We start from the raw sequence: 474,501 nt of genomic DNA on the forward strand, positions 1-474,501 counted from the left end.
GGAAACTTCTCTGTCCCAGCTGTCAAACTCCTCTGATTAGGTCACAGTAAGTAGCTCCCTTGTTTCTTTGGGGATATCCCTCCTGGGGCTCTGCCCTACTGCTCCCAGCTTCCCTGGGTGAACTCTTGGACTGCTGCACCACTGCTATCCCTGGAAGTTCCTTCTCATCATCCTAAGGATTCCCCTCTTCCCGAGAAGCAACAACTTTTACTTTTTTCGTTACTCCCTCATTTTTTTCTGGGCTTCCTGAGAAAAAATAGTTCATGGAAAGCAAATGTTTTTGACCTTGTGTCTCGATAACATCTCTGTTATACCCTCCTATTTGATAATGCTGCTGGTTATGGCTTTTTAGGTAGGAAATTTTTCTGTTAAAAAACTGAAGGTGCCGTGCATTGTCTTTTTTTCTTCATTTCTTTTGGTGACTCATTCACAGCCTATTTTTCTTCAAATGTCTGGTGAACCTTACCTGTCTGTATTAAAAGCAAAGTGCTAAAAAGCCACGGGAGTGAAGCGGACTTGGCCCAGTGGTTAGGGCGTCCGTCTACCACATGGGAGGCCCGCGGTTCAAACCCCACGCCTCCCTGGCCCATGTGGAGCTGGCCCATGCGCAGTGCTGATGCGCACAAGGAATGCCCTGCCACGCAGGAGTGCCCCCGCATAGGGGAGCCCCACGCGCAAGGAGCGTGCCCCATAAGGAGAGCCGCCCATTGAGAAAGAAAGTGCAGCCTGCCCAGGAATGACAGCCCACACGGAGAGCTGACACAACAAGATGACGCAACAAAAGAAACACCGATTCCCATGCCGCAGACAAAGAAAAACAGGCAGAAAAATGGACACAGAGAACAGACAACTGGGGGGGGGAGGGGAGAGAAATAAAAAAAAAAAAAGCAATGGCAGGCAGTGATCAGAAATGACTAACACTGGGAATTCAGGGGTACTGTATTGTAGGTGATAAGGTCCAAAATGTAGAAAAAGGGTCATTGACTAGAGCGAGAGCCAAAAAACACAAGTGTTGTCCATCTACTAATGAAAGGGTTTTAAAAATGTGATATATCACACAATGGAATATGATTTGGCAGAAGAATGAAGTACTGATATATGGTATGGCACGGATGATCTTTGAAAGCATCATACTAAGTGAAAGAAGCTTGTCAGAAAAAGACCACATATTGAATGATTTCATTTATGCGAAAAACTTTATTTATATGAACATTTAAAATAGCTATGGTATGCTGACGCCACTGGGGGTCTGTCAAATCTCAAACTGGTTGTCCTGTAAAGCAAAAAGGTTTTGATTATTTCAGTCTGATCCTATTTTTTCCTGTATACATTTTCTCTTTTATAATATTTCTGGGCCCCCTGAAGATATTTTAGTGAGTGCCCACATCTGTGTGTCTCTCTGTAATGAAAACAAACTTGTCTTCAGATAGCAGATAGAGATCTCTGAATTTAAATAACTGTGTACACATCTTAAAATTATTTATCTTGTGGAAGCTGAATTTTAATAAAAGAGGTCTTTCCCTTACTTTTTGAATTAGTGATTGCAAATCTCTGGACCTACACTGTTGATAATCTTCGTTTAGTTTAATACAGTTCAAAAACATCTTTTAATAATTCTCTGTGTGGAAACATTTTTACTTAAACTGTGAGAAGAATGTCCAACCTATACCAGATATTTTGTCAGACATTTTCTTTAATGTCCTGTATCTCTTCATCCTCACAAGCCTCATACAACAAGTATTATTCCTGTTTCATAGATAACAAAACTGAAGGTCTTAGGAGGCTGCACAGAAAGTCTCTTTTGCACACAGGAGCCCTTCCCTGGTGCTTCCATTACTCGTGGTCACACCTTGTGTAGTTTATCACGTGTGTCTTTCTGACAGGACGTCTTCAGCTCTTGCAGTTAGGAGCAGGGCTTATCCCTTCCAGTTTCCTGGAACTATCTGCGGATGTTTAACATACATCCCCAGAACTGACATTTCTGGCTTCCTATAAAGAGCCTCTTTCCTTGTCTACAGGAGACACCTGCTGCCTGGCTCTGTGGGGGCAGATGATGCAGCCCAGTGTGTGTCTTAAGAAAGTTGAAGAAAGTCACAGTGTCCTCGGCCAGGTTTACCTCACATTGCAAAGCTCTGTAGAACTACCTGTGACATTTTCTAGAAGGAAGGGATGAGAGAAAGGAAGAGTCCATTTTATAAGTCCATTCATGCTGTTCTGATCATCTTACCAACTGGTGGAGGTGGAGGCAGCAGGTCAGACCCGAGAGGCCACCAGGGAGGCAGAGATGGCCCATATCGTAGCATCGCTGACAGAGGACCTCCCATGGGGTAGCGCATGAGGGGGGATCCTGGGAAAAAGGGGTATCCTCTTGCATCTGTATTCATCTGCAGGTAAAGTTTTGAAATATTTTGATGTCACAACAAAAGCACCATTGTCGCCTAAAGCCAAAACCCAATGCAGCAGGTGTCAGCACCTGGCACATCCCCTCCACAAGGTTTCCAAAGAGCAGAATCAGTGCCTGAAACTGTACTCCTCCCTCTCGGTCCCAATGACAGCCGAGGGGAGGGGGCCAATGACACCACACGCGTCACTGCCTGTGTCTGCAGAGGCAGGAAATGGCAAGAGCCTGCCTAGAGGATGAATATAATCTCCAACTGATTAACAATAAGAAAAAAGTTTATCCCAGTGCTGGGAAGGTTCCCAGCCCTGCCTTCACCATCACCGTAATAGATGGTTATTTACAAAGGATGAACACAAAATGAAAGGAAGTGAAAACTCTAGGCTCTGCACAGGGGAGTCCAGATACTCTTTAGAGCCCTTTCACAATCTTATCATGTCTTCTCTCTGATTCTCAGAAGTCTGCAAGTTTAGGATGACCACCCTGCTGTAAATTTGAGGGAACAGGAGTTCTGAGAGGAATTAGATCACTTGCCCAGGGCCACACAGTCTGCCTGCAAGCCCCTGCTCGTACCCGCTCTGTTACGTTCCCTGACAAAAGGGTCCCTGACCAAAGGGTCACCTACTCTCTGGAGGTTTTGCCTGCATGAAGTTCTCTCAGAGAGATGTGGAGTCCTGCAGCACTGGGAATGTATTTTCTGACAAAAACAATGTTACATATGGAAGTTGCTATGTAGAGCGAACTCATTTGGGACAGTGTCAGATTTCAGAGTTTTTGTTTTTGTTTTTTACAGAGAGAGAGATGGAGAGAGAAAATTATCACAGAACACACAAAATAAGTAAGGCCAGAAAACAGGATTTGAATAAAAGAGAAAAGTTTCGTTCAATATTTGTTCCAGTTGAAAACAAACAAGGGCAGCGTTTACCTTGCCCTCTGCCACCTCCTCAGGGGGGAGTGCACTTCCAGAGCTGCTGTTCTTCATGGGAGCTGCAGCAGGTTCAGGATCTGAAAAAGGCCAAGAACTGACTGAGGTTTATTCTGACCCGTGTCTCCTGTGAGGAAGGATAACAAACCCTCCACCTCTTTCTCCATCATCTTAAACCCTCGAACCCACTCTGTCCCTCACCAGAGGCAGAGGGTTTCCCAGACCCCCGAGATGAATACTGAGAACACAGGGGAAGCCCGTCCCCTGAGCTCCACAAAGCTCTGGCTGTAGGTTCAGGTGGCTTCCTAACAAACCAGCCGATTCTGGGCAGGGCAGGGCAGGGCTTCACTCTAGCAGGAACTCAGCACTAAAACCAGGATCTCCCAAATATAAAGGGAACTCACTTAGAATTTAAGCACACATTAAAAATTAAAATAACTGCCTTGGATGGGAAAACTATCAGGAAACCTGAGAAATTGGTCCTTTCTTCAAGTCACAGGAAGATTTTTAAAATTCTTTCAGTCAATATAAAATCTGACTTCCATATCTGACCAAGTAGCATAGAAATATTCATGACCAAAAATGGACCTTTATGCATGAATGCATGGTAATGAGAAGAGGAAAGACCCATGAGGCATTAATAGAAATTTATTACCTTGGTGAGTAAAATTACAGGAAAATATAATTTATGAGTGTTGTGCTACACAATAAACAGGTAAAACAAAATGAAAGGAACCTCCCACAACAGTAAGAAAATCCTCCCTCTCTCCAACAGGCCTTGCAGTAGACTATCCACCAGGGGCTATGGAGAAAATTCCTATTTTCATCAGGGTAAGCAGCCAGCATACTAAAATGTTGTTTGTATTAGAGTTCTCACATAAAAGGGAAAATACACCCTTTGTACAGTTAACTTTAAGGCGGGAAGTAGGCGCTAACCAATTCCTCCTCTGGATTTCTATTCAAGTAAAAGTAACCTCGAGGTCCTGGTGGGGGTGTCTGCTGTCCATGGGGGGTGCACGTGCCACCCTGCCCAGGGGTCAGAAGCAAGAGCCATTCAGGCTGCAGTAAGTGCTTGGGATTGTTTCCAGGCATCGCAGCGATCACTCATGGGAACTAAAAGCCCTTGAAGTGGATTTTGCAGTAGAAGATGAATTGCGCATCCACGAAGAGCTCCCTACCTCTCTGTGGAAGTTTCCGTGCATCAGGGCTTCGCAGAATCGGTTTCATAATCTTGCTTCCCTCCTGTGGCCTTGAGTTTTTGTGGATTAACTCCAACAAGCTTGATTATAGAAAAAGAATGCATTGTACAATACCAAAAAAGTCTTGAATGGCTTAAAATGTATATAAGGTTAAAATACACTATCATGATAGCACAAAGGCAAGAGGGGAGTAATAGAATTAAATATCAGGAAAAAGAGATGAAAATATGACCTGTTAGGAGATTAAATCAAGGATACAGATAATGACTGAAAAAAAAAAAGAAAAGGAAAGGAAGAAATAACTCATAACTACCCTGTTTAATCAAGGAAAAATAGAATAACTACAAATCTAAAAGACAGGAAGAAAATAAAAGAGAAAGGATTGCATACACCTGATGACGAGAGGAACCCTAATGTATTCAGAGGTTACATTACAAGTAAAAGGAATGAGCCGACATTCAGTCTCCATGTCTATCCACCATTTTGTTTATATCCATCTCTCCAGAAGAGATTTTGAGGCAGGTAAATATCTGAGTGGGTAGGAGATTGCCAGGTGAAGAGCAGAAAATATATAGTGTACACAAAGGCCAACAGGCTTCCGGAGGCCCAAGGGACCTGAGCAGAGTGGCTGCAGCTTGGGATGCATCAGAAGGAGCTGCAGAAAATGCACAAGGAGAGGCTGCCAGGGACATGCTGAGGGGAAGCTCCCCAGGCCCCGTGAGGAAACTGGAAGTGCCCCTGCAGGGCATGGAATGCCCCCGGAATCCACCAGAAGGCATGAACGGAGGTGTAGCCTACAAAGAACACTCTAACAGCTATAAGGAGAATGAATCAGAGTTGGAAAGTTGCTTAAGGATGGGAAAATGGAGATAAGGAGAGGAGTTAGAAAAGCTGGCCAATATATTCACTTGCTGTGGCAGCTGCAACAAATGACCAAAGACTGGTGGCTTTAAACATTTATTTTTAAAAAATTATATTCTCAGAGTTCTGGAAGCTAGAAGTCCAAAATTAGTATGATGGGGCCCAAGTTGAGGTGTTGGAAGGGCGGGGCCACACTCCCTGCAGAGGTGCTAAGGGGAGTCAGCCTCTTCCCGCTTCTGGTGGCTACATCTCTCCAGCCTCTGCCTCTGTCTTCACATCGCCTTCTGGTGTGTGTGTGTGTGTGTGTGTGTAAGGGCCCTCTGCCTCTGTCTAAGAAGGAAACGTGTGATGGCATTGAAGGCTCACCTGGATAATCCAGGATACTTTCCCCATCTCAAGACTTTTATTCACATTGGCAATATCTCTGCCACATAAGGCAACAATCACAGGAGCCAGGAATTAGCACCCAATTTCTCTATAGGTCATAATTCAGCCTCTCCAGGCAGGAAAGATGATGGGGGCCTGAGCTAATGCAGTAGGCAGACAGGGGTGTCAGATGAATGTGGGAGAAGCTGAATCCATATCAGGAAGAAAAACAATTGCCATTTAGGTAAATCAAATGCTTAATGGTGGAAGAGATAAGCTCTTCTTAATGACTTCTGAAATGAGAAATGGTTCTTTCCAGTGGGTCAGACATTTAGTGAGCCACTCTGCAATGTTAGGAAAAATTAAGCTTATGGTTGCTCAATGAGCACAGGAAGAGGGAAAAATTAGTGGTCCAGTTTCACAGAAGGAGGGAAAAATTAGTGGTCCAGTTTCACAGAAGGAGGGAAAAATTAGTGGTCCAGTTCCAATGTTTAATAGCATCAGGCAGTAGCAGCCTGAACAATGAGCTATTTTCTCAGCAAGACATGCTTTCGGGGAAATTTGTGCTGCTGAAGCATCATGTGTAGGAGCAGAGAAAAATAGCAAGAGCTGCAGAAAGCCCATTTTCCAGGAAATAAAAATGGAATTTTATGCAGCAAGAACACAAAATGCTCCAGGAAAGTTTATATTTCAAAAGTTACCTCACTCCCAATTTGAGATATAACTTCCAGATGAGTAATGAGTTACCCAAATCTGTCAGGGTCACAACTCCCACCCTCCTCACCACAATCATGTTATATAATGTGTAGTCTGAATATTTGTTTTCTATTTAGTACAGAATGTAAAACATCTTCGATAGCTAAGAAATCCTTAAAGTCTGTGAAGATTTTATTTTACTAAAAAAATCACCTCACACCAGTCACTCAAGATTTTTAAGGGTCAAACAAATGGAAGAGAAATCCAAATCCAGTAACTTGGTCAGAGAGAAAGCAAAGGTGAAAAACAAAACACCAAACCAAACCAAAACAAAATATATAGAGCACTGGATATTCAGAAAGATGGAAGCAGTTCAGTAGCTGTAAATGGTGTGGTACCTGGAGCATCCCTCTCCCACCCACCCCCTCAATTATAGACCAGAATCCCTGTAAAAGAACAATGAAGGTGATGGAACTCAAGGCAAAATGGAAGAAGCACAATTCTACATTGATTAAATATGGTAGACATATTATGGCTATTGTACAGAGAACAGATAAAATTATGTTCATGGGTCTTCAGGTTTGCTCATTACAACATTTGAAACAATGAACATATAAAACTCTTACTCTTGCATGGTCTTCTTTCTCTGCTCACGGACTTCCTGGAGAGACTCTGTTTTCACCGTCACGGATCTGTATTCCTCTTCCATTGACGCTTTCAAAGACAGCAATGAATTGTACTCATTTTCTACTTCCTTTAAGCATTCTGTAAAGGACAAAACATTCTTTAGCTGCAACTTGTTCACTTGGACATGCAAATGTGGATAGGGGGCTGAGGACAGAGGTAGAATCCTGAAAGCATTCTTTACCTTCACAATGTAAAATCATTTCCACTGAATGGGAATTTCTTCTCAAAAGGAACCTACCTGCCACATTATCTTTATTGATCGTCAAGGCTCTCAGCCTATCCTGTAACAGGTTTAGATCTTCATTTTCTGATACCGCATTTTGGGCCTAAAAGTCACAACAGGGAGAAAGTTTTGTTACAAGTGAGGCATAGTAGGAACTCCCAGGCAGCAGTTAGGGTACTTTGTAGAAGGAATTATACCTGCAAGACATCCACCATCTGAGGCATTTGATTGTCCACCTTCCTGTTGCAATCACCTAAAAAAAACAAGAATTTAAACTTTCCAAGAAACTGAACAATTATTTCATCATGTTCAAACATTGAAAAAAAAGCAACATCAATAAGGAGGCAAGATTCATTAGGGTAATTTACTTTTAATATAATTGAAAATTTAGGAAGAATGAAGACTGTGTGTAGAAGGAAAAGTTCTCTCTTTTGACCTAGGGCAGGAGGGACGAGAATGGCTCCCTTCTCACCAAGATCTGCTTCTGTCTGGAAAAAGGGCTGATTCCAACATTCCCTCCTCTGTTCTGCCCTGAACTCTCCCAGGAGTGGACCCACAGTGTACCGCAAGTGACATTCAACTTGGGGAATAGCTCTAGTAACATGTCCACCACCAGCAGAGAAGGCCACTGTTGTTCCTTTATCCCCACCTCCAAGGCCAATACCCAGTGGGTGACTCTCAGCACCTCAGTGTTCTAACCCTGCCTGGGGGTCTCGAAACCACACAGATACTTTGGAGGTGATGAGCACCAACAAAATGACCATCTCCATGAGTTGAGAAGCAAGTCCATCCTCGCATGAGACCTGACAGGAAAATGTGCAGGACTTAGAGGGCCAAGATCCATCTCATGCTGCTGTAACTTCCCCTCATGTATCTAATTTCCATAGGGATGGGGAAAGGGTTTAGGGTTCTGTGCTTCTCCAATGCTCCCTAGTGCCCAGCACCTACCTCAGACCGACACAGGCAGACATATAAATAAATCCAAGGATGAGACTCTACAATGTCAATACTTAAGAGGAGATACATCAAGTTCAAGAGTATCAGGAGGGTACTTGACTAAAGGCAAAGTGGTCTAAGCTCCCTGACAATGATCTTACCTGTCAGTGTTCTATTTCTTAATGTATCTCCTCCTGTCTTTTTGGCCTTAGATTCCTCTTCGCCTTGTAGCGGGTTCAACTGCACCAAGCAATTAGTTAAAGTCAAAGAAAGGAACAAGAGAGAATGAGAAAGAGTCTCCCACTTTTAATTAGATTTCAAACTATGTTCACAAGAAATGATCTTACTTCAATATTATTTTTGGGAGTCAGAGCCCCCTCAATATTATCTTCAGGAGTCAGAGCTACCTTTAAATCTTTCTGAGATTTCCCCAAGGATTTGCTTTCTTCACTGAGCTCCATGTGCTCTTTACAACAGCCATTGATTTCCTGTTGCAAGAGAAGAGAAGAAAAAATACCCATATTAAATAAATTGGCATTTTTTCCTCAAGAGACACTAGTACCACAAGACTAGAGCAGGGAAGGAGAAGGTATGCCCCACTCCCAGCTTAGCACTCTAGAACCTAGCCTAAAGCCTTGATTAAAAATTAGCAGATCAGGTGCCTCACCCTCAGTGCTAGAGTGGGGACAGAAATGGGTATTTGCAGCCCCAGAAATAACTGTTGCCTTAGTTTGCAAAGTACCCTAAACTGCGTGGCTTCAACCAACAGAAATCCTCTCACAGTACTGGAGACTACAAGTCTAAAATCAAGATGTCAGCAGGGACAATGTTCCTTCCAATCCATAGTGAAAAACCAGTTCTTTGCCTCTTCCAGCTTCCAAGGTATTCTCTGCCTTAGTCATCACATGGTGTCCCCTGCTCTGTCTGTCTGGGTCCAAATTTCCTCTTCTTATAAGGACACCCATTGTATGACCTTGGGAAACTTGGACCCTTGGAGGCATTCTTTCCTCATTCTACAACATCTCTGTCCCTCTCAGTCCAGGATGGCTGCCTGCTTTCCTGCTGATACAGAGTGGTCAAAATCTTGTTGGTCTTCTGTCCAATTTGGGTTATCCAAGCCATTAGATGAGAGGACCCTCTGCATGTATTTCTTTGATAATTGCATCTCCCTTCCTGGCTTCTGTTCAAATGGTTTTCGGATCCACAAGTCACACACCTAATCTTTATAGCAAATGGTTGTCCAGCTACATCCTAGGCCCTGTTTCCAGAGCAAACTATCTGGATAGGCTGAGGATTTTCCAAATGACATGTTGGTTCCTTTTTGCTTAACAGGTCATTCTTCAATTTATCTCTTTCCCCTCTTATTTTATGATAAGTGGCAAGGAGAAACCAGGCTGCATCTTCCATACTTGCCTGGGAAATCTCCTTAAGTAAATGTCTATGCTCATCACTTACAAATTCTGCCTTCCATCCAACATCAGAACACAATTCTCTCACGTTCTCTGCCACTTTAGGGCAAGGATCACCTTTCCTCCAATTTCCAATAACACATCAATCATTTCCTTTAAGTTCTTACCATTAACACCATTAATATTCCTCTTCCTAGCAGAGTTCCATTCATGATGATCTACATATTCTCTAAGACAATATAATGTTTGTCTACAGGTCCCTTCTTTCTGAGCCCCCAACAGAATCATCTTTATCATCCATGTTTCTACCAACAATCTCTTCCGGGCAATGTAGGTTTTTTCTATCAAACGTCTCAAAATTCTTCTAGCTTTTACCCATTCCCCAATTTCAAAGTCACTTCCACATGTGTAGGTATTTGTTACAGCAGCACACCACTTCCTGGGACCAAAAGTTGTCTTATTTTGCTAGGGCTTCTGTTGCAAAGTTCCACAAACTGGTGGCTTAAAAAACAGAAATTTATTGTCTCACAGTTCTGGAGGCTGAAATTCCAAAATCAAGATGTCAGCAAGCCAGGCTTCTTTCAAAATCTATAGGGAAGAATCCGTTCCATGAATCTTTTAACTTTTGCTGTTTTGTTGAAAATCCTTGTCATTCTCTGCTCAGTCACCCCCATTGTGTTTTCCACTCTGTCTGTACCCGAACTTCCTCTTGTTTTAAGAACCAACCTACTCCGGAATGATTTTATTTTAACTTGTTTACATCCATTGGTTCCTACTCTATTTCCAAATAAGGTTACCTTCTGAAGTAGTGGGGATTAGGACTTCAGCATATAGAATTTTGTAAGACATAATTCAACCCACAACAATTATCTAGCAAGTTGAAACAGGGCCAATTTGGAGCATCCTTCAGAAAACCCTGTTGTACACAAGTAACTGTTTAATAAGCAGGAAAATCACATTATTTCTTTCCCTTTTTTGTGTGTGTATGTGTGTGAATTTTTTGGTCTCTTTGTTTTTTAAGGAAGTACTGTGGATTGAACCTGAGACCTCATATATGTGAGCCAGGTGTTCAAATACTGAGCTACATCTGCTCTGCCATCACACAGTTTTTATATTCTAAGACACAAAACACTTATTTCTCATAAAAGCTAAAGCATAGAATGAAATTCTGAAATAAATATAGACAGCTTTGCCCCTGTGAATTCTGAGGCATTTGGGAAAATGATATCATTTAATTTTTCTCTAGATTTTTCTTAGTCTGTCATTTGCATATAAGGTAGGAAGAAAAATGTATTAGAATTTCAAAGGAAACACTGGGGCTTAGGCTAAAAAGGAGAAACATCAACTCATATTTCAAACCTATCCCTTATATTTCAGGTTAAAGGAATTGATCCATTTTGTACCTAGTTGAACAATCACATAAAGAAGTAAAGAATGAAGGAAATACTTGAAGGCATAAAATTTCATGGCATCTACAACCTTTCTGTTTACAACATAGAGAGTTTGATGAATGCACGACAAGGGGAAAGCAAAGAAGATGGAAAGTTTTTAAAAGTGAAATAGCACAAATGAAATTTTTATAATGGTGATTCAAAACATTGCTAAATTTACTTAAAAATTCTTTCTTTTTCATTAAGAGGGGTAGGACTATTCCATTTGGGGAGAAATCTCAAGAATTATCACTTAAAGTTTTTTTGTTCTGATTCATTTCTGGGAGGGCAATGCTGATTGGTGTGAAAATTACCCATGGAATTGTGGGAAAACGTACCTCTTAAGCCCTTAAATATAAATATAAAAAGCCATTAAAGCCATTCTGGTAGTAGTACTGGGAGTTCTAGAGTCAAAAGAAGCCTCGGTTTCCCAGACTCCCAAGACCCCCAACTCATACTGCTTTCAACAGCATGGAAAAACACAGGGCTCGAAAGACCTGGTATACAAAAAGGCTCAAAAGCCAAATAATGATTAACAGCAGCAAAACTCTTACCAAGTCCTGATGTTTGACATTTTGATGTCTCTTAGATTCTGATGTAACATGCAGAGATTGACTTAGGTAATGCAGGAGTTTATTAGGTCCTGAAAGTGTTGTGATGTTATCCTAAGGCAAGCCATATTGAGGTCAGTAAAAATTAATTATTACATTTAGTTATAATTTTAGACTGGTGCACTAAGGCAGATATATTATTTTGTAACTAAAGATCTGTTTACTTATCCCTTACACATGCACGAATCTACTTATTGCTCATAATGGAAAAGTAGGAGAATTTAAAATAAAAATGCTTAAAGCTTCAGTTTCAGAAATCATTTACATCTCAACTGCAATAGCCATAATGAGGTCCAGAAGCACAAAGTGTTTTAAAAAAAAGCTGGAACCAAATAAATGTAAAATCTTTGGACTGAAATATACCTCTTTCCCTAACCAGAAAGCATTGTAGAAATTTTAGTGAGAATTAGCTAACTTCGAATTGAGAAAGAACTCCAACAAGCCAGGTCCTATGGTTTTCCCAGACCACTGAAATCAGAGGTCATCCAATCGCAAAATGAATAGGACACTTCTAGGGAAAATGCATGAACAACAAAAGAAATGTTGGCCAACATCTTCCAGAAAGGACAAAAGTGCTTCCAAATCTCTAGTCATTCCCTGAAGAGATAAATGAATTATGACTCCGTAAAATTCAGCCTGGACCCCATTTAAACCCTTGTAAAGGGTCACTGGGAGCATATTTCCACATTTAAATGTTAAAAGTGGCCATCAGATGCTGAACCCAGCCCCAAAACCTTGCTGAGATATTGGAATATTATTGTACATCCAAACATCATTTATGATAATGCTGTCTTTGGAAAATGCATCCAGAGACAATGGGAAAGTGATGTATATACCTCTAACATCACAGCTTCTCTCAAAAGGCAATGAGTTTCCTTTCTCCCCATGTCACGCTAAGCAGAAGACAAGGGAGAGCAGGAGGAGACATGGGCAGGCAGCTGAGAGCAAGAACAAGGGCTTCAACAGCCAAAAACTGTGCTAGAGCAGCAGGCTCAGGATAAAGACAGCTGATTTCTGGGAAAATAGGAACCGAGGTTGGGTGTTTGAAAGGAGAGAAACAGGGAGGGAAATAGGACATGCTTTCCCCTTCTCCCTATCCATTCACCTTTGTATTGTGCACTTTTCCTTCTTCTGAAGGAACCTTAGATTTCTAAGGATTTTCCAATCAATATGCAAGGAGGAAAATTTATTTACCATGTTAGGACCATTTCAATAAAGAAAACAGGGAAAGTGCACCCAACTTTAGGAAGATTTGTAGACAAAGCATCTGGCCATTTTAACTGGTAAGTTGCAGTCACCTGCAAAGCTCATTTTATGCAAAATAATGTTTTCCAAATTATGTTTTAAAACTGAGGCTTTAAGGCCAAATGTACTAAGGTCTTACTTTCTGTTCCATTAATGTTTTAAAAAGAGCCTAAATTACAAATCAAGTCCAAAGTCCCCTCTGTCAGTTAAATGTGCTAGAAAGATGAGGGAATATGAGAAAACATGAACAGGAGACCTTACTTTTATCTGGAGTCTGAAGTCATTTCATTCCTTAAGGGTGATGTTTAAATGTCAACTAAGTTGGTCCTAGTTCTGGCCTCAGGCTTTATGCTGTTGTTGTTTTTATAATAAATACTACAAATGTTTGCTTTGCAAAGGGATTTCTTATTTCTTCCATTGCTCAAAAATAGATCCTTTTAGATGACTACATGCATAGATATATGAGTTAAACAAGTCCCCTACTATTGTGCTTTTAGTTTGCTGCCAGGTTTGGAGTCTAACAAAGACTATCCCATTAAATATCCATGGTCAAAATCTTAGAATGCATGTCTGACTAGTTCTTTAAGTTAGATTTCTAGAAATGCACTTATACTGAATGAAAACATAGGAACATTTTTAGGGTTTCAGATACTTATTATGAAACTGGTTTTGAGGATAGTTGTAAGAATTCACTATTCTAACAGTGTATGAAAGTGCCTGCCTGGTACTCAATGTTTACTTTTTGATATAAAGAATTTATACTTTGAAGATTTCTCATTGAGCTTATACAGTTCTCTTTTTCCCTGGGTTCTTTCTAAAAGAATTATTTTACTAGGTTAGCTTCAATTTGAAGCATTAATTTATATGTACATTATTAATCTAAGACAACATAAAAGAACCATGTATATGAAAGTGCTACTTTTTTATAACTCATAGTATGCCTACAAGTTAATTTAATATACTCACAGCTAGGATAAATTTCCAGAAGAAAATAGCAACTGAAATAATTCCTAAGGAGGCCACACAGTTGACAGCATATCCATAAAAATCAGGTCCACATAGGAAATTGTAAGGCAGGATATCAAGTAGCTGAAATTATAATAGTTGAAACAGTGAGAAGCCTTAAGGAAATATAGAATACAGCAAATACATTGAATTATTGATAGTCACTTTAAATCTGCCTCAAACAGATAACCACACCCTTCAAAAACTCTTCAAAGGAAGGAGCTACTTAAGAAAAACTTGCAGTTGGTAGATTCATGGTTTTTTTTTTTGTGGTCTTGGTGTTGTTAAATATTGAAAATTTGGGAGTCCTTAGGTAGGAAATGGCTTCTAGTTTACTACAGGCCCTACCTGATCCAATGTGTAACACTGTAGTGGGTTCTGCCTGAATGAAGTTTTTCTGAGATAAGTTGATTTTTACAATGCATAAAACAAAACAATTTAAAATACAATGGAGCGATGACTCAATTTAGAAGTAATCACCTTTTAAGATAGTATATAGAACGAATGTGATGATATTAAGAGGACACTAATAATTTGCAATTTCTGTAAGATTCTTGATTGTCATTCTATTACACTCTTATGTGAATGAAGACAAAGATTTCTTCTGTGTAAGTTCAGACTGCTCTTGATAAGTGCTCTAGATAGACTGCTCAGGATTTAACTGTATTGTTGTGAAAGGTTGATACCTTAATTCCAACTGTTTCACTGAAAACTGTACTTTACATAGAAATAGTCATTCAACAGATTATGACTCAACAATGGAAAGGAATGGTTTAGTGAGCTCACATTTTGATGAGTTAATCTCAAAAACACCATTCCAAGCAGAAGAAGCAAGAAGTAAAGTACATTTGACATTGGTCCATTTACATGAAATTTTTAACAGGCAAAATTTACCTGCAGTGAAGATAAGATTATCTGGGAAGAGGCACAGTGGCATTTTCTGAGATGATGATAATGTAATATGACTTGACAGGGGTTTGCATTACACTGGCATGTGCATTTTGCAAACACTAGTACATGCGCACTTGAGGTGTACCTATGTTTCATTCTCTGTAAATGGCTCATCATGAAGTAATCCATGAAAGGATATTGAGCTCTATTTAAGGATTGCCATAGAATTAGGGGGAACTGTACTGATGTCTGAAATTTAGTTTGAAATGTACCAAATATAAGATGACGAATGCATGGGAGAGAGGGAGTGAGGGAGAGAGAGAGGGAGGAAGGGAAGGAAGGAAGGAGAGAATGAGGGGGCGCAAGTTGATGGGTGATGGGTAGGTGGATGGGTGGATGGATGGACAGCCAGATTTGTGATTAAACAATTATAAAAATGTTAAATATTCAACCTTACTGTATTTGAACTTGTTGATTAAGAGGTACACAAAACCGAATGCCATACAAATGACCGTTCTCTTGAACAAGAAGTGTGGTAGTTCCAAAAATGACTGCTGCTAATAGGCTAGAGTTTGAATAATTTAAAGGACAAACCTAATTGTATTTTTATTCCAAAACCCTTTTTCACAGAATTACAAACTTCAAATAAATGCTGGAATAATCCCACAGAAGGAATGCTTCTTGGGTTTATGTTATAAGTTTATGGTATATCCATACAATATAAATATGTACAAAATGATGGCTAAATCTCAAAACAATGATACTAGAGTTTTCTGCCAAACCCAGACAACTGACCAGCCCTGCTGCTGCCCTCTTTGGCTACTGTGGACCTCAGCTTTGCATCAAAAGTCCCAGCTGTGGCTTTGGACAACATGAAGGTCATTTAGGATTGCAGGGCTACATTTATTTGACCTTAATTTCATTAATACTCATAATGGAGGAGTTTGAGTGCAAGGTGACCAACTAGACAGCTCCAAACAAATGGTCAATCAGCACACAAAAAGATGTTCAACATCATTAGCCATTAGAGAAAGTCAAATCAAAACCACAATGAGACACCATTTCACACCCACTCAAATGACTTTTCTTATAAAGTCAGAAAATCACAAGCTTGATAAGGATGTGGACAAATTGGAAATTTCATTCATTGTTGGTGGGAGCATAAATGATGCAACTGCTGTGGGAAACAGTCTGGTGTTTCCTCAAAAAGTTAAACACATAATTACCATATGAACCAGAAATTCCATTCATAGGCATATACCCAAAAGAACTGAAGGCAGGGACTCCGATATTTATACACTGATGTTCAAAGCAGCATTATTCACAATAGCCAAAAATTGGAGATACCCCAGATATATACTGACAAATGAATGGATGAGCAAAATGCAGTATATACATAAAATGGATTATTCTGCAACCATAAAAAACAATGAAAACTGTGAGGCCTTCTACAACATGCATGACCCTTGAAAACATTATGCTAAGTTAAGTAAACCAGGATATAGAAAGTCCAGCATCTGACCCTGCAATATCATGTAGGATAACTCAAAACCCCCAAAAATGCCCCCGCATCACATCTCCTCCCTCTCCCTGCCCTCAGCAACTACTATGGCCACTTTCTCCACATCGATGCTAAAATTGCTTCTACTACTCGTCACAACAGTTCTATAGTAGACTATCAGCAAGTCTACTCTAGTCCATATTTTATTCCTCCATTCTGTGGACCCTGGGATGGTGATGTCCCCTCCACCTCTAGCACAAGAGGGGCTTAGATTCCACATGGATGATGGATGCAATTCCTCTGCTTGCAGCTGTAGGCACTCTCGACTCCCTGGTGTGGAGGTTGACCATCTTCGCCTCCCTGCTAGGTGACCTGGGTAAGACCAATGAACCCAAGAGGAGGAGTCACCACTCTGCTAAGTGATACTTCAGGGTCAGATGCTGGATTTATATATCCTGCCACAGCCCAGTGGATGTGCTGGGGGAGAGTGCAAACTACAGGGTAGACTGTTGTCTATGTGGTGCGGCAGTGCCCCAAAATGTGTTCTCCGAGTGTGATTTATATAACAATAAATTGAAAGTGAAAGGTTGGAAAAATATATTCCACTCATATTTTTAATTGTAACTTTTTTTGTGTGCTGTATGTATCTTCAAAAACATACAATTTACAAAAATGATGTGGGGGGTGGGGAGTGGGTTATATGGGAACTTCTTATGTTTTTTGTTTTTTAATGTAACATTCCCTGTGATCTATTAACTTCAATCGAAAGCATAGTAAATAAATAAATAAATAAATAAGCCAGGCAAAAAAGGACAAATATTGTATGATTCCATGTATATGAAATTTTCTAGAACAAGGAAATTCACAGAGACTGCAAATAGATTAGAGGTTACTAGTGGTTAGGGGAGAGAGGTAGTGGGGAGTTATTGCTTAAATGTTAAAGAGTTTCTGTTTTGGGTGAAAGAGTTTTGATAATGGATGGTGATGATGATGGTTGCACAACATTGTAAATGTGATCAATGACACTGAATTGTGCTCATAAAGGGGTTAAAATGGCACCTATTTTATATGTTGAGGTCAGCACAAAATAAAACACAATTGCATTAGTGAAAGAAACAGGGAAAAAAGAGTACATGCTCTATGATTCCTTTTATATAAAATTCTACCCCAAAAATCCTAATCTATATTGATAGAAGCAGGTCAGTGGGTGAAGAGTTTTGTGGTGGGAGCGGGGATGGCGGGTGTGATTACACAGGGGCTCAAGGAAGTGTTTGCTGGTGATGGATATGTTCACTATCTTCATTGTTAAGTTGTTTTCATGGGTTTGAACCTAAAGCAAAACTCAGTCAACTGTACATTTTAAATAGATGCTGTTTGCTGTGCATTTTTTAGAGCTCAATAAAACAGTAAGAAAATCAAGGCAATACACAAGCTATTAGCTTTTCATTTTCTTGATTAAATAAATATTCAAGGACTTTCCATAATTATTGATATTCAGTTTAGGAACTTCAAGCCAGTTTATCATTAAGAATAAAAAAGAGATATCCAGAACTTACATCAGTAAGGTATCCTAGTTTTTCATTAGTGAATTCATAAACTGCTTTGATCAAATCCGTTGAGAAATATCTAAAAGTACACCCAACCTGTAGAAAGAATAGGCAAAAGGAGAAAGACCAATTACAATTGCGTACAACATATAACCATGAGAGAATGCTTAGCTGTGAGGAGACAGATAATAGCTGTCAATATTGACAGAATTGAGAAGCTAGATAGCTGCGGTTGTTATTACACTGGGATCTTCACTGCAATGAAAATCAAGTACAGAATATTGTTAGGCAGAAAAAAATAAAATAAAAAGGAATATATTTAGGCTGAAACCACTGAAGCTTTCTTTCAGCATTCAGCTTCATTCTGCACATAGGACACATAAGGCCAAACTTTTCAAGTAGACAGAAGATCTGCAAAGGGTGGACTGTAGGTACACTGTGAGATAAAAGCTATGAGAATTCAGTCTGGTTAGAAACACAATTCTGGCAAGAATTCACCTTTAAATTTCTTTTTTTTTTTTTTAAGATTTATTTTTATTTATTTAATTCCCCTCCCCTCCCCCGGTTGTCCGTTTTCTGTGTCTTTTTGCTGCGTCTTGTTTCTTTGTCCGCTTCTGTTGTCGTCAGCGGCACGGGAAGTGTGGGCAGCGCCATTCCTCGGCAGGCTGCACTATCTTTCGCGCTGGGCAGCTCTCCTTAAGGGGCGCACTCCTTGCGCATGGGGCTCTCCTACGGCGGGGGACACCCTTGCGTGGCGCAGCACACCCCTGCATGGAACAGCACTCCTTGCGCGCATCAGCACTGCGCATGGGCCAGCTCCACACGGGTCAAGGAGGCCCGGGGTTTGAACCGCGGACCTCCCATGTGGTAGGCGGACGCCCTAACCACTGGGCCAAAGTCCGTTTCCCTAAATTTCTTGAGTGTATCACCGGTGCACCAAAAGGTAAGGACATCATTCTTTAAAAAAGTATATTTTACGAGTGTTTGAGGAGAAAATAAATTTTTAATGTATTCACAGTAATCCACACACCAGACATTGGTTTCACATCAGTTAAAACCTTTCAATGTGATCCTAGCAATGGAAGAACTTTTATGATGGTTGTGGAGACAGTGGCAAATGGAGGTTCTGAGGGGAGGGAGAGGGAAAAACAGGTGTGGACTTGGGATTGTCCCAAATGACAATGCAATGGCAGATATAGGCCACTGATTATCTGTAATAACTTGTGAAAATGTGCAGGAGAGAGTGTAAACTACAATGTAAACTATAATCATCACTTAGTGACAATGCTCCCAGATATGTTAATCAATTGTGGCAGATGTACCACACTACTGAAGGATGTTATTGATGTGGGAAAATATGGGAGGGCTAGGGAGCAGGACACGTGAGAATCCTCTAAATTTTGTGTATGTACCATTTGTGTAATCTAAGTTTCTCTTTCAAACATTAAAAAGTATATTGGGAAAAAAACCCTCTAGAGGGGAGTGGTTGGAGCTCAGTGGTTGAGCACTTGCTTCCCATGTACAAGGTCCCAGTTTCGATACCCAGTACTTCCTGAAAAAAATTTAAAAAGTTAAACAACTCTGTCTAGAGGAGCAAATGTAGCTCACAGGTTGGGCACACACTTTACGTGTCCCTCTGAACGACCTAACGTTTTCACCTTCAGAAGCCGCTGTCACAAAGGGAACAATAGCTCTCAGCACAATCAGTAAGCATGTGGGTCAAACACCCACAAAAGCCAAATGCCAAATGCCATCTTAGTCACATTCTGATAAAGCATCCCCAGTCGTGGACACTAGTTATATCTGTTAACTGTTTGGACACCAGTATTCAAAGTGGAGCATTAGCAAGATTGACGGGGCACTAAAAGCTGCAGTTCTGAGGGTTAATATCTGAAACATGAAAAAAGTAATACTGCAGAGTGCAAATGAAGACACAATAACAATCATTTTGAGAGCTAAGAAGAGCTGATTTTAAGTTTCCTACATGGAAGGCTTGAAATGATAGAGGAGGTTGAGGGAAAAACCACCTTTTCATTCTAAGGAAAATCTGAAGGAATGCAGCAAAGAAATCAGAGATATATGAAGTCAAGAAGGACATTTGCTTTTGTTTGAACTTTTTCCCTGAGACCATGGGAATGGGAATTATCTTTATGTCTAACCACCCGTCTTTCTGATGCTTGATTTTAACCTCTGTAACTCACCTCTCCCAAGGAATCATTAACTTGATTAGGAAAATCAAGTAGCATATTGCTTCAACAGAACAAATTCTCTATAAGTAATTCTCAGGAAACACGTAAATAAGAGCCACTCCCCTGTATGGAAATAATCCTGGAAAGTAGAAGGATGGACAAGAGTCTGACAGAGCCTTAGCCTTTCTAAGGGAGACAAAGCCAGGCAAACAAATGAACAACAGAGCAAGGCAGAGAAGACAATGCCAACAAAGCACCTTGGAAACATTCTCAAACAGAGATTCCCTCTGGCTGGGCCTGGAGGATGCACTTCGTAAAAGTACAGAGAGTAAGAGTTGACCTGAAACTCTAGGATTTCCAGTGGTGGACATGGCCTTAAGGGACGGTGGCGGTGGGATACAAGACGTCAATTTATCCAAATGCTCAAAGTTGAGGTCAGGAGAGAGAGAGCTTATCCTGTGTGAAAAACGCAGCAAAGGACTCCACCCCCCTAATTGTTCCAAGAGTAAAGGTTATTTACAAATAATAAATACTTTTCTTTGTTAGTCTTCACAGAAACCGAACAGATTCTTCTTTGTATTGAATGAAGTGACCAGGATTCTGCTCCTATGTTTGAATGTACATTGAATTAGGTCCCTGCCTGGGAATCTGGGATATACTAAGCAAAAAAAAAAAAAAAAACAAAAAAAACAAAAACTATTTCCCTTAGTGGGATTTCTTCAAATCTCATTGTTTACTTTTTTTTGGTGGGGGAGGGGTGGGGAGAGTTAGCAGGTTTTTAAAAGTGAATTGTTAGAGTTGGAACCGGGTATTTCTCCATGTTTGGACACACCTAAGGACATCAAAGAAGGACCTGTGGATAATCCACAGTCTGCCTGTGACACATATCATGCTGGAAGGATGTTAACTCAGTCCCTTCCTGGTCATGTTCCTTGCCAAGCTCCCCTCCCCTCCTTGTAAACTTCCAAGCAGGCCACAGCCACTGATTTCCACATCTGATCGACTTCTCAGGGCTCCTATCAAACCAGCTGGCACTGACCTCCTGTGGGAAAACTCCAGAAGAAAAGGTCATCTGAAGGAGCTGAAGGAAAGGGATGACCCAGAAGTTGCTAAAAAGCCATGGAAAAACAGGAATACACGGTGTGCAGACACATTTTGTTTTTTTGACAGACAATCATTAATGCCTTCCCAGGGTTGTCGGACTTTCAGGAATAATGTAGTTCTAGAAAAAAAGCCAAGTACACACAGGATGAACTCTAAACTTGCACAGCCTAAAGCAGGATCTTAAACAGAGCTTCCAGGAGCAAAAAGGCTAACATCGGAGCTATATATAAAGGAGGTCCTAGGGATTGAAGTCAGGACCTTGTACAGGGTAAGCAGGCGCACATCCACTGAGCTAAATCCGTCCCTCAGTGTGAATTGATGTTTTCATTTTATTTTGAGGAGGTACCCGTGATGCAACCTGGGACCTGTACATGAGAAGCAGATGCTCATCCACTTGATCTACATCTACTCTCCAAGAGGGCCTTACTTTAGAAAGCTAGAGCTTAGCTGTTCAACGTTTCCAACATTTCAGCCTTTCCCGTGCCTGGAACAAGCAAGGCCGCAGACCCAGAACTCGACGTGGGCAGCAGTTCAGTCTGGTTAAGAAACCTGCGTTGAAGTCCTGGGTCTGCGAGAGAAGAGCTGGAGCCCAAAGACCTCTAGGAACACCGAAATCCTAAACCACAGTAATTTAACCGCCCAATAACCAGGAAGGAATTTAGGCTTGCGCAATGTTTGCTCACCCTGGCGGGTGGGTGACCAGGCACCTGCCAGGACAAGCAGAGCAGGAGGATCCAGAAGAGCTGCTCCAGCGCCTCCATGTCAGCAGCTCCAGGGACGCTGGACCAGAAGCGGAGGCGGGATAGAGGAGGGGGGCGGGGAGGGGAGGGGGCGAGGTGGGGAGGGGATGAGGGTGGGGCAGAATAGGGGGTGGGAATCTGGGTGGGAGAGAATGGGGGTGGGAATCTGGCGGAAACAGGTGGATACGCTGGAGAGGGTTTGTAGGAGGGTTAAGACACTAGTCAGTAGATTAGCAGGTCAACAGGGTAATTAATACCAAGTTAGCAGGACACAAGGAGTGGAAAAGGGACTAGCAGGAGCAGGAGGAGGACGAGAGCTCCACGTCCTCCGAGTCTTCTCCTGTTTGACCGCTCCCTTGGCAACGGGGCTTTTTAAACCCTCTCCCTCGTCCAATCACCTCCCTTGGAACCTTCACGCGCCCACACTCTTATTACACATGCCCCGCCCCCGCCCCTGAGCCTCACCTTGCTCCATCCCAAGGACAGCTCCTCTCTGGAGCCTTGGCGGACCCTCTGAATTCTGGTCCTTCCCCACCCAGCTCTTCCTGTCTTCCCCGACGCCCCACCCGACTCCTGGCTTTTTGGGTCCCTCCCTCCTCTACGGAACTCCCTTGTTCTCAACCCACGTTTTCAAGGTCACTCTTTGCTCTAAGGCTGGGGGCTTAGGGTATAAGAAACATCAGCACAGTCAACCCAGGGTAGGCTAGCTACAGAGCACTTCACAGGCACCCAGGACCAGTAGCTTCTCACTGCGGCATCTGCTGAGGTTCCCAGTCAACTTCAAAGCTCAACCGAACACTTTGGTGTTGTGAGATATGAAAATGATTAAGCATTTTTATTTCTCTTCATGTTTCTCAATAAGGAGGCGTTGACTATGTCATTTAAGTAATCTGTGTTTATCTGTGTATCTTTTTGGACACTAGAAGAACAGGTAAGTTGGTATTTGGAATTTCATGAGATTAAAGTGCCTAGAGAGAACGTTTTAGGAGTTATGCTCCCATAACTAGTTGAGCTGCATTTTCTGTTATTTTACTTTATGAATTTGAAATAAAGTTATTAAAATAGAGTGGGAGGAAGGGGCAGGAACGACCTTGAAGGGGCTGCCACTGATCCAATCATGACAACTTGAGCATTAAAGTGAATCATGGCAACGATGCTTTATAACACATTGAAAACAGCAAAAGGTAGTATCCACAAGCCACCCATACTCTTAAATGTTTAAATAGGAGGTTGGAAGAGGAGAAATCTCTTCTGTACAGGAGATTACCAAGAAATGAAGGTACAAGGAATAATGGAAATAGTAAATTACCATCTTCTGATGATAAATGGAATAATGATTTGAGCCCCAAATCATCGATGCATGCTAAACTCATTGGGGGGAAGGAGATATGGCTCAAACCCTTGGGCACCTGCCTCCCAAATGGAAGGTCCTGGGTTCAGTGTCCAGTGACTCCTAAAGAAGATGAGCAAGTCAGCGAGCTGACACGAGAGGCTGCAGTGAAAGGCTGACAGAACAAGACTATCACATAAGACACACAATGAAAGACACAAAAAGCAGGGAATGGAGGTGGCTCAAGTGATTGGGTGCATCCTTCCCACATGGATGGTTGAAGGTTTAGGTTCCCATGACTCCAAAAAAAAAAATGAAGACATGAAGACAGTGAGTATAAAACGATGGGGGTGGGGTGGGAATAAATAAATAAATAATCTTTAAACAATTAAAAAATGTCATTGGGGAAAGAAGGTTGGACAAAGGATATGGATAGTGGAGACCATTGTAAGCAAATAATCAAACTTAGTATCATTGTAAGCAAATAATCAAACTTAGTATCATTAATAACAAACTATTTTCATATGGCTCTTGATCATGGGACAGTGAGGACAGGATATCATCTATATAGTAATAGGAAGAAAAAAAGAGGGAAAATAGCATAGAAATGTCTGGGCAAATAGAAAGCACATTACAAAATGGTGAAGGTAAATTCAAATATAAGAGGATAACATTGAGTTAAAATGATCAAAGTTCTTATTAAATGCTGAAGACTGTCAGAGTACACCAAACCCACCAAGGAACAAAAACACAAATGTACGCACTTTACAAGAGATATATCCATAGCTTAAGGATATGGAAATTTTTAAAATCAATCACTAAGTAACTAAAATACCAATCAAAAGAAAGCTGCTCTGATTGTGGTAGTATCACTTAAAGATATTTATGGGAAAAGCATTAATAACATAAGGAGGGTTTTCACAGAAAGATAAGAGGTTCAGTTCACCGAAAAAAAAAATCACAATGTAAACTTGTGGCCACAAACCCATAAAGCAAAACATGGCAAAACTACAAGAAGACACAGACAAATCCATCCAGCAAAGTGGAAGATTTTCATATCACCTCTCAGTAGTTGCTTTAATAAGCAGATTAGAATTCAGTAACGACTTAGAAGATCTGAACAACAAACAAATCTAGCTTTATAGGCACCTGTGGATAGTACATTGACCCACTGTAGAAGCTACATTGTTTTCAGCACACATGGTGTATTTACAAAAATTGAACATAACTTGGCCATAAAACAAGTATCTATAAATTTCTGAGTAGCAAAAGCACAGGACACATGTTCTTTGATCATGACACAATTGGCTAGAAATCAGTGATAAAATATAACTAGAAAGGCTCCAAATGTTTGGAAACTGAAAAGTACACTTTAATTTCTGTGGTCAGTCATAGCCTCTCCCCTTTCATTTCTGATTTTATTTATTTGCGTCTTCCCTTGTTTTTTCTTTGTTAGTCTAGTAAGGGGTGTGTAAATTTTATTGATATTCTCAAAAAACAGCTATTGGTTTTGTTGCTATTCTGTATTGTTTTTGGTTCTTGGTTTGCTGTTCTTTTTCTAGATTAAAGTTGTTGGTATTGAACATTTCTGTGCATCTCATTATTTATTGTCTCAAATCCTGTGTCTCTTCTGGACTTTGATATATATCTTTTATATATATATCTTTTGCTTAGCCATGCCTTCCATTTTCTTAGTATGAACTGGAATTTTTTGCTGATGTCTAGGGATCTGATTAGGATGGTGAGTTTACTCAGGTGCACACTTTCTGTCTTTCATAGGGATTTAGTGGCAGGAGGCTATGTGTGTGTGCTGTTCTTTGATTCTTGGTTCAGTCTGTTCTGGGTCTTAGGATTACATCTGTTAGCAGCTCAGATGTGGCCCTGGACCCAGTAGTGGGCTGCAGACCCACTTTCCTGGGCCTTGGCAAGGGAGGCTGTAAAGTCGCAAAAAAGCTTCTTATTTAGCTTTGATTTCCTCACATGCAGTTCCTTGGTCCACCAGGATATGGCGATCTTTGGTAGCCCTCTCAGTTCAGTGCCTGGATGGAGTGTGTTTGTTACAACACAGACAGAATCAGTTTGATAGAGGATCCTGCCTGAAGGCTAACACCCTTGTAATTCAGACTTTCTCAGAGTCAGGTTTCCAACCTTTGCTGGCAGCCCCCTCCTTTTTCCCTGATAGGAAATAATTCCACACCCCTCTCTGTCCTCAACAACCAGTTCCAGTCAGTTCAGAGGAAGATGGAGAGGGTCCAGTCTCTGTAGTCTCTTACAAGTTCCCAAGACAAAAATGGCCCAGCCCATCCAGCGTGGAAGGCTCGTGGGACACAGGAGCACAAGTTTGTATGTCAAAAGCTGAGTCAGCCTTACACTGTGTCCATTTGTCTCCCCTTTCCTGGGGAGGTGGATCTTTTGGGGCCCCTTTGTCTGTCGTTACTGGGCATGAGGCCTGAGAATTCAAAGTGTCTGTAGGGTGGGGGAGGATGCTGCCAGTTGCAGCTGTGGAATGTCACTCACAGTTTTATCATTGCAATTCTTTGTTTCGCTCCCTGTAGGGTGGTCTCCAGCCTTTCTCCGATATAATTACCCTAGAAGATTTTTTTCTTTTTTTTAAAAGATTTATTTTTTATTTATTTCTCTCCCCTCCACCTGTCTCCTGACTGTGTCCATTTGTTGTGTTCTTCCGTGTTGCCTTGCATTCTTCTCAGTGGCACTGGGAATTAGTGTCTCCTTTTCTTGTGTCATCATGCTCCATCAGCTCTCTGTGTGTATGGTGCCACTCCTGGACAGGTTACACTTTTCACCTGGGGTGTCTCTCCTTGTGGCACACACACCTTGCATGTGGGGCTCCTCTATGCAGGGGACAACCCTGCGTGGCACAGAACTCCTTGTGTGCATCAGCCCTGTGCAAGGGCCAGCTCACCACATGGGTCAGGAGGCCCTAGGTTTGAACCCTGGGCCTCCCATATGGTAGGCGGATGCTCTATCAGTTGAGCCAAATCTGCTTCCCTAGAAGTTTTTTTTTCCAGGTCATTTCTGCCTGTCTTCTTGCTATTTTTCTGGGAGAGATGATAGTCCCTTGTCTTTCTCATCTGCCATCTTCCTGGATGTCACAAACTATACTTTTAAATAAAGCAAGAGTCAAAAAGAAACCACAATAGAACAAAGAATACATTTTGACCAGAAAGATAATGAAAATACTGCATATGTGTATCAAAATATCTGTGATACAGGAAGCGGACTTGGCCCAATGGATGGGACGTCCTCCTACCACATGGGAGGTCCACAGTTCAAACCCCGGGCCTCCTTGACCTGTGTGGAGCTGGCCCGTGCTCAGTGCTGATGCGCCCATGGAGTGCCGAGCCATGCAGGGGTGTCCCCCGCGTAGGGAGCCCCACCAGTAAGGAGAGCTGTCCAGCGTGAAAGAAAGTGCAGCCTGCCCAGGAATGGCACCGCACACATGGAGAGCTGACGCAGCAAGACGACACAACAAAAAGAAATACAGATTCCTGGTGCAGCTGATAAGGATAGAAGTGGTCACAGAAGAACACACAGTGAATGGACACAGAGAACAGACAACGGGACGGGGGTAGGCAGGGAAGGGGAGAGAAATAATTTTTAAAAATCTGTGGTGCAGTGAAAATAGTGCATAGGAACTATGTTATATCCTTTAAATTAACATATTGGTTAAGAAAGACTGCAAATGTATCATGCAGCTTCCAGCTATACAGGGTAAAACAGGAAAGAATAGATGAATGAACCCTAAACAACAAAATAAAAGAAATCAGAAAAATGAGAGCACAAAAGTAATGAAATATGGGGGAAATGAAGGACAAAATAAATAATTCAGCTATAGTGGTTGGAAACTAGAATACCCTATTTTGAATAGTGGCTAGAGCAAATGGGGTGAAGATCACAAGGACAGAGAAATCTTTGGAACAGTACGATAAACTAACTAGACCTATCAAAAATCTGTACAGCACCCATTCAATAACAGCAGAATAAACATTCTTCTCAAGTCCACATGGAAAATTCTCAAAGATAGACCATATCCCATGCCATAAAAAAAAACCTCAACATATTTAATGGAACCGAAATCATATAAAATGTTCTCTGACCAAAATATAATGCAATTAGATATCAATAACAGAAAGAAATTTGGGCAATGCACATGTATGTGGCAATTAAACTACACGCACTGAAATAATCAACGAGTCAAAAAAGATATCACAAGAAAAATCAGAAAATAATTCAGATGAACAAAAATGAAGTTACAACACACCAAAACTTATCAGATGCATCAACCCAAGACTTAGATGAAACTTATAGGATACACCTGCCAATATTAAAAAAAGAAAAAAGATAGCAACTCAATCATCTAACCATGCACATTAAGAAAGTGGAGAAAGAAATGCAAACTGAACTTAAAACAAGCTGAAGAGAAGAAATACTTAAATTAGAGGAGAAACTAAAGAAATAGAAAAGAAAAAACAATAGAGAAAATCAACTAAGATGAATGTTGGTTCTTGGAAAAGTTCAATAAAATTGACAAACCTTTGGCTAAATTAATCAAAAGAAAAAGAAAAGACACAAATAACTGAAATCATCAGTTGTAACAAATGTACCACAGTAATGAAAGATGTTTTTAATGGGGGAAAGTGTGGGAGGGGGAGAGGGTGGTGGATGTTGGACTTCCCTGTATTTTTGATGTATCATTTAAGTAAACTAAGTCCTCTTTAAAATAAAAAATTAACTAAAAAAGAAAAAATAAGACAGGACATTACTCCCAATCTTACAGGATAAAAAAGAATTAAAAAAAACATTATGAAAAGTAGTATACCATTAAATTAGGTGACAGGTGAAGTGACCCATCACTAGAAAAAGACAAATAACTGAAACTGACTCAAGAAAAAGTAGAAATAGCTTAATTGGACTTACAAGAAGTAAAGCCATTGAAATTGTAATTCAAAAAGTATCCACAAAGGAAAGTGTTTTGGAACTAGGTAGAGGTGGTGGTTGCACAACACTGGGAATGTACTAAATGTCTCTGAATTGTTCACTTTAAAATGGTTAATTTTATGTTTGTGAATTTCGCCTCAACTTTTTAAAAAGTACCCACAAGGGAAAGCTCACACACAAAGCCTTGACTGGTGAATCCTAGAAAATCTGTAAAGAAGAATTAATATCAATATTATATAAAATTTTCCAAAGAAATGAAAGGGGAGGGAACACTTCCCAACTCAATATATGAGGCTAACATGACCCTGACAAATAGACAAAACAGGACGAAATATTACAAAACAAAAAACTGCAAACCAATATCTCTTAAAAGTATAAACTAAAATATTTTTTAAAAAACTACTAGCATACCAAATAAGCAACATCTAAAATGAGTTATATGCCACGACTAAGTAAGATTCCTGTGAGATTCTGGACAAATACAAGTTTTAACATCTGAAAATCAATTTATTTCATGATAACAACAGATTTAAAATGAAAACAAGAAAGCAGTTATCTCAATACACGCAGTAAATGATCTGACAAAATTCCACACTGTTTCATGATAAAGTCACTCAACAAACCAGGAATAGAAAGACACTTTCACAACCTGTTGAAGGAAATCTATTAAAAATAAAAATTCACAGATAACATCATAGCTAATAATGAGAGATTGTGTGCTTTCCCTTAAGATCAGGGATGTCAAGGATGCCCATTCTCACCACTTCAGTATAACATTGTAATGGATGTCTAGCCAGTGAAATTACACAAGAAAAAGAAATAAAAGACATTCAAATGAAAAGAAGAAATAAAACTCTCTCTATTCACAAACGACATTATCTTGTATACAAAATCTTGAGGAATTCATGATAAAACAAACTAATAAAAGAGTTCTACAAGGTTGCAGGATACAAAAATTTATACAAAAATCAATTTTATTTATATAAAAATCAATTTTATTTCTCTATACTTGCAATGAACAATTAAAAAATGAAATTAAGAAAATAATTCTATTTATAATATCAAAAAAATTTTAAACTAGGAATATGTTTAACAAAAAAGTACAAAACATATACTCTGAGAACTACAAACTATTGTTGAAAGAATTCAAAGAAGATCTAAATAAATGAAAAAAAAATACCATGTTCATGGATTGAAAAACTAAATATTGGTAAGATGGAAATACTCCCCAAATTGATCTACATATTCAATGAAATCCCTGCCAAAATTGCAACTAAATTATATTCAGAAAATGACAAACTGATCCTAAAATTCTTATGGAAAGTCAAGGATCCCAAAGTAGGGCAAACAACCTTGAGAAGGTAGAACAAAGTTGGAAGACTCACACTTCCTGATTTGAAAACGTAACAGTACTTAAGGCAGTATGAACTAGCATAACATTTGACATGTTGATCAATGGAATAGACCCACTGGAATTAAAAAGGTGCTGTTTAAGTTTGCCAAAGGGCTGCTGATGCAGATTACCAGAAATGTTTAGGTTTTTATAATGGGGATTTATTTGGGGTAAAGGCTTACAGTTCTGAGGCCATGAAATGTCCAAATTGAGGCAGCATCAGAGGCACTTTCTCACCAAACTCAGCTACTGTTGATCTTGTTGTCTGGCCAAATGGTGAAACAAGATGGCCACCAATCTATGCCAAGGTCTCTGCCTTCCCTTCCAGAATCTACTGTCACCCAGAGCTCAGCATGACACAACCAGTCATAGGGGTGTCTCTTTCCAGGCCTCCTCTATGAGTTTCAGCTGCTCTGCTTTCTTCCTGAATTCAGCTTCAAGCTATCATGCATATGACCCATTTCTCCCTGGGCCTCAGCATTTTGAGCCTCTAGGGGGCTTCTTTCCATGCAGTTCAGCCTTGGGCCAAACTGGAGTCAATTCTTTCACATTACAGGATCAAATATGGCACCTTCCTTTTCCTCTATGTGACTGTCTCCCTGTGTCTCCATTTATATCAGATTGGGCAAGAGGGTGGACACTCAACTTGAGGTACTGAAGTAGTCCAATCAAAAGGACCAAAGCAATTTTATCAAGTAATCTAATCAAAGTTCCTTCAACTGAATTTAGTGAGTCTAAGGGTAACATACCCACAGGAATTGATTAGTTCAAAATCTTAATCTTTCTTTTTTGGGATTCACAAAATTCAAACTATCACAGGTGCCAAGACCATTCAATGGGGAAAAACAGCCTCTTCAATAAATGGTTCTGGGACAACCAGACAGCCACTTGTGGATGAATCAATTGGACCCTTACACCAGACCACACACAAAAATTAATTCGTAAAGGAGTAAAGATCTAAATATAGTAGCTAAAACTATAAGTCTCCTAAGAAAACACATAGGAGCTTGGATTAATAATCTTTGTTTTGGCACTATATTCCTAGAGATGACACAAACAGCATAAACAACAAAAGAACAAACAAGATAAATTGGACTTCACCAAATTAACATTTGTGCTTTGAAGGATGCTATGAAAGACTGAAATGAGAGGTTCCAGGAAGATGGTGATACAGTAGGCAGGCAGGGAACAGCTCTCTCACAGAACAAATGGAGACAGGGCCAAAAGCTGGCCAAGGGACATTGTTTGGGGCTCAGCAGAACAGGAGAGTGCTTCAAAACTCTCAGGAGGGTGAGGGACAGAGAGTTAAAGAAACTGAGACAAAAAATATGAGTTACTACACCACTGCAGCAGCCAGGAAGGGTTCCCATCACCAGCCCTGAAAATTAAGCCTGAATAAAACCCCTGGCCATGACAGCTGACTGAGAGGGGAACAGATGTCTTCCTTCCTGTCACTTGTTATAAGAGAAAAGGGAAGGTGAGTCAGAAGGCTTCTCTTCAGTGAATTCAGCCAGCACAGCCTGTTTTGAATCTCAGCTCTGTCCAGACCAGAAACAAAGGAAAGCAGAGGTGAAAGAAACACATCCATGGAAAGGTTCTATGATGAGTGCCACCTATTGGGCAGACAGGGAATTGCAAAGAAGAAAACTGATTCAATCTCTCTTTAGCACCACCCCTCAGAGAAAATTGCCCCATTAGTGAGTCTGTGGCATGGTTTTGTTTGTGTAAATTGGGCAACTTGGGAGAGTTAGAATAAGTGGAACCAAAAATCAAAGAAAAGAAGTGAAGGAAAAATCCAGAAAATTGGTAACAGAGAAATTGACCAAAGTAAATTCACCAACATATTAAGATGCCTAGACATCAGCAAAAAATTCTAAGCCATATTAGGAAACAGGAAGAGATGGTCCAGCTAAAGCAATAAACAAAATATCCTGATGAGATATAGGATTTAAGACCACTAATGAATCATAACCACAAATCTCTTAAATCAATTCCAAGAATTGAAGGAAAATATGACTGAGTTAAAGGATATTAAAAATAAACTTGGTGAGCATAAAGAACAATTTAAAAACCTACAAAGTAGCAGAACTCATGGGAATGAAAGACACAATGGATGACCTTGAAAATAAATTAGTGGCACATAAGGGCAGATTTGAATTGCTCAAAGAAGAAATAGTGATGCTGAGTATAGAACATCTGTACTTCGGAAAAGACAGGTCAGTAGAATGAGAAAAGAATGGAAGAAATGGAACAGCAACTCAGGGAATTGAATGACACAGCAGAAGGCACAAACATACACATTGTCAGTGTCCCAGAAGGAGAAGAGAGTGGAAAAGGGTAGAACTGAGGAAATAATGAACAAAACCTTCCCAATACTTATGAAAAGCACAAATATCAATATCTAAGAAGGACAACGCACTCCAAACAGAATAAATCTGAATAGACCTATTCTAAGACAATTACAGTTCAGAATGAGAAATATCAGAGATAAAGAGAAGATTCTGAAAGCAGAAAGAGAAAAGCAAAGCATCACATACAACAGGACCTCAATAAGACTAAGTACTGATGTCTTATCAGAAACCATGGGGGCAAGAAGGAAGTGGTATGATATGCTTAAAACACTGGAAGAGACAAACTGAGAGCTGAGAATCCAGTGTCTGGTAAAACCGTCCTTCAAACCTGAGGGTGAGTTTCAAGGCTTCACTGACAAAAATTGAGAGAGTACACTACTTAAAGACCAGAATTACAAGAGATGGTAAAGGGAGAGCTGCAGACTGAAAGGAAAATTACAGGTAAGAGACTTGGAGAAGCATGTAGAAATGAAGGTTTTCAGGTAGTATAAATTAAGGTGTAAAAAGGTAGACCATACTAAGCTATAACAACAGAAAGCCAAAGCACAAAATGAATGAAGTAAGAAACACCTTTTTAATAAAGCATTGAATGGCAATGATTTGAACTTCCCATTAAAAAGACAGACTGAGAGGATGGATAAAAAATTATGAGCCAGTCTTTGAACTCTCATATGTTGCGTTGAGGTCAAAATCTGTTTGTTCACCTAAAATCCAGTGAGACCCTCTATCACAGCCTGTGTTTTCAGTCATCAGGTAAGAGAATTTTCTTCTGTTTCTACTACTGTTTTTTCATGTTTCTCTACAGTTACCAGGGAAACAGTTAATTAGCAAGTTGTCTATTATTGTGCTGTGGTTTCTATGGTATGCGCACATCTGTTTCTAAAATTGGTTCTATCTTTTAATGAAATCTATAGTTTGTGTCTATGTGTTCTAAAATCGTAGTGATGGATACAAACTGTGAATATATTAAATGCTATTGAGTGGTAAATTTTAACTAGATAGATTGCATGGTATGTGAATTCTATCTCAATAAAACTGTTTCTAGAATAAAAAAGAAGAGGTTGAGGACATAGAAGTTTTAGTTGATGACCTTGAGTTCTAGAGTGCACATCAGAATTGTTTGGAGGTTCAAGAGAGGAATGGCAATTTTGAGGCAGAGTAAGGGATCTCCACATCCATATATGGTAAGGTGCCTAGGAAAGGAGGGATTTCCTGCAAACTTGGAATATAAGGAACAACCATCACAGAAAGGCTGGTTCAATTCTAATTTTAGATTCTTTGAGTCTGGCAAGTTTTAAAGGGTAGTCAGGGATTTCTTGTTATTGGATGGTGGGGTCATTCTCCCACAAGCTAGTTATCTACTTCACTTAAAATATATTCACATGAACCTATAAAATAATTCAAGTTGGTATCAAAGTCCAAATCGCCATCTTCACAAACATTTCGTTTCAAAAAGTAGCATGAGGGGAAAGAATAAACCTAAAGATGCATTTAATTTCCTATGAAATATGAGACAACGAGGATTTTGGACTCCATTGGTAGCAGACAATGACCCATTTCACTTCACCCCTAGGTTGTAAAAATTTGCTTTTCTCTTTGTTTTTATTTCTTTCTAAGATTTATTTATTTATTTCTCTCCCGACCCCCTCGCCACCCCAGTTGTCTGTTCTCTGTGTCCATTTGCTGAGTCTTGTTTCTACTGCTTCTGTTGTTGTCAGCAGCACGGGAATCTGTGTCTCTTTTTGTTGCATCATCTTGTGTCAGCTCTCTGTGTGTGAAGCACCATTTTTAGGCAGGCTGCACTTTCCTTCGCGCTGGGTGGCTCTCCTTACGGGGAGCACTCCTTGCACGTGGGACTCCCCACACGGGGGACACCCCTGCGTGGCAAGGCACTCCTTGTGCACATCAGCAATGTGCAGGGGCCAGCTCCACACAGGTCAAGGAAGCCCAGGGTTTGAACCACGGACCTCCCATGTGGTAGACGGACGCCCTAACCACTGGGCCAAGTCCGCTTCCCTTGCTTTTCTCTTTGTGATCCAGCTCTTATCACAAGCCTGTGAAGAATGTTTAGTAGCTCCAGTCAGACTAGTCTTAATTAGCTCTAACTACAAAAGTATTCACAGAAAAAAGAAAGGAAACCTGGAAGAAGTTTTCCTAATTATACTAAAAGTCACACTTTTTTGGTGTTTTTTTTTTAATGTTATATTCAAAAAGTATGAGGTCCGCATATAACCACCCACCCCACTCACCCAACTCCTCCCCCCATAACAACAACCTCCTACATCATCATGAGACATTCATTGCACTTGGTGAATACATCTCTGAGCACCACTGCACCTCATGGTCAATGGTCCACATCATAGCCCACACTCTCCCATGGTCCACCCATTGGGCCATGGGAGGACATACGAAGTCCAGTAACTGCCCCTGCAGCACCACCCAGGACAACTCCAATCCCCGAAAATGCCCCCATATCACATCTCTTCCTCCCACTCCCTACCCCCAGCAGCCACCATGGACACTTTCTCCACACCAATGCCACATTTTCTTCGATTACTAATCACAATAATTCATGTATAGAATATCAATAAGCCCACTCTAATCCATACTCTATTCCTCCATCTTGTGGACCATAGAATGGTTGTGTCCACTCCACATCTATGTCAAGAGGGGGCTTAGATTCCACATGGATGCTGGATGCAATTCTGCTTTCAGTTGTAGGCACTTTTGGCTCCCTGGTGTGGTGGTTGACCTTCTTCACCTCCATGTTAGCTGAGTGGGGTAAGTCCAATAAACCAGAGTGCAGGAGTTGCAAGTCTGTTGAGGCTCAGGGCTTGGCTATCAAATGGTCAGTTCAGAGCTTCAGGTCCCCTGGGTATACACTAAAGTCCAGCATCAACTACAGATCTGGTAAAAGTAACAGGAGAGGCTTGTGGACAAAGATCACATCTGAGTCCAGCTCCATCACACAGAAACACAAACTCCAAAGTAGGGTCAACTGACATAATACTGAACTCCATCTGCGATGACCATAGAACCTGTGGGTCCCGGTAGCCCTCAGAAGAACCAATACCTGAGGTTGTATCTACTTTATCTGTCTCTGCGACTCTGCTGAGGTGTGCATAAGGGCGACCCCTCTGGTAACCTCCCGACTCTTTTTGGAGACTCATAGCCAAATAAACTCATTTGCCCTTTCCATTTCCCCCTTTTATTCAGTTCAAAAAGCATATTTAAAAAAAAATTAATTAATATTTTTTATTACATTCAGAAAATATGAGGTCCCCATGTACACGCCAACCTCCTCACCCCACTCCTCCCCCCATAGCAACAATCTCCTCCATCATCATGAGACATTCATTGTAATTGGTGAATACATCTCTGAGCACTGCTGCACCTCTTGGTCAACGGTCCACATCGTAGCCCACACTCTCCCACGTTCCATCCAGTGGGCCATGGGAGGACACACAATGTCCAGTAATTGTCCCTGCAGCACCACCCAGGACAACTCCAAGTCCCGAAAATGCCTCCACATCTCATCTCTTCCTCCCATCCCCACCCCCAGCAGCCACCATGGCCACTTTCTCCACACCAGTGCCACACTTTCTGTGATTACTAATCACAGTAGTTCATGAATAGAATATCAGTAAGTACACTCTAATCCATATTCTGTTCCTCCATCCTGTGGAATTTGCATTGGTTGTGTCCACTCTACATCTATATCAAAAGGGGGCTTCGATTCCACCTGGATGCTGGATGCAATCCTCCTGCTTTCAGTTGTAGCCACTCTTGGCTCCATGGTGTGGTGGTTGACCTTCTTCAACTTCATGTTGGCTGAGTGGGGTAAGTCCAATAAATCAGAGTGTAGAAGCTGAAGTCTGTTGAGCCTCAGGGCCTGGCTATCATATGGTCAGTCCAGAGATTCAGATTCTCTGAGTATATATTAAACCCCAGCACCAACTACAGTTTTGGTAAATGTAACAGGAGAGACTTGTGAGAAAAGATCACATCTGAGTCCAGCTCCATCACACAGAAACATAAACTCCAAAGAAGGGCCAACTGACATGGCATTGAACTCCATCTGCGATGACCATAGAACCTGTGGGTCTCTGTCATCCTCAGAAGAACCAATACCTGGGGTTGTATCTACTTTATCTGTCTCTGGGACTCTGCTGAGGTGTGTATAAGGGCGATCCCTCTGATGACCTCCCAGCTCTTTTTTGGAGATTCATAGCCATATAAACTCATTTGTCCTTTCCATTTCCCCCTTGATTCAGGTCAAAAAGCATTAAAAAAAAAAAAGATTTATTTATTTATTTAATTCCCCCCCCCCCCCCGGTTGTCTGTTCTCTGTGTCTATTTGCTGCATCTTGTTTGTTTGTCCGCTTCTGTTGTCATCAGCAGCACGGGAAGTGTGGGCGGCACCATTCCTGGGCAGGCTGCACTTTCTTTCACACTGGGCGGCTCTCCTTACGGGTGCACTCCTTGCACGTGGGGCTCCCTCACACGGGGGACACCCCTGCGTGGGGTGGCACTCCTTGCGTGCATCAGCACTGCGCATGGGCCAGCTCCACATGGGTCAAGGAGGCCCGGGGTTTGAACCGCGGACCTCCCATGTGGTAGACGGAAGCCCTAACTACTGGCCCAAGTCCGTTTCCCTCAAAAAGCATTTTTAACTCCTGGTATTATATGTAGACTGACCTATTCTGCTGGTCCGAGTTGACCCTTTTATTCAAGGTCATTTTCTAGTTCCATCATCAGCTGGTACTTGGTAGTAATCCCTCTGCACCAGGGAGGCTCATTCCCGGGAGTCATGTCCCACTCTGAAGGGAAAGCAACGCATTTACATGCTGAGCTTGGCTTTGAGACTGGCCACATTTGAACAACACGGAGGCACTCAGGAGGGAACTCTTAGGCATCCTGCAGCTCTAGGCCTTGTTCTTATTTCAGGTGCACAGGCTTACAAGCATAGTCATTAGTATCAAGGGCTCATTGTTGGACCTTCCTTCTTTTTTGGACTTTGCCATTGCTCTTGGGGGGTTTTTGCTGTTCCTTTAGGGACTGTGATAGAGCTCCTCTGGTTAGGAACTCAGCACTCCCTCAGTTGTTGTTTTAATTGTAACCACTATAAAAATATCCAAACATTTTTATGTACTCTGGGTATGTGCCCTGTAGAACTCCCTGCCGACCATGTGTGCCCTGTCAGTAACATCCCACACCAGTGTTCGTCCCCTGCCATTGTTGAACCTCTCTCTGATCCAAAAATTCTTCAAAAATGAAGCCCAATGTATTACCAGGTTCCATTAAGAGTAAAATGGAATATAGTGATGAGTTTAAAAGTTAGATATAGAATAGATATTAATTTAGGAAAATTAAGGTAAAAATAAATTGGGATATCAAAAAATTAAAAAATGCAAAAGCTTTTTTTTGATGTTTTGCCTTCCATCACTGCAATAAGTGTTGCCGTTTATGCAAATTGGCAAGGCAACTTCTTCTGTCTTTTCCTCAGTGTCTACATCTTTTCTTTTCTTTTCTTTTCTTTTTTTCCCTTAATTATTAAGCTTATCTTCACAAAAGTTTTAGATCACAGTAATTCATATATGCAATATACAGTACTTCCACATATCCAACATAAAACCCTTTTCCCCTCCACAGCAATAATCTTTTTACATGTTTATACTATATTTACTGAAACTGATGTACAGATTTTTTAAGACAATAGCTTTCAAACAAGGTAAACATTTGGGTTTACATTGTGGTTTATATTTTGGACTATACAATTTTCTAAATTTTTAGTTATCTTATGTTTACATTATGATTTACATTTTAGCCTATCAGCCCCTATATATTTTTGGTGTAATTTAACATGTCTTATATCCATCCTTGCTCATCTTGTGGAACACTTCTATTGCCCACACATTTACATTGATTCCATCTATTCAATGCCTCTTTCCTCCTCCCCTTAGGGCCCACAGTGACAGGCAATCTTCATTGCTTGAAGGGCCATGTTCAGAGATACTTGCAACAGTGTTGAGGGCTTGACATGCTCAACTTCCCTAATGCATTGGGAGCCACCATTTCTCTCGAGAGATACAATTCCCTCTATTTGAGAACATCAGTCCTCCCTAGGATGTGGGTATACCTTCGCTCACATTATATGTGTCTCTATCCAATGATATAACCCACTATGGCAAAATGAGCACTCACACAGTCCCTAGAAGCCTGCCCTGCATCAGATTATCCCCTTTAAGTATCTTAAACAGGTAACCCTGCTTATTATATTTTTGAAAAGTTTTCTCAGCATTATACTCTCAACCAAACACCTGACAAACTCCTATGTTTGTATGTTCCCCCACACTCCCCCAATTTCTTGGGCAATATTACCCATCCTCCCATCCCTAGCCCCCCTCAAGCCTGCAAAGCCTCATCCAAAGGTAACCCTATGCCCCCATTTTATCCCTTCCTTGTACAAATACTTACCTCCAGCTTATCATAGATTTCACCTATGTAGGTGTCAGCTTGCATCCTTCCTCTACACCCCAATTTCCTTTAAGCCTATCATCCAGTCCCTAGCTCTCTGAGGCAGCTTGGTTTACTTATTTCATATCATTGAGGTCATGTAGTATTTGTCTTTCAGTGCCTGGGTTGCTTCACTCAACATAAGGTTCTCAAGATTCATCCATGTTATTACATGTGTTTGTAGTGTATTCATTCTAAAAGCTGAGTAGTATTCCATTGTATGTATATACCACATTTTATTTATCCATTCATCTGTTGATGGGCATTTGGATTGATTCCAAACTTTGGCAATAGTGAACAATGCTGCTATGAACATTGGTGTGCATATATCGGTTTGTGTCCTTGTTTTCAGTTCTACTGGGTATATACCCAGCAGTGGAATTGCTGGGTCATATGGCAAATCTATAGCTAGTTTTTTGACAAACTGCTAAACTGTCCTCCAGAATGGTTAGATCCTTCTGCATTCCCACCAGCAGTTGGTGAGTGTCCCCATTCCTCCACAACCTCTCCAGCATTTGTAGTCTTCGTATTTTTCATTGCTGCCAATTTTATGGGAGTAAGATGGTATCTCATTGTAGTTTTGATTTGCATTTCCCTAATAGCTAGAGATTTGGAGCATTTTTTTCATGTGTTTTTTGGCCATTTGTATTTCTTCCTTGGTGAAGTGTCTTTTTAATTTTTTTCCCCATTTTTTAAATGGGTTGTTTTTCTTTTTCTTTTCAAGATATAGGAGTTCTTTGTATATGCAGATTATAAGTCTCCTATCAGATATATGATGACCAAATATTTTCTCCCATTGTGTAGGCTCTCTTTCGCTTTCTTGACAAACTCCTTTGAACTGCAGAAGGCTTTAATTTTCAGGACGTTCCATTTATCTATTTGTTCTTTTCCTGCTAATGCTTTTGGTGTGAAGTTCATGAAGCCATTTCCTATTACGAGTTCTTGTAGATATTCCCTGCACTGCTTTCCAAAGTCTTTATGGTCTTGGCTCTTATATTTAGGTCTTTGATCCATCTTGAGTTAATTTTGGTATAAGGTGTGAGTTGGTAATCCTCTTTCATTCTTTTACATATGGATATCCAGTTCTCCAGGCACCATTTGTTGAATAGTCCATTCTCTCCCGGTTGAGAGAGTTTGGTGGCTTTATCGAATATTACATGACTATATATATGATGATCTATGTCAGAATTCTCAATTTGTTTCCATTGGTCTGTGTGTCTATCCTTGTGCCAATACCATGCTGTTTTCACTACTGTAGCTTTGTAGTATGTTTTGAAGTCAGGTATTGTGATTCCTCCAATTTTGTTTTTCTTTTTCAGAGAGTAATTGGCTATTCTAGGCCTCTTTCCTTTCCAAATCAATTTCATAGCTAGTTTTTCTAGTTCATTAAAGAATGCTGTCCTGATTTTTATTGGGATTGCATTGAATGTGTAGAACAGTTTTGATAGGATAAACATCTTTTTTTTTTCTTTTTTTTTTTTATTAATTTTTTAATTTTTTATTGACTTTGTAATAATATTACATTAAAAATATATATGTGAGGTCCCATTCAACCCCACCCCCCCACCCCCCCTCTCCCCCCCCCAACAACACTCGTTCCCATCATCATGACACATCCATTGGATTTGGTAAGTACATCTTTGGGCACCTCTGCACCTCATATACATTGGTTCACATCATGGCCCATACTCTCCTCTATTCCATCATGTAGGCCCTGTGAGGATTTACAATGTCCGGTGATTACCTCTGAAGCACCATCCAGGGCAGCTCCATGTCCCGAAGATGCCTCCACCTCTCATCTCTTCCTGCCTTTCCCCATACCCTTTGTCCATTATGTCCACTTTTCCCAATCCAATGCCACCTCTTCTATGTGGACACTGGATTGGTTGTGTCCATTGCACCTTTATGTCAAGAGGAGGCTCAGATTCCACCTGGATGCTGGATGCAATCCTCCCATTTTCAGTTGTAATCACTCTAGGCTCCATGGTGTGGTGGTTGTCCTTCTTCACCTCCATCTTAGCTGAGTGTGGTAAGTCCAATAAATCAGATTGTAGGTGCTGGAGTCTGTTGAGGCTCAGGATCTGGCTATCACATTGTCAGTCCAGAGATTCAAATCCCCTAAATATATCTTAAACCCCAACATTAACTGCACCTCCAGCACATTAGCATGAAAGTCTTATGAAGGGAGATCCCATCTGAGTCCAGATTCATCACACATAAACACCATTTCCAAAGAGGGGCCATCTGCCCTGGTAGTTAACCCCATCGGCCATGACCATAACTCCCATGGGTCTCTTTAGCCCTCAAAGGAACCAATATCTGGAGGTTGTATCTGCTTTATCTGTCTCTCTGACTCTGCTCAGTTGTGCATGAGGGCAAACCTTCTGCCAGCCTCCAGACTCTTTTTTAGAAACTCGTAGCCATATAAACTCATTTCTCCTTTCCATTTCCCCCTTACTTTAGGTCAAACAGCATTTTAAAGTCATGGTATTTTATGTAGACATGGATATTCTGCTGATCCGCATTGAACCTTCCGTATAAGGTCATTTTCCAGTTGCATCATCAGTTGGTAGTTGATAGTGGTCCCTCGTTGCCAGGGAGGCTCATCCCCGGGTGTCATGTCCCACGCTGGGGGGAAGGCATTGCATTTACATGCTGAGTTTGGCTTCGAGACTGGCCACATTTGAGTAACATGAAGGCTGACAGAAGGAAATTCCCAGGCACAAAGTTGCTCTAGGCCTTGTTATTATTTTGGGTTTATCAGCTCACAAGCATAGTCATTAGTATCAGGGGCTCACTGTTGAACTCTCACTCCCTCCCGGTCCCCACCACTGTACCTGGGAGACTGTCGCTGCTCCCCTAGGGACCACGACAGAGCACCACTGGCCAGGAACCCAGTACCCCCCCCTACTGTGGTTTTTAATTGTTGCCACTATGAGTATATCCAAACATTACCATGCACCCTGGACATATGTTCTGTACAGCTCCCTGTCAGTCATATATCATCTGTCATTGGTATCCCATACCAGTATCCCTCTATTGCCATTGTTGAAACACTCTGTGATCCAGAACTCCCCGAAATTTGAAGCCCAATATAATGTCATGGTCCCTTACTAGGGAATGGCATATAGCGATGAGTTTAAAGGATAGATAAAGAACTTGGATAAAGTTAGATAAAGAACTTAGATAAAGAATGTTGACTTGAAAAAATTCCACATCCTATTTTTTTCTTTTTTTTCTTTTTTTTTTCTTTCCCCCCCCCCCCCTAATTATTCAGCTTTTCTTCACAGGAGTCCTAGACCACAGCAATGTATATATATAATATACAGCACTCCCACACATCCACCAGAAAACCTTTTCCCTTCCACAGTGATACTCTTACGCCCTATTCATATCATATTTACTTAAAGTGATGTACAGAGTCTGAGACATTAGCTTTCTAACAAGGTGACATCTGTGTTTACATTATGGTGCATACTTTAGGATACACAGTTCTTTACATTTTTAGTTATCCTATGTTTTACATTATGGTTTACATTATCAGTCTGTCATCTCCTATATGTTATGGTGTAATATTACATGTTTTATATCCATCCTTGTGTACTCTCAAGAAACTCCTCTCTTACCCCCCATTTACTTTGGTTCCACACATTTAACGTCCATTTTCCCTTCCACCTTGGTGCCCTCAGTGATAGCCAACCTCCGTTTCCTGAGGAGCCACTTCCAGAGATAGATGGAATAGTGTTCAGGGCCTAACTTGCTCAACTGCCCCAATGCCCTGGGAGCCACCCTTTCTCTCGAGGGATACAGTTCCCTCTATTGGATGGCATTAGTCCTCCCCAGGATGTGGGTCCACCCCCACTCTCACTACTTGGGTTTCTACCCCATGGTGTCACCCACTCTGGCAGAATGAGCATTTAGACATTCCCCAGGAGCCCGTCCTGCATCAGACCCTCCCCTCCGAGTATTCTAAACAGGTAACCCTCTTTATTATATTTTGATATGATTTTCTCGGCATTTTACTCTCCACCAACACCTGACCCCCTCCTGGTTCGTATGCTACCCCTCCCTCCCCCCCTTTTGGGCAACGTTACCCACCCGTCCCTCCCCAGCCACCCTCAAACCCACAAAGCCCCAAGCAAAGGCAACCCCTTGCCCCCCTTTTATCTCTTCTTTGTGTTCATACTTACCACCATCTCGTCTTAAATTCCACCCCTGCAGACATCGGCTCATATCCTTCCTCCACCCTCCGATTTCCTGCAAGCCTATCGTTCAGTCTCTTGCTATCTAGGGCAGCTTGTTTATTTCATATCATTGAGGTCATGTAGTATTTGTCCTTCAATGTCTGGGTTGCTTCACTCAACATAAGGTTCTCAAGATTCATCCATGTTATCACATGTGTTTGTAGTGTGTTTGTTCTTACAGCCGAGTAGTATTCCATTGTGTGTATATACCACATTTTATTGATCCACTCGTCTGTTGATGGGCATTTGGGTTGATTCCAACTTTTGGCAATAGTGAACAATGCTGCTATGAACATTGGTGTACATATATTGGTTTGTGTTCTTGTTTTCAGTTCTGCTGGGTATATTCCCAGCAGTGGTATTGCTGGGTCATATGGCAAATCTATGGCTAGTTTTTTGAGAAACCGCCATACTGTTCTCCAGAATGGTTGGATCCTTCTGCATTCCCACCAGCAGTGGATGAGTGTTCCCCTTCCTTCACATCCTCTCCAGCACTTGTATTCTTCTGTTTTTTTCATAGCTGCCAATCTTATGGGTGTAAGATGGTATCTCATTGTGGTTTTGATTTGCATTTCCCTGATAGCTAGAGATTTGGAACATTTTTTCATGTGCTTTCTTGCCATTTGTATTTCTTCTTCGGAGAAGTGTCTGTTTAAGTCTTTTTCCCATTTTTTAAATGGATTGTTTATCTTTTTATTTTCAAGATGTAGGAGTTCTTTATATATGCAAGTTATAAATTTCTTATCAGATATATGATTGCCAAATATTTTCTCCCACTGTGTGGGCTCCCTTTTTACTTTCTTGACAAACTCCTTTGAGGTGCAGAAGGCTTTAATTTTGAGGAAGTCCCATTTATCTATTAGTTCTTTTGCTGCTCGTGCTTTTGGTGAGATATTCATAAATCCATTACCTATTACAAGGTCCTGTAGATGTTTCCCTACACTGCTTTCTAAGGTTTTTATGGTCTTGGCTTTTATATTTAGGTCTTTGATCCATCTTGAGTTGATCTTTGTATAAGGTGTGAGATGGTAATCCTCTTTCATTCTTCTACATATGGCTATCCAGTTCTCCAGACACCATTTGTTGAATAGGCCACTCTCTCTCAGTTGAGAGGGTTTGGTGGCTTTATCGAATATTATGTGGTTGTATATGTGAGGTTCTATATCAGAGCTTTCAATTCGATTCCATTGGTCTATATGTCTCTCCTTATGCCAATACCATGCTGTTTTCACCACCGTAGCTTTATAGTATGTTTTGAAGTCAGGTAGTGTGATTCCTCCAATTTCGTTTTTCTTTTTCAGTATGTCTTTGGCTATTCGGGGTCTCTTTCCTTTCCAAATAAATTTCATAGTTAGTTTTTCTAGTTCCTTAAAGAAGGCTGCATTGATTTTTATTGGGATTGCATTGAATGTGTAGATCAATTTTGGTAGGATAGACATCTTAATAATGTTCAGTCTTCCTATCCATGAACAAGGAATAGTCTTCCATTTATTTAGGTCTTCTTTGATTTCCTTGAACAATCTTGTATAGTTCTCAGTGTATAAGTTCTTTACCTCTTTAGTTAAATTTATTCCTAAGTATTTGATTTTTTTATTTACTATTGTGAATGGTATTTGTTTCTTGATTTCCTCCTGATCTTGCTCATTATTGGTGTACAGAAATGCTACTGATTTTTGCGCATTGATCTTATAACCTGCGACTTTACTAAACTCATTTATGAGTTCTAGAATCTTCGTTGTAGATCTCTCAGGGTTTTCTATGTATAGGATCATGTCATCTGCAAATAATGAAATTTTGACTTCTTCCTTTCCAATTTGAATGCCTTTTATTTCTGGTTCTTGCCTCAGTGCTCGAGCAAGTACTTCTAAGACAATGTTAAACAGGAGCGGCGACAGTGGGCATCCTTGTCTTGTTCCTGAGTTTAGAGGGAAGGAGTCTAGGATTTCTCCATTGTAAACAATATTGGCTTTAGGTTTTTCATATATACTCTTTATCATGTTCAAAAAATTTCCTTGTATTCCAATCATTTGGAGTGTTTTTATCAAGAAAGGGTGCTGTATTTTGTCAAATGCTTTTTCTGCATCAATAGATATAATCATGTGATTTTTTTCCTTCAATCTGTTTATATGGTGTATTACGTTGATTGATTTTCTTATGTTGAACCATCCTTGCATACCTGGGATGAATCCCACTTGGTCGTGGTGTATAATTCGTTTAATGTGTTGTTGAATACGATTAGCAAGTATTTTGTTAAGTATTTTTGCGTCTAGGTTCATTAGAGAAATTGGTCTGTAATTTTCCTTTCTTGTGATGTCTTTGTTTGGCTTTGGTACTAGGGTAATGTTGGCATCATAGAAGGAGTTGGGTAATGTTCTTTCTGTTTCGATGGTTTGGAATAGTTTCAGCAGGATTGGTGTCAGTTCTTTCCGGAATGTTTTATAGAATTCACCTGTGAAGCCATCTGGCCCTGGGCTCTTCTTAGTTGGGAGATTTTTAATAACTGATTCTATCTCTCTGCTTGTGATTGGTTTGTTAAGATCATCAATTTCTTCTTTTGTCAATATGGGCTGTTTATGTGTTTCTAGGAATTTGTCCATTTCCCCTAGATTGTCATTTTTGTTGGAATATAGTTTTTCAAAATATCCTCTTATGATAGTCTTTATTTCTGTGGGGTCAGTGGTGATATCGCCTTTCTCATTTCTTATTTTGTGTATTTGCATCTTCTCTCTTTTTTTCTTTGTTAGTGTTGCTAAAGGTTTGTCAATTTTGTTAATCTTCTCAAAAAACCAGCTCTTGGTCTTGTTTATCTGTTCAAGTGCTTTCTTATTTTCTATTTCATTTAGTTCTGCTCTTATCTTTGTTATTTCCTTCCTTCTTCTTTCTGTTGGGTTACTTTGTTGTTGTTTTTCTAATTCCTTCAAATGTGCAGTTAGTTCTTCAATTTTTGCTCTTTCTTCTTTTTTGATATATGAATTTATGGCTATAAACTTCCCTCTCAGTACTGCTTTTGCTGCATCCCATAAATTTTGGTATGTTGTGTTATCATTATCATTTGTTTCAAGGTAGTCATTGATTTCTTTTGAGATTTCCTCTTTGACCCACTATTTTTCTAAGAGTGTGTTGTTTAATTTCCAAATCGTGGTGTGAAATCTGGGCTTCTTTCCCCTGCAAATCTCCAGCTTGACTCCACTGTGGTCAGAGATAATGTTTTGTATGATTTCAATCTTTCTGAATTCGTTCAGCCTTTCTTTGTGGCCTAGCATATGATCTATCTTGGAGAATGATCCATGTGCGCTTGAGAAAAATGTATATCCTGCTGTGTTTGGGTGTAGCGATCTATATATGTCTATTAGATCGAGCTCCTCTAATATACTATTCAGATGTTTTGTTTCTTTGGTGATTCTCTTTTGAGATGTTCTGTCCAGAATTGATAGTGGTGTATTAAAATCCCCACTATAATTGTAGATGTATCTATTCTTTCACTTAGTTTTTCCAGCGTTTGCCTGACGTATTTAGAGGCACCCTTGTTAGGGGCATAGATATTTATGATTGTTCGATCTTCTTGACAGATTTTCCCTTTGACTAAAATGTAGTATCCTTCTTTGTCTCTCACAATTGTTTCACATTTAAAGTCTATTTTGTCTGATATTAATATAGCTACTCCTGCCTTTTTTTGGTTATTGTTAGCTTGTATGATTGTTTTCCAGCCTTTCACTTTCAATCTCCATGAGTCTCTGGGTCTAAGATGTGTCTCTTGTAGACAGCATATGGATGGGTCATATTTCCTTATCCAGTGTCCCAGTCTGAATCTTTTGATAGGTGAGTTTAATCCATTGACATTAGTGTTATTACTATCAAGGAATTATTTGTGTTAGCCATATTTTGATTGGATTTGTGTTTGTCATATTTTGTTTGTATATTTTTTTTTTGTCTTTTTTGTTGTTGTTGTTGGTCTTATACTCTCCTCCAACTTTGCCTTTCCTGTTTTTTCCTTTCTTCCTGCAGAACTCCCTTTAGAATTTCTTGAAGGGGAGGTTTCTTGTTGGTATACTCTTTCAGTTTCTGTTTGTCTGCGAATATTTTGAACTCTCCATCATGTTTGAATGCTAGTTTAGCTGGATAGAGTATTCTTGGTTGGAAATTTTTTTCCTTTAGTACCTTGACTATATCATACCACTGTCTTCTTGCCTCCATGGTTTCAGAAGAGAAATCAGCACTTAATCTAATTGAGCTTCCCTTGTATGTGATGGTTTTCTTTTCTCTTGCTGCTTTTAGGATTTTCTCTTTGTCTTGAGCATTGGATAATTTGACAAGTATATGTCTTGGGGTGGGCCTGTTGGGGTTTATGACTTGTGGAGTGCGCTGTGCTTCTTGGATATGTACATCTGTCTCTTTCAGTAGATTTGGGAAGTTTTCAGCCATTATTTCCTGCAACACTCTTTCTGACCCCTTTCCCTTCTCTTCACCTTCTGGAATGCCTATAATACGTATGTTTGAGCGTTTTGCATTGTCATTCAGGTCCCTAAATCCTAATTGGATTTTTTCTATCTTCTTATTGACCCCTTCTACTATCTGTTTGATTTCTGATGTACTGTCTTCCACATCACTAATTCTCTGCTCTGTCTCTTCTAGTCTGCTGATATTTGCTGCAAGTGTATTTTTGATTTCTTGAACTGTGGTGTTCATTCCCATCATATCTGTTATGTTTTTGCGTATGTCTGCAATTTCCCCTCCAAGTGATGTCTTCATGTTGTTAACCTCTTTCATTACTGCATCAAATTTGTCGGTGATAAATGTTCTGAGATCTTTCATTGCTTGTGCCAAGTTTTGCTCCCCTTCGTGATTATTGGTTTGTTGATTGGATTCAGCCATGTTTTCCTGATTATTGGTTTGGTTCGTAGATTTTTGTTGCTTTCTGGTCATCTCTTTATTTTGACGAATTTAATCAGTTCCTTAGCTTCTTTGTCTGCTCTTGGAGGTTAATTAGTTGTTATTTTTGCACAGGTGTTATATCTTCTCTTTGTCACTTTTTTCTTCTTATTCTAGTTACTTGTTGTTGGTTAAGTTCACTTTAGAGGAAAGTATTAGTGTTGGGGAAAGGCAATTGTGTAAGCAAGGGAAAAGTGTAAAGTTGTATTGGTGATGTATGTTAATAAAGCAGGAATATGAGATCTGGAAGGATGGAGGTTAGATTCATGTAGATTGTATAGGGTTATAGCTGTAGGTAGAGTACCTTTTATGAAGTTGATGACTGAATTTGGGAGGAATATGGTATGAACTACACAGCAATTGTTTTCATGAGAGAGGGAAAAAGAAAAGAAAGGTAATAGTTTCAAGAGTGGATAATAGACAGAAAACAGAACAAAGGTATTAGAAATTAAGAGTTAGACACTTTGTGGATCAAAGAACGGGAGGTGGGGGGTGGAATATAGGAGAGACAGTAGATGATAGTGGATATCAAGATGCAGGGGAAAGGGGATAGTGTAGGTAGCCTAAATCAGTTCACACAGAAATGAGGCAGTGGAGGATGGGAAAACCCAGCAAATGTGAGGTGTTCCCTGTAGCACCTATTGTATACTTGAATTAAAGTAAAAATAAGTGGAAGATGAGGGACAAGAGGGAAAGAAAACCGAAAAAAAAAAAAAAAAAAAAACTAATTATAATAAAGAAAAAAGAAAGGCAAGAAGAAAGGAAGAAAGAAAAAGAGGATGGGCAAACGGTGGGGAACGGATAGGGAGAAGAGAGATACAGGTACACACGTGTCACAATTGCAACACTATCTAAAACAACAACTTCCCCCCGCTTTGCCCTAAAACCCCCCCGTCTGTCTGCCCAAATGGGTCTGCAAGCACCTCCGTTCCCACAAACCCCCAATAGGCCGCCCAGGGCCCACGAACTCCCCAGTACTGCAGATGCTCAAAAAAAAAAAAAAACAAAAAACAAAAAACAAACAAACAAACAAAAAAAAAACAAAAAAAAAACAGAAACCCCTCTGCAGGCCCGGCTCCGCCCGCCGCGGAGGCTTGGACCGGCTCTGCCCGGCTCCTCACGCCGCCTTGGCCTGGCCTGGCTCCGCCCAGCTCCGCTCGCTACAGCGGCCCAGCCGGCTCCGGCATCCACCTCCCGCCACCGCGGCCTGGACCGGCCCTGCCTGGCTCCGTACCCGCCGCGGCCTGACCCGGGCCCGCCCGGCTCCAAACGCTACCGCGGCCCACAGCCGGGGCCTGAACCGGCCCCGCCCGGCTCCAAGCGCTACCGCGGCCCTCAGCTGGGGCCTGCACCGGCCCCGCCCGGCTCCAAGCGCTACCGCGGCCCGCAGCCGGGGCCTGCACCGGCCCCGCCCGGCTCCAAGTGCTACCGCGGCCCGCAGCCGGGGCCTGCACCGGCCCCGCCCGGCTCCAAGTGCTACCGCGGCCCGCAGCCGGGGCCTGCACCGGCCCCGCCCGGCTCCAAACGCTACCGCGGCCCGGCCCGGCCTGGCTCAGCCCCACCGAGCGGGGCTAGATGCCTCGTCTCCGCCTACCCAAGAAGGGAATCCTCTACAGGTAGCTGGGATCTCCGTGTATATTTCACAGACGAATCCTCTCTGTTACCTTCCCTCCAAATCGATGTCCAGACACCTCCGGACCAGCAAAAATCCCGAAACAATCCGGTCCCAAAGAGTCTCCAACGCCGCCCAGCCGATTCCCTGCAGAAGACTCTAACAGGGATGTTCACTCAGCCGCCATCTTGCCCCCTCTCCAGGGGATAAACATCTTAATAATATTTAGTCTTCCTATCCATGAACAGGGAATATTCTACCATTTATTTAGGTCTTCTTTGATTTCCTTGAACAGTGTTGTGTAGTTCTCTGTGTATAAGTTTTTTCCATATTCAAATTTATTCATAGGTATTTGATTTTTTAATTTACTATTGTAAATGGTATTTGTTTCTTGATTTCCTCCTGAGCTTGCTCATTATTGGTGTACAGAAATGTTACTGATTTTTGTGCATTGACCTTATAACCTGCCATTTTACTAAACTCATTTATGAGTTCTAGAAGCTTTGTTGTAGACCTCTCAGGGTTTTCTATGTATAGGATCATATCATTTGAAAATAACGAAAATTTAACTTCTTCCTTTCCAGTTTGAATGTCTTTTATATCTGGTTCTTGCCTCAGTGCTCAAGCAAGTACTTCTAAGTCGATGTTAAATAGAAGAGGTGATAGTGGGCATCCTTGTCTTGTTCCTGATCTTAGAGGGAAAGATTTTAGGATTTCACTATTGTAAACGATGTTGGCTGTGGGTTTTTAATATATACTCTATCATGTTCAGAAAATTTCCTTGTATTCTGATCTTTTGCAGTTTTTTTATCAAGAAAGGGTGCTGTATCATGTCAAATGCTTTTTTTTTTTTTCAAAATGTAGCTTTTTATGAGACTTCAGTTTTTGAAATTCAGAACTCTTACAGCACATCCACAATATTTACATTTCAAGTTTTTTTTACAAAATATTTATGCCATTTTGAAACAGAATCCTGTTGAGATCATGATCTGACATACTTGTTGGAGAGTTCAAAAAGGACTCATGGACTCTGGTCTCCACAAATCCACTGTATACTGACATAAACAAAATACGGGTGAAAGGCAGGGATTATCCATACATAAAAATACTAATTCTCTATACGAGTGGTCAGCAAAACCCATGTCAAATGCTTTTTGAAAGATTCTCTCTCTTTACTTGTGATTGGTTTGTTGAGATTGTCAATTTCTTCTTTCATCAATATAGGCTGCTTATGTGTTTCTAGGAATTTGTCCAGTTCCTCTGAATTGTCATTTCTGTTGGAATATAGTTTTTCAAAGTATCCTCTTATGATAGTGTTTATTTCTATGGGGTCAGTGGTGATGTCTCCTTTCTCATTTCTTATTTTGTGTATTTGCATCTTCTCCCTTTTTTTCTTTGTTAGTCTAGCTAAGGGTTTCTCAATTTTACTGATCTTCTCAAAGAAACAGCTCTTGGTTTTTTTAATCTTTTCAAGTGTTTTCTTAATTTCTAATTCATTTAATTCTGCTCTTAGCTTTGTTCTTTATTTCTTTCTTCTTCCTGTGGGGTTATTTTGTTGTTTTTTTTTACTAATTCCTCCAAATGTGCAGTTAGTTCTTCAATTTTAGCTCTTCTTTTTTGAAGTATGAATTTATGGCTATAGTTTTCCCTCTCAGTACTGCTTTTGCTGCATTCCATAAGTTTGGATATGTTATCATTTTCATTAGTTTCAAGGTAGTTATTAATTTCTTTAGAGATTTCCTCCGTAACTCACTGTTTTTCTAAGAGTGTGCTGTTTAATTTCCATATCTTGGTGTGAAATCTGGGCCTCTGGCCCTTGCAGATTTCCAGCTTTACTCCATTATGGTCAGAGATATTATTTTGTATGATTTCAATCTTTCTGAATTCATTGAGCCTTTCTTTTTGGCCTAGCATATGGTCTATCTTGGAGAAAAACCCATGTGCAGTTTAGAAAAAGGTATGTCCTGCTGTATTCGGGTGTAATGATTTGTATATGTTTATTAGGTCCAGCTCCTCTAATATACTGTTCAAAGTTTTTGTTTCTTTATTGATTCTCTTTTGAGATGTTCTGTCCAAAGTTGGTATTGGTGTATTAAAGTCTCCCAGTATAATTGCAGAGACATCTATTCTTTCACTTAGTTTTTCCAGTGTTTGCCTCATGTGTTTGGAGGCGTCCTTGTTAGGAGCATAAATATTTATGATTGTTCATTCTTCTTGAAAGATTATCCCTTTCACTAATATGTAGTATCCATCTTTGTCTTTCACAATCATTTCACATTTAAAGTCTATTTTGTCTGATATTAATATAGTTACTCCTGCCTTTTTTTGGTTATTGTTTGCTTGTAAGATTGTTTTCCAGCCATTCACTTTCAAGCTCTTTGAATACCTGAGTCTAAGATATGTTTCTTGTAGACAGCATATAGATGGGTCATATTTTCTTATCCAATCTTCCAGTCTGAATCTTTTGACAGGTGAGTTTAATCCATTAACATTCAGTGTTATTACTTTCAGGAAATTATTTATGTTTGACATATTATGTTAGGACTTATGTTTCTCATATTTTGTTTGCTTTTTTCCTTCTTTTTTTGTCTTTTTTTGTTGCTCTTACACTCTCCTCCAACTCTGCCTGTCCTGTTTTTTCCTTTCTTCCTGCAGAACTCCCTTTAGTATTTCTTGAAGGGCAGGGTTCTTGTTGGCATACTCTTTTAATTTCTGTTTATCTGTGAATGTTTTGAAATCTCCATCATCTTTGAATGCTAACTTAGCCTGGGTAGAGTATTCTTGGCTGGAAAGTTTTTTCTTTAGTACCTTGACTATATGATACCACTGCCTTCTTGCCTCCATGGTTTCAGATGAGAAATCAGCGCTTAATCTTATGGAGCCTCTCTTGTATGTGATGGTTTCTTTTCTCTTGCTGCTTTTAGAATTTTCTCTTTGTCTTGAGCATTGGGTAATTTCACAAGTCTATGTCTTGCAGTCAGCCTGTTGGAATTTATGGTGTGTTGGGATTCCTGAACATGTACATCCATCTCTCTCAGTAGATTTGAGAAGTTTTCAGCCATTCCTCCAACACCCCTTGTGTCCCCTTTCCCTTCTTTTCTCCTTCTGGGATGCCTATAATACATATGTTTGTGTATTTTGCATTGTCATTCAAGTCCCTAAGTTCCAGTTGGACTTTTTCTATCTTTTTTTCAATCAGCTCTACTATCTGTTTAATTTCAGATGTACTGTCTTCCACATCGCTAATTCTCTTCTTGCGTCTTCTAATCTGCTGCTATTTGCTGAGAGTGTATTTTTGATTTCTTGAACTGTGGTGTTCATCACCATCATATCTGTTATCTTCTTGTGTATGTCTGCAATTACCTCTCCAAGTGTTTTCTTCACATTGTTAATCTCTTCCTTTACTTCATTAAGTTGGTCTCTAATGTATGTTTTGAGATCTTTAATTACTTGTCTGATGTTCTGCTCCCCTTCCTGGTTTTCAGTTAGTTCACTGGATTCAGCCATGTTTTCTTGATTATTGGTTTGGTTTGTAGTTTTTGTTGCTGTCTGGTCATCACTTTATCTTGACAGGTTTAATCAGTTCCTTAGCTTCTTTGTCTAGTCTAGGGGATTAATTAGTTGTTGTTCGTGCATAAGTGTTATGGCTTCTCTTTGTCACTTCGTTTCTTACTCTATTTTCTTGTTGCTGGCTAAGTTCACTTTGAAGGAAAATATTAGGGCCAGGGAAAGCAAAATGTGTAAGAAAAGAAAATGTATAAAGTAGTATTGTTAATAAATGTTAACAGAGCAACAATGTGAGATCTAGGAGAATGGATATTAGACTCATGTAAGTTGTGTAGAGTTATAGAAGTTAGTAGAGTACCTATAATGAGAGAGTAAACTGAATATGGGGAGGAATGTAGTATGAATTAAGAGGCCAATGTTTTCATGAGAGAGGGAAAGAGAAAAGAAAGACAATAATATCAAGAGTGGATAAAAGACAGAAAACAGAACAAAGGTATTAGAAATAGAAGTCAGACAAATTGGGAGCCAAAGAAAGGGAGGTGGAATGTAAGAGTAACAGTAGATGATGGAGGATAGAAAGATATAGTGGAAAGATGTAGTGGAAAGTACACACAGAAAAGAGGAAATGGGGGATGAAGAAACACAGCAGATGTGAAGTGCTCCATGCAGCACCTATTATATAAAGAAAATAAAAAAGAAGAAAAAGAGAGAAAAGAAAGAAAAAAAAAAGAGAGAAGAGAAAAAGGGGGAAGGCAAAGAAAAGGGGGAGAAACAAGCAAGAAAAAGAAAAAGAGAAAAAACTAAATAAATGAAAAAGGACCTTGGGGGATAAAACGGGAGAAAAGACCAGGAGACAATGCAATATTAGCAACCACGGAAAAAAAAAAAAAAAAAAAAAAGAACCAACGTTTCAAGGTAGGAATCCTCTTTGCAGTTAAATAAAACACTTAGAGATCTGACCTTCCCCCTTTCTCCCTTCCTCACTTCTCTCTCTCTCAGGGCAGCAGGAAAGCTGCCTGAGAGGTCTGGTGGGTCCTCTGAGAGATTCAAGTGGGTCCTTGTTGAACCAACTCAACACAGAAGAGTATGACCCTTTATTTCCTGTGTGAACGCACCTACACCTCGCCAGAAACCCCAAATATGATATTGGAAGCTTGGATAGCACGTCCTACAGTCTCTCCCCGTTATGTGTGCAAGGGAGGTCTAATTGATTTCCTGACTCCACCTTCTTATTTAGTCTTGATATGTTGCCAGTGTAAGAGAATCTGAGAAGAAGAAGAAGAAGGCTGGACTTTCTAAACCTGAATTCTGATAGAAGATTAATATTCAAAGAGCACTGATGGAGACACTGTGACATCTGCCACAGAATTAGAAGGAGCTGGCTGTTGGCGGGAACCGTGGAGCCACCCTAAACCGTGGTACCACCTTGACTGCAAAAGACCCCACAGCTGTAGAGAGAGCAAACTTGATAAATATGGCTAAACTGAGTATCGAAGGACCCGTTGAATCTACTCTAAGTTTTAGCCGCCCTTTGGATTCTGACTATTCCCCCTTGTAGCATTTCTTTATTGCTATGAATCATTGTCTGAAGCACAGACTTAAAGTAAGAAAACAAGTTTTGAGTTAAAACAAAACCATCTGTCTCCCTTTGAAACTGGTGGAGAAGCTGTACCCAGAGGCAGAGGAAATAGAAGCCAGTGTCTGAATTACCTGGTCTTAACTCCAGGCACTCGAGGAAATATGTCATTATCACTAACTGGATACACATTTAAGGCTCAGAGAGCTCAGATACCATAAAGCATATCCCAGGTTAACATTTTAAAATATGAAAATGTAAAGTGTTACTAAATATTATAAGGCAAAAAAACCCCAGGAAATCATGACCTATCCAGAAACTATCATTGAAGAGGAAAAAACCTTGGATATACTGGGCAAAGATTTTTTAAATAATGATTCTCAGTTTGCTCAAAGAGATAAGGTAATATGAAGAAATAAGTAAAGCATATCAGGAAAACAATGAATGAATAATATGAGAATATCAATAAAGATATCAATAAAATTTTCAAAGTAACCAAAGAGACCTACTGGAGGTGAAGATTTTAATAAGTGAAATGAAAAATTCCCTGGATGGTTTCAACAGGAGATTGGAGCTGTAAGAAGAAAAAATCAATCGTCTCAAAGAAAATACAGTTGAAATGATCCAGAGTGAGAAACAGAAGGATAAGAGAATTGAAAAAATTAAATTAAGTCTAAGAGATCTATGGGATACCATCTTACACTCCAATATATGCATTATAGGAGTCCCAGAAGGAGAAGAAAGATAGAAAAGGACCCTCGAGCCCCCCATCAGTCCTAGGCAATGACTTATCTAACATCTCTCTCTATAGATTTTCCTGTTCCTTACCTTTCAGATGAATGAAATCATATTATGTTTTAGATTTCTAGGCTTCTTAAGAAAATTCTTTGCAAAGGAGTGACAGAAACAATGGGAATTTAATGGCTCATAGTTTTAAGGCCAAGAAAGTCCCAAAAAAGGTGTCATCAAGGTGATGCTTTCTTCCTGAAGACTGGTATTCTGGAGCTGGCTGCCAGCCAACCTTGGTCCTTGCCTCCTCTGTCACGTGGCACTGCACATGGCGGCCTCTCCTGACTACTCAAATCATGTCTGCAGTCTATTGAATTTCAGCTTCTTAGTTCCATTATTTCTCTCTTTCTGTCTGAATTTCCCTCTGCTTCTGAAGGACTCCAGTAATAGGATTAAGACCCATTCTGATCGAGGTGGGCTACACCTGAACTGAAGTAACCTCATCAAAAAGTCCTGTTTACAATGGATTCATACTCATGGGAATGGATTACATTTAATATGCTTTTCTGAAGTACAAAGAGATTCAAACCACATAAAATATGCATTTTTTGTGACTGGTTTCTTTCACTACCTGTATTTTCAAGGTTGATTCACATTGTCACATGTAAACATTCTTCATGCATTTACTGGCAAAATAATAGTCCATGTGTGGATAGACCAAATATTGCTTATCCATTCATCAATTCATAGACATTTGAGTTGTTTCTGCCTTTTGGCTGTTTTGAATAATGCTGCTATGAACATTCAGGTACATGTTTTTGTGGGGACATGTTTTCATTTCTCTTGGGTATATGCCTAGGAGCGGAATATCTGAGTCATATGGTGACACTATGTTTAATTGTTTGAGGAACTGAGACTGTTTTCCAAAGCACTTGCATCATTTTTATTCCCATTAGCAGTGTATAAAGGTTCTGATTTCTTCACATCCTTGTCAACACTTATTATTATCTGACATTTTGATTCTAGCCATCAATGCGCGTGAAATATTATCTCATTTTGGCTGTGGTTTGAATTTTCGTGACAAAATGATTTCGAGCATCTTTTCACGTGTCTACTTTTATATCTTCCTTGGAGAAATATCTATCGAGACCATTTGCCCATGTCTTTTAGTTATTTACATATTATGTGACATATATGTATATATCTCACACATATCAGAAATGTTTTAAGAATATTGTCTCCCATTCTCTGGGTTGTTTCTTAACTCTCTTGATGTTGTCCTTTGAAACACAAAAGTTATATATTTTATGAAGTCCGGTTTATCTATTTTTTATTTTGTTGTTTGTGTTTTTATGTCATATCTAAGAATCTGTTTCCAACTCCAAGTTCATGAATGTTTATTCTGATTTTTTATCTAACAGTTTTATACTTTTAGTTGTTATATTTAGGTCTTTGGTGTACTTTGAGTTAAATTTGTATATCATGTGAGTTAACGATCCAGTGTCCTTTTTTGCATGTGCCTGTCCACTTGTCCCAGCACCATTTTTGAAAAGACTATTCTTTTCCCCATTGAATGGTTTTGATAAGTTGGTCATAGATATGGGTTTATTTCTAGACTCTCCATTCTATTCCATTGATCTCTATATGTCTGTCTTTGTGCCAATACCATACTGGCCTGATTACAGTTGCTTTGAAGTTGGTTTTGAAATCAGAAAGTGCAAGTCCCTCAACTTTGTTCTTCTTTTTCAAGGTTGTTTTGGCTATTGTGGATCTTTTGCAATTCCATATGAATTTTAGAATCAGCTTGTCAATTTCTAAAATGAAGTCTGTTGAGATTCTAATAGGGATTCTGTTGAATGTGTAGATTAGTTTGGGAAGTGTTGCCATCATAAAATATGCTAAGTTCTGGTTCATGGACAGGGAATGTTTTCCCAATTATTAAGATCTTTGAAAATTTCTTTTGCCAATTTTGTGTAGTTTTCAGATACAAATTTTGCACTTCTGTTAAATCTATTCCCAAATATTTTATTATTTTTTATGCTATTTAAGTGGAATTGCTTTCTTAATATAATTTTTGGATTGTTCATTTCACATGTGTAGAAATACAATTGTATGTGTGTGTGTGTATTGATCTTGTATCCTGCAACCCTGCTGAACTCATTCTTTAGGTCTAATAACGTCTCATGAATTCCTTAGTGTTTCCTATATACAAGATCATGCCATCTTTGAATAGAGATAATTTGACTGCTTTTCTTTCTCTTACCTACTTGCCATGGCTAGAATATCAAGTGCAATGTTAAACTGAAATGGTGAAAGTGAATATACTTCTTTTTGCTTTTAATTTTAGGAGGGAAAGCATCCAGTCTTTTCAGCATTAGCTCTGATGTTAGCTGTGGCTTTTTTGGTAGATGTCATTAATCAGGTTGAAGAAGTTCCCTTCTATTCCTAGTTTCTTGATTGTTTTTTATCATGAAAGGGTACTGGATTTTTTTTTTTTGTGGTTTACAATATAGTTTATACTTTGCACTTTACAATTTTTTTTACACTTTTTGAGTTAAAGTTAATAGATCACAAAGAACATTACATTAAAAAACATTAAAAAAAACATAAAAAACATGAGGTTCCCATATACCCCACTCCCCACCCCCACCCCTTCAGTTTTATAAATTGTATTTTTTAAAGATATATACATCATACAAAAATATTACATTAAAAAATTTAAGAGGTTCCCATATACCCCCCTCCTCCCCCACTCCTTCCACACCAACAACTTCCTCCATCACTGTGTCACTCATCAAACTCAGGGAACACATTTTGGAGCACTGCTACACCCCATAAATAATAGTTTACCCTGTAGTTCACACTCTCCCCCAGTACAGTCAGTGGTTATGGCAGGATATATAAAGTCCAGCATCTGACCCTGCAATATCATTTAGGACAACTCAAAGTCCCCAAAATGCCCCCACATTGCATCTCTTCTTCCCTTTCCATTCCCTCAGCAACTACTGTGTCCACTTTCTCCACCTCAATGCTACAATTTCTTTCATTACTAGTCAAAATAGTTTTTATAGTAGGATATCAGTAAGTCCACTCTAATCCATATTTTATTCCTCCATTCTGTGGACCCTGGGTTGGTGATGTCCATCCACCTCTGGACCAAGAGGTGGCTTATATTCCACATGGATGATGGATGCAATTCCTCCACTTGCAGTTGTTGGCACTCTTGATTCCATGGTGTGTGGTTGACCATCTTCATCTACCTGTTAGCTGACCTGGGTAAGTCCAATGAACCAGAGAGTAGGAGGTGCAACTCTGCTGAGGCTCGGGGCCCTGGTGACACATGGGCAGTCCAGAGATTTAAGTCCCCTGAGTATGAAACATCCCTAGTGCCAACCACAGGTTTGGTAAAAGTGACAAAAGAGGCATGTGTCGGAAGGTCACATCTGAGTCCAGCTCCATCACACTCAGAAGCACAAACTCCAAAGTAGGGCTCTCGAACATGGCACAGAACTCCAAATGCATCTACCATGACCAAATACTTTTTGGATCTCCAGAGCCTTCAGATGAACCAGTATTTAGGGTTGTATCTACTTTGTCTCTCTCTGGGGTCCTGCTGAGGTGTGCATAAGCATGACCCCTCTGATGACCTCCTGACTGTTTTTGGAAGACTTGTAGCCATATTAACTCATTTGCCTTTGCCATTTCCTCCTTTTATTCAAGGTCAAAAAGCAGTTTTTGACAATCCAACATGTAGGCTGAGATTTTCTGCTGGTCTGAGTTGACCCTTTTATTCAAGGTCTCCTAGCTGCATCACCAGTTAGTGATTGGTAGTAACCCCTCAGTGCCAGGGAGGCTGATACCCAGGAGTCATGTCCCATTCTGGGGGAAAGGTAATGCATTTACATGCTGAGTTTGGCTTAGAGAGTGGCCACATGTGAGCAACATGGAAGCTCTCAGGAGGTAATTCTTAGGCACCCTACAGCTCTAGGCCTAGTTCGTATTTCTGGCACACAGGCTCATAAGCATAGTCATTGGTATCAAGGGCTCATTATTAGACCATCCTTACTTGTTGGTCTTTGCCATTGCACTTGGAGAATTACTGTTGTTCCATTGGGGAATGTGACAGAGCTCCACTGAGTAGGAACTCAGCACTCCCTCAGTTGATATTTGTAACTGTAACTACTCTAAAAATATCCAACATATATCAGAACATTTTTTAAAAAGATTTATTTATTGATTTATTTCTCTTCCCTCCCCCCCTCCCTTGTTGTCTGTTCTCTGTGTCTATTTACTGTGTCTTGTTTCTTTGTCCACTTCTGTGGTTGTCAGTGGCATGGGAATCTGTGTTTCTTTTTGTTGCGTCATCTTGTTGTGTCAGCTCTCCGTGTGTGCGGCACCATTCCTGGGCAGGCTGCACTATCTTTTGCACTGGGCGGCTCTCCGTACAGGGCACACTCCTTGCGTGTGGGGTTCCCCTACACGGGGGACACCCCTGCCTGGCAGGACATTCCTTGCATGCATTAGCGCTGCACATGGGCCAGCTCCACACGGGTCACGGAGGCCCATTTGAACCGCGGACTGTACCTCCCATGTTGGAGATGGACGCCCTAACCACTGGGCCAAGTCCGCTGCCTATCAGAACATTTTTTTTAAAAAAATTCATTAAAAAAAAATTACATTAAAAAAATATGAGGTCCCATTCAACCTCACCGCCCCCACCCCCCACTCTCCCCACAGCAACACTCTCTCCCATCATCATGACACATCCATTGCACCTGGTGAGTACATCTCTGGGCATCGCTGCACCCCATAGTCAATGGTGCACATCATAGTCCACACTCTCCCATGTTCCATCCAGTGGGCTCTGGGGGGATCTACAATGTCCCGTAGTTGTCTGTGAAGCACCACCCAGGACAATTCCAAGTCCCGAAAATGCCTCCCCATCTCATCTCTTCCTCCCATTCCCCACACCCAGCAGCCACCATGGCCACCCTTCCCACACCAATGCTGGGGGGAATGCACTGCATCTACATGCTGAGTTTGGCTTCGAGACTGGCCACATTTGAGTAACATGAAGGCTGTCAGGAGGAAACTCCCAGGCACAATGCTGCTGTAGGCCTTGTTCTTATTGCAGGCGTATAGGCTCACAAGCATAGTCATTAGTATCAGGAGCTCACTGTTGGACCCTCATTCCTTCCTGGTTCTTACCATTACACCTGGGGGACTGCCGCTGCTCCCCTAGGGACCACGAGAGAGCCCCCCCGGCCAGGAACCCAGTATCCCCCCAGCTGTTGTTTTTAATTGTTTCCACTAAGAGTATATCTAAACATTACCATGCACCCTGGACATATGCCCTGTATAACTCCTTGTCAATCATATATAGCCTGTCAATAACATCCCATACCAGTATTCCTCCACCACCATTGTTGAACCACTCTGTGATCCAAAACTTCCTGTAAAGTGAATCCCAATATAATGTCAGGTTCCCTTAATAGTAAAATGGAATATAGCGATGAGTTTAAAGGTTAGATCTAGAGTACATATTGATTTGGAAAAATTTCTACATCCTATCTTTTTCTTTTCTTTTTTCCTAATTATTGAGCTTCTCTTCACAAGAGTCTTAGATCACAGTAATTCATATATACAATATACAGTACTCCCACACATCCACCATAAAACCTTTTCCCTTCCACAGCGATAATCTTTTAACTTATTCATATCATATTTACTGAGACTGATGTACAGACTCTGAAACAATAGCTTTCAAACAAGGTGACATCTGTGCTTACATTGTGGTCCATACTTTAGGATATACAGTTTTCTAAATTTTTTAGTTATCCTATGTCTTACATTATGGTTTATATTATTAGTCTGTCGTCCCCTATATGTTTTTGGTGTAATATTACATGTTTTATATTCATCCTCGTGTACTCTAGCGAAACTCCTCTCTTGCCCCCACCTTTACCTTGGTTCCATCCATTCAACATCCACTTTCCCCTCCCCTTGGGGCCCACAGCGACAGCCAATCTCCATTTCCTGAGGAGCCACGTCCAGAGATACTTGCAACAGTGTTCAGGGCCTGACTTGCTCAACTGCCCTAATGCCCTGGGAGTCACCCTTTCTCTCGAGAGATACAGTTCTCTCTATTTGATGGCATTAGTCCTCCCCAGGATGTGGGTCCACGCCAATTCTCACTTCTTGGGTCTCTACCCAATGGTACAACCCACCCTGGCAAAATGAGCATTCAGACATTCCCCAGGAGTCTGTCCCACATCAGACCATCCCCTCTGAGCATCCTAAACAGGTAATCCTCCTAATTATATTTTGATACGATTTTCTCAGCATTTTACTCTCAGCCAACACCTGACACTCTCCTATGTTCGTATGTTGCCCCTCCCTCCCCCCAATTTTGTGGGCAGTATTACCCATCCGCCCATCCCCAGCCCCCCTCAAACCCACAAAGCCCCACCCAAAGGCAACCCCTTGCCCCCATTTTATCTCTTCTTTGTGCTCATAGTTACTGCCAGCTCATCATAGATTCCACCCCTGCAGACGTCGGCTCACATCCTCCCTCAACCCCCCGATTTCCTGTAAGCCTATGTTCCAGTCTCTAGCTCTCTGAGGCAGCTTGCTTATTTCATATCATATCATTGAGGTCATGTAGTATTTGTTCTTCAATGCCTGGGTTGCTTCACTCAACATAAGGTTCTCAAGATTCATCCATGTTATCACGTGTGTTTGTAGTTTATTTGTTCTTACAGCCGAGTAGTATTCCATTGTGTGTATATACCACATTTTATTGATCCAGTCGTCTGTTGATGGGCATTTGGGTTGATTCCAACTTTTGGCGATAGTGAACAATGCTGCTATGAACATTGGTGTGCATATATTGGTTTGTGTCCTTGTTTTCAGTTCTGCTGGGTATATACCCAGCAGTGGTATTGCTGGGTCATATGGCAAATCTATAGTTAGTTTTTTGAGAAACCGCCAACCTGTCCTCCAGATGGTTGGATCCTTCGGCATTCCCACCAGCAGTGGATGAGTGTTCCCCTTTCTTCACATCCTCTCCAGCACTTGTATTCTTCTGTTTTTTTCATAGCTGCCAATCTTATGGGAGTAAGATGGTATCTCATTGTAGTTTTGATTGGCATTTCCCTCATAGCTAGAGATTTGGAGCATTTTTTCATGTGCTTTTTAGCCATTTGTATTTCTTCTTTGAAGAAATGTCTTTTTAAATCTTTTTCCCATTTTTTAAATGTGTTGTTTATCTTTTTATTTTCAAGATATAGGAGTTCTTTATATATGCAAGTTATAAGTCTCTTATCAGATATATGGTTGCCAAATATTTTCTCCCATTGTGTAGGTTCCCTTTTTACTTTCTTGACAAACTCCTTTGAGGTGCAGAAGGCTTTAATTTTGAGGAAGTCCCATTTACCTAGTAGTTCTTTTGCTGCTCATGCTTTTGGTGTGATATTCATGAAGCCATTTCCTATTACAAGGTCCTGTAGATGTTTCCCTACACTGCTTTCCAAGATCTTTATGGTCTTGGCTCTTATATTTAGGTCTTTGATCCATCTTGAGTTGATCTTTGTATAAGGTGTGAGATGGTAATCCTCTTTCATTCTTCTACATATGGCTATCCAGTTCTCCAGGCACCATTTGTTGAATAGGCCATTCTCTCCCAGTTGAGAGGGTTTGGTGGCTGTATCGAATATTATGTGGCTATATATATGAGGTTCTATATCAGAACTTTCAATTCGATTCCATTGGTCTGTGTGTCTCTCCTTATGCCAATACCATGCTGTTTTCACTACTGTAGCTTTGTAGTATATTTTGAAGTCAGGAAGTGTGATTCCTCCAATTTTGTTTTTCTTTTTCAATATGTCTTTGGCTATTCGGGGCCTCTTTCCTTTCCAAATAATTTTCATAGTTAGTTTTTCTAGTTCCTTAAAGAAGGCTGTGTTGATTTTTATTGGGATTGCTTTGAATGTGTAGATCAGTTTTGGTAGGATAGACATCTTAATGATATTCAGTCTTCCTATCCCTGAACAAGGAATATTCTTCCATTTATTTAGGTCTTCTTTGATTTCCTTGAACAGTCTTGTATAGTTCTCAGTGTATAAGTTTTTTACCTCTTCAGTTCAATTTATTCCTAAGTGTTTGATTTTTTTATTTACTATTGTGAATGGTAGTTGTTTCTTGATTTCCTCCTGATCTTGCTCATTATTGGTGTACAGAAATGGTACTGATTTTTGCTCATTGATCTTAGAACCTGCGACTTTACTAAACTCATTTATGAGTTCTAGAAGCTTTGTTGTAGATCTCTCAGGGTTTTCTATGTATAGGATCATGTCATCTGCAAATAATGAAATTTTGACTTCTTTCTTTCCAATTTGAATGCCTTTTATATCTGGTTCTTGCCTCAGTGCTTGAGTTGTACTTCTAAGACAATGTTAAATAGGAGAAGAGACAATGGGCATCCTTGTCTTCTTCCTGAGTTTAGAGGGAAGGATTTTAGGATTTCTCCTTTGTTTTTTTTTTAATTTTATTTTAAAAATATTACATTAAAAAAATATGAGGTCCCATTCAACCCCACCACCCCCACCCCCACTCCCCCCACAGCAACACTCTCTCCCACCATCACGACACAGGATTTCTCCTTTGTAAACAATGTTGGCTGTAGGATTTTCATGTATACTCTTTATCATGTTCAAAAAATTTCCTTGTATTCCTATCTTTTGGAGTGTTTTTATCAAGAAAGGGTGCTGTATTTTGTCAAATGCTTTTTCTGCATCTATAGATATAATCATGTGGTTTTTTTTCCTTCAATCTGTTTATATGGTGTATTACATTGATTGATTTTCTTATGTTGAACCATCCTTGCATACCTGGAATAAATCCCACTTGGTCGTGGTGTATAATTCGTTTAATGTGTTGTTGAATACGATTAGCAAGTATTTTGTTAAGTATTTTTGCATCTAGGTTCATTAGAGAAATTGGTCTGTAATATTCCTTTCTTGTGGTGTCTTTGTTTGGCTTTGTTACTAGGGTAATGTTGGCATCATAGAAGGAGTTAGGCAATGTTCCTTCTGTTTCGATTTTTTGGAATAGTTTCAGCAGGATTGGTGTTAGTTCTTTCCGGAATGTTTTGTAGAATTCACCTGTGAAGCCATCTGGCCCTGGGCTCTTCTTAGTTGGGAGATTTTTAATGACTGATTCTATCTCTTTGCTTGTGATTGGTTTGTTAAGATCATCAATTTCTTCTTTCGTTAATATGGGCTGCTTATGTTTTTCTAGGAATTTGTCCATTTCCTCTAAATTGTCATTTTTGTTGGAATATAGTTTTTCAAAGTATCCTCTTATGATAGTCTTTATTTCTGTGGGGTCAGTGGTGATATCGCCTTTCTCATTTCTTATTTTGTGTATTTGCATCTTCTCTCTTTTTTTTTCTTTTTGTCTTGCTAAAGGTTTGTCAATTTTGTTGATCTTCTCAAAAAACCAGCTCTTGGTCTTGTTTATCTGTTCAAGTGCTTTCTTATATTCTATTTCATTTAGTTCTGCTCTTATCTTTGTTATTTCCTTCCTTCTTCTTCCTGTTGGGTTACTTTGTTGTTGTTTTTCTAATTCCTTCAAATGTGCAGTTAGTTCTTCAATTTTTGCTCTTTCTTCTTTTTTGATATATGAATTTATGGCTATAAATTTCCCTCTCAGTACTGCTTTTGCTGCATCCCATAAATTTTGGTATGTTGTGTTATCATTATCATTTGTTTCAAGGTCATCATTGATTTCTTTTGAGATTTCCTCTTTGACCCACTGTTTTTCTAAGAGTGTGCTGTTCACTTTCCAAATTGTGGTGTGAAATCTGGGCCTCTGTCCCTTGCAAATTTCCAGCTTCACTCCACTGTGGTCAGAGATATTGTTTTGTATGATTTCAATCTTTCTGAATTCTTTAAGCCTTTCTTTGTGGCCTAGCATATGGTCTATCTTGGAGAATGATGCATGTGTGCTTGAGAAAAATGTATATCCTGCTGTGTTTGGGTGTAATGATCTATATATGTCTATTAGATCCAGCTCCTCTAATATACTGTTCAAATGTTTTGTTTCTTTAGTGATTCTCTTTTGAGATGTACTGTCCAGAGTTGATAGTGGTGTATTAAAATCCCCCACTATAATTGTAGCTGCATCTATTGTTTCACTTAGTTTTTCCAGCGTTTGCCTCACGTATCTAGAGGCACCCTTGTTAGGAGCATAAATATTTATGATTGTTCGATCTTCTTGACAGATCATCCCTTTCACTAATATGTAGTATCCTTCTTTGTCTCTCACAATTTTTCGCATTTAAAGTCTATTTTGTCTGATATTAATATAGCTACTCCTGCCTTTTTTTGGTTATTGTTTGCTTGTATGATTGTTTTCCATCCATTCACTTTCAACCTCCATGAGTCTCTGGGTCTAAGATGTGTCTCTTGTAGACAGCATATAGATGGGTCATATTTCCTTATCCAATGTCCCAGTCTGAATCTTTTGATAGGTGCGTTTAATCCGTTGACATTCAGTATTATTACTTTCAAAGAATTATTTGTGTTAGCCATATTTTGATTGGATTTGTGTTTGTCATATATTTTTTGTATTTTTTTCCTTCTATTTTTGTCTTTTTTGTTGCTTTTACACTCTCCTCCAACTCTGCCTATCCTGTTTTTTCCTTTCTTCCTGCAGAACTCCCTTTAGAATTTCTTGAAGGGGAGGTTTCTTGTTGGTATACTCTTTCAGTTTCTGTTTATCTGTGAATATTTTGAACTCTCCATCATTTTTGAATGCTAGTTTAACTGGATAGCGTATTCTTGGTTGGAAATTTTTTTCCTTTAGTACCTTGACTATATCATACCACTGCCTTCTTGCCTCCATGGTTTCAGATGAGAAATCAGCACTTAATCTTATGGAGATTCCCTTGTATGTGATGGTTTTCTTTACTCTTGCTGCTTTTAGAATTTTCTCTTTGTCTTGAGCATTGGATAATTTGACAAGTATATGTCTTGGGGTGGGCCTGTTGGGGTTTATGACCAGTGGAGTGCGCTGTGCTTCTTCAATATATACATCTGTCTCTTTCAGTAGATTTGGGGAGTTTTCAGCCATTATTTCCTGCAAGATTCCTTCTGACCCCTTTCCCTTCTCCTCTTCTTCTGGAATGCGTATAATACGTATGTTCGAGCGTTTTGCATTATCCTTCAGGTCCCTAAGTCCTAGCTGGATTTTTTCTATCTTTTTTCGACCACTTCTAGTATCTGTTTGATTTCCGATGTACTGTCTTCCACATCACTAATTCTCTGCTCTGCCTCTTCTAGTCTGCTGATATTTGCTGCAAGTGTATTTTTGATTTCTTGAACTGTGGTGTTCATTTCCATCATATCTGTTATCTTTTTGCGTATATCTGCAATTTCCCCTCCAAGTGTTTTCTTCATGTTGTTAACCTCTTCCTTTACTTCATGAAATTTGTCGGTGATAAATGTTCTGAGATCTTTCATTGCTTGTGCGAAGTTCTGATCCCCTTACTGATTTTTAGTTTGTTGATTGGATTCAGCGATGTTTTCCTGATTACTGGTTTGGTTTGTAGATTTTTGTTGCTGTCTGGTCATCATATTATCTTGACGGGTTTAATCAGTTCCTTAGCTTCTTTGTCTAGTCTTGGAGATTAATTAGCCATTGTTTTGGCATAAGTGTTATATCTTCTCTTTGTCACTTTGGTCTTCTTATTCTAATTTCTTATTGCTGGTTAAGTTGACTTTAAAGGAAAGCATTAGTGCTGGGGAAAGGCAATTGCATAAGCAAGGAAAAAGTGTGTAAAGTAGTATTGGTGATATATGTTAACAAAGCAACAATATGAGATCTGGGAGGATGGAGGTTAGATTCATGTAAATTGTGTAGAGTTATAGCAGTAGGTAGAGTACCTATAATGAGGCAGACGACTAAATATGGGAGGAAGATGGTATGAACTAAAAAGCTATTGTTTTCGTGAGAGAGGGAAAGAGAAAAGAAAGGTAATATTTTCAAGAATGCATAACAGACAGAAAACAAAACAAAGGTATTAGAAATTAAGAGTTAGACACTTTGTGGATCAAAGAAAGTGGGGTGGAATATAGGAGAGATAGTAGATGATGGTGGATATCAAGATGTAGGGGAAAGGGGATAGTGTAGATAGCCAAAATCTATTCTCACAGAAATGAGGCAGTGGAGGATGAGGAAACCCAGCAAATGTGAGGTGTTTCCTGCAGCACCTATTGTATAGTTAAGATAAAATAGAATAAGAAGAAGATGGGGGACAAGAGAGAGAGGGAAAAAAAAAAGACTTTGGGGGATATGCTGGGAGAAAAGACTAGGGGATAATGCAATGTTAGCAATCAGAACATTTAAAAAAATAGAAAATAAAAATAGAATAAAAACAAAAACAAAACAAAAGAAAATAAAAAAAAAATGCAAACGTTGAGGGCTAGGACATTCAAGGACCTCAGATGGGCCTCAGGGAGTGATGGATTCAGGGATGGAAAATCTGAGATATCGAGGACTCAAGAGATGTGAGTCTCTGGGGTGTGAGCTGCCAAGGTTCAGGGGACTCAGACCTGGCAACCTGAAGTCTGGTTAACAGGAAGCCTGGGAGCACCACAGTGCATCACAGCCTTCAGGGATCCCCGCAGCTGGGTGCCGGCCCTATGGGTGCAGTCACATCCACAAGCTCTATCCTGTGTTCTGTACCCCACAATTCACTCACTCACTGGGGTCTTTTCTGTGGATATATCACCAGTTGACTTCAGGACCCCTCCCACCCTGTGATCCCCCGAATGGCCACCTGGGAGCGCCTCTAGGGTGCAGCCAATTTAATGATTCAGATCAATAGCCAGGTCTGGGGGAGGGGCTCCAGCCGGAAATGCTAATAACAGAGTCCAAACCCGAAATTCCCATGCTTCGCAAAATATTCCCCTAATCAGCTTCCAAACATCTCCCACCCTACCAGACCCTGGTGGCATCTCTTTATTGCTATCACTTTAAGTCCACTGTAGATTGGCAGCTGGGTTTGGGGGGGGGTGTGGCTCTAGGCGGAAGCGCTATTGTTTGTGTCTGCAATCAAAAATTCCCCCCGCTTTGCCATAAAACTCCCGTTTGTCTCCCCAAATCAGTCTGCAAGCGCCTCCTGTCCTATTAACCCCCCAATAGGCCGCTCAGGGCTTATGAATTCCCCAGTACTGCAGAGCCTCCAAAAAAATTAAAAAAAAAAAGCCGCTGCAGCAGCGCCCAGTGGGGAGGAGTGCCGGATGCCGCGGCTCCGCCCACCCAAGGAGGGAACTTTCTGCTCGCAGCCGGGACCTCCCTGTATATTTTATAGACGTATTTTCTCTGTTACCTTCCCACCAAATCCATGTCCAGATACCTCCCGACCCACAAAAATTCCGAAACAGCCTGGTCCCGAAGAGGCTCCAATGCCGTCCAGTTGCTTCCCTGCAGGAGATACTATCAGGCAAGTTCACTCAGCTACCATCTTGCTCCGCCCCAGTACTGGATTTTGTCAAATGCTTTTTCTGCCTCCAAAGAGATGCTTATGTGATTTTGTTTGTTTATTTTTATTCTTTTTATATGTTATATTACATTAATGGACTTTTGGTGTTAAAGTAACTTGCATTCCTGGAATAAACCCCACTTGGTCATGGTATATAATTCTTTTTATATTTTGCTTTTAATTACTAAATATAAATATTTAATACAAAGTTTAGTAATTTTAGCCTTAAACATTTCATTTATATCAACCCTCCTATTCAGGTAGACCAAATACTTAATAACTTCAGGCAAACAGTTCTATCTTGTTATTTCTGCTTCTGTATCCTATTCAAAGCATCCTCCTTACCTAAGATTTTCATCCCTGCTTTGCTCCTCATCTTCCCAGATCCAGCTTGGGTTTTGCCTCATTCTCCAGACTCCCCCTGATTCTCAATGGTCTAAATTGCATTTGTACTTCATTGGGACTTATGGCTTGCTATTAATGAGTGTTGAAATCAGTTAGCTCATATTCACTACCCAGTCTTCCATGAGGCATGGCAGACCTCTTTTTGAGTAAATTTTGTATGATATTTCTGCCTCTGTTATTTCCATAACAGTAATAAGAATAACATAGTAAGCCATATTGCTACTAAGGAATGCATTGATGTCATGGTTTCACTTCCGGGACTTTTAATCTTTGCTGTGGTTGGGAGTATGGATGAAGTAAAAGTAGGAAAAAGAATCATCAGAGGCTGCCGGTACACTTGGGGGTCTTACAAAGTAAGTAATATGAATGTGAGAGGACTCAGAAACAATTATGATAATATGCCATGAATGTCACCTCACAGTCTGAGAAAAGAACTTGAGCTTAAGCTAATTTTAGTAACTCTTGCTAAACTGTAAATTAAATTACTAACAGGAGACCAGATTGTGTTTTCAAATGTGCTGATGCTTATTTGACTATGACTGATTTTCATTAGAGTTTTCTGGATGCTGGATTAATCTAAAATCCACAGAGGTTGTATAGGACTGCCTGGTTAAGTCCAACGTGCCATGTGCATATTTTTTCTCTTTGTGTGGTAAACCATGACATTCAGATGATGGGAAAGATTTTGAACAAAAGGAACTTTCAGCCAAATTGAAGCATAAACACTGGGTTTTAAGAATGCCAAATAAATTAATGGCTACTAATAATTTATAAAAAATTCTTTTAATTTTAATTTTAAAGGGAGTTTTAGATTGCAGAAATGCTACATAAAAATATGAGTTCCTATATACCCCACCTTCTCCCCCTCCCTCACTTCCCAATTAACAATATCTTTCACTATTGTAGTACACTTATTATAATTGTTGTACTCATATTGAAGCACTGCTACTAACATTGGGCTACTGTTTTCATTATAGTTTAAACTTTGAACCACACAATTTTATAGGTTATGACAAAACGTATAATGGCCTTTACTCATCATTGCAATGTCATGCAGGACAATTCCAATGTCCCCCAAGTGCCCCATTTTATACTTATTCTTCCTTCTCCCTCTCCTCATTACCTCTGGTTGTCACTGCTTTTATATGTATGTTACAATTGTCCCATTTTTAGAATATTAATAAGTCTACATTTGTCCATGGTTGCATTTTCCCTTATGTTTGTTCATTCCTCACTCTTGAGCATTTTAGGGTGGTGATACCTGCTCTGATTCTGAGCATGGGATTAGATCCCATGGGACAAGTGGATGGAATTGATTTGTTTAAAAAAAATTCATGTAAAATAAAGCTCTACTTTTCTCCCCTAAAGAAGCACAAAGCTAATTGTTAGGTTTTTTTTCTTATCAAATTCTACTGATAATGCTTCTTTCATAATTTTTATTACAATAAAGGACCGAGGTTTTTAAGTTAGAACTCCTACCCTACACTTTGATGTTAGACATTGCGAAAACAATATTAGAAGAAAAGTTTCAGAGAAAGAAAGAGAAGCAGTTCTGACAAAATATTGATCACAAACATATTTAAGTTCAATATTACAAGGAACTGTCAAACAATTAGTTTTTGTATCTTTTTTGTAGATTCCATTGGATTTTTTACATAGCCAGCCATGTCATCTGCATAAAAAGATAATTTTATTTCTTTCCCTATGTACATGCATTTTATTTGTTATTTGTTTGTTTGCTTCTTGTTTATGTGTGCTATCACTGGCTAGAACCTACAGACTATGTTGACCAGAAGTAGGTAATGCAAAACCTAATTTTAGTATTAGGGCATTTCTGATTGGGAATTAGTCTTTCCTCTTCAATCTTTTTGGAAAAGTTTCCATAGTTTTGGTATTATTTATTCCTTAAATATTCAGTAGAATTCACCAGAGAAGCCCTCTCAGCCTTGAGTTCTTTGTGGGGAGATTTCTATGTAATAAAAATTTCTTTAATATATACAGGGCAACTCAGGTTATCTATTTACTCTTCAGTGATTTGGGATCATTTGTGACTTTCTAGGAATTTGTCTATTTTATCTCAACTGTCAAATCTATTACGTAAAGGTGTTTTTAATATTTCTTTATCATCCTTTTCAATAACCATAGAATTGTTAGGGGTTTCATACCTCTTATTCCCATAACAGTAATTTGTATATTCTTTTTTATTTTCCTGATATCTATGACTAGAGGTTTTTAAGTTTTAATGTTCTGATAATTCTCTATTATTTTTGTTTGTGGTCACATTGATTTCCACTACAGTCTATATAATTTTCTTTTTTTTCTGCTTTTTATGGATTCAATTTGCTCTTACTTTTCCAGTTTCTTGATGTAGAAGCTAAATCCATCGTTTTGAGATCATTTTATTTCCTGTTATAGATATTGGGTTGTTTACATCTTTCCTTAAATACTGCTGTAGTGGCATCCCACAAGCAGATGTTGTGTTTTCATTTTCATGCAGTTCAAAATACATTATAATTTACCTTTGATTTCATCCTTATTCCATGGTGTTTTAGAAATGTGTTATTATTTTCCATGTTTTCAAGTAAGTCTCTATTATTGATTTCTAATCTAATTCCATTATTGTCCTTCCGAATTTATTGAGGCTTGTTTTATGGCCCACAATAGGTCAATTTTGATTATTGTTCCAGAGGCATTTGAGAATGTTTATTCTGATATTTTTGCACATAGTGTTCTGTAAAGAACACTCAAATCAAGTTGGTGGATATTATAGCTCAAGTCTTTCCTGCTTTTGTATCAATTACTAAGACAGGGTATTGGAATTGCTGACTTTAACTGTGCATTTGTTTATTTTTCCTTGCATTTCTATTCATTTCTGCTCTTGTGTTTTGAAGCTTTATTAGTAATTGCACACATGCAGTTTAGACTACTTGAAGCCTCTTTATTAAATGACCCTTTTTATTAAATGACGTTATCTGCGTCAGTATTCTTTGTCCTGAAATCGCCTTTTTCTGGTAATATAAACACTCTGCCTTTCTTTTGACTAGTGTTACCAGGGTATGTCTTTTTCTACTCTTTTACTTTCCCTTTTATGTGTCATCTTTAAAGTGAAGTTCTTCTTGGCCATATAGTTGGGTCTTGATTTTTATCCAATCTTATCATCTGTGCCATTTATTTAAGGTCTTTAGACTATTAATATTCATGTGCTTATTGATATGTTTATGATGAAATTTGATTCTATTTTCTTCTCTGTTCTTTATTGTTGTTTTTTCACTTTCTCTGCCTTCTTTTTGATAAATTTTTAAAGTGTTCTTTAAACCTACGTCATCTCCTTATGTGAGATATTGGCTGAGACTTACTTTTTTTAAGTTTAGTTGTTGTTTAGGGTTTGCAGTATAAATTTATTTTAAAGATCTATTTATTTCCCTCTGCCCCACCCCCATTGTCTGTTCTCTTTGTCCATTTGCTGTGAGTTCTTTTCTGTCTTTCCTTCTCTTTAGGTGGCTGGAGTGGAAAAGAGGTGTTCAATCACTTGTGCCACCTTATCTCCTTGGTTTGCTGTGACTCTTATTGTCTCTGCTCTGTGTCTCTTTTTGTTGCGCCATCTGGCTTCACTAGCTCTTCACTCAGGTAAACTTGCCATGAAGTCCTGCACTCCTGTGTGGGCCAGAACTCTGCTCAGGTGAGCTCACTGTGTGTGCTAGCTTGCATTCACCAGGAGGCCCCGGAAATCAAACCCTGGACCTACTAAATGGTAGATGGGAACTCAATCACTTGAGCCGCATCTGCTTCCATGTCGTATAAATTTTTACCTTATCTCTGTTGGTAGAGGCATTGTACCACTTCGTGTATGGTAGAATTACCTTAATATAGCATCTTTCTACTTACTTCCATCTCACCTTTTATGCTACTATTGTTAAACATTTTAAATTTACATGTATAAACCCCACAAGAATTTGTTATTTTTTAAATAATCATCTTCAGAAGAAATTTTTAAAGAAAAAATGTATCTTATAAATTTACTCATGTATTAACCATTTCCAGTGCTGTTGATTCTTTTGTATTGATGTAGATTTCTCACTGGCATCATGTTCCTTCTGCCTAATGCACACCTTTTAACATTTCTTGTAGTGTGGATCTGCTGGAGATGCATACTTTCCACTTTTGTATGTAAGTACTTATTTATTTTGCCATTGTTTTTTATTCATTTGCAAAAAAAAGTTGATTTTTATGTATTTTTGAATTCCATTTGCTAATGTTTTGTTGTATGTTATTAAAAAATTCCTTATTTTCAAAAAAGATTTTAACTTTTCTATAGTGAAAATGCTGTCGATAAGATTGGTATTGTCATTCTGAGTTCTGCATACATTGAGGGATAAGGAATAAAAATGGATGTTGGTAAGATTGGCAAGCAGAGTTTTTAGCATAGAAGAAAAACAAATGCAGAAGAATGCCCAAAGAGGTCAAGTAAAAAGCTTGTAATCTTAGGAGGCAGATTTGGCTCAACTGATAGAGTGTCTGCCTACCATATGGGAGGTCCAGGGCTCAAACCCAGGGCCTTCTGACCTGTGTGGAGAGCTGGCCCATGCTCAGTGCTGATGCACACAAGGAGTGCCTTGCCATGCAAGGGAGTCCCCCATGTAGGGGAGCCCCAAGTGCAAGGAGTGTGCACCCACAAGTGGAGCCACCCTGCCTGAATAAAGCACTGTCTGCTCAGGAGTGGTGCTATACTCATGGAGAGTTCACGCAGCAAAATGAGGTAACAAAAAGAGACTCAGATTCCCAGTGCCACAGACAAGAATGCAAGAGGACACGGAATAATACACAGTGAATGGACACAGAGAGCAGGCAACTGGGGGATGGGGCAGAGGGGAAGGGGGGAGAGAAATAAAAAATAAATGTGTCTTTTTAAAAAAAACCCAAAAACCTGTAGTCCTGAATTGGTTTGGAGTCTAAATGTGAGCTGATGGTAGATTTTTATACTTCAAAAAGAAGGAACATAAAATTTCTAGATCCATTGACATACCCAATAGCAATCACCCCCTAGCTCTCAGATAGTGATCACTAAATATAATTTCCCATTGAATCAATCAGGTCTGGGAACCCAAAGTCTGGGAACTGCCTGGGATAATCCTGTCAAAGAAGCTCTCAAAGACTTCTCTGCTGTATCAAAAGAAGTCAGAATGCCACACTAATGAAAGAAGATGTTGATGTGAGGGGAGTGGGGGTGTGAGGAGTAGGGTATATGGAAACCTCTTATTTTTTAATGTAACATTTTGTATGATCTATGAATCTAAAAACGTAACAAAAAACATGTCATGAACCAACTGGAGCCTCTTACTGATGCTAAAAATTTAGCATCAATAACAACAACTTTAGTGGGCTAAAACAAATTCAGTATATAATATTCATGCATATATGATGATACTTAAAAATCTCCATCACTTTTGGAGGATACTAAGGAGCCAACTCATTATTTTTCCTTATTTTGAAAAACCACTAAATAAAGTGAAAGAATCAAGCATAGTGACCCCCAACAATATATGCAATGCAGATAAGAATCTGAAATCCCTGGAAGCTTATTAGTTGATAATTCTTCACATGAATTTGTTATGTGCCTTGGTTCATATAGTTTTCCAGATTGGACTATTGTCTTTCTGCATGTGTGTGTGTGTTAATATTCTTTTTCTTTTTTTAAATGCACCTCTTAATAATAAAGAAGATAATAGTTCCTCTTCAATGGTCCCACTTTATTTTCTTAAATCAAAAAGTTAGCTTCTCTGCAGTTCTCACTAATCTTTCCAGTTATGGTTCCTTTATCTTGAAAATGACAATCGAATTTACAAGCAATTAATGTACATATTGTAAAAGTCAAACAATATGAGGTTTACACTGAAAAACAGGAATCCTCCTTTCCCGCATCTCCCAACCCCATTTCATTTTTTTTTTTTTGCTATTTACCTCCCTACTTCTAAATGACATGCTTATGTTGCAATTTGTTGATATTTCTACTTTATTTTCTACTACTGTGAAAAGTGAAGGTCTTTCACTCCACCTCTTTCATTCTATCTCTCTCCCACCCATGTAATTTTCCTCCCCTATTCTTCCAGAAGACCTATACTCATTTTTATTAAATAGGCACTAACATGATCATGCCTATACAAAGACTGTGCACGAGTGAACAACACTGTATACTTGAAATACATTTCTAAAGGAAACAGTGTTTTCTGTGGTGTTGAAAATTGCCTCTCTTTTCACTTGCTTAGTTCTCAATGTGTTACTAGATAGCTGGGAATTTCTCTTCCCCAGCTGTCAAACTCCTGTGATTAGGTCACAGTAAGTAGCTCCCTTGTTTCTTTGGGGATATCCCTCCTGGGGCTCTGCCCTACTGCTCCCAGCTTCGCTGGGTGAACTCTTGGGCTGCTGCACCGCTGCTATCCCTGGAAGTCCCTTCTCATCATTCTATGGATTTCCCTCTTCCACAGAAGCCACAACTTTTACTTTCTTCTTTACTCCCTCATTTTTTCAGGGCTTCCTGAGAAAAAAGAGTTCATGGAAAGCAAATGTGTTTGACCTTGTATCACTGATAACATCTCTATTATATCCTCACTTTTGTTAATGTTGCTGGTTATCCTTTTCAGGTAAGAAATTTTTCTGTCAAAAACCTGAAGGTGCCCTGCATTGTCTTTTTTCTCTCCTAGTTCCAGGTTTTTTTCTCTGTTTCTTTTGGTGGCTCATTCACAGTTGATCTTTCTTCAAATGTTTGGTGAACCTTAGCTGTGTGTATTAAAAGCAAGGCATTAAAAAGCCAAGGCTCAAGTAGTTGAGTGCCTGCCTCCCACATACGGGGTTGGATCCAATCCCTGGGCCCAGGATCTAAAAAAATAAAAATAAGCCAACTAGAAATTCTGAGAACACCCTTATCAACTGGTGAACTTTACTTACTGGAGGTAATTTTCACTGAGCGACCCTAGACCTCTTTTCTTAAGGTTGTCAGTTTCCTGAGATAAGAAGCTCCCTGCCTCCCATGAGGAGTTGGGAGCTGGTAATAATGAAGGACAGAAAGAATTGAATGCCCATTTGATATGGGGGAACTTGTAAATATCACACACTAAATCCATTGGCATGTGATATTTAGTTGCTCAAGTGCAGACTCCTAAGAAGCAAATCCCTATACCTGAACCAGGTTGCTACGTTTTTAGAAGCAAGTGAAGTGGAGAGGGAGAGAGAAGGGTTTGAAAGGGAGTGGTGCACAAGGGGAGAAATGAAGATACTAGGGTACACATGGAGGGTAAGAAAGTTGAGGAGACTTTTGTGTTTGCAGCCTCTTAAGCAAAGAATTTCAATAAAGAAAGTGTAAGTGATCTAAAAAGCAATGGGAGGCAGTGATCAGAAATACCTAACACTGGGAATTCAGTGGTATTGTGCTGTACGAGATAAGGTCCAAGATGTAGAGAAAGGGTCATTGACTAGAGAGAGAGCCAAAAAATAAAAGTGCTGTCCATCCACTAGTGAAAGGATTTTTAAAATATGATATATCAAATAGTGGAATATGATTTGACAAAACAAAGAGTGAGGTACTGGTACATGCTATGACATGGATCAACTTTGAAAGCATCATGTTAAGTGAAAGGAGCTTGTCACAAAAAGACCACATATTGAATGATTTCATTTATGTGAAAAAACTTTATTTATATGAACATTTAAAGTAGCTCTTGTATGCTGACACAACTGGGGGTCCTCTCCAAATCTCCAACTGGTTGTCCTGTAAAGCAAGAAGGTTTTGTTTATTTCAATCTGATCATAGTTTTTCCTATATACATTTTCTCCTCTATGATATTTCTGAGCCCACTGATGTGATGTTAATGTGTGCCCACATCTGTTTGTCTGTGTGTAATGAAAACAGTCTTCAGATGGCAGATAGAGATCTCTGAATTTAACTGACTGGTACGCATCTTAAAATTATCCTTTATCTTGTGGAAGCTGAATTTTAATAAAGAGGTCTTTCCCTTACCTTTTGAAACAGCAATTGCAAATCTCTCGACCCACACTCTTTATACTCTTACTTCAGTTTAATGCAGTTCAAAAAACATCTTTTGATAATCTTCGGTGTACATAAAGTTTTACTTAAACTGTGAGAAGTGTGCCCAACCTATGCCAGACATTTTGTAAGATACTTTCTTTAATGTACTGTATCTTTTCATCCTCACAATAACCTCATAAAATCAATATCATTCCTGTTTCATAGATAACAAAACTGAAAGTCTTAGGAGGCCCCAAAGGAAATCTCTCTCTCTTGCACCCTGGAGGCCTTCACTGGTGTTTCCATTAGTAGTGATCACGACCTTGTGCTGCTTAATGCATGTGTCATTCTGACAGGACATTTTCAGCTCTTGCAATTGGGGGCAGGGCATAACCCTTCCAGAGCAGGACACCCAGAAGATGTGCAACACACATCTGCAGAACTGACATTTCTGGCTTTCTATAAACAGCCTCTTTCCTTGTCTACAAGAGACACCTGCTGCCTGGCTCTGTGGGGGGGGATGATGCAGCCCAGTGTGTGTCTTAAGAAACTTGAAGAAAGGCACAGTGTCCTTTCATTGCAAAGCTCTGTAGGATGACCTGCGACATTTTCTAGAAGGAAGGGATGAGAGATAGGAAGAGTCCAATTTACTAGTCTGTTCGTGTTGTTCTGATCATCTTACCAACTGGTGAAGGTGGAGGCAGCAGGTCAGAACCGAGAGGCCACCAGGGAGGCAGAGATGGCCCATATCGTAGCATCGCTGACAGAGGGCCTCCCATGGGGTAGAGCATGAGGGGGCGTCCTGGGAAAAAGGGGGATCCTCTTGAATCCTATTGATCTGCAGGTAAAGTTTTGAAAAATTTTGATGTCATAGACAAAAGCACCATTGCTGCGTAAAGCACAAACCCTAAGGAGCAGGTGTCAGCACCTGGCATGTCCCCTCCACTAGGATCCCAAATAGCAGCATCAGTGCCAGAAACTGTACTCCTCAGAGAGACTTCATTTCCAGAACCTTCGCAGCCCTGCCTCCACCGTCATCATAGTAGATGGTTATTTAGAAATGAGATGAAACAGAAGGAATGGAAATGAAATCCCAGGCTCTGCACATGCGGTTCTAGATACTGTTTAGAGCCCTTCCACAATCTTATCATGTCTTCTCTCTGATTCTCAGAACTCTGCAAGTAAAGGATGAACACCCTGCTGTAAATTTGAGGAAACAGAAGTTCTGAGAAGAATTAGATCCATTCCCAGGGCCACACATTCTGCTTGCAGGTGCCTGCTCATACTCCCTCTGCTCGCCTCCCTGAGAAAAGAGTCATCTAGTCTCTGGAGGTTTTCCTGTGGGCACGAAGTTCTTTCAGATAGGTGTGGAGTCCTGGAGTTCTAGGAATGTACTTTCTGACAAAAACAAAGTTACATATGGAAGTGAGCTATGTAGAGGTAACTCAATTGGGAAAGTGTCTGGTTTTTGTGCTTTAAAAAAACAAGAGAGAGAGGGAGAGAGAAAATTCAAGTATAACATAACACACAGAAAGAAGTAAGGCCAGAAAATGGGATTAGAAGAAAAGAGAAAAGTTTTGTTCAATACTTGTTAGAATTGAAAACAATCGAGGGCAGCATTTACCTTGCCGTCCACCAGCTCCTCAGCGGGGGATGCACTTCTGCAGCTGCTGTTCTTCACGGGAGCAGCACCAGGTTCTGGATCTGACAAAGGACAAAGGACAAAAATCGGCTGAGGTCTATTCTGACTTGTAGTTCTGTGAGGAAGGATTACAAACCCTCTGCCTCCTTCCTCCACCATCTTAAACTCCTTAATCCACTCAGGTCCCTCACCAGAGGCAGAGAGTTTTCCAGACACCCCACATGAAAGCTGTGGATGAGGGGAATGCCCATTCCCTGAGCTCCACAAAGCTCTGCCGGTAAGTGTAGGTGGCTCCCTAACAAATTAGTCAATTCTCGGCAGGGCAGGGCTCCAGTCTAGTGGGAACTCAACACTAAAACCAGGATCTCCAATATATAAAGGGAATTCACTTAGATTTAAGACACATTAAAAATTAAAATAACTGCCTTGGATAGGAAAATTTTCAGGAAAACTGAGGCACTGGTCTTTTTCTTCAAGCCACAGGTAGATTTTAAAAATTCTTTCAGTCTATATAAAACCTGACTTCCATATCTTACCAGGCAACATATGAATATTTATGACTGAAAATGGACTCATAGGCATTAATGCATGATAATGAGAAGAAGAAGAAAGATCCATGGGGCATTAGGAGAAATTCATCATCTTGGAGAGTAAAATTACAGAGAAAGACAATTTATGAATAAAGTATTATGCTACAGAATACAAATAAAGGAACCTCTAACAATAGTAAGCAAATGCTTCCTCTCCCAATACAGGCCTTGCAGTAGACTATCCACCAAGGGAAATCACAACAATTTCTTCACTCTTCAGGACAAACAACTTGCATACTAAAATATGTTGTTTGTGTTAGAGTTCTCACATAAATGGGAAAGTATATCCTTGGAACAGTTAACTTGAAGGTGGGAAGTAGGTGCTAACCGGATTCCTTTTCAGGATTTCTCTTCTACTAAAAGTAGCCTAGAGTTGGGGTGGGGGTGTCTGCTGTCCATGGGGGGTGCATACCCCTCCCTGCAAGGGGACAGGAGCAGGAGCCATTCAGGCTGTAGTAAGTGCTTGGGATGCTTTCCAGGCATCACAGTGATTACTCACTGGAACAAAAAGCCCTTGAAGTGGGTTTTACAGTAGAGAAGGAATTGCACATCCACATAAAGCTCCCTACCTCTCTGTGGAAGGTTCTACGCATCAGGGCTTCTCAGAATCGGTTTCATAATCTTGCTTCCTTTTTGAGGCCTTGAGATTTTGTGGATTATTTTCAACAAACTTGAATATAGAAAAAGAATGGACTGTAAAATACCAAAAAATGTCTTGTATAGCTTTAAATGTATATAAGGGTAAAATACACTACCATGATAGTGCAAAGAGGGAAATAGATACAGTTAAATCTCAAGAAGAAGAGGTAAAAATACCACTTATTAGCAGATTAAATCAAGGATACAGAAAATGACCAAAAAAAAAAAAAAAAAAAAGGAAGGGGGAAGGAAAATACAACCTATATCTACCCAATCTAATAAAGGAAATGTAGAATAACTAAAAATCTAAAAGATAGAAAGAAAAAAAGACAAAGGAATTGCATATACTTGCTGACATGAGAGGAACCTTAATGTATTCAGAGGTTACCTTACAAGTAAAAGGATTGAGCCGACATTCAGTCTCCATGTCTATCCACCATTTTGTTTATATCCATCTCTCCAGAAGAGATTTTGAGGCAGGTAAGTATCTGAGTGGGTAGGAGATTGCCAGGTGAAGAGCAGAAAATATATAGTGTACACAAAGGCAAAGAGGCTTCTGGAGGCCCAAGGGACCTGAGCAGAGTGGCTGCAGCTTGGGATGCATCAGAAGGAGCTGCAGAAAATGCACAAGGAGAGGCCGCCAGGGACCTGCTGAGGGGAAGCTCCCCAGGCCCTACTGAGGAATCCTGGACTGTCCCTGCAGAGCATGGAATGTCCCAGAATCAAAAGAAGGCAGGAACAGAGAACTTGCCTACAAAGAACACTCTAGCAACTATAGGGAGAATGAATCAGAGTTGGAAATGTGTTTAAAGATGGGAAAGTGGAGGTAAGGAGAGTAATTAGAAAACCTGGGCAGTATATTCATTTCGTGTGGAAGCTGCAACAAATGACCAAAGTGGAGGCTTCAAACATTTATTTTTAAAAAATTATTTTCTTACAGCTCTGGAATCCAGAAGTCCAAAATTAGTATAATGGGGCCCAAGTCGAGGTTTTGGCAGGCGGGGCCACACTCCCTATAGAGGCACTAGTTTGAGTCTGTCCTTGGTATCTTCCAGCTTCTGGTGGCTTGCAGCATTCCTTGGCTGGTGGCCGCTATCTCCAGCCTCTGCCTCTGTGTTCACATCACCTTCTCCTGTGAGTGTGTGTGTGTGTGTAAGCACCCTCTGCCTCGGTCTTAGAAGGAAAATTGTGATGGCATCGAAGGCTCACCTGGATAGTCCAGGATACTCTCTCCATCTCAAGATGCTCAATCACACTGGCAATATCTGTGCCACATAAGGCAACAATCGTAGGTGCCAGGAATTAGGACCTGATTTCTCTGTAGGTCATAATTCAGCCTTTCCAGGCAGGAAAGGTGATGGGGGACTGATCTAACCCAGTAGGCAGATAGGGGCATAAAATGGATGTGGGAGAAGCTAATTCCATATCATAAAGAAGAACAATTGGCATGTAAGTAACCAAATGATTACTGGTGGTAAATATAAGCTCTTTGAAACTATTTCAGAAATGAGAAATGGTTCTTTCTAGTGGGTCAGATATTTAGTGAGCTACAGTAATTTTAGGAAAAATTAAACTGTGGTTGCTCAATGAGCACAAAAGGAGGGAAAAAGCAGTGGTCCATTTTTGATGTTTAATGGCATCAGGCAGTAGCTCCTGAGCGATGAACTATTTTCTCAGCAAGACATGCTTTCATGGAAATTTCTGTGTACACTGAATAATAACATGTATGAGCAGCCAGAAATAGCAACAGATGCAAAAAATCCATTTTCAAGGATATAAAAATGGATTTTTATGCAGCAAGAACACAAAATGCTGTGTAAGAGTTTATATTTCAAAGGTTACCTAACTCCAAATTTGAGATATAAATTCTGGAGGAATAATGAACTACTCAAAGCTTTCTATGGTCACAACTCCCACCCTCCTTTCCACAATGGTGTCCTATAATGTTTGGGCTGAATATTTTATATTTATTCTACAATGTAAAACACCTTTGTTCGTTAAGAATTCCTTAAAGTCCTGGAAAATTTTATTCTTCGAAAAAAGATCACCTCATACCTGTCCCTCAAGATTTTTATGAGCCAAAGCAAGAAATAGAAGAGAAATCTGAATCCAATAACTTGGTCAGAGAGAAAGCAAAGGTGAAAACAACAACGAAAAGAAAAAATACAGAGAGCACTGGAATACCAGAAAGACAGAGGCAGCTCAAGAGCCATAAATAGTGGTTTCTGGACCACCCCTCCCCCCCCACTCAGCCCCAGAATTACAGGCCAGATTCCCTGTAAAAGAACAATGAGGGTGATAGAAGTCAAGGCAGGCAGGAAGAAGCACAATTCTACAATGATTAAATATGGTAGACATAGTGTGGTACCTCTTCTGAGGAGAGATAAAATACGTTCATGAGTCTTCACGTTCACTCGTTACAACATCTGAAACAATGAACATATAAAACCTCTTACTCTTGTATGGCCTTCTTTCTCTTCTCATGGACTTCCTGGGGAGACTCTGTTTTCAGGGTCACGGATCTGCATTCCTTTTCCATTGCTGCTTTTAAAGACAGCAATGAATTGCAGTCGTTTTCTACTTCCTTTAAGGATTCTGCAAAGGACAAATCATTCTTCAGCTGCAACTTGTTCACTTGGGCATTCAAATGTGTTTAGGGGGCTGAGGACAGAGAATCCTGAAAGGATTCTTTACCTTCACACTGCAAAATCATTTCCAGTGAATGGAAATTTCTTCTCAACAAGCAACCCACCTGCCACATTGTCTTTATTGATTGTCAAAGCTGTCAGCCTCTCCTGTAACAGTTTTAGATCTTTTTCTACTTCCAGAATTGCATTTTGAGCCTAAAAGTCACAACAGGGAGAAAATTTTGTTACAAGTGAGGCATAGTAGGAACTCCCGGCACTTAGGATACTCTGTAGTAGGAGTTATACCTGCAAGACATCCACCATCTGAGGCATTCGATTTTCCACCCTCCCATTGCAATCACCTAAAAAACAAGAATTCAGTCTTTTCAAGAAACTCAACAATTATTTCATGTTTAAACAATTTTTAAAAACTACAATAAGCTGTCAAGATTCATTCGGGCAATTCATTCTTAAAATAATTGAAAACTTAGGAAGAATGAAGACTGTGTGTAGAAGGAAAAGGTCTCTTTGTTGTCCTAGGAAAGGAGGGGTGAAAATGACTCTCTTCTCTCCCAGATCTGACTTCTGTCTGGGAAAAGACCCAATTCCCACATTCCCTCTTCTCTTCTCCCCTGAAGCTTTCCCAGGAGTAGACACACACTGTATCACTTGAACACTTGTGGTAGTGACATTCAACTTGAGGAATGGCTCTAGTAACATGTCCATCATTAGCAGAGAAGGCCACTGCTCTTCCTATACCCCCACCTCTAAGGGCAATGCCCCAGTAGGTGGCTCTACCATCTCTGTGTTCTAACCCTGGTTGTAAGTCTTGATAACACACAGATGCTTCAGAGATGATGAGCACCAATAAAAAGACCATCTCCATGAGATGAGAAACAAGTCTGTCATCACATGGGACCTGACAGGAAAGTGTGCAGGACATAGAGGGGTAAGACCCAACTAATGCTGCTCTAACTTCCCCTCATGTATCTAATTTCCATAGGGATAGGGGAAAGGGCTTAGAGTTCTGTTCTTGTCCAATGCTCTACAATGCCCAGCACCTACCTGGGCCCAACACAGGCAGACATGTAAACAAATCCAAGGATGGAACTTTATAATGCCAATACTTAGGAAGAGATACATCAAGTTCAAGAGTATCAAGAGGGTACTTGACTAAAGGCAAAGTGATCCAACCTCCCTGACATTGATCTTACCTGATAAATTTCTCCTTTTTAATGTATTTCCTCCTGTCTTTTTGGCCTGAGATTCATCTTTGCATCGTAGAGCCTTCAACTGCACTGAGCAATTAGTCAAAGCCAAAAAAAAGAATAAGAGAGAATCAGAAAGATTCTCCCACTTTTAATTAGATTTTGAACTGTGTACACAGGAATGAGCTTACTTCAATATTATCTTCAGGAGTCAGAACTCCCTCCAAATCTTTCTGAGTTGTTTTGAAGGATTTGCTTTGTTCACTGAGCTCCATGTGCTCTTTCAAACAGCTTTCGATGTCCTGTTACAACAAAAGTGAAAAAAACCTTTATTAAATAAATTAAATAAATAAGACTAAAGCAGGAATGGAGAAGTCATGACTCCCTGCCCCCCTGGCTAGGCCTCTTTTCCTAGCCTAAGGCCTTTGGAAAAATGAGCAGAGAAGGTTCCTCATGCTCAGTGCTAGATTAAGGACAGAAATATGTGTTTGCAGTCCCGGAAATAATTGTTGCCTTACTTTGCTTGGGCTGCCATAACAAAGTGCCACAAACTAGGTGGCTTAAACCAACAGAAATTGTCTCACAGTACTGGAGACTAGAAGTCTAAAATCAAGATTTCAGCAGGGCCATGAGTCCTTCAAAGCCAGGACAGAAAAATCTGTTCTAGATTCAGCCTCAGAATCTGAATCTAGATTCAGCCTCTTCTAGCTTCTTCTGGTGTCAAACAATCCAAGGCATTCTCTGCCTCAGTCATTACACGGTGTCCCCTGCTCTGTCTGTCTGGGTCCAAATTTCCTCTTATAAGGACACCTGTCACATTAGATTGGGCAACTTGGACCCTTGGAGTCATTCTTTCTTCATTCCAGCCCATCTCTGTCCCTCTCAGTCCAGGATGGCAGGTTCTCTGCTGATATGAACTTGTTGAAAACCCTGTCCGTCTTCTGTGCAATTTTGGGGTTTCTAAGCCATTAGTTGAGAGGGTCCTCCACAGGGACGGAGATAATTGCATTTCCCTTCCTGGCTTCTGTTGAGATTGTTTGTTGGATCCACTTGTCACACATCTAATCATTTTTAGCAAATGGTTGTCCAGCCATACCCATGGCCATGTTTCCATAGTTAAATATTTGCATAGGCTGAGAATTTTCCAAATGAATTCTTGGTTCCTATTTGTTTAACAGTTCATTCTTCAATTTACCTCTTTCCTGAGACATTTTATCACAAGTAGCAAGGAGAAACCAGATTCTACCTTCCAGCTTTGCTTGGAAATCTCCTTAACTAAAAGTCTGTCCTTATCACTTACAAATTCTGCCTTCCATACAGCTTCAGAGCACAATTCTTCCAAGTTCTATGCCACTTCAGGACAAGGATCACCTTTCCTCCAATTTCCAAAAACACATGCAGCATTTCCTTTGGTTCTTACCATTAGCAACTGCATTAATATTCCTCTTTCTAGCAGAATTCTGTTCATGATGATCTACATATCCTCTAAGACAATATAATCTTTGTCTACAGTTCCCTTTCCTTTTTTCTGTGCCCCCAACAGAATCACCTTTAACATCCATATTTCTACCTACAGTGTCTTCAGGGCAATGTAGGATTTTTCCATCAAGCATCTCAAAATTCTTACAGCTTTTACCCATTACTCAATTCCAAAGTCACCTCCATATGTTTAGATATTTGTTAAAGCAGCATCCTACTTCCTGGTAGCAAAAATTTTCTTATTTTGCTAGGGCTTCTGTTGCAAATTTCCAAAAACTGGTGGCTTAAATCTACAGAAATTTATTGTCTCACATTTCTGGAGGCTGAAATTCCAAAATGAAGATGCCATAGGCCATGCTTCTTTCAAAGCTGTGGGGAAGAATCCATTCCACATCTCTTCTAGCATCTGCTGATTTGTTGACAACCCATGGCATTCTCTGCTCAGTCATCCCATGTGTTCTCCACTTTGTCTATATCCAAACTACCTCTGCTTGTAAGAACCAAACTACTCCAGAATGATCTTATTTTAACTTGCTTACATCCATTGGAAACTACCCAATTTGCAAATAAGATTACATTCTAGAGAACTGGGGATTAGAACTTCAACATATCAAATTTTTATGACATTAGTCAACCCACAACAATTATCTAGCAAGATGAAACAGGGCCGGTTTAGAACTTCCTTCTGAAAACCCAAGTAACTGTTTAATAAGCAGGAAATTCACATGATTTATTTCCCATGTGAATGGATGAGCCTGTCAGTGTCTCCAGCAAAAATCTGTGCCAGGCCTAGAGTTCCATATGATGATACCTCACCTGATCAACTGAAGCAGTAACTGCTCAAGGAGGATCTTCAAAGCTTTGATTCCTTGGCGTAATTAGCCTGTCCATCATCACTTCCTAAGGGCTACCTAGGTTAGTAACTGGTTGAAATATGACAGAATAAAGAGTCACCGTCCTGAAGGTTACAAGAAATTGTGCACCAGAAATGCAGAAGAGATAAGTAATCTGCACATGTCTCCATCCTCAGGCCACATTTCAAATCTTTGAATCTGTAAATGTGCATCGGAATCTTGCACTCACATCTCTTGACCAAACAGATTTGAGAAAAGACATTTAAGATGTGATGATTTTCAGAACTGTGATTTAAATCATCACTAGAATTATCTGTTCTTTATCTGTCCCTTCTCAATCTTAAGGTGAAGCCTTTCTTTTTGATCCTAAAGTGTTTCACAGTTCATCTTTGCTTCACTACCATGAGAGTCACGATGTTTAATTTTAATCCAAAACAAAACATTCCTATTAGAGAATTAATTGCCAGGATCACAACAGACATTGTACCTTATGCCAACAAGATATCACAGCTTTTTGTGGGTATGTGTGTGGATTTTTTGATGTTTGTTTTTAAAGGAAGTACTGGTGATTGAACCTCGGACCTCATATATGTGAGTCAGGTGTTCAAAATTAAGCTAAACCCGCTCTGATATCTTACAGTTTTTATATTCTAAGATACTAAACACTTATTCCTCATAAAAGGTAAGGCATATAATGAAAATTCTGAAATAAGTATAGACAGCTTTGCTCCTGCAAATTCAGAGGCATTTGGGAAAATGCTATCTTTTAATTTTTCTCTAGATATTTCTTATTCTGATATTTGCATATAAGGTAGGAAGAAAAATGTATTAGAATTTCAAAAGAAACACTGGGGCTTAGACTAAAAAGAGAAACATCAACTCATATTTCAAACCTATGCCCTATATTTCAGGTAAAAAGAATTGACCATTTTGTACCTAGTCGAACAATCACATAACGAAGTAAAGAATGAAGGAAATACTTGAAGTCATAAAATTTCATGGCATCCACAACTTTTCTGTTTACAACATAGAGTGCTTCATGAATGCATGACAAGGGGAAAGCAAAGGAGATGGAAATTTTTTCAAGTGAAATAGCGCAAATGAAACTTTTATAATGGTGATTCAAAACATTGCTAAATTTACTTTAAAAATTCTCTCTTCTTCATTAAAAGGGGTAGGACTGTTCAATTTGGGGCAAAATCTCAAGAATCATCTCTTAAAGATTTTTTGTTCTGATTCATTTCTAGGAGGGCAGTGCTGATTGATGTGAAAATTACCCATGGAATTGTGGGAAAACATTCCTCCTAAGCCCTTAAACATAAAAAGCCATTAAAGCCATTCTGGCAGTAGTACTGGAATTCTAGAGTCAAAAGAAGGCTGAGTTTCCCAGACTCCCAACTCTTACTGCTGTCAACAGCATGGAAAAATATAGGGCTCAAAAGACCTGGTGTACAAAAAGGCTCAAAAGCCAAATTATTATTAATAGCAGCCAAACTCTTTTCAAGTCCCGATGTTTGACATGTTGATGTCTCTTAGATTCTGATGTAACATGCAGAGACTGACTTACGTTATGCAGGAGTCCATTAGGTCCTGAAAGTGTTGTGATGTTATCCTAAGGCAAACCATATTGAGGCCAGTAAGAATTAATCGTTACTTTTACTTACAATTTTCAACCGGTGCACTAAGGCAGATATATTATTTTGGAAGTAAAGCTCTATTTAATTATCCCTTACACATGCACAAATCTACTTATCTGTCATAATGGAAAAGTGGGGCAATTTAAAAAGAAAATGCTTAAAGCTTCAGTTGCTTGAAATCATTTACTTCTCAACTCCAATAGCCATAATGGGGTCCAGAGCCACAAATTGTTTTAGAAAGCTGTAACAAAACAAACGTAAAATCTTTGGACTGTGATAGACTTCTTTCCCTAATGAAAAAGTATTGTTGAAATCTTACTCAGAATTGGTTAACTTTGAATTGGCAAACTATTCCAATAAGCCAGGTCCTATGTCTCTCCCAGACCATTAAAAAAATCAGAGGTCATCTAATCATTAAATGAATGGGACAGTGCTAGAGGAAATGCACAAACAACAAAAGAAATATTGGCCAACATCTTCCAGAAAGGACAAAAGTGCTTCCAAACCTCCAGTCATCCCCTGAAGAGATAATTGAATTACGGCTCAATAAAATTCAGCCTGGACCCCATTTAACCCTTGTAAAGGGTCATTGGGAACCTATTTCCACATTCAAATGTTAAAAGTGGCCATCAGGTGCTGAGGCCAGCCCAAAAACCTTGCTGAGATATTGGAATATTATTGTATATGCACACAACATTCATGATAATGCTGCTTTTGGAAAATGATTCCAGAAACAATGGGAAAGTGATGTGTATACCTCTAACATCACAGCCTCACTCAGAAGGCAATGAGCTTCCTTTCCCCCCATGTCATGCTAAGCAGAAGACAAGGGAGAGCAGGAGGAGACATGGGCAGGCAGCTGAGAGCAAGGACAAGGGCTTCAACAGCCAAGATCTGTGCTAGGGCAGCAGGCCCAGGATAAAGACAGCTGATTCCCGTGAAAATAAGAACTGAGGTTGGGTGTTTGAAAGGAGAGAAACAGGGATGGAAACAGAGCACCTTTGTATTGTGCACTTTTCCTTCTTCTGAAGGAACCTTAGATTTCTAAGGAATTTTCCAATCAATATGCAAGGAGGAAAATTCATTTACCATGTTAGGACCATTTCAGTAAAAAAACAGGGAGAGTGCACCCAAGTTTAGAAAGATTTGTAGACAAAGCATCTGGGCATTTTGACTGGTAAGTTGCAGTCACCTGCAAAGGTCATTTTATGCAAAATAATTTGTTCCAAATTATGTTTTAAAACTGAGGATTTAAGGCCAAATGTGCTAAGGTCTTACTCTCTCTTCCATTAACATGTTAAAAAGAACCTAAAATATACATCAAGTATAAAGTCCCCTCTCTCAGTTAAATGTGTTAGAAAGATGAGGGAATATGAGAGAACATGAACAGGAGACCCTGCTTTTACTCTGCATTTCACTCCTTAAGGGTGATGTTTGAATATCAACTAACTGGGTCCTAGTTCTGGCCTCAGGCTTTATCCTGTTGTTTTTCATAATAAATACTACAAATGTTTGCTTTGCAAAGGGATTTCTTATTTCTCCCATTGGTCAAAACCAGATCCTTTTAGGTGATTATATGCATAGATATATGAGTTAAACAAGTCCCCTACTATTGTGCATTTAGGTTGCTGCCAGGTTTGGAGTCTAACAAAGACTATCCCATTAAATATCCATGGTCAAAATCTTAGAATGCATGTCTGACTAGTTCTTTAAGTTAGATTTCTAGAAATGGACTTATACTGAATAAAAACATAGGAACATTTTTAGGGTTTCAGATACTTATTATGAAACTGGTTTTGAGGATAATTGTATGAATTCACAATTCTAACAATGTATGAAAGTGCCTGCCTGATACTCAATGTTTACTTTTTGATATAAAGAATTTATACTTTGAAGATTTCTCATTGAGATTATACAGTTCTCTTGTTCCCTGGGTTCTTTCTAAAACAATTATTTTACAAGGGTAGCTTCAATTTTAAGCATTAATTTGTATGTACATTGTTAATCTAAAACAGAATAAAAGAACCATGTCTATGAAAGTGCTGCTTTTTTACAACTCACAGTATGCCTACAAGTTAATTTAATATACTCACAGCTAGAATAAATTTCCAGAATGAAATAGCAACTGAAATAATTCCAAAGGAGGCAACAATGCTGACAGGAAATCCATAAAAATCAGGTCCACATATGTAATTGTAAGGCAGAATATCAAGTAGCTGTAATTGTAATAGTTGAAATTATGAGAAGCCTTAAAGCAATGTAGAATATAGCAAATAAAATGAATCACTGATAGTTACTTTAAATCTACCTCAAAGAAATAACCATGCCCTTCAAAAACTCTCCAAAACACGGAGCTACTCAAGAAAAACTTGAAGTTGGCAGCTTCATGTTTTTTTTGTTTGGTCTCAGTGTTGTTACATATTGCAAATAAAACAATTTTAAATACAATGGATCAATGAGCTGATTTAGAAGTAATCAACTTTTAAGACAGTACATAGAACTAACATCATGATATTAAGAGGACACTAATAATATGCAAATTCTGTAAGATTTTGATTTTCATTCTATTACACTCTTATGGAATGAAGACAAAGATTTCCTCAGAGTAAGTTCAGACTGCTCCTGATAACTGCTCTCGATAGACTGCCCTGGATTTAACTATATAGTCATGAAAGGTTGATACCTTAATTCTAACAGTTTCTTTGAAAACAGTGCTTTAAATAGAGGTAGTCATTCAACAGAATATGACTCAGCAATGGAATGGAATGGTTTAGTGAACCATATTGATGAATTAATCTCAAAAACACCATTCTAAGCAGAAGAAGCAAGACATAAAGTACATATGACATTGGTCCATTTACATGAAATTTTTAACAGGCAAAATTTACCTGCAGTGAAGAAAAGATTATCTGGGAAGAGGGCTAGTGGCACTTTCTGACATGATAATGTAATATGACTTGACAGGGATTTGCATTACACTGGCATGTGCATTTTGCAAACATTAGTGCATGTACACTTGAGGTATCTATGTTTCATTGTAAATGTCTCATCAAGAGGCAATCCATAAAAGGATATTAAGCTCTATTTGAGGATTGCCATAGTATTAAGGGGAAGTGTACTGATGTTTGAAATTTAGCTTGAAATGTACCAAATATAAGATGGATGGATGCATGAGAGAGAGGGAGTGAGGGAGAGAGAGAGGGAAGAAGAGAGGGAGGGAGGGAGGGGGGTCAGGTTGATGGGTGATGGGTGGGTGGATGGGTGAATGAAGGGACAGACAGATTTGTGATTAAGCAAGTATATAAAATGTTAAATATTCAACCTCACTGTATTTGAACATGTTGATAAAGAGGTACACAAAACTGAAATACCATGCAAATGACCATTCTTTTGAACAAGAATGTGGTAGTTCCAAAAATGACTGCTGTTTTGCAGGCTAGGGTTTGAATAATTTAAAGCACAAACCTAATTGTATTTTTATTCCAAAACCCTTTTTCACAGAATTACAAGCTTTAAATAATTGCTGGAATAATCCCGCAGAGGGAATGCTTCTTGGGTTTATGTTATAAGTTTATGGTATAGCCATGCAATACAAATATGTACAAAATCATGGATAAATCTCAGAAAAAAAGTACTAAAGTTTTCTGCCAAACCCAGGCAACTGGTCAGCCCTTTGCTGCCCACTTCGGCTACTGAGGACCTCAGCTTTGCATCAAAAGTCCCAGCTGTGGCTTTGGACAACATGAAGGTCATTTAGGATTGCAGGGCTATATTATTTGACCTTGATTTCATTAATACTCATAATGGAGTAGTTTGAGTGCAAGATGACCAACTAGGCAGCTTCAAAAAAATGGTTGATCAGTGCATGAAAAGATGTTCAACATCACTAGCCATTAGGGAAAATCAAATCAAAACCACAATGAGACACCATTTCATACCCACTCAAATGGCTTTTCTTAAAAAGCCAGAAAATAACAGGCTAGAAAAGGATGTGGAGAAATTGGAAATTTCTTTCATTGTTGGTGGGAGCATAAAATGATGCAGCTGCTATGGGAAACAGTCTGGTGTTTCCTCAAAAAGTTAAACACATTTACCATATGAACCAGAAATTCCATTCATAGGCATATACCCGAAAGAATTGAAGGCAGGGACTCCGATATTTATACACTAATGTACATAGCAACATTATTCACAATAGCCAAAAAATGGAGACTGCCCAGGTGTACACTGACAGATGAATGGATGAACGAAATGCAGTATATATATAAAATGGATTATTCTTCAATCATAAAAAACAGTGAAACCTGTGAGGCCTACTACAACATGGATGAACCTAGAAAACATTATGCTAAGTTAAATAAGCCAGGAAAAAAAGGACAAATGTTGTATGATTCCATGTATAAGAAATTATCTAGAACAAGCAAATTCACAGAGACTGAAAGTAGATTAGAAGTTACTAGGGGCTGGGGGAGAGAGGTATTAGGGAATTATTGCTGAAAGATTAAAGAATTTCTGTTTAGGGTGAAAGGGTTTGGATAATGGATGGTGATGATGATGGTTGCACAATATTGTAAATGTGATCAATGACACTGAATTGTGCTCTTAAAGGGATTAAAATCGCACCTATGTTAAATGTAGATGTCAGCACAAAATAAAATACAGTTGCACCAGTGAAAGAGACAGGGAAAAAGAGTACATGCTCTATGATTCCTTTTATATAAAATTCTACCAAAAAAATCCTAATCTATATTGACAGAAAGCAGGTCAGTGGGTGAAGTTTCATGGTGGAGCAGGGATGTGGGTGTGATTACACAGGGGCACAAGGAAATGTTTGCTGGTGATGGATATGTTCACTATCTTCATTGTTAAGATGTTTTCATGGGTTTGAAACTAGGGCAAAACTCAGTCAACTGTACATTTTAAATACATACTATTTGCTGTGCATTTTTTTAGAGCTCAATAAAATAGTAGAAAAATCAAGGCAATGCACAAGCTATTAGATTTTCATTTTCTTAATTAAGTAAATATTCAAGGACTTTCCACAATTATTGGTATTCAACTTAGGAACTTGAAGCCAGTTCATCACTGAGAATAAAAAAGAGAAATCCAGAACTTACATCAGTAAGGAATTCTAGTTTTTCAGTAGTGAATTCATAAACTGCTTTAATCAAGTCCGTTGAAAAATATCTAAAAGTACACCCACCCTGTAGAAAGAAGAGACAAAAGGACAAAGACCAATTACAATTCTGTACAACAGATAACCATGAGAGAATGCTTAGCTGTGAGGAGACAGGTAATGGCTGTCAATATTGACAGAACTGAGAGGCTGGATAGCGGCGGTTGTAATTACACTGAGGTCTTCACTGCAATGAAAATCAAGTACGGAATACTGTTAGGCAGAAAAAAATAAAATAAAAAGGAATATATTTAGAATGAAACCACTTAAGCTTTTTTTCATCATTCAGCTTCATTCCTTCATACAGGACACATAATGCCAAACTTTTCAAGTAGATAGAGGATCTGCAAAGTGTGGACTGTAAGTATACTGTGAGATAAAAACTATGAGAATCTAATCTGATTAGAAACCCAGTTCTAACAAGAATTCACCTTTAAGTTTCTTGAGTGTATGACTAGTGCAGCAAAAGGCAAAGATAACATTCTTTGAAAAAGTATATTTCATGAGTGTTAAAGTGAAAATAAGTTTTTTATGTATTCACAATAATCCACACGCCAAGCTTCAGTTTCACATCAGTTAACACCACTCAATGTGATCCTAGCAATGGAAGAACTTTTACGATGGTTGTGGAGGCAGTGGCAACTGGAGATTCTGAGGAGAGGGAGAGGGAAAAATAGGTGTGGACTTGGGATTGTCCCAAATGACATTGCAATGACAGTTATAGGCCCTTGTATATCTTGTAATAACTTGTAAAAATGTGCGGGAGAGAGTTGTATACTACAATGTAAACTATAATCATTACTTAATGACAATGCTCCCAGATATGTTCATTAATTGTGGCAGATGTACCACACTAATGAAGGATGTTATTAATGTGGGAAAATATGTGAGCAAGGCACATGGGAATCATCTAATTTTTGTATGTGTATCATTTATGTAATCTGAGTTTCTCTTAAAAAAATTAAAAAGTTCATTGGGGAAAAAAACCCTCTACAGGCGAGTGGATGGAACTCAGTGTTTGAGCACCTGCTTCCCATGCACAAGGTCCCATTTTTGATACTCAGTACTTCCTGAAAAAAATAAAAAAGATAAACCATCCTCTCTAGAGGACTGTATGTAGCTCACTGGTTGAGCAAACACTTCACATGTCTCTCTGAACTACCTCACACTTTCATATTCAGAAGCCACCATCAGAAAGGGAACAATAGCTCTTGGCACAATCATTAGGCATGTGGGTCAAACACTCACAAAAGCCAAATGCCAAATGCCATCTTAGTCACATCCTGGTAAAGCATCCCCGTTCCTGAACACTTGCTCTATCTGGTAACTGTCTAGACACCAGTATGCACAGTGGAGCACTAGTGATATTGACGGGGCACTAAAAGCTGCAGTTCTGAGGGTTAATATCTGAAACACACAAAAAAATCAATACTGCAGAATGCAAGCGAAGACACAATAACAATCACCTTGAGAGCTAGGAAGAGCTGATTTTAAGTTTCTTATGTGGAAAGCTTGAAAATGAAAGAAGAGGTTGAGGGGAAAACCACCTTTTTCTTAGGAAAATCTGAATGAATCCGGAAAAGAAATCAGAGATATATGAAGTAAAGAAGGACATTTGCTTTTGTTTGAACTTTGTCCCTGAGACCATGAGAATGGAAATTATCTCCATGTCCAAACACCCGTCTTTCTGATGCTCGATTTTAACCCGTAACTCACCTCGGCCAAAGAATCATCAATCTGATTTGGAAAATCACGTAGCATATTGCTTCAACAGAACAAATTCTGTATAAATAACTCTCAGGAGACAGGTAAATAAGAGCCACTCCCCTGTATGGATATCATCCTGGAAAGCAGGAGAATGGACAAGACCCTGACAGAGCCTTGACCTTTCTAGGGGAGACAAAGCCAGGCAAATGAACAACCGAGCAAGGCAGAGAAGACAATGCCAACAAAGCATCTTGGAAACATTCTCAAACAGAGATTGATTCCCTCTGGCTGGGCCTGGAGGATGTACTTCCAAAAAGTGCAGAGACTAAGAGTTGACCTTAACCCTCAAGGATTTCTAGAGGTGGACATGACCAGAAGGGATGGTCCTGGTCGGACTCAAGACAGGTGAATTTGTCCAAATGCTCAAAGTTGAGGTCAGGAGAGAGAGAGCTTACCTGTGTGAAAAATGCAGCAAAGTCCCCGACCCCACAATTGTTCCAAGAGTAAAGGTTATTTACAAATAAACAGTTCTTTCCTTTGTTAGTATTCACAGAAGCAGAATAGTTTCTTCTTTGTGTTGAGTGAAGTGACCAGGATTCTGTTCCTACATGTGAATGTACATTGAGTCTTTCTAGATCCCTGCCTAGGAATCTGGGATATACTAAGCAAACAAACAAACAACTCCAATTTCTCTTCATGGGGTTTCTCCAAATCTTGTTGTTCCTCTTCTTTTTTGTGGGGGGAAGGGAGAGTTTCCTGTTTTTTAAAAGTGAATTGTTACAGTTGGAACCAAGTTTTTCTCTATGGTTGGACAAACCTAAGGACATCAAAGAAGGACCTATCCTTCTCTGGGTAAATCAACAGGCTGCACGTGACACATTTCAGGCTGGAAGGATATTAACTCAGCTCCTTCCTGGTCATTTTCCTTGCAAAGCTCCCCTCCCCTCCTTGTATACATCCAAGCAGGCTATAGGCACTTATTTCCACATCTGATTGACTTCTCAGGGTTCCCATCAAAACAATTGGCACTGATCTCCTGTGGGAAATCTCCAGAAGCAATGGTCATCTGAAGGAGGTGAAGGAAAGGGATGACCCAGAAGTTGCTAAAAGCCACAAAGAAACAGGAAAGTACAACGTGCAGACAGCATTTTGTTTTTTTTAACAGACAAGCAATAATGCCAAGGATTAGGTACCACCCTTCCCAGGGTTGTCAAGCTTTCAAGAATAACATAGTTCTAGGAAAAAAGCAAAGTACACACGGGTTGAACTCTAAATTTGCACAGCCTGAAGCAGGATCTTAAACAGAGCTTCCAGGAGCAAAAAGCCTAACATCGGAGTAATATATATATATACACACATATTTTAAGGAGGCCCTAGCGATTGAACCCAGCACCTCGTACATGTTAATGAGACAAACAACCACTGAGCTAAATCCACCCCCCCAATGAGAATTGGTGTTTTCGTTTTGTCTTGAAGCTGTACCCATGATGCAACCTGGGACCTGTACATGAGAAGCCGATTCTCAACCACTGGAGCTACATCTGCTTCTGAACAGGGTCTTACTTTTAAAAGCTAGAGCTTAGCTGTTCAACGTTTCCAACATTTCAGCCTTTCCCATGCCTGGAACAAGCAAGGCCGCAGACCCAGTAGTCGACGTGGGCAGCAGTTCAGTCTTGTTAAGAAACCTGCGCTGAAGTCCTGGGTCTGCCAGGGAAGAGCTGGAGCCCAAAGACCTCCAGGAACACCAAATTCCTAAACCACAGTATTTTAACCGCCCAATAACCAGGAAGGAACTTTTGTCTGCTCAATGTTTGCTCACACTGGTGGGTGGGTGACCAGGCACCTGCCAGGACAAGACAAGCAGAAGGAGCCAGAAGAGGTGCCCCAGCACCTCCATGTCAGCAGATCCAGGGATACAGGACCAGTAGCAGAGGAGGGACAGGGGAGGGGGGCAGGGAGGGAAGGGGCAGGGGCGGGGGGAAATAGGGGGTGGGAATCTGGGCAGGAGGGAATGGGGGTGGGAATCCGGTGGAAACAGGTGGACACGCTGGAGAGGGTTTGTAGGAGGGTTCAGAGACAGGTCAGTAGATTAGCAGGTCAACAGGTTAATTAATAGCAAGTCAGCAGGAAGCAAGGAGTGGAAAAGAGGGACTGGCAGGAGCAGGAGGAAGACGAGAGCTCCTTCTTCCTCTGAGTCTTCTCCTGTTTGACCGCTCCCTTGGCAACGGGGCTTTATAAACCCTCTCCCTCGTCCAATCACCTCCCTTGAAACCTTCACGCGCCCACATTCTTATTAACCACTCTCCGCCCCCTCCCCCTGATTCCCTCCTTGTGCCATCCTAAGGACAGCTCCTCTCTGGAGCCTTGGCGGACATTCTGAATTCTGGTCCTTCCCCACCCAGCTCTTCCTGTCTTCCCCTACGCCCCAACCAATTCCTGCTTTGTGGGATCCTCCCTCCTCTATGGAAATCCCTTGTTTTTAACCCGTTTCCAAGGTCAGTCTCTGCTCTAAGTCCCCTTCCTAGGGTATAAGAAACATCAGCACAGCCAACCCAGGGTAGGCTAGCTACAGAGCACTTTGCATGCATCCAGGACCTGTAGCTTCTCACTGCAGCATCTGTTGAGGTTACCAGTCAACTTCATAGCTCAACAAAACACTTTGGTGTTGTGAGATATGAAAATGATTAAACTTTTTTTTTCTCTTCATGTTTTTCAATAAGGAGACCTTGACTATGTCACTTAAGTAATCTATATTTATCTGTATATCTTTTTGGACACTGGAGGAATAACTAAGTTAGTAGTTGGAATTTCATGAGATTAAAGTGTCTAGACAGAACATTTTAGGAGTTATGCTCCCATAACTAGTTGAGCTGCCTTTTCTGTTACTTTACTTTATGAATTTGAAATAAAGATATTAAAAATGGGTGGGGAGCGGAGGCAGGAATGAGCTTGAAGAGGCTGCCACTGACCCAATCAGGACAACCTGAACATTAAAATGAATCATGGCAACAATGCTTTATAACACATTGGAAACAGCAAAAAGAAGTAACCACGAGTCGCCCATACACTTAAATGTTTAAATAGGAGGCTGGAAGAGGAGAAATCTCTTCTGTACAGGAGATTACCAAGAATTGAAGGTAAAAGGAATAATGGAAATAGCAAATTACCATCTTCTGATGATCAATGGAATAATGATTTGAGCCCAAAATCATCGATGCATGCTAACGTCATTGGGGGGAAGCAGATATGGCTCAAACCCTTGGGCACCTGCCTCCCAAATGGGACATCCTGGGTTTGGTGTCCAGTGACTCCTAAAGAAGATGAGCAAGTCAGCGAGCTGACAAGAGAGGCTGTAGTGAAAGGGTGATGCAACAAGATGATCACACAAGGACACACAATGAAAGACATAGAAATCAGGGAGTGGAGGTGGCTCAAGTGATTGGGTGCATCCTTCCCACATGGGAGGTTGAGAATTTGGGTCCTGGTGAAGCCTAGAAAAAAGGTAGACATGAAGACAGTGAGTGTGAAACAATGGGGTGTGGGGGTGGGTATAAATAAATCTTTAAAAAATTAAAAAAACAGTCACTGGGAAAAGAAGGTTGAACAAAGGATATGGATAGTGGAGACCATTGCAAGCAAATAGTCAAACTTAGTATCATTAATAATAAACTGTTTTCATATGGCTCCTGATGGTGCGACAGTGAGGACAGGATATCATCTAGATAGTAAAGGAATGAAAAAAAGGGGGAAATAGCATAGAAAAGTCTGGGAAAAAAGAAAATACATTACAAAATGGTGACTGTAAACTGAAAATTAAGAGGATAACATTGAGTTTAAAGAATCAAAGTTCTTATTAAATGCTGACAACTGTCAGATTATATTAAACCCACCAAGAACAAAAACAGAAATGTATGCACTTTATATGAGATACATCCATAGCTTAAGGATACAGAAAATTTTAAAATCAATCACTAAATAACTAAAATACTAATTAAAAGAAAGCTGCTCTGGTTGTGGTAATATCACTTAAAATTATTTACGGGAAAAGCATTAGTAAACATAAGGAGGGTTTTCACAGAAGATAAGAGGTTCAGTTCACCAGAAAGAAATCACAATGTAAAATTGTGGCTACAAACACATAAAGCAAAATGTGGCAAAACAACAAGTAGACATAGTCAAATCCATTCTAGCAAAGTGGAAGATTTTTATATCACCTCTCAGTAATTGCTTTAATAAGCAGATTAGAATTCAGGAATGATTTAGAAGATTGAACAATAAACAAACTAGCTTTATAAGTACATGTGGATAGTACACTGACCCACTGTGGAAGTTACATTGTTTTCAGCACACATGGTATATTTACAAAAATTAAACATAACTTGGCCCTAAAAAAAGTATCTATAAATTTCTGAATAGCAAAATCACAGGACACATTTTCTTGAATCATGACACCACTGGCTAGAAATCAGTGATAAAATATAACTAGAAAGCCTACAAATGTGTGGAAATGGAAAAGTACACTTTAATTTTTGTGGTCAGTCATAGCTTCTCCCCTTTCATTTCTGATTTTATTTATTTGCATCTCCCTTGCAACAGCAGAATGAACATTCTTCTCAAGTCCACATGGAAAATTCTCAAAGAGAGACCATATTCTATGCCACAAAAAACCTCAACATATTTAATGGAATTGAAATCATACAAAATGGTTTTTGGCCAAAATATAAAACAATTAGATATCAATAACAGAAAGAAATTTGGGCAATGGACCTATATGTGCCAATTAAACAACAAGCACTGAAATAATCAGTGAGTCAAAAAAGATATCACAAGAAAAATCAGAAAATAATTGAAATGAACGGAAATGAATTTACAACACACCAACACTTATCGATTCATCAATACAAGGCTTAGATGAACTTATAGCATATACATGCCTATATTAAAAAAGAAAAAATCAACTCAATAATCTAACCATACATATTAAAAAGTGGAAAAAGAAATGCAAACTAAATCTAAATTAAGCACAAGAGAAGAAATAATTAAATTAGAGCAGAAATTAAAGAAATAGAGAAGAAAAAACAAGAGTGAAAATCAACCAAGCCAAAAGTTGGTTCTTGGAAAATTTCAATAAAATTGACAAACCTTTTGCTAAATTAATCAAAAGAAAAAGAAAGAAGACTCAAATAACGAAAACCATCAATTGTAACAAATGTACCACACTAATGAAAGATGTTTTTAATGAGGGAAATTGTGGATGGGGGAGAGGGTGGGGTATATTGAGTTCCCTGTATTTTTGATATATCATTTAAGTAATCTAAGCCCTCTTTAAAAATAAAAAATTAACTAAAAAAAAAAGACCAAAATAGACAGTACATTACTACCAACCTTGCAGTGTAAAAAAGAATTTTAAAAGATATTATGAAAAGTTGTATACCATTATATTAAGTAACAGGTGAAATGACACATCACTAGAAAAAGACAAATAACTGAAGCTGACTTAAGAAGAAATAGAAACAGTTTAATTGGACTTAAGCAAGTAAAGACATTGAGATTGTAATTAAAAAAGTATCCACAAAGAAAAATGTTTTGAAACAAGGTAGAGTTGGTGGTTGCACAATACTGGGAATATACTAAATGTTGCCGAATATCTCACTTTAAAATGGTTAATTTTCTGTTTGAGAATTTCACCTCAACTTTAAAAAAAATACCCACAAAGAAAAGCTCATCCCCAAAGCTTTGACTGGTTATTCCCAGAAAACCTGTGAAGAATTAATATCAATATTATATAAACTCGTCCAAAAAAATGGAAGGGGAGGGAATACTTACAACTCATTATATGAAGCTATCATTACCTTGATACCAAAACAATACAAAATATGACAAAACAAAAAACTACAAACCAATATCTCTTAAAAGTATAGAATAAAATTGTTTTAAAAAAAAAACTGCTAGAATACCAAATAAGCAACATATAAAATGAATTATATGCCATGACTAAATAAGATTCCTGTGAGATTCTCCAGGAGTACAAGGTTGGTTTAACATCTGAAAATCAATGAACTTAATTCATGATAACATTTGATTTAAAAGGAAAACAAAAAAGCAGTCATCTCAATACATGCAGTAAATGATCTGATAAAATTGCACACTGTTTCATGATAAAGACACTCAACAAACCAGGAATAGAAAGAAACTTTCTAAACCTGGTGAAGGAAAACAATTAAAAATAAAAATTCATAGCTAACATCATGCTTAACGATGAGAGATTGTATGCTTTCCCTTAAGATCAGGGAAATGTCAAGGATGCCCATTCTCACCACTTGAATATAACATTTTAATTGATGTCTAGCCAGTGAAAGTACACAAGAAAAGAAATAAAAGGCATCCAAATTGGAAAAGAAGAAATAAAACTCTCTCTATTCACAAATAACATTATTCTGTATACAAGATCTTGAGGAATCCATCATAAAACAAAGTAATAAAAGAGTTCAGCAAGGTTGCAGGACACAGGATATTATACAAAAACCAATTTTATTTCTATACACTTTCAATGAGTAATTAAAAAATGAAATTAAGAAAATAATTCTATGTATAATATCAAAAACATTTTTTAACTAGAAATAAGTTTAACAAAAAAGTAGAAAACTAATACTCTGAGAACTACAAACTATTGTTGAAAGAATTCAAAAATCTAAACAAATGAAAAAAATACCATGTTCATGGATTGTAGGACTTGGTAAGATGGAAATAACCCCCAAATTGATCTACATATTCAATGAAATCCCTGACAAAATCCCAACTAAATTATTTTCAGAAAATCACAAACTGATCCTGTAATTCATATGGAAACTCTAGGAACCCAAGTTAGGGCAAACAACCTTGAGAAAGTAGAACAAATTTGGAAGACTCACACTTCCTGATTTCAAAACATACTACAAAATAACAGTAATTAAGACAGTATGAACTGCCATGAAGTTTGACATGTTGGTCAATGGAATAGACTTGGGGATCTGGAATTACAAAGGTGCTGTTTTAGTTTGCCAAAGGGCTGCTGATGCGGATTACCAGAAATGTTTAGGCTTTTATAATGGGGATTTATTTGGGGTAAAGGCTTACAGTTCTGAGGCCATGAAATGTCTAAATTGAGGCAGCATCAGAGGCACTTTCTCACCAAACTCAGCTACTGTTGATCTTGCTGTCTGGCCAGATGGTGAAACAAGATAGTCACCAATCTATGCCAATGTGCCTGCCTTCCCTTCCAGAATCTGTCACTCAGAGCTCACCTGTGACACAACTAGTCATAGGCATGTCTCTCTCCAGACCTCCTCTATGAGTCTCAGTAGCTCTGCTTTCTTTCTAAATTCAGCTTCAAGCTATCAGACATATGGCTCATTTCTCCCTGGGGTTCAGCATTTTGAGCCTCTTGGGGGCTTCTTTCCATGTAGTTCAGCCTTGGGCCAAACTGGAGTCATTTCTTTCACATTACAGTATCAAATACGGCACCTTCCTTTTCCTCTATGTAACTATCTCTCCTGTGTCTCCATTTATATCAGATTGGGCAAGAGGGTGGACACTCAACTTGAGGTACTGAAGTAGTCCAATCAAAAGGACCAAAGCAATTTTATCAAGTAATCTAATCAAAGTTCCTTCAACTGAATTTAGTGAGTCTAAGTGTAACATACCCACAGGAATCGATTAGTTCAAAATCTTAATCTTTCTTTTTTTGGATTCACAAAATTCAAACTATCACCGGTGCCAAGACCGTTCAGTAGGGAAAAACAGCCTCTTCAATAAATGGTTCTGGGACAACCAGACAGCCACTTGTGGAGGAATGAATTGGATCCTTACATCAGTCCACACACAAAAATTAATTCATAAAGGAGTAAAGATCTAAATATAGTAGCTAAAACTACAAGTCTCTTAAGAAAACACATAGGAGCTTGGATTAATGACCTTTGAATTGGCATTATATTCCTAGAGATGACACAAACGCATAAACAACAAAAGAATAAACAAGATAAATTGTACTTCACCAAATTAACAACATTTGTGCTTCGAAGGATGCTATCAAAGAGTGAAATGAGAGTTTCCAGGAAGTTGGTATCACAGTAGGCAGGCAGGGAACAGCTCTCTCACAGAACGAATGGAGAGAGAGCCAAAAGGTGTCCAAGGGACCTTGTTTGGGGTCAGCACAACAGGACAGTGGTGCACAACTCTCAGAAGGGTAAGAGACAGAGAGAAAAAGAAACTAAAACAAAAAATATGAGTTACCAAATAACTGTGGCAGCCAGGAGTTTTCCCATCACCAGCCCTCAAAATTAAGACTGGATAAAACCCATGGCTCATGGCAGCTGACTGAGAGGGGAACAGATGTCTTCCTTCCTGTCAGTTGTTATAAGGGGAAAAGGAAAGGTGAGCCAGAAGGCTTCTTTTCAGTGAATTCAGCCAGCACAGCCTGTTTTGAATCTCAGCTCTGTCCAGACCAGAAACACAGAAAAGCAGAAGTGAAAGAAACACATCCACTGAAAGGTGCTATGATGAGTGCCATCAATTGGGCAGTGAGGGAATTGCAAAGAAATATCTGCTTTTTGGTCTCCCTTTAGTCCCACCCCTGGGAGAAAATTGCCCCATTAGTGAGTCTGTGACCTGATTTTGATAGTGTAAGTTGGGCAATTTGGGAGAGTTAGAATAAGTGGAACCAAAAATCAAAGAAAAGTAAAGAAAAATCCAGAAAACTACATAATAGAGAAAAATTGAACAGAGTAAATTCACCAACATATTAAGATGCCAAGACATCTCCAAAAAATTCTAAGCCATATTAGGAAACAGGAAGAGATGGTCCAGCTAAAGTAATAAACAAAATACCCAGAAGAGATATAGGATTTAAGACAACTAACGAATCATAATCATAAATCTCTGAAGTCAGTTCCAAGAATTGAAGGAAAATATGACTAAAGAGTTAAAGGATGTTAAAAATGCACTTGGTGAACATAAAGAACAATTTGAAAACCTGCAAAATATCAGAGCTCATGGGAATGAAAGACACAATGGATGACATTGAAAATACATTCATGGCACAAGAGCAGATTTGAATTGCTCAAAGAAGAATTCGGGATTCTGAGGATAGAACATCTGTATTTGAAAAGACAGGTGAACAGAAAGAGAAAAGAATGTAAGAAATGGAACAGCATCTCAGGGAATTTAATGACATAGCAGAAGGCACAAACATACACATTGTCCCAGAAGGAGAAGAGAATAGAAAAGGGTAGAATTGAGGAAATAATGAACAAAATTTCCCAACACTTATGAAAAGCACAAACGTCAATATCTAAGAATGACAGTGCACTCCAAACAGAATAAATCTGAATGGACCTATTCCAAGAGAATCACAATTAAGAATGAGAAATATCAGAGATGAAGAGAAGATTCTGAAAGTGGAAAGAGAAAAGCAAAGCATCGCATACAATGGAACCTCTATAAGACTAAATGCTGATCTCTTATCAGAAACCATGGAGTCAAGAAGGAAGTGGTACGATATGCTTAAGGTACTGGAAGAGACAAACTGCTATCTGAGAATCCAGTATCTGGCAAAACTGTCCTTCAGAACTGAGGGTGAGTTTAAAGGCTTCACTGACAAAAATTGAGAGCATATGCTACAGGAAGACCAGAATTACAAGAGATTGTAAAGGGAGAGCTGCAGACTGAAAGGAAAAGTACAGATAAGAGCCTTGGAGAAGAGTATAGAAATGAAGATTTTAGGAAGTATAAATTGAAGGGTAAAATGGCAGACAATAGCAAGGTTTAACAACAGAAAGACAAAGAACCAAATGAATGAAGAAATACCTTTATAGTAAAAATTTTGAATGGCAATGATTTGAACTTCCCATTTAAAAGACAGACTGATAGGATGAATAAAAAATTATGAGCCAATCTTTGAACACATGTTGCATGAGGTCAAATTCTGTTTGTTGACCTAAAATCTGGTCAGGCCCTCCATCAGAACCTGTGTTTTCAGTCATCAGGTAAGAGCATTTTCTTCTGTTTCTACTTTTGTTTTCCTAGTGGTTAGATTTACCAGGGGAAACCATCAATTAGTAAGTTTTCTATTATTGTGCTGCAGTGTTTCAATGCTATATGCATATCTGTTTCTAAAATTGGTTCTATCTTTTAATAAAATCTATGGTTTGTGTCTCTGTGTTCTAAAGTTGTAGTGATGGATACAAACTCTGTAAATATATTAAATGCTTTTTAGTGGTACACTTTAACTAGAGAGATTGCATGGTATGAGAATTCTATTTCAATAAAGCTGTTTCCAGAATAAAAAGAAGAAGAGGTTGAGGACATAGAGGCTTTAGCTGATGACCTTGAATTCTAGAGTGTACATTAGAAGGGTTTGGAAGTTCAAGAGAGGAGTGAAAATTGAGGCAGGGTAGGGATCTCCACATCCATATGTGGCGAGGTGCCTAGGGAAGGAGGAATTTCCTGCAAACTTGGAATATAAGGAACAACCATCACAGAAAGGCTGGTTCCATTCTAATTTTAGATTCTTTGAGACTGGCAAGTTTTAAAAGGTAACCAGAGATTTCTTGTTGATGGAGGGTGGGGTCATTCTCCCAGAAGCTAGTTGTCTTCTTCCCTTAAAATATATTCACATGAGCCTATAAAATAATTCAAGTTGGTATCAAAGTCCAAATCACCATTTTCACATACATTTCATTTCAAAAAGTAGCACGTGTGGAAAGAATAACCTAAAGAGGCATTTAATTTCCTATGAAATATGAGAGGAGGATTTTGGACTCAATGGTAGCAGACCATGACCCATTTCTCTTCACACCTAGGTCGTAAAATTTGCTTTTCTCTTTGTGACCCAGCTCTTATCACAAGCCTGTGGAGAGTGTTTAGCTGCTCCAGCCAGACTAGTCTTAATTAGCTCTAGCCACAAAAATATTCACAGAAAAAAGAAAGGTAACCTGGAAGAAATTTTCCTAATTATACTAAAAGTCACTCTTAATGAAACTGCAATGTAATAACCCACTGGAATAGCCCTTCCCTTATTAACTTTTTAAAACTTCTATTTCTGTCTTTTATGAATATTGAGGGGGAAGCATATGTGTCTCAGGTAACTGGGCTCCCATCTATATATGGGAAGTCCAGGGTTCAATTCCCAGGGCCTCCTGGTGGAGGCAAGCTGGCCCACATTTTGAGCTACCCCACAAAGAGTGCTGTCCTGGGTGGAGAGCTGGCCTGAGAACAGAGCTGACTTAGCAAGATGATACAATAAAAGGAGACACAGAGGAGAGTCAATAAGAGATGTAGCAGTCCAGAGAGAGGAGGTAGCAAAACAGAATGAGTTCCTCTCTTTCACTCTGGAAGGTCCCAGGATCAGTTCCCCATGTCATCTACAGAGAAGACAAGTAGACAGAGAGGAACACACAGCAAATGGACACAGAGAGCAGAAAATGAGTGCACAACAATGAGGGGGGGAATAAATAAATATATCTTTAGTAAGTAAGAATAATTATGAGAGACTGATGGAACCCATGTCATGGCTGGAACTTGGCAAAAGTACAAAAATTGATGTACAAATAGTGAAACATTGCTACTAACAAAAGTCATTGATTTACTTTATGCTTTATACGTTGGGCCATACACTTTTATAAACTTTAATGAAATTTAACTTGGTCTATATCCAACATTGCATTAACATATAGAAGAATTCCATCACACCTAAAATGCCCCATGTTCCATCTGTTCTTATTCTCCCTTCCCCTAACTTTGGGGTCCAAGGTAACCACCAAGATTAACTCATTGGAACATAAGATTCATAGTTACTTGCAACAACATTGAGGGCTTGACATACTGGCCTGTCTTCTCCTTAAGACTCTGCTCATGCTCTCAAGAGTCTCCCACCACTCTATTTGAGAGCATAGCAGGACTCTCCAGGATGGGAGTCCAACACCTTCCCACTCATTATGTGGGTCTCCAACCACTGATACAACACACCATGAAAGGATCAACACTACACATTCCCTAGAAGCCTGCCCCAGCTGTGCCCTTTCTTGCATACCCCCCACATGCAGCACCCTAAGTAATCCTCCCCTGCCATATTTGGCAAAAGAACATTGCCAACATTGTAGTTTCAACCACATACCTGCAAATCTCCAGTTCCATGGACAGTCCAACCTACCCTCCTGCCCCCTCACAGACCAGCACCCCCAACCTAGTAGCATCACTGCATCACAGTTGTGCCCATCCACCATACAACTATGCAATTCCACCTTATCATAGCTTTTGTACATATGGGTTTTGACTCACAAACTTCTCCCTTTCTGTCTCCTGTAAACCTATCATCCAGACTCTGTGAGTCTGCTCAATTTGCTTAGTTCATATCCGTGAGCTAATGTAATTTTGTCCTTCAGTGTCTGGCTTGCTTGACTCAACATGATTTCTTCAAGATTCATTCATGTTATTCAGTGTATCAATACTGCATTCCTTCTTACAGCTGAGTATTATTCCATTGTATGTATATACCAGAGTTTGTTTATCCGTTCATCGGTTGATGGACACTTGGGGTATTTCTAACTTTTGGCAATAGTGAATAATGCTGCTATGAACATTGGTGTGCATACATCTGTTCGTGTCACTGTTTTCAATTCTTTTGGGCATACACTGAGCCGTGAGATTACTGGACCATATGACAGTTTTCAAGAAATCCAAATATTATAGGCAGAACTGACAGCTTAGGAGTCTGGCTGGAATTTATGCTCCCTAATGTGACAGAGTTGGACTCAGTTGTGGTTTTCCTACACAAGTTCATCTGTACCTTCTATTGGAACCTATAATTAGTAGTAGAGTTGATAGGTGTATGCCCAAAAGACTTACATTTTTGAGCTGTCCATGTGCCAGTTGGGCCCTGAATCTCAACAGTGTTGCACCACCTGCTCTCCAGTTCATTGGACTTACCCAGGACATATAACAAGGAGATGATGATGTATAATGAGCACCTCAAGGAACAGAGAGTCTGAAGCTGCAAGCAAGATAGTCCCATCCATCTGCCCCATGGGATCTAAGGTCCCTCTCAGTTAGAATTGTAGTGGGCATCACTATCCCAGAATCCTCAGGATTGGGGAATACCCGATGGACTAGAGTAAAGTAATTGCTATTCTGCTATAGACTTATTGTGACTCTAGCAATGGAAGAAGTTTTATCATTGATGTGGAGGCAATGACCACTGGAGGTTCTGAGAGGATGGAGAGGGAAAAATAGCTGCAATTTGGGAGCATTTTCAGACATTGCAATGACAGATACAGGTCATTATAAATCTTGTAATAAGTTACAAAAACAACAATATAAACTAAAATCCACATTTAGTGGCAATGCTCCAAAATGTTTTCACCAATTGTAACAAATGTATCACACTAATGAATGATGTTATTAAAGTCGAACAATGTGGGAGTGATATGAGTGGGGCATATGGGAATCCCCTGTATATTTCATGTAACATTTATGTAATCTAAGCATCTTTGGCAAGTAAAAAATAAAAAAGTATGTTTAAAAATGCTATCCAGAGCAATCTAGAGATTCTCTAGCATCCCAGTAAAACTTCCAACAACATTTTTTCAGAAATGGAAATATTGATCTTCAAATTAACATAGAAATGCAAGGTACCAGAAATAGCCAAAATAATCTTGAAAAAGAACTATGTTGGTAGAGTCACACTTTCTGATTTGAAAGCTCACGTCAATGCAACAGTAAACTAGTCAGTGTGGTACTGGCATAAGAATATACATACAGAGTGTGGAAGACTGATATTATTTTATGAATCCCAAAAAGAGAAAGATTATGTTTGTAAATGAATCTATTTCTCTGTGTGGTACCCTTCGGTTGCATTAAACTTAGCAGAGTGGATTTTTATTTAATTACCTGTAAAGATTGTTTTAGGGCTTTTTATTCCACTATGTCAGTGAGGTGTGACTCACATTTGTCCTTGCCCCCTTGCTGGTTCTGATATAAACTCACTTTGTCCTCAGATGGACAGAGGAAATGCAACCCAGGAACCTGATTTTGTATCTGCAATGTGTGAGAGGATAACTTAAGCATGAAACCCCAAGAGACTGGGCCCATGGAGAAGCTCAAGAGAAAACCTGCCCTGCTCTATGCCTGATAGCTTACAGGTGAATTTGGGAAGAGAGCAGAACAGGCAAGACGGACATGGAGGCCCAGAAAGAGGCAAGCTCTTTGCCAAATTGCAGCTGAATTTGGGAAGAAAGTGGTGCACGTGAGTCTGAAAGACCTGATCCAACATCATATTAGATGATGAGTGAGAGGAAGCTTGAAGGGGAAGGCAGAGATGAGGCAGAGATTGCCCACCATCTTGCTTTAGCATGAGGCAGCTGACTTATTGGGACAGTGCCTTTTATGGTACATCAAGTTGGACTTTTCACAAATTGGAACTGTGAACTGTGAGCTTTTACCCCAAATAAATATGCTTTATAAAAGCCAACACATTTCTGGGTCTTTGCGATGGTAGTCCATTGGCAAACTAAAGCCTAGACCAATGGAAAAGAATTGAAAGTTCAGAAAGAAACCCATACCTTCATGGCCAATTGATTTTTGATAGATTATTCAATGGGAAAAGAAGAGTCTTTTCAATGGGAAAAGAAAAGTCTTTTCAAAAAATAGTGCTGTGACAACTGGATAGCCAAATGCAAAAGAATAAATTTGGACCCCTACTTCATACCATATACAAAACATATCTTGGAATGGATCAATGATCTAAGTATGAGATCTAAAAGTATTAAAGCCTTAGCATATAACATAGGGGAAAATCTTCATGACTTTGGATTTGGCATTAATAAATTCGGACAAATTAGAAGTCACCATGATTTTTAAAAGCCATTAATCTATTTTTTATCCCTATGCCCAGTGTTATATACATGGAATCATATAATATGCAGACTTTTGGATCTGTCTTTTCATATAACAAAATGCATTTCAATTCATTCAAGTTGTTTGATTCAATAGTTCAGATTTTCTGTGGTTTTGTCTTCCAATTTATGGATTTTTTACAAACTGCTTGTTTATAAACCTTTGGTAATATGGTTGGGTTTTTCTAGGTTTTTAGAAATTATGAATAAGGGTGTTAGAAAAGTGGTGTATAGTTTTGTGCGTGTGAACAAAAGTTCTGCAGATTTCCCCTCTGTTCCTATAATTAAGCTTCAGTCTTAGGCTGCCACATTTTCCTAGAACCTGGGTAGGGAGGAGAGCAGTGGCAGTACACCTAACTCAGTTTTCCAGCCCCTCTGTCTCAGCTGTAGTTGTGGGTCCAGTTTGGATTTTGCCCATCATGCAGAAGTTGAGCTTTTGTTTTATCTTTTCCTCTTTCCACAGCTGCAGTGAATTTTCACCAGTTACCTAGGGGGGAGACTGTTTTTATTCTTTCCCCATTTGATTAAATGTTTTGTTCCACAAAGGGACATGGGGAAAACATTTCAGGCAATTTCATGTCTTTGGTTGCTGTTCTCTTCTGCCAGGTTTGTCAACAGATACTTTCTTATGACAATCTCTGATCTTTCCTGTGAGCTCCCATTTGGGTTTAAGGAGAAAGAGCCTGTAAGAGGGAGAGAACCTCCTCTGTCCAATTTTTGCAGTCCATAGGGGCTGTGCTCTGGCTGGTCAGTCCACCCTTAATCTTCACCAAATCGTGAACGATTCTAGCTGAATTCTTCTGTGAGTCTGGTTGCATCCACCCCAGGTAAGTGAGTCCTTGCATCTCTTTTCTCCCTGTAGGCTCCTGGTCATCTTAGACTGAGTCACTCGGTTTCTCTGTGACCATTTTCCAATGGATTTGAAAAAAAAGTCATGAATTTGGAATTAATTTGTTTTTCTGTTGTTGTGTTTAAGTATGGGAACAATGTTTTTTCCAGCTCTCTCTGTCCAAGAGAGAAACCTGAACTCACCTCCTATCCTTTACTGAAAATTTGTTGTAGTTTGTTAAAACCTGATGCTCCTGGTTCATCTTCTATATCCCCCTGCTCACCCTGGGAATCAACTACTTCTCCAAGGATTCCTCATTCCTTTAATTTAAAGGATATTTAGAAAGCAAGATCTGGGCACCAGATGTCCTCTTTCTATTGCGGTGTCAATGCTTCTTGGCCTTCTCAGCAGACAAAGGTTGGAAGTAATATAAGTACAGTAGCTCATGTATACATATACTTATATATTTATTTCTAAATCTGCCTATATTTAAAAACCTGATTATATTTGAAAACCTCTGATTAAAATCCAACAATCATAAGGTTTATTCTAGATCTGCCCCTTTCCTTGATTGTAATTTCTTTCCCAACAATGAGAAAACTGGCTTTCCATATCTATAATATATTTCTTTACTCATTTAACCCAAGTTTTTATGCATAAAGTCATTTTAAAATTGCTAGCCCATTCTGTGTGAGAACTAAATTTACTAACTAGAATACAATAGCTATGCAGAGGAGTTTTTTTTGTTGTTGTTCTCAGCATCACCGTATCAAAATATTGTTTTCCCTAGTTACTCTTAGTAGGTTCTTTCCTTTCCTACCCCTTTCATTGTGGTTGTTATTTCTTCGTAATAGATTTAGGTTCATTTTTTAAAGTTTGCATACTATTTTGGATTTCTCCTACAGTATGGTTGATATTTTTAGAGATGATGTAGATTTTCTTTCATTTTACTTTCATCAGAGTTATAAAATTCCATATTTTTCACCTCTTTGGTTTGACAGCACATATCCTCAGAGGTTATTTTCTCACTTCAACCAGAAAGTAAGTGGTGATTTTGCTTAATCCAGTCGTGATTGTCATCTGTTCTGACCTCCCCAAGTATGTATTTGTTTTTGGGAGGGGGTGTGTATTTACCTAGTTTTTTTAAACCAAGCCTTACTGGTATCTGTCCCATTTCCTAATCGATATCTTAGTACACTTAATCTATAGACACTAAAAGAAGCCTTCTCTTTCTCTGTCTCCTTCATTGGACCTTGTCTCGGCTTGCCAGGCTTCTCTGACAATATCACCCAAAAGGTTGGCTTAACAACAGGAATTTATTGGCTCATGGTTCCAGAGGCTAGAAGTCCAAAATCAAGGCCTCAGGAAGGCCATGCTTTCTCCCCAAATTCTGTTTCAGTCCAGTGCTGGCTTGTTGCAATCCTTGGGGTCCCTTGGCTTTTTCTCTGCCTCCTGTTGCGTGGTCATCTGTCTCCCTATGTCTGGGATCTCATTTTCTGCTGACTTGCCCCTTCTGTGTGGCCTTCTCTGCCTGTGTCCAAATTTCTCCTGGTAAGTCTGATAATGGACCCCAGGAGTACGAATTAAGGCCCACCCTGATTCCCTGGGACCATCCCTTAACTGAAAATAACATCCTATTTACACATGAGTTCACACCCACAGGAATGTAGATTAAGATTAAGAACATGTCTTTCATTGGGGACATAATTAATCCTATCACAGGTTTATTTCATTTATTCAGTTAGGTTACTCTTTTTTAAATTTTATATACAGTAAAATTCATGCTTCATAGTGTACATAGCTATGAGTTTTGAAAAATGCATAGAATTGTGGATCTTTCTCAGGACATAGAAAGGTTCTACAACACTCACTCTGCAAAAGAAAACCAAAAAATTCCCTTGAACTTTGGTCTTTTTATCCCTGTGCTGATTCCACACTGCATTAATTATTTTAGATTTATCACAAGGCCTAATATCTGAAGAGCATGTCTTATTTTGTTTTCTTTAATATAACTTGTGCATTCTTAGTCCTTGGCACTTTTTTGTATATATGCATACAAAATTGGGTTTCTGTTCGGGATTGCATGGAATTGATAAATTGTCTAGCCATTTCTATAACCAATGTAAAGCACAGTTCTTATTGTTGGTTTAAATTGTTATCTTTGTATGGTGTGTTATGCACATTATCTTTTATCTCTATTGATTCTCTGTTGAGATGTTCTGTCTAAAGGCAATAATGGTGTATTAAAGTCCTACACTATAATTGTAGAGGCTTCTATTCCTTCACTTAGGTTTTTCAGTGTTTGCCTCTCATATTTGGAGGTGCTCTGGTTAGGTGCATAAATGTTTATGATTGTTCTTTCTTCTTGAAAGATTACCTCTTTTACTAATATTTAGTGTTCATTTTTTTCTCTTATGTTAGTGTTGTGATTAAAGTTAATTTTGTCCAATATTAGTATAGCTACTCCTGCCATTTTTGGCTAATGTCTGCTGGTAAGAATGTTTTCTAGCCATTCACTTTCAACCTCCTTGAATCCCTTGGTCTAAGGAGGGCTTATTGTAGACAGCATATAGATGGGGCTTATTTCCTTACCCATTCTGCCAATCTGTGTCTCTGACAGGTGAGTTTAATCCATTAACCTTCAGTGTTATTATTCTGAAAGAATTACTTACATTAGCCTTATTTTCTTTGGATTTGTGTATGTCAGATGTTTTTATTTGTCTTTTTGTCATTTTAGTTGTTCTGACACATTCCTCCAACTCAGACTGTCCTGTTTTTTTTTTTCCTCCTGCAGAACTCCCTTTAATATTTCTTGAAGTGTAGGTTTCTTATTGGCATACTCTCTTAGTTTCTGTTTATCTGTGAACATTTTGAACACTCTGTTGTTTTTGGATGTCAGCTTTACTGGATAGAGTATTCTTGGCTGGAAATGTTTTTCTTTCAGTACCTTGTTATGTCAGACCATTGCCTTCTAGCCTCCATGGTTTCAGATGAGAAATCAGCACTTAATTTTATTGAGCTTCCTTTTGTGTGAAAATTCAAATTCTAAAGATGATGAAAGTAAGTGTATTTTTCAAAATGATTTTTAGGAATCATTGAAATAATAAGTTCTACAAGTGCTCTAAAAATAATAAAATTACAGACCATAATTTCTAAATGGCAGTGTTTCTAAAGGCAGTGTTAAGAAACATGTTAAATGGCTAAGCTTTGAAGAACAGCAAGTAGCTAAAAATGTCTTAACTGAACACTTGAGATTAAAGCTCTCATCCAAATGAGTACAAATTACATTAAATTGGCAGTACTTGCCTCCTTTTAAGCTTCTTTAAATGCAGTTTCTTTTTCCTTTACTCTTTCCTTTACTTGCTGCATAAACCTGTTTCAACTCTTCTTCCTCTCTCTGGCATTGATCATAGAACTCTTGTCTTTTGACTTCATAGATCTCTTGAAAACTAAACAGGGATTTTTATACTCTCATATTAATGTGTTAATATAAATAAACATGTACAAATATGTATATTTTTAATGTTATTTCCCACATAAGAACATTTAGCAATATACTCTCATGTGTAGCCATGCAATATATGGAAATTTCTATATCAGGAGATGTAAAAAGCAGGTGCTCTATTTAATATGCATTGATACTAAAGTATGTAGAAGTATATATTAAAAATGGTAGAATTTTGAAACACATATATCAGTGAATTTTTGTTCCTATTCCCTTTCTATTATATCACACACTTTCACATCTTTAGATAATAAAATTTGGGGAAACCTCTAATTTATGATACTATTTTCAAATTTTAAATAAAGCTAGTCGCCTTTCTAAATATCATTTAAAAGAGCCAGTTCAATTTTGGTTGTCTTCAAGGAACCATAACTGATACATCTGTATTGTCGTGCACTGCCATACTTTGGCAGCATATATCCTCTTCCTCTTCAATGAGGCTAACCACATCTGCTCTCAGACTTTTCACTTACCTTTCATGATATTACATCACTGTTTTTCATCATTCCTCCTTCCAGCCCTTTTCAATATTCTTTGCCAATTTGGTGCAATTTTGCCAATCTTCTTTTCGAGTCTCTATTTTATATTTATATTTCATATAAATATATTTATATGGAATTTTATATTTCATAAAAAATAGAACAAAATAATGTAGTTTTCTCTCAGACATATGTTTCAACATATACTGAAATAAAAGAGACCTTGTATTAGGTTGCTCCTAAGAAATATCTCCATCTAAGTCATTAGATGATTGAAAACGTAAAAGTCAAGATGCAAGAAATATGATTATTCTCCTTTCCAATTCATTCCTTCTCATGGTTGTGGGGGGAATTCCAAATTATGCATTTCTTTGTCTTTGCAAGTTCCCCCACTCACCTGACTGGCTGGTTGTCTGCACCCACATCTGTGAAGCCCATTGTGTGGAGTTCGTAGCACCTGTAACGTTCATAGTGTCGAGTGTGGGTCTGTTCTTTCATGTCTCCCATATTTGTGCAAAGGAGAATATCCCAGAGTTTAACAAAGTCATGGTGATTTTCATTTTCCACTAGTGAGAAAAATAATGAAGTTGTAACACTCTTTATCAATCCCTGGCACTCAGTAATGAAGGCATGCATGAGAAACACATTTGAAATGACATATAGCTAACAATTTAATTTATTAATAGTTAATCTGTTAATAATTTTTAAAGTACAATTTTGGTTGCATTCTATATACCAATTATAAGTACAGTTCATTAATGGACCAGGAAATTTTCTTTGAATGTATAATCAAATGCATAAATGGGAAATAGAAAAAATAGTAAGTTATATTAGGATAGGTTGTTTTCATTTATAATTATCTTAGCATCTTACTAAATACACTCAGGATATATTACAGAGACCTAACAGAGTATGTAAGATAATTTCACTAAAGTGAGTTTTGTTAATGCAAAGACCTTAACATCTGTGCATGTTTTAATTATCAAATTCTATTTATGCAACCCATATTTATGAGACTGAATTAGTCAATATTCGAAATTAATGAATAAATTCCTGTGACTTTCTCTCCTGTTTGTTGTGTCAAAAGACTAAGCACAAGAAATTATTGCATTGTATATGATATTGTGACTAAATTATATATATAGTTCATAAAAAGATGTCATTTTAAATGTTTCTTAAGTTCAAAATTTTCTAATGAGTTAATTTGTTTCATTTTCTTTTCTTCTTTTTTTAAAAAGATACATAGATCACAAAAAATGTTACATTAAAAAATGTAAGAGGTTCCCATATACCCCACCCCTACTCTCCCCCACTCCTCCCACATCAACAACCTCTTTCAATGCAATGAATTGTGGCACATTCACTGCTTTTCATGAGTACATTTTGAAACACTGCATGGATTACAGTTTTCATTGTAGTTTCCAGTCTTCCCCACTCCATTCAGTTGGTTAAGCCAGGAAATGTAACGTCCAGCATCTGTCCCTGCAATATAATTTAGGACAATTCCAAGTCCCAAAAATGCCCCACATCACATCTTTTCTTCCCTCTCCCTGCCCTCAGCAACTACTGTGGCCACTATCTCCACATCAATGACACAATCTCTTCATTGCTAGAGTCACAATAGCTTTATAGTAGAATGCCAGTAAGTCCACTCTAAATCATATTTTATTCCTCCATTCCATTGACCCTGGGATGGTGATGTTGACAGGTTAGCTCAGGGGATTCCTGCCTAGCACATAAGTTCATTTTTAAAACCAAAGAATCTGGAATCCAGTATGGGTAAAGATAATCTATTGTCCATTAATTAGCATTAAGGTATATGAACCAGACAGTAAATTATTAATACTTCTTTTTATAATATTATAACTCATCATAAAATGATATAATATAAATGTCAAGGGTCTAATTTACCTTTAGCCAAAGGTAAATTACACTTCTTTGGTTTAGAAATGGTTGTCCATTCTTTTTTCTAGAGACCAGTTAAAAATGCTTTATAAACTTCCTTGTCGCTCAAATGTAGCCTTTCTAAGGCAAACTTAGCATATAAATGCACTACCTCCCCCGCCCTAATTTCTGGGACAGGACTCAGGGGGATGAGCCTTCCTAGCACTGAGGGATTATTACCAGGAGCCAACTGCCAATGCATTTGGAAAAATACCTTGATCAAAAGGAGGAAATATTAAATGCAAATGAGCTTTTATGGCTAAGAGATCTCAAAGTGAGTTTTGAGGTCATTCCAGAGGCTATGCTTATGCACATCTCAGCAGGATCTCATTCATGGTCACAGTAAACAGTGCCTCAAACACTGGAGTTTCTGAAGGCTCTAGAGACATCTAAACATTATAGACAGGGCAGATAATCTCAGGAATTCAGCACTCTGTCAGTGGGTCTTACTTTGGAATACATGTTCCCAATGTAAAGGGTTAGACTCATTTATAATTTCCCTACACATGGCTATTCTGCCTCTTTTATTTGAACCTATAATTAGCACTATACTCATTAAATACATGTTCCAGAGACTTAAATCTTTGGTTTGTTCATATGCCTTTTGAGCCCTGAATCTCAGCAGAATTGGAACACCTACTCTTCAGTTCATTGGACTTGCCCAGGACTACTAACAAAAGGAAGATGATGGAAAACACCCATCCCAAAATATAGAAAGTATCCACAATTGCAAGGAAGACAGTTCCATCCATTTGGCCCTCTCAATCAGAATCAGAGTGGGCATCACATCCTAAAATCCTCAAGAGTGATGAATGAACAAACGAAAGAGGGCAATGCAACTATGGGTGGATGTAGACTTATTATTACACTAAAATTGGAAGAATTTGTAACATTCATATAAAAGCAGTAACAACAAGAGGCTCTGAGGAGAGGGAGAGGGAAGCATAGGTGTCAAATGGGGCACTTTTGGTACTTTGGAATTGTCCTGCATGACATTGCAATGACAGGTAAAGGCCATTATACATGTTGTCCTAACCTGTAAAATTGTGCTGTGGAAAGTTTAAAGTATATTGAAAACTATAAGCCATGGTTAGTAGCAATGCTTCAATATGTTTTCATCAATTGTACCAAGTGTATCACAATAATATGACTTTGTTAATGAGGGAAGTGAGAGTGGGGAGAGGGTGGGGTATGTCGGAACCCCTTACATTTTCATGTAACATTTGTGTAATCTAAAACTTCCTTAAGAATAAAAATTAAAAGAATACTTTATAAATTATGTAGCAATTAGTTTATTCAGCATGGTTAAACACCAGTATTTATGCTCCAATTTGGCTGAAAGTTCCTTTTGTTCAAAATCGTTCCCAATCATCTGGATGTCATGGTTTACGCACACAAAGAGAGAAAATATGCACATGGCACGTTGGGCTTAAAGAGGCCGTCCTACCCAGCCTCTGTGCATTGTAGCTTAAAGCAGCATCCAGAAAACCCTGATGAAAATGAATCATGGTCAAATAAATATTAGTGCATTTGAAAATGCAATTTGTGCTCCTATTGGTATCTTAATTTGCAGTTTAGCAAGAGTTACTAAAATTAGCTTAAGCTGAAGTCCTTTTCTGAGACTGTGAGGTGACAAGCACGGTATATTATTATAATTGTTTCTGAGCCTGCTCACATTCATCATACTTACCTTGTAAGACTCCCCAGGGGTACTGGCGGCCTCTGAACATCCTTTTTCCTACTTTTACTTCATCCATACTCCCGACCACAGGAAAGGGTAAAAGTCCCTGGAAAGAAACAATGACATCAATGCATTCCTTAGTACCAATATGGCTTACTATGTTATTCTTATTACTGTTACGCAAATAGGAGACAGGAATATCATACTAAATGTACTCAAAAAGACATCTTCTCTGCCTCACAGATGACTAGGCAGTGATTATGAGCTAACTGATTTCTACACTCATTAATATCAGGCTATACACACACATGAAAATTACCTACTGAACAGAGCTTAAAGCAAGGCATCCTGCTTGGGGAATACAAAGAGGAGAAATTTTTAGTAGATATATCATTACTCTTCTGTTATCTTTCGCCTCAAAAACAAAGGTAATGTTTAAGGAATATGGACAAAAAAAAGAAAAAAGAAAAAAAAAAGGGGGTTCCCACGTACCCCACACCCACCCACATGCCCCACCCGCTCCTGCTGCATCGACAACCTCTTTCACCGCTGTGGCACGGTTGTTGCATTTGGTGAATGCATTTTGGAGTGCTGCTGCACCGCATGGGTTGTGGTTTGCATTGTGGTTTGCACTCTCCCCGTATATTCGGTGGGTTGTGGTGGGATGTATGGTGTCCGGCGTCTGTCCCTGGGTATCGTTTGGGGCGGCTCCGGGTCCCGGGGGTGCCCCCACGGCGCGTCTCCTCTTCCCTTTCCTGCCCGCGGTGGCTGCCGTGGCCACTCTCTCAGGATCGATGCTGCGGTTTCTTCCGTTACTGGTCACGGTGGTTCCATGGCGGAATACCAGTAAGTGGAGCCCATTTTATTCCTATTTCTTCCTTATGTCTTACTAAGTCTGGTCTCTGAAAATAGCGCTAGATATTTTATAATACAAATGTTTGGATCAGTCCTCATTTATTTAACAAATATTTAATGATCCTGTACTATGTATATGTGCTGTGATAGACTGGGATTAGAAAGACAAATAAAGAAATGTCCCTGCCTGATTTTTTTCCAAGCACACATATGTAGTATAGCAGAGTGTTTTTGGAATCAGACAGCCTTGAGGTTGGGTCCCAGCTGTGTGACCCTGTGCAAAGTATTTAACCAATTTGTGCTTATTTCGCTAATTCATAAAATGAAGAAAGTAAGAGTACGTAATTCATTTAATACATATTTGTTGGAACACTTGCTATTAAAAAAGAAGGAATGATATGTACTCTAGAATAGAGTAAAAACAGTACCAGTATAACTCGCAGTGAAGTCTAAATGCAATTTAGAGCATTAAGAGTTTGGTGGAGTCTGGAGAATGAGGTGGAACCCAAGCTGGATCTGGGAAGATGAGCAAGGCAGGGAGGGAGATCTTAGGTAGGTAGAAGGTTTTGAATAGGATACAGAAGCAGAAATAGGCAAGATCTGCCATGGTCTGCCTGAAGTTAAACAGGTTCATCTACCTGAATAGGAGGGTTGATATAAAGGAAATATCTAAGGCTAAAATTAGTAAACATTGCATTAAATATTTATATTTAGTAACTAACAGGAAAATATAAAAACAATTATATACCATGTCAAAGTGAGGTTTATTCCAGGAATGCAAGGTTGCTTTAACACCAAAAGTCCATTAATGTAATATATCATATAAAAAGAATAAAAAGAAGCAAAATCACATAACCATCTCCATTGATGCAGAAAAAGTACTTGACAAAATTCAATATGCTTTCATGATAAAAAAACACTCAGCAAACTAGGAATAGAAGGGAACTTCCTCAACCTGATTAAGGACATGTACAGAAAAAATCCACAGCTAAAATCAGAGTTAATGGTGAAAAGACAGAATGCTTTCCCTTCTAAAATTAAAAACAGAAACAAGTATATTCACTTTCAGCATTTGTTTAACATTGCACTTGATGTTCTAGCCAGGGCAAGTACGTAAGGGAAAGAAAAGAAGTCAAACGATCTCTATTCACAGATGGCATGATCTTTTACATAGGAAACCCTAAGGAATTCATGAAAAATTATTAGAACTAATAAATGAGTTCAGCATGGTTGCAGGATACAAGATCAATACACAAACACACACACAATTGTATTTCTATACATTTGCAATGAACAATCCAAAAATAATATTAAGAAAGCAATTCCACTTACAATAGCATAAAAATAATAAAATACTTAGAAATCAATTTGATGGAAATGCAAAATTTATATTCTGAAAACTACATAAAATTGTCAAAAGGAATTTTCAAAGATCTTAATAACTGGGAAAATATTCCCTCTCCATGAATCAGACTTCGTATGTTTTAAGATGGCAATACTCCCCAAACTAATCTACACATTCAGCAAAATCCCTATTAGACTCTCTACAGGCTTCTTTGTAGAAATTGACAACCTGATTCTAAAATTCATAGAGAATTGCAAAAGATCCAGGATAGCCAAAACAATCTTGAAAAAGAAGAAAAAGGTGAAGGATTTCAAAACCAACTACAAAGCAACTGTAATCAGACTGGTATGGTATTGGTAAAAAAACAGACATTTATATCATTGGAATAGAACTGAGAGTCTAGAATAATAGATAAAAACCATTCAATGGTGGAAAGAATAGTCTTTTGAACAAATGGTGCGCAGGCAACTGGATAGCCCCACGCAAAAGAATGATATTGGATCTTTAGCACACGCGATATACAAAAATTAACTCAAAATATACCAAAGACCTAAACATAAGAAATAAAATGACAAAACTTAGAAGAAAATCAGAATGAATTTTCATGACCTTGGATTTAAAAACAGATTCGTAGGTATGACATCAAAACACAAGCAACAACAACAATAACAACAAAAACAGATAAATTGGACTTTATAAAATCTGCATTTTAGATCCTGTAAGAAGTAAAAAGGAGAGTTATATACCACAAAATACAATACAATAGTGCTGGCATTTATAATTACTGAGATGGTTACCTTTACCAGAAGTCTCTATTTCTTATGCAATTTCTAATGACTGTCTAACTTCCTTTCCTTTCAGTCAGAAGAACTCCCTTTAGGATTGCTTGCTCGGCATTACTCATGGTGATGAACTCCCTCAGCTTTTGTTTATCTGGGAATGTCTTAATATCTACCTCATTTTTGAAAAACAGTCTCTCTGAACATAAAATTCCTGTTAGGCAATTGTTTTCTTTCAGCACTTTAAATACTTCATCCCTCTGCCTTCAGTCCTCCATGCTTTTTGGTGAGAAACTGACCCTTGATCTTATAAGGACTCCCTTGTACATAACTCAGTTTTCTCTAGCACCTTTCAGGACTCTTAACTTGTTCTTGACATTTGACAGTTTGACTATGGTGTGTCTGGATCTATATTCTACTTTATCCCTTTTGGGGTGTATTGAACTTCTTGAATTTGTATAATCATATTGTTTAAATTTGTGAAGTTTCCTGCCATTATTTCTTTGAATATTTTTTCTGTCCTTTTCTCTCTTTCTTTCCTTTTGGGATTCCCATAATGAATATTGGTGTGTTTGATGGTATCCCAAAGCTCTCTTAGTCTCTGTTCTGTTTTTTCAATTCTTTTATCTTTCTGTTTCTCACTTTGGATCATTTCAACTGTTTTGTCTTTGAGATCACTGATTCTCTCTTCTTCCAGCTCCACTCTCCTCTTGAAACCCTCCAGGGAAATTTTTATTTCAGTTATTATGATCTTCAACTCCGGTAGTTCTGTTTGTTTCCTTTGAAAATCTTCTCTTTATTGATATTCTCATATTTTTCATTCACTGTTTTCTAGATACCCTTAAGTTACTTGTTATCTTATCTCTTTGAGCATACCGAGGATCATTTTTTAAAAAAATCTTTGCCCTGTCTATCCAACATCTTGTCCTCTTCTTTGATGGTTTTGGATTTTTGTCTCATTCCTTTGGATAGGCCTCAATTTCCTGTTTCTTTTTCTAGGAATCTTTTGTAACACATTATTAACTGTGGGGTATGACATCTGAGCTGTCTGAGTCTTAAATTTGTCTCCAATTCTTGATAATGATATATTTCTTTGAGTGCCTGGAGTTAAAATGAGGTAAATCCGGACACTGGCTCCTATTTCCTCTGCCTCTGGCTACAGGTTATCCACCAGTTCCAAAGAGCCCCAGATGTTTTTGTTTTACCTCAAAAATGATTTTCTTTCTTTAAGTCTGTGCTTCAGGCAATGTTCCATAGCAATAAAAACTGCTATAAGGAGGATAGTGAGAATCTGAAGGGCGGTTAAAACGTAGAGAAGATTCGATGAGTCCTTTGATACTCAGTTTAGCCATATTTAACAAGCTTGTTCAATCTACAGCTATGGGGTCTTTTGCAGCCATGGCAGCACCACAGCCTCTGACTATGGCTCCATGGTTCCCGCCAACAGCCGGCTCCCTCCCAGTCTGCAGCAGAAACCATGCTGTCCCCATCAGCGCTCTTTGAAAATTAATCTTTTATCAGAATTTATGTTTGGAGACCTCAACCTTTTCCCCCTTCTTCTCAAGCTCTCTTACACTTGCAACATATCAGAAGTAAATAAAATGTCAGCAGTAGGGTGAAGTAGTCTAAGAAATTAATAATTTCATTTCTTATTAAACTGTGTGCTAGAAAGTCAGAATGAGAGCTCTTTTCTCAAAACTGTAAAACAGAAGAAAATTTGTCCTTCTACCTGTCATTCATGCATGCCCCCTTATTCCAATAAATCCATCTTAGTCAATGCTCCATTTTCATAAACCTAGATGTTCTTGTAAGTGGATTTGCTTTTTTCCCCAAAGACTCCCTAAAAAAAGAAATAGTATAGGTTGGGGGGAAAATACATCAAATGTAAGATAAGGAATATAGTTGGTAGTAATATTTTGATGATGCTCTTGTATAGTTTTTAACAAATATTTCACACCAATGCAAAGAGTTGGTGGAGGGGTGATGTATGAGACCCCTGTGTGATGTTAGGTATGTTTATTTTGTAAGTTCACAATCTTTACTATACACTTATTGTTTATGTGTGTTCATGTATGAATGATATACTTCAATTTTAAAAAAAGGCAAAAAAAAATTAAAAGGTGAAAAAAATATATATATATTGTCTGTTTTCTGGTACCATACTCTAAAGGCTGAATTTGTGTGTTTTTATGGGTATCTATTTTTTTGCATGCGTGTGCACAGCACTTTTTAAACAAATATGTAGATAATTCCTTTTACACATAACATTATATGTTTGAGGTTGAAATTTATTCATAACTTTTTTACTAATTCTACAGTTGGATCACACATGACCACATCTTAAAAATTAAACTTTGCAGAGAATAACAGTATGCAAATTCCAAAATATATGTTATTCCTGTTATAAGACATTATCTTACCAATCATAGGATACCCTGTCAAGTTCTGTAATATAGAAAGAATATCAATAAATCAGTTTTGGATAGATTGATTTTATTTTAGGTTTCTCAAAGTACATTTAAAAGTCCATGGGCAAGTCCAGGGCTTCAATATTATAAATGTAGATGTTCATAATTTTGTTTGATGGTAATAGTTAATTTAAGAGCTTTCACAACAAGAACACAAAACTGAAAGGTAAATTCAAGCTGAACTTAAGTGTTTTGGGTTGTATTGGTGATAAAGGTGGGAAAAGATACCTTCAGTAATGGTAAATCATTAACATAAAAGAAAAAGGAAATTTATGTGACAATAATATCTCAGGATTTCAGATTTGAGGAACAAAAGGCAGCTATTGCAAGAACTGAGCAACTGGGAAGTGAAGGCAGGAGACACACTCTGTGAGGCAGACTCTTGCTCACGCCTCTTACTAATGGCCTTGTGATGGAGATTTCTTGTTTCTTTATACCTTAAATGCCCAGAAAATTTAAAATAAAACTCTGCATCCTTGACTATTGAATGACTACCAATCAAGAAATTGAAGCATCTCTTCATTAGGAAGCTAAATTCTTACAACTACTTGGTGACAGTTGAGATGAATTACAGTTTCTTTCGTGTTTGAACACTCCATAGTGAAACACAGGACTTCTTTCATAAGGGGAAACAAACTTTAGAACTTTTCCTTTCTTCCACTGAATGAAGTTGAAAAGGGCAGTTTTTTCCCCATCAGCATTGAGTGCAGAAAAGAATCTGATTATGCAACAGTTGCCTTCATATTTATACCCGTCCCCTATTGAAATAAATATGTATCTTTAAAGTTTTTATGTGAAGTAATTTCAGACTTATAGAAAAGTTGCACAAATAGTGTAGAGGAAGAAACTGTGGTTTCATAATTGGCCCCAAATCACAGAGCTAGGAAGTGGTTGGGTCAGATTTTGAAAGCAGGTAGCTTGAACTGCTCTCCTGGTTTAATTTTTCCCTTCTCTGTCCTCCCCTCCCCTCCCCTCCCCTCCCCTCCCCTCCCCTCCCCTCCCCTTCTCTTCTCTTCTCTTCCCTCCCCTCCCCTCCCCTCCCCTCCTTCCCCTCTCTTCAAGTATCAGATCTTGTTATAAATCTAAAATAATTAATGTAAGTCTGGAATCAGCAGAGGGATAAAAATACCAAAGCACAAGGGAATCTTTTTTTGGGGGGCTAGAGTGGTAGAATTTTCTATGTTCTGAGAAAGATAGACAATTCTACACATTTTTCAAAACCCATAACTATGTACACAACAATATGTGAATTTTACTGTATAAAATTTTTAAAAAGAATAATCTAACTAACTAAATAAAATAAACCTCTTGCAGGTTGAATTATCTACCCCAATAAAAGGTGCATTCTTAATCTTAATCTACATTCTCATGGGTGTAAACTCATGTGTAGATAGGATGATATTTTTACTTTAGGGATAGTTCCAGGATACCAGGATGGGCCTTAATTCATACTCCTGGGGTCCTCTATTAGACTTACCAGGAGAAATTTGGACACAACCAGAGAAGGTCACACAGGAGAAGGGTCAAGTCACCAGGAACTGGGATCCCAGACACAGGGAGAGCGATGATCATGCAAGAGGAGGTAGAGACACAAGCCAAGGGACCCCAAGGATTGCAACAAGCCAGGGCCAGAGTGAAACAGAATTTGGGAAGAAAGCATGGCCTTCCTGAGGCCGTGATTTTGGACTTGTAGCCTCTGGAATCATGAGCCAATTCCTGTTGTTAAGCCAACCCTTTGGATGATATTTGTCAGAGAAGCCTGGCAAACTGAGATAAGGTCCAATGAAGGGGGCAGAGAAAGAGAATACTTCTATTTAGGGTCTATAGATTAAGTGTACTAAAATACCAATTAGGAAATGAGACAGATACCAGAGAGCCTTGGCTAAAACCAAACTAGGTAAACAGCCCCTTCCCATGCCCCCTTCCCCCCAAAAGACAAAAACTTTCTTTGGAAAGATCAGAAGAGCTGACAATCATGATTGGACCAAGGGAAATCATTACATACTTTCTGGTTGAAATGAAAACAGGTGCCAGTTATTTCAGTGTCAACCTCTGCTGACACTGTTGTGAAATAAAAAAGGGGAAGATCTGGAATTTTATAATTCTGACAAAAGTAAAATGAAAAAAAAAAAACCTGTATCATCTTTAAAAATACCAACCATACTGTAGGAGAAAGAAAAAAATACTATGCAAACTATAAAAAATGAACCTAACTCTATTGCAAAGAAATGACATAACCACAATGAAAGGGGTGGGGAAGGAAAGAACTTAAGTAGCTAGGGAAAACAGTATTTTGATACTGTGATGCTGATAACAACAACAACAAAAACTGTATGAAACTGCTGTATTCTAGTTAGTAAATTTATTTCTCACCCAGAATGGCATAGCAATTATAAAACGACTGTATGTGTATAAACTTGGGTTAAGTGCATGAGTAATTATAGATATGGAAAGTAAGTTTTCTCACATTTGGGGAAAGAAATTACAATCAAGGAATGGGGGAGATCTAGAATAACCTTATGAGTGTTTGATTGTAATCAGAGATTTTAAAATATAATCAGGTTTTTAAATACACACAGATTTAGAAATAAATATATGTATACATGGGCTTCTATACATATATTACTCCCAACCTCTGTCTGTTGAGAAGGCTAAGATGCATTGACACCCCAACAGCAAAAGAACATCTGGTGCCCAGATCATGGTTTCTAAATACCCTTTAAATTAAAGGAACCAGGAGCCCTTGGAGAATTCCTAGGATGAGCAGGGGAAAATAGAAGATGAATCTGGAGCATCTTGTGGTGCTAAAATATAAGGAATTGCTCAGCAAAGGATGGGAAGAGAGTCCAGGTTTCTCTCTGAGATAGAGTTGGAAGGAGCATTGCTCCCATTCTTAAAACACAACAAAAACCCAAACTGATTCTAGATTTATGTTTTTTTTCAAATCCATTGAAAAATGGTCACAGAGAAACCAAGTGACTCAGAGTCTAAGATGAAACAGGAGCCTACAGGGAGAAAAGAGATGTAAGTCCTCACTTACTGGGGTAGGTGCAACCAGACTCTGGTAAGAAGAATTCAGCTGGAATAGTTCATGATCTAGTGAAGACTAGGGGTGGACTGGCCATCCATTGGAAAGCCCCTATGGACTGCAAAAATTGGAGAGAGGAGGGTCTCACCCTCCTATAGAAACTTTCTCCATAAACCCAACTGGGAGTTCATAGGAAAGATCAGAGATTGTCCTAAGAAGGTATCTGTTGACCAGCCTGGGAGAAGAGAACAGCAAACATGGACGTAAAATTGCATAAACTTTTCCATTATGTCCTATGTGGAACAAAACCCTTAATCAAGAGGGGAAAGAAAAACAAACATGCTCTTCCTTAGGTCAGTGGTGAAAATTCCCTGTAGCTCAGGGAATAGAAAAAGAAAAAAAAAATTAACTTCTGGGTAATGGGTAAAAACGAACTGGAACCACAACTACAGCTGGGACAGGGGGAGCATAGCTGAGTAGGGCATGCTGCCCCTGCTCTCCTCCCTACCCAGGTTCTAGGAAACTGCCTGCCTAAGACTGAGGTTTAATTAGAACAGAGGGGGAAAGTACAACAACAACAACAAAGACCTTAATATAGAACTTTTGTTCACACGCAAAAATCTGTGCACAATTTTTCTAACAGCTTTGTTCATAATTTCCCAAAAAACTGAAAAAACTGAAGCATATTACTAAAGGTGACTAAATAAACAGGTTGTGGTAAATCCATAAATTAGAACAGAAGACTGCAGAAAATCTAAACCACTGAATAATACAATGACTTGCTTGAATTTAAATGCAAGTCTGCAAATTATATGATTACATGTATATAATACTGTGCATAGGGATGAAAAATAGATGAATGGTTTTTAAAAATTATAATAAAGTCTAATTTATGCTAATTTATTTAGTTTATGCCAAATTAAAGGTCATGAAGATTTCCCCCTGTTATTTGCTAATAGTTTTATAATTTTAGATCTTATATTTAGATCACTGATACATTTTGAGATATTTATTGTATATGGCATCAACTTTATTCCAACTTCATTTTTTTGTATTTGGCTATCCAGCTGTGACAGCACTATTTTTTGACAAGGCTATTCTTTTCCCATTGAATGGACTTGGCACCCTTGTCAAAAATCAATTGGCCATTGGTGTATGGGTTTATTTCTGGACTTTCAATACTATTCCATTGGTCTAGGTTTTAGTTTGGCAAATGGCTGCCTATGCAAAGTACCAGAAATGTGTGGCCTTAATAAACTATATTTATTTGGGGTAAAAGCTCACAGTTCTCAGTTCTAATTTGTGAAACATCCAACTTGATGTAACATAAGAGGTGCTGTCTCACCAACTGCCTCAGGCTGAAGCAAGATGGTGGGCAATCTGCCTGATCTTTGCCTTCATTTCAGGCTTCCTCTCACTCATCAGCTAATATGATGTTGGATTAGGTCTCTCAGGCTCACCTGCTCCACTTTCTTTCCAATTCCAGCTACAATCTGGCACAGAGTTTATCTCTTTCTTGTCTCCATATCAGTCTCGCCTGTTCTGCTCTCTTCCCAAGTTTACCTGTAAGCTAAAAGGCATATAGCAGGGCTGATCTACTCTTGAGCTTCTTCATGGGCCCAGGCTCTTGGGGGCGTCATGCTTAAGCTATCCTCTCTCACACATTGTAGATGCAGAATCAGATATGCTGTGTTTCTTTTCCTCTGTCCATCCGAGGACAGAGTCTTTTTATATCAGACCCAGCAAGGGGGCAGGGACTCATCTGACCCACACCTCACTGACGTAGTGGATTAAAAAGCCCTGAAGCAATCTTATCAAGTAATCTGATCAAAGTCCACCCAGCTAAATTTAATGCAATTAAAGGGTGTCTCACCCAGAGGAATTAGTTTACAAACATAATCTTTCTCTTTTTGGAATTTGTAAAATGATTTCAAACTTCCACAGTTTATATGTATATTCTTATGATAGTACCACACTGACTTGTTGACTGTCACATTGAGGTGAATTTTCTAATCAGAAAATGTGAGTCCTCCAACATAGTTCTTTTTCAAGACTATTTTGGCTATTTGGGGCACCTTGCAATTCTATATTGATTTGAGGATTAGCATTTCAATTTCTGAATAAAATTTGTTGGAATTTTTTACTGGGATTCTGTTTAAAGATACTCAGATTACATAAATGTTACATAAAATATATAGGGGATTCCCATATGCCCCGCTCTGTGCCACTCCCACATTTTCCCACATTGACAACATCCTTTATTAGTGTGGTACATTTGTTACAATGGATGGAAATATTTTGGAGCATTGCCACTATGCATGGATTATAGTTTATATTGTAGTTTACTCTCTCTCCTGCACATTTTTGTAAGCTTTTACAAGATCTATAGTGGCCTATATCTGTCATTGCGATATCATTTGGGACAAGTCCCAATTCCTGAAAATGCTTCCAAATTGCAGCTATTTTTCCTTCTCCCTCCCCTCGGAATCTCCAGTGGCCACTGCCTCCACCTCAATGATAAAAGTTCCTTTGTTGCTAGAGTCACAATAAGTCTATGGTAGAATGAGTGTTAGTTTACTCTAGTCCATCAGTTATTCCCCAATCCTGAGGCTCCTGGGATGGTGATGCTCATTCCACCTCTAATTGGAAAAGGGCATAGATGCAATGGGGCAGATGGAGGGGACTATCTTGTTTGCCCTTGCAGAATCTTTGTTCCTTGAGATGGTCATTGTCCATCATCATCTCCTTGTTAGCAGTCCTGGTTGAGTCCAGTAAATGGGAAAGTAGGTGTTGCAACTCTGTTGAGATTCAGGGCCCAACAGGCACATAGAGAGCCCAAAGATTTAAGTTTTCTTGGACATACACCTATCAACTCTAGTACTAACTATATGTTCAAATAGAAGGGGCAGAAGAACCTGTTTAGGGAAACCACAGTTGAGTCCATTTCTGTCACATTAAGGAGAATGAATACCAAAGTAGGGCCCACTGGTAGGGTGCCAAACTACTGAGCTGTCAGCTGTCGGAGTTGCGGACCCGAATGGTATCGGGAATGAAAGATAAAGAGAAATTGGATGCTGCATCCAGCATCCAGGTGGAATCTGAGCCTCCTCTTGACATAGAGGTGCAATGGACACAACCAATCCAATGTCCACATAGAAGAGGTGGCATTGGATTGGGAAAAGTGGACATGGTGGACGATGGGTATGGGGAAAGGCAGGAAGAGATGAGAGGTGGAGGCGTCTTTGGGACATGGAGCTGCCCTGGATGGTGCTTCAGAGGTAATCACCGGACATTGTAAATCCTCACAGGGCCCACTGGATGGAATGGAGGAGAGTATGGGCCATGATGTGAACCATTGTCTATGAGGTGCAGAGGTGCCCAAAGATGTACTTACCAAATCCAATGGATGTGTCATGATGATGGGAACGAGTGTTGTTGGGGGGGGGGGGAGAGGGGGGATGGGGGGGGGGGGTTGAATGGGACCTCACATATATATTTTTAATGTAATATTATTACAAAGTCAATAAAAAAAAAAAAAGAGAGATTGGGATCAGGGGATCTGAGAGCATTGATTTCTCAAGCTCATCAGACAAATTTATTGATCTCAGGGGCTTGCTTATATACCCCAACCGATCGTGAGAAGCAGGAACTATTCTAGATAACTATTACCATTATCTTATTTTTAATAATACAGTGGATTAGATAGTAACCGAAGCTCACAATTGTAGGTAGAGTGGCAGAGACATTCAGCCTGGCTGTGTTGTGAGCGACTAGATGATCACACTCTCTAGTCCACATGCTTTTGGGCACACCCAAAAGATGGCGAACCAGTACTGAGCCAAATGTCTCCAGCCCTGCCTCACCCTCCTCCCGTAAGCCCTCCACCTATCAGCTATGCCCTGTAAGCCAAACTGCTACATAAGCGCTATAACTTCCTGAATAAAGCAGACGTGCGTCATGAACCCATCTCTGGAGTGAGTGTATCTCCGTTGTCCTTACCCCAACGAGCCTCCCTCATTCAACACACAATATTCTATTATGTTACTGAAACAAATATACTCATAAATCTTGTTGCCCAGGTCGTTCTGTGCTATCAAGTCCTGGTTCCATCAGGATATTACATCCCCCTGCACGTGCACCTCTAGGGACAGCATGACCCAGTTGTCAAGGAAGTAACTTGCTATTATGGAAACAACATGCCTTTGTTTCCCACAGTCAGCCCTGACTATAATGTCTGGATGTCTCCAGAACTGTCATATGATCCAGCAATCCCACTGCTGGATATATACCCAAAAGAATTGAAAGCAGTGACACAAACAGTTATATGCACACCAATGTTCATAGCGGCATTATTCACTATTGCCTAAAGTTGTAAACAAACCAAATACCCATTAACAGATGAATGGATAAGTAAACTCTGATATATACATCAATGGAATATTACTCATCTGTAAGAGGGAATGCAGTATTAATAAACTGGTTAACATGGATGAATCTTAAGGACCTTAAGTTGAATGAAGAAAGTTAGACACTGAAGGCAAAAATTACAGGGAAACGGACTTTGGCCCAGTGGTTAGGGCGTCCGTCTACCACATGGGAGGCCCGCGGTTCAAGCCCCGGGCCTCCTTGACCCGAGTGGAGCTGGCCCATGCGCAGTGCTGATGCGCGCAAGGAGTGCCGCGCCACGTAGGGTGTCCCCCGCGTAGGGGAGCCCCACGCGCAAGGAGTGCACCCATAAGGAGAGCCGCCCAGCGCGAAGGAGGGAGCAGCCTGCCCAGGAATGGCGACGCCCACACTTCCCGTGCCGCTGATGACAACAGAAGCGGACAAAGAAACAAGAAACAAGACGCAGCAAAAAGACACAGAAAACAGACAACCGGGGGAGGGGAGGGGAATTAAATAAATAAAAATAAATCTTTAAAAAAAAAAAAAAAAAAAATTACATTACCTCACTGATATGAACTAAGCAAATTGAGCTGACTCACAGAGCTAGAGTATGGATGATAAGTTTACAGGAGACAGAAAGGGATAGGAAGGTTGTGAGTCAATGCCCATTTGGGCAAAACATATGATAAGGTGGAAGGGTATAGTTATGCAGTGGATGGGCACAGCAGTGTTGCAGTGATGCTACTAGGTTGAGGGGTGCTGGTCTGTAAGGGGGTAGGAGTGTGGGTTGGAATGTCCATGGCACTAGAGATTTGCAGGTATGTGGTTGAAACTACAATGTTGGGAATGTTCTTTTGCCAAATATGACAGGAGAGGATTACTTGTTTAGGATGCTCAATGTGGGGGCATGCGAGAAAGGGCACACCTGGGCAGGCTTCTAGGGAATGTATAGTGTTCATCTTTTCATAGTGTGCTGTATCAGTGGGTGGAGACCCACATAATGAGTGGGATGGTGTTGGACTCCCATCCTGGGGAGTCCTGCTGTGTTCTCAAATATAGGGGCGGGTGTCACTTGAGAGCATAAGCAGTACATTAACGGAGAGGATAGACCAGTAAGTCAAGCTCTCAAAGTTGTTGCAAGTAACTATGAGTCTTATCCTCCAATAAATTAATCTTGGTGGATACCTTGGGCCCCAAAAGCAGGGGGAGGTAGTAAAGAATAGGTGGAACATGGGGCATTTTAGGGGTGATGGAATTATTCTACATGTTATTGCAATGATGGATACAGACCAAGTTAAATTTCATCAAAGTTTATAAAAGTGTATGATGCAAAATATAAACCATAATGTAAATAATTTCTTTGGTTAGTAGCAATGTTTCAATATTTGTACATCAATTGTTGTACATTTGCCAAATTCCAGCTGTGACTCTTCCTGAGAAGAGAATAAATACGGAGAGTAGAGAGCGCTTATCCCTTTAGAAGTTGTTGAGGATGCGAAGTGAGTTCTGCCTGATGCGTGTATATTTAATCGGTAGACACCAGGATTTTAGATGAGAAGAAGTTTATTTAGCAAAGGCTATCATTAATAAATACAGGGTAGTGGTTTAGGAGGGTTGATTTTCCTCATTCCAGTCTCATTGACAAGAAAAGATGAGGAATATTTATTTAACAAAGGGAGGTAGGGACAGGGATATAGGAGCTATTGGCACATTGAGATTTGTCAGTAAACATTCAAACTAATGATTCCTGGTTGTTCTCTGTGCATGCTTTGTTAGTCTCAGTTCTGTGGGGGAGGGGGAGTAGAAAGCAGAACTGGTCCTTAGGTTCATAAGTTGCTCATTATACTTTTTATTTCTCAAGATTTATTTATTTGTTTCTTCCCTCTTCCCTTGTTTTGCGCTCGCTGTCTGCTCTCTGTATCCATTTGTTGTGTGTTCTTCTGTGTCTGCTAGTCTTCTCTCTAGATGGCACCAGGAACTGATCCTGGGACCTTCCAGAATTGAAGAGAGGCACTCAATCTCTTTTGCCACCTCAGTCCCTGGTCTGCTGCATTTCTTATTGTCTCTCCTCTGTGTCTCTTTTTGTTGCATCATCTTGCTGCACCAGCTCTGTGCTCAGGTCCACTCTCCATGCAGGCCAGCATTCTGTATGGGCCAGCTCACCACGTGGGCCATCTTGCCCTCACCAGGAGGCCCTGGGATTTGAACCCTGAACCTCCAATATGGTAGATGGGAGCCCAATTGCATGAGTCACATATGCTTCCCCCTCATTATTTTCAAAAGAGGGAAGTGAAAGTTTTAACAGGTTAATAAGGGAGGGGCTATTCTAGTGGGTTAGTACATTGCAGTTTCATTAAGAGTGATTTTTATTGTATTTAGGCAAATTTTTCTTCAAGGTTTTCTTTCTTTTAATTGTGAATATTTTCATGTTTAGAACTAATTAAAGCTAGTCTTGCTGGAGCTGCTAAACACAATCAATCTCCCTCCCCAGGCTTGTGGTAAATGCTGGGTCACGAACAAAGAGAAATGGAAAGTTTTACAAACTAGGGGTGATGAGAAATGAGTCATAGGATTTATTTTATAGTCCCGTGTGAATATTTTTTAAGGAAGAGATAACTAGCTTTTGGGAGAATGATCCCACCCTCCATCAAAAACTATTCCCTGGCTCCCTTTAAAACTTGCCAGAGTCAAAGAATCTAAAATTAGAATTGAACCAGCCTTTCTGTGATGTTTGTTCCTCATATTCCACGTTTGCAGGAAATTCCTCATTTCCTAGGCTCCTAACCACATATGGATGTGGAGATTCCCTATTCTGCCTCATTTTCCTGTACCCTCTTGAACCTCCAAACCCTTCTAATGTGTACTCTGGAATTTAAGTTTATCAGCTAAAACCTGTATGTCCTTTACCTCTTTTTTATTTTGGTAACAGTTTTATTGAGATAGAATTCACATATCATGCAATCTATCTAGTTAAAAGTGTACAACTGAATGGCATTTAGTTTATTCTGAGAGATGTGTATCTATCACTACAGTTTTAGAACAGATAGACAAACACCATAGATTTGAGAAAAAGATAGATACAATTTTAGCCACAGAGACAAATCATAGAAACACAGAAGCACAGTGATAGAAAACTTACTGACTGACTGTTTCCCATGATAACTCTAGAGAAACAGTAAAGAAACAGAATTAGAAACAGAAGAAAATTCTCTTACCTAATGACTGAAACAGAGGCTGTAACACAGGGCCTGACCAGACTTCTGCTCAACAAAAGATTTTGACCTCAACTGCACCATATGAAAGTTCAAAGACAGGCTCATAATTTTTTTTCATTTTATTTTTTTCTTCTTTATTTTCTTTTAAATGTTACATTAAAAAAATATGAGGTCACGATATACCCCCCACTCCCCCTACCCTTCTCCCACATCAACAACCTCTTCCATCATCATGGCATATTCACTGCACCTGGTGAATTACATTTTGGAGCACTGCTGCACCACATAGGCAGTGGTCTACATTGTGGTTTACACTCTCCCCCATTCCACCCAGTGGGCCATGGCAGGACATACAATGTCCAGCATTTGTTTCTGCAGCACCACACAGGACAACTCCAAATCCTGAAAATGGGCCCACATCATATCTCTTCTTTCCTCTCCCTACCATCAGTAGCTACTGTGGCCACTTTCTCCTCATCAATATTACAATTTCTTCCCTTACTATACAATAGTTCCCCAGAATAACACCAGTAAATACGCTCTAATCCATACTCTATTCCTCCATTCTGCGGACCCTGGGATGGTTACATCCAGTCCCCCTCTACATCAAGAGGGGGGCTTAGATTCCACATGGATGATGGATGTAATTCTCCAGCTTGCAGTTGTAGGCACACTTGGCTCCCTGGTGTGGTGGTTGATCTTCTTTACCTCCCTGTTAGCTGGCCAGGCTAAGTACAATAAACCAGAGGGTAGGAATTGCAAGTCTGATGAGGTCCAGGGCCTGGCTGTCATATGGACAGTCCAGAGATTCAGGACTCCTGAGTATACACCAACCCAAATACCAAACACAGGTCCTGTAAAAGTAACAGAAGAGGCATGTGTAGAAAGGTCATATATGAGTCCAACTCTATCATACTCAGGAACACAAATTCCAAAGTAGGGCCAACTGACATGGCCCTGAACTCCAGAGCCATCTGTCATGACCATAGAACCTGTGGGTCTCCGTAGCCCTCAGGAGAACCAGTACCTGGGTTTCTATCTACTTTGGCTGTCTCTGGTACCCTGCTGAGGTGTGCATTAGCATTACCTCTCTGATGACTGCCCGACTCTTTTTTAGAGATGAATAGCCATGTAAACTCATTTGTCCTTTCCATTTCCCCCTTTTATCCAAAGTCAAAAAGCAGTTTTTAACACCTGATATTACATGTAGGCTGAGATATTCTGCCAGTCTGAGTTGACCCTTTTATTCAAGGTCTTTCTTTAGTTACATCATCAGCTGGTGCTTGGTCACAATCCCTCGGTACCAGAAAGGCTCATCCCTGGAGTCATGTCCCATGCTGGGGGAAAGGTAATGCATTTACATGCTGAGTTTGGCTTAGAGAGTGGCCACATTTGGTTAATTGGAAGCTCTTAGGAGGTAACTCTTAGGCGCCCTGCAGCTCTAGGCCTAGTTCATATTTCAGGCACACTGGCTGATAATTGGAGTCATCAGTATCAAGGGTTCATTGCTGGACCATCCAATCTTTATTGGTCTTTGCCGTTGCTGTTCCATTGGGGAATGGATAGAGCTCCCCTTGCTAGGAACTCAGCACTCTCTCAGTTATCATTTTTAACGGAAACCACTATAAAAATATCCAAACATTTTTATGTACCCTGTATACATGCCCTGGAGAACTCCCTCCCAACCATGTGCCCCTATCAGTAACACCCCAAACCAGTGTTCCTCCCTGCCATAGCTGAACCTCTCTGTAGTCCAAAACATCTTTAAAAAGGAAGCCTAATATATTGCCACGTTCCATTAATAGTAAAATGGGATATAGTGATGGGGTTAAAGGTTAGATATAGACTACATAGTAATTTAGAAAAATTAAATAAAGGAAAAATAAATTGGGGTGTCAAAAAATGAAAAAATTAAAGAGCTCTGTTTTTGACATTTTGCCTTTTATCATGTTATAGGTGTTGCCCTGTAGGTACAGTGGCAAGGCAATTTCTTCCTCCGTCTATATCCTTTCTTTTTTTTTTTCTAATTATTAGGTTTGTCTTCACATAAGTTTAGATCACAGTAATTCACATATACAATATATAGTACTCCCACATATCCAACATCAAACCCTTTGTCCCTTCCCCAGCAATGATCTTTTTACATGTTCATATTATATTTGTTGCAGCTGATGTACAGATATTGAAACAGCAGTTTTCAAGCATGGTTCCATTTGGGTTTGCATTATGGTTTGTATTTTAGACTATAAAAATTTTAAATTATTAGTTATCTTATTTTTTACATATAGTTTACATTTTAGCTTACAGACTTTTATACATTTTTGGTGTAATTTAACATGTCCTATATCCATCATTGCATGATCCTGTGGAACACTTCTATTGCTCCACAGTTACACAGATTCCATCTATTCAAGACCTCTTTCCCCCTCCCCTCAGGGCCCACCATAAACATCAAAATTCATTACTTGAAGGAGCATATTCAGAGATACTTGCAACAATGCTGAGGGCTTGACATACTTGACTACCCTAACCCTTTGGGAGTCACCAATTCTATTGAGAGCTACAATTCCCTCTGTTTGAGAACATCAGTCCTCCCCAGGATGTGGGTTTAACTTCACTCTCATTGTATGGATCTCCACCCAATGATATAACCTACTATGACAAAATGAACACTCACACACTCCCTGGAAGCTTTCCCTGTGTCAGATGCACCCCCTTAAGCATCTTAAACAGGAAACCTTCTGTATTATATTTTCTAAAGGGTTTTCTCTACATTATAATTTCAACCACATACCTGACGATCTCCTATGTTCAAATGTTTCCCCAACCCTCCCCCCAGTTTCTTGGGTCATCTAACCCATCTTCCCATCCTAGTCCCCCTTACGCCCACAAAGCCCACCCAAAGGTGTCCCTATGCCCCCATTTTATCCCTTCCCTGTATGAATACTTACCTCCAGCTTATCATAGACTTCACCCACATGTCCACTCACAACCTTCCTCTACCCCCCAACTTCTTTTAAGTTTATCATCAAGTCTCTAACTCTCTGAGACAGCTTGGTTTACTTATTTCATATCAGATATGTCATGTAGTATTTGTCCTTCAATGCCTGTGTTGCTTCACTCAACATAAGGTTTTCAAGATTCATCCATGTTATCACATGTGTTTGTACTGTATTTTTTCTTAGAGCTGAGTAATATTTCATTATATGTATATACCGCATTATATTTATCCATTCATCTATTGATGGGCATTTGGGTTGATTCCAACTTTTGGCAAAAGTGAATAGTGCTGCTATGAACATTGGTGTGCATATATCAGTTTGTGTCCTTGTTTTCAGTTCTACTGGATATATGCCCAGCAGTGGAATTGCTGGGTCATATGGCAAATCTATAGCTAGTGTTTTGAGAAACTGCCAAACTGTCCTCCAGAATGGCTGGATCCTTCTACATTCCCACCAGCAATTGGTGAGTGTTCCCATTCCTCCACATCCTCTCCAACAATTGTAGTCTTCTGATTTTTTGATAGCTGCCAGTCTTATGGGAGTAAGGTGGTATCTCATTGTTGTTTTGATTTGCATTTCCCTTATTGCTAGTGATTTTGAGCATTTTCTCATGTGTTTTTTAGCCATTTGTATATCATCTTTGGAGAAGTGTCTGTTCATATCTTTTCCCCATTTTTAAAATGGGCTGTTCGTCTTTTTATTTTTGAGATATAGGAGTTCTTTATATATGCAAGATATAAGTGTCTTATCAGATATATCTTTTCTCCCATTGTGTAGGCTCTCTTTTCACTTTCTTGACAAACTCCTTTGAGCTGCAGAAGGCTATAGTTTTGAGGAAGTCCCATTTATCTATTTGTTCTTTTGCTGCTCGTGCTTTTGGTGTGAAGTTCATGAAGCCATTTCCTATTACAAAGTCCTGTAGATGCTTCCACATTGCTTTCCAAAGTCTTTATGGTCTTTGCTCTTATATTTAAGTCTTTGATCCATTATGAATTGATTTTTGTATAAGGTGTGAGTTGGTAATCCTCTTTCATTCTTTTACATATGGATATCCAGTTCTCCAGGCACCATTTGTTGAAGAGGCCATTCTATCCCAGTTGAGAGGGTTTGGTGACCTTGCCAAATACCATATGATTGTATATATGAGGATCTATATCAGCATTCTCAATTCTGTTCCATTGGTCAGTATGTCTATCCTTGTGCCAATACCATGCTGTTTTCACTACTGTAGCTTTGTAGTATGTTTTGAAGTCAGGTAGTGTGATTCCTCCAATTTCATTTTTCATTTTCAATATGTCTTTGGCTATTCAGGGCCTCTCTTCTTTCCAAATAAATTTCATAGTTAGTTTCTCTAGTTCATTAAAGAATGCTGTGTTAATTTTTATTGGGATTGCTTTGAATCTGTAGGTCAATTTTAGTAGGATAGACATCTTAATAATATTTAGTCTTTCTATCCATGAACAGGGAATATTCTTCCATTTATTTAGGTCTTCTTTGATTTCCTTGAAGTGTTGTGTAGTTTTCTGTGTATAAGTCTTTTACATGTTTAGTTAAATTTATTCCTAGGTATTTGAATTTTTTATTTACTATTGTAAATGGTATTTGATTCCTAATTTCCTCCTCACATTGCTCATTATTGGTGTATAGAAATGCTACTGATTTTTGTGCATTGATCTAGTAACCTGTGACTTTACTGAACTCATTTATAAGTTCTAGAAGCTTTGTTGTAGACTTCCCAGGGTTTTCTATGTATAGGATCATATCATCTGCAAATAGTGAAATTTTGACTTCTTTATTTCCAATTTCGATGTCTTTTATGTCTGGTTCTTACCTCAGTGCTTCAGCAAGTACTTCTAAGACTATGTTAAATAAAAGGGGTGATAATGGGCATCCCTGTCTTGTTCCTGATCTTACAGGGAATGATTTTAGGATTTCAGCATTGTAAATGATGTTAGCTGTGGGTTTTTCATATATACTCTTTATCATGTTCAGGAAGTTTCCTTCTGGTCTGATCTTTCGCTGTGTTTTTATCAAGAAAGGGCACTGTATTTTGTCAAATGGTTTTTCTGCATCTATAGATATGATCATGTGATTTTTTCCCTTCAATCTTTTTATGTGGTGTATTATATTAATTGATTTTCTTATGTTGAACCATCCTTGCATACCAGGAGTGAACCCTACTTGGTCATGGAGTATAATTTGTTTAATGTGTTGTTGAATACGATTAGCAAGTATTTTGTTGAGGATTTTCATGTCTAGGGTCATTAGAGAGATTGGTCTATAATTTTCTTTTCTTGTGGCATCTTTGGCTTTGGTACTAGAGCAATGTTGGCATCATAGAATGATTTTTTGGAAGAGTTTAAGCAAGATTGTTGTTAGTTTTTTCTGGAATGTTTGGTAGAATTAACCTGTGAAGCTGTCTGGCCCAGGGTTCTTCTTAGTTGGGAAGTTTTAAATGACAGATTCTATCTCTTTGTGATTGGTTTGTTGAGATCATCAATTTCCTCTTTTGTCAATGTAGTCTGCCTATGTGTTTCCAGGAATTTATCCATTTCCTCTAAATTGTTGTTTTTGTTGGAATATAGTTTTTCAAAGTATCTTCTTATGATAGTCTTTATTTCTGGGGGTTAGTGATGATATCTCCTTTCTCATTTCTTTTTCTGTGTATTTGCATCTTCTCTCCTTTTTTCTTTGTTAGTCTAGCTAAGGGTTTGTCAATTTTATTGATCTTCTCAAAGAACCAGCTCTTGGTTTTGTTTATTTTTTCAAGTGCTTTCTTATTTTCTATTTCATTTAATTCTGCTCTGATCTTTGTTATTTCTATCTTCTTTCTTCCTTTGCAGTTAGTTGTTTTTTTTACTAATTCCTCCAAGTGTGCAGTTCTTCAATTTTAGCTCTTCTCCTATGAATTTATGACTATGTATTTCCCTTTCAGTACTGCTTTTGCTGCATCCCATAAATTTGATATGTTGTGTTATCATTTTCATTAGTTTCAAGGTTGTTATTATTTTCTTTTGAGATATCCTCCATGACCCACTGTTTCTCTAAGAGTGTGTTGTTTAACTTCCAAATCTTGGTGCCAAATCTGGGTCTCTGGTCCTTTTAGATTTCCAGCTTCATTCCACTGTGGTCAGAGAAATTATTTTTTGTATGATTTCAATCTTTCTGAATTCATTGAGACTTATTCTGTGGCCTAGCATGTGGTCTATCTTGGAGAATGATCCCTGTGCCCTTGAGAAGAATGTATATCCTGCTGTATTTGGGTGTAATGTTCTGTATATGTCTATTAGGTCCAGCTCCTCTAATATATTGTTCAAAGTCTTTGTTTCTTTATTGATTCTCTTTTGAGATGTTCTGTCCAAAGTTGATAGAGGTGTATTAAAGTCCCCCACTACAATTGTAGAGGCATCTATTCCTTCACTTAGTTTTTCCATTGTTTGCTGCACATATTTGGAGGCACCCTTGTTAGGAGAATAGATGTTTATGATTGTTCTTTCTTCTTGAAAGATTATCCCTTTCACTAATATGTAGTGTCCATCTTTGTCTCTCACAATTGTTTTGCATTTAAAGTCTATTTTGTCTGATATTAATATAGCTCCTCCTGCCCTTTTTTGGTTATTGTTTGCTTGTAAGATGGTTTTCCAGCCATTTACTTTCAACTTCCTTGAATCCCTGGGCCTAAGATGTGTTTCTTGTAAACAGCATATAGATGGGTCATATTTCCTTATCCAGTCTTCCAGTCTGAGTCTCTTGACAGGTGAGTTTACTCCATTGATATTCAGTGTTATTACTTTTAAGGAATTACTTATATTAGCCATATTTTTTTTGGATTTGTGTTTGTCATATTTTGTTTGATTTTCTTTTTCTGCTTTTGTCTTTTTAGTTACTCTTACACTCTCCTCCAACTGTCTTTCTTGTTTTTTCTTTCTTCCTGCAGAACTCCCTTTAGTATTTCTTGAAGGGCAGGATTCTTATTAGCATACTCTCTTAGTTTCTGTTGATTTGTGAATATTTTGAACTCCATCGTTTTTGAATGCTAACTTTGCTGAATAGAGTATTCTTGCTTGGAAATTTTTTTCTTTTAGTACCTTGATTAAGTCATACCACTGCCTTCTTGCCTCCATGGTTTCAGATGAGAAATCAGCATTTAATCTTATGGAGCCTCCTTTGTGAGGGTTCTCTTTTCTCTTGCTGCTTTTAGTATTTTCTCTTTGTCTTGAGAATTGGGTAATTTGACAAGTATATGTCTTTGGGCAGGCCTGTTGGGATTTATGCTGTTTGGGGTGCATTGTGCTTCTTGGACATGTACATAGATCTCCCTCAATAGGTTTGGGAAGTTTTCAGCCATTATTTCCTCCAACACCCTTTCTGTCCCCTTTCCCTTCTCTTCTTCTTTGGGATGCCTATAATGCATATATTTGCATGTTTTGCATTGTCATTCAGGCCCCTAAATCCCTGCTGGTTTTTTTCTATCTTTTTATTGGTCAGTTCTACTATCTGTTTGATATCAGAGGTATTGTCTTCCACATTACCTATTCTTTCCCCTGCCTCTTCAAGTTTGCTGTTGTTTGCTGAGAGTGTATTTTTTATTTCTTAAATTGTGCTGTTCATTTTGCATATGATTGCAATTTCTTCTGTATTCTCTTCAAGTGTTTTCTTCATATAGGAAAAAAAGAAAAAAGAAAGAAAAAAGGGTCTTGGGGGGGGGGGGGATAAGAAGGAAGGGAAAACAAGAAGCCGAACAAAATACCAAAGTTTCAAGTAAGGAATCCTCTTTGCAGTTAAATAAAACATTTACGTATCTGATGTTCCCCTTTTCTCCCTTCCTCACTTTTCTCTCTCCCAGGGCAGCAGGAAAGCTGCCTGAGAGGTCAGGTAGGAGATTCAGGTGGGTACGTGTTGAACCAGCTATGCACAGGAAACAGTGACTCTCAATTTCCAGAGAGAGAGCAGTCACACCTCACCAGGAACCCCAAGTATGCTATTGGAAGCTTGGAAAGCACGTCCTACAGTCCCTCTCCTTTAGGTGTGCTATGAGAGGGCTAGTTGATTTTCTGACTCCACCTTCTCCCAGCCCAAGTTTCCTATCCCAGGGTAAGTAGGTGAATTGGGCTTTCTCAGCAGATTCACCTCTCCTTCTTCCCAGGTTCTCCCCAAGCCAGCCGGTATGCTCCTCCATGCACAAAAAAAGGGGGAGGGGAACACCAGAAAATTGAACCTGCACTAATCCATGCCCCCTGCTGTGCCCCCCACCAAATCCCTCCCCCCATGGAGTCAGTCGAAAACTGGAGATGCCAGGGTGATTCCAGACCTCCAAGAGTGCTGGACTCAGGAAAGGGAAGTATGGGACACTGAAGACCCAGGGTACATAGTTCCATGGAATACGGGCTATGGGGGCTCAGGGTTCACAGACCTGGGGTCCACACATCCAGGGACCATGGGGCCCAGGAACACCACTGGAAAACCAACAGTTCTCAGGAAACTGCAACCACCAGCCCCAGGGGAAAGGGTCCTGCCAGCCCACAGTCTCTGACCTCTGTACTTGTAACCCACAATTCTAGCTTTAGCAAGCACCACCTCCATTACTGTCTCTCCAAATCGATGTTCATGGACTCCCCCTGCCCCCCGCAAGCTCCCAAGGCAGCCCCCTCCAGCAAGACTCCAACCCCACTTGGCCACCTCTTTGCAGGAGAGACCATAAGGTGCACTCACTCAGACGCCATCTTGCCCCCGTCTAGTAATAATTTTTTATCCATCCTGTCAGTCTGTCCTTTTTTTGGGATGTTCAAGCCATTATCATTCAAAGTTATTACTATGAAGGTATTTCCCCTCTCACGTCTTTCATTTTGTCCTTTGGCTTTCTGTTGTTATATCTTACTATTGTCTGCCTTTTTACCCTTTAATTTACACTTCCTAATAATCTTCATTCCTATATGTTTCTCCAAGTCTCTCATCTGTTTTTTTTTTTTTTTTCCTTTCAGACTGCAGCACTCCCTTTATAATCTCTTGTAATTCTGGTCTTTCAGTAGCATACTCTTTCAATTTTTGTCTGTGAAGACTTTAAACTCACCCTCAGTTTTGAAGGACAGTTTTGCCAGGTACTGGATTCTTGACTGGCACTTTTTCTCTTTCAGGACATTAAGCACATTGTCCCACTTCCTTCTTGCCTCCGTGGTTTCAGATAAGAGGTCAGCACTTAGTCTTATTGAGGTTCCCTTGTATGCAATGCTTTGCTTTTCTCTTGCTGCTTTCAGACTTTTCTCTATATCTCTGACATTTCTCATTCTGAATTGTAGGTGTTATGGAATAGATCTACTTGGATTTATTCTGTTTGGAGTGTGTTGTCCTTAGATATTCATATTTGTGCCTTTCATAAGGGTTGGAAAATTTTTGTTCATTATTTCCTCAAATATTCTTTCTACCCTGTTCCATTCTCTTCTTCTATTGGCATACTGACATTGTGTGTTTGTGCCTTTTGCACTGTTGTTAAATTCCTTGAGACCTTGTTCCATTTCTCCCATTCTTTTCTCTTCCTGTTCACTTGTCTTTTCAAGTTCAGATATTCTATCCTCAAAATCAGAAATTCTCCTTTGCACAATTCATATCTGCTGTTATGTGCTGCTAATGTATTTTCAGTCTCATCCTTTGTATCTTTCATTCCCATAAGCTCTGTTAATTTGTAGGTTTTCACATTGTTCTTTATGCACACCAAGTGTATTTTTAATATCCTTTATTTCTTCAGTCATATTTTCCTTAAATTCTTTGAATTGATTTAAGAGATTTGTGATTATCATTGATTAGTTGTCTTAATCCTATATCTCATCAGGATATTTTGTTTGTTCCTTTAGATGGGCCATGTCTTCCTGTTTCCTAATATGGCTTTATAATTTTTTGCTGATGTCTAAGCTTTTTAATAAGTTTGTGAATTGACTTTGGTTAATTTTTCTCTGTTAAATAGTTTTTTTTCCCCTGCTCTTTTTGATTTTTGGTTCACCTTATTCTAAGTCTTTAAAATTGCCCTATTTGTGCTATCAAAACCAAGCCACAGACTAACTAGTGGTATAATTTTCTCCCATGGCTTGAGCTAAAGAGAGACCAAAAAGTAGTTTTTTCTTTACAATTTCCTGTCTGCCCAATAGATGGCACTTGTCATAGAACTTTTCCAAGGATGTGTTTCTTTCAACCTCCACTTTCCTTTGTTTCTGGTCTCGCCAGAGCTGAGATTCAAAACAGGCTGTGCTCGCTGAATTCACTGGAAAGAAGCCCTCTGACTCACCTACCCTTCTGTCTTATAATAACTGACAGGATGGAAGTTGTCTCTTCTCTCAGTCAGTTGCCATGTGCCATGGGTTTCATCCAGGCTGAATATTTTGAGAATCAGTGATGGAAATCCTTCCTGGCTGCTGCAGTGATTTAATAACTCTTATTTTTTTGTTTCAGGTACACTGTCTCTTTGTCCCGCATCCTTCTGAGAGTTGTGCAGCATTGTCCTGTTCTGCTGACTCCCCAACCAAGTCCCTTGGACAGCTTTTGGCCTTGTCTCCATTTTTTTGTGAGAGAATTGAGCCCTGCTTATCTACTGTGATGCCATCTTCCTGGAACCTATTGTTTCACTCTTTGATAGCATCCTTTGAGGCATAAATATTAATTTGGTGAATTCTAATTTATCTTGTTTTTTCTTTTGTTCTTTATGATATTTGTGTCATCTCTAGGAATATATTGCCAATTCAAAGATCATGAATCCAAGGTCCTGTGTGTTTTCCTTGGAGACTTATAGTTCTAGCTACTATATTTAAATATTTAATCCATTATGAATTGATTTTTGTGTGTGGTCTGAGGTAGGGGTCCAACTTCATTCTTTCACAAGTAGCTGTTTGGTTGTCCCAGAACCATTTATTGAAGAGGCCATTTTTCCCCACTGAATGGTCTTGGCACCTGTGATATTTTGAATTTTGTGAATCCAAAAAATGCAAGATTATGTTTTTGAGTTAATCTATTCATGTGGATATAATGCCTTTAGATTGCATTAAATTCAGTTGAGGGAACTTTGATTAGATTAGTTGATAAGATTGCTTTGGTGCTTTTGAGTATACTACATCCATGAGGCATGCTTCAGGTTGAGTCTCCACCCTCTTTCTTGGTCTGATATAAATGGAGACAAAGGAGAGATAGACAGATGAAAGAAAAGGAAGCTACCATATATGATTCTGCAATATGAAAGAAAGGACTCCAGTTTGGCCCAAAGCTGAACTGCAAGGAAAGAAGCCCCCAGGAGATTCAAAGTGCTGAGGCTCAGGGAGATGAGTCATATGCCCGATAGCTTGAAGCTGAACTCAGGAAGAAAGCAGAGCAGCTGAGACTCATAGAGGAGGCCTGGAAAGAGACAAGCCCTATGACTGGTTGTTCACAGCTGAGCTCTGGGAGACAGTAGATTCTGGAAGGGAAGGCAGTGACCTCAGCATAGATTGGCAGCCATCTTGTTTGGCCATTTGGCTAGACAACAGGGTCAACAGTAGCTGACTTTGTGAGAAGTGCCTCTGATGGTACCTTAATTTGGACATTCCATGGCCTCAGAACTGTAAGACTTTACCCCAAATAAATCCCCATTAAAAAAGCTAAAACATTTTTTGGTACTTTGAATCTGCAGCCCTTTGGCAAAAAAACCCAGCATCTTTGTAATTCCAGACACCCAAGTCTATTCCACTGATCAACATGTCAATCTTTATGCCAGTCCATCCTGTCTTAATTACTGTTATTTTGTAGTAAGTTTTGAAATCAGGAAGTGGGAGTCTTTCAACTTTGTTCTACTTTTTCAAGGTTGTTTTGCCTACTTTGGGTTCCTTGAGTTTCCATACAACTTTTAGGATGAGTTTCTCATTTTCTGAAAATAATTTAGTTGGGATTTTGGCAGGGATTTCATTGAAGATGTAGATCAATTTGGGGAGTAGTTTCATCTTACCAATATTAATCTTTCAACCCAGGAACATGGTATTTTTTTCATTTATTTATATCTTCTTTGTTTTCTTTCAACAATAGTTTGTAGTTTTCAGAGTATAAGTTTTGTACTTTTAAAAAAATGTATTCCTAATTTAAAATATTTTTTGATATTATAAATAGATTTATTTTAATAACTTCATTTTTGAATTGTTCATTGCCAAGTGTATAGAAATAAAAGTGCTTTTTGTATATTATCTTGCATTGCAGAACTCTATTCGTTTAATTGTTTTATCATGGATTCCTCAAGATTTTATATACATGAAAATCTCATGCATAAATTGAGAGAGTTTTATATCTTCTTTTCCAATTTGCATGCCTCTTATTTCCTTTCCTTGTGTAATTTCACTGGCCAGACCTCGAGTATAATGTTATATAGAAGTGGTGAGAATGGGCATCCTTGACTTGTTCCTGATCTTAAGGGAAAACATACAATCTCTCATCATTAAGTATGATGTTAGCTGTGAATTTTCATTTTTAATAGATTTCCTTTACCAGGTTGAGAAAATTTCCTTCTATTCCTGGATCCTGGATTGTTGAGTGTCTTTATTATGAAACAGTGTGCGATTTTGTCAAATCTTTTACTGTATGTATTGAGATGACTGCTTTTTTGTTTTCTTTTTAATCAATTGTTATTGTGCATTAAATTAATTGATTTTCAGATGCTAAACCAACCTTGTACTCCTGGGAAATCTCACAGGAATCTTACTTAGTCGTGGCATATACTTCACATTATATGTTGCTTAATTTGGTATTCTAGCAGTTTTTAAAAAAGATTTTTGCCATACTTTTAAGAGATATTGGTTTGTAATTTTTTGTTTTCTAATATTTTGTCTTGTTTTGGTATCAGGGTAATGTTAGCTTCATGTAATGTGTTGGGAAGTGTTCCCTCCTCTTCCATTTTTTTTACTGAAGAGTTTTTGTTAAATTGGTATTAATTCTTCTTTATAGATTTTCTAGAATTCACCAGTGAATGTTTTTGCATGTGAAATTTTTGTTGTGGGTAATTTTTTAAAAGTTGAGGTGAAATTCACACAAAATAAAATTAACTATTTTGACCAGTCCAGAGATTCAAGTCTCCTGATTGATTATACATTGACCCCAGCATGAACCTCAATTTCAGTAAAAGTGACAAAGGAAGCATGTGTAAAAAGGTCACATCTGAGTCCAACTCCATCACACTCAGCAGCACAAATACTGAAGTAGGGTCCATTGATAATGCACTGAACTCCAGAGCCATCTGCCATGACCGAAGAACCTGTGTGTCTCTATAGCCCTCAGGAGCACCAGGACCTAGGGTTGAATTTACTTTGCCTGTCTTTGGGATCCTGCTGAGATGTGTGTAAGCAAGACCCCTCTGATAACCCTCTGACTAATTTTGAAGTCTTTTAGCCAAAAAAAGTCATCTGTCTTTGTCATTTCCTCCTTTTATTCAAGGTCTTTTTTCTTTTTTCTTTCTTCTTTCTTTTTTTTTTTTTTTAAAGATTTATTTATTTTTATTTATTTAATTCCCCTCCCCTCCCCCGGTTGTCTGTTTTCAGTGTCTATTTGCTGCGTCTTGTTTCTTTGTCCGCTTCTGTTGTCGTCAGCGGCACGGGAAGTGTGGGCGGCGCCATTCCTCGGCAGGCTGCTCCCTCCTTCGCGCTGGGTGGCTCTCCTTATGGGTGCACTCCTTGCGCATGGGGCTCCCCTACGCGGGGGACACCCCTGTGTAGCACGGCACTCCTTGCGCGCATCAGCACTGCGCACCCCTGTGTAGCACGGCACTCCTTGCGAGCATCAGCACTGCGCACGGGCCAGCTCCACACGGGTCAAGGAGGCCCGGGGCTTGAACCGCGGACCTCCCATGTGGTAGACGGATGCCCTAACCACTGGGCCAAAGTCCGTTTCCCAAGGTCTTTTTTCTAGTTGCATCACCAGCTGATGATTGGTAGTAATCTCTCCTCTACTTGGTAGTTGCTGAGGGCAGGGAGAGGGAAGAAAAGATGTGATGTGAGGGCATTTTAGGGACTTGGAATTGCCCTTAATTATATTGCAGGGACAGATGCTGGACATTATATATCCTGTCAAAAACCACTGAATGGACTGGTGGAGAGGGTAAACTACAATGTCAACTATAATCCATGCAGTGCAGCAGTGTTCTAAAATGTATTCACCAAATGCAATGAATGTGCCACAATAACGAAAGAGGTTGTTGATGTGGGAGGAGTGGAGGGGTGGGGTCTGGGGTATGTGGGAACTTCTTATATTTTTAATGTGACATTTTTTTGTGATCTATGTATCTTAAAATAAAAAGACAATTAAAAATTAAAAAAATAAAATTAACCCTTTTAAAGCGAACAATTCAGGGATATTTAATATATTCCCAGTGTTGTGCAACCACTACTTCTGTCTAGTTTAAAATATTTTTCTTCGTGGATACTTTTAAATTACAATTTCAATCTCTTTACTTGTTAAAAGTCCAGTTAATCTATTTCTATTTCTTCCTGAGTCAGTTTCAGTTATTTGAGTTTTTCTAGTGATGTGTCATTTCATCCGTTACCTAATTTATTGTTTACAACTTTTCATAGTATTCTTCAAAATTCTTTTTTTCCCCTGGAAGATTGGTAGTAATGTTCTGTCTTTCTTTTTTTTTTGAGTTAATTTTTTAAAAAAGAGAACTTAGATTACATAAATATAACATCAAAAATATAGGGGAGTCCAATATACCCCAGCCTTTCCCTTTCCCACACTTTCCCTGATTAACAACATCTTCCTTAGTGTGGTACATTTGCTAGAATTGATGATTTTAGTTATTTGCATCTTCTTTCTTTTTCTTTTGATTAATTTAGCCAAAGGTTTGTCAATTTTATTGAACTTTTCCAAGAACCAACTTTTGGCTTGGTTGATTTTCTCTATTGTTTTTCCTTCTCTATTTCTTTAATTTCTGTTCTTATCTTAATTCTTTTCTTCTCCTGTGTTTAGGTTTAGTTTGCATTTCTTTTTCTACTTTCTTAATGTGCATGATTAGATTACTGAGTTGATATCTTTTTTCTTTTCCAATATATTTTCCAATATAGGCATGTATACGCTAAGCTTCATCTAAGCCTTGTGTTGATGCATCTGATAAGTTTTGGTGTGTTGTAACTTCATTTTTGTTCATCTCAATTATTTTCTGATTTCTCTTATAAGTTTTTTTTTTACTCATTGATTATTCAGAGGTGTATTGTTTAATTTCCACATATATGTGAATTGCCCAAATTTCTTTCTGTTACTGATTTCTAATTGCATTATAATGTGGTCAGAAAACATATTTTGTATGATTTCAATTCAATTAAATATGTTGAAGTTTGTTTTATGGCATGGGATGTGGTTTATCTTTGAGAGTTTTCCATGTGCACTTGAGAAGAATGTACATTCTGCTATTGTATCATGGGTGGGTGCTATATAGATTTTTGCTAGATCTAGTTGGTTTATAATGGTATTCCAATGATTTCTTTTTCCTTTTGATCTTCATCCCATTTATTCTAGCCATTATTGAAAGTGGAGTATAAAGTTTCCTGCTATTATACTTGAATTATTTATTTTGCCCTCCATTTCTCTCATATTTCATTACTTTTCTGCTCTCATTTTTCTGATTTTTTAAATTCTGCTGTTTAGGATTCATTTATCTATTCTCTATTTTACCTTGTGTAGTTGGAAGCTGGGTGATTCATTTGCAGGCTTTCTTAAACAATATGTTAATTTAAAGTCTATAACATTTTTTCTGTGTGCTATTTTCACTGCATTACAGATATTTTGATACACGTAGGCAGTATTTTCATTATCTTTCAGATCAAAATTTATCCTTTTTTCCATTGAGGTTTCTTTTTTACTCATGATTTATTTAAAAGTATACTTTTTGACATCTGGGAAGATGGCAAACTAGAAAGACATGGGACTGTCTTCTCTCCCAGAAAATTAGCTAGAGAACAGGTAGAAATGGCCTGGAAAAAGTCTTCTAGGGTTAGGATACCAGGGAAAGGCTAGACATCATGCAAAAGAGAGGGAAGCAAAGTAAAAGCACTGCAACAATTAAACTGTGAGTTAAGGGCCTCAGCTGCATCTGCTCACTTCCTCCCCACCCTATAGACACATTTGAATTCTCAGACCTTGGGGCCAGTAGCTACAGACACAGGGGGCCCCAGGGATCCACCTCCCCAGGAAAGGGGAGAGAAAGGGACACAGTGTAAAGCTGACTCAACTTTTGACCTACAAACTTGTGTTCCTGTGTCCCCCAAGCCCATCCATAGCTGATGGGGCTGTGCCATTGTTTGTCTTGAGAACTGGTAAGGAACTACAGAGATTAGACCCTTTCAATCTCCCTCTGTACCAACCAGAACTGGTTGTTTAAGACAGAGAGGGGATTGGAATTATTTCATACCAGGGAAAAAGGAGGGCGCTTCCAGCAAAGGTTGGAAAACTGTCTCTGAGAAATTCAGAATTACAAGGCTGTTAGCCTCCTAGCAGGGTCTTCTGTCACACTGATTCTGTTGCTGTTGCAGCAAACACACTCCATCCAGGCACTGAAGTGAGAGGGCTGCCAAAGATCACCATCTGCTCATGGACAAAGGAAACGCATGTGAGGAAATTAAAAGTAAATAAGTAAGAGAGGCTTTTCCTGGCCTTTACAACCTCCCTCACCAAGGCTCTAGGAAGTGGGTCCACAACCCATTACAGGGTCCAGGGCAGATTTGTGCAACTAACAGGGGCAATCCTAAAGACCCAGAACAGATTGAACCAAGAATCAAATTATAGCACTCCCACATAGCCTCCTGCCCTAAATCCCTATGGAAGAGAGAGAAATCAAGCACCTGAGTAAACTCACCATCATAATCAGATCTCTAGACATCATCAAAAAACTACAAGTCATACAAGAAAATGGAAAACATGTCCCAAGCAAAAAGGATAAATCAAAACCCAAGAAGAGATCCAGGATTTGAGATGACTAATTAACAAGATGCACAGAAAGTTTCAAAACAAATATATGAGTTGAAAGACAATATGGCTAAAGAGATAAAGGTCATCAAGATGACACTAAACAAGCATGAAAAAGAATTTGAAACTTGAACAGGAAAGTAATAGAGCTCATGGGATCAAAAACATGATAGGTGAGATAAAAACATTAGAGGCATACAACAGCAGACTAGAAATGAAAGAAGAAAGAATAAATGATACAGAATACAGAATAGCTGAAATTGAAGAGAGAAAAGAATGGAAAATAATGGACAACATTATTTGCTGTTGCATAACAACAGCAAATACAACAATATACATGTAATGGGAGTTTCAGGAGAAGAGAAGGGGAAAGGGGCAGAAAAAGTATTTGAGGAAATAATAGCTGAAAATTTCCCAATTCTCATGAAAGAAATGAACTTTTTTTCAAGAAGTGTACCATATCCCAATCAGAATAAATGTGAATAGACCTACTCTAAGACACGTAGTACTCAGAGTGTCAAACTTCAAAGATAAAGAGAAAATTCTGAGATCAGCAAGGTGGAAGTAAAGCATCACATACCAGAGATACCCAGTAAAACTTAGTGTGGATTTCTCATCAGAAACCATGGAGGTAGAAGACAGTTGTATGATAAAATTAGGATACTCAGAGAGAAAAAGTGTTGGCTGGGAATTTTTTATACAGCAGAATTGTGCTTCAAATATGAGGGTAAGTATACAAAATTCACAAAGAAACAGAAACTAAGAGAGTTCATAAAAAAGAATCCACCTTTGCAGGAAATATTAAAGGAAATCTTACAACCTGAAAGAAAAGATAGAAGAGAGAGGCTTGACGGAGAGTATAGAAAAAAGAATAGCAAGAAGGATAGCCAAAAGAATAAAAAGGCAGATGAAAATAAGATATGACATATGAAAACCAAAGAATAAAATGGTGGAAGTAAAGCATTTACAATAATATCATTGAATGTGAGTGGATTAACTCCCTAATCAAAAGATAGGCTGACAGAATGGATAAAAAAACAACAGCCATCCATATGCTGCCTACAAGAGACTCACCTTCGACCCAGGGATACAAATTGGCTTAAAGTGAAAGGTTGGAAAAAAGATACTCCAATGCAAACAGTAATGAAAAGACAGCATGTGTAGCTGTACTAATATTGGACAAATCAGATACATCAGACTTTAAATGTAAAAAAGTTATGAGGTACAGAAGGCAATTATGTGTTAATGAAAGGGACAATCCACCTGGAAGAATAAACAGTCATACGTATCTATGAACCTAACAAGGGTCCCCTAAAATACATGAGGTAAACTTTGGCAAAACAAGTCTGACTTAACAGACATCTACAGAACATTGCACCCAACTCAGCAAGTTAGACATTCTTCTCAAGTACTCATGGATTTTTCTCCAGGATAGACCACACATGAGGTCACAATGCAGGTCTCAATAAATATAAACAGATTGAAATTATACAAAGTACCTTCTCCAGATCATAATGGAATGAAACTGGAAATCAATAATAAATGGAAAATAGGTAAATTTGAAAATGAGTCATGGAGGCTGAACAACACACTCCTAAATAATCAGTTGGTCAAAGAAGAAATTGTAAGTGAAAATAGTAAATACATTGAGACAAATGAAAACAAGAACACAACTTATGGGATACAGCAAAGGCAGTCTGGAGAGGGAAATTTATAGCCCTAACTGCCTATATTAAAAAGGAAAAAGAGATAAAATATAAGATCTAACTGAACAACTTGAAACTAGAAAAAGAACAGCAAACCATTCCCAAAGCAACAAGAAGGAAAGGAATTATGAAGATTAGAGCAGAAATAAATGAAATTGAGAACCAAAAACAATAGAGAATATCAACAAAACCAAAATCTGGTTCTTTGAGAACATCAATAGAATTGACATGACCCTTGCTAGATTAACAAAGTAAAAACAAGGGAAGATGCAAATAAATAAAATCAGAAATGAAAGTGGAGAGGGTATGACTGACCACAGAAATTAAAGTGTACTTTTCAGTTTCCAAACATTTGGGGACTTTCTCATTGTGTTTTATTACTGCTTTCTAGCCAATTGTGTTATGCTCAGAACACATATGCCCCGTGGTTTCCTACTCAGAAATATATAGATCCTTGTTTTATGGCCAAGTTATGTTTAATTATACTAATTATACCATGTGTGCTGAAAACAATGTAACTTCTACAGTGGGTCAATCTATTATCCACATATGCCTATAAAGCTAGTTTTAATTATTGTTCAGATCTTCTAAACCATTACTGAATTCTAATCTGCTTATTAAAGCAATTACTGACAGGTGATATGAAAATCTTTTACTTCACTGTATGGATTTGACTATGTCTTACAGTTTTGCCATGTTTTGCTTTATGTGTTTGTGGCCACAATTTTACATTTTGATTTTTTTTTTCCTGGTGAAATGAATCTCTTATCATTCTGTGAAAACTCTCCTTATATTTACTAATGCTTTTTCCCATAATATTTTTAAGTGATATTACCATAATCAGACCACTTTTCTTTTAATTAGTATTTCAGTTAGTTAGTGATTTATTTTAAAAATTTCCATGTCCTTATGCTTTGGATATATCCCATGTAAAGTGCATACAGTTGTATTTTTGTTACCTGGTGGGTTTAATATATTCTGACAGCCTTCGGCATTTAATAAAAACTTTGATCCATTTACCTGTTGTTATCCTATTATATTTGAGTTTATGTTCACCATTTTGTAATGTGTTTTCTATTTGCCCAGACCTTTCTATGCTTTTTTCCCTCTTTTTTTCCCCTTCTATTACTCTCTAGATGATATCCTGTCCTCATTGTCTCACCATTAGGAGCCATATGAAAGTTTATTATTAATGATACTAAATTTCATCATTTGCTTATAACGGTCTCCACTATCCATATCCTTCGCTGAACTTTCTTTTCCCAATGACTTTATTTTTTTTTATTTTTTAAAGATTATTTATTTATTTATTACCTCGCCCTCCCCCCCATTGTTTTTGCACTCACTGTCTGGGTGTCTTCATTTTTTTAGTAGGCATCAGGAACCAAACCATGGGCCTTACAGTGGGAAGGACATGCCCAATCATTTGAGCCACCTCCACTCCCTGCTTGTGTCTCTCATTTTGTGTTCTTGTTGTGTTCTCATCTTGTTGTGTCAGCTCACTGCTCCAGGCCCTCCATGTCAGTTCACTGACTTTCTTATCTTCTTTAGGAGTCACTGGACACCAAACCCAGGACCTCCCATGTGGGAGGTGGGTGTCCCAGGTTTTGAGTCACATCCACTCCCCACCCCAATGACTTTAACATGCATTGATGATTTGGAGCTCAAATCATTATTCCATTGATCATCATAAGATGGTAATTTACTACTTCCATTATTCCTTTTACCTTCATTTCTTGGTAATCTCCTGTACAGAAGAAATTTCTCCTCTCCCAACATCCTATTTAAACTTTTAAGAATATGGTTGACTTGTGAATACTTCTTTTTGCTATTATTCAATATGCTATATACATTCTTGCTGTGATTCATTTCAATGCTCAAGTTGTCCTGATTGGGTCAGTGGCAGTCCCTTCAAGCTCATTCCTGCCTCCTCCCCCTACTTTTTTTAAAATAACTTTATTTGAAATTCATAAAATAAAATAACAGAAAAGGCAGCTCAACAAGTTATGGAAGCATTTCTCCTAAAATATTCTGTCTAGACACTTTAATCTTATCTAATTCCAATTACTAATTTACTTGTTCCTCTAGTGTTCAGAAAGACACACAAATAAACAGATTATTTAAATGACATAATCAGGATTTCCTTACTGAAAAACACAAAGAAGAAAAAAAATGCTTAATCATTTCCACATCACACAAAACCCAAGGGTTTGGTTGAGCTTGAAGTTGACTGGTAACCTCAGCACACGCTGCCGTAGGAAGCCACTGGCTCTGAGTGAATGTAAAGTGCACTGTAACTATCCTGCCCAGGGTTGTCTGTGCTGATATTTCTAATAACTTACGGTGGGGACTTAGAGCAAAGACTGACCTTGGAGACATGGGTGGAAAAGAAGGGAATTCCGCAGAGGAGGGAGAGACAGGAAGAGCTGGATTGGGAAGGACCAGAGTTCAGAAGGTCCACCAAGGTTCCAGAGAGGAGCTGACTTTGGGATGATGTGAGGTAGCACTCAGGGGGAGGGGGTGGGGTGCTCATTATAAGAGTGTGGGTGTGTAGTGGCTAAGGCAGAGGATTGGATGAGGGAGAGGGTTTAAAAAGCCCTGATGCCAAGGAAGCGGTCAAACAGGAGAACACTCTGAGGATGACAGTGCTCTTGTCCTCCTCCTGTTCCTGCGAGTCCTTCTTTCCAGTTCTTTGTGTCCTGCTCAGTTGTTATTAACCTGTTGACCTGCTTATCTACTGACCTGTCTCTGAACCTTCCTACCATGCTTTCCAGTGTGGTCTACCTATTCCCACCAGATTCCCACCCCCATTCCCTCCCCCCCAGATTCCCACCCCTATTTTGCCCCACCCCCTCCCCTGTCCCTTCTCTGCTTCTGGTCCAGCATCCCTGGAGCTGCTGACATGGAGGTGCTGGATCCTTCTGCTTGGCTTGCCCTGGCAGGTCCCTGGTCACCCACCAGCCAGTGTGAGCAAACATTGCACAAGCCTAAGTTCCTTCTTCATTATTGGGCACTTAAAATACTGTGATTTAGGAATTCGGTGTTCCCAGAGGTCTTTGGGCTCCAGCTCTTCCCTGGCAGATCAGGTTCAGAGCAGGTTTCTTAGCCAGACTGAACTGCTGCCCACGTCGAGATCTGGGTCTGTGGCCCTTCTTGTTCCAGGCATAGGAAAGGTTGAAATGTTGGAAATGTTGAACAGCTAGGCTCTAGCTTTTAAAAGTAAGGCCTGCTGGGGGAGCAGATGTAGATCAAGTGATTGGGTATCTGCTTCTCATGTACAGGCCCTAGGTGGCATCCCCAGCACCTCTTCAAAAATAAAATGAAAAAACCACTTCTCATTGAGGAACAGATAAAGCTCAGTGGTTGAGCACCTGCTTGCCATGTACAAGGTACTGGGTTCAATCCCCAGGATCTCCTTAAAAACATATAAATATATATATACAAAATATATATTTAAAATATATATATATCTATATCTCCAGGATGTTAGCCTTTTTGCTCCTGGAAACTCTGTTTAAGATCCTGCTTCAGCCTCTCCAAGTTTAGAGTTCATCCCGTGTGTACTTTGCTTTTTTTCTAGAACTACATTATTCCTGAAAGTTTGACAGTCCTGGAAAGGGTGGTACCTCCTCCTGTTCCTGCGAGTCCTTCTTTCCAGTTCCCTGGCCTTTCTGCTTGTCTGTTAAAAAACCAAAATGTTGTCTGCATGCTGTGCTCTCCTGTTTGTGGCTTTTTAGCAACTTCTGGCACATCGCTTTTCTTCAGCTCCTTCAGATGACCTTTGCTTCTGGAGATTTCCCACAGGGGATCAGTGCCAACTGGTTGATGGGCGCACTGAGAAGTTGATCAGATGTGGAAATAATCAGATGTGTAGACTGCTTGGATGTTTATAAGGAGGGTAGGGGAGCTTTGCGAGAAACAGGACTTGGAGGAGACGGAGTTAATATCCTTCTTGCATGAAATGTGTCATGTGTAGACTGTTGATTTACCCAAAGTAAGATAGGTCCTTCTTTGATGCCCTTAGGTTTGTCCAAACATTGAGAAATACCCGATTCCAACTGTAACAATTTGTTTTAAAAAACCAACAAACTCCACTCCCCCCCCCCCAAAAAAAAACAACGGACTTGGAGAATCCCCATGAAGAGAAGTAGATTTTTTTTTTTGTCTTGGTATATCCCAGATTGCCAGGCAGGGATCTAGAAAGAGCCAACGGACAGTCACATGTAGGAGCAGAATCACACTCATGTCACATCACCCTAAGAAGAAAACGTTTCCGTTTCTGTGAAGACTAATAAAGGAAAATATTTCTTATTTGTAGATAAGCTTTACTCTTGGAACTTTGCCGGCGGGGGGTGGGTATGGGGCCTTTGCTGCATTTTTCGCAGAGAGCTTAAGCTCTCTCTCTCCTGACCTCAACTTTGAGCATTTGGATAAATTCACCAGTCTGGATTTCCCACCGCCACCGTCCTTTATGGCCACGTCCACCTCTAGAAATCCTCAAGTTTTAAGGTAAAATCTTTTGCTCTGCACTTTTAGGAACTACATCCTCCAGGACCAGCCAGACGGAATCTCTGTTCTGAGAACGTTTCCAAGGCACTTTGTTGGCACTGTCTTCTCTGCCTTGCTCTACTGTTTGTTTGCCTGGCTTTGTCTCCCCTAGAAAGGCCAAGGCTCTGTCAGGGTCTTGTCCATCCTCCTTCTTTCAAGGATTATTTCCTTACTGGTTAGTGGCTTTTATTTAAATTTCTCTGGAGAATTACTTGTACAAAATTTGTTGTGTTGAAGCAATATGGTACTTGATTTTCCAAATCAAATAAATAATTCTTTGCCAGAGGTGATTTATAGAGGTTAAAATCAAGTATTGGAAAGATGAAGTTTGGACATAAAGATTATTTCTATTCCCATGGTCTCAGGGACAAGGTTCAAAGAAAAGCAAATGTTCTTCTGGACTTAATATTTCTCTTATTTCTTTTCCAGATTCTCTCATTCAGGTTTTCCTTACAAGGAGAAAGTGGTTCTCCTCAATCTCTGCTTTCAGTTTCAAGCCTTACATGTAGGAAACTTAAAATCTGCTCTTCTTAGCTCTCAAAATGATTGTGTTTCAGTGTCTTCCTTTGCACTCTGCAGTATTTATTTTTTTTGTGTTTCAGATATTAACCCTCAGAACTGCAGCTTTTAGTGCCCCATCATGTCTAATCTCACTAGTGCTCCACTTTGGATACTGGTGTCCAGACAGTTAACAGATATAACAAGTGTCCACAACTGGGGATGCTTTACCAGGATGTGACTAAGATGGTATTTGGCATTCTCTTTTTGTAGATGTTTGACCCATGTGCTTAATGATTGTGCCGAGAGCTATTGTTCCCTTTCTGATGGCGGTTTCGGAAGATGAAAGTGTTAGGTAGTTCAGACGGACATGTCAGATGTGCGCAAAACCAGTGAGCTACATTCGCTCTAGAAAGGGTTTTTTATTTTTAAATTTTTTTCAGGAAGTACTGAGTATGGAAACTGGATCTTGTAAATGGGAAGCAGGTGCTCAACCACTGAGTTCCACCCACTCCCCTCTAGAGGGTTTTTTTCCCAATGTACTTTTTAATTATTTCAAAAAGAAACTTAGATTACATACATATTGCACACACACACATAAATAGGGGATTCCCATATGCCTTGTTCCCAAGCCCTCCCATAGTTTCTCACATCAATAACATCTTTCATTAGTGTGGTGCATGTGCCAGAATTGATGAACATATATTGGGGCATTGCTACTTTTTAAAAAAAAAATTTATTTATTTATTTATTTCCCCTTTCCCCCCACCCCCCACCCTGGTTGTCTGTTTCTGTGTCTATTTGCTGTGTCTTCTTCGTCTGCTTCTGTTATTGTCAGCGGCACCTGAAATCTGTGTTTCTTTTTGTTGCGTCATCTTGTTGTATCAGCTCTCCTTGTGGGCGGTGCCATTCTTACACAGGCTGCACTTTCTTTCATGCTGGGTGGTTCTCCTTACGGGGTGCACTCCTTGCTCATGGGGCTCCCCTATGCGGTGGTCACCCCTGCCTGGCAGGGCACTCCTTGCGCACATCAGCACTGTGCATGGACCAGCTCCACATGGGTCAAGGAGGCCCGGGGTTTGAACTGCGGACCTCCCATGTGGTAGACGGACGCCCTAACCGCCGGGCCAAGTCCGCTTCCTGGGGCATTGCTACTAAGTGATGATTATACTTTACATTGTAGTTTACACTCTCTCCCATACATTTTTGCAAGTTATTACAAGATATACAGTGGCCTGTATCTGTCATTGCAATGTCATTCGGGACAATCCCAAGGCCACACCTATTTTTCCTTCTCCCTCCCCTCAGAACCTCTAGTTGCCACTGCCTCCATAGCCATCATAAAAGTTCTTCCATTGCTAGCATCACATTGAGGGGTTTTAACTGATATGAAACTGAAGATTGGTGCTTGGATTATTGTGAATGCATTAAAAATTTATTTTCTCCTCAAACACTCATAAAATATACTTTTAAAAAGAATGATATCTTTGCTTTTTGCTATACTAGTCATACTCTCAAGAAATTTAAAGGTGAATTCTTGCCAGGATTGTGTTTCTAACCAGATTGGATTCTCATAGTTCTAATCTCACAGTATAATTATAGTCCACCCTTTGGAGGTCTTCTGTCTACTTGAAAAGTTGGCATTATATGTCCTGTGTGCATAATGAAGCTAAATGCTGAAAGAAAGCATCAGTTGTTTCAGCCTAAATATATTCCTTTTCATTTTTATATTTTTCAACCTACAATATTCTGTACTTGATTTTTTTCCTATTTTTTTTTACTTAATAAAGCAATTTATTAACTTCATTTCTAAAGAATTCTATCCCTAGTCCCTTTACTCAAATAATGATTTCCAATTTTCCTTGGCCTATTTTTTTTTCTTTATTTTTTTTAATGTTACATTAAAAAAAAATATGAGGAACCCGTATAGTCCCTAACCCCTCACCCCGCTCCTCCCACATCAACAAACTCTTTCATCATCGTGGCACATTCATTGCATTTGGTGAATACATTTTGGGGCATTCATATCTCTTCTTCCCTCTCCCTACCCTTAGCAGCTACCATGGCCACTTTCTCCACATCAAGGCTACATTTTCTTCCATTACTAATCACAGTAATTCCAGAATAGAATCTCAGTAAGTCCACTCTAATTCATACTCTATCCTCTATCCTCCATCCTGGGATGGTTATGTCCACTCCACCTCTCTATTGAGAGGGGGCTTAGATTCCACATGGATGATAGATGCAATTCTCCTGCTTGCAGTTGTAGGCATTCTTGGCTCCCTGGTGTGGTGGTTGACCTTCACCTCCATGTTAGCTGACTGGGGTAAGTCCAATAAACCAGAGGGTAGAGGTTGCAGGTGTGTTGAAGCTCAGGGCCTGGTTATCACATGGACAGTCTAGAGATCCAGGTCCTCTGAGCATACACCAAACCCCAGTGCCACCACACGTCCAGTAAAAGTAACAGGAGAGTCTTGTGAACAAAGATCACATCTGAGCTCAACTCCCTCACACTCAGAAACACAAACTCCAAAGTAGGGCCAACTGACATGGCACTGAACTAAATCTGCCATGACCATAGACCTTGTGGGTCTCTGTAGCCCTCAAAAGAACCAATATCTGGGCTTGTAGCTACTTTGGCTGTCTCTGGGACCCTGCTGAGGCATGCATAAGAGTGACCCCTCTGATGACCTCCTGACTCTTTTTTGGAGACTCATAGCCATATAAACTCATCTGTCCTTGATTTTCATTGCAGTGATGATCCCAGTGTATTTAAAACAGCAACTATCTAGACTCTCAGTTCTGTCAATATTAACAGCTATTACTTATCTCCTCACAGCTAAGCATTCTCCTATGTTTATCTGCTGTACAGAACTGTAATTGCTCTTTGTCCCTTTGCCCATTCTTTTTACACGTTGGGTGTATTTTTAGATATTTTTCAACCTATTTGATCAAACCAGTTCATGAATTCACTGTTGAGAAACTAGACTTCCTGACTGATGTAAATTCTGGATTTCCTTTATATTCCCAATGATAAACTGGCTTGTAAGTTCCTAAGTTGAATTCCAATAATTTTGGAAAGTCCTTGAATATTTATTTGATCAAGAACATGAAAGCTAATAGCTTGTGCATTGCCTTGATTTTTATACTGCTTTATTGAGCTCTAAAAAATGCACAGCAATCTGCATCTATTTGAAATGTACAGTTGATTGAGTTTTGCCCTAGGTTCAAACCCATGAAAACATCTTCACAATCAAGATAGTGAACATATCCATCACCAGCAAACACTTCCTTGAGCCCCTGTGTAATCACACCAGCCGTCCCCATTCCCACCACGAAACTCTTCAACTACTGACCTGCTTTCTATCAATACAGATTAGGATTTTGCGGGTAGAATTTTATATAAAAGGAATCATAGAGCAGGTACTCTTTTTTCCCTGTCTCTTTCACTAGCATAATTGTTATTTTATTTTGTGCTGACATCTACATGTAACATAGGTGTCATTTTAAGCATATTTATGTGCACAATTCAGTGGCATTGATCACTTCTACAATGTTGTGCAGCCATCAGCATAACTATCTATTACCAAAACTCTTTCACCCAAAACAGAAACTCTTTAACCTTTAAGCAATAATTCCCACTACCTCTACCCCAGCGCCTAGTAACCTCTAAACTACTTTCAGTCTCTGTAAATTTGCTTGTTCTAGATAATTTCATATACATCAAATCTTACATTATTTGTCTTTTTGTGCCTGGCTTATTTAACTTAACATAATGTTTTCAAGGGTCATGCATGTTGTAGCAGGTCTCACAGCTTTCATTGCCTTTTTTTTTTTAAAGATTTATTTATTTCTCTCCCCTTCCCCCCGCCCCCAACCTGGTTGTCTGTTCTCTGTGTCTATTTGCTGCGTCTTCCTCTTTGTCCGCTTCTGTTGTTGTCAGCGGCATGGGAATCTGTGTTTCTTTTTTGGTTGCGTCATCTTGTTGTGTCAGCTCTCCGTGTGTGCAGCACCATTCCTAGGCAGGCTGCACTTTCTTTCACGCTGGGCGGCTCTCCTTACGGGGTGCACTCCTTGCACGTGGGGCTCCCCTACGCGGGGGACACCCCTGTGTGGCACGGCACTCCTTGCACGCCTCAGCACTGTGTCAGCACTGTGCATGGGCCAGCTCCACATGGGTCAAGGAGGCCCGGGGTTTGAACTGTGGACCTCCCATGTGGTAGACGGTCGCCCTAACCACTGGGCCAAGTCTGCCGCCTGCTTTCATTGCTTTTTGTAATTGAAGAATATTCCTTTCTATGCATATACTGCATTTTGTTCATCCATTCATCTGTCAGTGTACACCTGGGCTATTTCCATTTTTTGGCTATTGTGAATAATGCTGCTATGAATATTAGTGTATAGTATCAGAGTCCCTGCCTTCAATTTTTATGGGTATTTACCTATAAATGGAATTTCTGGATCATATGGTAATTGTGGGTTTAACTTTTTGAGGAAACACCAAATTGTCTCCCACAGTAACTGCATGATTTTATGCTCCCACCAGCAATGAATGAAATTTCCAATTTCTGCGCATCTTGTCATGCTTGTTATTTTCTGACTTTTTAATAAAAGCCTTTTGAGTGGGTGTGAAATGGTGTCTCATTGTGGTTTTGATTTGACTTTCCCTAATGGCTAATAGCATTGAACATCTTTTCATGTGCTGATTGGCCATTTGTTTGGAGCTGCCTAGTTGGCCATCTTGCTCTCAACCTCCTCCATTATGACTTTTTAATGAAATCAAGGTCACATGAACGTAACCCTCTAATCCTAAAAGACCTCCATGTTGTCAAAAGCCACAGCTGGGACTTTTGAAGCAAAGCAGAGGTCCTTCTCTAACTGAAATAGTCAGCAGCAGGGCTGGCTAATTATCTGGGTTTGGCAGAAAACTCTAGTAGCATTGTTTTGAGATTTATCCATGATTTTGTACATATTTAAATAGTATGTATATACCATACATTTATAACATAAACCTAAGAAGCAGTCCCTCTGTGGGATTATTACAGCATTATTTGAAGTTTGTAATTCTTTGAAAAATTGTTTTGGAATAAAAATACAATTAGGCTTGAGCTTTAAATTGTTCAAACATCTAGCCTATTAAAAGCAGTCATTTTTAGAACCTCCACAATTCTTGTTCAAAAGAACGGTCATTTATATGGTATTTTGGTTTTGCGTACCTCTTCATCAACATGTTCAAATACAGTGAGGTTGAATAGTTAACATTTTATATACTTGCTTAATCACAAATCTGTCTGTCCATCCATCCACCCATCTACCCACCCATTACCCATCAACCTACCTCTGCTCCTTCCCTTGCTTCCTCCCTCCCTACCTCACTCCCTCCCTCTCTCCTTCCCTCACTTTCTCTTATTTTTGGTGCATTTCAGACATCAGTACACTTCCCCCTAATACTATGGCAATCCTTAAATAGAGCTCAATATCTGTTTACAGATTGCCTGTTTTTTTAAAAATACATTTATAATGAGAAAACAAGGCTTTTAAATCAAGATTTGAAAAATGTTGAAATAAGTCAATTCAGTACATGATATTTTTGAGGGTCTGGAAAAATTATTAGATGTGGAGAGTTCATGATGAACTGCCAGGTTATCACATATCACATATTGCTTTCCTTTTGTGACCCTCCAGTAGTTATGATGATTCACTTGTTCCCTCTCATGGCAATTTTACTTTGTTAATGAGCATAATGTCCTCTATCCATTTCCTCTTGATGAGCCATTTACAAAGAATGAAACATACCTACTTCAAGTGCACATGAACTAGTGTTTGCCAAATACACATGCCAGTGAAATGCAAAACTCTTTCAAGTCAAAGTACATTATCATAATCTCAGAAGGTGCCACTATGCCTCTCCCCAGATAATCTTAGCTTCACTGCAGGTAAATTTTGCCTGTTAAAAATTTTATATAAAAGGAAAAATGTCATATGTACTTTATGTCTTGCTTCTTCTGCTTAGAATGGTGTTTTTGAGATTAACACATCAAGTTGTGTGGTTCACTAAATGATTCCTTTCCATTGCTAAGTCATATTCTCTTGAATGAATATCTCCATTTAAAGAACTGTTCTCAAAGAAACGGTTGGAATTAGGATATCTAGCTTTAACGACAATAGAATTAAATCCAGAGCAATTTATGTAGAGCAGTTATCAAGAGCAGTCTGAACTTACTATGAAGAAATCTTTGTTTTCATTCACATAAGAGTGTAATAGAATGAAAATCAAGAAACTTGGAGAAATTGCACATTATTAGTGTTCTCTTAATACCATCATGTTGGTTCTATTTACTGCCTTAAAAGTTGATTACTTCTAAATTAAGTGATAACTCCATTGTATTTAGAGTTGTTTTGTTTTACGCATGGTAAAAATCAACTTATCCCACAAAAACATCATTCGGGCAGATCCCACTAGGTATTAGACATAGGATCAAGTAGGGCCCATAGTAAACTAGAAGCCATTTCCTACTTATGGACTCCCAAATTTGCCATATATAACAACACTGAGAAGATACAAAAAAACCTGAAGCTGACAACTTCAAGTTTTTCTTGAGTAGCTCCTTCCATTGGAGAGTTTTAAGTGGCGTGGTTATTCCTTTGAGCTTGACTTAAAGTACCTGTTGATGATTCATTGTATTTGCCATATTTCATATTTCTTTAAGATTTCTCACTATTTCAACTACTATAATTTCAGCTAGTTGATATTCTGCCTTGCAATTTCTTATCTGAACCTGATTTTTATGGATTTCCTGTCAACATCGCTGCCTCCTTAGGAATTATTTCAGTTGCTATTTTATTCTAGAAAGCTATTCTAGCTGTGAGTATATTATATTAACTTGTAAACATATTGTGAGTTATAAAAAAGCAGCACTTTTATAGTTATGGTTCTTTTATTTTCTTTTAGATTAATAATGTGCATACAAATTAATGCTTAAAATTGAAGCTAACCTTGTAAAATAATTGTTTTGGAAACAACCCAGGGAACAAGAGAACTGTAAAATCTCAATGAGAAAACTTCAATGTTCAAATTCTTTATATCAAAAAGTAAATATTAAGTATCAGGCAGGCACTTTCATACAATTTTAGAATTGTGAATTCTTACACCATAGTGAAAACCAGTTTCATAATATGTATCTGAAACCCTAAAAAAGTTCCTATCTTTATATTCAATATAAGTCCACTTATAGAAATCTAGCTTAAAGAACTAGTCAGACATGCATTCTAAGACTTTGACCATGGATATTTAATGGGATAGTCTTTGTTAGACCATAAACATGGCAACAACCTTAATGCACAATAGTAGGTGGCTTGTTTAACACATATATTTATTCTTTTTTTCTGTATTTTTTTTATTGTTAATTTCAAAAAATATAAGAGGTCCCCATATACTCCCCACCTCATCTATTTTTATAGTCATCAAAAAGGATATGTTTTTTACCAATGGGAGAAATAAGAAAGCACTTTACAAAGAAAACATTTATAGCATTTATTATGAAAAACAAGAAGATAAAGCCTGAGGGAGTGAAATGACTTCAGACGCTAGATAAAAGCAGTGTCTTCTGTTCATGTTCCTTCATATTCCCTCATCTTTCTAGCACATTCAACCAAGTGAAGGGACTTTGGATTGTGTAAAATTTGGGTACTTTTTAACACGCTAATGGAAGAGAGAGTAAGACCTTAATACATTTGGCCTTAAAGCCTCAGTTTTAAAACATAATTTGGAACAAATTATTTTGCATAAAATGAGCTTTGCAGATGACTGCAACTTAACAGTTAAAATTGCCAGAATCTCTGGATATAAGTCTTTCTAAAGTTGAGTGCGTTTTCCCTCTTTTCTTTATTAAAATGGACCTATCATGGTAAATGAATTTTCCTCCTTGCATATTGATTGGAAATTCCTTGGAAATCTAAGTTTCCTTCAGAAGATGGAAAAGTTCAGAATATAAAGGTGAATGGATAGGGTGAAGGGGAAAGTGTTTCCTATTTCCCTCTCTGTTTCTCTGCTTTCAAATGCCCAACCTCAGTTCTTATTTTCATGGGTATCTGCTGTCTTTGTTCTGAGCCTTCTCCTCTAACCCAGCTCTTGGCTGTTGAAGCCCTTGTCCTTGCTCTCAGCTGCCTGCCCATGTCTTCTCCTCTCCCTTGTCTTCTGCTTAGCATGACATAGGGGGAATTGAAACTCATTGCCTCCTGAGTAAGGCTGTGACATTAAAGATATATACATCACTTTCCCATTGTCTCTAGATGCATTTTCCAAAAGCAGCATTATCATAAATGGTGTTTAGATATGCAATAATATCCCAATACCTCAGCAAGTTTCTTGGGCTGGCCTCAGCATCTGATCACCAGTTATAACATTTGAATGAGGAAATATGTTCCAGATGACCCTTTCTGAGGGTTAAGTTTAGTCTAGTCTGAATTTTATTGAATCATGATTCAATTATCTCTTTAGGGGATGACTGGAGGTTTGGAAGCACTTTTGTCCTTTCTGGAAGATGTTGGCCAACATTTCTTTTGTTGTTTGTACCTTTTCTCATGCAGTGTTCAATTCATTTAATGATTGGATGACTTCTGATTTCAGTGGTCTGGGAAAACCATAGGACCTGGGTTGTTGGAATTGTTTGCCAATTGAAAGTTACCCAATTCTGAGTAAGATTTCTTCAATACTTTCTGGTTAGGATAAAGAGGTATATCTCAGTCCAAAGATTTTACATTTATTTTGTTACAGCTTTTTAAAATGATTTGTGTTTCTGGATCTCATTATGGCAATTGGAGTTTAGAAGTAAATAATTTCTGGCAACTGAAACTTTAAGCATTTTTATTTTAAATTGTCCCACTCTTCCATTATGAGAGATAAGTGGATTTGTATGTGTGTAAGGGATAGGTAAACAGAACTGTAGTGCCTTAGCGCACCAGTCTAAATTTACAAGTAAATGTAATGATTAAATCTTACTGACCTAAATATGGTTTCTCTTAGGATAACATCATAACACTTTCAGGACTTAATGGACTCCTGCATGACATAAGTCAAACTATGCATGTTACATCAGAATCTAAGATACATGAAAATGTCAAACATCAGGACTTGGTAAGAATTTTGCTGCTGTTAATCATAATTTGGCTTTTGAGCCTTTTTATACACCAGGTCTTTTGAGCCCTACATTTCTCCATGCTGTTGACAGCAGTAAGAGTTGTGAGTCTGGGAAGCTCAACCTTCTTTTGACTCTAGAACTCCCACTACTAGTACCACAATGGCTTAAATGGCATTTTGTATTTAAGGGCTTAGGAGGTATTTTTTCCCACAATTCCTTAGGTAATTTTCACGTCATTCAGCACTTCTCTTTTAGAAATGCATGAGAACAAGAAAAATGCAAGAGAGATGATTCTTCAAATTTCTCCCCAAATTGAAAAGTCTTATCCCTCTTAATGATGAAGAGAGATTTTTTAAGTGAATTAACAATGTATTGAGTTGCCATTTAAAAAATTTTGTTAGCACTATTTTACTTGAAAAAATTTCCTTCTTCTTTGCTTTCCCCTTGTCATCCATTCATCAAGTACTCTAAGTTGTAAACAGAAAAGTTGTGGATGCCATGAAATTTTATGCCTTCAAGTAGTTCCTTCATTCTTTATTTCTTTATGTGCTTGTTTGACTAGGTCCAAACTGGATCAATTGCTTTTACTTGAAATATAGGGTATATGTTTGAAATATGAGTTGATGTTTCTCCTTTTTAAAGTATGCACCAGTGCTTCTTTTTAATTCTAATACATTTTTCCCTGTCGTATATGCAAATGTCAGAATAAGAAAAATCTGGAGAAAAGTTAAAAGATATAATTTTGTCAAATATCTCAGAATTTGCAGGGGCAAAGCTGCCTACACTTATTGCAGAATTTTCATTATATGCCTTAGCTTTTTTCAGGAATAAGTGTTGTGTCTTATAATGTAAAAACTGTGTGATGACAGAGCGGGTGTAGCTCAATGTTTGAACACCTGACTCACATATACAATGTCATAAGTTCAATCCCCAGTACCTCCTTAAAAAACAAACCCAAAACACCTCATACACACACAAAAAACTATGATATCTTGTTGGAATAAGGCACAATGCTGTTGTGCTTCCTGGGAATTAATTCACTAATAGGAATGTTTTGTTTTGGATTAAAATTAAATATCATGACTCTCATGGTAGTGAAGTAAAGATGAATTGTGAAGAAACACAATTGGATCAAAAAGAAAGTGTTCAACTTAAGATCAACAAGGAATAGGTAAAGAACTGTTAATTCCACTGATTATTTGAATCTGTGTCCTGAAAGTTATCATGTCTTGAATGTCTTTTCTAAAATCTGTTTGGTCAAGAGATGTGAGTACAAGATTCCGATGCATATTTACAGATTCACAGAGTTTGAAATGTGGCCTCAGGATCGAGGCACGTGCAGATTACTTCTCTCTTCTGCATTGCTGGTGCACAATATCTTGTGGCCTTCAGGAGGGTGACTCTTCATTCTGTCATATATCAACCCATTACTAACTTAAGTAGCTCTTAGGAGGTTTTGAAGGACAGGCTAATTAGGTCAAAGAATCAAGGCATTTGAGGGTCCTCCTTGAGCAGTTGATCAGGTGAGGTGTGATCATGTAGAACTCTAGGCCTGGTACAGAATTTTACTAGAGAAACTGACTGGCTCGTCCATTCACACTGGAAATAAATCATGTGAATTTCCTGCTTATTAAACGGTTACTCGTGTGTAATAAGGTTTTCTGAAGGATGCTCTAAACTATCCAGTTTCAACTTGCTAGATAATTATTGTGTGTTGAATTATGTTTTACAAAGTTCTATTTGTTGAAGTCCTAATGCCCACTACTTCAGAATAAAAACTGATTTGGAAATAGCATAGTTACCAATGGATAAAATCAAGTTAAAATAAGATCATTCTGGAGTAGGTTGGGTCTTATAAGAAGAGGAAGTTTGGTTACAGACAGAGTGGAGAACACAATAGGATGACTGAACAGAGAATGCCTGGAATGTCAACATACCAGCAGAAGCTAGAAGAGATGGTGGACTGGATTCTTCCCTATAGATTTTGAAAGAAGCATGCACTGCTGATATCTTGATTTTGAAATTTCAGCCTCCAGCACTGGGAGACAATAACTTTCTGTTGTTTTAATCCACCACTTTGTAGAACTTTTCAACAGAGGCCCTAGCAAAATAAGACAATTTTTGGTACCAGGAAGTGGAGCCCTGCTCTAACAAATACCTACATGTGGAAGTGACTTTGGAATTGGGTAATGGGTAAAAGCTGGAAAAACTTTGAGATGCTTGATAGAAAAAGGCTACATTGCCATGAAGAGACTGTTGTAGAAATATGGATATTAAAGGTGATTATGTTGGGGACTCAGAAAGAAGGAAAGGGAGGTAAAGAGAAAGATTATATTGTCTTGGAGAATATGTAGATCATCATGAACAGAATTCTGCTAGAAATAGGAATATTAATGTTGCTAATGGTGATAACTAAAGGAAATGCTCAATGTGTCATTGAAAATTGGAGGAAAGGTGATTCATGCCCTATAGTGGCAGAGAACTGGAAAGAATTGTGTTCTGATGTTGAATGGAAGGCAGAATTTGTGATGAGCATAGATATTTACTTAAGGATATTTCCAAATAAAGTGTGGAAGGTGCAGCCTGGTCTCTCCTTACCACTTGTGATAAAATATGACAGGAAGAGATAAATTGAAGAATGAACTGTTAAGCAAGAAGGAACCAAGAATTCATGGAAAATTCTCAGCCTATGCACAGAGTTTGCTCCGGAAACAAAGCCATGGGTATGGCTGGACAACCATTTACTAAAAAGACGAGGTGCGTGACTTGTGGATCCAATCAAACAATTCAACAGAAGGCAGGAAGAAAGATGCAATTATTAAAGAAATACCTGTGGAGGACCCTCTCATCTAATCACATGGACACACCAGAATTGCACAGAAGACTGACAAGATTTTCAAAAATTTTATATCAGCAGAAAATCTGCCATCCTGGACTGAGTGGGACAGAAATGGGGTGGAATGAGGAAAGAATGACTCCAAGATTCCAAGTTGCCCAATCTAATGTGATGGGTGTTCTTATAAGAAGAGGAAATTTGAACCCAGACAGACAGAGCAGGAGATACCAGGTGATGACTGAGGCAGATAATGCCTTGGATTGCTGGAAACCAGGAGAAGCTAGAAGAGGCTGAATCTAGATTCATATTCGATGACTGAATCTAGTACAGGTTTTTCCCTATGGGCTTTGAAGGACTCATGGCCCTGCTGACTTGTTGGTTTTAGACTTCTACTCTCCAGTTCTGTGAGACAATTTCTGTTTTAAGCCACCCAGTTTGTGGTACTTTCCTATGGCAGTCCTAACAATCTAATGCAACAATTATATCTGGGACAGCAAAAACACATTTCTGTCCTCACTATAGCACTGAAGGTGAGGCATCTTCTCTGCTCATTTTTACCAAGGCCTTAGGCTAGGTTCAAGAGTGCTAAGCCAGGGAGGGGTCATGGCTTCTCCTTCCCTGTTTTAGTCTTATGGTACTAGTGTTTCTTGAGGAAAAAAAAAAACAATTTATTTAATATAGTTTTCTTTTTTCCTTTTATTGCAATAGGAAATTGAAGGCTATTGTACAGAGCAAATGGAGCTGGGTGAACAAAGCAAATTCTTGGAAAAACTCAGAAAGATTTGGAGGGAGTTCTGACTCATGAAGATAATGTTGATGTAAGTTCATTCCTGTGTACATAATTTGAAATCTAATTAAAAGTGGGAGACTCTTTCTGATTCTCTTTTGTTGCTTTCTTTAGCTTTGACTAATTGCTCATTGCAGTTGAATCTGCTATGGGGAAAAGATGAATCTAAGGCCAAAAAGACAGGAGGAAATACATTAAGAAACAGAAAACTGGCAAGTAAGATCAATGTCAGGGAGTCTGGATCTTTTGCCTTAAGTCAGGTACCCTCTTGATACTCTTGAACTTGGTATATCTCCTTTTAAATATTGGCATTGTAGAGTCCCATCCTTGGATTTGTTTATATGTCTGTCTGTTTCAGGCACAGGTAGGTGCTGGGCACTGTAGAGCATTGGACAGCACAGAATCCTAAACACTTAACCTCATCCCTATGGGAATTAGATACATGAGGGAGCAGCATTAGTTGGAGCTTGCCCCTCTAAATCCTGCACACTCTATCATCAGGTCCCGTGTGTAGACCGACTTGCTTCTCAACTCATGGAGATGGTCATTTTGTTGGTGCTCATCATCTCTGAAGCATCTGTGTGGTATCGAGACCCACAGCCAGGGTTAGAACACAAAGGCTGTGAGAACCACCCACTGGGTATTGGCCTTAGTTCTGGGGGTAAAGGAATAGCATTGGTCTTCTCTGCTGGCGATGGAAATGTTACTAGAGCTATTCCCCAAGTTGAATGTCACTTGTGGTACACTGTGGGTCCACTCCTGGGAGAGATTCAGGGGAAAACATTGGAGGGAATGTTGGAATTAGGCCTTTTCCCAGACAGAAGTAGATCTGGGAGAGAAGAGAGCTGTTTTCATCCGTCCTTCCCTCGGTCAACAGAGAGAACCTTTTCCTTCTACCCACAGTCTTCATACTTCCTAAGTTTTCAATTATTTTAAAATTCAATTACCCTAATGAATCTTGCCAGCTTATTGTTGTTTTTTTAAAAAAATGTTTTTTAAATTGATGAAATAATTGTTCAGTTTCTTTGAAAGATTCAATTCTTGTTTTTTTAGGTGATTGAAAGGTGGAAAATCAAATGCCTCAGATGATGGATGTCTTGCAGGTATAACTCCTTCTATAGAGTACCCTAACTGCTGCTTGGTAGTTTCTACTATGCCTCACCTGTAACAATATTTTCTCTCTGATGCAACTTTTAGGCCAAAAATGCAATATCAGAAGTAGAAAAAGATCTAAAACTGTTACAGGATAGGCTGAGAGCCTTGATGATCAGTAAAGATAATGTGGCAGGTGGGTTGCTTGGTGAGAAGAAATTCCCATTCGGTGGAAATGATTTTACATTGTGAAGGTAAAGACTCCTTTCAGGATTCTACCTCTGTCCTCAGCCCCCTAACCACATTTGCAGGTCCAAGTGAACAAGTTGCAGCTGAAGAATGTTTTGTCCTTTATAGAATGCTTAAAGGAAGTAGAAAGCAATTACAATTCATTGCTGTCTTTGAAAGATGCAATGGAAGAGGAATGCAAATCTGTGATGCTGAAAATAGTGTTTCTCCTTGAAGTCTGTGAGCAGAGAAAGACCATGCAAGAGTAAGGGGTTCTACATGTTCATTGTTTCAAATTTTGTAATGAGTGAACATGAAGATTCATGAGCATAATTCTATCTGTTCTCAGTACAGTTGCCACTATATGTCTACCATATTTAATCAATGTAGAATTGTGCTTCTTCCATTTTGCCTTGAGTTCCATCACCTGCATTTTTCTTTTACAGGAATTCTGGCCTGTAGTTATAGGGGTGGGGGAAAGGGGTGGTCCAGGAACCAACATTTACGGCTACTGAGCTGCTTCCATGTTTCTGATGTTCCAGTGTTCTATGTATTTTGGTTTTTATTGTTGTTTTTCACACTTGCTTTCTCTCTGACCAAGTTACTAGATTCAGATTTCTCTTCCTTTTGTTGCTTTGGCCCTCAAAAATTTTGAGTGACAGTGTGAGGTGATCTTTTTCAGGAGAATAAAATCTTCAAGGACTTTAAGGAATTCTTAGCTATCAAATGTGTTTCACATTCTGGACTAAACAGAAAACAAATATTTGGCCCACACATTATAAAACATCACTGTGGCAAGGAGGGAGGGAATTGTGACTGTAGAAAGCCTTGGGTAGTTCATTACTCCTCAAGAATTTATATCTCAAATTTGGAGTTAAGTAACTTTTGAAATATAAACTCTTATGCAGCATTTTGTATTCTTGCTGCATAAAAATCCATTTTTATTTCCTGTAAAATGGGCTTTCTGCATCTCTTGCTATTTGTGTCTGTTCCTACACATTATTCTTCAGCATATACAGAAATTTCCATGAAAGCATGTCTTGCTGAGAAAATAGTTCAATGCTCGTGCTGCTACTGCCTGATGCCATTAAACACTGGAACTGGACCACTATTTTTTTCCTCCTTCTGTGCTCACTGAGCAACCACAGCTTAATTTTTCCTAACATTGTCGCATGGCTCACTAAATATCTGACCCACTGGAAAGCACCATTTCTTATTTCAGAAATCATTAAGAAGAGCTTATCTTTTCCACCAGTAATTGTTTGATTACCTAAATGGCAATTGTTTTTCTTCATGATATGGATTCAGCTTCTACCACATCCATTTGACACCACTGTTTGCCTACTGTGTTAGCTCAGGCCCAGGTCATCTTTCCTGCTTGGAGAGACTGAATTATGGCCACCAGTGAAATTGGGTCCTAATTCCCGGCACCTAGGATTATTGCCTTATGTGGCAAAGATATTGCCAATGTGATTGAGCATCTTGAGATGGGGAGAGTATTCTGGATTATCCAGGTGAGCCTTCAATGTTTCCTTCTAAGCAGAGACAGAGGGCCCTTACACACACACACACACACACACACACACACACAAGAAGTTGATGTGAAGACAGAGGCAGAGGCTGCACAGAAACGACCATTAGCAAGGAATGCTGGCAGCTACCAGAAGCTGGAAGAGGCCAGGGACAGACTCACCCTAGTGCCTCTGGAAGGAGTGTGGCCCCACCTTGCTGATACCATGATTTGAGCTCAGTCACACTAATTTTGGACTTCTCACTTCCAGAGATGTGAGAAAATAATTTTTAAAAGATAAATACTTGAAACCACCAGACTTTGGTCAGTTGTTGTAGCTGCCACATGAAATGAATATACTGGCCAGTTTTCTAACTCCTCTCCTTATCTCCATTACCTTCCTTGAACACCTTTCCAACTCTGATTCATTCTTCCTACAGTTGCTAGAGTGTTCTTTGTAGGCTACACCTTCGTTCCTGCCTTCTAGTTGATTCCAGGACATTCCATGCCCTGCAGGGGCAGTTCCAGGTTCCTCATGGGGCCTGGGGAGCTTCCCCTCAGCAGGTCCCTGGTGGCCTCTCCTTGTGCATTTTCTGCAGCTCCTTCTGACGCATCCCAAGCTGCAGCCACTCTGCACAGATCCCTTGGAACACCAGAAGCCTCTTTCCCTTTGCACTATATATTTTTTGCATTCTTTTCACCTGGCTATATCCTACCCAACAAAGATAGTTATCTGTCTCAAAATCTGTTGTGGAGAGATGAGGTATAAATGAAATGGTGGATGGACATGGAGACTGAATGTTGGCTCATTCCTTTTACTTGTAATGTAACCTCTGAATACATTAGGGTCCCTCTCATGTCATCAGGTGTATGCAGTCCTTTCTCTTTTGTTTTCATCCTGTCTTTTAGATTTTTAGTTCTTCTATTTTTCCATGATTAAAGTGGGTAGTTATAGGTTGTTTTTTTCCTTTTCCTTCTATCTCTTTTTTTTTAGTGATTATTTTTCATTTTTGATTTAATCTGCTAACAGGTGGTATTTTTACCCTCTTCCTGAGATTTATCTGTATCTATTCCCCTTTTGCCTTTGTGTTATCATGGTGGTGTATTTTAACCTTATATATTTTTTATGCCATACAAGACCTTTTTTTCTGTCTAGACTTTAATATTTCTAATTCCCCTTTCCTCGGTGCTAAGTGTCCCTTTTTTCCAAAAGTTTCATCCTGCTTTGTTTTTGTTTTTTTAACCCCCCCTTGTGACTTTTTGTGTGCTGTCTGCTTCCTGTGCCCATTCACTGTGCATTCTTCTGTGTCTGTATTTATTTTTATTTATTTCCCTCCACTTGCAGCTTGTTTTACTGTCTGCTCTCTGTGTCCATTTGCCTCATGCTCTTCTGTGTTTTTCCTTGTCTCCTTTTTTTTGTTGTGTTATCTTGCTGAGTTGGCTTTCTGCAGCACTGGTGTGCCGGGTGGCACTCTGTGGTGCTGGCAGACCGACGACTCTCCGTAGTATGTGGGAAAGCCTGCCTTCACAAGGAGGCCCAGGGACGCAAAGCCAGGGCCTCCCTTATGGTAGACTGGAGCCCAACTGATTGAGCCACAGCCGCTTCCCCCTGCTTTGTTTTTTTTACTCAAAATGACGTAATCAGCTGAAAATACTGAAAATATAGTCAGATTTAGGATAATAAGTAGCAGTGTTCTGTCTGTCCCATTACAAATTTTCAGCCCCACTTCCAGAAGATAACTATATCTTATTTTTTTCTATTAAAATTAATTTTTAATTATCTTTTTAAGAAAAGGTACATAAATCACACAAAAGGTTACAATAAAAAATATAAGAGGTTCCCATATACCCCACTCCCCACACACCCCCACTCCTCCCACATCGACAACTTCTTTCATTAAGTATGGTACATTCATTGCATTTGGGGAGTACAATTTGGAGCATTGCTAGACAGCTGGATTATAGTTTATGTTGTAGTTGACACTCTCTCCCAGTCCATTCAGTGGGTTATGGCAGGATATATAATGTCCTGCCTCTGTCCCAGCATTATCATTCAGGACAACGTCAAGTCCTGAAAATGCCACAATGTCATACCTTTTTTTCCCTGTCCCTCCCTTCATCAACTTCCATGGCCATTGCCTCCACATCAGTGATAAAATTTCTTCCATTGCTAGAGTCATAATAATTCTATAGTGGAATACCAGTAAGTCCTCTGTAATCCATATTTTATTCCTCCATCCTCAGGACCCTGGGATGGCAATGTCCACTCCACCTATATATTGAGAGGAGGCTTAGCTCCCACATGCCTTATGGATGGAATTCTCTTGCTTGCAGCTATAGATGCTCTGTTCCCTGGTGTGGTGGTTGATCATCATCACCTCCCTGTTACCTGATCTGGGTAAGTCCAATGAACCAGAGTGTAGTTGTTGCAATTCTGCTGAGGCTCAGAGCCCAACTGGCACATAGACAGTCCAGAGATTCAAGTCTCCTGAGCATACACCAACCTCAGCTTCAACCACAGGTTCAGTAAAAGTGACACAAGCATGCATAGAGAGGTCACATCTGAGCTCAACTCCATCATGCTCAGGAACACTGGCAAAGCACCAAACTCCAAAGCCATCTGTTATGACCTGGGTGTCTCAGTTGCCTTCAGGAGAACCACTACCTGGGGTTGTATCTACTTTGACTGTCTCTGAGATTCTGCTGAGACGTGCATAAGCACGAACCCTCTGATGACCTCCCGAATCATTTTGAAGTGTCTTAGCCATATAAACTCATTAGTCTTTACCATTTCACCCATTTATTCAAGGTGTTTTTCTAGTTGCATCACCAGCTGGTGATTGGTAGTAACCCCTCAGTGCCAGGGAAGCTCATACCTGAGTGTCAGGCCCCATGCTGGGTGGAAGTAATGCATTTATATGCTGAGTTTAGCTTAGAGAGAGGCCACATTTGAGCAACATGGGGCTCTCAGGAGGTAACTCTTAGGCACTATGCAGCTCTAGGCTTCGTTGAAATTTCAAGCACACAAGCTCCTAAGCATAGTCATCAGTATCAAGGGCCCATTATTGGACCATCCTTCTTCACTGGTCTTTGCTCTTGTAATTGGGGGATTGCTGATGCTCCTTGAGGAGTGCAACAGAGTTTCCCAGAATGGGAACTCAGCGCTCCCTCAGTTGACATGTGAAACTACCCCCTATGTCAATACTCAATGAACATACAAACATACCTATATACCCTATATGCATGCCCTGGAGAACTCCCTTGCACCATGCTTCCCCCATCAATGGAACCCCACATCAGTGCTCCTTCCCTGCCATAGTTGAACCCCTTTGTAATTCAAAACATCTTAAACAATGAAGTCTAATATATTGCCAAATTCAATTAATAGGAAAATGAAATAGTAATGATAGTTTTAAAGATTAGAAATAGAATACATAATAATTTAGAAAAACTAAAATAAAGTAAAAAATAAATTGGGGTATTAAAAATGAAAAATAGATAAAGAAATTTTTTTTGATATTTCGCATTTTACCACTGTAATAGGTGTTGCCCTGTATGTACAGTGACAAGGCAATCTCTTCCATTTCTTACTAAGTGTCTACATCCTTGTTTTCTTACTAACACAATGTTAGCACATGGAATAACATGGATGAATCTTGAGGACCTTCTGTTGAGTGAAGCAAGCCAGGCATTGAAGGACAGATACTATACGACGTCTCTGGTATGAATTAAGCAAATCAAGCTGTCTTAGAGAGCTAGAGACTGGAAGATAGGCTTACAGGAAATGGGGCAGGGGGAAGGATGGTTGTGAGCCAACACCCACACAGGCAAAACTGTGATAAAGTGGAGGTAAGTAGTTGTACAGTGAAGGGATAAGATGGGGACATACTGATACTATAGGGTCGGGCTTTGCAGGCTTGAGGGGCGCTAGGGTTAGGGGTATGGGTGAGATGGGTCAAGGAATTGGGGAGAGGGTTGGGGGGAGCAAGTGAACACGGGAGGTTGTCAGGTATATGGTTGAAACTATAAGGTTGAGAAAACTCTTTAGAAAATATAATGAAGGGGTACTGGTATAAGGTATTTGACAGGGGACATCTGGCACAGGGCACACCTGGGGCAGGCTTCTAGGGAGTGTATGAGTGCTCATCATGTCATAGTGCTATATGAATGGGTGGAGACCCATACAATAAGCAGGAATGTGTTATCTCCCTATCCTGGGGAGGCCTGAAGTTCTCAAATAGAGGGGAGTGTGTCTCTCAAGAGCATGGGTGGCTCCCATTGGGGGAGGACAGACTAGTGTGTCAAGCCCACAGCATTGTTGCAAGTATTTATGAATCTTGTCCTTCAAGCAATGCAGCTTGGTTGTCACTGTGGGCCAAAAGGGGAGGGGGAGAGAGGAGTAGAATAGTTGGAAGAGGGGCTAACTGGTGAGCAATGAAAGTGTTCAGCATGTTCCTGCAATGATAGATACAGGCCATGTTAAATATCACCAAAAATGTATAAAAGTGTGTAGTGTAAAATATAAACCATAATGGAACCATGGCAACTAGTTATGTTTCAATATCTGCATATCAGTTGCAGCAAATGTAACATCCACGTGTAAAAAATTCATTGCCGGGGAAGGGTGGGAAGAGGGAAAAGGGTTCGATGTTGAGTATGGGAGAGTTCCCTGTATTCCGTATGTGACTTTACTGTGGCCTAAAAATTTTTTGAAGACAAAAAAAAAAAGATTGTATACAAGATACTTTTTTTGGTATTGCACAGTCCATTCTTTTTCTAAATTCAAGCTTGTTGGAAATAATACACAAACTCAAGGCTTCAAGAGGGAAGCAAGATTATTAACCCAATTCTGAAAAGACCTGATGCACAGAACCTTCCACAGAGAGGTAGGGAGAACCTTGTGGGATGTGCAGTTCATTTTCTACTGTAAAGTCCATTTCAAGTGCTTTTTCCTCTAGTGGGTAGTCACTGTGATGCCTGGAAACAATCCCAAGCACTTACTATAGCCTGAATGGCTCTTGGACCTCTCACCTGTGCAGGGTGGTGCATGCACCCTCCATGGACAGCGGACACCCCCACCCCGATGTCTAGTTATTTTCATTTTTATTTATTTATTAATTTTTTTGAGGCTGACAATCTTGCTGTAATTGGGAGAAAACAGGCTGCAGTGCATTTGGCAGATTGAGTCACCAGCAGCCAATGTCGGGAGTTGTGCAGGCAGCCAAGGGGCTCAGGGCCCTCTGCCTCATGTGGTGGTGAGAGGAAGAAAGAGGTCAAGTTCTAACCCAGATGGAAAAGTTGGTCCCTGGGGCAGTTTCTCTTCTCTCTTCACTCTCAGGAAGGTGGGAAGGACATCACCTCCCCTTGCTCCCACAGTTTCCTTTGGGACAGGCTGTGGAGGGTTTATAAAAAACTCCTAGTGGAGGTAGCCTCCCCACTGGCCCCCAGTGGCCACTGCTCCCTTCCAGTCACTTCACAGCAGAGTTCAAACCCAGAACCGGTTTGTGGGCCTGGGGGTGGTGAGGGGAGGCAGGGTGGCCAGAGGCAAGACATAGTTGGGGAAACAAGGGGCAGTGGCCATTCTTAGCAGTTCCAGGGAAACCGGGCCTTTCTCCCAAGCACCCTGCACAGGCTCAATGGCAGAACTGGCCACCTGCCCTCCTGGGAGGGCTCTAAAGGCCCACAGAGTGCCTTAGAGTGGAGAGGATTCAGGCAAGGAAGACCACAAAGATGATGAATACGACAATGAGGATGAGGAAAATTTTGACCATGAGCCACTGGTTGGAAGTGACTGACTGGAAGTACTTGAGGATCTCTGAGTGGGCAGCATCAACATCCAGCTGGGCTCCCAGCACGTTCTCATCGATCCTTTGAATGGTTTCCTCCTGTTCTTTAACCATGTGTGCCAACTGCTGAAAGATAGAGCCCAGCTCAACAATTGTAGACTCAATGTTCTGCATGGTGTCTGCCCGACTCTGGATATAAGAATCCTGCTCATCAATGAGCTGCAGCTGCTGGCTGGTCCGAGAGTCCATCATGTCAATGGCCACATCCAGGAAGGCCTGGTTCTTTGCCCCCAAAACCACAGCATCACCCCCTAGGTGGTTGGGGGCAAAGGGTAAGGCAGGCACAGGTGCCTGGGATAACTGCTCCCACCGATTCCTCTGCTGCTTCAAGTTCTCTGTTCTCACTTCTAAAACTGATTTGAAGTCATTGGACATGGAGGCCAGTTTAGACTGCAAGGAGACAACAATGGTATTGGAATGGGTCTGCAGGTGCTGGCTACTCTGGGTGCCCTTGGCCCTCACGAAATCCTGAAGCTGGGCAATTTGTTTGTTGAGGTTATTAATGTCCTGTTTGATGATATATGTTAGCTCCTTGATTTCCACTGCTTTATCATCAAAGAGAGACTTGCACTTTGCCAAGATTGTCAGCTTCTCCAGCTTGGCAAAGGTGTTGCTGAGGTCTTTCCCAATGCGCTTGGCCATGACCGTGAATTCACTTCGCTGCCAACCAGCACGCAGAGCTGGCTTGTTTGTCTGGATTCCATTCTGATGGCTCTGCAGGGACTTGCAAGCAGACAGGAACTCCTGGGTCTGGTCCTGGCAGGACATGGTGTCAAGAGGGGGAGGGACAAGGGCCACTGGGGGAGGGAACAGAGGGGCGATGTCACTGCTGCTACTGCCAGCAGTTGCAGGGGACAAGATCTGTATCTTTGAGAGACCCAGGTAGACACCCTGATCCGTGTTCTCAGACCCGTAGCGTTTCCGTGGGATCATTGAGATGCATAACCTCGGACTCCTATGGAATCGACCTCTCTGGTCTGATCCTCGGAGTGCTGCAAGTCCTTGTCTTGGCAGCAGCCCATCGCCCCGCATGGCCTGCACTCCTCGTGTGCCAGCCCCACCAACCTGCCCGCCAATGGGCCCTCGGGCCCTCAGCTAGTTTACTTTTAGTTGAAGAGAAATCCTGAAAAGGAATTGGGTTAACATCTACTTCCAGCCTTGAAGTTACCTGTTCAAAGGGTGTAATTTTCCTTTTTATGTGAGAACTCTAATGCAAACAACAATTTAGTATGCAGGCTGTTTGTCCTGACTACAGAATAAATTTTCTCAATTTCCCTTGGTGGATAATCTACTGCAAGGCCTGTTTTGAGAGAAAAATCATTTGCTTACTATTGCTGGAGGTTCCTTTATTTTTGTTTTACTTTTTTATGGTGTAGAACAATAGTTTATCATAAATTGTATTTCTCTAATTTTAGTCATCAAGATTATAAATTTCTATTAATGCCCCATGGATCTTTCCTCTTCTCATTACCATGTATTCATGCCAATAAGTTCATTTCTTGTCATAAATATTTATGTGTTTCCTGGTCAGATATGGAAGTCAGATTTTATATAGACTGAAAGAATTTTAAAAATCTACTATATTCCATTTTACTATTAATGGAACCTGACAATATATTCGGCTTCATTTTTCAAGAAGTTTTGGATCACAGAGAGCTTCAACAATGGCAGGGGAGGAATACTGGTGTGGGATGTTATGGACAGGGGACACAGGGTTGGCAGGGAGTTCTCCAGGGCATATATCCAGGGTATATAAATGTTTGGATATTTTCATAGTGGTTACAATTGAAAACAACAACTGAGGGAGTGCTGAGTTCCTAGCCAGGGAAGCTCCATCACAGTCCCTAAAGGAAGAGCAACAATCCCCCAAGTCCAATGGCAAAGACCAAAAAAGAAGGAAGGTCCAACAATGAGCCCTTGATACTAATGATTATGCTTGTAAGCCTGTGCACCTGAAATAAAAACAAGGCCTACAGCTGCAGGGTGCCTAAGAGTTACCTCCTGAGAACCTCCATGTTGCTCAAATGTGGCCAGTCTCAAAGCCAAACTCAGCCTGTAAATGTGTTGCCTTCCCCCCAGTGTGGGACATGGCTCCCAGGGATGAGCCTCCCTGGTGCCGAGGGATTACTACCAAGTACCAGCTGATGATGTAACTAGAAAATGACCTTGAATAAAAGGGTCAACTCAGACCAGCAGAATATTTCAATCTACATATAATACCAGGAGTTAAAGATGCTTTTTGACCTGAATCAAAGGGGGAAATGGAAAGGACAAATGAGTTTATATGGCTATGAGTCTCCAAAAAAAGCCAGAATGTTATCAGAGGGGTTGCCCTTATGCACACCTGAGCAGAGTCCCAGAGACAGATAAAGTTGATACAACCCCAGGTATTGGTTCTTCTGAAGGCTACAGAGACCCACAGGTTCTATGGTCATGGCAGATGGAGTTCAGTGCCATGTTAGTTGGCCCTACTTTGGAGTTTGTGTTTCTGTGTGATGGAGCTGGACTCAGATGTGATCTTTGTCCACAAGCCTCTCCTGTTACTTTCACTGGATCTGTAGTTGGTGCTGGGGTTTAGTGTATACCCAGGAGACCTGAATCTCTGGACTGACCATGTGATAGCCAGGCCCTGAGCCTCAACAAACTAGCAACTCCTACACTGTGGTTTATTGGACTTACCCCACTCAGCTAACATGGAGGTGAAGAAGGTCAACCACCACACCAGGGAGCCAAGAGTGCCTGCAACTGAAAGCAGGAGAATTGCATCCAGCATCCATGTGGAATCTACGCCCCCTCTTGATATAGATGTGGAGTGGACACAACCATTCCAGGGTCCACAGGATGGAGGAATACAGTATGGATCAGAGTGGACTTAATGATATTCTATTCATGAACTATTGTGATTAGTAATCGAAGAAAATGTGGCATTGGTGTGGAGAAAGTGGCCATGGTGGCTGCTGGGGGCAGGGAGTGGGAGGAAGAGATGTGATGTGTGGGCATTTTTGGGGGTTGGAGTTGTCCTGGGTATTGATGCAGGGACAGTTACTGGACATTGTGTGTCCTCCCATGGCCCACTGGGTGGACTGTGGGAGAGTATGGGCTATGATGGGGACCATTGACCATGAGGTGCAGTGGTGCTCAGAGATGTACTCACCAAGTGCAATGAATGTCTCATGATGATGGAGGAGGTTGTTTTTATGGGGGGAGGAGTAAGGTGAGGGGGATGGGGGGTATATGGGACCTCATATTTTTTTAATGTAACATTAAAAAATAAAGACAAAAAATAAATTAAAAAAAAAGAAAAAATATATATGAAAAAATAAAACCTGAAGAAGAGGACCAGTGTCTTGGGTTTGTTGACAGTTTTCCTATCCAAGGCAGTTATTTTAATTTTTTAAAAAAATCATCATCTCTTGCTCAGTATTTCACTTTATTTATTTTTAAAGACTTATTTATTTATTTCTCTCCCTTTTCCCTTCCCCATGTCTGTTCTCTGTGTCTATTTGCTGCATCTTCTTCTTTGTCCGCTTCTGTGGTTGTCAGCGGCATGGGATTCTGTGTCTCTTTTTGCTGCGTCATCTTGCCGCGTCAGTTCTCCGTGTGGGCGGTGCCATTCCTGGGCAGGCTGCACTTTTCTTTCGCCCTGGGTGGCTTTCCTTATGGGGTGCACTCCTTGCGCATGGGGCTACCCTACATGAGGACACCCCTGCATGGCACGGCACTCCTTGTGCGCATCAGCACTGCGCATGGGCCAGCTCCACACGAGTCAAGGAGGCCTGGGGTTTGAACCACGGACCTCCCATGTGGTAGGCGGACTCCCTAACCACTGGGCCAAGTCCACTTCCCTTATTTTAATTTTTTATGTGTGCTTAAACTCTAAGTGAATTCCCTTTATATATTGGGAGATCCTGGTTTTAGTGCTGAGTTCCTGCCAGAGTGGAGCCCTGGACTGCCCAGAAGAAGCAGCTGGTTTGTTAAGAAGCCACCTGAACCTACAACCAGAGCTTTGTGGAGCTCAGGGGATGGACTTCCCCTTGTCCTCAGCATTCATTTGGGGTGTCTGGGAAACCCTCTGCCTCTGATGAGGGACTGAGTGGGTTAAGGAGTTTGAGATGGTGGAGGAAGGAGGCGGAGAGTTTGTTATCCTTCCTCACAGAAGACATAGGTCAGAATAAACCTCATCAATTCTTGGCCTTTATCAGATCCAGGACTTGGTGCAGCTCCCTTAATGAACTGCAACTCCGGAAGCGCATTCCTGAGGCTGTGGCAGAGGGCAAGGTAAATGTTACTTTCATTTTCAGCTGTTCAATACAAAACTTTCTCTTTTATTCTAACCCCATTTTCTGGCCTCACTTCTTTTTGTGTTTTCTGTGATACTTTAAATCTCTCTCTCTTTTTTTAAACCAGGCACTTTCCCAATTGAGTTAGCTCTGCATAGATAACTTCCATATGTAAAATTGTTTTTGTCAGTAAATACATTCCCAATACTCCAGGACTCCACATCTCTCTGAGAACTTTGTGCCCACAGGCAAACCTTCAGAAAGTAGATGACCCTTTTGTCAGGGAAGCTTTTGTCAGGGAGGCTAGCAGAGGGTGTACGAACAGGGGCTTGCAGCAGCGTGGGGGGCCCTGGGCAAATGATCTAATTCCTCTCAGAACTTCTGTTCCCTCAAATTTACAGAGCGTGGTCATCTTAACTTGACGAGTCCTGAGAATCAGAGACATGACTTGATAAGATTGTGAAAGGGCCCTAAAGAGTATCTAAATCCCATATGCAGAGCCTGGAGTTTTCATTTCCCTTCATTCTACATTCATCATTTGTAAATAACCATCTACTGTGGTGATGGTGAAGGCAGGACTGGGAAGGTTCTGAAAATGAAGTCTGTCTGGAATATGTTTTTTATTTTTTTAATTAGTTGGGGATTATATTCATCCTCCACGCAGGCCCCTTGCCACTTCCTGCCTCTGCAGACACAGGCAGTGATGCATGTGGTGGGATCAGCCCACTCCCCTCGGCTGTCATTGGGACCGAGAGGGAGGAGTACAGTTTCAGGCACTGATGCTGCTCTTTGGAAACCTGGTGGAGGGGATGTGCCAGGTGCTGACACCTGCTCCTTTGGGTTTTGGCTTTAGGCAGAGATGGTGATTTTGTCTGTGACCTGAAAATATTTCAAAACTTTACCTGCAGACCAATATGGATGCAAGAGGATCCCCCTTGTTCCCAGGATCGCCCCTCATGCACTACCCCATGGGAGGCCCTCTGTCAGCGATGCCGCCATCTGGGCCATCTCTGCCTTCCTGGTGGTCTCTCGGGTCTGACCTGCTGCCTCCACCTCCACCAGTTGGTAAGATGATCAGAACAGCACGAACTGACAGGTAAATTGGACTCTTCCTTTCTCTCATCCCTTCTTTCTACAAAATGTCACAGGTAGTTCTACAGAGCTTTGCAATGCGAGGTAAACCTGGCCGAGGACACTGTGACTTTCTTCAAGTTTCTTAAGACACACACTGGGCTGCAATATCTCCCCCCACAGAGCCAGGCAGCAGGTGTCTCTTGTAGACAAAGAAAGATGCTGTGTATAGGAAGCCAGAAATGTCAGTTCTGGGGATGTGTGTTGAACACCTTCTAGGTGTCCTGCTCAGAAAAGGATATGCCCTGCCCCTAACATCAAGAGCTGAAGATTTCCTGTCAAAAAGACATATGCATTAAACAGCACAAGGTTGTGATCACTAGTAATGGGAGCACCAGTGAAGGACTCTGGGGTACAAAAGAGAGAGACTTTCTTTTGGGATATATTACTGTATCTAAAAAACAGTAATGATACTGGTTTTATGAAGTTATTGTGAGAAGAAGAAATAAAGTACATTAAAGAAAAGAACATATCTAACAAAATGTCTGGTATAGATTGGGCTCTCTTCTCACAGTTTAAATAAGAATGTTTGCACACAGATGATTATCAAAGCTGTTCTTTGAACTGCATTAAACTAAAATAAAATTATACACAGTGTAGGTCAAAAGATTTGCAATCACTCTTTCAAAAGGTAAAGGAAAAATCTCTTTTATTAAAATTCAGCTTCCATAAGAAAAAGAATAATTGTAGGATGTGTATACAGTTTATTAAATTCAGAGATCTCTATCTGACATCTGAAGATAAGTTTGTTTTCATTACACAGAGACACACACATGTGGGCACATGTGAAAATATCATTAGGAGGCTCAGAAATATGAAAGAGAAAAAGTATATAGGAAAAAATATGATCAGATCAAAAGAAACAAAACCTTTTCACTTTACAGGACAACGAGTTTGAGATTTGGAGAGAACCCCCAGTGGTGTCAGCGTATCATAGCTACTTAAATGTTCATATAAAGTTTTTTTTGCATAAATAAAGTCATTTAATGTGTGGTATTTCATGACGAGCTTCTTTCACTTAGCATAATGTTTTCAAAGTTCATCCATGACATAGCATTTATCAGTACTTCACTCTTTTTTTTTTTTGGTCAAATCATATTCCAGCAGGATAAACACAGTGCTTGTGTTTTTCGGCTTCCTCTCCATTCAATGTCCCTTTCTTTCTCTACATCTTGGACCTTATCTCATATAACACAGTACCCCTGAATTCCCGTGTTAGTCATTGTACTCTCTGATCATTGCCTCCCATTGCTTTTTAGATCACTTTTTCTCTGTTGAAATTCTTTTCTTAAAAGCCTGTAAACACAGAAGTCTCCTCAACTTTCTTACCCTCCATGTGTACTATAGTATCTTCATTTCTCCCCTTGTGTACCACTCACTCCCTTTCAAATTTTCTCTCTCCCTCTCCACTTTACTTCTTAAAACATATCAACTGGGTTCATTTACTTCTTAGGAGTCTGTACTTGAGCAGCTAAATATTACGTGCCAATGGACTTAGCATGTGATATTTACAAGGTCCCCCATATCAAATGGGCATTCAGCCCTTTCCATCCTCCATTATTACCAGCTCCCAACTCCTCATGGGAGACAGGGAGCTTCCTGTCTCAGGAAACTGACAACCTTAAGAAAAGAGATCCAGGGTCACTCAGTGCCAGTAAGTTAAGTTCACCAGTTGATAAGGCTGTTTGTAGTTAGCCTTTTTTTTTCCTGGGGCAAGGGATTGAGGCCCAAACCTCCTATGTGGGAAGCAGACACTCAATGGCTTGAGCTGCATCTGTTCTTTGTCTTTTTAATGCCATGCTTTTTAAAAATTTATTTTTATGAGCATTTTTATTGTATTTTTTAAGATACATAGATCACAAAAAATGTTACATTAAAAAATATAAGAGGTTCTCATATACCCCACACCCCACACTCCTCCCACATCAACAACCTCCTCCATCATTGTGGCTTATCCACTGCATTTGGTGAATACATCTTGGAGCACTGCTGCACCGCATGGATTATAGTTTACATTGTAGTTTACACTCTTCCCCAGTACATTCAGTGGGTTATGGCAAGATATATAATGTTTAGCATCTGTCCTGGCAATATCATTTAGGACAACTCCAAGTCCCAAAATGCCCCCACATCACATCTCTTCTTCCCTCAGCAACTACCATGGTCCCTTTCTTGACATCAGTGCTACAGTATCATCCATTACTAGCCACACTAGTTCTACAGTAAGTCCACTCTAATCCATACTTTATTCCTCCATCCTGTGGACTCTGGGATGGTGATGTCAACTCCACCTCTATATTGAGAGGTGTCTTAGATCCATGGTTGATGGATGTGATTCTCCTCCTTGGAGATGTAGGCTTTCTCAGTTCCCTGTTGTGGTGGTTGACCATCCTCATTTTCCTGTTAGCTGACCTGGATAAGTCCAATGAACTGGAGAGTAGAAGCTGCAACTCTGCTAAAACTTAGGGCCTAGCTGACACATGGCCAGTCCAGAAATTCAAGTCTTCTGGGTATACAACAACCCCAGTGCCAACCACAGGTTAGTAAAATTGAGAGAAGAGGCATGTGTAGAGAGGTCACATCTGAGTCCAATTCCATCACACTCAGAAATACAAATTCCAAAGTGGGGCCTTCTGAACTCCAGAGTTAAGATTGTTAAATTTCACCAATATGTATAAAAATCTAAAGACTAAAATGTAAACCATAATGTAAATAAAAATTTAGAAAATTGTACAGTCTAAAATATAAACCATAATATAAACCAAAATGAAACCATGTTTTATTACTATGTTTTAATATCTGTACATCAGCTGCAGCAAATATAACATGAACATGTAAAAAGATCATTGCTGGGGAAGGGGAAAAAGGGCTTAATGTTGGGTATATGAGAGTTTCCTATATTGTATATGTGACTTTACTGTGATCTTAAACTTTTTGGAGACAAAATAAAAAATTAGGAAAAAAAAAGATGTAGACACTGAGGAAGAAATGAAAGAAATTGCCTTGCCCCTGTACTTACAGGGCAACACCTATTACAGTGATGAAAGACAAAACACCAAAAACAGAGTTTTATCCCTTGCTTTTAATGCAGACAGCTAAGGTTCACCAGACATTTGAAAAAATGTGAATGAGCCACCAAAATAAACAGGGAGCAAAAACTGAAACTAGGAGAGAAAAGACAATGCAGGGCACCTTCAAGTTTTTGACAGTTAATAATTTCCTACCTAAAAAGCCATAACCACCAACATTATCAAATATGGGGTATAACAGAGATGTTATCAGAGATACAAGGTCAAAAACATTTGCTTTCCATGAACTCTTCTCTCTCAGGAAGCCCAGAAAAAAATGAGGGAGTAAATAAGAAAGTAAAAGCTGTGGCTTCTAGGGAAGAGGGGACTCCATAGCATGATAGGAAGGGACTTCCAGGGATAGCAGCGGTGCAGCTGTCCAAGAGTTCACCCAGTGAAGCTGGGAGCAGTAGGTCAGAGCCCCAGGAGGGATATCCCCAAAAAAACAAGGGAGCTACTTACTGTGACCTAATCAGAGGAGTTTTACAACTGGAGCAGAGAAATTCCCAGCTATCTAGTAACACATTGAAAACGAAGTAAACAAAAAAAGAGGCAATTTTCAACACTAGAGAAAACATTGCTTCCTTTGAAAACGTAACCCAAGTATACCACGCAGTTTACTGGTGCATACTCTTTGTATAGGCATGATCATGTAAGTGCACATTATTTAATAAAAATGAGTATATGTCTTTTGGAAGAATAGGGGAGGTAAATTCATGGGTAGGAGAGAGGTAGAGTGAAAGAGGTGGAGTGAAAGACTCTTATCTTTCACTGTAGTAGAAAATAACTTAAAATAGAAATATCAACTAATTGCAACCTTTAAAGAATGCCATTTAGAAGTAGGAAGGCAAATGGCAGTTAAAAATGGGGTTTAGAGAGGTGGGAAAGGAGGATTCCTGTTTTTCAGTGTAAACCTTATATTGTTTGACTTTTACAATATGTACAGTGTGTTTTCTTTGTCTATTTTTTTTTCAAGATAAAGGAACTAGAACTGGAAAGTTTAATGAGAACTGCTGAGAAACTAACATTTTAATTTAAGAAAATAAAGTGGACAATTGATGAGAAACTATTATCTCTTTTACTGTTAGAAGGTGTATAAAAAAAGAAAAGAAAAAAATATGACCAACACACACACACATGCACATGCAGAAACATAATAGTCCAACTTGGAAAAGTGTATAAACCAAGGCACATAACAAATTCATATGGGGAATTTTCAACTAAAAAACTTCTCATGGATTTAGATTCTTAAATGTGCATGCATATATTGTTGGAGGTCACTATGTTTGATTCTTTCACTTTATTTAGGGGGTTTTCAAAATAATGAAAAATAATGAGTTGGCGCCTTAGCATCCTCCTATACTGATAGAGTTTTCTTTTTAAGTATCATTATATATGCATGAATTTTATAACTTGATTTGTTTCAGCCCACTAAAATTATTGTTATTGATACTAAAATTTTAGCATCAGTAAGAGGCTCTAGTTTGCTCCTGACTTCTTTTTATTATTATTATTATCTTTTTTAAGATAGATAAATCACACAAAGTATTACATTAAAAAATATAAGGGATTCCCATATAACCCACTCCCAATCCCCACCAGTACTCCCACATCAACAACTTCTTTCATTATTGTGGTATCCTGACTTCTTTTGACACAACAAAGACGCCTCTGAGAGCTTCTTTAACTGGAATATCTTGGGCAGTTCCCAGGCCTGGCATTCCCAGACCTGCTTCCTTTAGTGGGAAATTATATTTAATGATCACTATCTGAGAGCAGGGTGCTGATTGCTATTGGGTATGTCAGTGAATCCATAAATTTTATGTTCCTTCTTTTTTAAACTATAAAAGTCTATCATCTCTTCATAATTATTCTTCAAATCAAATTCAGGACTACAGGATTTTTACTTGACCTCTTTGGGCATCCTCTGCATTTGTTTTTCTTCTATGCTAAAAATTTTAGTTGCCAATTTTACCAACGTACATTCTTATTCCTTATCCCACAATGCTCACACAACTCAGTATAACAATACCAATATTATTACCAGCGTTTTCATTACAGAAACATTAAAAAACCCTTTTGCTAATAAGGATTTTCAAAATAACATTCAGAGAGAACCGGCAAGATGGCAGCAGAGTAAGGAGCTCCTAGAGTCAACTCCTGCTACAGGGCAGTTAGCAAACACCCAGAGCTCTCTGGAGCTAGCTGAAGCACCTGTTTGGGGGCTCCAGGAGGACAGAAGAGTAGCCTGCAACATACTTGAAGGAGTGGAAGGAGGAGATGCCCGTCTGTAGAGAAGTCTTGTAAGTAGAGCACTCCATACCATCCTCCATCAGAGGCACAAGCCACTACAGGAGCTGTTCTGTGGCTGGAATCAAAAGCTCCACTTCCCCAAAATGGGGTAGGAAGAGATGGTTGGGCACCAATTTCAGCTATGATGAGGAAACTCAGTGGGCTACAGTATGATCCTGAGAACAGCTAAGGCTTGAACCTGTCCAGATCAGAAAGAGGCTGGGAGCTGCCATCTTAACTCTGCACCTGGCACAAGGTTGAAGCAGAGCGGACTGAAAATCCCAGTGCTGGTGGAGACCAGCTTCTTCCCATCCAGTTCATATTGCAGGTCTTGCCTAGGCCCCAGTGCCACCTCCAGCAGGGAGGAAGCTGCAGGCTCCTGCACCAGCCTCTCCAGAAAATTACCAGCCAAGCCATGGAGCCCAGAGTTCATACTACCCTGGTGTCATCAGCCACCCCAGGAGCTGCTCAGTGACAGGAATTGGAAGCTCCATTTCCCAGAAACAGGGGAGGAGACAGTTGGCTGCTGATTTTGGCTACAGATTGGGAGACTTGGCTGGCTAAGAGATAACCCTGAGATCATCTGGAGTGAGAACCACCCCAAGTCAGAAAGAGGCCAGTAGGCACCATTCTGATTCCACCCCCAGCCTGAGGGGAAGTTGGGCTGACTGAAACTCTCAGTGTTGGCAGGAACCAGTTTCTTTCACGCAGATCAGCCTGCAGCCCGCCTAGGCTTCAGCCCTGCCTCTGGCAGGGAGGAGGCTGACGAGCCCTGCACCAGCCTGTACACACACTGCAGAGAACTTTGGCTGGCATTGACTGAAAATCAGAAGTCTACCAGGGTAATGTGGTCATCTTGGACCTGCACTGTATAGATTGTTGCCCACATCTGCAACTCCATCCCTGCACCAGGCAGGGGAGAAAAGGATGTGAAGCTTCATCAGTCTCTCTGGGCAACTACAGTCTAGGTCTGCACGTGCATTATTCCATATAACTGTGACTTTGTCCCTATCCTGGCAAAGGAGAAAGTTGGAAGAAGCATCATTGGTCCCTGGTGCAATGAGGGCAGCTTGAGCCTCCAGAGCTTACAGCATCAACTACATGCTTGGCTCCTACTGCACAGCCAGCAAGGGAGAAATGATAGGAAGCCCTAAACTAAAGAGAAAAACTGCACCCAGAATAAATACTCTAGAAAGCCAGATGGGAAGACACTAACAAAAAATTACAATTCACACCAAGAAAGAGGAAGCTATGGCCCAGTTAAAGGAACAAGATAAGCCTCCAGATGACATAAAGGAGTTCAGACAACTAATTATAGATATTCAAACAAATCTCATTAATAAATTCAATGAGATGGCTAAAGAGATTAAGGATATTAAAAAGACATTGGATGAGCTCAAAGAAGAATTTGAAAGCATATATAGAAAAATAGATCTTATGGGAATGAAATTAAAAAATCATTGGAATCATATAATAGCAGATGTGAGGAGGCAGAAGAAAGGATTGAACGTGAACATACAAAAGAAGAGATGAAGAAAAGAATGGAAAAAATTGAACGAGGTCTCAGGGAACTAAATGACAGCAAAAGGTATGCAAACATACGGGTCATTGGTGTCCGAGCAGGAGATGAGAAGGGAAAAGGGGCAGAAGGAATATTTAAAGAAATAATGGTAGAAAATTTCCCAACCCTATTGAAGGATATAGATATCCCTCTCCAAGAAGCACAAAGTACTCCCATCCAAAAAAATCCAAATTGACCAACTCCAAGACACATACTCATCAGAATGTCAAAGACCAAAGACAAAGAGAGAATTCTGAGAGCAGCAAGAAAAAAGCAATGCATAACATATAAGGGATAGCCAATAAGATTAAATGCTGATTTCTCACCAGAAACCACGGAGACAAGTAGACAGTGGTCTGATACATTTAAGATAACACAAGAAAAAAACTTCCAGTCAGGAATCTTATATTCAGCAAGACTGTGTTTCAAAAACAAGGGTGAAATTAGAATATTTAGAGATAAACAGAAACTGAGAGAATTTCTAAGCAAGAGACCAGAATTTCAGGAAATACTAAAGGGTGTGCTAGAGCCTAAAAAGAAAAGACAGGAGAGAGGTCTGGAAGAGAGTCTAGAAATAAAGATTATATCAATAAAAGTAACTAAAAGTGTCAAAAGAGTGGTGAAAATAAAATATGACAGAAAAAGCTCAAATAGGAATAAACTTAACCAATGATGTAAAGCACTTGGATTCAGAAAACTGAAACTCAATGTTAAAACAAATAAAAAAAGCCCTAAATAACTGGAAGAACATTCCATGCTCATAGATTGGAAGACTAAATATCACTGAGATGTCAGTTCTACTCAAATTGATATACAAATTTAATGCAATCCCGATAAAAATTCCACCAGCATTAAGGAAAAAATTGAAAAAATACAATCATTAAATTTATTTTGAAGGGTAATGAGTCTTGAATAGCCAGAAGCATCATAAAAAGGAAAAATGAACTGTCATCTCCAGAGTTTAAATCATTATACCTACCTATAGTGGTAAAAGCAGGATGGTACTGGCCTACAGACAGACACAGTAGACCAATGAAACCAAATTTATGGTTCAGAAACAGATCTTCACAGGTATGGTCAAGTGATTTTTGACTAGCCTGTCAAACTCACACAGCTTGGGTAGAACAATCCATTCAACAAATTCAACAAATGAAAGAATTGGACATCTATAGTTGAAAGAAGGAAAGAGGACCCCTATCTCACACCTTATCCAAAAATTAACTCAAATTGGATCAAAAAACTAAAAATAAAAGCAAGAACCATGAAACTTCTAGTAGAAATTATTGGAAAATATCTTCAAGACTTGGTGGTAGGTGGTGGATTCTTAAAGGAGATAAGAGAAAGACTGAGTGGACTACTGATGTTTAATGTATGTAGAAGTTTTAATTAGCTTTACTGCAAAAGTGTGGAAATGTATAGAGTGGATGGTAACACACAGTAGGTAACAGCTAATTTATAAATGGGGATCTGACTGAAAGTGGTAGTCTAGTTATATAAATGCCAATTGACAGAATGTTTGAGAATAACCTAGGAACTGGATGGCACAGTAAACCAAGAGGTGGGTGAGAATTGTGGTTGATGGTACAGATGCAAGAATGTCCTTTGTTAGCTAGAGCAAATGTATATCACTACTGCAGGGTGTTGGGAATGTGGAGAAGCATGGGAAAAGTACAGCTGGAGTGACCTATGGACCATACTTAGTAGTAATAATATAGTATTCTTGCATCTATACAAAATACCTACTGTGTCGATACAGAGGCAGTATGGAAAATGTGAGCCAAATGTACAATATGAACTTGGTAACAATCAAATGATATTATTTATCTGCAGCAAATCACATACAACATTGTGTGTTGATGGAGGGGTGTTGTTTGGGAATTGTGCACATGTGCATGATTGTTTTACAAGTTTACAACTTCTGTCATAAAAAATATATTTAAAAAATAATAATAGGGTGGGTTGGGGGGAAAGCATACCAAATGTAAGACAAGAACTATGATTAGTAGTAAGATTTTGACAGTGTTCTTTCATAGTTTGCAACAAACATCTCATAACAATACAAGGTGTTAGTGGAGGGTTGATATATGGGACCCCTGTATGACGTTATGCATGTTTCCTTTGTAAGTTCACAACTTATATTATACACTTAATTGTTTATGTATGTTCATATATAAATGATATAAAGATAATAATAATTGGGTTGGTTAGGGGAAAAGTATTTTGTTTAGTAGTAATATTTTGACAATGTTCTTTAATCATTAGTTAAAAAGGTTTAAAAACAATGCAAGTTATTGGTGGTAGGGTGAGATGTTATATATCTTTGTTTGATGTTACATGTTTGTTTTGTAAGTTCACAACTATTATACATTTATCATTTATGTATGTTTATGAATGAGTGATGTATTTCAATTTAAAAAGTTGAAAAAATTACATTCAATAAAACATTAGCAAATGGAATTCAGAAATATATAAAAATCACCTCAAAGTCTTTTCAAATGAATAAAAAATGATGGCAAAATAAATAAGTACTTAGACATAAAAGAGTTGAAAAATGCATCACCAGCAGATCCGCAGTGCAAGAAACATTAAAAGGTTTCCATTAGTCAGAAGGAACATGATGCCAGTGAGAAATCTAAGAAAATAAAAAAGAATCAACAGCATTAGAAATGGTTTATACATGAGTACATATATAAGGTACTTTTTTCTTTAAATTTTCTTCTAAAGATGATTATTTTAACAAATTAGAAGGTATAGTGGGTCTTATAACATGTAAATTTAAAGTGTTTAAGAATAATAGCATAAAGGGTGAGTGGGGGAAAGTAGAAATATGCTATATTTAGGTACTCATACCATACATTAAGTGGTATAATGCCTCTACCAACAATGATAAGCTAAAAATGTATACTACACGGAAGTGAATGTGGCTCAAGTGATTGGGTTCCCATCTACCATGTAGTAGGTCCTGGGTTCTATTCCTAGTACCTCTTGGTGAATGCAGTCTATCCTGTATGGTGAGCTGGCCCAAGCAGAATGCAGGAGTGCTGGCCCATGTGGCAAGGTGACCCAAGTGAACAGCTAGAACAGCAAGATGACCCAACAAAAAGAGACACAGAGGAGAGACAATAAGAGGCACAGAAGACTAGGTAGCTGAGGTGGTGCAAGGGATTGAACACCTCTTTTCCACTCCAGAAGGTCCCATTTTCAGTTCCCCATGCCTCCTAAAGAGGAGAAAAGAAGACACAGAAAAAAGCACAGCAAATGGACAAAGAGAACAGACAATTAGGAGGGAGGAAGAAAATAAATAAATCTTTAAGTAAATTTATACTACGAACAACTAAAATTATAAAACAATAAGTCATAGCTAATAACTCACGTAAGAAGATGATATAGGATTAAAAAACACTTTAAACATTTATCCAAAAGAAGGCAGAAAACGTGAAAAAAAAACAACAAAGAACAGAGGAGAAAAATGGCAATAAATTTCATCACAAACATGTCAATACTCACATCAATATTCATAGTCTAAAGACATTAAATAAATGACAGGGAAGATACAATTGGATAAAAATCAAGACCCGATTATATGGCCAAGAAGAACTTCACTTTAAAGATGACACATAAAAGTTAAAAATAAAAGGGTAGAAATAGACATACCACGGTAACACTAGTCAAAAGAAAGCCAGAGTGTTTATACTAGTATCAGACAAAGGAAATTTCAGGACAAAGAATATTGACAGAGATAAAGTCATTTAATAAAAAATGTCAATTAATCAAGAGACTGCAACTAGTCTAAACTGCATGTATGCACTTAACTAAGAGAGCTTCAAAACTCAAGAGTAAAAATGAATAGAAATGCAAGGAGCAATAAACACACAGTTAAAGTCAGCAATTTCAATATCCTCTCTTAGTAATTGATACAAAAGCAGCCAAGACTTGAGCTACACTATTGCTTTAGTCAGGGTTCTCTAGGGAAACAGAATCAGCAAGGGATATCTGTCAGTAGTAAGAGATTTCTCAGAGTCTCTCACGCAGCTGTGGGGAGACACAAGTCCAGTTTCGGCAGGCAGTCTGTAACCAGGAGCTCCGATGAAAGTCCAATGAAGCTTCCTGACGAGTTCTGGGAGATGTTGGCTGTCCTAGATGAGCTGGGAAATTCTCTCTCAATGCTGGAATTACTTCCCCTTTTAAGGGATTCAGCTGATTGGGTTAAGCATCATTCATTCCTCCTGGCAATCGCCCTGAGTGCTGTAATTATAACCAGCTATCTATGATTTACCACTGCAGTAAAATCAATGGTGACTAAAGTCCATAAATGCCCTTGTATTACAGGTAGCCCAGTGCTTGCTTGACCAAACAACTGGGCACAATTACCTGACCTAGTTGACACAATGGCCTAACCATCACAACTATTCACCAACTTGACTTGAGTGATCTTTATAGAACACTGCATGCAAAAATAGCAGAACAAAGATTCTCAAGTGCATCTGGAACAATAATCAAAATTGACCCTATTGTGGGCCATAAAACAAACCTCAATAAATTCGGAAGGACCATAATGGAATTAGATTAGAAATCAATAATAGAGAGTTCCTAGAAAACTTGGAAAATAATAACACATTTCCAAAAAACCATGGATTAAAGAAAAAATCAAAAGGGAAATGATAACATTTTGAACTGGATGAAAATGAAAACACAACATCTGAACTTGTAGCATGCCACTAAAGCAGTATTTAGGGGAAGATTTAAAGCACCCAGTATCTATAACAGGAAATAAAATAACCTCAAAACAATGGATTTAGCTTTGACATCAAGAAACTAGAAAAGTAAGAGCAAATCTAATCCAAAGTAAGCAGAAAAAAGAAAATAATATAGATTGCAGTGGAAAACAATGCGATCACAAACATAAAAGAAATAGAGAATTATCAGAACAATAAAACTCAAAAACCTCTAGTCATAGATATCAGGAAAATAAGAAAGAGTATACTAATTACCATTATTGGAATGAGATATGTGTAATCCCTAACAACTATGGTTATTGAAAAGGATAATAATGGAATATTAAAAACTACTTTATTTAATAGATTTGACAGCTTAGATAAAATAGACAAGTTCCTAGAAAGTCACAAATGACCCCAAGTCACTGAAGAATAAATAGATAATGTGATTTGACCTATAAATATTAAAGGAATTGTAATAATGTAGAAATCTTCCCACAAAAAGGGCTCTAGGCTGAGATGGCTTTTCTGGTGAATTCTACTGAATATTTAAGGGATAAATAATACCAATACTATGAATATTTTTCCAAGAAAGATTGAAGAGGAAGGATTAATTCCCAACCCAGAATTGCCTTAATACTAAAATGAGAGAAACACAGGACAAGAAGAGAAAACTATAGACCCAAATTATGATGGTTAGGCTATTGTGTCAACTCGGCCAGGTAATTGTGCCCAGTTGTTTTGTCAGGCAAGCACTGGCCTAACTGTAATGCAAAGGCATTTATTGACTTTAGTTGCCATTGACTTTACTGCAGTGGTAAATTGTAGATAGCTGGTTATAATTACATCAGTCAGGGAGATTGCCATCAGCAATGAGTGATGGTTAACCCAATCAGTTGAATGCCTTAAAAGGGGAAGTGATTCCAGCGTTGAAAGAGAATTTTCCAGCCCATCTTTGGGCAGCCAACATCTCCCAGAACTCATTAAGAACCTTCATTGGACTTTCATCTGAGCTCCTGGTTACAGCTTTCCTGCAGAACCTGGATGTATGCATCCCCACAGCTGCGTGAGAGACTCTGAGAAATCTCTTACTACTGACAGATATCTCTTGTTGATTCTGTTTCCCTAGAGAACCCTGACTAATACAGGTTGGTACTGGGAGTGGTTCTTAAGGAAGAGTCTTAAACATGGGGTTTCTGAGGTGGTTCTGGGTGTTTTGCAATTGTCTCTCTACACTACTTGCACTCAAGGGTACTGAAGACTCCCTTTCCAATAACAAAGAGGCTACTAACAGTCCACGCAAGAGCTGGCAGTTGAGATAAGCAAAATAGCATCACTGGATTCCCCTACTTCTATGCTTGTAAGAAGCAAGGATCTGGGTGACAGTGTTTTCAACACCTTAACAGAATTTTGTGGAATCAAATGATAGAATGATGTTGGCTGCCTCTTCCTAGGTACTCTGGATACTGTTACAAAAGAAAGAGATGAGTTAAAGGCTTCAAATTTGAAACTTAAACACTGAATTGATGAAGCAAAAATTTCTATGTGTGCTCTGAAACAAAATCTTGTCTCCTGTAGCCACAGGCTCAAAATATCTGAGAACCAAACTCAGACTCTCATTGTATGAGTAGTGGAGTTACAAAGGAAACTAAAATCTCAACCCCACAGGGTTTCTGCAGTTAAAGTGAAGGCATTATTGGAAAAGAGTGGAATCCAGAGAACAGGGATGGAGACATATGGCGTGATGATGATATTGATGGAGACATTGGAACCCTGTATTCTGCTGAGACTTTTCCAGATAAGCCTGCCATCGCCAGCCCTGCCCAGACCACAACTTCTCAATCTTGTATCATCCAGCCTCCAGCTTGCCCCAGGGAGTCTGAAACAACTTCCAGCCCTGAGGTGGGTACCAACCAATCTGAAGCCTGCTCTGCCCAGCCTCCAGCCTGCCCCAAGGAGTCTGGACCTCCTCCCTGCTCTGAGGCATGTACCAGCCAAACTCCAGCATACACTGCCAAGCTTCCAGTCTGCCTTGAGGAAACTGCCTTCCAACCCCTGCCTGAAGAGATTAATCCCATCTCACCAGAAGAAAATAAAAGGGAATGTCCGGAGGTCAGTAGCTTGCAAGGCATTTCTAATCCTTCTCCTTACCCACCACCACCTCTCTTGTCTTTGAGACCTATTACTAGATTAAAATCACAACAAGCCCCCAAAGGTGAAATACAAAGTGTGACCCATGAGGAAGTAAGGTATACTCAGAAAGAACTGCATGAGTTTTCCAAGCTATATAGACAGAAATCAGGGGAATATGTGTGGGAATGGATACTAAGGGTATGGGATAATGATGGAAGGAGCATAAAATTGGATCAGGCTGAATTTATTGATATGGGCTCACTAAGCAGAAATTCTGGATTCAATGCTGTAGCTTGAGGGGTTAGAAAGGGCTCTAATAGTTTGTTTGGGTGACTGATTGAAACATGGGCCAAAAGATGGCCTAGCATGTCTAAGGTTGAGATTCCCAATTTGCCCTGGTGCACAGTAGAAGAGGGAATTCAAAGGCTTAGGGAGATTGGAAAGCTAGAATGGATTTACCATTTAAGAGCTGCCCACCCACCCCAGGAATGTCCAGAGGACACACCTTTAACCAGGACTGTGAGGAATAAATTTGTAAGACTAACTCCAAAGCTCTGTGGTTGCTTTTCTCTGTAGTCCAGATATTACTGTAGGGAAGGCTGTGATGGAATTAGAATCCTTAAACATTATGGGATGATTGGCTGTCGATCTGGTAAAAGTCAAGTATCAGCAGTTAATTGTCAAAATCAAGGTGGGTGTGGCCACCACAATGAAAGGCAGATTCAAAAAAGCACTCAAAATAGTCTGAGTCATGTAGACTTAGGGCATTGGCTAATATGTAATGAAGTACCTAGCAGTGAAATAGATGGGTAATCTACTAAATTTCTTCTGGATCTGTATGAAGAGAAGAGTTCTGGGTCGGTTGAATGAAACCTTAACTCAAATGACAGGCACAAAGAATCATGGCCCCTTAATCAATTCCCAGACTTGAGACAGTTTACAGACCCGGAGCCCCTTGAATTAGGAGGAGGCCAGGTCTCCTTGGGAAAGGACCCTGTTAAACTGCCCAGTATTTATACTGTTAAACTTCCTCCCACCTTTCCTCAAGGAGATTTATGACCTTTTACCAGAGTAACTGTGCATTGGGAAAAAGGAAATGATCAGACGTTTCAGGGATTATTAAACACTCAGAAATTACATAATTCCAAGAGACTCAAAACATCACTGTAGTTCACCAGTCAGAGTAGGGGCTTAGGGAGGTCAGGCGATTAATAGAATTTTCGCTCAGATTCATCTAACACTTGGTCCAGTGGGTCACCGGATGCATTCTGTGGTTATTTCCCCAGTTCCAGAATGCATTATTGGAATAGACATACTCAGTAACTGGCAGAATTCCCACACTGGGTCCTGGACTTGTGGAATGAAGGCTATTATGGTTGGAAAGATGAAGTGGAAGCCACTAGAACTGCCTCTACCTAGCAAAATAGTAAACCAAAAGCAATAGCAGATTCCTGGAGGGATTGCAGAAATTAGTGCTGCCATCAAGGTTTGAAGGATGCAGGGGTGATGATTTCCTCCATGTCCCCATTCAGCTCTCCTATTTGGCCTGTACAGAAAACAGATGGATCTGGGAGGATGACAGTAGATTATTACAAATTTAACCAGGTGGCGACTCAAATTGCATCTGCTGTCCCAGGTGTGGTATCATTGCTTGAGCAAATCAACATGTACCCTGGTGCCTGGTATGCAGCTGTTGATTTGGTAAATGCTTTTTTTTCTCAATTACTGTTAGTGAGGACCACCAGAAACAGTTTGCTTTCAGCTGGCAAGGCCAGCAGTATACCTTCACTGTCCTGCCTCAGGGGTATATCAACTCTTCAGCCCTATGTCATAAGATTGTCCTCAGGGATCTTGATCATCTCTCCCTCTCACCAGACATCACACACTGACAGACATTTTAAATGTGAAAATTCAGATACAAAACCATAAGGAAATTTTCAAAAAGAAGGAAAAATGAAAAAAAAAAAACCCACCTTAGTTTCTAGAACCCTGTTGAATTTTTTTGTAAACTTGTTGACTTTAGTTTTAACACATGCCCAAATATAGAAGATTTGAGATTAGCATGCAAATCCATTCATACCTGCCCATTGTATTCTGCCTCTCTTTCTTTCTCTGAAACTTTTCTTCTAATATTGTTTTCACAGGGTCTGACATCAAAGTGTAGGGTAGGAGTTCTAATTTTAAAAACCTAGGTCCTTTGTGAGCCAAATGTAATGTACACTATGGACATGGTAACATTCAGATGACATTATCTTATCTGCAGCAAATGTTCCTCCACAGTGTGGTGTGTTGATGGAGGGGTATGGTTTGGGAATTCTGCAAATGTGCATGATTGTTTTATAGGTTTACAACTTCTGTAATTAAAAAAAAACTTTTAAATGATAGTAGGGTGAGTTGTGGGAAAAACACCAAATGTAAGATAAAGACTATGATTAGTGGTAAGATTCTACAATATTTCTTTTAACAAACATCTCACGAAAATACAAGGTGTTGGTGGAGGGTTGATGTATGCTACCCCTGTTTGATGTTATGCATGTTTGCTTTGTAAGTTCACAACTTTTACTATACACTTATTGTTTATGTATGTTCATATATAAATGATATAAAGATAATAATAGGGTTGTTGGGAGAAAATACTTTGGTTAGTAGTAATATTTTGGCAATGCTCTTTAATTATTAGTTAAACAGATTTAAAAACAATGGGAGGATATTGGTGGTAGGGTGAGTTATGAGAGTCCTGTATGATATTATACATGTTTATATATGTTTTTTTATTTTTAATTATCTTTTTTTGAGGTTAATAGATCACACAAAACATTACATTAAAAAACATTAGAAGTTCCCATATACCCCACTCCCCACCCCCCACCCTATCAATTTTTTAATTGCATTTTTTGAAGATACATAGATCACAAAAAATGTCACATTAAAAAAATAAGAGATTCCCATATACTCCCACCCCCCTAACCCCACTCCTCCCATATCAACAACCTCTTTAATCATTGTGGCACATTCATTGCATTTGGTGAATACATTTTGGAGCACTGCTGCACCACATGGATAATAGTTTACCTTGTAGTTTACACTCCCCCCAGTCCATTCAGTGGGTTATGGCAGGATATATAATGTCCAGCATCTGTCCCTGCAATATCATTTAAGACAACTCCAAGTCCCCAAAAAACCCCACATCACATCTCTTCTTCCCTCTTCCTGCCCTCAGCAACTACCATAGCCACTTTCTTCACATCAATGCTGTAATTGCTTCCATTAGTAGTCATAATAGTATCAGTAAGTCCACCCTAATGGACATTTTATTCCTCCACCCTGTGGACCCTGGGATGGTGATGTCCATTCCACCTCTGTATTGAGAGGGGACTTAGAATCCATAGGGATGATGGATGCAATTCTCTTGCTTGCAGTTGTAGGCACTCTCAGTTCCCTATTGTGGTGGTTGATCATCTTCACCTCCCTGTTAGCCGACCTGCATAAGTCCAACGAACCAGAGAGTAGGAGTTGCAATTATGCTAAGGCTCAGGGCCCAGCTGGCACTTGGACAGTCCAGAGATTCAAGTCTCCTAAGTATACATCAACCCTGGCACCAACCACAAGTACAGTAAGATTGACAGAAGAGGCAGTGTAGAAAGATCACATCTGAGTCCAACTCCATTACACTTAGGAGCACAAATTTCAAAGTAGGGCCCCCTGACATTGTACTGAACTCTAAAGCCATCTCCCATGACCATAGAACCTGCTGGTCTCTGTAGGCCTCAAGGGAACCAGTACCTAGGGTTGTATCTACTTTGGCTGTCTCTGGGGTCCTGCTGAGGCATGCATAAGCACGAACCCTCTGATGATCTCCCGACTCTTATTTGAAGACCCAGCCATATAAACTCATTTATCTTTGGCATTTCCCCCTTCTATTCAAGATCAAAAAGTAGTTTTTAACACATGATCCTACATGTAGGCTGAGATATTCTGCTGACCTGAGTTGACCCTTTTATCCAAGGTCTCTTTCTAGTTGCATAGACAGTGACTGGAAGTAATCCCTTGGTGCCAGAGAGTCTCATCCCTGTGAGTCATGTCTCATGCTGGAGGAAAGGTAATGCATTTACATGGTGAGTTTGGCTTAGAGAGTGGCCACATTTGAGCAACATGGAGGCTCTCAGGAGACAACTCTTTGGCACCCTGCAGCTCTAGGCCTAGTTGAAATTTCAGGCAATCAGGCTCATAAGCATAGTCATCAGTATCAGGGGCTCATTGTTCGACCATCCTTCTTTGTTGGTCTTTGCCACTGCACTTGGGGAATTGTTGCTGTTCCATTGGGATATGTGAGAGAGCTCCCCTGGGTAGGAACTCAGCACTCCCTCAATTGTCATTTGTAACTGTAACTACTATGAAAGTACCCAACATAATCCAAACATTTTTATGTACCCTATACACATGCCCTGGAAAACTCTCTCCGAACCATGTGCCCCCCATCAATAACACCCCACACCAGTGTTCCTCCCCCACCATAGATGAACTGCTCTGTAGTCCAAAACTTCTTCAAAAATGAAGCCTAATATATTGCCAAATTCAATTAATAGGAAACTGAAATATAGTGAAAGCTTTAAATATTAGAAAGAGAATATATACTAATTTAGAAAAGCTAAAATAAAGTAAAAATAAATTGGATATTAAAAAATGAAAAATATTATAAAGCTTTCTTTTTTTTTTTATAAAGCTTTCTTTTTGATGTTTTGCCTTCATCACTGCCATAGGTGTTGCCCTGTATGTACAGTGGCAAGGCAATTTCTTTCATTTCTTCCTCAGTGTCTACATCCTTTCTCTTTTTTCTTCTAATTTTTAATTTTGTCTTCACAAAAGTTTTAGATCACAGTAATTCACATATACAATATAGAGGACTCCCATATATCCAACATCAAACCCTTTTCCCCCTTCCCCAGCAATGATCTTTTTACATGTTCATGTTATATTTGCTGCAGTTGATGTACAGATATTGAAACATAGCTTTCAAACATGGTTCCATTTTGGTTTACATTATGGTTAATATTTTAGACTGTACATTTTCTAAATTTTTAGTTACCTTATGTTTTTTTTTAAATATAGTTTTATTTATTTCTCTCCCCTTTCCCCCACAACCCGCCCCCCATTGTCTCTCTGTGTCCAATTGCTGGGTGTTCTTCTTTGTCCACTTTCTGTTGTTGTCAGCTAAGTCATCTTGTCCTGTCAGCTCTCTGTGTGGGAGGTACCATTCCTGGGCAGGCTGCACTTTCTTTCACGCTGGGCGGCTCTCCTTGCGGGGCACACTCCTTATGTGTGCAGCTCCTCTATGCGGGGACACCCCTGCGTGGCTCGGCACTCCTTGTGTGCATCAGCACTGCACATGGGCCAGCTCCACACGGGTCAAGGAGGCCCGGGGTTTGAACCGCGGACCTCCCATGTGGTAGATGGATGCCCTAACCACTGGGCCAAGTCCACTTCCCAACCTTATGTTTTACATTATGGTTTACATTTTAGCCTATAGACTTTTATACATTTTTGGTGTAATTTAACATATCCTATATCTATTTTGCATGATCTTGTGGAACACTTCCATTGCCCCCAGTTACCCTGATTCCATTTATTCTATTCCTCTCTCCCTCTCCCCTCAGGGCCCACAGTGACAATCAATCTTCACTACTTGAAGGACCAGATTCACAGATACTTGCAACAATGCTGAGGACTTGACATACAAGATTGCCTTAATGCACTGGGGGCTACCAATTCTCTCAAGAGACACAATTCCCTCTCTTTGAAAACATCAGGCCTTCCCAGGATGTGGGTACACCTTCACACTCATTGTATGGGTCTCTACTCAATGATATAACACACAATGACAAAATGAGTACTCACATACTCCCTAGAAGCCTGCCCCTCTGCCAGATGCCCCCCCCTTAAGCACCTTAAACAGGCAATCCTGCCTTATTATATTTTCTAAAGAGTTTTTTTAATATTATAGTTTCAACCACATTCCTGACAATCTCCCATGTTCAACTGTAACCCCAGCCCAAACCTCTCCCCAATTCCTTGGGCCATCTGACTCATCCTCCCAACCCTAGCCCCCCTCAGGCCTGCAAAGCCCCACCAAAGTTATTCCTGTGCCCCCATCTTATCCCTTCCCTGTACAAATACTTACCTCCAGCTCATCATAGATTTCACCCATGTCAGCTTGCAACTTTCTTCTCCCTCTCATTTTCCTTTAAGCCTATCATCCAGTCTCTAGCCCTCTGAGACAGACTGGTTTACTTACTTCATACCAGAGAGGTCATGTAGTATTTATCCTTCAATGCCTGGCTTGCTTCACTCAACATAAGGTTCTCCAGATTCATCCCTGTTATCCCATGTGTTTGTAGTATATTCATTCTTAAAGCTGAGTAGTATTCCATTGTATGTATATACCACATTTTATTTATCCATTTATCTGTTGATGGGCATTTGGGTTGATTTCAACTTTTAGCAACAGTGAATAATGCTGCTATGAACATTGATGTGCATATATCAGTTTGTGTCCTTGTTTTCAGTTCTTCTGGTTATATACCCAGCAGTGGAATTGCTGGGTCATATGGCAATTCTATAGCTAGTGTTTTGAGAAACCACCAAACTGGCCTCCAGCATGACTGGATCCTTCTGCATTCCCACCAGCAGTAGATGGGTGTTCTTCTCCAACATGTATAGCCTTCTGTTTTTTTGATAGCTGCCAGTCTTATGGAAGGAAGACTCATTGTAGTTTTGATTTGCATTTCTCTAATAGCTAGTGATTTGGGGCATTTTTTCATGTGCCTTTTAGGCATTTGTATTTCTTCTTTGGAGAAGCGTCTGTTCAAATCTCTTGTCCATTTTTTTAAATGGATTGTTTTGTCTTTTTATTTTCGAGATATAGGATTTCTTTATATATGCAGGATATTAGACTCTTATCACAACTATTATCATATACTTATTGTTTATGTATGTTTATGTATGAGTGATATATTTCAATAAATTAATTTTTAAAAAACCTGGGCCCTTTATTTTAAGAAAAATTATCAAGGAAGCATTATCAGTAGAATTTGATAAGAAAAAAACCTAAGAATTTGTTTATTTTTAATTCAAGAGAGAAAAGTAGAGTTTCATTTTGAAAATTTGCAAATCAATTTTATTGATACATACTAATAAAGCATACAGTCTTTCCTAAAGTGTACAAACAATGGTATTTGGTATAGTCACATAGTTGTGCATTCATCAATTTCATCATTATTAGATCATTTTTCTTATTCCAGTAAAAATAACTATAAGGAAAAAACACAAACACAAGCTCATCATCTTTCAATCTCTCTATACTTCCCCTGCTGAAAATAGCTGCTGTTCTATTTCTATCTTTCTAGTTTATTTGTATTTATGTTTGTATAGATGGAGTGAAGCAATATGTAGTACCTTGTGTTTAGTTTCTTTCCCTTAATATATTTCTTTTTTTTTTTACCCTAACTGGAAGATTATTAACATATTACTATATACTACTGTCCATAGTTTGCTTTGATAGTATTTCTGCCTGACATGAACATAACATTAACACACATTTGTTCAGTTCAAAGAAAAACAGTCTTATATATGTAATATTACCATATTCATAATTCACGTTTCACTAAACTATACAGTCCCATGTTAAATTTTTTAGCTTTCCTTTAGTAAAATACAGACCTTAGACTTTGACTTTCAACCTGTCATACCCATATAATAGCACTGTTAGTTGCAAACACTATGATGTGCTTTCAACTTTTCTATTCATTTCCAAAGATTAGTTAACAACTATTTTATTAATTCTGCACAGATTAATCCTCAGCTTTCCATTCTCTAGACTCATTTTATTTTCTGGTGACATACATTCTAACTATTAACTCCATGAGTTTACACAGTATATTTAGTTCATAATAGTACAATCATACACTAGTTGTCCTTTTGTGTCTGGCTTGCTTCACTCAACATAATGTCCTCTAGGTTCATCCATGTTATCATATCATGACTTGATTTCTTCTTACATTTCATGATGTATTCCATCATGTGAATACACCACAATTTTTTATTCATTCCTTGTTTGATGGACACCTAGGATATCAGTAGATGCAGATTTGGATTTTGGACATGACTTTGTTCAACAACATAAGGATTGCTTGAATGCATCAGAGAAGGTATGCTTTAAAAAGCTATAGCTTGTAAGTGTTACCTCTTTTCAAGACTCCTTGTTGGTCAAATGTGGCCTTTTTCTCAGCCAAACTCAACATATGAATGCTCTAACTTCCCCCCAACATGGGACCTGACTCTCAGGAGTGAACCTCCCTGGCACTGGGGATTACTACCAAGAACCAACTAGTAATGCAACTGGAAAAAGTCCTTGACCAAAAGGGGGAAAAGGTAAAGACAAATAAATGACTGTGTATGGCTAAGAGACTACAAAGTGAGTCAGGAGTTCATTTCAGAGGTTACATGTATGCACGTCTCAACAGGATCTCATTGACTGCCATATTAGACACTATTCCAAAGAGGGGGCTCCTGAGGGCTCTGGACACACACAGACACTATGGTCAGGACATATAGCTCAAGAGTTTGATGCCTTGCCAGTGGGCCTACTTTGGGATTTATGCTCCAGGGTGACACAATTGGACTCAGTTGTGGTTTCCTTACACAAGGCTTTTTGATCCCTTCTATTTGAACCTATAGGTGATGCTGGTGTTGGTAGGTGTATGTCCAAGAGGATTAAATTTTGGGCTGTTCATGTGCCAGCTGGGCTCTGAGCCTCAACAGACTTGCAACACCTTCTCTCCAGTCACTGGACTCACCCAGGACAACTAACAAGGAGGTGATGATGAACAACGAGCATACTAAGGAACCAAGAGAACCTACAATTGCAAGCAAGGGAGTCCCATCCATTGACATTGTGGGACCAAAACCCTCTCTCAGTTAGATGTGGAGTGGACATCACTGTCTGAAAATCCTCAGGATTGAGGAATGAACTACAGACTAGGGCGGACTTACCGGTATTTTACTATAGACTTACTGTGATTCTAGCACTGAAAGAACTTATTTCATTGATGTGGAGACAGTGGCCACTGGAGGTTCTGAGATCAGGGAGAGAGAAAACAGATATAATACAGGGGCAATTTTGGACTTGGGAATTGTCCTGAATGACATTGCAATGACAGATACAGGCCATTATATATCTTGACATAACCTATAAAATTGTGTGTGAGAGAGGGTAAGATACAATGCAAACTATAATCCATGCTTAGTGACAATGCTCCAAATTGTGTCCATCAATTGCAGTGGATGTACTACACTAATGAAGGATATTATTAATATGGGTAAGTGTAGACAGTGTGAGGAGCAGGGAATATGGGAATTCCCTATATTTTTATGTAATATTTATGTAATCTAAATATATTTTTTTTAATTAAAAATTTTTTAAAAACCTATGGCTTTCAGGGAGTGGATATAGCTCAACTGGCTGAGAGCCTGCTTCCCATGGACAAGGTCTGGGGATTGATTCCCCCAGACCTATATTAAAAGAAAAAAAAGCTATAGCTTGGGTGGCATCAAACTATTAGATACAGATAACAAGAGAAAAAGGATGCAGACTCCAGTGAAGTTAGGGACGGGCTTCTCTCCATCAAGATTGGACTGCAACCCTAGGCTCAACCCCAGTCCCACTTCCAGTAGAGGTAGCTGGCAGGACCTGCACCAGGCTCTCCAGGGAAGTGCAAGTGCTCTCCACTGGCAGAGGCTGAATAGTCAGACACCTGGGGCTGCATCCCTGCACCCCAAAAGAATAGAAGAAGAGCTGGGTATTCCCTGCCTCTCCAGGCAATGATAGGAGTTTTCAGCCCACACAGATTTATTGAGTGCCTTTGAGCCCATCTCCATCTCTATCCCCCCACAAAATAGGAGGGGGCTTGTGTTGCCTCAATCTCTCAGGGCAACTGTTTTGGGCAGCACAATTCTGACTGTTGGGCACCTGTGGCTACACCTCCATCCCCAATAGGACAAGAGACAGACTGTGATGCCCAGCCCATTTGGGTAACTGCAGGTGCTTTTGGCCCACACAGCATGGTCTGGTGGGTAATTGAGGACCCACTCTCACATCCCAATTAGAAAGAAGGGGGCTGGTCTTTCCACAGCCTTTTTGGGCAACAGCAGACCTTCAGCCTGCATGGACTGGACTATTGGATGCCTATGAATCCACCCCCACCCCCAATAGGAAAGGAGGGTTTTTGTGTCTCCACAGTCTCTCTGGACAATGGTGGGTACTTTTAGCCAACAGGGACTGAATTGTCAGGTGCCTGTAGATCCAACCCCATGCCTTAAGAGGGCAGAAGGGGGCTGGTGTTTCCTCAGCCTCTCCAGGCAATGGCAGGTATTCTTGGCCTAAAGGGACTGAACTATTGAGCAACCATAGAACCACCCCTACCACACAATAGGATAGGAGGGAGATGGAGCTTCCTCAGCCTCTCTGGGAAATAGTGAGTACTTTTAGCCTACAGAACTGAACTGTTGAGCATTTGTGGTTCTGTTCCCACCCGCTAAAGAGCAGAAAGGATAGTACTCCTTTAGCCTCTCAGGGCAACTGCAGGCATATTTGGCCCACAGAGATTAGATTGTTGGGCATTCCAGAGAGTCCCATCCCATTCCCAGTAGGGAGAGGGTCTGGTGATACATCAGTTTACCTGAGGAACTGTGGTCATTTTGGACCCACACTGCATAGATTGCTGACCAAAACTACAGCTCCATCCCTGCCTAAGGTAGGGTAGGAAGGGGTGTGAAGCTTCACCAGTGTCTCTGGGTGACTACAGAGAGTCTTGTGCCCAACTGGGATTATTATACATGGCTACAGCTCTGCCCCTATCCCTAACAGAGGAGAAAGCTGGGAGAAACTTCATCAATTCCTGGGGCAACATGGGCAGCTTCAGCCACTATAGCTTACAGCACCAACTATATCTTTGGCTTCTACTACACAACCAACAAAGGAGAAAAGGTAAGAAATCCCTATACTAAAGGGAGAAACTGCACCAAGAGTGAATACATCTAGCAAGCCAGATGTGGAAACCAACAAAAAATTGCAATCCATACCAAGAAACAGGAAGGGATGGCCCAATTAAAGGAACAAGATAAGCCTGCAGATGACATAAAGGAGTTGAGACAACTAATCTTAGATGTTCAAACAAATCTCCTTAATAAATTCAATGAGATGGCTAAAGAGATTAAGGATATTAAAACATTGGATGAGCACAAAGAAGAATTTAAAAGCACACATAGGAAAATAGCAGACCTTATGGGAATGAAAGGTGCAATAAATGAAATTAAAAATACATTGGAGGCATAGAACACCAGACTTGAGGAAGCAGAAGAAAGGATCAGCAAGCTCGAAGACATGGGCTCCAAAAGTGAACAAATGAAAGAACAGATGAAGAAAAGAATGGAAAAAATCGAACAGGGTCTCAGGAAACTAAATGACAGCAAGAGACATGCAAATATATGTGTCATGGGTATCCCAGAAGGAGAAGAAAATGGAAAAGGAGCAGAAAGAATATTTGAAGAAATAATGGTGGAAAATTTCCCAACGCTATTGAGACATGTCCAAGAAACACAACATACTCCCATCCAAATAAATCCAAATAGACCAACTCTGAGATGCATACCAATCAGAATGTCAAATGCCAGAGACAAAGAGAATTCTGAAAGGAGCAAGAGAAAAGCAATGTATATCATATAAGAGATACCCAATAAGACTAAGTGCTGATTTCTCATCAAAAACCATGGAGGCAAGAAGGCAGTGGTATGATATATTTAAGATACTGCAGGAGAAAAACTACCAGTGAAAGATTTTATACCCAGCAAGATTATCTATTTAAAAAAAGATTTACTTATGTATTTATTTCTCTCCCCTTCCCCCACAACCCCCGCCTCAGTTGTCTGTTCTCTGTGTCTATTTGCTGTGTTTTCTTTGTCTGCTTCAGTTGTTGTCAGCAGCATGGGAATCTGTGTTTCTTTTTGTTGCATCATCTTGTTGTGTCAGCTCTCCGTGTGTGCAGCACCACTCCTACGCAGGCTGCACTTTCTTTTACACTGGGTGGCTCTCCTTATGGGGTGCACTCCTTGTGTGTGGGGCTCCCCTACGCAGGGGACACCCTGTGTGGCATGGCACTCCTTGTGCGCATCAGCACTGTGCATGGGCCAGCTCCACATGGGTCAAAGATGCCTGGGGTTTGAACTGCCGACCTCCCATGTGGTAGACGGATGCCCTAACCACTGGGCCAAGTCTGCTGCCACAAGATTATCTTTTAAAAATGAGGATGTGGTTAGAATATTTACAGATAAACAGAAACAGAGAGTTTATAACAAAAAGACCAGCTTTGCAAGAAATACTAAAGGAAGTGTTACAACCTGAAAAGAAAAGACAGGAGAGACAGGTCTGGAAGAGAGTCTAGAAATGACAACTGTATCAGTAATAGTAGCTAAAAGTGTCAAATATAAAATGACAGACAAAATGCAAAAACAAAAATGGATGAAATAAGAACTGCCTTTACAGTAATAACATCGAATGTTAATGGATTAAACTCCCCAATCAAAAGACACAGATTGGGTTGGCAAAATGGATAAGAAAATATAAGAAATCTCTATGTTGTCTGCAAGAGACTCACCTTAGACCCAAGGATACCAATAAATTGAAACTGAAAGTTTGAAAAAAGATATTCCATGCATGCAGTAACAAAAAAAGCTGGGGTAGCTGTACTTATATTAGATGACACAGACTTTAAAAGCAAAACTGTTATTAGAGACAAGGAAGGACATTAGATGATTCACCAGGAAGAAATAGCAACCATAAATATATATGCACCTAACCAGGATGCCCCAAGATACATGAGGCAAACACTGGCAAAACTGAAGGGAGAAATAGGCATCTCTACAATAATAGTTAGAGACTTCAATACACCATTGTCAGCATTAGATAGAACATCTGGGCAGAACATCAATAAAGAAACAGAGAGCTTGAATAATATGATAAATGCACTAAACTTAATAGACATATACAGAACATTGCACCCCAAAACAGCAGGATATACATTCTTTTCAAGTGCTCATGGATCTTTCTCTAGAATAGACCATATGTTGGGACACAAAGCAGATTTCAGTAAATTCAACAAAATTGAAATTATACAAAGCACTTTCTCTGATCATAGTGGAGTAAAGCTGGAAACCAACAAGTGGCAAATAAAGGGAAAATTCATAAATATATATGGAGATTAAACAACACACTCTTAAATAATCAGTGGATCAAAGAAGAAATTTCAAGAGAAATCAATAAATATCTTGAGACAAATGACAATGAGAATACAACATATCAGAACCTATGGGATGCTGCAAAGGCAGTGTTAAGAGGAAAATTTATAGCTCTCATGCTTACACTAAAAAAGAAGAAAGAATTAAAATCAATGACCTAACTACACAGCTGGAAGAAATAGAAAAAGAACAGCAAACTAATCCTAAAGCAAGTAGAAGGAATGAAATAACAAAGATCAGAGCAGAAATAAATGAAATTGAGAACAAAAAAACAATAGAGAAAATTAACAAAACCAAAAGTTGGTTCTTCAAGATTAACAAAATTGAAAAGCCCTTAGCTAGCCTGACTAAGAAAAAAAGAGTGAAAATGCAAATCAAGGAAATAAAAAATGAAAAAGGGAACTTTACTACTGACTCCACAGAAATAAGAGAGATCATAAGAAGATATTATGAACAACTTTATGCTAAAAAACTAGACAATGTAGATGAAATGGAAAAATTCCTAGGAATGTACAAACAACCTACACTGACACTAGATGAAATAGAAGACCTCAACAAGCCAGACACAAGTAAAGAAATTGAAACAGTCATTAAACAGCTCCCCAAAATGAAAAGCCATGGACCAGATGGTTTCACAGGTGAGTTCTATCAAGCAAGCAAAGAAGATTTAATACCAATCTTACTCAAGCTCTTCCAAAAAATTCAACAAGAAGAAACACTACCAAACATTTTCTATGAAGCCAATATCACCCAAATACCAAAGTCAGATAAAGATATTGCAAAAAAAGAAAATTACATACCCATTTCTCTAATGAATACAGATACAAAAATCCTCAATAAAATACTTGCTAATTGAATCCAAGAGTACATTAAAAGAATAACCCATCATGATCAAGTGGGTTTTATACCAGGCATGCAAGGCTGGTTCAACACAAGAAAATCAGCATAATGCACCACATTAATAAAGAAGAAAAGCCACATGATCTTATCAATTAATGCAGAAAAGGCATTTGACAAAATACAGCATTCTTTCTTGATAAAAAATACTACAGAAAGTAGGAATGGAAGGAAAGTTTCTTAACATTTATCATGTATGAAAAACCCACAGCTAACATTGTACTCAATGATGAAAAACTAAACGCATTCCCACTGAGATCAGCTACAAGACAAGGATGCCCCCTGTCACCACTGTTGTTAGATATAGAGCTAGAAGTTCTAGCTAGAGCAGTCAGGCAAGAAAAAGAAATGAAAGGCATCCAAATTGGAAAGGAAGAATTAAAACTTTCACTATTCACAGATGATATGATTGTATATATAGAAAATCCTGAAAAATTTACAACAAAGCTGCTAGAGTTAATAAATGATTTCAGTAGAGTATAAGGATACAAGATCAATACACAAAAATCAGTTTTGTTTCTATACACTATTAATGAACAATCTGAGGAGGAAGTCAAGAAAAAAGATCCATTTACAATAGCAACTAAAAGAATCAAATATTTAGGAATAAACTTAACCAAGGATTCAAAACACTTGTATTCAGAAAACTCTAATGCATTGCCAAAGGAAATAAAAAAAGACCTAAATAATTGGAAGAACATTCCATGCTCATGGATTGGAAGACTTAATATCATTAAGATGTCAATTCCACCCAAATTGATATACAGATTCAATGCAACCGCAATAAAAATTCCACCAGCATTTTTTAAGCAAATGGAAAATGCAATTATCAAATCTATCTGGAAGGGTAAGAGGCCCTGAATAGCCAGAAACATCTTAAAAAGGAAAAGTAAAGTTGGGGGACTCTCACTTCCAGACTTTAAATCATATTACCTAGCTACAGTGGTAAAAACAACATGGTGTTGGCTTAAAGATAGAAATATAGACCAGTGGAACTGAATTGATGGTTGTGAAACAGACCCTCACATCTATGACCAAGTGATTTTTGACAAACCTGTCAAGCCCTCCCAGTTGGGGCAGAACAGTTTATTCAACAAATGGTATTGGGAAAACTGGATATCCACAGCCAAAAGGAAGAAAGAAGACCCCTACCTCACACCTTATACAAAAATTAACTCAAAATGGATCAAAGACTTAAATATAAAAGTAAAATAAAGCTCCTAGAAGAAAATGTAGGGAAACATCTTCAAGACCTGGTGGTAGGTGGTAGATTCTTAAACCTTACACCAAAAGCACATACAACAAAAGAAAACGTGGATAAATGGGACCTCCTCAAACTTAAACATTACTCTGATTCAAAGGACTTCATCAAGAAGGTGAAAAGGCAGCCCACTTGATGGGAGAAAATATTTGGAAACCACTTATCTGATAAGGGTTTGATTTCCATTCTATATAAAGAGATCATACAACTCAACAATTAAAGAACAATTAAAGATAGATTGACGTTTCTCCAAAAAGGAAATACAAATGGCCAAAAAGCACATGAAAAAATGTTCCATATCACTAACTATTAGGGAAATGCAAATTAAAACAACAATGAGATATCATCTAACACCACATAGAATGGCCATTATTAAAAAAACAGTCAACAATAAGTGCTGGAGAGGATGTGGAGAAATAGGAACACTCCTTCACTGTTAGTGGGAGTGTAAAATGGCTCAGCCTCTGTGGAAGACAGTTTGGCGGTTTCTCAGGAAGCTAGATATTGAACTGCCATATGATGCAGCAATTCCTCTACTAGGAATATACCCAGAAGCACTAAAAACTATGACACGAACAGACATCTGCACACCAATGTTCATAGTGGCCTTGTTCACAATTGCCAAAAGATGAAACAACCCAAGTGTCCATCCACCAATGAGCGGATAAATTAAATGTGGTATATATGTATGATGGAATACTATGTTGCAATAAAAAGAAAGGAAATTGGGACATACATGGTAACTTGGATGAGTCTTGAAGACAGTACACTAAGCAAAGTAAGCCAGACACAAAAGGACAAATATTGCATGGTCTCATTAATATGAACTAAATACAAATAATAAACACATGGAATTAAAACCTAGAGTATAGAATATAGGGAGATAAGAGGAGGGATGAGAAGAACTATGGATGCTTTTATGTACATAGATGTTTTAATTAACTTGACTGTAAAAGTGTGGAGATGGATAGAGTTGATAGTAATACATTATAGTGAGTAACAACTGGTTTATAAATGGGATTGCGACTGAAAATTGTAGTCTGGGGAAGTAAATGTCAATAGAAAGTAAGCTAAAGTATAATCTAGGGACTGAATGACACAGTGAACCCAGAGGTGGTTGGGAATTGTGGTTAAGGGTACAAATGCAAGAGAGTCCTTTTGTGAGATAGAGAAGATGTACCTCAGTATTGCAGGGTGATGAGACTATGGAGAAATATGGGAAAACTACAACTGGTGTGACACAGTCTGTTAACCAGACTGTGGTTAACAGCAATACTATAATATTCTTGCATTAATGCCAAGCTATACTGTGTTGATAATAGAGGTGTATGAAAAAAGTGTGTGAAATGTATGCTATGGACCATGATTGGTGGTAATAGTATGATGATATTGTCTCATAATCTGTAACAAATGTTCCACCAGGGTATGGAGTTGTATGGGAAATCTACACAGCTGTATGATTGTTTTGCAAGTCCACAATATCTAAAAAAATACATTAAAAAAATAGTATGGGTTGGGGGAAAAATGCACCAAATGTAAGATAAGGAATATAGTTGGTAGTAATATTTTGACAATGCTCTTGCATAGTTTATAACACATGTTTCACACCAATGCAAAGAGTTGGAGGAGGGGTGATGTTTGAGACCCCTGTGTTATGTTATGTATGTTTATTTTGTAAGTTCACAATATTTACTATACACTTATTGTTTATGTGTGTTCATGTATGAATGATATACTTCAATTTAAAAAGGCTATGGCTTACAGGGAGTGGATATAGATTAACTGGCTGAGTGCCTGCTTCCTATGGACAAGGTCTGGGGAACGATTGGCCCAGACCTCCTTTAAAAGAAAAAAAGCTATAGCTTGGGTGCCATCAAACTATTAGAGACAGATAACAAGAGAAAAAAGAAGCAGACTCCTTCCCTTCTTCCCACCCACTCCACCTCCTGCATCTGGAAGTTAGGGTATTCTTTTCCTGTGCTCCCCGAATCCCTTGAAGGGAATCCATCATACTGCTCTATAATTGATGTGACATCTCCATGTTCTCCATTGGACTCAAAGATCCCTGAGGGAAGGACTTATGCCATTTTGCCTTCACATCCCCAGTGCCTAACACCATACAAATAAAGTGACTCAAGAAAGCATTCTAAAGCTCTTTAAGGTTATTAACATGATGGAATAAAAATGGGATAAATGTACAGTTATGCATTTAAGTCAAGTCAATTTTCCAAGAAAGAATGTAGGTAGATCTGGTTTAATTGTGGCATCTCATAGATAGATAGATAGATAGATAGATAGATAGATAGATAGATAGATAGATAGATAGATAGATAGATAGATAGATAGATACATGGTGGATGTAGGCGAGGGTCTTCCACAACAACGATAGGAATCAACCACTGCCACGGCACATGGAACTCAGATACACTATTTTTTTCTTCTTCTTTATTTTCTTTTAAATGTTACATTAAAAAAATAAGAGGTCCCCATATACCCCCTAGCCTGCTCCTCCCACATCAACAACCTCTTCCATCATCGTGGCACATTCACTGCACCTGGTGAGTACATTTTGGAGCACTGCTGCACCACATGGACAGTGGTCTATATTGTAGTCTACACTCTCCCCCATTCCACCAGGTGGGCCATGGCAGGACACACAATGTTCAGCATCTGTTCCTGCAGCATCACCCAGGACAACTCCAAATCCTGAAAATGCACCTGCATCATATTTCTTCTTCCTATTGACACAGTGGTCCTCAATGCTGGGAGTCCATTAGAACCCTTCAAAGGGCTTGCACATCTCTCAAGGCTTAGGCTTCACCCAAACCAATTACATCAGACTATCTGGAACTGAACCACAAGCACTGGCACTTCTTAATGTTCCCCAGTTTATTCTAGTGTGCAGCAAGTTTGAGATCCATTGATCTAAAGAAAGATTTCTTTTCTTTAGTAAGTGTAGGGGGATTGAACCCAAGACCTCGTAAATGGGAAGCAGACGTTTAACCACTTGAGCTACATCTGCTCCCAGATCTTTGTGGTTTTTTAAAATTCACCTATTTCAGCCCTTGGAATCACATTTTCACTTCTGAGAAGTGAATGAGAATGTACACATTCAGGCAAGAGGAACAGCTGGAGGGTGTGGAAATGTGTGGGAACCAGACCTGAGGGCAGATGATGGTTGAGAAAACATTTCATTTAACTCAGAGAGTGCTGAACCTCATCCTCATTTATAAAGTGTTCGAAAAATTAACTACTCAGAAATGGCATGTGTTGTCTTCTGAGAGAGAGTTCCCAGGCCTGAGAAGCAGCAACCACAGACAGATTGGCCATCACTAGTGCATGGAAAGTCAAAACAGACTATCAACTAAGTCTTATAAATCTCAGAGTCTATTATCTCATGGAATGCCTCTTCAGAGAGAAGCCATTAGTTCCTTAATGTTTTCTGATAAAAATGGTTCATTCTTGAAAAATACAGAAATAGTAATTGTGTCTCTCTGTGTTTAAGAGTGTGCCAGGGCTCTCTGGACCTGGGTGTGCACATATAAAGTTGTGAGGACAGATACATTGGCTGTGCAGCAGTTTCCATTATGTAAACTGCCATAGCTATGTTTAATAAAGCTTTTATTATAGTGCACGTATGCATAACAAATATTACCAAATGGTAGAATGCTTCACAGTCCATCCATGAGGTAGATTACAATTTCAGGGAAACAGAAAATCTTCAATAAAACAGCATAATGTGATTGCAAATTCACATGTTTTGCAGGTTTTGATAACAATAATCTATTCAATACGTGCCTGACAGGCATTTCATTGAAGGCTCAATCAATCAATAAACAATGGTTCCTTGGGGGTGTTGATAACTGGTCATCAATCTTTGAAGGATACATGCTAACTGACTCAGGACCCTGCTGCAAGCCTTGGCAGCAGTGCTTTTGAAGATGTGTGCTGTTGTTCCATGATCCTTACTAATAAATCCATTTTGAGAAAATAGAAAATAAAGCTAGGGGAAATGCTTCATTTTGTAAATAGGTGACTTTAATCTGATAATGAGCTCCCTGTATCGTGGGTTCTCCCTTATTGCCTGCAATGCCTGAAAGTTGGACCAAGTATGTTTGCTCACTTGAAGAAGTCAAATTGACCCAAGATTCCCAGGGGCACTTCTGTGAAAGCCAATTCCCACGGCCATGCATTCCAAGGTTCTGATCTTGTTTTATATTTCATTTTATTTTTTATTGGCTTTCATGTCCCTGTATTTTTATTGCACATTGCATAGAATACATTTTGGAAGTAGGCAGTGCATAGATATTGAATGAATCATTTTTTACTAGTGGATAGAATTACATATATTACGGAGAAGTCTTAATACTTCAAAGATGGTTATGTATTTTGTTTCAGGAATAAACATTTTCCTCATTTTCTTTGTTACGGAAGATGGAGTATAAGAAATCTGAATGCTACCTATGCCTTATTAACTCACCTAGAGGAATATTAGTAAAGATGTAGATAACACTAAAACAATAGTTGAACAATATTTCTTAGTTATTTAGTTATCTAATCAGGTAATATTCTCTTAGTGTATAAGTTTATCCAAATCAACAGTATCAATCTATATATGTGTATTTATATACATACATCCAGATTCATATGTAAAAGAGAGTAAGGGGTATGTGCTTGTTCCATAAAAACTTTAAAAAGTATATTTTAATATCACAGAACTCTCATATAGATTTGTGTAATGTCTTGTGTATGCAAAAGTACATTTGTATTAGTGACTTCCTCTACTTCACTATAATAATCGTCTTTAAATATCATCAGCTCTGAGTATAACTCTCTAAATTTAAAAAAATCTTCCTTATTGCTTGTTTCTCAAAACTACCTTCCTCAATATCTACATTTAGAAGAACCTCAATTAGGGACTGTCCTTCATTAATAGAGAATAAAGAGACCTAATAACCAATGGCAATATGTGATCTGTGGTTGTTTCCTTATTTAAAACCAAAGAGATAAAAGTGACAACTTGGTACCATTGGGGAGTTTAAATGTCTATTGGATGTTAATGATATTATGGAATTACTATTAATTTTTACTTGTGATATGGATAATGTGGGTAGGTAGAAGAATGTCCTTACTCAGTTGACACACATGGAAGTACCTAGGGTTTAAGTGTCATACACCCTGCAACTTCCTCTCCAATGGTGCAGGGGAAACGAAGCTCCTGTGTATCAGTGTGTTTCCACATACACTCACACAAAGGAACATATGCAAATTTACACACACAGAGAAAAATTAAATAAAGCAAAATACTAATTCTTGAATTTAGGTGGAGGAATACAGGTGTGTACACTAGGCTCATCTTTTCTGTTTGAAAGATGAAAACTTGGGAGAAAAACAATCAAAGCATAAATGTAACTCTTATGATATTATTAGTTTGTAGATAAAGAGATAAAAATCATAGATGACTTGGAAGCCTACAACTAACCTACTAACCCAATTGAGTTTGATAAATAGTGCTTAGTTTTTAAGTGTGTAAATAATGTTCCTTTTTCACACTCTGTCTGCCATGTGTGTCTTGAAGAGTTTCTAAATTAAAATCTACAGTCAAGAACAATGTTCCTTGACATCTTTTTTCCTTATTCTCTGTAATGGAGTTATAAAAGTCAGGAAACTGCTTTGGGTAGAATCAACATGGACACATGAATTTACGTTTGTCTATATTCTTAGAAAATCATAACCAATCATACAAATATCATTTGAGGAGTTCATCATCTCCTGTCGATTTGAAATGCAAATTTATCATACTACCATATTAAATTCCCATGTGTGCTTTATTTCTGGACTCCCTATTCTATTTCTTGATTTGTTTGTTTGTTTGTTTCTTTCTTTCTTAGGCAAGGGAGTGAAGAGTTTATTAAGAAAAAAGAAAATGAGAAAAGTACATGGTCTGAGGCATGGACTGCAGGTGTGCTGCAGATTGAAATGTGCCATAACTGGATTGAATTGACACATTTTATGCATTTATAATCTTCAGGTAAGGAAGACTTTCATAGAGCAATACAAAAAATTGCAAAGGTTATAATGGACAAGACTAGTACATTAGATCATGTCAAAGTAGAAAACTTCTATTCCACAAAAGACATTGTAAATTAAGCTAAAAGGGGACAAATTAGGAGGGTCTTTACAAATATTTATAAAACACAAGAACAGTAAAATGTATAAAGAACTGCAAACCAATAAGAGAAAGCCTAATAGGAAAATACTATGAACAAACAGAAAATTCTCTGAAAAAATACAAATAATAAATTAAAACATGAAAACACTATGAACTCAGTTATAGAATCTTTATTAATGAGGGATAGACAAAAACATTTCAATTTTCATGTATTAGAAAATTTTAAGACTTGGGTTTGAATTTTGGCTAATCTATCTGCTAGCAATTCTTGGAAAGTTTACCTCTATGAGCCTTTCCTGTTTACTTAACATATTAAAAGTGTTCTGTTGTTTCTTGTCTAAGCAAGTGTTTCCCAATCACCTTGTTCGCCATTGAGGCCCTCAGAATCCTGCTTCTTTTCTTTTTTTCAGAATTGCATTTGCTCTTTTCTACAGGCCTTATTAAACCCTGTTTAAGGAATCATCAATTTGCACAATGAATTTTAGGCTTTAGATGGCTCATTCTGAAAATGTATGTATTTGAAGAATAGGACAAAAACTGATCTCCAGAGAAAGAAAATGAAGCAGATGTACAGAGGTAAGGACCATAATGAAATGGGTGGATTAGGGGAGAAATAGAAAAATGAAAACGGTTTGTTTGGTTTCTGGTTGCTTCCCAGTTTGCGTTAAGTTCTTATGAGACCCAGCTATGCTTCCTGTTCTTGGATGCCATAAGATACTCGTACATAATTCCAAACTTTTATCTTCATATCTAAACTATTGGAATTTCTATTATTTACAGTTTGGGTGTCTCTGAATGAGTCATTTGGTCTACTACAGCACCTAATCACCATATTGTTTCTTTAGAAAAGAAAGCCCAAGTTCCAATTGCCTACTGTTATCGGAGAAATGTACCCCCAAAAAAGTTCTCTTGATGTCCTAACCCCTAGTACCTCAGAAGGTGATCTTACTTGGAAATAGGTCATTACAGATGGAATTAGGCAGGTTAAAATGAGGTCAAACTATTACTGATGTTTAATGTATGTACAAGTTTTAATTAATTTGACTGTGAAAGTGTGGAAATGGATAACGTTGATGGTAACACATTATAGTGAGTAGCAGCTGGTTTATAAATGGGATTGAGGCTGAAACTGATAGCCTAGGGGTGTAAACATCAGTTGAAAGTAAGGTAGTAAATAATCTAGGGACTGAATAACACAGTGAACCCAGAGGTGGGTAAGAATTGTGGTTGAAGGTACAGATGCAAGTGTGCCTCTTTGATCTAGAGCAAATGTACATCACTATTGCACAGTGGTAGAAATGTGAAGAAGCATCAGAAAAATAAAATTGGTGCAACCTATGGACCTTGATTAACAACAATAGTGTAATATTCTTGCATCAGTGCCAAAGATGTACTGTGTTGATAAAGGCGGGGGGATTTTGGAAAAAGTGTGCCAAATGTACGCTATGGACCATAAATAGTGGTAATAGTCTGAAGATATTATCTCATAGTTGGTAACAAATATTCCATCACAGTATGGTGTGTTAGTGAAAGGATGCTGTATGGGAATACTACTCATGTGCATGATTGTTTTGTAAGTTCACAACTTCTGTAAAAAAATATATTTTAAAAAATTAAGGTAAATAGAATTATTTGGAAAAGAAAATAAAAATGAGGTCCAGAGGTCATACTAGAATGGGGTATGTCCTTAATTCAATATGATGGATGTCCTCATAGGAAGGGGAGAGGAGACAGACAGACACAGAGAAGACAGCCATGTGATGATGGAGGCAGTGATTGTGACACAAACTAAGGAATGCCCAGTATTACCGGACATCACCAGAAGCCAAGAAAGAGGCATGGAATAGATACTTCCATATGCGCTTCAGAATGAGCATGTCCTTCTTGACACCTGATTTCAGATTGCTGGTCTCCTGAACTATGAGACAATAAATGCTGTTCTTTTTTTTTTTTTTTTTAGTCTTTATTTTTTTAATGTTACATTAAAAAATATGAGGTCCCCATATACCCCTCACCCCCCTCACTCCACTCCTCCCCCCATAACAACAATCTCCTCCATCATTATGAGACATTCATTGCATTTGGTGAATACATCTCTGAGCACCGCTGCACCTCATGGTCATTGGTCCCCATCATAGCCCACACTTTCCCACAGTCCACCCAGTGGGCCATGGGAGGACATACAATGTCCAGTAACTGTCCCTGCAGCACCACCCAGGACAACTCCAAGTCCCCAAAACACCCCCACATCTCATCTCTTCCTCCCACTCCCTACCCCCAGCAGCCAGCATGGCCACTTTCTCCACACCAATGCCACATTTTCTTCGATTACTAATCACAATAGTTCATGAATAGAATATCAGTAAGTCCACTCTATTTCTCCATCCTGTGGACCTTGCTTGGAATGCTGTTCTTTTATGCCCCAAGCTTGTGGTTCTTTCAAGTGGTGGCCCGAGGGAAATAAGACCCCTACTAAAATTCAATTTTCTTTTTTTTTTAAATTTTATTTTTTAAAATTCATTTTTAAAAAATATTACATTCAAAAAATATGAGGTCCCCATTCACCCCCCCCCCCCACCGCCCTCACCCCACCACTCCCTCCACAGTAACACTCTCCCCCATCATCATGACATATCCATTGCATTGGGTGAATACATCTCTGGGCACCGCTGTACTTCATGGTCAATGGTCCACATCATAGCCCATACTCTCCCACGTTCCATCCAGTGGGCCATGGGACAATCTATAATGTCCGGTAATTGTCTCTGCAGCATCACCCAGGACAACTCCAAGTCCCGAAAATGCCTCCACATCTCATCTCTTCCTCCCATTCCCCTCACCCAGCAGCCACCATGGCCACTTTTTCCACACCAATGCCACATTTTCTTGATTACTAACTACAGTAGTTCATGAATAGAATGTCAGTAAGTCCACTCTAATCCTTACTGTATTCCTCCATCCTGTGGACCTTGGAATGGTTGTGTCCATTCCACATCTATGTAAAGAGGGGGCTTAGATTCCACATGGATGCTGGATGCAGTTCTCCTGCTTTCATTTGTAGGCACTCTTGGCTCCATGGTGTGGTGGTTGACATTCTTCAACTCCATGTTAGCTGAGTGGGGTAAGTCCAATAAACGAGAGTGTAGGAGCTGAAGTCTGTTGAGGCTCAGGGTCTGGCTATCATATTGTCAGTCCAGAGATTCAGATCCCCTAGATATATTTTAAACCCCAGCACCAACTACAATTCTGGTAAAGTAACAGAAAAGGCTTGTGAAAAGAGATCACATCTGAGTCCAGCTCCATCACGCAGAACACCAACTCCAAAGAAGGGCCGACTGACATGGCAGTGAACTCCATCTGCCATGACCATAAAACCTGTTGGTCTCTTTAGCCCTCAGAAGAACCAGTACCTGGGGTTGTATCTACTTTATCTGTCTCCGAGACTCTGCTCAGGTGTGCATAAGGGCAATCCTTCTGACAACCTCCAGACTCTTTTTTAGAGACTCATGGCCATATAAACTCATTTGTCATTTCCATTGCGAGATATTTATGTTCCAAAATTATTCCTCCACCAAAAACTTACTTATGGTGAATAATTAAAAATACATGAGTAGCCTCTTTTTGCATTTTCTTGGAGACAGAATGGAATGAATTGAACAAGGAATGCACTTAATACACCAACTAAATTTCGCTAGTTACCTAAAGCTTGCATTAGTCAACATTTACTTACTTATTTGTAAACATGAAGGACATTCCTACTGTAGTTAGAATGTTAGAAAGTAAATGGCTCTTCACAGAAGTCGATAGCTTGAATTTGTTAAAAATTAAACTTTATGATGAAAATTCAAATTAAGAAGATGAAGGTAAGTAAATTTTTCAAAATGATTTTTAGGAGACATTGAAACAATAAATTCTACAAGTGCTCTAGAAAAAAATAAAATTACAGACTATACTTTGTAAAGGCAGTGTTAAAAAATGTGTTAAATGACTAAGTTTTAAAGAACAGCTAGTAGCTGAAAATGTCTTAACTAAACACGTGAGATTACAACCCCCAAACTTATAGGACACCTCCAAATGAGTACAAATTACATTAAATTGGCAGTACTTGCCTTCTTTTAAGGTTCTTTAAATGCAGTTTATTTTTCCTTTACTCGCTGCATAAACCTCTGTTTCAACACTTTGTACTGTCTCTGAAATTGATCATAGAACTCTTGTCTTTTGGCTTCATAGATCTCTTGAAAACTAAACAGGGAGTTTTATACTCCCATATTATACTCTCATATTAATTTGTTAATATTACATGTACAAGTATGTATATTTTTAATGTTAATTCCCACATAAGAACATTTAGCAATATACTCACATGCAGCAATGCAATATATGGGACTTTCTATATCAGGAGATATAGAAATCAAGGTACTCTATTTCATATGAGTTTATAGTAAAATACATAGGAGTATATATAAAGAGTGTTAGAATTTTGAAACACTTATATCAGTGACTTTTTTGTTCCTATTCCCTTTCTATTACATCACAAACATTCACATCCTTTGACAATAAAATTTGGGGAAACCTCTAATTTGTGAGACTATTCTCAGATAAATGTTAAATAAAGCCAGGCATCTTTCCAAATGTTATTTAAAAGAGCCAGTTCAATTTTGGTTGTCTTCAAAGAACCGAACTGATACATCTGGATTGTCATGCACTGCCATACTTTGGCAGCATAAATCCTCTTCCTCTGCAACGTGGCTAACCACATCTGCTCTCAAACTTTTTCACTTGGCTTTCATGACATTACGTCACTTCTTTTCCTCTTTCCTCCATCCAGCCCTTTTCAATATTCTTTGCCAACTTGGTGCAATTTTGCCAATCTCCTTTTCGAGTCTCTAATTTAGATTTATATTTCATAAAAAATATATTTATAGGAAATCTTCTATTTCATATAAAATACAGCAAAATAATGTAGTTTTCTCTCAGATACATGTTTTGGCATACACTGAAATAAATGAGACCTTGTATTAGGTTGCTCCTAGGAGCTATCTCCATCTAAGTTGGAAGGTGATTAAAAACCTACAAGCCAGGATGTAAGAAGTACAGTTATTCTTCTTTCCAAATGATTTTGTCTCATGGTTGTGGGGGGAATTCTAAATTAGGCATTTGGTTGTCTTAGCAAGATCCCCCACTCACCTGACTGGCTGGTTGTCTGGACCCACATCTGTGAAGACCATTGTATGGAGTTCATAGCACCTGTAATGTTCATAGTGTTGAGTGTGGGTCTATTCTTTCAAGTCTTCCATATTTGTGCTAAGGAGAATATCCCGGAGCTTAGCAAAGTCATGGTGATTTTCATTTTCCACTAGTCAGAAAAATAATAAAGCAATAACACTCTTTATCAATCCTTGGCACTCAGTAAGTATTCTTCAATGAAAGCATGCATGAAAAACACATTTGAAATGACAAATAGTTAATCATTTAATTGATTAATAATTAATCAGTTAATACTTTTTAAAGTACAATTTTGGTTGTAATATATATACCAATTGTAACTACAGTTCATTTATGGGCCAGGAAATTTTCTTTGAATTTATTATGTATTGAATAAATGGGAAATAGAAAAATAGTAAATTATATTAGGATAGGTTGTATGTTTTCATTTATAATTATGCTAGTATCTTACAAAATACTTTCACAATGTATTAGAGACTTAACAGAGTATGTAATATAATTTCACTAAAGTAAATAATTTCACTAAAGTGAATTTTGCTAATGCAAATACCTTAACAAGTGTGCATGCTTTAATTATCAAGTTCCATTTATTCAACTCATATTTATGAGACTGCAATAGTCAATATTCAAAATTAAACAATAAATTCACATGGCTTTCCCTAATGTTTGTCATGTATAGAAGATTGAGTACAAGATTATTGTATTGTACATGATGTTGTGACTAAATTATAAATATAGTTCATAAAAAGATGCCAAGTTTTTAAGTATGATTCTTAAATTTAAAATTTTCTAATAAGTTAAATATTTTTCCTTTTCTTTTTACTTGTTTTATATTTATTATCTTGTCTGTTTATAAAAGATACGTAGATCACAAAAAAATGTTACATTTTAAAAAATATAAAAGGTTCCCATATACCCCACTCCACCCCCTGACTCCTCCCACATCAACAACCTCTTTCATCATTGTGGCACATTCATTACATTTGGTGAAAACATTTTGGAGCTCTGCTGCACTGCATGGATTATAGTTTACATTGTACTTTACACTCTCCCCCAGTTCATTCAGTGAGTTCTGGTAGGATATGTAATATCCAGCATCTGTCCCTGCAATATTATTTAGGGCAATTCCAAGTACCAAAAATGCCCCACATCACTTCTCTTCCTCCTTCTCCCTGCCCTCAGCAACTACTATGGCCACTGCCTACACATCAGTAATACCATTTCTTCCATTGCTAGAGTCACAATAGTTCTATAGTAGAATACCTGTAAGTTCACTCTAATGAATATTTTATTCCTCCAACCTGTGGACCTTGGGATGGTGATGTTGACAGGTTAGCTCAAGGGAAGAAATCCTGCCTAGCACATAAGTTAATTTTTAAAACAAAAGAATCTGAAATCCAGTATAGGTAGAGATAATCCATTCCCCACTAATTAGCACTATGGTATATGAACCAGACAGCAAATTATTAATACTTCCTTTTATATATTCCAACTCATCATAAAATGATATAAATAATATAAATGTCAAGGGTCTAATTTACCTTTAGCCAACAGTAAATTACACTTCTTTGGTTTAGAAATGGTTGCTCATTTTTTCTTTTCTAGAGAACAGTTAAAAATGCTTTATAAGTCTCCTTGTTGCTCCAATGTGGCCACTCTCTAAGGCAAACTCAACATATAAATGCATTACCAACCCACCCACTCCTGGCCTCCCTAGCACTGAGGGATTATTATCAGGCACTAAGTAACAATGCATTTGAGAAAAGACCTTGACCAAAAGGAAGAAATATTAAATACAAATGAGTTTTTATGGTAAGAGATTTCAAAGTGAGTTGGGAGATCATTCCAGAGGCTATGCTTATGCATATCTCAGCAGGATCTCATTGATGTTCACAGTAAATAGAGCCTCAAACAGTGGAGCTTCTGAGGGCTCTAAAGATATCTAGACACTATAGGCAGTGCAATTTCAGGAATTCAGCACCCTGTCAGTGGGTCTTACTTTGGATTGTATGTTCCCCAATGTAATGATTTAGACTCATTTATAATTTCCCTACACATTGCTATTCTGCTCCTTTTATTTGAACCTATAATTAGCAATACACTCACTAAATATATGTCCCAGAGACTTAAATCTTTGGTCTTTTCATATGCTGTTTGAGCCTTGAATCTCAGCAGAGTTGCAACACCTACTCCCCAGTCATTGGACTTACCCAGGACAACTAACAGAAGAATGAGGATGGACAACACCCATCTCAAAATACAGAAAGTATCCACAACTGCAAGGAAGACAGTTCCATCCATTTGGCCCATGGGCTCTAACCCCCCTCTCAATCAGAATCAGAGTGGGCATCACCATCCTAAAATCCTCAAGAGTAAGAAATGAATAAACATAGGGAAATGCACCTATGGACAGATGTAGATTTATTATTCTAAAATGGAAGAACTTGTAACATTCATATAAAGGCAGTGACAACCAGAGATTCTGCAGAGAGGGAGAGGAAGAAGAGGTATAAATTGGGGCACTTTTGGGACATTGGAATTGTCCTGCATGACATTGCAATGACGGATAAAGGCCATTATACATTTTGTCATAACCTCTAAAATGGTGTGCTGCAAAGTTTAAACTATAATATAAACTACAGCCCATGGTTACTAGCAATGCTTATTTTTATGTAACATTTATGTAATCTAAAACTTCCTTAAAAATAAATTAAAAGAATGCTTTATAAATTAGGTAGCAATTAGTTCATGCAGCATGGTTAAACACCAGTATTTATGCTCCAGTTTGGGTGAAAGTTCCTTTTGCTCAAAATCTTTCCCAATCATCTGAATGTCATGGTTTACACATATGCAGAGAAAATATGCACATGGTACGATGGGCTTACAGGGGCAGTTCTACCCAGCCTCTGTGAATTTTAGCTTAAACCACCATCCAGAAAACTCTTATGAAAATGAATCATAGTCAAATAAACATTAGCTTATTTGGAAATGCAATCTGTGCTCCTATTAGTAACTTAATTTGCAATTTAGCAAGAGTTACTAAAATTGCCTTAAGCTAAAGTCCTTTTCTGAGCAGGTGAGGTGACAAGCATAGCGTATTATCATAATCATTTCTGAGCCTGCTCACATTCATCATATCTCCCTTGTATGACTCCCCAAGTGCACTGGTGGCCTCTGACTATCATTTTTCCTACTTTTACTTCATTCATACTCTCGACCACAGCAAAGGGTAAAAGTCCCTGGAAAGAAACAATGACATAAATGCATTCCTTAGTACCAATATGGATTACTATGCTATTCTTATTATTGTTATGGAAATAACAGAGATTGGAATATCATACTAAATTTACTCAGAAAGAGATCTGCCCTGCTTCAGGGGAGATTGGGCAGTGAATGAGCTCACTGATTTCTACACTCATTAATATCAACACATACACACTCTGAAAATTATCTACCAAACAGAGCTTAAAGCAAGGCATCCTGCTACGGGGAATACAAAAAAGATAGATTTTTAGTAGATATATCATTTCTCTTCTGATATCTTTCTACCCAAAAACAAAGGTAATGTTTAAGAAATTATATATACTTGAAAATACTACAAAAACAGTATCATATACGTTCTAATGAAGTCTAAATGCAATTTAGAGCATTAAGAGTGAGGTGGAGTCTGGACAATAGGCATAACCCAAGCTGGATCTGGGAGGATGATGAGCAAAGCAGGGAGAGAAACTTTAGGTAAGGAAAAGGCTTTGAATAGTTTACAGAATCAGAAATAGGCAAGATAGATCAATGGCCTGCCTGTAGTTAAATAGTTTGGTCTATCTGAATAGAAGGGTTGATACAAAGGAAATGTCTAGGGTTAAAATTAGTAAACATTGTATTAAATATTTATATTTAGTAATTAACAGCAAAATGCAAAGAATTATATAGTATGCCCACATGGGATTTATTCTAGGAATACAAGGTTGCTTTAACACCAAAAATCCATTAATGTAATATATCATATAAAAAGAGTAAAACGAAAAAAACAAAATCACATAACCATCTCTACTGATGCAGAAAAAGCATTTGACAAAATCCAATGCCCTTTCAAGATAAAAATCTCTCAACAAACTAGGAATAGAAGGGAACTTCCTCAACCTCATTAAGGAAATCTGCAAAAAAATCAACTGCTATCATCAGAGTTAATGGTGAAAAGACTGGATGTTTTCCTTCCTAAAATTAAAAACAAAAACAAGTATATTCACTTTCACCATTTCTGTTTAACATTGCACTTCATGTTCTAGCCATGGCAAGTAGGTAAGAGAAAGAAAAAAGTCAAACCATCTCTATTCACAGATGGCATGATATTGTATCTAGGAAAACCTAAGGAATTCATGAAATATTATTAGACCTAATGAATGAGTTCAGCATAGTTGCAGAATACAAGATCAATACACACACACACACAATAGAATTTGTATACATCTGCAATGAACAATCCAAAAATAATATAAAGAAAACAATTCTATTTATAATAGCATAAAAATGATAAAATATTTAGGAATAAATTTCACAGAAGTGCAAAATTGATATTCTGAAAACCACATAAAATTGTCAAAAGGAATTTTCAAAGATCTTAATAATTGGGAGAACGTTCCCTGTCCATGAATCAGAGACTTAGCTTGTTTTAAGATGGCTATATTCCCCAAACTAATCTATACCTTCAACAGAATCCTATTAGAATCTCAACTTACTTCTTTGTAGAAATTGACAAGCTGATTCTAAAATTCATATGGAATTGCAAAAGATCCAGAATAGCCAAAACAATCTTGTAAAAGAAGAACTAAGTTGAAGGACTTGCACTTTCTGATTTCAAAACCAACAACAAAGCATTCATAATCAAGCCAATATGAAATTGGCACAAAGACAGACATACAGATCAGTGGAAATGAATTGAGAGTCTAGAAATAAACCCATATCTATGATCAACTTATCAAAACCGTTCAATGGGGGAAAGAATAGTCTTTTAAACAAATGATGGTGGGACAACTGTACAGCCACATGCAAAAGAATAATATTGGATCATTAGCTCACATGACATACAAAATTTTACTCAAAATATACCAAAGACCTAAATATAAGAACCAAAAGGATAAAACTGTTAGAAGAAAATCAGAATAAACTTTTATAACCTTGGATTTGGAAACAGAATCTTAGGAATGACATCAAAACACAAGCAACAAAACAAAAAATAAATTGGACTTCATAAAATTTTAAAACTTTTGTGTTTCAAAGGACAGTGTATTAGCCAGCCAAAGGGGTGCTGATGCAAAATACCAGAATTAGGTTGGCTTTTATAAAGAAATTTATTTGGGGTATGAGCTTACAGATACCAGGCCATAAAGCATAAGTTACTTCCCTCATCAAAATCTATTTTCACATGTTTGAGCAAGATGGCTGCCGATGGCTGCAAGGGTTCATATTTCCTGGGTTCCTCCCTTCCACGGTCTTGCTTCTGTCTGGGTTCAAGGTTCCTTTCTTCCCAGGACTTGCTTCTTCCTGGGCTCAGGGTTCCACTCTTCCTGTGACTGGCTTCTCTTTCCTCTAAGAGCTTATTTCCCAGGTCTCCAACTTAATGCTTCAGAATCAAACTCCAACATCAAAAACCCTTCCAACTTTGTCCTTTGCCATGCCTTTTATCTGTGAGTTCCCACCCATGAAAGGAGTGGAGATTCAAAGTCCTAATGATGTGGCCCAATCAAACCCTAATCATGACTTTATCATTACCAGGTACAGACCAGATTGCAAAACAGAATTCAATATCTATTTTTGCAATTCATAACCATATCAAACTGCTACAGACACCATCAAGAAAGTGAGAAAGACAAACCAACGACAGAATGGGAGAAAATGTTTTCAAAACATTTCTGATATATGTGAGATATATATGTATATATCACATAATATATAAATAACTCTTACAACTCAGAAATAAAAAGACAAAAATTCAATTAAAAACACTTGGGCAAAGGCTCTCAATAGATTTTTCTCCAAGGAGGATATAAAAGTAGCCAATAGACTCATGAAAAGTTGTTCAAAATCCTTATTTTGTCACAAAAATGCAAACCCCTACCACAATGAGTTATCATTTCATGCCCACTAGGATGGCTAGAATCAAAATGTCAGATAACAACAAGTGTTGACAAGGATGTGAAGAAATCAGAAAACCCTTAAACACTGTCAATGGGAATAAAAATGATGCAGGTACTTTGGAAAACTATCTCAGGTCCTCTAACAATTAAATATAGAGTTACCATAGGGTGCAGATATTCCACTCCTAGGCATATACCCAAAAGAAATGAAAACATGTCCACACAAAAACATGTACATGAAAGTTTTTAACAGCATTATTCATAACAGTCAAAAGGCAGAAACAACTCAAACATCTATGAACTGATGAATGGTTAAGCGATATTTGGTATATCCATATGTGGAATATTTTTTGGCCAGTAAAGGGATGAAGTATTTTTACATGTGACAATATGAATAAATCTTGAAAATACAGTAAGTGAAAGAAACCAGTCACAAAACGAATGTATTATATGTGGTTGTTTGAAGCTGCATGTACCTCAGAAAAATGTATGAAACTTAAACCATTCCCATGAGTATGAAACTTCAACAGCAGAGTGAAGTTCAGACAGAAAGAGAGAAAAAAATGGAAGTAAGAAGCTGAAATTCAACAGAACCCAAAAAGACTGATGAAGCAGGAGAGGCCACCATGTGCTGTGACATGTGATAGAGGAGGCAAGGATCTAGGATGGCTGGCAGCCAGCCCCTGAATGCTGGTCTTCAGGAAGAAAGCATCACCTTGTTGACAGTTTGATTGGGACTTTCTTGGCCTCAAATCTGTGAGCCATTAAATTCCCATTGTTTTTGTCATTCCTTTGCAAGGAATTTGCTTGAGCAGCCTAGAAAACTAAAACCTAATATGACTTCATTCACCTAAAATGTAAAGAACAGGAAAATCTATATAGAGAATTATTAGATTAATCATTGCCTAGGACTGATGGGAGGAAGGAGAGCTAGAAAAGTAGAATAGCTAAAAGGTATGGATTTTCTTTTTTAGATGATGAAAATTTAAAATTAATTGTGATGATGGTTGCTCATATATTTGACTGCATTGAAAACCATTGAACTCTACACTTCAAATGGATTCATTTGATATATGAACTCTATCTGAAAAAAAGGTGTTAAAAAGGAATTGATTCTCAGCCAAAATTTTTTTTTCAAAATTAGGAAAACAAAACATTTTCCCATACTAGTCTTTGAAAAAAATTACCTTGTTTTTGGTGATAATGTGTTGCTAATATTGTTGCTTATAAACTATATTTTCATTTCCACGTGTAAAATTTGATTAAGATTCAACAATTAGAAGCTTACATTCATCAAGGAGTTCATTTGAGCAGTAGTTTCATCATGTATTGAGAACTGGTATATTTTGATCATTGCTGACCAATTCACACATTACCTTACTCTTAAACATTTGTAAATTATTTTTAGATATTGTATCTGCTTTGGCCATCACTGGCATAATGTTGGCCTATTAAGAAGGTAGTCAAATAAAATCTCATCATAGAGAATTTGTTGTCCATCCTATAGCTTTTAGAGTCAAAACCTTATCATCTCTGACAATAAATTTTATAATTAGATAATCACTGGCTGCCATTCCTAGAAATACCTTCCTTTAAAAATGCTTTTCATCAAAATCATCAATGCTTTCTTTTTTTGAATGTCCAAAACCATGGATTTATTATAACTTTTTATGCATCTGCATTTTAGGTTCTTTAAGAATTAAAAAGTAGAGTTATATAGCAAAAAATAGAATACAATAATGCTTGCATTTATAATTACTCCAATGTTTACCATTACCAGAAGTCTTTATTTCTTATGCAACTTCTCTTTACTGTCTAATTTCCTTTCCTTTCAGTCTGAAGAACTTCCCTTAGGATTGGTTGAAGGGCAGGTCTCATGGTGATAACTCCCTCAGCCTTTGATTATATGGGAATGTCTTAATATCCTCCTCATTTTTGAAAAACAGTCTCTCCAAACCTAAAATTCTTGTAGGGCAATGTTTTCTTTCAGCACTTTAAATATTTCATCCCTCTGTCTTCTGTCCTCCATGGCTTTTGGTGAGAAACTGGCCCTTAATCTTATTAGGATTCCCTTGTACATAACTCATAGCTTTTCTCTAGCAGTTTGACTATGGTATGTCTGGATCATTTTTCTACTTTATCCTGCTGGGTACATTGAACTTCTTGAATTTGTATAATCATATTGTTCACTAAATTTGTGAAGTTTTCTGTCATTATTTCTTTGAATATTCTTTGAGCCCTTTTCTCCATTTCTTCTCCTTCTGGGACTCCTATAATGCATATATTGGTGTGCTTGATGGTATCCCACAGGTCTCTTAGGCTCTGTTTAATGTTTTCAATTCTTTTATCTTTCTGTTTCTCACTCTGGATCATTTATACTATCTTGTCTTCAAGACCACTGATTCTTTCTTCTTCCAGCTCCACTCTCCTCTTGAAACCCTCCAGGGAAATTTTCATTTGAATTATTATAATCTTCAATGCCAGCAGTTCTGTTGTTTCCTTTGAAAATCTTCTATCTCTTTAATGATATTTTCATATTGTTCATTCATTGTTTTCCTGATATTTTTTAGTTATTTCTTCATGTTACCTTTTATCTCTTTGAGCATACTGAGAATCATTTTTTTTTAAATCTTTGCCCAGTATTTCCAAGATCTTGTCTGCCTCATTGATGGTTTCCGAAATTTTTGTCTTGATCCTTTGGATAGACCATAATTTCCAGTTTCTTTTTCTTTAAATCTTTTGGAACACACTATTAAATCTGGCTATGGTATCTGAACACTCTAAGCCTTATATTTGTCTCAAATTAATGATAATGACCTATTTCCTTGAGTGCCTGTGGTTAAGACAAGGTAAATTTTGGACACTGGCTCCTATTTCCTCTGCCTCTGGGTACAGCTCCTCCACCAGTTCCAAAGAAATCCCAGATGGTTTTGTTTTAATTCAAAAATGATTTTCTTACTTCAAGTCTGTGCTTCAGATAATGTTGCATAGCAATAATAAACTGCTGAAAGGGGGGATAGTCAGAATCCAAAGGGTGGCCAAAACTTAGAGCAGATTCAATGAGTCCTTTAATACTCAGTTTAGCCATGTTTAACAAGTTTGGACTCTCTACAACTGTGGGGTCATTTGCAGTCATGGAAGTACCACAGTCTCAGGCACTGGCTCCACGGTTCCCACCAACAGCTGACTCCCTCCCAGTCTGCAGCAGATGCAATGGTGTCTCCATCAGTGCTATTTGAATATTAATCATTTATCTGAATTCAGGTTTAGAAACCTCATCCTTCTTACTCTTGTTCTCAAGCTCTCTTATACTTGTAACATATCAGGAGTAAATAAAATGTCAGCAGTAGGGTCAAGTATTCTAACTCATTAACAATTTCATTTCTTATTAAACTGTGTGCTAGAAAGTCAGAATGAGAGATCTTTACTCAAATCTGTAGAATATATGAAATTTGTCCTCTACCTGTCATTCATGCATGCCATCTTATTCCAATAAATCCATCTTAGTCAATGCCCCATTTTCATAGACCTACATGTTCTTGCAGGTAGATTTGCTTTTTTTCCCACAGATTCCCTAAAAAAAAATAGTCTTTTTTTTGGTACCGTACTCTAAAGGCTGAATATATGTTTGCATGTTAGTGCACAGCACTTTTTAAACAATTATGGAGATAATTCCTTTTTACATATGAATATATTATATGTTTGAGGTTGAAATTTATTCATACTTTTATACTAAGTCTACAGTCTAATCACTCGTGTCCTCATGTATCTACATCTTAAAAATTAAACACTGTAGAAAATAACAGTATGCAAATTCCAAAATATATTTTACTTCTGTTAAAAGACATTATCTTACCAAAGCATAAGACACAATATCAAGTTCTGTAATATAGATGAAATATTTATAAATCAGTTTTGGATAGACTGCTTATTTTAGGTTTCTCAAAGTACGTACATTTAAAAATCTGTGGGCAGAGCCAGGGCTTCAATATTATAATTGTAGATGTTCATAATTTTGTCTGATGATAACATCTAATTTAAGAGCTTTCACAGTCAAGAGCATACAACTGTTAAGGTAAATTCAAGCCTAACTTAAGTGTTTTGGATTGTATTGGTGAGAAAGGTGGTAAAAGATATCATTCCATAATGGTAAATCATTAACACAAAGTAAAAGGAAATTTTCATGACAATAATGCCTCAGTAGTTCAGATTTGAGGAACAAAAGGCAGCTATTGCAAGAACTGAGCAACTGGGAAGAGAAGGCAGGAGACACCCTCTGCAAGGCAGACTCTTGCTCAGGCCTCTAAGTAATGGTCTCGTGATGCAGATTTCCTATTTCTGGAATATGGCTTAGAGATAAAAGCTGCCCAGAAAATTTAAAATAAAACTCTGCATCCTTGACTACTGAATGACTACCAATCAAGTAACTGCGGCAGCTCTTTTTTTTAATTAGGAATCTAAGTTCTTTCAACTGCATGGTGACAATTGAGATGAATTACAAAGTTTCTTTCCAGTTTGAGCAACACATAATGAAAGGCAGGACTTCTTTGATAAAGGGAAACAAACTTCAGAACTTTTCCTTTCTTCAACTGAATGAAGTTGAAATGAGCAGTTTTTTCCCCATCAGGGTTGAGTGCAGAAAAGAATCTGATAATTTGACAGTTGCCTCCATATATATATTTGCTCCCTGTTGAAAAAAAGATATACATTAAAGTTTGTATGTGAAATAATTTCAGACTTAAAGAAGAGTTGTACAAATAGTATAGAGGGAGAAACCATGGCTTCATAATTTGCCCAAAATCACAGAGCTAGCAAGTGATGGGGTCAGATTTTGAAAGCAGGTAGCTTGAATTGCTGCCCTGCTTTAATTTTTCCCTTGCCTTGCCTTCTTCCCTTGCCTTCCCCTCTCTCCCCTCCCCTTCCTCCCCTTCCTTTCCTTTCCCTTCCCTCTCTCTTCATTTCTCTTTCTTTCTTTTATTCTTTCTTTCTCTTATCTTTCTTTTCTTTTCACATGCATGTGCTTTTAGCCTGAGACAGTTCAAGGCATTTCCTGAAGGTCACAAAACTCTAATAAATGATAAAGTGAATATTAAGAAACCTGTTTCCTTTAACAGCAAACTTTGTGATCTCTCTCTCTATAAAGATATATATAAAGTATATACATTATTTCTGTATAGCCATTACTACCAAGTTGAATGTTCTGATTTTCATGCACATTTAATACAGTGACATTTCATACAAACTGAATTATGAAAAAACCTAAGTGATTAAAAAAATTAAGTGGGGAGCTCGCATATAAATTTCATCAAGATTTCGCTAAAGCTGCAGCCTTTCAAGAGAAAATTCACATATGTCCCAAACCTTAGACAGAATGAATCCTTCTTTCCACACAGAAAGCAGAAACTGCCTGCCTGCCCTTGCCTGCCCTTGCCTGCCCTTGCATCCAGAATCCTCTCTGATAGGACAGCAGCCAGGATTATGAAAACTTCCTGTTTCACATCTTTGGTCAAACCAGGGAAACATTCATGGGGGCAGTTTGTTATAAGAAAGCAGCCTTTAACCATTTTTAAAAGAAGAAACGAGGAATAACACAAAAGACAACAAAACAAAAAACAAAGAAACAAACAAAAACCTTAAATGAGTTAATTTTGGAGAATGCACACTCAAACACACATATATCCACACCCACACGTATTCTTGATTTAGAAATTAAAAAATAGGTTTCCTTAGTAAAATGAAACATACTTTCCCAAATATATATATACTGAACATTAGACTTTAACCTCCTCCTTTTACATAATAGAAGCATATAATGAATTCGATTTTAAAAATATGGGCAAATGACCATGATCTGCATTACCAATCACAGAAAAAATTAAGTAAATTTTCATTTAAAAAATGTTTAGAAATTAAATATTTTTAACATGATTTTTAAAAACTGTAGCTCATTCTTCAATCTGATCATTTTAAACTTAAATCTCTCTGAAAGTTAAGGTTAGGTTGAAATGTAACAAAAACTTTAAAGATTAACAGAAAAATGTAATTAAGATATGTGGTCATATTATAGAATAACAGGTACCTGTATGCAAATAACTTCAAGATGTATCGTTATGTCAAAATAAACATTAAATTTTTAAATATTGGTGGATGTACCAACCATACCTTATTGTCAATGCTCTTCATGGTTAATAGATCGAGTGACTTCAGAGAATGTCCTGTGGGTGAAATGAAGTAGAGACACATGTGGATGTGAGAATTATGGTAGTCAGAGAAAGAATGTTTAATCTTCAGTTCTTCTTGAAGATAGGCCTCAAACTGAGCATCTATGTCATCCACTATGGGTCGGTAGCTGAAAGATGATTACTTAAACCTTTAGCATAAAAGAATGAAACATCTGAAGTCTGAATTTTCACCATTAAATAGATAGTTAATATCTGTCTAAACACTTTGCTATAGAGATAAAAGATAATGTGCAGGGAAGTGGACTTGGCTCAGTGGTTAGGGCATCCACCTGCCACATGGGAGGTCCGCGGTTCAAACCCCGGGCCTCCTTGACCTGTGTGGAGCTGGCCCATGCTCAGTGTGGATGTGCACAAGGAGTGCCATGCCATGCAGGGGTGTCCCCCGCGTAGCAGAGCCCCATGCGCAAGGACTGTGCCCCATAAGGAGAGCTGCCCAGCGCGAATGTGCAGCCTGCCCAGGAATGGCGCCGCACACACGGAGAGCTGACACAACAAAATGACACAACAAAAACAAACACAGATACCCAAGCTGCTGATGACAACAGAAGTGTACAAAAAAGAATACGCAGCAAAATGTACACAGAGAGCAGACAAGGAGGGGGAGAAGTTGGGGGGAGGAAGGAGAGAGAAATTAAAAAAAATAAAATGTTAAAAAAAAAGATAATGTCATAACACACCATACAAAGGTAACAATTCAAAACAAACAGTAAGCCCTGTGCTTTACATTGTTTATAGAAATAGCAAGACAATCTATCAGTTCCATGCAATTCCAATCAGAGACACAATTTTATATGCATATGTACATAAAAGTGCAAAGGATCAAGAATCCCCAAGTTATATTAAAGAAAACAAACTAAGACACACTCTTCAGGCATCAGGTCTTGTTATAAATCTAAAATAATTAATGCAGTGTGGAATCAGCACAGGGATAAAAAGTCCAAAGCATAAGGGAATTTTGTTGTTGTTGGGGCGAGAGTGGTCAAATTTTCTATGTCATGAGAGAGATACATGATTCTACATATTTTTCTCACCCCATTGCTATGTACATGATAAAGCATAAATTTTACTGTATATAAAATTTTAAAAAGAATAACCTAACTAAATAAATGAAATAAACCTGTGGCAGGTGAATTATGTACCCCAACAAAAGACATGTTCTTAATCTTAAACTACATTCCCATGGGTGTGAACTCGTGTAAATAGGATGTTATTTTTAGTTAAAAGGTGGTCCCAGGGGATTAAGTTGGGCCTTAACTCATATTCCTGGGGTCCTCTATCAGACTTAGTAGGAGAAATTTGGACACAGGCAGAGAAGTCCACAAAGGAAAAGTGGCAATCAGCAGAAACTGGGATTCCAGACACAGGGAGAGAGATGACTATGCAATAGGAGGCAAGACACAAGCCAAGGGACCCCAAGCATTGCAACAAGCCAGCGCAGGACTGAAACAGAATTTGGGGAGAAAGCATGGCCTTCCTGAGGCCTTGATTTTGGGTTTCTAGCCTCTGGAACCATAAGCCAATAAATTCCTCTTGTTAAGCCAACTTTTCTTGTGGTATTGTCAGAGAAGCCTGGCAAGCCAAGAAAAGGTCCAATGAAGGAGGCAGAGAAAGGGGAGGCTTACGTTTAGCATCTATAGATTAAGTGTGTTAAGAAACAACTAAGGAAATGGACAGATACCAGTGAGCCTTGGCTAAAAATAAACTAGGTAAACCACACCTCCTCCCCTCCAAAAAAACTTGCTTCGAGAAGATCAGAAGAGCTGACAATCATGACTGGATCAAGAGAAATCATCACTTACTTCTGGCTGAAGTGAGAACAGGTGCCAGTTATTTCAGTATCAACCTCTGCTGAAATATGCTGGTGTCAAATAAAAAAGGGGAAATATCTGGAATTTTATAAATCTGATGAAAGTAAAATGAAAAAAATCTCTATCATCTTTAAAAATATCAACCATATGGTAGGAGAAATCCAAAATACTATGCAAACTGTAAAAAATGAACCTAAATCTATTACAAAGAAATTGCATAACTACAATGAAACATATGGAAAAGGAAAGAACCTACTATAGTAATTGGGGAAAACAGTGTTTTGATACTGTGATTCTGACAACAACAACAAAAAACTGTATGAAACTACTGTATTCAAGTTAGTAAATTTATTTCTCACACAGAATCGCTTAGCAATTCTAAAATGACTTTATGCATATAAACTTGGGTTGAATGAATAGGTAAATACATTATAGGTATGGAAAGCCAGTTTTCTCACTTTTGGGGAAAGAAATTACAATTAAGGAGAGGGGGAGATCTAGAATAAAGCTTTTGAGTGTTGGATTGTAATCAGAGGTTTTAAAATATAATAAGGTTTTTAAATACAGACAGATTTAGAAATACATAGGTAAGTACATGTATACATGGGTTACTATGCATATATTACTTCCAAACTCTGTTTGCTGAGAAGGTCAAGAAGCATTGATACTCCAATAGCAAAAGGACATCTGGTGTCCAGATCATGGTTTCTAAATACCCTTTAAATTAAAGGAATCAGGAGTTCTTGGAGAAGTAATTGATTCCAAGGGTGAGCAGGGGAAAATAGAAGATAGGCCTAGAGCATCTTGTGGTACCAAAATATAATAAATTGCTCTGCAAAGGATGGCAGGTGAGTTCAGGTTTCTCTCTGGGACGTAGACAACTAGTAGTAGCATAGCTCCCATTCTTAAAAAACAACAAAAAACCAAACCAATTCCAAATTTAAGACCTTTTCTTCAAATCCATTGGATAATGGTCACAGAGAAATCAAGTGACTCAGAGACTAAGATGAAACAGGAACTTACAGGGAGAAAACAGATGCAAGTGCTCACTTACCAGGAGTAGATGCAATCAGACTCTGGTAAGAAGAATTCAGCTAGAATAGTTCATGATTTGGTGAAGACCAAGGGTGGACTGGCCAGCCAGTGGAAAGCCCCAATGGGTACAAAAATTGTAGAGAGGAGTTTCTCACCCTCTTACAGGCTCTTTCTCCATAATCTAAACTGGGAGCTCACAGGAAAGATCAGAGATTGTCATAATAATGCATCTGTTGACAAACCTGAAAGAAGAGAACATCAACCAAGGACATGAAATTGCCTGAACCGTTTTCCCTTATGTCCCTTTATGGAGTAAAACTCTTAATCAATAGGGGAAAGAACAAACAAACATGCTCCTCCTTATGTGACTGGTGAAAATCCACTGCACCAGAGGGAAGAGAAAAAGATAAAACAAAAACTCAACTTTTGGGTGATGGGCAAAAACCTAACTGAACCCAAAACTACAGCTCAGACAGAGGGGCAGAATAACTGAGTAGATCATACTGCCATTGCTCTCTTCCCTACCCAGGTTCTAAGAAACTGTGCTTGCCTAAGACTGAGGCTTAATTAGAAGAATAGAGGGGAAAAGTAGAACAACAACAAAAAAAGACCTAAATGTAGAACTTTTGTTCACATGCAAAAAAACAGTACACCACTTTACCTAACAGCTTTATTCATAATTTCTGAAAACCTACAAAAACCCAAACATATTACTAAAGGTGAATAAACAAACAGGGTGTAGTAAATCCATAAATTCAAATACAACATTACAGAAAATCTGAACCATTGAATCATACAGCAACTTGAATGAGTCTTGAATGCATTTTCCCATATGAAAAGACAGATACAAAAGTCTACATATTATATGATTCCATGTAATCCACTGTGCATAGGGTTGAAAAATAGATAAATAGCTTTTGAAAATTATTATAAATTCTAATTTATTCTAATTTATCTAATTTATGTGAAATCCAAGGTCGTGAAGATTTTCCCCTATGGTATTTTCTAAAAGTTTTATATTTTTGATCATATTTAGATCCTTGATCCATTTTGAGATATTTTTTGTATATGGTGTGAAGTAGGATTCCAACTTTTTTTTTTTTCATTTGGCTATCCAGTTGCCACAGCACTATTTGTTGACAAGGATATTCTTTTTCCCATTGAATGTACTGGCATCCCAGTCAAGAATCAGTTGGCCATGGGTATGTGACCAGTTTATTTCTGTACTTTCAATTCTATTCTGTTGGTTTAGGTTTTAGTTTACCAAAGGGCTGCCAATGCAAAGAGCCAGAAATGTGTTGGCTTTTATAAAGCATATTTATTAGGGGTAAAAGCTCACAGTTCACAGTTCCAATTTGTGAAAAGTCCAACTTGATGTACCATAAGATGTGCTGTCTCACCAAAGTCAGCTGTCTCATGCTGAAGCAAGATGGTGGGTGATCACTACCTGGTCTCTACCTTCCCTTTCAGGCTTCCTCTTGATCATCATATAATATGATATTGGATCGGGTCTCTCAGACTCACCTGCACTACTTTCTTCCCGATTTCAGCTATAATCTGGTATAGAGCTTGTCTCTTTTTGGGCCTCAACATCAGTCTTGCCTGTTCTGCTCTCTTCCCAAGTTCACCTGTAAGGTATCAGGCATATAGCAGGGCTGGTCTTCTCTTGAACTTCTCCATGGTCCCTGATTCTTGGGGGCTTCAAGCTTAAGTTATCATTTCTCACACATTGCAGATGCAGAATCAGATATGCTGTGATTCTTTTCCTCTGTCTGTCTGAGGACAAAGACAGTTTGTATCAGACCCAGCAAGGGAACAGGGACTCATCTGAGTCACACCTCACTGAATAGTGGAATAAAAAGCCCTAAAACAATCTCATCAAGTAATCTAATCAAAGTCCACTAAGCTAAGATTAATGCAATCAAAGGGTACCCCACCCTAGGGTGGACTTGGCCCAGTGGATAGGGCATCCGCCTACCACATGGGAGGTCCATGGTTCAAATCCTGGGCCTCCTTGAATGTGGAGCTGGCCCATGTGAGGTGCTGATGCATGCAAGGAGTGCCATACCACACAGGGCTGTCCCCCCGTAGGGGAGCCCCATGCTCAAGGAGTGTGCCCCATAAGGAGACCTGCCCAGTGTGAAAGAAAGTGCAGCCTGCCCAAGAATGGCGCCGCACACACGGAGAGCTGACATAACAAGATGATGCAACAAAAAGAAACACAGATTCCTGGTGCTGCTGATAAGGATAGAAACCGTCACAGAAGAGCGCAGCAAATGGACACAGAGCCAACAATTCGGGGGCGGGGGGGGGGGGGGGAGAGAAATAAATATATAAAATAAAATAAAATAAAACATAATCTTTTGTCATTTGGGGATTAATAAAATAATCTCAAACTTCCACCATCTGTATGTATATTCTTATGCCAGTACCACCCTGACTTGCTGACTGTAGCATTGAGGTGATCTTTGTAATCAGAAATTGTGTGTCCTTCAACATAGTTCTTTCAAGACTATTTTGGCTATTTTTGGTACCTTGCATTTCTATATTTATTTGAAGATTAGCATTTCCATTTCTGAATAAAGGTTGTTGGAATTTTTACTGGGATTCTGTAGATTGCTCTGCATAGCATTTTTAAAATATACTTCTTTTATTTTTCATTTTCCAAAGATACTTAGATTACATAAATGTTACATAAAAAATATAGGGGATTCCCAAATGCCCCACTCCATACAACTCCCACATTTTCCCACATTAAAAACATCCTTCATTAGTGTGTACATTTGTTACAATTGATGAACACATTTTGGAGCATTGCCACTAAGCTTGGATTATAGTTAATATTGTCATTTACACTCTCTCTTGCACATTTTTCTAAGTTATTCCAAGATCTGTAATAGCCTGTATCAGTCATTACAATGTCATTCAGAACAATTCTCAATTCCTGAAAATGCTTCCAAATTACAGCTTTTTCCCCTCTCCCTTCTCTCAGACCCTCCAGTTGCTACTACCTCCACATCAATGAAAAAAGTTCTTCCATTGCTAAATTCACAGTAAGTCTATAGTAGAGTAATAGTAAGTCTACTCTAGTCCATTGGTTATCCCCAATTCTGAGGATTCTGGGATGGTGTTGCCCACTCTCATTCTAATTGGGAGAGGGCTTAGATCCCATGGGGAAGCAGATGGATGGGTCTATCTTGTTTGCATTTGCAGGCTCTCTGTTCCTTGGGATGTTCATTGTTCATTATCATCCCTTTTTAGTGTCCTGGGTAAGTCCAATGAACAGGAAAGTAGGTGTTGCAACTCTGTTGAGATTCAGGGTCCAACTGGCACATGGACAGCCCAAAGATTTAAGTCTCTTGGACATAAACCTATCAACTCTAGTACTAACTATAGGTTTAAATAGAAGGGATAGACGAACCTGTGTAGGGAAACAACAGAGTCCAACTCTGTCACATTAGGGAGCATAAATTCCAAAGTAGACCCCCTGGCAGGGTGCCAAACTCCTGAGCTGTCAGCCCTGTCTATAGTGTCTGGATGTCTCCAGAAATGTCATATGGTCCAGTTATCTCACTGCTGGGTGTATACCTAAAAGAATTGAAAGCAGTAACATGAACAGATATACGCACACCAATGTTCACAGCGGCATTATTCACTATTGCCAACAGTTGGAAACAACCCAAATGTCCATCAACAGACGAATGGATAAGCAAACTCTGGTATATACATAAAATGGGATATTACTCAGCTGTAAGAAGAAATACAGTATAAATACAATGGATAACAAGGAACAATCTTGAAGACCTCATGTTGAGTGAAGCAAACCAGATACCGAAGGACAAAAATTACATTACAGAACTGATAGGAACTAAGCAAACTGAGGAGACTCACACAGTTAGAGTCTGGAAGGAAGAAGAAGTTTGTGAGTCAATGCCCATATGGGCAAAATCTATGATAAGTTGGAAGGGTGTGTTTGTACAAGGGATGGGCACAACAGTGATGCAGTGATGCTCCTAGATTGGGGGATACTGGTCTGTGTGGGGGTTAGGGAGAGGAGGGCAGCTTGGACTGTCCATGGAACTGGGGATTTTCAAGTATGTGGTTGAAACTACAATGATTGAAAAGTTCAGTTTGCCAAATATGGCAGGGCAGGGTTAGTTGTTTAGGGTGCTTCATGTGGGGGGCATGAGAGAAAGGGCACACCTGGGGCAGGCTTCTAGAGAATGGGTAGTGTTCATCTTTTCTTAGTGTGTTGTATAATTGGGTGCCACATAATGAGTGGGAAGGTGTTATACTCCCATCCTGGGGAATCCTGTTATGTTCTCAAATAGAGGGGTGGGAGTCTCTTGAGCACATAACCAGTGCCTTAAGGAAGAAGACAGACCAGTATGTCAAGCTCTCAATATTGTTGTAAGTAACTATGAATCTTATCCTCACAGTTAATCTTGGGCCACAAAGTTAGGGGAAGGGTGGATAGAATAGATGGAACATCTATTCTAGATGGGGCATCTATTCTAGATGGGGCATCTATTCTAGATGGGGCATTTTAGGGGTGATGGAATTGTTCTACATGTTATTGCAGTGATGGATACAGTCCGAGTTAAATTTCATCAAAATTTATAAAAACGTATGGTTCCAAATATAAGCCATAATGTAAATCATTGACTTTTGTTAGTAGCCTTGTTTCACTATCTTTACATCAATTGTACCTTTGCCAAGGTCGAGCTGTGACTTGGGTTCCATAAGTCCCTCATTATTATTATTTTTTAAAGATATATATATGTATTGCTCCCTTCCCTATCATAGTTTTGTGCTCGCTTTCTGCTCTCTGTGTCCATTTGCTGCATATTATTTTGTGTCTGCTTGTGTTCTCCCTAGATGGCATCAAGAACTGATCCTGGGACTTTCTGGAGTGGAGGAGAGGCATTCATTCTTTTTCACTGCCTCAGTTCCCTGGACTGCTGAATTTCTTTTTGTCTCTCCTCTGTGTCCTTTTTTGTTGCATCATCTGCTATGGCAGCTCTGCACTCAGGCCAGCTCTTCATGCAGGCCAGCACTCAGTGTAGGTCAACTTCCCATGTGGGCCAGCTGGTCTTCACCAAGAAGTTCTGGGAATTGAATCCTGGACTTCCCATATGGTAGACAGGAGTCCAATCACCTAACCCCCTCAATACTACTAAGACACAGAAATGAAAGTTTTAATAAGTTAATAATGAAGGAGCTATTCTAGTGAGGGTCCATTGCAGTTTCATTAAGGGTGACTTGTATTATAATTAGGCAAAGTTTCTTCTAGATTAACTTTCTCTTAACTGTGACAATTTTTGTGGTTATAGCTAAATTAAGAATAGTCTGACTGGAGCTGCCAAACACAATCAATTTCTTTCCATATCTTTTGATAAGAGGTGGGTTACAAACAAAGAGAAAAGGAAACTTTTACAACCTAGGGGTGAAGAGAAATGGGTCATGGTCTGCTACAAAATCAATGGGAGTAAAAATTCTCCTTTTCTCATAGTTCATAGGAAATTAAATACATCTTTAGGTTTATTCTTCCCACATGTGCAATTTTTTAAAATGATAGATATGTGAAGATGGTGATCTGGACTATTTTACCAATTGGAATTATTTTGTAGTCCCATGTGAATATATCTTAAGGGAAACAGATAACTAGTTTCTGGGAGAATGACCCCACCCTCCATCAATAAGAAATCCCTGGCTCCCTTTAAAACTTGCCAGACTCAAAGAATCTAAAATTAGAATTGAACCAGCCTTTCTGTGATGGTTGTTCCTTATATTCCAAGTTTGCAGGAAATTCCTCTTCCCTTAGGCTCCTAACCACATGTGGATTTGTTGATCTCCTACTCTGCCTCAATTTCCACTCCCCTCTTGAACTTCTAAACCCTTCTAATATGTACTCTAGAATTCAAGGTCATCAGCTAAAACCTCTATGTCCTCAACCTCTTATTTTTTATTCTGGAAACAGCCTTATTGACACAGAATTGAAATACCATGCAATATATCTAGTTAAAGTATACAACTCAATGGCATTTAATATATTCTCAGAATTGTGTATCCATCACTACAGTTTTAGAACAATAGACACAAACCACAGATTTGAGGAAAACATAGACACAACTTTACAAACAGACACAGGCCATAGAAACACCAAAGCACAATAATAGAAAACTTACTGACTGTTTCCCATGGTAACTCTAGAGAAACAGTAAAGAAACAGAAGTAGATACAGAAGAAAATTCTCTTAACTGATAACTGAAAACAAAGGCTGTGACACAGCGCCTGACCAGATTTTAGGGCAAAAAACAGATTTTGACCTCAACTGCAACAAACGAGAGTCAAAGACTGGCTCATAATTTTTTACCCGTCCAATCAGTCTGTCTTTTTAATGGAAAGTTCAAATAATTGCCATTTAATGTTATTACTATAAAGGTATTTCTTACTTCATTCATTTTGTCCTTTGGCTTTCTGTTGTTACATCTTGCTACTGTCTACCTTTTTACCCTTTATTTTCCACTTCCTAATAATCTTCATTTCTACACTCCTCTTCAAGTCTCTCATCCAATTATTACCTTTAGGATGCAGCATTCTCTTTACAATCTCTTGTAATTCTGCTCTTTTGGTAGCATTCGCTCTCAATTTTTGTCAGTGAAGACTTAAAATTCACCCTCAGTTTTGAGGGGCAGTTTTGCCAGATCCTGGATTTTTGACTGGCAGTTTTTCTCTTTCAGTACCTTAAGAATATCACACCACTTCCTTCTTGCCTCCAGGGTTTCCGATAAGAGATCAGCACTTAGTCTTATTGAGGTTCCCTTGTATATGATGCTTTGCTTTTCTCTTGCTGCTTTCAGAATCTTCTCTTTATCTCTGATGTTTCTAATTATGAATTATAGTTGCCTTGGAATAGGTCTATTCAGATTTATTCTGTTTGGAGTGCATTGTCCTTAGATATTGATATTTGTGCTTTTCTTAAGTGTTGGAAGTTTTTGTTCATTGTTCCCTCAATTTTACCCTTTTCCGTTATTTTCTCCTTCTCAGACACTAATAATGTGTACGTTTGTGCCTTCTGCATGGTTGTTAAATTCCCTAAGACCCTGTTGCATTTCTTCCATTCTTTTCTCCTTCTGTTCACCTGTCTTTTCAAATACAGATGTTCTATCCTCAAAATTCCTAATTCTTCTTTGAGCAATTCAAATGGGTTGTTATGTGCCACTAATGTATTTTCAATATCATCCATTCTGTCTTTCATTCCCACAAGCTCTGAATCTTTGTAGGTGTTCAAATTGTTCTTTATGCTCACCAAGTGTATTTTTAATATCCTTTATCCCTTTAGTCATATTTTCCTTCAATTCTTTGAATTGATTTAAGAGATTCATGATTATGATTCATCAGTTGTGTTAAATCCTATATCACATCAGGGTATTTTGTTTATTGCTTTAGCTGGGCCATGTCTTCCTGTTTCCTAATATGGCTTAGAATTTTTTGCTGATGTCTAGGCATATTAATATGTTGGTAAATTTACTTTGGTCAATTTCTCTCTGTTACCTAATTTTTGTTGGTTTCTGTTTCTGTTTTTGTTTTTCACTTCTCTTCTTTGATTTTTGGTTCAACTTATTCTAATTCTCCCAAATTGCCCAACTTATGCTATCAATATCTGGCCACAGACTCACTAAGGGGGCAGTTTTCTCCCAGATGTGGGGTGAAGAGAGACCAAAAAGCAGTTTTTTTTCTTTGCAATTCCCTGTCTTCCCAATAGATGTCACTCGTCATAGATCCTTTCCATGAATGTGTTTCTTACAACCCTTGCTTTCCTGTGTTTCTTGTCTAGCCAAAGCTGAGATTCTAAACAGGCTGTGCTGGCTGAATTCACTGAAGAGAAGCCCTCTGACTCACCTTCCCTTTTCTCTTGTAACTGACAAGAAGGAGGACATCTGTTCCCCTCTCAGTCAGCTCCCATGAGCTAGGGGTTCTATTTAGGCTTAATACTTTGAGTGTGGGTGATGGGAAGCCTTCTTGGCTGCTGCAGTGGTTTAGTAACTCATATTTTTTGCTTTGGGTTCTTTGTCTCTCTGTCCCTCACCTTCCTGTAAGTTGTGCAGCACTGGGCCTTTTCTCAGACAGAAGCAGATCTGGGAGAGAAGAGAGCCATTTTCACCCATCCTTCCCTAGGACAACAAAGAGAACCTTTTCCTTCTACACACAGTCTTCATTCTTCCTAAGTTTTCCATTATTTTAAGAGTCAATTACCATAATGAATCTTGCCAGCTTATTGTTGTTTTTTTAAAAAAATGTTTTAACATTATGAAATAATTGTTCAGTTTCTTGAAAAGTTTAAATTCTTGTTTCTGAGGTGATTCCAATGGGAGGGTAGAAAATCAACTGCCTCAGATGGTGGATATCTTGCAGGTATAACTCCTTCTACAGAGTACCCTAACTGCTGCCTGGGAGTTTCTACTATGGTTAACTTGTAACAAAATTTCTTCCCTGTTGTGTCTTTTAGGCCCAAAATGCAATATCATAAGTAGAAAAAGATCTAAAACTGTTACAGGAGAGGCTGACAACCTTGACAATCAATAAAGATAATGTGGCAGGTAGGTTGCTTTTTAGAAGAAATTTCCGTTCAGTGGAAATGATTTTGCATTGTGAAGGTAAAGAATTCTTTCAGGATTCTCTGCCCACTAACCACATTTGCATGCCCAGGTGAACAAATTGCAGCTCAAGAATGACTTGGTCTTTACAGAATGCTTAAAGGAAGTAGAAAAGAACTACAATTCATTGCTGTCTTTGAAAGCTGCAATGGAAGAGGAATGCAGATCTGTGACACTGAAAATAGAGTCTGTCCTTGAAGTCCATTAGAAGAGAAAGAAGGCCATGCAAGAATAAGAGGTTTATATGCTCATTGTTTCAAATGTTGTAATGAGTGCGTGAAGACCCATGAACATAATTTTATCTGTTCTCAGAACAGTTACTGCAATATGTATACCATATTTAATCAGTGTAGAATTATGCTTCTTCCTTCTTGCCTTGAGATCTATCACCCACATTGTTCTTTTACAGGGAATCTGACCTGTAATTCTGGGAGTGGGCTGGGGAGGGGTAGTCCAGGAACCACCATTTATAGATACTGAGCTGCCTCTGTCTTTCTGATGTTCCAGTGTTCTATGTATTTTTTGTTTTTGTTACTGTTTTTTAACTTTGCATTCTTTCTGACCAAGTTACTGGATTCAGATTCCTTTTCCATTTGTTGCTTTGACCCTTAAAAATCTTGAGTGAGAAGTATGAGGTGATCTTTTTTAGGAGAATAAAATCTTCAAGGACTTTAAGGAATTCTTAGCTACCAAAGGTATTTTACGGGAAACGGACTTTGGCCCAGCGGTTAGGGCGTCCGTCTACCATATGGGAGGTCCGCGGTTCAAACCCCGGGCCTCCTTGACCCGTGTGGAGCTGGCCATGCGCAGTGCTGATGCGCGCAAGGAGTGCCCTGCCACGCAAGGGTGTCCCCCGCGTGGGGGAGCCCCCACGCGCAAGGAGTGCGCCCGTGAGGAAAGCCGCCCAGCGTGAAAAGAAAGTGCAGCCTGCCCAGGAATGGTGCCGCCCACACACTTCTTGTGCCGCTGACGACAACAGAAGCGGACAAAGAAACAAAAAGCAGACAAAGAAACAAGACGCAACAAATAGACACCAAGAACAGACAACCAGGGGAGGGGGGGAAATTAAATAAATAAATAAATTTTTTAAAAAAAAGGTATTTTACATTGTGGAATAAATATAAAATATTCAGCCCAAACATTATATGACATCAATGTGGAAAGGAGGGTGGGAGTTGTAACTGTAGAAAGACTTGAGCATTTCATTACTCCTCCAGAATTTATATCTCAAATTTGGAGTTAGGTAAATGTTGAAATATAAACTCTTATGCAGCATTTTGTGTTCTTGCTGCATAAAAATCCATTTTTATTTCCTTGAAAATGGGCTTTCTGCATCTGTTGCTATTTCTGTCTGCTCATACATGTTATTATTTGGCAAATATGAAAGCATGTCTTGCCAAGAAAATAGTTCATTGCTCAGGCTGCTACTGCCTGATGCCATTAAACACACTGAAACTGCACCACTGATCTTTCCCTCCTTCTGTGCTCATTAAGCAACCACAGTTTAATTTTTCCTAAGATTACTGTGTGGCTCACTAAATATCAGATGCACTGGAAAGGACCATTTCTCATTTCTGAAATAGTTATGAAGAGCTTATATTTACACCACTAATCATTTGGTTACTTACATGCCAACTGTTCTTCTTCATGATATGGATTCAGCTTCTCCCACATCCATTTTATGCCCCTGTCTGCCTACTGCATTAGATCAGGTCCCCATCATCTTTCCTGCCTGGAAAGGCTGAATTATGACCTACAGAGAAATCAGGTCCTAATTCCTGGCACCTATGATTGTTGCCTTATGTGGCACAGATATTGCCAATGTGACTAAGTATCTTGAGATGGGGAGAGTATCCTTTATTATCCAGGTCAGCCTTCAATGCCATCACAAGTTTCCTTCTAAGACAGAGGCAGAGGGCACTTACACACACTCACACTTACATGAGAAGGTGATGTGAAGACAGATGCAGAGGTTGGAGAGTGCAGCCACCAGCCAAGGAATGCTAGCAGCCACCAGAAGCTGGAAGATGCCAAGAACAGAATAATATTAGCGCCTCTATAGGGAGTGTGGCCCCACCCTGCCAACACCTAGACTTGGGCCCTGTCATACTAATTTTGGACTTCTGATTTCCAGAGCTGTGAGAAAATAATTTTTAAATAATAAATGTTTGAAGCTTCCAGACTTTGGTCATTTGTTGCAGCTGCCACACGAAATGAATATACTGCCCAGGTTTTCTAATTACTCTCCTTACCTCCATTTCCCCATCTTTACACATGTTTCCAACTCTGATTTATTCTCCCTATAGTTGCTAGAGTGTTCTTTATAGGTAACATCTCCGTTCCTGCCTTCTTTTGATTCTGGGACATTCCAAGCTCTGCTGGGACAGTCCAGGGTTCCTCGGGGGGCCTGGGGAGCTTCCCCTCAGCAGGTCCCTAGCAGCCTCTCTTTGTGCATTTTCTGCAGCTCCTTCTGATGCATCTCAAGCTGCAGCCACTCTGCACAGGTCCCTTGAGCCCCCAGAAGCCTCTTTGCCTTTGTGTGCACTATATATTTTTTGCATTCTTTTCACCTGGCTATCTCCTACCCACTTGGATATTTATCTGCCTCAAAATCTCTTTTGGAGAGATCAGGTATAAACAAAATGGTGGATAGAAATGGAGAATGAATGTCAGCTCATTCCTTTTACTCATAAGGCAACATCTGAATACTTTAGGGTTCCCCTTCATACCAGCAGGCGTATGCAACCCCTTCAACTTTTTTCTTTCTATCTTTTAGATTTTTAGTTATTCTGCTTTTCCTTGTTTAAATAATTAGGTAAATATAAGGATGTTTTTTCCTTCCCCCCTCCTTTTATGTTGGAGATTTGGACCCGAAGGGTATCAGGAATGAAAGAAAGTGAAAGAAAGAAAAAGAAAGAATGAGAGAACTGGGATCAGGGGGTCTGTGAGTAATAACTCCTCAGACAACTTTATTGTTTACAAGAGGCTCTATATATACCCCAGTGTACGTGACAAGAAGCAAGCATAAGTAGCCTACGTGCCAATAAGCATAAACACATAGCCTACATGTCATCAAGCAGCAACACGTATTAACTATTAACATTACCCATAGTCTAAGGAATTTAAAATTCTTATCTCAAGGTACAAAGTCTAAGTGTTCTATTCACTACAAAATGTATGTGCTCATCTTTTCTTTCAGCCTTTAACAGCTTCATCCCATTTGCAAGGAAATCTTAATTACCGCATTCCTTAGGTTGCAAGTGTAGCCATGGAGACAGCACGTCGCTCCTTGTGAGGCCACTGTGCCTCAGTTTCCAACACTTTTTTTTCTTTTTTTGTCATTTTCTCTATCCTTGATTTAATCTGCTAATAGGTGGTATTTTTACCTCTTCTTCCTGGGATTTAACTGTTTCTATTCCCCTCTTTGTGCTATCATGGTAGTGTATTTTACTCTTATATATATTTTAAACCATGCAAGACATTTTTTGGTATTGTACAGTCCATTCTTTTTCTATATTCAAGCTTGTTGAAAACAATCCACAAAATCTCAAGGCCTCAAAAGGGAAGCAAGATTATGAAACTGATTCTGAGAAGCCCTGATGCGTAGAACCTTCCACAGAGAGGTAGGGAGCTCTACGTGGATGTGTAATTCCTTCTCTACTGTAAAATCCACTTCAAAGGCTTTTTGTTCCAGTGAGTAATCACTGTGATGCCTGGAAACAATCCCAAGCACTTACTGCAGCCTGAATGGCTCTTGCTCCTGTCCCCTTGCAGGGTGGGGTGTGCACCCCCATGGACAGCGGACACCCCCGCCCCAACTCTAGGCTACTTTTAGTAGAAGAGAAATCCTGAAAAGGAATCAAGTTAGCACCTTCTTCCCACCTTGAAGCTAACTGTTCCAGGGGTATACTTTCCTTTTATGTGAGAACTCTAATACAAACAGCACATTTTAGTATGCAGGCTATTTGTCCTGAAGAGTGAAGAAATTTTCATGATTTCCCTTGGTGGATAGTCTACTGCAAGGCCTATATTGAAAGAGGAAGCATTTGCTTACTAGTGTTAGAGGTTCCTTTATTTGTATTGTGTCGCATAATACTTTATTCATAAATTGTATTTTCCTGTAATTTTACTCCCCAAGATGATGAATTTCTATTAATGCCCCATGGATCTTTCTTCTTCTTCTCATTATCATGCATTAATGCCTATGAGTCCATTTTTAGCCATAAATATTCATATGTTACCTGGTCAGATATGGAAGTCAGATTTTATATAGACTGAAAGAATTTTTTAAAATCTACCTGTGACTTGAAGAAAAAGACCAGTGTCTCAGGTTTCCTGATAGTTTTCCTATCCAAGGCAGTTATTTTAATTTTTAATGTGTCTTAAATCTAAGTGAATTCCCTTTATATATTGGGAGATCCTGGTTTTAGTGTTGAGTTCCCACTAGAGTAGAGCCCTGCCCTGCTCTGCCTAGAATAGACTAATTTGTTAGGAAGCCTCCTACACTTACAGCCAAGCATTGTGGAGCTCAGGGAGTGGGCTTCCCCCCTTGTCCTCAGCATTCATTTGGGGTGTCTGGGAAACTCTCTGCTTCTGGTGAGGGACCTGAGTGGGTTAAGGAGTATAAGATGGTGGAGGAAGGAGGTGGAGGGTTTGTTATCTTTCCTCACAGAAGACATAAGTCATAATAAACCTCAGCCATTTCTTGGCCTTTGTCAGATCCAGACCCTGGTACAGCTCCCATGAAGAACAGCAGATCTGGAAGCGCATTCCCCCCTGAGGAGGTGGCGGTGGGCAAGGTAAATGCTGCCCTCGATTGTTTTCAATTCTAACAAATATTGAACAAAACTTTTCTCTTTTATTCTAACCCCATTTTCTGGCCTTACTTCTTTTTGTGTGTTACGTTATACTTTAATTTTCTCTCTCCCTCTCTCTTTCTCTTTGTTAAAACACAAAAACCAGACACTTTCCCAATTGAGTTACCTCTGCATAGCTCACTTTCATATGTAACATTGTTTTTGACAGAAAACAAATTCCTAGAATTTCAGGACTCCACATCTCTCTGAGAGAACTTTGTGCCCACAGGAAAACCTCCAGAGTGTAGACAACTCTTTTGTCAGGGAGCTGAGCAGAGGGGTATGAGCAGGCATCTGGCAAGCAGAATGTGTGGCCCTGGGAACTGATCTAATTCTTCTCAGATCTTCTGTTCCCTCAAATTTACAGCAGGGTGGTCATCCTTACCTTGCAGAGTTCTGAGAATCAGAGAGAAGACGTGATAAGATTGTGGAAGGGCTCTAAAGAATATCTAGAATCGCATGTGCAGAGCCTGGGATTTCATTTCCATTCCTCTGTTTCATCATTTGTAAATAACCATCTACTATGATGATGGTGGAAGCAGGGCTGGGAAGGTTTTGGAAATGAAGTCTATCAGGAGGAGTATAGTTGCTGGCACTGATGCTGCTCTTTGGGATCCTGGAAGAGGGGACATGCCAGGTGCTGACACCTGCTCCTTTGGGTTTTGGCTTTAGGCAGCAATGGTGCTTTTGTCTGTGATATCAAAATTTTTCAAAACTTTACCTGCAGATCAATATGGATACAAGAGGATCCCCCTTTTTCCCAGGATCTCCCTTCATGCTCTACCCCATGGGAGGCCCTCTGTCAGGGATGCTATGATATGGGCCATCTCTGACTCCCTGGTGGCCTCTCGGGTCCGACCTGCTGCCTCCACCTCCACCAGTTGGTAAGATGATCAGAACAGCATGAATGGACTAGTAAATTGGACTCTTCCTATCTCTCATCCCTTCCTTCTAGAAAATGTTTTAGTTCTACAGAGCTTTGCAATGAGGACACTGTGACTTTCTTCAAGTTTCTTAAGACAAACACTGGGCTGTATCATCTCCCCCCACAGAGCCAGGCAGCAGATGTCTCTTGTAGGCAAGGAAAGAGGTTATTTATAGGAAGCCAGAAATGTCAGTTCTGCAGAAGTGCGTTGCACATCTTCTGGGTGTCCTGCTCTGGAAGGGATATGCCCTGCCCTTAATTTCAAGAGCTGAAAATGTACTGTCAGAATGACATATGCATTAAGCAGCACTACTAATGGATCACTACTAATGGAAACACCAGTGAAAGGCTCCGGGGTGCAAGAGAGAGAGACCTTTGGGGCCTCCTAATACTTTCAGTTTTGCTATCTATGAAAGAGGAATGATACTGGTTGTATGAGGTTATTGTGAGGATGAAGAGATACAGTACATTAAAGGAAGTATCTTACAAAATGTCTGGCATAGGTTGGGCACTCTTCTCACAGTTTAAGTAAAAATGTATGCACACTGAAGATTATCAAAAGATGTTTGTTGAACTGCATTAAACTGAACTAAGAGTATAAACAGTGCGGGGCCAGAGATTTGCAATCACTGTTTCAAACGGTAAGGGAAAGACCTCTTTATTAAAATTCAGCTTCCACAAGATAGTGGATAATTTTAAGATGTGTACACAGTCAATTAAACTCAGAGATCTCTATCTGCCATCTAAACACAAGTTTGTTTTCATTACACAGAGACAAACAGATGTGGACATACATTAATATAATATTGGGGGCTCAGAAATATTATAGAGGAGAAAATGTATGTAGGAAAAACTATGATCAGATTGAAATAAACGAAACCTTCTTGCTTTACAGGACAACCAGTTGGAGATTTGGAGAGGACCCCCAGTGGTGTCAGCATACCAAAGCTACTTTAACTGTTCATATAAATAAAGTTTTTTCACATAAATGAAATCATTCAATATGTGGTCTTTTTTGACAAGCTTCTTTCATTTAGCATAATGCTTTCAAAGTTAATCCATGTCATAGCATATATCGATACTTCACTCTTTTGTCAAATCATATTCCATTGTGTGATATATCACATTTTAAAAATCCTTTCACTAGTGGATGAACAGCGCTTGTGTTTTTTGGCTCTCTCTCTAGTCAATGACACTTTCTCTACATCTGGGACCTGATCAAGTACAACACAGTACCCCTGAAATCCCAGTGTTAGTCATTTCTGATCACTCCTCCCATTGCTTTTCATTCTATTTATTTATTTATTTATTACATTCAGAAAATATGAGGTCCCCATATACCCCCCAGCCCCATCACCCCACTCCTCCCCCCATAACAAAAATCTCCTCCATCATCATGACACATTCATTGCATTTGCTGAATACATCTCTGATCACCGCTGCACCTCATGGTCAATGGTCCACATCATAGCCCACACTCTCCCATGTTCCATCCAGTGGGCCATGGGAGGACATACATTGTCCAGTAATTGTCCCTGCAGCACCACCCAGGACAACTCCAAGTCCCGAAAACACCTCCACATCTCATCTCTTCCTCCCATTCCCCACACCCAGCAGCCACTATGGCCACTTTCTCCACGCCAATGCCACATTTTCTTCGATTACTAATCACAATAGTTCATGAATAGAATATCAGTAAGTCCACTCTAATTCACATTCCACTCCTCCATCCTGTGGACCTTGGATTGGTTGTGTCCACTCCACATCTATATCAAGAGGGGGCTTAGATTCCACGTGGATGCTGGATGCAATCCTCCTGCTTTCAGTTGTAGGCACTCTTGACTCCATGGTGTGGTGGTTGACCTTCTTCAACTCCATGTTGGCTGGGTGTGGTAAGTCCAATAAACCAGAGTGTAGGAACGGAAGTCTGTTGAGGCTCAGGGCCTGGCTATCATATGGTCAGTCCAGAGATTCAGATCCTCTGGATATGTATTAAACCCCAGCACCAACTACAGTTCTGGTGAACGTAACAGGAGAGGTTTGTTAAAAAAGATCACATCTGAGTCCAGCTCCATCACACAGAAACACAAACTCCAAAGAAGGGCCAACTGACATGGCACTAAACTCCATCTGCCATGACCATAGAACCTGTGGGTCTCTGTAGCCCTCAGGAGAACCAATACCCGGGGTTGTATCTACTTTTTCTGTCTCTGGGACTCTGCTGAGCTGTGCATAAGGGCAACCCCTCTGATAACCTCCCGACTCTTTTTTGGAGACTCATAGCCATATAAACTTATTTGTCCTTTCCATTTCCCCCTTGATTCAGTTCGAAAGCATTTTAAACTGCTGGAATACCAGGAGAATATGTAGACTGAGATATTCTGCTGGTCCAAGTTGACCCTTGTATTCAAGGTCATTTTCTAGAACTCAGCACTCTCTCAGGTGTTGTTTTTAATTGTATCCACTATGAAAATATCCAAACATTTTTATGCACCCTGGATATATGCCCTATAGAACTCTCTGCCAACCATGTGTCCCCTGTCAATAACATCCCACACCAGTATTCCTCCTCTGCCATTGTTGAACCTCTCTGTGATCCAAAACTTCCTGAAAAGTGAAGCCCAACATATTGCCAGGTTTCCTTGTTAGTAAAATGGAATATAGTGATGAGTTTAGAGGTTAGATATAGAATAAATATTAACTAGGAAAAATTAAGGTAAAAATAAATTGGGGTATCAAAAAATTAAAAATGCAGAAGCTTTGTTTTTGATGTTTTGCCTTCCACACCGCAATAAGTGTTGCCCTGTTATGAACTTGGCAAGGCAACTACTTCCGTCTTTTCCTCAGTGTCTATGTCCTATCTTTTTCTTTTCTTTTTTCTAATTATTAAGCTTATCTTCACAAGAGATTCAGATCACAGTAATTCATATATACAATATACAGTACTCCCACATATCCGACATAAACCTTTTCCCTTCCACAGCAATAATCTTTTTACATATTCATACTATATTTACTGAAACTGATGTACAGTACTGAGACAATAGCTTTCAAACAAGGTAACATTCGTGTTTACATTGTGGTTTATATTTTAGACTATACAATTTTCTAAATTTTTAGTTATCTTCTGTTTTACTTTATGATTTACATTTTAGCCTATCAGCCCCTATATATTTGTGGTGTAATTTTACATGTCTTATATCCATCCTTGCGTACTCTTGTGAAACACTTTTATTGCCCACACAGTTACATTGGTTCCATCTATGCAATACCTCTTTCCCCCTCCCCTTAAGGCCCACAGTGACAAGTCAATCTTCACTGCTTGAAGGGCCATGTTCAGAGATACTTGCAACAATGTTGAGGGCTTGACATGCTCAACTGCCCTAATGCCCTGGGAGCCACCATTTCTCTTGAGAGATATAGTTCCCTCTATTTGATGGCATCAGTCCTCCCCAGGATGTGGATATACCCTCACTCTCATTATTGGGTCTCTATCCCATGATATAACCCACTATGGCAAAATGAGCATTCACATATTCCCTAGGAGCCTGTCCTGTGTCAGATTATCCCCTTTAAGCATCTTACAGAGGTTATTTTCCTTATTATATTTTTGGAAAGGTTTTCTCAGCATTATACTCTCAATCAAATACCTGACAATCTTCTATGTTTGTATTTGCCCAACCCTCCCCCCAATTTCTTGGGCAATATTACCCATCCTCCCATCCCTAGCGCCCCTCAAGCCTGCAAAGACCCACCAAAAGGTAATCCTATGCCCCCATTTTATCCCTTCCTTGTACATATACTTACCTCCAGCTTATCATAGATTTCACACATGTAGGCGTCAGCTTACATCCTTCCTCTACCCCCCAATTTCCTGTAAACCTATCTTCCAGTCTCTAGCTTTCTGAGGCAGCTTGGTTTACTTATTTCATATAATTGAGGTCCTGTAGTATTTGTCCTTCAATGCCTGAGTTGCTTCACTCAAGGTTTTCAAGATTTATCCAAGTTATCACGTGTGTTTGTAGTATATTTGTTCTTAAAGCCGAGTAGTATTCCATTGTATGTATAAACCACATTTTATTTATCCATTCATCTGTTGATGGGCATTTGGGTTGATTCCAACTTTTGGTGATAGTGAACAATGCTGCTATGAACATTGGTGTACATATATCGTTTTGTGTCCTTGTTTTCAGTTCTACTGGGTATATACCCAGCGATGGAATTGGTGGGTCATATGGCAAATCTATGGTTAGTTTTTTGAGAAACCACCAAACTGTCCTCCAGAATGGTTGGAACCTTCTGCATTCCCACCAGCAGTGGATGAGTGTTCCCATTCCTCCACCTGCTCTCCAGCATTTGTTGTCTTCTGTTTTTTTCATAGCTGCCAATCTTATGGGAGTAAGATTGTATCTCATTGTAGTTTTGATTTGCATTTCCCTGATAGCTAGAGATTTGGAGCATTTTTTTTCATGTGCTTTTTAGCCATTTGTATTTCTTCTTTGGAGAAGTGTCTGTTTAAGTCTTTTTCCCATTTTTAAAATGGGTTGTTTATCTTTTTATTTTCAAGATACAGGAGTTCATTATATATGCAAGTTATAAGTCTCGTATCCAATATATGATTACCAAATACTTTCTCCCATTGTGTAGGCTCTCTTTTCACTTTCTTGACAAACTTCTTGAGGTGCAGAAGGCTTTAATTTTGAGGAGGTCCCATTTATCTATTTGGTCTTTTGCTACTCGTGATTTTGGTGTGAAGTTCATGAAGCCATTTCCTATTACAAGGTCTTGTATATGCCTCCCTACACTGCTTTCCAAAGTCTTTATGGTCTTGGCTCTTATATTTACGTCTTTGATCCATCTTGAGTTGATTTTTGTATAAGGTGTGAGATGGTAATCCTCTTTCATTCTTCTTCATATGGATATCCAGTTCTCCAGGCACCATTTGTTGACTAGGCCATTCTCTCCCAGTTGAGAGGGTTTGGTGGCTTTATCGAATATTATATGGCTATATATATGAGGATCTATATCAGAACTCTCAATTCGGTTCCATTGGTCTGTGTGTCTCTCCTTGTGCCAATACCATGCTGTTTTCACTACTGTAGCTTTGTAGTATGTTTTGAAGTCAGGTAGTGTGATTCCTCCAATTTCATTTTTCTTTTTCATTATGTCTTTGGCTATTCGGGGCCTCTTTCCTTTCCAAATAAATTTCATAGCTAGTTTTCCTAGTTCATTAAAGAATGCTCTGTTGATTTTTATTGGGATTGCATTGAATGTGTAGATCAGTTTTGGTAGGATAGACATCTTAATAATATTTATTCTTCCTATCCATGAACAGGGAATATTCTTCCATTTATTTAGGTCTTCTTTGATTTCCTTGAACAGTGTTGTGTAGTTTTCTGTGTATGTCTTTTACATGTTTAGTTAAATTTATTCCTAGGTATCTGATTTTTTTATTTACTATTGTAAATGGTATTTGTTTCTTAATTTCCTCCTGAGCTTGCTCATTATTGGTGTACAGAAATGCTACTGATTTTTGCACATTGCTCTTATAACCTGTGAGTTTACTAAACTCATTTATGTGTTCTAGAAGCTTTGTTGTAGTCCTCTCAGGGTTTTTTATGTACAGGATCATGTCATCTGCAAATAATGAAATTTTGACTTCTTCCTTTCAAATTTGAATGTCTTTTATATCTGGTTCTTGCCTCAGTGCTCGAGCAAGTACTTCTAAGATAATGTTAAATAGAAGGGGAGAGAGTGAGCATCCTTGTCTTGTTCCTGATCTTAGAGGGAAGGATTTTAGGACTTCACCATTGTAAATGATGTTGGCTGTGCGTTTTTCATATATACTCTTTATCATGTTCAAAAAATTTCCTTGTATTCCAATCTTTTGCAGTATTTTTATCAAGAAAGGGTGCTGTATTTTGTCAAGTGCTTTTACTGCATCTATAGATATAATCATGGGATTTTTTTCCCTTCAGTCTGTTTATATTGTGTATTACACTGATTGATTTTCTTATGTTGAACTATCCTTGTATACCCAGAATGAATCCCACTTGTTCATGGTGTATAATTCGTTTAATGTGTTGTTGAATATGGTTAGCAAGTATTTTGTTGAGGATTTTTGCGTCTGGGTTCATTAGGGAAATTGGTCTGTAATTTTCCTTTCTTGTGGTGTCTTTGTTTGGCTTTGGTACTAGGGTAATGTTGGCATCATAGTATGAGTTAGGTAATGTTCCTTCTGTTTCAATTTTTTGGAAGAGTTTCAGCAGGATTGGCATTATTTCTTTCCAGAATGTTTTGTTGAATTCACCTGTGAAGCCATCTGGCCCTGGGCTCTTCTTAGTTGGGAGGTTTTTAATGACTGATTCTATCTCTTTATTTGTGATTGGTTTGTTGAGATTGTCAATTTCTTCTTTCGTCAATATAGGCTGCTTATGTGTTTCTAGGAATTTGTCCATTTCCTCTGAATTATCATTTTTGTTGGAATATAGTTTTTCAAAGTATCCTCTTATGATAGTTTTTATTTCTGTGGGTTCAATGGTGATATCTCTTATTTCTTTTCTTATTTTTCATTTCTTATTTTGTGTATTTACATCTTCTCTCTTTTTTTCTGTGTTAGTCTAGCTAAGGGTTTGTTAACTTTATTCATCTTCTCAAAGAACCAGTTCTTGGTTTTGTTTATCTTTTCAAGTGTTTTCTTATTTTCTATTTCATTTAGTTCTGCTCTTATCTAGGTTTTAGTTTGCTATGGACTACCATCGCAAAGACCCGGAAATGTGTTGGGTTTTATAAAGCATACTTATTTGGGGTAAAAGCTCACAGTTCACAGTTCCAATTTGTGAAAAGTCCAAGTTAATGTATCACAAGAAGTACTATCCCAATAAGTCAGCTGCCTCATGCTGAAGCAAGATGGTGGGCAATCTCTACCTGGTCTCTGCCTTCCCTTTCAGGCTTCCTCTGACTTATCATCTAATATCATGTTGGATTAGGTCTCTCAGACTCACCGGCTCCACTTTCTTCCCAATTTCCACTACAATCTGGCACAGAGCTTGTCTCTGGACTCCATATCAGTCTCGCCAATTCTGCTCTCTTCCCAAGTTCACCTATAAGCTACCAGGCACATGCAGGGCTGGTCTTCTCTCGAGTTTCTCCATGGTTCCAGCCTCTTGGGGGCTTCATGCTTAAGCTATTCTCTCTAACACATTGCAGGTGCAGAATCAGATATACTGTGTTTTTTTCCTCTGTCTATATGAGGACAGAGACAGTTTATATCAGACCCAGCAAGGGGGCAGGAACTCATCTGAGTCACACCTCACTGACATAGTGGAATAAGAAGCCCTAAAACAATCTTATCAAGTAATCTCGTTAAAGTCCACTCAGCTAAGTTTAATACAATCCAAGGGTACCATACCCAGAGGAATAGATTAATTTACAAACTTAATCTTTCTCTTTTTGGGATTCATAAAATAATCTGAAACTTCCACACTCTGTATGTATATTCTTAGGCCAGTACCACTGACTTGATTACTATTGCATTGAAGTGAGCATTCAAATCAGAGTGTGAGTCCTCCAACATAATTCTTTTTCAAGACTATTTTGGCTACTTGGGGGTACTTTGCAATTCTATATTAATTTAAGGATTAGCATTTCCATTTCTAAATAAAGGTTGTCAGAATTTTTACTTGGATTCATTTGAATGTATAGAGTACTTTGGATAGCATTTTTAAAATACACTTTTTATTTCAATTTTTCAAAGAGACTTTGATATGCCCCACTCTGTACAACTTCCACAAATTCCCATATTAACAAAATCCTTCATTACTGTGGAATATTTATTCCAATTGATGAACACATTTTGGAGCATGGCTGCTAAGCATGTACTTTATACTCTCTCCTGTACATTTTTGTAAGTTATTACAAGATCTATAATGGCCTGTATCTGTCATTGCAATGTCATTCTGGACAATTCCCAATTCCTGAAAATGCTCACAAATTACAGTTATTTTTCCTTCTCCCTCCCCTCATAGCCTCCAGTGGCCACTGTCTCCACATCAATGATAAAAGCTCTTCCATTGCTAGAGTCACAGTAATTCTACAGTAGAATAACAGTAAGTCTACTCTAGTCCATCAGCTATTTCCCAATCCTGAGGGACAGTGATGTCCACTCCAATTCTAACTGAGAGGGAGCTTAGATCCCATGGGTCAGATGGATGGGACTATCTTGTTCACAGTTGCAGACTCTCTGTTCCTTGAGATGTTCATTGCCAATCATCATCTCCTTGTTAGTTGTCCTGGCTAAGTCCAATGAATTGGAGAGTAGGCACTGCCACTCTGTTGAGATTCAGGGTCCAACTGGCACACAGACAGCACAAAGTTTTAAGTCTCTGGGACATACACCTATCAACTTTAGTACTAACTGTAGGTTCAAATAGAAGGGACAGATGAGCCTATGTAGGGAAACTAAAACTGTGTCCAACTCTGTCACAATAGGGAGCTTAAATTCCAAAATAGGGCCCACTGGCAGAGTGCCAAACTCTTGATCTCTTAACCCTACCTATAGTGTCTGGATGTCTCCAGAACTGTCATGTGGTCCAGAATTCTCACTCCTGGGTACGTATCCAAAACAACTGAAAGCACTGAAACGAACAGATATATGCACACCAATGTTCATAGCGACATTATTCACTATTGCCAAAAGTTGGAAACAACCCAAATGTCCATAAACAGATGAATGCATAAGCAAACTCTGGTATATACATACTATGGACTACTACTCAGCTGTAAGAAGGAATGCAGTATTAATACACTGGATAACATTTATGACTCTTAAATACCTCAAGTGAGTGAAGGAGCCCAGACACTGAAGGACAAAAATTACACTGCAGAACTGATATGAACTAAGCAAATTGAGCAGACTGACAGAGCTAGAGTCTGGATGACAGGTTTCCAGGAAACAGAAAGGGAGAAGAAGTTTGTGAGTCAATGCCCATATAGGCAAAATCTATGATAAGGTGGAAGGGCGTATTGTACCATGGATGGGTACAATGGTGATACAGTGATGCTACTAGGTTGGTGGTGCTGGACTGTGAGGGGGGTAGGGAGGGGAGGGTGGGTTGGACTGTCCATGGAACTGGGGATTTTCAGCATGTGGCTAAAACTACAATGTTGGGAATGTTCTTTTGCCAAATGTGGCAGGGAAGGTTTACCTGTTTAGGGTGCTGCATACGGGGGGCATGTGAGAAGGGCTTACCTGGGGCAGACTTCTAGGGAATGTGTAGTGTTTATCTTTTCATAGTGTATTGTATCAGTGGGTGGAGACCCACATAATGAGTGGCAAGGTGTTGGAATCCCATCCTGGGAGTCCTGATATATTCTCAGATAGAGGGGTAAGAGTCTCTTGAGAGCATAAGCAGTGCCTAAAGGAGAAGACACGCCAATATGTCAAGCCCTCAATGTTGTTTCAAGTAACTATGACACATCCTCCAATGCATTAATCTTGGTGGTTACCTTGGGCCCCAAAGTTAGGGGGAGGGAGAATAGAATAGATGGAACATCGGGGATTTCAGGGCTAATGGAATTGTTCTACATGTTATTGCAATGATGGATACAGTCCAAGTTAAAATTCATCAAAGTTTATAAAAGTGTAGGGACCAAAACATAAACCATAATGTAAATCAATGACTTCAGTTAGTAGCCATGTTTCACTATTTGTACATCAGTAGTTGTACTTTTGCCAAGTTCCAGCCATGACTTGGATTCCATTGGTCCCTCAATATTATTATTATTAAGATATATTTTTTATTTCTCCCCTCCCCCTCATTGTTTTGTGCTCCCTGTCTGCTCTCTGTGTCCATTTCATGTGAGTTCTTTTGCTTCTGCTTGTCTTCTCTCTAGATGGCATTGGGAACTGATCCTGGGAACTTCCAGAGTGGAAGAGGTACTCATTCTCTTTCGCTGCCTCAGTTCCCTGAACTGCTGCATTTCTTATTTTCTTTCCTATGTGTCTCTTTTTGTTGTGTCATCTATTATGCCACCTCTGCACTCAGGCTAGCCCTCCACACAGGCCAGCACTCAGTCTCGGCCAGCTCAACACTTGGGAGAGCTTGCCTTTACCAGGAAGCCCTGGGAATTGAACCCTGGACCTTCTATATAGTAGACAAGAGTTCAATTGCCTGAGCCACAAAATTTTCCCCCTCAATATTATTAAAAGATGGAAATGAAAGTTTTAATAAGTCAATAAGGGAGGAGCTATTCTAGTGGGTTAGGACATTGCAGTCTCATTAAGAGTGACTTTCATTATAATCAGGCAAAGTTTCTTCTAGATTAACTTTCTTTTAACTGTGACTATTTTTGTGGTTAGAGCTAATGACAGCTAGTCTGGCTGGAGCAGCTAAACACAATCAGTTTCTCTCCATAGGCTTGTGACAAGAGCTGGGTCACAGACAAAGAGAAAAGGAAATTTTAACAACCTAGGTGAGATGAGAAGTGGGTATTGGTCTGCTACAAACTCAATGGGATTCCAAAAACTTCCATGTCTCATAGTTCATAGGGAATTAAATATGTCTGTAGGTTTATTCTTCCCACACACATTACTTTTTGAAATGAAAGATATGTGAAGATGGTGATTTGGACTTTGTAACCAATTGGAATGATTATATAGTCCCATGTGAATATTTTTTAAGGGAAGAGAATACGAGCTTCTGGGAGAATGTTCCCACCCTCCATCAATAACAAATCCCTCGCTCCTTTTAAAACTTGCCAAACTCAAATAATCTAAAATTAGAATTGAACCAGCCTTTCTGTGATGGTTGTTCCCTATATTCCAAATTTTCAGGAAATTCCTCCTTTTCTAGGCTCCCAACTACATGTGGATGTGGAGATCCCCTATTCTGCGTCAATTTCCAATCCCCTCTTGAGCCTCCAATGTGCATTCTAATGTGCACTCTAGAATTCAAGGTCATCGGCTAAAACCTCTATGTCCTCAACCTCTTCTTTTTTATTCTGGAAACAGCTTTATTGAGATAGAATTCCCATACCATACAATCCATCAAATTAAAGTGTACAACTCAGTGGTATTTAATATAATATATTCACAGAGTTGCATATCTATCACTACTATTTTAGAACATATAGACACAAACCATAGATTTGAGGAAAAGATAGACACAATTTTAGAAACAGATAGATACCTACCATAGAAACACAGAAGTACAATAATAGAAAACTTGCTGAGGGACTGTTACCCGTGGTAACTCTAGAGAAACAGTAAAGAAACAGAAGTAGAAACAAAAGAAAAATTCTCTTACCTGATGGCTGAAAACAAAGGCTGTGACAGAGGGACTGACCAGATTTTAGCTCAACAAACAGATTTTGACCACAACTGTAACATATGAAGTTCAAAGACTGGCTCATAATTTTTTATCTATCATATCAGTCTGTCTTCTTAAAGGGAAGTTCAAGTCTTTACGATCCAATGTTATTATTAAAAAGGTATTTCTTACTTCATTTTGTGCTTTGGCTTTGTGTTGTTATATCTTACTATGGTCTGCCTTTATACACTTTAATTTATACTTCCTAATAATTTTCCTTTCTACACTCTTCTCCAAGTCTTTCATCTGTTCTTTGTGTGTGTGTGTGTGTGTGTGTGTGTGTGTGTTTTCTCCTTTCAGGCTGCAGCCCTCACTTTACAATTTCTTGTGATTCTTTTCTTTTGGTAGCATACTCTCTCAATTTTTGTCTGTGAAGACTTAAATACCTCCTCAGTTTTGAAGAACAGTTTTGCCAGGTACTGTATTCTCTTTCAGTACCTTAAGCTTATCCTACCATTTCCTTCTTGTCTCCATGGTTTCTGATAAGAGTTCAGCACTTACTCTTATTGAGGGGCCCTTGTATGTGATGCTTTGCTATTCTCTTTCTGCTTTCAGAATCTTTCTCTTTGTCTCTGATACTTCTCATTATGAATTGTAGGTGTCTTGGAATAGGTCTTTTCAGACTGATTCTGTTTGGAATGCATTGTCCTTCTTAGATATTGATATTTGTGCTTTTCATAAGTTTTGGGATGTTTTTGTTCATTATTTTCTCAATTCTACCCTTTTCCATTCTCTTCTCCTTCTGGGACACTGACAATGTGTATATTTGTGCCTTCTGTACTGTCATTAAATTCCCTGAGACCCTATCCCATTTCTTCCATTCTTTTCTCTTTCTGTTCACCTGTCTTTTCAAGCTCAGATGTTCTATCCTCAAAATCACCAATTCTTGTTGAGCCGTTCAAATCTGCTGTTATTTACAATTTCATCCATTGTGTCTTTCATTCCCATAAGCTCCAATGTTTTGTAGGTTTTCAAATTGTTCTTTATTCTCACCAAGTGTATTTTTAATATCCTGTATCTCTTTTGTCATATAATCCTTCAATTCTTGGAATTGATTTAAGAGATTTATGATTATGACTCATTAGTTATCTTAAATCCTATATCTCTTCAGGATATTTTGTTTATTCCTTTAACTGGGCCATTTCTTCCTGTTTCCTAATATGGCTTAGAATTTTTTGCTGATGTCTAGGCATCTTAATATGTTGGTGAATTTACTTTAATCACTTTCTCTCTGTTACCTAGTTTTTCATTTTTTTTCCACTTCTCTTATTTAATTTTTTGTTCCACTTACTCTAACTCTCCAAAATTACCCAAATTGTGCTAACAAAATCAGGCCACAAATGCACTAATGGGCAATTTTCTCCCAGGTGTGAGGCTAAAGAGAGACCAAAAAACAGTTTTTTCTTTGCAATTCCCCATCTACCCAATAGATGGCACTCATCATAGAACCTTTCCATGGATGTGTTTCTTTCAACCTCTGCTTTCCTGTGTTTCTAGTCTGGCCAGAACTGAGATTCAAAACACACTGTGCTGGCTGACTTCATCGAAGAGAAACCCTCTGATTCACCTTCCCTTTTCTCTTGTAAGAACTGACAGGAAGGAAGACATCTGTTCCCCTCTCAGTCAGCTGACAGGAGCCAGGGGTTTTTTCCAGGTTTAATTATTGAAGGTGGGTCATGGAAACACTTCCTGGCTGCTGCAGTTGTTTAGTAACTCATATTTTTTTCAGGGTCTTTCCCTCTCTGTCCATCACGCACCTCAGATTTGTGCAGCACTCTCCTGTTCTTCTGACCCCCAAATCAGGTCCCTTGGACAGCTTTTGGCCCTGTCTCCATTCTTTTTGTGAGAGACCTGAGCCCTGCCTGCCTACTGTAACACCATATTCCTGGAGCCTCTCATTTCACTCTTTGATAGCATCCTTTGAAATACAAATGCTGTTAATTTGGTGAAGTCCAACTTTTGTTTTGTTGTTTGTGCTATTTGTGTCACCTCTAGGAATATATTGTCAATTCCAGGATCATGAACCCAAGGTCCAATGTGTTTTCCTAGGAGACTTATAGCTTTAGCAACTATATGTAGATCTTTAATTCATTATGAATTAATTTTTCTGTGTGGTCTGATGTAAGGGTTCAATTCATTCCTCCACAAGTGGCTGTTTGGTTGTCCAAGAACCACTTATTGAAGAGGCTGTTTTTCTCCATTGAATGGTTATGGCACCTGTGATAGTTTGATATTTGTGAATCCAAATAAACAAAAGATCATGCTTTTGAGGTAATCTATGCCTGTGGATACAATACCCTTAGATTGCATTAAATTCAGTTGAGGGAATTTTAATTAGATTACTTGGAAAGATTGCTTTGGTACTTTTGATTGGACTACATCAGTGAAACATGTTTCAGGGTGAGTCTCCCCCTTCTTGCCAGATCTGATATAAATGGAGACACAGGAGAGACCAACAAACAGAGAAAAAGGAAACTGTCATTTTAGTTCCTGCAATGCAAAAGAAATGAATCCAGTTTGGCCCAAGGCTGAACTGCAAAGAAAGAAGCTCCCTAGAAGCTCAAAATGCTGAGGCCCAGGGAGAGATGAGTCATATGCCTGATAGCTTGAAGCTGAACTCAGGAAGGAAGCAGAGCAGCTGAGACTCATAGAAGAGGCCTGGAAAGAGAAAAGCCCTATGCCTTGTTCACAGCTGAGCTCTGGGAGACAGTAGATTCTGGCAGGGAAGTCAGAGACCTTGGTATAGATAGGTGGCCATCTTGTTTCAACACTGGACTGGACAACAGGATCAATAGTAGCTGACTTTGGTGAGAAAGTGTCTCTGATAGTGCCTTAATTTGGACTTTTCATGGCCTCAGAACTGTAAGCCTTTACCCCAAATAAATCCCCATTATAAAAGCCTAAATATTTCTGGTACTTTGTATCAGCAGCCCTTTGGCAAACTAAAATAGCACCTTTGTAATTCCAGATCCCCAAGTCTATTCCATTGGTCATCATGTCAATCCTTATTCCAGTCCATACTTTCTTAATTACTGTTATTTTGTAGTAAGTTTTGAAATCAGAAAGTGAGTCTTCCAACTTTGTTCTACTTTCTCAAGGTTATTTGGCCTACTTTGGGTTCCTTGACTTTCTATATGAATTTTTGGATGAGTTTCTCATTTTTTGAAAATAATTTACTTGGCATTTTGGTAGGGATTTCATTGAATATGTAGATCAATTTGGGGAGTATTTCCATCTTATCAATATTAAGTCTTAATCCATGAACATGGTATTTTTTTTTCTTTTATTTAGATCTTTGATTTATTTCAACAATAGTTTGTAGTTCCCATAGTGGAAGTTTTGTACTTTTTTGTTAAACTTATTCCTAGTTTAAAAAAATTTTTGTATTATAAATAGAATTATTTTCTTAATTTCATTTTTTAATTGTTCATTGCAAGTTTAAAGAAATAAAATTGATTTTTTGTGTAATATATTGTATCCTGCAACCTTGCAGAACTCTTTTATTAGTTTAATAGTTTTATTGTGGATTCCTCAGGATTGTGTGTACAAGATAATGTCATGTGTGAATAGAGAGAGTTTTATTTCTTCTTTTCCAATCTAGAAGACTTTTATTTCTTTTTCATGTGTAATTTCACTGGCTAGGCCTCCATTACAATGTTACATAGAAGTGGTGAGAATGGGTATCCTTGACTTATTTCTTATCTTAAGGGAAAGCATACAATCTCTCATCATTAAGTAGGATGTTAGCTGTGAATTTTTATTTTTAATGGATTTCCTTCACCAGGTTGAGGAACTTCCTTTTTATTCCTGTTATTTTGAGTGCCTTTATCGTGAAACAGTGTGCAACTTTGTCACATCTTTTACTGCATGAATTGAGATAACTGCTTTTTTGTTTTCTTTTTTAATCAATTATCATGAATTAAATTAATTGATTTCAGCTTTGAAGCCAACCTTGTGCTCCTGGGGTATCTCACAGGAATCTTACTTAGTCATGGCATATAATTCATTTTGTATGTTGCTTAATTTGGCAGTTTAAAAAAAAATATTTTAGTCTGTACTTTTAAGAGACATTGGTTTGTAGTTTTTTGTTTTGTAATATTTTCTATTGTTTTGGTATCAGGGTAATGTTAGCCTCATATAATGAATTGGGAAATGTTCCTTTCCCTTTCATTTCTTTAGAAGAGTTTATGTACATTTGATATTAATTTTTCTTTATAGATTTTTCTAGGATTCATCAGTGAAGGTTTTTGGGGGTGAGCTTTTCTTTGTGGGTACTTTTTAAAAAGTTGTGGTGAAATTCACATAACATAAAACTAACCATTTTCAAGTGAACAATTCAGGACATTTAGTATTACCCAGTGTTTTGCAACCACCTCCTCTATCTAGTTCCAAAACATTTCTCTTTGTGGATACTTTTTAAAATTACAATTTCAATCTCTTTACTTGTTATAAGTTTAATTAGTCTATTTCTATATCTTCTTGAGTCAGTTTCAGATATTTGTGTTTTTTTAGTGATTTGTCATTTCACCTGTTATCTAATTTAATGGCATACAACTTTTCATTACATTTTTTTTATTATTGATTCTGTAAAAATATTACATTAAAAAAAATATATGAGGACCCATTCAACCCCCCCCCACCCTCCCCCCCAGCAACACTCATTCCCATCATCATGACACATCCATTGCATTTGGTAAGTACATCTCTGGGCACCTCTGCACCTCATGGTCAATGGTCCACATCATGGCCCATACTCTCTCCCATTCCATCCAGTGGGCCCTGTGAGGATTTACAATGTCTGGTGATTGCCCCTGAAGCACCATCCAGGGCAGCTCCAAGTCCCAAAGACGCCTCCACATCTCGTCTCTTCCTGCCATTCCCCATACCCATTAGCCACCATGTCCACTTTTCCCACTCCAATGCCACCTTTTCTCTGTGGACATTGGATTGGTTGTGTCCATTGCACTTCTATGTCAAGAGGAGGCTCAGATTCCACATGGATACTGGATGCAATCCTCCCGCTTTCAGTTGTAGGCACTCTAGGCTCCATGGTGTGGTGGTTGTCCTTCTTCAACTCCATCTTAGCTGAGTGAGATGAGTCCAATAAATCAGATGGTAGGTGCTGGAGTCTGTTGAGGCTCAGGGCCTGGCTATCACATTTTCATTACATTTTTAAAAATTATTTTTATCCCTATAAGATTGGTAGTGATGACCTTTTTTTTCAGTTTTTTTTTTATTTTTAAAGAGGCCATAGGTCACATAAATGTTACATCAAAAACATAGGGAAGTCCAAAATACCCCAACCTTTCCCCTTATCACATTTTCCCATTTACAATATCTTTTATTAGTATGGTACATTTGTTACAATTGATGGTTTTAGTTATTTGAGTCTTCTCTCTTTTTCTTTTGATTATTTTAGCCAAAGGTTTGTCAATTTTATTGAACTTTCCAAGAACCAAGTTTTGTCATGGTTGATTTTCTCTATTGTTTTTTCTTCTCTAATTTTTAAAATTTCTGCTCTAATTTAATTATTTCTTCTCTTCTGCTGGGTTTAGGTTGCATTTCTTTTCCCACTTTCTTAATGTGCATGGTTAGATTATTGAATTGATACCTTTTTTCTTTTTTAATATAGGCATATATATGCTATAAATTTCATCTGAGCCTTGTGTTGATGCATCTGGTAAGTTTTGGTGCATTTTGTTCATCTCAATTATTTTCTGATTTCTCTTGTGATATGTTTTTTGACTTATTGATTATTTAGGGGTATGTTGTTTAATTTCCACATATACGTGAGTTGCACAAAGTTTTTTCTGTTATTGATTCCTTTTTTTTAGACATGAATTTTTAAAAATTTCTCTCCCCTTCCCGCCATCAGTTGTCTTCTCTCTGTGTCCATTCGCTGTGTGTTCTTCTGTGTCCACTTGTGTCATCTTGTTGTGTCATCTTGCTGCGTCAGCTATCCATGTGTGCGGTGCCATTCCTGGGCAGGCTACAATTTTTTCACGCTTGGTGGCTGTCCTAACAGGGTGCACTCCTTGCTTGTGGGACTTCCCTACACGCAGGGGACATCCCTGCATGGCACAGCACTTCTTGTGTGCATCAGCACTGCACATGGGCCAGCTCATCACATGGGTCAGAAGTTCCTGGGTTTGAACCTTGAACCTCCCATGTGTTAGGCAGATGCCCTATCCATTGGGCCAAATCCACTTCCCAAATTTCTAGTTGCATTATATTGTGGTCAGAAAACATTTTGCATGATTTCAATTTCATTTTATACATTGAGGTTTGTTTTATGGCATGGAATATGGTCTATCTTTGAGAATTTTCCATGTGAACTTGAGAAGAATGTACGTTCTGTTGTTGTGTAGATTTTTGCTTGGTTAGTTGGTTAATAGTGCTGTTCCAAAGATTTCTTTTTCCTTTTGATCTTCACCCCATTTGCTCTAGCCATTATTGAAAGCAGGGTATTATAGTTTCCAAATATTAGATTTGAATTATTTATTTTGCCCTTCATTTCTCCCATATTTCATTACTTTTCTTCTCTCATTTTTCTGATTTCTTTTATTCCATTGTTTAGGGTTTATTAATCTATTCTTTTCTATTTTACCTTGTAGAGTTAGAAGATAGGTGATTCATTTGCAGGCTTTCTTAACTATACTTTAAATTAATGGTCTATATCATTCTTCCTATGCACTATTTCCCTACATTACAGATATTTTGATTCATATATGCAGTATTTTCATTATCATTCAGGTCAAAATTTAGCCTTTTTTCCATTGAGTTTTCCTTTTGACTCTTGCCTTATTTAAATACATAGTTTTTGACATACAGGAAGATGGCAGAGTAGAAAGACATGGAACTGTCTGCTCTGCCTGAAAAATACCTAGAGGACAGGCAGAAATGGCCTGGAAAAATATCTTCTAGGGTTTAGGACACCAGGGAAAGGCTGGACACCACTCAGAATAGAGGGAAGCACAGTAAAAGAATTGTAACGATAAAACTGTGAGTTAAAGGCCACAGCTGCAACTGCGGACATCTTCCCCCACCTTATAGACACTTGAATTCTAGGCCTCAGGGCCAGCATCTATAGACAAAGGGGTCCCCAGGGATCCAGCTCACCAGGAAAGGGGAGAGAAAGGAACACAGTGTAAGACTGACTCAGCTTTGGGCCTACAAACTTGTGCTCCTGTGTCCCACAAGCCCTTCCATGCTGGATGGGGCTGCGCCATTTTTTTTTTGGGAACTGGTAAGGGACTACAGAGACTGGACCTTCTTGATCTCCCTCTCTACTGACCAAGACTGTTTGTTGAGGACAGAGAAGGGCATGGAATTATTTCCTACCAGGGAAAAAGTAGGGGCTGCCAGCAAAGGTTGGAAACCTGACTCTGAGAATGTCTGAATTACAAGTCTGTTAGCCCCCAGGCAGGATCCTCTATCACACTGATCCTGTCCTTTTTGCAGCAAACACTCCATCCTGGCACTGAACTGAAAGGGCCACCAAAGATCGCCATCTCCTGCTGGAACAAGGAACTGCATGTGAAGAAATCAAAAGTAAAAGACTTTTTCCGGCCTTTGTAGCTTCCCTCAAAAATTCCCTAGAAAGTGGGTCTGCAACCCATTACTGGGTGTAGGGCCCAATTTGAGCAGCTAACAGGGGCAATCCTAAAGACCCAGGACAGACTGAACCAAGAATCAAAGAACAGCACAGACACATAGCCTCCTGCCAATAAATCCCTATGAAAGAGAGAGAAAGTGAGCACCTGAGTAAACTCACCATCCTAATCAGATCCCTAGACATCAGCAAAAAACTGCAAGTCACACTAAGAAAATCGAAGACATGGCCAAAGCAAAAGATACGTATCAAAGCCCCAGAAGAGACACAGGATTTGAGACAACTAACGAGATGCAAAGAAAGTTTCAAAATCAACAACTTGAAACTAGAAAGATGAGAGCAAACCAAGAACCAAAAACAATAGAGAATATCAACAAAACCAAAAGCTTGTTGTTTGAGAACATCAATAAAATTGACACACTCCTTGCTAGACTAACAAAGAAAAAAAGAGAGAAAATGCAAATAAATAAAAACATAAACGAAAGGGGGGAATCTATGACTGACCACAGAAATTAAAGTTTATTTCTCAGTTTCCAAACATTTGGAGGCTTTCTAGTTATATTTTACACTATTTCTAGCCAATTGTCTCATGATCAGAGAACATATGTCCTGTGGTTTTGCTACTCAGAAATTTATAGATACATGTTTTGTGGCCAAGTTATGTTCAATTTTTGTAAATGTACCATGTGTGATGAAAACAATGTAGCTTCTACAGTGGGTCAATGTAGTATTCACATATGCCCATAAGGCTAGTTTTATTTATTGTTTGGATCTTCTAAATCGTAACTGAATTCTAATCTGCTTATTAAAGCAATTACTGAGAGGTGATACGAAAATCTTCCACTTTGCTGGAAAGATTTGACTGTTTCTTCTTATAGTTTTGCCATGTTTTGCTTTATGTGTTTGTGGCCACAATTTTCAATTTTGACTTTTTCTTCCCTGGTAACTGAACCTCTTATCATTCTGTGAAAACTCACCTTATATGTATTAATGCTTTTTCCTGTAAACGTTTTTCAGCGATATCACCATAATCAGAGCAGTTTATTTTTTATTAGTATTTCAGTTATTTAGTGATTTATTTTTAAAATTTCCATATCCTTAAGCTTTGGAATTATCCCATATAAAGTGCATATAGTTGTGCATTTGTTGGCTAGTGGGTTTAATATACTCTGACAGTCTTGGGTATTTGAAAAGAACTTTGATCCATGTAATTCAATGTTATTCTATTATATTGCAGTTTACATTGACCAGTTTGTAACATGCTTTCTATTTGCCCAGTTTTATGCATTTTTCCCTCTCATTTTTCTCTCTATTACTCTCTAGATGATATCCTGTCCTCACTGTCTCACCATCAGGAGCCATGTGGATATGGTTTATTATTAATGATACTAAGTTTGATCATTTGCTTACAATGGTCTCCACTATCCATATCCTTTGCCCAACCTTCTTTCCCCAATGACAATTTTTCTTATTTTTTAAAGATTATTTATTTATTTATCACCCCTCACACGCACGCATTGTCTTTGTGCTCACTGTCTGCATGTCTTTGTTGTTTTAGGAGTCATGAGGAATCGAACCCAGGAACTCCCATGTGGGAAGGATGCATCCAATCCCATGAACCACCTCCATTCCCTACTTATGTCTCTCATTGTATGTCCTTGTGTCATCATCTTGTAGCGTCAGCTCGCTGACTTGCTCGTCTTCTTTAGGAGTCACTTGACACTGAACCCAGGACTCCCATGTGGGAGGCGGGTATCCAAGGTTTTGAGCCACATCCACTTCCCCCCAATGACTTTAGCATGCATTGATGATTTGGAGCTCAAATCATTACCATTAAAGATGGTAATTTACTGTTTACATTATTCCTCTTATCTTCATTTCTTGGTCATCTCCTGTACAGAAGAGATATCTCCTCTCCCAACTTCTTATTTAAATGTTTAAGAGTATGAGTGACTCTTTTTGCTGTTATTCAATATGCTATAAACCATTCTTGCCATGATTCATTTTAATGCTCACAGTGTTGATTGGGTCAGTGGCAGCCCCTTCAAGCTCATTCCTGCATCCTCCCTCCACCCTTTTTTAATAACTTAATTTACAACTCAAAAAAGTAAAATAACAGAAAAGGCAGATCAACAAGTTATGGAAGCATTACTCCTAAAATGTTCTGTCTTGACACTTTAATCTCATGAAATTCCAACTACTTAGTTCTTCCTCTAGTGTTCAGAAAGAGACACAGATAAAAAGAGATTACTTAAATGACACAGTCAAGGTATCCTTATTGAAAAATGTGAAGATGAAATAAATGTTTAATCATTTTCATATCTCACAAAACCAAACTGTTTGGTTGAGCTTTGAAGTTGACTGCTAATCTTAGCAGATGCTGCAGTGAGAAGCTACTGGACCTGGATGAATGGGAAGTGCACTGTAGCTAACCTACGCTGGGTTGGCTGTGCTGATGTTTCTTATATTCTAGGAAGGGGACTTAGAGCAGAGACTGACCTTGAAATACACTGGGGAGGGGACAGGGGGGAAACAAAAGAATTCAGTAGAGGAGAGAGAGACAGGAAGAGCTGGGTTGGGAAGGACCAGAATTCAGAAAGTGGGCCAAGGCTCCAGAGAGGAGCTGTCCTTGAGATGGTGTGATTTGGGGCTCAGGTGGAGGAGGACAGGGCATGTGTAATAAGAGTGTGGGTGAGTCAGGGGGTGAAGGCAGGGGACTGGATGAGGGAGAGGGTTTAAAAAGCCCCGTTGCCAAGGGAGCGGTCAACCAGGAGAAGACTTGGAGGAAGACAGAGCTCTTGTCATCCTGCTCCTGCGAGTCCCTTTTTCCCATTCCTTGTGTCCTGATGACTTGCTATTATTAATTAACTTGTTGACCTGTTAATCTATTGACCTGTCTCGGAACCCTCCTACCACCCTCTCCAGCTTGGTTCTCCTGTTCCCACAAATTCCCACCCTCTATTCTCCCCTCCCCCCAATCTCTTCCCCTCCCCTTCCCACCCCTCCCCTGTCTCGCCTCCGCTTCTGGTCCAGTGTCCCTGGAGCTGCTGACATGGAGGCACTGGGGCAGCTCTTCTGGCTCCTCCTGCTCGGCTTGCCCTGGCAGATCCCTGGTCACCCACCCCCCACTGTGAGCAAACATTGTGCAAGCCTAATTTCCTTCCTCCTTATTGGGTGGTTAAAATACTGTGGTTTAGGAATTCCGTGTTCCTAGAGGTCTTTGGGCTCCAGCTCTTCCCTGGCAGACCCAGGACTCCAGTGCAGGTTTCTTAACCAGACTGAACTGCTGCCCACGTCGAGTTCTGGGTCTGCAGCCCTGCTTGTTCCAGGCATGGGAAAGGCTGAAATGTTGGAAACATTGAACAGCTAAGCTCTAGCTTTTAAAAATAAGGCCCTCTTGAGGATGTAGCTCCAGTGGTTGAGCGCCTGCTTCTCATGTACAGGTCCCAGGTTGCATCCCAGGTACCTCTTCAAAATAAAAGGAAAAAGCCACCTCTCAGGGAGGAACAGATGTAGCTCAGTGGTTGAGCACCTGCTTGCCATGTGTGAGGTACTGGGTTCAATCCTGAGGACCTCCTTAAAATATATAAATATATATAACTCCAGGATGTTAGCCTTTTTGCTCCTGGAAGCTCTGTTTAAGATCCTGCTTCAGGATCTCCAAGTTTAGAGTTCATCCTGGGTGTACTTTGCTTTTTTACTAGAACTATGTTATTCCTGAAAGTTTGACAACCCTGGGAAGGGAGGTACCCAATCCTTGGCATTACTGCTTGTCTGTTAAAAAACCACAATGCCATCTGCATTCCGTGATTTCCTGTTTATTTGTGGCCTTTTAACAACTTCTGGGTCATCTCTTTCCTTCTGCTCCTTCAGAGAACCTTTGCTGCTGGAGATTTCCTACAGGAGACCAGTGCCAACTGGTTTGATGGGAGCCCTGAGAAGTCGATCAGATGTGGAAATCAGTGGCTGTGGCCTGCTTGGAAGTTTACAAGGAGGGGAGGGGAGCTTTGTGTAGAACAGAACTTGGAGGAGACCGAGTTATTATCCTTTCTGCGTGCAATGTGTCGTGCGTAGACTGCTGATTTACCCCAAGTAGGATAGGGCCTTCTTTGATGTCCTTAGGGTTGTCCAAACACAGAGAAATACCCTGTTCCAACGGTAAGAATTTAATTTAAAATACCAGCAAACTTTCCCTTACACCCTCCCCCCGCCCCCCCAAAAAAGTAAACAATGAGACTTGGAGAAACCCCACAAAGAGAAATAGATTTTTTTTTTTTGGCTTGGCATATCCCAGATTCCCAGGCAGGGATCTAGAAAGATGTAGTGGACAGTCACACGTAGGAGCAGAATCATGCTTGCATCACATCATGCAAAGAAGATGTGTTTCTGTGAAGACTAACAAAGGAAAATATTTATTATTTGTAGATAAAATTTACTCTTGGAACTTTGGTGGGGGAGCAGGGGGTCTTTCATGCATTTTTCACAGAAAGGTTAAGGTCTCTCTCTCTATCTCAACTTTGAGCATTTGGGTGAATTCACCTGTCTGGCATTTCCCACTGTCACCATCCCTGATGGCCATGTCCAGCACTAGAAATCTTGGAGTTTAAGGTCAACGCTTACTCTCTGCAATTTTAGGAAGTGCATCCTCCAGGACCAGCCAGACAGAATCTCTGTTCTGAGAATGTTTCCAAGGTGCTTTGTTGTCTTTGATTTCTCTCTCTTGCTCTGTTGTTCATTTGTTTACCTGTCTTTGCCTCCCCTAGGAAGGCCAAGGCTCTGCCAGGGTCTTGTCCATCCTTCTGCCCTTCCAGGATTATTTCTTTACAGGGTAGTGTGCTCTTATTTACGTGTCTCCTGAGAATTACTTATATAGAATTTGTTTTGTTGAAGCAATATACTACTTCATTTTTCAAATCAAATTAATGATTCCTTGCCAAGGTAATTTATAAAGGTTAAAATCAAGCATTGGACAGATGGGTGGTTGGACATAAAGGCTATTTCCACTCCCACAGTGTCAGGGACAAAGTTGAAACAAAAGCAAATGTCCTTCTTGACTTTTATCTATCTCTGATTTCTTTTCTAGATTCTCCCGTTCAGGTTTTCCTTAGAAGGAAAAGGTGGTTTTTCCCTTAATCTCCTTTTTCATTTTCAAGCCTTCCATGTAGGAAACTTAAAATCTGATCTTCTTAGCTTTTAAAATGATTGTGTTTCCATGTCTTCATTTGTACTCTGCAGTATTTATTTTTTTCTTTTTCATATATTAACCCTCAGAACTGCAGCTTTTAGTGCCCCATCAGGTCTAATCTTGCTAGTGCTCCACTTTGTGTACTAGTGTCCAGACAGTTTCAAATATAATGAGTATCCACAACTGGGGATGCTTTACCAGGATGTGCCTAAGATGGTATTTGGCATTTTGTTTTTGCGGGTGTTTGACCCACGTGCTTAATGATGGTACTGAGAACTATTGTTGCCTTTCTGATGGTGGCTTCTGAAGAAGAAAGTGTTAAGTAGTTCAGAGGTACATGTCAGGTGTGCGCAAAACAAGTGAGCTACACTCGCTCCTCTAGAAAGGGTTTTTGATCTTTTTTATTTTTTTCAGGAAGTACTGAGTATCGAAACTGGGCCTTGTAAATGGGAAGCAGGTGCTCAACCACTGAACTACACTCACTCCCCTGTAGAGGGTTTTATTTAAATAAACTTTTTAATTTTTAAAAAAAGAAACAGATTATGTAAATGTTACATACACAAAAAATAGGGGAATCCCATATGACCTCCCTCGTCATCCCATTTTTACCCACCTCAGTAACATCCTTCATTAGCCTGGGATATCTGCCACAATTGATGAACATATCTTGGAGCATTGCCATGAAGTGATGATCATTATATTTTACTTTGTAGTTTACACTCTCTCCCACACATTTTTTCAAGTTATTACAAGATATACAATGGCCTGTATCTGTCATTGCAATGTCATTCAGGACAATCCCACACCCACACTTATTTTTCCCTTTCCCTCCCCTCAGAACCTCTAGTTGCCACTGCCTCCACAACCATCATAAAAGTTTTTCCATTGCTAGGAACACATAGAGGGGTTTTAACTGATGTGAAACCAAAGTCTGGTGTGTGGATTACTGTGAATACATTAAAAATTTATTTTCTCCTCAAACTCTTGTAAAATATACTTTTTTAAAGAATGATATCTTTGCCTTTTGCTGTGTTGGTCCTACACTGAAGAAATTTAAAGGTGAATTCTTGCCAGAATTGTGTTTCTAACCAGATTGGACTCTCAGAGTTTTAATTTCACAGGATATTTATAGTCCACCCTTTGCAGATCTTCTATCTACTTGAAAAGTTTTGTATTATGTGTCCGGTGTGCAGAATGAAGCTGAATGCTGAAAGAAAGCTTCAATGGTTTCAGCCTAAATATATTCCTTTTTATTTTTATTTTTTCAGCCTAACATAATTCTGTACTTGATTTTCATTGCAGTGAAGATCCCAGTATAATTACAACAGCAGCTATGTAGCCTCTCACCTCTGTCAATATTGATAGCTATTACCTATCTCCTGACAACTAAGCATGCTCTCCTGCTAATCTATTGTACAGAATTGTAATTTCTCTTTGTCCCTTTGTGCATTCTTTCCACAGGTTGGGTGTATTTTTAGATATTTTTCAACAAATTTGATTAAAGCACTTTATGAATTCACTAGTGAAAAACTAGAATTCCTGGCTGATATAAGTTCTGGATTTCTCTTTTTTATTCCCAGTGATAAATTGGCTTGTAAGTTCCTAAATTGAATTTCAATAATTGTGGCAAGTCCTTGAATATTTATTTGATCAAGAAAACTAAAAGCTAATAACTTGTGCATTGCCTTGATTTCTCTACTGCCTCACCGAGTTCTAAAAAATGCACAGCAAACTGCATCTGTGCCACAATGATGGAAGAGTTTTTTGATGTGGGAGGGGTGGCATGGGTGGGGTGGGGGGTATATGGGGACTTCATATTTTTTTAATGTAAAATTTGAAAGAAAATAAAGAAGAAGAAGAAATAAAAATAAATAAATAAATAAAATGTGCAGGTGACTGAGTTTTGCCTTAGGTTCAAACCCATGAAAGCATCTTAACAATCAATATAGTGAATATATCCTTCATTCCCAAACATTTCCTTGAGCCCCTGGGTAATCACACCAGCCATCCCTGCTGCCACCTGAATCTCTTCAACCACTGACTTGCTTTCTATCAATATAGGTTAGGATTTTTTGGTAGAATTTTATGTAAAAGGAGTCATAGAGCAGGTAGTTTTTCTTCCCTGTCTCTTTCACTAGCGTAATTGTTATTTGATGTTGTACTGTCATCTACATATAACATAGGTGCCATTTTATCCACATTCATGTGCACAATTCAGTGGCATTGATCACATTGACAGTATTGTGCAACCATCATCATCATCATTACCAAAGCTCTTTCACCCAAAACAGAAACTCCTTAACCTTTAAGCAATAACTCCCCACTACCTCTCTCCCCCCAGGTCCCTAGTAACCTCTAATCTACTTTCAGTGTCTGTGCATTTGCTTGTTCTAGATAATTTCATATACATTATTTGTCCTTTTGTGCCTGGCTTATTTCATTTAGCATAATGTTTTCAAGGTTCATCCATGTTGTAGCAGGTCTCAAAACTTCCATTGCTTTTTTTTTTATCCCCCCACCCCGTTGTGGCATGCTTCTCATCTGCTCTCTGTGTCCATTCACAGCACACTCTTCTCTGTTTTTACTAGTATACTTTTTTTTTGTTGCATCACCTTGCTGAGTTGGCTCTCCGTGGCGCTTGCCAGCAGGGTGGCACTCTGCGGTGCTTGCGGGACAGTGAAGATTATCAAAAGATGTTTTTAGAAGTGTGTTAAACTAAACTAAGGTTATAAAAAGTGTAAGTCCAGAGATTTGCAATCACTGTTTCAAAAGGAAAGAGAAAGACCTCTTTTATTAAAATTCAACTTCCACAAGATAAATGATAATTTTAAGATAGGTACACAGTTATTTAAATTCAGAGATCTCTATCTGCTATCTCAAGACGTTTGTTTTCATTACACAGAGAAACAGAGATGTGGACACACACTAAAATATCATCAGGGGGCCCAGAAATATTATAAAAGAGAAAATGTATATAGGAAAAATATGATCAGATTGAAATAATCAAAACCTTTTTCCTTTATAGGACAACCACTTTGAGATTTGGAGAGAACCCCCAGTGGTGTCAGCATACCATAGCTACTTTAAATGTTCACATAAATAAAGTTTTTCACATAAATGAAATCATTCAATATGTGATCTTTTTGTGACAAACTTCTTTCACTTAGCATGAAGTTCGTCCATGTCAGATCATATATCAGTACTTCATTCTTTCTTTTGCCAAATCATATTCCATTGTGGGATATACCACACTTAAAAATCCTTTCATTAGTGGATGGACAGCACTTGTGCTTTTGGCTCTCTCTCTATTCAATGACCCTTTCTCTACATCTTGGACCTTATGTCTTATAACACAGTATCCCTGAATTCCCAGTGTTAGTCATTTCACTCTCTGATCACAGTCTCCCATTGCTTTTTAGATCACTTACTCTCTGTCTTTTGAAAATCTTTTAAGAGGCTGCAAACACAAAAGTCTCCTCAACTTTCTTACCCTCCATGTGTACTCTAGTATCTTCATTCCTCCCCTTGTGCACCACTTCTTTTCAAACTCTTCTCTCTCCCTCTCCACTTCACTTGCTTCTTAAAACATAGCAACCTGGTTCAGGTATAGGAATTTACTTCTTAGGCGCATGTACTTGAGCAGCTAAATATCACAGGCCAATGGATTTAGCATGTGATATTTACAAGGTCCCCAGAATTAAATGGACATTCAACCCTTTCCATCCTCCATTATTACCAACTCCTCATGGGAGGCAGGGAGCTTCCTGTCTCAGGAAACTGACAACCTTAAGTAAAGTTCACCAGTTGTTAAGGGTGTTCTCAGAATTTCTAGGTGGCTTACTTTTTTAAGAACTTGGGCACAGGGATTGGACCCTGACCTCATATGTGGGAGACAGACACTCAACTACTTGAGCCACAGCTGCTCCCGTGGCTTTTTAAAGCCTTGCTTTTGTGTGTGTGTGTGAATATATGTTTTTTCTCCTTCATTTTCGTTTAAATGTTACATTCAAAACATATGAGGTCCCCATAAACCCCCACCCCACCCACTCCACTCCTCCCATATCAACAAACTCTTCCATCATTGTGGCACATCCACTGCACCCCGCGAATACATTCTGGAGAACCACTGCAGCACATGGACAGTGGTCCACATTGTAGTCCACACTCTCCCCCAGTCCACCCAGTGGGCCATGACAGGACACACAACGTCCAGCATCTGTCCCTGCAGCACCACCTAGGACAACTCCAAATCTTGAAAATGCCCCCACACCATATCTCTTCTTCCCTCTCCCTACCTTCAGCAGCCACCGTGGCCACCCTTTCCACATCACTACTACAATTTCTTCTCTTACTAATCACAATATTTCCCCAGCAGAACACCAGTAAGTCCACTCTAATCCATACTCTATTCCTCCATCTTGTGGACCTGGGATGGCTATGTCCAGTCCCCCTCTACATCAAGACGGAGTTTAGATTCCACATGGATGATGGATGCAATTCTGCTTGCAGCTGTAGGCACTTTTGGCTCCCTGGTGTGGTGGTTGACCCTCTTCACCTCCCTGTCAGCTGGCCAGGGTAAGTCCAAGAAACCAGAGGGTAGGAGCTGCAAGTCTGCTGAGATCCAGGGCCTGGCTGTCACATGGACAGTTCAGAGATTCAGGTCTCCTGAGTATACAGCAATCCAAATGTCAATCACAGGTCCAGTAAAAGTAACAGAAGAGGCATGTGCAGAAAGGTTATATCTGAGTCCAACTCCATCATGCTCAGGAAAACAAACTCCAAAGTAGGGCCAACTGACATCGCCCTGAACTCCAGAGCCATCTGCCATGACCATAGAACCTGTGAGTTGTTGCAGCCCTCAGGAGAACCAGCACTTAGGTTTCCATCTACTTTGGCTGTCTCTGGTACCCTGCCGAGGCATGCATAAGCATCACCCCCTGATGACCTCCCAACTCTTTTTTGGAGACTCATAGCCATATAAACTCATTTGTCCTTTCCATTTCCCCCTTTTATCGAAGGTCAAAATGCAGTTTTTAACACTGGATATTACATGTAGGCTGAGATATTCTGCTGGTCTGAGTTGATCTCCTTGTTCATGGTCTTTTTGTAGTTACATCATCAGCTGATGCTTGGTAGTAATCTGCAGCAGCTTGCTCGGTCGGTAGAGGTGGGGTCTGGCTGCGGACGAGGGGTCGGTCCAGCTCAGGATGAGGGGTCGGTCCCTCTTGGGACGAGGGATCGGTCCCGCTTGGGACGAGGGGTCGGTCCAGCAGCAGACGAGGGATCGGTCTCACAGGGGTTGCGCGGTTCGGCTGACGGGGTCGCCCGGCGAAGCCGGCGACGAGGGGGTCGCCCGGAGAAGCAGGCGACGAACTGGGGACAAGGGAGGCCAGGCCCTTGTCGGGGGCTCTCAGGACTGGAGGGCGCACGGCAGAAGAACTACCGCGGAGACAAGGTAAACACGCAAGTCCACTTTACTGAGGGAGAGGCAACAGTTTTATAGGGGCTGGGGAAGGCTGATTGGTCGAAGCCACGCCCTGTTCTGATTGGTTGCCGGCGAAAGGTCAGTGGGCGGTACTGGACGGGGGAGGGGTGGTGGTTAGGGATTGGCTGTCGCTGTTGCTGGGGGAAGGGGCAGGGTTTAGGGATTGGTGGCTGCTGTTGCTGGGGTAGAGGGTAGACTTGAGTTTCCCGCCCACGCCTGGCTGTTGCTGCTGTCGGGGGAAGGGAAAAGGGCAGACTGGATTTTTCCACCCACGCCTGGCTGTTGCTGCTGTCGGGGGAGGGGAAAAGGGCAGACTGGAATTTTCCGCCCTGCGCCTGCGCAGGGAGAAAGAAGAAGGGTGCCGCCCCACAAGGCATGTGTGGCGCCATCGGGGAGGAGGGGCGGCCGCGGAAGCATGGCTGCTGAGAAGGGGAGACCCGAGGGCACTCTGCACCCATGCCAAGCTCCCTTCAGGGGTGGCAGTGAGTCCGACCAGCCACCCTATTATGGGGGCAGCGGCTTGGCCTGCCGCAGCTGCTCCCCCGCCAGGCCAGCAAACCACACTTCAGCCTGAGGGGTGACCGCAGTAATCCCTCAGTGCCAGGGAGGCTCATCCCTGGAAGTCATGTCCCATGCTGGGGGGAAGGCAATACATCTACATGCTGAATTTGGCTTAGAGAGTGGACACATTTGAGCAACATGGAGGCTCTCAGGAGGTAACTCTTAGGCACACCACAGCTATAGGCCTAGTTCATATTTCAGGCACACTGGCTCATAATTGGAGCCATCAGTATTAAGGGCTCATCATTGGGCCATCCATCTTTATTGGTCTTTGCCATTGCACTTGGGGGTTTGTTGTTGTTCCATTGGGGAATGTGATAGAGCGCCCCTGGTCAGGAATTCAGCACTCTCTCGTCTGTCATTTCCAACTGAAACCACTATGAAAATATCCAAACCTTTCTATGTACTCTGTATACATGCACTGGAGAACTCCCTCCCAACCATGTGTCCCCCACTAATGACACCCCACACAAGTGCTCCTCCCCCACCATGGTTGAACCTCTCTGTAGTCCAAAACTTCTTCAAAAAGGAAACCCAATGTTTTGCCAGGTTCCATTAATAGAAAAATGGAATATAGTGATGGGTTTAAAGGTTAGATATAGAATACATAGAAATTTAGAAAAATTAAATAAAGAAAAATAAATTGGGGTATAAAAGAAATGGAAAAATGAATAAGCTTTGTTTTTGACATTTTGTCTTTCATCACTGCTACAGGTGTTGACCTGTATGTACAGTGGCAAGGCAATTTCTTCCATTTCTTCCTCAGTGTCTACCTCCTTTCTTTCTTCCTCTTTTCTTGATTATTAGGTTTCTCTTGACATAAGTTTTATGTTACAGTAATTCACATGTACAATATATGGTACTTCCACATATCCAACATCAAACCTTTTGTCCCTTCCCCAACAGTGATCTTTTTACATATTCATATTATATTTGCTGCAGCTAATGTACAGATATTGAAACAATAGCTTTCAAACATGGTACCATTTGGGTTTACATCATGGTTATATTTTAGACTACACAATTTTCTAAATTTTTAGTTATCTTATGTTTTACATTATGGTTTACATTTTAGCCTATAGACTTTTATACATTTTTGGTGTAATTTAACATGACCTATATCCATCATGGCATGATCCTGTGGAACACTTCCATTGCCCCACAGTTACCCTGATTTCATGTATTCAACACCTCTTTCCCCCTCCTCTCGGGGCCCACCATGACAAGCAATCTTTATTACTTGAGGGACCATATTCAGAGATACTTGTAAAAATGTTGAGGGCTTGACATACCTGAATGCCCTAACCCATTGGGAGCCACTGATTCTCTCAAGAGATACAATTCCCTCTGTTTGAGAACATCAGTCCTCCCCAGGATGTGGGTGTACCTTCACTCTCATTGTATGGGTCTCCACCCAATGATATAATCCAGTATAAAAAAACGAGCACTCACACACTCCCCAGAAGCTTGCCCTATGTCAGATCCCCCCCCTTAAGCATCCCAAACATGCAGCCTTTCATATTACATTCTCTAAAGGATTTTTTCTGCACCACAATTTCAACCACATACCTGACAATCTTCCATGATCAAATGTTCCCCTCACCCTCTCCCCAATTTCTTGGGCAATCTGACCCATCCTCCCATCCCTAGCACCCCTAAAGTCCATGCAGCCCCACCCAAAGTTATCCCTATCCCCCCATTTTATCCCTTCCCTGTACAAACACTTACCTCCAGCTTATCATAAATTTCACCCAAGTAGCTGTCAGCTCACAACCTTCCTCTACCCTCCAAATACCTTAAAGTTTATCATCCAGTCTCTAGCTCCTTGAGACAGCTTGATTTCATTATTTCATATCAGAGAGGTCATGTAGTATTTGTCCTTCAATGCCTGGGTTGCTTCACTCAACCTAAGGTTCTCAAGAGTCATCCATGTTGTCACATGTGTTTGTACTGTATTTGTTCTCATAGCTGAGTAGTATTTCATTGTATGTATATATCACATTTTATTTATCCATTCATCTGTTGATGGACATTTGGGTTGATTCCAACTTTTGACCATAGTGAATAGTGCTGCTATGAACATTGGTGTGCATATATCAGTTTGTGTTCTTGTTTTCAGATCTTCTGGGTATATACCCAGCAGTGAAATTCCTGGGTCATATGGCAAATCTATAGCTAGTTTATTTGAGAAACTGCCAAACTGTCCTCCAGAATGGCTGAATCCTTCTGCATTCCCATCAGCAGTGGCAGAGTCTTCCCATTCCTCCACATCCTCTCCAACAATTGTAGTCTTCTGATTTTTTGATAGCTGCCACTCTTATTGGAGTAAGATGGTATCTCACTGTTGTTTTGATTTGCATTTCCCTAATAGCTAGGGACTTTGAGCATTTTCTCATGTGTTTTTAGCCATTTCTATATCATCTTTGGAGAAGTGTCTATTCAAATCTTTTTCACATTTTTTAAATGGGCTCTTTGTCTTTTTATTTTCAAGATATAGGAGTTCTTTATATATGCACTATATAATTCTCCTATCAGTTATATGGTTACCAAATATTTTCTCCCATGCGTAGGCTCTCTTTTCAAAGGACAAACTCCTTTGAAGTGCAGAAGGCTTTAATTTTGAGGAAGTCCCATTTATCTATTTGTTCTTTTGCTGCTCATGCTTTTGGTGTGAAGTTCATGAAGCTGTTTCCTTTTACAAGTTCCTATAGATGCTTCCCTACTTTGCTTTCCAAGGTCTTTATGTCTTGGGTCTTATATTTAGGTCTTTGATCCCTTTTGAGTTGATTTTTGTATAAGGTGTAAGTTGGTAATTCTCTTTCATTCTTTTACATATGGATATCCAGCTCTTCAGGCACCATTTTTTGAGGAGGTCATTCTCTCCCAGTTGAGAGGGTTTGCTGGCCTTGTCAAATACCATATGGCTGTATATATGAGGATCTATATCAGAACTCTCAATTTTGTTCCATTGGTCAATGTGTCTATCCTTGTGCCAATACCATGCTGTTTTCACTACTGTAGCTTTGTAGTATGTTTTGAAGTTGGGTAGTGTGATTGCTCCAATTTCATTTTTCTTTTTCAATATGTCTTTGGCTATTCAGGGCCTCTTTCTTTTCCAAATAAATTTCATAGTTTCTCTAGTTCCTTAAAGAATGCTGTGTTGATTTTTATTGGGATTGCATTGAATCTGTCCATCAATTTTGGTAGGATAGACATCTTAATAATATTTAGTCTTCCTATCCATGAACAGGGATATTCTTCCACTTATTTAGGTCTTTGATTTCCTTGAACAGTGTTGTGTAGTTTTCTGTGTATAAGTTTTTTACATCTTTAGGTAAATTTATTCCTAGGTATTTGATTTTTTTATTTACTATTGTGAATGGTATTTGATTCCTGATTTCCTCCTCAGAATACTCAATTATTGGTGCACAGAAATGCTACTGATTTTTGCACATTGATCTTGTAACCTTCGACTTTACTGAACTCATTTATAGAATCTAGAAGCTTTGTTGTAGACTTCTCAGGGTTTTCTATGTATGGGATCATATCATCTGCAAATAGTGAAATTTTGACTTCTTCCTTTCCAATTTGGATGCGTTTTATGTCTTGTTCTTGCCTCAGTGCTCGAGCAAGTACTTCTAAGACTATTTTAAATAGGAAGGGTGGTAATGGGCATCCTTATTTTTTTTCCTGATCTTACAGGGAAAGATTTTATGATTTCACCATTGTAAATGATGTTAGCTGTGGGTTTTTCCTATATACTCTTTATCATGTTCAGAAAGTTTCCTCCTATTCCAAACTTTTGCAGTGTTTTTATCAAGAAAGGGTGCTGTATTTTGTCAAATGCTTTTCCTGCATCTATAGATATGATCATGAGATTTTTTTCCCCATCAATCTCTTTATGTGGTGTATTACATTAGTTGATTTTCTTATGTTGAACCATCCTTGCATACCAGGAATGAACCCCACTTGGTCATGGTGTATAATTTGTTTAATGTGTTGTAAAATACAATTAGCAAGTATTTTGTTGAGGATTTTCGTGTCAAGGTTCATTAGAGAGATTGGTCTGTAATTTTTCTTTCTTGTGGTGTCTTTGTTTGGCTTTGGTCTAGGGTTATGTTGGCATCATAGAATGAGTTAGGCAATGTTACTTTTGTTTCAATTTTTTGGAAGAGTTTAAGCAAGATTGGTGTTAGTTCTTTCTGGAATGTTTTGTAGAATTCACCTGTGAAGCAGTCTGGCCCAGGGCTCTTTTTAGTTGGGAGGTTTTTAATGACTGATTCTATCTCTATACTTGTGATTGGTTTGTTGAGATTGTCAAATTCTTCTTTTGTCAATGCAGGCTCCTTATGTGTTTCTAGGAATTTGTTCATTTCCTCTAAATTATTGTTCTTGTTGAAATATAGTTTTTCAAAGTATCCTCTTATGATAGTCTTTATGTCTGTGGGAGCAGTGGTAATATCTCCTTTCTCATTTCATATTTTTTTTTTGTATTTGCATCTTCTCTCTTTTTTTTCTTTGTTAATCTAGCTAAGGGTTTGTCGATTTTATTGATTTTCTCAAAGAACCAGCTCTTAGTTTTGTTTATTTTTTCAAGTGCTTTCTTATTTTCTATTTCATTTAGTTCTGCCCTGATCTTTGTTATTTCTTTCTTTCTTCTTCCTTTGGGGTTACTTTGTTGTTTTTTAACTAATTCCTCCAAGTGTGCATTTAGTTCTTCAACTTTAGCTCTTTCTTCTTTTTTGATGTATGAATTTATGGCTATAAATTTCCCTCTCAGTACTGCTTTTGCTGCATCCCATAAGTTTGGATATGTTGTGTTATCATTTTCATTAGTTTCAAGGTAGTTATTAATTTCTTTTGAGATTTCCTCCTTGAGCCACTGTTTCTCTAAGTGTGTGTTGTTTAACTTCCAAATCTTGGTGGCAAATCTGGGTCTCTGGCCCTTGCAGATTTCCAGCTTCATTCCACTGTGGTCAGAGAAATTATTTTTTATGATTTGTATCTTTCTGAATTCATTGAGACTTTTTCGGTGGCCTAGCACGTGGTCTATCTTGGAGAATGATCCATGTAAACTTGAGAAGAATGTATATCCTACTGTATTTGGGTGTAATGTTCTGTACATGTCTATTAGGTCCAGCTCCACTAATATATTGTTCAAATTCTTTGTTTCTTTATTGACTCTCTTTTGAGATGTTCTGTCCAAAGTTGATAGTGGTGTATTAAAGTTCCCCACTATAATTGTAGAGGCATCTATTGCTTTACTTAGTTTTTCCAGTGTTTGCCTCACATATTTGGAGGCATCCTTGTTTGGAGCATAAATGTTATTATTGTTCTTTCTTCTTGAAAGATTATCCCTTTCTCTAATATGTAGTGTCCATCTTTGTCTCTCACAATTGTTTTGCATTTAAAATCTATTTTGTCTGATATTAATATAGCTCCTCCTGTCCTTTCTTGGTTATTGTTGCTTATAACATTTTTTCCAGCCATTCACTTTCAACCTCCTTGAATCCCTGGGTCTAAGATGTGTTTCTTACAGACAGCATATAGATAGGTCATATTTCCTTATCCAATCTTCCAGTCTGAGTCTCTTGACAGGTAAGTTTCATCCATTGACATTCAGTGTTATTACTTTCAAGGAATTACTTATATTAGCCATATTTTCTTTGGACTTGGTTTGTCATATTCTGTTTGATTTTCTTTCTCTGTTTTTGTCTTTTTAGTTGCTCTTACATTCTCCTCCAACTCTGTCTCTCTTGTTTTTTTTCTTTCTTCCTGCAGAACTCCCTTTAGTATTTCTTGAAGGGCAGGATTCTTGTTGTCACACTCTCTTAGTTTCTGTTTATCTGTGAATATTTTGAACTCAATCATTTTTGAATGTTAAGTTGGCTGGATAGGGTATTCTTGGTTGGAAATTTTTTTCTTTTAGTACCTTGACTATGTCATACCTCTGTCTTCTTGCCTCCATGGTTTCAGATGAGAAATCAGCCCTTAATCTTATGGAGCCTCCTTTGTGTGTGATGGTTCTCTTTTCTCTTGCTGCTTTTAGTATTTTCTCTTTGTATTGAGCATTGGATAACTTGACAAGTATATTTCTTGGGGTAGGTCTGTTGGGATTTATGCTGTTTCAGGTGCATTGTGCTTCCTGGACACATACATCCAAGTTTTCAGCCATTATTTCCTCCAACACCCCTTCTGTCCACTTTCCCTTCTCTTCTCCTTCTCGGATGCCTATAATAATGTTTGCACGTTTTGCATTGTCACTCAGGTCCCTAAGCCCCTGCTGGATTTTTTCTACCTTTTTTTTGAACCGTTCTACTATTTGTTTGATTTCAGATGTACAGTCTTCCACATCACTTAATCTCTCCTCTGTCTCTTCAAGTCTGCTGTTATTTGCTGAGATTGTATTTTTGATTTCTTGAATTGTGCTGTTCATCACCATCATATCCATTATATTTTTGTGTATGATTGCAATTTCTTCTGTATTCTCTCCAATTGCTTTCTTCATATTCTTAATCTCTTCCTTCACCTCATCAAATTGGTCCCTAATATATGCTTTGAGATCTTTAATTACTTGTTCGATGTTCTGCTCCTCTTCCTGGTTTTTAGTTTGTTCATTGGATTGGGACATGTTTTCCTGATTATTGGTATGGTTTATAGCTTTTTGTTGCTGTCTGGTCATCATTTTATCTTGAAGCGTTTGCTTCTTTGTCTAGTTTGGGGTTTAATTAGTTGTTTTTGCATGCGTGTTAAGTCTTCTCTTTGTCACTTTGCTCTTCTTATTTTATTTCCTTGTCATTGGCTAAGTTTACTTGAAGGAAAATATTAGGGCCAGGGAAAGTGAAAAGAGTAAGAACCAAAAATGAATAATAGTAGTATTGATAGTAAATATTAACAGAGGAACCATGTGAGATATAAGAAATGGATATTAGATTCATGTAAGTTATGTAGAGTTATAAGAGTAAGAAAAGTAGAGTAGATAAAAATCTGAATATGGGAAGTAATACAGTTGAGTTAAAAGGCCTGTGTGTTCAGGAGAGAGGGAAAGAGAAAAGAGAGGACAATAATATAAAGAGTGAATATAAGGCAGAAAACAGAACAAAGGTATCAGTAATAAAAAGCAAAAAAAAAAAAATAGGGGGGGCTAACAAAGAGAGGTGTAATGTAAGAGAAACAATCAAGGATGGAGGATAGAAAGATGTAGAGGAAAGGGAATAGTGTTGGTGGCCAAAATCAATACACACAGAAAAGAGTAAATGGAGGATGAGGAAATACAGCAGATGTGAAGCTCTCCCTGCAGCACCTAATGTAAGAAGAATAAGAAAGCAGAGAAAGAAAGAAAGAGAAAAAAAGGGACAAAAGGGAGTGGGAAAGTAAGTAGGAAAAAGAAAAAGAGAAAGAAAGAAAAAAGAAAGAAAAAAGGGCCTTGTGGGGATAAAGAGGAAGGAAAAATAAGGAAAAACCAACCAGATACTACCGAAAGTTTCAAGCAAAGAATCCTGTTTGTAGTTAAATAAAAACCCTTAGGGATCTGACGTTCCCCCTTTTCTCCCTTCTGTACTTCCTTGTCTCCCTTCTGCACTTCCTTCTCTCCCAAGCAGCAGGAAAGCTGCCTGAGAGGTCTGGTAGGAGATTCAAGTGGGTCCTTGTTGAATTAGCTCCACACAGAAAACAAGGACTCTTAATTTCCAGAGGAGAGCACCCACACCTCACCAGGAACCCCAAGTATGCTATTGGAGGCTTGGAAAGCACCTCCTACAGTCCCTCTCCTTTAGGTGTGCTATGAGAGGGTTTGTTGATTTTCTGACCCCACCTTTTCCCAGGCTAAGTTTCCTATCCCAGGGTATTTAGGTGAATCAGGCTTTCTCAGCAGATTCGCTACTCCTCTCTTCCCAGTCTCTCCCCAAGCCAGCCGGTATGCTCCTCCAAGCGCAAGAAAAGAAAAAAGGGGGAGGAAACACCAGAAAATCGAACCCACACTAGCCAGGTCCCCCTACTGCACCCCCCGCCGAATCCCTTCCAAAACTAGAGGGCTAAGGCAATCCGGGACCTCCAGGAGCACTGGACTTGGGAAAGGAAAGTCCGGGACTCTGCAGACCCAGGGCGCATAGGTCCGTGGAACACAGGCTATGGGGGCTCAGGGGACACTGACCTGGGGACCACGTATCCGGGGACCATGGGACCCAGGAATGCCACCGCACAACCCACAGTTCTCAGGAAACACTGCGGCCGCCAGTCCACAGCTTCTGACCTCTGTACTTGTAAAGCCGCATTTCTACCTTTAGTAAGCACCACCTCTGCCACTCTCTCTCCAAATCGATGTCCACATACCTTCCGCCCTGCAAGCCCCCAAGACAGCCCTCTCTGGCAAGACTCCAACCCCACTCGGCCGCCCCTTCTCAGGAGAGACGGTAGGGTTCACTCACTCAGACGCCATCATGTCCCACCTCCCACGCCTTACTTTTAATGCAGACATCTAAGGTTCCCCAGACATTTGAAGAAAGATCGACTGTGAATGAGCCACCAAAAGAATCAGAGGCAAAAACCGGAACTAGGAGAGAAAAAAGACAATGCAGGGCACCTTCAGATTTTTGGCAGAAAAATTTCCTACCTAAAAAGCCATAACCAGCAACATTATCAAGTGGGAGGGTATAATAGAGATGTTATCAAAAACATTTGCTTTCCATGAACTCTTTTTTCTCAAGAAACCCAGAAAAAAATGAGGGAGTACAGAAGAAAGTAAAAGTTGTGGCTTCTATGGAAGAGGGGCATTGTACGATGATGAGAAGGGACTTCCAGGGATAGCAGCGGTGCAGCAGTCCAAGAGTTCACCCAGGGAAGCTGGGAGCAGTAGGGCAGAGCCCCAGGAGGGATATCCCCAAAGAAACAAGGGAGCTACTTACTGTGACCTAATCAGAGGAGTTTGACAGCTGGGCAGAGAAATTCCCAGCTATCTAGTAACACATTGAAAACTAAGCAAATGAAAAAAGAGGCAATTTTCAACACCAGAGAAAACATTGTTTCCTTTAGAAATGTATTTCTAAATTATACAGTGTTGTTCACTGGTGCACAGCCTTCATATAGGAATGATCATGTGAGTACCTATTATTTAATAAAAATGAGTATAGGTCTTTTGGAAGAATAGGGGGCGTAAATTACGTGGGTGGGAGAGAGGTGGAGTGAAAGACCCTCATTTTTCACTGTAGTAGAAAATAAGTTAAAGTAGAAGTATCAACAAATTGCAACATAAGAATGTCGTTTAGAAGTAGGGAGGTAAATGGCAGAAAAAAATGTGGGGTTGGGAGAGGTGGGAAGGGAGGATTCCTGTTTTTCAGTGTAAATCTTATATTGTTTGACTTTCACACTATATACATCAATTGCTTTTAAATTCAATTGTCATTTTCAAGATAAAGGAAACAGAACTGGAAAGATTAGTGGGAACTGCTGAGAAACTAACATTTTAATTTACAAAAATAAAATGGGACCATTGATGAGGAACTATTACCTCCTTTACTGTTAGAAGGTACATTAAAAAAAAGAAAAGAGAAAAATATTACCAACACACACACATGCAGAAACACAATAGCCCAACTTGGAAAAGTATATGAACGAAGGCACATAACAAATTCATATGGGGAATTTTCAACTAATAAACTTCCAGGGGTTTCAGATTCTTACATGCATTGCATATATAGTTGGGAGTCACTATGCTTGATTCTTTCACTTTATTTAGTGGTTTTTCAAAATAATGAAAAATAGTGAGTTGGTTCCTTAGCATCCTCCAAAACTGATAGAGTTTTCTTTCTAAGTATCATTATATATGCATGAATTTTATATACTTGATTTGTTTTAGCCCACTAAAGTTACTGTTATTGATTTTAAAATATTAGTAAGAGGCTCTAGTTTGCTTCTGACTTCTTTATTATTATTATATATTTTTTAGATTTATTGATCATACAAAATGTTACATGAAAAAAATAAGAGGTTCCTATGTAACCCACTCCCCATTCCTCCTCTCTACCCATATCAAGAACTTCTTTCATTAGTGTGGTAACCTGACCTTCTTTTGTCTCAACAAAGAAGTCTTTGAGAGCTTCTTTGATTGGATTATCTTGGGCAGTTCCCAGGCTGGGCTTCCCAGATGTGATTCCTTTAGTAGGAAATTATATTTAGTGATCACTCTCTGAGAGATAGGGGTGCTGATTGATACTGGGTACATCAGTGTATCTAGAAATTTTATGTTCCTTTTTATTTGAAATATAAAAACATAGCACCAATTATAATTTTACACTCCAAATCAAATTCAGGACTACAGGGTTTTTACTTGACCTCATTGAGCATCCTTCTGCATTTGTTTTCTTTCTATGCTAAAAATTCTAGTTCCCAATCTTGCAAACATACATTCTAATTCCTTATCCCACAATGCACACTCAACTCAGAATAACAATACCAATATTATTGCCAGCTTTTTCATTATAGAAAAGTTTAAAATCCTTTTGAAAATAAGGAATTTTTAATAATATTCAGCCAAACATTAAGAAATGCAATTCAGAAATATATAAAATCATCTCAAATGAATAAAAAACTATGGCAAAATTAATAAGTACTTAGACATACAAAAATTGAAAGCATGTATCTCCAGCAGATCCACACTACAAGAAATGTTCAAAGGTGTCTATTATGCAGAAGGAACATGCTGCCAGTGAGAAATCTAGATCAAAACAAAAGAATCAACAGCACTGGAAATGGTTTATTCATGAGTAAATATTTAAGATACGGTTCTTCTTTGAAATTTTCTTCTAAAGATGATCATTTTAAAAATTAACAACAAACTACTGTGGGGTTTCTAACATGTAAATTTAATGTGTTTAACAATATTAGCATAAAAGGTGAGATGAAAGTAAGTAGAAAGATACTATATTAAGGTGCTTATACCACACATGAAGTGGTATAATGCCTCTACCAACAGAGATAAGTTAAAAATTTATACTCCATGCAAGTGGATGTGGCTCAAGTGATTGGGCTCACACCCACCAAAAAGGAGGTCCAGGGTTCGATGCCCAGTGCCTCCTGATTAGGTCAAGCTTTCCCACGTGGCAAGCTGGCCCACACATACTGCTGGTCCATGCTAGAATGCTGCCCTGCACAAGAGTGCCAGCCAAAGCTGAGAGCTGGTATGACAAGATGACACAACAAGAGACACAGAGGAGAGAAAAATATGAAGACATAGCAGAAGAGGGAGTTGAGGTGACGCAAGAGAGTAATCACCTCTCTCCCACTCCGTAAGTTTCCAGGATTGGTTCCCAGAGCTGCCTAATGAGAATACAAGCAGACACAGAAGAACACATAGCAAATAGACACAGAGAACAGACAATGCAGGGAATGGGGCAGGGGAGAAATAAATAAAAATAAATCTTTAAAAACCAAAAAAATTATACTACATGGAGCATGTGGCTCAAACAATTGGGCTCCCATCTACCATGTAGGAGGTCCAGGATTTGATTTCTGGGGCCTCCTAGTGAGTGCAAGTTAGGCTGCACAGGGAGATGGCCCGAACAGAGTGCTGGCCAGTGCAAGAGTGCTTACCCACGCAGCAAGGTGACCCAAGCAAAGAGCTAGCATGGAAAGATGACGCAACAAAAAGAAACAAAGAGGAGAGACAATAAGAGGCACAGCAGACCAGGGAGCTGAGGTGGCATAAGGGATTGAGCACCTCTTTTCCAGTCCAGAAGTCCCCAGGATCGGTTCCCAGTGCCACCTAAAGAGAAGAAAAAAAGACACAGAACAACACATAGCAAATGTACAAAGAAAGCAGACAATGGGGGGGGAGTAGGAAATATATATATCTTTAAAACTATATTTATACTACAAACCCCAAAGCAACAACTAAAATTATAAAAAACTAAGTCATAGGTAATAACTCATATAAGGAGATGATATAGGATTAAAGGACACTTTAAAAATTTATCCAAAATAAGACAGAAAAAGTGAAAAAAACAAAAAGAACAGAGAGGAAAAATGGAAATAGATTGTATCATAAACATATCAATAAGCACATGAATATTAATAATCTAAAGATCTTAAAATAAATGGCAGAGATGATAACATTGGATAAAATCAAGACTCAACCATGTAGCCAAGAAGAACTTCGCTTTAAATATGACACATAAAAGTTAAAAGAAAACGGGTAGAGAAAGACATCCCATAGTAACACTAGTCAAAAGAAAGCCAGAGTGTTTATATTAGTAACAGACAAAGAATAGTGACAGAGATAAGGTCATTTAATGAAAAAGGTCAATTAATCAAGAGGCTGCAACTAGTCTAAACTGCATGTGTGCAATTACTAACAGAGCTTCAAAACACAAGAGCAAAAATGAATACAACTGCAAGGAGAAATAAACAAATGCACAGATAAAAGTCAGTGATTTCAATACCCTCTCTTAGAAATTGATACAAAAGCAGCCAAGACTTGAGCGATACTATCCACCAACTTGACTTGTGTGATCTTTATAGAACACTGCATATAGAATAAACATTTTCAAGTCCATCTGGAACAATACTCAAAATTGGCCCTATTGTAGGCCATAAAACAAACTTCAATAAATTCAGAAGGACCATAATGGAATTAGATTAGAAATCGATAATAGAGAGTTCCTTGAAAACTTGGAAAATAATAACACACTTCTAAAACACCATGGATTAAAGAAGAAATCAAAAGGGAAATTATGACGTATTTTGAACTGGATGAAAATGAAACCACAACATCTGAACTTGTGGGATGCCACTAAAGCAGTATTTAGAGGAAGATTTAAAGCACCCAATGTCTATAACAGGAAATAAAATGATCTCAAAACAATGGATTTAGCTTCCACATCAAGAAACTAGAAAAGTAAGAGCAAATCAAATCCATAATAAGCAGAAAAAAAGAAAATAATATAGATTGCAGTAGAAATCAATGTGATCACAAACATAAAAATAATAGAGAATTATCAGAACAGTAAAACTTAAAAACCTCTAGTCATAGATATCAGGAAAATAAGAGAGAATATGCAAATTATCATTATTGGAATGAGAGATGTGAAATCTCTAACAACTCTATGGTTATTGAAAAGGATGATAAAGGAATATTAAAACTAATTTATGTGAAGCAGATTTGGCTCTACCACATGGGAGGTCCAGGGTTCAAACCCAGGGCCTCCTGACCCATGTGATGAGCTGGCCCAAGCGCAATGCTGATGCACGAAAGGAGTGCCGAGCCACGCAGGGGTGTTCTCACATAGGGGAGCCCCATGCACAAGGAGTGCACCCTATAAGGAGAGCCACCCAGCACAAAAAAGTTGCAGCCTACTCAGGAGTGGTGCTGCACACATGGAGAGCTGACACAGCAAGATGATGCAAAAAAAGAGACAGAGATTCCTGGTGCCACTGACAAGAATATAAGCGGACACAGAAGAACACACAGCGTATGGAAACAGAGAGCAGGCAGCTGGGGGGGGGGAGGGGCAAGGAAGGGGAGAGAAAGAAATAAAAAATAAATCTTAAAAAAAATCTATGTAATAGATTTGATAGTTTAGATAGAAGAGACAGATTCCTAGAAAGTCACAAATGACTCAAATCCCTGAAGAATAAATAAATAACCTGATTTGCCCTATACATATTAAGAAATTGTAATTACGTAGAAATCTTCCCACAAAAAGAACTCCAGGCTGAGAAGCCTTCTCTGGTGAATTCCAGTGAATATTTAAGGAATAAATAATACCAAATTTATGGAAAGTTTTCCAAAAAAGATTGAAGAAGAAAGACTACTTCCCAACCCAGAATTGCCCTAATACTAAAATGAGAAAAAGACAGGATAAGAAGAGAAAACTTTGGACCAATATACATTCTGAATTTTGACACCAATATGCATTATGATGCAAAAATTACAAACAAGAGTTCAGCAATCTGGACCCAACAAAATATTAAAAAGATAATGCATCATAACCAGAGGCTGCTTAACCCAGGAAAGAAGGATTGCTATAATATTCAAATATTCACAAATGTAATTCCCTATGTTAACAAACTAAAAAAAAGAAAAAGCAATATGGTCATCTCAATAAACACAGAAAACACGTTTGCATAACTCCAACATCCATTCCTGATAAAACCCTCATTCTGCTAAGAATAGAAAGGAATTCCCTCAAGCTGATAAAGGGCATCTAAGAAAAACCTCTCCCTTACATCAGAACTAATGCTGAGAGACTGAATGCTTTCAGCCTAGGATCAGGTACTTGGCATGCTCTTGCTACCTCCAGTCAACGTTGTTTGTAGGTTCTAGTCAGTGATAGCAGGCAGGCAAGCAAACAAACAAATAACAAACAAAATGCATGCAGATTAGAAAAGAAGACATAAAATTAACTTTTATGCAGATGACATGGTTGTCTATGTAAAAAATCCAATGGAATCTACAAAAAAGCTACAAGAACTACTTGGTTGACAGTTTCTTATAATATTTTGTCAGAACTGCCAATCATGTTTATAAGAAATTGATATATATTTTTTCATATGGTACATGTATGAACAAATACTGTATAACCCGTACACTGTACTCCTAAATATTTACTGAGGCCAAAGAAATCAAATATCTAGACAAGGACTTATACACTCATGTTATGGCAACTTTTTTTTTTGTAATCCATAACTGGAAAAAATTCAAGTATTCATCAGTCTGGAACTGATGAACAAAGTTTAATTTACTCATATAATGGAATGCTGCTCATCAACAAAACGTAAAGAAATATTTAAACAGATAATAGCATGGATTAATCTCAAAATAATTATGCTGACTGAGAAAACTAGAGGAAAAAATGCATATTGAATGATACTATTAGTACAAAATTCTTGAAAATATAAACGAATCAACAGGGGCAGAAAGATGAGAACTTGCCAGTTGGGCAAGTTGGGAGGATGAATTTACAACATGAAACTAGGAAATTTTTAAAAAATCCTCTTTATTGTCATAACATATGTAAAACTTAAAATCTTCCATTTTACCCACTTTCAAGTGTACAATTCAATAGCATTAACTACATTCACAATATTGTATCATCAACATCCATTACTCCAATTTTTTCATCACCTCAAACAGAAACTCTGCACCCATTAAGCAATAAATTCCCCTTCCCACTCTGCCCCCTTGCCCTGTCACTGGTAACCTATAATCTACTATCTGTCTATAATCTACTATCTGTCTATAATCTATTATCTGTCTCTATGTCTCTTTGCAACCTCAAAGATACTGTTTAATGGAATGAGTCATGGTGACACTCAGTCCACCTAAATAGGTGAATTGACAAAGCCATATTAAATGTGAAAATTCAGGATACAAAATCAGGAGGAAATTTTCAAAAGGACAGAAAAAGGAAAAAAACCCACCTTAGTTTCTAGAACCCTGCTAACTTTTGTTTTTATAACCTTTTTGATTTCAGTTTTAACACCCAAAGATAAAAGATTTGAGATTATCATGCAAATGCTATCCAAGCCTGCCCATTGTATTCTGCCTCTCTATTTTTCTCTGAAATTTTTCTTCTAGTATTGTTTTCACAAGGTCTGACATCAAAGCATAGGGTAGGAGTTCTAATTTTAAAACCTGGATTCTTTATTGTAATAAAAACTATCAAAGAAACATTATCAGTAGAACTTGATAAGAAAAAAACTAAGAATTAGCTTTTTTTTCTTTAGGGGAGAAAAGCAGAGTTTTATTTTACGTCAGTTTTTTTAAACAAATCAATTTTATTGATACATATTAATAAGCATACAATCCATCCAAAGTGTACAATTAATGATATTTGGTATAATCAAATAGTTCTGCATTCATCAATTCAAACATTAGTAGAACATTTTCCTTATTCTAATAATAATAATATTAATAAGGAAAAAAACAAACACAAACTCATCACCTCTCAATCTCCCTATATATCCCCTGCTGAACATAGCTACTATTCTAATTCTATCTTTCTAGTTTACTTATAATTACATTTTGTATATATGGAGTCAAACAATATGTAGGACCTTGTGTCTAGTTTCTTTCCCTTAGTATATTTCTTTTTTTTTCTTTACCCTAACTGGAAGATTATTAATATATTACTATATACTACTGTCCATAGTTTGCTTTGGTAGTATTTTTGCCTGACATGAACATAACATTAACATACATTTGTTCAGTTTCAAATAAAAACAGTCTTATATAAGCGACATTACCATATCCATAATTCACATGAGGTTCCCATGTTAAATTTTTAACTTTCCTCTGGTAACATACAGACCTTAGACTTTTGCTTTCAACCTGTCATACCCATATAGTAGCACTGCTAGTTACAAACACTATGATGTGCTTTCACCTTTTCCATTCATTTCCAAAGATTAACTAACCACCTTATTACCAATTCTGCACAGATTAATCTTCAGGATTCTGTTCTCTAGCCACATTCTATTTTCTGGTGACATATATTCTAACTACTAACTCCATGACTTTACACAATATATTAAGTTCATAATAGCACAATCATAGAGTAGTTGTCCTTTTATGTCTGGCTTGCTTCACTCAATATAATGTCCTCCAGGGTCATCCATGTTGTCATATGCTTCACGACTTCATTTCTTCTTACAGCTGCATAATATTCCATCATGTGAATGCACCACAATTTGTTTATTCATTCATTGGTTGATGGACACCTGGGTTGTTTCCATCTTTTGGCAATTGTGAATAACGCAGCTATGGACACTGGGGTGCAGATCACCATTCATGTCATTGCTCTCAGCTAATAATTAGCTTACTGTAACAATATTTTATGTGCATGAGTCCCCAACAAATCTTCTAGCTTCTATTAAACAGTCATTTCTTGTGCCCGGGAGCCCCAGGCAGGACTATGATAAAAGAATTTCCCCAGCTAAACCTATGCTTTTTACCCTATACTATACATTCTTTGGTCTTTTTATTTTATTTTTTTCATTTTGGCAAATATTTCTTGAGCACCGGTTTTGTGCTCATGTTTGAGTGGTGGGAATTCAGCACCTAACAAGGTGCCCACGGAACTTGCTCGCAAGGAGTTCACCTTCCATTTGGAGAAAATGTACAGCAAACGAACAGATTTATTTTGAAGAAGAAGAACTTCAAACAGAGTGAAATGCATTGAAAACAGTAACAGGAAGTTGGGGTAGGTGTGATGGTCAGAGGACTACTTTTTACGATCTTTGTCCTTCTTTAAGTTGGTGCACAACTGGGCTGGCAGTGTTTCTGATGAAGTCTTCATTTTATAAAAACCTATGATCTCTTCTTCTAATTGTTTTCTCTCTTCTTCAAGTTTCATTGTCTCCTCTTGTTGGACTTTTTTAAGGTGCTCAAACTTGTCCTGTAGCTATGAAACAAATGTGCAATTGTGATTCAAAGCAAAAGGTGATGGCACATCCCTGGAACATGCTTATCTTGTCCCTTGGTTATTAAAACAATCCCTAATCAGCACAGCAGACCTTGAGTTTAATAACAGCCTCAAAAGGTCATGTTTAGCAAATACATACAGCGTTTCTATGGTGATTTTAATTCTAAACAAGTTCCCATTGAATTGGATGCAATAAAGCCCATAGTGTGAATAAAATGCAAATGTTAAAACATTTTAAATTTTTCTGATGTATATTTTCGCAATGCATTTTCTTCACAAAATCTCTTCAAAGTTTGTTAAATGCATGCTCACTAAATATGTGTTCGTCTGAACATAGCATGGATTGGGATACAATTCTTGAGACTTTAATTGGCAAAGACCTTTGAAAGAAAGTCTATTTTCTTAAGAGAAATTAGCAGAAAGAAAAATATTTCAAGGACCCCATTCAGTTACTTTTTATTTCCTCACAGGTTTTTTTTTAATCTGTGGGATTTCCAATCAACTTGATAAACCATATGAAAGAGACAATGTCACCTAGGATATCACTAGATGCAGATTTGGGTTTTGGGCATGACTTTGTTCAACAACATAAGGATTGCTTGAATTCATCAGAGAGAGTATGCTTTAAAATGCTATGACTTATAAGCATTATCTCCTGAGAACCTCCTTGTTGGTCACGTGTGGGCTCTCTCTAAGCCAAACTCAGCATATAAATGCAATAACTTCCTCCCAGCATGAGAACTAACTCCCAGGAATAAACTGCCCTGGCACTGAGAGATTACTATCAAGAACCAACTAGCAATGCAACTGGAAAAAGAACTTGACCAAAAGGGGTAAAAGGTAAAGACAAATGAGTTTATATGGCTAAGAACCTTCAAAGTGAATCAGGAGACCATTTCAGAGGTTACGTGTATGCACGTCTCAACAGGATCTCATTGGCTGCCAAATTAGACACTATCCCACCGAGGGGGCTCCTGAGGGCTCCGGAGACACCCAGGGACTATGGTCAGGGCAGATAGCTGACGAGTTTGGTGCCTTGACAGTGGGCCCTACTTTGGGATTTGTGCTCTAGTGTGACACAATTGGACTCAGTTGTGGTTTCCTTATACATGGTTTTTTGGTCATTTCTACTTGAACCTATAGTTGGTGCTGGTGTTGGTAGGTGCGTGTCCTAGAGACTTAAATCTTTGGTCCATTCATGGGCTAGTTGAGCCCTGAATCTCAGCAGAGTTGCAACACCTTCTCTCCAGTTCACTGGACTCACCTAGGACAACTAACAAGAGGTGATGATGGACAATCAACATACCAATAAACCATGAAAGTACACAACTGCAACAAGAGAATCCCCACCATTGGATGCATGAGACCAAAGCCTCCTTTCAGTTAGAGGTGGAGTGGGCATCACCATCCCAGAATCCTCAGGATTGGGGGATGAACTATGGACTAGAGTGTACTAACTGGTATTCTACTATAGACTTAATATGATTCTAGCAATGGAAGAACTTATACCATTGATGTGGAGGCAGTGGCCACTGGAGGTTCAGAGATCAGGGAGATGGAAAACAGGTATAATACAGAGGTTTTTTTGGGACTTGGGAATTGTCCTGAATGACATTGCAATGACAGATACAAGCCATTATATATCTTGCCATAAACTACAGAATTGTGTGGGAGAGAAGGTAAACTACAATGCAATCTATAATCCATGCTTAGTGGCAATGTTCCAAAATGTGTTCATCAATTGCAATGAATTAACTACACTTATGAAGAATGTTCTTAACATGGGTAAATGTGGGCAGTATGGGAAGCAGGGAATATGGGAATCTCATATATTTTTTATGTAACATTTGTGTAATCTAAATATCTTTTTTTTAGTTACAACTTTTTTTAAAAAGCTATGGGTTGCAAGGAGTGGATGTAGATCAAGAGACTGAGAGCCTGCTTCCCATGAACAAGGTCTGGGGTTCAATTCCCCCATACCTCCTTTAAAAGAAAAAAATCTATAGCTTGGGTGGCATCAAACTATTAGAGAAAGATAACAGGAGAAAAAGGATGTAGACTCCTTCCCTTCTTCCCAGTGCCCCACCTCCTGTTTTTGGAAGTTAGGATATTCTTTCCCTGTGCTCCCTGAATCCCACAAAGGGAAGCCTGTCATACCACTCTAAAATTGGTGTGACATCTCCATGTTCTCCATTAGTTTGAAAGATCCCCTAGGAAAGGAGTTATGCCATTTTGCCCTCACATCCCCAGTGCCTAAGACCATGCAAATAAAGTGGCTTAGAAAGCCTTCTAAAGCTCTTTAAGGGCTAGGAACAAGATGAAATAAAAATAGGATATATGTAAAGTTATGCATTTAAGTTAAGACAATTTTCCAAAAAAGAATGTAGGTAGATCTGGGTGAATTGTGGTTTCTCATAGATAGATAGATAGATAGAATGTTCCTTGTTACCTGATTAAACAGATACATACATACATAGATGGACAGGCAGATAGATCAATAGGTAGATAATGGATGTAGGTGAGGGGCTTCCACTACGATAGGAATCAACTGCTGCCGGGGCTGCCGAGAAGTCAGGCACAGTATTGACACAGCGATTCTCAACACTGGGAGTCCACTAGAACCATCCAAGGGGCGTGCACATCTCTGAAGACCCAGGCTTCGCCCAGACCAATTACATCAGACTGTCTGGAGGTGAACCCCAGGCAATGGCTCTTTTTAAAATTTCCCAGGTTATTCTAGTGTGCAACAAGATTGAGATCCATTGCTCTAAAGAAAGATTTTTTTTAGGAGGTGCAGGGGGATTGAACACAAGACCTCGTATATGGGAAGCAGGACACTCAACCACTTGAGCTACATCCACTCCCAGATCTTTTTTCTTTTTTAATCTGCCTAAGTCAGCCCTTGGAATCAACATTTTCACTTCTTAGAAGTGAACGAGCATGCACACACACAGGCAAGAGGAACAGCTGGAGGGGATGCAGATGTGTGGGAACCAGACCGGAGGACAGATGATGATTGAGAAAACATTTCATTTAACTCAGAGAGCACTGAACCTCATCCTCATTTATATAATGTTCAGAAATTAACTACTCGGAAATGGAATGGGTTGTCTTCTGAGAGAGTGAGTTCCCAGGCCTGAGAAGCAGCAATCACAGACAGACTGGCCATCAAGAGTGGAAGGGAAGTCAAAACAGATTTTTAACTAAGTCATAAATCTCAGAGTTCATTACTTCATGCAATGTCTCTTCAGAGAGAAGCCATTAGTTCCTTAAAAATTTCTGATGGAAATGGTTCATTCTTGAAAAATAGAGAAATAGTAATTATGTCTCTGTGTGTTTAAGGGAGTGCCAGGGCTCTCTGGACCTGGGTGTGCACACATAAAGTTGTGAGGGAAGACACGGTGGTTGTGCAGCAGCTTCCATTGTGTAAACATATGGCTATGTTTAATAAAGCTAAGATTATAGTGCATGTATGCATAATAAGTATTACCAAATGGTAGAGTGCTTCGCAGTCCATCTGTGAGGTAGGTTACAAACTTCAGGGAAACAGAAAAGCTTCAATAAAACATAAAGTGATTACAATTTCACGTGTTTCACAGGTTTTGATAACAATAATCTATTCAATACGGGCCTGTCAGGCTTTCATTGAATTCTCAATCAGTTAATGAGCAGTGGCTCCTTGGGGGTGTTGGGAACTAGTCGTCATGCTCTGAAGGATACATGCTAACTGACTCGGGACCCTGCTGCAAGCCTCCACAGCAGTGCTTTTGAAGATATGTACTGTTGTTCCGTGATCCTTACTAATAAATCGATTTTGAGAAAATAGAAGTAATGCTAGGGGAAATGCATCCCTTTTTGTAAATAGGTGACTTTAATCTGATAATGAGCTCCCTGTATCTTGTGTTCTCCCTTATTGCCTGTACTGCATGAAAGATTGGCCAAGTATGTTTGCTCACTTGAAGCCAATTCCCACGGCCACGCATTCCAAGGCGCCGATCCTGGATTGAATTTTATTGTATTGTATTGTATTGTATTGTATTTTTTGTTGGATCTCCTGTAGCTGTATTTTTATTGTAAATTGCCTAGAATACATTTTGGAAGTAGGCAGGACATAGATATTGAATGAATCATTTTTACTAGTGGACAGGCTTACACATATTATGGAGGATATTAATATTTCAAAGAAGGTTATGTATTTTATTTGAGGAATAAATATATTCCTCATTTTTCTTGTTATGGAATATGGAGTATAAGAAATCTGAATGCCACCTATGCCTTATTAACTCATCTAGAGGAATATTAATAAAGATGTACAAAACACTAAAACAATAGTTGAACAATATTTCTTAGTTATTTAGTTATCTAATCAAGTAATATTCTCTTAGTATATATGTTGTTTATCCAATCAACTATATCAATCTATATATGTATACACATATATATATATATATATATATATATATATATATATATATATATATATATATATATCTCCAGATTCATAAGTAAGGGAGAGTAAGGGGTGTGGGCTTGTTCCACAAAAGCTTAAAAAAGTATATTTTTAATATCACAGCACTCTCATATAGAATTTTGTAGTGTCTTGTGTTTGCAAAAATACCTTTGTATTAATGTCTTCCTGTATTTCACTATAATAATCATCTTTAAAATATCATCGGTTCTCTGTATGACTTACCAATCTTAAAAAAATCATCATCCTTGTTGCTTGTTTCTCCAAACTACTTTCCTTAATATCTACATTTAGAAATAACTCAATTAGGGACTGTCCTTTATTAATAGAGAATAAAGAGACTTAATAACCAATGGCAATATGTGATCTGTGATTGTTTCCTTATTTAAAACCAAAGAGATAAAAGTGACAACTTGGTACCACTGGGGAGTTTGAATGTCTATTGGATATTAACGATATTATGGAATTACTATTAATTTTTACTTTTGATACGGATAATGTGGGTAGGTAGAAGAATGTCCTGACTCAGCCAACACACATGGAAGTACCTAGGATTAAAGTTTCATACACCCTGCAATTTACTCTCCAATGGTGCAGGGGAAAAGAAGCTCCTATGTATCATTGTGTTTCCACATACAGACACACACCAGGCACATACGCAAATATACACACATAGAGATAAATTAAATAAAGCAAAACACTAATTCTTGAATTTAGGTGGAAGAATATTAGTGTGTACTCTAAGTTCACCTTTTCTGTTTGAAAGATGAAAATTTGGGGGAAAAAACAATCAAAGCATAAGTGTGTAACTCTTGTGATATTGTTAGTTTGTAGGAAAAGATGTAAAAATTGTATAAGCCTTAGAAGCCTGCAACTAATCTACTAACCCAATTTAGTTTGATAAATAGTGCTTCGTTTTTAAATGTGTAAATAATATTCCTTTTTCACATTTTGTCTGCCATGTGTGTCTTGAAGAGATTCTAAATTAAAATCTACAGTCAAAGAACAATGTTCCTTGACTTCTTTTTTCCTTACTCTCTGTAATGGAGTTATAAAAGCCAGGAAACTGGTTTGGGTAGAATCAACATGGACACATGAATTTACATTTGTCTATTTTCCTACAAAATCATAAGGAATAACATAAATATCGTTTGAGGGGACCATGCTCTCCTGTAGATTTGAAATGCAACTTTATCATATTACCATATTAAATTTCCATATGAGTTTTATTTCTGGACTCCCTATTCCCTTCTTTCCTTCCTTCCTTCTTTCCCTCCCTCCTTCTTTCTTTCTTCCTTTCATTCATTCATTCATTCTTTCTTTCTTTCATTTTTATGTAAGGGAGTAAAGAGTTTATTAAGAAACAAGAACACAAGAAAAGTACATGGTCTGAGGCATGGACTGCGGGCATGCTGCAGAGTGAGATGCACCGTAACTGGGCTGTAATAACACATTTTATATATTTATAGTCTTCAGGTAAGGAAGGCCTTCATAGAGCAATACAAAAAAATTGCAAAGGTTGTAATTGACAGGAATAGTACATTATACCACATCAAAGTATAAAACTCCTATGCAACAAAGGACATTGTAAATTAAGCTAAAAGACAGGAGACAAATTAGGAGGGTTATTGCAAAATTTATAAAACAAAAGAACAGTATAATATATAAAGAATTGCAAACCATAAGAGAAAGTCTAACAGGAAAATACTATGAACAAATAGACAATTCTCTGAAAAAATACAAATAATTAAAGCATGAAAACATGATGAACTCATTTATAAACTATTAATGAGGGATATAAAAAACACATCAATTTTCAAGTATTTGAAAATTTTAAGACTTGGGTTTGAATTTTGGCTGATCCATCTGCTAGCTATGCTTGGAAAGTTTACTTTACCTCTGTGAGCCTCTACTTTCCTTGTCAGAAAGTCAGAGTTGCTGTTTACTTACCATATTAAAAGTATTCCATTGTTCCTTTTCTGAGCAAGTATTTCCCTATCACCTTGTTCTCCCTCGATGCTCTTAGAATCCTGGTTCTTTTCTTTTTTTCAGAACTGCATTTGCTCTTTTCTATAGGTATTATTAAACCCTGTTTAAGTAATTCATCAATTTGCACAATCACTTTTAGGCTTCGGCTGGCTGTTTCTGAAAGGGTATGAATTTCAGGAATAGGACAAAAACTGACTTCCAGAGAGGGAAAATGAAGCAGATGTACAGAGGTTAAGGACCATAATGAAATGTGTGGATTAGTGGAGAAATAGAAAAATGTAAATGGCTTCTTTGTTTTCTGGTTGCTTCCTAGTTTGGTTTTAAGTCCTTAAGAGACACAGCTATGCTTCCCATTCTTGGATGCCATAAGATACTTTTGTATAATTCCAAAGTTTTCCCTTCATATCTAAACTAATGGAATTTCTGTGATTTACAGTTTGGCTGTCTCTGACTGAGAAATCTGGTCGACTACAGTACCTAATCACCATCTTGTTTCTTTAGAAAAGAAAGTCCAAGTTCCAATTTACCTACTGTTAAGGGGAGAAATGTGCCTCCCAAAAAGATCTGTCGATGTCCTAATCCCTAGCACCTTAGAATGTGATTTTATTTGGAAATAGGTCATTACAGGTGGTATTGGGATGGTTAAAATGAGGTTACACTATTTCTGATGTTTAATGAATGTAGAAGTTTTAATTAACTTGACTGTGAAAGTGTGGAAATAGATAAAATTGATGGTAACACATTATAGTGAGTAGCAGCTGGCTTATAAATGGGATTGAGGCTAAAAAGGGTAGTCAAGGGATGTAAATGTCAATTGAAAGTATGGCATGCAATGAATGTCCCATGATGATGAAAGAGGTTGTTGATATGGGAGAAGTGGGGAGAAGGGGTGGGAGGTATATGGGGACCTCATACTTTTTTAATGCAACATTTAAAAAAAAAGAAAATATGGAAGAGAATGATCTAGGGTCTGATTATCACAGTGAACCCAGAGGTGGATGAGAATAGTTGTTAAAGGTACAGATGCAAGAGTGCCTTTTTGAGTTTGAGATGCAAGAGTACATCACTCTTGCGAGGTGGTGGAAATGTGGATAAGCATCTGAAAAATACAATTGGTGTTTCCTATGGACCGTGGTTAACAGCAATACTGTAATATTCTTGAATCAATACCAAAGATGTACTGTGTTGATAATGGGGGAGGTATGGAAAAAGTGTGTTAAATGTACACTATGGACGATGGATAGTGGTAATAGTCTGATGCAATTATCAGTATCGAATATTCCATCACAACATGGTGTATTGGTGAAATGATGTTGTCTGGGAATTATGCACATATGCATGATTGTTTGTAAGATCACAACTTCTGTAATAAAAAATATTTTTAAAAATTAAGGTAAGTAGAATTATTTGGAAAAGCAAAATAAAAATGAGGTCATGAGGTCATACTAGAGAGGGGTACATCTTTAATTCAATAGGGTGGATATCCTTATAAGACAGGGAGAGGAGACACAGATGGACACAAAGAAAATAGCCATGTGATGATAGAGGCAGAGATTGAGTTGTGACAGAAACCAAGGAATGCCAAAGATTATCGGACATGTCCAGAAGCCAAGAAAAGGCATGCAATAGATTCTTCCTTACACACTTCAGAATGAGCATGTCCCTTTTGACACCTGACTTCAGGCTGCTGGTCTCCAGACCTGTGAGACAATTAATGCTGTCATTTTGAGCCTCCAGGTTGTGGTTCTTTCTGATGGTGGCTCTAGGGAACTGAGACCCCTACTAAAACTCAATTTTCTTAAACTGAACAGCACATATACTCGAGAGACAGATTTATGTTCCAAATATATTCATCCACCAAAAACTTATTTATGGTGACTAATTTAGAAGGCATGAATAGCCTCTTTTTGCATTTTCTTGGAAATAGAATGGAATGAAGTGAACAAGGGATACACTTAATTCACCAAATAAAAATTCTCTGGTTATTTAAGGCTTGCATTAGTCAACATTTACTTACTTATTTGTAAACATGAAGAACATTCCTACTGTAGTAGGAATGGTAGAAATTAAGTGGCTCTTCACAGAAGTAAAAAGCTTGAATTTGTTACAATGAAACTTCATGATGAAAACTCAAATTATAAAGATGAAGGTAAGTACATTTTTCAAAATGATTTTTAGGAGTCATTGAAATAAATTCTTCAAGTACTCTAGGAAAAATAATATTATAGAATACAATTTTTAAAGGCACTGTTAAAAAACATGTTAAACGACTAATTTGAAGAATAGTAAGTGCAAAAAATGCCTTAATTAAACACATGAGATTGAAATCCCAAAATTTGTAGGACACCGCCAAATGAGTACAAATTAGATTAAATTGGCAGTACTTGCCTCTTTTTCAGCTTCTTTAAATGCAGTTTCTTTTTCCTTTACTCGCTGCATAAACCTCTGTTTCAACTCTTCTTCCTCCATCTGACATTGATCATAGAACTCTTGCCTTTTGGCTTCGTAGATCTCTTGAAAACTAAACAGGGATTTTTATATGCTCATATTAATGTGTTAATGTAAATAAACATGTACAAACATGTATATTTTGAATGTTAATTCCCACATAAGAACATTTAGCAATATACTCTCATGTGTAGCAATGCAATATATGGAGCATTCTGTATCAGGAGACGTAAAAAGCAAGGTGTTCTATTTAATATAAGTTTATACTAAAGTATATAGGAGTATATATAAAGAGTGGTAGAATTTTGAAATACTTATATCAGTGATTTTTTTGGTTCCTATTCACTTTCTATTATATCACACACCTTCACATCTTTTGACAATAAAATTTGGGGAAACCTCTAATTTATGAGACTATTCTCAAATAGATTTTACATAAAGCCAGGCGTTTTTCCGAATGTCATTTAAAAGATACAGTTCAGTTTTGGTTATCTTCAAAGAACTGTAACTGATACATCTGGATTGTCATGCACCGCTATAATTTGCAGCATAAATCCTCTTCCTCTCCAATATGGCTAGCCACATCTACTCTCAAACTTTTTTCACCTGGCTTTCATGACATTACATCACTGATTTTCCTCTTTCCTCCAGCCAGCCCTTTTCAATATTCTTTGCCAATTTGGTGCAATCTTTGTCAATTGCCTTTTCAACTGTCTATTTTATATTTATATTTCATATAAAAATAAAAAATATATTTATATGAAATTTTATTTTCATATAAAATAGAGCAAAATAATGTAGTTTTCTCTCAGATACATATTTCTGCATACACTAAAATTAAATGAGACCTTGTATTAGGTTGCTCCTAGGAGCTATCTGCATCTAAGTTGGAAGATGATTAAAAACCTAAAAGTCAGGATGCAAGAAATACAGTTATTCTCATTTCCAAACTATTCTGTCTCATGGTTGTGGGGGGAATTCTAAATTAGGTATTTGGTTGTCTTCGCAAGACTCTCCACTCACCTGACTGGCTGATTGTCTGGACCCACATCTGTGAAGCCCATTGTAAGGAGTTTGGAGCACCTGTAATGTTCATAGTGTCGAGTGTGGGTCTGTTCTTTCAAGTCTTCCATATTTGTACAAAGGAGCATATCCCGGAGCTTCACAAAGTCACAGTGATTTTCATTTTCCACTAGTCAGAAAAATAATAAAGCTATAACATACTTTATCAATCCCTGGCACTCAGTAAGTATTCTTGAATGAAAGCATGCATGAAAAATGCATTTAAAATTAGAAACAGCTAACAATTTCTTCGATTAATAATTAGTTAATAATTTTCAATGTACAATTTTTGTTGTATTCTATGTACCAATTATAAGTACACTTCATTTATGGACTGGGAAATTTTCTTTTAATTTATTATCTAGTGAATAAATGGGAAAGAGCAAAATAGTATGTTATATTAATATAGGGTATATGTTTTCATTTATAATTATGTTAGTATCTTACAAAATACCCTCATGATACATTATAGAGACCTAACAGAGGATGTAATATAATTTCACTAAAGGAAGTAATTTCACTAAAAAGAATTTTCCTAATGCAAAGACGCTAACAAATGTGCATGCTTTATTTATCAAATTCTATTATACAACCCATATTTATGAGACTGCATTAGTCAATATTCAAAATTAACCAATAAATTCATGTCTTTCTCTCATGTTTGTCATGTATAGGAGATGGAACACAAGAAATTATTGTATTGTACACGATATTGTGACTAACATATATATATAGTTCATGAAAAGATGTTAAGTTTTTAAGTATGATTCTTAAATTTAAAATTTTCTAATAAGTTAATTTTTAAAACAAAATAATCTGGAATCCAGTATGGATAGAGATAATCCATTCCCCATTAATTAGCATTATGGTATGTGAACCAGATAGTAAATTATTAATACTTCCTTTTATAATATTCCAACTCATCATAAAATTATATAAATAATATAAATGTCAATGATCTAATTTACCTTTAGTCAAAGATAAATTACATTTATTTGGTATAGAAATACTCATTCTTTTTTCTAGAGACTACTTAAAAATGTTTTAAAAGCCTCCTTTTGCTCAAATGTGGCCTCTCTCTAAGGCAAACTAAGCATATAAATGTACTACATCCCACCCATCACTCCCAGGTGAGACGTGACTCCCAGGAATGAGCCAAACTAGCACTAAGGGATTATCACCAGGCGCCAACTAGCAATGCATTATAACCAAGCACCAACTAGCAACTAACAATGCATTTGGAAAAAGACCAGGACCAAAAAAGAGGAAATATTAAATACAAATGAGTTTTTTTATGGCTAAGAGATTTCAAAGTGAGATGGGAGGTCATTCCAGAGTTTATGCTTCTGCACATCTCAGCAGGATCTCATTGATAGTCATGGTAAACAGTGCTTCAAACAGCGGTGCTTCTGAGGGCTCTAGAAACATCTAGACACTATAGGCAGGGCAGACAATATCAGGAGTTCGGCACCCTGTCAGTAGGCCTTACTTTGGAACATTTGCTCCCCAATGTACGAGTTAGGCTAATTTATAATTTCCCTAAACATGGCTCTTCTGTCCCTTTTATTTGAACCTATACTTAGCACTATACTCATTAAATATATGCCCCAGAGACTTAAATCTTGGGTCTGTTCATGTGCCATTTGAGCCCTGAATCTCAGCAGAGTTGCAACACCTACTCCGCAGTTTATTGGACTTGCCCAGGACAACTAACAGAAGGATGATGATGGACAACACCCATCCCTTAAACAGAGTATCCACAACTGCAAGGAAGACCGTACCAATAACTTGCCCCATGGGATTCAACTCCCATTCTAAATCAGAATCAGAGTGGGCATCACCATCCCTAAATTCTCAAGAGTGAGGCATGAACAAACATAAGGGGGCAATGAAACTATGGACGGATGTAGACTTATTATTATTTAAAAAATGGAAGAACTTGTAACATTCCTGTGAAGGCAGTGACAACCAGAGGTTCTGAAAAGAGGGAGAAGGAAGAATAGGTGTAAAATGGGGCACTTTGGGGCACTGGAATGGTCCTGCATGACACTGCAATGATGGATAAAGGCCATTATACATTTTGTCATAACCTGTAAAATGGCGCGGTGCAAGGTTTAGACTATAATGTAAATATAGCCCATGGTTAGCAGCAATGCTTCAGTATGGGTTCAACAATTGTAACAAGTGTTCCACGATAGGGAAAGATGTTGTTAATGGGGGAAGTGAAGGAGGGGTAGAGGGAAGGGTATATGGGAACCCTGTATATTTTTATGTAATATTTATGAAATCTAAAACTTCTTTGAAAATAAAAATTTTAAAAATACTTTCTAAATTAAGTAGCAATTAGTTTATGCAGCATAGTTAAACACCAGTATATATGCTGCAATTTGACTGAAAGTTCCCTTTCTTCAAAATCTTTCCCAATAATCTGAATGTCATGGTTTACATACACACACTGAAAAAATGCACATGGCGCACTGGGCTTAACTAGGCAGTCCTGCCCAGACTCTGGACTTTAGCTTAAACCAGCATCCAGAAAACTTATGAAAATGAATCATAGTCAAATAAGAATTAGCTTATTTGAAAATGCAATCTGTGCTCCTATTAGTAACTTAATTAACTATTAGCAAGAGTCCTAAAATTAGCTTTTGCTAAAGTCCTTTTCTGAGACTGTGAAGTGACAAGCATGGTATATTATCATAACCATTTCTGAGTCTGCTCACATTCATCATATTTACCTTGTAATACTCCCCAAGGGTATTGACGGCCTCTGACCATCCGTTTTCCTACTTTTACTTCATCCATACTCCCAACCACAGCAAAGGGTAAAAGTCCCTGGAAAGAAACAGTGACATTAATGCTTTCCTCAGTACAAATATGGCTTACTATGTTATTATTATTACTGTTATGAAAATAACAGAGACAGGAATAGTATACTAAATTTACTCAAAAAGAGATATGCCCTGCCTCAGGTCAGACTGGGCAGTGAAGATGAGCTGATTTCTACACTCATTAATGTCAGGCCGTACACGCACTTGAAAATTATCTACCGAACAGAACTTAGAACAAGGCTTCCTGCTATGGGGAATAAAAAAGGGGGAAAGTTTTAGTAGATATATCATTACTCTTCCATTATCTTTCTCCTCAAACACCAAGGTATGCTTAAGAAATGATATGTACTGTAAAATATAATAATAAACAGGACCATATACGTCCTGATGAATTCTAAAAGCAATTTTGAGCATTAAGATTCAGAGCGAATCTGGAGAATGAGGTGCACCCCAAGATGGATCTGGGAAGATGATGACCAAAGAAGGGACGGAAACCTTAGGTTAGGAGAATGCTTTGAATTAGGATACAGAAGCAGAAATAGCAAGATAGATCCATGGTCTGCCTGAAGTTAAATAGTTTGGTCTAGGAGGGTTGGTATAAAGGAAATGTCTAAGGTTAAAATTAGTAAACATTGTATCAAATATTTATATTTAGCATTTAAAAGCAAAATATAAAAAGAATTATATACCATGAACAAGTGGGATTTATTTGAAGAATGCAAGGTTGCTTTAACACCAAAAGTCCATTAATGTAATATATCATTTAAAAAGAATAAAAACCAACAAGAAATCACATGACCATCTCAATAGATACAGAAAAAGCATTTGACAAAACCCATTAAAACCCTTTGATGATAAAAAAACACTGAAGAAACTAAGAATAGAAGGGAACTTCCTCAAACTAATTAAGGACTTCTACAAAAAATCCACAGCTAACATGAGAGTTAATGGTGAAAAGACTGGATGCTTTCCCTCCTAAAATTAAAAGCAAAAATGAGTATATTCACTTTCACCATTTCTGTTTAACATTGCACTTGATGTTCTAGCCTTGGCAAGAAGGTAAGAGAAAGAAAAGAAGTCAAATTATCTCTATTCAAAGATGGCATGATCTTGAACATAGGAAACCCTAAGGAATTCATGAAAAGTTATTAGACCTAATTATTGAGTTCAGCATGGTTGCAGGATACAAGATCAATACACACATAGAAACACACACTGTTGTATTTCTATACATTTGCAATGAACAATCCAAAAATACATTAAGAAAACGATTACACTGACAATGGCATAAAAAATAATAAAATATATAGGAATAAATTTAACAGAAGTCCAAAATTTATATTCTGAAAACTACAAAAAATTGCCAAAAGGAATTTTCAAAGATCTTAATAAATGGGAAAACATTCCCTGTTCATAAATCAGAGACTTAGTATGTTTTAACATGGCAATACTCCCCAAACTAATCTACACATTCAACAGAACCCCTATTAGAATCTCAACTGACTTCTTTGTAAAAATTGACAAGCTGATTCTAAAATTCATATTGAAAATGCAAAAGATCCAGAAGGGCTAAAGCAATCTTGAAAAGGAAGAGCAAAGTTGAAGCACTTACACTTTCTGATTTCAAAACCAACGACAAAGCAATCATAATGATAGAGCAAGAAGTAATTGTATGATATTGGCACAAAGGTAGACATATAGATCAATGGAATAGTATTGAGAGTCTAGAAATAAACCCATATTGATGATCAACTGATCAAAACCATTCAATGGGGGAAAGAATAGTCTTTTCAATAAATGGTTCTGGGACAACTGGATAGCCACATTCAAAAGAATGCCATCGGATCTTTAACTTACATGATATAAAAAATTAACTCAAAATACACCAAAAACCTAAATATAAAAACTAAAAGTATAAGACTGTTAGAAGAAAATCAGAATAAACTTTCATGACCTTGGATTTGGAAACATTCTTAGGTATGACATCAAAACACAAGCAACAAAATAAAAAATAAATTAAAATTCATAAAAATTTCAAACTTTTGCTTATCGAAGGAAACCATCAAGAAAGTGAAAAAGACAACCCACAGAATGGGAGAAAATATTTTCAAAAGATATCTGATATATGTGAGATATGTATGTATGTATCACATAATATATAAATAACATTTACAACGAAAATAAAAAGACAAAAATCCAATTAAAAAGACAGAGGCAAAGGATCTGAATAGATATTTCTCCAAGGAAGATACAAAAATAGCCAATAGACACATGAAAACATGCTCAAAATCATTATTTTGTCATGAAAATGCACACCCCGACCACAAAGAGATATCATTTCCTGCCCCCTAGGAGTGGGTAGAATCAAAATGTCAGATGATAACAAGTGTTGACAAGGATGTGAAGAAATCAGAACCCTCATACACTACTAATGGGAATAAAAATGTTGCAGGTGCTTTGGAAAACAGTCTCAGTTCCTTGAACAATTAAACATAGAGTTAACATATGGCCCAGATATTCCACTTCTAGGCATATACTCAAGAGAAATGAAAATACATCCACAAAAAAACACGTACATGAATGTTTACAGCAGCATTTTTCATAATACCCAAAAGGCAGAAACAACTCAAATGTCTATAAATTGATGAATGGATGCACCATATTTGGTATATCCATACAATGAAATATATATTTGGCCATTAAAGGAATGAAGTATTTTCACATGTGACAATGAAAATGAACCTTGAAAATGCAGTAAGTGAAAGAAACCAGTCACCAAAAAAATACATATTATATGTCATGGTATAAGACTATGTACCTCAGAAAAACATCTTAAACTTACTCCATTCCCTTGAGTACGGACCCATTGTAAACAGGACTTTTTGATGAGTTTACTTCAGTTCAGGTATGGCCCACCTCAGTCAGGATGGGTCTTAATTCTATTACTGGAGTCCTTCAGAAGCAGAATGAAATTCAGACAGTAAGAGAGAAAGCCATGGAAGTAAGAAACTGAAATTAACAGAAGCCAGAAGAGAACTGAGAAGCAGGAGAGGCTGCCATGAGCAGTGCCATGTGACAGAGGAGGCAAGGACCAAGGATGGCTGGCAGCCAGCTCCAGAATGCCAGTCTTCAGGAAGAAAACATCACCTTGATGACAACTCGATTGGGAATTTCTTGGCCTCAAAACTGTGAGCCACTAAATTCCCATGATTTACATCATCCCTTTGCAAAGAATTTGCTTGAGCAGCCTAGAAAACTAAAACCTAATATCATTTCATTCATCTGAAATGTAAAGAACATGAAAATCTTTAAAGAGAGATATTAGATTAGTCATTACTTAGGACTGATGGGAGGGTGGAAGGCTACAAAGGTGGAATACCTAAAAGGTATGTGGTTTCTTTTTGATATGAAAATGTAAAATTAATTGTGATGATGTTTGCATTCATGAGAATACACTATAAACCATTGAACTGTACACTTTAAATGGATTCATTTAGTATATGAACTCTGTCACAAAAAAGCTAAAAAGGAATTGATTCACAGCCAAATTTTTTTTTCAAAATCAAGAAAATAAAACATTTTTCCATACTAGACTTTGAAAAAATTACCCTGTCTTTGGTGACAATATGTTACTAATATGGCTCCTTATAAATTGTATTTTCATTCCACATGTAAAATATAATTAACGTTGAACAGTTAGAAGCTTACATTCATTGCGGAGTTCATCTGAGCAGTAGTTTCATCATCTATTGGGCACTGGTATAAATGGATACCATTGCTGACCAACTCTCTCATTATCTTGCTCTTAAACATCTGTAAATCATTTTTAGATATCGTATCTGCTTTGGCAATCAGAGGTATAATGTTGACCTATTAAGAAGGAAGTCAAACAAAAACTCATCACAGAGAATTTACTGTCTATCCTATTGTTTTTACAGTCAAAACCTTATCACCTCTAACAATAAATTTTGTAATTAGAAAACCACTGGCTGCCATTCCTAGAAATACCTTCCTTCAAAAATACTTTCCCAAATCATCAGTGCTTTATTTTGTATGTCCAAAACCATGGATTTATTATAACTTTTTATGCATCTGCATTTTAGATCCTGTAAGAAGTAAAAAGTAGAGTTACATTACAAAAATACAATACAATAGTGCTGGCATTTATAATTACTCAGTTACCAGAAGACTTTATTTCTCATGCAACTTCTAATTACTGTCTAATTTCCTTTCTTTCAGTCTGAAGAACTCCCTTTAGGATTGCTTGCAGGGCACGTCTTATGGTGATGAAGTCCCTCAGCTTTTGTTTCTCTGGGAATATCTTAATATATATTTCATTTTTGAAAAACAGTCTCTCCAGACATAAAATTCTTGTTCAGCAATTTTTTTTTTTTTTGCACTTTAAATACTTCATCCCTCTGCCTTCTGTCCTCCTTGGTTTTTGGTGAGAAACTGTCACTTGATCTTATTAGGACTCTCTTGGATGTAACACATAGCTTTTCTCTTGCACCTTTCAGAACTCTTTCCTTGTTCTTGACATTCATCAGTTTGACTATGGTGTGTCTGCATCTATTTTCTACCTTATCCTGTTTGGAGTGCATTGAACTTTTTGAATTTGTATAATTATATTGCTCATTAAATTTGTGAAGTTTTCTGACATTATTCCTTTAAATATTCTTTCTGCCCTTTTCTCTCTTTCTTCTCCTTCTGGGACTCCCATAATGCATATATTGGTGTGATTGATGGTATCACACATGTCTCTTGGGCTCTGTTTATTTTTTTCAATTCTTTTATCTTTCTGTTTCTTGCTCTGGATCATTTCATGTCTTGTCTTTGAGATAACTTATTCTTTCTTTTTCCAGCTCCAATCTACTGTTGAAACTCTCTAGGGAACTTTTCATTTCTGCTATTATATTCTATGCTCCTGTAATTTTGTTTGGTTCCTTTGAAAATCTTCTATCTCTTTATTGATACACTCATATTGTTCATTCATTGTTTTCCTGATATTCTTTAGCTATTTCTTCACATTATCTTATCTCTTTGAGCATACTGGTTATCTTTTTTATTTTAATCTTTGCCCATTATGTCCAAGGTCTTGTCCTCTTCATTGATGGTTTATGGATTTTTGTCTTATTCCTTTGGATAGATCATAATTTTTTGTTTCTTTGTATTGCAATCTTTTGGAACACACTACATTTTAATATTTTAGAGTGCTAACTCTGGGATATGGTATCGGAGCTCTCTGAGTGTTAAATTTGTATCCACCTAGTGATAAATACATATTTCCTTGACTGCCTGGAGTTAAGACCCAGTAAATCCCGGACACTGGTTCCTATTTCCTCTGCCTCGGGGTACAGCTTCTTCACCAGTTCAAAAGAACCCTAGATGGTTTTGTTATAACTCAGAAATGATTTTCTTACTTTAAGTCTGTGTTTCAGACAATGTTCCATAACAATAAAGAACTGCTGCAAGTGGGGATAGTCAGAATCCAAAGGGCAGCCAAAACCGAGAGCAGATTCAACAAGTCCTTTGATACGCAGTTTAGCCATATTTAACAAGTTTGGTCTCTCTACAGCTCTGGGGTCTTTTGCAACCATGGCAGCACCATGGTCTCTGGCTGTGGCCCCATGATTCTCCCCAACACCCAGCTCCCTCCCAGTCTGCAGCAGATGCCATGGTGTCTCCATCAGTGCTCTTTGAAAATTAATGTTTTATCCGAAATTAGGTTTAGAAATCTCAGTCTTCTTTCTCTTGTTCTCAAAATCTCTTACACTTGCAACATATCAGGAGGAGATAAACTGCCAGCAGTAGAGTGAAGTAGTCTAACTCATTAACAATTATGAAAATGTCATCTTTCACACCTCTGTTTGTTCCAGACAAACATTCATAGGGGAGGTTTGGTATAAGAAAGCAGCCATTAACCATTTATAAAGAAAGAAGCCAGCAACAAAACAAAACAAAAAAACAAACAAAAAACCCTGAAATGAGTTAATTTGGGAGAATACATACACAAACATACATATGCACACATATATTCTTGATTCAGAAATTCAAAAATAGGTTTCCTTAGTAAAATGAAAACATACTTTACCGAAATATATACTGAACATTAGACTTTACCCTCCTCCTTTTACATTATAGAAGCATATAATTAATTCAATTAAAAAATATGGGCAAATGACCATGAGCTGATTTATCAATCACAGAAAAAATGAACTAAATTTTCATTAAAATAATATTTAGAGGGAAACGGACTTTGGCCCAGTGGTTAGGGCGTCCGTCTACCACATGGGAGGTCCGTGGTTCAAACCCCGGGCCTCCTTGACCCGTGTGGAGCTGGCCATGTGCAGTGCTGATGCGCGCAAGGAGTGCCGTGCCACGCAAGGGCGTCCCCCGCGTGGGGAGCCCCACACGCAAGGAGTGCGCCCGTGAGGAAAGCCGCCCAGCGTGAAAAGAAAGAGCAGCCTGCCCAGGAATGGCGCCGCCCACACTTCCCGTGCCGCTGACGACAACAGAAGCGGACAAAGAAACAAGACGCAGCAAATAGACACCAAGAACAGACAACCAGGGGAGGGGGGGAAATTAAATAAATAAATAAATATTTAAAAAAATAATAATAATAATATTTAGAAATTAAATATTTAATGTGTTTTTTTTAAACTGCATCTCATTGTTCAAACTGAATTAAATTAAAATTCTCTGAAAGTTAGCTAAGGTTGAAATGTAACAAAAACTTTAAAGATTAACAGAAAAATGTAATTAGGATATGTGGCCGTATTATAGAATAACAGGTACCTGTATGCAAATAATTTCAAGATATATCATTATCTCAAAATAAACATTAAATTTTGAAATATTGATGGATGTACCAACCACACACCTTATTGTGAATGCTCTTCATGGTTAATAGATCGAGTGACTTCAGAGAATGTCCTGTGGGTGAAATGAAGTAGAGACACACGTGGATGCGAGAATCGTGGTACTCAGAGAAAGAACGTTTAATCTTCAGTTCTTCTTGAAGATAGGCCTCGAATTGAGCATCTATGTAGTCCACTATGGGTTGGTAGCTGAAAGATGATTACTTAAACCTTTAGCATAAAAGAGTAATAAAATCTGAAATCTGAATTTTCACCATTAAATACTTTATTAGGTTGGTACAAAAGGAATTACGGTTTCAGACTGTGAAATTTAGATCATTGTAACTAAGCTCCAACATCTTTCTTAATCAAAATAAGAACCATTACAATCAACACATTTTGCCAATGAGAAATAAATTTGTTTATTCCTGTAGTATAGAAAATCTATGCTTCTGGGTTCAACAAAATCCTGGAAAGCATATTCTGCATCCTGCTGACTGGAAGCGTTTTCCCTGCAAAAAGTTGTCAAGATGCTTGAAGAAGTGGTAGTCAGTTGGTGAGAAGTCAGGTGAATATGGCGAATGAGGCAAAACTTTGTAGCCCAATTTCTTCCACTTTTGAAGCATTAGTTGTGTGACATGTGGTTGGGTATTGTGGAGAATTGGATCCTTTCTATTGACCAAGGCCAGCTGCAGGCGTTGTAGTTTTCGGTGCATCTCACCAATTTGCTGAGCATACTTCTCAGATACAATGGTTTCACCAGGATTCAGAAAACTCTAGTGGATCAGACCAGCAGCAGATCACCAAATAGTGACCACGACCTTTTTTTTGGTGCATGTTTGGCTTTGGAAAGTGCTTTGGCACTTCTCGCTCCAACCACAGAGCTGGTTATCACTGGTTGTCATATAAATCCACTTTTCATTGCATGTCACAATCTGATTGAGAAATGGTTCGTTGTTGTTCTCTAGAATAAGAGAAGATGACACTTCAAAAACCATTTTTTTTTTATTTCGGTCAGCTCATGAGGCACCCAGTTATTGAGCTTTTTCACCTTTCCAATTTGCTTCAAATGCTGAATGACCACAGAATGGTCAATGTTGAGTTCTTTGGCAACTTCTCATGTAGTTGTAAGAGGATTGGCTTTGATGATTGCTCTCAATTGGTTGTTGTCAACTTCTGATTGCCGGCCACTACGCTCATCTTCAAGGCTCTTGTCTCCTTTGTAAAACTTGAACTACCACTGCACTGTAATTTGATAGCAGCTCCTGGTCAAATGTGCTGTTGATGTTAAGAGTTGTCTACCTGGATTTATGATCCATTTTGTACTCAAATAAGAAAATTGCTTGAATTGCCTTTTTGTCTAACATCATTTCCATAATCTAAAATAAATATAAAATAAACAGCAAGTAGTAAGTCATTAGCAAAAGAAAAACATAAAGCAAGAAATGCACATTGAAATGATGTGTAACATAACCACATTTATTTAAGAGTATATCCCATTATCAAAATGGCAACTTTCAACATGCAAAACCTCAATTACTTTTGCACCAACCCATTAATATCTGTCTAGACAATTTGCTATAGTGATAAAAGATAATGTGCATAACATGCCATACAAAGATAATAATTCAAAACCAACAATAAAACCTGTGCTTTATATTGTTTATAGAAATGGCAAGACAATCTATCAACTCCATGCAATCCCAATAAGAAAACCAATTTATATGCATATGTACGTAAAAGTGCAAAGGACCAAGAATGCCCAAGTGATATTAAAGAAAACGAATTAAGAAACACTCTTCAGATGTCAGGACTTGTTATGAACCTAATATAATTAATGCAGTATGGAACAACACAGAGATAAAAAGACCAAACTACAGAGGAATTTTTTTTTTTTTGCAGTGTGAGGGTGGTAGAACTTTTCTGTGTTATGAGAGAGAGACACAATTCTATGCATTTTTTAAAGATTCATTTATTTCTCCACACACACCATTGTCTGCTTTCTGTGTCCATTCACTGTGTGTTCTTCTGTGTCTGCTGGTATTCTCATTAGGCAGCTAGGGGAAGCAATTCTAGGACCTTCTGGGGTGGGAGAGAGGGGAGCATTCTCTTGTACCACCTCAGCTCCCTGATCTGCTATATCTCTTATTGTCTCTCCTCTGTGTCTCTTTTTGTTGTGTCATCCTGCTTAGGCAACTCTTCATATGGACTAGCACTCTTGAGCGGAACAGTACTCTGCAAGACCAGCAATCTGTGCAGGCCAGCACTCCATGTAGGTCACCTCACCACACAGTCCAGCTTGCCTTCACCAGGAGGCCCTGGGCATCGAACCCTGGGTGTCTTATATTGTAGATGGGGGCCCAATTGCTTGACCCACATTCCCTTCCCAATTCTTCGCACTTTTCCAAAACCCATAGCTATGTACACTAAAAATCATGAATTTTACTGTATATAAAATTTTTAAAAGAATAACCTAAATAAATAAATGAAATAAACCTGTGGTAAGGTAAATTATGTATACTAATGAACAACATGTTCTTAATCTTAATCTACATTCCCATGGGTGTGAATTCATGTGTAAATAGGATGTTATTTTTAGTTAAGAGGAGGTTCCAGGGAATCAGGATGGACCTTAACTCATATTCCTGGCTTCCTCTATCAGACTTACCAGAAGAAATTTGGACACAGGCAGAGGAGGCTACAGAGGAGAAGGGGCAAGTCAGCAGAAACTGGGATCCCAGACACAGGGAGAGAGATGACAATGCAACAGGAGGCTGAGACGCAAGCCAAGGGACCCCAAGAATTACAACGAGCCAGACCAGACTGAAACAGAATTTGGGGAGAAAGCATGGCCTTCTTGAGGCCTTGATTTTGGACTTCTAGCCTTTTAAACCTCGGGCCAATAAATTCCTGTTGTTAAGCCAACCCTTTGGGTGGTATTTGTCAGAGAAGCCTGGCAAGTCAAGACAATGAAGGAGGCAGAGAAAGGGAAGGCTTCGTTTAGGGTCTATAGATTAAGTGTATTAACTTATGACTTAGGAAATGCGACAGATACCAGTGAGGCTTGACAAAGAGTAAAAGAAGTTGCTCCCCATACACACACAAAAAAAAACTTGCTTGGGGAAGGTCAGAAGAATTGACAATCATGGCTGGATTAAGAGAAATCACCTACTTTCTGGTTGAAGTGAGAACAGGTGCCAATTATTTCAGTATCAGTCTCTGGTGAAATGTGCTGTTGTCAAATAAAAAAAGGGGAAAGATCTGGAATTTTATAACTCTGATGAAAGAAAAATGAAAGTAAATCTGCATCATCTTAAAAAAATCAACCATACTGTAGAAGAAATCCAACATAGAATACAAACTAGAAAAACTTAACCAAATTCTATTACAAATAAATAGCACAACCAAAATGAAAGGGGTGGGGAAGGAAAGAACCTACTAAAGTAACAATGGAAAACAGTATTTTGATACTGTGATGCTGCGAACAAAAAAATACTGTATATAAATACCATATTCTGGTTAGTAAATTCATTTCTCACATAGAATACGCTAGCAATTCTCAAATGACTTTATGTGTATGAACTCAGGTTAAATGAGTAAATAAATGTATTATTATATGGAAAGCCAGTTTTCTCACTGTTGGGGAAAAAATTACAATCAAGGAAAGGGAGAGGTCTAAATAAACCTTATGAGTGTTAGGTTGAAATCAGAGTTTTAAAAATATAATCAGGTTTTAAAATACAGACAGGTTTAGAAATAAATATATAAGTATATGTATACATGGGCTACTATATATATATTATTCCCAACCTCTGTCTGCCGAGAAGGCTGAGAAGCATTGAAACCACAAGAGAAAAAGGACAACTGGTGCCCAGATCTTGGTTTCTAAATATCCTTTAAATTAAAGGAACCAGGAGTCTTTGCAGAAGTAACTGATTCCAAGGGTGAACAGAGGAAAATAGAGAATGAGCCTGGAGCATCTTGTGATGCCAAAATATAAGGAATTGCTCAGCAAAGAATGGGAGGGGAGTCCAGGTTTCTCTCTGGGACAGAGAGAGCTGGAAGGAGCATTGCTCCCATTCTTAAAACAACAACAAAAAACAAACTATTTCCAAATTGATGACTTTTTTTCAAATCCATTGAGAAAAGGTCACAGGGAAACCAAGTGACTCAGTGTCAAAGAAGAAACAGGAGCCTACAGGGAGAAAAGACATGCAAGTGCTCACTTACCTGGGGTAGATGCAACCAGACTCTGGTAAGAATTCAGCTAGAATAGTTAATGATCTAGTGAAGACTAAGGGTGGCTGGCCAGCCAGTGGAAAGCCCCTAGGGACTGCAAAAATTGGAAAGAAGAGTTTCTAACCTTCCTACAGACTCTTTCTCCATAAACCCAACTGAGAGCTCACAAAAAGGTCTGAGATTGTCATAAGAAAGTATCTGTTGACAAACATGGGAGAAGAGCACAGCAACCAAGGACAAGAAATTGCCTGAACTGTTTTCCCCTATGTCCCTTTATGGAACAAAACCCTTAAACTATAGGTGAAAGAACAACAAACACTCTCTCCCTTAGGTCACTGGTGAAAATTCACTGCAGCAGAGGGAAATGAAAAAGAAAAAACAAAAACTCAACTTCTGGGTGATTGGCAAAAACGCGGACTGTACCCATAACTACATCTGGGACAGAGGGGCAGGATAATTGAGTAGGGTATACTGCCACTGCTCTCCTACCTACCTGGGTCTAGGAAGCTGTGCCTGCCTAAGACTGAAGCTTAATTAGAAGAACAGAGGGGAAAAGTATCACTAAAAAAAAATACCTAAATGTAGAACTTTTGTTCACATGGAAAAATGGTACATCACTTTTTCTAACAGTTTTATTCATAATTTCCAAAAAACTGGAAGAACCCAAACATATTACCAAAGATGAATGAATAAACAGGTTGTGGTAAATGTATAAACTGGAACACAACACTGCAGAAATTCTGAACAATTGAATCACTCAACAACTTGGATGAATCTTAAATGCATTTTGCTATATGAAAAGACGGATCCAAAAGTTGACATACTATATGATTCCATGTATATAACACTGCATAGGGATGAAAACTCGATCAAAGGCTTTTAAAAATTATGATAAAGTCTAATTTATCCTAATTTATTCCAAAACCAAGGTCATGAAGATTTTCCCGTATGTTATTTTCTTCTAAGAGTTTTATACTTTTAGATCTCATATTTAGATCATTGATCCATTTTGAGATATTTTTTGTATGTGGTGTGAAGTAGGGGTCCAACTTTAGTCTTTCGTGTTGGGCTATCCTGTTGTCACAGCACTATTTGTGGAAAGGCTATTCTTTTCCCATTGAATGGACTTGGTACCCTTGTTAAAAATCAATTGGCCATGGGTGTATGGGTTTATTTCTGGACTTTCAATTCCGTTCCTTTGGTCTATGTTTTAGTTTGCCAAAGGGCTACCAATGCAAATTACCAGAAATGTGTTAGCTTTTATAAAGCATATTTATTTGGGGTAAAAGCTCACAGTTCACAGTTCCAATTGGTGAAAAGTCCAACTTGATATACTATAAGAGGTGCTGCCTCACCAAAATCAACTGCCAACTGCTGAAGCAAGATGGAGGACGATCTCTGCCTGGTCTCTGCCTTCCCTTTCAGGCTTCCTCTGGCTCATCATCTAATATGACGTTGGATTAGGTCTCTCAGGCTCACCTGCTCCACTTTCGTCCCAATTTCAGCTACAATCGGGCACAGAGCTTGTCTCTTTCTAGGCTTCCATGTCAGTCTCGCCTGTTCTGCTCTCTTCCCAAGTTCACCTGTAAGTTATCAGGCATATAGCAGGGCTGAGCTTCTCTTGAGCTTCTCCATGGACCCAGCCTCTTCGGGGCTTCATGCTTAAGCTATCCTCTCTCACACATAGCAGACTGAGAATCAGTTATGCTGGGTTTCTTTTCCTCTGTCCATTTGAGGACAGAGTCAGTTTATATCAGACTCTGCAAGGGGAGCAACTCATCTGAGTCACACCTCACTAATGTAGTGGAATAGAAAGCCTTAAAGCAATTTTATCAAGTAACCTAATCAAAGTCCACTCAGCTGAGTTTAATGTAATCAGAGAGTACCAAACCCAGTGGAATAGTTTACAAACATAGTCTTTCTTTTTTTTTGGATTCATAAAATACTCTGAAAGTGCCACAGTCTGTATGTATATTCTTATGCCAGTACCACACTGACTTGATTACTGCTGCATTGAGGTGAGCTTTCAAATCAGAAAGAGTGAGTCCTCCAGCATAGTTCTTTCTCAAGACTATTTTGGCTACTTGGGGTACCTTGCAATTCTATATTAATTTGAGGATTAGCATTTCCATTTCTGAATAAAGGTTGCTGGAAATTTTACTGGGATTCTATTGAATCTGTAGATTGTTCTGGATAGTATTTTTTTAATATAATTTTTTACTTTTTATTTTTTAAAGATACATAAATTACATAAATGTTACATAAAAAATATAGGGGATTCCCATATGCCCCGCTCCATACCACTCCCACATTTTCCCACAGTAACAGCATCCTTCATTAGTGTGGTACATTTGTTACAATTGATGAACACATTTTGGGCCATTGCCACTAAGTGTGGGTTATAGTTTATATTGTACTTTACAGTCTCTCCTGCACATTTTGGTAAGTTATTACAAGAGTTATAATGACCTGTATCCATCATTGCAATGTCTTTCAGGACAATTCCCAATTCCTGAAAATGTTCCCAAATTACACCTATTTTTCCTTCTCCCTCCCCTCAAAACCTCCAGTGACCACTGCCTCCACATCAATGATTAAACATCTTCCATTGCTAGAGTCACAGTAAGTCTATAGTAGAAAAATAGTAAGTCTACTCTAGTCCATTGGTTATTCCCCAGTCCTGAGGATTCTGGGAGGGTGATGCCCTCTCCACCTCTAATTGAGAGGGGACTTAGATCCCATGGGGCAGATGGATGGAACTATCTTGTTTGCGGTTGCAGGCTCTCTGCTCCTTGAGATGGTCATTGGCCATCATCATCTCCTTGTTACATGTCCTGGATGAGTCCAGTGAACTGGAGAGTAGGTGTTGCCACTCTGTTGATATTCAGGGCCCACCTGAATGGACAACCCAAAGATTTATCAACTCTAGTACTAACTATTGGTTCAAATAGAAAGGGCAGAAACACCTGGGTAGGGAAACCACAACTGAGTCCAACTCTGTCACATTAGGGAACATAAATTCCAAAGTAGGGCCCACTGGCAGGGCACCAAACTCCTGAGCTGACAGCTCTGCCTACAGTGTCTGGATGTCTCCAGAACTGTTATATGATGCAACAATCCCACAGCTCTGAATGTACCCAAAAGAAATGAAAGCAGTGACATGAACAGATACATACACACCAATGTTCATAGTGGCATTATTCACTATTGCCAAAAGTTGGAAACAACCCAAATGTCCATCAACAGATGAATGGATAAGCAAACTCTGGTATATACATAAAATGGGATATTACTCAGCTGTAAGAAGGAATGCAGTATTAATACACTGGATAACATGGACGAATCACGAAGACCTTATGTTGAGGAAAGCAAACTAGTCAATGAAGGACAAAAATTACATTATGGAACTAATATGAACTAAACAGATGGAGCAGACTCACAGAGCTAGAGTCTGGAAGGTAGGTTTATCAGAGACAGAAAGGGAGAACAAGGTTGTGAGTCAATGCCCACATGGGTAAAATCTATGATAAGGTAGAAGGATGTAGTTGTGTGGTGGATGGGCACAAGAGTTATGCAGTGATGCTACTAGGTTAGGGGGTGCTGGTCTGTGAGCAGGGTAGGGAGAGGAGGGTGGGTTGGACTGTCCATGGAACTGGGGATTTAGTGGGTATGTGGTTGAAACCACAATGCTGGAAGTGTTTTTCTGCCAAGTGTGGCAGGGGAGGGTTACTTGTTTAGGGTGTTGCATGTGGAGGGCATATGAGAAAGGGCACACTTAAGGGCAGGCTTCTAGGGAATGTGCAGTATATGAAGTATGAAACACACTTTTCATAGTGTGTTGTATCAGTGGGTGGAGACCTGCATAATAAGCAGGAAAGTGTTGGGCTCCCATCCTGGGGAGTCCTGCTGTGTTCTCAGATAGAGGGCAGGAGTTTCTTGAGAGCTTAAGAAGTGCCTTAAAGGAGAAGACAGGCCAGTATGTCAAGCCCTCAATGTTGTTGCAAGTAACTATGAATCTTAACCTCCAATGAGTTAATCTTGGTGGTTACCTTCAGTCACAAACAGAGGGGAAGGGAAGATAGAATAGATGGAACATGGGGCATTTTAGGGGTGATGGAATTGTACTACGTATTTTTGCAATGATGGATACAGACCAAGTTAAATTTCATCAAACTTTATAAAAGTGTATGGTCCAAAATATAAACCATTATGTAAAGCATTGACTTTAGTTAGTAGCAATGATTCAATACTTGTATATCAATTGTAAAAAATGTGCCATCTAAATGTAAAATGTTATTAATAAGGGAAGGGGAAAAGGCAGAGGGTGTTGGGTATTTGGGAATCTTCTATATTCTAGAGTTGACTTTTCCGTAACCAAAGCTTCTTTGAAGACAAAATATTTTTAAAAATAAGATGCTTGGTGAATAAACATAAGAAAATGTCACTGTTCATACAAGACAATAGCTCTTACAGTGATGAAAGGCATAATGTCAAAAAAATTTTAATTTTTAATTTTTTATATTTTATTATTTTTTGTTATTGCAAAATTTTAAATTTTTAAAAAATATTTTATTAATTATTTTTAAAACTATCATTATTGGGAGGCTGATGTGGCTCAGGTGATTGGGCTTTCACCTATCATAAAAGGGGACCCAGGTTCGATCCCTGGGGACTCCTGGTGAACAAGAAGAGGAAGCATGCCTGCATGGCAAACCAGTGCCCACATGGCAAGCCAGTGCCCACACAAATCAGTCATGCAGCAAGATGATGATGCAACAAAGGAGAGATGAAGGGGAGAGTCAAGGTTGAGGAGCAGCAGAGACCAAGAACTGAGGTGGTGCAATTGACAGGGAACTGCTCTCCACATCGGAGGTCCCCAGGATAAAGTCCTGGTGAATCCTAGAGGAGAAAGAAGAGAAGAAAAGACAAAAGGAGAAATAGATATAGAGGATCACTCAGTAAATGGACACAGAGAGGAAAAATAGCAAGGAGAGGGGAGAGGAAGGGGGCTAAATAAATATTTTTTTTAACTATCATTATTTTATTTTATTATTAATTGTATTTTGTTATATTGTTGGCTTCATTTTTAAAAAAGTTTTGGATCATAGGAGGGTTACAACTGTGGCAGGGGAGGATCATTGGTGCAGGGTGTCAGAAATGGGGGATGTGTGGGAGGAGGATCACCTGGGGTATATACATGTGTTCAAGAGTTTACAGGGCATTGTCATGGTGGGTGGAGATTCAGACGATAATTGAAAAAATATTGAATTCCCATCCTAGCAGCTCTGCCACATTCTCTAATGGGACTGCAAGAATCTCCTGAGTACAAGGGCAATGACTAGTGAAGGATGATGGACTATTGACAGGCCCTTGATATTGATGACTGTACTTATGAACCTTTACTTTTGACATGGAAACAGTCTAGTATTATAGGGTGCCTAAGAGTTACCTCCTGAGAGCCTCCTTGTTGCTCAAATGTGGCCTCTAAGTCAAACTCAGCATATAAATGCATTACTGTTCCCCCAGCATGGGACATGACTCCTGGGGATGAGCCTCCCTGGCACTGAAGGATTACTACCAAGCATAACTGATTTTAGATGCTAATCACATCTACAAAACACCTTTACAGCAGTATCTAGATTAGTGTTTGACCAATCAACTGGGCACAATAGTCTAGTCAAGTTGACACATAAAATTAACCATCATACAAGAACGCCCCAAGTACAGGGACAATTATGTGTGAAGGAGGATGGCCCATTGAAGGACCCTTGATATTGATAACTATGCTTAAGAGCCTTTGTTCTTGAAATTGAAACTTAGCCTGTTGACATAGGGTGCCTAACAGTTACTAACTGGGAGCCTCCTTGTTGCTCATTTGTGGCCTCTCTCTAAGCTGAACTCAACATATAAAAGCCATAACTTCCCCCCAGCACAGGACATGACTCCTAGGGATAAGCCTCCCTGGCACTAATGGATTGCTAGCAATTATCAACAAGAAATGCAATTGGGGAAAAAATACCTTGATCAAAAGGGGGAAAAGCTAAAGACAAATGAGTTTGTATGGCCAAGAGACTTCAAAGTGTGTTGGGAGGCCATCCCAGAGGTAGTGCTTATGCACATCTCAACAGGGTCTCATTGACAGCCAAAGTAGATATTACGCCAAAGAGTGAGGCTCTTCAGGGATATGGAGACATCCAGACACTATAGTCTGGGCAGATAGTTCAGGAATTTGGCCCCCTTGCCAAATTCTGGGTCCTAATCTGGTATTTATGCTCCCCAATATGACAGAGTTAGACTCAACAGTGGTTTCATAATGCATGACTCTCCTGTCCTTCTATTTGAACCTATAATTAGTACTAGAGTTGGTAGGTTACCTCCAAGAGACTTAAATCTCTTCTCTCGGCTGTCCATGTGCCAGCTGAATCTCAACAGAGTTGCAACACCTACTCTCCAGTTCAATGTCCTCACCACGGACAACTAACTGAGAGATGGTGGACAAACAACATATCAAGGAATCAAGAGTGCCTACAACTGCAAACAAGAGAGTCCCATCCATTGAAGGTATGGGATTGAAGACTCCTCAATTAATGGTGGAGTGGGCATCACCATCCCAGAGACCTCAGGATTGGGAAACAAACTATGGACTAAAATAAACTTACTAGTACTCTACTATAGACTTATTGTGATTCTAACAATGGAAGAAATGCCATTGTTGTGGAGGCAGTGCCCATGGATGCTCTGGGGTTAGGGAAAGGGAAAAGCATGTGTAATAGGCAGGGCATTTTCTAGCCCTGGAATCTTCCAGATTGACCTTACAACAGATACAGGTCATTATATATCCAGCCTTAACCTACAGAGTCAAAAGGGAGAAAGTGTAAACTACAATGTAAAATACAATCCATGCTTAGTGGCAATGCTCCAAACTGTGTTTATCAATTGCAATGAATGTACCACACTGATGAGGAATATTGCTAATGTGGGAAAATGTGGGAGGTGTGGGGAACAGGATACATGGAAATGCCCTATATATTCTCTATAACATTTGTGTAATTGATGTATCTTTTTTTGTTTGGTTTTTAAAGATTTATTTATTTATTTCTCCCATCTCACCCCACCGTCATTGTTTTGTACTCACTGTCTGCTCTCTGTGTCCATTTACTGTGTGTTCTTCTGTGTCTGCTTGTCTTCTCTTTAGGCAGCACCAGGAACTGATCCTGAGACCTTCCAGAGTAGGAGAGAGGTGCTCAATCTCTTATGCCACCTCAGCTCCCTCGTCTGCTGTGTCTTTTATTGTCTTTCCTCAGTGTCTTATTTTCATTGGCATCATCTAGCTGTGCCAGCTCTTCATGCAGGCCAGCATTCCTGCATGGGTCAACACTCCTATATGGGCCAGCACTCTGCATGGGCCAGCACTCCTCTCTGGCCAGCTCACCATACAGGCCAGCTTGCTTTCACCAGGAGGCCTTGAGAATCAATCCCTGGATCTCCTATATGGTAGACAGGAGCCCAATAGCTTGAGCCACATCTGCTCCCCTGAAGTATCTTTTAAAAAATAAAAAATAAAAATGTGGAAAAAAAAGTATTAAACCTAGAAGTGAAACCTTAAAAAAAATTAACCATCTCAATTGCTTAATTGGGAAAAAAATTTTGGAACAAAGGAGAATTTGAAAGATGGAACTATGATTACAGAAAACTAAAAATAATGAAGTGGCCATATGAACATCAATTATCTTTGACGAATATTATGATTTAATCCATGGAGAAAGAAGGCAAATTCTTTGAAATAAGAAGACCTTTTGTAATTAAAATAAGAAAACACTAACCTGGCTTCCTTGTTTATTTGATCACCATATCCCATTGTTTTCACAATAGTCAATTTCAATTGAACGTTGCTTTCCAGTAGTTCATATGTCTGAATTTTAAGTCCAACATTTGAATAAAAATGTGAGGATTTGTTGTCTTTAAAATTAGTATTAAACAACGTGTCAATCAGTGTTGATTTTCCAATTCCAGTTTCCCCTATAATAAACATAGATATGTCATCATAGGAGCATGTTATGGCTGAGAAGAAATAATAATTCTAACTGCTGGAGTGGTTTAAAGAGTCCAAATACTTCAAAGGCAGGGATGTACTTGAAAGTATACAACATACTAGTACTGACTCCTCAGTCATTACCATGACAGAAAGAAAATACATACTAACCTATGTCAGAATTTTGCAGACTACTGAAATGTTTAAAGAAAGATGAAGAAGTTTAAATAATACAGCGGAAAAGGTCAAAACAAATACAAACATGCAGCTATGGTCTCAAATTGACAGTGCCAATATCAAGCTGATTTAGACAAGTTGGAAGAGCATTGGGAACATGAAGTCATAATTCAAATGTGGAGTTTGGCACTTACCCACACAGAGAATATTAAAAGAGAATCCTCTTTGAAGAGATCTGTTCACCAACTGATGTGGCAAACATTCAAAGCCAAAATGACCTAGCATATTTAAGCAACGGGTATTTTCTTCTTTTTGCTAAAGAAAAGACAAAAAATGTTTTTAACTAAAATAGGAAATTAAGGCATTTGAAGGGAAAATGATTATTATTTATCAAATGGATTAGAATTTGATTACCATTTGATTATCATACCTTGGACAAGGGCAAATAAGCAAGTAAAATTATGAAAACATTTCTTATCACTTTCACATAATGTAAGTTAAATAAAACACATAGATTTCGCTATTATTTTCTATAAATAAAGTGAATCTCTCCCTGATCACACTTAAAGTGATTGTGTTTCTAAATAAGTGGGAATTAAGAAAACACCACAGGAAATCTTCAGTGTATTACTCTAAAATAATAAATAATATTTCCATAGGAAAAATATTAAAAAATAACATTCTTTCATTCTGTTTTAGTGTGTTAATATATTGAGGAAACACAGCATACATTAATATGTGTGAGGAAACTAAAGTCAATTTCAGGAACATAACCAAATAAAAACTTTGATTTCAAATGTGTCATATGTCCTCTAAGAACTTGAGTTAAGTCAAATTGTTAAAAGAATCTGCTGTGATCTTAGAAAACTAGAAATCAGTCAGTATTTTAAATTTACCAAAATTGAAAAGTTGGGAAAAATAATTTAATGGATGCTTAGCAACCTATATTAATTTCAGCCCTAGAAATAGCTCCCAAGCAATGAAAGAGCTCCACAAAATCTTCATGCGGAACAAAACAAAACAAAACAAAAAACATTCATTGCAGCTCTCTATTTAACATCCAAATGTATGACTCTCTGAAATTGGAGAACATCCAAAGAAATTATATCATTCACACACTGGAGCATTATTGAGACATGAAAGATAATTATGGAAAATACTTCAATAAATTGGGTAATATTTACATTAAAATAGTAAGTAAAGAATGCAAGATACAAAGTTTCATATACATTCCTAGCTTTATAGCAAAATCAGAGTAACTTAGAACATTCTTTCTCTTCTGACAATAACAATTAGAAACAACTGAAGGAACTAGAAGGTAAAGAAGAGCAGGAAGAATCAAGAAAGAATCAGACTTTTAATTGAAGGAATCACACTGGGTAAAATCTGCATTTTTCCAGCCACCAATCTTTAGTAAACAAAGTGTTAGGGGAATTGAGCACAAGCAGAAAGTGACAATCTTAAGCTGAGGTATCTGAGGTCAGAGTTTGAGACTGCCAGAACACCATGATATTGTAATTGAGGGTTAAGAATTAACAAAATATCGATGTCTTTATATGATAAAATAGCAAAAGGTTAATACCTGAAATTACTGAAGCTGGCTAGAGTGGTCCTACCCCTCTAGTCTGCTCACTCTAGACTTAACCTCATCCTTGTGTGTGCTTACTATTGCGATGGTAACCACCCTACCAGTCTCTGTTTAATATCCATGTGGAAAACCTTGGGACTGTCCTCCATGCTTTACTTTCCTATCTCAGAATGCTGATCTCTGAAAATGGTTGTAACTTTGTAATTTCCCCTGGTTTGGGGTCCACTCCCAGCTTGTTCAACCCTTTAATGTTCACTAATGAAGGAACCTGTGTCCAGCTCCACCCCAATTACTCATTAGTATCCTGATATTATAAAATATTAGAATTTCTGCATATCAGGGAGACAGTTTTGGGGGAATGAGATCTAAATCTGAAAACAACATTAGGATACTTGTTGATTCCAGAATTCTGCATGTGCAGTGGTGACAACAAAGAATTCAGTGACAAGTTAGAGAACAGTTGGCATTCTTGAAAGTGCTGAGCAGATATTGTCTGGTCCTAGGGAAGCAGCATTTGAAGTTCAAGTATCTCCCAAGTTAGATGACTTTTGGAAACACCTTGAATTTTCTATTTAAGCTCTTAAAAGGTCGTGCTTTAGGATAAAGGATCATATTCCAAGTCAAACATGTTATTTACAAGGGAGCCTCAATAAGATTATTTATGGATTTCTAACCAGAAACCCTGGAGGCAGCAAGGTGGTAGGACAAAGTATTTTAAGTGCTGAAAGAAAACAATTGCCAACCAAGAATTTTTTTAGGAGGTACCAAGGATTGAACCTGGGACCTCACACATCTACAAAAAACTATTAGAGCTAACAATGTGTTCAGCAAATTGACAGGATACAAGATCAGCATGCAAAAATCAGCACTGTTTCTATCCACTAGTAATGAGTAAGCTGAGGAGAAAATCAGGAAAAAAATTCCTTTACAATAGAAAAAAGAAAAGACTCAAATATCTAGGAATTAATTTAACGAGGAAGGGAAGGATCTGTGTTCAGAAAACTACAAAACACTGTGAAAAGAAATCAAAGAAGTCCTAAACATATGGAAGGACATTCCGTGTTCATGAATTGGAAGACATACCATAGTGAAGATGTCAATTGTACCTCAGCTGATTCATAGATTCAATGCACTACCAACCAAAATTCCAACAGCCTACTTTACAGAAATAGAAAAGGCAATTACCAAATTTATTTGGAGGGGAAAGGGGAATAGCTAAAAACCTCCTAAAAAAGAAGAGCAAATTCAGAAGACTCATGCTTCCTGACCTTGAAGTGTATTATAAAGCTACAGTGGTCAAACAGCATGGTATTCACATAAAGATATACACTTCAATCAATGGAATTGAATTGAGAGTTCAGAAATAGGCCCACTCCTCTATGACCAAATGGTTTTTTTTTGAGGCACCAGGAACCAAACCTGGGACCTCACATGTGGGAGGCAGGCACTCAACTTCTTGAGCCACATCTATTCCTGATCAACTGATTTGTGATAAGTCTACCAAATCCACTTTTCTGGGACAAAGGCTTCTTTTCAACAAATGGTGCAAGGAGAACTGGATACCCATAACCAAAAGAGGATGAACAACTGTATGCCTAAAAACTTGAAAATGTAGATGAGATGGACAAATTCCTAGAAACAATGAACCACCTACACTGACCCTAGGTGAAATAGAAGACCTCAACAAATGAATCACAAATGAAGAGATTTAAACTGTCATCAAAATTCTCCCAAAGATGAAAAGCACAGATGAGATGACTCACAGGTAAATTCTACCAATCAATCGAAGATGACCTAATACCAATCTCCCTCAAGCTCTTCCAAAATTGAACAGGAAAGAATGCTACCAAATCATTCTATGACACCAACATCTCCTAATACCAAAACCAGATAAAGATACTATGAAAAAAGAAAATTACAGACCAATATCTATAAAGAATATAGATGCAAAAATCCTCAACAAAATATTTGCAAACAGAATCCAAAAGCACATTAAAATAATTATACACCATGATCAAGTGGGTTTTATCCCAGGTATGCAAGTGTGGTTCAACACAAGAAAATCAATTAGTGTAATAAAACACATTGATAAATTAAAGAAGAAAAGTCACACGGTTCTCTCAATTGATGCAGAACAGGCATTTGACAAAACACAGCATCCTTTCTTGATAAAAACACTCCAAAAGATAGAAATAGAAAGAAGCTTTCTCAATATGGTCAACTGCATATATGAAAAACCTATAGCTAGCATTTATTCAATGGTGAAAGGCTGAAAGCTTTCCCGCTGAGATCAGAAACAAGACAGGGATGCCCACTGTCACCATGATTATTCAATATTGTGCTGGAAGCTCTAGCTAGAGCCATTAAGCTAGACAAAGAAATAAAATGTACCAAAATAGGAAAGGAAGAAGTAAAATTTTCACTGTGTGTTGATAACTTGGCCCTATATCTAGAAAATCCTGAAAAATCCACAAAAAAGCTACTAAAATTAATAGATGAGTTCAGCAAACTGATGGGATACAAGATTAATACACAAAAATCAATAGCGTTTTCTGAGGAGGAAATTAGAAAAAAAATCCATTTATTACAGTTACTAAAACAATAAAATATTTAGGAGTAAACTTAACCAAGGACATAAAGGAACTGTATTCAGAAAACTACAAAACGTTGCTAAAAGAAACCAAAGAAGATTTAAATATATGAAAGGACATTCCCTGTTCATGGACTGGAAGACTAAATATTATAAAAATGTTAATTATAACCAAACTGGCTTACAGATTCAATGTAGCCCCAATTAAAATCCCAACAACCTTTTTGGCAGAAATTGAAAAACCAATAATCAAGTTTATTTGGAAGGGTAAGGGGCTATGAATAGCCAAAAATATCTCAAAAAAGAAGAATGAAGTTGGAGGACTTGCACTTCCTGACTTTAAAGCATTCTTATTACTTAGGTACAGTGGCAAAAGCAGCATGGTACTGGCATAAGGACAGACAGATTAACCAACGGAACCAAATCGAGAACTCAGAAACTGACCTTCACTTCTACAGTCAAGTGATTTTTGACAAGGCTGTTAAGCCCACCCAACTGAGCCAGAACAAAAGAGTCTATCCAACAAATGGTGCTGAGAGAACTGGATATACATATCCAAAAGAAAGAAAGTAGACCCCTATCTCATACTTTATACAAAAATTAACACAAAATGGATAAAGAACCTAAATATAAAAACAACAACCATAGGGATGGAGTCATAGCTCAACCGATAGAGCATCTTTCTACCACATGGAGGGTCCAGGGTTTGATCCCCAGGGTTCCTGACCCTTGTGGTAAGCTGTCCAATGTGCAGGGAGTACCACGTCATGCAGGGGTTCCCCTGCATAGGAGTGCACCATGTGCAAGGAATGCACCCCATGGGAAAAAAAAAACACAGGTTGCCCAGGAGTGGCATCACAGACGTGGAGAACTTATGCAGCAAAATGACACAACAAAAAAGAGACACAGTTTGCCAGTGCCATTGGATAACGCAAGCAGATGCAAAAAAATACACAGCAAATAGACACAGAGAGCAGACAATGGTGGAGGAAGGAAGGGGAGAGAAATAAATAAAATAAATCTTAAAAAACACACACACACACATAAAACTCCTAGAAGAAAATGTAGGAAAACATCTTCAAGATCTTGTGGTAGGCAGTACTTTCTTAAACCTTACATCTGAAGCGCAAGCAAGAAAAGAAAAAATGGATAAATAGGAGCGCCTCAAAATTCAAGACTTTTGCACCTCAAAGGACTTTGTCAATAGGATGAAAAGGCAGTCGACTCAATAGAAGAAAATATTTAGCAATTGCATATCTGATAAGCCTTTTTTTAAAGATTTATTTCTTATTTATTTCTCTCCCCATCCCACCCTCCCACCCCCATTGTCTGCTCTATTGTGTCAATTTGCTGTGTGTTATTCTGTGTCTGCTTGCATTTTCATCAGGTACAGGCAGCACCAGGAATCTTTATCTCTTTTTTTGTTGCATCATTTTGCTGCTTCAGCTCTCCATGTGTGCGGCACCACTCTTGGACAGGCTGAGCGTTTCACATAGGGGCAACTCGCCTTGCAGGGCACACTCCTTGAGCTTGGGGAATCCCTACATGGGGAATATCCCTGCGTGGCATGGCACTCCTTGCGTGCAGCAGCACTGCACATAGGTCAGCTCACCACATAGGCCAGGAGACCCTGGGTTTGAACCCTGGACCTCCTATATGGTAAACAGATGCTCTATTAGTTGAGCCACATCTGCTTCCCTCTGACAAGGTTTTTGGTTTGTTTGTTTGTTTTCAAAGCTTTATTTTATTTATTTCTCTCCCCTTCCCCACTGTTGTCTGCTCTCTGTGTCCATTTGCTGTGTGTTCTTCTGTGTCTGCTTGCATTATCCTGGGGCACTGGGAAACTGCATCTCTTTTCTGTTGCATCATCTTGTTGCATCAGCTCTCCATGTGTGTGGTGCCCCTTCTGGGCAGACTGTGCTTTTTTCATGCAGGGTGGCTCTCCTTATGGGCACACTCCTTGCAAGTGGGGCTCCTCTACTCGGGGGTGCCCCTGTGTGGCACAGCACTCCTTGTGTGTGGCAGCACTGTGCATGGGCCAGCTCAACACATGGGTTAGGAGGCCCTGGGGATCGAACCCTGGTCCCTCCATATGGTAGATGAATACTCTATCAGTTGAGCCACATCCGCTTCCCCTGATACATAAGGAGATCATACAACTCAACAATAAAAAGACAAACTATCTGATTAAAAAATGGGCAAAAGGTTTGAAAAGACAAGTGTCCAAAGTAGAAATACAAATGGTGAAGAAACGCATTGAAAAAATGATCATCACTGGCTATTAGGGAAATGCAAATCAAAGCTATAATCAGATATTTCGCACCTACTAGAATGGCCACTATTAACAAAACAGAAAGCTATTAGTGTTGGAGAGAATGTGGATAGGAACACTTAATCACTGTTGGTGGGAATATAGAATGGAACAGGCACTATGGAAATCTGTTTGGCAGTTCCTATTGAAGTTAGATATAGATCTGCCACATGACCCGGCAATAACGTTACTAGGTATTTACCCAGAAGAACTGAGAGCAGTGACATGAAAAGACATCTGCACACAAATGTTTATAACAGTGTCATTCATGATAGCCAAAAGTTGGAAACAACCCAGGTGTCCATCAACTGGAAAATGGATAAAAAAATTGTGGTATATACACACAATGGACTATTATTCAGCTGTAAGAAGGAATGAAGTTGTGAACCATGTGACAACATGGATGAAACTGGGAGACAGTATTTTGACTGAAGCAAACCAGTCACAAAAGGACAAATATTGTATGATTTTGCTATTATGAACTAAATATAATGAGCAAACTTATAGAGTTAATAGCTAGAATATAAGTCACCCAGGGACTAGAATATGGTTAGAGAATGGAAAACTGAGGTTTAATCTATGCAGAATTGGTAAAAAGTTGTAAATGTTTAGAATTGAGAAGAAATGGTGAAAGCACATCACAGGATTTGTAATTGTTAGTGCCAATATCTGATAGTGCTTTGCTTTTAGTTGTTTTTTCTCTTTTTTTGAGTAACGAAAATGCTCTAATATTGATTGACGTGATGAATGCACAATTCTGATGATTATACCAAATGCCATTGATGTACACTTTAAATAAATTTTTTGGTTTATGAACAAGAAACAAAAATAATTGGGTGGGTTAGGGAGAAATACACCAAATATCAGATATGGACTATAATTAGTACTAATACTTTGATGACCTCTTTTATAATTTGTTACAAATGTTTCACAACAGTACAAGGTATGGCGGTGGGGTGATGTATGGGAACCCTATAAAATGCTATGCATGATGGTGGACTTGGCCCAGTGGTTGGGGCATCCGTCTGCCACATGGGAGGTCCGCGGTTCAAACCCGGGGCCTCCTTGACCCGTGTGGAGCTGGCTCGTGCGCGGTGCTGATGCGCGAAGGGAGTGCCCTGCGGTGCCACGCAGGGGTGTCCCCCACGTAGGGGAGCCCCAAGTGCAGGGAGTGCGCCCTGTGGGGAGAGCTGCCCAGCGTGAAGGAGGGTGCAGCCTGCCCAGGAATGGTGTCATGCACACGGAGAGCTGACACAGCAGGCTGATGCAACCAGAAGAAACACAGATTCCCGTGCAGCTGACCGCAACGGAAGCGGACACAGAAGACCCAGCAAATGGACACAGAGGACAGACAACCGGGGTGGGGTGAGGGGGGAGGAGAGAGAAATAAATGAATAAATAAATCTTTAAAAAATAAAATAAAATGCTATGCATGTTTGTTCTCTTAGATCACAACTTGTACTATATACTTATTGTTTATGTATATTCCTATATGAATGATATACTTTTATAAAAATTTTTAATGGAAAAAATAATTGATAGGACCTCCAGACAGAAAGCCAGTGAGGAAATAGGATACTTGAATGATACTCTAAACCAATTAGATCTAAAAGACATATATGAAAGTCTTCAATGAACAGCACATTCTACACTAGTGCACGTGATTCATTCCCTAGGATAGACCATTTGTTAGATTACAAAACAAGTGTCAGTAAACTAAAAAATATTAAAAGCATACAATGCAGGCTGTTGTGGCTCAGTGGTTGAACACTAGCTTTCCATATATAATGTCCTGGCTTCAACTCAGGCCTTGGTCCCTAAAAAATTAATTAATTATTAAATTAAATAAAATCATACAATGTATCTTCTCTGACCACAATGGAATGAAGCTAGAAATCAATAACAGGGAAAGTTGAAAAATTCAACAAATATGTGGAAATTCAACAATGAACTCAAACAACTAATGGGTCAAAGAAGAAATCAAAACAGAAATTAGGAAATAACTTCAGACAAATGAAAATGAAAATATATCAAAATTTATGGGGTGCAGTAAACACAGTGCTGAGAGGGGAATTCATAGCTCTAAATGCCTACATTAAACAAGAAAGAAGATCTCAAATCAGAGACCTTATCTCACAACTGGAGGATCTAGAAAGAGAAGTGCAAACAATACGAAAGCAAGCAGAAGGAAGGAAATAATAATATTAGAGTGGAGATAAATGAAAGGGTGTAGGAGAACCAGCAAGATGGCAGCAGAGTCAGGAGCTCCTAGAGTCAGCTCCTGCTACAGGGCAGTTAGCAAACACCCAGAGCTCTCTGGAGCTAGCTGAAGCACCTGTTTGGGGGCTCCAGGAGAACAGAAGAGCATCCTGCAATGTCCTTGGGGTAGTAGAAGGAGGAGATGCCCTTCTATAGAGAAGACTCATAAGTAGAGGCTCCAGGCCACGAAAGCCAGTGCCCATCCTCCACTGGAGGCACAAGCTGCCTCGGAGCTGTTCCGCGCCTGGAATTGAAAGCTCCACTTCCCCAAAAGGGAGAGGAAGAGATGGTTGGGCACCAATTTCAACTATGATGAGGAAATTCAGTGGGCTGCAGTATGATTCTGAGAACAGTAAGGTTTGAGCCTGTCCAGGTCAGAAAGAGGCTGGGAACTGCCATCTTAACTCTTCGCCTGGCACAAGGGGAAGCAGGGCAGACTGAAAATCCTAGTGCTGGTGGGAACCGGCTTCTTCTCATCCAGATCATATTGCAGGTCTAGCCTAGGCCCTGTGCCACTTCTGGCAGGGAAGAAGCTATGGGGCCAGTGCCAGCCTCTTTGGGAAATTACCAGCCAAGCCGCGGAGGCCAGTGATTATGCAACTCCGGCAGCACAAGCTGCCCCAGGAGCTGCTCAGTGACGAGAATTGGAAGCTCCATTTCCCAGAAACAGGGGACGAGGAGACGGTTGGCTGCCAATTATGGCTACTGATTGGGAGACTTGGCTGGCTAAGAGATAACCTTGGGAACAGCTGGGGTGAGAACTACCCCAAGTCAGAAAGAGGCCAGTAGCCACCATTCTGACTCTGCCCCCAGCCTGAGGTAAAGCCGGGCTGACTGAAACTCAGTGTCGGTGGGAACCATATTCTTTCACGCAGATCAGCCTGCAGTCTGCCTAGGCGGCAGCCCTGACTCTGGTGAGGAGGAGGCTGAGGAGCTCTGCACCAGCCTATACAGGTAACTGGAGGGAACTTTGGCTGATATAGACTGAAAATCAGAAGTCTACCAGGCAACTGCAGTCATCTTGGACTCTCACAGCATAGATTGCTGCCCATACCTGCAGCTCCATCTCTGCCCCAGGCAGGGGAGAAAGGGATGTGAAGCTTCATCAGTCTCTCTGCACAACTACAGTCTAGGCCTGCATGTGGATCATTCCACATAGCTCTGACTCTGACCCTACCCCAGGCAAAGGAGACAGATGGAAGAAGCATCATTGATCCCTGGTGCAATAAGAGCAGCTTGAACCTCCATAGCTTACACCACTACTTACATGCTTGGCTCCTACTGCATAACCAGCAAGGGAGAAATGATAGGATACCCTAAAGTAAGAGAAAAACTGCACCCAGAAAAAATAATCTAGTAAGCTAGATGGGAAGACACCAACAAAAAAATTACAGTCCACACCAAGAAACAAGAAGCTATGGCCCAGTTAAAGGAACAAGATAAGCCTCCAGATGACATAAAGGAGTTCAGACCACTAATTATGGATGTTCAAACAAATCTCCTTAATAAAGTCAATGAGATGGCTAAAGAGATTAAGGATATTAAGAAGACATTGGATGAGCACAAAGAAGAATTTGAAAGCACACACAAAAAATAGCAGGTCTTATGGGAATGAAAGGTGCAATCAATGAAATAAAAAAAAAATTGGAATCATATAATAGCAGATTTGAGGAGGCAGAAGAAAGGATTGGTGAGCTTGAAGAAATGGCCTCTGAAAGTGAACATTCAAAAGAGCAGATGAAGAAAAGAATGGAAAAAATTGAACAAAGTCTTAGGAAAATGACTGACAACAAAAAGCATGCAAACATGCAGGTCATGGGTGTCCCAGAAGGAAAAGAGAAGGGAAAAGGGGAAGAAGGACTATTTAAAGAAATAATGATAGAAAATTTCCCAACCTGTTGAAGGACATAGATATCCCTGTCCAAGAAGCACAACATACTCCCACCTGAAAAAATCCAAATAGACCAACTCCAAGACACATACTCATCAGAATACCAAAGGTCAAAGACAAAGAGAGAATTCTGAGAGCAGTAAGAGAAAAGCAATGCATAACATATAAAGGATATTCAATAAGATTAAGTGTCGATTTTTCACCAGGAACCATGAAGGCAAGAAGACAGTGGTCTGATATAGTTAAGATACTACAAAAGAAAAACTCCCAGCTGAGAATCTTATATCCAGCAAGACTGTCTTTCAAAAATGAGGGTGAAATTAGAATATTCACAGATAAACAGAAACTGAGAGAATTTCTAAGCAAGAAGCCAGAATTTCAGGAAATACTAAAGGGTATGCTAGAGCCTGAAAAGAAAAGACAGGAGAGAGGGGCGTGGAAGAGAGTCTAGAAATGAAGATTATATCAATAAAAGTAACTAAACGTGTCAAAGGAGTGTTGAAAATAAAATAGGACAGATAAAACTCAAATAGTCAGGAATAAACTTAACCAATGATGTAAAGCACTTGAATTCAGAAAACTGAAACTCAATGTTAAAACAAATAAAAAAAGCCCTAAATAACTGGAAGAACATTCCATGCTCATGGATTGGAAGACTAAATATCATTAAGATGTCTATTCTCCTCAAATTGATATACAGATTAAAAGCAATCCTGATAAAAATTCCCCCAGCATTAAAGAAAAAATTGAAAACATGATCATTAAATTTATTTGGAAGGGTAAGGAGTCCTGAATAGCCAGAAACATCATAAAAAGGAAAAATGAACCCTCATCTCCAGACTTTAAATCATAGTACCTACCTATAGTGGTAAAAACAGCATGATACAGGCCTAAAGACAGACACAACAGACCAATGGAACCAAGATTATGGTTCGGAAACAGACCCTCACAGGTATGGTCAAGTGATTTTTGACTAGCCTGTCAAACTCACACAACTCGGGCAGGACAATCCATTCAACAAATAGTGCTGGAAGAATTGGGCATCCACAGCTGAAAGAAGGAAAGAGGACCCCTATCTCACACCTTATCCAAAACTTAACTCAAAATGGATCAAAAAACTAAAAATAAAAGCAAGAACCATGAAACTTCTAGAAGAAATTATTGGAAAATATCTTCAAGACCTGGTGGTAGGTGGTGGATTCTTAAAGGAGATAAGAGAAGGACTGAGTGGACTACTGATGTTTAATGTATGTAGAAGTTTGAATTAGCTTTACTGTAAAAGTGTGGAAATTAGTATAGAGTGGATGGTAACACACAGTAGGTAACAGCTAATTTATAAATGGGGATCTGACTGAAAATGGTAGTCTAGTTATGTAAATGCCAATTGACAGAATGCTTGAGAATAATCTAGGAACTGGATAGCACAGTAAACCAAGAGGTGGGTAAGAATTGTGGTTGATGGTGCAGATGCAAGAATGTCCTTTGTGAGCTAGAACAAAAGTATATCACTACTGCAGCATGATAAAGGGTATATATGAAAACTCACAGCTAACATCATACTCAATGGTAAAAAAATGTAAAGGTTTTCTCTAAAATCAGGAACAAGACAAAAATAGTTACCACTGTTAGCTAACATTGAACTGAAACTTCCAGGCAGAGCAATTAGGCAAGAAAAAAATGCAAAGATATCCAAGTTGGAATGGAAGAGGTAAAATTCTTCCTATTTCTAGGTGACATGGTCCTATTATTGAAAATCTTGAAAAATCTACAACAAAGAGACAACAGCTAATAAACAAACTCAGTAAAGTGGTGGGCTACAAAATTAACACACAAAAATCAGTATTGTTTCTATAATTAATAATTAAAGAATTCAGTAGTTAACAATCTGAAGAAGAAATCAAGAGAAAACTTCCATTTACAATAGCAATTATAAAAATCAAATATCTAGCAATTACTTTAACCAAGGATGTAAAGGATTTATACATGGAATACAATAAAACATTGCTGAAAGAACTCAAAGAAAATCTAAATAAATAGAAGGGGGTTCCATGGTCATGGATTAGAAGACTAAATATCGTTAAGATGTTAATTCTGCCCAAAGTGATTTGCAGGTTTAATGCAAAGGCAATAACAATTCCAACAGCCTTCTTTGTCTAAATGGAAATGCCTATCATGAAATTTATAAGGAAGGACGAGGGGCCCCATATATCCAAAAGCATCTTGAAAAAGAAGAAAAAATTTGGAGGATTATGCTTCCTAATTTTAAAACTTATTACAAAGAGTCACATCATCAACATGGTGATGCAAGACATCCTCTGAAGAAACCTCCCCAGAGATTCTGTGAATAAAAGGAAAAATCCCACTTGCTTAGAAAACTCTGGAGGATAGTAGAGACTGGAGAAGGAGTCCTCAAATGCTGATTTGAAGAATAAGAAAAATATCAGGTAGGAAATTTCCATCCTGGACAGGACAGTCTACTTCTCTCCCCCTCACTTGATCCTGAGCAGCTAGGGAGTTGCTCAGAAGCAGCAGCCCAGGTTCCTCCCACAGGGTCACAGATAACAGGGTCAATCACAGCAGCAATTTAGAACCACACACAAATACGGGCACAGGGACCTAACTCTGCAGAGACCCAGGGCAAAACACAAGCTGCTTAGGAGTGCTGCATATAAAGAAGACCCCCAAGGGGGTAAAAAAGAGACTGTGGTAGAAAGACTGGCAAGTGGTGTCTTCACTCAATCCAGTTTCTGTTGGCTGGACCTCCTAAATACAAAATGAAATTTTCTGGAGTGATACACTTTCTGGATTGACTCTATCTGACTCCCTAGAGTGGGATGCCCTAATGGGGAAGAAAACTAAGGGAGAAAAGTCTCAGAGAGGAAAAAAAGAAGGGAGATTTGAACTGAATTGATGAAAGACAGGAGGCCCCAGAACAGAAAAGTGTAAGGGAAACAGGGCACTAAGGGAGGGAGAATATTTTAAAAATTCAGAGGAGTTGGGGAGAAAATTCTGAACAAAAACAAAGAGAACATGGGGAGCAGATGTGGTTCAGTGGCTGAGCACCAGCTTGCCACATACAAGGTCCCCAGTACTTAAAACAACAACAACAGCAAACAGAACAGATAAAGATTCCCAGAGGAAAGGAAGTTTTATCCTATTGAGATGAAACAATTATACAAAAAGTGTCATCATAAAAATCGTACTGCATATCCAGGGCAATAATCAGATGAAGAGGAACTGAAAAAAATCTAAACAGTTAAACATGGGATATTTTAAATATCTAGAACAGGGGTTCTTAACCAGCGGTCAACAGGTCCATGGAAAGATTTCAGGGAGTCTAGGAGCTTGAACTGAAAATTTAAAAAAAAAATTATTCTTGTGGGACATGGTACAGGTGTGATATATGTATTAAATAATACACAGTATAGTGTGAACTTAGTAAGGGGCCCGTGGATTTCACCTGACTGACAAAGGGGTCTGTGGAACAAAAACAGTTAAGAACCACTGGTCTAGAATAAGTTGGACCAAGCACCAAAGAAAAGCCTTAGCACAAAACCAATCAACAGTAAACCCTAGACAAGAGACAGAAACTGATCTTTGACATTAACTCTTAAAGATAAGCATTCTTAGACATCAACAAAAAACTAAAAGCCATACTAAGAAGCAAGAAGATATGGCTCAGTCAAAAGAACAAATTAAAATGTCAGAGTTGACACAGAATTTGGAACAACTAATTAAAAATATTCAAACAAATCCTCTAAATCACCTCAAAGAATTGAAGCTTTATGGTATTAAGGATATAAAGAAGACAATACGTGAACATAAAGAGGAATGTGAAAATATAAAAAGAAACATACAGAAATGATAGGGAGGATAGAAGACAAGCAGACACAGAGAGCACACAATGAAGAGACAGAGCAGACAGCGCAAACAATGGGAGGGGAGAATAAATAAAACAAATCTTTAAAAAAAACTAGAGGCATACAACAGCAGATTTGAACATACAGAAGAAAGAATCAGTGAACTAGAATCAGTGAACAGGGCAATTGAAATCATATGGTTAGAAGAGAGAGAAAAAAGAATAGAAAAAAATTGAGCAGTGTCTCAAGGATTTGAGTGATAGCATGAAGTGCACAAACATTCCCATCATGGGTGTCCCAAAAGAAGAAGAGAAGGGAAAAGGGGCAGAAAAGATATTTAAGGAAATAATGGCCAAAAATTTCCCAACTCTTATGGAAGACAAAAATATACATGTCTGAGAAGGACAATGTACTCCAAACAGAATGAAACTTGGACCTACTCTTAGACACATACTAATCAGAATGTCAAATGTCAAAGATAAAAAGAGACTTCTGAAAATAGCATGAGAAAAGTGATTAATCACATACAAGGCATCCTCAATGAGACTAAGTTTGGATTTCTCATCAGAAACCATGGAAGTGAGAGGCAGTGGTATGATATTTTCAAGGTACTGAAAGAGAAAAGTGGCCAACCAAAAATTCTTATTAATATATACTGACCTTCTTCATCCCTTATAAAGGTTTTTTTAGGAGTTACCCAAGACCTCTACCATGGGAAGCAGGCATTCAGTCACTGAGCTACATCCCCTCTCCAATGACAGTTTATTTTTTGTTTGTTTGTTTGTTTGTTTTTAGAATGTACTGGGGATTGAACCCAGGACTTCATACATGGGAAGCTGGCACTCAACCACTTGAGCTACATCTGCTCTCCTTTATAACAGTCTTGCATTTAAAAATTTTTGTGTCCAATATTAGTATCACTACTCCAGCTCTTCTTTGGTTCCAAAGATATTTGGTTGGAATATCTTTTTCCAACCTTTTGCTTTCAACCTGGTTGTGTCCTTATATCTGAAGTGAGTCTCTTATAGGCAGCATATAGATTACTCATATTTTTAAAAATCCATTCTATCATTCTATATCTTTTGATTGGGGAGTTCAAGTCATTAACATTCAATGTTATTATTGTAAAGGCATTATTTACTTCATCCATTTTATTCTTTGGGGTCTATTGTCACATCTGACTATTATCTATCTTTTACCTTTTAATTTATCCTTCTTAATCTTTATTTCTACACTCTTCTCCAAGTCTCTTACCCTTGTTTCTTCCTTTCAGCTGCAGTACTCCCTTTAGTATCTCTGTTAGCTCTGTGCTTTTGGTAACATACTCTCTCAATTTTTGTTTGTCTGTGAAGACTTTAAACTCACCCTCATTTTTGAAGGACAGTTTTGCCAGATAAAGAATTCTTGTCTGGCAGTTTTTCTCTTTCAGTACCTTAAGTACATCATACCACTTTCTTTTCACCTCCTTGGTTTCTGATGAGAGGTCAGCACCTGTTCTTATTGAGGTTTCATTGTATGTGATGTTTTCCTTATCTCTTGCTGCTTTCAGAATCCTCTCTTTATCTCCAAGATTTGTCATTCTGAAAAGTAAGTGTCTTGGGGTAGGTCCAGTTGGATTTATTCTGTTTGGGGTGCATTGTCCTTCTTCAATATTGATATTTATGTCTTTCAAAAGGGTTGGGAAGTTTTCAGTCATTATTTCCTCAAATATTCTTTCAGCCCTATTTCTGTTCTCTTCTCCTTTTGGGGCACCAACAATACATATGTTTGTGCATTTTGCACTGCCATTCAGTTCTCTGAGACCCTTTTCACTTTCTTCCATTCCTTTCTCTTTCTGTTCTTCTGTCTTTTCAAGTTCAGATGTTTAGTCATCAATACCATGATTCTGTATTGGATCAATTCATATGTGCTGTTATATGTCTCTAATATATTTTTTAAGTTAATGAGTTTTATAATTATTGTTTTTGGACAATTTAAAATATTTTTGCTTTAAAAACAATTTATTGAAGTATATTCTTCATATATGAACATGCATAAACAATAAGTGTACAGTACAAGTTGTGAACTTACAAAAAAAACATGCATAACATCATACAGGGCTCCCATACATCACCCCACCACCTATCACTTGCATTACTGTGAAACATTTGTAACTAATTATGAAAGAGCATCATCGAAGTATTACTACTAACTATAGTCCATATCTTACATTTGGTGTATTTCTTGCTAACCCACCCTATTATTATTATTTGTTTATAAACCATATAATTTATCTAAAGTGTACAATCAGTGGCATTTGGTATAATCACCAAGACATGCATTCATCACTTCTATCAATATTAGAGCATTTTCATTACTTTAAAAATCAACAACAAAAAATAAGTCACTGTCTTACCCATATGTTAGTACTACTAATTACTAATCCTATGATGTGCTTTCACCATTTCTATTCATTTCCAAACATTTGTGAAAACTTTTTACCAATTCTGAATAGATTAAACCTCAGTTTTCCATTGTCTAATCACGTTCTATTCTCTGGTAACTTATTTTCTAGCTATTAACTCCATGAGTTTGCTTATTATATTTAGTTCATAATATCTAGTGTATTTTTAATTTCATCCATTATGTCTTTCATTCCCATAAGCTCTTTAAATATTCTTTGCAGGCTTTCAAACTGTACTTTATGATCACCCAGTGTCTTCTTAATATTCTTTTTCTCTTTAGTCATATTTTCCTTCAATTCTTTGAATCAATCTAGGAGAGTTGTGTGCTTATCTTTGATTAGTTGTCTTAAATCCTGTATCTCACAAGGAGTTTTAGTTGTTCCTTTGTCTGGGTCTCCCTATTTCTTAGCATGGCTTGTAAATTTTTGCTGATGTCTAAGCTTCTGAATATGTTGGGGAAATATTTACTTTGGTCAATTTTTCTCTCTTACCTAATGTTTTTTTTTCCATGGCTCTTCTTCGATTTTTGGTTCAACTTATTCTGGGTCTTTAAAATTGACCAGCTTAAGTTACCAAAATTGGGCCAGGGATTCACTTCACTAATGGGGCACAGATTTTCTCCCAGGGGTTCCAGTTGAGAGAGACCTAAAAGCAGTTTTTCTTCTTGCAGTTTCCTAGCTGACCAGCAGATGGGGCTCTTATCGGTAACCCTTACCACAGAGGTGTCTCTTTCAACTCCCACTTACCCATGCTTCTGGTATGGACAGAGCAGAGTTTCAAAGCAGGTTCTTCTGGCAAAATTCACTAAAGAGAAACCACTCTCAACCCTCTGACACACCCTCCTTCTTCCCAGGGAAGATGTCTCTTTCTCTCTCAGTCACCAGCAGTGAGTCATGGATTTTATCTAGGCAGCATGCCTTAAGGGCAGAGGCTGAGCACTGTTCCCAGCCACAATGAGGGTTTAGTAACTCACAGTTGTTGTTTCAGCTTCTTCTTCTCTGTCCCTTGCCCTCTTGGGGGTTGAGCAGCACTGTCTTGGTCTGCTGATTCCCAAATCAGGTCTTCAGACATCTTTTTGCCCTTTCTCAGTTGTTTTTGTGAGAGAGTTGAGCCCTGTCTGCCTACTCTGATGCCATCTTCCCTGAAGTCCACCAACCAAAAATTCTTCATCCAGCAAAACTGTCCTTCAAAAATGAGGGAAATTTTTAAATATTCACAAATAAATAGAAATGGAGATAGTTTGCCAACAAAAGATTTTTCCTACAAAAATTACTAAAGGGACACCTGCAGGTTGAAAGGAAAAGACAGGAGACAGTGACTTGGATTAGTATGAAGAAACAAAGATTATCAGCAAAGGTAACTTTAAGCATGAATGGAAAACCCAGTAGTACTGTATGCTAAATATACAATTCTACTTTTGAATTCCTATAAGAGTCATAATAAAATTGAACAAGAAAGAGGCATATTTCCTGATAAAGGACACACAAATTATAAAGTGGTAAAGTGGGACAAAAACAACATAAAGAGAGGAAACAGAGGTAGATGGTAGTAGAGAATGTGTATGTTATTGAAGCTAAACTGGCACCTTTTCAAATCAGTAGATAATAAATATAAATTGTGTAATATCAACCCCAGAGTAACCATAAAGAAAGTATTTTTAAAATATACAGAAACAAAAATGAGAATGGGATCTGTCAGATACATCAAAATGATCAAACATACAGAAAATGAGTTTCCAATAAAGGAAAAGAGAGACAAAAAAAAAAAGGTATGACATACTTCATTCACCAGCAAAATCACTGTCATATAGTCCCTAGATTATCCTCTAGCTTCCTTTCAACTGGCATTTATGTCTCTGGACTACCCCCTTCAGCTACAATCACTTTTATAAATCAGAAATATTAATTATACTCACTATAATGTGTTACCATCAACTCTACCCATTTCTACTCTTTTACAATAAACCTTATTAAAAATTCTACATACATTAAGCATCAGCTCCCATTCTCAACCTACATCCTATCTCCTAGTAACTTATACTCTGGAGCTTACCTCCATGAGTTTACATATTGTGTTTAGTTCACATTAGTGAGACCATAGCATATTTGTCCTTTTGTGTCTGGCTTATTCCACTCATAATGTCCTCAAGGTTCATCCATGTTGTCATAAACATCCTGATTTTATTTCTTCATTCCACTGAATATTATTCTATTGTATGTATATAACTCATTTTGTTTATATAGTCTTTGGTTGATGGACACTTGATTTGTTTCCATATTTTAGCAACTGTGAATAATGCTGCTATGACCATCAGTTGCAAAGGTCAGTTTGCATCCTTGCTCTCAGTTCTTCTGAATTTGTTCCTAGTAACAGGATTGCTGGATCATACAGTTCTATAATTAGTTTCTTGAGAAACTGCCAAAATGAATTCCACAGAGGCTACAACATTCTACATTCCCTCAAACAGTTACCAGAACAAATATGAGAATATTATCTCATGAACTATAAAAAATAAAGAATACTAATAAATGGTGTTAATAGTAGAGTGGGTTGGGAGAAAAATACACCAAATGTAAGCCACAAAGTATAGTTGTAATATTTTGACAATGCTCTTTCATCATGTGTAAGAAATGGTCCACAATGCAAAGTGTTGGTGGTGGGATGATATATGGAAATCATGTTTATTATGCATGTTTGTTTTGTAAATTCACAACTTTTACTGTACACTTATTATTTATGTATGTTCATGTCTGAATGATATGTCAATAAAAAAATTTTAATGAAAAAAAAAGATATGACATATAAAAACCAAAGGGCATAATGCCTGAAATAAGTTCTGCCTTTACAGTAATAATTGTAAAGGAGAGTAAACTCCCCAGTGAAAAGACACAGATCAGCAGAATGGATAAAAAAACATGATCTGATTATATGTTGTTTACAAGAAACTCAACTTAGACTCAAAGACACAAATATATTGAAAGTGAAAGGTTGGAAAATGATATTCCATGCAAACAGTAACCAAAAAAAGAGCTGGGACAAAATAGACTTGAAGTCAAAAGCTGTTATAAGAGACAAAGAAAGGCACTATATATTAATAAAAGGAGCAATCCACCAAGATGAAGTAACAACCATAAATATTTATGCACCTAAGCCTGGTGACCCAAAATACATGAAGCAAACACTGGAAAAACTGAAGGGAGAAAAAGACACCTGTACTTTAATAGCTGGAGACTTCAATACACCACTCTCATCAGCAGATAGAACATCCAGACATATAATCAATAAGAAAAAAAGAGAACTTGAATAACATGATAAATGAACTAGACCTAAAAGACATTTACAGAACATTGCACCCCAAAACATCAGGACATACATTCTTCTCAAATGCACATGGATCACTCTTCAGGATAGACCACAAGCTGGGCCACAAAATAAGACTCAATAAATTTTAAAAGACTGAAATTATACAAAGAATTTTCTCTCACCATAATCAAATGAAACTAGAAATCAATAACAGGCAGAGAACTGGAAAATCCACAAATAGACAGAAGCTCAATGACACACTTATAAACAATCAGTGGTTCAAATAAAAAAGTGCCAAGAAAATCCGTAAATATCTTGAAACAATTGAAAAAGACTTGTTTCTGATTGTTCATTGTTTGTATATATAAACACTACTGATATGGAGTGTTGATCTTGTATCAACATATCAAAACTTAAGGGACTAAAGTGAAGGCACTGCTGAGAGGGAAATTTATGGCTTAAATGTTTATATTTAAAAAGAAGAAAGAGATAAAATCGAAGACCTAACTGCACACCTGGAGGAACTAGAAAAAGAACTGCAAACTAATCCCAAAACAAGCAGAAGGAAAGAAATAACAATGAGAAGAAATAAATGAAATTGGGAATAAAAAAGCCAATAGAAAAAGTTAACAAAACCAAATATTGGTTCTTTGAAAAGAACAATAAAATTGGCAAACTCTTAGACTGACAAGGAGGAAAAAATAGAGAGAATATTGAAATAAATAAAAACAGAAATGGGGGAGGGGGGCTATACTACTGACCCCAGAGAAATAAAAACCTAATAAGAATATACTATGAACAACTGTATACCAAGATATTAGACAACCTAGAGGAATGTGAAAATTCCTAGAAACACATGAACAACTTATACTGATTCTAGAAGAAATAGAAGACCCCATCAGATCAATTACAAGTAAAGAGATTGAATAAGTCATCAAACATCTCTCAAAAGGTGTCAAAAGCCAGGACCAGATGGCTTCACAAGTGAATTCTACCAATTATTCCAAGAAAAAATTGAACAGGAGGGAATAGTACCCAACTCATTCTATGAGGCCAACATTACCCTAATACCAAACCCAGATAAAGATACTATAAGAAAACAAAATTACTGACCATTTATGTTATGCATATAGATCCAACAGGACATTAAAAGTATTATACACCCATGATCAAATGGGTTTTATCCTAGGTATGCAAGGGTGGTCCAATATAAGAAAATCAATTAATCTAATACACCATTAATAAAATGAAGGACGAAAACACTTGATCATCTCAATTGATACAGAAAAGGCTTTGGGCAAAATCCAGCATCCTTTCTTAGTTGAAAAAAATAGGAATAGAAGGAAACTTCCTCAACATGATAAAGGACATCTGCAGGAAACATCATACTCAATGGTGATAGACTGAAAGCTTCCCCTCTAAGATCTTCAACAAGATAAGGATGCCCACTGTCAAGACTGTTATTCAACATTGTGCTGGAAGTTCTACTCCAAGCAATTAGGCAAGAAAAAGAAATAAAAAGGCAACCAGATTGGAAAGGAAGAAATAAAACTTTCACTATTTGCAGATTACAGATTTCTGTATATAGAAAGTCCTGAAAAATCTACAATAAAGCTACTAGAGCTAATAAATGGACTCAGCAAATTAGTGGAGTACAAGATCAACACCCAAAATCAGTAGTGTTTGTATATACAAACAATGAACAATCAGAATAAGAAATCAAGGGAAAAATTCCATTCATAATCAGAAGTCAAAGAGTCAACTATCTAGGAATAAATTTAACCAAGGGTGTAAAGGACTTATACACAGAAAACTACAAGACATTGCTAAAAGAAATCAAAGAAGACTTAAATTAATAGGAGGATATTCCGTGTTCATGGATTGGAAGACTAAATATCGTTAAGATGTCAATTTCCCCGATTGATTTACAGATTCGATGCAATTCCAATCAAAATTCCAACAGCCCACATTGAGGAAATGGAAAAGCCAATTATCAAATTTATTCGGAAGGGTAAGGGGTCCTGAATAACCAAAACAATCTTGAAAAAGAAGACTGAAGTTATAAGACTCGCAATTTCTGACTTTAAAGCATATTACAAAGCTACAGTGGTTTAACAACATGGTACTGGCACAGGGATAGATATATCGACCAATGGAATCAAACTGAGAATTCAGAAATAGACCCTCATATCTATGGTCAATTGATTTTAACAAGACTACCAAATCCACTCAATTGGGAAAGAACAGTCCCTTCAACAAATGGTGCTGGGAGAACTGGATATCCAAATCCAAAACAATAAAGGTGGAGCCATACCTCACACCATATTTAAACATTAACTCAAAATGGATCATAGACCTATATAGAAACCAAAACTATAAAACTCCTAGAATAAATCATAGGGAACATCTTCAGGACCTTGTGTTACACAGTTGTTTCCTAGACTTTATACTAAAAGCATAAGCAGCAAAAAAAAAAAAAAAAAAAAAAAGATAAATGACACTTCATCAAAATTTAAAACTTTTGTGCATCATAGGACTTCATCATGAAAGTAAAAAGATAATCTACAGGCGGCGGACTTGGCCCAGTGGCTAGGGTATCTGTCTACCACATGGGAGGTCTGCAGTTCAAACGCTGGGCCTCCTTGACCACCAGTGTGGAGCTGGTCCATTTGCAGTGCTGATGCACGCAAGGAGTGCCCTGCCACACAGGGGAGCCCCATGCGCAAGGAGTGCGCCCTGTAAGGAGAACCACCCAGCGTGAAAGAAAGTGCAGCCTGCCCAGGAATGGCGCTGCACACACGGAGAGATGGCACAGCAAGATGACGCAACAAAAAGAAACACAGATTTCTGTGCTGCTGACAACAACAGAAGCGGACAAAGAAGATGCAGCAAATAGACACAGAGAACAGACAACCAGGGTGGGGGTGGGGTAAGGGGAGAGAAATAAATAAATAAATAAATCTTAAAAAAAAAAGATAATCTACAGAATGGGAAAAATATCTAGCAACCACATATTTGATAAAGGCGTAATATCCAGAATATATAAAGAAATACTCTCAACAGCAAAAGACAAACAACCCAATTTTAAAATGGTCAGAAGACTTGAGGAGATATTTCTCCAAAGAGGAAATACAAATGGCCAAAAAGCACATGAAAATAAATCCAACATCATTAGCCATTAGGGAAATGAAAATCAAATCCACAATGAGATAATATTTCATTTCATACCCAGTAGAATAAATGCTAGAATAACTAAGATGTGGAGAAATAGCAACATTCTTGGTGGGAAAGTAAAATGGTGCAGATGCTGTGGAAGACAGTTTGGCAGTTCCTCAGAAAGTTAAGTATAGAATAACCATGTGACTTGGTGATGCCAATTCTAGATATATTCCCCAAAACAATTGAAAACAGGGACTCAACAGATATTTGCATGCTGATGTTCTTGGTGGGAATATTCACAATTGCCTAAAGATGGAAGTAACCCAGGTGTCCATCAGCTGATGAATAGGTAAACAGAACATGATATATACATACAATAGAATATTATTCAGCCATAAAAAGGAATCAAGTTCTAATATATGCTATAACATGGATGAACCTAGAGGATATTATGTTGAGTGAAATAACGCAGACACAAAAGGAAAATTATTGTATGATTTCATTGATTTGAAATAATTAGATTCCACAGAGTCAGAAACTAGAGTGCAGGTTACTGGGAGCCAAGTTTGGGTAGGGAATGGGGAAGTAATATTTACTTGGTGCATAATTTCTATTTGGGATGATGGAGAGGTTTTGGTAGTGGAGGGTAGTGATGGTACCACAGCATTGTGAATATAATTAACAGCACTGAAGTATGTAACTGAATGTGGCTAAAATGGGAATTGTTAGGTTGTATAAATGTTACTAGAAAAAAAATTGAAACATAGGACTATACAACACAGTAAACCCTAATGTAAACTGTGGACTATAGTTATAGTACAATTAAAATAATATTCTTTCATCAATTCTAACAAACCTATAAAACTAATGCAAGGTTTCAATAATGGGAGGTAGTATATGGGAACTCTGAATTTTCTGCATGAGTTTTCTATGGACTTAAAACTTCTCTAATAAAAATTATATTTAAAAATGGAACAAGTAGAAGGGACATGGAGCTGTGTGTAGGGAAACCACAACTGAGTCAAACTCTGTCATACTGGGGAGTACAAACTCCAAGTAGGACTCACTGGCAAGGCACCAAACTCCTGAACTATCTGCCCTGACCATAGAGCCTGGGTGTCTTCAGAGCCCTCAGGTACCCCACTATTTGAGGTAGTGTCTAATTTGGCAGTCAGTGAGATCTTGCTGAAACATGCACAATCATCTCTGGAATGACCTCCCAACTCACTCTGAAGTCTCTTAGCCATAGAAACTCATTTGTCTTTACCTTTTCTCCCTTTTGGTCAAGGTCTTTTTCCAGTTGCATTGCGAGTTGGTAGTAATGCAACTGATAGTAATCCCTCAGTGCCAGGGAGGCTCATCCCTGGGGATCTTGTCCCATGCTGGAAGGAAATTATTGCATTTATATGCTGAATTTGCCTTAGAGAGAAGCCACATTTGAGGAACAAGGAGACTCTCAGGAGGTAACTCTTAGGCAGCCTATAATACTAGGCTAAGTTACCATTTCAAAAGTAAAGTTTCATAAACTCAGTTATCAATGTCAAGGGCCCATCAATGGACCATCCTCCCTCACTAGCCATTGCCTCTGTGCTTGGGGGATTTTTGCTGTTCCATTAAAGAATGTGTTGGTAGGTGCACATCCAAGAGACTTGAATCTTCAGGCTGTCCATGTGCCAGCTGGGCCCTGAGCCTCAACAGAGTTGCACCACCTTCTCTCCAGTCCATTGAACTCACCGAGGACAACTAACAAGGAGGTGATGATGGACAACAAACATACCAAGGAACCAAGACAGACTACAACTACAAGCAACAGAGTCCCATCCATCAGCCATATGGGACTAAAGCCCCCTCTCAATTAGAGGTGGACTGGGCATCACCATCCCAAAATCCTCAGGATTGGGGGATGAACTATGGACTAGAATGGACTTACTGGTATTCTATTATAGACTTACTGTGATTCTAGCAATGAATGAAATTGTATCATTAATGTGGAGGCAGTGGCCCTGGAGGTTCCGAGATCAGGGAGATGGAAAATAGATGTAATACGAGGACATTTTCAGGACTTGGGAATTGGCCTGAATGACATTGCAACGATGGATACAGGCCATTATATATCTTGCCATAACCTACAGAATTGTGTGGGAGAGAGTGTAGGCTACAATGTAAATTATTATCCATGCTTAGTGGCAATGCTCCAAAATGTGTTCATCAATTGCAATGAATGTACCATACTAATGAAGGTAAATGTAGATGGTGTGGGGAGCAGGGCACATGAGAATCCTCTATATTTTTTACGGTACACTTAGGTAATCTAAGTATCTTTTTAAAAGTAAAAATATTAAAATTTTAAAACACACACACACACACGCAGAAATGGAACTTGGTTCAATTTCCCATTCAGTAAAACAACCAATAAGCAGACACCCATTCACTTACTAATGCAACTTAAATTAAAAGTTGTTTATTGGGGATGCAGACTTGACCCAGTGGATAGGGCGTCCATCTACCACATGGGAGGTCCGCAGCCTCCTTGACCCATGTGGAACTGGCCACACACAGTGCTGATGCCCGCAAGGAGTGCTGTGCTACACAAGGGTGCCCCCGCATAGGGGAGCCCCACGCACAAGGAGTGCACCCCATAAGGAGAGCCGCCCAACGCGAAAGAAAGTGCAGCCTGCCCAAGAATGGCGCCGCACACATGGAGAGTTGACGCAACAAGATGATGCAACAAAAAGAAACACAGGTTCCTGTGCCGCCAACAACAACAGAAGTGGAAAAAAACAAGGACATGCTGCAAATGGACACAGAGAACAGACAACTGGGCTGGGGGGGGGAGGGGAGAAAAATAAACAAAATAATTCTTTAAAAAAAAAAGTGGTTTATTATCAGTCCATGCAGTTCAACAAATCTATCCTTCAAAATGGCTCTATTCTTCTCACTTAATGGGAGATTCTGGAGTTTTAGTTCGTTTTCCTTTGGTGTTAAATAGAAATTATTTAACCCATCATTGATATTTAACTCTAATCAGTATAAATGTTAATTAATGTTCAAACATAACAAACATAAGTCTTTATCATATAGGTCTATATCTATTTCCTGAGTCAGTATTTTGAAATTATACAATCTTATTGAAATATAAAATGCACAGCTCTATTTGAAAGATATACTCACTGTGTCTTCATCATCAAGCATTTGTGTAGACATACTCATTCGTTTTTTTGCCATGTCAGGCTAAAAGAGCTGAAATCAGAAATAAAATCATTTTTAGGAAAAAGGATTAAAGATATCCTTTAAAAGCCTGTATTCATACAATATAATACAGATCAATAAGAAATACTAACATAGACATTATTCAAAATTTTAGCTTTTATCCCAAACTATTGACTTATGTTTAAAATTGTGGCTATGTTGCCAGACAGGCTTCTATTAGAATAAATAGTACATAATATTCATTGTATAATGTCAGTAATACACTTAACCATAAACACACAGAAAGCTCTTTAAGAATAGTAAACTCTCTTTTGAAATCAAGAGAACAAAGGACATTCTTCCTCTTTAGTGGAAACTCTGGGTGTGAAAAGGAGAAATAGGTAATTTTGCTTTTAAAAGTACTAAGAGAACTAGGAAGATACCCATAATAACATAACTTTCCAGAGCAGCTTGCCAAGGGAGTCAGGGGTGTTGGTGTGTGCCCATCGTGGAAGAATTGGAGAAGCGGAGTTTATATAATCCGAACAAGTCCCTCAGAGACCAAGCTACAATAATGATAGTTCTCATAGCTTTGCACCAGATATTTAGGTGCACCATCTCTTTTCATCCATATTATCCTCACCATAGGCCAGGTGAGAAAATTAAGACTGAGAGAAATGAAGTCACTTACTTGCTCAAGGTTTCAGCTGTGCCGCACACACAGGTCTGATCTGGACAAAGCTTGTGTTCTCACTACTTTCCCCAGCTGTGGACCAAATAACATTCACTGTGTTTGCAACAGTTAGGAACAGGGGAGGAGAGGGGCCAGAGAACACATCGTGCTGATTTCTAAGTAAAACTGCCTGAGAAGGCTGTGCTAGCCTACTTTTGAGTTACAGTGCAAAGATACTGAGAAGCTGAGGCGTGTTAGTAAAAGGAAATATTGTATATGGATATAGCAATGATAAAAGCAAACAGAATCAAACAAGGGCTCTCTGTGCCCTGATTCCTTCACTTCACCTATCCTGGAAATTATTTCACTTTAGTAAAAAAAATTTACCTCACTTTTTCCTAATGGTAAATAGCCTAGCCTATAGGAAGGCTCTAGCTTAATTTAGCAGAAGCTTCATGGCAGACGGTGCAGCGATTTTCCGTCTTTATTGCAATCAACAACGATCAACATTTAAACCACTGAAAAAGAAAACTGCTTCTTCACCTTTTATATTTGTCCTCTCTCAGAATTGGAAGTAGCTTACTGTAAATTCAGGGGTCTCTACCTCCGTAACTCCTGACGTTTTTGGCAAGGGTGCTCCAAAGCGGGTAACGTTGAAGAGATGAGATAAAGCAGAGGCTCGGCTGGGAGCGGGGCGGGGACGTGCAGACAACGTCCCCGGGGGAAGGGGTGAGCCGGCAGGGGAGGTGAAACCACCTCTAGGCCGTCAAGTTTGAAGGCAGAGCAGTCTCCACGAGCTCCATGTACGTTTTCATTCCTCCTGCCTCTCTCCTCCTCACAAATACATCTTTGCGACTTTTCCTCAGGGCAAGGGAAAACGGGCCAGGGCTGAAAAACGCTTCCAAAGAGAATCACAATGTACTGGAAGGCACCTTGGCTGAGTAACTACTTGAACGAGGCAAGATCTGTTTCTGATAACCCAGATCCAGGAGACAGGCAGAACTTATCAGGGAGATAAGGAAATACCCTCCTTTGCTGTAACTGAAGACTATTTTTTCATTATTAGACAAGTTGTGGGCTGACAAAACAATCACGCATGAAATGTAAGGTTCCCATATGCACCCTATTATTAACACCTTGCAATGGTTTGGGACATTGGTTGTAATTGGTAAAAGCACGTTTTTATAATTGTGCTATTAACTTAGGATTTACTTGTTTGTGTAGTGTAGGTCCATGGATTTCTTTAAAATTCTGCTACCAAATGTGCAATCTAACATTTTCCCTTTCCATCACATTCAGATACACATCTCAGTGCTGTTAATTACATTCACAATGTTGTGCTACCATCACCACCATGCATTACGGAAACATTTCCATCATTCCAAATAGGAAACCTGTATTTTTTTAAAATCAATGTTACAAGTTACTCTGTTCACACAAGAGAATAACTACAATAACAATAAATTTACTTTGGTTTGTGGTTAACTCCTCCCTTATTTTTGTTCCTTTCTCAATCTTGAGGGATTTGGGAGGATGTCTGCTCTGACTTCTTCAGCCTGAGAGGGGACTTAGATATTATAGGACAGAGGAAAGGACCAATTTTGCTTGCAGTTGAAGATATTCCTTGTTTTGGGGGTGGGATTGGTCCATCATCATTTAGTTAGTTGTAAGGACAAGCCTGGAGAGTTGGAGAGTAGGAGAGTAGGAATTGGCTCAACCAGCATGTGAACAATTCAAAGATTTAAGTCTTTGAGAAATATATTTAACAGGTAAGTTGAAAATTATAGGCTCAAATACAAGGAGAAGAATCATGATTAGGGGCATTATAAATGAGTATAACTATGACATATTGGGGAAATAGATTTCAATATATTCCCAGATTGGGCCCACCCAGGGAGTATTGATTTCATAAGGCTGTGTGGCTTGTCTATGGTTTCCAGATGTCCCTAGTGCCCTTTTATTTGAGGCTTTCTTTCCTGTGGCAGTTTGTGAAACCTGCCTAAGACCTGCATAAACATAACCTCCAAAATGACCTCCCAACTCACTTTGAAATCCCTTAGCCATAAAAACTGTTTTATTGAATATTTCCCCCTTTTGGTCAAGGTCTTTTTCCAAATGCACTGTTGATGAATACTTGATAATAATCCCTCGGTGCCAGGGAGACTCATCCCTGGGAATCATGTCCCCCATCAGGGTGGGAAAAGATAGTGAGTTTACTTGCAGAAGTCACTTTTAAGAAGTCTCTTAGAGAGAAGCCACTTTTGAGTAAAAAGGAGTTTTTCAGGAGGTAACTCTTAGACATTAATTGTAAATAGGCTAGCTTTTACTATTACAGGAATAAGGTTCATTAAGTGCAAGCATTAAGGCTTGGCTTATTGGCCTGTTTTCTTTTATTAGGCTATACATTCCAGAGGGATTTTTTTTTTTTTTTTTTTTTTTTTTTTTTTTTACTATCTTATTTGAGAGAGTAGCAGGATTTCCCAAGGAGGGAAGTTTAACATTGTGAAACCCTCTACATTTTAAGCCTTAACTTCCCATTCCCTATCCCCATCCTAAGACTCTTAAATATTTTGTCCCATGGGGCCCTTTGGTAAGGACAAACCCCTGTGAGAAGTGGGGAGGTCTTCTCACCAAAAGAGTAAGCATATCCAAATCCATCATTCTAGGAGGAGCCACTTCTTGAACAAAGTCATAGAGGATTAGATGGAAAACCATTAAGTGAGAAAGGAAAGGAAATTCCCTTCTGTCTTGGGCCTGGACCAAGTAATGTATACGTGTGGGCCTGACCTGGCTCCTGGGAGGGAAATACCTTGCCGAGGCAGAACTAGGCAGGAAAAATTCTTGAAAGAGCTAAACTGAGTTGTGGAAGGTAGGTGCAGTCTGAGAGCATCCATGTATATTTACCAATGACAATTACTCTGAGTTATTTCCTTTTTTTAAAAATCAATTTTATTGCTACATATTAATAAAGCATAAATCCATCCAAAGTGTACAATCAATGGTCAGTATAATCACATAATTGTGCATTCATCACTTCAATCATTTCAGAGCATTTTCATTATTCCTGTAATAATAATAAACCAAACAAACTCATCACTTCTTTTTTTTTTTTTTAATATTTATTTATTTATTTAACCCCCACCCCCACCCCCCCAGTTGTCTGTTCTCTGTGTCTATTTGCTGCGTCTTGTTTCTTTGTCTGCTTCTGTTGTTGTCAGTGGCACTGGAAGTGTGGGCGGTGCCATTCCTGGGCAGCTCTCCTTATGGGGCGCACTCCTTGCACATGGGGCTCCCCTACGCGGGGGACACCCCTGCGTGGCAGGGCACTCCTTGCACGCATCAGCACTGTGCATGGGCCAGCTCCACACGGGTCAGGGAGGCCCGGGGTTTGAACCACGGACTTCCCATGTGGTAGACAGAAGCCCTAAGCACTGGGCCAAGTCCGTTTCCCTCATCACTTCTTAATCTCTCTATGCTTCCTCTGCTATACATAGCTTCTATTCTGTTTCCTTCTCTCTAGTTTATTTGTATTTATATTTTGTAAAAAAATCACATATACAATATCACCTATATTCCTATTTTATATGAGGTTTCACTCTTATACAGTTCTATTACACTTTTTAGTTTTCCTTATAGAAATATATATGTCCTTAGACTTTCCCTTTCAACCACTGTCACACCCATGTAATAGCTCTGCTAGTCACAAACACCATGATTGTGCTCTCACCATTTTCCATTCATTTCCAAAGATTTACAATCTTTTAACCAATTTTGCACAGATTAACCCTCAGTTTTCTATTCTCTACCCTCATTTTATTTCCTAGTGACCTATATTCTAATTATTAACTCCATAAGTTTACATAATATATTTAGTTCCTAATAGCACAACCACACTGTATTTATCCTTTGGTGTCTGGCTTGCCTTATTCAACATAATGTCCTCCAGGTTCATCTCTGTTGTCATATGCTTCATGACTTCATTTCTTCTTACCTAATATTCCACTGTGTGTATACACCACAATTTGTTTATCCATTCTCAGTTGATGAACACTTGGGTTGCTTCCAACTAATCACTTCCTTTTGTTATCTCTCTCCTCTTAATTATTACAGTCTGGTTCCTAAGAGACTATCAGTGATGAACTGACCTGAGTTCCTTTCTTGACAAATTTTAGATGAGTGGCTAAAGAGAATGGGGCATATATAGATGCCAGAAAGGTGGCTGAGAGACACCCTCATGGTAAGTAACATTATGGATGAAATGAGAATAAAAGATTAGGATAGGGAAACGGACTTTGGCCCAGTGGTTAGGGCGTCCGTCTACCATATGGGAGGTCCGCGGTTCAAACCCCGGGCCTCCTTGACCCGTGTGGAGCTGGCCATGCGCAGTGCTGATGCGCGCAAGGAGTGCCGTGCCAAGCAAGGGTGTCCCCGCGTGGGGGAGCCCCACGCGCAAGGAGTGCGCCCGTGAGGAGAGCCGCCCAGCGTGAAAAGAAAGAGCAGCCTGCCCAGGAATGGCGCCGCCCACACTTCCCGTGCCGCTGACGACAACAGAAGCGGACAAAGAAACAAGACGCAGCGAATAGACACCAAGAACAGACAACCAGGGGAGGGGGGGAAATTAAATAAATAAATAAATCTTTAAAAAAAAAAAAAAAAAAAAAAAAAAAAAAAAAGATTAGGATAATAAATGGATTAAAGTCCATCTGAAGGGAAAAATCCCTGTGGGACTCTAAAGGGTTCCCTTTGGATCCATTTTTATTAGTGGCTTAGGACTCATGCTTAATAGATACAGTGAGGCTTGGGAGAAAGGCGGAATATACCAGGCCAGCACTATAAACTGATATGGCAGGCCTCTAGAGCACTGTTATGAATTGAATCGTGTTCCCCACAAAGACATGTTCAAGTCCTGTGGATGTGAACCCATTTATAAATAGAATCTCTGAAGATGTTACAGGTTAAGGTGAGGCCAAATTGAATCAGAGAGGGTGGAATCCAATATACCTAGAGGCCAGATAAGGAGTGGAAATCCAGACAGAGACACAGACAGCTGAGTAGGAGTGAGATGGATGACCTTGTGACAGATAAAGACATTGAGTTATGGATTGCCAGCTAGCCACCACATGAATATACAGACTTTGGAAAAAGGTGTGGGCCAACTGAATGAAGTCCAATGGAAACTGGAAGAGAAAGGAGAGGACGTCACCATGTGCCGGGAAGGCCAAGGCACCCAAAGGTTGCTGGCCAGCCAGGATACATGACCCTGTGAGGAAGCCAGCCTTCCAGCTTCTGAAACCATGAGCCAATAAATTCCTGTGGCTTAAGCCAAAACCAGTTTGTGGTATTTGTGATTGCAGCCTGGCAAAACCAAGACTGGGGTGAGGAGGGCATCCCTGTAGAGGGGCAGCCTGGATGGGGTGTCAGAGTTCAAATGTGATGAGGACTGTGTATGCAGGAATAAGAGGCAACCCCAGCTTGGGCCATCTGCCTATTTTGGGTGAGTAGAGGATCTAGGTGCAGGAACAGCCCAATGGCATGAGTCTGAGAACAAGCAGAGGAGAAAGGTGCTGGTATATAGGAGCCCAAGTGGAATAAGAGAGGCATCTGCAAAGGAGGCAGCCTAGTGGGGGCATAAGAGCATAGGTGGAGTGATGGAGACATCCACCCCAGGGGACAGGAAGTAAGGGCAGGTACAGGAATCTGGTGTGGGGCATCAGAGGCTGAGATGGGAGAGGCGGGCTGCTGTAGAGTAGAGTGAGAAGGATATTCATGCTGTGGGATTGGGGTAGGGAGAGGAAACGGCAGTTCTAGAGGGGGCTGTTGGAGCCAAAGAAGAGTGAAGAGAATATCTGTTCCCAATACAATTGCTATGTAACAAAGCATCTGAAGAATTGAGAATCCAGAAATATACCCATACGAATATGCCCGGTTGATTTTTGACAAAGGAGCAAAAGCCATTCAATGGATGAAGGCCAGCCTTTTTGACAAATGTTGCTGAAGCAATTGAACATACGTAGATAAAAAAATAAACCTCAACCTAAACTTCATACCTTATACAAAAATTAACTCAACGCAGATCACAAAAGTAATTGTAACATGTAAAACTATAAAACTTTTAGAAAAAATACAAAGGAGAAAATCTTCAGGGTCCAGGGCTAGCACAAAGTTCTTAACATGACAATGAAAGCACAATCCATAAAAGAAAAAATTAATAAATTGGACCTAACCAAAATTTAAAATTTTTGCTCTGCAGAAGACCCTGTATAAAAGATGAAAAAAATAAGCTACAAACTGGAAAAAAAAACTGCAACCACACATTTAACAAAGGACTTGAGTCTAGATAATATAAAGACCTATTAAAACTCAACAGCAAAAGCACCAAACAATCCAATAAGAAAATGGACAAATGATAGGAACAGACATTTCACAGAAGAGAATAAACAGATGACAAATAAGCATGTGAAAAGATGTTCAACATCATTAGCCATCAGGGAAATGCAAAGTAATAATCACAGTGAGAAAACACTGCACACCTACCAGAATGACTGAAAAATATAGATAATGACAACACCAAATGCTGATGAGGATGCAGAGGAACTGGTAGGGATATTATGGCCACTCTGGGAAAGAGTATGGCAGTATCATACAAAAGTAATCATGTGCTCACCATACCACCCAGCAATTGAACTCTTGGGCATTAATCTCAGAGAAATGAAAATGTGTGTTTTTAGCAGCTTCATTCATAATAGCCAAAAACTGGAAACAACCAAAATGCCTTTCAACAGGTGAGTGATTAAACAAACTGTGGTACATCTGTACCATGGAATTAGTACTATTCAGCAATAAAAAGGACAGAATAATTGATACAATAAATTGTATGGATGGAAAGGAAAGTATACTGAGTTAAAAAATAAAAGTTTTTTAAAAAAGTCAATCTCCAAAGATTGCATAGTATATATGATTCCATATATATAACACTCCTGAAGTGACACACTTGTAGAGATGGAGAACAGATTCATGGTTGCCAGAGGTTTCAGATGTGGGAGGGAGGGAGGTTTCTGTGGCTGTAAACGGCAGCATAAGGGATCCCTGTAATGAAACTGATCTGTATCTTGACAGTGGTAATGGTCCGACAATCTATACATAAAAATGCATATAAATACATACACATAAATGAGCACAGAAAAAAGTGGTGAAATAGCACTAAGATCACTGGATTAAATCAATGTCGGTTTCCTAATAGTCTGCTATAGTCACGCAAGATGTTATTTAAAACTGGGTGAAGGGTATACGGAATCTCTCATCTTTCTAGGACAGTTGTAGCAGGCATCAGACACCCCATCTTCTGTAGCATCAGGTGGTGCAGGTGAACATCTATCCCTGGAAGTCTTCCCATTGGGAACATGTGAGCCAACCTGTGGGGGAGAGGAGAAAGAGTTAACTGTGTAAGTACATGCACAGCTCTTGGTGGAGTAATAGGGTCTGCAAAATCTGCCAAGTGGGAAGCGGACTTGGCCCAGTGGTTAGGGCATCTATCTACCACATGGGAGGTCTGTGGTTCAAGCCCCGGGCCTCCTTGACCCGTGTGGAACTGGCCCATGCGCAGTGCTGATATGAGCAAGGAGTGCTGTGCCTCACTGGGGTGTCCCCCACATAGGGGAGCCCCACGCACAAGGAGTGCGCCCCGTAAGGAGAGCCACCCAGCATGAAAGAAAGTGCAGCCTGCCCAAGAATGGCACAGCACACACAGAGAGCTAATACAACAAGATGATGCAACAAAAAGAAACACAGATCCCCGTGCTGCTGACAACAACAGAAGTGGACAAAGAAGAACACGCAGCAAAAATGGACACAGAGAGCAGACAACAGGGGGTTTGAGGGGGGAAGGGGAGAGAAATAAATAAGTAAATAAATCTTTTTAAAAAATCTGCCAAGTTACAAAAAAAATGAATAAGGTAAAAACTTAGAATTCTATGATTCATAGGTTTGGCTCTCCACTGGCTGAGAGCCTACCTCGTAGAATTGTCAAGGAAATTTCTAGATTTAGAACAAAGGAAGGAAGCTCTTAGATAACATTTTTCTAGGCACAGCTTTAAAAAAAATTAAAGGGAAAAGAAGCCAGGGACTAGAATATTGTTTCTCAACCTTGGCTTCATATTAGTACCATTAAAAGAACTTTATAAAAATATTGGTACTCTATGAATTCATGGTTTCTAATACATGTAGATAGATGATAGATAGATAAATAGATAGATAGATAGATATAGATGTATATGTGCATATGTATGTGCAGAACCACAATACTTATATTTTCTGATTCTGACTGCTGAGAGGGCCTAGAAGCTATCATACTCTAGTAGCAATCATACTCTAGTAGCAGTGAGCACATTAGCATTTAGATCTTGATTTCTAAGTATCATTCAACTGAAAGGAAATGGATCGTTGGAGAAATAAATGACTAATTCCAGGGCAGGAAGCAAAAAAATACAAGATGATCCTGGACAATTTTGCTGTGCCAGAAAGACGGAAATTCTTGAAGAATGTTGAGAATATATAAAAAAGCATAGAAGACAGATGGATAGCCTCCAAGCTTGACAATTCCTATATAATTTGAGCATAAAAATAAATACTGAGGTATTTTTTGGATCTCTGAGTAGCAGCACAGCAATAGGCAAGAACAAGTGCCTTAATGAAAGGTGGCAAAAAGGGAGCAAAGAAGAAAGTGGTCGATCCATTTTCTAAGAAAGGTTGGTATGATGTGAAAGCACAAGCAATGTTAAAATAAGAAATAATGGGGCGGCGGACTTGGCCCAGTGGTTAGGGCGTCTGTCTACCACATGGGAGGTCCATGGTTCAAACCCTGGGCCTCCCTAACCGGTATGGAGCTGGCCCATGCGCAGTGCTGATGCGCGCAAGGAGTGCCCTGCCACGCAGGGGTGTCCCCTGCATAGGGGAGCCCAACGTGCAAGGAGTGCACCCCATAAGGAGAGCTGCCCAGCGCAAAAGAAAGTGCAGCCTGCCCAGGAATGGTGTCACACACACGGAGAGCTGACACAACAAGATGACGCAACAAAAAGAAACACAGATTCCCGTGCTGCTAACAACAACAGAAGTGGACAAAGAAGACACAGCAAATGACACAGAAAACAGACAACTGGGGTGGGGTGGGGAGAAGGGGAGCGAAATAAATAAATATTAAGAAAAAAAGAGAAAGAATGGGAAAACACTAGTTACAAGGACTCAATGAACAAAAATTGCACCTGGTGGCCTTAAGGGTGGTGTTTTTAAAGTGAACCTTGCTTATCTACAGAATGATGAAGTTGCATTTAGAAAGTTCAAGCTAATTACTGAGGATGTGCAGGGCAAAAACTGCCTAACCAACTTCCATGGCATGGATCTCACCCATGACAAAATGTACTCCATGGTCAAAAAATGGCCAACATATTGATGTTAAAACTACTGATAGGTATTTGCCATGTCTGTTCTGTGTTGGTTTTACTAAAAAAATGCAGCAATCAGATATGGAAGACCTCATCTGCCCAGCATCAACAAATCTGGAAGATGATGATGGAAATCATGACCTGAGAGGTGCAGACAAATGACTTGAAAGAAGTGTCAATAAATTGATTCCAGCCAGCCTTGGTAAAGACATAGAAAAGCCTTGCCAATTTACCCTCTCCATGATGTGTTTGTTAGAAAAGTGAAAATGCTGAAGAAATCTAAGTTTGAATTGGGAAAACTCGTGGAGCTTCACGGCGAAGGGAGTTCTGGAAAAGCACCTGGAGATGAGACAGGTGCTAAAGCCTAACAAGCCAATGTATAAGAGCCACCAGTCCAAGAATCTGTTCAAAATTCAGCCTTTTAAAAGTGACAAATCTAATGTCTTATTTGTGATGGCTTACTTTAAATAATCTAAGAAAGTAAATAAATACTCATAATAATAAATTATAACTCAGGAGAACATCCCAATATAAATAAATAAGTGGCAGAGAAGGGAAATTTCTTCTTTCCCATAGAATGCTGACTCGTAAATGTGGAATCATTTGGCAAACACCACAATAACAATTTATTCAGGCCAGAAATTTTCAGTGGATGAAAGTTTGATGACAAACAACATTTACATAGTTTCAAAGTGTCTCCCACAATATAGTTATTAGGTACAAAGGAGGAAATGGTAACTTTAAGAGAAGAAATTTGGTGAAGAAACTTGGCAGACACTGTCCCACTGACCAATCAAAGTTATCCCCAGGAGTGGGACAGATGGACATCAGTACCACATAATTTTCTATTTACTCATTTGAATGTTTATGGACATTTAGATTCTTTTACTTTTTGGTTACTATATATAGTGACCCTATAATCGTGGGTGTAGTTTCTGTTGCTTACATACCTCCTAGGAATAAAATTATTAGATCATAGGGTATGCATTTGTTCAACAATTGTAGGTAATAACAAACATTTCTTCCAATTTATTGTATTTATTTACATTCCCAGGTCCTGAATCCAATGAAGCTAACTCTCCCATTAGGTAAGTTGGAAAGAAATGCCAGAGTCTGAGTGTAGAGGCAGGCAGTTCACAGGATGTTGAGTGCGGAAAATGCTGGTGCTAAGGAATTCTCATATCTCGCCCCTGCCCCAGCTGAGGGAGGACGTTCTCTGTCCATCCTTCTCACTCACAAACACACACATGCTCAAGCACACTCTTCATGCCGCCCCCATTTCCAGATTCTAAGTGGGCACCAAATCATAAACACACTTAACCCACCTCTAGGGAGATGCTGATTCTGTCACAAAATAGAAAAAATACTTTTTCTTTTTAGTTTCATTTAGAAGCTCAGAGGTGTTGACTTCATCGGTCTTAGGTATTTAAGTCTTCCACCTCTTTTTAAAAGAGTTTTGAAGCCGTCATTCCTAGGACCCCAGTGTATTTGTGACAAAGGCAGGATGAGACTCGAGGTCTTCTAACACTCAGTGCAATGCCCTTTCCATATCACAGATCTTCTTATATCAGAAATCCTCATTAAAATCAATAAATATAAAACATGTATTTGCAAAGAGACCAGAGAAAAACAAATGGACCAAAGCTGAACCATAGAAAAGGCTGACACCTCCTGCTTGGTTCACTTTCCACAAAAACCACTGTGGTATAACCGCATTGTTTCCCCACAGATACTCTTACCCTCAGGAAATAGGCTGACAGGAGCTCACATGAAAGGGCCAGTGGCAGAAACACATGCATAGAATGATTCTTTTGCTTTTTATGTGACAAATAATATATGTTCATGGTAGGAAAATAAGAAAAGTAAGTATGCTAAAAGAAGAAAATAGGAATTACCCTTACTCAAACCAACATTTTCAGATTTTTCTATCATATTTCTACCACAAAAAAATGAGATCATATTATATGCAGAATTTTTAGCCTATTTTTATTTAAATGTGCCAATAAGTAGGAATAAATTTCCCATGCCAATAGATTGGTCACCACCATATCATCATATCACTTTTTTTTTCTTTAGAAGGTACCAGGAGTGCCAGGGATTGAACCTGGGACCTGGTCCATGTGAAGCAGGTGCTCATCCGCTGAGCTACACTTGCTCCTCCATAACACTATTAATGGCTGAGTAGTACTCCATTGGGGGGGGGGGGGCAATACCTAAATTTCTGTTCTTGGACATTGAGTTTGTTTCTTAATTCTGAATACTGAACACAGTACTCACCATTCTCACAGCTTTATATTTGTCCTTATTCATGATTATTTCACTGTAGTTAATTTCTGTGATGAGAATTTGCTGGGTCAGAAGGGTAGAGTAAATTATTAAAACACCATTGATGCCCCAAGCCGAGAATCTACAAAGTCTGAGTAATAAAGCTCCACAGACCAGTTCCAGATGGCCTTAGCCCAGAGTCACACGTGCCCAGGCTGCAGCTACTACACCGTGCTTCTTCTGGAGCAGCGAGGCCACACACGGGCTTCTTCATGTGGTGCTTTCATCATGAATGTGGTAGCTCCTGGGTTTGTTCATCTGTTTTTTGTTGTTGTCATTGTTGTTGCTTTTAATGTTCACTTTAAACTCATCTCTTCCTTGACAGATTTTTACCATTTTATGCAGAGCAACAGAGAATGGCATTGTCTCAGGTGAGTTATTTATCTTATCTCCATTCGGTTTGGAGGTGAACGATGGGCATTTTCTCCTACAATTAAAAGCATTTTTATGTTTCCAAGCTTACAGTTCAAAATATATAATTATACTTCTAAATAACTTATGGGTCAAAGAAGAAATCATGATGGAAATTAGAAAATATTTCAAGTTTAGTGTCTTTCACATGATATCTATACATTCCTTTAACATATGTAGATCTTTCTTTATCTGTACTTGCATGGTACAATTACAGCAGTTTTTAGTGATAATTTTTGTCATTTTAAATGTTTACATTAGAGAAGAATAAAACTGAAAATTAATGAGTTAAGCATCCAAGTTCAAAGTCAGAAACAGAAAAGTGAAAATTTAATTTAATTAAAGTGGAAATTTCATAATTTAATGAAAAACAGAAGGAAAAAATATCAGTAAAGTAAAAAGCTGGATTTTGGAAGGGACACGTAGACACAATTCAGATACAACTAATGAAGAAAAAAGGAGAAAAAGCACAAAACAAGGGTTGGAATGAAAATGGAGGTGTAATTTATAGATAGGATAGATTTAAAAAAGGAAAATGCTATGAAAATAAGTTGAATAAAGTTGTGAACTAAGGTAAAATCAAAACCAGGAAGAAATAGAAAGCCTAAATTGAGCTATAAATATTAAGGAAGTCAAATTATTACTTTAACTCACAAAAATCCACCAGGAGGGTATAGATGTGCCTTAAGCAGTTGGGCACCGACCTCCCACATGGGAGGTCCTGGGTTCAGTTCCCAGTGCCTCCAAAAGGAGATAAGCAGACAAAATGAGCAGAGTCAAAGAGCAGATAACAAGCAGACAGATAAGGGAGCCATCTTGGGGGGGAGGTATTATGCAAAGAGGGAGTGGATGTAAGCTCAAGTGGTTGAGTGCCTGCTTCCCAGGTTCAATACCTGGTACCTCCTAGAAAATAATTATTGGAGAGTGGATGTGTCTCAAGCAGTTGGGTGCCTACCTCCCACATGGGAGGTCCCAGGTTCAGTTCTTGGTGCCTCCTAAAGAAGATGAACAGACACAATGAGCTGACAGGATGAACTGATGCAACAAGCAAGATTCAATGAGCAGACCCAACAAACAGATGTGGCTCAAGCATTTGGGCATCTGCCTTCCACATTGGAGGTCCCTGGTTTGATTCCTAGTGCCTCCTAAGGAAGACAAGCAAACAATGAGCAGACAATGAGCAGAGACAACAAGCAGACACAATGGGCAGAGACAATGGGCAGGCGCAATGAGTAGACAGACAAGGGAGCCATCGGGGGTGGGGGAGGAACACACATATTTCTGTCTTAACACACTATGCTTAGAACAGTCTCCACTGTTAGAACCACTGACGCCATCATAATTAGACCCTGGTCGCCGTAGCCCAGTTTCACTATCACTTTTTCCACTGATGTCAAATTTGCTGCTGCTGCTATCCTTGCCAGAATGGAATCTGCTCAGCCCCTGCTTGTCTGGTTCACCAGCTCCTGCACTGATGTCAGCCAGGTTAGGTCCCATGAGTATAACTTAGCTGGAAGGGAGGGAGAAAGTTAGTTTTTCTCTTCTGTTATGAAGTTCTCTTCCTCTCACCAATACTCAAAAAATGATAATTCCCCAACATAGGACAAGGAGCTTAAACATTTGGTGAACAAGATCCACTGAAAGAAGTCTAGATATTCTGTTATTTGGAGTTTTGGAGAGGAATGGGGGGGTGACTGTTGAGGACTCCCGAGTGTATAATGATTGAAGCCATCATAACTTGGGAGCCTGTGAGAGAGATTGTAGGCTTTTGGGCTTCAAGAATCAGGTCTTTCTTGTGCAGGCCTGGATTGGGGTTAATGCAGAATCATGGTTGTTAGTGTTTGGTCACCTCTGGAGGGGTTCAAAACTGCATGCCTGTGATTTGCAGGTCAGTAGGTCTGTGATTAGAGAGATGGAGGATATTAGTAATGGGGGAACCCTGTGGGTGTCATTGATTTGTATGACTTTTGGGTCAATGATTGGGAGTCATTCAAGGTCAGTGTTTGGAAATCACTGGGTTTAACTAGAAAACAGTATTTGGGGGACTTTTAGGGTGTTTCAGTCTTTATGGGGATTGAGGATCTTTTGGGAACCAGTGATTAGATTTTCTGTAGATCAGTTATTGAAGTTCAACATCAGTAATTGGCAGACTGTGGGGGTCTGGGATTTAGAGATTTTGAGAAAACCTGAAATATTCTATGGGTATGTGTGTAAGGAGGTCAATGACTGCAGTGTAAGAATACACTGGAAGGTCTGTGGGGTTCAGTGACATAAGGTCAATGGTTGATAGCCTGAGTGTGTTGGTGATGGGGGGAGAGGAGGGCCTTTGATGCTAGTGATAAGGTTTGTGGGATATTGGATGTCAGAGATTCACCAGTCTGTTGAAAGGTTGATAATTTGGTATATCCATGATTGGGACTTTGTTATACTCTGAAAATGGAGTTTCTATGAGGTGAGTGATTCAAGGACTGGAATGTCATTGGGTATTGGTGGTTCACAATCTGTGGAAGTGGTGGGGACAATAAGGGTCTCTGGAAGTCAAGAATTGATGATCTGTGGGTTTACTGAGTATCCTAATGGACTATAGTTATGTTATACTCTGCAAGCTGGTGAATAAGTATCTGAGGGCCAGAAATCAGGGGTCTCAGCACATGGATATGAGTTTTGTGGAGTCTGTCATTTTGGGGTTTTGCATGTTGGGAGTCTTGTGTTTTGAGTTGTCTAAGTGGTTAGTGGTTATGGATCTCTGGAATCACTGACACTACAAGAAATACACTGACCACCCCACTGGTGTCCAGTCAGTGATCCCCATAGGGTCTTGGTTGTTTATGTGGTTAGGGATCATGGCTCTCTGGAGGCACTGATTTATGGTCTTGAAGGGAAGCCCATGAAAATCAGGTTTTTGGTTTCTATGTGTTCAGTGTTGAGGGACCATTTGGTATCTTTGTCTTCATTGCTGGGTTTGTAGTTGCTAGTTATTGAGTGGTTTATAAGGGCAATTTTTGGATGGCCTGTGAGAGACAAATGATAGAGGGTTTGGGAGTACATAATTTTGGGTCTGTTATATCAATGTTGGGAATATTTGGGGGTCAGTGAGTGATTCTCTGTTTTAGACAGATGATTGGTGGCTTCTCATGGTGTTTTTTAAGGGTTTGTGTTTAAGGATTTTGTGTGCCTAGGGATCTACAAGGTCAGTGATTGAGGACTTTTGGAAGTACATTGATAGGGTTCAGTAATTTCTAGTCCATGGGAGATGGTGTTCAATGATCAGAGTATTTGTGAGGATCCATGAGTGTTGTCTTGTTTGGGACAGAGACTGAGGACCTGTGGAATTTACTCACAGGTAGTCAATGACTACCAGGGTATGGGGTCAGTGATTGGGTGTCTGTGGGAATTAGCAATTGGAGTTTTAGTGACTGGTGACTTATGGTGGTCATTATTGGGGAGAATTTAGTCAGTGTTTGGGTAACTATGATAGAGGGTTTATGGGGGTGAGTTATTTAGCTTCAAAGGATGGGGTATAAGATTGCGTCAGTGATTGAGGCTTTTGTGGGAACTGGGATGTCTCTGTGAGCAACTGTTTCTCAGCAGGAGAAGAGTAACTTGCCACAAAGAATATGGCTTTACTCCAGAGTTTTAGGGAATTGATTGTTCAGGGCTTGCTGTAGGCTCCATATACCACCCTATGTCCTATAGTACCTTCAGACACCCTCAAATCCTCTGGGACATTAGGGGCCAAATAGCAAAGCTACTTGAACTGCAGCCCAGAGTAACTGGAGAATCTTCTGTTGTTCTACTTTGGAAAAGACATTCAGTCATCTGGATCCACAAAAAAAAAAAAAAAAAAAAAAAATCAATGAAATGGTAATCCCTCCTCCATTCTCTTTGCTTCTTTTGACACATGTGTATTTTATCAAAACATCTAGTGGACCTTCAACTTCTTTCTCTCCAGGTCTTTTTTTTTTTTTTTTTAATTTCAAGCCAAACTCTATCCAGCTTTATTAAACATACTTTTCATAAACAATAATGGCATTTTGGGCAGGACATGGGCAAACAATCATTAACAGTATACAACAATTTTCAAACTCCCTTCTTCAGTGGACTATCAAAACCAGAAAGCCACTATAAAAACCATTAAGCCTTCATTTGATGCTCTGAATAGGGGAAGTTTAGAGTTAGGGTTGACATTTTACATTTAGTATGATGTTTAACAACTTTTCATGAGCTGACCCTGACTTTCAGGAAATGAAATGAAAACAGCAGAATTATCCACAATCTAAAAAAAGGAATTGCTACTCTTTTGAGGTATGTCATTTCTGTGACATCACTGGATAGTCCAGCTTGCCTGACATCCTGGTAACCAATTTTTGGGGCGTCATGCCCTGTAGCAGTTTGATATGGTTATGAATTCCAAAAATATATATTGGATTATGTTTGTAATCTGATCTATACCTGGACTTGATTGAGTTATGCTTAGGGCTTTAATTGGGCCACGTCATTAGGACATTGAGTCCCTGCCCCTTGATGGGTGGGGACTCACAGATAAAAGGCATGGCAAAGGACAGAGTTGCAGAGTTGTGGGTTTTCTGATGTTGGAGTTTTGATGTTGGAGTTTGATGCTGAAGTTTTAAGCTGGAGCCCCAGGGGAAAGAAACAGAGCCATTTGCCTGATAGTCTACAGCTGACCTTATGGAGGAAAGAGAGGGGCTGAGCCCTGAGGAACCCAGGAAGCCTGAACTCTCACAGATGTCAGCAGCTATCTTGCTCTAACATGCAGAAATAGACTTTGGTGAGGGAAGTAAATTATGTTTTATGGCCTGGTATCTATAAGTTCCTATCCCAAATAAATACCCTTTTTAATACCCAGCAGATTTCTGGAATTTTGCATCAGCACCCCTTTTACTGACTAATACAGTCCCCAACAGGCTTCTGGGTTCAAGGGAGTCAAGTATATGCTGAAGGCAGAGAGAGAGGAGGTCATGAGGACAGAAAAATGAATTTTAGTTTTTCCACACCACAAGGTATCTGCGCCAAGGTGAATAATGTTTATCAACGTCAGGAATTCCCTTCTGAGAATAAAGAGGAAGTCTCTCAAAAAACTAGAGGGGAAGGGTGTTTTCTCCCATATCAATCCAGCTTCAGAGACATTCTATTAGTGTCTCTGAACAACAACGACATGTTCTCTGTGCTTAACAACATGGCTTAAAAAAAAAAAGTAAAACAAAATTCTGCATTTTTCTAAAACTTGATAAAAAATAGTATTTCAAACCGTGCAATCACCAGAAGTACACAGTTAACAGAAATGCACACACTTCGCTTGGCATCTCCAGCATCTTCAGCTTTCTGTACCTGGTCTGTTTTGGTATCTCCATTCTCTGGAGGGTTATTCCCATCTTTGCCAGCATCAGCTTTCCCTTTTTTCCCTTTGGGTACCTTCTTTGCAGGGGCCTTCTTAGGCTTGGGTTCTGACTTTGGAGGAGTAGGTTTAGCAGATGTGGCTTGGCTTTATCTCCTTTAACGTCCCCTTCAGCCTTTTGCTTGTGCATGGTGGTGGCGGCAGACATGGGCTCTGGATGCAGGGATGCCACAGCGCATGGGCTTTGGTGGATCTGAGGGTCATTCTCCCCACCTCTTCTTCACACTGCTCCTGTTTAACTTTGAGGAACTACTAATTTGTTTTCCAAAGTGGCGGTACCATTTCATATCCCCTCTAGCAAAAGGTAAAAAGAGTTACAGTTTTTCTAGTCTTACCAACATTTTATTTTTTATTGTTTTTATTTCTCTTTCCTTCCCCCCATCCCAGTTGTCTGCTCTCTGTGTCCATTCACTGTTTGTTCTTCTGTGACCGCTTCTATCCTTAGCAGCAGCACGGGAATCTGTGTTTGTTTTTGTTGTGTCATCTCATTGTGTCAGCTCTCCGTGTGTGTGGCGCCATTCTTGGACAGGCTGCACTTATCACCCTGGGCCATTCTCCTTACAGGCACACTCCTTGTGCATGGGGCTCCCCTATGCAGGGGACACCCCTGCATGGCAAGCCATTCCTTGCACATCAGCACTGGGTGTGGGCCAGCTCCACAGGAGTCAATGAAGCCCGGGGTTTGAACCATGGACCTCCCATGTGGTAGGTGGACACCCTATCCATTGGGCCAAGTCCGCTTCCCTCTTAGCAACATTGATCTATCTTTTTTATTATAACCTCCTCAATGGGAGTAAAGTGTTATCTCATTGTGTTTTAATCTGTATCTCCCTGATGGCTAATAATGTTGAACATCTTTTCATGTGGTTGTTGGCCATCTGTTCTATTGGTTTTTGTTTATTACAAAAACTGCTGACTCATCCAGAAACATTCGAAATTCAGGGTATCTTTTCCATTGCCAAGGCAATTGTACTGATATTCTTTTCCTTGCTCTCTATGACATGCCATGCTCTATGTTCTGATATATTTGCCTAAGTAATGTACATACAAACGGTTCGACTTGGAGTTGGGCTGCCCATCATTGAGCCTAATCTCAACAAACACATGAAGGGTTGGTTGAAAGATCCTTCAGAAACATGCTGCAGTTAAGATTTTGCTAACACAGTGTTTTTTCTAACTCCTTGAGCTGCAAGTTGCCTGGAGTAATCATCAACCAGATTATATCCTCTTCTGTAGCACTTTTGTTTCTTTTGAATTCTTCCCTTGCCCAGTTCTTCAGGTATTTGCAATCAGCATTGGAGTTAGCACTGCTTTAGAGTTAGCACTGCCAGGGCTAAGCAGACACAACCATGCCGGTCCACTCTCAAGGCTTTATCATCAATGTACTGGAGCAATCCTCCAGGTCTTTCAGAACTTAGTTTTGGCACAGAACCAGCAATAGCTTATGGCCCTCAGACAATGCAAAGGTATACTGTAGTCCCTGCTGTGTAAAAGGGAAGTTACTTCTGGTATTCCATGCTTTTAAAATATGTATATATATATATATATATATATATATAATTTTTAAAAGATACATAGATCACACAAAATGTTACATTTAAAAAATATAGGGGAGTCCCATATGTCCCATATCAACTTCTTTCATTAGTGTGGTATATTCATTGCAATTGATGAACATATTTTGGAGCACTGCTACACAGCATGGATTATAGTTTTCATTGTAGTTCACTCTCTCTCCCAGTCCATTCAGTAGGTTATGGCAGGATGTATAATGTCCTGCATGTGTACCTTGCTTTTTAATATAGACTGAAAAAAAATGTTTTAGATCATTCTTGTATACCAAGTATTAGGGCCCTTATTGAGTTAGTCTATTGAAAGGACCTCATCTGGAAAGGCAGCTGCAATTAGAGTCACCACCATATTTTCATTTCTTTATGTTATCTATCTTCTGCACAGGCTAAATTAGTGAGTTTAAAGGAAATGTATCTACCAGGCCCTTCTGACATCACAAACTTTAGTTCACAGGTCAAAGAGCCATTGTGAGGATTCTTCCATTTGCTCTTTGTTCTTGCCAACTGTTCACTCAGGAGTGAGGAAAATGAGCAGAGGAGGGTTCAGGGTCCCATTGGACCCACTGTGAAACTGACTTGGGCAAAATCTCCATTTAACCCATGACTCCCATAAGCCCAGTAAACACCCCCCCCCCCCCCCCCGCAGTACACTTTTACCCCTATAAATGACCACAGGTCCTTGAAGGAAGGCAAAAGTCCATACCTCTGCTGTTAGTGCAGGGCTTCAAGGAACGCATCCCCTTCATTCAAGGAATTCTGGATCTATAAATTGAGAATTGTGTAACAGGCTATGACTTTTAATACAGCTCAGGTCAGTTTTCTCTTGACCAGACCTACAATTTGGTTATTAAGATCAAGTAGTGTCAATGGGTTACCCTTTTAATTGGTCTTAAGAACCCCATAGTCACTTAGCCACTGTCAAAAATCTCCATGGTTTAAACCATTTGGCTTACCACTCTGGTAAATTATACCATTCTTGCCTAAATGAATTATGTAAGCTATTATGACTCAGTAACTATGAGATCTTTTTTTATTTTTATTTTTTCACTTTTTCAGCAACGGAAATCTATTTTCCTCCGTTGAAATGGCAGCAGTTTCCACCATTTTCCTATCCTATAGAAAAGAGTCCACAGTTCTATTTAAAGGCATGGTGCTCCCCTCACCATGTTCACTTTATACAGACTATGCATAAAGTCTGGAAACCTAGGTGAATATACTTACTGCCATCAAGGACATGTTTAAAATAATAAAATAATATTATCTAAGGAAACGCTGCTTTTCCCATGGTAAAGTGATTATACTCTGAGGCCTTCTTAGGAACATAGGGTGAATGAGTTGCACGTGATACATCCAATATGCCTCTCTCCCTAAATCTTGGGGTTCCTTTAGTCATCTGCATTAACAAAGGAATTTTTGACCCCTCACTTTCACTTAATGTACAGCAAATTCTTTTCAGGGCTCAGTTTCTTTCAGCGATGTAGCTCTAGACTTCACCCAAGAAGAGTGGCAGAGATTGGACCTTACTCAGAGGAAACTGTACAGGAATGTGATGCTGGAGAACTACAGCAACCTTTATTGCCCTTGGTAAGGACGGCTTTCTTCTCTCTGTTATTTTTAAGTTCTTTAGGAACTGTGGGGTGTCTGAAGTGATCTAAGATTCTTATTTGATTCCTTTTAGCCACAAAAATATTTTCTTTTTGGCCCTGGCACAAATGTTATTTTGCCAACACTGAGGCTATACCTTGTTCATTCTTCAAAAGTCAAACAAGTATCCCCAAATCCTTTATCATTTTCCACTATAGGGTATCAAGGTACCAAACCAGACATGATTTTCAAGTTGTAGAAAGAGGAGCCAAGGATAATTCAGGGACAAATTCTTATTCAGAGCTGTCCAGGTGAGTGAGTGAAGGAATAACAGTTTTGTTGTGGGCAGAAGTTAGATTCATTAACTTGTTTGTTTTGGTAAGAGGTTAGTGTCTTTAAAAGAATGTTCAGGCATCTCTTTAACAGGTGTACATCTTTGATAGTGATTGAGACCTGGTTTATGCAAGAGTCTTGGATATGTAATTGACATATATTCTTTAGGAATTCCTTTCTTTAGAAAGGATGAATAAAATCACATAAAGGAGTACTCTATAGTGCTGAAAATATGGATGAAACTTACAAACCAATTCTGGGCAAAAGAAGTAAATCACAAAAGAATAGACTATTTATTCTTCTCTTGATGGACATTTACATTCTTATACATGACTCCTGATGAGCAGGTGCATGCATTTCTGTTGGTTGTATACTTATGAGTAGAACTGATAGGTTCCAGGATATGAGTATGCTCAGATTCAATAGATACTGCCGAATATTTTTCCATAGGAGTTATGATAAATTATACTCTCCTCAGCAGTGGGTGAAAATTCCAGCTACGTTTTCTGTATTTTTTGAAGTGGGGATCAGATTTCACTTCTATCACTATTTATTGGAAAAACTATCATTTCTCCACTGTCGTGCAAAACCTTGGTCAGAAAGCAGGGATCTATACATCCGTGAATCTGGTGTTAGGCTTTCTGTTCTAGTCTAATTCATTGGTTTTTTGTCTATTTTTTAAACAATACCACACTATCTTAATTACTGTGGCTTTTTAATAAGTCTTGCTAACCAATAAAGTATGTCTCATTGCCTTGTTTTAGAAATTCAAGAGTGTCTTGATTATTCTTGAACCTTTGCCTTTTCTATTAATTTCAAAATCAGCTTGTCAAGAGCCACAGAAAACCCTGCTGAGATTTTGTTTAGAATAACCTTGAAATGATAGATAACATTGATATGCTTATGTCATTTATTTGTGCATTCTTTAACATTACTTAATAACTAAAACAATTTCTTGGATAGAATTTTTGTTAGATTTATTCCTTGGTATTTGATGTTTTTATGCTAATTAAATGGTATGTCTCTTATGTTTCATTTTATAATTGTTGCCACTATATAAAAATACTATTTTTTATTAGCCCTGTATCCAACAACCTACTGGTAGGTAAAAAATAACTTATGTTTTGAGTTTTAGGTTTTCTGAGTAGAGAAGCATATAATCTATGAGTAATTATATTCATTTATTTATAATTTTCACACTTTTTAGTCATTTTACTTGTATTTTTACATTGACCAGGACCTTCTGTATTGTTGCATTAAAGTGGCGATAGAACTCATTTTTAAAAAATTTATCTCCCCTTCACCCCCCCACCCCAGTTGTCTGTTCTCTGTGTCCACTCACTGTATGTTCTTCTGTGTCCACTTCTATTCTTGTTAGCAGCATTGGGAATCTGTGTTTCTTTTTGTTGTGTTATCTTGCTGCATCAGCTCTGTGTATGTGCAGCTGCCACTCCTAGGCAGGCTGAATTTTCTTTCACACTGGGCGGCTCTCCTTATGGGTGCACTCCTTGCGTGTGGAGCTCCCCTATGCAGGGGACACCCCTGCATAGCACGGCATTCCTTGCACACATCAGCACTGTGCCTGGGCCAGCTCCACACACATCAAGGAGGTCCTGGGTTTGAACTGTGGACCTCCCATGTGGTAAGCAGTTGCTCTATCCATTGAGCCAAGTCTGCTTCCCAGTCATTCTTGTCTTATTCCTGATATCAGAGGAAAAACTTCCCAATATATGTTTACTGTGCTTTTAATAAATTAAGGAAGTTCTCTTTTATTCCTAGAGTTTTTAAATGTAGGGTGTTAAGTTTTTTTAAATATGTTTTCTATTTCTCTTGATGATCATACACATTTTCTCCTTTATTCTGTTAATATGATGAATTCTATTGGGCCTGAATGTTAAACTAACATAGCATTCTTGGAACAAATCAAATATGTTGTGTTATACTGTATACATAACTTAAATTGGTTTGCTTGGGATTTTTTTGCATCTGTGTTCCTGAATGAGTTTGGACTACACTTTTCCTTTCAAAGTTAAGCTAGCCCAGAGAGTGGATATGGCTCAAGAAATTGAGCACCTGCTTCCTACACGAGAGATGGCAGGTTTGGTTCCCTGCCAAACCAAAAAAAACAAAACAAAATCAAGAAAACAAACAAAAAAACCAACTCAGGGGGGCCAATGTAGCTCAGTGATTGAGCGCTAGCTTTCCACATACTAGGTCCTGGGTTCAATCCCCAGCTCTGGTACCTCAAAAAAGTTAAGTTAGCCTAAAAAATAATAATAATAACTTGAGTAGTATTCTCCCATCTTTTGCTCTCTGGAAGAGTTTGTTGAGACTAGATGCTTTCCTTCTTAAATTTTGGGTAGAATTCACTAAGGAAGCTATCTAAGCTTAGCAGAGTTCCTGGTAGAAAGTTTTAAATTTATGGATTCAAGTTATCTATTAGATATTAGAATACATTTAAACGAACTTACACTTCATGTGTCAATTTTTATAAGATGGTTTTAGCCTTTTTTTTAAAAAAAAAAAAACAACTTTTGTCTTCATTGATTTCTCTGTTAGATTTGTATTTTCTGTTTGATCAATTACTTCTTTTACATTTCCTTCATTCTGTGTTCTTTGGTGTTATTTTACTGGTCTCTTAATTCCTTGAGATGGATGCTCAACGACTACTTTTCAACCTGACTTTTTTCTTTCTCCAATGCACTGGCAATTTATTTGCCTGCTAGAAGAAAACTCACCCATCTTTAGGAAAGATAATGCAACCCAAAGCCTGGTATAATCCACAATGTCCAGTATTTAATAAAAATTAGGGGCTCCTATGACCCTCTGTAGTTTTATTGCTGGCTTTGATAAAATGTGCATTGGACTTTATGACTTATATAGCCAGTTTTGCCTTTTCCACTCGTTTACCTGGACCAGTCACCTTTGGGTTGTAAGGACCAGTGTCTCAATCACATGAGCTGGAGTTTCAGAATCCATATCCCCATATGAAACAGATTTACTATCTAAAGCTCATTATTCTTGTACACTTTCTTTTGTCTTTAACCTCCAGTTTTCAATCAAAATATCTTTTTCCTGTATTTTTCTTTGATTTTTTGTATGTTTTGTAATTTTTTATTGAATTCCAAATTATTATATATAGAAGGATAGTCAAACTGAAGTAAATAATATTTATACCCATAAATGAGCATGTCCTTTTGTCAGGCCATTATGGGAGTGGGGGGAGGGGGTTTGAGTCAACTTAGTCAGCAGTTGAGCTGGATTTGGGATTTTTGTTAGAGCTGTCACTACCATTAAGGAATCACGGACTTCAAATTCCTCCCATGATAAATGGCTCCTACCCTGTGCTTATATGGGGCCTGCTGGCCCTCAAATTTTTTTGTGTTCCTGTTTCAGATGTCTGAATGTCTATACCACATAGGGGGTCTCTCCCTGTTCTTACTCTTTCCTCAGGGTACTTTCCAAATCTTTTATTATAATATGCTTAGGTGCACTTTCCTTTCTCTTGTCCTTAACATATTGCTTAATGTCCTTCATTTTAGGCCGTTATCTCTTCAGATGTTCCTTCTGTCCACCTGCCTACTCTCTACACTGCCTCCATTTTCTCTTCTCTCTCTTTCTGGGATTCCAATTATACATATGGTAGACTTCTTGTGCAATCCCTATTTCTTTTACTCTGTCTTGTATTTTTCATCTTTTCATCTCTCCATGCTTCTTTCTTGCTATTTCTTCTGAATCATCTTCCAGTTAACTAATTATCTTTTAAGCTATGTCTCAGATGTTGTTGAACCAATCCATTGTTTTACTCTTTTGGGCTCTTGAAGCATCTATAGTACCATAGTTAGATGATTTTCCAGAACTTTCCCTCTTTGGCAGTCCCTGAACTCCAATTTTTTGCCTTACCTCGTGAGATTTTTCACAATCTCTCCTCCACTCAGCCTCTCTTCCTCAATCAGCAGATGCCTTCATGAAGGGAAAAGCACCTCAAATGTCATGCTCTTAATGATCTGGGTTTTCTTTTACTTCTTTTCATTCTTCACTGGCTTCTTCATGTTCAATCCCTTCAAGCAATGGCTATTTATACTTTCCAAGTGTTTCTTAGCAGAAGGGTTACTCCATATTATTATGTTAGCAATATCAGGAAGAGAATTCCTTCCAAGCCAATTTAAAAAAGAAAAAAAAATTTTTTTGTTCCATCTTGTCTGATTCTCCTTAGAGGGAGGTTGGGTTTCTAGCCCACCATTCCTGGAAGCTAATTTTGAACCCTTAATATGATCTCTAATTCCCCTATCTGGGTACCGTTATTCTTGTTGAGTTCTCCAATTTAAAATATCTTCATTCTCCTTCTTTTCCACCATCTCTGGCAATTTGCCATAAGACTTTGACTAACAGGTTACCAATCCTACCCCTTTGTTTGAGCTCTTCTCCAGTTCACTCCACAAAATTCCACTGAGATATTCTCTTACCTTTACTATCAAATTATCATTAAAATAAAATAATCATCTTCCTTCTTCAAGTGTAACATTTTTCATCTTTCTCACTTTTAAAAATCTTTATTGAGGTATAAATTCCCTACTATAAAATTCACACATTTTAAATGTACAGTTCAATAATTACTAGTATATATGAAGAGCTGTGCAGCTACCACCAAAATATAATTTTAGGACATTTGCATTCACTCTTTTTTTTTTATTTTATGTTTTTTAATTGATTTTGTAAAAATATTACATTAAAAAAATATATATGAGGACCCCTTCAACCCCACCACCCCCACCCCACTACCCCCCCCCCCCCCAGCAACACTCATTCCCATCATCATGACACATCCATTGCATTTGGTAAGTACATCTCTGAGCACCTCTGCACCTCATGGTCAATGGTCCACATCATGGCCCATACTCTCCCCCATTCCATCCAGTGGGCCCTGTGAGGATTTACAATGTCCGGTGATTGCCCCTGAAGCACCATCCAGAGCAGCTCCAAGTCCCTAAGACGCCTCCACATCTCGTCTCTTCCTGCCATTCCCCATACCCATTAGCCACCATGTCCACTTTTCCCACTCCAATGCCACCTTTTCTATGTGGACATTGGATTGGTTGTGTCCATTGCACCTCTATGTCAAGAGGAGGCTCAGATTCCTCATGGATACTGGATGCAATCCTCTCGCTTTCAGTTGTAGGCACTCTAGGCTCCATGGTGTGGTGGTTGTCCTTCTTCAACTCCATCTTAGCTGAGTGAGGTGAGTCCAATAAATCAGATTGTAGGTGTTGGAGTCTGTTGAGGCTCAGGGCCTGGCTATCACATTGTCAGTCCAGAGATTCAGATCCCCTAAATATATCTTAAACCCCAACACCAACTACAACTCCAGCACAGTAGCATGAAAGTCTTATGAAGAGAGATCCCATCTGAGTCCAGATTCATCACGCATAAACACCAGCTCCAAAGAAGGGCCATCTGACATGGCAGTTAACCCCATCTGCCATTACCATAACACCCATGGGCCTCTTTAGCCCTCAAAGGAACCAATACCTGGGGGTTGTATCTACTTTATCTGTCTCTTAGACTCTGCTCAGTTGTGCATAAGGGCAATCCTTCTGACAGCCTCCAGACTCTTTTTCAGAGACTCGTAGCCATATAAACTCATTTCTCCTTTCCATTTCCCCCTTAGATTAGGTCAAACAGCATTTTAAAGTCATGTTCTTTTATGTAGACAGGGATATTCTGCTGATCCACATTGAACCTTCCATTCAAGGTCATTCTCCAGTTGCATCATCAGTTGGTAGTTGATAGTGATCCCTTGGTGCCAGGGAGGCTCATCCCCGGGTGTCATGTCCCACGCTGGGGGGAAGGCATTGCATTTACATGCTGAGTTTGGCTTCGAGACTGGCCACATTTGAGTAACATGAAGGCTGTCAGGAGGAAATTCCCAGGCACAATGCTGCTCTAGGCCTTATTCTTATTTCAGGCATATCAGCTCACAAGCATAGTTATTAGTGTCAGGGGCTCACTGTTGGACCCTCATTCCTTCCCGTTCCTTGCCGCTGCACCTGGGAGACTGTCGCTGCTCCCCTAGGGACTATGACAGAGCACCACCGGCCAGGAACCCAGTACCCCCCAGCTGTAGTTTTTAATTGTTGCCACTATGAGTGTATCCAAACATTACCATGCACCCTGGACATATGTCCTGTATAGCTCCCTCTCAGCCATATATCACCTGTCGATAGTATCCTATACCAGTATTCCTCTGTTGCCATTGTTGAACCACTCTGTGATCCAGAACTTCCTGAAAATTGAAGCCCAATATAATGTCAGGATCCCTTACTAGCAAAATGGCATATAGAGATGGGTTTAAAGGTTAGATATAGAATACGTGTTGACTTGGAAAAAAATCTACATCCTATCTTTTTCTTTTTTTTTTTCCCCTAATTATTGAACTTCTCTTAACAAGAGCCCTAGACCACAGCAATTCATATATATAATATACAGCACTCCCACACATCCACCACAAAACCTTTTCCCTTCCACAGCGATACTCTTACACCCTATTCACATCATATTTACTTAAAGTGATGTACAGAGTCTAAGACAATAGCTTTCAAATAAGGTGACATCTGTGCTTACATTGTGGTGCTTACTTTAGGATACACAGTTTTCTAATTTTTTAGTTATCCTATGTTTTACATTATGGTTTACATTATCAGTCTGTCGTCTCCTATATGTTATGGTGTAATATTACATGTTTTATATCCATCCTTGTGTACTCTCGCGAAACTCCTCTCTTACCCCCCATTTATCTTGGCTCCACACATTTAACATCCATTTTCCCATCCACCTTGGTGCCCACAGTGACAGCCAACCTCTGTTTCCCGAGGAGCCACATCCAGAGATAGTTGGAATAGTGTTCAGGGCCTAACTTGCTCAACTGCCCCAATGCCCTGGGAGCCACCCTTTCTCTCGAGAGATACAGTTCCCTCTGTTTGATGGCATTAGTCCTCCCCAGGATGTGGGTCCATCCCCGCTCTCACTACTTGGGCATTCACTCTTAAAAGAGAATAGAGAGAAAATGGGGAGAATAAAATTATTAATTATAAAGTAATTTAAGAATATTTTCCAGAAATTAAAAATAAATTTTCTGATTTATGCAATGTCCAGCACAATGTATAACCCAGTACAGTAGCAGCACAACGTTGTGAATTTTCTGTTTGCTCTAGAGAGAATGAAAAAGTTCAGTATACCTATATAATTTGATATAATGGATCTCACGATTCTGAAGTCTTCACTGGGGAGGGGAAAAGAAACTTTATATTTTTTCCTACCTCTTGAAAGGCACTATGTAGTGAGATACAGAGTAGGAATTATCCAGTGACTTAAACTGGAATTTCTTCAAAAGCAAAATAAGGAAACAGCTTAGAAGGGGAAAAATGATGGGCTGCAACTCAGGTCCTCTAGATCTACAACATTCTCTGAAGGCAGAACCAGCTATTTCCCAAGACCCAAAAATAACAAAAAATTATATGGGAAATCTGATCTTCAGTTAATACCTGAGAGTTCACTGGAAATGGTGTTCTGAAAAGCAATTTACATCACAGAAGCAAAAGCATGAAGGATGAACAGTTGGGGTAAAAAATATATATAAATATATGTACACACACACACACACATATATATGCCTTCTTTATTACCCAGATCACTATTCCTTATGACTTTGTCACCTTCTTTCATTAGTTTGTAAGGTCATATTTGTCCAAGAATAAAGTGATTTATAGCAAATTCTTGGTCTTGTTTCCACTAGATAATGAATGGAATTCTTTCAGACAAGAGAACAGGCATAAAACCAGAGTCATTGTCATGTAGGACATTTTTAAGAAGTTTCATTTGATTATATGAAGCCAATCAAATTTGTAGAATTTTAGCAGTTAAACAATAAATTCCACTGGCATCAATAAGTGAATTATCGGAAATCCAGTAGACCCCTATGTACAAGTAGAAATTCCAAGGATCATTTAAAATAGGTCAGGGTTATACACTTTACACAAATCTTCCCAGTGGATGGGGGACTTATATTAACACTTTATGACCATCTTTATTTCAATGTTTTATCAACTAGCTCTATGATGCAGAATGGTGACCAATTTTTCTCTAGATGTAGAGGAGGAGGGACTAACTCCTACCTCCTACTAAATGAGATATCTTCCACCAGCAAGTGCAAGGCCATAGTTTTCATAACCAAGTGCTGACATTCCATACTTAGAACAAAAATAAGAAAGCAGGCCGTAAAGGCTCAAAACTTTTAATATGTAAAGGGAATGGAAGAGTAGCATTATTGAGAAATAAATGACATGTTAGTTTTGCTTACACAATACATAAAAGATTTATAATGTATGTTTCCTTTTGTTTGTTTCTAGAAATCTGGCAAAATAATGGCTATATTGAGAGGCACCAGGAAAACCAGAAAAAATGTTTAAGGCAAGTTAGATTGATCAACAAGAAAACAGTAATCAAGGATAGGGGCTGTGAATGTAAAAACTTTGGAAAACCATCTAATCATAGCACAGATCATCTCTCTGCAATCCAAAGACCTCATAAATATGACTCATATGGAAAGCACTTGAAGCCCATTACTCAGAAGCAACATCCCAGGAGACATCTGAGATCTCGTATAGAAAAAAGTGCCTGTGGATGTAACAATTATGATCCAGTCTTTAGAAAGAAGTCAAAGCTCAGACTTCAGAGAACTTCTATAGGAGAGAAGCCTTACTCATGTCATGGATGTGATAGAATTTTTAGCCATAAGTCAACACTCATGGTACATCAAAGAACTCATACAGGAGAGAAACCTTACGAGTGCACTGAATGTGGAAGAGCTTACTCACTGGAGTTCTCTCTTCATGTACATCAGAGAAGTCATACTGGAGAGAAGCCCTATGAATGTAATTACTGTAAGAAAGCTCTCTCCAATACATCAGCTCTCAATAGACATCACAGAACTCATACAGGAGAAAAACCCCATAAGTGTAATTACTGTGTTAACATTTTTTCCCAGAAATCCATCTCATACATAACCAGAGAATACATACAGGAGAGAAACCATACAAATGTATTGAATGTGAAAAGACTTTCTCTCAGCAATCAGTTCTTATTAGTCATCAAAGAACTCATGCAGGAAAGAAACCATACAAATATAATGAATGTGAGAAAACTTACTCTCAAAAATCAGGTCTCGTTAATCACCAGAGAACTCATTCAGGAGAGAAGACAGATAAATGTGATAAGTGTGGGAAAAGTTTCTTTCAGAAATCTTACCTCATTATACATCAGAGAACTCATTCAGGAGAAAAACCATATAGATGTAACAAATGTGAAAAAGATTTCTTTCAGAGCTCCAACCTCATTACACATCAAAGAATTCACATGGGAGAGAAAACATATAAGTGTAATGAATGTGACAAAGGCTACATGAAGAAGTCAGCACTTAGTAATCATCAAAGAACTCATGTAGGACTGAAATATTTCAGTGTAATGTGTGTGGAATAGTTTTCACCTAGAACATACAACTCAATCTACATCAGCGCATTCACAGAGAAAAGAACACCTATGAGTGTAATGTGTGTGGTAGTCTTCAGAGTAAAAGCCATGTTCACTAGATATCACAGAACACACAGAGTTCTTCAAAACAAATCACAGTTCATTAAACTTTAAATAACTCCTATGGGAACAAAAAACTATGAGTATAATGATTGTGATAAAGTCATCATTGAAAACATTTGATAGCAAAAGTATTCATAAAGAGAAAAATCATATATATGTAAAATGTGGACGAACCCTCACCCACAACCCCAACTTAGTGGGTAAGGCACTTTTAGAGGTAATCTATAGAAAAGCCCTACATTAAAAAACATGTACAGTAGAGAAAAGCTTTTGCTGTCCTGAATATGGGAACTCTCCTATTACATTAAATAATTCATGAAAAGAAGAAACTTTGGAATGGGCTGAATGAGAAAAACTCTCTAGGGAGAAGTTATTGGTCATATAGGTCATACATCAGACAATAGAGATCTGGCCCTGGACAGTGAGAAGCAAGAGTAAGTCTTCTGGGGAGCCTGGTGAAAAAAACTTCTACTCTCATAAAAAGAGCATAGGGTGAGCTCATTTGATAACCCCTTTTGTTCCTGGGTTGGGATGTGTGGGTGAGGATATAATGCCTAAAGCTGTGACAGTTACTGCACCACCATGAAATATAATACCAATTCTGAGAAAGAAAATCATATTAGGGATGATGGGAAAGATGGAAAGACTGGATTTTTAACATTGTCGAGCCAATGAGCTAACTGTAATCTCATGTACTTCAGAACCTCTTATTATATGTGTCAATAAAAGCCCTCTTGCCCAAGCCAATTTTAGTTGGTCATACTTTTGCTTACAACAGAAGGCATCCTGATACTGGTTTTGTACCTGGATCTGGAGGGCTATTGAATTGGCTGGTGAAAGAAGGAGTAGAGAGGGCAATGACGACCCCAACTGTTTCAGCTGGGAATTTGCTTATATAGTGGTAAAACTTTGAGACCAACTGTAACCTTTCATATTTGGGAAAACGGGTCATCTGTCAACCAGGTCTTTATGTTAGGAGAAACCAAAGGGGGAAAAATCAGAAAGTTGTAGTGGGAAGTTATATTTTATAGCCTTTCAGAATGGAGACAATCTGCAGGTAGCAGAGAAAGGAAAAAAGAATGAGTTGCTAAAAGAGGTGCTATCTTCTTGCACCACATAACCAAAATTTGCTGAGACCCATAGCTTGGAGCCTTATTGTGTCAGAAAATCCACTTTCTACTGCAAGCTAAAGTCAATGAAAAGGGTTACTGATAAGCTGGAGACATATTAGGAGAAAATTTGATCTACTGAGGACCCTAACAAATTTTTAAGTTCTATCGAATAGCATTGTTTGCTGAATAAAGGGAGCAAGCAAGTCCAGACATAGTCCAGATATATAATTTAGCTCTGGTCATTAATGCCTGGAATGACTGACATTAAACAATGATCCTCTACCGTGGTCTTGAGAGAACAGTAGCACCAATATTTCCCTAAAACTGGCTGAGAAAAGCCTGTGGTTGTTTATTCCAAGGGAGTCCTTGATTTGACAACACCAAGAGGTCAGAGCATAATCTCTGTTGTGGCAAGAAGGATAATCCATGAGGGAGATTCTCACCAACAGCAGAACTAAGGACTAATAAGGTAGCTAACCAGGGAACTTGTTCCACACTGCAATAGAAAGGAGTCATATCCTTGACAACCTGTTTTAATGTAGACTGGTGATTACTGTGTTTCATGGTCTACTTTTTTGAATGGGGATTTTCATTTTAATTTGTTTCACCCATAATTTTACCCCGGATAAACTTTGGGATGGATAATTTTTCTTTTAGCCATCAGAAGTTAAGGACAAGGGACATATTTGGGCCTGAGAAGGAGAATCATTTATCACCCAAAGACTGGATTTGGAATATCATGCAAAAATGGCAGGGTAGAAAGCTCTAAGAGTCGGTTCTTCCACTGAAGCAGCCATTGAGCTGGAAAGATTTATGGGTGCCCCATGCCTTGACAGGAGAACTTATTCAGAGCGATGTGTATCTACTGCATGTCTGTACTCAAAAGACTGTGTTTACTAGTGAGTGAGACATTTCAATCTTCCAATATGCTACAAAAATTTGAATTTCTTTTAACATGGGATTATATACTATTCTTTAAGTTGCTGTTCTTACATTTCATTATAACAAATATACATTTCTATACTGAGAAGTAAATATCTACTTTTCGAAAAAAGGCTTACTTTATTTATTTATCCCCCCCACCCCCTCAATGTTTGCACTTGCTGTGTGTTCATCTTCCTTGTTTCTTCAGGAGGCATCGGGAACCAAACCCGGGACCTCCGATATGGGAGGGAGGCAACTAATTGCTTGAATCACCTTCATTCCTCTGTTTTTGTTGCGTCTCTTATTATGTTTTCCGCTTGTGTTTCTTGTTATATCATCTTGTTGCATCAGATCACCTCGCCTTCCTGTCACGTCTGCTTGCCATCCTGCTCATACTCTTTAGGAGGCACCGAGAACCTCTGCTCCCTGCTTTGTTCTGTCTCTCACCATGTTTTTCTTCTTGAGTCTCTTGTTGCATCATCTTGCTGTGTCAGTTTGCCGCACCTGTCCATTGCACCAGCTTGCTGTCCTCTTTAATGTCACAGCAAAGCCAGGAGTTCTGAATGACAGAGAAGCCCAAAATGACACTTGGAGAGGCAGAGGAACAGATTTATTACACGTGGGCCCAGAGGAGAGTCAATCCACAAATTCTGAGCCCTGTTTTTCAGTTTTCATAGGTTTAGATAGGATTTTATGTGGGATCAGCATGACTTTTGCTGATTGACTAGCACATTGCTAGGCAAAATTTTGCAAGCAGTTTACAGAAGCAGAATGCAGCTGCAAAGTTGTGGGCTGATTTACAGAAGCGGGGAGCTGGAGTGGTTTGTTAGATTACAGAAGCAGGGGGCAGGAGTCATTGGTTTGATATTCTCCTGCAAGGCCATGTTTTCATGGGCTGATTTACAGAAGTGGGAGCAGGAGTGGCTCATTAGATATTTTGCAAGGTTATACTTTTTATTTCTCAATATTAGGAGGCACCGGGAACTGAACCACAGAGCTCTCATGTGGTAGGTGGGAATCCAATCACTTGAGCCACATCTGCTTCCCTTAATATCTACTTTTTGTACTTACAGAGTATTATCTTTTAAAGGCCTAGAATAATCTACCACCTTTTTTACATTACTTCTAAATTTTTGGTATCACTGCTGCAAGCACATGAAGTTATCCTATACAGATATCTTTGCACACTTCTCTGATTAGAATAAATGAATTCTTAGGAGCAAAAGAGCTGATGCAAGTCTGTGCACATTTAAATGGCTTATAGTCATAGTTCTAATACGCTCTCCAAATGGATGAGTTTACATTCCAACAGAGTACATGAAAACAGCCATTTCCATCACACTTCATGCACTTGTTATTAAGATTGATTAGTTTGTCTATGTATTTTTTTGGCCTTACTTTTTGCTGCATTGCCATTTTATACACTGCCAGTGTTTCTAATGGACCACAGCCTATTACTTTTTTGTTTTTTATTATTTTTTTAGCCTATTACTTTTATAAGAACATTTTATATACTCAACAAAGATTGAATACCAAATATGCTGCAAATATTTCACCATATTGTTGATGGCTATAGAAAACTTTGCTTTCATTGCACTGAAGAAATGAAGCAATCAGTTTTCGGATTGAGTCCTATCTCTTTGTCTTTTCCCTTACTCTTTCTGTTTTTGTGTCATGCCACCCACAATTTGTAAGTTTATAAATATATATTTATTTAGCTTTATCACTTTATCTTTTCTTTTTGAACTATTTAGGCCATCTGGATTTATTTTTTACTAAGTAGCAAATAGATATGTAACTTGATCATATATTATCAAAGAGTTAAATTTCACAATTAAATGGAAAACTTAACCTCTTTCTAGTATTTTACATGATATCTTATGATATATGAACTCCTGTTTTTATACAATGGTCTGTTTCTTTATTCTTTGTACCATTCCACAGACTTATCTGTCTCTCCTGGTTAGAACTGAATTATGTCAAACTATTGTTACTAATTAAAAACACATAATTTTGGTATTTGGGAATTCATTTTTCTCTAATTATATTTCAATCATCTTCTGAATATGTATTCTTCCAGAAAACTTTTAAAATTACTGTTCATTGTCCTTAAATTCCATTTGGTTATTACATTTTTACCATGCTATCTTTTTTTAAATATATTTTTTATTTATTTTTAAAAGATACTTAGATTACATAAAATGTTACATAAGCATAGTCATCGATCCTGGTGAATGCAAGTTGACCCATGTGGTGAGCTACCCAAAACAGAGTGCTGGCCCATGCAGAGTGCTGCCCTGTGTAGAACTGCTGCCTCATGCAGGAGTGCTGGCCCACACAAAGAGCTAACACAGCAAGACAATGCAACAAAAAGAGACACAAAGGAGAGACAATAAAAGACAAAGCAGACCAGGTTGCTGAGGTGGCGCAAGAGAATGATTGCCTTTCTCCCACTCTGGAAGTTCCCAGGATCAGTTCCCAGAGCTGCCTAATGAGAATACAAGCAGACACAGAAGAAAACACAGCAAATGGACACAGAGAGCAGATGATGGAGGGAGGGGGGAGAAATAAAAAATAAAATCTTTAAAAAGAGAAAAATATTTTTTTAAATTAAAAAGTATTTCCTGACATTTTGCCTTTCATCACTGTAGTATCTGTTGTCTTGTATGTACAGTGGCATTTTCTTCCATTTTTCCTCAGTGTCTTACTTTTTTTCACTTCGCCTTCAAAGAAGTTTGAGGTCACAGTAAAGTCACATACAGAATATATGGGGTTCCCATAGACCCAACTTCCACCCCTTTTGTCCCCCTTCCCTATTAATAACCTTTTTACAGGTGAATGGTACATTTGTTACAACTGATAAACAAACAATGAAGTATAGAAGCATAGCTACTAAACATGGTCAATGGTTTACACTATGGTTTACATTTTAGACCATAGACTTGTATAAATTTTTTATGAAATTTAACATGGCTTGTATCCATCACTGCAAAATCATGCAGGACACTTCCATTGCCCCTTAAATACCTGCTCTTCCATCTACACTATTCCTCCCTCCTCCTCCCCTCGGGGCCTGTGGCAATGACCAGGCTTCACGCTTGGAAGGACAAGATTCATAGATACTTATAACAATACTGAGGGCTTGACTCACTGGTCTGCCCTCCCCTATTAAGAACCGCCCATGTTCTTGAGAGACACCCACCTCTCTGTTTGAGAACATATTTGGCCTCCCCAGGATGGGAGTCCAACCTCTTCCCGCCCATTATGCAGGTTTCTACTCACTGATATAACACACTATGACAAAATGATACCTCACACATTCTCTAGAAGACAGCCCCAGGTGCACCCATATGTCATACAGTCAGAAAAGAAAGCCTTACATTTCTTGCTGTTATTTTACCACAGGTCTTTACATCACAGAGGACACTTTTCTGATGTGTACTTTTAAAAAATTAAAATGCAAACTGCTTCCAACTCAGCAAATAAAATGACCCATAGATAATAAGAGTATTATTGATGGTATTCCATACCAGCTTTTACCTGAAGAGGATGTTGCACAAATAACATTATCTATTTCAAGTAAGAATATTAATAGAGACAAAGGAAGTTAATTCATAAATTGTGTGCACTTAACACTTTAGTATTAACATATAAAACCAAACTCTCAAAAATGAAAACACATTGAAGAAATTAAACTCATACTGAAAGAACGAAACATCTTTCTCATGCCTCCGATAATAGACAGTAAGTAGACAATAAACAAAGGAATTTAATTCACTTATTCATAATTATTTTATTTATTTATCACAAATGTTCAAAAGTATAAGAAGAGAATATATATTTATACAAATATCCTTGACCAGTAATGTGCCAAATTGGCTTTACAAGAGAATCATCTTGGGGAATTATTTAAACAGAGAAATCCTTAGATACATTTCTAGAAATTCTCAATCATTTTCTTCCCAGGTAGGTAGTTACCAGAGAAAGCCTAATTAAGCTAGAAAGTAGTGAAAAAATAAAACAGTTTAATTCAAAATATTTTCCCACATGACTCCTTGAATCAAAGAATAAATCAAACCAATATTCTAAAATTATCTCTCTCAGGTAAGAGATAGACCATACATGTACACATATACATGTATATACTATATAAGAATGGATTTGACAAAAATTGCCCTGACCCCTTGTGACCCCCTGTGAAAAACTTTACTGAGTGATCCAAAAAAGCTTTAAAATGAATATGTGTATATGTCATTGCTCTCTCAATAATGCACATCTAGGGCAGTCTTCTAGAGAATGTGTGAGTTATCATTTTATCATAGTGTGTTGTATCAGTGGGGGAGACCCACATAATGAGCAGGAAGGAATTGGACTCTACTTATAAGTTTGTATATAAACTGGCACTTTACATGCAAATAAACATTTGTACTGTTGAGCTAAAAACCTAATCCACATTAACTTTGTTGGTTTCTACACCAAATACAAAGTATTCAACCTACCACTTAATAGGAGCCAGACAAAATCTACTAGGTTACTAAAGTTAAACCTGTGTAGACTAAGCAAGTTATTTCTAAACTTTATTGTCTTTGATGATTTGAAGTACTGTTTAATCCATTTTAAAGTCCACCCCTTGCATAGCTAGGTATTAGCCAGTTGATGCCACATAGAAGACAAGTTATCCTGTGTTGGCCTCCGCTGCGGCACTGCAGGCGGGTCACTGCAGGCGAGTCGCTGCCGGGGATCGGGCCTACGCCACGGCCTGACCGGGGCGGCAGCGGGTGGCTCAAGGCTTGGGGGACGTGCGGTTCGATGGAGGAAAAACCACGGAGACGAGGTCTATGCGCAGGTCTGATTTTATTCGGGAAGTACATAGGGTTTTATAGTCTCATGGAGGCGGGGAGGTTGTGGGAGGGGCATGTCCGCGGGGCAGCTGGGGATTGGCTGCAGAGGCAAGGGCGGACCTGCGGTTTATGACGTAAGCCATTGATGGCAGAGGGGGTTGTTTCCGAGGTTGTGCTGGGGCGGATACGGGATGAGGGCGGTTGAAATGAGGCGGGGAGAACAGCGATCGGCTGGGAGGGGGAAGATAACAGTGGCTGGGAGGAGGGGCAGAGGGAGGCAGCAGCACAAACTGCTGCTGAGAAGGGCCATAATACAGGGAGGTTATGAGGAACAGGCGGGCAAAGTGTAAGGAAGCGAAAGGCAGGGTGGGAGCAGGGGACAATTGCTCCCTCTTTCGAAAATAAGAATGCACAGGTTTTGTGGGATTGACATTTTGTAGGGAGGAAAGATGAGGGGGGTGAGAGGAGGGGAAATAGGAGAGAAAGGAATGAGGAGGGGCTACCGGCAGGGGGGCGTGGGGGCACGAGGGGGGCGTGAGCAGAGGGGAGGGCGGCTGAAATGCCCGATTCCCCATGCGGAGGGCAGAGAACCCGTACCCGCAGCTTGAGGCGACCACGATGGGCCCTATCGATGGCCGCCTCCTGCCACCTCCGTGAGCCACACCTGGGCGTGCCGGGCCTCCTCGGGAAGGGGATGGCTTTGGGAGAGGACTAGGACAGCTGTGGAAAGGTTGGTGACGAACTGCAAGGCGTCGAGGGGAATAGGGATGGAGACATTTGGCAATGACGAGGAGACAGGAAGGGCGTGGGGGTCGCAGCTTTCTGGGAGGAAGTCGCAGTTGGGGGAGTACATGGTGGGGAAGGTGGGGGAGTGAGGGGAGAGAAAGAGGAAACCAGGCGGTTGAAGAAGGGCGGCCCAAAGGGGCGTGGCCTGGGCTGAGGAGGCTAAGGAGAGCATAATGATGAGAAGGTGTAGGAGGGGGGGGGGGTGGTAGGAGGGCGCGGGGCAGGGGAGGCGCGAGCACGACGGAGAAGCTGGAGAATTTGCTGCTCAATGGAGGCATCTTCGAGGGAGAGACGGCTCAAGCGGCGGACAAGAAGACGACGTCGACGTCGCTCGCGGCGGGAGAGAGCTGGCGTGGTCCCTGCGGGTGATGGCGTAGGAGGGGCAGACTCAGGCGGGCTCGACTGGGCGACTGGAGGCGTCATCTGCAATGACAAGAGGAGAAAAACCTCACGGGGGGGTGAGGTGCGGAGAGGGGCCATCATTATGGCAGGGGGGAATCATCAGGGGGAAGGGGGTGGGGAGGTGGAAGGTCGGCAGGGCCGTGTGGAGTGAAGGGCTTAACAAGACGAGCAGGGATCCAGACAGGCTGGGGTGCAGATTCCGGGAAGACGCAGGCAAATCCTCGCCCTTGGGTGAGAAGGGGCGCTGGTCCGGTCCACTTGCTAGTGAGCGGGTCGCGCCAGAGGACGAGAGGGGCTGGAGTGGGCCGGTAAGAGGGCCCCCAGTGCTTGTGGACGGGCAAAAGCCCCTCAGAGTCAAAGGTCATCAGGTTGTGCTGGATGAGCACTTGCGTGACTGTTTCACGTGGGGTGAGGCGGGGTTGAGTCTCTCTAGTCTTCTGGACGAGGATCTTGAGGGTTTGGTGAATTCTTTCAACAAGTCCTTGGCCTTGCGGGTTGTATGCGATGCCGAAGTGGTGGGTGATGTTGTAGAGCTTCACAAACTCGGCAAAGGCGGCGCTGCGGTAGGCGGGGCCATTATCTGTCTTTATGTCCCAAGGGACTCCCATGAAGAGGATGGCTTCCCGGAGCGCTTGAGTGGCATACTTGGCAGACTCTCCCGGGAGGGCGACGGCGTAGCAGAGGTGCGAAAACGTATCGATGGCAACATGAAGGAACTTCCATCGGCCAAAGGAAGCGACATGTGTGACATCTAATTGCCATCTAGAGTTGGGCCGCAATCCGCGCGGGTTGACACCCTGGGGCTGGAGTGGCCCCAGGGGCAGCAAAGGTGCGCAGGAGCAGCACGCACGCACCAGATGTTTGCATGTCTCGATGGGAAGTTCTGGGAGGAGTCGATGGAGGGCGGGCGCACCAAGATGGAAGCAAGCATGCAAGGTCTTTGCCTGGTTGATAATGTCTCCTACGGCAGCTGCGGGGCTAAGGGCATTGATGGAAGCACCTTGGGCGGCCTGGTCAGCGAGATGGTTGCCGTGAGCCAAGGGGCCTGGGAGGCCTGAGTGGCTCCTAACATGGGCAATGAACCAGGGTTGTCGCCGCCTCTCTAAGAGGAGTTGAAGGTCAGCTAAGGCCAGGTTGATGTCCCGGTTGCTGATGCTAGCAGGCGGCAGGAAGGCCGCAAAGGCAAGGATACGAGAGACCTGCAGGCAGTAGAGACTGTCCGTGAAGATATTTACTGGCTGGTCCTGGAGGTATTGGAAAGCCAGAGTGACGGCTTTCAATTCGGCCACTTGGACAGAGCTGCTATGTCGGCGGGTGTGGCAGAGGGGTTGTGTGGAGTTTGGCTTGTAGAGGACTATAGCAAGGCAGTGCTTGGAGGCATCAGTGAAGGCGATGGCGGCGTTGGGGAGTGGCTTGGAGGACGGGAACGGGAAATGGTCAGGAGCTGCGACGGGGAGCGTGCTGAGGCCTTGTATGAGGCGGTGCTGGGGGAAGTGATTATCGAATGGGCCGGAGAATAGGAGGAACAGTGCCTGCATATCTGTGGAGTCCTTTAGCAAGTGAGTGACCTGCTGAGTTGTAAGGGGCCAAATGATGACATCTGGATGACGCCCGTAATGATGGGTGGAGCGCTCAACAAGGGCGATGGCGAGCTGCACGAACAGGACGGATTGGGGGGTGATTTTGCGAAGCTTGCTTTTGGCTAAATGGACCCACAGGAGTGGACTGTCCTGCCAGATGAGGCCAGTGGGGGTCCCACGGGTGGGAAGGACAAGTCCTGCGAATGGCTTGTCTGGGTCTATTCGCTGGAGCAAGCAGTCCATTAGGGCAGAGTTGACACAGCTCAGGGCGCACTCTGCTTCATACGACAGGGTGACCCTCTTTGTGGGTGCCTGTGATGGTGGGCCAGTGGTCTGAAGGAGCTGGAACAGAGGCTGCAGCTGATGTGTGGTGACTGGCAGCGACGGGCGCAGCCAGTTGAGCTGGCCACAAAGCTGTTGGAGATCATGGAGCGTCATGGTTTTGGGGACGTTTATAAGCGGCGCCATGGGCGTGACCGTTTCCGAGATTTCAAAGCCCAAGAATTGAAACGGTGGGTGGAAAACGGCTTTCTCTATGTTGATCTGAAGACCAATATCTTTCAGATTGGAGAGAAGACTGGCAACTATAGCTTGTAGTTTTGGCTCGCTCGGATGGGCTACAAGGATGTCATCCATGTAATGCACGATAGTGGCCTCGGAGGTTAAGGGCTCAATAGCAGTAGCCACAAACAGCTGGCAGATGGCAGGGCTGTTCTTCATGCCTTGGGGGAGGACTTTCCACTGATACCGTTTGGCAGGCCGGTGGTGGTTGGGCTGGGGAACAGTAAAGGCGAACCGTGGGCGGTCATCCGGATGCAGGGGGATAGAGAAGAAGCAGTCCTTGATGTCGAGGACTGCCACATACCAATCTCGCGGGAAGGCTGACGGGTGAGGTATGCCGGGCTGAGGAGAGCCCATGGGTTTGATGTGCTTGTTAACCTCTCGCAGGTCGTGGAGGAGGCGTGGCTTGCCAGACTTTTTGATGATGAAAAAAATGGGAGTATTGTATGGACTGGTGGAGGGCTCAACATGGCCAGCACGGAGCTGCTCTTCCACGAGGTCCTGAAGAATAGCTAGTTTCGGGGCAGTCATAGGCCATTGCTCCACCCAAATGGGTTCCTCTGTGTCCCATTGCAGAGGAACGGGTGCTGGAGGTCGAACGCGAGCAATGGCCAAAACTATTGGGGGGGCAGCGATGGCTGCGAAGTAAAAAGAACGGCGCCTGACTGGTGAAGAATATCGCGCCCCCAAAGGACTTGCTTGATATCCCTGAGAACCAGGGGACGGAAGAACCCTGACCGTCCATCGGTATCATGCCAGGCAAGATCTTCAGCCGCCTGTTGCGAGGAGGACTGGCCTGTGGCGCCTACGATGACGGGTCCGGCTGTGAGTGGGAAGTCACGAGCTTGGGAGAGTGGGATGCAGGAGATTTCGGCGCCGGTGTCAAGAAGGCCGTCCATCCACTTTCCATTGACCTTGATGGTGAGGCGCGGCTGTGAAGCGGGCGACATGGGAACGGACCAGTGGATGCCTACGGGCGGGGCTGGCGCGGGGCGATTGGAGCCTCTTGGTGGCGGGGCTGAGGCTTGCCCCGCTGCCCGTTTAAAGGCTGTCTCGGAACACGGCGATCGCGAGCCCAATGATACCCTTTTCCACAGCGCAGGCAGGGGGTGGAGGGCGGCCGGGCGGCAGGAACAGGGCGCGGTGGTGGCACCATAGGCTGGACTACGGGTTGCGGCGGAGCCGGAAGGTTGGGGCACTCCCGAGCGAAGTGGCCCAATTCGCCGCAGCGGAAGCAGGTGTTGGTTGTTTGGACTGCCGCGACAATAGCCGCTGCAAGCGCAGATGCTTGCCCAGAAACTCCGGAGCATGCGAGGACCCAGTCTTGGAGTGGCTTGTCACGAAGGGGACGAATGATGGCTTTGCAAGCTGGGTTAGCCCCCTCCTGCAGGATGTCCTTAACGAAGGACTCGTGGGCTGCATTGCCGACAACTCGCCTCTCTGCAGCGGCCTGCACACGAGCTACGAACTCATTAAACGGCTCCTCGGGTTTTTGGAAAAGCTTCACGAGGGGCTCTGGGGCGGCTGCGGCGCACGAACGGAAGGCTCAAAAAACACAGTCACGGAGCTGGATGAAAAACCCAGGCGGGGTGGCAGTGTAGGCGCTGGGATCGCCGTAAGGGCCGAACCCGAGAAATGCGTTTGCAGGGTAATGCACACCCTGACAAGCATTGTCGGCAATCTGATTGTCGATCAGGACACCGAGATGGGCTCGCCAGTCAATGAATTGCCCGGGGGAGAGAACCGCTCGGGCTAGGGAGATCCAGTCGTAGGGATGCAGCGAGGGATGGTCATACGCTCGAGAAGGTCTTGGGCATGAGGGCTGGCAAGGCCATCCTCTTTTATCGCATTGCGGAGCATTTGGATGTCTTTGGGGGAAAAGGGGACCCACGCTTGTGGGCTCTGCGGAGTGCGAGCGGGATTGAGGGGGAACATCTGAGCCAGAGGCGGAGTGGGGGAGGTGAGAAAGGCAGTGTCGTACGCTGGTGGAGGAGGATTCCCGATGCTCCCGCTATTGCTGGGGCAGGCGGGAGGTGAAGCGGGCCATGGAGGTGAGGCATGGGCGGTGCCACTGGGCGCCGGCCAGGAGGGCGTGGCGGCAACAGTGTTCCTGATTGGCCAAGATGGCGGCACGGTGACGTCACGCCTGACATCACTTCTGGCCTCGGGCCAAGATGGAGGAGTGGCCACGTCATTTCCAGGTACAGGCCAAGATGGCACGGAGGCTCTGCCGGTTTAGCCGAAAATGGCGATCGGCAGGCATCCGGGACGGGACCGGATGGCGACGAGACAGGAAGAGGTGGGTAAAGGCGGGAAGAGGGCGCCGAGGAAGAAGAAGGAGGAGGTGCGCCATGTTGGCATTGTTTGCAGGACGCGGTGGGGGGGGAGAAGGCGGGGGGTCGCCATGTTGGTTGGGGTCCGGATCGGAGGCTGTGGGGGGATCCAGTTCGAGCGCGGCCTCTAGCTGGGCGGACAGAGAACGAGCATCATCGTCTCCATCAGGATCGCAGGTGAGAGGGTGGCTAGGCTCACAGGCGAGAGCGGAGGCAGGGGAGGGCACACCTTGGAGACAGGCGCGGATAGCGACGAGGGTCGGGATAAGGCCGGGGGGAAACTGCTTGCGATCGTGCTCCATAGCGGACGTCACCCGCTGAATTAAACGTTCGTAGGTCTCTGGACTCCAGAGAGTACAGGTGACGAGCCAAGGGTTAAAGGGTAGGAGAAGGTCCCAATACCGCTGTAGCTGACGGAGAGAGACCTTCACGTGGTGAGTCTCTAAGAGGGCAGCGAGCAGGCGGACTTGAGGAACCTGACGGGATGAGAGGGAGGCCCCCATCGCGGCAGAGGGCTCAGGAGGGGGGTGAAGGGAGCAACGCCGGAGAGTCCCTACCTTGAGCGGCGGCACGGGAGGACGGCGATGGGTCCCGTGCGAGGGGTCAGCAGCGGGCTGGCCAGACAAGGGGCCGTAGCTGGGGTCCCTGTTCAGGCACCACCTGTTAGCCTCCGCTGCGGCACTGCAGGCGGGTCACTGCAGGCGAGTTGCTGCCAGGGATCGGGCCTACGCCACGGCCTGACCGGGGCGGCAGCGGGCGGCTCAAGGCTTGGGGGACGCGCGGTTCGATGGAGGAAAAACCACGGAGACGAGGTCTATGCGCAGGTCTGATTTTATTCGGGAAGTACATAGGGTTTTATAGTCTCATGGAGGCGGGGAGGTTGTGGGAGGGGCATGTCCGCGGGGCAGCTGGGGATTGGCTGCAGAGGCAAGGGCGGACCTGCGGTTTATGACATAAGCCATTGATGGCAGAGGGGGTTGTTTCCGAGGTTGTGCCGGGGCGGATATGGGATGAGGGCGGTTGAAATGAGGCGGGGAGAACAGCGATCGGCTGGGAGGGGGAAGATAACAGTGGCTGGGAGGAGGGGCAGAGGGAGGCAGCAGCACAAACTGCTGCTGAGAAGGGCCATAATACAGGGAGGTTACGAGGAACAGGCGGGCAAAGTGTAAGGAAGCGAAAGGCAGGGTGGGAGCAGGGGACAATCCTGTATAACAGCTATGCATGTTGAGGTAGAGATAGAATGTCCTGGGATAAGAAAAAAGGTTTTTTTTTTAAAGTGTAATCTTTTAGGTAAAAAATTCTAAAGTCATTAGGAATTGAGACATTGTCTTGGCTGGTGACCTAAGTTTTAATATGTAGTATTAAGTAACATTTAATTTCTCAAATTGTATTTCCCCCACCTTCTAGGTGGTATGAATGATCCTCAAAGAGTCTTAAATGGGATCTAAGATAGTTGTACATTGATTTTTCAAACCATCCTGATAAAAAAATGACCCGTACAAGATCTTGTTCTTCTTCAGTAGTGAAGTCAGTACTAAAACTTGTTCTCTTAAAAACTGAGTGGTTGTTTTTTTTTTTTTTTATTAGAAACTTTTTCTACACATGGCCTTTTAGATTATACCTACAGGTCATACTTGGAAATAATCACCCCAGTATTGAGTTATGGTCATGATATTATTGTTAGACATTGTCCAGTGTAATCACTTCTACTATTAACCTAAATCTGATGCCAACTTGATTTCCTAAACTTCAACAGAAAACTAGTGTTTCATGAATTATTAATACATGTCCCATTCAAATTTTTAATTTCAGAAGTATAAACCAACAGATATACTTAATAGGGCTTTCCTTGCCAATGAATTGCTTGTAGCAGGCAAGAGTTACAAATTTTCTTTGGCCAGAGAGACTGTTAGTTTCTGTTTATGATAACAGCCATTCTATGAATATGAAGGTTTTGATGTGCATTTTCCTAATAGTTAAAAATGTTGGGAAACGGACTTTGGCCCAGTGGTTAGGGCGTCCGTCTACCATATGGGAGGTCCGCGGTTCAAACCCCGGGCCTCCTTGACCCGTGTGGAGCTGGCCATGCGCAGTGCTGCTGCGCGCAAGGAGTGCCGTGCCACACAAGGGTGTCCCCCGCGTGGGGGAGCCCCATGCGCAAGGAGTGCGCCCGGTAAGGAGAGCCACCCAGCATGAAAAGAAAGTGCAGCCTGCCCAGGAATGGCGCCGCCCACACTTCCTGTGCCGCTGACGACAACAGAAGCGGACCAAGAAACAAGACGCAGCAAATAGACACCAAGAACAGACAACCAGGGGAGGGGGGAAAATTCTTTGGAGAAACGTCTCTTCAAGTCCTTTGCCTATTTTTTTTTTTTGTGCTTTTTTTAAACATTTTTTATTGAAGTATATATTCACGCATGAACACACATAAAAAATAAAGACTGCGAACTTACAAAATAAACATACATAACATCACACAGGGTTCTCATACATCACCCTCCACCAACTGTTTGCATTGGTGTGAAACATTTGTTACAAACTATGCAAGAGATTTGTCAAAATATACTACCAACTATAGTCCTTTTCTTACATTTAGTGTATTTTCCCCCCAACCCATACTATTTTTTTTTAAATATATTTTTGTTACAGATATCGTGAACTTGTAAAACAATCATATAGATGTATAGATTTCCCATACAACTCCACACCCTGGTGGAACATTTGCCTAATTTTTAACTGGGTTGTCTTTTGCTATTGAATTGTAGAAGATCTTTACTTATTCTGCATATTAACCCCTTATCAGATATATGATCTGCACTTATTTCCTCCCATTCTTTCCACTCTTGTGATATTGTTCTTTGATGCACAAAAGATTTCTATTTTTCTGAAGTCCAATTTATCTAACTTTTTCTTTTGTTGCTCATGCTTTTGGTGTCATATCTAAGAATCCATTGCCAAATACAAAGTCACATGGGTTTCCTTATACATATATTTAGTTACTGGGCCAGGGATTGAACCCAGGACCTTGCATGTGGGAAGCTGGTGCTCAACCACTGAGCTATATCAGCTCCCTGTATACATATTTAAGATTCATAGTTTTAGTTCTTCAAGTTAGGTCTTTCATCCATTTTGAGTTAATTTTTGTATACGGTATAAGGTGAGGATCCACCTTCATTCTTTTGCATATGGATATCCAGTTATCCCTGAAACATTTGTTGAAAAGATAGTCCTTTCCCGATTGAATGCTGTTGGCACCCTTGTTGAAAATCAATTGACCATATATGTGAGGGTTTATTTCTTGGTTTTCTATTGTATTCCAATTGTCCATTCATCTATCTTTATGCCAGCACCACAGTGTTTTGATTATTGTCCATTTGAAATCAAGAAGTATGAGTTCTCCAACTTTGTTTCTTCTTTTTCAAGATTGTTTTGGCTATTTGTGATCCCTTACAATCCATATGAATTTGATGATTGGCTTTTCTACTTAAAAAAAAACTGCTGGGATTTTGATAGAGATTGTGTCAGATCTGTAGATTGCTTTGGTTAGTGTTGTCATCTTAATATTAAATCTTTGAATCCATGTGTTCATCAGGGGAAATTTTTCCATTTTTTAAGGCCTTCTTAATTTTCTTTCTTTAAGTTTGTAGTTTTCAGTGTACATGTCTTTGCTCTCTTGGTTGAATTTATATCTAAGAATTTTATTCTTTTTAATGGTATTGTAAATGGAACAGTTTTCTTAATTTCCTTTTCAGATTGTTCACTGTTACCATATAGAAATAAAATTGATGTTTGCATTTTGGCTTTGTATCCTGAAACTTTGCTGAAGTCATTTATCAGCTCCAATAGAACATCTACTGAATCAAAACGAAAAAGACATTCAATAGGAAAAAAATGAGCAGAAGAAATGAACAAGAATTTTACAGAAGAAGAAGCAGAAATAGTACATAAACATATGAAAAGATGCTGAACCTCATTAGCAATCAGGAAATATGTATTAAAATTCCAAGGAGAGAGTTGTCCTGGGTGGTGCTGCAGGGCCAGTTACCAGACATTGTGTGTCCTCCCATGGCCCACTGGGTGGACTGTGGGAGAGTATGGGCTATGATGTGGACCATTGACCATGAGGTGCAGCGGTGCTCAGAGATGTGTTCACCAAGTGCAGTGAATGTCTCATGAAGATGGAGAAGATTGTTGTTATGGGGGAGGAGTGGGGTCAGGGGGGTGGGGGGTATATGGGGACCTCATATTTTTTTAATGAAATATTAAAAAAATAAAGACAAAAAAAATAAATAAATAAAAAATTCCAAGGAGATACCATTTTACACTGCAATAAACTGTATTGGCAAGAGTTTAAAAGTAGGGCATACAAGTAAGAGCACTGATAAGAAGCAACAGGATGTGGCCGCAGCCAGCTGAGTTCCCAGCAGGTGACAGGCCTGGGAGGGGAGGGTTGGCTGTGGGCACATAAACAGCCTTCACACACACACACACACACACTCACTAGCATGTTCATCAGTACAAGCCACACACTCCTGAGGGCATACCACATAACCACACCCACCATACATAAACACAAACACACACATCCATATACTTAGGCCACCCACCCACATAACACATACCACTGAAGGGTGCATAACCACCTCCCACACACACACACCACACTTTCACACATGCCATACACATGAACCCACATATCACTAAGGGTACATGTCGCCCAACAGCACACAGTCACACACACTGCTCTCCAAACGCAGACATACACACTGAGGGCACACGTTCCACTCACATGGCCCATATAGACTACTGGTTGTGGGAAACAAAGGCATGTTGTTTCCATGGAAGCAAGTTACTTTCTGACTACTGGGTCATGCTGTCCCTAGAGATATAAGTGCAGGTGGCTAATCTCTCTGGGAAATATAACATTCCAGCAGAACCCAGACTTGATATTTCAAGTAACCTGGGCAACAAGATTAATGAGTATATTTGTTTCAATAATATAATAGAACATTATGAGCTTTGGTAACTATCTTATCCACTGTGCACTGTGTTATTTAGAATGAGGTAATGGGAACAGTTAGCTAGAATAGTTGCTGGTTCTCACAATTGCTTGGGGTATATAAAGAAGCCCCTGAGATTAATAAACTTGTCTGATGAGCTTGAGGCTTCAATGCTCGCAGATTCCCTGAACCCAATCTTTCTTTTGTCTTTCATTTCCAATACCCTTGGGTCCATCGACCCCGACAACTGGTCACATGCACAAACACATTCACACTGATGAGGGCACAAATCTGAACACACAGGCACCATACACAGCAAACACACATACATAGACACACATACACAGCAGGCTCTGGGTATTTCCTGGCCTCGGCCTCTCTAAACCCCCAGGAGCTGCCTTAATGCTTTCAGCCCTGCTCCAGGCTGAGTTTCTCTGTCCATTGCAGCTCTTTTGACTCCAAACCCCGAATCCTGCCTATGCCAAGTCCCACTAAGCTCAGGTGTTATGGATTGAATCATGTCTCCCACCAAGACATGAGAACTCATTTGTAAACTGGATCTTCAAAGAAAGAGAGTGAATCAGGGTGGACCTTAATCCAACATTACTGGAGTCCTAAAAGCAGAGGATATTTGGACATGGTCATAGCAAGAGAGAGTAGGAGACAGAAGAAGCCTAAGGGCCATGTGTCAGAGATAGAGACTGAGATATGGATTACAGGCAAGGCCACCCCCAGAACTCGATAGGATTTGAGAATGCATCAACAGCCAACACCTTTGTAGACATTTGGCCTCCCAAATTGTGGGACAATAAATGCTTCTGTTTAAGCTAGCCAATCTGTGCTGTTTGTTATAGCAGCTCAGGCAAACTAAGATATCAGGCATCCAGACTGGGTTGCACCTCTGGCAACCTTAGGTGACTGTACCCACAAATTCAGTCTAAGCACTAAATTTCCAGAATGGAGGTCTCATTTTGCTGAGTGGGGTGTTCAAGTCTAAGTCCAAGCTAAACTGTCCCTCTACAATGGAGACCGATATACCCTCCTTCTCCACTCTTCTCTGTGCAGTGGACAACAGCTCATCTAAAAGGGCCTAGAATAAAAGAATTTTTGATTTGGAGAGCCTTCAAATCCTTAACTTTCCCAGAGAACTAACATGTCCTGGCCTGGCCCTGTCTGGGGTTCAGTGAAGGCTCCTGCCCAGAGGGAGTGATATCCAAGATGAGATTTAAAGATGCAAATTGCATTGGCCAAACAAGAAGGCCAGATGAAGGTTATAGGTGGAAGGAACCAGAAGGTAGCAAAGGCAAGATGGGACCACAATTCTTTCAGAGACCTTGGAGTAACTTGTTATGACTAGAGAGCAACAAGAAAAGAGGACTGTCATGGAATGATTCCTGGGAATCTCAGTGTTTCCAGTTTTCCATCTAGATCTGCACTACCCAACAAGGCAATCACAAGCCATAAGTGGCTGCTGAACACTTGGAGCATCACTGGCCTGAACTGAGATGTTCTCTAAGTGTGCTATAGTCATCTGATTTTAAAGTACAAAAAAAAAAAGTACAAAATGTACACCCTAAACTAAAAAACCTTATTAATAATTTTATATTGATTACACGTTGAAAGGATGACATTTTTGATATATGGTAAAATGAAATATATTGTCAAAATCAATCCTACCTACTTCTTTTTGCTTTTTAAATGGGGCTACTACAAATTTTTAAAATTATGTATGTGGCTCATTTTATATTTCTATTAGACAGAACAAGTCTAGAGTATACCAAATGCCTGTTTATATGCCCTTGTACCCCTTTTCTAAATCATTTTTGTACAGGTTCCCTGCAAAAGTAACATGTTACTTTCTGATAAAAGCCAAAGCAAATTATATTTTAACTTTCATAGGAATTTCGCTTACTCGAGTGTTACGTGTCCACATACGTTATTCCTTAGTAAAGAACCCACTGGCCCAGATGATATGAAGGGAGATTCAGTTTAGGGTGTGTGAGGAGGGGAGTTCTGTATCTCATCTTAGGATTTATATGGAGTAACCTTAGAAAATGTTCAGTCTCCCACCATAATAACTACTTTAAAGATAATTACATGATTGAGCTCAGAGACCCAGTATAACTTTAAGTCTTCTAGGTGATTTCATTCATTCACTAACTTCTCCAATTTGGAAGCAATGACAGAAGTTACTTTGTTTAACCATTCTTCAGATGTTTGAACCCTTCACAGCAGCCTATCACAGGTCTGCCCTGACTTGTTAGAATACCCTCAAAGATGGGAACTAGAAAATTCTGGTCATTCTTGGCCATTTGACCAGGTGTGCATGTGAAAAAGAATGGAAATCTTAGAAATTCTCAAGTCTATCTAAAACCTCTTAAGACTTGAATTAAAGGTTCAATACGGATCAGCAGAATATCCCTGTCTACATATAATAACATGACTTCAAAATGCTGTTTGACCTAATGTAAGGGGGAAATGGAAAGGAGAAATGAGAATATAAGGCTATGAGTCTCTAAAAAAGAGTCTGGAGGTTGTCAGAAGGAATGCCCTTATGCACAAATGAGCAGAGTCTGAGAGACAGATAAAGTAGATACAATCCCAGGTATTGGTTCTTTTGAGGAATAAAGAGACCCACGGGTTCTATGGTCATGGCAGATGGGGTTCACTGCCATGGCAGATGGCCCTTCTTTGGAGCTGGTGTTTCTGCGTGATGGAATTGGACTCAGAGGGGATCTCTTTTCACAAGACTTGCATGCTACTTTATTGGAATTGTAGTTGGTGCTGGGGTTTTAGATATATTTAGGGGATTTGAATCTCTGGACTGATAATATGACACCCAGGCCCAGAGCCTCAACAGACTTCAGCTCCTACACTTTGATTTATTGGACTTACCCCACTCAGCTAACATCGAGTTGAAGAAGGTCAGCCACCACACCATGGAGCCTAGAGTGTCTACAACTGAAAGCAGGAGGAGTGCATCCAGTAACCATGTGGAATCTAAGCCCCCGCTTGACGTAGATGTGCAATGGACACAACCAATCCAATGTCCACAGAGAAAATGTGGAATGGGTGTGGGAAGGGTAGCCATGGTGGCTGCTGGGTTTGGGGAATGGGAGGAAGAGATGAGATGTGGAGGCGTTTTTGGGATGTGGAGCTGTCCTGGATGGTGCTTCACGGACAATTACGGGACATTGTAGATCCCCCCAGGGCTCACTGGATGGAACATGGAAGAGTGTGGGCTATGATGTGGACCATTGACTATGGGGTGCAGTGATGCTCAGAGATGTACTTACCAGGTGCAATGGATGTGTCACGATGATGGGAGAGAGTGTTGCTGTGGGGGGAGTGGGGGGTGGGGCCCGTGGGGTTGAATGGGACCTCATAGTTTTTGAATGTAATTTTTAAAAAATAAATATATAATTAAAAAAAATAATAACAAAAAAAATAAAAGTAACAAATATGGGGAGTGAATGTAGCTCAAGTGTTTGAGCATCTGCTTCCCATGTATGAGGTCCTGGGTTCAATTTCCAGAAACATCTTTAAAAAAAGGAAATTCAGCTTGAAGTTAGTGGGGGTTCCTAGGAGTCCATTTAGAGGATTTTGCTTAAAAGATTAATAACAGCTGACAGTTTTATGTAAGGCAACCCAACAACCTATACTCATAAGAATATTAGTGAATGGAATTTATATTATAACAGTTTTAAATTTTAAAATTTGCAGTGTTTTTTTTACCTTTATTTGCATTTCTCATTTACTCCTATAATGCCAGTGAGAAATAGGAAACAGACAATTCATATTTTAATGATTGTGTCCTGCCCCAGGATACAATGCAAATCATTGATGATTGATATTTGTCTGTGGGTCTTCTGATTGTTTCTTCTCTTTCCATATGTTGGGCTATTTCATTCAATTATTTTACTGACTTTTTAATCCATAATAAGGATTTAGAAATCTTGGTCTGTAATTCTCAAGATGATTTGCAAAGTATACAGTATTTCCTGAAAGAATGAACTTGAAAATAAATGCCTAAGTAAAATTAAACTTTTCTCTGAATTTCAAAAAAAAAAAAAAAAAGATCAAGTCTAAGAAACCCTTCTTTCACCTAGGACAGTTGAGTCCCTGGTTTGTCCTCTCCAAAAGGAATTCTCTCAAAATGTGTTCCTCAACATGTCCCACTGCCACTTTAATGTGATTCAGCTCTCCTACAGGACTTCCTGCGCTCCCATCTTAGCTAACTAGATATTTGTTTTCTTTCCTTTCTTTCTTTTCTTAATATCACGGCTATATTGAGATATATTCCACCTATTTAAAGTATGATATTCAGTGGCTTTTAGTATATTCACCAGCTTGTACAACCATCATCACTCTATAATTTCAGAACATTTTCATTGCTCCTAAAAGAAACCCAATATACATTAAAAGAAACTATCAATGATGTGGAGACATTGGCCACAGTAGTTGCTGAGGGCAGGGAGAGGGAGGAAGTGATGTGATGTGGGGCATTTTTGGGACTTGGAGTTGTCCTAAATGATATTGTAGGGATACATGCTGGACATTATATATCCTGCCATTACCCACTGAATGGAATGGGGGAGAGTATAACTACAATGTCAACTATAATCCATGCAGTGCAGCAGTGCTCCAAAATATGTTCACCAAATGCAATGAATGTGCCACAATGATGAAAGAGGTTGTTGATATGGGAGGAGTGGGATGGGGCGTGGGGTATATGGGAACCCCCTGTATTTTTTAATGTAATATTTTTTGTGATCTATGTATCTTTTTTAAAAAGGCAATTAAATTTTAAAAATAAAAAAGAAATAAAGCTCAATATCTTATTGAGTTAAAAAAAAAAAGCCAATTCCCATTTCCCACTCTTTCTAGCCCCTGGCAACCACTAATTCCTTTTCTGTCTCTGTGGATTTGTCCATTCTAGACATTTCTTATAATTGGAATCATACAATATGTGGCCTTTGTGATTGTCTTCTTCCACTTAGCATAATGCTTTCAAAGTTCATCCGTGTTTTAAGATTTCCATACCCACAGCTTCCCTGTGCCCATTAGCAATGCCAAAATGTAATTATTTACTACTTAGATATTTGCTCTTGGTTTTTGTTTTTGTGTTTAAGATCTTTTAAACAGTATATCCTGGACTTTGGTAAGTGTTACTTTTTTGTTTCCTCCACAATTACTTGTGAAGGTTTACTACACTATACTCTTATCTGTGCCAGATGTCAAGAACAAGGCACAGCTCCTGCCTTTAAAGAACTTGCACTTTGGTAGGAAAAAGAGAAGAGACAACCGAATTTCAGACTGAAAAACAACTCGAAAGTTTTAACCGTAGGGCTCCCCACTCTCTACCGCCACCTGGTGGGCACATTCATAATTTTCTGAAGTGTTCACTGCTCCAAGTAACCTGGGCTCCTCTCTGGGCACTTCCAGATCAAAACTATAAGTCTCCACCACATCCTCCTTTAGATACCTTGTACTGCCTTGGCATTTTCAAAAAGGACCAGAATCAGGGAGATGCAACAGAAGAGGAAATCTGAGAGATTCGAAGCGTGACAGGGACGCAACTTTCCATTGCTGGGGGGGCCAAATGAAGGTTTGAAGAACAAAGTGGGCGGCCTCCAAGGGCAAAGACAACTTCCCACCCCAACTGCCAACCAGTAAGGAAACGGGGACCCCAATCCTATAGCCACAAGGAATTGAATTCAGTCATCAACCTGAATGAGTATGGAAGTGGATTCATCTCTAGAACCTCCAGAAAAGAACGCAGCCCCGGTGGCACTTTGATTTTACCCTTGCACTTAGATTCTAAACAGAGGAGCCAGCCAAACCACACTACACCTGGATTTCCATTCTTGTGTTCATTGTATCCTACAAGGGACCTGCCAAATGATCTACTCTTTGGATCCTACAAGCAAGCTGAATGCAAGTCAGATAGTGCCATGATAGCAGGGTCAGAAAGAAATTGTACGGAAAGTTGGAAAATTTGAAGTAGTAACTCATTACATCAGAGTTTCTTCACAATAAAAAAAAATTTGAAAATGAGTCTGTAATCAAAGTAATTTTACTTGGCTCTTGATGAATTAAAAGGTTTTACTAAAAACTGTTCAGTTGTTGTTTATTTGGGAGTCATAGCCAATTTTACAGCAACTGAAGAACTAAGCTTTATGAATAGACTGCTTGGAACAGGTTCAGGTGAAAATATTTTCTAAGAAGTTGAGAAAACACAAATTCAGTACAACCAGAAGTGGAATTTGCTAGGCAGGTCATAAGTTATCAAACCCAGAAATTTCAATTTTCAAATTTCAAACTTGATTTGCTCTCATGGACTTAACCATTGTTACTTTCTTGAAACTTTGGTCAGAAATAGCTGAATATGCTGACTTGCCCTTTAGCACATTTTGTTAAGATATTTTGAGTTCAGGGTTGATATTATAATTTTTCTGAATGCAAAGAACTGCCACAACCACTTATCAAACATTGAATGGCTTTGGAAATTAGCTTTTGCTACAGTGTTTTTTAATTAATGCAACCTAAAATTACAAGGCAAAACAGTGCGTAACAGGAAACATACTGAAGTCATTTTAATGACAACTAACGTTTGAATCACAAGTGTCTACACTTGCACGGCTGTTAAAAGTTAAAACAAGAAGTGAGATCTCTATCACCACATAAATTAATAGTTGATATATTTTCTGAGCTCACACTAAAAGTTCCAGCAGCATTTTCGGACATCTATCCAAGCGCAAAGGACATTTCCATATTTCAAAATTCGTTTAACTTTGCAATTGAGGAGCCTCTCTACCTAACCGTCAATTGGAAGTGATTAATCTGCGATGAAATTACATGCTAAAGGCAAATATCAAGAGAAGAATCTAATAATTCTATAAATGTCTTCCAATCAATGAACATGCTCATTAAAATCGCGTTTGTGAGATCTGTTTGAAAAGACATTACCAAAGATGAAATGCGCAAAATCTCATTACAGAGCAGCACTAACAGATGATCTTTCGCAATCAATTTTGATTATAGGGAACACTAACTTTGAACCCCAATAAGCAAAATGTTATCCCCATAAAAAGAATTCCATTCCAATCAGTGCACCTATATCACAAATATATATATATATATTTTTTATTCCGTCAATATAAAACGGGAGTGGAGGGACGGGAGTGACCGGGACTGAGGAGCGCGAAGGCTTTCGTCGCCGCCGTGGAGACGGAGCTGCGACGCGCACACCCGAGCCCCGAAGTCCCAGGTTTCTGACTGGACCTCTATGGGATGCGTCCTCGGGCCGCCCGCCGCGGCCCACGCGGGTCAGGTAATTATGAGAGCGCCGGGCACAGAGTTCGGGCCTCCCGGGATAGCGCGGCCCTAGTGAAAGGCAGATCCCGGGAGACCGTCGAAATTTCGAGCCCCGGCCAGGACGGCGGCTGTAGGCCTCCCCCTCCCCCCGGGGGCCGACGGCGCATGCGTATTAGGGATGCGAAGCCGGCGTTGAGCCGTAGCCGTTACCGGAAGGTTTTTGTCACGACCGACCTGGCGTCCGAGGCTGGTGCAGCCCCAGGGGCTAGTCAGTGCACATCATTGGCTCTGGTATCTGGACCTTCGTCACCTTCTCACGCCTCAGCCGGTACCCGCGGCGACCGAGGCGTCAGGGGTCGGCGCCGCCCGGGGCGCCCTTTGTCTGTGGAGGCTGGTGAGTGGAGTGTCGGGGGAGACCTGGAGCGAGAGGGGGGGCGGGGGCGGGAGCGGGAGGGCGTGGGGGGGGGGGGGTGAGGGCGGGCGCGAAACCCGCCTCCAGCACCCCGCAGGCCCCGCAGCCTTGCGAAGACTCTGGCTCCTGACCCCGTGTTCTTTTCGGATTTTGTGTGGTGCACTGGAAGGCCTTCACCATCCCAATATATTTCCCTTCAGTTTCCTCTAATGACTCTGTGGCTTTAAAAACCCGTCTTGGAATTACTTTTTGTATATGGTATGAATGATGTCATTTTGGGGGGAAAGTTTTTCCCCATCTCAAGATTATAAAATATGTTCCCCTTCATTTTATTCTAATACCTTTAAGAGATTTGTTAAAAAGATTTTATTTTTCCCTCTTTATAGTTTATTTGGTATTGATTTTGTGGTAAGGTGTTAAGTAGGAATATGCCTTTCCCCCCAGTTGTCCTGCCATCATCTACTGGAATCTTTTTTCCACTGAATTGAAATGACACTTTTATTATATTTTTAAAGCTTATGTATATTTGGATTTGTTTAAAGATTTCCTTCTGGTGCTCTTAACAGTTTCTGGACTGATACCATTTTGTTTTTATTTAAAACATGATTTAATATGGGGCAGAGTAAATCCCTCTGAATTATGTCCTTTCATTTAATGATCTTCCGTCTCTTTCAACTTAGTTTAAGTTGTGAGAAATTTAAAAGATGCAGGAATGTACAAAAACTAATCTTTCTCAAAGGCAGGTTTGATCATAGCATTTAGTAGGTGCTCAATATATAGTTTTTGTTTTTTGTTTTTCTTAATATATTTTTTACTTTTTAAAAAGATACTTAGATTATACAAAATCTTACACAAAAATAAATAAGGGATTCCCAGATACCCTACTCCCCACACCTCCTACCCTTCCCTGTATTAACAACTTCTTTCATTAGTGTGCTACATTCATTGCAATTGATGAACACATTTGGTACATTGCCACTAAGCATGGATTATAGTTTACATTGTAGTTTACACTCTCTCCCACTCATTTCTGTTTGTTATAGCAGACTATATAATGGCTTGTATCAGTCATTGCAGTGTCATTCAGGACAATTCCAAGTCCCAAAAATGCCCTCATATTACACCTCTTTTTCACTCTTCCTGCTTTCGGTACCTCCCACTGTCTCCACATCAATGATATAATTTCTTCCATTGCTAGAATCCCAGTAAGTCTATAGTAGAATACCAGTAAGTCCACTCCAGTCCATATTTTATTCCCCAATCCTGAGGATTCTTGGATGGTGATGCCCTCTTTAACTCTAATTGAGAGGGGGTCACAATCCCAAAGGGCTGATGGATGAGACTCTTGTTTGCACTTATAGACTCTCTCGGTCCCTTGGTGCACTGGTTGTCCATCCTCACCTCCTTGTTAGTTGTCCTGGGTGAGTTCAATGAACTGGAGAGTAGGTGTTGCAACTTCACTTAGGGTCAGGGCCCAGCTGGCACATGGGCAGCCCAGAGGTTCAAGTCTCTTGGACTTACACCTTCCAACTCCAGCACCAAATGAGGTTCAAATAGAAGGGACTGAAAAGCCATGTGTAAGGAAACCATAACTGAGTCCAATTCTGTCACACTGGAGTACAAATCTCAAAGTAAGGCCCACTTGCAGGGTACCAAAGTCATGAGCTGTGTGTCCTGACCATAGTGCCTGGGTATCTCCAGAGTCCTCAGGAACCCCACTATTTGGGGTAGTATCTACTTTGGCACTCTGGGAAATCCTGCTGATATGTGCATAAGTGTTACCTTGGGGATGACCTCCAGACTTACTTTGAAGTCTCTTAGCCATATAAATTAATTTGTCTTTACCTTTTCCCCCTTTTATTCCAGTTGTACTGCCTGTTTGTGTTTGGTAGTAATCCCTCAGTGGAAGGGAGGCTCATCCCCATAGTCATGTCCCATGCTGGGGGGATGGTAATACATATATATATGCAGAGTTTGGCTTAGAGAGAGGTCACATTTGAGCAATAAGTAGGCTCTCAGGAGGTAACTCTTAGGCACCCTACAGCACTAGGCTAAGTTGCAGTTTCAAGAGCAAAGGCTCATAAGCATAATTGTCAATGTCAAGGGTTCATCATTGGACCATCCTCCTTCACTAGTCATTGCTCCTGTTCTTGGGGTATTGTTGCTATTCCATTAGAGAATGTGGCAGAGCTCCTCAGGATGGGAATTCAGTATTCTTTTGGTTATTGTGTGAATCTCCATCCACTGTGCCCCATGAACATTTGAACACATCTATGTATCTTATATGTATGCCCAGGTGAACTTCCTCCCATGTATCCCCTATCACAGGACACCCCACACCAGTGATCCTCCCCTGCCACAGGTAGAACCCCACTATGGTCCAAAACTACTTCATAAATGAAGCCGAGAATATCACCAAATACAATTAACAGGAAAAAGAAATAATAATGATAGTTTTAAACATGAGAAATTATGTAATAATTTATAAAAACTAAAACAAAAATAAAACTTAAAAATTGGGATATTAAAAAAATAATGAAAAATATTTTTTAAAAAAATTTTGACGGTTTGCCTTTCATCGCTGTAATATCTTTTTTCCTGTATGTACAGTGACATCTTTTTCCATTTCTTCCCCAGTGTCTTACTTTTTCCATTTTGTCTTCAAAGAAGTTTTAGGTCACAGTAAAGTCAGAGCACAGGGGACTCCCACATACCCAACATCCTTCCCTTTTCCCCCTTCCCATATCAATAACCTTTTTCTATGTAGATGATACATTTGTTACAACTGATGTACAAATATTGAAACATAGCCACTGATCGTGGTCAGTGGTTTACATTATGGTCTATACTCTAGTCCATACACTTTTATAAATGTTTTATGAAATTCAGCATGGCCTGTATCCGTCATTGCAAGATCATGCAGGACCTTTCCATTGCCCCCTAAATAGCCCCTCTCCCTTCTACTCCATTCTTCCTACCCCCTTCCCTCAGGGTCCATGGTGACCACCAGGTTTCACTCCTTGAAGGACAAGATTCATAATTACTTGCAACCATGCTGAAGGCTTGATATGCTCTCTGTCCTCCCCTAGTAGGAATTGCCCATGCTCTCGAGAGATACCCACCCTTCTGTTTGAGAACATCTCTGGCCTCCCTGGGATAGGAATCCCACTCCTTCCCACTCATTATGTGGGTCTCCACCCACTGATACAACACACTGAGAAAATGATCACTCGCACATTCTCCAGAAGACTGCTGCCCTTGTGCACCCTGTCCTGAATGCCCTCCCATCCAAACCCCTAAACTAGTAACCCTTCCTTATCATATTGTAAAAATAGCTTTCCCAACAATTAGAGAGTTTTTAAATGATTAATATTTGTTGAAAATCACTCTATTGTTGAAAACTTTTACGTGGATCCTGGTTGCCCTTAAGGTAATGTTTTAGTTCCTTAGTTGTGCCCTAAAAGCCCTTTTTGATTTTGGTATTGTGAACTCCTCAGCAGTACACCCTTGACTTGACTGGTCTAGCCATACCAGACTATTCAGACAGGACACAAAACCAACTTGAAAAAATTAGTACTTTCAGGTTTTAAAAATTTTTGAATGTCTATATTTCAAAAGAGCATAATGCTAAAAATAAGTGAAAGAAATGAAGAAAATATTTGTAATAAATATAAGACAATGGGTTCATGTCCACAGTATATAAATAGCTTCTATAAATAACAACAAAATAGAAAAATGGGCGAGGAATATGAACAGGCAATTTATGCAAGAAAAACAGGTGGCCAGTAAAAAATATGCTTCATAATTAACCATGTTAAGGCAAATTAAGACAAAGATGTATTTTTCACCCATTAGACTGGCAAAATATTGATGGTATAATATGTTGAAGAAGACACAGGAAGAGGAAGACAGGCCAATGTAAAATTAAGATAATTTAATATTTTAATATTAATGTTTTGGAAGGCATTTTGAATACAGTTATTGTAATGATTAAGTTTATATGTCAACTTGGCCAGGTTATCATGTCCAGTTGTTTGGTCAGGCAAGCAATGACCTGGTTGTTAGTGTGAAGATATTTCATGGACTTAAATCATCAGTAAGTTGATTGTATCTATGACTGATTTTATCTACAATCAACTGAAGAGATTGCCTTCAACAATGAGAGAAGTCTCATCCAATGAATTAAAGGCCGTAAAAGGAGAGATGATGAATTCAGCAATCAGAAGAGAGAATTTCCATTCTATACCTCAGCCAGCAGCTTCTGGGAAATTCATGGAAAACCTTCATTTGTGTTCCCAGCTTGCTGCCTCCCCAGTGGAATTTGAACTTGTCAGTCCTCATCCCCACAGTTTTACGAGCCAATTCATATTTTAATAATCTCATATTTCCATTATTTATATGTATGTATATATATGTGTGTGTGTGTTTATTCTCTTGTTCTTTTTCCCTAGAAAATCCTAATAGTTAACCAAAACATTAAATCAACTCACTCTGGCTCAGAAATTCCATTTCTGTCCTGCAGAAATACTTGAACGGGTGCAAAAGGATATATATACAAGGATGTTTACTGCAACATTGTTTGTAATTGTGAGAAATGGGTACTGCTTAAATGTCCACTAGAGATACATTATGGAAGATCCATATAATGGATTCCTATGTGGCTATAAAATTGAGAGATAGACCTGTGTTTGCAGACAGGGAAGGATCACTAAGACATTTAATGAATTAAGAATGCTATAGAACAATACAGTATGGTCCTATGATGTTAAATGTATATGTGATTATATTAGAAGAGCACAGGAAAGGGACTGAAAGGATCCACACCAAGCAATTGACAGGGAGTTACCTGCAGGGAAGGACAGGCTAGTAGAAAGGGAGCTTAAGTGAAATTGTGTCCTACTTCACTTAAATGTTCCGTATACTCCTGTTCATGTGTACCTTGTACTAAAGAACTTGTATAAAATGTAACTTATGTAACAAAGACTAAAACATTCTACCCCCTCCCCCCCTTTCTGTGTCTCACTCACTTCCACACACACATGCACACACACACACTTAGGAAGTATAAAGAAAATAAGACAAAGCAGAAAATTTTTAAACTCTACAAAATGGCAAAAACAAAAGACATGACAAAATGGAGACTATATTTGTGTATTTATATTATGCAAGGGAGTTGCTGGTTATTGTCCTATATATAAAGAATTCTTACAAACCACTAAGAAAATGACAAATAAGAAAATGGACAAGTGACTTGAAAAGGCAGTTTACAAAAGGGAAAATATAAAAGTTAAAATTATGAGAAGATGTTCAGCTTCACATGTAATCTGGGAAATTCATATTAAAGCAGTAATTAAATACTTTTTTCCATCTGTAAGATTGGTAAACATTTAAAAAGAATGATGCCTAGTATTGCTAATGGTCATCATATATAGTTAATGAATATGCAAATTGATACTTTGAGAAATGCTCTTTTATTTCCTATTTTCCCCTATCTATTAACCCCCCTCCCTGTCTTAATTTTCTTTTCTATTCAGTGTAGACTCCACCATTTAGTGTTTTTTAAAAGAACGAAGTGATGTGGTCCAAGAAGTGGGTGACCGAAGTAAAATGATGGTAAAAAAACTTGTTCTGAACTCTTGCTTGCAACAAAATCACTTATGGGACATTAAAAAAAAAAGATAGATGCTATACCTCATCTGTGCAGATTCTGATTCACTAGATCTTGGGTAGAACCTGAACATCTGAATATTTAAATCTGTGTATTTTTAAATCACAGGTGATACTAATCCACAGCCCAAATAGAGAAACACTACTGTATGGTCAATGAAATTCACTCAGATTTTGGGAAGAGCTTGGGGTGAAAGAGAAAATAAGCCCAGAGGCAATTTTGCCCTGAGTCGATTGTAATTCTGGGTTGCTCCTTAGGCAGGCAAGAGAATTTGTTAGCTTCCAGATTGTCATGGTTACATGTTGGAAAGAGATTGGCAACCTCATTGGTTACGTGGACCCTGGACCTCTCTCAAAGGGCCATGTGTGTGTGTTGTGTAAAGAATCATACACTGAGTTTGGGGGTAGCAGACCATTTTGAAGAGGATTCATTTCTTTGTTCATTCCAATACAGAATTTAAAAAAGAAATTGTAAGAGGAGAGGAATGAGGTAAGAAAAGAAAAAGGGAGAGAAAAAGTAGTAAGGAGGACTTCATAGTGTATATTAGAAGGATCTCAAGACTAAATCAAAAGACCCAGGTTCTAGAACCAGCTTTTTCACTTAGCTCTGCAATCTTTGACTTCTGGAACCTTTGATAAAGCAAAGAACTGAGAACTAAATCATCATACCCAAAAGTGTGTTCTATGGAACCCTGGTCCTGTTAGATTAGAGAATAAAAAATATTCTCAAATATATTTGGGAAACATTGCATATGATATATAAGATATTTGACATGCTCCACCTTCCCTGTGGGTTTTTGGAGATTCACAGTGTATATTACCATATGAAAATCTCTAGGAAAATTTATAGCAAAGAAATTTATTTAACTTTGTTGAAGCCAGCATTTCCCAAACTTAATTTGGTCCCTTTTTGTAAGTAACAGATACACTAGTTACAAGACTTTGGGAAAACCTCAACTAGGTCATCTCCGAGTCCCTTTCAGTTCACATATATAAAAGGGAAATCCTATTTTGCCTAACTTGGTAATGTAGTTTTTGTTGTGAGAGAAATAGCTTTGAGGTGTTTGGGTTTGAAACCTCAATGTAGAAGCGTTCTCAGGGGTTTTTTCTGCCCCTTGGACAGTGCAATCTCTTTAGAGCTTTTTCTTGGTGAAATGAGGACATGGTTCTTAAAGTGTTTTAAATTATTCCTGAAAGGTCTGCCTCTTAGAGAAATGGCTGTGAAATGTTAGGAGAGTTCTATGCCGTGTCTCGGGCAGTGAATGGTTTCCTTACCTAACAGGGCAATTCCACTGGAACTGCAATTTTCTCATAAAAAAGAAATGCTTCTCAGAAATGATTTCATTCTGCATTTCCAACACACTAGCTTTTGAGGGAATTTTTTTCAGGTCAATCTTTGTGAACAGAAAAAGAAAGGATTCTTTTATGGTTATTAGCAAATTAATACATTTCATTCTGGTGGTCGTTGTCATTGTTCAAATGCCTGTTTTTTCCTCATCAGTCTTTCTGAAAGTTTTTTACTGGCAAAGACTGTTTTCTATTCTGGAAAAGGAGTGGGAAAGGACTAAGGCTGAGTTTGTTATAGTTGAGACCTCTATATATCTCCTTTTTTGTAATCAGGTATGACTTAAGAAATTCTAAAAATGCTTTTTGTTTCAAACAATGCCACACTCTACAGTGCTCCATCTTTATGAGTGTGTATTAGTCAGCCAAAGGTGTGCTGATGCAAATTACCAGAAATCTGTTGGCTTTTATAAAGAGTATTTTTTGGGGGGTAGAAGCTTACATTTACAAGGCCCTAAAGAGCACCAAAGTCTGTTGCCGCATGTAGAAGCAAGATGGCTGGCGATCCCTGCCTGGTCTCTTGGACCTTTTTCCTCTTAAGGCTCCATGGGCCCATCTTCTTCCAATCTTAGCTATAGGTTGGCAGAGAGCTCATCTCTCAAGGCTCTGGCTGTTTGAGGCTTCTTTCTGTCACATGACAAAGTTCTCTCCTCTGGTATCTGTGGAGCTCGCTTTTCCTGTGTCGTCTTCTGTGTGTCTTCTTGAGTGAGTGTTCATTTATATCAGCCCACCAACAGGCAAGAATTTAACCTGAGTTACACCCTATTGACGTGGTTGAATCAAAAGCCCTAAATTGATTTAATCAAATAAACTTAAATCTTTTGAATTTAATACTGTCAACAGGTATCACACCCATAGGAACAGACCAATTTACAAACATAATCCTTCTCTTTTTTGGGGTTCATAAATAATATCAAACTGCCACAGAGTGAATAGTTTGAATGTCTTTTTATAGACTGCTTAGGTCCCTAGGTGACTGAGACTGCTCTTATTCCTTCTCTGACTCTGGTACTTCTCATTACAGGTGCTCAACCTGAAATTGTATCTTATGAAATCCCTGTGGGTAGACAGACTTGAATACCATAGTGAAGGCTGTGCATGGAGCACTGATACCTTTAGGGAAAAAAAAGTAATAGCCATCTTCAGGATCCCCCAAATCTCAATGGCATGAACAAGGCAAGATCCTGAGAGTGGCTGTCTCTGAGAAAGAGAAATTATTCTTATGGATATCTGTGGGCTCCTTAGTTTCTCATGAGAGATGAGAGCACCTTTAACACCTGGGAGTAACTGAGCAGCGCTTCCCATTAAGCACTGGAAAATCAGCTTTTATTGGCTGATCAGAATGTTAAAGCTGCTAGTGCTTAGACATCTGGCTGCCATACTAGAAGAAAACAAAGCTTTGGTGACATCCCAACTTAAAAACCACAACAAGAGGTGTACTGGTTGGAGGGCTGAATCCAGATACTGAAAAAGGAAGGTGAACATACTAAAAAATGAGAAGAGTGAAAGCTCCTTTACATTTATGTTAGAAGAGAGGAGAGGCAGATCTCTGGAGTTTGAGTGTGTGGGGGGGATAATCTCATTGGAGACAGTGAGAACAGGCCCTCAACGTATGTTCTCTGCATCACCTCATCTCAGTGATTCTTATCCCACTTGGAATTAGTTGGAGACTTTAGAATTTAAAATACTGTTGCCTAGGCCCTACCCCAAACCATACCTAGTCCAAATCTGGAAGTGGGGGTTGAGCACTGCTTTATCTCTTGAAAATTTCCCAATGTATAGCCAGGACTGAAGACTTCTGAGCTCTCTTGAGCTTCCAAGAAGTAGTGTGGTAACATAGAAGAGCTTCCAAGAAGTAATGTGGTAACATAGAATAGAGAAAATCCTGGGCTGAATTCCCCAATGTAATAAAGTAACAGGAATGTCACAGTTAAGTCATCCAACTTTTAAGCTTATGTCTTCTTTCTAAACTGCCCACTATCTTAACCTAAAGTGAAAGATCCAAGATTTAGACTCAGCTGTAATGTCATGAATTGCAAGATACTTTTTTCCCTCTTCTTCCTAGTTATGCCTTCTCAGAATGCTGTACTTTCCCAGGAAGGGAATGTGGAAGAGAAAGAAATGGATGATGGGTCACAGATAGTCAGGTTCCAGGTAAGTTCAGTTTTCCTCTCCTTTGAAATGCTATTATAGTTCTCAGAACATGGGCACTTCTATTTTTCAATTCTCAGAATTGTTTAGTCCAAAAAATCTAATCTAAGGCTCTGAGTCCATTTGCTTTTAGCCAGGAGCCTCTTGTGAGATGTTAATCTCTCCAGGATGTTCCCCATTCACCTTATATATCCCTTTACAGCTCTTCTCTCCTCCCATTATTTTCACTAGATATGAACTCCTTTCTTTACTAGATGTTATGAAAGAAATAAAAGAAGCTAGTAGACTGTCTTTTAATCAGTCTCCACTTAAACAGCTTACCAGAATTTAAACACTTGGCATTCTCTCTGTAAGCATCAAGAGTGATGCCCAAGTCACTAAGAGTGCCTGAAGCCAATGGGATTGGTAGCTATGCCTGAGGACATCTGTTGCCATAAATTAATTTTCTTTTTTTAATCTGGTTGTGTTGTCTTTTTGGTGCGTCACTTGGCTGCGCGGAAGTCCTCCGCCTCTCTGCGCTGCCTTATTTTCTTTTCTCTTCTTTTTTTTTTTAACCAAGAGGTCCCTCAGGACTTCCATATGGTAAGTGGGAGCTCAATTGCTTGAGCCACAGCTGCTTCCCACAAGTTAATTCTTATCAAGTGTCTGTTGTATCCCTTCCACAACCTGTTTGTCTGTTTAACTTGTTATTATAATTCTGTATTGTGATTAAATATTATGTAAACTGGTGAGATATGTGTGTGGCAATGTTGTTTTTATGAAAACTAATTGAATGCTTTGGGAAGATAAATGCCAGTCACTTTTTTTTTTTAAGATTTATTTATTTCTCTCCCCTTCCTTTCCATTGTCTGCTCCCTGTGTCCATTTGCTGTGTGTAGTGGGAAACTGCATCTTTTTTTGTTGCATCAACTTGCTGTGTCAGCTCTCCATGTATGTGGTGCCACTCCTGGGTGGGCTGCATTTTTTTCTCGTGGGGTGGCTTTCCTTGCAGGATGCACTCCTTGCACGTGGGGCACCCCTGTATGGCAGGGTACACTTTGCACGTGGTAGCACTGTGCATGGGCCAGCTTACTACAAGGGTCAGGAGGCCCTGGGGATTGAACCCTGAGCACTCCATATGGTAGATGGACACTCTGTCAGTTGAGCCACATCTGCTTCCTGCCAGTCACTTTTTAAAAATTGCTGTCAAAATGTATGTAAGTAAAACTGAAGGAAAAATCATAAAAATCTTAGTGGATTCTACACCTGTATTACTTCCTATGTCCTTATGTTCTTATTCCACTTTAATGAAATAAATTGATGTGTTATGGGTATAGTTGATGCGGAAAAGACAACAGGGAACTTAAATCATTGAAATCACTAAATTGAACAGATGTGGCTCAAGCATTTGAGCCTCACCTCCCACATGGGAGGCTCCTGGTTCAGTTCCTTTGCCTCCTGAAAAAAAAACAAAAGAACAAATAACAAGCAAAACAAATAATAAGCAAGCTCAGGGAAGCTGATGTAGCTTATTGGTTGAGTGCCAGCTTCCCACATACATGGTCCCAGGTTCAATCCTCACCCCCAATACCCACCCCCCCAAAAAAAAGAATCACTATGAAAAAGGGTTGGCCCCAGATAAAAAAATAAGCAAATTGGGGAGTGGATTTAGCTCAAGTGATTGAATGCCTGCTTTCCCATGCACAAGGTCCTGGGTTCAATACCAACAACTCCTAAAGAAAAAAAAAGAGCAAATGAATGTATATTTGTATGTTTTAAATTAAAATAAAATGTTTAAGGTATTGTACCATCTTTTATGGAACTCCACTTTAACCAACTTTTTTACTCTATACAACACATACTAGTTTTAATTCCTTTAGATAGGAGGGCTTTTACTGTTTCAAAGTATGTGAGATAATTATTATCCTCAAGTAGGCAATAAATTCACTAGAGAGGATTTTTTAAAAAAAAGCCCATACTGTACAATTAATATTTTAAAAAGTATAATGTTGGATACTGCTATGAATGCAAAAGACAGTAAATACAGCAGGTGCTCAGAAAAGAGAGAAATCAAATTGAGGCTGAAAAGATGAAGGAAGATTCACGAAAGAGGTAGAATTTGGAGGTTAGAGAAGATAGAGGGCCATTGCAGGCAGGAAATACAACGAGCAAGAGCAGAAACAATAAGGATACTGACAGCTGGAGCTGAGCATTTATTTGGTACTTTAGTGCTTTGGGATCTTTGGATTGCAAAGAGAGGAATCATTCAGTTTACTTGTAATTAATTATTAAGTTTCCCACAGACAGAATAGAAAGTCCTCAAGAGCCAATGTGGCATATCTTCTTCTCAGCATTCCAATCAGAGGAGTTTGTTGTAATTTTCCAGAGCAATTTATTATTGTGTTTAAGATGGAAGGTGATTAATTAGTTTAACAAATATTTTTTAAGCAGCTAATATGTGCCAGAAATTCTGCTTGGTGTTGGATATACATCAGTGAGCAAAGCGGACATGGTCCTAAGCCTAGAGAGCTTACAGTCTAGCAGAGACAGACATTCAGCAAATACACTAATAAATTGCAAATTGATAATTTTTTAAAGGTTAGTTTTATTTATTTATCCTCTCCCCCCTCCCGATTGTTTGCACTTGCTGTCTGCTCTCTGTGTCTGTTTGCTGTGTACTCTGTGTCTGCTTGTCTTCTTTTTTTTTTTTTAGGAGACACTGGGAACTGAACCTGGGACCTTCCATGTGGGAGGGAGGCACACAATTGCTGGAGTCATATCTGCTCCCTGCTTGTCGTGTCCCTTACTGTGTTTCCTTGTTTTGTCTCCTCGTTATGTCATCTCGTTGCATCAGCAAATTGATGATTTTTTGTGCAAGACAAGAGCAAGGTTCTATAAAAGCGCATTTGGAAATTAGGGAAGAATCCTCTGGGATAGCAAAAGTTAAGTTCAGATGTGACATATGTAGGAGTTAAAAAAAGCGAGTGGAAAGGAGCATTCTAGGCATGTGCTAAACATCATGTGTAAAAGCCATGGCATATTTGAGAAATTAAAATAATAGGGTCAGTGTGGCTGGAGTGGAAGGAGGGGGAGAGAGGCTTTAGATGAGCTTGGAAAAGTAAGCAGGAACTAAATATGGAAGGTCTTGTGGCCATAAAAAGGAGTTTGGGTTTTATTCTAAGTGCAGAGGGAAACCAGTGAAAGAATTTAAGCTGCAAAGTAACATCATAAATGATACAGTTCTACTTTACAATTTACTGTGGTGTTCTGTGATAAGTGAATTTGTGAGGCAGGAATGAAACAGAGAAAGAACCAGGTGGGAAGCTTTTCTCCATCTCCGAGTTTTAAGCTACTATTTCCTATTACCTAGGTAGCTTAAAACTCAGAAATGGAGAAAAGTAGGTGGATTTCAGTGCTTTGCTTTGGGAAACAGCAGAGACTAACTAGAGAGGTGAAGGCAAAGAATAAACAAAGATGACTCAAAATGGCAGATGAGTGGTTAATTTTTTTTATAATTGCTCTAGTTATCTGGCCATTTTAGACTAAGTCCTGAAATATGTAAACAGTTCTGGAAAATTCCTGGTTAAAGGGGAATCTATCATGATATTTTATAGAGAATCAATATAATATAGTAGGTTAAGAGCATGGGCTCTGGAGACAGCCTGGATTCAAATCCCAGGTCCACCATTCACTATTTGTAGGCTACTCTTCCTCTGTTTTATCATCTGTAAAATGGGAATAATAATAGTATTTATCTCATAAAGTAATTGTAAGGATTACCTTTTATTATTATTATCAATTCAGGTTTTGTTTAATAATGACTTTTTGGAATTAACCATTTGAACACCTTAATTTAAACAATGCTTCTATAAACTTATAATTATTTATTTTAAAAAAAACTTAAACCAGTGCCTGGCATATTATAAATACTATATAAAAGTAAGCTGTTTTAAATTTCGTTTATAGTAAGTACAAGAAGTTCCATTAAAGAGTGCCAGTTTCTATAAGTTCTTTTTGAGTTTAAATGTAAAAGGTCTTTAAAATTGTACATTGTCTGTATTTCTTTTGAAATGTATAGAACCGAAGCAGGATAAAGTTCCTACTATGCTATCTGCTTGAATGTAAAACTAAATCATGACAGGTAAGAAAATCATAAATATTAAGCTAATGACCATTAAACCACATTTTAGATGTTCAAAGCAAAGAAATTCTTTATTCTTATCATTAGCATTATATATAAATCATTTGAATTCTTCGTCAGGGCTATGTTGTAAAAATTAGATGTTTTTTCTCTCCCTTTTCCTCCCCTCCCCTGTTCTCTGCTCTCTCCTCTCTGTGTCCCTTTGCTGTGTGTTCTTCTATGTCCTCTTGTATTCTTGTCAGTGGCACCGGGATTCTGTGTCTCTTTATGTTGCATCATCTTGCTGCATCAGCTCTCCATGTGTGCAGCCCCACTCCTGCGCAGGCTGCACTTCTTTCATACGGGGTGGCTCTCCTTATGAGGCCCACTCCTTGCGCATGTGTGGCACAGCACTCCTTGCACACATCAGCACTGTGCATGGGCTTGCTTCATCACACGGGTCAAGAGACCCTGGGTTTGAACCTTGAACCTCTCATGTGGTAGGCAGATGCTCTATCCATTGAGCCAAATCTGCTTTCCAAAATTAAAATATTAAAAGCCCCGAGCCTCAGCGGAGTTGCAGCACCTACTCTCCGGTTCAGTGGACTTGCCCATGTCAACTAACACATAGGTGGAGATGGTCAGCCACCACACCAATTAACTGAGAGAGTCTGCAACTGTAAGCAGAAGAATTCCATCCATCAGCCATGTGGGATCTCCATATGAATTTGTTATGTGCCTTCATTCATACAGTTTTCCAAATTGGACTATAGTCTTTCTGCATGTATGTGTGTGTGTGCATGCATAATATATTTTTCTTTTTTTTATGCACCTTCTAATAATAAAGGAGATAATATTTTCTCTTCAATAGTCCCATTTTATTTTCTTAAATTAAAATGTTAGCTTCTCAGCAGTTCTCAGGAATCTTTCCAGGTATCGTTCCTTTATCTTGAAAATGACAATTGAATTTACAAAGAAATTAATGTACATATTGTAAAAGTAAAACAAAACGAGGTTTACACTGAAAAATAGGAATCCTTCTTTCCCACATCTCCCAACCCCACATTTTTTTCCTGCCATTTACCTCCCTACTTCTAAATGACATTCTTATGTTGCAATTTGTTGATATTTCTACTTTATAATTTTCTACTATGAAAGATGAAGGTTTTCCACTCCACCTCTTTCACTCTACCTCTCTCCCACCCATGTAATTTACCTCCCCTATTCTTCAAAAAGACCTGTACTCATTTTTATTAAATAATAGGCACTTACATGATCATGCTTATACAAAGACTGTGCACCAGTGAACAACACAGTATAACATTTCTAACGGAAACAATGTTTTCTCTGGTGTTGAAAATTATTTTTCACTTGCTTAGTTTTCAGTGTGTTACTAGGTAGCTTGGAATTTCTCTGCCCCAGCTGTAAAACTCCTCTGATTAGGTCACAGTTAAGTAGCTCCTTGTTTCTTTGGAAATATCCCTCCTGGGGCTCTGCCCTACTGCTCCCAGCTTCTTCGCTGGGTGAACTCTTATACTGCTGCACCGCTGCTATCCATGGAAGTCACTTCTCATTATCCTATGGATTCCCCTCTTCCCTAGAAGCCACAACTTTACTTTCTTACTCCCTGTTTTTTTTTCTGGGCTTACTGAGAAAGAAGAGTTCATGGAAAGTAAGTGTGTTTGACCTTATATCACTGATAACAACTCTATTGTATCCTCACTTTTGTTAATGTTGCTGGTTATCCTTTTCAGGTAGGAAATTTTTCTGTCAAAACCTGAAGGTGCCCTGCATTGTCTTTTTCCTCTCCTAGTTCCAGTTTTTTCCTCCATTTCTTTTGGTGGCTCATTCACAGTTGATCTTTCTTCAAATATCTGGTGAACCTTAGCTGTGTGTATTAAAAGCAAGGCATTAAAAAGCCAAGGCTCAAGTAGTTGAGTGCCTCCCTTCCGCATATGAGGTCGAGTCCAATCCCTGGGCCCAGGATCTAAAAAAAATTAAAAAGCCAACTAGAAATTCTGAGAACACCCTTATCACTGGAGAAATTTACTTACTGGAGGTAATTTTCACTGAGCGACCCTAGGCCTCTTTTCTTAAGGCTGTCAGTTTCTTGAGACAGGAAGCTCCCTGCATCCCATGAGGAGTTGGGAGCTGGTAATAATGAAGGACAAAAAGAATCGAATGCCCATTTGATACAGGGAAACTTGTAAATATCACACGCTAAATCCATTGGCATGTGATATTTAGCTGCTCAAGTACAGACTCCTAAGAAACAAATTCCTATACCTGAACCAGGTTGCTGTTTTAAGAAGCAAGTGAAGTAGAGAGGGAGAGAGAAGGGCTTGAAAGGGAGTGGTGCACAAGGGGAGAAATGAAGATACTAGAGTACACATGGAGGGTAGGAAAGTTGAGACTTTTGTGTTTGCAGTCTCTTAAAAGAATTTCAATAGGGAAAAAATAAATGATCTACAAAGCAATGGGAGGCAGTTATCAGAAATGAGTAACACTGGAAATTCAGGGGTACTGTGTTGTAGGTGATAAGGTCCAAGATATAGAGAAAGGGTCATTGACTAGAGAGAGAGCCAAAAAAAAAAAAAAAAATCACAAGCACTGTACATCCACTAGTGAAAGGATTTCTAAAATGTGATATATCACACAGTGGAATATGATTTAACGAAAGAGTGAAGTACTGATATATACTATGACATGGATGAACTTTGAAAGCATGCTAAGTGAAAGAAGTTTGTCACAAAAAATCACATATTGAATGATTTCATTTATGCGAAAAACTTTATTTATATGAACTTTTAAAGTAGCTACTTTATTCTAACACCACTGGGGGTCCTCTCCAAATCTCAAACTGGTTGTCCTGTAAAGCAAAAAGATTTTTTTTATTTCGATCTGATCATAGTTTTTCCTATATACATTTTCTCTATAATATTTCTGAGCCCCCTGATGTTATATTAATGTGTTTCCACATCTGTTGTCTCTGTGTAATTAAAACAAAGTTGTCTTCAGATGGCAGATAGAGATCTCAAGTTTAATTGACTGTGTACACATCTTAAAATTATCCACTATCTTGTGGAAGCTGAATTTTAATAAAGAGATCTTTCCCTTACCTTTTGAAACAGTGATTGCAAATCTTTGTACCCACACTGTTTATATCTTAGTTCAGTTTAACGCAGTTCAAAAAACATCTTCTGATAATCTTTGGCATGCATACATTTTTACTTAAACTGTAGAAGAGTGCCCAACCTATGCCAGACATTTCATAAGATACTTTCTTTAATGTACTCTATCTCTTCATCCTCACAATAACCTCATACAACCAGTATCATTCCTGTTTCATAGATAACAAAACTGAAAGTCTTAGGAGGTTCCAAAGAAAGTCTTTCTCTTTTGCACCCTGGAGCCCTTCACTGGTGTTTCCATTAGTAGTGATCACAACTTTGTGCTGCTTAATGCATATGTCATTCTGACAGGACATTTTCAGCTCTTGAAATTAGGGGCAGGGCGTATCCCTTCCAGAGCAGGACACCCAGAAGATATGCAACACACATCTGCAGAACTGATATTTCCGGCTTTCTATAAACAGCCTCTTTCCTTGTCTACAGGAGACACCTGCTGCCCGACTCTGTGGGGAGAGATGATGCAGCCCAGTGTGTGTCTTAAGAAATTTGAAGAAAGTCACAGTGTCCTCGGCCAGGTTTACCTCGCATTGCAAAGCTCTGTAGAACTACCTGTGACATTTTCTAGACGGAAGGGATGAAAGGAAGGAAGAGCCCACTTTACAAGTCCGTTTTTGCTGTTCTGATTATCTTACCAAATGGTGGAGGGGGAGGCAGCAGGTCAGACCCGAGAGGCCACCAGAGAGGCAGAGATGGCCCATATCGTAGTATCACTGACAGAGGGCCTCCCTTGGGGTAGCATATGAGGGGGCATCCTGGGAAAAAGGGGGATCCTCTTGCATCCGTATTGATCTGCAGGTAAAGTTTTGAAAATTTTTGATGTCATAGACAAAAGCACCATCACCGCCTAAAGCCAAAACCCAAAGGAACAGTTGTCAGCACCTGACACATCCCCTCCACCCAGGATCCCAAAGAGCAGCATCAGTGCCAGAAACTACTCCTCCAGATAGATTTCATTTCCAGAATCTTCCCAGCCCTGCCTCCACCATCATCATAGTAGATGGTTATTTACAAATGATGAAACAGAAGGAATGGAAATGAAATCCCATGCTCTGCGCATGCGATTCTAGATACTCTTTAGAGCCCTTCCACAATCTTACCATGTCTTCTCTCTGATTCTCAGAACTCTGCAAGTTAAGGATGACCACCCTGCTGTAAATTTCAGGGAACACATTTTTCAGGCCACACATTTTGCTTGCAGGTCCCTGCTCATACTCCCTCTGCTCGCCTCCCTGACAAAAGAGTCATCTTGTCTCTGGAGGTTTTCCTGTGGGCACGGAGTTCTCTCAGATAGATGTGTAGTCCTGGAGTTCTAGGAATGTACTTTCTGACAAAACAGTGTTACATATGGAAGTGAGCTATGTAGAGGTAACTCAGTTGGGAAAGTGTCTGGTTTTTCTGTTTTAAAAAAACAAGACAGAGAAGGAGAGAGAAAATTAAAGTATAATGTAACACACAAAAAGAAGTAAGGCCAGAAAATGGGGTTAGAACAAAAGAGAAAAGTTTTGTTTTGTTCAATATTTGTTACACTTGAAAACAATCGAGGGCAGCATTTACCTTGCCGTCCACCATCTCCTCAGTGGGGAACGCGCTTCTGCAGCTGCTGTTCTTCACGGGAGCTGCACCAGGTTCTGGATCTGACAAAGGCCAAGAATTGGCTGAGATTTATTCTGACTTGTGTCTTCTGTGAGGAAAGATAACAAACCCTCTGCCTCCTTCCTCCACCATCTTAAACTCCTTATCCCACTCAGTCCCTCATCAGAGGCAGAGGATTTCCCAGACACCCCAAATGAACTCTGAGGAAAAGGGGCAAGCCCATCCCCTGAGTTCCACAAAGCTCTGGCTGTAAGTTCAGGTGGCTTCCTAACAAATTAATCGATTCTAGGCAGAGCAGGGCTCCACTCTAGTGGGAACTCAACACTAAAACCAGGATCTCCCAAATAATAAAGGGAATTCACTGAAATTTGAGACAAATTAAAAATTAAAATAACTGCCTTGGATAGGAAAACTGTCAGGAAACCTGAGAAACTGGCCTTTTTCTTTAAGTCACAGGTAGATTTTTAAAATTCTTTCAGTCTATATAAAATCTGACTTCCATATCTGACCATATCTGAATATTTATGGCTAAAAATGGACTCATAGGCATTAATGCATGATAATGAGAAGAAGAAAGATCCATGAAGGCATTAATAGAAATTCATAATCTTGGGGAGTAAAATTATAGAGAAATGCAATTTATGAATAAAGTATTATGCTACACAATAAAAATAATGGAATCTCTAGCAATAGTAGACAAATGCTTCCTTACTCAATAAGGCCTTGCAGTAGACTATCCACCAAGGGAAATCGCAAAAATTTCTTCACTAGTCAGAACAAACAACTTGCATACTAAAATGTGTTGTTTGTATTAGAGTTCTCACATAAAAGGGAAAGTATACCCTTGGAACAGTTAACTTCAAGGTGGGAAGAAGGTGCTAACCTTGTTCCTTTTCAGGATTTCTCTTCTACTAAAAGTAACCTAGATGACAGGGTGGGGCTGTCTGCTGTCCATGGGGGGTGCACACACCACCCTGCAATGGGACAGGAGCAAGAGCCATTCAGGCTGCAGTAAGTGATTCTTTCCAGGCATCACAGTGATTACTCACTGGAACAAAAAGCCCTTGAAGTGGATTTTGCAGTAGAGAAGGAATTGCACATCCACATAGAGCTCCCTATGTCTCTGTGGAAGGTTCTATGCATCAGGCCTTCTCAGAATAGGTATCATAATCTTGCTTCCCTTTTGAGGCCTTGAGATTTTGTGGATTATTTTCAACAAGCTTGAAAATAGATAAAGAATGCACTGTACAATACCAAATAATGTCCTGTATGGCTTAAAATGCATATAATGGTAAAATACACGAGCATGATGGCACAAAGAGGGGAATAGATACAGTTAAATCTCAGGAAGAAGAAGTAAAAATACCACCTATTAGCAGATTAAATCAAGAATACAGAAAATAACCAAAAAAAAAAAGGAGGGGGCAAGGAAAAAAACAACCTATCTACCCAATTTAATAATGGAAAAGTAGAATAACTAAAAATCTAAAAGGTAGATAAAAAGACAAAGGGATTTCTGCTGACATGAGAGGGAACCCTAATGTATTTAGACATTACATTACAAGTAAAAGGAATGAGCCAACATTCAGTCTCCATTTCTATCCACCATTTTGTTTATACCCATCTCTCCAAAAGAGATTTTGAGGCAATTAAATATCCGAGTGGGTTGGAGATTGCCAGGTGAAAAGAATGCAAAAAATATATAGTGCACATAAAGGCAAAGAGGCTTCTGGTGGCCCAAGGGACCTGTGCAGAGTGGCTGCAGCTTGGGATGCATCAGAAGGAGCTGCAGAAAATGCACAAGGAGAGGCTGCCAGGGACATGCTGAGGGGAAGCTCTCCAGACCCTACAGAGGAACCCTGGATTCTCCCTGCAGAGCATGGAATGCCCCAGAATAAAAAGAAGGCAAGAATGAAGATGTTGCCTATAAAGTACATTCTAGCAACTAAAGGAAGAATGAATCAGAGTTGGAAATGTGTTTAAAGATGGGAAAATGGAGGTAAATAGAGTAATTAGAAAACCTGGCCAATATATGCAATTCCTGTAGCAGGTGCAACAAATGACCAAAGTCTGGAGGCTTCAAACAAATTTTTTTTAAAAAATTATTTTCTCACAGCTCTGGAATCCAGAAGTCCAAAATTAGTATGATGTGGCCCAAGTCAAGGTGTTGGACGGGACCCCAATCAGCTTCTGGTGGCTGCCAGCATTCTTTGGATGGTGGCTGCTACTCCTCAGCCTCTCCCTTTTTCTTTCCATCACCTCCTTGTATGAGTGTGAGTGTGTGTGTGTGTATGTGTGTGTGTGTAAGCACCCTCTACCTCTGTCTTAGAAGGAAAATTGTGATGGCATTGAAGTCTCACCTGGATAATAAAGGATGCTCTCCACATTTCAAGTTGCTTAATCACATCAGCAATATTTTTGCCACATAAGGGAACAATCACAGGTGCCAAGAATTAGGACCTGATTTCTCCTGTAGGTCATAAATCAGCCTTTCCAGGCAGGAAAGATGATGGGGGCCTGTCTATTGCAGTAGGCAGACAGGGACATAAAATGGATGTGGGAGAAGCTGAATCCATATCATGAAGAAGAACAATTGGCATGTAAGTAACCAAACGATTACTGATGGTAAATACAAGCTCTTCATAACTATTTCAGAAATGAGAAATGGTTCTTTCCAGTGGGTCAGATATTTAGTAAGCCACATGTAATGTTAGGAAAAATTAAACTGTGGTTGCTCAATGAGCACAGAAGGAAGGAAGAATCAGTGACCCAGTTTCAGTGTTAAATGGCATCAGCAGTAGTAGGTTGAACAATGAACTCTTTTCTTGGCAAGTCATACTTTCATGGAAATTTCCATATATGCCAAATAATAATGTGTATGAGCAGACAGAAATAGCAACAGATGTAGAAAGCCCATTTTCAAGGAAATAGAAATGGATTTTTATGCAACAAGAACACAAAATGCTGCATAAGAGTTTATATTTCAAAAGTTACCTCACTCCAAATTTGAGGTATAAATTCTGGAGGAGTAATGAACTACCCAAGTCTTTCTACGGTCACAACTTCCACCCTCCTTCCACAATGATGTCATATAATGTTTGGGGTGAATATTTTATATTTATTCCACAATGTAAAACACCTTTGATAGCTAAGAATTCCTTAAAATCCTTGAAGCTTTTGTTCTCCTAAAAAAGATCACCTCACCTATCACTCAAGATTTTTAAGGGTCAAAGCAACAAATGGAAGAGAAATCTGTATCCAGTAACTTGGTCAGAGAGAAAGCAAAGGTGAAAAACAACAACAAAAACAAAAAATACATAGAACACTGGAACATCAGAAAGACAGAGGTAGCTCAGTAGCCATAAATGGTTGTTCCTGGAGCGCCCCTCCCCCACCCATCCCCAGATTCCCTGTGAAAGAACAATGTGGGTGATAGAACTCAAGGCAAGAAGGAAGAAGCACAATCCTACATTGATTAAATATGATAAACATATTGTGGTAATTGTTCTGAAACATAAATTATGTTCATGGGTCTTCACATTCACTCATTACAACATTTGAAACAATAAGCGTATAAACCTTTTACTCTTGCATGGCCTTCTCATGGACTTCAATGACAAACTGTTTTCAGTGTCACAGATCTACATTCCTCTTCCATTGCAGCTTTCAAAGACAGCAATGAATTGTAGTCATTTTATACTTCCTTTGAGCATTCTGTAAAGGACAAATCCTTCTTCAGCTGCAACTTGTTCACTTGGGCATGCAAATACGTTTAGGGGGCTGAGGACAGAGGTAGAATCCTGAAGGGATTCTTTACCTTCACAATGTGAAACCATTTCCACTGAACAGAAGTTTCTTCTAAAAAGCAACCTACCTGCCACATTATCTTATTGATTGTCAAGGTTGTCAACCTCTCCTGTAACAGTTTTAGATCTTTTTCTACTTCTGATATTGCATTTTGGGCCTAAAAGTTGCAATAGGGAGAAAATTTTGTTACAAGTGAGGCATAGTAGGAACTCCCAGGCAGCAGTTAAGATACTCTGTAGAATGAGTTATACCTGCGAGACATCCACCATCTGAGGCATTTGATTTTCCACCCTCCCATTGCAATCACCTAAAAACAAGAATTTAATCTTTTCAAGAAACTGAACAATTATTTCATCATGTTAAAACATTTTTTTAAAAAACAATAAGCTGGCAAGATTCTTTAGGGTAATTGACTCTTAAAATAATTGAAACTTAGGAAGAATGAAGACTGTGTGTACAAGGAAAAGTTTCTCTTTGTTGTCCTAGGAAAGGACAGATGAAAATGGCTCTCTTCTCTCCCAGATCTGCTTCTGTCTGGGAAAAGGCCCAATTCCAACATTCCCTCTTCTGTTCTCCCCTGAAGCTCTCCCAGAAGTAGACACACAGTGTACCACTTGTACACTTGTGGTAGTGACATTCAACTTGGGGAATAGCTCTAGTAACATGTCCATTATTAGCGGAGAAGACCTCTGCTCTTCCTATACCCCACCTCCAAGGCAGTACCCCAGTGTGTGGTCTCACCATCTCTGTTGTAACTCTGGCTGTGAGTCTTGATACCACACAGATGCTTCAGAGATGATGAGCACCAATAAAAAGACCATGAGATGAGAAACAAGTCTGTCATCACACAGGACCTGACAGGAAAGTGCAGGACATAGAGGGGTAAGACCCAAGTAATGCTGCTCTAACTTCCCTTCATGTATCTAATTTTCCATAGGGATAGGGGAAAGGGCTTAGGGTTCTGTTCTTGTCCAATGCTTTACAATGCCCAGCACCTACCTTGGCCTGATACAGGTAGACATGTAAATAAATCCAAGGATGGGACTCTAAAATGCCAATACTTAGGAAGAGATACATCAAGTTCAAGAGTATCAGGAGGGTACTTGACTAAAGGCAAGTCCCTGACAATCTCTGACATTGATCTTACCTGCCAGTTTTCTATTTCTTAATGTATTTCCTCCTATCTTTTTGACCTTAGATTCATCTTTGCATTGTAGCAGGTCCAACTGCACCAAGCAATTAGTCAAAGCCAAAGAAAGCAACAAGAAAGAATCAGAGTCTCCCACTTTTAATTAGATTTCAAACTGTGTACACAGGAATGAGCTTACTTCAATATTATCTTCAGGAGTCAGAACTCCCTCCAAATCTTTCTGAGATTTTTTTTTTTTTTAAAGATTTATTTATTTATTTAATTTCCCCCCCTCCCCTGGTTGTCTGTTCTTGGTGTCTATTTGTTGCGTCTTGTTTCTTTGTCTGCTTTTGTTTCTTTGTCCGCTTCTGTTGTCGTCAGCGGCACGGGAAGTGTGGGCGGCGCCATTCCTGGGCAGGCTGCACTTTCTTTTCACGCTGGGCGGCTTTCCTCACGGGCGCACTCCTTGCGCGTGGGGCTCCCCCACGCGGGGGACACCCTTGCGTGGCACGGCACTCCTTGCCCGCATCAGCACTGCGCATGGCCAGCTCCACACAGGTCAAGGAGGCCCGGGGTTTGAACCGCGGACCTCCCATATGGTAGACGGACGCCCTAACCACTGGGCCAAAGTCCGTTTCCCTCTTTCTGAGATTTTTGAAGGATTTGCTTTGTTCACTGAGCTCCATGTGCTCTTTACAACAGCCTTCGATTTCCTGTTACAATAAAAGAGTAAAAAACTATATTAAATAATTTGGGTTTTTTTTTCCTCAAGAAACACTGGTCCCGTAAGACTAAAGCAAGACAGGAGAAGCCATGACTTCCCCCACCCCCGGCTTAGCCCTCTTGATCCTAGCCTAAGGCTTTTATAAAAATGAGCAGAGAAGTTGCCTCACCCTCAGTGCTAGAATATGGACAGAAATGTGTGTTTGTAGTCCTAGAAATAATTGTTGCTTTAGTTTGCTAAGGCTGCCATAACAAAGTACTACAAACTGGGTGGCTTAAACCAACAGAAATTGTCTCAATACTGGAGACTAGAAGTCTAAAATCAAGATGTCAGCAAGGCCATGAGTCTTTCAAAACCCCTAGAGAAAAATCTAGATTGAGCCACTGAATATAAATGTGAATATGATTCAGCCTCTTCTAGCTTCTCTTGGTTTCCAGCAATCCAAGGCATTCTCTGCCTCAGTGGTTACATGGTGTCTCCTGCTCTGTCTGTCTGGGTCCAGATTTCCTCTTCTTATAAGGACACCTGTAACATTAGATTGGGCAACTTGGACCCTTGAAGTCATTCTTTCTTCAGTCCAGGATGGCAGCTTCTCTGCTGATATCAAATTGTTGAAAGTCTTGTCAGTCTTCTGAGCAATTTGGGGGAGTCCAAGCCATTAGATGAGAGGATCCTCCACAGGTATTTCTTTGATAATTGCATCTTCCTTCCTAGCTTCTGTTGAGATGGTTGGTTGGATCCACAAGTCACACATCTAATCTTTTTTAGCAAATGGTTGTCCAGCCACACCCTTGGCCATGTTTCCATATCTGAATATTTGCATAGGCTGAGATTTTCCAAGTGAATTATTGGTTCCTTTTTGCTGCACAGTTCATTCTTTAATTTATCTCTTTCCTGAGACATTTTATCATAAGTAGCAAGGAAAAACCAGGCTGTACCTTCCACACTTTGCTTGGAAATCTCCTTAACTAAATGTCTATCCTCATCACTTACAAATTCTGCCTTCCATGCAGCATTGAGCACAATTCTTCCAAGTTCTCTAACGCTTTAGGGCAAGGATCACCTTTCCTCCAATTTCCAAAAACACATTCAGCATTTCCTTTAGTTCTTACCATTAGCAACTACATTAATATTTCTCTTTCTAGCAGAATTCTGTTCATCATGATCTACATATTCTCTAAGACAGTAAAATCTTTGTCTATAGCTTCCATTACTTCTTTCTATGTCCCCAACAGAATCACCTTTAACATCCATATTTCTACTAACAGTCTCTTCAGGGCAATGTAGGATTTTTCCATCAAATGTCTCAAAATTCTTAAAGTTTTTACCCTTTACTCAATTCCGAATTCACTTCCATATGTTTAGGTATTTGTTACAGCAGCGCTCCACTTCCTGGTACCAAAATGTTTTATTTTGCTAGGGCTTCTGTTGCAAAGTTCCACAAACTGGTGGCTTAAAACAACAGGAATTTATAGTTTCACAGTTCTGGAGGCTGAAAGTTCAAAATCAAGATGTCAGCAGGCCACGCCTCTTTGAAAATCTGTGGGGAAGAATCCATTCCACATCTCTTCTAGCTTCTGCTGATTTGTTCACAACCCATGGCATCTTATGCTGAGTCATCCAATTGTATTCCCCATTCTGCCTGTATCCAAACTACCTCTGCTTAAAAGAACCAAACTACTCCAGAATGATCTCATTTTAACCTGCTTACATCCACTGGTACCTACTCTATTTCTAAATAAGTTTACTTTCTGAAGTACTGGGGATTAGGACTTCAACATATATAATTTAATAAGACATAATTAAACCCATAACAATTATCTAGCAAGTTGGAACAGGGCCAGTTTAGAGCATCCTTCAGAAAACCCTTTTACACTCAAGTAACTGTTTAATAAGCAGGAAATTCACATGATTTATTTCCAGTGTGAATGAATGAGCCTGTCAGTGTCTCCAGTATAATTCTGTGCCAGGCCTAGAGTTCCACAAGATGACATCTCACCTGGTCAACTGAAGCAGTAACTGCTCAAGGAGGACCTTCAAAACCTTGATTCTTTGGCCTAATTAGTCTATACATCATCACTTCCTGAGAGCTACTTAGGTTAGTAACTGGTTGATATATGACAGAATAAAGAGTCACCCTCCTGAAGGCCACAAGAATTTGTGCAGCAGAAATGCAGAAGAGGTAAGTAATCTGCACATGCCTCGATCCTGAGACTACATTTCAAACTCTGTGAATCTGTAAATGTGCATCAGAATCTTGCACTCACATCTCTTGACCAAAGAGATTTGAGAAAAGACATTTAAGATGTGATGATTTTCAGGACCCTGATTTACAACATCATTGGAATTAACTGTTCTTTATCTGTTCCTTCTCAATCTTAAGGTAAACCCTTTCTTTTTGATCCCAATGTGTTTCACAGTTCATTTTTGCTTCACTACCATGAGAATCACAATGTTTAATTTTAATCGAAACAAAATATTCCTATTAGAGAATTAATTCCCAGGAGCACAACAAACATTGTGCCTTATTCCAACAAGATATCATAGTTTTATGTGTGTATGTATGTGGATTGTTTGGTCTGTTTGTTTTTTCAGGAAGTACTGCAGATTGAACCCGGGACCTCGTATATGTGAGCCAGGTGTTCAAACATTGTGCTATGTCTGCTCTGCCATCATACAGTTTTTATATTCTAAACCTAAAACCCTTATTCCTCATAAAAGCTAAAGCATATAATGAAAATTCTGAAATAAGTATAGGCAGCTTTGCCCCTGCAAATTCTGAGGCATTTGGGAAAATGCTATCTTTTAATTTTTCTCTAGGTTTTTCTTATTCTGACATTTGCATATAAGGTAGGGAAAAAAATGTATTAGAATTTCAAAAGAAACACTGGGGCTTAGGCTAAAAAGGAGAAACATCAATTCATATTTCAAACTTATCCCCTATATTTCAGGTAAAAGCAATTGGTCCATTTTGTACCTCGTCGAACAATCACATAAAGAAATAAAGAATGAAAGAAATACTTGAAGGCAAAAATTTCATGGCATCCACAACCTTTCTGTTTACAATGTAGAGTGCTTGATGAATGCATGACAAGGGGAAAGCAATGAAGATGGAAATTTTTTAAAAGCGAAATAGCACAAATGAAATTTTTAGAATGGTGATTCAAAGCATTGCTTAATTTTTCTTAAAGAAAATCTTCATTAAGATGGGTAGGGCTGTTCACTTTGGGGAGAAATCTCAAGAATTAGCTCTTAAAGTTTTTTTTTTCTGATTCATTTCTAGGAGGGCAGTGCTGATTGATGTGAAAGTTACCCATGGAATTGTGGGAAAACATCTCCTAAGCCCTTAAATATAAAAAGTCAATAAAGCCACTCTGTTAGTAGTACTGGGAGTTCTAGAGTCAAAAGAAGGCTCGGGTTCCCAGACTCCCAACTCTTACTGCTGTCAACAGCATGGAAAAACACAGGGCTCAAAAGGCCTGGTGTACAAAAAGGTTCAAAAGCCAAATCATGATTAACAGCAGCAAAACTCTTACCAAGCCCTGATGTTGGACATTTCGATGTCTCTTAGATTCTGATGTAACATGCCGAGATTAACTTACATCATGCAGGAGTTCATTAAGTCATGAAAGTGTTGTGATGTTATCCTAAGACAAACCATATTGAGGTCAGTAAGAATCATTACATTTACTTATAATTTTAGACTGGTGCACTAAGGCAGATTTATGATTTTGTGTCCCTATCCGGCGGGGGCAGAGTCGAGGGGCCTGTGGGGAAGAAGTGGGGGCAGGAGACAAGAAGAATGGAGGCAAGACAGGATTCTGATCAAGCCTCGTTTATTGAGGGTTGGTTAGGGGTAGATATAGTCAGGGATGAAGGAAGTGACACATACTGAGACAACGTATGTGTCAGTAAATGATTGGGTAATTAGATTCTGGCTTTCGCGCCATACGCATGCGCAGATGGTTGTTTTGCAGCTTCTGTGGAAAGATTTTCGCATGCTTTAGGGAGTGCCTAATCAGAGCGTGTCGCCTGAGACAGTGGCGGGAGAGGGAGAACAAAGGGGAGGAAGAAAGAGGAAGTAGGAAACCAAGGAATGGCGGCCTTAGAGCGCGACACAAATGAATCATGGCGTTTTGTGTCGAGAGTGGGAGAGAGAGATGGCTCCCTACAATTTTGGAACTAAAGATCATTTACTTATCCCTTACACATGCACAAATCTACTTATTGCTCATAATGGAAAAGTGGGGCAATTTAAAATAAAAATGCTTAACGCTTCAGTTGCCAGAAACATTTACATCTCAACTCCAATAGCCGTGATGAGGTCCAGAAGCACAAAGTGTTTTAAAAATCTGTAACAAAATAAATGTAAAATCTTTGAACTGAAATATTCCTCTTTCCCTAACCAGAAAGCATTGTAGAAATCTTACTCAGAATTGGCTAACTTTGAATTGACAAAGAATTCCAAGAAGCCAGGTCCTGCAGTTTTCCCAGACCACTGAAATCAGAGGTCATCCAATCATAAAATGAATTGGACATGTTGTGGAATTTGAGAGAAGTTCAACTATTTGAGAATAGAGAGGCCAGGACTCAGGAATGATTTTGAGAAGGAAAAATGGTTTATTGACGGCCGGCCGGACTCGGGAGCTTTCTGTTTGAATCCCCGAGCCCCGAACAAGATTTTCAAACGTCTTTTATACAGAGAGGAAAGGCCAAATGGTCCCTTTGTTTCAGTTCTCAATAGGCTTCAATTAGCATATATCTCTTCCACATCTTAGGTAAGCTTTTAGCAAGGACTCCAGACATTTTAGATAAGCCTTGGTTTTTGCATTTCCCCTAAATACTTAAAGTTTATAGCCCTTGCTTTGTTAAACATTTCCTGGGACTGGAGCCTGCTGTCACCGTCCCTAAGGGCAGGACTGCAGCCTCTTACCGTTCCACACCCACAAGTCAAACAACTTAGTTATTTCTGAAGAGACAAAGAGCCTTCCACCCATAGCCCACATCATTCCCCCCTTTGTCAAAGTTTACTTGCTAAGCTTTGGCATAATTATTGTTGTAGCTATGAGGTGGATGACTGTTTGTTGTCTTGACTGATTATTTATCAGTCTTTAGTACAGCATCAAGGACCGTTTTTAGAAGTTTAGAACTTTTCATTCTGGACAGCAGAATCTTGGGCAGGGGCCTCCCTCAGTTATTCTGCTGCCACTGGCACTCACGTGGATTTCCAGTCAGGTTCCAGATCCATCTATTACTTTTATTTTACTCTTAAAGAGTTTACACCTTTAATTTAAAAGGGGTGCTGAAGGGAGACGATCTCTTTTCTGTAACTGCTTCCTGCTGGCCATGGGCTGTAGTCATTGCCTAATAAGGTGTAAAAACTCTTTAATTTATTCTAACTGGAGGAAGATGGATCTGGCATTCTGTACGAAGTTGGATGAAGTTTTCATATGGTTAATAAGATGTTCACTCTGAAAGAAACAAACTTAATTAAAATTTTGGAATACCTGTTTTTTTTAAAAGAGGACACATTGGATTACAGAGGTAGACAAGGTTAGGTGCCTATAAAGATGGCACTCCTTAAAAGCTGGTGGGAACAGCATATATTCTTTTTAAGTTATCCATCTTTAGAGAGAAATTGCAACAGACACTTAGCTTTGTCTGAAGACACATTCCAAGCTGTTCAATGATTGACACTCATTCGCTCTGTCAGATGCTCCTGGTGAACTGGCACTCCTTGTGCAACTGGCTTCACTCAGGATTAGAACACTAATTTGGAAATACTCTTAGTTTTCACCTGTGGGAGTGATCAGAACTACAGAATAAAGATTTTTACACCTTGGTTTTCATTGTACAATTTCTAGCAATTTTGACTTGTTCAATAGGTGACTCACCATCAGCAAGCAAGCCTCACTTTTGCTAACTTGAGACTGGCTGAGACTGCCACCTTATTCTATAGACATGTTATTAACTGTTTAGAAAATGATTTTACCAGGAATTTAACATGTCTAATATACTTCTGCACTTGATCCAAAATAGAAAAGATAACATTACAATTATTAGGCATATATTTAGTACAGGATAAAAGTACAGCACTTAATATTAACTAATGTATTACTTAATGCATAAGGATTCAGAGTTGCCATTATTAGTTTTGAGTTTCAGGTTTGTAATACTTTACATGTTATCTCTCCATGAGAGCAGGCCATAATGCCAATTGTGCTCAAGTTTTACTTACAGTCTCCTGGTATCATGGCTCCACTCAGCATGTTCTTCAACGCAGTGAGCAAGTTGCAGCATCCTTCCAGTATTCCAGAGATTTTCCAGTATTCTACTAGCCTGGTGCATAGCGCTCTCTGGCACCATGGAACAGTGCCAGTCTGGAAGCGATATCCATTGTACACTTGGCTGTACCGAGTCATTATTGGCTGCAGGAGCTTGAAACTGCAATATAGTTTCCATCAACTTCAGGAGCAGAACCAGAGACTGATATAGCACATATTTTTAATTGAGGGGTCAGTGACCAGCCTAGCCAATAACTCACATGGAGAGGCCACCTGTAATGTATACAAGGCCTGGTTTGAATGCACAAGAGTTTGACAATGTTAAAGTTTATTCCTTGTTTTATATATATTTTAAACAACTTAACGCAATACATATATCAAATGACTATTTACTTACACAATTTTACTATGAAGATAACAGTAGGTACTTTACTTTAGTAATAGAGGAAAAATATTATTTTTCATTGTTAGAATGAAAACAGAATATTTCCAATAGAATCAAGACAACTTTTTATTACCATTTACTTAAATGTGTATTTTGCAGTGGCCTTCAGACAGGTTTATTATCATGAAGTTATTTCTGCTACCAATACCAATCTAAGTTTCTTTAGTTAACAATGACTTCTACAATTAGAACTATTTAAACATTTTCAGTTTGGAAGATGTTTTACAAACTCCTTATAATTGACTATAACCGCATTGACTAGACACCTCATGTTTAAATAAACTTACTAAATTACGATTACCAATGAAAGAAATTTACTCTTTATTTAAGAGAGCATATCTACAATCTTTTTCCTTTAGCCTAATTTCACCAATGTGAACTTACAATTTTCATTACTCTAAAGATTTCGTACATAATGTTAATTTAGTTTATAAATTAACTATGGGAGATTACACTCAAGTTAAATAAAATTGAAACCATAATAGTTTATGCAAGGAATGTTCTCTTTTTCCCTTACAGGAAGCTAAAAACTTCTTTTCTTTAAGTTATCAAAATTATTAAATTAAAAGCATACTGACTACCAGGTTTTAAAACACATTACACAATTACTTAATTTTTTTTAAAAATCATAACCTAGGAAAGATCTCCATAGTTTTTATGGACTTTCCTTTACTTACTGAAATTTGTTAATAGAGCCACTAATTACCTTTATTTCATTGGAAAGAAATCTTCTGGAAGAATTAAGGCTCACCAGACTGTGGAGAAGAAAATAATTTATTCTCAGTCTTGCAAGAAGGGGCGCAGAGCCAGATATGGCTGGTGCCCCGAACAAAGAAAAATGACACAATTTATACCCCTAAGCCTAGCATGCAAGCTCTTCCTCTGTTTTCCATAGATTGGATACTTCAGAAGTTACAGCTTATCTGAGATTTAACTTTCCCACGCAAAAGTTTGATTTAACTGCTTCTTCTATCACATTCCAACCATTTTAGTTTTTACCTGCTCCCCCCCTTTGTCAAATAAGGAATAGAATTTAGTGCTGAAATGGCACCGACTTAGTTAGCTCCTTCTTGGGCATCCTTCCACTGCCCATAGGACTGGCCTAAACTGGTCTCCTCCACTGCTGTCCAACCCGGGAGTGGGAGACTGAGGCAGCAGGCCGCCGGGTTACATCAACATTTTTCTTCTGTGAAAATTAACCTAATCTTTGTTTTGTTTTGTTGTTTTTTTTTTTTCCAATTTATGGCTGACAAAGGTTTAAACTGGGAAATTACCAGGCAAACTGATTCTTAATTCCCTAGCCTAGTAGATAGGTGTAATCTGCCACACCTAGTCTTGCCTTAAAAGCTCTTGCAAAGAGGAGGCCCTTTCCCAATTGTTTCCATAATCAGATTTCTATGACTTTTTCATCCTGCTTAGTTCAATTTGGGCTTTAAGAATATTTATAAATATAACTGCATATTTAATTTTTAACAATTTGAGCAAATAGGCAGACATGAATAGTTTGACACAACAACATGACTTTAGTTACTTTAAACTTTTCAAAGACTTTTGAAACTCTTCTTAATTTGCACTATGACCATGCAGTTTACCACAAGAATTTTCTTTCTTACTTAATGGATTGTAATAACCAAAATGTTCTCAATGCCTTAGCACCATTTTGTTTTAGAACTTTATATTTTACCTTGAAATTAGCAGAATTTTGGATAAGCAACAAGATTAGTTTTATATATATTTACTGAGGCTATTTGAAGCCTCAGGGAGACAGACTGCTTTCTCTCATGAATTGCCACTCTTAGAACACTGACCGTCAAGGCAGGAGACTTCTCCCCCTCCACCCCCCTTTTGGTTTTGGAGATAATAAAACTCCAGTGGTCATTTAACCTTATTCTATCAGGCAGCAATTTATTTAGTTTACACTTGAATTCATGAGAGAAAGGGTTACTAATACCAGAAGAGGAGACAGTGATGTCCCAGCTCTTCTCAATTATGAAATAACCACAGGCAAAGGCAAAGGGCGAGGTTAGGCCTGAAGCAACCATAAACAAAGGAAAGGTTAGTGTAGAATTTACACTTAAATAATAGTTTCAGGCTAAATTCACCCAGCTATAATCTCAGTTATTGTCTTTCCACTGTTTTACAATATAAATGCATTTATAAATGATTTTAACTCTTAGTTACAGTTTTTATTAATTTTTTAAAACCTATTAATTTTATAACACCTTTAAATACCTTTCATTCAACTTATAACATATTAAATGAACTTAACCATTACTTTAATTTTTCCTTTAAAGTGAAAGAATAAATCTCTTGCAGTTAGTTTGAAATAAAAGGCTACTTTTCAGGATTTGATTTCTAGAACATAAAATGTTCTTTTAAAAGAACTCTTCTTCAAACATTGAGGATATGATGAGGTTAAAGCACAAGAAGCTATTGATAAAATATTTTCTTTGTATATTGATCTTACTCAATTTAATCATAAAAATTTCCCTTCCACAAACCTTCTACACTTTCAGTATTCATTCAGGTTCTGTCCCACACTCTACTCTTTCCAATAATCAATCATTTTATCTTGGGACAAAATCATCTTCTGTTGCCTTAACAATAAAAACACACTCCATATATCCCACATACTAAGTTACCAGGCAAACGTCTTGCAACATATAATTGCCATTAATACTAACCAAGTTTGTTAAAATAATGAACTTTTCTTCACCTTAAATACTTAGTAGCATGTAATACCAGAAACAGTTTTTTTTGGAAGCAAGTTGGCAGGGGAGATTGGCTGCCGAATAAGTTTGTTATAAAATTGCCTTTTATTATTATTATTATCAATTCAGTTTTGTTAAATAATGACTTTCTGCAATTAGCCACTTAAATACCTTAAACAATGCTTTGTAAAACTTTTATAATTATTTATACCCTTAATACAAAGTTTACCTTCACAGAACACATTCTCTTACTTAAGGTTACTACAATACCTTCTAAGAACCTGAGCAGAATGCAAACGTATTTTGGCTTTGACACCCTAAGGAGGGAACTTTACTGCATTTATTCTGATTCTGCTTTTCACCTCCTTCACTTCCCCCCCTTCCAGGCAGTCGGGTGCACAAGAAACAGGAATGCGGCTTATGAATAGAAGGGTGGACTCACTGGAAAGGGGCAAGCCGCTCCCCCCTTTCCAGCTTTCAGCCAAAATGGGCAGACAGAACCTACTCAAATTTGGCAACTCTCCCAGGGACCCAGCCACCCTGACTGGGACATCCCCAACAAACTTGGGTGCTTGGCGCGGACACAGATGGCCTCCAAGCCCCGGCAAAGGGCCAGACCAGAGACAAGACACCAGAACATGCACAAACATCTAGACTCCTCAGCTTTTGCCCCAGAATCATTTCACCCCCTTGCCAATGGCAAGGGAGGGCTCCAGCTCAGCTGTAATTCTACTTCATGTAAGGACACAACTCCAACACTAACATTGAGCTGACACAGACAGAAGCACAAAGGTCACTAATCTGACTCACAAGCTTATATATTTATTTTCACCACGGCTGCCCCCACAGCCATCACAAACCTCAGAACACTTAACATTTGGTATAAAGCAAATTCATTCACAAATTAGCACCATAACAAAAGATTTCAGCTAGACTTTTCCACTGTTTAAACTTTACACCCAGACCAAGCTCCACCAGAAAAGCCGATCCATTTTCCTGTAACCAAGTTTTGTTTTCCTTAATCTAGACCAATTTCCAGGATATTAGGACTCGAACCTATAAATACCCTTCCTATTAAAATCGAGACTCCACTCCTTTAGTGGATATAAGACCAGTACCAGATTCTAACATGCAGTTAGACAAACCCAAAACACCAGGGCTTTTCCCCGGTTTTCCTCCTTTTCCCAAGCCTAGAGAGAACGGCTTCCCCCCAGCCTTCTGGGGCTACTAGGGTTCTCTCGGGAGGTGATCAGCCTCCCCTTCCTAGCAATTAAAGCTAGGGCCTTCCAGACTCTGCTCACCCGGGGAGTCTTACCTTCTTCCCTGTTCGGAGCTCTTTTTCGTTCCCAGAATCTTTCTCTTCAGACCTTCCATTGCCCCTTGATTTTGTCGGGAAGATTCTGGTGGAGCCCACATCTTTTCTGGATTAAATTTAATCCAGGGGCGCCCAGATTTGGGGTTCACCCGAGTCCTCCCGGCTTCCTCGGGGATTTGGAAGGGGCAGCAAAATGCTACCGTCTCTGGCCTTCATTTATTATCCCTTCGTGGTTGCCATTAATGTTGTGGAATTTGAGAGAAGTTCAACTATTTGAGAATAGAGAGGCCAGGACTCAGGAATGATTTTGAGAAGGAAAAATGGTTTATTGACGGCCGGCCGGACTCGGGAGCTTTCTGTTTGAATCCCCGAGCCCCGAACAAGATTTTCAAACGTCTTTTATACAGAGAGGAAAGGCCAAATGGTCCCTTTGTTTCAGTTCTCAATAGGCTTCAATTAGCATATATCTCTTCCACATCTTAGGTAAGCTTTTAGCAAGGACTCCAGACATTTTAGATAAGCCTTGGTTTTTGCATTTCCCCTAAATACTTAAAGTTTATAGCCCTTGCTTTGTTAAACATTTCCTGGGACTGGAGCCTGCTGTCACCGTCCCTAAGGGCAGGACTGCAGCCTCTTACCGTTCCACACCCACAAGTCAAACAACTTAGTTATTTCTGAAGAGACAAAGAGCCTTCCACCCATAGCCCACATCAGACACTTCTAGGGAAAATGTACAAACAACAAAAGAAATGTTGGCCAACATCTTCCAGAAAGAACAAAAGTGCTTCCAAACTTTCAGTCATTCCCTGAAGAGATAATTGAATTACGACTCAATAAAATTCAGCCTGGACCCCATTTAACCCTTGTGAAGGGTCATCAGGAACATATTTCCACATTCAAATGTTAAAAATGGCCATCAGATGCTGAGGCCAGCCCAAAAACCATGCTAAGACATTAGAATATTATTGTATATCCAAACACCATTTATGATAATGTTGCTTTTGGAAAATGCATGCAGAGATAATGGGAAAGTGATGTATATACCTCTAACATCACAGCCTCACTCAGAAGGCAATGAGCTTCCTTTCCGCCCAGGCCATGCTAAGCAGAAGATAAGGGAGAGCAGGAGAGAGACATGGGCAGGCAGCTGAGAGCAATGACAAGGGCTCCAGCAGCCAAGAGCTGCACTAGAGCAGCAGGCTCAGGATAAAGACAGCTGATTTCCATGAAAATAAGAACCCAGGTTGGGTGTTTGTGAGGAGAGAAACAGGGAGGGTAATAGGACCCACTTTCCCCTTCCCCCTATCCATTCACCTTTCTATTGTGCACTTTTCTTTCTTCTGAAGGAACCTTAGATTTCTAAGGAATTTTCCAGTCAGTATGCAAGGAGGAAAATTCATTTACCAAGTTAGGGCCATTTCAATAGAGAAAACAGGGAAAGTCACCCAACTTTGGAAAGATTTGTAGACAAAGCATCTGGCCATTTTAAGTGGTAAGCTGCAGCCATTTGCAAAGCTCATTTTATGCAAAATAATTTATACCAAATTGTGTTTTTAAACTGAGTCTTTAAGGCCAAATGTACTAAGATCTTCCTCTCTCTTCCATTAACATGTTAAAAAAAACCTAAATTGTACAACAGATCCCAAGTCCCCTCTCTTGGGTAAATGTGCTAGAAAGATGAGGGAATAATACAGAACATGAACAAGAGACCTGTTTTTACCTGGAGTCTGAAGTCATTTCACTCCTTAAGGGTGATGTTTGAATATCAACTAACTGGGCCCCAGTGTTGGCGTCAGGCTTTATCCTGTTGTTTTTTGTAATAAATCCTACAAATGTTTGCTTTGCAAAGTGATTTCTTATTTCTCCCATTGCTCAAAAACAGATCCTTTTAGGTGACTACATGCATAGATATATGATTTAAACAAGTCCCCTACTAATGTGCATTTAGGTAGTTGGCAAGTTTGCAGTCTAACAAAGACTATCCCATTAAATATCCATGGTCAAAGTCTTAGAATGCATGTCTGACTAGTTCGTTAAGTTAGATTTCTAGAAATGGATTTATACTGAATAAAAACAGAGGAACATTTTTAGAGTTTCAGATACTTATTATGAAACTGGTTTTCAGGATAGTTGTAAGAATTCACAATTCTAACAGTGTATGAAAGTGCCTGCCTGATACTCAATATTTACTTCTTGATATAAAGAATTTTTACTTTGAAGATTTCTCATTGAGATTATACAGTTTTCTTGTTCCCTGGGTTCTTTCCTAAAACAATTATTTTACAAGGTTAGCTTCAATTTCAAGCATTAATTTGTATGTACATTATTAATCTAAAAAGAACCATGTCTATGAAAGTGCTGCTTTTTTAATAACTCACAGTATGCCTACAAGTTAATTTAATATACTCACAGCTAGAATAAATTTCCAGAATAAAATAGCAACTGAAATAATTCCTAAGTAGGCGGTGATGTTGACAGGAAATCCATAAAAATCAGGTCCACATAGGAAATTGTAAGGCAGAATATTAACTAGCTGAAATTATAATATAGTTGAAATAGTGAGAAGCCTTAAAGAAATATAGAATACAGCAAATACAATGAATCACTGATGTTACTTTAAATCTTCCTTGAACAGATAAGCACACCATTTAAAAACTCTCCAAAGGAAGGAGCTACTCAAGAAAAACTTGAAGTTGGTAGCTTCATGTTTATTTGTGTAGTCTCAGTGTTGTTATATATTCCAAATTTGGGAGTCCTTCAGTAGGAAATGGCTTTTAGTTTACTATGGGCCCTATCTGATCCTATGTCTAACACTTAGTGGGTTCTGGCTGAATGATGTTTTTCTGGGATAAGTAGATTTTTCCATGCTTAAAACAAAACAATTTTAAATACAATGGAGCAATGACTTGATTTAGAAGTAATCAACTTTTAAGACAGTACAAAAAACTAATGTGATGGTATTAAGAGGACACTAATAATGTGCAATTTCTGTAAGATTCTTGATTTTCATTCTATTACACTCTTATGTGATTGAAGACAAAGATTTCCTCTGAGTAAGTTCAGACTGCTCCTGATAACTGCTCTAGATAGATTGCTCTTCATTGAACTGTATTGTCGTGAAAGGTTGATACTTAATTCCAACTGTTTCTTTGAAATCAGTGCTTTAAATAGAGATAGTCATTCAACAGAATATGACTCAGCAATGGAAAGGAATGGTTTAGTGAGCTCATGTTTTGATGAGTTAATCTCAAAAACACCATTCTAAGCAGAAGAAGCAAGACATAAAGTACACATAACATTGATCCATTTATATGAAATTTTTAACAGGCAAAATGTACCTGCAGTGAAAATAACATTATCTGGGAAGAGGCCTAGTGGCACTTTCTGAGATGATGATAATGTAATATGACTTGACAGGGGTTTGCATTACACTGGCATGTGCATTTTGCAAACATTAGTCCATGTACACTTGAGGTATCTAATGTTTCATTCATTGTAAGTGGCTCATCAAGAGGTAATCCACGAAAAGATATTGAGCTATTTAAGGATTGTGATAGAATTAGGGGGAAGTGTACTGATGTCTGAAATTTAGTTGTGAAATGTACCAAATATAAGATGGATGAATGCATGGGAGAGACGGAGTGAGGGAGAGAGAGAGGGAGGAAGGGAGGTAAAAGGGGAAGGAGGGGGCAGGTTGATGGGTGATGGGTGGGTGGATGGGTGGATGGATGGACAGACAGATTTGTGCTTAAAGAAGTATATAAAATGCTAAATATTCAACCTCACTGTATTTAAACATGTTGATAAAGGGGTACACAAAACCAAAATACCATGCAAATGACTGTTTTTTTGAACAAGAAGTGTGGTACTTCCAAAAATGACTGCTATTAATAGGCTAGAGTTTGAACAATTTAAAGCACAAACCTATTTGTATTTTTATTCCAAAACGCTTTTTCACAGAATTATAAACTTCAAATAAATGCTGGAATAATCCCACAGAGTGAATGCTTCTTGGGTTTATGTTATAAGTTTATGGTATATCCATACACTATAAATATGTACAAAATCATGGATAAATCTCAAAACAATGATACTAGAGTTTTCTGCCAAACCCAGACAACTGACCAGCCCTGCTGCTGCCCTCTTTGGCTACTGTGGACCTCAGCTTTGCATCAAAAGTCCCAGCTGTGGCTTTGGACAACATGAAGGTCATTTAGGATTGCAGGGCTACATTTATTTGACCTTAATTTCATTAATACTCATAATGGAGGAATTTGAGTGCAAGATAACCAACTAGGCAGCTCCAAACAAATGGCCAATTAGCACAGGAAAAGATGTTCAACATCATTAGTTATTAGGGAAAGTCAAATCAAAACCACTATGAGACAACATTTCATACCCACTTAAATGGCTTTTATTAAAAAGTCAGAAAATAAGCATGATAAGGATGTGGAGAAATTGGAAATTTCATTCATTGTTGGTGGGAGCATAAATGATGCAGCTGCTGTGGGAAACAGTCTGGTGTTTCCTCAAAAAGTTAAACCTACAATTACCATATGATCCAGAAATTCCATTCATAGGTATATACCCAAAAGAATTGAAGGCAGGGACTCTGATATTTATACACTAATGTTCATAGCAGCGTTATTCACAATAGCCAAAAAGTGGAGACAACCCAGGTGTATACTGACAGATGAATGGATGAACAAAATGCAGTATGTATGTAAAATGGATTATTCTTCAATCACAAAAAACAAAGCTGTGAGGCCTTCTATAACATGGATGAACCTTGAAAATATTATGCTAAGTTAAATAAGCCAGGATATATAAAGTCCAGCATCTGACCCTGCAGTATCACTTAGAACAACTCAAAATCCCAAAAATGCCCCAACATCACATCTCTTCCTCCCTCTCCCTGCCCTCAGCAGCTACTGTGGCCACTTTCTCCACATTGATGCTAAAATTTCTTCTATTACTCATCACAACAGTTCTATAGTAGAATATCAGCAAGTCCACTCTAGTCCATATTTTATTCCTCCATTCTGTGAACCCTGGGATGGTGATGTTCCCTCCACCTCTAGCACAAGAGGGGCTTAGACTTTCATGGATGATGGATGCGATTCCTCTGCTTGCAGCTATAGGCACTCTCGACTTCCTGGTGTGGTGGTTGACCATCTTCACCTCCCTGTTAGCTGACCTGGGTAAGATCAATGAACCAGAGAGTAGGAGTCACCACTCTGCTAAGTAATATTGCAGGGTCAGATGCTGGACTTTATATATCCTGCCATAGCCGACTGGATGTACTGGGGGAGAGTGCAAACTACAGGGTGGACTGTTGTCTATGTGGTGCAGCAATGCCCCAAAATGTGTTTACTGAGTGAGTGCGATGAGTGTGCTACAGAGTGGGGGAGGTTGTTGTGTAGGAAGAGTGGGGAGGGGTGTGGGGGGTATACGGGAACCTCTTATTTTTTAATGTAACTTTTTTTTACAAAATGATGTGGTGGGGGGTAGGGAGTGGGTTATATGGGAACTTCTTATTTTTTTGTTTTTTAATGTAACATTCCTTGTGATCTATTAACTATAATTAAAAACATATATATAAACTTAATAAATAAATAAGCCGGGCACAAAAGGACAAACATTGTATAATTCCATGTATATGAAATTTTCTAGAACAAGCAAATTCATGGAGACTGAAAGTAGATTAGAGGTTACTAGGGACTGGAGAAGAGAGGTAGTGGGGAGTTACAGCTTAAAGGTTAGAGTTTCTGTTTTGGGTGAAAGAGTTTTGATAATGAATGGTGATGATGATGGTTGTACAACATTGTAAATGTGATCAGTGACACTGAATTGTGCTCATAAAGGGATTAAAATGGCACCTATGTTAAATGTAGATGTCAGCGCAAAATAAAATGACAATTTGTACTAGTGAAAGAGTCAGGGGAAGAAGAGTACATGCTCTATGATTCCTTTTATATAAAATTCTACCCCAAAAAAATCCTAATCTATATTGATAGAAGGTCAGTGGGTGAAGAGTTTCGTGGTGGGAGTGGAGATGGCAGGTGTGATTACACAGGGGCTCAAGGAAATGTTTGCTGGTGATGGATATGTTCACTATCTTCATTGTTAAGATGTTTTCATGGGTGTGAACCTAGGGCAAAACTCAATCAACTGCACATTTTAAATAGATGCTGTTTTGCTGTGCATTTTTCAGAGCTCAATAAAACAGTAGAAAAATCAAGGCAATGCACAAGCTATTAGCATTTCATTGTCTTGATTAAATAAATATTCAAGGACTTTCCACAATTATTGATATTCAGCTTAGGAACTTCAAGCCAGTTTATCATTGAGAATAAAAAAGAGATATTCAGAACTTACATCAGTAAGGTATCCTAGTTTTGCATTAGTGAATTCATGAACTGCTTTGATCAAATCAGTTGAAAAATATCTAAAAGTACACCCAACCTATAGAAAGAATAGGCAAAAGGACAAAGACCAATTACAATTCTGTACAACAGATAACCATGAGAGAATGCTTAGCTGTCAGGAGACAGGTAATGGCTATCAATATTGACAGAACTGAGAGGCAAGATAGTGGTGGTGGTTATTACACTGGAATCTGCACTGCACTGACAATCAAGTACAGAATATTGTTAGGCAGAAAAAAATAAGATAAAAAGGAATATATTTAGGATGAAACCACTGAAGCTTTCTTTCAGCATTCTGCTTCATTCTGCACACAGGACACATAATGCCAAACTTTTCAAGTAGATAGAAGATCTGCAAAGTGTGGACTGTAGGTACACTATGAGATAAGAACTATGAGAATCCAATCTGGTTAGAAACACAATTCTGGCAAGAATTCACCTTTGAATTTCTTGAGTGTATGACTAGTGCAGCAAAAGGCAAAGATACCATTCTTTAAAAAGGTATATATTTAAGACTGAGGTTAAAATAAATTTTTAACATATTCACAATAATCCACGCACCAAGCTTTGACTTCACATCAGTTAAAACCCTTCTATGTGATCCTAGCAATTGAAGAAATTTTATGATGGTTGTTGAGGCAGGGGCAACTGGAGGCTCTGAGGGGAGGGAGAGGGAAAGTAGGTGTGGACTTGGCTTTGTCCCAAATTACATTGCAATGACAGATATAGGCCATTGTATATCTTGAAATAACTTCTGAAAATGTGCAGGAGAGAGTGTAAACTACAATGTAAACTAAACTCATAACTTAGTGGCAGTGCTCCCAGATATTTTCATCAATTGTGGCAGATGTTCCACTCTAATGAAGGATGTTACTGATGTGGGAAAATGTGGGAGGGCTAGGAAGCAGGGCACATGGGAATCCTTTAATTTGTGTGTGTGTGTTACATTTATGCGATCTAAGTTTCTCTTTAAAAAAATTTAAAAATATATTGGGAAAAAATCCCTCTAGAGGGAGTGGTTGGAGCTCAGTGGCTGAGCACCTGCTTCCCATATACAGGGTTCCAGTTTCGATACCAGTACTTCCTGAAAAAATTAATATACACAACCCTCTCTAGAGGAGCAAATGTAGCTCACTGGTTGGGCACACAGTTACATGTCCCTCTGAACTACCTAACACTTTCACCTTCAGAAGTCATCGTCAGAAAGGGAACAATAGTTCTCAGCACAATCATTAAGTATGTGGATCAAACACCCACAAAAGTCAAATGCTAAATGCCATCTTAGTCACATACTGGTAAAGCATCCCCAGTCTTGGACACTCATTATATCTGGTAACTGCCTGGACATCAGCATCCAAAGTGGAGCACTAACGAGATTGACAGGGCACTAAATGCTACAGTTCTGAGGGTTAATATCTGAAACACGAAAAAAAGTAATACTGCATAGTGCAAATGAAGACACAATAACAATCATTTTGAGAGGTAAGAAGAGCTGATTTTAAGTTTCTGACATGAAAGGCTTGAAAATGAAAGAGGAGGTTGAGGGACAAACCACCTTTTCCTTCTAAGGAAAATCTGAATGAGAGAATATGGAAAAGAAATCAGAGATATATGAAGTCAAGAAGGACATTTGCTTTTGTGTGAACTTTGTCCCTGAGACCATGGGAATAGAAATTATCTTTATGTCTAACCACTCATCTGTCCGATGCTTGATTTTAACCTCTATATGTGGGAAACAAAGGCATGCTGTTTCCATAGTAGCAAGTTACTTTCTGACCACTGGGTCATGCTGTCCCTGGAGATGTACGTGCAGGTGGCTAATCTCTCTGGGAAACATACCTTTCCAGCAGAACCCAGACTTGATATCTCAAGTAATCTGGGCAACAAGATTTATGAGTATACTTGTTTCAATAACATAATACAACATCTTAGGCTTAGTTACTCTCATTCACTGTGCACTGTGTTTTCATTAATGAAGTTATGGGAATAGTTAGCTAGAATAGTTGCTGGTTCTCACAGTTGCTTGGGGTATAAAAAGAAGCCCCTGATATTAATAAACTTGTCTGATGAGCTTGAGAAATCAATGCTCTCAGAACCTCTGATCCCAATCTCTCTTTGTCTTTCATTCCCGATACCCTTCGGGTCTGTGACTCCGACATTTGGCGCCCAGTATGGGGCCCGAAGTAGTGACTGCAGCAGAGATTCTTCCACAACAGTATTGGGAACGTGGAACTGAAAACCTTCCTGAAAGGTTGAGGCATCCATCAAAGGGTGACTTGAGTCTGACCACACAGTGGTAAGAATTTTAATTAATCCTGTTTTCTGCTAGCATCAGGGTATGGGTAATCAACCAGGATGGCTGGAAGAATATTCACAGGTACTAAAATCTCTTTTAAATACTGTCGGAGTCTCAGTAAAAACTGCTAATTTACTTCAACTTTTTGCTCTGGAACAAAAACACTGTTATTGGTTTCAGCCACAAGGAAAAAATCTTTTAAATCTTAAACAGTGGAAACAAGTAATGAAGGCGCCACTTAGAGCATACCAAAAAAGAAAAACTATGCCCCTGTTGGTGTGGGCTTTAGGACAACAAACTGCAGCAGCTTTAGATCCTTTACAGTCTAAAGAAGGAGAGAAAGATGAAATTACTATATTTTCTAAGCCCATAAGTAAATTTGAAATGAAAGAAAGTAAATTGGAACAAGAACAGAACTTGAGGCGAATGGCAAACCATCAGGTTTTTTCCCTCATCCTGATATTAACCCTTTCATCAATAAAAGCTCAGTGAAGTGTCCTAATGAAATATCTTCTGTGTATCCAGTACAACCCTCTGCACCTACTGAATTACCTTCTGTTACTAAGACTAAATTAGAAATGTTTTCAGATGTTGCCGATGCTTTGCCTTATGTTAAACAATTATTATCTGCTTTCCCCGTAACATTACATGCCATACCACCAGATACAAATAATTTGCAAGGGGGTGTCAAGTTTCATCCTGAGCCAATACCTTTTAAACTATTGAAAGATTTAAAACAGGCAGAGATACTAAAAGTCCTTGTTAGTGAAATCAGGCTTGTAAGAACACTCTCTGTTAAAGTGTTAACTAAGATAAGGAAACTGTTCTGGCAGCAACTCAGCAAATCCCCTGCTGTCTACATGACAATGTAGCTGTGGTGTGGGCTAGTGGGGGTTAATAGAGTTAAGCCATGTTTCCATGCTAATTCTGATTGGGCTTATTTAACCAAGATAATAAAATTAGTACAAAATTTTTATCAAGGTTTAAAAAGGAATTTTCCGTTTTAAATCAATAGTTTACTCCTGAACTTCAAGTCTCAGTATAGTCTTACAGAATAATAATCTAAAAATGTGTGTTAACGGTCTGTCTAAACTGCTAAATTAGAGTTTAACTACATTTATGCTGCTCAAGTTATCTTAACTGATTGCTGGTAACTAATAAAAGTGTTTCCAAGTACAAGCTTGCATGTTACAGGCAACATGGATTCCAGAAGAAATCTTATTAAGAACTTAAAAACAGCTATGCCAAGAAAGTAAGAATTATGAGTTAATTGCAAACTGTATGTTTCTGTTAATGTGTTGTAATTGTTTTGTGTCTGTCTGTCCGTTCAATGTCAGTGTATATTTTGATACCTGTGGATGGTAATATAAATTAAAAAAAAAAAAGAGCTCTATTCAAATGGCCAAAAATTAAATAAGTGCTTATATTAATACTTAAGTTTAAATGTTAATAAGATCTCTACAATGATAAAAATTGTAAGTCTTGATTAACAAAATTACTATAAGTCTTTTCATAAAAAGTTGTTCTTGCCTAGATTGAAATGAATAGCTTATTTTTCTTCACAGGATAAAATGAAGGATGTAAAACTTAAATGAATATTAAAGATTAAAAGTTTGTGAAAATGCTGACTGAAATTTAATAAGTTTTTTCTAAAAAGTGTGTTTTGTCCTAAAGTAGGATGGTTAATTTTCATAAACTCTTGGAACTTAAATGCATGTGGCAAGTTATAGAAAGTATTGTGGTAACTTTAAGTAAAGAAATGTGTTCTGTAAAGGTAAAATTTGTCTTAAAATAATATAATTATAGTCTATATGGTTATAAATAATTATAAAAGGTCTTATGAAGCATTGTTTAAATTAAAGTGTTTAAGTGGCTAATTCCAAAAGGTCATTATTAAACAAACCTGAATTAATAATAATAATAATAAAAGGTAATTTTATAACAGGAAAGCTTGGCAGCAGCCAGCCTCCCTTGACAACTTGCTTCTAGGAAACTGTTTCTGATATTGCATGCTACTAAGTACTTAAAGTAAAAAAAAAAAGTTTATTATTTTAACAAGCTTGTTTAGTATTGACAATATTATAAGAAATTTACTTGATAACTTCATATATGGGCTATATGGAATGTGTTTTTATTATTAAAGAAACAGGAAATAATTTTGTCTTAAGATAAAATGATTGATTATTGGGAAAGAGTAGATTATGGAACAAAACCTAAATGAATATTAAAAATGTACAAGGTTCATAGAATAGAAATTTTTATGATTAAAGTTAAATAAAATTTGATGGGTCTATCTATAAAATTTTAAAGGGTTAAGTATCAAGTAGTATACTAATGCAAAGTTAAAATTTTGTTCTTTCTCAAAGTCTATCAAATCATTAATCTGTTTTGGTAAAAGTTTCCTGAATAATCAGTATACAGAGAAAGTCTGATATGCTAGGCCACAAAGAAGGCTTAATGAATTCAGAAAGATCAAAGTCATACAAAACACTATCTCTGACCACAGTGGAGTGAAGCTGGAAATTTGCAAGGGACAGAGGCCCAGATTTCACACCACGATTTGGAAATAAACAGCACACTCTTAGAAAAACAGTGGGTCAAAGAGGAAATCTCAAAAGAAATCAATGACTACCTTGAAACAAATGATAATGATAACACAACATACCAAAATTTATGGGATGCAGCAAAAGCAGTACTGAGAGGGAAATTTATAGCCATAAATTCATATATCAAAAAAGAAGAAAGAGCAAAAATTGAAGAACTAACTGCACATTTGGAGGAATTAGAAAAAACAACAACAAAGTAATCCAACAGGAAGAAGGAAGGAAATAACAAAGATAAGAGCAGAACTAAATGAAATAGAAAATAAGAGGGGGGAGCAGAGGCAAGATGGTGGCTGCGTGAGCTTGCCTGGTAATGTCTCTGCAGGGGGCGGCTGGGCAGCGTTGAAGGCTCTTTGGGACCGCGCTGTTTCGGGGATTTTTGCTGGTTGGAAGGTGTCTGGACGTCAATTCGGTGGGAAGGTAGCAGAGCGGATACGTCTATAATATATAAACGGAGGTCCCAGCTGGGCGCTGGAAGTTCCCTCCTTGGGTGGGCGGAGCCGCGGTAGCGGGCGCTCCTGCAGCTCCAGAGCCGCGGCGGCCAGGGTTTTTGTTTTTTTTTTCCTTTTTCTGGAGGCTTTGCGGTGCTGAGAAATTCGCGGATACTGGGCTGGCTGGTGAGGGGTTGTTGGGACAAGACTCCTTTGCAGATTGATTTGGGGAGACAGACGGTGTTTTGTTGTGAAGCGGGGGACGTTTTGGTCGCCGGACAGGGGGGGTAGCGCTTCCGCCTGGAGCCCCATCCCCACAGGTCCGGCTGCCGATCTGCAACGGAATTGGATTTTTGGCAATAAGGGGACACAATTGGGAGACTGTTGTAGGGTGCAGTGAGGGAGGGGGACACGTCTGGAAGCTGATTAGGGAATATGTTGTGAAGTTTGGGATTTCGGGGCTTGGAGTCTGTTTTCCGCGTTTCCAGCTGAAGCCCACCCCACCCGGCGGGGCTTGGGATCTGGGTCATTGAACTGGCCGTGGTGTAGAGGTGCCCTCAAGTGGCCGTTGCATGGGAGCACAGGGAGGGAGCTGTCCAAAGGCTGAAACCCTGAGGAGTAGGTGAATTTCAGGGATCAGACATTCAATATAGAATTCGCGGATCTGGCTTCCCCCACGGGGCTGGCACCCAGCTACGGGGATCCCTGAGGGCTGTGTTGCACTGCGGGGCTCCTAAGCTTTCTGTGGACCAGATTTGAGGTTGCCAGGTCTGGGTCCCCTGGACTCTGGCGGTCCACACCCCAGACTCACACCTCTTGAGTCTTCAGTGTCTCAGACTTTCCACCCCTGAATCCATCACGCCCTGGGGTCTACCTGGGGTCCTTGAGTGCCCTGGACCTTAACGTTTGCATTTTATCTTTATTGGTTCATATTGTTTTGTTTTTATTTTCACTTTATCTTATTTTTTACTCTTTTTGACGCCCTGATTGCTAATATTGCATTATCCCCTAGTCTTTTCTCCTAGCGTGTCCCCCAAAGTCCTTTTTTTTATACAGTTATTTAGGGGGTTTTTTGATTGTTGTTTTAGATAGTGTTGCAATTGTGACACGTGTATACCTGTATCTCTCTTCCCCCTATCTGTTCCCCACCGTTTGCCCATCCTCTTTTTCTTTCTTCCTTTCTTCTTGTCTTTCTTTTTTTCTTTATTATAATTAGTTTTTTTTTCGGTTTTCTCTTTCCCTCTTGTCCCTCATTTTCCACTTATTTTATTTTAATTCAAGTACACAATAGGTGCTACAGGGAACACCTCACATTTGCTGGGTTTTCCCATCCTCCACTGCCTCATTTCTGTGTGAACTGATTTAGGCTACCTACACTATCCCCCTTCCCCTGCATCTTGATATCCACTATCATCTACTGTCTCTCCTATATTCCACCCCCCACCTCCCGTTCTTTGATCCACAAAGTGTCTAACTCTTAATTTCTAATACCTTTGTTCTGTTTTCTGTCTGTTATCCACTCTTGAAACTATTACCTTTCTTTTCTTTTTCCCTCTCTCATGAAAACAATAGCTTTGTAGTTCATACCATATTCCTCCCATATTCAGTCATCTACTTCATAAAAGGTACTCTACCTACAGCTATAACTCTATACAACCTACATGAATCTAACCTCCATCCTACCAGATCTCATATTCTTGCTTTGTTAACATACATCACCACTACTTTACACTTTTCCCTTGCTTACACAATTGCCTTTCCCCAACACTAATACTTTCCTCTAAAGTGAACTTAACCAACAACAAGTAACTAGAATAAGAAGAAAAAAGTGACAAAGGGAAGATATAACACCTATGCAAAAATAACAACTAATTAACCTCCAAGAGCAGACAAAGAAGCTAAGGAACTGATTAAATTTGTCAAAATAAAGAGATGACCAGAAAGCAACAAAAATCTACAAACCAAACCAATAATTAGGAAAACATGGCTGAATCCAATCAACAAACCAATAATCACGAAGGGGAGCAAAACTTGGCACAAGCAATGAAAGATCTCAGAACATTTATCACCGACAAATTTGATGCAGTAATGAAAGAGGTTAACAACATGAAGACATCACTTGGAGGGGAAATTGCAGACATACGCAAAAACATAACAGATATGATGGGAATGAACACCACAGTTCAAGAAATCAAAAATACACTTGCAGCAAATATCAGCACACTAGAAGAGACAGAGCAGAGAATTAGTGATGTGGAAGACAGTACATCAGAAATCAAACAGATAGTAGAAGGGGTCAATAAGAAGATAGAAAAAATCCAATTAGGATTTAGGGACCTGAATGACAATGCAAAATGCTCAAACATACGTATTATAGGCATTCCAGAAGGTGAAGAGAAGGGAAAGGGGTCAGAAGGAGTGTTGCAGGAAATAATGGCTGAAAACTTCCCAAATCTACTGAAAGAGACAGATGTACATATCCAAGAAGCACAGCACACTCCACAAGTCATAAACCCCAACAGGCCCACCCCAAGACATATACTTGTCAAATTATCCAATGCTCAAGACAAAGAGAAAATCCTAAAAGCAGCAAGAGAAAAGAAAACCATCACATACAAGGGAAGCTCAATTAGATTAAGTGTTGATTTCTCTTCTGAAACCATGGAGGCAAGAAGACAGTGTTATGATATAGTCAAGGTACTAAAGGAAAAAAATTTCCAACCAAGAATACTCTATCCAGCTAAACTAGCATTCAAACATGATGGAGAGTTCAAAATATTCGCAGAGAAACAGAAACTGAAAGAGTATACCAACAAGAAACCTCCCCTTCAAGAAATTCTAAAGGGAGTTCTGCAGGAAGAAAGGAAAAAACAGGAAAGGCAAAGTTGGAGGAGAGTATAAGACCAACAACAACAACAAAAAAGACAAAAAATATACAAACAAAATATGACAAACACAAATCCAATCAAAATATGGCTAACACAAATAATTCCTTGACGGTAATAACACTGAATGTCAACAGATTAAACTCACCTATCAAAAGATTCAGACTGGGACATTGGATAAGGAAATATGACCCATCCATATGCTGTCTACAAGAGACACATCTTAGACCCAGAGACGCATGGAGATTGAAAGTGAATGGCTGGAAAACAATCATACAAGCTAACAATAACTAAAAAACGGCAGGAGTAGCTATATTAATATCAGACAAAATAGACTTTAAATGTGAAACAATTGTGAGAGACAAAGAAGGATACTACATTTTAGTGAAAGGGTAAATCTGTCAAGAAGATCGAACAATCATAAATATCTATGCCCCTAACAAGGGTGCCTCTATATACGTCAGGCAAACGCTGGAAAAACTAAGTGAAAGAATAGATACATCTACAATTATAGTGGGGGATTTTAATACACCACTATCAACTCTGGACAGAACATCTCAAAAGAGAATCACCAAAGAAACAAAACATCTGAATAGTATATCAGAGGAGCTCGATCTAATAGACATATATAGATCGCTACACCCAAACACAGCAGGATATACATTTTTCTCAAGCGCACATGGATCATTCTCCAAGATAGATCATATGCTAGGCCACAAAGAAAGGCTGAACGAATTCAGAAAGATTGAAATCATACAAAACATTATCTCTGACCACAGTGGAGTCAAGCTGGAGATTTGCAAGGGACAGAAGCCCAGATTTCACACCACGATTTGGAAATTAAACAGCACACTCTTAGAAAAACAGTGGGTCAAAGAGGAAATCTCAAAAGAAATCAATGACTACCTTGAAACAAATGATAATGATAACACAACATACCAAAATTTATGGGATCCAGCAAAAGCAGTACTGAGAGGGAAGTTTATAGCCATAAATTCATATATCAATAAAGAAGAAAGAGCAAAAATTGAAGAACTAACTGCACATTTGAAGGAATTAGAAAAACAACAACAAAGTAACCCAACAGGAAGAAGAAGGAAGGAAATAACAAAGATAAGAGCAGAACAAAATGAAATAGAAAATAAGAAAGCACTTGAACAGATAAACAAGACCAAGAGCTGGTTTTTTGAGAAGATTAACAAAATTGACAAACCTTTAGCAACACTAACAAAGAAAAAAAGAGAGAAGATGCTAATACACAAAATAAGAAATGAGAAAGGTGGTATCACCACTGACCCCACAGAAATAAAGACTATCATAAGAGGATATTTTGAAAAACTATATTCCAACAAAAATGACATTCTAGAGGAAATGGACAAATTCCTAGAAACACATAAGCAGCCCATATTGACAAAAGAAGAAATTGATGATCTTAACAAACCAATCACAAGCAGAGAGACAGAATCAGTTATTGAAAATCTCCCAACTAAGAAGAGCCCAGGGCCAGATGGCTTCACAGGTGAATTCTACAAAACATTCCGGAAAGAACTGACACCAATCCTGCTGAAACTATTCCAAAACATCGAAACAGAAAGAACATTACCCAACTCCTTCTATGATGCCAACATTACCCTAGTACCAAAGCCAAACAAAGACATCACAAGAAAGGAAAATTACAGACCAATTTCTCTAATGAACCTAGACGCAAAAATACTTAACAAAATACTTCCTAATCGTATTCAACAACACATTAAACGTATTATACACCACGACCAAGTGGGATTCATCCCAGGTATGCAAGGATGGTTCAACATAAGAAAATCAATCAACGTAATACACCATATAAACAGATTGAAGGAAAAAAATCACATGATTATATCTATTGATGCAGAAAAAGCATTTGACAAAATACAGCACCCTTTCTTGATAAAAACACTCCAAAAGATTGGAATACAAGGGAATTTTTTGAACATGATAAAGAGTATATATGAAAAACCTAAAGCCAATATTGTTTACAATGGAGAAATCCTAGACTTCTTCCCTCTAAACTCAGGAACAAGACAAGGATGCCCACTGTCTCCGCTCCTATTTAACATTGTCTTAGAAGTACTTGCTCGAGCACTGAGGCAAGAACCAGAAATAAAAGGCATTCAAATTGGAAAGGAAGAAGTCAAAATTTCATTATTTGCAGATGACATGATCCTATACATAGAAAACCCTGAGAGATCTACAACGAAGATTCTAGAACTCATAAATGAGTTTAGTAAAGTCGCAGGTTATAAGATCAATGAGCAAAAATCAGTAGCGTTTCTGTACACCAATAATGAGCAAGATCAGGAGGAAATCAAGAAACAAATACCATTCACAACAGTAAATAAAAAAATCAAATACTTAGGAATAAATTTAACTAAAGAGGTAAAGAACTTATACAACGAGAATTATACAAGATTGTTCAAGGAAATCAAAGAAGACCTAAATATATGGAAGACTATTCCTTGTTCATGGATAGGAAGACTGAACATTATTAAGATGTCTATCCTACCAAAACTGATCTACACATTCAATGCCATCCCAATAAAAATCAACACAGCCTTCTTTAAGGAACTAGAAAAACTAACTATGAAATTTATTTGGAAAGGAAAGAGACCCCGAATAGCCAAAGACATACTGAAAAAGAAAAACGAAATTGGAGGAATCACACTACCTGACTTCAAAACATACTATAAAGCTACGGTGGTGAAAACAGCATGGTATTGGCATAAGGAGAGACACATAGACCAATGGAATCAAATTGAAAGCTCTGATATAGAACCTCACATATACAGCCACATAATATTCGATAAAGCCACCAAACCCTCTCAATTGGGAGAGAGTGGCCTATTCAACAAATGGTGTCTGGAGAACTGGATAGCCATATGTAGAAGAATGAAAGAGGATTACCATCTCACACCTTATACAAAGATCAACTCAAGATGGATCAAAGATCTAAATATAAGAGCCAAGACCATAAGAACCTTAGAAAGCAGTGTAGGGAAACACCTACAGGACCTTGTAATAGGAAATGGATTTATGAATATCTCACCAAAAGCACGAGCAGCAAAAGAACTAATAGATAAATGGGACTTCCTCAAAATTAAAGCCTTCTGCACCTCAAAGGAGTTTGTCAAGAAAGTAAAAAGGGAGCCCACACAGTGGGAGAAAATATTTGGCAACCATATATCTGATAAGAAACTTATAACTTGCATATATAAAGAACTCCTATATCTTGAAAATAAAAAGATAAACAACCCATTTAAAAAATGGGAAAAAGACTTAAACAGACACTTCTCCGAAGAAGAAATACAAATGGCAAGAAAGCACATGAAAAAATGTTCCAAATCTCTAGCTATCAGGGAAATGCAAATCAAAACTACAATGAGATACCATCTTACACCCATAAGATTGGCAGCTATGAAAAAAACAGAAGAATACAAGTGCTGGAGAGGATGTGAAGGAAGGGGAACACTCATCCACTGCTGATGGGAATGCAGAAGGATCCAACCATTCTGGAGGACAGTATGGCGGTTTCTCAAAAAACTAGCCATAGATTTGCCATATGACCCAGCAATACCACTGCTGGGTATATACCCAGCAGAACTGAAAACAAGGACACAAACCGATATATGTACACCAATGTTCATAGCAGCATTGTTCACTATTGCCAAAAGTTGGAATCAACCCAAATGTCCATCAACAGATGAGTGGATCAATAAAATGTGGTATATACACACAATGGAATACTACTCGGCTGTAAGAACAAACACACTACAAACACATGTGATAACATGGATGAATCTTGAGAACCTTATGTTGAGTGAAGCAACCCAGACATTGAAGGACAAATACTACATGACCTCAATGATATGAAATAAACAAGCTGCCCTAGATAGCAAGAGACTGAACGATAGGCTTACAGGAAATCGGAGGGTGGAGGAAGGATATGAGCCGATGTCTGCAGGGGTGGAATTTAAGACGAGATGGTGGTAAGTATGAACACAAAGAAGAGATAAAAGGGGGGCAAGGGGTTGCCTTTGGTTGGGGCTTTACGGGTTTGAGGGTGGCTGGGGAGGGACGGATGGGTAACGTTGCCCAAAAGTGGGAGGAGGGAGGGGTAGCATACGAACACAGGAGAGGGTCAGGAGTTGGTGGAGAGTAAAATGCCGAGAAAATCATATCAAAATAAAATAAAGAGGGTTACCTGTTTAGAATGCTCAGAGGGGAGGGTCTGATGCAGGACGGGCTCCTGGGGAATGTCTAAATGCTCATTCTGCCAGAGTGGGTGACACCATGGGGTAGAATCCCAAGTAGTGAGAGTGGGGGTGGACCCACATCCTGGGGAGGACTAATGCCATCAAATAGAGGGAACTGTATCCCTCGAGAGAAAGGGTGGCTCCCAGGGCATTGGGGCAGTTGAGCAAGTTAGGCCCTGAACACTATTCCATCTATCTCTGGAAGTGGCTCCTCAGGAAACGGAGGTTGGCTGTCACTGTGGGCACCAAGGTGGAAGGGAAAATGGACGTTAAATGTGTGGAACCAAAGTAAATGGGGGGTAAGAGAGGAGTTTCTTGAGAGTACACAAGGATGGATATAAAACATGTAATATTACACCATAACATATAGGAGATGACAGACTGATAATGTAAACCATAATGTAAAACATAGGATAACTAAAAATGTAAAGAACTGTGTATCCTAAAGTATGCACCATAATGTAAGCACAGATGTTACCTTGTTAGAAAGCTAATGTCTCAGACTCTGTATATCACTTTAAGTAAATATGATATGAATAGGGCGTAAGAGTATCACTGTGGAAGGGAAAAGTTTTTCTGTTGGATGTGTGGGAGTGCTGTATATTATATATATGCATTGCTGTGGTCTAGGACTCCTGTGAAGAAAAGCTGAATAATTAGGGGAAAAAAAAAAAAAGATAGGATGTGGAATTTTTTCAAGTCAACATTCTTTATCTAACTTTATCCAAGTTCTTTATCTATCCTTTAAACCCATCGCTATATGCCATTCCCTAGTAAGGGACCATGACATTATATTGGGCTTCAAATTTCGGGGAGTTCTGGATCACAGAGTGTTTCAACAATGGCAATGGAGGGATACTGGTATGGGATACCAATGACAGGTGATATATGGCTGACAGGGAGCTGTACAGAACATATGTCCAGGGTGCATGGTAATGTTTGGATATACTCATAGTGGCAACAATTAAAAACCACAGCAGAGGGGGTACTGGGTTCCTGGCCAGTGGTGCTCTGTTGTGGTCCCTAGGGGAGCAGCGACAGTCTCCCAGGTACAGCGGCGGGGACCGGGAGGAAGTGAGGGTTCAACAGTGAGCCCCTGATGCTAATGACTATGCTTGTGAGCTGATAAACCTAAAATAAGAACAAGGCCTAGAGCAACATTGTGCCTGGGAATTTCCTCCTGTCAGCCTTCATGTTACTCAAATGTGGTCAGTCTCGAAGCCAAACTCAGCATGTAAATGCAATGCCTTCCCCCCAGCGTGGGACATGACACCCGGGGATGAGCCTCCCTGGCAACGAGGGACCACTATCAACTACCAACTGATGATGCAACTGGAAAAGGACCTTATACGGAAGGTTCAATGCGGATCAGCAGAATATCCATGTCTACATAAAATAACATGACTTTAAAATGCTGTTTGACCTAAAGTAAGGGGGAAATGGAAAGGAGAAATGAGTTTATATGGCTACGAGTTTCTAAAAAAGAGTCTGGAGGCTGGCAGAAGGATTGCCCTCATGCACAACTGAGCAGAGTCAGAGAGACAGATAAAGCAGATACAACCCCCAGATATTGGTTCCTTTGAAGGCTAAAGAGACCCATGGGAGTTATGGTCATGGCCGATGGGGTTAACTACCAGGGCAGATGGCCCCTCTTTGGAAATGGTGTTTATGTGTGATGAATCTGGACTCAGATGGGATCTCCCTTCATAAGACTTTCATGCTAATGTGCTGGAGGTGCAGTTAATGTTGGGGTTTAAGATATATTTAGGGGATTTGAATCTCTGGACTGACAATGTGATAGCCAGGTCCTAAGCCTCAACAGACTCCAGCACCTACAATCTGATTTATTGGACTTACCACACTCAGCTAAGATGGAGTTGAAGAAGGACAACCACCACACCATGGAGCCTAGAGTGATTACAACTGAAAATGGGAGGATTGCATCCAGCATCCATGTGGAATCTGAGCCTCCTCTTGACATAGAGGTGCAATGGACACAACCAATCCAATGTCCACATAGAAGAGGTGGCATTGGATTGGGAAAAGTGGACATGGTGGACAATGGGTATGGGGAAAGGCAGGAAGAGATGAGAGGTGGAGGCGTCTTTGGGACATGGAGCTGCCCTGGATGGGGCTTCAGAGGTAATCACCGGACATTGTAAATCCTCACAGGGCCCACTGGATGGAATGGAGGAGAGTATGGGCCATGATGTGGACCATTGTCTATGAGGTGCAGAGGTGCCCAAAGATGTACTTACCAAATCCAATGGATGTGTCATGATGATGGGAACGAGTGTTGTTGGGGGGGGAGAGGGGGGGTGGGGGGTGGGGTTGAATGGGACCTCACATATATATTTTTAATGTAATATTATTACAAAGTCAATAAAAAAAATCAAAAAGAAAAAGAAAAAAACAGAAAAAAAAAAAAAAACCAAAAAACAGTGACTTCTGTGGTGGATGCAGATTGTGGTTAATAGTATAGGAATGTTCTTTTACAAAGTGTTAAGAATAGAGTGATACTTGGGAAAATTACAACTACTGTAACTTACGTATGATAGTTAACAGTAATATTGTATTTTTGCAGCAATGACAAAGAGATCTATCTATGGGAAAGGTCGACAGTAGGGAGGTATAAGGGGGTATGGATTTTTTTCCTTTGGGAGTAATGAATACGTTCTAAAATTGTGCTGATGACAGCACAAACTCCGCGATGAAAACGAGAGCCCCTGAGTATACTCTTTGAATGGATTGTGCAAGGCATGAGACTGTATAACACAGTGACTCCTGTGGTGGAAGATGATCTGTGGTCAACAGAACAAACATGAAAATGTTCTCTCATGAGCTAAAACAAATAAATAATGCTAATACAGAATGTTAATAATAGGGTGGGATGGGAGAGAAATACACCAGATGTACGATATGGACTATAGTTAATAGTAATATTTTGACAATGCTCTTTTAAAGTTGGCAACAATTGTTTCTCAACAATGCAAGGTGTTGCACTGATGTATGGCAGCCCTGTATGTGTTATGCATGTCTGTTTTGTAAGTTCACAACTTTTGCTATACACTTATTGTGGTTGTTTTTTCAAGGATTTATTTTATTTATTTCTCTCCCCTTTCCCCCCGTTGTCTGCTGTCTGTGTCCATTC

General features: G+C 39.1%; 3 protein-coding genes, 2 long non-coding RNA genes and 2 pseudogenes across 6 annotated transcripts; 2 read left to right on the top strand and 5 right to left on the bottom strand.

The window, feature by feature from the left end:
• Positions 1-1,169: 1,169 nt before the first annotated feature.
• Positions 1,170-2,339, bottom strand: LOC131275697 (uncharacterized). Its single transcript, XR_009183144.1, has 2 exons — positions 2,228-2,339; positions 1,170-1,273 (listed from the first exon to the last, which is right to left on the bottom strand). It is a non-coding gene; the product is annotated as an uncharacterized lncRNA (long non-coding RNA).
• Positions 2,340-7,185: 4,846 nt separating this feature from the next.
• On the bottom strand, positions 7,186-238,718 carry LOC131275493 (septin-14-like). The gene is given in 17 exon segments (XM_071211464.1): positions 7,186-7,458; positions 7,553-7,608; positions 8,453-8,531; positions 8,639-8,779; positions 11,685-11,795; positions 13,953-14,075; positions 92,874-92,960; positions 113,702-113,768; positions 113,770-113,844; positions 114,777-114,945; positions 118,014-118,110; positions 128,043-128,049; positions 220,040-220,059; positions 232,729-232,792; positions 232,794-232,888; positions 237,603-237,789; positions 238,714-238,718. Coding segments are annotated over 17 exon segments (1,656 nt in total).
• LOC139437448 (transport and Golgi organization protein 1 homolog) lies at positions 76,730-84,082 on the bottom strand. Of its 2 annotated transcripts, none has more exons than XM_071211481.1 (9): positions 83,978-84,082; positions 83,793-83,871; positions 82,885-82,940; positions 82,704-82,794; positions 82,408-82,546; positions 79,882-79,982; positions 78,705-78,784; positions 77,763-77,918; positions 76,730-76,822 (listed from the first exon to the last, which is right to left on the bottom strand). In XM_071211481.1, exons 1-6 carry the CDS (start codon positions 84,059-84,061, stop codon positions 79,898-79,900), a joined length of 534 nt encoding a protein of 177 aa, XP_071067582.1. In that variant the 5' UTR covers positions 84,062-84,082; the 3' UTR covers positions 76,730-76,822; positions 77,763-77,918; positions 78,705-78,784; positions 79,882-79,897. The 2 variants fall into 2 exon arrangements, with proteins under 2 accessions (XP_071067582.1, XP_071067583.1); XM_071211482.1 differs by having other exon boundaries at positions 83,793-83,876.
• On the bottom strand, positions 178,502-180,174 carry LOC101428549 (syntaxin-5 pseudogene; annotated as a pseudogene).
• Positions 238,719-302,344: 63,626 nt separating the features above from the next.
• LOC101414646 (septin-14) lies at positions 302,345-359,409 on the bottom strand. The gene is made up of 9 exons (XM_071211465.1): positions 359,371-359,409; positions 334,893-335,013; positions 334,313-334,508; positions 322,274-322,460; positions 319,102-319,263; positions 315,301-315,397; positions 312,524-312,692; positions 311,441-311,573; positions 302,345-302,574 (listed from the first exon to the last, which is right to left on the bottom strand). Exons 1-9 carry the CDS (start codon positions 359,407-359,409, stop codon positions 302,395-302,397), a joined length of 1,284 nt encoding a protein of 427 aa, XP_071067566.1. The 3' UTR covers positions 302,345-302,394.
• A 9,324-nt stretch (positions 359,410-368,733) lies between these two features.
• On the top strand, positions 368,734-371,827 carry LOC131275515 (small ribosomal subunit protein eS1-like; annotated as a pseudogene).
• Positions 371,828-382,601: 10,774 nt separating this feature from the next.
• On the top strand, positions 382,602-393,432 carry LOC131275660 (uncharacterized). Its single transcript, XR_009183132.1, has 2 exons — positions 382,602-382,709; positions 391,448-393,432. It is a non-coding gene; the product is annotated as an uncharacterized lncRNA (long non-coding RNA).
• The last annotated feature ends 81,069 nt before the right edge of the window (positions 393,433-474,501 follow it).

The sequence above is a fragment of the Dasypus novemcinctus genome, chromosome 23 (assembly GCF_030445035.2).
Source record: "Dasypus novemcinctus isolate mDasNov1 chromosome 23, mDasNov1.1.hap2, whole genome shotgun sequence".
Lineage (NCBI taxonomy): Eukaryota > Metazoa > Chordata > Mammalia > Cingulata > Dasypodidae > Dasypus > Dasypus novemcinctus.

Bases quoted from the DNA above. Each gene is read 5' to 3' on its own strand.
- LOC139437448 (XM_071211481.1), bottom strand. From the start codon at position 84,061: ATGGAGCTCAGTGAACAAAGCAAATCCTTCAAAACAACTCAGAAAGAT. The intron at 83,872-83,977 runs GTAAGCTCATTC...TGCTCAGTGCAG, and splicing joins CTCCTGAAGATAATATTGAA to TTGAAGGCTCTACGATGCAA. The intron at 79,983-82,407 runs GTAAGAGGTTTT...TCTATATTCAAG, and splicing joins AGAAAGAAGGCCATACAAGA to TTTGTTGAAAATAATCCACA.
- LOC101414646 (XM_071211465.1), bottom strand. From the start codon at position 359,409: ATGCAACTGGAAAAAGACCTTGACCAAAAGGGAGAAAAG. The intron at 312,693-315,300 runs GTAAATATGATG...TTTTCTGACTAG, and splicing joins CCCTTGGGGAGTATTACAAG to TGGAAAATGAAAATCACTGT. The intron at 311,574-312,523 runs GTGAGTGGAGAG...ATCCCTGTTTAG, and splicing joins CCAGACAATCAGCCAGTCAG to TTTTCAAGAGATCTACGAAG.